This window comes from Coturnix japonica, chromosome 29, assembly GCF_054131305.1.
Source record: "Coturnix japonica strain WE chromosome 29, WE-NBRP24, whole genome shotgun sequence".
Classification (NCBI taxonomy): Eukaryota; Metazoa; Chordata; class Aves; order Galliformes; family Phasianidae; genus Coturnix; species Coturnix japonica.
In genome coordinates this window covers 4,414,595-4,991,310 of record NC_140691.1, presented here as the reverse complement: position 1 = coordinate 4,991,310, position 576,716 = coordinate 4,414,595, and the positions used below count along the sequence as shown (strand labels likewise).

General features: G+C 50.8%; 2 protein-coding genes, 3 long non-coding RNA genes and 1 pseudogene across 6 annotated transcripts; 2 read left to right on the top strand and 4 right to left on the bottom strand.

Annotated features, from left to right (window-relative positions):
* The first annotated feature begins 115,932 nt into the window (after nt 1-115,932).
* Nucleotides 115,933-560,387, top strand: LOC146755869 (rho GTPase-activating protein 32-like). Its single transcript, XM_085525085.1, has 3 exons — nt 115,933-115,937; nt 116,217-116,260; nt 559,901-560,387. The coding sequence occupies exons 1-3, from the start codon at nt 115,933-115,935 to the stop codon at nt 560,320-560,322; spliced, it is 471 nt and encodes a 156-aa protein (XP_085381211.1). The 3' UTR covers nt 560,323-560,387.
* On the bottom strand, nt 268,714-270,351 carry LOC146755874 (hydroxysteroid dehydrogenase-like protein 2 pseudogene; annotated as a pseudogene). Its single transcript, XR_014937826.1, has 3 exons — nt 270,087-270,351; nt 269,401-269,529; nt 268,714-269,024 (listed from the first exon to the last, which is right to left on the bottom strand). The product of XR_014937826.1 is annotated as a hydroxysteroid dehydrogenase-like protein 2 pseudogene (transcript).
* Nucleotides 321,947-323,581, bottom strand: LOC146755873 (uncharacterized). The gene is made up of 2 exons (XR_014937830.1): nt 323,391-323,581; nt 321,947-323,101 (listed from the first exon to the last, which is right to left on the bottom strand). It is a non-coding gene; the product is annotated as an uncharacterized LOC146755873 (long non-coding RNA).
* On the bottom strand, nt 378,266-379,866 carry LOC146755872 (uncharacterized). Its single transcript, XR_014937799.1, has 2 exons — nt 379,725-379,866; nt 378,266-379,435 (listed from the first exon to the last, which is right to left on the bottom strand). It is a non-coding gene; the product is annotated as an uncharacterized LOC146755872 (long non-coding RNA).
* On the bottom strand, nt 468,886-470,523 carry LOC146755871 (hydroxysteroid dehydrogenase-like protein 2; the record flags this gene model as incomplete). The annotated part of the gene is made up of 3 exons (XM_085525137.1): nt 468,886-469,196; nt 469,573-469,701; nt 470,259-470,523. Coding segments are annotated over 3 exons (507 nt in total), but the record flags the coding sequence as incomplete, so codon positions are not given.
* On the top strand, nt 556,293-559,083 carry LOC146755870 (uncharacterized). The gene is made up of 3 exons (XR_014937800.1): nt 556,293-556,507; nt 557,257-557,300; nt 558,946-559,083. It is a non-coding gene; the product is annotated as an uncharacterized LOC146755870 (long non-coding RNA).
* Nucleotides 560,388-576,716: the final 16,329 nt, after the last annotated feature.

Genomic DNA, 576,716 nt, shown 5'->3' with positions numbered 1-576,716 from the left:
CCAGCCTGATGGAACCCATTGACTATAATCCTTTGGGACTGACCTACTGTCCAACTGCTCACCCACCACATTGTGTTTCTGTCTAGCCATATGCAGAACATTCTGTCCAGAAGGTTGTTGTGAGAAACAGTATCAAAATTTCCACTGAAATCCTCAAGGATTACATCAACTGGCTTCCCTTGGTCAACTAAACGGATAACTGTGTCACAGAATGAGCTTAAATTAAACAGGACCTTTGCCTCACAAACTTGGGTTGGCTGCAACCAATGACAGAATTGTCCTTCAGCTGTTTTTCCATAACTCCCACCATCATTTTCTCCATAATTTTACCAGGCACTGGAGTGAGACTGACAGGTCCATAATTGCCCATGTCATCTTTCTTGTTCTTCCTTACAATGAGACAACATTTGCCAGCTTCCTGTCAGCTGGCATGACCCTAGACTTCTATAGATGCAATTGAAATGAGAGCCCAGAGCACACTAAGGTGTCATCATTGAAAGAAAGTAGATGTGCCATAGCTTTGCAATGCCTTGAGCTCCAGAGTATGCCACAGATGGAGCAGAGGGGAAGATTTGCCTCTTCTGTAGTGAACTCATTCTTTTGGTAAGCAGAATAACACTACCTGATACACGGGGACTGTGTCTCTGCTCTGCTCTGCTCAGCTCACAGGGCAGCGGTGCAGGGTGTTGCTCTCATGTCAGTGCAGGTAAACTTGCTTTAACCCTTTTTCCTCTGTAAATGCTTCCTCTGTTTGTATGCTCAGATACACTTTTACATTCCCTCAAGTACACTTTCATATATCATTAACAATTACACTTTCTTATACCATCAAAACAGTTTGTCAAACAATACAGTTCTTCAGTGCACATAAACTCCCTTAATACAGTCTGTATTCTTCAGTTATAAACACTGTGCCACAGAACCAGCACTGACTGAACAACCTCCCTCACACACTTCCTCACAAGCAGTACATAGTATTACATAAATGGGTTGACACTCGTTGGTGGTGGAATGTACACCTCTCCTCAGGACAATCTTACTAATCTACAGAGTACAAACTCCTGTCTTCTTACATACAAGCAGAAAGTACATATGACTGGACAGACCACACAGTCTTTCACTTTGTCCGTGTCCGGCCATTTCCCTCACAGGAGGAAGGAAACACGGGTCGGGACTTGGCACTCACCCTGCAGCTGTTCTGTGTCTCACTCACACCACACTCACTCTGACATTTAGATCAAAAACCATGGTTTATTCATACTACACAATGCTGACAATGTTTTCTAGCTGGAATCTTAATAACACTCATACTCTGGTCGACCAGTTGCAAACGTTAATGTTTTTCCCAGAGTCGGCTTGACACACGGTACCAAACACTTAAAGCAGATGATAATATTGAACATACAACCTATAAGCCCCATGATTACAACTTGGAGAACCCAGGCTACCATTTGACAGGCTATCCACTATATCCCATACCCGTAGGAGAGACCAACCTAGGTCCCTCCTATTGTCAACTACCTGGGAGAGAGTATTTGTTCTTGTTTCCATTCATATGACATACAGTTCCCTTTCATAGGAACTCACCCAAGGAGTCTTCCTACCCCAGCTGGCAAGCAAAGCCATGAGCTCACCTCCCTGGGAGCAGCACGTATGGCTGTAAACTGTGTAGGATGTCTCCTCAAGACATATGGGCTCCACTTACCATACACATACCTGGTCCACCTATGGGTGGTCCTTGTCTGTCCCTGCAGTGATCAGGTGAGGAAGGGAGTCCTTCAGAGAAATCTCAGGGTGCGCCAAAAGTGTCTCCCTCTCAGCTGGTCCTGCAGCGAACAGAGCTGGTCCCACCTGGGCCGCCAAATTGACTACAGGAATTGAACTCTATAACCTCTATAACTGATACAGTCTCCCATGACATACTTATACCAAAGTTGAGGAAGTATGGGATAGGTGAGTGGACAGTGAAGTGGGTCGAGAATTGGCTGACTGGCAGAGTGCAGAGGGTTGTTGTTGGCGGTGCAGTGTCTGGCTGGAGGGCTGTAATTAGCGGCGTCCCCCAGGGGTCTGTGCTGGGTCCGGTCTTGTTCAACATCTTCATCGACCACCCTCAGCAAGTTTGCTGATGACACGAAGTTGGGAGGATTGGCTGACACACCTGAAGGCTGTGCTGCCTTTCAGCGAGACCTGGACAGGCTGGAGAGCTGGGCAGTAAGAAACCAGATGAGGTTTAACAAAAGCAAGTGTAGAGTCTTGCACCTGGGTAGAAATAATTGCATGCACCAGTACAGGCTGGGGGATGAGCTGCTGGAGAGGAGCTCTGCTGAGAGGGACCTGGGCGTCCTGGTGGACGACGCATTGGCCATGAGGCAGCAGTGTGCCCTTGTAGCCAAAAAAGCCAATGGCATACTGGGGTGTATTAAAAAGAGCGTGTCCAGCAGGTCGAAGGAGGTGATCCTCCCCCTCTACTCTGCCCTGGTGAGGCCTCATCTGGAATACTGTGTCCAGTTCTGGGCTCCCCAGTACAAAAAGGACAGGGATCTCTTGGAAAGAGTCCAGCAGAGGGCCACAAAGATTGTGAAGGGCCTGGAGCATCTCCCCTATGAGGAGAGACTGAGGGAACTGGGTCTGTTTAGCCTTGAGAAAAGAAGGCTGAGAGGGGACTTGATCCAGGTTTATAAATACCTGAGGTGTGGGGGCCATAGTGGCAAGGCTGGTCTCTTTTCAGTAGTGCGTGGGGACAGGACTAGGGGTAATGGGATGAAAGTACGGCATAGGAAATTCCACACGAATGTGTACAAGAACTTCTTTGCAGTGAGGGTGACGGAGCACTGGAACAGGCTGCCCAGGGAGGTGGTGGAGTCTCCTTCTCTGGAGATATTCAAGACCCACTTGGATGCCTACCTGCGTGACATGGTGTAGGGAGCCTGCTTTGGCAGGGGGGTTGGACTTGATGATCTCTAGAGGTCCCTTCCAACCCCTACGATTGTGTGAGTCTGTGATTCTGTGAGTAATAGGCACCTGAGAGTGCAGCATTATTCAGCTGACCAAATGGATGAATACACCAAAAGAAGAGACAGATCTTTCTCTATACGTCTAGTGAAAATTCCAGAGCTTATGCCATTCCAAAGCTGTGACAAACACACATTCTGTCACTGATGGCACCTTTCTTTGTTTTGGGCTGTCATTTAAATGGCATTTCCGTGGGGTCTCCAGCACACCCTAAGCCAGCTGGCAAAAGCAGCTGAGAACCTTCAGGAAATCCATGTCCTGGTAGTGTCAGTGCTTGCTGGACAACTGTGAGCCCCACAATGGGTCTCGTTCCTGTGTGGGACCTTCTGAACAGCAGTACCATGTTGTAGATGCGAGACCAAGCCAAGCTAAATCTAGTCATGCTTCTTGAAGGAGATGCTTTCTGAAGAGTCTTTACACTAATGAGAAGACCACAAACATTCACTCAGTAACCTCGAAATCACTGGGCATTTTCAGGCCTACAGTCTTGTTTGTCTCGCAGAGACATGGTGGGATGGTTCCTACTTCTTAGCTGTAGCAAATGGCATAGAGAATCTTTTTGACGGATGGCCAAGGAAGATGAGGAACGGCTGCTGCCCTCTGTGAGAGTGCACTGAGCTCTGCCTGGGGATGGCAGAGGAGCCAACTGAGAACTGATGGAAAGGTCTCAAAGAGGAGAGTGGCATATTCTGTTCCTTGCTTCCTGATCAGGAAGAACAAGAGGAGGGGGACAGGCAGGAATCTGAGTTACAGCTCAGATGGAATTGTTTTCTTCAGACTGCCTGCTATGGTGCAGTGTTTTGGTTCTAGGAGAAAACCACTGATAACACTCTGATGTTTACTGCTGCTGCTAAGCAGTGTTCTACAAAGCCAAGGCCATGGTCAGTGGAGAGCACATGGAACTGGGAGGGAACAGAGTGAGGACAGCTGACTGAAAGTGGCCAAAGGGACGTTCTCCGTCACCTGACAGCAAGCAGAAATTGTATTGAAAGGGGTGGGAGTTCATCTCAGTCTCTTCACTGCCCAGGGTCCAGCTGAGCATCAGTCTGGTGGTGCTGAGCAAGTGCTTGTGCATCAGTTGTTACATACAATTCCATATCAACGGATATATAGTGATAACTATTACTTCCCTCCTTTTATCTCTCTTAGTAAACTGCTTTGTTACAACCCACAAGCTGTACTTTTTTTTTCCCAATTCTCTTCCCCATCCCACAGTGAATGGGGCAGTGCACCAAGCACTGTGTGCTGCTGAGCCATATGTTGGGTTCAACAACCACTGTCATTTTGGTGCCTGATGTGAGACTCCAAGGGTAGAGATAACAGCACAACTGTCCAGAGTGAGATAACTCAGGGCTTTGTGGGAGTTGGAAAAGTGCAGGCCATGATGCTGATTGTTTCCCTATTTGTGGAGCTTGCTGAGTCTTCTCATGAAGCTTCACTGCACAGCTCCTTACTTGGTGCTTGGTTGCTGGATTAGGGTATTTATTTTGCTATGCTGTTTGACCTCAGTTTGTACCATGATAAAATTGGCAGCTGACAAAGTGAAGTTCTGTGCACTTTCAGCTCTGTGGCCATTTTTGGGTTTTAGAAGTAATATTGTCAGTATGATTAGGAATTACACAATTTACAGTGTCGCCCCTGTGAGCCCGGGGGTGTTCAAGGAGTGACTGGATGTTGTGTTGAGGGACATGGTATATTGGGAACTATTGGTAATAGGTGAACGGTTGGACTGGATGATCTTTTAGGCCCTTTCCAACATTGGTGATTCTATGAATCTATGACTGAGATTAAACATTTATTCAGGAATATCACTGAGAGATCTGCCCCAAGGTGAGAAGGCGCTGCATGGCAGAGGGTGTGGGACAGTCTGGGCAGCTGCCTGGAGCGGTGGGCACCCCCAGGGCTTTGGAACTTCATCTCTGAGCAACTGCAGGATCCTGAGAAACTGGTAGAATAGTGGGGGCAGGTCTGCTGTGACTCTGGTAATCCCCAAGATACACACATGACTGCAGTGTGCCAGATCCAGAGAGCTGGATCTGCTGACAGTGCTGCAACCTCTGCAACTCCTGGCACAGACCCTGCAGCAGATCCAAGGTTTTGCTACACGTCCTGCAGTTGCTCCAAGCTCTGGGACAGATCCCACTGTCACTCCATCCCTCATAATGAGCTCTGCAGTCACTCCTGCTACGGGTCCTGTAGCTGTTCCAAGTATGGTAATAAGAAAATGGTACAAATTCCTCCCAAGGGAGGAAGTACAGCCCTGCGGTGGCTCCAACCCCTCCAATGAGCCCAGTGGCTGCTCCAACATAGTCACAGGTCCTGTGGTGGTTTCAGCTCTGGCAATGAACTCTGAAGTCACTTCAACTCCTGCAACAGCCTGACAGCCACTTCAGCTCCTACAGTGAACCCTGTGGCTGTTAAAACCCCTGCAACTAGTCCTGGACTTGCAAACAGATGCGCACAGGGATTAGTTCATATATGTTTGCAATTGCATATGTTGTGTATGTGTGAAAATACACTAAATATATTCTATATGTATAAATACATTTGTCATAATTATTATCCTTTTCTTTTTCTCTTTGTCTCAACCCATAAACCTTAAACCACAGCACTGCCCCGAGACGCTTACGGATCTCCTTGGGACTATTCAATCTGATCTGGTCACACACTGAATAGCATCAGAAGATCTCGAGGTTTTCTCAGGGAGCAGCTCCTGATGTATATTCCTTACACCAGCTTTGGAAGAGGCCTCCCTCCAGTTCTCTGGTTCTGCTCTAAAGGGGCCCTCTTGTTATGGCAGTGCCAGCAAGGAGACCAGCTCTGACACAGCCGTTCGTATTGCCGGCCACTGACTGCAGCCCTGGATTGCTGCTGTAGAGGCAACAGGACTGTCGTGAGACACAGAAGACCTTCAGGACTGCACAAATGAGAGGACTTGAGAGCACTGTGGTGGTGTAAGGTGATCAGAAATTAAAAGAGCACGTTGAGCTGCTGTCTGTGGCTGTACCTCCCCAAATCCAGACAAAGTAGGAAAAAAGAAAAGCTAAGTAAAAGTCTATTTTGAAACCTATTTAGGTATCTTTTAACATATTCGGGGAATCTGGATACATGTTTACATGAGCTCTTGGAGTGAAAAAAAGGAAATTAGGTAGGAAAAAAGTGTAATACATTTTTATTTATAAGTTCAATAATATATATATATATATATATTTGCACGTTGCTATATCTCACATAATCAAACAATCAAAGATGCATAAAACATGAAGAACCATCACTGGGAATCCTATGAGGAAGTTGTGCAATTTATGGAAGCTGGAATAGTGCTTATTGCAACACCTTCCTTATAGCGTGCTTGATCTCCCTGTTCCTCATGTTGTAGATAATAGGGTTCAGTGTTGGAGGAACCACTGAGTACAGAAGTGCCACTGTCAGATCCAGGAGCGGGGAGGAAAAGGATGGGGGCTTCAGGTGGGCAAAAAAGGCAGTGCTGAGAAAGAGGGAGACCACGGCCAGGTGAGGGAGGCATGTGGAGAAGGCTTTGTGCCGTCCCTGCTCAGAGGGCATCCTCAGCACAGCCAAGAAGATCTGCACATAGGACAACACTATGAAAACAAAGCAACCAAAGGCTAAACTGGAACCAAAAATGAGAAGCACAATTTCCCTGAGATTTGATTCTGAGCAAGAGAGCTTGAGGATCTGGGGGATTTCACAGAAAAACTGGTTGACAACATTGCCTTGGCAGAGAGGCAGTGAAAACGTACTGGCAGTGTGCAGCAGGGAATTGAGAACCCCAGTGCCCCAGGCAGCTGCTGCCATGGTGGCACAAGCTCTGCTGTCCATCAAGGTCCCGTAGTGCAGGGGCTTGCAGATGGCAACGTAGCGGTCATAGGACATGATGGTGAGAAGGGAATACTCTGCTGACATGAAGAAGGAAAAGAAAAAGAGCTGTGCAGCACATCCTGTGTAGGAGATGGCCCTGGTGTCCCAGAGGGCGTTGGCCATGGCTTTGGGGAGAGTGGTGGAGATGCAGCCCAGGTCGAGGAGGGCCAGGTTGAGGAGGAAGAAGTACATGGGGGTGTGCAGGCGGCGGTCGCAGGCTACGGCTGTGCTGATGAGGCCGTTGCCCAGGAGGGCAGCCAGGTAGATGCCCAGGAAGAGCCAGAAGTGCAGGAGCTGCAGCTGCCGTGTGTCTGCCAAAGGCAGCAGGAGGAACTCGCTGATGGAGCTGCTGTTGGGCATCTGCTGTTGTTGGGCTTGGAGTCCTGCTCAGAGTGCAGAAGATAATGACAAGTCCAGACCATTCTCAGACACACTCCTCCTGCTATACTATGAAATGTTTTTATTCTCTTACAATAGTGTACATTTAGCACCATTACTTGCATTTATTTTAATGTAGTTCAGCATTCCTTAAGCAGAAGCAGCATATGGAGCTCTAACCTTCCTCTTATAATCTTATCCCTTCTCCCTGGATATTTCCTTCTGTTTCTTGTCTTATCTTTACCCCAAGTGCTCTTAGAGCCCCCTACCCCAGCTTCAGTGGCATTCAGTTTCAGTTAGATAACGCTACCTGTTTTTATGATAAGTGAATTATTCATGCCTGCAGAAAATGAAGATAATTACAATTGGTTCCATCCTTAGGGAAGGGGTAGACTGAGAGCACATCATGTGTGACTGTTCACAAAACAAGCAATTGATTGATGAAAAATTCTCAGAACTCTTATTGCCCCTTTTAGATTTCTGACTCCAATCCTTTTTGCCTCAGAACAGGAAATGGAAACCTCCTGCCTTCGCTCTCCTCCTGCCAAGGGCCTTCGCAAACATTCAGTTGTGCAGTGGAGATGCAGTCTCCCTGCCCCAGGAAGCAGCTGTGGCAGCACAAGCCCTGCTGGGGGCTCCTTCCCCCCACACATCTCCCCGCAGCGCCCTGGGCAGCTCCCCGGGCAGGCTGAGTGCTGAGCCTGGCAGGCGGCAGAGTCCCATACCCGGCACACAGCCCCTAGGGCACAGCAGGGACCCTGCTCTGCAGGACAGCCCGGGGCACCCGCCTGCAGCCCCGGCTGCACAGCCTGCAGCCGTGCTGGGACACGCAGCCCTCAGGGCTGTGCTCTGACACTGCAGTATGGTAACCCTGAGCTGGAGCGAAAGGCTTTTTCCACAGTAAAAAGCATGCAGTACCTGCAGATGGATGTGCTATGGAATGACCAAGATTAAGTTAACCCTCTATGAAAAGCAGCTGCATGGTCTTCATTGAGACTTACCCTGTCATGGTCTGTGAGCAAACCTCCTGCAGTGAGCCCGAAGCCCTCTCACACCACACACATCCTGTAAGCTCTCTCCAGTTTCTCTCCTCTTCTTCTGTCAGCTGCAGGCTGTGCTGTGCACAAGAGCTGCTCCTGGGCACAGCTGTCTCTCTGCAGCACTGCTCAGTTTTATGAGCTCCCTGTGTCCCAGGAGCCTGGACAAGCAAGCAGCAGATGATGTCATTTTTATCCTTCCCACTCATCTCCCCTGACATGTCCCTGGGTCCTCATGGCCAACAGCTCCTGAAAGACAACAGCGTCATAACTGTGCTTTGAAATCCGCTCAATTAACCTCCACATGTCCAGTGGTCAGTGACTGATTGGAGACATATAGCGAGTACTATCAGAGTTCGTTTGATGAAGCACAAAGAGCACCTAGACAAAGACGGGGAGGTTTGGACTTTCCCTGTGCAGGGCAGTGATCCAGCTGAGGCAGTGCAGGAGTTTCATCCCTTGACAGAAATCCTGGAGCTGAAATGGGATTCAGCTCCGTACACACCCACAGGATCTGGGATTCCTCTGGTTCAGTTCAGAAGTGCACAAGGAGTTGCCTGCATGTGAGCTCCTGCTCTGAATCCTCGGTTATTCAGCAGGGACGTAGCTGCTTGCACACAGACACTGGGTGATGCCCAAGGTGCCTGGGCTGCTCCTGATGTGTGCCAGTGCTTGTAAACTGTGTGGGAAGTCCCTGTTCTCTGCTGGATCTCATACTCTCCGGCAATGACAGTCTGGTGGGAACTGTGAAGGTCAATGAGGCATCAGGCCAAGTGCAAGACGCAAATGGATCTCTTTTTATTTATTTATTTATCTATCTATCTATCTATCTATTTATTTATTTATTTGTTTGTTTGTTTGTTTGTATTTAGGTCGTAAGCTTAAAAGATGTTCATTAATGTCAGTCAAACTGAGACAAAAAATTGAAAACAGATATCAAAATCAATGAATATGTGTTAACCCTTCTCAACATGAGAAATTCTCATGAGTCTTGTTTAATTTTAAGTTGTACATATGAATCTTTGGCGTGATATGATGACTTTTTTTTTTATTTTTTAGTTCTTTTTCTGAAACTACGATGTTTTCCACAACTGTGTTTGTTGGACACAAATGCCTTCAGGTTCAGGGACACAGACAGTGGTGCCAGTGCCAATGCCCTGTTATGAAGTCCTGGCGTGGCCATTGCTCTTCCCTGCAGCCTATTTGATGTCCCTCATCCTCCAGATTTCTTCAGCTCTCCTAAATAAATGGCCGTGGTTAAGGGCATGTTTTCAGCAGGCCACTTAGACACATGCTCCTGCCACAGCCTGCCAGATTTCCCCATCCCTTGCTCTTTGTTCAGTCAGATACCTCCCAATTATCTGTCTGATTTCAGATTTTTAGGGGGATGACTCAAATTTGCTCAATCTCGCCAAGGTCTGATGGACTGTGTTGTCAACTCCTTCACTGTGATTCTATCTAGCCCTTCCTATCTTTTCTTTTTCTCTTTCTTTTTTTTTCTATGTCATTTCCTTTTCCTTTTCCTTTTTCACTTTCTTTTTTTTCCCTTTTTCTCTTTCTCTTTCTCTTTCTCTTTCTCTTTCTCTTTCTCTTTCTCTTTCTCTTTCTCTTTCTCTTTCTCTTTCTCTTTCTCTTTCTCTTTCTCTTTCTCTTTCTCTTTCTCTTTCTCTTTCTCTTTCTCTTTCTCTTCTCTTTCTCTTCTCTTTTTTTTTTTTTATTTTTCATGCTTTTAAAAAAAGCATGAATTCTGAAAGATGTTCATTAATGTCAGTAAATGTGAAAAAAAGTTGAAGATAAATAGAAATCAAGAAGAATGTGTTAGCCCGTCTCAATTTCTGAAATACTCACGAGTCCTGTTCAATTTTAAGTTGATACCTCCCAACTCCCTGGCTGATCTATCCAGGGTGATTACTGGAATTTGCTCCATTCCTCAAAAGTCTGCTTTCAACTCCTTCACCGTGATTCTATCTATCCCATCCTATCTGTTTCTAACTCATTTCTTGTGCAGATATTCCCTATGAAAGATAAACCTCAATAGAAGCACCTTGGACATGGCATGCAGTTGATCACTGTGTCTGACTGTTCATTCAATTGCATCACCTTTCCTTCTGTTTGTTGGACGTAAATAAAGAGAACACTTTCTTCTTCCATGTGCAGCTGATTCTCTGTGGAAAGCCAGTGGGAGTTGGTACAAAGGAGGTTTAATACTGAGCGGGTGACTGCAGAGGAGAAGAGTGATGTGAGGAAAAGTGATGCAAGTCCCATGAAGCCAATGTGAGTAGAAGTGGGGTGGGGAGGTTGAGGAGGAACTTTGTCCACACAGAAACGGAATAGAACTCATTGGGGACATCCTGGATTGACATCAGTTGCAAAGTGCTTCTTTTACTTCCTGTATAGAACAAACAATAAATAAATAGACAATAAATGCATTTTGGATTCTTGCTCTTTAAGCTGTCTCCATTTTGCTGAACAAGTTCTGAAAACCTGGAGAACAGGAAGGCACAAGGCACAGGAGGCTCTTTAGGTTATAATGGGCCCCAGTGAGCATTTGGTGCTGCATCCATCAACTTCCAGTGCAGAGAGAAGTTTGCACAAAGAACTCAGCAAGACAAAGTCAGAAGCAACAGTGAAGTTTCTTGGAGTATTAATGGGCCCACTGAGGGCCATTAGCAAGCAACCTTCCTTAGTCGCTAGTTAGGGCAGATAATTGGAAGCCATGACTCCAGTGAGGCAAAGGCACTGGCATGGTGGCTCTGATGCTAAGAAAATCCTTCTTTATCTTAAGAAGCAAACAGGACAAGCCCTGCTTCCCAGACCCTTGGCAGGGAGATCCTGTCTCTCATGTTGGCTCAGGGCCCTTCCTGGGGCAGTGGGATGGAGGTCTGTATGAAGTTAAATGAAAGACATGGGGACAGAAGATCCCAGGCTCTACATGCGGTGCACGGATACTGTGAAGTTCGTATCCCACTTGTGTCCTGTGTCTTATCGCAGGATGTCGGATGTGAGAAGGGCACAGTCTGAAGAAGCAATCAGTTCCAATGAAACTCTGAACTTCAGATCTCTCAGTTCCAGTGCCCTCCTGTGCACACCCTCCCATAGTGTGATGTTTTCTATGTTCCGCTTTGCCCAGAAGTGAACCCAGTGCTCCATGTGAAGCTGCAGCAGCGCAGAGCAGAGAGGGACAATCCTTTCCCTTACCCAGCTTGCAAGAAATTGCTTTATGCACTCCAGGGGACCGTTGGCTATCCTGGCTGACTGGGCACACTGCTGACTCACTTCCAAATTGATGTTGAGCAGGACCCCCAATCCTTCTCATTCAGACCACTCTCCAGTGTCCCATATCCAGTCAGTGTTTATGTCCAGTGTTGCCCATACCCAGGTGTACAATCAGGCACTTGTTCTTGTTATACTTTATGCACTTGGTGCTTAGTACCAACTGGTACCCACTTCTCTGACTTGTCAACATCTCTTTGCAAGTTTTGTCCACCCTCAGTGGAGGCAACTGCACCTCCTCATCTGGTCTCATCAGCAAACTTGCTGAGAACATCTTCTAGTCCTGCATGCAAGTCATCTGCATAAACATGGAAGAGAAGTGGCCCTACAATGGAGCCCTGGGGAACCCTGATAGTGACCGTCTACCAGGCTGATGGAACCCATTGACTATAATCCTTTGAGCCTGACCTATTGGCCAACTGCTCACCCACCACATTCTGTTTCTGTCTAGCCGTATGCAGGACATTCTGCCCAGAAGGTTGTTGTGAGAAACAGTATCAAAGGCTCTACTGTAATCCTCAAGGATAACATCATCTGGCTTCCCTGGTACAACTAAATGGACAACTGTGTCATAAAGGGACCTGAAGTTAAACAGGACCTTCCCCTTGGGAACTTGCGTTGGCTGCAACCAATGACAGAATTGTCATTCAGCTGTTTGTCCATAACTCCCACCATCACTTTCTCCATAATTTTATCAGGTGCTGGAGTGAGACTGACAGGTCCATAATTGCCCCTGTCATCTTTCTTGCTCTTCCTTACAATGAGACAACATTTGCCAGATTCCCGTCAACTGGTATGACCCTAGACTTCTATAGATGCAATTGAAATGAGAGCCCAGAGAATACTAAGGTGTCATCATTGCAAGAACATAGATATGCCATAGCTTTGCAGTGCCTTGAACTCTGGAGTATGCCACAGATGGAGCATAGAGAAAGACTGGCCTCTTCTGTTGGTAAGCAGAATAACACTGCGTGATACATGGGGACTGTGTCTCTTCTGCTATGCTCTGCTCGCAGGGGAAAGGTGGAGAGGGTTGCTCTCATGTCAGTGCTCATATGTGAGGTGTGGGTTCAAAGTGGAGAGACCAGGCTCTTTTCAGCAGTGTGTGGAGACAAGACAAGGGGAAATGGAACAGAAACTGAAGCATAGGAAGTTCTGCATGAATGTGTGCAAGAACATCTTTACAGTGAGGGTGATGGAGCCCAGGAACATACTGCCCAAGAGGTTGGGGAGTCTCCTTCTCTGGAGATATTCAAGACCCGCCTGGACGCCCACCTGTGTGCCTACCTGGTGTTCCCCAGGGGTCTGTTCTGGGGCCTCTCCTCTTCAGTATCTTTATTGATGACCTGGATGAGGGCACTGAGTGCATCCTATGTAGGTTTGCAAATTACACCAAATTGGCTGGGAGTGTGGATCTTCCTGGAGTTAGCAAGGCCCTACTGAGGGATCTGGACAGGCTGGAGAGCTGGGCTGAAGCCAATGGGATGAGGTTCACCAAGACCAAATGCCACGTCCTGAACTTTGGGACCTGGAATGGACTTCCTAGGTTGGAGGTGGTGGATTCAGTGACCCTGGAGGCATTCAAGGAATGATTGGATGTTGTGTTGAGGGCCATGGATTTGTGGGAGCTATTGGTGATAGGTGACCAGCTGGACTGGATGATCTTTTAGGACTTTTCCAACCTTGGTGATTCTATGATTCTATGATATCCCATCCTTGTATGAGTGCCCTCTTTGAGCAAACACTCTCTGGGAGGACTCAGCACATGTCTGGAATTAGTCACTGACCACTAAATCTGTTGAATTTAACACCATATTGGGTCATGAGAAACAAGTCCTGTGGCAGCATGGCACCCCAGAAAGAAGAGTCTGATAACGGGATGACTTTCAAAAATTCCCTTATAAATACTTGGGCCAAAGATCATGGCATTGTTTGGATTTATCATATCCCCTACCATGCACCAGCTTCTGATAAAGAAGATCAATACAATGGGTTGTTGAAATCTATGTTGTAAGCAATGGGTGGTGGAACACTGAAGCACTGGGTAAAGCATTTGGCAGTAGCCACTTGGTTGGTCAGTACTAGAGGATCAGTCAGTTGTGATGGTCCTAGCCAATCCAGCCCCTGTATACTGCAGAGGGAGATAAGGTCACTGTTGTTCATGTAAAGAACATGTTGGGAAAAGCTGTTTGGGTCCTTCCAGCCTCTGTAAAGGGCAAACCTGTCCGTGGAACTGTTTTTGCCCAGGGACCTGGGTGCGCTTGGTGGGTGATGCAGAGAGATGGGGATGTTCAATGTGTACCACAAGGGAATTTGATGTTGGGGGAGTGCAGTCAGTAATTCCGTGTATATATATGTCTCATAGTCTCATAGTCTCGTGCGGGTAGGAAGGGACCTTAGAGATCATCGAGTCCAACCCCCGAGATTTGAGTTTCTGTGTAGCACAGTGGCACTTCTACCACTTGCGCCACAGGGGGGATTCAAACCCGGGCCACAGTGTTGCAAGGCGGCATTCCTACCACTGCGCCACCGGGGTAGTATAAAGAACTGTGTGCATAATGCATTTTAATTACTGTTTATTTGCATTCAGATATGTTTTCTAAGCATGATATAGTGATGTAGAATTGAGGGTGGAATATCTTGGTTTTGTCATTTTTCCTATTGGTATTCCATATATAGTAGTTAGTAAGACAAGTTTTCCTCCTTAGGTCGTTGCTGCTGCTCTGTTTGTTTCCTTGAGCCCAGCTCCCATCTCCCCCATTCCTTTTTCCCTTCCCATTTTTTTGGGGCCATGGGGCCCACGGGCCTACTGCTCCCCCTGTCGTGGACACAGACTGATCTAGATAACTCTATGACAGTGCCAGCAAGGAGACCAGCCCTGACACAGCCGTTCATATTGCTGGCTACTTACTTCTGTCCTGAAGTGCTGCTGTAGAGACAACAGAGCTGTTGTGAGACACACAAGGCCTGCAGAAATAAGAGGTCTTGAGAGCACTGTGGCTGTATAAAGGGAGCAGAATTGAAAAGGGCACGTTCTGCTGCTGTCCATTGCTGTAACGCCCCAGACCCAGACAAGGTAGGAAGAGAGAACAGAGAAGGAAAAGTCGATTTTTAAAGCTTATTATTAATCTCTTAGCCTATTCATGGAATATGGTTCCACGTTTCTTTGAGCTCCTGGAGTAAGAAAATGGAAATTTGGTAGGAAAGAGGAAGTGAAATAAACTGCAACTTATTTGCAGATTACAGTATTACAAAAAATCAAAAATACAAAAATAATGGAACATAAAGAACCATCACTGAGAGTTGTGTGAGGAAGATGGGCACTTTATGGAAGCTGGAATAGTGCGTATTGCAACAGTTTGCTGAGAGCCTGCTTGATCTCCCTGTTCCTCGTGCTGTGGATAATAGGATGGAGTATTGGAGGAAACAAAGAGCAGAAGTGCCACTGTCAAATCCAGGGGTGGGGAAGAAACAGAGCGAGGTTTCAGGTAGGCAAAAAAGGCAGTGCTGAGAAAGAGGGAGACCACAGCCAGGTGAGGGAGGCACGTGGAGAAGGCTTTGTGCCGTCCCTGCTCAGAGGGCATTCTCAGCACAGCAAGGAAGATCTGCACATATGACACAACTATGAAAACAAAGCAACCAAAGGCTAAACTTACACTAAAAATGAGAAACACAACTTCCCTGAGATTTGATTCTGAGCAGGAGAGATTGAGGATCTGGGGGATTTCACAGAAAAATTGGTTGACAACATTGCCTTGGCAGAGAGGCAGTGAAAACGTGCTGGCAGTGTGCAGCAGGGAATTGAGAACCCCAGTTCAAGTCCTGAACATTCTCAGAGACACTCCTCCTAATATGCTTTGAAATGTTTTCATTCTTCTATGATAATATTCATTTGGCAACACTAATTGAATTTAACTTCATTAAGTTCACCATTCTATAAGCAGAAGAAGCCTATGGAGTTTTAACCTTCCTTTCATCTTCTTATCCCATCTCCCTGGACTTTTTCATCTTTTTTGTGTCTCATATCTTTACCCTCACTGCTCTTAAAATCTTCAGTCCCAGCCTTTGTGCCCTTCACTTTCTGTTCAGGAAAACATGCCTATTTGCAATATAAGTGCATTATTCTTGTCAACAAAATTGATAATCTCAAATAATTTCCACCCGTGGAAAGGTTCCTTTTTGTGAATGGAGAGGCTGAAAACACTTCACATGTGACAGTTCACATAACAAGCAATTGACTGAAGAAGAATTAGGAGTCTCAGAGCTGTGTTTATATTTGACAGACTCTTTGATTTCTGCTTCCAATCCTTTCCCCTTCCATCCAAACAAGAAATAGAAAATTGCTACCTTGGCTCTCCTCTTGCAAAGTACCCTCAGAAACCTTCTGTTGTGCAGTGCAGCTGTGATCCTTCTGCCCCAGGCAGCAGCTGTGGCAGCACAAGCCCTGCAAGGGGGGCTCCTTCCCCCCACCCGTCTCCCCGCAGCGCCCTGGGCAGCTCCGCGGGCTGGCTGAGTGCTGAGCCTGGCAGGTGGCAGAGTCCAATACCCGGCACACAGCCCCTGGGGCACAGCAGGGACCCTGCTCTGCAGGACAGCTGTGGGCACACACCCGCAGCCCTGTCTGCAAAGCCTGCAGCCTTGCTGAACACGCAGCCCTCAGGGCTGTGCTCTGGCGCTGCAGCACAGAAGCTCTCATCTGGAGCAGAAGGCTTTTCCCAGTGTAAAGAAACATGCAGTGCCTGCGGCCATGTCTTCTATGGGATGTCCCACATAGAGATAACTCTCTATCAATAGCAGCTGCATGGTCTGAAGTGAGACTTACCGTGTCATGCTCTGTGAGCAATGCTCCTGCAGGAAACTCAGAGCCTCCTCACACCTCACGCATCCTGGAAGCTCTCTCCTTTTTCTCTTCTCTCCTTCTCGGAGATGTAGGCTGTGCTGTGCACAAGAGCTGCTCCTGGGCACAGCTGTCTCTCTGCAGCACTGCCCACTTGTATGAGTCCCAGGAGCCCGCCCAGATCAGCACACCAGAGGATTGGAGTTTCTCTTCCTCACTGCTTCCCCAGGAGATTTTTCCGGGGCTCCATGGCTGAAAGCTCTTGATAGACAGCAGGCTCATCTCTGCTAAATGCACTTGGGGTGGGAGGAGAGGAAACAAAGAAGTCGGAGGAGAACGGTTCAAGAAGGTCCACGGTTGTTGCTGTAACCTCAGCCTTAATGGATCCTAAATCCCCTGTGGCACCAGTTTTGATGAAACTGTCCAGCATTACATCAAGGAGATCTGTGCTCTGTTCAAGACTTCCCCATATTTAAGCCTGAATAGAAGGATACATCTGCTTTTCATTTATTGTCAGTTATAGAATTAGCAAAGATAGCAGTGACTTGCTGGTGCTTTGCATTGTCATTGTGTTTGCAGAATCAGACCAGATTGGACAATCAGGGAGTCATATACTCCAGACAAAGATGGTTCAGTTCACGACTAGATTTCATAAATCATGAAATAGAATCTTCCATGAACTCTAGGGTAAGACCTCTACAATGCCTGTCCTTGGAACTTTCACTTCTGCTCAACCATGTGGCATCTCATTTCTGGAAAGAGTTGGCCACTCTGACTTCCCACCAGGAGAATGGCGTGATATGCCTGGCCTTCGCATCTGTAGGGGACCCTTTCTCACTCTGCTGGTTTGGTGTTCCCCTCCCTGGATATTTCTTGAAGCCAGGGAACTACAGTGCGAGACCTAATATCTCAGTTATGACCTTCAATGTGTCGGTAAACACCACTGACAACCTGACATGCCATAACCCTTGGCAATCCCTCATTTACACCTACTCAGTGGCTGTGTCTTGCAACATGCCAGGGGCATTTCGAGTGCTGGCGGATGAGGAGGATGAGGAAGAGGAGGAACTTCAGAGGGTGCTGCTCCACCCTCCATTGGCCACTAACCAAGGCCACCGGGATCACGGTAATGACTGAGGTTCTTAACATGCTCAAAAGGAATAGAACCTCCGACAGGGAAAAAAACACCACTACCGCCATGCAGAGAGTGAAGGATGCTGTGCAGAGGCTCTTAGAAAAGAAAGGGTACATCAGTCACGACTGGTGCTCATGTGGCTGGAAATTGGCTCTGTGACCTTATGCTTTACACCGACTATTCTCTAGTTCATCCAAGGACTCATCAGGATGCAGGTGGTGGCTACGCAATACGTGTTGCTTGCAATCCAGTAGTCATAAGTGCCATAGTTGAAGCTGTGATGTGATTGACGTGTTTTATCATGGAATTCTCTCCAGAGCTCACTCCGTGACAGCGGGAATATACACAGGGAGAGAAGGAACAAAGTACCTCCCTGCTCTAGCAGCGCGGTACTGCATGGAGGCACAGCCTGTCCACATGCGCCCCAAGAGAGGGGACGGTGAGGGAGATTGCGAATGGGAATTTCCCCCTAGGGAGGGAAAAAATTAAAAAAAAAGAAACGATCTGAGAACAAGCGGCATTTTAATGAACCCTGTGACACTAAACAGCAAAGAGAGATTTTCAACAAGGAGAAAAACAAGTCCAAATCTCACCAATGGGCTGCGGGAAGTGGGAAGTTCCAACCACGCTGTCTCCTACAGGGAACCGGGTTAAACCTTGACACCTTCCTGACCTTCCCTCCAGTGCTACTTCCTTCCCCCCATGCCCATTTAAGGCAGTCCACAGAAAAAGAAAAGAAAGAAAAACTTGTCTTCTTAACTCCCATTATCCCACATGATGTTCTGATGTGGAATAGCAACACCAACCACATTACAAAACTACAACAGTGAGCTTTCCCAGCCTCGCTCACTAACCAGCCGAAGCCTGCCTTGCTGTATGGATGTGGTCCCACTGGGCAGAAGCTCTGCTGTATGAACCCTCAGGGCTGCGGAGACAGGCCTGTCAGGACTGAGCCTCACCAGGCCGTGCTGCAGCCTGCTGGCTGGGCCAGACCAGTCGGGCCCCTTGGAATCCATTTTGAGATCCCACAGCGCACACAGGAGCCCTGCCTTTGGAAGCAGCTGCTTCAGCCCTGCTGAATGCCTGTCATTGGTTGCAGCCAACACAAGTTCCAACAGAGATGGTCCTGTTTAACTATAGATCCTTTTATGACATGGTTATCCATTTAGCTGAACAAGAGAATCCAGTTGATGTAATCCTTGAGGATTTCGGTAGATCTTTTCAGGCTGTTTCTCACAGCACCCTTCTGGACAGAATGTACTGCATATGGCTAGACAGAAACATAATGTGGTAGGTGAACAGTTGGCCAATAGGTCAGGCCCAAAGGACTATAGTCAGTGGGTTCATTAAGGCTGTTAGATATTCACTATCAGGGTTCCCCAGAGCTCCACTTTAGGGCCACTTCTCTTTCATATTTTATGTATGACTTGAATGCAGGACTAGAAGATGTTCTGAGCAAGTTTGCTGATTTGACCAGATGAGGATGTGATGTTTCCTCCACTGAGGGTGGAGAGGACTTGCAGAGAGATGTGGACAAGGCAGAGAAGTGGGTACCAGTTGGTACTAAGCACCAAGTGCATAAAGCGTAACAAGAACAAGTGCCTGATTGTGCACCTGGGTATGGGCAACCCTGGACACACTGCCTGGATATGGGACACTGGAGAGTGGTCTGACTGAAAAGGGTTGGGGGTCCTGGTCTGCATCAAATTGAATGTGAGTCAGCAGTGTACCCAGGCAGCCAGGAAAGCCAACGGTCCTCTGGAGTGCATCAAGCAAGTTATTGCCAGCTGGGTGAGGGAAAGGATTGTCACTGTATTCTCTGCACTGCTGCAGCCTCACCTGGAGCACTGGGTGCACTTCTGGGCAATGCAGAACATCAAAAACATCAAACTATGAGAGAGTGTGCACAGGAGGGCACTGGAACTGAGAGATCTGAAGTTCAGAGTTTCATTGGGATAGACTGCTTGCTCAGACTGGGCCCTTCTCACAACCCGCAACCTGCAATGAAACACAGGGCACACATGGGACACGAACTTGACAGTATCCTTGCACGCCATGCAGAGCCTGGGATCTTCTGTCCCCATGTCTTTCATTTAACATCATACAGACCTCCATCCCACTGCCCCAGGAAGGGTCCTGAGCCAACATGAGACCAGATCTTCATGACAAGGGTATGGGGATAAGGGCTTGGCCTGTCTATTTCGTAAGGCAAAGGAGGGGTTTCTTAGCATTAGAGCCACCATGCCAGTGCCTTTCATTGCCTGTAATCTTGTCTTCCAATTATCTTCTCTAACAAGTCCCTTGGGAATCTTGCCTGTAATGTCCCTCAGTGGGCCCATTAATACTCCAAGAAACTTCACTGTTACTTATGACTTTGTCTTGCTGAGCACTATGTGCAAACTTCTCTCTGCACTGGAGGTTGATGGACTAAACATCAAATGTGCCCTGGGGCCCATTATAACCTAAAGAGCGTCTTGTGTCTTGTGCCTTTCTGTAATCTTCTTCAGGTTTTCAAACTTGTTCAGCAAAATGGAGAGTTATCTAGAGAGAGCTTAAAGAGCCAGAATCCAGCAGACATTTATAGTTTATTAATTTACAGTTATAAAGAAGATGTTAAAGCCGCTCTGTACAACTCCTTGTACACATCTTAGCTGAACCAGAGGAATCCCAGCTCCTGTGGGTCCGTGGGGCGCTGAATCCCATTTCAGCCCCAAGGTTTCCATCTGGGGATGAGGTGCCTGTACAGCCTCTGCTGGATCACTGCCCTGCACAGGGGAAGTCCAACCCTCCTTCTTGTTGTCTGGGTGCAATTTTTGTTTCATCAAACACTCCCTGGTACGATTCACCTCATGTCAGGAATTGTCTGGTGGATAGTTGAGCAGATTTCAAAGCACACTGTTGTCTTTCAGGAGCTGATGGCCATGAGGACCCAGGGACATCTCAGGGGAGGTGAGTGGGAAACATAAAAACTGACATCATCTTATGCTGAGCTGGACCAGGCTCCTGGGACACAGGGAGCTCATAAAAGTGTGCAGCTCTTTAGAGAGGCAGCTGTGCCCAGGAGCAGCTCTTGTGCACAGCACAGCCTGCAGGTGACAGAGGAGAGGAGAAAAATTGGAGAGAACTTTGAGGATGGGTACTGTGTGAGAAAGCTGTGAGCACCCAGCAGGAGCAATGCTCACAGACCATGACATGGTAAGTCTCTTGCAGTAGGTAATGCAGCTGCTTTTAATAGAGGATTATATAAATGTGGGACATCCCATAGAAGACATGGCCACAGGCACTGCATGTTCCTTTACTGTGGAAAAAGACTTCGGTTCCAGCTGAGGGCTTCTGTGCTGCAGTATGAAATCACAGCCCTGAGGGCTGCGTGTCCCAGCACGGCTGCAGGCTGTGCAGCCGGGGCTGCAGGCGGGTGCCCAGGGCTGTCCTGCAGAGCAGGGTCCCTGCTGTGCCCCAGGGGCTGTGTGCCGGGTATGGGACTCTGCCGCCTGCCAGGCTCAGCACTCAGCCTGCCCGGGGAGCTGCCCAGGGCGCTGCGGGGAGACGTTTGGGGGAAGGAGCCCCCCGGCAGGGCTTGTGCTGCCACAGCTGCTGCCTGGGGCAGGGGATCACAGCTCCACTGCACAACAGTATGTTTCTGAGGGTACTTTGCAAGAGGAAAGCCAATGCAGCGGGTTTCAATTTCCTGTTCTGGGGGAATGCAGAAAGGATTGGAGGCAGAAATGTAAAAGGGGCTGTCACAGCTCCGAGAATTTTTCTTCAATCAATTGCTTGTTTTGTGAACAGTCACACATGATGTGCTCTCAGTATCCCATTTCCTGAAGGATGGAACCAATTGAAAATATCCCTACTTTCAGTAGACATGAATAATTAACCTGCAAGCAGGCAGCTTTTTAGAATTTACACTGAATGGCACAGAGGCTGTTTTGGGGCTCTAAGTGCAGTTGGGTTAAAGATATGAGACATGAAGCACATGAAAATATCCAGGGAGGAGGAATAAGAAAATAAGAGGAAGGTTAGAGCTCCATATACTGCTTCTGCTTAAGAAATGCTGAACTACATGAAATTAAATGCAAGTAATGGTGCTAAATGTACACTGTTGTAGGAGAATGAAAACATTTCATATTATAGCAGGAGGAGTGTCTCTCAGAATGGTCTGGGCTAGTCATTATCTTCTGCACTCTGAACAGGACTCCAAGCCCAACAACAGCAGATGCCCAACAGCAGCTCCATCAGCGAGTTCCTCCTGCTGCCGTTGGCAGACACGCGGCAGCTGCAGCTCCTGCACTTCTGGCTCTTCCTGGGCATCTACCTGGCTGCCCTCCTGGGCAATGGACTCATCAGCACAGCCGTAGCCTGCGACCGCCGCCTGCACACCCCCATGTACTTCTTCCTCCTCAGCCTGGCCCTCCTCGACCTGGGCAGCATCTCCACCACTCTCCCCAAAGCCATGGCCAACGCCCTCTGGGACAACAGAGCCATCTCCTACACAGGATGTGCTGCACAGCTCTTTTTCTTTTCCTTCTTCATCTCAGCAGAGTATTCCCTTCTCACCATCATGTCCTATGACCGCTACGTTGCCATCTGCAAGCTCCTGCACTACGGGACCTTGATGGACAGCAGAGCTTGTGCCACCATGGCAGCAGCTGCCTGGGGCACTGGGGTTCTCAATTCCCTGCTGCACACTGCCAGTACGTTTTCACTGCCTCTCTGCCAAGGCAATGTTGTGAACCAGTTTTTCTGTGAAATCCCCCAGATCCTCAAGCTCTCCTGCTCAGAATCAAATCTCAGGGAAGTTGTGTTTATAATTTTTAGTGCCAGTTTATTCTTTGGATGCTTTGTTTTCATAGTGGTGTCCTATGTGCAGATCTTCCTTGCTGTGCTGAGGATGCCCTCTGAGCAGGGACGGCACAAAGCCTTCTCCACGTGCCTCCCTCACCTGGCCGTGGTCTCCCTGTTTCTCACCACTGGCTTTTTTGCCTACCTGAAGCCCCCCTCCATTTCCTCCCCATCCATGGACCTGATGGTGGCACTTCTGTACTCAGTGGTGCCTCCAGCAGTAAACCCCCTCATCTACAGCATGAGGAACCATGAAGTCAAGAATGCTGTGAGGGAAGTTATGACCAGATGTGTTTTAAATGCAGTGAATTGCCTGTCTATTGGAATTCATGACATGTAATGCGGCTTTTTACTGTTGCAAACTCTGTTTTGTTTCAATCGATTTTTATAAGTGTAATGTATTAAATCTTATTCTTTTTTTTAAAAAATACTGTAATGCTCTTTACTAAAATGTCATTATTCAAATCAATTCCTCTTCAGCTTGTAACTTCTTAGTGTAGCCCAGACGCACTGTACATAATGAATCAGGCTCTCCGTGAACCTTAAAAGAATTGAGGACGTGCAGTTACGCTGTCTGTCCTCCTTCTTGTAAGACATTTCTGGAGCTGTCGGGGTCGGATGTTCTCAGAAGCCCACAATCCAGCCGGAAGCACATGGCTGTTCATCAAACTGTGCATTGAGTTCAGCCTGCAACCGTTTCCAGCTGGTCCCTTGCCCAGTGTTCCCCGTAACGCTGACAATGGAGTTTCAAAATATTCTTTTCTTATCTGACCTGACATCCTGCTTACACAAGCCCCTCTGCAATAGTTAAGCCTTAGATTGTCCCCTCGTTCGAACTCAATCCCCCTTTTCTTGGACTTTGTAAATACTTTTGCTTGATTGCTACATTCTGGGAAAGGGAAGATTTCAAATAACTTCCGCTCTCCACTTTCTGTCTTAGCTTGTTCATTTTGTATTCTTCATAGCTATTCCCACTGGTTTTACACTGCCATAATACACACCTCATTTCAACGTACATTAAAACAAGCAAGATGATTGCAGTAATACAAAGCAATAAAGAGCTGCTTCAGCCATGCAGAATCACCCAAATGTCTCCACAGAGCATTTAAAGGCAATGGAGCTCAGGTAGGCTCTCTTGGTTTCCCTTCTGAATTCTGCTAGGTTGCATCGCTTGGTAGCTCTCAGAAGCTGTCAGTGACCACAGACTGGAAAATTGCAATTGGTCTCAGTTCACACAGCTGGCTGGTTTGTCTCAGGCTAATCCTGAACTGTCTCAAGCGACTGCTTTGGGGCTCTACAAAACAGCAACTTCAGAGATCTCTTTCTATTACTAAGTGTTTGAAAGAGCAATTTGCTCTGTTCATTATCCATCATTTCTGTGCAGTCTGTTTTGTCAGACTTGTCTCTAGATTCCAAGTTGTATGTGAAGAGTTGTTTGCACTGTAATGCACAATGTACTAAAAATTGAGAGATGAAAATGTTAAGAGGTTTTCCAGCTTTGATTTCATGTCTGGAATTTTGGAACCCACTACTTGCAGTTGTTAATCTGTCCAAACTGGTCTGGTTTGGGATGCTCTCGTACTTCTTGAATCGCTGTTAAAGGCGGAGCAATTCCTACAAGTGCCATGGCCCCACTGTTGTTCTAATTCTTATTTCTTTGTTTTCCACACACTGCTTTTCAAGCCTCCTTTTTCTTTACAGTCAAAGTGAGAACTGCACTGTGAGGTGTCTGAACCTTGTTGTGCCTATACATAAATAGAACAGCAGCAAAGCCAGACAGGTGACTGTGCTGACAGCTCTCATATCCAGTAACACGTAACTGTGCTAAATCCCTTGTGACGGCTTTGATTTCATTTTTGCCAGTGAAATCCTTGTAGAAGGAACTGCAGCAGTGTGATGAGCTAAGATGAAGATGCTGGCTTTAGTAGTGCTCTAAGCTGAGTGGAAAAACAATTGAATGAGGGTTATATGCTTTCTCTGGGACGATAAGGTTTTTTTTTTCCTGAGGGAAAGAGCCAGCTTTTCATGGGCTATATGTGGGCTTTGGCAAGGGCAGACAATCCAGTCTGTCAGGAAGCCATTTGAGGTGCTTCAGGTTTGTAAGCTTGTCTTTTTGTTTTTCAGGCGGATATTTGGAGCATGGGTGTAGTGCTGTATGCTCTGCTGTGTGGGTTTTTCCTTTGGATGATGACAATATGATGGCACTCTACAGGAGGATACCAGTGGGTATCAGTGGTGCTAGAATACACTGAGAAGGGAAATAGCTGAGCTTGACAAGAGGCCTTGCTTTTCGGATGGCAGAACATGCTGAGCTGTGGGTAGAAAGGCCTGTCTGCTGAATATTGTCCCTGTTTTTCTGCTTTGTCTACCAGTATTTTGTGGATTTGGTTCTACACTTGGTTGGCCTATGTGGCACTGTAGCCTGATTCTGTACCATGATAGCATACGGAATTTAAGGAGAAGTATTTTCTTGCCAATGGGCTGGATATTTTTGTATCTGGTTCTTCAACTGGCTGCTCCCTATACTATCTGTAGTAAAAATATAGACACATCATTTGATTTCCCTGAAATGAATGTTCCTAAATGCCAGCTCTTCTCATGTCTACAGAGATCAAAGTTCTGCATTTGCTATTAGAATTTCCTCTTCCAGAATCAGGAGGTAATGTAGGACCCCACAGATTGCTTTCAGAATCCAACAGTTAGTTCTGTTTCCTTTCGGAGTGCATAACAACCTGAGCACATGAATTGAATGACGTGGTTTTTTAGTCTGGTACAAACTCTGCTGTACACTGAAACTTGGTCCATTTGTAAGCAGGACTTTGTCCATCTCTGCAGGTCAGCAGAAAACCCTTTGTGCTAATCATGATGCCAAGAAGCAGAATGCAGCAAATGGCAGATGATCCAACTGCTTCAGGTGTTCATTGCCTTAAAACTGTGAATAGTTTTGGACTGAGAGTTTGTAAGCAGAACGGAGCTCTTAAAGCTGTCAGAGATTATTTCTGCACTGTTCAATTCTATCTGCATAACATACACAGGATCTCAGAACTGCATTGCTTGAATTGGTGGAAATTGTTGAAATGAACTGGGATGAGCAAGTTTTAGAACTTAGTCAGAGTGCTGTAAAAAATGGATAATCTCATGAGTATTATAGTACAGGATTGCTATTTCTGCACTGAATTTGTTTTTATTTTACATGGCTGTGATCTGAAAGTTGCTTGAAACGCAGGCACCTAGGCACTGTTGTGTAACTGAATTTCACACATGATAGGTCCTGAAATATCCTGGAATCTAAAACTCTGACTTGTTTTAAGTCTGCTGCTTGAGTCTAATCAGGGTCATAGTGTCTGTGTGCAGTGTTTCTTTCCCTGTAATGCTCCACATCATTTCATTTTGGGAATATTGAAGGAAATGGACTATGTGCCATAACTGTTGTTAGAACAAAGTATGTCTGGTGTGATCTTATGCATAGGTTCTGTAACTGCTCTTCACAGCTCAGGTGTTTGACCTTCCTTTTGGTGAAGTGATGAAATACCGCTGGTTTCTATTTGTGCTTCTAGGCACCTTGAAGCTCTTAGGAATAGAACAATTGTCTCCAGTTCTTTTCAATGATATCAGTAACAGCTCGAGTGCTGCTGCCCACTAGGTAGACCCAAAGAAGCGAACTACAGTGAAACAACACACGAGCTGGACCTGCACGAGGATCACTTTCAAGACAGTGGCTCTGTTGCTTGAAGCCTATTTGCTTCTTCCTGCCGCCACTCTATTACCAAATATCAACAACCTTTCATGATTCAACTTGCAAACGTTTGACTCTAACACTTGTGTTTCTATGCCTTCCTAGGTGATTCGAGCCCTTGTCAACCCAAAGATCCAAACCAAGCAGTGTGTTTCCATCAATGGAGAGTTCTGATTAAGCACGAATTGCTGCAATTCGGATGACAGCCTTCCACATGGTAACAGTGATGGACACAAGGGGCTCATCCACGTTCATGCTCTCATATCTCCTGGCTCTGCTGAAGATGCTGACCTGAGCCTGCCAGACACAGCAGTCACCTGCCTGGATTGTGACCCAGCACCTTTGCAGTGCTGCCCATCCCAAGCACAGCCCGAGTGCCCCAGCAGCAGCACCACCATGCAGGAGCAGGTCAGCATCAGTGAGGTGAAGCTGAGCATCTTAGATGGGGACTTAGAGTCAGGCTGCCAGTCCCAGGCACCAGGCAGCAGCACCAGCTCTGAGCCACTCTCATCTTGACAAGAGGAGTCCCATCTTCACCCTTGACTTCTCAGGCCCTCCTGTCTTTTATTGAATAAGGTCAATCTCATGCTCAATCATCGCCTTGACTGCATTCCGAGTCTTCATTCACAGGGATTGGGATGAATGCAACAAACAGCAAGGCAGCTCAGCTTGCAACGCTATGGCTGTGGGGTTCGTGCAGGCAGAGCTCTGGGTTCCCATTTTGCCTGGCTTTGGGATGTCTGCAGCAAGATCTCTACCATTTTGTATGGGAGCAAATAATCTCTAGCATCCAGGTTGCTGCTCATGATAATTCCAGTCTTCCTGGCTGTCGCTTTCTGATACCATTCAAAGCCTTCTGATACTCTTTGATGCCTTGGCTGCTCCCTAACACCTCTGTCCTCCTGCCATGTTGACTCACGTCTCCCACTTTTAAGCTGGCTTTGCAGATCATCTCCAGCCCTGTCATCATCACGCTGCAGCAGGAGGTGCTCACCTGGCCCAATGTCTGGCAGTACTGCTTGTTCTGCAGATGAGCAGCTGCCTCCTCATCTCTTCAGCTACAGTAGTTTTTCTCAGGGCAGTTAGATGCAGTCATGCTCCTCTGGATTTGGTGTGTTAAATCCATGCTGCATGGCAGCAGTCAGTGCAATACAAAGGTGTTCTGTGTGCCACAGCATTTCTCCAGGGGCTGCCAAAGGTAGAAGCACAACACAGCACCATCCTTCTGACAGTAATGTCTGTGAGTGTTAGACATGTGAGCACTGCATCATCCCCAGCGTGTCAGTGCTTTTCCACACCAACCTGACTCTCACACTCTGCACTGAATGTAACTCTGCTCTTGTGGAGACAAATGCTTTCTGTCACATCCTCCATCCCTGCAACCATTTGCCGGTAGGCAGCTCTTGCACAAGAATCAAGCAGCAGAACCTTTTGCTCACCCTACAGCATGCAAATGCTATGAAAGCAGAAATAACCTGGCATGCTCTGGGTCTGCAAGGCTGCACAGATGGGAGAGGTAGATTGTGTTTTTGCAGTGGAGGTTTCCAGTATATTCAGTACATAGTGTCGGCCCTAACTGAATGTATAACCCTCTTGTAAAACAGCTGTATAAGTAGTTTTTCCACCAAGAAAGTTGCTGAACAGAGTTAAGTTCAGACTGGGGGCATTCTGACATGGGGAGAATTGAGACAAGCACAAGATAAATACACAGGGTGGGTAGAGCCCAGCACAGGACAGAATGAATGTACTGACTGTTGGAAACATTGCCCTACTCTCTCCGCAGAAAAGTACAAGGCAGATCTAAAAACAAGAGGTTGGTAATTGACCTTATATGGAAATGAATCCTAGCAACAGTCTCGAGGAGTCTGTGAGCCTGTGATGCTCAACCAATGAGAGCCATGAGAGCATCACCTGCATTGGGTTTAGGGCACAGAACAGAATTGATTTCACTGACTGGTGCGCAATTTCTCCCTTGCCAATAGGGGATGTGCACGCAGTATTGCAATAATGAATAAGCACTGCTGCTATCGCTGCCATCTTTGCCTAACTAGAAATCTTTGACTTTGAGAGTTTCTCACACAAGGGGAGAGGGTAAGAAAGTAAAGAGGCACAGAAAACTAAGGGAAACTGCTCTTCTTTATCTTATCTATAAAAATTGATACAATTGATGCTGTCATGCATTTATTTAGTTATTTTTAATTTTTTGCTAATGTCAGTTAGATTGTTTTAAAATATCCACACACCAAAATCTGACTACCAAGCAAATGTAATGGAAATGAAATGAAGGTGAGTTAGCGGAAAGCACAAGGCCATATTATATTAGGCTCTAGCAAATTTACAGGCAGTCACTGCACGAAGAGGTAGATCTGAGTTGCACATTATATGATTCCCACAAAGATTAATGAAATCTGAAGCTTTCAATTTTTTTTTTTTTATTATTCTTTTTTCATTTCATTTTTAAACAACTGAACCAGACCCCAACCCTCACAGGAGCTGTAAAGATAACAGCATTAACCCGCAATGTAACTCTAATCCTAACCCTTACCCTGATTCTAAAATCGTCCCTAACTCCAAATGTAACAACAAAAATGATGCTAGAAGTTTGTAGCAAAAGGAACCTTAACCCTGATCATAATCCAAAAAACAATCATTAAGGTAACAATAATCTTTACCTTAAGAGTAATATTAATTAGAGCCCAGATGATGCCTGCATCCAATCAGAAGCATGCTTTGTATTATTTAAGAGTTGTATTTTTTCCAATGAACTCTCTCTATTATCACGTTTATAAAGTAACAGAGTCTGTTCTTTTTCTCCTGACACTGTGCCTTACTCCTGACATCCCCTGAAGATGACCCAGATAGGGCACCATCAAAGTAATGCTAATAGTAATGTCAATCCTAAGGGTATCTCTAGCCTCAGTGTTAATGGGACGCTAACAACAATCCCAACAGCCTTAAACATTCTGGTGGTGTGACAGAGGTGCTGCCTTGCACATGCTGGGCAGTCCCATTGCCTGTTCAATGCAGGCGGCAGCGTAGAAACATGATGCCCGTGGTCAGAATGCCCTGTGGCAGATCCTGGCACCGGAGAACTGACCGGAGAACCATGAGAGAACTGACAACAAATCACTCAACATCAGAACCGACCCAGTGGTTATTTACAAGCCTTGGGTGACCCAGACAGGATCTCAGAGTGGTGAATGTAGGTACAGAAGTTGTTACTACTCTGTTTCCTTCTAAAAGCTGCTCAGCTGCTTTGCGTTTCAGACCATCCCTGGCTTCACTGTGTGCATCTGTCCAATTGATACCAGGTGTTTTTTCATCTCAGAAGTTGAGGGGGGAGGGAGGGAGGGAAAATGGACATCAATTCAATTACTCATTTATTTATTGACAGACATTCACGTTTGCTACGTTTGGAGAAGTTTTATTTGTTTGCTGTGGTTTGGTTTTTTCTTTTTTTCTTTTATTTTTTCCCCTTCCCTCCTCTTCCATCTTTGTGTTCTTCCCCTATAATCAAAAGAGAACGGATCCCCAGGGTCTGTCCCTCAGACGTTCTTTCCGTGGTCTCTGCTGCCACCTGCTGGCCAATACACGGAACTGCCACTGTTGGGCGTTTGGTGCCGCAGGAAGCACAATGCAGATCTGAGTTCTGACCGGTCTACGCAGCAAATCCGCCAATCTTTATTGTGATAAGCCCTCCACATGGCATTGCGCATGCACTCGAACACGCAACAGGCACAGATTTCTCCTAACTCCTTGAGGAGCAGGCAAGCAGAACAACTGAGCGCACCACTGCTTGTGATTGGGCCACCCCCATCATAGAGATGTGTGTTAGATCTTTTACCCACCCCTGGACTGGCCTTGTTGTTTAACGATAACCTCTGAAATCTGAGTTACTGGTTCTACCACCTGTAGTGTAGAATAGGTAGCCAATAAATGCTTTTCAGCTGTGATGTATCTTTATTCTGCTCCATGCCAAACCTGTGACCAAAACCTCATAGGGGTTCACAAAGAACTCTGGCTCTGCCAGAGCCCCCATCCAGACCCTTCTTGAGTTACATTCACATCTAGTTTGGCTGAAAAGGCTGGACTATAAATACTCAGTGCTTGGGCCTGTTTAACAGATATTTTTTCCTGATTATGCTGTCCATCAATCTTTTAAAACTGAACTCCTGTTCTAATCTGGTCTTTAAACATTTGTTGTCTCAAGACCCTAATGGGTCCGGACTGGATTACCTTAGGGGCTGGACACCTAATTCATGGCAGCAGATGGTTCTCTGACCTTTTCACCACTATTCAGAGCCTGCATCTGGCCATAGGCACTCTTGTCTCCCCATCAATTGGGCAGCCTGTTGTATTACAGCACCTGAGGGCCACTGGGGGGTTCAGTATGGATAACATAGACCCATCCTGATGTAAAGGTGATGGCTGTAGGATGAGATCCCTCGTTCCTGATGAAAAATTTATTGACTGGGCTCTCAAAATCATCTTCATAGATTGCCTCTTTCATGCCTAATTCTCTAATATAATTTTGTTAGTCCTCCATAGAGGAACACAGGCTCATATTTAATGGTATGTCATTCTTATTTGGCCATGTTATATGACACACATCTATCCTCATTATGTTGGACAGAGCATACAGTCTTTGCCTGAGGGCAGGGTGAGTAGTAATGGATGTCAGTTTTGAAATTTCCAGTCCATACACCACAGCGCTTTCTGCCTCCATGTCCCATAACCAGAGCAGCTATGCTGGCATGCTCTCTTGGTTTCTGTCTAAACCACTGTACTACATCCATCAGTTCAGCTGCTGTACTATGGGCAGCAGGGTTTGGGGGGTTGGACACTGGTCAGGGCACTCCCACCAGCCTATCCTGCATTTATTTTTTTTTTTTTTTCATTTTAGGGTTACAATCAGTCAGATCTCAAATAGATCTAGTCCAAATGGAACCTCAAAATCTGACCTTTTAGTGCCTTCATTTACAGAGTCCATTTTATACAGATTCCCTTGTACAGGGTCCCCATGGTCCTCCAGAGAGATGTTACTGATCTTCCATAGGAGAATGATTGAATTAGGATTTTTCCCATCAAAACTGCCACCTGTCTTTCCAGTTTTTCAACACTGTCATTCAATAGCTGATTTGCATCAGCCTGAGCCTCTTCAGTTATGTTCAGACAGTTCAAGGCCATCAGCAGTGGCCATGCCACCATGAACGCAGCTAACTCTCATTCTCAAGTTGTAAGTATGTCTTTGCTAAGACCATGGAAATACTCAGTCAGGTGGGCCAGGGACTCATGGACCCTCCCTCCGTCCCACACAGGGCCCCATTTTTCAGTGACAGAAGCAATGCTGCATTTTGAGGATCCTAGGAATCCCAGGACATGCCCTGACAAAAGGTCATTCAAAGGGGTAGTCTTTCCCCATCCAAACCATCCCATGATATTCACAGAATCACAGAATTGTAGGGGTTGGAAGGGACCTCCAGAGACCACTGAGTCCAGCCCCCTGCCAAAGCAGGTTCCCTACACCACGTCGCACAGCTCGGCATCCAGGCAGGTCTTGAATATCTCCAGAGAAGGAGATTCCACAACCACCCTGGGCAGCCTGTTCCAGTGCTCTGTCACCCTCACCATAAAGAAGTTATTGCACACATTAGTGCAGAACTTCCTATGGTCCAGTTTCTGTCTGTTTCCCCTTGTCCCGTCTCCACACTGCTGAAAAGAGTCTGGCCTCACCACTTTGCCCCCCACACCTCAAATATTTATAGACCTGGATCAGGTCCCCTCTCAGCCTTATTTTCTCAAGGCTAAACAGACCCAGTTTGCTTAGTCTCTCCTCATAGGTGAGATGCTCCAGGCCCTTCAACATCTTTGTGGCTTTCCACTGGACTCTTTCCAAGAGATCCCTGTCCTTTTTGTACTGGGGAGCCCAGAACTGGACACAATGTTCCAGATGAAGCCTCACCAGGGCAGAGTAGAGGGGGAGGATCACCTCCCTGGACCTGCTGGACACGCTCTTTTTAATGCACCCCATAATGCCATTGGCTTTTTTGGCTACAATTGCACACTGCTGGCTCATGGTCAATCTGTCGTCCACCAGGACGCTCAGGTCCCTCTCAGCAGAGCTCCTCTCCAGCAGCTCATCCCCCAGCCTATTCCAGTGCATGCAATTATTTCTACCCAGGTGCAAGACTCTACATTTGCTTTTGTTAAACCTCATCTGGTTTCTTACTGCCCAGCTCTCCAGCCTGTCCAGGTCTCGCTGAAAGGCAGCACAGCCTTCAGGTGTGTCAGCCAATCCTCCCAACTTCATGACATCAGCAAACTTGCTGAGGGTGGTCATTGATGAAGATGTTGAACAAGACCGGACCCAGCACAGACCCCTGGGGGACGCCGCTAGTTACAGCCCTCCATCCAGACACCGCACCGCCAACAACAACCCTCTGCACTCTGCCAGTCAGCCAATTCTCGACCCACTTCACTGTCCACTCACCTATCCCATACTTCCTCAACTTTGGTATAAGTATGTCATGGGAGACTGTATCAGTTATAGAGGTTATAGAGTTCAATTCCTGTAGTCAATTTGGCGGCCCAGGTGGGACCAGCTCTGTTCGCTGCAGGACCAGCTGAGAGGGAGACACTTTTGGCGCACCCTGAGATTTCTCTGAAGGACTCCCTTCCTCACCTGATCACTGCAGGGACAGACAAGGACCACCCATAGGTGGACCAGGTATGTGTATGGTAAGTGGAGCCCATATGTCTTGAGGAGACATCCTACACAGTTTACAGCCATACGTGCTGCTCCCAGGGAGGTGAGCTCATGGCTTTGGTTGCCAGCTGGGGTAGGAAGACTCCTTGGGTGAGTTCCTATGAAAGGGAACTGTATGTCATATAAATGGAAACAAGAACAAATACTCTCTCCCAGGTGGCTGGCAATAGGAGGGACCTAGGTTGGTCTCTCCTACGGGTATGGGATATAGTGGATAGCCTGTCAAATGGTAGCCTGGGTTCTCCAAGGTGTAATCATGGGGCTTATAGGTTGTATGTTCAATATTATCATCTGCTTTAAGTGTTTGGTACCGTGTGTCAAGCCGACTCTGGGAAAAACATTAACGTTTGCAACTGGTCGACCAGAGTATGAGTGTTAAGATTCCAGCTAGAAAACATTGTCAGCATTGTGTAGTATGAATAAACCATGGTTTTTGATCTAAATGTCAGAGTGAGTGTGGTGTGAGTGAGACACAGAACAGCTGCAGGGTGAGTGCCGAGTCCCGATCCATGTTTCCTTCCTCCTGTGAGGGAAATGGCCAGACACGGACAAAGTGAAAGACTGTGTTGTCTGTCCACTCATAAGTACTTTCTGCTTGTATGTAAGAAGATGGGAGTTTGTACTCTGTAGATTAGTAAGATGGTCCTGAGGAGAGGTGTACATTCCACCCGACCAATGAGTGTCAACCCATTTATGTAATACTATGTACTGCTTGCGAGGAAGTGTGTGAGGGAGGTGGTTCAATCAGTGCTGGTTCTTTGGCACAGTGTTTATAACTGAAGAATACAGACTGTATTAAGGGAGTTTATGTTAACTGAAGAACTGTATTGTTTGACAAACTGTTTTGATGGTATAAGAAAGTGTAATTGTTAATGATATATGAAAGTGTACTTGAGGGAATGTGGAAGTGTATCTGAGCATACAAACAGAGGAAGCATTTACAGAGGAAAAAGGGTTAAAGAAAGTTTACCTGCACTGACATGAGAGCAACACTCTGCACCGCTGCCCTGTGAGCTGAGCAGAGCAGAGTGGAGACACAGTCCCCATGTATCAGGTAGTGTTATTCTGCTTACCAAATGAATGAGTTCACTACAGAAGAGGCAAATCTTCCCCTCTGCTCCATTTGCGGCATACTCTGGAGTTCAAGGCATTGCAAAGCTATGGCACATCTACTTTCTTTCAATGATGACACCTTTGTGTGCTCTGGGCTCTCATTTCAATTGCATCTAAAGAAGTCTAGGGTCATGCCAGCTGACAGGAAGCTGGCAAATGTTGTCTCATTGTAAGGAAGAGCAAGAAAGATGACATGGGCAATTATGGACCTGTCAGTCCAGAGCCTGGTAAAATTATGGAGAAAATGATGGTGGGAGTTATGGAAAAACAGCTGAAGGACAATTCTGCCATTGGTCGCAGCCAACACAAGTTTGTGAGGCGAAGGTCCTGTTTAATTTAAGCTCATTCTGTGACACAGTTATCCGTTTAGTTGACCAAGGGAAGCCAGTTGATGTAATCCTTGAGGATTTCAGTGGAGATTTTGACACTGTTTCTCACAACCTTCTGGATAGAATGTTCTGCATATGGCTAGACAGAAACACAATGTGGTGGGTGAGCAGTTGGCCAGTAGGTCAGTCCCAAAGGATTATAGTCAGTTTTTTCCATCAGGCTGGTAGATGGTCACTGTTGGGGTCCCCAGGGTTCCATTTTGGGGCCACTTTCCTTTCATGTTTATGCAGATGACTTGAATGCAGGACTAGAAGACGTTCTGAGCAAGTTTGCTGATAAGACCAGATGAGGAGGTGCTGTTGCCTCCACTGAGGGTGGAGAGGACTTGCAGAGAGATGTGGACAAGTCAGAGAACTGGGTACCAGTTGGTACTAAGCACCAAGTGCATAAAGTATAACAAGAACAAGTGCCTGATTGTGCACCTGGGTAGGGGCAATGCTGGACATACACACTGACTGGATATGGGACACTGGAGAGGAGTCTGAGTGGAAAGGATTGGGGTGCTGGTCAGCATCACACTGAATGTGAGTCAGCAGTGTGCCAAGGCAGCCAGGAAAGACAACAGTCCCCTGGAGTGCATGAAGCAACTTATTGCCAGCTGGGTGAGGGAAAGGATCGTCCCTCTCTGCTCTGCATTGCTACTGCCTCACGAGCAGCACTAGGTGCACTTCTGGGCACCGCAGAACATAAAGGACTTCAAACTCTGGGAGAATGTGCAAAGGAGGGCACTGGAACTGAGAGATGTGAAATTCAGAGTTTCACAGGGATTGACTGCTTGTTCAGACTGGGCCCTTCTCACATCCCTTCTCACATCCTGCAATGAAACATAGGTCTCATATGGGACATGAACCTCACAGTGTCCTTGCACCACATGTAGAGCCTGGGATCTTCTGTCCCCATGTCTTTCATTTAACATCATACAAAATTCCAACCCATTGCCCCACGAAATGCCAGGAGCCAACATGAGATACAGGATCTCTCTACCACTGGTCTTGTAATCAGGGCTTGACCTGTCTGCTTTGTAAGGCAAAGGAGAGGTTTCTTAGCATGCCAGTGCCTTTGCCTGCCTGTAGTCATGGCTTCCAGTTATCTTCTCTAACAAGTCCCTTGGGAAGCTTGCTTGTTAATGTTCCTCAGTGGGCCCATTAATACTCCAAGAAACTTCACTGTTACTTCTGACTTTGTCTTGTTGAGCACCTTGTGCAAACTTCTCTCTGCACTGGAGGCTGATGAACTCAGCATCAAATGCACCCTGGGACCATTATAACCTAAAGAATCTCCTGTGCCTTATGCCATCTTGTTATCTTCTTCAGGTTATCAGAACTTGTTCAGCAAAAAGGAGGGATATCTGGAGAGAGCTTAAAGAATCCATTATAAATTTATTGTCTATTTATTTATAGTTGGATTTAAAGAAGACATTAAAGCAGCACTGTGCAACTGATACCAATCCAGGTTGTCCCAATGAGTTCTGTACTGTTACTGTGTTGACAAAGGTCCTTCTCAACCTCCCCACCCAATTTCTGCTCACAATGGACCTATGGGACTTGCATCACTTTTCTTCACATCACTCTTCTCCTCTGCATTCATCCGCTCAGTGTTAAAACTGCTTTGCACCAACTCCCACTGGTTTTCCTCAGAGAACCAGCTGCACATGGAAAAGGAAAGATTTCTCCTTTTTATCTGGCCAGCAAATGGAAGGAAAGGTGATGCAATTGAATGAACAGTAAAACACAGTGATCAACTGCATGCCATATTCAAGCTGCATCTATTGAAGTTTGTCTTTCATATGGAATACTTTTAAAAGAAATGATTTAGACTGAGATAGGATAGGATAGATTGAATCACAGTGAAGTAGTTGACAACAGAGGCCATCAGACTCTGGGAGATGGAGCAAATTCCAGTAATCTCCCTGGGATAGATCAGCCAGGTAGTTGAGAGGTATCAACTTAAAATTGATCAGGACTTGTGAGTATTTCACACATTGAGATGGGTTAACACATTCTCATTGATTTCTATCTTTGTCTCCAACTCTGTTTTTCACTTTTACTGACATTAATGAACATCTTTCAGAATTCGTGCCTTAATATAAAAGAGACAGTGATTGAGAAAAAGAAAAAGTATAAGAAGAACAAGAAAAAGAATAGATAGGAAGGGATAGATCAAATCACAGTGAAGGAGTTGACAACACATTCCATCAGACTTTGGGGAGATGGAACAAATTCCAGTAATCCCCCTGAAAGTCAGAAATCAGACAGATAATTGGGAGGTATCTGACTGAACAAAGAGCAAGGGATGGAGAAATCTGGAGGGCAGTGGGAGTAGTGTGTGCCCAAATGGCCTGCTGAAAACATGCCCTTAACCATGGCCATTTCTTTAGGAGAGCTGAAAACACTTGGAGGATGAGACACATCAAATAGGCAGCAGGGAAGAGTAGTGCTGGGCACCGGGCTATAGTCACAGGGCATTGGCACTGGCACCGCTGTCTGTGTCTCTGAATCTGAAGACATTTGTGTCCAGCGAACACAGTTCTGGAAAACATTGTAGTTTCAGTAAAAGAAAAAAAAAGACATCAAATCACCTCAAAGATTCATATTTACAACTTAAAATGGAACAAGACTCATGAGAATTTTTCATGTTGAGAAGGGTTAACACATTTTCATTGATTTCCATCTTTGTTTTCAATTATTTGTTTCAGTTTTATTGACATTTATGATCAACTATTAAGCTTACAGCCTCAAAATAAATAAAAAGAGATACATTTGCATCTTGCACATGGCCTGATGCCCCTTTGACCTTCCACAGTTCCCACAAGTCCTTCAATGCCGGTGAGTATGAGATCCAGCAGAGCACCTCTCCTCTTTGGTTCCTCCACTGCTTGTTCAAGAAGCTGCCATCTGTGCTCTCCATGGATCTGCTGGATGCCACATGCCCTGCTGTGCTGTCCCTGCCGCAGATAATGGAGTGACAAAGGCCACCAAATGGGACAAGGGACAGACAACATCAGATTCCCATCTGTCTGCAGAGGGCACCTTCCATTTACTCTCCCTGATCAGGAAGACAAGAAAAGACACTGATGGTCTCCTCTGTTTGCCATTTCCATTAGCTCTGACCTGTCTGCTCTGCCATTCCCAGGCAGAGCTCAGTGCACTCTCACAGAGGGCAGTCGCTCTTCCTTGTCTCCTCGCCCATCCATCCTAAAGACACTGTATCCCCCTTGTGCTACAGTGCAGTTGTGGAAGCCACTCAACTGTTTCCCCGTGGTCCAAACAGGAGCTCAGGCCTGCAGCTCTACCAAGATTTCTAGCTTCTTGTGTGTTGGTGTTTGCATTAGTGCAAAACCACAGAAGTAAACATCCTAATTGAAAAGCATCACTGGACATAGCCTGACTGGATAGCTCATCTATGGTATCAGTGTGCAGAAGGTGGCACACAGGCATTAGAGCGATTGTGGGTCTTGGAGGTGACGTAGCAGCACGGACACACCATGGGCATGGCTTTGCTGAAGGCCCTGTGCTGCTCTTGTAGCTGCATGTGAATTCACCAGACAGCCGGTGCTATCCCCTCTCTGGCCCTCGGCTGATGCCCAGGAACGAGCTGTCTGTCTCAGGGAATTCCCACACGGTTTACAAGCTCTGGCACACATCAGGAGCAGCCCAGGCACCTTGGGCATCACCCAGTGTCTGTGTGTGAGCAGCTGCCTCCCAGCTGAAGGGCCGAGGACTCAGAGCAGGAGCTCACATGCAGGCAACTCCTTGTGCACTTCTGAGCTGATCCAGAGGAATCCCAGCTCCTGTGGGTGTGTAGGGAGCTGAATCCCATTTCAGCTCCAGGATATCTGTCAAGGGATGAGGCTCCTGCACTGCCTCAGCTGGATCACTGTCCTGCACAGGGAAAGTCCAAACCTCACCTTCCTTGTCTGGGTGCCCTTAGTGTTTCATCAAACGATCTCTGGGAGCACTCCCCATATGTCTCCAATCAGTCACTGACCACTGGACATGTGGTGGTTAATTGAGCAGATTTCAAAGCATAGTCATGACGCTGTTGTCGTTCAGGAGCTGTTGGCCATGAGGACCCAGGGACATGTCAGGGGAGATGAGTGGGAAGGATAAAAATGACATAATCTGTTGCTGAGCTGGGCCGGGCTCCTGGGACACAGGGAGCTCATAAATGCGGGCAGAGCTACAGAGAGACAGCTGTGCCCAGGAGCAGCTCTTGTGCGCTGCACAGCCTGCAGGTGACAGAAAAAGAAGAGAGAAACTGAAGAGAGCTTGCTGGATGTGTGTGGTGTGAGCGGGCTGTGAGCTCTCTGCAGGAGCATTGCTCACAGACCATGACAAGGTAAGTCTCACTGCAGACCATGAGCTGCTTTTCATAGAGGGTTAACTTAATTTGGGATATCCCATAGCAGATCTGGATGCAGGCACTGCATGTTTCTTTACAGTGGAAAAAGCCTTCTGCTCCAGCAGAGGGCTTCCCTGCTTCAGTGTCAGAGCACAACCGTGAGGGCTGCGTGTCCCAGCACGGCTGCAGGCTGTGCAGCTGGGGCTGCAGGCGAGTGCCCAGGGCTGTCCTGCAGAGCAGGGTCCCTGCTGTGCCCCAGGGGCTGTGTGCCGGGTATGGGACTCTGCCGCCTGCCAGGCTCAGCACTCAGCCTGCCCGGGGAGCTGCCCAGGGCGCTGCGGGGAGACTTGTGGTGTGAGGGAAGGGAGCCCCCCTTGCAGGGCTTGTGCTGCCACAGCTCTTGCCTGGGGCAGGGGGATCACAGCTTCACTGCACAACAGGATGTTTCTAAGGTTGTTTTGCAAGAGGAGAGCCAAGGCAGGGGGTTTCCATTTCCTGTTCTGAGGAAAAGAGGATTGGAAACAGATATCTAAAAGGAGCTATCAGAGATCTGTGAATTTTTCTTCAATAAATTCCTTGTTTCCTGAACAGTCACACGAGATGTGCATTCAGTCTCCCCTTTCTCAGAAGATGGAACCAGTTGTAATTATCATCATTTTCTGTAGGCACGAATAATTCACTTATCCTACAAACAGGCAGCATTTTCTAACTGAAACTGAATGCCAAAGAAGCTGGAGTAGGGGGTGCTAAGAGCAGTTGGGGTAAAGATATGAGACATGAAACAGATGAAAATATCCAGGGAGAAGGGATAAGAAAAGAAGAGGAAGGTTAGAGCTCCAAATGCTTCTTCTGCTTAAGGAATTCTGAAATACATGAAATTAAATGCAAGTAATAGTGCTAAATGTACACTGTTGAAAGAGAATTTAAAAATTTCATATTATGGCAGGAGGAGTGTGTCTGAGAATGGTCTGGACTTGTCATTATCTTCTGCACTCTGAACAGGACTCCAAGCCCAACAACAGCAGATGCCCAACAGCAGCTCCATCAGCGAGTTCCTCCTGCTGCCGTTGGCAGACACGCGGCAGCTGCAGCTCCTGCACTTCTGGCTCTTCCTGGGCATCTACCTGGCTGCCCTCCTGGGCAACGGCCTCATCAGCACAGCCGTAGCCTGCGACCGCCGCCTGCACACCCCCATGTACTTCTTCCTCCTCAACCTGGCCCTCCTCGACCTGGGCTGCATCTCCACCACTCTCCCCAAGGCCATGGCCAACGCCCTCTGGGACACCAGGACCATCTCCTACACAGGATGTGTTGAACAGCTCTTTTTCTTTCTCTTCTTTGCCTCAGCAGAGTATTCCCTTCTCACCATCATGTCCTATGACCGCTACGTTGCCATCTGCAAGCCCCTGCACTACGGGACCTTGATGGACAGCAGAGCTTGTGCCACCATGGCAGCAGCTGCCTGGGGCACTGGGGTTCTCAATTCCCTGCTGCACACTGCCAGTACGTTTTCACTGCCTCTCTGCCAAGGCAATGTTGTGAACCAGTTTTTCTGTGAAATCCCCCAGATCCTCAAGCTTTCCTGCTTAGAATCCTACCTCAGGGAAGTTGTGTTTCTCATTTTTAGTGCCAATTTATTCTTTGGTTGCTTTGTTTTCATAGTGGTGTCCTATGTGCAGATCTTTGTGGCTGTGCTGAGGATGCCCTCTGAGCAGGGACGGCACAAAGCCTTCTCCACATGCCTCCCTCACCTGGCCGTGGTCTCCCTGTTTCTCAGCACTGCCTTTTTTGCCTACCTGAAGCCCCCCTACATTTCCTCCCCACTCCTGGATCTGACAATGGCACTTCTGTATGCAGTGGTTCCTCCAACACTGAACCCTGTTATCTACAGCATGAGGAACAGGGAGATCAAGCACGCTCTCAGGAAGATGTTGCAATACGCACTATTCCAGCTTCCATAAAATGCACAACTTCCTCACAGGATTCCCAGTGATGGTTCTTCATGTTTTATGCATCTTTGATTGTTTGATTATGTGAGATATAGCAACGTGCAAATATATATATATATATATTATTGAACTTATAAATAAAAATGTATTACACTTTTTTCCTACCTAATTTCCTTTTTTTCACTCCAAGAGCTCATGTAAACATGTATCCAGATTCCCCGAATATGTTAAAAGATACCTAAATAGGTTTCAAAATAGACTTTTACTTAGCTTTTCTTTTTTCCTACTTTGTCTGGATTTGGGGAGGTACAGCCACAGACAGCAGCTCAACGTGCTCTTTTCATTTCTGATCTCTTTACACTACCACAGTGCTCTCAAGTCCTCTCATTTGTGCAGTCCTGAAGGTCTTGTGTGTCTCACGACAGTCCTGTTGCCTCTACAGCAGCAATCCAGGGCTGCAGTCAGTAGCCAGCAATATGAACAGGTCTGTCAGAGCTGGACTCCTTGCTGGCACTGCCATAACAAGAGGGCCCCTTTAGAGCAGGACCAGAGAACTGGAGGGAGGCCTCTTCCAAAGGTGGCGTAAGGAATATACATCAGGAGCTGCTCCCTGAGAAAACCTTGAGATCTTCTGGTGCTCTTCAGTGTGTGACCAGATCAGATTGAATAGTCCCAAGGAGATCCGTAAGCATCTCGGGGCAGTGCTGTGGTTTAAGATTTATGGGTTGAGACAAAGAGAAAAAGAAAAGGATAATAATTATGACAAATGTATTTATACATATATAATATATTTAGTGTATTTTCACACATATACAACATATGCAGTTGCAAATATATATGAACTAATCCCTATGCGCATCTGTTTACAAGTCCAGGAGAAGTTGCAGGGGTTTTAACAGCCACAAGGTTCACTGTAGGAGCTGAAGTGGCTATTGGGCTGTTGCAGGAGTTGAAGTGACCTCAGAGTTCATTGCCAGAGCTGGAACCACCACAGGACCTGTGACTATGTTGGAGCAGCCAATGGGCTCATTGGAGGGGTTGGAGTGACCACAGGGCTGAACCTCCTGGCACAGTGCACCTCACCTGGGAGGAATTTGTTTCACTTTCTTATCACTGTACTTGGAACAGCTACAGGACCTGTAGCAGGAGTAACTGCAGAGCTCATTATGAGGGGTGGAGTGACAGCGGGATCTGTCCCAGAGCTTGGAGCAACCACAAGGCATGTAGCAAAACCTTGGATCTGCTGCAGGGTCTGTGCCAGGAGTTGCAGAGGCTGCAGCACTGTCAGCAGATCCAGCTCTCTGGATCTGGCACACTGCAGTCATGTGTGTATCTTGGGGATTACCAGTGCCACAGCAGACCTGCCCCCAATATTCTACCAGTTTCTCAGGATCCTGCAGTTGCTTGGAGATGAAGTTCCAAAGCCCTGGGGGTGCCCACCGCTCCAGGCAGCTGCCCAGACCGTCCCACACCCCCTGCCATGCAGAGCCTTCTCACCTTGGGGCAGATCTCTCAGTGATATTCCTGAATAATTGTTTAACCTCAGTCCTAGAATCATAGAATCACCAATGTTGGAAAAGGCCTAAAAGATCATCCAATCCAACCGTTCACCTATTACCAATAGCTCCCACTTAACCATGTCCCTCAACACATTATCCAGTCTCTTGAATACCCCTGGGCTCCCAGAGACGACAGTGTAAATTGTGTAATTCCTAATCATACCAGCAATATTACTTCCAAAACCCAAAGATGTCCAAAGAGCTGAATGTGCACAAAACTTCACTTTGCCAATTTTATCGTGGTACAAACCAAGGTCAAACAGCATAGCAAAATAAATACCCTAATCCAGCATCCGGAGTTGACAAATAATGCAGCAGGGAAAACAAGCAGCAAGCAAGGAGCTGTGCAATGCAGCTTCATGAGAAGACTCAGCAAGCTTCACAAATAGGGAAACTATCAGCACCATGGCCTGCACATCTCCAACTCCCACAAAGCCCTGTCCACTCTGGACAGATGTGCTGTTACCACAACCCTTGGAGCCTCACATCAAGCACCAAAATTATGGTGGTTGTTGAACCCAACATGTGGCTCAGCAGCACACAGTGCTTTGTGCACTGCCCAATTCCCAGTGGGATGGGGATGAGAACTGGGAAAAAAAGTACAACTTCTGGGTTGTAACAAAACAGTTTACTAAGAGAGATAAAAAGAGAGGAGTAATAGTTATCACTATATATCCTTTGATATGGAATCGTATGTAACAACTGATGCACAAGCACTTGCTCAGCACCACCAGACTGATGCTCAGCTGGACCCTGGGCAGTGAAGAGACTGAGATGAACTCCCACCCCTTTCAATACAATTTCTGCTTGCTGTCAGCTGATAGAGAACGTCCCTTTGGCCACTTTCAGTCAGCTGTCCTCACTCTGTTCCCTCCCAGCTCCATGTGCCTTTTACTGACCATGGCCTTGGCTCCGTACAACACTGCTTAGCAGCAGCTGTAAACATCAGAGTGTTATCAATGATTTTCTCCTAGAACCAAAACATTGCACCATAGCAGGCAGTCTGAAGAAAACAATTCCATCCCAGCTGTAACTCAGATACAGTGCCTGTCCCCTCTTCTTGTTCTTCCTGATCAGGAAGCAAGAAACAGAATCTGCTGCTCTTCTTTTTGAATCCTTTCCATCAGTATTCAGGTGGCTCCTCTGCCATCCCCAGGCAGAGCTCAGTGCACTCTCACAGATGGCAGCAGCCTTTCTTCATCTTCATTGCCTAATCGTAATGAAGAGTCTGTACCTACTTTGCTACAGTTCAGAGGTGGGAACCATCCCACCATGTCTCTGTGAGACAAACAAGACCCTAGGCCTGCAAAGGCACAGAGATTTGGAGTTCGCTGAGTGAATGTTTGTGGTCCTCTCATTAGTGTAAGGATTCTTCAGAAAGCATCCCCTTCCAGAAGCATGCTTTGATTTAGCCTGTCTGGGCCTTGCATCTACACTGTGGTACTGGTGTTCAGGGCCTTGCTCAGAAGCAGCAGCCTGCATGAAAGGAAATGCTCTGTGGTTTTCTCTTGATTTGTCCCGTTTATTTCCCAAGCTACCCGCACTGGTCTACAGGCACTTTAGGGCAGCAGCAGGTTTTGGTTACCCCCAGAGGGTACACAGTAAGATTTAGGACAGGGTATTGACAACAAGACTTTCTCTGAGGAATCCTCACACAATCCTATAGAACAACTCAGAGGCTTTCCATTCAATCTCCAACAGCAACAACATCCCTCAGCCCTTCTCTGTCACATCCAATTCCTCACCCTTCCCCATTTGGACCTGGTTTAAAGGCCTTTAATCAATCAGTGCAGGAGCATTTCAGATGGGATCATGGAGGAGGCAGACTGCCATTCTTGGGGCGGCCATTTTCCCAGGAGGGCATGGTGGGAGGGCTTTGTCCCATTGGTTCAACCAACACTTGCATCCACCCAGCAGAAGGCTGTGCCCTCTGTGTCCCACTTGAACTCTGCATGGAGCTTACAGTTGGCAGTGACATGGCTGAGAAGCTCTGGGCATGGATTAAGCGACAGGGAAGTATTGTGCCTTCCTAACTTCCTCCCTGCATACCTTAGCAACTTCCTTGTAATCTCCCCAAGTACCCAGCCCCTTCTTCGAGAGGGCGTAGATTCTCTTTTTCTTCCTTAGTCTCAATAGTTTTTCCCAGTTCATCTGCACTGGTCTTCTTCCCCTATGGCTCACCTTATGGCATTGAGAGACAGCCTGATCTTGTGCCTTTAAGATTTCCATCTTGAGGCGTGTCCAGGCTTCCTGGACCCCTTTACCCATAAGGAGCGACTCCCAAGGGACCTGTGCTACAAGTGCCCTGAACAGGTCAAAGTCCGCCCTCTAGAAGTTCAGGATAGTAGTTTTGCTAGTCACCCTTCTGACATCTCCAAGAATAGAGAATTCTACCATTTCATGGCCACTCTGCCCAAGACAGTCCTCAGCCTTCTCAACTCCTACCAGTCCTTCACTGTTAGTGAAGAGCAGGTCTAGCAAGGAACCACCCCTGGTAGGACTTCATACCAGCTGTGTAAGGAAGCTGTCTTGCATGCAATCTATAAACCTCTTGGACTGATTCCTCTGCTATTTATTATATTCCCAGCATATATCAGAGAAGTTGTAGTCTCCCAAGAAAATGTGTGCTGGCAATCTTGCGACTTCAGTAAGCTGCTCATAGAATGCCTCACCCATCAATTAGGCGGTCTATAAGAAACTTTTAGCAAGATGTCACACTTACAGGCCTTTCCCCCGATCCTTACAAACATGCACTTCATTCTGAAGCCCAAGCTCTTCAACATCAAAACTCTCTTTAATATAAAGGGCCACACCACCACCCTTCCTTCCTCCTCTATCCCTTCTGAAGAGCTTGTAACCATCCATCACAGCACTCCAGTCATGGCAGTGGTCCCACCATGGGTTGGTAATAGCAACTAGGTCATGGTTTGTCAGATGCACAGTTGCTTCCAGCTCCTCTTGCTTGTTGACCAAGCTGCGTGCATTGGTGTAGACGCACTTCAGCTGAGGCATCTGCCTCTCTCCCAGCTCAAACAGCATTTCCCTAGGCTTATCTCTGGTAAGCCCTGTTTTGTCCACTCCCCCATCGTAGCTAGTTTAAAGCTCTTTCGATAAGCCCCGCTACCGTCTATGCTAGGATTCACTTCCCCCTTTGAGACAGTTGGGTTCCATTCATGGATAACAGACCATGGGCCAAGTAAACTGTCCTGTGATCAAAGAACTCAAAGTTTCTGGCTCAGTACCAACCTCTGAGACAATTGTTCATTGCTTTGCTTTCCAAGCCTGCTCTGTGTCCCTCACTGCCACTGAAGGTATAGAACAAAAAATCACTTGATCTCCCACTTTGTGAACTAAATGGCCTAAATTCCTGAAATCTCTTTTTATAGTTTGTAGTCTTATCTAAGAAATTTCATCACTGCCCACCTAAACTATGAGTAGTGGAAAATAATCAGTGGACCTAACCAGCATTGGGAGTTTCCTCATTATGTCCCTGACCTGAAACCAAGAAGGCAGCAGACTTACTGACAACTGGGGTCCAGTCTGCAAATGGGGACCTCTATTCCTCTGAGAAGGGAGTCACCCACCACGGCCACCCTTCTTTCTTTCATGGCAGAGGAAGTCACAAGGCTTGGTAGTGACTGCCTTGCATTAGGTTTCCTCCTAGGCAGATCCTCCATTGCCTCCCCATTCTTATCTCCTTCAGATTTCAGAGTGTCAAACCTGTTGCTTAGATGGATCAGGGGTCGAGGGCTAGGCAGGCATGGGGGGGCTCCTGTGATGTTGAGTTGGGACTCTCTTCCAACCCTTCTCATCAGTCAGGTCTGTCTGACTGTGACAGGGCAGGGAGTCAACCACTTTTCTGGGGGTATCTGCCTGGCAGCCTTCCCTCGGGGATGCCAGCAAGTCACTCCACCAGCCCATCTCCCGATCACACTCCCTGATGGTAAACTGTGAGTAAAACCTTGAGTAAAGTGAGAGTTCACCTAGACAAAAGTATGAGTAGAAACATGGACTGACGTGAGGGTAAACCCAGAGTCAACCCAGGATCCCATCCATTGGGCATGCACAGCCTCTGAGGGCAACTTTTTCCAGTGTTGCTGTGTAAAAATATAGGTTCCTCACATCTAACCTATGTCTCCCCTTTTTAATTTAAATCCGTTTCCATTTGTCCTGTTATCAACAGACCATCCCATCCTTATTCTAGCGTTAGGCATCTCATCCTCAGATGGAAACCCTGGGGCTGAATTGGGATCAGTTTTTCAAAGAACCACAGGAGCTACAAGTTCACCTAGCTGAGTTCAGATGTGCACAGTGAGGTGTCTGTGTGTGAGTCCCTCATCTGAATCCTTGGTTTTTATTCCACAGGGACTGCACTACTCATACACAGTCTCTCAGTGATGCCCAAGGTGCCTTGGGTGATCCTAGTTTTGTGCTAGTGCTTGTAAACTGTGACGGAAAATCTATGAGATAGACACCTCCTTCTGGAGCATCAGCTGAGGGACAGAAGGGAGGTATTCTTGGCCATCCTAAATACCACCTCAGCCACGTGCTTAGGGCACCCATTGTGTCTTTTGCACCTGACCCCATGGAGTATGTAGTGATATTCAGCTTATCAAAAGGATGAGCTCAGAACAGAAGAGGCAGATCTTCCTCTCTGCTCCATCTGTGGCATAGTCTGGATTTCAAGGCATTGCAAAGCTATGGCACATCTACGTTCTTGCACTGATGACACTTTAGCATGCTCTGGGCTCGCATTTCAATGGCATCTAATAAATCTAGGGTCATACCTGTTGACAGGAAGCTGGCAAATGTTGTCTCATTGTAAGGAAGAGCAAGAAAGATGACACGGGCAACTATGGACCTGTCAGTCTCACTACAGTGCTTGGTAAAATTATGGAGAAAATGATGGTGGGAGTTATGGAAAAACAACTGAAGGACAGGTCACAGACAACACAAGATACAGAGGGGAAGGTCCTATTTAATTTCAGGTCTTTTTATGACACCTTTATCCATTGAGCTGAACAAGGGAAGGCAGTTGATGTAATCCTTGAGGATTTCAGTAGAGCTTTTGATACTATTTCTCCAGCACCCTTCTGGACAGAAATTCCTGCATACAGCTAGACAGAAACAGAACGTGGTGTGTTGTAATACAAGAAGAATTTTACAGAGCAGCAGCCATGGATTGAGATAAGGAGTTCACAGAGCAGCAGCTGCGGAGCAGGATAAACAGCATGAGAACAAAGGACATCTCTAGGAAAAGAATGAATGGCTCGTGGCTTTGAAGGGGGGTTATAGGGTTGTTATTGCAGTAGCTTTCCTCCAATTAGCGTGTGTGATTTTTGGACACCCTTGTCTGTCTCCTATAAAAGTCTGGCTTTCGGGCAATAAATTGATGCAGCTATATGTAACTATATTGGTGTTTCTCTGTTTGACCCAGCACGCTGACATTTTGCCTTTCAGGTTCACCAGCAGTGGTGGGTGAGCAGTTGGCCAGTAGTTCTGTCCCAAAGGATTATAGTCAGTGGGTTCCATTGGGCTGGTAGATGGTCACTGTCAGAGTTCCCCAGGGTTCCATTTTAGGGCCACTTTCCTTTCATGTTTATGCAGATGACTTGCATGCAGGACTAGAAGATGTTCTGAGCAAGTTTGCTGATGAGACCAGATGAGGAGGTGTTGTTGCCTCCACTTAGGGTGGAGAGGACTTGCAGAGAAATGTGGACAAGTCAGAGAAGTGGGTATCAGTTGGTACTAAGCACCAAGTGCATAACGCATAACAAGAACAAGTGCCTGATTGTGCACCTGGGTATGGGCAACCCTGGACATAAACACTGTCTGTATATTGGACACATGAGAGACGTCTGACTGAAAAGGATTGGGGGTCCTGCTCAACATAAAATTTTAAGTGAGTCAGCAGTGTGCCCAGCCAGCCAAGAAGGCCAACAGTCCCCTAAAGTGCATCAAGCAATTTATTGCCAGCTGGGTGGGAGAAAGGTTTGTCCCTCTTTGCTCTGCATTGCTACTGCCTCACCTGGAGCACTGGGTGCACTTCTGGGCAATGCAGAACATAAAGAACATCAAACTATGGGAGAGTGTGCACAGGAGGGCACTGGAACTGAGAGATCTGAAGTTCAGAGTTTCACTGGGATTGACTGCTTGTTCAGACTGGGCCCTTCTCACACCCCACATCCTGTGATGAGACACAGGGCACATGTGGGATATGAACTTTAACAGCATCCTTGCACCACATGCAAATGCTTTTCCCAGTGCTTCAGTGTTCCACCACCCATTGCTTTCAACATAGTTTTCAACACCCCATTGTATCTTTTAATTTTACCAGAAGCTGGTGCATGGTAGGGGATATGATAAATCCACTCAATGCCATGAACTTTGGCCCAAGTATTTATTAAGGGAATTTTTGAAATGTGTCCCATTATGAGACTCAGTTCTTTCTGAGGTGTCATGTCTCTATAGGACTTGTTTCTAACAACCCAATATTGTGTTTCTGGCAGTAGCATGGGGTACTGCGTATGTTTCAAGCCACCCAGTGGTTGCTTCCACCATGGTAAGCACAAAACGCTTATCATTATGAGATCCTGGCAAGGTGACATCATTCACCTGTCACTCCTCCCCATATTTATACTTTTGCCTTGGCCTTCCCCCCAGAGAGGCTTCATATTCTTGGCTTGTTTAATTATGGCACATGATTCACAGTCATGAATAACCAGTGCAATAGCATCCATAGTTAAGTCCACCCCTCAGTCTCTAGCCCAATTATATGTTATGTCCATTCCTTGATGGCCTGAGGTCTCATGGAACCATCAAGCTTGAAATAATTCACTCTTGTTCTGCCAGTCCAAGTCTATTTGAGCCACCTCAATTCTGGCAGCTCGACCTACCTGATGGTTGTTTTGTTGTTCTGCAATAGCCCGACTCTTGGGCAAGTGTGCATCCACGTGACACACCTTTACAATCATATCTTTTTTTTGAGCAGTTATGTTTTTCTACAGTTCAGCAGCCCAAATAGGTTTACACCTCCGTTGCCAGTTATTTTGTTCCCACTGCTGTAACAACCCCCATAAGGCATTTGCCACCATCCATGAGTCAGTATAAAGATAAAGCATTGGCCACCTCTCCCGTTCAGCCACATCTAAAGTCAGCTGGACAGCTTTTACCTCTGCAAACTGACTTGATTCTCCTTTACCTTCAGTGGCCTCTGCGACCTGTCGTGTGGGGCTCCAAGCAGCAGCTTTCCATCTCCGATGCTTCCCTACAATATGAAATGATCCATCAGTGAAAAGAGCATATTTCTTTTCATTTTCTGGTAGTTCGATGTATGGTGGGGCCGCTTTAGCACATGACACCTCTTCTCCTGGTGATGTTCCAAACTTTTTATCTTCAGTCCAGTTCATGATCACTTCTAAAATTCCTGGACGATTGAGGTTCCCCATCCGCGCTTATTGTCTAATCAGTGCAATCCACTTGCTCCAGGTGGCATCGGTAGCATGATGGGTGGAGAGAACCTCCCCTTTCAACATCCGGTTCATCATTGACAGTCGAGGTGCCAGAAAGAGCTGCATTTCAGTACCAGCTACTTCGGAAGCAGCCCGAGCCCCCTCATACGCGGCTAAGATCTCCTTCTCAGTTGGAGTGTAGCACTCTTCAGACCCCTTGTACGCTCAGCTCCAGAATCCCAGGGGTCGGCCTTGGGTCCCTCCTGAGGCTCTTTGCCACAAACTCCAAGTGGGACCTTTCTCTCCAGCAGCAGTATAGAGGATGTTCTTTACATCCTGTCCAGTCCGTACTGGCCCCAGGTCCATGGCACAGGCTATCTCCTGTTTAATCTGTTCAAAAGCCTGCTGCTGCTCTGGGCCCTATGCAAAATCATTCTTCTTCTGCATCACCTGATAAAGGGGGCTTACAATGAGGCTGTAGTTTGGAATGTGCATCCTCCAAAAGCCCACTGCACCCAGGAAAGATTGTGTCTCTTTCTTGCTAGTTGGTGGAGACATGGCAGTGATTTTGTCAATCACTGTTGGGATGTGATGACATCCATCCTGCCACTTTATACCTAAGAACTGAATTTCCTGGGCAGGCCCTTTTACTTTGCTTCACTTAATAGCAAAACTGGCTCATAGAAGAATTTGAATTATTTGCTCTCCAGCACAGCAGCACTCAGTGGGGGTGTGACCTCATTCAGGCCACGGTAGTCTACTGTCAGCCTCCATTCTCCACTGGCTTTACGCACTGGACATATGGAGCTGTTAAAAGGTGAGTGAGTTTTACTGATCACTCCCTGATTCTCCAACTGGCGAATCAAATCATGAATGGGGAGCAAGGAATCCCTGTTGGTGCGATACTGCCGTCTGTGCACTGTCTTTGTAGCAATCGGTACCTGCTGCTCTTTTATTTTTACTCGTAGCAGCCTCACAACAGACGGGTCCTCTGACAGGCCAGGCAAAACAGACAGCTGCTTAATGTTGTCCATATCTACAGCAGCGATTCCAAAGGCCCAGTGATACCCCTTAGTATCCTTGAAATGCCCTCTTCTGAGGTAATCAATACCAAGTATGAACGGAAACCCTGGACCACTCACATAGGATGTTTTTTCCAGTCTTTACCAGTGAGGCTTATTTCAGCCTCCAACACAGTCAATTCTTGAGAGATATCCAGAAATATGGATTGATTCTGTCCCTTCATGACTGGAGGGCATTAGGGTGCACTGTGCACCAGTATCCACCAGTGCCTTATATTTTTGTGGTTCTGATGTGCTAGGCCATCAAATCCACACAGTCCAATAAACTCTATTATCCCTTCCACTCCCTTGACTGAGGGCAGGGCCCCTCTATTGGTTACCTGTGATAACTGGAGCAGCCGTACTGGTGGTTGGACTGTTTTTTAGTTCCCTCACCCGTGCTCATAGTACAGGAGTAGGCTGGTCATGCCACTTCCTCATGTCTTCTCTGTGGTCACGTAGGTAACACCACAAGGAAACACACAGTGCAATTTACTGTTGTTCCTTGCTCAATCTGGAAAGCGCTTGTGTCTAATAGCTGAGAATTTTAATGATACACATGAAGGCTTTATGGTCGTTAATTTCTTTACGATCTCTCGCCTTCAACTGAAGCAGCAGCTAGGCCAATTACCAAGTGACACCAAGGAGATGAAGTGGCAAAATGGCGATTTATTGAAACAGACACATCCTTATATAACCTACGCCTTTTTGTCTACACCCACTGTATTACACTAAGATTCTTCCAGAATATGGGGAAGGGCCTGTCACATCACAACAAGCTACCGTCCCAGCTGTCCCAACAGCGAAGCAACCAGGTAACAAGAGATTCATTCTGGTGCCGTGTGAACTCCTTTCTTACGCCTTCGATTTCAGTCATCTTCAGGGGTCGACAAACAGTAACAGAGATTTCCTCCTCATCACTCTCTTCTTCATGACACTTTTCCTTTTTCCTTTCTACGTACTTATCCAGACCTGTCACCTGGATCTTCTGTTGCCTCCTCCTCCACTTCTTTTTTCCGTTCTAGACGTGAGGACACCCATTTCCATTTCTTGCCTTCCACAAGGGCAACTGATATTGTTACTGGTGCCTCCTGTGACTGATCAAAATTGACTTGGGGATTTCCCTTTTTGGCTAGAACCTCAGCTCGGAAATTCTCTCTTTTCGGAACAGTGTTATATAGAGCACGGTAAGCACAAGCCAAGCCCCAAATAAGTCATACCCCCTTAGATCTATCTAGGCTGCGCCATCCCTGACTCAAATACTGGCTTAGTTTCTCGGGATCCCACAGGTGTTCAAGAGTTAAATCCCATGACATTGCGGGCCCCCATGTGTTGGCGAACCTGAAGGCAAAAGTCAGCGTTCTAGGACAAACAACCACACACCAATATAGTTAAATATAGCTGTGTCCATCTATTGCCTGAAGAGCCGTACTTTTATAGCAAACAAACAAGGGTGTTCAAAAATCACACGTACTAATTGGAAGAAAGCTTCTGCAATAAGAACCCTAAAACCCCGCTTCAAAGCCACGAGCCTTTCACTCTTTTGCTAGAGGTGTCCTTGGTTCTCATGCTGTTTATCCTGCTCTGCAGCTGCTGCTCTGTAAAGTGCTTATCTTGATCCATGGCTGCTGCTCTGTAAAATTCTTCTTGTATTACAACAGAATGGCAGTTCCCTGGGGTCTCCAGCACACCCCCAGCCAGCTGGCAAATGCCACTGAGGACCTTTAGGAAAGACATGCCCTGGGTAGTGACAATGTTCACTGGACAACTGTGAGCCCCACAATGGGTCTCGTACCTGTGTGCCATCTTCTGAACACCAGTAGCACGGTGTAGATGCAAGGCCCAGCCAGGCAAAATCAAAACATGCTTCTGGAAGGGGATCCTTTCTGAAGAGTCGTTACACTAATGAGAGGACCACAAACATTCACTCAGCGAACTCCAAATCTCTGTGCCTTTGCAGGCCTAGGGTCTTGTTTGGTTCACAGAGACATGGTGGGTTGATTCTCAGCTCTGTACTGTAGCAAATGGGGTACAGATTCTGCATGACGGATGGGCAAGGAAGAAGAGAAAAGGCTGCTGCCATCCATGAGAGGGCACTGAGCTCTGCCTGGGGATGGCAGAGGAGCCAGCTGAGAACTGATGGAAAGGGCTCAGAGAGGAGAGCGGCAGATTCTGTTCCTTGCTTCCTGATCAGGAAGAACAAGAAGAGGGGACAGGCACTGTATCTGAGTTACAGCTGGGATGGAATTGTTTTCTTCAGACTGTCTGCTGTGGTGCAGTGTTTTGGTTCTAGGAGAAAACCATTGATAACACTCTGATGTTTACAGCTGCTGCTAAGCAGTGTTGTACAGAGCCAAGGCCATGGTCAGTGGAGGGCACATGGAGCTGGGAGGGAACAGAGTGAGGACAGCTGACTGAAAGTGGCCAAAGGGACGTTCTCTATCAGCTGACAGCAAGCAGAAATTGTATTGAAAGTGTTGGGAGTTCATCTCAGTCTCTTCACTGCCCAGGGTCCAGCTGAGCATCAGTCTGGTGGTGCTGAGCAAGTGCTTGTGCATCAGTTGTTACATACAATTCCATATCAACGGATATATAGTGATAACTATTACTCCTCTCTTTTTATCTCTCTTAGTAAACTGTTTTGTTACAACCCAGAAGTTGTACTCTTTTTCCCAGTTCTCATCCCCATCCCACTGGGAATTGGGCAGTGCACAAAGCACTGTGTGCTGCTGAGCCACATGTTGGGTTCAACAACCACTGTCATTTTGGTGCCTGATGTGAGGCTCCAAGGGTTGAGATAGCAGCACATCTGTCCAGAGCGGACAGGGCTTTGTGGGAGCTGGAGAAGTGCAGGCCATGGTGCTGATATGTGTGGATGTGCTCCCTATGTGTGGAGCTTGTTGAGTCTTCTCATGAAGCTTCACTGCACAGCTCCTTACTTGGTGCTTGGATGCTGCATTAGGGTATTTATTTTGCTATGCTGTTTGACCTCAGTTTGTACCACGATAAAATTGGCAGCTGACAAAGTGAAGTTTTGTGCACATTCAGCTCTGCGGTCATCTTTGGGTTTTGGAAGTAATATTGTCCATATGATTAGGAATTACACAATTTACATTGTCGCCTCTGTGAGTCCGGGGGTGTACTGGATATTGTGTTGAGGGACATGGTTTAGTGGAAGCTATAGGTAATAGGTGAACGGTTGGACTGGATGATCTTTTAGGCCTTTTCCAACCTTGGTGATTCTATGAATCTATGATTGAGGTTAAACAATTATTCAGGAATATCACTGAGAGATCTGCCCCAAGGTGAGAAGGCTCTGCATGGCAGGGGGTGTGGGACGGTCTGGGCAGCTGCCTGGAGTGGTGGGCACCCCCAGGGCTTTGGAACATCATCTCCGAGCAACTGCAGGATCCTGATAAACTGGTAGAATATTGGGGGCAGGTCTGCTGTGGCACTGGTAACCCCCAAGAGGCACAAATCACTGCAGTGTGCCAGATCCAGAGAGCTGGATCTGCTGACAGTGCTGCAACCTCTGCAACTCCTGGCACAGACCATGCAGCAGCTCCAAGGTTTTGCTACACGTCCTGCAGTTGCTCCAAGCTCTGGGCAGATCCCTCTGTCACTCCATCCCTCATAATGAGCTCTGCAGTTACTCCTGCTATGGGTCCTGTAGCTGTTCCAAGTATGGTAATAAGAAAATGGTACAAATTCCTCCCAAGGGAGGAAGTACAGCCCTGCGGTGGCTCCAACCCCTCCAATGAGCCCAGTGGCTGCTCCAACATAGTCACAGGTCCTGTGGTGGTTCCAGCTCTGGCAATGAACTCTGAGGTCACTTCAACTCCTGCAACAGCCCGACAGCCACTTCAGCTCCTACAGTGAACCCTGTGGCTGTTAAAACCCCTGCAACTAATCCTGGACTTGCAGACAGATGCGCATAAGGATTAGTTCATATATGTTTGCAACTGCATATGTTGTATATGTGTGAAAATACACTAAATATATTATATATGTATAAATACATTTGTCATAATTATTATCCTTTTCTTTTTCTCTTTGTCTCAACCCATTAACCTTAAACCACAGCACTGCCTTGAGATGCTTACGGATCTCCTTGGGACTATTCAATCTGATCTCGTCACACAGTGAAGAGCACCTGAAGATCTCAAGGTTTTCTCAGGGAGCAGCTCCTGAGGTATATTCCTTACACCAGCTTTGGAAGAGGCCTCCCTCCAGTTCTCTGGTCCTGCTCTAAACTGCCTCTTGTTATGGCAGTGCCAGCAAGGAGACCAGCTCTGACAGGCCTGTTCATATTGCCGGCTACTGACTGCAGCCCTGGATTGCTGCTGTAGAGGCAACAGGACTGTTGTGAGACACACAAGACCTTCAGGACTGCACAAATGAGAGGACTCAAGAGCACTGCAGCACTGGTAAGAGCACATGAATGAAAAGAGCACTTTGTGCTGCTGTCTGTGGCTGTACCTCCCCAAATCCAGGCAAAGTAAGAAGAAAGAAAATCTAAGTAAGTCTATTTTGAAAGCTTTTTAGGTATCTTATAACATATTCAGGGAATCTGGTTCCATGTTTACATGAGTTCTTGGAGTGAGAAAATGGAAATTAGGTAGGAAAGAATTTAAATACATTTTTATTTATAAGTTCAATAACATTTTTTTTTTGCACATTCCTATATCTCACATAATCAAACAGACAAAGATGCATAAAACATAAAGAACCACCACTGGGAATCCTATTGAGGAAGTTGTGCATTTTATTGTAGCTGGAATAGTGCTTATTGCAACACCTTCCTGAAAGCGTGCTTGATCTCCCTGTTCCTCATGCTGTAGATAATAGGGTTTAGTGTTGGAGGAACCACTGCGTACAGAAGTGCCACTGTCAGATCCAGGAGTGGGGAGGAAATGGACGGGGGCTTCAGGTAGGCAAAAGCACCAGTGCTGAGAAACAGGGAGACCACAGCCAGGTGAGGGAGGCACATGGAGAAGGCTTTGTGCCGTCCCTGCTCAGAGGGCATCCTCAGCACAGCCATGAAGATGTGCACATAGGACACAACTATGAAAACAAAGCAACCAAAGCCTAAACTGACACCAAAAAAGAGAAATAAAAATTCCATGAGGTAGGAGCCAGAGCAGGAGAGCTTGAGGATCTGTGGGATTTCACAGAAAAACTGGTTGACAACATTGCCTTGGCAGAGAGGCAGTGAAAACGTACTGGCAGTGTGCAGCAGGGAATTGAGAACCCCAGAGCCCCAGGCAGCTGCTGCCATGGTGGCACAAGCTCTGCTGTCCATCAAGGTCCCGTAGTGCAGGGGCTTGCAGATGGCAACGTAGCGGTCATAGGACATGATGGTGAGAAGGGAATACTCTGCTGAGAGGAAGGAGGAAAAGAAAAAGAGCTGTGCAGCACATCCTGTGTAGGAGATGGCCCTGGTGTCCGAGAGGGCGTTGGCCATGGCTTTGGGGAGAGTGGTGGAGATGCAGCCCAGGTCGAGGAGGGCCAGGTTGAGGAGGAAGAAGTACATGGGGGTGTGCAGGCGGCGGTCGCAGGCTACGGCTGTGCTGATGAGGCCGTTGCCCAGGAGGGCAGCCAGGTAGATGCCCAGGAAGAGCCAGAAGTGCAGGAGCTGCAGCTGCCGCGTGTCTGCCAACGGCAGCAGGAGGAACTCACTGATGGAGCTGCTGTTGGGCATCTGCTGTTGTTGGGCTTGGAGTCCTGCTCAGAGTGCAGAAGATAATGACAAGTCCAGACCATTCTCAGACACACTCCTCCTGCTATAATATGAAATGTTTTTATTCTCTTACAACAGTGTACATTTAGCACCATTACTTGCATTTAATTTCATGTATTTCAGCATTCCTTAAGCAGAAGCAGCATATGGAGCTCTAACCTTCCTTTTATTTTCTTATGCCTTCTCTCTGGATATTTTCATCTGTTTCATGTCTCATATCTTTACCCCAAGTGCTCTTAGAGCCCCCTGCCCGAGCTTCTGTGGCATTCAGTTTCAGTTAGAAAATGCTGCCTGTTTGTGGGATAAGTGAATTATTCATGCCTACAGAAAATGATGATAATTCCATCCTTCGAGAAAGGGGAGACTGAAAGCACATCATGTGTGAGTGTTCACAAAACAAGCAATTGATTGATGAAAAATTCTCCGAACTCTTATTGCCCCTTTTAGATTTCTGACTCCAATCCTTTTTGCCCCAGAACAGGAAATGGAAACCCTCTGCCTTGGCTCTCTTCTTGCAAAGTACCCTCAGAAACCTTCAGTTGTGCAGTGGAGCTGTGATCCCCTGCCCCAGGCAGCAGCTGTGGCAGCACAAGCCCTGCTGGGGGGCTCCTTCCCCCAACACGTCTCCCCGCAGCGCCCTGGGCAGCTCCCCGGGCAGGCTGAGTGCTGAGCCTGGCAGGCGGCAGAGTCCCATACCCGGCACACAGCCCCTGGGGCACAGCAGGGACCCTGCTCTGCAGGACAGCCCTGGGCACCCGCCTGCAGCCCCGGCTGCACAGCCTGCAGCCGTGCTGGGACATGCAGCCCTCAGGGCTGTGATTTCATACTGCAGTATGGAAGCCCTCAGCTGGAGCAGAAGGCTTTTTCCACAGTAAAGAAACATGCACTGCCTGCATCCAGATCTGCTATGGGATATCCCAAATTAAGTTGACCCTCTATGAAAAGCAGCTCATGGTCTGCAGTGAGACTTACCCTGTCATGGTCTGTGAGCAATGCTCCTGCAGAGAGCATGCAGCCTGCTCACACCATACATATCCTGCAAGCTCTCTCCAGTTTCTCTCCTCTCCTTCTGTCACCTGCAGGCTGTGCTGTGCACAAGAGCTGCTCCTGGGCACAGCTGTCTCTCTGCAGCTCTGCCCACTTTTATGAGCTCCCTGTGTCCCAGGAGCCTGGACAGGCAAGCAGCAGATTATGTCATTTTTATCTTTCCGACTTGTCTCCCCTGACATGTCCCTGGGTCCTCATAGCCAACAGCTCCTGAAAGACAACAGCATCATGACTGTGCTTTGAAATTCGCTCAATTAACCACCACATGTCCAGTGGTCAGTGACTGATTGGAGACATATGGGGAGTGCTCCCAGAGATCGTTTGATGAAACAATAAGGGCAACCAGACAAGGAAGGCAAGGTTTGGACTTTCCCTGTGCAGGGCAGTGATCCAGCTGAGGCAGTGCAGGAGTCTCATCCCTTGACAGAAATCCTGGAGCTGAAATGGGATTCAGCTCCGTACACACCCACAGGATCTGGGATTCCTCTGGTTCAGTTCAGAAGTGCACAAGGAGTTGCCTGCATGTGAGCTCCTGCTCTGAGTCCTCGGCCCTTCAGCTGGGAGGCAGCTGCTCACACACAGACACTGGGTGATGCCCAAGGTGCCTGGGCTGCTCCTGATGTGTGCCAGTGCTTGTAAACCATGTGGGAATTCCCTGAGATAGACACCTCCTTCCTGGGCATCAGCCGAGGGCCAGAGAGGGGATAGCACTGGCTGTCTGGTGAATTCACTCACAGCTGCAAGTGCAGCACAGGGCCTTCAGGAAAGCCATGCCCATGGTGTGACCATGTTGCTGTGTCAACTCCAAGGCCCACGATCGGTCTAATGTTTGTGTGCCACCTTCTGCACACTGATACCATAGATTAGCTATCCAGTCAGGCTATGTCCAGTGATGCTTTCCAATTAGGATGTTTACTTCTGTGGTTTTGCACTAATGCAAACACCAACACACAAGAAGCTAGAAATCTTGATAGAGCTGCAGGCCTGAGCTCCTGTTTGGACCATGGGGACATAGTTTAATGGCTTCCACAACTGCACTGTAGCACAAGGGGGATACCGAGTCTTTAGGATGGATGGGCGAGGAGATAAAGAAGGGTGAATGCCCTCTGTGAGAGTGCACTGAGCTCTGCCTGGGGATGGAAGAGCAGACAGGTCAGAGCTAATGGAAATGGCAAACAGAGGAGACCATCAGTGTCTTTTCCTGTCTTCCTGATCAGGGAGAGTAAATGGAAGGTGCCCTCTGCAGACAGATGGGAATCTGATGTTGTCTGTCCCTTGTCCCATTTGGTGGCCTTTGTCACTCCATTATCTGCGGCAGGGACAGCACAGCAGGGCATGTGGCATCCAGCAGATCCCTGGAGAGCACAGATGGCAGCTTCTTGAACAAGCAGTGGAGGAACCAAAGAGGAGAGGTGCTCTGCTGGATCTCATACTCTCCGGCATGGAAGGACTTGTGGGAACTGCGAAGGTGAAAGGGGCATCAGGCCACGTGCAAGATGCAAATGTATCTCTTTTTATTTATTTTGAGGCTGTAAGCTTAATAGTTGATCATAAATGTCAATAAAACTGAAACAAATAATTGAAAACAAAGATGGAAATCATTGAAATTGTGTTAACCCTTCTCAACATGAAAAATTCTCATGAGTCTTGTTCCATTTTAAGTTGTAAATATGAATCTTTGAGGTGATTTGATGTCTTTTTTTTTCTTTTACTGAAACTACAATGTTTTCCAGAACTGTGTTCGCTGGACACAAATGTCTTCAGATTCAGAGACACAGACAGCGGTGCCAGTGCCAATGCCCTGTGACTATAGCCCGGTGCCCAGCACTACTCTTCCCTGCTGCCTATTTGATGTGTCTCATCCTCCAAGTTTTTTCAGCTCTCCTAAGTAAATGGCCATGGTTAAGGGCATGTTTTCAGCAGGCCATTTGGGCACACACTACTCCCACTGCCCTCCAGATTTCTCCATCCCTTGCTCTTTGTTCAGTCAGATACCTCCCAATTATCTGTCTGATTTCTGACTTTCAGGGGGATTACTGGAATTTGTTCCATCTCCCCAAATTCTGAGAATCAGTGAGAATGTGTTAACCCGTCTCAATGTGTGAAATACTCAGAAGTCCTGATCAATTTTAAGTTTATACCTCTCAACTACCTGGCTGATCTATCCCAGGGAGATTACTGGAATTTGCTCTATCTACCAGAGTCTGATGGCCTCTGTTGTCAACTACTTCACTGTGATTAATCTATCCTATCCTACCTCAGAATAAATCATTTCTTTTAAAAGTATTCCATATGAAAGACAAACTTCAATAGATGCAGCTTGAACATGGCATGCAGTTGATCACTGTGTTTTACTGTTCATTCAATTGCATCACCTTTCTTTCCATTTGCTGGCCAGATAAAAAAGAGAAATCTTTCCTTTTCCATGTGTAGCTGGTTCTCTGAGGAAAGCCAGTGGGAGTTGGTGCAAAGCAGTTTTAACACTGAGCGGATGAATGCAGAGGAGAAGAGTGATGTGAAGAAAAGTGATGCAAGTCCCATAGGTCCATTGTGAGCAGAAATTGGGTGGGGAGGTTGAGAAGGACCTTTGTCAACACAGTAACAGTACAGAACTCATTGGGACAACCTGGATTGGTATCAGTTGCACAGTGCTGCTTTAATGTCTTCTTTAAACCCAACTATAAATAAAAAGACAATAAATTTATACTGGATTCTTTAAGCTCTCTCCAGATATCCCTCCTTTTTGCTGAACAAGTTCTGATAACCTGAAGAAGATAACAAGATGGCATAAGGCACAGGAGATTCTTTAGGTTATAATGGTCCCAGGGTGCATTTGATGCTGAGTTCATCAGCCTCCAGTGCAGAGAGAAGTTTGCACAAGGTGCTCAACAAGACAAAGTCAGAAGTAACAGTGAAGTTTCTTGGAGTATTAATGGGCCCGCTGAGGAACATTACCAAGTAAGCTTCCCAAGGGACTTGTTAGAGAAGATAACTGGAAGCCATGACTACAGGCAGGCAAAGGCACTGGCATGCTAAGAAACCTCTCCTTTGCCTTACAAAGCAGACAGGTCAAGCCCTGATTGCAAGACCAGTGGTAGAGAGGTCCTGTATCTCATGTTGGCTCCGGGCATTTCCAGGGGCAATGGGTTGGAATTTTGTATGATGTTAAATGAAAGACATGGGGACAGAAGATCCCAGGCTCTACATGTGGTGCAAGGACGCTGTGAGGTTCATGTCCCATATGAGACCTATGTTTCATTGCAGGATGTGAGCAGGGATGTAAGAAGGGCCCAGTCTGAACAAGCAGCCAATCCCTGTGAAACTCTGAACTTCAGATCTCTCGGTTTCAGTGCCCTCCTTTGCACATTCTCCCAGAGTTTGAAGTCCTTTATGTTCTGTGGTGCCCAGAACATAGTGAGGCAGTAGCAATGCAAAGCAGAGGGATGATCCTTTCCCTCACCCAGCTGGCAATAAGTTGCTTCATGCACTCCAGGGGACTGTTGTCTTTCCTGGCTGCCTTGGCACACTGCTGACTCACATTCAGTGTGATGCTGACCAGCACCCCAACCCTTTCCAGTCAGAATCCTCTCCAGTGTCCCATATCCAGTCAGTGTGTATGTCCAGCATTGCCCCTACCCAGGTGCACAATCAGGCACTTGTTCTTGTTATACTTTATGCACTTGGTGCTTAGTACCAACTGGTACCCAGTTCTCTGACTTGTCCACATCTCTCTGCAAGTCCTCTCCACCCTCAGTCAAGGCAACAGCACCTCCTCATCTGGTCTCATCAGCAAACTTGCTCAGAACGTCTTCTAGTCCTGCATTCAAGTCATCTGCATAAACACGAAAGGAAAGTGGCCCCAAAATGGAACCCTGGGGACCAGGGACATCTACCAGCCTGATGGAACCCACTGACTATAATCCTTTGGGACTGACCTACTGGCCAACTGCTCACCCACCACATTGTGTTTCTGTCTAGCCATATGCAGAACATTCTGTCCAGAAGGTTGTTGTGAGAAACAGTATCAAAATCTCCACTGAAATCCTCAAGGATTACATCAACTGGCTTCCCTTGGTCAACTAAACGGATAACTGTGTCACAAAATGAGCTTAAATTAAACAGGACCTTCGCCTCACAAACTTGGGTTGGCTGCGACCAATGACAGAATTGTCCTTCAGCTGTTTTTCCATAACTCCCACCATCATTTTCTCCATAATTTTACCAGGCTCTGGACTGACAGATCCATAATTGCCCATGTCATCTTTCTTGCTCTTCCTTACAATGAGACAACATTTGCCAGCTTCCTGTCAGCTGGCATGACCCTAGACTTCTATAGATGCAATTGAAATTGCATCTATAGATTGATTATAGATTGAGAATTGAGAGCCCAGAGCACACTAAGTTTTCATCATTGAAAGAAAGTAGATGTGCCATAGCTTTGCAATGCCTTGAACTCCAGAGTATGCCACAGATGGAGCAGAGGGGAAGATTTGCCTCTTCTGTAGTGAACTCATTCTTTTGGTAAGCAGAATAACACTACCTGATACATGGGGACTGTGTCTCTGCTCTGCTCTGCTCAGCTCACAGGGCAGCGGTCTGGCAGGGTGTTGCTCTCATGTCAATGCAGGTAAACTCACTTTAATCCTTTTTCCTCTGTAAATGCTTCCTCTATTTCTATGCTCAGATACACTTCCACATTCCCACAAGTACACTTTCATATATCATTAACAATTACACTTTCTTATACCATCAAAACAGTTTGTCAAACAATACAGTTCTTCAGTTCACATAAACTCCCTTAATACAGTCTGTATTCTTCAGTTATAAACACTGTGCCAAAGAACCAGCACTGATTGAACCACCTCCCTCACACACTTCCTCACAAGCAGTACATAGTATTACATAAATGGGTTGACACTCATTGGTCGGGTGGAATGTACACCTCTCCTCAGGACAATCTTACTAATCTACAGAGTACAAACTCCTGTCTTCTTACATACAAGCAGAAAGTACTTATGAGTGGACAGACAACACAGTCTTTCACTTTGTCCGTGTCTGGCCATTTCCCTCACAGGAGGAAGGAAACATGGATCGGGACTCGGCACTCACCCTGCAGCTGTTCTGTGTCTCACTCACACCACACTCACTCTGACATTTAGTTCAAAAACCATGGTTTATTCATACTACACAATGCTGACAACGTTTTCTAGCTGGAATCTTAATAACACTCATTCTCTGGTCGACCAGTTGATGTTTTTCCCAGAGTCGGCTTGACACACGGTACCAAACACTTAAAGCAGATGATAATATTGAACATACAACCTATAAGCCCCATGATTACACCTTGGAGAACCCAGGCTACCATTTGACAGGCTATCCACTATATCCCATACCTGTAGGAGAGACCAACCTAGGTCCCTCCTATTGTCAACCACCTGGGAGAGAGTACTTGTTCTTGTTTCCATTCATATGACATACAGTTCCCTTTCATAGGAACTCACCCAAGGAGTCTTCCTACCCCAGCTGGCAACCAAAGCCATGAGCTCACCTCCCTGGGAGCAGCACGTATGGCTGTAAACTGTGTAGGATGTCTCCTCAAGACATATGGGCTCCACTTACCATACACATACCTGGTCCACCTATGGGTGGTCCTTGTCTGTCCCTGCAGTGATCAGGTGAGGAAGGGAGTCCTTCAGAGAAATCTCAGGGTGCGCCAAAAGTGTCTCCCTCTCAGCTGGTCCTGCAGCGAACAGAGCTGGTCCCACCTGGGCCGCCAAATTGACTGCAGGAATTGAACTCTATAACCTCTATAACTGATACAGTCTCCCATGACATCCTTATAACAAAGTTGAGGAAGTATGGGATAGGTGATTGGACAGTGAAGTGGGTCGAGAATTGGCTGACTGGCAGAGTGCAGAGTGTTGTCGTTGCCGGTGCAGTGTCTGGCTGAGGGCCTGTAACGAGCGGCATCCCCCAGGGGTCTGTGCTCAGTCCGGTCTTGTTCAACATCTTCATCAATGACCACCCTCAGCAAGTTTGCTGATGACACGAAGTTGGGAGGAATTGCTGACACACCTGAAGGCTGTGCTGCCATTCAGCGAGACCTGGACAGGCTGGAGAGCCGGGCAGTAAGAAACCGGATGAGGTTTAACAAAAGCAAGTGTAGAGTCTTGCACCTAGGGAGAAATAATTGCATGCACCAGTACAGGCTGGGGGAAGAGCTGCTGGGGAGGAGCTCTGCTGAGAGGGACCTGGGCGTCCTGGTGGACGACAGATTAACCATGAGCCAGCAGTGTGCCCTTGTAGCCAAAAAAGCCAATGGCATCCTGGGGTGCATTAAAAAGAGCGTGTCCAGCAGGTCGAAGGAGGTGATCCTCCCCCTCTACTCTGCCCTGGTGAGGCCTCATCTGGAATACTGTGTCCAGTTCTGGGCTCCCCAGTAAAAAAAAGACAGGGATCTCTTAGAAAGAGTCCAGCAGAGGGCCACTAAGATGGTGAAGGGCCTGGAGCATCTCCCCTATGAGGAGAGACTGAGGGAACTGGGTCTGTTTAGCCTTGAGAAAAGAAGGCTGAGAGGGGACAGGATCCAGGTTCTATAAATATTTGAGGTGTGGGGGGCAAAGTGTTGAGGCCAGACTCTTTTCAGCAATGTGTGGAGACGGGACAAGGGGAAACAGACAGAAACTGGACCATAGGAAGTTCTGCACTAATGTGTGCAATAACTTCTTTATGGTGAGGGTGACAGAGCACTGGAACAGGCTGCCCAGGGTGGTTGTGGAATCTCCTTCTCTGGAGATATTCAAGACCTGCCTGGATGCCGAGCTGTGCGACGTGGTGTAGGGAACCTGCTTTGGCAGGGGGCTGGACTCAGTGGTCTCTGGAGGTCCCTTCCAACCCCTACAATTCTGTGATTCTGTGAATATCATGGAGTTGTTTGGATGGGGAAAGACTACCCCTTTGAATGACCTTTTGTCAGGGCATGTCCTGGGATTCCTAGGATCCTCAAAATGCAGCACTGCTTCTGTCACTGAAAAATGGGGCCCTGTGTGGGACGGAGGGAGGGTCCATGAGTCCCTGGCCCACCTGACTGAGTATTTCCATGGTCTTAGCAAAGACATACTTACAACTTGAGAATGACAGTTAGCTGTGTTCATGGTGGCATGGCCACTTTTAATGGCCTTGAACTGTCTGAACATAACTGAAGAGGCTCAGGCTGATGCAAATCAGCTATTGAATGATAGTGTTGAAAAACTGGAAAGACAGGTGGCAGTTTTGATGGGAAAAAACCTAATTCAATCATTCTCCTATGGAAGATCAGAAACATCTCTCTGGAAGACCATGGGGACCCTGTACAAGGGAATCTGTATAAAATGGACTCTGTAAATGAAGGCACTAAAAGGTCAGATTTTGAGGTTCCATTTGGACTAGATCTATTTGAGATCTGACTGATTGTAACCCAAAAATGAAAAAAAAAAAAAAAAAAATGCAGGATAGGCTGGTGGGAGTGCCCTGACCAGTGTCCAACCCCCCAAACCCTGCTGCCCATAATACAGCAGCTGAACTGATGGATATAGTACAGTGGTTTAGACAGAAACCAAGAGAGCATGCCAGCATAGCTGCTCTGGTTATGGGACATGGAGGCAGAAAGTGCTGTGGTGAATGGACTGGAAATTTCAAAACTGACATCCATTACTACTCACCCTGCCCTCAGGCAAAGACTGTATGCTTTGTCCAACATAATGAGGATAGCCATTTGATCAGTGAATGATTTATGGCTGTGTGTCATATAACATGGCCAAATAAGAATGACATACCATTAAATATCAGCCTGTGGTCCTCTATGGAGGACAAACAAAATTATATTAGAGAATTAGGCATGAAAGAGGCAATCTATGAAGATGATTTTGAGAGCCCAGTCAATAAATTTTTCATCAGGAACGAGGGATCTCATCCTACAGCCATCACCTTTACATCAGGATGGGTCTATGTTATCCATACTGAACCCCCCAGTGGCCCTCAGGTGCTGTAATACAACAGGCTGCCCAATTGATGGGGAGACAAGAGTGCCTACGGCCAGATGCAGGCTCTGAATGGTGGTGGAAAGGTCTGAGAAAGGCAGAGAACCATCTGCTGCCATGACTTAGGCGTCCAGCCCCTAAGGTAATCCAGTCTGGACCCATTAGGGTCCTGAGACAACAAATGTTTAAAGACCAGATTAGAGCAGGAGTTCAGTTTAAAAAGATCGATGGACAGCATAATCAGGAAAAAATATCTGTTAAACAGGCCCAAGCACTGAGTATTTATAGTCCAACCTTTTCAGCCAAACTAGATGTGAATGTAACTCAAGAAGGGTCTGGATGGGGGCTCTGGCAGAGCCAGAGTTCTTTGTGAACCCCTATGAGGTTTTGGCCACAGGTTTGGCATGGAGCAGAATAAAGATACATCACAGTTGAAAAGCATTTATTGGCTACCTATTCTACACTACAGGTGGTAGAACCAGTAGCTCAGATTTCAGAGGTTATCGTTAAACAACAAGGCCAGTCCAGGGGTGGGTAAAAGATCTAACACACATCTCTATGATGGGGGTGGCCCAATCACAAGCAGTGGTGCGCTCAGTTGTTCTGCTTGCCTGCTCCTCAAGGAGTTAAGAGAAATCTATGCCTGTTGCGTGTTCGAGTGCATGCACAATGCCATGTGGAGGGCTTATCACAATAAAGATTGGCGGATTTGCTGCGTAGACCGGTCAGAACTCAGATCTGCGTTGTGCTTCCTGTGGCACCAAACGCCCAACAGTGGCAGTTCCGTGTATTGGCCAGCAGGTGGCAGCAGAGACCACGGAAAGAACGTCTGCGGGACAGACCCTGGGGATCCGTTCTCTTTTGATTATAGGGGAAGAACACAAAGATGGAAGAGGAGGGAAGGGGGAAAAAAAAAAGAAAAAAAGAAAAAACCAAACCACAGCAAACAAATAAAAACTTCTCCAAACGTAGCAAACTTGAATGTCTGTCAATAAATAAATGAGTAATTGAATTGATGTCCGTTTCAGACAGTCCCCTGTAGAATCAGGGTAAGGGTTAGGATTAGAGTTACATTGCGGGTTAATGCTGTTATCTTTACAGCTCCTGTGAGGGTTGGGGTCTGGGTCAGGTGTTTAAAAAATGAAATGAAAAAAGAATTAAAAAAATATATTGAAAGCTTCAGATTTCCTTAATCTTTGTGGGAATCATATAATGTGCAACTCAGATCTACCTCTTCGTGCAGTGACTGCCTGTAAATTTGCTAGAGCCCAATATAATATGGCCTTGTGCTTTCCGCTAACTCACCTTCATTTCATTTTCATTAAATTTGCTTGGTAGTCAGATTTTGGTGTGTGGATATTTTAAAACAATCTAACTGACATTGGCCAAAAATTAAAAATAAATAAATAAATGCACGACAGCATCAATTGTATCAATTTTTATAGATAAGAAGAGCAGTTTTCCTTAGTTTTCTGTGCCTCTTTACTTTCTTACCCTCTCCCCTTGTGTGAGAAACTCTCAAAGTCAAAGATTTCTAGTTAGGCAAAGATGGCAGCTATAGCAGCAGTGCTTATTCATTACTGCAATACTGCGCGCACATCCCCTGTTGGCAAGGGAGAAACTGCACACCAGTCAGTGAAATCAATTCTGTTCTGTGCCCTAAACCCAATGCAGGTGATGCTCTCATGGCTCTCATTGGCTGAGCATCTCAGGCTCACAGACTCCTCGAGACTGTTGCTAGGATTTATTTCCATATATGGTCAATTACCAACCTCTTGTTTTTAGGTTTGCCTTGTACTTTTCTGCGGACAGAGAAGGGCAATGTTTCCAAAAGTCAGTACATTCATTCTGTCCTGTGCTGGGCTCTACCCACCCTGTGTATTTATCTTGTGCTTGTCTCAATTCTACCCATGTCAGAATGCCCCCAGTCTGAACTTAACTCTGTTCAGCAACTTTCTTGGTGCAAAAACTACTTATACAGCTGTTTTACAAGAGGGTCATACATTCAGTTAGGGCCTACACTATGTACTGAAAATACTGGAAACTTCCACTGCAAAACACGATCTACCTCTCCCATCTGTGCAGCCTTGCAGACCCAGAGCATGCCAGGTTATTTCTGCTTTCATAGCATTTGCATGCTGTAGGGTGAGCAAAAGGTTCTGCTGCTTGATTCTTCTGCAAGAGCTGCCTACCGGCAAATGGTTGCAGGGATGGAGGATGTGACAGAAAGCATTTGTCTCCACAAGAGCAGAGTTACATTCAGTGCAGAGAGTGTGAGAGTCAGGTTGGTGTGGAAAAGCACTGACACACGCTGGGGATGATGCAGTGCTCACATGTCTAACACTCACAGACATTACTGTCAGAAGGATGGTGCTGTGTTGTGCTTCTACCTTTGGCAGCCCCTGGAGAAATGCTGTGGCACACAGAACACCTTTGTATTGCACTGACTGTTGCCATGCAGCATGGATTTAACACACCAAATCCAGAGGAGCATGACTGCATCTAACTGCCCTGAGAAAAACTACTGTAGCTGAAGAGATGAGGAGGCAGCTGCTCATCTGCAGAACAAGCAGTACTGCCAGACATTGGGCCAGGTGAGCACCTCCTGCTGCAGCGTGATGATGACAGGGCTGGAGATGATCTGCAAAGCCAGCTTAAAAGTGGGAGACGTGAGTCAACATGGCAGGAGGACAGAGGTGTTAGGGAGCAGCCAAGGCATCAAAGAGTATCAGAAGGCTTTGAATGGTATCAGAAAGCAACAGCCAGGAAGACTGGGATTATCATGAGCAGCAACCTGGATGCTAGAGATTATTTGCTCCCATACAAAATGGTAGAGATCTTGCTGCAGACATCCCAAAGCCAGGCAAAATGGGAACCCAGAGCTCTGCCTGCACGGACCCCACAGCCATAGCATTGCAAGCTGAGCTGCCTTGCTGTTTGTTGCATTCATCCCAATCCCTGTGAATGAAGACTCGGAATGCAGCCAAGGCGATGACTGAGCATGAGAGTGACTTTATTCATTAAAAGACAGGAGGGCTTGAGAGGTCAAGGGTGAAGATGGGACTCCTCTTGTCAAGATGAGAGTGGCTCAGAGCTGGTGCTGCTGCCTGGTGCCTGGGACTGGCAGCCTGACTCCAAGTCCCCATCTAAGATGCTCAGCTTCACCTCACTGATGCTGACCTGCTCCTGCATGGTGCTGCTGCTGTTGGGGCACTCGGGCTGTGCTTGGGATGGGCAGCACTGCAAAGGCGCTGAGTCACAATCCAGGCAGGTGACTGCTGTGTCTGGCAGGCTCAGGTCAGCATCTTCAGCAGAGCCAGGAGATATGAGAGCATGAACGTGGATGAGCCCCTTGTGTCCATCATTGTTACCATGTGGAAGGCTGTCATCCGAATTGCAGCGATTCGTGCTTAATAAGAACTCTCCATTGATGGAAACACACTGCACATCACTACTTGGTTTGGATCTTTGGGGTTGACAAGGGCTCGAATCACCTAGGAAGGCATAGAAACACAAGGGTTAGTGTCAAACGTTTGCAAGTTGAATCATGAAAAGTTGTTGATACTTGGTAATAGAGTGGCGGCAGGAAGAAGCAAATAGGCTTCAAGCAACAGAGCCACTGTCTTGAAAGTGATCCTCATGCAGGTCCAGCTCGTGAGTTGTTTCACTGTAATCTGCTTCTTTGGGTCTACCTAGTGGGCAGCAATACTCGAGCTGTTACTGATATCACTGAAAAGAACTGGAGACAATTGTTCTATTCCTAAGAGCTTCAAGGTGCCTAGAAGCACAAATAGAAACCAGCAGTATTTCATCACTTCATCAAAAAGAAGGTCAAACACCTGAGCTGTGAAGAGCAGTTACAGAACCTATGCATAAGATCACACCAGACATACTTTGTTCTAACAACAGTTATGGCACATAGTCCATTTCCTTCAATATTCCCAAAATGAAATGATGTGGAGCATTACAGGGAAAGAAACACTGCACACAGACACTATGACCCTGATTATACTCAAGCAGCAGACTTAAAACAAGTCAGAGTTTTTGATTCCAGGATATTTCAGGACCTATCATGTCTGAAATTCAGTTACACAACAGTGCCTAGGTGCCTGCGTTTCAAGCAACTTTCAGATCACAGCCATGTAAAATAAAAACAAATTCAGTGCAGAAATAGCAATCCTGTACCTTAATACTCATGAGATTATCCATTTTTTACAGCACTCTGACTAAGTTCTAAAACTTGCTCATCCCAGTTCACTTCAACAAGTTCCACCAATTCAAGCAACGCAGTTCTGAGATCCTGTGTATGTTGTGCAGATAGAATTGAACAGTGCAGAAATAATCTCTGACAGCTTTAATAGCTCCATTCTGCTTACAAACTCTCAGTCCAAAACTATTCTCAGTTTTAAGGAAATGAACACCTGAAGCAGTTGGATCATCTGCCGCATTCTGCTTCTTGGCATCATGATTAGCACAAAGGGTTTTCTGCTGTCCTGCAGAGATGGACAAAATCCTGCTTACAAATGGACCGAGTTTCAGTGTACAGCAGAGTTTGTACCAGACTAAAAAGCCACGTCATTCAATTCATGTGCTCAGGTTGTTATGCACTCCGAAAGGAAACAGAACTAACTGTTGGATTCTGAAGGCAATCTGTGGGGTCCTACATTACCTCCTGATTCTGGAAGAGGAAATTCTAATAGCAAATGCAGAACTTTGATCTTTGTAGACATGAGAAGAGCTGGCATTTAGGAACATTCATTTCAGGGAAATCAAATGATGTGTCTGTATTTTTACTACAGATAGTATAGGGAGCAGCCAGTTGAAGAACCAGATACAAAAAATCCAGCCCATTGGCAAGAAAATACTTCTCCTTAAATTCTGTATGCTATCATGGTACAGAATTAGGCTACAGTGCCACATAGACCAACCAAGCGTAGAACCAAATCCACAAAATACTGGTAGACAAAGCAGCAAAAACAGGGACAATATTCAGCAGACAGGCCTTTCTACCCACAGCTCAGCATGTTCTGCCATCCGAAAAGCAAGGCCTCTTGTCAAGCTCAGCTATTTCCCTTCTCAGTGTATTCTAGCACCACTGATACCCACTGGTATCCTCCTGTAGAGTGCCATCATATTGTCATCATCCAAAGGAAAAACCCACACAGCAGAGCATACAGCAGTACACCCATGCTCCAAATATCCGCCTGAAAAACTAAAAGACAAGCTTACAAACCTGAAGCACCTCAAATGGCTTCCTGACAGACTGGATTGTCTGCCCTTGCCAAAGCCCACATATAGCCCATGAAAAGCTGGCTCTTTCCCTCAGGAAATAAAACCTTATCGTCCCAGACAAAGCATATAACCCTCATTCAATTGCCCTTCCACTCAGCTTAGAGCACTACTAAAACCAGCATCTTCACCTTAGCTCATCACACTGCTGCAGTTCCTTTTACAAGGATTTCACTGGCAAAAATGAAATCAAAGCCGTCACAAGGGATTTAGCACAGTTACGTGTTACTGGCTACGAGAGCTGTCAGCACAGTCACCTGTCAGGCTTTGCTGCTGTTCTATTTATGTAGAGGCACAACAAGGTTCAGACACCTCACAGTGCAGTTCTCACTTTGACTGTAAAGAAAAAGGAGGCTTGAAAAGCAGTGTGTGGAAAACAAAGAAACAAGAATTAGAACAACAGTGGGGCCATGGCACTTGTAGGAATTGCTCCGCCTTTAACAGCGATTCAAGAAGGATGAGGGCATTCCAAACCAGACCAGTTTGGACAGATTAACAACTGCAAGTAGTGGGTTCCAAAATTCCAGACATGAAATCAAAGGTGGAAAAACTCTTCACATTTTCATCTCTCAATTTTTAGTACATGGTGCATTACAACGGAAACAATTCTTCACATACAACTTGGAAGCTAAAGACAAGTCTGACAAAACAGACTGCACAGAAATGATGGATAATTAACAGAGCAAATTGCTCTTTCAAACACTTAGTAATAGAAAGAGATCTCTGAAGTTGCTGTGCTGTAGAGCACCAAAGCAGTCGCTTGAGGCAGTTCAGGATTAGCCTGAGACAAACCAGCCAGCTGTGAACTGAGACCAATTGCACTTCTTCTATTTTACTTTCATTCTATGTGACCTCACTAAGCAAATATTGTCTAAGACCATGAGTATCACATAAATTTGCAGATCTCAAGCTGCTCACTTATCTAGTACCCTTGGCATGATGCTTTATTTTCCTCAGCTATTCATCTAGATTGTGTCTGTTGATTGTGCAACAACAGCCTGTTGGTCTCGATTACCTGTGAGAGGCTCTAAATTTGGCCAGGAAAAATCATTTGAGGATAAGTAATTATCTGGGACTCAGTAAGGCAGTCTTCCCATGCTTTCATAACAGCAGAGATACACACACACACAAACTCATGGAACCCCACTGCTTTGCACAATCCTGTGCACACTCACATGTGTCATGCACTGATTTCCCAGCCAGTCCTCATGGGGTCTATTACTTAGGACAGGAGTGCAGGGGAGCAGCCAGAAGCTGTTTGCATTCCCCGCTGTCTGCTGGGCAGCTTTGCTGGAGATGCTTGGGTTGCTTTTCTTTTCCTTGGGAGGTGGGAAGGAGCTTTGGGTTGGAGGTACATCCCGTGCCAGAGCATCTCGATGGCACGTGTGTGGCACTGATCTGCAGCAGAGGAAGGGGAGGAGGTCCCAGCACAGCCCTGCACCATGCTCTGCCACACTGGGCAGCTTGTTCCTGGCTCAGCAGCGCCATCAGACAAGGAGCAGGGAAGGAAATCAAGGATGGGGGGTACCATCAAACGCAGTTAGTGCATGCCTGTGCAAGACAAACAGACCCAGAGCTTGCGGGTTATTCCTGCTTTTGTAGCATTTGTGTGCTGTTACTGAGCAAAAGGTTCTGCTGCTTGAATCTTCTTCTGCAAGAGCCACCTACCGGTAAATGTCTGCAGGGATGGAGGATGTGACAGAAAGCATTTGTCTCCATGACAGCGTAGTTACACTTGGTCTAGAGAGTGAGAGAGGCAGGCAGCACTGCCTGATGTTGGTCAGGGCGAGCTCCTCCTGCTGCAGCGCGATGATGGCAGGGCTAGAGATGATCTGCAGGGACAGCTCACAGGTGAGAGCCAGGAATGGACACGACGGGAGGACAGAGGTGTTAGGGAGCAGCCACGGCATCAAAGAGCATCAAAAGGCCCTGAAAAGCATCACAGCCACAGCCAGGAAGCTTGGGGTTTTCATGAGCAGCATCCAGGATGCTAGAGACTATTTGCTGCCATACACAACGGCAGCAGAGCTCTCGCTGCAGGCATCCCAAAGTCAGGCAAAATGGGAACACACCCAGAGCTCGGCCGCACAAACCCCACAGCCAGAGTGTTGTAAGCTGAGCTGCCTTGCAGTTTCTTGCACTCATCCCAATCTCTGCGAATGAAAACTCGGAATTCAGTCAAGGCGTTGATTGAGCACGAGCGTGCCTTTATTCAATAGGAGAAAGGAGGGGGTGTGAGGTCTGGAGGAAAGATGGGACTCATCCTCTCTTGTAATCATGAGAGCTGCTCAGAGACCGTGCTGTTGCCCGGAGCCTGGGACTCATGTCCTGATTCTGTGCCCCCCTGCGAGATGCTCAGCTTCTCCTCGGTGATGCTGACCTGAGCCTGCATGGTGGTGCTGCTGTCGGGGCACTCGGGCTGTGCTTGGGCTGGGCTGCACTGCAGAGACATTGAGTCCAGGCTGGTGCCTGAGGTGTCTGGTGGGCTCAGGTCAGCAGCTTCAGTAGGGATGGGATGAATGAAGGCTTCAACGATGATGACCTTCTTCTCTTGATAGCTGATGTTATACGGAAGGCTTTCATCTGAACTGCAGCATTCTGTGCTTAGTAACAACTCTTCATTGATGGAAGATGCGTCATCGTAACATGCCCTGCGTCTTGGGGATATACAAGGGCTCGGGTCACCTAGGAAGGAGCAGATGTACAGCAGTTAGTGTCGAACGTTCACAAGATGAACCATGGAGATTCTTGACATTTGGCTATGTAGTGGTGGTGGGCAGAAGCAAATAGGCTTCTAGCAACAGTGTCACTGTCTTGAAAGTGATCCACGTGCAGGTCCAGCTCTTGTGTTGACAAGAGACTCATTTGGGAAAGACAGGGATCAAGACGGGCTTGAACGCCAGAAGGAGGTACAAGCCCACTGAAAGCATGAATTCTACCTGTGTTGCTGACAAGCAGTGTTTTGTAAGCTGGACTTGCACCCTTACCTGCCAGGACCAAGACTTCAGCTTCAGAGGGCTCCCTGGCACTGCTCTGCAGTTGGCGTTTGGCCACAGGGGATGGTTTGCCCAGGCAGAAGCAGGAACACCAACTGCCAGCTGCTGACTCTGCCCTCTTACTGGGAGAACTCATTCTGCAGAGAAAACAGAGCATGCTGTCAGACGTGGTGCAGGGTGAGGGAAGAGCTGCACCGAGCCCTGGCCAAAAGTTGCCTGTTCTGGGCACTGCCTGCTTTCTGCTGAAACACAGCTTAGAAACGCCCTCTGTTTCAAACAGCAGAGGATGCTTCCATTCCTACAGCTCAGCCCTCAAGTCCTGAAGGCTAAATACCTCTCAACGATGTCAAGCAAGGACATGGATCCGGAGAATGTCGGAGGCTCAGGCTGCTTTGCTCTCCCGGGGCTGGCCTTCACCAGGGAACAAAGGCCGTTGATGAGCTTGCCCCATTTCTTTGGCTCTGCGCAACAAAACAAAGAAACTAGTTCATTTCAGGCCTGGCTCGGTTGGACGAAGCTGAGCGCAATGCATTCGACAGAGCATGTAACAACGGGAAGAACATTCCCAACAAGGACACGCAAGAATGGATTTTCCCCATCCCTGGAGGTGCCCAAGGAGATTACTGTAGTTCTCTTTCTAAGCTTGCTGAACTTGGGCATAAACAAACCCCCTGAAAGTAACGTTCTGACCCTATTTGACTAACTCGCGTTGTCAAATGTAAATTACACACCTGGCTTTGGCAATGAATTGAGGAGGGAATCGGGAACTTTTCCGCTGATGAGTTCCATGCACTCACCAGGGAAAAGCCCAACCTGTAATTAGAACAAAAAGACAGGTGAGCATTAGCCCGAGCCCAGAGCCAAAGGGAAGGTCCACTGACAGTGACACAGGGCAACTGTTTGCATCCAGCAGCCATCCTGTGCAGGCAGAGCAGCTCCAAGCTGAGATTCCCAACTCTACTGAAGTTGTGCTCTCTAGTCAAAAACGTGTGCCTACCTCAAAGCCACGCTTGCCTCTCCACCAGGGGCTCAGCCTGTTGATATGTCCTCATATCAACAATGCTCACCAGATCTCTGACCTGAAAGAGATTGAAACATCAATCCCAGATTCAGCAAATCTGGTAGGAAAACAAAGCAGAAAGGACTGCCCTCTTCTATGCACGACAACACGGAATGCCTGGAACTGCTTACCTCCAGAGAGAGCTCATCTGGCCCCTGGGTGACGTGGCTCTTAATAACATGGGCTGCCGCAAATGCTGGTACGTTTAAAGATGACATAGCACGCACCAGCTGCGGCTTCTGCATGTTATCAGCCTGCAAAACAGAGAACAGGCCGTGGTCAGGAGCTGAGGACAAACCAGGAGGATTTCAAGGTGAGGAGCACATCTGCAGAGAAAGCTGCAGCAAATGCGCTCCGTCCTTATCAGGAGCACTTCAGAAGGAGCTGCACGTCTCATAGCTCTGGAGCAGCACTTCTTCCCCACCCTTCACTACTCCAAGCAGCTCCAACAAACTTCTCAGAAGAAATCCAGGCCAGCACAGACCTGGCAGACCAGAACCAAGTGCAGCTTGTGTGACGGCAGTGCTCACTCCTTGCTTCCACCCTGCTCCAGCAGGTTAACGAGTCTGAGCCTCACTGGCCTTTGACAGCTCAAGACTTCCAGCACCTCATGCCAACATTTCTCACTAAGATACACCTAAGGCATTGAATTCTCTTCTCACTACCTCCTCTCAGTCCTCCCCTAGGAACAGAAACCATTTAGATTCTACAGCAAACTACAGCATCTACCCTGCAAGAGCACACTGAACCACCTGCAACAATGAAACATGGTTTTGGAGAGTGGGTCTGAAAACACACCTTTAGACAGCTGTCTCCCTGTAACCAAAAGGAAACCAAGTAGCAAAAGAAGAGTCCAGCCTGAAACATGCCCATGCTACTAGCCCAAGTTTCTCACAGTGAATGCAGAATCCATCCTGTTCTTGAGGTAACAAATGACCAGTGGGTCTCCTCTTGCTCCACCCCTTCTCCTTCAAAGCCAGAAAAAGAAAAACAGGTAGAAGAAAACCCAGACGTACCTTTCCACACAAAGAGCAGAAAGTGGAACAGCAGTTGTCTCCTTCCTGAGACATGGTGGGGAGCATCCCAGAGGAAGCCCAAGTTCTTTGCTTCTCTCCACAGGGACTTCAAGCATTCTTGGCAAGAGCTGCTTTTGTTCTTTCTTCAATTGCTTCCATCACCAGAATCTCCTTTGGAAAAGGAACCCGAATGAAAGAATCAGCAAATGAAAAAGAATGAGCAATAGCCACTTTACCAGCTTTCTCCTAACATGCAATTTAGACCCCCAATTCGGGCAAGGTCTTAAAATCAGCTGGTTACAAGAACTGTCCCAAAATATATCCAGCTTCTGTACAGCTGCTGTTATTTCTGACAGCGAGTGTAATCACAGAATCATAGAATGGCCCGGGTTGGAAGGGACCTCAAGGATCATGAAGATCAATCACCTCCCTGTCCCTGCTGGCCATCCCCTCTTCTGATGGAGCCCAGGGGACCATTTGCTCTCTGAGCTACAAGAGCACGCTGATGGCTCACGTTCTGTTTTTCATCCACCAGGACCCCCAGGTCCTTCTCTGCGGGGCTTCTCTTAAGGACTGCTCCTCCCAGTCTGTAGAAATGCCTGGGATTCCTCCAGCCCAAGTGCAAAACCTTGCACTTTGCTGTGTTCAACCTCATTAGATTCACGTAGGCCAACCTCTCGGTTGAGCTCCCTCTGAATGGCATCCCTTCCTTCCACTGCGTCAGCCGCACCACTCAGCAAACAGCAGAGGGTGCACTCCATTGCATCATTGGTGTCTCTGATAACCATGTAAAAAAGCACTGGTCCCAAGACAGACTCCTGGATGACACCACTTGTTATCGGCCTCCTCCTGGACATCAAACCATGAATCACCACCCTCTGTCCTCTACAAAACCTCTTTGTCTTCTACTCCTGCTGCAGCTGCAATGGCTGCACCAGCATGACTCACGTGTTTGACAGTCCTCCAGCTCTGGCCTAGCCATGCACAGCAGCAGTCCGTCTCCCTCCCAGCTCACTCACCAGTGTGCTGCTGTGCCCCAAATTCAGTGCAGCAGCACTGAGAGCAGGCAGCACCCATCACCCTCCTCTAACTCTCTCTGCCAGCTGCGATGAGGACTGACATAGCACGCCCACCCCAGCCCAGCTTTTCTGCTGAGACACCTCCCAGCAACCACCCAGCACCAATCCCAGTTGCTGCAAGCTGTCTGAGAGCCTGCTGGAGTGCACTGACAATAACTTTGTGGGTCAAGAATTAAGCACACCAAGCAGAAGGGAAGCATTACTGGACATGGTGCACAGCAGGGGTTAAGACTGGAGGTGGTCAGGGCTGTAGTGACCATGCCCTCCTAGAGTTCCTCATCTCAAGGAATGCAGGCCTGGCAAAAAGCAAAGTCAGGACCCTGAGCTTCAGGAGAGTCAGCTGCAGGCTGTTCAAAGAATTCTTGCGTGAGAGACACTGGAAAACTGTTTTTAGGGGTAAAGGAATGGAAAAGAGATGGTAACTTTCTCAGAAAACCTTACTCAGAGCTGGAGCTCTGAGCTCCATCCCGACCACACGAAACACAGTAGAGGAGGCAGGAAAGCAGCATGGCTGAACCTGCTGGTTATAGGGAGCAACAAGAAGGAAATGGAGAAACAGCAGAAACGGAGACATGCAGCCTGGTCGCTTTGGTGGCCTTCTACAGTGGAGTGACAGCATCAGTAGGGAAAGGAAAAGCAACTGACATCACTCAGCCAGACTTTTGCAAGGCCTTCGATGTTGAGCAAGTTTCCTGTTAGAACTCAGTGTGAACAAATCTACCACTGAGCAACACCCTGAGCCCCCACTCACCTCAGCAGAGGTCAGCCTGCACCCCAGCCTTCCGCCTATTCTGCTCCATTGATGGAAGCACACCGGGCATCATTGCTACTCACCCGACCAATGATGATAGGGGCAGAAAAGGGAATTCCTCTTTACCTTTCAGATGAAAAATTGATGACTGTGTGGAATCTTCCCAGTACAGCTGTGGGGCCTTCCTTTACTTGTATCCTGCTGCTCCGTGTCACAGTGGGAGAGCTGCTCTGGCCTCTCCTCTCAGCCTGTGCCTCCTGCAGTGTGAGCAGCTTTGTGGATAGAGGAGACACCCACACAGACTTGGGCCTGGATAGAGAACTGTGCCCTACAACATAGGTACATTTACATCACGCTCTTTTCCTTGTGTGTGAGCAATCCTTGCTCTTTTCAGATGGTACTATGAGCGTGTGACACCCCAAACACATATTTAGCATCTGTCCATATCATTAAGGCTCTCGTCAAGGCAGTTATTTCAGCCTTCTGAGGGGTAGTCCCCATGGCTGATGGTTGTGCTTCCATTCCCTGCTCAGTAGCAGTTACTGCATGTCCTGCCTTAAAGCCTCCTTGTCTCACAAAACTGCAGCTGCTGGTAAATCAGGCGTCTTCTGCATCTTCTAAGGGTTCGTCCTTCAGCTCCAACCGACTGGATGTAATGTGCAGCATCAGTTGTTTCAAAGCAGTGATGTCATCCTGGTTCTCCACCAGGGGAGTTCCGCTAAGGAAAGATACTGGGTTGGCAATAGTAGTTACAATTATTTCTATATCACCCTGCTCTACCAGGATGGCCTGGTATTTCGGGAATCTTTGGGGTGAACAGATGCCATTCAGAGGGACCTTGACAGGCTGGAAAGCTGGGCTCGGGTGAACCTAATGAGGTTCAACACAGCAAAGTGCAAGGTTTTGCACTTGGGCCGGAAGAACCCCAGGCACCTGTACAGGCTGGGAGGAGTGGTCCTTGAGAGCAGCTCGGCTGAAAAAGACCTAGGGGTCCTGATAGATGAGAAACTTAACATGAGCCAGCAGTGCGCTCTGGCAGCCTGGAAAGCAAATGGGATCCTGGGCTCCATCAGGAGAGGGGTGGTCAGCAGGGATAGGGAGGTGATCGTCCCTCTCTACTCTGCTCTTGTGAGGCCCCATCTGGAGTACTGTGTCCAGGTGCGGAGCCCTCAGTACAAAAAAGATATGGAGATTTTGGAAAGGGTCCAGAGGAGGGACAGGAAGATGATCAGGGGGCTGGAGCACCTCCCCTATGAGGACAGGCTGAGGGAGTTGGGTTTGTTCAGCCTGGAGAAGAGAAGGTTGCGGGGTGACCTCATTGCAGCCTTTCAATACCTGAAGGGAACTTACTCCCAGGAGGGGAGTAAACTCTTCGAAAGGGCTGATAATAGCAGGACTAGGGGAAATGGTTTTAAGTTGAAGGAGGGAAGATTTAGGTTGGATGTTAGGGGAAAGTTCTTTACTAGAAGAGTGGTTAGGTCCTGGAATAGGCTGCCCAGGGAGGTTGTGGATGCCCCGTCCTTGGAGGCGTTCAAGACCAGGTTGGACGGGGCCCTGGGCAACCTGATCTAGTAAAGGCGTATGTTTGGTGGCCCTGCTAGGCAGGGGGGTTGGAACTACATGATCCTTGAGGTCCCTTCCAACCCGGGTAATTCTGTGATTCTGTGATTCTGTGATTCTGTGGGGTGAAAGCCAATGTCCCCCTTTTGCCTCCAATACAGTAAACACTGCATGAGATATTAAAACTGGTATCCTTTGGCCCAGTGTAGATTGATGGGCTTCTTGAATATTGAGCACCAGTGCACCCTGGATATCCCTTACTCACTTCAAGCTGTTTCAAGTTTACCATCAGTCCGTAGCTGTGTATCCATGGTTGGCACCCTCCTGTCATTCCTGGCAACGTATGGAGTTCCTTGGCAGTTTGCAGCTCAGGGGTTGAGCAGATGGCTTCTTTCTTGGCAGTCCTTAAGGTTCAAAGTCCAGCTGTCATCTCCTATCCCAAATACGTCACTTGCTGCTGAGTTATTTGTGCTTTCTGTAAACCAAGAAACTCAGCAAACTCTCAGTCTATTGTACACAGTCCTTTTGTTGCTGTGGCACCCACGTGCTCCAGTAAAGTTCCACCGTAGGATGGAGCATCCCAGGTCTCAGGCTCACGAGTTGACCAGTTCTCAACAATCATTTAGCTGTTCTCACAACCCTGGGTAACACTGTCCAGGTTCACTGAGTCTCTTCTCCCTCTATTAGGGAGAACAGATACACGCAAGTACTCGTATGCTATCATGAGGAATTCAGTAGGTTACATTTAATTTAGAAGCATGATGCAATCAAAAGCTCGCTTAAATAAAAGCATACCCTTTTCTTTCACTCAAAATAATAGCCCAGAAAAAAATAAAAACAAAACAAAACTCTCATCATAATTGTTAAAGAAATTATCTACTAAATCTCGATGGAGAGTGGAGACACATGCTAGTTTTAGGAACACAGCACTTATCTCATTATCTGAATGCATCTCAAGGCATGCTCCTTGTGTAACTGTGAGAACTTCTATCATTAACAGACGTGTACCATGCCCTGATATATGGTTAAACCGCTTGCAGTGCACTGTCAGATGTACAGGATGGCAGCTGTATGTGCTGTGACCAAATAAACCCCACACTGAAACCTTTCAGAATTTTAGGACCTACAAGTATTGCATTCATATTAAAAGTAAAAAATTCCGAAGCTACACATGTTCTAGGTTTCCATTTGTTAGATACAACATACCTTTGGAAGTAGGCGCCTGAAAAGATATGCCTTCTACTTGCTTCTCTGTCTGGCTCTTCGAAAAGAAGGCCTTTGGAGCAGGAAATGCAAAGGGCAGCTCATTTCTTAACACTGACTCTGCATCAACATTCTCTGTGTTTGCACGCTTCTTAGATGCCACTTTTCTTGTCACTGGAGTTGACAGTGTGAATTCCATATCACCCAGTTGAGTATCATGCCTCGAATGGTGCCAGAGACGGAACAAAAGGTTTTCTGATCACAGCCGGAGAAGTTACTGTCAAAGAAATTCTAACAGCTGAGAAGGTCAGACACAATGCTTATAAAAATATCATACATTATTTGGCTATTGAACAAAACAGTTGAAAACTCTGATTCTCTCCTAGAATAAGTTCGTTTCTTATAGACTGTCAAACACCATTTTTTTATTTGTTCATCTCAATTCTCCATTGAGGATTAACCCTCACCAGCTTATCTAAACATAAATATGAATTATCACTTGGTTTAGTTAAAAATTTGAATAATATCACAGTGGATTTTGTTGTCCAACACAGTAAGATTGAATTTCTTTCGGTACCTTTCAACCTCTGCCTACCTCCAGCCTAACTCCAGAATCTTACTAACTGTGCCTTATCGCTTCCCATTGTGTTTTAAAATCCTCACTGACTCCTTTACTTGTTCCCTTGCTTGCTGTTTCTGTGCAAACCAAACACTGGAGTTAGGGATCACGTCAAACCAACCATGGCCTACAGGTAGAAGGCAACAAAATTTATGCTTAACATACTTCTTTGCTCTATCTTTATCTTCCTTTGGTCAAGGTCCACTAGATACTTAAATATGGAGTAAGCACTAGATACAATGAGAAGCAGATTTCTAGATTAAGAGCTGTATTTTTTCTGTAAGAAACTAGCTGTACATCTTCACACACCTGCTTTGTTTTCTGAGTATTTAGATCTAGTGGAGATTCTTCAAACACTGAAGCTACATCAGAAAATTTCATGGATCCAAACGCATCTGGCACATGGCTGCAGTCTGGCACATCTTCATATGCCAGAGCCTTTTCAGACAGAAATGTTCCACCGAGATTCTTTTGCAGAATTAGAAGGAAGATTTCATCAGAAGATTTCACCACTAAAGTCTAAATAAGATTGGTTTGCAAGTTCCAAACTATGGCTAACAGCTAATGGAAGTCCACAGGCCAGCAGCAACAACTTTTATATTATGTTCTTAATATTCTAATTGTTGATATGACGTTCATATAAAGAGCAGAAGGGAAATTACTCTTAGAGCTCAAGTCATCTTTCACAGCCTGCGTCAACAAGAGCAGCACCTCATAGCCTTTGGTTTCAAGACCTGGACCACAAGCTAGCTAATGATTTTACACAGAATTCCAGAGTTCAAGTCACTGTTTACATTAGGGCTGCAATTCTACTGAAAGCCTTCAAGTTCATCACAATTATCACTGGCACCACACATAACTCCACGTTACATATGTGATCACACGCAACCTGGCAACTTCAGACAATTCCCAAAGCACTCCACTTGCACTTGGCTACTAAAGTACAGAAAAAGGAATTAACATCAGAAATAGCTGCAGTCAAAACCATCGAAGAATCCAAGTCTCCAGGAAACAAGGAAAGCAAATCCTCTCCAGGACTGTGTTCTAAAAGGAAACAGATCAGAAAGGTGAGTTCTTCCCCCCTTTGACCACCCACTCATGTAACGTCCATGTCATTTCTAAGTATGCTGCCCAGACCAAGACTGAGGATGCTTCAGAAGAAGACCTTCCCTGCTAAGCCAAACAGAACAAGTAAGGTACCAAAATATGTAGAGCCAAACGAGGAAAGGTGCTCTAAGAAGGTAAGCATCACAAGAGACCAACAGGAATACTTACACAATCCAAACAATGCACAGTTTCTGTTCCACAAGCTGCCAAGAGGAATGTGTGCAGTACTCACAGCGCACCATGTACACTGCTTACTGCAGTCATACTGCTTCGTAGGACCAGCCCAACTTACTAAAACACTTTAATGAGCAATCCGAACTGTCTGGATCAGCACGGTTCACTTGGAAGGGACCTTCACAGATAAACCTGAAGAGGTGAGGCGACTGCACTATCTAAACCTTAAAGCATATAGGACCTTAAAGCATAAGCTTAAAGCACAGAAGCATGACCAGCAGGCTGAGGGAGGTGGTGCTGCCCCTCCACACTCCTCTCATTGAAACCCCATCTGGAGCACTGCACGCAGTTCTGGAGCCCTCAACACAAGAAGGACTTGGAGATGTTCAGGCAGGTCCAGAGGAGGGCCATGAAGGTGATCAGAGAGGGCTGAAAGCACCTCTACTATGTGCACAGGCTGAGAGAGATGGGGCTCTTCAGCCTGGAGAAGACTCCAAGGAGACCTTAGAGTGGCCTTCCAGTATCTGAAGAGGGCCTACAGGGAAGGCTGGGGAGGGACTTTTCATAAGGGCAGGTAGCAACAGAATGAGGGGAAATGGCTTTACATGGGAAGAAGGTAGATTAGGATTGGATATTAGGAAGAAATGCTTTACTGTGGGTGTGGTGAGACACTGGAGCAGGTTGCCCAGCAAGGCTCCAATATGATTGCTTTGCAAGTTCCAAACTATGGCTAACAGCTAATGGAAGTCCTCAGTCCAGCAGCACAAAATTTTATATTATCTTCTTAATATTCTAATTGTGGATTTGACGTTCATATAAAGAGCAGAAGGGAAATTACTCTTAGAGCTCAAGTCATCTTTCACAGCCTGCGTCAACAAGAGCAGCACCTCACAGCCTTTGGTTTGAAGACCCGGACCACAAGCTAGCTAATGATTTTACACAGAATTCCAGAGTTCAAGTCATTTTTTATGTTAGGGCTGCAATTCTACTGAAAGCCTTCCAGTTCATCACACTTCATTATCAATGGCACCACAGATACCTCACAAAGAAGCATTATGACATCACAAAGGGGCATTATGACGTCAGAAAGGGCATTATGACATCACAAAGGGCATTATGAATCACAAAGGAGCATTATGACATCACAAAGGAGCATTATGACGTCTCAAAGGGCATTATGACGTCACAAAGGGCGTTATGACGTCACAAAGTAGCATTATGACATCACAAAGAAGCATTATGACATCACAAAGGGGAATTATGACGTCAAAAAGGGTCATTATGACGTCTGAAAGGGGCATTATGATGTCACAAAGGGGTGTTATGACATCACAAAGGGGTATTGTGACATCACAAAAGAGCATTAAGACATCACAAAGGGGAATTAAGACGTCACAAAGGGCATTATGACGTCACAAAGAGGCATTATCACGTCACAAAGAGGCATTATGAAAACAAAGGAGCCTTATGACGTCTCAAATGGCATTATGACATCACAAAGGGCATTATGACGTCACAAAGGGGCATTAAGACATCACAATGGGTCATTATGACGTCAGAAAGGGGCATTATGACATCAGAAAGGTGCATTATGATGTCACAAAGGGTGTTATGATGTCACAAAGGGGCATTATGATGTCACAAAGGGGCGCTGGGAAAAGATCTCTGTGTGGAGATTGCTTCTACTAGAGGTAGTTCTATAAGACTGTTATATAGAGCTGTGCAGGGGCTGTAAATCTGTCTGCAGAGGGTGATGATCAGTTCCAAGTGTCTGCAGTCAATGCTCATGGACAGAGCCCATCCAACCTGGCCTTGAATGCCTGCAGGCCTTGAACGGGGCATCCACAGCCTCCTTGGGCAACCTGTTCCAGTGTGTCACCACCCTCTGAGCAAAAAACATCTACCTAAGATCCAACCTATACCTCCCCAGTCTCAGTTTTAAACCATTCCCCCTTGTCCTATCATTATCCACCCTCATAAACAGCCATTCCCCCTCCTGTTTATACGCTCCCTTCAAGTACTCAAAGGCCACAATGAGGTCTCCCCACAACCTTCCATTCTCCAGGCTAAACAAGCCCAGATCCCTCCACCTTTCCTCATAGGAGAGCTGCTACAGCCCTCTGATCATCACAGTGGCCCTCCTCTGGACCCCCCCCAACAGCTCCACATCCTTCCCAGGCCTGGACACAGTGCTGCAAATATGGCCTCACAAGAGCTGAGCAGGAGTGGACAATCACCTCCCTCTCCTGCTGGCCACCCTTTTTTCAGTGCAGCCCAGAACACACATGGATCTATCTTTTCCATACGGATATTCCCATCTGTGTACATATATATACCACACCTACACCCCCACAATCTGCTACAACTCCATAGAATTTTCAAGGTTGGAAAAGACCTGGATGATCTTATGATCTTATGATCTCAGATCTTATGATCTGGATGATCTTATGATCATCCAGTCCAACCATCACCAATACTTCCCAGTTAAATCACATCCCTCAACACAACACCCAAACTTTTTGTGAACTTCCCAGGGTTGGTGACTCTACATGAGAGAAAAGGGCACTCAGATAAGGGATTCTGCATTTGCTATTAGCAGAGGTGGGATGAGACCGAGCACTGCACCAGCTCCTGGGATAATGCAGAAGGGCTGAGACCTTCCAGCTGCTTCCACCCAGGGTCACACAGCAAAGCCGACCCTGCAGGAGTCTGCATCATTCTTTGCATGGCATTGCTAAGAGGAAGATCCCCCCCCTACCCTTGGCTCTACACTCCAGCTGCTGTCTGCCATCTGTAAAGCCACCACAGCTCTCCTACTGGAGTTCCCATCTGCACAGTGACAGCTTGGTTTCTTCTTACTGTCAAAGCAGCCACAGCCTCAGTGCTTCTCAAATCTCCCCTTTTCAGCTGATTTCCTCTTTCTAGTGGCTGGGCAATTCCTCCCTCTCACAGTCATCCCTCTGCCCCACTCTGTGCCCACAGACCCAGAGAGGGCACACAGAGCCAGCCCTGTCCCAGCTGCTGCTGCTTCACATCTGACAGTCTCAGGAGCTGAGATCCAGGCCGAGACAGCAATGCCCAGACATGGTTTGTAGGACGTTTGTGATAGGAAATAGGGAGGCTTGTGATTAAACCTGCCCCCTAAGGAGGAAGGCAATGCTGCCTGCAGCCCCAGCAGGCATTACAAAACATCCCCATTTACAGGAGGGTTTTAAATAGCACAATTCAGGAACTACAACTGCACAAATTCCCGCATGCCCTGGAATAAGTTTGGGAATGGACATGGTTCTACAACCTGTGCAATGCCATAGAAATAACAACCATCCACCTGTAAACCTCCATCCTCTCCCCTGCTGCACAAAGGGAAGCTCATCAGCAGTGCACAAATGTCCCAGCAATGTCTGAGCACTGCTCTGTGCATCCCAACCTGCTCATCCCATCCACTCCTGGCTGGGCAGCAGGATTGGGGTGGCACATTGCAATGGGCACAGAGGAACATGGAAGCCCCACACATGTGAGGAAGGGGCTGGCTGTGCTCCACACTCACGTTATCAGACGTGATTTGCCCTTCTGTGGGGAGCCTCTGCTCTTTCCCAGCTCATCCTCCAGCGTCTGGGACTCCAGGATCTCATTCAGGCTGTTGTTGGCTGCGGGGCAGCTCCATGAAGAGCCGCCCCTCCACCGACCGGCACACAACAGCCGCTCCCGCGCACTGCGGCTCAGCCAATCGGAGCCGGCGGAGCTGCCGCTGCCCGATGGGACCCCCCCCTCCACATATTGACCCCCCAGACGAGGAAGAGGAGGAGGAGAGCGACGAGGAGCTGCCGCAGGAGCTGACGTTGGGGCAGGGGGGCAACGCGGGGGGGGGGTCGGCAGTGGGGGGTGGGGGAGGGGGTGGGGCAGCATTACCCCCGGACCCCGTGGACCCCCCCCAGCCAAAGTGCTGCTCTCCGACCCCCGCGGGCTCTTTGTGCAGCCGCTGCCCTCCAGTTATAGGACCCCCCCCCCCCATATTGCGCTTTGCTCACCCCCACCTCCGGAACCCCCCCCCCCACTCACCACATCGCCCCCTCCCCCCCCGGGTGGGGTTATGGGGGGTGGGGTGGGGTCGACGATGTGCCGTTAGCCGCGCCGGGGTCGTGTGACAAACCCCCCCCCATCAAGATGAATGGGGCGCTATCGGGGGGGGGCTCAGCCGTAAGGATAAAGCGGGGGGGTTAATGACGGGGGGGGGGCAGTGCTATAGGGAACGCAACTAATCTAAGCCCCCCCCCCCCACATTAACACCCCATTGTGTGTGGGGGTGGTGGGGGTGGGGCACACAATAACCCCCCCAAAGGCCAAACTGCCCCAACACCCCCCCTCAAAGCCGCTGACTTACGCTGTGCCCCCCCTGCATGAAGGGGCCCCCCCCATCGATTGAGCCCCCCCCAATCCCATCTATAGTTGAGAGCTATGCTTTTTTTTAACCCCCCCGTTTTAAAGCCCCCCCCCCCCACAATGTTGTGCACGATGTGCTGCCCCCCATGAGCCCCTGACCCCCCCCCTTAAAAGATGGGGTGGGGGGGGTGGTCTCGGACCCCCCCTCCTTTAAAGGATGGGGTGGGGGGCCGGATTGTCACTGCCCCCCAACACCAAAATGGACACCCCCCTTTTAAAGGATGGGGTGGGGATGGGGGGGTGGGGGGTGAAGGTGATCTCGGCCCCCCCCCCATTAAAACGGACCCCCCACCCCTTTAAAGGATGGGTGGGGGTCGGTTACGGGCCCCCCCCTGGCGCTGTGTGTGTATGTGCCCCCCCCCGTTTTGCTCCCCCCGTGGCACAGTGTGCTGGGAAAGGATCTCTGTGTGGAGATTGCTTCTACTAGAGGTAGTTCTATAAGACTGTTATATAGAGCTGTGCAGGGCCTGTAAAGAGAGTTGAGGGGGACTCTAGTGGGCATATGGGGCTGTGGTGGGCAATAGGAGGACTAGGGGCTCTAGGGGGCTCTGAGGGTGTGTAGGGGTTGTGGATCAGGTTGGATCTTAGGAAGATGTTTTTCGCTCAGAGGGTGGTGACGCACTGGAACAGGTTGCCCAAGGAGGCTGTGGATGCCCCATCCCTGCAGGCATTCAAGGCCAGGCTGGATGTGGCTCTGGGCAGCCTGGTCTGGTGGATGGCGTCCCTGCACATAGCAGGGGGTTGGAACTGGATGATCTTTGGGATCCTTTTCAACCCAGGACATTCTATGACTGTACAGTTCCATAGTGGAACAAATATAATATGCTAACTATGTAAAACATGGAGTCAGACCTGTGTGATTTGTCCACAGCAGGAGGTGATTAGAAAACAATTTGTAAGCTACAAAGCTGCTTGCTGGAAAGGAAAAGAAAATAAAACTACAAGAAAAAGGGAAATCATTTCTTCCTGAAAATAGGAAGAATTATAGATCTGACATGAAATTTGAGTGAAGCTCCTGATTTTATGAAGCTATTCCCATTATTTTCTTGGTGCTGTGTTTCCCAAATGAGTGGTTTCTGGCTCTGCTGCAGCACCAGTCTGCATGTGAACATCAACTCTGTTCACCATCTGGGAAGATTAGGACTTCCCTTCTCCTACCAGCACCACTGAATTACAGTTACTCAGTGGTTAAACAAAGGAATCCTTAAAGAAGGGTTTACAGCTGTCCTGTTGTCTGAAGTGCTTGGGGCATTCTGATGCTATTAAGCTCTATGTATTAACAAGTTAAAAAAGAAAAGGTAGGCATCTGATTGTTGTGACAGTTTCTAAGCGATTTGGAAAGCTGTACCACCCAACCACTCCTTCTATTTGATGGAGGTGACAAAGCTCAGTTTAATTTCTGACTGCTGTTTAAATTCTGAAGCTCGAGCTGGTTCCTGGAGCAGAAAGAGCTCGGAAGCTGTCCCTCCTACAAGCAGGCACCTCTGAGCAAAATATGACATCTCGATTTCTGATGGTAAGGTCAGGAGATCTGATTCCAGCATCTAGCTTTTGGCTTAATACTGTGTTAGTGGGACCTTTGGCATCTAGCACTTAATGATCTTGAAGGTTTCTTCCAACCCAAGCCCTCCCATGATCCTATGATTCTGTGATTTCATTCAGGTTTATTGAGATGAGTTCTCCTGAATGTGCTGTTCTCCATATGATTATAATTGGAGTCCAGATGGGTGACTGAAACCAGACACCAAACTTTCTGATGGCCAAAATTAAATGAAATCAATCCTTGACTGTGTCAGTAGTCTGTAACTAGAGCCCATCAGGTAATTCCCAGCCTCCTGCCTGTATCAGTGGCTGCACACAGTGAAAAAGTCTGATGGGATTTTAACCTCTAAAATGTTCCAAAGCAACCAGAGGGTGAATATATTCACTATGTAAATACCTGCAGGAATAAGCTTGTCATGTATGTCCTCAGGTACCACAGTAGTTAATGGTGGGACTCAGTAGGTCATGCTGAAAGTTGAGTCTGCTGATTTTGAAGGTCTTTTGAAGGTCTTTTCCAGCCTACATGACCTTATGCTAATATTTCTGAAATTTATTTCTGTTCAGCTCCCAGAAAACCTCCCACCCAGCCACCAACTGACCCCGTGGTGAAAAATAAAACAGAAACCTCAGTGACGCTGGCATGGTCCCCTCCGAAGATGCACCGCCCCATTCCAGTCGATGGCTACATTGTGGAATGCAAGAAACTAACTGGCTTCACCTGGGTGAGGTGCCACGAGTCTCATGTCCCCGTCCCAGAGTTCACGGTGAGCAATCTGTCTGAAGAGGCTGATGATCAGTTCCGAGTGTCTGCAGTCAATGCGCATGGACAGAGCCTGTCTCTGGAATTCCCAGGGAGCGTGCACCTTGGTAAGCACAAAAACCCCAATGGAAATGGGTCAGTGTGTGCTGAGCAGCTGTGTTGGTTCCCTAAAGATGCTTCCTTTGACTTTAAGGATAGCAGTGCATTAACACACCAAAGGCTTTCCTTTATTCCTAGTTCTCCTATCTCCTATCAACCTCCAGCTACCACTAAAGTGATACGAGTTGTTTCTGTGACAGAGACATGAATATCCTTATCTTTTGATATCTCACATGTGCAAGAGGCAGAACTTTCTGTAACAGATCTTAAGCACAGAAGTGCTTCTTCTAGCACACATGCAAAGGGAGAAGTAGAAATGTACCTATGATTTAATCTTCCATCTCTAAATGAGATACCAGACTTGCATCTAAAGAGCATTAAGACATACATGTTCTTCCTCAGACCCAGTCCTGGCTGTGAAATCCCCCCTAACAACTGGTGAAGCTGTACCTGGAGGGGATGCCATGTTTACTATTGACCTTACAACAACGTGCAAGCATGCCAGCTGATGAATGTCTGCAGTTCACAGCTATTGGCCAGTGCATTCAGTCACCAGGTTTACCACTGCATGACCATAGAGCAGTACTTTCAGCTGCAGGTTCAGACAGCCTTTCTGATTGCACTGGAATAGTTTAGAAGTAGGGGAGCAATCATTCCAATAATATCTCTATCAATCAGCTTTGCATGACAAAGTAGAACAAATAAACATTCATGATAGGAGGACCTGTTTGTCATTGGGTGGAAACCTCTGCAGAAGCATGTTTAGAGCATTATTAATCAGTAGAAGGAGATGTTTGGTTGATTTTTACTTAGTAAATCCAGCAAGAAGACCAAATGAAATATCGTGAATTGCTCAGCACTGACACAATGATGAATGCAGGAACAGAAGGTGATACTTTTTCAGAGATGTTGCAGCAAACATTGACCACGTTAGCCTGATATAAATTGAAATAACGAGGCCTTTGCTCCTGACAGGTGCTGCAGTGAGATTTACCAAGAAGAGCAAAGATGTAGAAAAGATCTGCGCTCGGCTGCGTGAGGAAGCCAAACTGCAGGCTGAGCTTTCAGACACAGGTGCTACTGTGGAGTGGATGAAGGATGGGAAGGAGCTCAAGGCCAGTGAAAATTATGAACTGCAAATTGTGGGGAAGAAACACACCCTGAAAATTCACAACGACTCAATGGATGATGCTGCAAGTTATCAGTGCATCTGTGAGGGGGATAAAATGCTCTATCAGCTTTCACTGAAAGGTATGTGACAGTCTGGGCTGTCCTCTTCCTGCCCAGGGCCAGCAGACTGCATTCACCTGACTCCCCGACAGTCCAGCTGTTGTCAGACAGCATCTGGGGTGTTTTCAGTGGCTGTTTTGACTTGAACTGGCCAATCTGCTTTGTAGAGCCATTTGATTTCTGTGTTCTGTCCTGTGATTCGTCCCTAAGATATAGAGGAAATCAAGGGAAAGACAGGAAAAAGAGCATCCCAGCCTTCCTGCTCTTCTGTCTGGGTGGCCACAAGAGATGATGTCAACATCTCTTTTTGTAGCAGTGATCCCAAATGTAGAAGAGACCTGTGAAGAGTCACAGGGACTAAATTGATGGAGAGCAGAACTTCCTGCCAAGGCTTGTCAGCTAGTCTTAATTTTGCTTTTCTTCTCTCTCTTTGTCATGTTAGCATAATATTTCATACTGGCAGGTCTGCCCACAGAATTAACTGGCACAGGCTGCCCAGGGAGGTGGTGGGATCCCTGGAGGTGTTCAGGAGCTGTCGAGATGTGGCCCTGATGGATGTTATCAGGGGGCATGGTGGGGTGGGTTGGGGTTGGAATCAAAGGAGGACCCCCATGTATTTCATCGGGAAGCACTACTGGTAATAAGACCTTTGGAGCAAATCCTGGTAGGGCCACGCTCAGCTGGTCCAGTCTGGAGGCTGTTTCTCCTTACTGCAGTATCTGCAGTGTAAACCAGCAGCTGCTTTTGTGTGGTTGGGCTCACATCCAGCAGTGGTGACGGGACTACAATGATAAGAGACAGTTCCTGAAAAAATGAATGAAATTTGACTGTATGATAGGATGGAGTTAAATGTATTGACAGGATCTCAGTCATCCCAGTGTCCATCAGCTGGCTCTCGAGCTCCTAAATACAGGCATTCTGTAGAACGTTGTTGAATTTGTATTATACATGCATGTTCTTGGAACTGCAGAACAAATGCATGCATAATCCAGACTTTGATTTTAGCAGCTCTGACTGCGCTGTCTCAACAGACCCAACTCAGTTGTGTGCGCTGTTTTGAAATGATATGTTAACAAGAAGTTGGAAAACAAGCTCAATTACCCTCAGTAAAATAGGACCGTGGACTTAGGCTTGAACTTTTGGCTAAGACAGTGGTGAGATTTTGAATCTTTGAAGTCAATTATTCCACTGTGTGTTAATAAGGGCATGTTTTATCATCTAACTTTTGCACTCCAATTAATTTCCATAAAGGAATTCTTTTTTTTCTTTTTTCTTTTCAGTCCTAAGTGATATCTCTATCTTTTAGGCTTGATTTGTTTGCCAGGGGGTTACAGTGCAGTAATAGATACCCCCTCCATTGATTTCCTTCTAGTTTGCTTGTTCCAATTCTTTCCTCAGTTTTCCTATTTTAGACATTTTCTTGAAGCCTTGGGCTTCTTCCTTTGGCTCTGTCCCCTGTACAGTGTATGTCCTTCAACTTGTGGGGATAAGGTAATCTGGTACGTGGTTTATAAAAGCTGCCAATTTGCCAGCTTCTGAATTAGAATCTAGCAATTAGAACTAGGATTAAACGTGCACGTTTGATCTTATGATAAATGAATGCCTCATGGTCACCAATGTCCCTGCAGTTCTTTACCATCATATGTATTTTGTGTCTTCATATTTTGTTTCAGCACTGGCAAACTTCGTAATCAAAGAGACAAGTGGAGGAGTAATCAGGGCCGTTGCTGGAAAACAAGCTGAATTTGTTTCTGAGACCTCTGAAGCCAATGTCATGGTGAAGTGGTACAAAAATGGCAAAGAAATCAAGACCAGTAAGAAATTCACAATGGAAGATAAAGGGAAACTGCATAAGCTTGTGGCTTCAGCTGTAACGAAAGAAGACGAGGGAACATACATCTACACAATTGGAGATGACACTCTGATTTTTGATTGGAAAGTCTCAAGTAAGTTTGTGAGGCAAACATAGGATCACAATCCATGTAAAGCACTTCAGACTTAATCCATTTTATTTGTCCAACGCTGTGGGTTTCCAGTATTTAGGACAAAGATTGCATAGCTCTATTGAAGCAATTCTGACCTTCCTGTTGTCCCTATGCAAATCCACAGTATGAGCAAATAATGTAACTGTGTTGTGATGAATTCAAGACAGCCTTAGCTGCAGCTGGGGCTGGAGTCACGACTTGAGCCCTGACATCTGGGCTTCATTCATCTAGTTCATGTATTGCCTCAGCACTTACATCATCTTTAAACCTATGACTGAAATGGTCCTAAGTTATTAGCATGGGAATCCTGTCTCCTCTTTGGACAAATTAAACTCCACATTTGGAGAGTTGAGTGTCTCCTGCTGTACCCGAAGGACATTGTGATCTCTGAGGTGTCTCCCTGAGGTGCTGTAAGCACAGCCATTAGCTCATAGTGCAAGTAAAGCACTGTTAGGTCAAGCCTGGAGGAGTAATGCTTGTCACTGACATGTTCCTGTTCAGGGTGGAGCTGGAGGGTAAAATAACACAAGAAATTGTCATTGAAATTCAATATCTGTGAAATTCAGCTGGTTGCATTCACAGAACCTGGCGTTAAGATCTGTTTTCTGTTTTATATCTTGAGCCTATTTTCCATAACCCAGTCCTCATTTATGAACTGAAGCTCTACTGAAAGCCTTTCGCTGTGTATGCTCATGCTGCAGTGCAGCGCTTGTGACCTTTAACAGCACATTCACGTTCCTCTGATCACAGGATCCTTACGGTTGATTAAGACCCTCTAGTCCAACTGCTCACCCATCACCACCGTGATGCTCACCATCAGCTTAGCTAAAAACTCAGCAGAGATGATAGATCAAGCACAACACTGGATTTGGGGTGGCTAGAGATTCCTAAGATATTGAAGGATTGCTTGCAGGTGGTGTTGGCTCAGGTATTCACCCTGCATCCCACCTCCCGTTCTGTTTGGTTGAGAATCATGCATTCTGCAATTTCACTTTGTAATTCAAAGACCCTGGCTTTATCTGTTGAAAAACTGATCTAAAACAAGCCAAGAAGACTCCGTTGGAACTGGTTGATGCAGAACAAAGGCATCCCCAAAGGACAAGTTGCACTGTTTGATGAACATTATTGGATGAGAGCTAAGCTAAGATTTAAAAAGTTCTGGGGCTGTCTCTGAGCATCAAATACAGAGGAAGCCTGCATGATTCCCTGAGAATGGATACCTCCTACTTTGGTGTAGGGTTAAGGGAACAGTAGCAGTAACTCCTATCACAAAATGTCGCATGGCTCAGACAAAATGCCATCAAGAGGGCTTAATTTGGAGCACCAAATGGTCGCAAGATGGTCTTAGGGCAGGGAAGTAATCTATCTATGTGATATTGATTGATGCTATTAGTTCTTAACAGCTTGACTCTAGAAGGACTGTTGTTCTTTGGTCACCTAGTTATAAAAGAATAAATGGCTCCTGTCTATTACAATTTTTAACGCATTTTTTGTTCACTGATGCCATAAATGTTCCTGGCATAGTAATTGGCCTTGGTATATTCAGTGACTGAAAGCAACAGTTGTTGCTCTAAGAAATGCAGTACAAAGCTAGGTCTGCCTGTAGCTGACAGCCATCAGCTTGCTCCTCAGGCAGGTTCTGTCTGTGTATGGGAGATCACAATGTGAACCACTGATTGATCAGCTGAGGCAAGTGTGGGGTCAGCTGTGGGAGCACAGGTGAAAGTTATGTAGCTGTGCTCCCTGGAGGGATGGAGTTCGACTCCACCTCCTCTGAGACCTCATTTAAGGGCTGACCGTCACTGAGGCAGCATCTCTTGGAGATTGCTCACCAGGGAGGATCGCCTCAGCTCTGGTGAGTTCCCTTTTCCTTATATCTTCTGTATTTCTACCATTTTGCTTGTAATTGCTATCCTTGTTAATACCAGCATAGTTATTGCCAATACATTTGGTGAGCCAGGCAGGAGCCACTGACTTGGCATCTAGAAATATAAGGAAAAAAAAAATGTCCTTTGTGTGGAAAATCTTTAATTGGTACAAGGGGGAGAAGACCACCCCCTTAGGGACATGCCTTCCTGGACAAATTCCAGGTTTTGAGGCGTCCCCATATTACCAATTAGCAACAATTATTGAACAATGGGGCCCTTTAAGAGTACCAAATAACATGGACGCCTATTGTCTAACTGATTACTTTCTAGGACTACAAAAAGATATCTTAATTACAAAAGAAAAGCGAATGGCTGCATCTATGGCAGCCTGGCCATTATTAAATGCTTTAAATCGGGCAGAGATAAAATCAAACAACATTGCACATGAAAATGAATTGTTAAAGGCCCGTATTGAAAAATTGGAGGGTGAGATCAATCTATTGACAGGAAAAAAACCGTCATTTTCTTCCTCCAACCCTCAAATTAGATACATTTCATTTAATGACGATCAAGATCCTGAAGAAATGAATCAAAATAAGATCACAAAATCTGATCTAGAAAAACCATCTGAGACGGACTCACTAGAAGTCCGTCCAGTAATAACTCAAAAAACAAAGAAAATTCAAGATCGACCAGCAGGAGTGCCTCCTGATCAATGGCCCCCTGCCGAATCTGTTTTACATGTAACAGCCCGTCCATATACGCCTACTGAACTCATGGACCTAGTGCAACGATTTAGGCAAAGGCCAAGGGAAAGTGTTCCGGCTTGGTTATTACGGTTATGGGATTCAGGGGCAGATAGTGTACTGGTTAGTGGCCCCGAAGTATCTAAGTTGGCCACAATAACAGTACATCCTGCCCTTCGGCAGAGACTGTATGCTGGGACTCAGTTCCCTGAAGAAAACCATTCAATTGTAGAATGGATAATGGCTGCTTGCCGCATGGTGTGGACAAATAAAACTGACATGCCAGTAAACACAGGGATGTGGTCTTCTATGGAAGACCTTCAAAATTATATACGCGAATTAGGTATGAGAGAGGCTATCTACGAAGACACATTCGATAGCCCTGATATGGTTAAATTTTCTGCGGGAATGAGGGACCTAATTTTACAGCAAGCACCCTCTCATATGTATGGAACCTTGGTTTCCATACTTAATCCAGTAGTATCCGCAGAGGCAGTAGTCCAACAAGCCGCCCAATTGGTAGCAGACCTCGGAGAAACTGAGCGTTTACGAGCTAAGCGCAATATCAGGGTGATTGAGGATGCCGAGGCTTTTCCAATAGTGCGAGCCAGAAGATCGGCCCTGCGAACTTCTCGGGCAGGACCTGTTAGGGTATCCCGGAAACAAATGTTTAATGATCTGCTCCGGGCAGGCGTTCAGTTTTCAAAAATTGATGGGCAGCCCAATCAGGTTCTCCTTCAGTTGTGGAAGCAACTGAAGGATGAACAAAAATTTCAGAATAAACCCAAAAGGCCAGGGATAAGATTTATAGAGCGGCGACCAACAACAACATGGAATTTAGAAGATTTTATAGTTCCAAATAGGAAAAAGAAGCCACCTCAGGTGCCTCGGGTTACGACACCGGAGGTATCGGAGGTAAAAGACTTGAATCTGGCTCAGTTCATGGCTTGACGAGGGATGTCAGTCCTCCTAGGGCCTCTAGACGGGACCGGAGGCCCTATGTGGAACTGACGATATACTGGTCCCGAAAGAATATACAGAAGGTTATGGCCCTAGTTGATACCGGGGCAGAGACATCTATAATATATGGAGACCCAACTAAATTTAAAGGTAATAGAGTGATGATTGGAGGTTTTGGGGGACAAACCATTCCGGTCACCCAAACCTGGGTAAAACTGGGGGTCGGGCGTCTTCCACCACGAGAGTACAAGGTATCCATTGCCCCAATTCCAGAGTATATATTAGGAATTGATATCCTGTGGGGTCTGGCTCTCCATACAACAGTGGGAGAGTTCCGATTGCGGCAGAGATGCATTAGTATCCGGGCAATCCAGACAATATTGAGAGGCCATGCAAAACATGAGCCTATTTGTTTGCCGAAGCCACGCCGGATTACTAATGTGAAACAGTACAGACTCCCGGGTGGGCAGGATGAAATAACAAAGACGGTGCAGGAATTAGAAAGAGTGGGTATTATAAGGCCTGCACATAGCCCATATAACTCCCCAATATGGCCAGTGCGAAAACCGGATGGAACATGGAGGATGACAGTAGACTGTAGGGAATTAAATAAGGTCACGCCACCTGTTCATGCGACTGTACCCAATATTGCCTCCCTAATGGACATACTAAGCAGGGAAATCAAAACATATCACTGTGTCTTGGATTTGGCGAATGCATTCTTCAGTATTCCAATCAGTGAAGAATCGCAAGATCAGTTTGCATTTACATGGGAAGGGAGGCAATGGACTTTCCAGGTCCTACCCCAAGGGTACGTACATTCGCCCACTTTTTGTCATAATTTAGTGGCACGTGATCTGGCTAAGTGGGAAAAGCCAAATAATGTCAATTTATATCATTATATTGATGACCTCCTGTTAATATCCGATTCGTTAGAGGCGGTGAGACAAGCAGCAGATTTGTTGATAGCTTACCTGCAGAAAAGAGGGTGGGCTACAAACCCACAGAAGGTGCAAGGTCCGGGGCTATCTGTAAAATTCCTGGGAGTAATTTGGTCCGGGAAAACCAAAGTACTACCCAGTGCGGTAGTAGATAAAGTCCAAGCGTTTCCAGTCCCTACAACATCAAAACAATTGCAAGAATGTTTGGGTATATTGGGGTATTGGCGCTCCTTTATACCTCATTTAGCTCAGCTATTAAGGCCATTATACAAGCTTACAAAGAAGGGTCAATCATGGAATTGGGGAAAGATAGAACAGGATGCTTTCCAACAGGCAAAACTGGCAGTTAAACAAGCTCAGGCGTTGGGTACATTTGATCCGACCCTCCCAGCTGAACTAGATGTTCATGTTACTCAAGATGGTTTTGGCTGGGGCCTGTGGCAACGCCAGAGTTCTGTTCGAACCCCCATTGGATTCTGGTCTCAGGTTTGGCACGGAGCAGAAGAACGATATAGCATGATTGAGAAACAGTTATTGGCTGCCTATTCGGCATTACAAGCAGTAGAGCCGATAACGCAAACAGCGGAGGTCATAGTTAAGACTTCATTACCAATCCAGGGGTGGGTGAGAGATTTGACTCACCTTCCTAAGACGGGGGTGGCCCAAGCACAAACGGTGGCACGATGGGTCGCCTATCTAAGCCAGAGAAGCAGTCTGTCTTCATCTCCACTTAAAGAAGAACTACAGAAGATCCTAGGCCCAGTGACGTATCACAGTGATACATCAAAAGAACCGATGGTTGCTCCACCAGAGAAGAGTCCAGGAAGGAAGATATCCTATTCCTGAAGATGCCTGGTATACGGATGGGTCCAGCAGAGGCAACCCGAGCAAGTGGCGAGCAATAGCATACCATCCCTCTACTGAGACCATCTGGTTTGATGAGGGGGATGGTCAAAGCAGCCAATGGGCAGAATTGCGAGCCGTGTGGATGGTTATAACTAAAGAACCTGGTGACGGCGTCCTGAACATCTGTACAGATAGTTGGGCTGTGTACCGGGGGCTCACTCTGTGGATTACGCAATGGGCTACCCAGGAATGGACTATCCACGCCCGACCGATTTGGGGTAAAGACATGTGGGTAGACATTTGGAATACGGTCAAACACAGGACAGTATGTGTCTACCATGTCTCTGGTCATCAACCCTTGCAGTCACCAGGAAATGATGAAGCTGACACACTGGCCCGAATCCGATGGATTGAGAATTCACAATCTGAAAATATTGCCCGTTGGTTACATCAGAAGCTACGGCATGCTGGACAGAAGATAATGTGGGCAGCTGCTAAAGCATGGGGGCTGCCTGTACAACTATCTGATATCGTTCAAGCATGTCAGGATTGCGATGCTTGCTCAAAGATGAGACCGAGACCGTTGCCTGAAACAACATCCCACATTGCTAGAGGATATAGTCCTCTTCAGAGATGGCAGGTCGACTACATTGGGCCCCTCCCTCGGTCTGAGGGGGCGAGATATGCCCTGACCTGCGTTGACACTGTAAGTGGACTGCTGCAAGCCTATCCTGTACCAAAGGCAAATCAAGCATACACAATTAAGGCACTTACTAAACTGATGTCTGCATACGGGACACCTCAAGTTATCGAGAGTGACCAAGGGACTCACTTCACTGGAGCGATGATACAGCGCTGGGCAGAAGAAAACAACATTGAATGGCGATTCCACCTGCCATATAACCCAACAGGGGCAGGCCTTATTGAACGTTATAATGGTATCCTTAAGGCTGCCCTGAAAACAGACTCTCAGTCCCTGCAGGGGTGGACAAAAAGATTATATGAAACCGTGCGGGACCTGAATGAAAGACCTCGGGATGGCAGACCCAGTGCCCTGAAAATGTTACAAACTATACGGGCCTCCCCTCTTAGGATCCAAATTACAGGCACCGATAATAAGGTAAAACCGCAGGTTGGTACTGAAAATAATCTTCTGCTCCCTGCCCCTGAGAATTTAGAACCGGGAATCCATAAGATAAATTGGCCTTGGAAGGTGCAGGTAGGACCCAAATGGTGTGGCCTACTTGCACCTTGGGGGAGATTATTGGAGGTGGGAGGTTCAGTCACCCCCTCGGTGATAGGTACATGGCCTACTGACATCGTGGTCAATACTCCGGCCTTTATTGCTAAAGGAACACCTATTATGTCCCTATGGCAGATCAAGACTCCTCCTCTGGTGCCAGATATAGTTATACAGCCACAGATATCTGGCCAGAGGGTATGGTATCGGAGGCCGGGACATAATCCAGTACAAGCAGAAGTATTGACCCAAGATAAGAATACGGCCTGTATCTTGCCCTGGAGGGCGGATCTTCCCCTCCTAGTACCCTTGAAACATCTATATTACTCCCCTTAAGATTGATTCTAAGCCTCTAGGACCATTACTCTGGACTGATGAAACGCAGACGGACCTGCACTTCAAGATGATTTGTCTCCGGTAACATCTATCAAGCACTGGCCCATGGAAGATCATAAACACCCATTCAATCATCATCATTTGAATAATATCAACATCTAATGTGACGGGAGATTGTATCAGCGTCGTGATTGGGTCTCTGTAATAAGGGGAACTCACCTAATCATTGGTTCACGTTGTGAAGGGGTGGAGTGTATGGGAGATCACAATGTGAACCACTGATTGATCAGCTGAGGCAAGTGTGGGGTCAGCTGTGGGAGCACAGGTGAAAGTTATGTAGCTGTGCTCCCTGGAGGGGTGGAGTTCGACTCCACCTCCTCTGAGACCTCATTTAAGGGCTGACCCTCACTGAGGCAGCATCTCTTGGAGATCGCTCACCAGGGAGGATCGCCTCAGCTCTGGTGAGTTCCCTTTTCCTTATATCTTCTGTATTTCTACCATTTTGCTTGTAATTGCTATCCTTGTTAATACCAGCATAGTTATTGCCAATACAGTCTGGATGGAATGAAGGGCATGAAATACTGATGTGCTCATCAAACGCTGCTTGTTAGCTTAGAGACAAGGTGTTGAATTGGTTTGTTCATGTATTGCAAACAGGTTACTTAGCTGCCTTCATTTTAGCTTCAGAAGAACATGTGCAGAATACAGAATTGATTAAAAGAAATAAGAACTGTCTGCATAGAACTTACTCTTTCCTTACACAGGAGAATCAAGCACACGTTTGTATGTGAGTACCTCCAGAGGTGAAACTTGATCCCCCAGATGTAATGAGCAGAGACATTACAATCAGTTCTAACTGTATCTTAATGCTGTGCTGAATAAGCCTGAGTCAGGATGTAAACCACTTTCTCTTTTTTTCTTCAGATGAAGCCATTAATTTTGTCAGCAAGTCCAAAACGACTCCAGAAATATCAGTCAGTCCTTCTGAAGACCTGGAGCTGGTGTGTGAGGTGTCAGCTGCAAGCGGAGCTGTCGTATAGAAGAAAGATCAAATAGAGGTGAAGCAGGACCAGAGGACAACCATCATCTCCCAGGGGACGCACCGCAAGCTCATGGTCTAAAATGTGACCCTGAAAGACCAAGGGAGCTACAGCTGTGAAACAAAAGATGACAAAGCAACATTCCAAGTGAAAGTCAGAGGTGAGAAAATGCTTGGAATCCCAGAGATAAAGGAACACTTCATTTGGTGTGTCTTGCATTGGGAGGATCAACTGACAGCCTCTCTGGTGCAAAACATTTTGGCTATAGGACTTTCTTTGTCATCTAGTGTCATAGCAACACTTTTCTACATGTGCTTTTCCATCCAGGAATGAATTACTGCAACAAACAATAGGCAAGGAGGGTAACTTGTGCAGCTCTTGTAGTCAGCTGGTGTCTGCAGGGTTACAGTGCAAGAGCACACCAGGCATGCAAGGAGTGAGAAAAGGGGAGGTGTTTGATGAGATCTGGTTACAAAATTTGAATGACACAATGCGGTGGAAAATGCCACTAATGAGACTCATAGATGGCCTGGGTTGCAAAGCCCCACAGTGCTCATCCAGTTCCAACCCCCTTCTTCCTATGTGCAGGGTTGCCAAGCAGCAGCCCAGGCTGCCCAGAACCACATCCAGCCTGGCCTTGAATGCCTGCAGGGATGGAGCATCCACAGTCTCCTTGGGCAACCTGTTCTAGAGGGCCATTCCCTTCTGATTTACTGGAAATGTAGAGAGACATCAGAAGAAACAAAGAGAAGGGAGGAGGTTCAGCAGTGCATGCAGGTGTTCTAAATCTCATGTCCAAATCTGCTATCAGACTGCGAAATGTTTAGATTTATGATATGATATGAAATGATATGCCTATTCATTTCCCAAGGCAAAATAGAGGGGAAAGTATTTTCCTGTCTTAATGAGGCATCATGATGGTCCCTGTGAAGGGCAAGTATAATGAAAATGGGGAACTGGAGTAAGCTCTGCAGCAGACTACAGCAAAATGGTGTGACTGTTGTGATGTCCCTGCAGAGAAAGAAGACGTGTTTACAAACAAGGACAAGGTACAAAAGGAGGTGAAGGCTGCACTGACTCAAAATGCCACGCTGAGCTGCGAGGTGGCCCAGGAGAAGATGGAGGTGAAGTGGTACAAGGAGGGGAAACTGATCACCTCGAGCAAGAAGTTCAAGGTGGAGTCAGAGGGCAAACAGTGTCGGCTGGTGGTGATCCAGGTAGAGAAGAAAGATGCAGAGGAGTACAGCTGCGAGGCTGCTGGCCAGAAACTCACCTTCAAGATTCATGTCACAGGTGAGAGAGAACACATTTTGGCCTTTCATTCTAGAATGTTTTAGAAAATGGTCATTAGTTTGTAAGTTTTCCCTGCTATGCTTAAAATTTTTGGAGCTGAACTTTGGGGTGGTTAATTTCTGATGAGGAAATTGAACAAATTATTCTAAATACAGTTGTGAGGCAGCTCCATCTTTTAAAATCTTCAGGAATTTCCTTTTGCTGTGGGAATGAGGCCATAGACAAGAAAGTTCTGATTGCACTTATCCATTCTCACGTGCCTGTACCACTAGAACAACTCTGCAATGCAGCTGCGTCTCAGGAAGTTTCAGAACAGGGGCTTTGTGTCAAGCACTAGGGGGTGTGCTCTATGTAACATGTTTTTGTCTTGGAAGGGCTCATTTAGCATGGGAGAGAATACTACAGGAATGTTTTGTATAAGTTGATGTTTTGAAGACATAAGTAAATGGCAGCTAGGGGACGAAAGAGTCATGAGAGTCATACAAGAAGCATCACAGAATGCCTTTTGTTGGAAGGGACCTGGAGGATCATCCAGTTCCAATCTCTGTCCTGGAAAGGAACACATTCTTTGTGACTAGGTTGCTCTAACACCCATCCAGCCTAGACTTGAACGTTTTCAGGGATGGGGCATCCATAAATTGCACAACTTCTCTCCACATCATTCTCTTGGGGCATCAGACTGGGAGAACTGATTCATTTTTCTGACTCCTTCCCCAAAACCTGCTCTTCTTTCAAGAGGCCAAACTAATGTATCTCTCTCTTTTCAGAGCCAGAATTTGTATTTACAAACAAGGAGAAGGTACAGAAGGTGGTGAAGGCTGCAACAACAGAAAATGCCACGCTGAGCTGTGAGGTGGCCCAGGAGAAGATGGAGGTTGTCATCAATTTATAAGCAATGAGCCAATAATGTTCCAATTATAAACTTTTATTAATTGTAGCGGGTAAAACAAAAAGGCAATTCAGCGCTGGGCGACAGGGGGATTATTGTTCCTCCAACTGCCGCGCCGTCCCGTCCCTTGCAACTTCTTTTGTATTGTCCATCCCGAGCGTATTGTCCTTTAATTGGTCGGTTGTGATCGTGCGACTTGGTGTGTCGTTCCTTGGTTGGTCCTTCTGTGGAACTTTGTATCCATCGGGGCGCGCTTTGCCTGTAACTATGCAGAGTACACAATCTACCCATAAAATTAGAGTGTTCTGCAACCCTTGTGGCCTCCATATTCCACCATCATATCCCGGTCCTAATGAACAAGCACTCCACCACAATGCTACCACATCCCGGTCTTAATGAGCAAACATTTTATCACAGAGGTCAAGTGATAAAAGGAGGGGAAACTGATCACCTCGAGCAAGAAGTTCAAGGTAGAGTCAGAGGGCAAACAGCGTCGGCTGGTGGTGAGCCAGGTGGAGAAGAAAGATGCAGGGGAGTACAGCTGCGAGGCTGCTGGCCAGAAACTCACCTTCAAGATTCATGTCACAGGTAAGACAGGTGTTGTATGAAATACAGCAGAGAACAGTAAAGTAAAATCTAGTTTCTATTATACAGTGATCCAGGTGCAGTAGTCTGTGCTGAGGTTTTTTCCCTAGACTTGATTGCCTGGGTTTGTAGAAAGTATTTGGTTTCAGTATGACACAAAGACCTGTTTCAGTCTGTCTGTAGAGCAATAATTAGTAATATATGTACAGTGGAAGCAATATTCAAGATATTATTCAAATCTCTCCTGTGCCTGAGATCCCAAACTGTAATTCTTGTTCACCTAAACATTTGACTAAGATAAGTATGTGCAGTGAGGCTGGAGTGCATGTTGTACGTGCAGCCTTTCATGGCAGGAGAAGCAGGAACTTCTCCTAGTAGTACACTGCCTTTTTACTATGCCTTTATGTTGGAGGCTGCATCTGGATAGGTGAGTCTGCTACTCACAGTAAGAGACCTGGTAGAGCTGACTATTCCCAGAGCTCAAAGTAAGATAGATATCTGCAAATCACACACAAAGAACAAAGGACTGCGTTGGTGAGCATATTTCCTTTGTGCCTTTGACAGTCACAGTTGTGGCAATGGTAGAGGCCATGAGGAGTCTGTTCAGGAAGCCAGGAGTACTGTTCTGGGTCATGAAAAGGCAGCCAGTGGTTTGACTATCACATGTTTATGTGTTTTGATGTTTCACAGTGGGTCTTAAGTTAAAGGAGCTCAGGTTTTGGTTGCCTGCAGGACAGATGTTCTTTTGGGTTCAATATGTTTGCATAGTGACTTGCAACCATGGGACTGGTGTTCAAGGACCCTCTTGGTTCCTTCAGTTCCTAGGTTCTTTCTTGCCTTGATTTGACACTTTGTTTCAACAGAAGAGCTGATATTCTCTAGTGAAGGCTATTAGTTTGGGCACAAGTGGTAACCTAAACCTGTTCCAACCTGTACATACAAACCTGCAAGTTGGTCTCATTTCAGTCCCTCAGTCAATACTTTTTCTTTTCTTCCCTCAGAGCCAAAACCTGTGTTTATAAACCAGGAGCAGGTGCAGAAAGAGGTGAGTGCTGCCCTGGCAGCAAGTGCCTCCCTCAGCTGTGAAGTAGCACAGGATCCAACCGAAGTAAAATGGTACAAGGATGGAAGACTGCTTGCCTCCTCCAGAAAGTTCAGAATGGAATCTGTGGGCAAAACACGGCGTCTGGTTGTGGAGCAGCTGGAGAATACATCTGCGAGGCTGCTGGCCAGAAGATGACCTTCAAGTTGGAAACAACTGGTGAGCATTCGCTTTGGGAGCACTAAGCAGCTTTTTATGTGGCTTAGAGGAAGACTGGCTGTCTTCTACCCTGTGGGCATGGAACAGCCACAATTCCCCCCGGAACAACATCAATGACCCACACCACAAGTTGGATTCTCCTTTTTAATGTAGTGGTAGCGAGGTGAAAATCTGGCTGTGGAATATTTTTGACTAAGGAACTTCTACTTTAATTTCTAGATGTGCTGAATTACCCTCTAGAGTGTCTTTCTGAATATATAAGCAACCATGGGTGACTATGATCCTGATTTATATCTAGGTTCAGGCTTACTTTTTCAGTTAGGTTAGATCAATAGCTCCAGAGAAGATAGGGAAATACAGCAGTTCACCGATACCATGTGTCAGAAGAATGCAGCTCAGTGCTGGGCAGTTTGCTGCTTCATTCCCTCTTACAAGTTGCACCCAAGGCTGGAAAAGACCACTGAGATAGCTGAGTCCAACCCAGCCCACCCTCACTGGACTTACTAACCACGTCCCCAGTGCCACATACCCGTGGCTCTTGAGCACCTCCAGTGACTGCGGTATATCAGCGTGGTTGCTTCAGTTGTGGGAGTTTTCAGACACTGGCTGTTGTTCTAGCGAGACAAAAAACCAAAACTGATGGAACAGTGTCTATACAGGAAGCAACTGGCTGTCCTGATGGCTGCCAACAGTTTTACACAAGGTGTGTCATGCAAGCTTGCATGAGTCTGGTTTAAAAACTTGCTGTTCTGATGGAAGGAGAGGATGTTGGTACAGGATAACTGCGGGATTTGTGCTCTCCCGACATCCAGTTGCAATCACAGCTTATTGTTGCTATAGAAAACAGCTTCTCTGTAGACAAATTGAGTTAGTTCCAATAAGTGGCTGAAGCCCTAAGTGATCCAAGGTGAAGCATGATCCAAACTGGAATTTAACTAATTGTAGTAGGGAATCCAAGCCTTAATGAGATGAGTTATTTAAAATATGAGTCCTCCATCTAAAACAGCATTGAACTCTTACTCTGGTTTATGATAGAAGTGAGAGTTTAACAGCAGAAGTCTGAAGTTATGCTCCATATTTCTCATCACTGAAGAGAATATTTGAATATATGAATTCCTTTGGCTATGTTAGAGCTCATAATGAGGTCAGCTGATATTCTTTAAATGCTCGGAGTCTAGCAATGTGGGGAAGTGGACTGCTATTTGCTGTTGAGCTTTAGGCTAAGAAGCCTGATTTTAGAGGACTGTGGACTTCCCCTTTCCCTTCCCCTCTCCTCCCCTTCTCCCTGGACTGATCCCGCATGGTTTGAGAATGATTTCAGATCAAGGTAAATGAGGAATCGCCGTGTGAAAACCTGTTGTTTTACTGCACTATAAGAGACACTTAGTCAAAAGGCAAGTGTGTGTTCTAAGCTTGAGATTGCAGGAGATCCTAGAAACAACTCAACTGCTCAAACCTGTAGTCTGGCTGAATATTTTATTGTCAGTTTTGGTCAGGAGGAGATGCTTGAGTAAGACAAATAAAAGGTCACGGGTAAGTTGGTCCTTCTTGTGATATACTTCTAGGCTTTCATCAGGGAGAAGCTTAATTAGTCCAAATAATTATAGCAGAAACCACACCAAGAGCATGAGAGTGAAATTTATACTTTCTTGACGTGAAGGAAAATTTTATCTGGTTCTGCCATTCCCCAAATATTTGTTTCCTTATGACAAGAAGAACTTTGCAGAAGTAATTTTTTTTTTTCAGTCTTGCGTGCAACACAAAAAGGGGTAAAATCTAGGAGGCCACCTGAAATGTTTTTTCCATCTGGAAGGATCCATTTAACAGCACCCATGGACCTGGTTATGAACAAAACTAAGTTCCCAACTAAATCCACATTCTTCTTTCTCCTTCTCAGAATTGCCTGTGAAAATCAGCAAACCATTGGCAGACAGTAGCGTCATTGAGAAGGACAAGGTCACATTTGAGTGTGAGCTGTCCAGGCCCAACATGGACGTCAAGTGGTTCAAGGTATGGCATGTAATGGTATTTTCCTTTCTGACTTCTCTGGAAATGAATGAGAGCCTTTAATTTCACTTCCAAGGGATGCGAGTCTGAGCTTTTCCTTGATAGCTTTTTCACTGCTCTCTTTTCTTTATGCTCTTTTATTTGCCCAGATCAGCACTCTTTGTTATTATGTCCTGAGTTCATTTATCAAGTTGAAATTGAAGTTTGTTTTGGTTTTATTGTGAACTTTTTAGGTCATGCTGCACAAAATATTGTTGGTTGAACTACAGTACAGTCTTGAGCTTCAAGTCTAACACAGAAATTCTCAGCCGGGATTTTGTAGCCTTGTTGTGAACTGGGTTTTTGGGGTGAAATCTCAGTTTTCTTTGCACCTGACAGTGTGAGAATTTGCTCTGGCACTTTGTGTACCTCCCCGGTGCTCAGCTGTTCCTTCCCTTACTTGGGGATAACGTCATTTATTCAAGGTGATGTCCAAACAGGCTTGTTAACAGTCCTCCGCAGTGCTTTAAGCTGTCATAGGTCAGCCAGAATTTATGCATGTTCTATAGCCATTCCTTCATGTTGAAAACACTGCACTGTGCTTAAGCTTCAGCATATGTTCCAGTAAGCACAGTTCCATTAATTCTAGGGGAGTGGGTGAATTAAGCATAGATCTGAAGGCTCCCTTTGCTGAGTGCAGAGATGGAAGGACTCATGGAGATCTGACTTGATATTTTCCCTTCTAGGATGGGAAGGAGCTCTGTCAAAGTAAAAAAGTGGGCATTACTTCCCAGGGAAATAAGAGAAGTCTCATTATTCACAAGTGTGAATATGAAGATCAGGGAACATCCACATGCTGAGCAGCCTAAGACAAGACATCAGCTACCCTAAAGGTTCATTTTATGTTTAACTGAAAGAGCAAATAAATCCTCTTGTGGTATTTTGCACCACGGGAAGAAATGCTTCATGGGCAGTTTGGGCATTTCTTGGTTAGTCCTTTTGGATACCTTTCTCTTTCTTCTTTATGCTCAAGACAGATTTTCCCTCCATGTGTTGCATTGGTTAAACCCCAGTTTGTAGCTCATCATTGGGCTCTGAAGCATCAGACTTGTTACTGAACACACGGGTCTGCTTTGCCCTGGTAGATTCCACCTTCCCAAGGGACGTCTGAAAGGATGCTTTTTTCTGATTTCCTACTAGATGCTGTCCTCATGTGGCCACTTGGGTTCAGTGTTAGCATGAACATGAACATGTGTCCTGTCCCATGACTTTGGTGAACTCTCATTTTCTCTCTCATTCTGCAACCAGGTTGGGTTGCTGTTTCAGTACTGGCTGTTTTATGCAGCCATTCCATTTGTTCTGGTTTACGTTCTTTTTTATTTTCTTTTTTTCAGGCATCATTTCTATACAGTAGACAAAGCCAGCCTATTACATTTGATTTACAGTTTTTAGCTTTTGCTGGTAAGCATTTCAGCTCTCAGGCAGTTTTACCAACAGCTTTGAAGAGCTGAAATGAACCTGCCTGGACACGATGGTCTGTTTTTGTTGGTGTAATGAATTTATGAAGTTAAACTGATTGACCCCATAAGGTTTTACAGTGTATGACTCACGTCTGGTGGAGTTATCACAGCAACGAGTTTATATATTTAGCATTTCAGGAGGCAAATGGTTGGGGATACTCTTTCATTTGCTCGCGTCTCAGAGTGAATCACTAGTATGTGAACCATCCTTCATCTCCTTTGTATTGCTTTTGTGTGTGTCTGTGTGTGGTTTCCCCTGTGAATTTCATCCTTTCCAGTTATATGGAAGTTCTCTTTTGAGCAGTGAAATTAGATGTTCCATCAGCAGTCATAATGGTAAAGCTGAGTTGCCACGTTATCTGTGTCCTTTCTGTCTGGCGTCTTAATAACTGCTGCCCCACCACAATATCTGTCTAATACTTCAGCTCCATGGATGCCTCCTTGTGCAAACTGAGAGCCTGTATTTGGTGTGCATAGATCTGGGCTTACATCTGTGCTGGTAAATGCACTAGTGCATGGGCTAAGCAGTCCTGCCTCCTGTGCTGTGGGCATTGAGATGGGGCTCCTACAAGCTGCCCATTGCAAGATATTTAGAAACTAATTGCTGCGGAGGTTTCCATCCTCTTTTCAGACTAACTAAAATTTGGTTAGTGGGATCAAAACAGAAGGGGCAGGGAGGGAGAGCTGACCAAGGACTACTGATGGAACAACTATGAATCCTTGGTTCCTCAGGATTCCCTGCATCAGCAGTTGGCAACAGGAGTAAGGGGGCTCAGGAGGACACTGTAGAGTAGTGTGAAAAATGAGCGAAGAGAGTTACTAATTGATGCCTCTTGGAAAGTAGTCCAAGAGTAGTCCTCGTCATAAACTCTCCTCTTGTGTGTGGTTTTATCTTTATGAGGTGTTCATAACAAGTGATGTGTAGATCTCCCTTATCTCATAATGTCTTTGCCTGCCTGCAGTGAATATGCAGGATACTGGATCATATACCAGCTTCTTTGAATTACTGCTCATGTCAGGAGATAAAATCTGCCTATTCTTTGAACTAACACTGGCGAGGGTTAGTTATTCTGGCTACCGAGAGAATGACACAGCAGATTAAACTCTTTCATTTCCTTCTTTGTCAAATGCCTTTTCATCCAACTGTGTGTCCCATAGAAATTCAGAGCAGTGTTGGCTGAGGGAAGTGGAAATATTTATCTCCTGTGTGTATCTGCCACCCTATTTAGACATGCTGGCAGAGCGCAGAGATTGGAGGAGTTGGATTAGGCAGTAGTTTCCCTATTGCTCACAGAACCACTTTTTCTGTGGTCTCCCAGCTACCCTGTGCCCAGTGGCCTATGCAAGATGGAGCAGAAAAGGCTCATTTTATGAACAAACAGGAACCTTTCTGGTCAGATTAATACCTGTGCTCTTTTAGAGAGATTTAGGTACTAGAGATTTTAGGTACTGGAATAGGCTCCCCAGAAAGGTGGTTGAATCGCCATCCCTGGTTGTGTTTAAGAGCCTTTTGGATGTGGTACTCAGGGATATGATTTAGTGTAGGGTTTTTAGAGTTAGGGTACTGGTTAGGCTGCGATTGGACTTGATGATCTTCAATGTCTTTTCCAACCTTGGTAAATCTATGATTATATACAGGAACTCTTCTCATGAGGTTAATCCAAGTTGTATCCAGGCCCTTCAGAAGGAAAGGGATATAGCAGCACAGAAATATGGCCTGATTCTGACATAAATAAATGCAGACCTGGAGAGTTAAAAGGGATTGTGTGATGTTCAAAGGATTTTGAAGCAAAGATGTCCCCTAGGTAAGATTTGTGGCTGACATTCCCCATACATTGTTTGTGGGCACACAAGCTAAGGAGAGACTAGTGATGAGCATGCAGAGAAGCCAATGGTTCAGACAGGTTTGTAGTGACACGACATTGTAGAGTTCTGTCTATTTCTCCTTGGCATAGTTTGGAAAATAAAGATGAGGTGATTGGTGGTAACCAATATGGCTTCCTCAAAGTCAAGCCATGCCTGACAAACTTGTTGGCCTTTCATGATGGAGTAACAGCATCAGTGGATAATGGGAGAGCAACTGACATCATCTACTGGGACTTGTGCAGAGCATTTGATCCCGTCCTGCATGACATCCTGGTCACCAAACTGGAGAAAAATGGTTTTGATGGATGGACCAGTTGCAGGATAGGGAACTGTCTGGATGGTCACACTCAGAGTTGCAGTGAGTAGCTGAGTGTCCAGGTGGAGGGTGGTGTTGGGACCAGTGTTATTTAACATTTTTGTAGGCAACATGGAGAGTGGAATCAAATGAACCCTCAGCAAGTTTGCAGATGACACCAAGCTGAGCGGTGCTGTTGATGTGCTAGAGGGAAGGGATGCTACCCAGAGGGACCTGGACAGGCTGGAGAGGTGGGCCCTTGGCAGCCTCATGAACTTGAGTGAGGCCAAGTACAAGGCCCTGCACCTGGGTCAGGGCAATCCCAAGCACAGGCACAGGCTTAGAGGAGAATGATTTGAGAGAAGCCTTGACCCTGAGGAGAAGAGTTGGTGTGGAGGGAGGTGTCCCTGCCTATAGCAGGGGGACTGGAACTAAATGACCTTAAAGATTCAGTCAGTTCTATTGTTTTTCTACCCTTAATTTTGCTTGAAAGGTTTTAGAATAAATGAGATTCTGGTTTCCATGAAAACTGTTTGCAGGGAGCTCCATTGTAGCTAGTATGTCTATCTTTAAGTTCAAGGGCAATAATGCATTGACTATGTTGAAGAGAGAAATGACTAAGGAATGGATGATGGTTTAGAATAAAACATAATCCTACTTATTTTCTATGAAAATATGCGTAAGGAAAAGATGCTGCACTCAGTTCTGGAAATATCCTGACAAATATATCTCTAGTGTTTCACAGCTGGAGATATCAAGATTGTTAAAGCACTGGAAGATGTGGAAGTGAATGAATATGGGAGTGCATCTTTTGTCTGAGATTTCACACGATGAGGTTCAGAGCCAGTGGTACAAAGATGACAACAAGCTGAAGGCTGATGACAACATCAGAATGTGGCAAGATGGTAGGGTGTAAGAGGGGGATCTTTCTCCTGAGTGGGGGGTGGGTTGGAGATCAAGCATATAAGACATCTGAAATGAAGTGAAGAGGGTTCAGAAGCGAGTTCCCCTTTTGTTTTGGGACTGAGGTTTAGGTGGAACAAGTGACATGGTGGGATGCTTAGTGTGGGAAGTGTGATGCTATCCCACCATCCCACACTGCTGGGAGCAGGTAGGAAATGAGTGCAGTTATTTCCAAAGTGGGGGTGAACAGGGCAGTCAGTTCACCTCTCCAAAGAGGTTTTGTCTGACAGTGAGTGTGATCCTTCTGTATCAGGTACTTTGAAGGTGACGACAGCCACATTCGGTCAGTCCTTGTAGAAGCCATGTTTAGATTCTGCTTTGGTCTGCTCCATTTCCAGTTCAAAGTCATTGGGCACTAAATGAGACAGCTGCATCTCAGTAAAAGATCTGTTTGAATAGCTGTGATGTGCTTACTATTCAGATTTACAGAGCTGAGGTTTTGTCCTTGGCTATAGCAAAGAAGTCAAATCAGGTGAAATTAATTGTATTTCTGAACTAGACAAGTTTAAGTTTGGTAGCACCTAAATTTGGTGCGGTTTGTCATTGATTTCATCTGAAAGAAACTTGCAGGCTTTTTATCTGCTGTTGTCCCCAGCGTAAGATTATCCATTCACATCCTAAAGTACTTGTTATATTTTCAACTCACTCTTATTTGAATAAAAGCCTCAACTGGGAGCAATTTAATAAGCACAAAACAAGAGCTGGACCTTGCATTTGGTAGATACTGTACAGTATTACTTCATAGAAATGTAGTCAATGGCATTCCCTATAGACAATCGTTTGTTTTATCTTTAGAGTCGTTCAAAGAACCGATGTGAACATGAAATTAAATGGAATGGAATACACGCAAGGGACTTTCCTCTTCTTCCAATTGTCCTCATCCTTTCTTCTCTTCCACCCCTGCTTTGCAGATTACCATATAGAAATCACCAGGAAGTTGGAGGACAAGACAGCTTTGGAACATCATTCTGTCATCCTGTCCTGTGACTTCAGGCCTTCTCCAAAGGTTGTGAAATGGTTCAAGGGCCGCACACCCATCGAGCCCTCTGAGAAGTACAAGATCAAGAGGGATAAGCATTCAGTAGAGCTCAGAATTCTGAAGCTGAAGCCTGATGATGCTGGTGTGTACAAGTGCAAGGCAGGAATTGCAGAGACTGAGGCCACGCTGACAGCTGAAGGTATGAGCAGGGAGGGTGGCCTCTTCCATGTCCTATTTCACCTCAGATTTCTCTTCTTGAGGTTGACTTCTGCCATTCTCTCCTGCTAACTTTATAAATGTATTATCTTCACATAGATGATTACACAAAGATCATCTAGTCCAACCGTTCTACCACATCCCAGTATCATTTATAGTAACAGTGGTAACAGTTCACCTTGTTTCCCCACAGCCCGCAATGTAGAAGTAACGAAGCACCTGCAGGATGTAGAAATTGAAGAAGAGAGCTCTGCTGTCTTCTCCTGCGAGCTGTCCCATAATGACGAGGACATGGAATGGTTCCTGAATGGCAACCTCCTTTACACCAACAATTACAATGACATCAAGAACGTTGGCAATTGCTGCACACTGACAATGAAGCAGGTTAAGCCTGAGGATGCTGGCACAGTGACAGTGAAGTCAGACAAGGTGTCAGAAAGCGCACCTGAAGGTGATAGGTGGGTCTGATCACACCCCTCCTGGATGTAAGAGATGCTAAGGAGCCCCAGTTCATTCTATTGTGCAGCAGTCCTGCTTCTAAAGCTGACCTCTCTGGGGTGACAAGTCATCAGAGGCTTTCTTCCAGTGGAAGGTTCCATTGCAGCAGATATCAATGAAGGAGGATGGTTTTGGTGTCCTGCCAAAGCATTCCATTGCTTTTTATCATCATTTTACTTAACACAAGGAGAGTTACAGGAGCAATTTCTTTTACTGCTTCAGTAACATGCAGTGTCAATGCTGTTGTCTCCAAGGATTTATGACTGAAGGAGAGATCATTCAGTGTGTGTTTTGCCTCTGGGATGACTAATGACCAGGCTGTGAGCAACCTGATCTAGCTGTGAATGTCCCTTTTTATTGCAGGGGAGCTGGGCTAGATGGCCTTTAAGGGTCTCTTCCAATTCTAAGGAACTTGTGCCTGAAGTGCAGAAGTGGATGAATTATACCACTTCTTCATATCCTCCCCATGATTACAGAGGAAATACAACAAAACAACATGCATGGTCTTACTGTTGTCATTTGCTTGAATACGAAGACGTCTCTTTTTTATGGTTGAGATTTTTGTTGATATGGGTCAGGAGGAACTCACACTTTTTAGCTTTCTCAATAGGCAAAAAGTTCCAGTTGCTGCAAGCCACCGAGGTAACCAATAGAGGGGTCCTGATCCCCCTTGTGCCATCGGGATGCTCTGGCACGGGATGTGCCTCAAATTCAAAGCTCCTTCCCACCTCCCAAGGAAAAGCAAAGCAACTCAAGCATCTCCAGCAAAGCTGCCCAGCAGACAGCAGGGAATGCAAACAGCTTCTGGCTGCTCCCCTGCACTCCTGTCCTAAGTAAGTGACCCCTCGAGGACTGGATGGGAAATCAGTGCATGACACACGTGAGTGTGCACAGCATTGTGCAAAGCAGTGGGGATCCGTGTGTGTGTGTGTATTTGTGCATGGATGGTGTTGTACACACATTTGTGTCCATGAGTGTACAAACCAGTGGTGTTGCTCAGGTGTGTGTAGGTCTGTGGGTATGTGTGCAAGGACGAGCATGCACATATATGTACGTGCACAGGGGTGTGCAGAGTGTTGGAGCTGCACAAGGACATTGTGGTACCGGTGTGTGCGTGCACTTTGGGAGTGAAAGGAAGGGGTTACACATGTGTGAGTGTGTGCGCACAGGGCTGCACTAAGGGATGTGGTTGTGTGAGTGTGTGTGAGCACATAGATAGTGCGTGGATGCGGTGGCACAAATGTGTGCTTGCACAGGGCTGTGCTGAGGAGTTGGGCTGCACACAGGTGCACACAAAGGGATGCTTGAACCCTTTGCCCCTAAGAACAGTTTTCCAGTGTCCCTCGTCCAAGAATTCTTTGAACAGCCTGCAGCTGACTCTCCTGAAGCTCAGGGTCCTGACTTTGCTTTTTGCCAGGCCCGCATTCCTTGAGATGAGGAACTCTAGGAGGGCATGGTCACTACAGCCCTGATCACCTCCAGTCTTAACCCCTGCTGTGCAGCATGTCCAGTAATGCTTCCCTTCTGCTTGGTGTGCTTAATGCTTGGCCCACAAAGTTATTCCCAGTGCAGTCCAGCAGTCTCTCAGACAGCTTGCAGCCAGCCATGCTGATTTCCCAGCCTGACTGGAATCCCCCATCAAGTTGAGAGTCAGTGAGCGCAGTGCTTCTGGTAGCTGCAGTAAGCAGGGCCCATCAACAGGCTCCCTTGACCAGGCGGCCTGGAGCAGACCCTCACCTCCAGAAGCCCATTATTGGTTCAGTCCCGAATTTCACCCGCAAGTTCTCAACGTGATCGTGGCTGTTCTTAGTCCTTTGCAGTCAGCTTCTTCATAGAGAGGGCAAATACCTTGCCCTCCGGAATTCCATAGTAACAATCATGTCTCCTTTATGTCAGGTGAGGTGTTTTTTGTTGTTGTTGTTTTTTGTTTGCTTGTTTGTTTGTTTTCCATTTTCTAGGTAGAAAATTTAATTTCTGAGCCAGGAGAAGAAGAAGTGCAACATGTAACAATCTTCCTGGCACTGTGCAGTTTGCATGAGTAGCCAAGTGCTCCTCAGGTAACGTGTGCTGCAGAGCTGACCTTGGTGGCAGGGGTTGTGTCTTCATTTTCTTCCTGTCATGTGGGAACATAAGAAGACTCTTCAGAGCAGGAGCTGCAGAGGAAGATGAACGGCATGAGAAGGTAAGGCTAGGAACCAAGGACACCTCCAGAAAGAACAGAAAAACTAAGTCATTTAAGATGCATGATGGCCGTGTGATACTGTCCGTGACTGGAGGAGAAGCACATGGCTAGGAATGACTGATGGCTCTGGTGGGATGAGTGCCTACGTGCGCCGTAAAGGAGAGTTTGTGGGATGTTCTGTGGACATGTGAAGGCTGTGGGAAAGTTAAGAGAGAAAACGTGTGAATTCACAGAAGTGGTATTAGAACCTGGAATAAACCATTTGGATCACTCACATCTGAGTCCGTGCCAGATTGTCGCACTGTCAGAACCTGAGGCCTGGGATTTTCCTTTAGTAGTGCCAACTGCCTGTTGTAAATGAGAAAAGATATTACTAAACATAGCTTCCCTCCTTGTAGTTTTGATATTTCTGTCTTTGCATTCCTTTAGCACCCAGGGTGTTGATGCAGCTGCACAAATCCGCTGTACTGTCCTCCTGTTTTGCATGGAAGAATGGTAAAATAGCAATCTCTGGGTGAAATTTTGTTCAGGCGTTTTCCTTTCTGTGCTCCTAGGAAGCAATGGCTTGGAAATGGCAGTGCCGCCTGGGAACCCACACAGCAACCCAGTATCTCATTGTCTGGGTCTGTGAAAAACCACAATGATGACAAAAGATGTTTCAATTCTGTCTGTGCTGTCAGTGCAGCCCTGAGGAGCGGTGTGGGCATGGCATGGCAGGGAGAAGGGATTTCCCTTCCAATGGGAAAGCGCCTGTTCATGTGTTGGTATGTAACCAACCGCTCCATGGCCTGCCCCACGTGCTTCTGAATGGGCAGCTCAACTTTTGTGTCACTCAGGCACCTGTGGCAGAGGTCAGGATTTCTGCAGGTATGGGATATATCCCATCACTTAGTGCCTTACAAGGAGCTGAGAAGCTTTTCTTGCTCAAGTCCTGCTTAACCACCTACTATGAAGTTGATGTCATTTTTCTAGTGTCCTTCAATTCCGTGTCCGCATTTTCCCAAAAGCAAAAGAATTTGGAGGTAACCAGCTGCAGTGAAGTGAGCGATTTCAGTGCCCATTTCTGATGGTGGCAGTGAGTTCAGAGGTCACACTGAATTGACAGTGCCTGTCTCCATTCTGACAAAGGCTGTAGTTTCAGCTGACTTCCCGAGGCTGCCATACGTGGTGGTGACACAGCCTTGGGCTTGTGCGTTTGCATGACTCCCACCTTTCCTTTCTGTGAATTGCAGGTCAGCTAATGCTGGAAGCGGCTGGTATCTGAGTAGGAATGAAGGTGAGCGCAGGAGCAGCTGCTAAGGGGAGGAAGGAAGTCCATGCTAATGAGCTCTGAAGCATCTGCGGGTCTGGTACCAGAATAGGCAGCAGTGATGCAGGGGGCTCCCCAGCAGGAAGCTGGCTGATCCAAATGCTTGCTGAGAGTTTGGAAGCCCAAACCCTTATTGTCTCTGTAAGGGTGGCTAATAAAAAGATGTTAACCAAGATGGTGGTAAATAGTCAAAGGTTATTAGCAAAGGGAAACTCACCAATATCGATACCTTGACCAGAAAGCTGAGGCAGTCTCAACTGGGGAGCAATCTCCAAGAGATGCTGCCTCAGTGGTGGTCAGCCTTTAAAAGAGGTCTCAGAGGAGGTTGAGTCGAGGTCCACCCCTTCTGGGAGCACAGCTAGATTACTCTCACCTGTGCTCTCGCAGCTGACCCAACACTTGCCTCAGCTGATTAATCAGAGGTTCAAGCTGTGATTTCCCATACAGTCTCAAAGCTGAAGGCAGCATCCCCTTGATCTGATGGTGGTGTGCCTGAGTGAGGGAGTGATCCAAGCTGGATGCAGAAGAGTCGTCTTAATTTCTCTGCTATTTTACTTCAGATGACACCTATTGGGTGTTGGTTTCTTAAAATTTGGATCTAGGAGGTGGCCTCTCCCTTTGCTTCTGGTGAAAGCACAGAAGTGCAGCAGGAGTAGAAGATAAAGAGGTTTTCTTCGTGACAGGAACACCAATTATTTTATTCAAATGTGTAACTGTGATGAAGATGGTGAAGAACAGATCCGCCTCAAAGACATGCTTGATCACATAAGGAATGAGCATGTGATCCAAGACAGCCAGCGTGGCTTTAGCAGGGGAAGGCCATGCCGAACCAGTCTGGTGGCCTTCTATGATGGAGTGATGGCATTTGTGGACAAAAGGAAGGTAACAGATGTCATTGACCTGGACTTGAGCAAGATCTTTGACATGGCCCTCCACCACATCCTTATCTCTAAACTGGAGGGATGTGGATTTGACAGGTGGACCACCTGGTGGATAAGGGATTGGTTGAAAGGCCACAGACAGAGGGTGGTGATTCATGGTTCGATGTCCAGGTGGAGGCCGATAACAAGTGGTGTCATCCAAGAATCTGTCTTGGGACCAGTGCTTTTTTACATGGTTATCAGTGACACCAATGATGCAATCGCGTGCACCCTCTGCTGTTTGCTGAGTGTTACGGCTGACGCAGTGGAAGGAAGGGATGCCATTCAGAGGGAGCTCAACCGAGAGGTTGGCCTAGGTGAATCTAATGAGGTTCAACACAGCAAAGTGCAAGGACACTTCAGCCGGACAGCCCGGCTGAAGTGCCTTTATACTAATGCACGGAGCCTGAGTAACAAGCAGGAGGAACTGGAAACTGTGATGCACTCTGAAAATTATGACATTGTTGCTATCACAGAAACATGGTGGGATGACTCCCACAATTGGGATACTACCATGGGATGGCTATAGGCTCTTTAGGAGAGATAGGCGAGGTAGGAAGGTTGGGGGAGTCGCCCTTTATGTCAGAGATTGGATAAACTGTGAGGAGCTCCCCATGAGAAACAGTCAAGAACAGGTTGAGAGCCTGTGGGTTAGGATTAGAGATGGGACTAATAAAGGTCAGCTGGTATTAGGGGTATACTACAGGCCACCTGATCAAGGGGAGGCTGCTGATGAGGCTTTCTTGCTCCAGATGCGTGAGGTGTCTGGCTCACAGACTCTTGTCCTGGTGGGGGACTTCAACCATCCTGACATCTGTTGGGAAAACCACACGGCGAGCTGCAAGAGCTCCAGAAGGCTCTTGGAATCCATTGATGATAGCTTTCTGGTTCAGGTATTGGACAGACCGACCAGAGGTCAAGCGTTGCTGGACCTGCTGCTCACCAACGCTGAGGAGATCATCAAAGGCGTCAAGGTTGGAGGCTGCCTGGGCTCCAGCGATCATGCCCTGGTTGAGTTTGTGATCTCAAGCGATGTGGGCCTGGCAAAGAGCAGGACCAGGATGCTGAACTTTAGAAGAGCTGACTTCAAGCTTCTCAATGGAATGCTGGCCAAGATCCCCTGGCGCGCTGCCCTCAAAGATAAGGACGTTGAGGAGAGCTGGCTGCTCTTCAAGGATGCCCTCCTGGCAGCACAAGAGGTCTCCATTCCCCTAATTAAGAAAGTGGGCAGGAGAGGTAGAAAACCGGCATGGCTCACCAAGGACCTGCTAAGAGAACTGAGGGTGAAGAAAGGGGTGTACAAGCTCTGGAAACAAGGCTGTGTCACCCGGGAAGAATACAGGGATGCCGTCCGAACTTGCAGATGTGGGATCAGGGAAGCCAAGGCGCAGGCAGAACTGAACTTGGCGAGGGATGTGAAAAACAATAAGAAAACCTTCTACAGGTACATTGGCCAGAAGAGACAGGCCAAAATGGGCGTACCTACTCTGGTAAATTTAAAAGGAGAAATGGCTTCAACAGATGAAGAGAAAGCTGAGGTGCTGAATGAGTTCTTCACCTCGGTCTTCACTGGTGGCCAGGATTCTAGTCTTTTTCACGTCCCTAAGTCTTGCACCCCCATACTTCTATGTGGGGACCAAGGAGGTAAATCCCTCCCCACTGTAAGGGTAGAGCAAGTCCGAGAGTGCCTCCTTAGACTGAATGAGTATAAGTCTATGGGGCCAGATGGCGTGCATCCCAGGGTCCTGAAGGAGCTGGCTGAGGTGGTTGCTGAGCCGCTCTCCATCATATTTGAGAAGTCGTGGCTGTCAGGTGAGGTCCCGGATGATTGGAGGAAGGGTCACGTCACTCCCATTTACAAGAAGGGGAGCAGGGAGGACCCGGGGAACTACAGGCCGGTGAGTCTCACCTCTGTGCCTGGGAAGATTATGGAACAGATCCTCCTGGACAACATGCTTGATCACATAAAGAACGAGCATGTGATCCGAGACAGCCAGCATGGCTTCACCAGGGGAAGGTCATGCTTAACTAATCCTGTGGCCTTCTATGATGGAGTGACGGCGTTGGTGGATGAAGGGAAGGCGACCGATGTCATTTACCTGGACCTGAGCAAGGCCTTTGACATGGTCCCCCATCACATCCTCATCTCCAAATTGGAGGGAGGTGGATTTGATGGGTGGACAACTCGATGGATAAGCAATTGGTTGAAAGGCCGCAGACAGAGGGTGGTGGTCAATGGCTCTATGTCCAGGTGGAGGCCGGTAACGAGCGGTGTCCCTCAAGGGTCTGTCTTGGGACCGGTGCTCTTTAACATCTTTATAATGACATCGATGAGGGAATGGAGTGCACCCTCAGCAAGTTTGCTGATGACACCAAGCTGAGTGGTGCAGTTGATACGGTGGAGGGAACGGATGCCATTCAGAGGGACCTTGACAGGCTGGAAAGCAGGGCTCGGGTGAACCTAATGAGGTTCAACACGGCAAAGTGCAAGGTTTTGCACTTGGGCCGGAAGAACCCCAGGCACCTGTACAGGCTGGGAGGAGTGGTCCTTGAGAGCAGCTCGGCAAAAAAAGACCTAGGGGTCCTGATAGATGAGAAACTTAACATGAGCCAGCAGTGCGCTCTGGCAGCCCGGAAAGCAAATGGGATCCTGGGCTCCATCAGGAGAGGGGTGGTCAGCAGGGATAGGGAGGTGATTGTCCCTCTCTACTCTGCTCTTGTGAGGCCCCATCTGTTGTACCGTGTCCAGGTGTGGAGCCCTCAGTACAAAAAAGATATGGAGATTTTGGAAAGGGTCCAGAGGAGGGCCACGAAGATGATCAGGGGGCTGGAGCACCTCCCCTATGAGGACAGGCTGAGGGAGTTGGGTTTGTTCAGCCTAGAGAAGAGAAGGTTGCGGGGTGACCTCATTGCAGCCTTTAAGTACCTGAAGGGAAATTACTCCCAGTAGAAGAGTAAACTCTTCGAAAGGGCTGATAATAGCAGGACTAGGGGAAATGGTTTTAAGTTGAAGGAGGGAAGATTTAGGTTGGATGTTAGGGGAAAGTTCTTTACTAGAAGAGTGGTTAGGTCCTGGAATAGGCTGCCCAGGGAGGTTGTGGAAGCCCCGTCCTTGGAGGCGTTCAAGACCAGGTTGGACGGGGCCCTGGGCAACCTGATCTAGTAAAGGCGTATGTTTGGTGGCCCTGCTAGGCAGGGGGGTTGGAACTACATGATCCTTGAGGTCCCTTCCAACCCGGGTAATTCTTTGATTCTGTGATTTCAAATGCCTGCAAAGAAGGAAGTGTGTAGGTCCCTACTTAAGAGCGGTTGTACAGGGATGGGCTGCGGATCTGGAGTGGTAGAAGCGAATGGTCCACTCGTAATGGGAAGAAGTGTGTTGTTATCCCCTGTGCTGGGTAGCCCAGCTGCGGTCCCAGCGCTCCAGCTGTGACCTCCTCAGGGCTGAGCAGAGGGCGGGATAACCGCCCTTCACCCACGGGTGGCACCTGGCCTCACGCAGCCCAGGACAGCGTTCGGCAAGGCAGCCCGGGTGGGTTCCTTGCAGGTTCAGCCTGGTGTCCAGCAGGACTGGTGGTTCTGCTCCAGCTGGCTGACCCCAGCTGTAGCACGGCCTGTGGATGTTGGTCCCCAGGAGCAGAGATTTGCCATTGCCCTCTCTGAAGCCCGTGGGGTTCGTGTCTGGAATGCAACAGTGGCAGCAGTTGCACGGCAGTAGGAAAAAGGGGAGAGAGCGTCAAGGATGGGGAAGCGTCAACAGCTGTGCTGTTATCAATACCAACACTCAATACCAACACTTTGTTTTTCAATTGTTTTCAATGTTAATTTATTGTTTGCAGTCTTTCTGTTTTCTATTTGAGGTTGAATTGGACGGTGATGACAATGGTCCGTTGGGGCCAGTGTGTGTCCCAGGTGCTGCCTGGCCCCAGCCTCCTCAGCTGCCCCATGGGCTCTTCTATTGCTGCCGGCGGGGTGGCCTCTTCTTTGATGGTGCTGAGGCCTGTGAGTCGCCGGCCTTCCTCTTCGGGGCTCGCCGGGTCCCCTCAGGTGGGCTGGTGCCGGAGGGCCCTGCCACAGGCTCTCCTGGCTCCTCCTGAGGCGCTGCCTGCTCTGTGGTGACAGTTGCAGGGTTGCCGTGTGGGCGGCTGGGATGCCCACGAACCTCTTGTGTTGCCCTGCCCAGCATTTCGTCCCTGTTGGAGCTGGCAGGGCTGCTGGAGGGTGCTGAGCCAGGGACAGGTGGCTCCTCTGGTGTGGCAGCTCTGGGCTCTGCTGCTGTGGCCTCCTGTGCCCCAGGAGCAGGGGGGATGTTGAGGCCCAGGAAGCGGCCTGCCACCCGGCTGCACCTCCGCACCGCAAAGGCGATGAAGTGCCTCACAAAGGTCACCGTGTGGCCGTGCAGATCAGGATCCAGCATCTCTATCAGGATCCCCTCTGCCAAGCCTATGAGGAGCAGGGCCCAGATGACACTGTCAACCAGGATATTTGCCTGTGGCCCCTCGGTGCCCAGGATGCGGTGCAGGTTCTGGCGCAGCCAGGACCGCAGGGGCCGCAGCAGGGCCGGCTGCTCCCTGAAGAGGGAAGCCCAGGTGGCAGGGGAGAGGCCGCCCAGAGGATGCGTGGGCACTGCAGGCCATGGCCGGGCTGCGTGGTGGAGTGCGGGTCTCCGTGTAGCAACGGACACCTGTGCAGCTGGTCTGACCTCCACCTCCTTGTAGTTGTCGTCCGCTTGCACGGAGTGAATGATGGTCTTCACGTCCCGTTTGCACAGCGGACACTGGGGCCTGGTGCTTGTCCACCGCTGGATGCAGCGGAAGCAGAACTGGTGGCAGCAAGGCATGGCGTATGCTGCGCTGTCCCAGTTCTCCAGGCACACGGGGCAGCGGGTCTCAAACTCTGCCTCCATCCTTCCACCAGTTGCGGTGGGCCAGTGGGAGCGGGAGATGGTAACGTGCTCCCCAGCACTAACGCTGCAGCAGCAGCAGCAGGTGACACGCTGGAAGAGGACAAGAGACATTAGTCAGACTCCGGCCTGGGAAGGGTCCCTCAAGTTGTGCCCCCCCGCTGCCAGTCTCTGTGCCGCCTACCTGTGCTGCTGCACACGCTTTTTTCTCTAGGATGTCCCGTCTGCCTGCTCCCGGCAGGCTCGGGGAAAGAACAAATGGCTCTGAGAAGGCCGCTGGGAGCTGTGCTAACAGCACCCAGAGCACTTTCCAGCACCAAAGCTCGCCCTGTCCACACTCCAGTCCTCGCACACACGCTCGGTCGGAGGCCAGGCACGAACTGCTGGGCTGAGCTGCTGCGCCCGCGTCAAAGCCGGCGTGGCCTATGGGGTCACAGTCCGTTGCCTGGTGATGTCTCCAACCATGGCTTGGCCAAGCTGCTGGGCGTCACCTTCGCTTGACCTTCGCTTGGGTACATCACTGCCCGTCTCACAGCGATGCCGCAGTCCACTGCTGGCTCATCACAGTGAGCCGTCCTCACCCGCAGCACGTGCTCCAGCCCCAGCTCAAGTTTCTGGGCTTTTCCCAGTGCCGCTGCCCTCTCCCTTCCCCACATCTCATGTGCTTGGCATGGGTGTTTCCTACCAGAGCGAGGCCTCAGCCATGTGATCCCATGATCCCCCTCAGGTCTCCCTGGCCATTACACACATGCAAAACACGTATGGCGTGTAGTATTCAATAAAAGTTCATGTTTGTCTCTGATAGATGGACGTGATGATCTTAGTGGCGATTTAACACGTCATGGACTTTGAGTGTCCTCTGTTTTCACGCACGTAATGTTCTTGTGTGATCAGTACTTTCTGTCTTTTGTCGCATCCATTTCATTTGTCAAAAGAATTATTAATTCCTCTGAGCAATCTAAATGATGCATGGATATGCTATTTGAAGTTTTAGGGTGTAATCATTATATTCCTTGTAGAAGGACCATGTATTGAAAAATTTAACTTGAAATCCGTTTTTGCAATTACTGTTAATATACACTGTACCAAGTTCTGATTAGATTTAAATGGAACCAATAATATATGTGGATATTATTTATGAATACTTTAGATATCACATCAATTGACACTGTGAAGTAGAGCTCATGTATTTGTTGCCCAAGGCATGCATTTGCTGGGTAGTGTTAATATCCATCTTGTACTCCTGAAGAGCTCACTGTTTACAAATGGCACCTGTTCTACTGCTCTTCTGATGGTCTAGAAATGGAATTCAGCTAACTGTAAAGACTGCAAGTACTGCAGTGTTGCAAGGATCGAGTTGCAATGCTTTAATGTAGTAGGTGCCTTCTCTCTGACAGCCTTAAAGTATTTTCTTGTATGTATGTGTCATCTTCTTTCCTGAGAGTTTAAGCTCTAGGATACAATGTTTTGGAGGTCTTGATGCTCTTTGATACAGATTTGAGAGGGTTTTTGACATTTATTGTTTCTGAAATGGTTTGATCTTGTCTTAGAGAGTCGAATGCCACAAACAGGTAAATACTATCTCCTGTTGCTGAATCAGTGCAACATTTATGGCATCCCGCTGGTTTTTTATTTGTTTTTTAATTTCCTGATTGATCTATACATTATTGCTGCATATGAGCTCGCCGATGAGTTAACAGGTGATGAGAACTCTAATGCCGGGCAGGGCATGACTGCTCTTCATCTTGTGTAACAAAACAGGGGCTGCTACTGTGACCTGATATTTAAAGGATATGTTGAGTGAATAAAAAGATGCCTGAAGTTGAACCCAATAATTGTGAGGAAATAGAATGTATTTTTTTTGTTAATCATCTCTTCCTCTTTTTATGAAGGGTATTGGTTTGCCAGATATTTTCAGATTCATTTCAGATAAATGATTTTGTGCTTCTGTCATTTGGTGGGTTGATCGCACAGTTTGTTTTGGGGCAGTGCCTTTGCTGATGGATGGTGAGAGAAAGCACCTCTGGTACTATGTGTTCGTGCCACCTGGTGGCTTTGCTGGGCAGCCTGGGCTTCAGATACACAGTTAAAAACACAGGTGTAAAGTGTCTGTAAAATCCTCTACATTCCAGTACTGTAGTTTTTTTCTACTAACCCAGTGAGAGTTAAACTTTTAGTATATGCAGATCGACTTAAGGTGGTTGTTATCTTTGTTAGCAGTTTTTAGCTTGTGGTTCTTTTGATCTGATATCAATGACATAAGTCAGAGCATTTGTAAATACAGATTCTGAGTGGAATGCACAGATGGTTTGTCTCCAGAACAAAACAAGCCTTCAGTAAAAGGATTGTGTAGGTATTTATAGATAACTATTATCCTGTTGCTAATTACATACTGTGAATTTAAAGTGGAAAATATTCTTTCTTGTCTCACTTAGAATACAAAGAGGTGCCTAATGTTGTGCTGTTTCCCAGCTTCATTAATTGACTTTTTTTTTTTTTTTTTTTTTTTTCCCCAGGCGTCAGTATAGGGGTAGGTCCTGTTTAATATCTTTATTGATGATCTGGATGGGGGGATTGAGTGTATCCTCAGTGAGTTTGCAGAGGACTTCTCGCTGGAAGGAAGTGTTGATTTGCCTGAAAGTAGGAAGGCCTTACAGAGGGATCTGAATTGGCTGGATCAATGGGCTGAAGGCAATTGTATAAGCTTCAACAAAGTCAAGTGCCAGCTACTGCACTTTGATCACAATATCATGCCACTCCATTTTGCAGGCTTGTGGCTAGAATCTAGATTCCGGTGGTGTTCGTTGACAGCCAGATGAATGTGAGCCAGCAGTGTGCCTGGTAGCCTAGAAGGCCTGGCTTGTATCAGAAATAGTGTTGCCAGCAGGACCAGGGAGGTGATAATCTCTCAGTACTTGGCACTGGTGAAGCTGTGACTTGAGTACTGTGTTCATTTTTGGGCCCCCTCACTACAAGAAAGACCCTGGCACATGTTCATAGAATGGTAATGAGGCTGGTGTGGGGTCTGGAGCATAAGTCTTGTGAGGAGCAGCTGAGGAAGCTGGGGGTATTTAGTCCGGCGAAGAGGAGGCTTGGGGGGAGACCTCATTGCTCTCTACAACTTCCTGAAGGGGGGTTGTGGTGAGGTGAGGTTCAACCTCTTTTTGTGTGTAACTAGTGACAGGACAAGAGGGAGTGGCTTAGAGTTGTGCCAGGAGAGGTTCTACTGGATGTTCGGAGAAACAACTTCTCAAAAATAGTCATTAGGTATTGGAAAGGTTTGCCCAGGGTGATGGTGGAATCACCATCCCTGCAGACGTCCAAGAAACGTGTAGATGTGGCTCTGAGGGACATAGTGGGCATGCTGGGAGTGGGTTGATGGTTGAACTAGATGACCTTCAGTGGTCTTTTCCAACCTTAAGTCACAGAATCATAGAACCATAGAGTCATTCGTTCTTCTAAGAACCAGCTACACTCTGAAATGCTATACAGGTTGGTTGGTCCTTCTGATCCTTCTCATTTATGGCTCTGTATTATCTTATCCTCAGTGATCCTGCCGTCCTTCAAGAAAGGTGCTTTAGATATACTTCTGTTATACTTCAGCTTGATTGCTTTAAGTGTATCTCTCAATACCACAGTCCAAGGAAATGTGTGTGTACATTCTTCCGGCTAGATAAATAAATAAAAACACAAAGCATCTCTGAAGCTCGGACTCACTGTGTTTATTAAATGTTTTATTAACTTCATAATGACTCACAAAGAAACATTTTAATTTTGATTGTGTGTTTCTGTCTATGCTCTGATTTCTGTTAAAATCAGCTTTTGGATATGTAGAGGGAGAATTTTTTCGGTGAATAAGTGTGTGTTTAGGGCAGGAATGGATGATCCTTGATTTCACATGGTAGATGTTCTTTACCTGCTCTGTACTCATTTTACAAATCATTTCATGCTGTAACAGTAAACAAATGGTGAATTCTTCATCAGATACGTCTGCTACTGTAAGGTCTTTGTCTGATTTCAAAGTTAAAGTCAGGAGTCAAACTAAAAGAAGAAAAAACTAGTTTGATAAGGACGTATAGAAATTCTGCCTTTCTGTAACACAGCTTTGTTGGAAGTAACCGCGGGAGACAAGTCTCATGCTATCATGGTCAACAAGTCTCGTTTATTAGGTGTTACAGCATCTCATTTATACAATCAGTAATAAGTTCATGCATATTGCAAAAGTTAAGCTCAGGATTGGTGGGTTACACATTACTTCATCTGACCTTTGTGGTTAGTCTTATGGATACTTTTTCTTTGCAGCTCTGTCTACACCTTGCTACACATCTTGCTTTTCCCTCAGGCCGTCCTTGCCTCTAGATACATATTTCGTCTTTAGCTACATACCCTGTATTTTCACATCCTGATTTCTCCATAGCTGCTTAGCGCGTGATCGGCCCTAGGATAGACCGTCTTTGTCTTTAATCACGTTCATTCTTTTACAATTTAACTAGTGGAATCTCTTCATGTCCTTTCTCATGAAGCCATTCTGCATAAATATTCTCCACATAGATCTGACCCACATCAGACGCACAGCAGCTCCCGCCCCATAGATCTGACCCACATCAGCCCCAAAGAAGCTCCTGCCCCATAGATCAGACCCACATCAGCCAAACAGCAGCTCCTGTCCCATAGATCGGACCCACATCACCCCCACAGCAGCTCCAGCCCCATAGATCTAGCCCCATCAGACCCACAGCAGCTCCAGTCCCATAGATCTGACCCACATCTACACCACAGCAGCTCCTGCCCCATAGATCTGACCAAAATGTGCCCCAGAGCAGCTCCTGTCCAAGGGATCTGCCCCACAGCAGCTCCTGCCACATAGATCTGACCCACATCTGCCCCACAGCAGCTCCTGCCCCATAGATCTGACCAATATGTGCCCCACAGCAGCTACTACACCATTGATCTGACCCACATTAGCCCCACAGCATCTTCTGCCCCATAGATCTGACGCCCATTAGCCCCACAGCATCTTCTGCCCGATCGATCTGACCCACATCTGCCCCACAGAGCCTTCTGCCCTAAAAATCTGACCAACATCAGCCACAGAACAGCTCCTGCCCCATAGATCTGATCCCAATCAGCACCACAGCAGCTCCTGCCCCATAGATCTGACCCTCATCAGCCTCACAGCAGCTCCTGCCCCACAGATCAGACCCACATCTGCCCCACAGCAGCTCGTGCCCCAATAGATCTGACCCACTTCAGCCCCACAGCAGCTCCTGCCCCATAGATCTTACCCACATCTACCCCACAGCAGCTCCTTCCCCATATATCTTACCAACATCAGCGCCATAGCATCTCCTGCCCCATAGATCTGACACACATCACCCCCACAGCAGCTCCTGCCCCATAGATCTAGCCACCATCAGACCCACAGCAGCTCCAGTCCCATAGATCTGACCCACATCTACCCCAAAGCAGCTCCTGCCCCATAGATCTTACACACAGTACCTCCACAGCAGCTCCTGCCCCACAGATCTAACCAACATCAGCTCCACAGCAGCTCATTCCCTATAGATCTGACCCACATAAAACCACAGCAGCACCTGTTCCGTAGATCTGAAACACATCATCCCCACAACTGCTCCTGCCCCAAAGATCTGATATACATGTGCCTCACAGGAGCTCCTGCCCCATAGATCTGACCCACATCTGCCCCACAGCAGCTCCTGCGCAGTAGATCTGACCCACAGCAGCTCCTGCCCCATAGATCTGACCAACATGTGCCCCAGAGCAAATACTGCCCGATAGATCTGACCCACAACTACCCCACAGCAGCTCCTGCCCCATAGATCTGACCCACATCTGCACTACAGTAGCTCCTGCCGCATACATCTGACTCACATATGCCCCACAGCTACTCCTGCCCCATAGATCTGACCCACATCTACCCCACAGCAGCTCCTGCCCCATAGATCTCACTCACATGTGCCCCAGAGCAGATCCTGCCCCATAGATCTGACACACAACTACCCCACAGCAGCTCCTGCCCCATAGATCTGATCCAAATGAGCCCCACAGCAGCTCCTGCCCCATAGATCTGACCCACATCAGCCCCACACCAGTTCCTGGCCCATTGATCTGACCCACACCAGCCCCACAGCAGCTCCTGCCCCATAGATCTGACACACACCTGCCCCACAGCAGCTCCTGCCCCATAGATATGACACACACCTGCCCCACAGCAGCTCCTTCCCTATCGATCTGACCCACATAAGCCCCACAGCAGCACCTGTTCCGTAGATCTGACACACATCAGCCCCACAGCAGCTCCTGCCCCATCGATATAACCCACCTCAGCCCCTGCCTCATAGATCTGACCCACATGTGCCCCTTAGCAGCTCCTGCCCCATAGATCTGACCCACAGCAGCTCCTAACTCATAGATCTGACCCACATGTGCCCCTTAGCAGCTCCTGCCCCATAGATCTGACCCCACAGCAGCTCCTGCCCCATAGATCTGACCCTCATATGACCCACAGCAGCTCCTGCCCCATAGATCTGACCCACATAAACCCACAGCAGCAACTGTTCCGTAGATCTGACACACATCATCCCCAGAACTGCTCCTGCCCCAATGATTTGATATACATGTGCCCCACAGGAGCTCCTGCCCCATAGATCTGACCCACATCTGCCCCACAGCAGCTCCTGCCCCATAGATTTGGCCCACAGCAGCTCCTGCCCCATAGATCTGACCAACATGTGCCCCAGAGCAGCTCCTGCCCCATTGATCTGACCCACACCAGCCTTACAGCAGCTCCTGCCCCATAGATCTGACCCGCATCAGCCCCACAGCAGCTCCTGCCCCATACATCTGACCCACATGCGCCCCACAGCAGCTCCTGCCTTATAGATCAGACCATCATCAGCCTCACAACAGCTCCTGCCCCATAGATCTACCCCACAGCAGCTCCTGCCCCATAGATCTGACCCTCATCATCCCCACAGCAGCTCCTGCCCCATTGATCTGACTCACATCTGCCCCACTGCAGCTCCTGCCCCATAGATCAGACCCACATCTGCCCCACAGCAGCTCCTGCCCCATAGATCTGACCCACATCTGCCCCATAGCAGCTTCTGCCCCATAGATCTGACCCCAGACAGCCCCACAGCAGTTCCTGCCCCATATATCTGACCCACATCAGCACCACAGCAACGCCTGCCCCATAGATCTCAACCACATGAGCCCCACAGCAGCTCCTGTCCCACAGATCTGACCCACATAGCCCCCACAGCAGCTCCTGCCCCGTAGATCTGACCAACACCAGCCCCACAGCAGCTCCTGCCCCATAGATCTGACCAACATCAGCTCCACAGCAGCAGCTACCCCATAGATCTGACCCACATCAGCCCCACAGCAGCTCCTGCCCCAACGATCTGATACCCATGTGCCCCACAACAGCTCCTGCCCAATAGATCTGACCCAAATCTGCCCCAAAGCAGCTCCTGCCCCATAGATCTGACCCACATCAGCCACACAGCAGCTCCTGCCCCATACATCTTACTTACATGTGCCCCACAGCAGCTCCTGCCGCATACATCTGACTCACATCTACCCCACAGCAGCTCCTGCCCCATAGATCTCACTCACATGTGCCCCAGAGGAGATCCTGCCCCATAGATCTGACCCACGACTACCCCACAGCAGCTCCTGCCCCATAGATGTGACCCAAATCAGCCCCACACCAGCTCCTGCCCCATAGATCTGACACACATCACCCCCACAGCAGCTCCTACCCCATAGATCTAGCCCCCATCAGACCCACAGCAGCTCCAGTCCCATAGATCTGACCCACATCTACCCCACAGAAGCTCCTGCCCCATAGATCTGACACACAGCACCCCCACAGCAGCTCCTGCTCCATAGATCTGACCCACGTCTTCCCCACAGAAGCTCCTGCCCCATAGATCTCAACCACATGAGCCACACAACAGCTCCTGTCCCACAGATCTGACCCACATAGGCCCCACAGCAGCTCCTGCCCCATAGATCTAACCAACATCAGCTCCACAGCAGCTCCTTCCCTATAGATCTGACCCACATAAGACCACAGCAGCACCTGTTCCGTAGATCTGACACACATCATCCCCACAACTGCTCCTGCCCCAACGATCTGATATACATGTGCCCCACAGGAGCTCCTGCCCCATAGATCTGACCCACATCAGCCGCACAGCAGCTCCTGGTCTATAGATCTGACCCACATGTGCACCACAGCACCTCCTGTCCCATAGATCTGCCCCACAGCAGCTCCTGCCCCATAGATCTGACCCACATCTGCACTACAGCAGCTCCTGCCCCATAGATCTCACTCACATGTGCCCCAGAGCAGATCCTGCCCCATAGATCTGACCCACAACTACCCCACAGCAGCTCCTGCCCCATTGATCTGACCCACACCAGCCCCACAGCAGCTCCTGCCCCATAGATATGACACACACCTGCCCCACAGCAGCGCCTTCCCTATAGATCTGACCCACATAAGCCCCACAGCAGCACCTGTTCCGTAGATGTGACACACATCAGCCCCACAGCAGCTCCTGCCCCATAGATATGACCCACCTCAGCCCCTGCCACATAGATCTGACCCACATGTGCCCCTTTGCAAAGGGGCTCCTCTGCCTGGTGGTCATGGCGGGCCCCCTCCTCCTTCTCACTCCTAGGGCCCCCAGCTCCATCCTCCCGCCTGAAACAGGGAAAACTTCTACCCTAGCCCTCTTAGCTGCCGACATGGCTGCTAACTGCCACAGCTGTCAGAGGCGAGTGCGTTGCACGCGGCAGCGGTGACCAAGGTGACGTGGAGAGGGTTCTAAAATGGCGGCCGCACTGCTGGCACTGGTGTTCCACATAGGATGAGGAGGGGGCTGGTAATAGCAGGACAAGGGAAACTGATTTAAGGGACAAGGGGAAACTGATTTAAGTTGAAAGAGAGAAGATTTAGGTTGGATGTTAGGGGGAAAGTTGTTTACTAGGAGAGTGGTTAGGCCCTGGAACAGGCTGCCCAGGGAGGTTGTGGATGCCCCGTCCTTGGGGGTGTTCAGGGCCAGGTTGGACAGGGCCCTGGGCAACCTGATCTAGTAAAGGTGTATGTTTGGTGGCCCTGCCAGGCAGGGGGGTTTGTTCTTCATGATCCATGAGGTCCCTTCCAACCTGGGTCATTCTGTGATTCTGTGATACTGGTGTGTGGCTGTTTGTCCCAGCGCGCTGACCTTTTGTCTTCAGGTTCACCAACAAGACTGTAACTGATTTATGGAGGAGGCAAGTGATGAGTGCTACTGTGTGACAATCAACATCACTTTGTGGACATTTGAAAGCACCTTCCTCCAGAGCTGTTCACCTCCAGAAGAGGGTGCTCAGAAGTGTTTACTGGCAGAAGATCTGGCTCCAGCTTGGTATGGAAAAACTGGGGAATGATACCATCGTGTCCTGTGAAGAACAAGAAGCAGGTGGGCGTCCCTGCTCCCTCTTGTCTGCTGGAAAGGTCCAGATGAGATCCCAGAGCCAGAAGCTGCCATTCCAAAGAGAGCTGACTCAACCATTTTGGATTTGAGCTGTCACACCAAGGAGAGCTGACTGAACCACGTTGGACTTATTTGTAAGTTTATACTATCATTGGAAACTGTTGCCGTGGTCACAGTCATCGTCAGCGGAACAACAACTCCTGATGACCCACCACTACTGAAGATCAATGACTGAACTACTAAACATGTCAGATCCATGGTGGTGACTCTCTCTCCCTCTTGCTTCCTGTAAAGACTCCTTGATTCTTTTTCCTGTCTTTTCTATTGCCTGCCTTCCCTTCCTAATCACCCTAAATCATAATAGCGTCCGTCCTCCAACATTTGAACCATGCTCAGGCATACACGTATGGACCTCCTCTCCTTCCTATAAATTGGAGCAGGACAGAGAACCAAAAGGATTGTCAGCTCCCAAGTCATACAAGTATTGCACACAACACAGATAACTTCATCTGCTGGCCCCGCTGTCTCTGCATACCACCAAGCGAGGACCTGCAGTGCCCAGGCGAGACGATGTGCCTGGCAGTGCAAAGCCAGCCCACGTGTGTGCAGATGGCAAGGAGCGTGTGGCACTGTGCAGCGACAGCCCTTGCCTGCCCAGGACTGCGTGTGGAGGGCGTTCTCCACTGCAGCCCTGCCCAACAGTCAGTAGGGGTGTGCGGCCATGATGGCAGTAATGAACAAACTGCTGCTTCACAAAGATCTTGGCCCGATTAGAAATCTTTGAGTAGTGCTGTTACAGCAGACAGAATGTGATAAGCGCAAGTAGTCTCCTACACTTCACATCCTTGCTACTTCATTCTGGGTGTTGTCACTGAGCAGCATCTAACACAAGTTCTGCCCTGGTCAGCTGGCTGCCTTAGCTTGAGCCCTGATGGCAACGCTGTGACGTGATGTTAGTATTGCTGTTTTCTCCTCGTCAGAATACTCTGCCTTTTGAAGGAAGCAGCTTCTTGGTTATTTTGTTTTGTTGTTGAATTTTATTGAATTAATTTACAATATCTATATTCCATATAGTTATAGATGTTTTGAATATGATCATCTGTGGTGCTGAGAATTTTTGTAGAAAAGGTATACTCAGTTCGGAAGGTGTAATAAGGATGTTAAAGAAAGAACCCCCTGTTGTGTTGACCAGTGATGATGCTCCCACCACCTGACCAATGGTGGAGAGGAGCATGAAGAGAGAGGTGGTGCTGGGGGGATCTTGGGGCTGCTGGGCCTGTCATACTTTTTCCAGGCAGAGGTTTTACAGGTGTTGCCCCCATGCCGACCCTGTGGGGGGGGGCCACTCCCACATCCTGAAGGATGGAGGAGAGGAGCGGGAGGGCAGAGTTGGTGCTGTGGGGGGCTGGGAGCTGTGGGGCCTGGTATGCATTCCCCTGGCTGTAGTTTTCTGGGTGTCGGATGATGCCCTCAAACTGCCACCCTGTGGGGGCTGCTCCAACCTCCTGAAGGATGGTGAAGGAAAGTTGGTGACAGTTCCTGGGGGGGACAGGGGGCTGCTGGGCCAGTTGGCTTCCCCCAGGCAATGGTCGTCCGTCTGTTGGATGATGTCCCCAGGTCTATACTCTGCTGGGGTCGCTTCCATCCCCTGATGGATGGTGGAGGAGAGGGTGAGGGCAGAGATGGTGCTGGAGGCTGACAGGCCTCTCAGGCTTCCCTGAGGCAGTGGCTGCCTGCGGGTGACACTTTGAGGGAGCCACTGCCAACCCCTGAAGGATGGTGGTGGGGGACGGGAGGGTGGTGTTGATGCCAGGGTGCTGCTGTTTGGGTGCTAGCCGATGACTGCAAGCTTCCAAACCAGGTGGGTCCCTCCTGTCCCCTGAAAGAGGTGTTGATGCCAAAGGTGGATAGGGGCCACTGGGCATGATGTACTTCCCAGGGGCCACGGAGCCTGGGCTGTTGGGCTACGGGGGCTGCACTGGGGGCAGCTGAGCCCGACAGCCGTCAGGCCTGGCAGGGGCCGCTCTGGTGGTGCTCTGCGGCTGGTGGGCAGATTGTCACTGCGCAGGCACCGGTTGTTTGTGCCACGTCTTTTCTGTGCGGCGCACTGAGGCGAGCAAGCTGTTTGTCCAAGCGTGAGGTGTTGCTGCGGGCAATATGCTGGACTGCAGCATCTTCAGCAAGGCGCCTGCAGGGAGAGAAACGTGCTGAGGGCACAGGAGAACCCCCTGCTCTCCTTCCTCACAGTGCATGATAGAGTCACTCTCAGCTCCGGGCCTGTCTCAGGCCCAGCAGTAAGAACATGCAGCAGGAATGGCGAGGCCAGTTAAATGTCTGACAGTGTCAATCTCAGACAGTGTTAGGCAACAACTAACTGGCTTCTCTATGCTGCTTTAACTAGAAATGCCTCCTTGCTCACAGGATCCCTATAGTAAAGAGAGGGGGCAGGATGGGGTTGGGGGTGAACAAGAACTCACTCGTTTATCTGCCTCCGTTGTCGGACAAGACGATAGCACGAAAACATTGCCATCAGCATGGTAACGAAGATAGCCACACCAAATCCCAGGCAGTACTTCTTGATAAAATTATTGTCTGCGGCATTTGCGTGTTCCTCACCATCCGCACCTGGAAAAACAATGTGGATCTGTTTCACCAGCTGCTGCTTTGAGTGACGTGGACAAGAACAATCACAGGAAGGATCCCGCTCCGGGCTGCTGTTGTGCCTGGTGGCTCAGGGGAAGCACAGCAAGCTCTGGAATGCAGGGTCTGTGCACAGGAGGTACTATGGAGGGTCCTGTTTCCTCTCCTTATCTGCTGAATGTGGTTCTGGTGGCCTAGTTCCCAAAAGGACAAAGTTCCTAAGTCCCTGGGAACTGGCTGCAGTGGGAGGGGAGCAACCTCTAACCACGGCCACGGAGCTCTATGAGCGGCCCTTACCTGGAGTGACAGTTGTTGTGTGCATGGCCTCTATTACTCTCAGGGGGACAGTCAGTGTGCGAACTCTGCCGTTCCAAAATGCAAGCCAGTGCATAGGTGCTCCACCTGTCTCTTTAGAAAGGAGGTAAGGGAGTGGGACTGTAAGTAACTGCTTCTCATCAGGAAGATGGTGCAGTTTCTCCACATGTATTTCTAGAAATTCAGTTTCACAAGCCTTTCAGGGAACAGACGGAAATACACCTACCACGTGCTTTGTCCTTCATGATTTTCATTAGCAGAGGGGGCAGTGTCTGCAGATATTTTCCTGTTTCCAGGGCCTCTTTCTGTTTCTCAGGACCTAAACAGAAAGCATTAAGATAACTTTCAGACAAACAAGGTATTAAACTGAACAGTCTTTTCAGTGAAGTCAGTAACGACAACAGCCACCCCTGGGATGCCTGTGGGGTTCCAGCACAACTAAGGATTTAGCACGGCCTTCCCTGGAGGCACTTCTGCAACCAAAGAATGAGAACTTTTCACCACACACTGCAGCTTACCTAAACGCATAACGGCATCACTGAATGGGACCAGGGCATTGTGCGAGGGCAGGGCACACACACACAGGTGTGCATTCTCACTCACACCTGCAGACGCGCCTGGCTGACATTAGGACTGTGAGCTGGCATCTCTCAAAGGAAGTAAAATCTCATGACATGGTATGCTGTAATTTCTCTCTTCCTTAGGGACCTGCAGTGACTGGAAGGGGCTCAGGTGATGACATGGCACTCAGACCTGGGTCAAAAGTTGCAAAGCTGCAGAGAAGCCAGGTGGGCAGTTGGCTGGCACTCAGCAGCTTTCCAGATACTCTCTCCAGGCCATGTAAAACAATCTTCAGAGAAGGCATAGAAGAACATTTGGCCCCTCAAGGTTTTTTTAGTGGGGAGATCTCTGATGTATGGAGACAAAGTCAACGGGATGCTGGGAGCATGCAGCACCCAAGAAACAGTGACTACCCAAGCTTCTCATGGAGAAGAAATCACCAGGCAGTGAAAAGATGAACCCCTCCTGAACTTCCACAACCAAATATGAGCAAAGATCATGAGATGAAGACTGGTGACTTACGTCTGGCATCCACCCCAGGCTCAGGGACGCGACTTTGCTTTCGAAATGCACCAAAGGGGCCTGCAGGCACAAGAGTGATCAGACACAGGTGAGGAGAGCTTCCGCTGTGCACTGGGGTCTGCCTTGTTTTTTTTCCTGCAGTGACCTGTGAGGACTGGCTGCAGGTCAGGGAATGACATGGCCCAAACAGCAAAGGAATAGGAGCAAAGACTGGCAAGGGCCGCCTTCCCACTGAAATGTGACAATTCTCCAAGTAAAGAAATACTAATGACTGATCTGTGTACGACCTTCAAAGCACAAAGAGACTTGAAAGACCTTTGGAGAGCCTTACGTACCCAAATAAGCTATTATAGCACTAATTTTTCGACTTCCAAGGAAACAGACACTCACAACTTACCTCGGAGTTTCCCCTGAGGCACAAAAGCAGTCTCCTTCCAGTCATCTGAGGAAGGAGTACCAATGTCATCATCTAGAAGAAAGAACAGAAGAGGGATGTTCCCATTGCATGCTGTGATCTTCCTCTCCCTTAGTGACAGGGAAGGGGCCAGGGAAGGGGACAGGTAACAGGATGGGAGACTCAGGCCTTGATCGCCAAAGCTATAGAGGGGCCAGGGTGACCTGGAGCCTAGCACTCGGCAGCTTTACAAATGCTCCCTCCTGGCCACATGCAGCACCCCTCCGGGACCGCGTGGAAGAGCATACAAAGAAAAGGTGCCTGAAACACACTGGGCTACAGCTGGGGGTCTCTGTTGGGAACCAGGACTTTTCTATGGGGAGCATCAGGCAGCTGGAGCAGAAATGCTCATGCTTTTCCCAGCACACACCTTCCACGTTCTCCCCTGGGACACCCCCAGGATGAAGAGCATGCTCCAGCCATCCAGCGGCAGAGCCGTGGGAGCACAGGGCTTCCTCATGCCCTTGCCCAGCTCCTGTGGTGCTGCCTGTCCCCCTTTTCCAATACCCCCCCGCCCCCATCGAAGGCAGCCTTAGGGCTATAAGGCACAGAGCCACTGGAACCAGAACCTGGGCTTCTCACTCTCATTTCCGCTTATTTTTTACCCCATCTCTGCCCACCCACCTGCTCCTGCTGCTCGCCCTGGAGCAGCACAAGTCTCCTGACAACACATGGCTATCAGTAGGAGGACGGCAAGGCAGGTGGGGGCCGTGGCCCCCAGTACTCGTGCCATGCTGCTACCACCACTGCTACAGCCACAACGAGTGCTGCTATTGGGGCACAGAACACCTAGAGCACGCAGCTGGGCATTGTGATCTTGTGGCACAAGGCAGCAATGTGGCAGGGCATAGTGACCTCACATCCCCAGGCTGCTGGCTGGGCCTCCCCACGGGCTGCTCCTCCTGTGCAGCAGGGCTGCATAGAGTGGGTGCTTGTGGCACCCCTTAGTGGGTGAGTGCCAGGCTGCTGGGGAAGAATTACTGGGAGCGTGTCCCACTGGGTAGATCTGTTCCACCGCAAGGACCAGGCTCCCCCTGGGCTTGTTATGGACGCTGAGGATTCCCAGTCATCTAGAGCAGCAGGAGACCATGGCAGATATTTTCACATTTACATTGTGGAAATATATTATTGTGGAATGGTTTGGGTGGGAAGGGACATTAAAGACCCAGAGACTCTGTCAAAGGATAAAGAAAATCGCTCCAGTGTTGTTTTTACTGCTTTGTGCAAATCAAAAGATTGCATTTTGTCTTTTAATGGCCAAAAAAGCCATTTCTTCAGGGACACTGTATTTGTTGTCACAGACTCTAACAAAAATGCAAACTGAGCTTTATCTGTAGCATCAATACTTTAGTATTTCGTATCTTGTATTTGACAGTTCCCTCCCAGCCAGTTGCCCGTGCCTTTCTCTCAGCCCATGAGAGCACCACTTACTGCCTCTGGGAACTTGGAAACTGGCAGCATGATGGCCAGCACACACACAAGGTGCTCGTGACGCAGCTCCAGGCGGCTCTCCTGAGGCCCAGCTTCATTTCACGGCCACTCACGCTCTGCTGCTGGACATTCTGCAACGGAAAAGCCACCGGATGCAAATCCCATCCCTCACAGATGGTATCAGACCCCTGCTCTCATGGCAGTCACCACCGCCCGGCATTGGACAGCGCTTCCACTGCCCTTGCTCCTGCCACAAGACACCAACGTCTGCTTCTAGTTCGGCTCCACCATGGGATCCTGTTTGCAACAGAAAAACACACGGAGGCTGCCAGCCACTGCAACACGCGCTGTGAAACCCCTGGCACTGCTGAGTCCCATGAGCAGAGGAGAGAAGCGTCTGCCTGCCATGGACGGGCTGCGGCGGGATTGAATCCTGCCTTCCAATCGGGACAACCCCAGGTAGAGCCTCCCTGGGGACCCAAAGACTTACGGCAGCGCCAACACAGCAGGCAGAAACGCGACGTGCTCCTGACTGCCCGCACTGTTCAAAGCTCCCTGACTTGTGGAATCAAACTCTATAATCCAGAGATGGGTTATAAAGCAGGTATGTTTTATTCCAGCGCTGGGTGCAAGGGGGATAGCTCCTCCAAACTTGCACACCAACTTGTAAAACCGTGATACAGATATAGGTACACCTCATGCATAGTCAATGATTTCCTGTAATTCTAACATGCATCCCTTAATTCTAATACACATTCTTTATCATGCAGACCCCCTGTTGTTATCGCCCATCTTGTCAGGGAGATGCAAATATCAAAAGAGGAGTTGCAACACCTAATCCCCTTCTCACCAGGTGTCTCAGGGAGTTCTCACTCCTTAATCTTCATCCTTCCTGCTCTTCCAGACCCACTGTCTCCATTCCTTGTTATTCTAACTAAATCATTTTCTGTAAACTACCTTTAACTATCCCCCTTTTAGCCCCCCTTTATTCTGAATTCCAGCAGAGCATCTGTTTTCTGCTTCCCTGTTCATCCCTCCCTCTCCCTCTCCCTCCCTCCGCCCTATGACGGCAGCCCTTCAAAGCAACCAACAAAACCACGCCAAACCGCAGCCCGGACTCGTCCCGCTCACTGCAATCCAGACCCACTCCATCCGTACAAACCTTCATCCACGCCGTTTCTTAACCGGGCCTTGGCGCCACCCGGATCTTACAGCCAGCGAGCGGCCGGCAAACGAACGGACGTCTTCCTCTTGGTGCCGCACAGCCCAGCACGGCCAGAGCCGCACCACACGATCCGGGCCGGGGCCGGCTCAGGCTTTGCCTCCAGGCTTTTGGGGCCGGCCGGGTGACTCCGCAGCACAGCGAGACCGTGGAGCCGCCCGGGAGCCGCCTCTGGGTGCCGGCAGCGCCGCGAGCTCCTCCCCCGACAGCCCCTCCGTGCCCCCGCACCGAGGCCCGACCCCGTTCGCAGCACAGAGCCCGCTCCTCCCGGCCCCGCTCATGGCCGCCATGGCCCGGAAGTGCTCTCCGCCGCCTGCAGGAAGCACTTCCTGTCACTGTCACGTGGCTCATGCCGGGCTGGGGCCTGTTGGGGGGGGGGGCAGCTGCCAGATCTTCTGCCAGTAAACACTTCTGTGCACCCTCTTCTGGAGGTGAACAGCTCTGGAGGAAGGTGCTTTCAAATGTCCACAAAGTGATGTTGATTGTCACACAGTAGCACCCATCACTTGCCTCCTCCATAAATCAGTTACAGTCTTGTTGGTGAACCTGAAGACAAAAGGTCAGCGCACTGGGACAAGCAGCCACACACCAGTATCACAGAGTCACAGAATGACCCAGGTTGGAAGGGACCTCATGGATCATGAAGAACAAACCCCCCTGCCTGGCAGGGCCACCAAACATACACCTTTACTAGATCAGGTTGCCCAGGGCCCTGTCCAACCTGGCCCTGAACACCCCCAAGGACGGGGCATCCACAACCTCCCTGGGCAGCCCGTTCCAGGGCCTAACCACTCTGCTAGTAAACAACTTTCCCCCTAACATCCAACCTAAATCTTCCCTCTTTCAACTTCAATCAGTTTCCCCTTGTCCTGCTATTACCAGCCCCCTCCTCATCCTATGTGGAACACCAGTGCCAGCAGTGCGGCCGCCATTTTAGAACCCTCTCCACGTCACCTTGGTCACCGCTGCCGCGCGCAACGCACTCGCCTCTGACAGCTGTGGCAGTTAGCAGCCATGTCGGCAGCTAAGAGGGCTAGGGTAGAAGTTTTCCCTGTTTCAGGCGGGAGGATGGAGCTGGGGGCCCTAGGAGTGAGAAGGAGGAGGGGGCCCGCCATGACCACCAGGCAGAGGATGGGTAAGAGAGCCATATTCCATCATGCCTGGACCAGCCCCTTGACCACCACCCATGTGGAGCCTATGGAGGTGGATCCACCTCCAGATGAGCGAATGGAGGTGGATCCACCTGCAGAGGAGCCCATGGAGGTGGATCCACCTGCAGAGGAGCCCATGGAGGTGGATCCGCCCGCGGCATAGCTGGCCTGGCACCACACCACCGTGCCTGGCCCCGCGCTGGCATGGTCACAGCTCTACCGTGGCTGGTCCAGGCGCTGAGCTCCTTACCCGCTGCACGGCCCCCGCCCCCTGCATTAGCTGGGTGGCATTTTTGTAACATCTGTTCCTCCTTTGGGCCTATTCTGCAGCCACATTCTGTGGGCCCCCAGTCCCATCTTTACCCTGTTTGTTCCAGTCCCTGTTTCTATAGTTGGTTTTTGGGTTTAGTTTAGTTTTAGAGTTAGGTGTAGGTTGTTGTTAGTGTTTTTGAGTTAGGCATAGGTTATTGTTTGTGTTTTTGAGTTAGGCATTGCTTTTTGTTCATTTTTTAGTGTTAGGAGTAGGTTAGGAGTAGGTTTAGTGTTAGTAGTTGGTGTTTTCCTGTTAGGAGTTTGTTCCTCTTCATTCTTTAGTGTTAGGAGTAGATTGTTGTTCCCATAGTAGAGTTAGGCATAGATTACTGTTGGTACTGTAGGGTTAGGCGTGGGTTCCTACCAGCAGCTGGCAGCAAACAGCGCTCGCTCGGTAAGCACACGTCTGCTTTCTCCCCCGGAGCCGTGAGTGCGACTGCCATGAGAGCGGAGGTCTGATGCCATCTGCGAGGGATGGGATTTGCATCCGGTGGCTTTTCCGTTGCAGAATGTCCAGCAGCAGAGCGTGAGTGGCCGTGAAATGAAGCTGGGCCTCAGGAGAGCCGTCTGGAGCTGCGTCACGAGCTTCCTGCATGGCCAGCGCAAGGTAGGTGTGCCTTACTTTAAGCATGCACTGAAGCAGTGTTGGTTAAGCACGGCTCACTCCTCTGTCTGCAACAGATGGTCTTTCTGCGCGCTTTATTGCTGTGGCCGGCGTTGAGCAGCACAGCAGCAGCGAGGCCTCGAACATGTCCACAACCAGGTACGTGAATGTGAGTAAATTTAGCTGTGTGAATGATGTTATTGTTCATATTAGTAAGGCAGTATTCACATGTGTGTGATGGAGCTCAGGGATAAGTTTATTCTTGCCTGGTAAATTTTCCCTTCTTTGACACCCACCCGTCCTCTTGCTTCTCTTCCCCTCACCTGTAAGTGCAGCAATACTGAAGGCTGAGGGCTCTTCTCTGAGGCAGGCGCTAAAGGGCAATTGAAATGCAAGTTTGTTGTCCCTCTTTGTTCTTGGGTCGGTAGCCCAAGGTGACCAAGCTTCAGAGCACTTCTCTAAGTCAGCCTGGAAATGTTTCTAGCAGGAAGTAACTCCATCACAGTGCCTGAGAGTAATGATGCCTCTTTTTCCCCCCTCACAGCAGGCAGCCTCCATAAGAGAGCAGTAGAGCAGCAGGCTGTCTGTGCTATGGCTGCTGAACTGCATTTCTGGCCACCTGAGATCCCTGAGCCCATGCTAATGAAGAACATGCTGCGCCACAGACTCTTCTACGGAGCCGTTTTGCAGCTTCTCTGTGCTGGCCATCATGCTGCCAGTTTCCAAGTTCCCAAAGGCAGTAAGTGGTGCTCTCATGGGATAGGAGAAAGGCACGGGCAACTGGGTGGGAGGGAACCATCTGTAACTGTTGCCAGCAGCCTGGAGGTGCCAGCTCAGTCTTATCCTGTGGCTACTGCTGCTCCCTATGAGCTGCCAGGCACAGGGTCCTCCCGCGCGTGCAGGGACCGCCTTGCAGGAAAGGGCTTTAGGCTCTGGTTTGTGTGGGATTTGGGGAACGAGACAGGGGTGGAGTTTCTTGTGTGCCCGACTGTCAGGAAGGCGGTTCCCAGTTCTGGCAGCCCAACGTGCCCAGCAGGGTGACTTGAGCTCCCAAAGCGAGCCGCCAACCAGTTGTTAGCTGAGAAGGTTCCCTGAGCGTTTCCGAATTGATTCTTGTAGGACTCGGAGAGTCTGGGGACTGAGACTTGGGAGAGAGTGAAGAAAGCTGAGGCAAGGCAAGCGCTGCTCAGCTGAGGAAGAAAGCCGAGAAGGAAAGCAGAAAGCAACGATGATGGCCTGAGCAAGAAGCTACAAAGGACAGCAGAACCACCTGCAGCGCTTCCTCGGAGGTGGCACCAAAACCTGCTGACTGAACGGTCCAGTTTACCGGCACAGCCGTGCTTTCCCTGTCATGGACGGTGGAGATGATGGAAGTGAACTGGACAGGAAGGACTTGTGCTGCGTTAGAAACAAAGAGGGCTTCACCTGTGCAGGACTTGGTGTACGGCAAGAGCTGGAGACGCTGCGTTCCTTCAGGGTGTGTCTCTTGAGGTCCAGGCCTGGTGTAGGGTTAGGTTGAAATAGGGCTGGCTGGGACTGGAGAGGGAGGAGGTGACGTAGCCCTGGGGTTTGGCTTCTCCTTGGGTCTGACTGGAGGCTGAGTGACTGATTGCTAAGCGGAAATCCTGGGCACTGGGGCTTCATTTTGGGGTGTGGGCGGGGTAATAAATAGAAGCCGAGTCCTTTTGTACGCAATAAAATTGAAGCGAACTTTCTAAACCTGGTGCTGCCTCTTTCAGTAGCTGGTCAGAACGTCCCTCGCTTGGGCTGGCAATCACAGGGCGATGAAGCGGTCGGCTTCACGTCTCTCCCTTGGCATGGTGCAGGTTTTCCCCCGTTTCCTTGTTGGTCTTCCCAACCTGTGGCCTTTCAGCCAACCCGTAAGTGCTGGTGACAGGCTGTGAGCATCTCCTTGCTCTCTGAGGACTGACAGAAAGAAACCAGAGGAGGGGAAGCAGCCCGGCAGGAAGAAGGGTGTCCCGTGCTCAGCCCCTTGAGTTGGCCTCTCTTCCCTGAGGGTTCTTTCAGCTTCTGATGCACCGTGTGCTGCTGTTTGCCCTGGGAAGCCCAGCTGCACGCTGGCAGCCGTGGCCTGTGCATCATCCTCCCCTTGAGGCCCAAGGAGTTGTTTGTTTTTATGTATTCAGTATTGGTGTGGCATTTTGTTGTTTTGTTCAGCTTTGAGATCAAGGGGTAATTTAACACCGTTGGAAGTAATTGGGGTTCAGGAGTAGCACATGCAGAATTTTGATCACGCATCAAGTTGTGATTTCTACTGTGTTGAAGAACTGGCACACACATATACGCCTGCAGCCGGAGCTTGATTGACTCTCGTCAATACGGCCTTCCAAAGCCCGGCCCTGGGGAGCTGTCCAAAAATTTTCCAACATTTTGTATTACCTAAGTTTATTTTAAACAGCCAAGGAGGAGTAATCTCTTAAAGGCTTTTTTAAAGGCATTGGACTAGGTTTTGATTATCACGTCTCAGGAAGCTTCTGCATTCCACCTAGTGCTAATGGGATAAATCAAGAGCAGATTACACAAGAGATTCAGGCCTTGCTGCCAGTCTTTTATGAATCAGAACTTTGTTTCATGTTGCCAGATATTCTGGTTTCCTTTTCAGGAGATTCCTTTGCTGTATATTAAGAAGGCCAAGGGCATCCTGGCCTGCATCAGAAACAGTGTTGCCAGCAGGAGCAGAGAGGTGATTGTCCCCCTGTTGTCAGCACTGATGAGGCCGCAGCTCGAGTGCTGTGTTCAGTTTTGGGCCCCTCAGTGCAAGGAAGACATGGAGGCCCCGGAACGCGTTCAGAGGAGGGCAACAAAGCTGGTGAGGGGTCTGGAGCACAGGCCGTATGAGTTGAGGCTGAGGGAGCTGGGATTGTTCAGCCTGGAGAAGAGGAGGCTCAGGGGAGACCTCATTGCTCTCTCTAACTTCCTGAAGGGAGGCTGTAGTGAGATCCGGATGTAGTGTGTAGGTCAGATCTATGAGGCAGGAGCTGCTGTGGGGCAGATGTGGGTCAGATCTATGGGGCAGGAGCTGTTGTGGGGATGATGTGGGTCAGATCTATTGGACTGGAGCTGCTGTGGGTCTGATGGGGGCTAGATCTATGGGGCAGGAGCTGCTCTGGGGAAGACGTGGGTCAGATCTAAGGGGCAGGAGCTGCTGTGGGGGTGATGTGTGTCAGATCTATGGGGCAGGAGATGCTATGGTGCTGATGTTTGTAAGATATATGGGTCAGGAGCTGCTGTGGGGTAGATGTGGGTCTGATCTATGGGGCAAGAGCTGTGGTGGGTCCGATGTGGGTCAGATCTTTGGGGCGGGAGCTGCTGTGTGGCTGATGTGGGTCGGATCTATGGGGCAGGAGCTTCTTTGGGGCTGATGTGGGTCAGATCTATGGGGCGGGAGCTGTTCTGGGGCAGATGTGGGTGAGATCTATGTGGCAGGAGCAGCTGTCGGTCAGATCTATGGGGTTGGAGCTCCTAAGGGGCAGATGTGGGTCGGATCTATGGGGCAGGAGCTGCTGTGGGGCTGGTGTTGGTCAGATCTGTGGGGCGGGAGCTGCTGTGTGGCTGATGTGGGTCAGACCTATGGGGCAGGAGCTGCTGTGGGGCCTATGTGGGTCAGATCTGTGGGACAGGAGCTGCTGTGGGGCTCATGTGGTTGAGATCTATGGGGCAGGCGTTGCTGTGGATCTGATATGGGTCAGATATATGGGGCAGGAGCTGCTATGGGGCAGATGTGGGTCAGATCTATGGGGCAGGAGCTGCAGTGGGGCAGATGTGAGTCAGATCAATGGGGCAGGAGCTGCAGTGGGGATGATGAGGGTCAGATCTATGAGGCAGGAGCTGCTGTGGGACAGATCTATAAGGCAGGAGCTGCTGTGGGGCACATGTGGGTCAGATCTATGAGGCAGGAGTTGCTGTGGGGCAGATGTGGGTCTGATCTATGGGGAAGGAGCTGCTGAGAGTCAGATCTATGGGGCAGGAGTTGCTGTGGGGCACATATGGGTCAGATCTATGGGGAAGGAGCTGCTGTGGGTCAGATGTGGGTCAGATCTACGGGGCAGGAGCGGCTGTGCGTCAGATCTATAGGACAGGAGCTGCTGTGGGGCTGATGTGCGTCAGATCTATAGGACAGGAGCTGCTGTGGGGCTGATGTGCGTCAGATCTATAGGACAGGAGCTGCTGTGGGGCTGCTGTGGGTCAGATCTATGGGGCAGGAGCGGCTGTGGGGCAGATCTATGGGACTGGAGCTGCTGTGGGGCACAAGTGAGTCAGATCAATGGGGCAGGAGCTGCTGTGGGGCACACGTCGATCAGATCTATGGGGCAGGAGCTGCTGTGGGGCTCATGTGGGACAGATCTATGGGGCAGGAGATGCTGTGGAGCTGATGTGGTTAAGATCTATGAGACAAGAGCTGCTGTGGGGCAGATGTGGGTCAGATCTATTGGGCAGGAGCTGTTGTGGGGCACATGTCAGTAGATCTATGTGGCAGGAGCTGCTGTGGGGCAGATGTGGGTCAGATCTATGGGGTAGGTGCTGCTATGGAGCTGATGTTGGTCAGATCTATGGGGCAGGAGCTGCTGTGGGGCTGGTGTTGGTCAGATCTATGGGGCAGGAGCTGCTGTGGGGCTCATGTGGTTGAGATCTATGGGGCAGGCGTTGCTGTGGTGCTGATGTGGGTCAGATATATGGGGCAGGAGCTGCTACGGGGCAGATGTGCGTCAGATCTATGGGGCAGGAGCTGCAGTGGGGCAGATGTGAGTCAGATCAATGGGGCAGGAGCTGCTGTGGGGATGATGAGGGTCAGATCTATGGGGCAGGAGCTGCTGTGGAGTAGATCTATGGGGCAGGAGCTGTTGTGAGGCTGATGATGGACTGATCTATAAGGCAGAAGCTGCTGTGGGGCGCAAGTGGGTCAGATGTATGGGGCAGGAGCTGCTGTGTGGCTGATGCGGGTCAGATCTATGGGGCAGGAGCTGCTTTGGGGCAGATGTGGGTCAGATCTATGGGGTAGGTGCTGCTGTGGGGATTATGTGGGTAAGATCTATGGGGCAGATGCTGCTGTCAGGCAAATATGAGTCAGATCTATGGGAAAGGAGCTGCTGTGGGGTAGATGTTGGTCAGATCTATTGTGCAGGACCAGCTTTGGGGTATATGTGTGTCAGATCTATGGGGCAGGAGCTGCTGTGGGGCACATGTGGGTCAGATCTATGGGGCCAGAGTTGCTGTGGGGTAGATGTGGGTCAGATCTATGGGGCAGGAAATGCTGTGGGGCTGATTGCGGTAAGATCTATAGGGCAGGAGCTGCTGTGAGGCAGATGTGGGTCAGATCTATTGGGAAGGATCTGCTGTGGGGTAGAGGTGGGACTGATCTATTGGGCAGGAGCTGCTGTGGGGCTGATGAGGGTCAGATCTATGGGGCAGGAGAAGCTGTTGGGCACATGTGGGTCAGGTCTATGGGACAGGTTCTGCTGTGGGGCTAATTGGGGTATGATCTATTGAGGCAGGAGCTGCTGTGGGTCAGATCTACGGGGCAGGAGCTGCTGTGGGGTTGCTGTGGGTCAGATCTATGGGGCAGGAGCTGCTATGGGGCACATGTGTATCAGATCTATGGGGCAGGAGCTGTTGTGGGGCACATGTGGGTCAGATCGAAGGGGCAGGAGCTGCTGTGGTGCACATTTGGGTCAGATCTATGGGGCAGGAGTTGCTGTGGGGCAGATGTGGGTCTGATCTATGGGGCAGGAGCTGCTGTGGGTCAGATCTATGGGGCAGGAGTTGCTGTGGGGCACATGTGGGTCAGATCTATGGGGCATAACCTGCTGAGGGGTATATGTGGGTCATATCTATTGGGCTGGAGTAGCTGTGGGTCTGATGAGGGTCATATCAATGGGGAAGGAGATGCTGTGGGTTAGATCTATGGGGCAGAAGCTGCTGTCGGGCATATGTGAGTCAGATCTATGGGGCAGGAGCTGCTGTTGGTCAGATGTGGTTCAGATCTATGGGGCAGGAGCTGCTGTGGGGCTGATGTTGGTCAGATCTATGGGGCAGGAGCTGCTGTGGGGTAGATGTTGGTCAGATCTATTGTGCAGGACCAGCTCTGGGGTATATGTGTGTCAGATCTATGGGGCAGGAGCTGCTGTGGGGCACATGTGGGTCAGATCTATGGGGCCAGAGTTGCTGTGGGGTAGATGTGGGTCAGATCTATGGGGCAGGAAATGCTGTGGGGCTGATTGCGGTAAGATCTATAGGGCAGGAGCTGCTGTGAGGCAGATGTGGGTCAGATCTATTGGGAAGGATCTGCTGTGGGGTAGAGGTGGGACTGATCTATTGGGCAGGAGCTGCTGTGGGGCTGATGAGGGTCAGATCTATGGGGCAGGAGAAGCTGTTGGGCACATGTGGGTCAGGTCTATGGGACAGGTTCTGCTGTGGGGCTAATTGGGGTATGATCTATTGAGGCAGGAGCTGCTGTGGGTCAGATCTACGGGGCAGGAGCTGCTGTGGGGTTGCTGTGGGTCAGATCTATGGGGCAGGAGCTGCTATGGGGCACATGTGTATCAGATCTATGGGGCAGGAGCTGTTGTGGGGCACATGTGGGTCAGATCGAAGGGGCAGGAGCTGCTGTGGTGCACATTTGGGTCAGATCTATGGGGCAGGAGTTGCTGTGGGGCAGATGTGGGTCTGATCTATGGGGCAGGAGCTGCTGTGGGTCAGATCTATGGGGCAGGAGTTGCTGTGGGGCACATGTGGGTCAGATCTATGGGGCATAACCTGCTGAGGGGTATATGTGGGTCATATCTATTGGGCTGGAGTAGCTGTGGGTCTGATGAGGGTCATATCAATGGGGAAGGAGATGCTGTGGGTTAGATCTATGGGGCAGAAGCTGCTGTCGGGCATATGTGAGTCAGATCTATGGGGCAGGAGCTGCTGTTGGTCAGATGTGGTTCAGATCTATGGGGCAGGAGCTGCTGTGGGGCTGATGTTGGTCAGATCTATGGGGCAGGAGCTGCTGTGAGGCTGATGAGGGTCACATCTATGGGCCAGGTATTGCTATACATCTGACTCACATATGCCCGAAAGGAGCTTCTGCCCCATAGATCTAACCCACAGCAACAGCTACCCCATTGATATGACCCACATCTGCCCCACAGCAGCTCCTTCCCAATAGATATGAACCACATGTGCCCCACAGCAGCTCCTGCCCCATAGATCTGACCCACAGCTTCTCCTGCCCCATATATCTGACACACAGCAGCTCCTGCCCCATAGATCAGACCCACATCTGCCCCACAGCAGCTCCTGCCACATAGATCTTACCCACGTCTACCCCACAGCAGCTCCTGCCCTACAGATCTGACCCACATCAGCCCCACAGCAGCTCCTGCCACATAGATCTGACCCTCATCTGCAACACAACAGCTTCTGCCCCATAGATCTGACCCACATCAGCTCCTGACACATAGATCTGACCCAGATCAGCTCCAGCCTTAGAGGTCTGACCCTCATCAGTCCCACAAGAGCTCCTGCCCCATAGATCTGACCTACATCTGCCCCACAGCAGCTCCTGCCCCATAGATCTGACCCACATCTACCCCACAGCAGCTGCTGCCCCATAGATCTTACCCAGATGTGCCCCAGAGCAGAGCCTGTCCCATAGATCTGCCCCACAGCAGCTCCTGCCCCATAGATCTGACCCAAATCAGCTCCACACCAGCTCCTGCCCCATAGATCTGACCCACATCAGCCCCACACCAGCTCCTGCCCCATTGATCTGAACCATATCAGCCACACAGCAGCTCCTGCCCCATAGATCTGACCCACATGAGCCCCACAGCTACACCTACCCATAAATCTGAACCACATGTGTCCCACAGCAGCTCCTGCCCCATAGATCTGACCCACAGCAGCTCGTGCCCCATAGATCTGACCCACCTCTGCCTCACAGCAGCTCCTGCACCATAGTTCTGACCGACAGCAGCTCCTGCTCAATTGATCTAAACCCCATCAGTCCCACAGCGGCTCCCTCCCCATAGATCTGACCCACATGTGCCACAGAGAAGCTCCTGACAAATAGATCTGACCAACATCAGTCCCACAGCAGCTCCTGCCCCATAGATCTTACACCAATGAGACCAACAGCACCACCTGCCCCATAGATCTGACCCACATCAGCCCCAAAGCAGCACCTTTCCCAAAAAACTGACCCAAATCAGCCCCAGAGCAACTCCTGCCCCATAGATCTGACCCACAACATCTCCTGCCCCATAGATCAGACCCACATCTGCCCCACAGCAGCTCCTGCCCCATATATCTGACCCACATCTACCCCACAGCAGATCCTTCTCAATAGATCTGACCCACTACTGCCCCACTGCATCTCCTGCCCCATATATCTGACCCACAGCAGCTCCTACCGAAATGATCTAACCCCCATAAGCCCCAAAGCGGATCCTGCCCCATAGATCTGACCCACATCTACCCCACAGCAGCTCCTGCCCCATAGATGTGACCCACATCAGCCCCAGAGACTCTCCTGTCCCATAGATCTGTCCCACAGCAACTCCTTCCCCATAGATCTGACACACAGCAGCACCTGCCCCATAGATCTGACCCACATCAGCCACACAGCAGCTCCTGTCCCATAGATCTGCCCCACAGCAGCTCCTGTCCCATAGATCTGACTCATATTTGCCTGACAGCAGCATCTGCCCCATAGATCTTACCCACATAATCTCCACAGTAGCTCCTGCCCCATTGTTCGGACCCACATCTGCCCCACATCAGCTACTGCCCCATATATCTGACCCACGTCAGCCCCACAGCAGCTCCTGCCCCATAGATCTGACCCACATCAGCCCCACAGCAGCTCCTGCCACATAGATCTGAATCACATCTGCCCCACAGCAGCTCCTGCCCCATAGATCTTACCCACATCAGCCCCACAGCAGCTTCTGCCCCATAGATCTGAACCACAGCATCTCCTGCCCCAAATATCTGACCCACATCATCTCCACAGCATCTCTTGCCCCATAGATTTGAACCACAGCAGCTCCAGCCCCATAGATCTGACCCACATCAGCCCCACAGAAGCTCCTGCCCCATAGGTCTGATCCACATGTGCCCCACAGCAGCTCCTGCCTCATAGATCTGACCCACATCAGCCCCACAGCAGCTCCTGCCCAATAGATCAAATCCACATCTCCCCCACAGCAGTTCCTGCCCCATAGATCTGACCCATATCTACCTGACAGCAGATCCTGCCCCATAGATCTGGCCCACATCAGCCCCATAGAAGCTCCTGCCCCATAGATCTGATCCACATGTGCCCCACAGCAGATCCTGCCCCATAGATCTGTCCCACAGCATCACCTGCCCCATAGATCTGACCCACAGCATCTCCAGCCCCATAGATCTGACCCACATCTGCCCCACAGCAGCTACTGCCCCATAGATCTGACCCACATCTGCACCACAGCAGCTCCTGGCCCATCAAGATGACCCATATCTGCCCCACAGCAGCTCCTGCCCCATAGATCTTACCAACATCAGCCCCACAGCAGCTACTGACCCATAGATCTGACCCAAATCATGAGCCACACAGCAGCTCCTGCCCCATAGATCTGACCCTCATCAGCCACACAGCAGCTCCTGCCCAATAGAACTGACCCATATCAGCCCCACAGCAACTCCTGCCCCATAGATCAGACCCACATCTGCCCCATAGCAGCTCCTGCCCCATAGATCTGACCCAAATCATCCCCACAGCAGCTCCTGCCCCATATATCTTACCCACATGTGATCCAGAGCAGCTCCTGCCCCATAGATCAGACCCACATCTGCCCCACAGCAGCTACTGCCCATAGATCTGACCCACATCTGCCCCACTTCAGCTCCTGCTCTATTGATCTGACCCACATCTGCCCCACAGCAGCTCCTGCCCCATAGATCTGACGCACATGTGACCCACAGCATCTCCTGCCCCATAGAAATGTCCCACATCAGCCCCATAGAAGCTCCTGCCCCATAGATCTGACCCACATCAGCCCCACAGAAGCTCCTGCCCCATAGGTCTGATCCACATGTGCCCCACAGCAGCTCCTGCCTCATAGATCTGACCCACATCAGCCCCACAGCAGCTCCTGCCCAATAGATCAGATCCACATCTCCCCCACAGCAGTTCCTGCCCCATAGATCTGACCCATATCTACTCGACAGCAGATCCTGCCCCATAGATCTGGCCCACATCAGCCCTATAGAAGCTCCTGCCCCATAGATCTGATCCACATGTGCCCCACAGCAGCTCCTGCCTCATATATCTGAACCCCAGCAGGCAAACATCAGCTCCTGCCCCATAGATCTAGCCCACATTGTCCCACCGCATCTCCTACCATATAGTTCTGATCCACATCATCTCCACAGTAGCTCCTGCCCCATAGATCTGCCCCACAGCAGCTCCTGCCACATAGATCTGACCCACATAGGCCCTAGAGCAGCTCCTGCCCCATAGATCTAACCCACATGTGCCCCACACAGCTCCTGCCACATAGATCTGACGCACATGTGACCCACAGCATCTCCTGCCCCATACATCTGAACCACATCTTCATCAGAGCATCTCCTGCCCCATAGATCTGACCCCCTTGTGCCCCACAACAGCTCCTACCCCATATATCTGATACACATGTGCCCCATAGCAGCTCCTGCCTCATATATCTGAACCTCAGCAGGCAAACATCAGCTCCTGCCCCATAGACCTGAGCCAAATCTGCCCCACAGCAGCTCCTGCCCCATAGATCTGACCCATATCAGTCCCACAGCAGCTATTGCCACATAGATCTGACCCACAGCAACTCCTGTCCCAAAGATATGACCCACATCTACCCCACAGAAGCTCCTGCCCCATAGATCTGACCCACATATGCCCCAGAGCAGCTCCTGCCCAATAGAAGTTACCCCCATCAGCCCCACAGCATCTTCTGCCCCATAGATCTGACCACCATCTTCACCACAGAAGCCTTCTGCCCCATAGATCTGACACACATGTGCCCCACAGCAGCTCCTGCCCCATTGACCTGACACACATGTGCCCCATAGCAGCACCTGCACCATAGATCTGACCCACCTCTACCCCACAGCAGCTCCTGCCCCATGGATCTGACCCACAGCAGATCCTGTCCCAGAGATCTGCCCCACAGAATTTCCTGCCCCTAAGATCTGACCCACATCTGACCCACAGAATTTCCTGCCCCTAAGATTTGGCCCACAAGTGCCCCACAGCAGTTCCACCCCCATAGATCTGACACACATACACCCCACAGCAGCTCCTGCCCAACAGATCAGAAGCACATCAGCCCCACAGCACCTCCTGCCCCATAGATCTGACCCCCATCAGCCCCACAGCACCTCGTGCCTCATAGATCTGACCCACATCTGCCCCACAGCAGCTACTCCCCATAGATCTGACCCACATCACCCCAACAGCTACTCCTGCACGTTAAATCTGACCCACTTCTGTCCCACAGCAGCGCCTGCCCCATAGATCTGACCCACATCTACCCCACAGCAGCTCTGCCCCATAGATCTGACCCACCTCTACCCCACAGCAGATCCTTCCCAATAGATCTGACCCACATCTGCCTCACAGCAGCTCCTGCCCTATAGAACTTACCGCAATCAGCCCCACAGCAGCTCCTGCCCCATATACCTGACCCAAATCATCAGCCCCATAGCAGCTCCTACCCCATAGATCTGAGCCACATCATCCCCACAGCAGCTCCTGCCCCATAGATCTGACCCACATATACCCCACAGCAGCGCCTCCCCCTTGGATCTGACCCACATGTGCCCCACAGCAACTCCTGCCCCATAGATCTGACACAAATGTGCCCCACATCATCTCCTGCCCCATAGATCTGACCCCAATCAGCCCTACAGCAGCTCCTGCCCCATAGATCTGACCCACATCAGCTCCACAGCAGCTCCTGCCCCATAGATCTGAACCACACGTGCCCCACAGCAGCTCCTGCCCCATAGATGTGACCCTTAGCAGCCACACAGCAGTTCCTGCCCCATAGATCTTACCCACATTGTCCCACATCATCTCCTACCACATAGTTCTGAACCACATCATCTCCACAGCAGCTCCTGCCCCATAGATGTGACCCAAATCAGCCCCACAGCAGCTCCTGCCCCATAGATCTGATCCACATCCGCCCCACTACATCTCCTGACCCATAGATATGAACCATACCTGCCCCACAGCAGCTCCTGCCCCATAGATCTGACCCACATATACCGCAGAGCAGCTCCGGCCCCATAGATCTGACCCACATGTGCACCACAGCAGCTCCTGTCCCATAGATCTGATGCCAATCAGCCCCACAGCAGATCCTGCCCCATCGATCTGACCCACATCAGCTCCACAGCAGCTCCTGACCCATTGATCTGACCTACATCTGCCCCACAGCAGCTCCAGGCCCATAGATCTTACCCACATGTGCCCCACAACAGCTACTGCCCCATAGATCTGATACACATGTGCCCCATAGCAGCTTCTACCCCATAGATCTGACCCACATCAGCCCCGCAGCAGCTCCTGCCCCATATATCTGACCCACATCAGCTCCTGCCCCATAGATCTTACCCCAATTAGCCCCACAGCAGCACCTGCCTTATAGACCTGACCCACATGTTCCCCACAGCAGCTCCTGCCCAATAGATAAGAACCCCCTCTGCTCCACATAGTTCCTGCCCCATTGATCTGACCCACCTCTACCCCACAGCAGCTCCTGCCCTATAGATCTTACCACAATCATTCCCAGATCAGATCCTGCCCCATATATCTCACCCACATCTGACCCATAGCAGCTCCTGCCCCATATATCTTAGCCACATCATCCCCAAAGCTGCTTCTGTACCATAGATCTGACCCACATCTACCCCACAGCAGCTCCTGACCCATAGATCCGACCCACATGTGCCCCACAGCAACTCCTGCCCCATAGATCTGACCCACAGCAGCTTCTGCCCCATAGATCAGACCCACATCTGCCCACAGCAGCTCCTGCCTCATTGATGTGACCCACCTCTACCCCACAGCAGATCCTTCCCAATAGATCTGACCCACATCTGCCTCACAGCAGCTCCTGCCCTATAGATTTTACCGCAATCATCCCCACTGCAGCTACTGCCCCATAGATCTGACCCACATCTGCCCCATAGCAGCTCCTGCCCCATAGATCTGAGCCACATCATCCACACAGCAATTCCTGCCCCATAGATCTGACCCACATATACCCCACAGCAGCGCATGCCACATAGATCTGACCCATATCAGCCACACAGCAGCTCCTGCCCCATAGATCTGACCCACATGTCCACCAAAGAAGCTCCTGTCCATAGATCTGACGCCAAGCAGCACCACAGCAGCTCCTGCCCCATAGATCTGACCCACATCAGCTCCACAGCAGTTCCTGACCCATAGATCTGACCTACATCTGCCCCACAGCTGCTCCTGCCCCATTGATCTGACCCACCTCTACCCCACAGCAGATCCTTCCCAATAAATCTGACCCACATCTGCCTCACAGCAGCTCCTGCCCTATTGATCTTAGCACAATCATCCCCGTAGCAGCTCCTGCCCCATATATCTCACCCATATATGCCCCATAGCAGCTCCTGCACCATAGATCTGAGCCACAACATCCCCACAGCAGCACCTGCCCGATAGATCTGACCCACATCTACCCCACAGCAACTCCTGCCCCGTATATCTGACCCACATGTGCCCCACAGCAGCTCCTGCCCCATAGATCTGACACACATATGCCCCAGAGCACCTCCTGCCAAATAGATCTGACCACAATCAGCCCTACAGCAGCTGCTGCCCCATAGATCGGACCCGCATCAGCTCCACAGCAGCTCCTGCCACATAGATCTGACCCACATTGTCTCACATCATCTCCTACCACATAGTTCTGACCCACATCATCTCCACAGTTGCTCCTGCCCCATAGATCTGACCCACAGCAGCTACTGCCCCATAGATCTGACTCTCATCTGCACCAAAGCTGCTCCTGCTCCGTAGATCTGACCCATATCTGCCAAACATGAGCTTCTGCCCCATAGATCTGAAACAATCAGCCACACAGCAGCTCCTGCCCCATAGATCTGATGCACATCTGCCCCACTGCATCTTCTGCCCCATAGATCTGTGCCACAGCAGCTCCTTGCCCATAGATATGAACCATATCTGCCCCACAGCAGCTCCTGCCCCATAGATCTGACCCACATATGCCGCAGAGCAGCTCCTGCCCCATAGATCTGACGCCAATCAGCCCCACAGCAGCTCCTGCCCCATAGATCTGACCTACATCTGTCCCACTGCAGCTCCTGCCCCATAGATCTGACCCACATGTGCACCACAACAGCTCCTGCCCCATAAATCTGATACACATGTGCCCCACAGCAGCTCCTGCCCCATAGATCTGAACAACATCAGCCCCAAAGCAGCTCCTCCTCCGTAGATCTGACCCACAAGAGCTCCTGCCCCATAGATCTTACCCCAATTAGCCCCACAGATGCAACTGCCCCATAGATCTGACCCACATTGTCCCACATCATCTCCTACCACATATTTCTGACCCTCATCATCTCCACAGCTGCTCCTGCTCCATAGATCTGACCCATATCATCCCCACAGCATCTCCTGCCCCATAGATCTGACCCATATCTGCCCCACAGTAGCTCCTGCCCCATAGATCTGACAGGTCTCCCTGGCCATTACACACATGCAAAACACGTATGGCGTGTAGTATTCAATAAAAGTTCATGTTTGTCTCTGATAGATGGACGTGATGATCTTAGTGGTGATTTAACACGTCATGGACTTTGAGTGTCCTGTTTTCACGCACGTAATGTTCTTGTGTGATCAGTACTTTCTGTCTTTTGTCGCATCCATTTCATTTGTCAAAAGAATTATTAATCCCTCTGAGCAATCTAAGTGTTGCATGGATATGCTATTTGAATTTTTTGGGTGCAATCATTATATTCCTTGTAGAAGGACCATGTATTGAAAAATTTAACTTGAATTCCGTTTTTGCAATTACTGTTAATATACACTGTACCAAGTTCTGATTAGATTTAAATGGAACCAATAGTATATGTGGATATTATTTATGAATACTTTAGATATCACATCAATTGACGCTGTGAAGTAGAGCTCATGTATTTGTTGCCCAAGGCATGCATTTGCTGGGTAGTGTTAATATCCATCTTGTACTCCTGAAGAGCTCACTGTTTACAAATGGCACCTGTTCTACTGCTCTTCTGATGGTCTAGAAATGGAATTCAGCTAACTGTAAAGACTGCAAGTACTGCAGTGTTGCAAGGATCGAGTTGCAATGCTTTAATGTAGTAGGTGCCTTCTCTCTGACAGCCTTAAAGTATTTTCTTGTATGTATGTGTCATCTTCTTTCCTGAGAGTTTAAGCTCTAGGGTACAATGTTTTGGAGGTCTTGATGCTCTTTGATACAGATTTGAGAGGGTTTTTGACATTTATTGTTTCTGAAATGGTTTGATCTTGTCTTAGAGAGTCGAATGCCACAAATAGGTAAATACTATCTCCTGTTGCTGAATCATTACAACATTTATGGCATCCTGCTGCTTTTTTATTTGTTTTTTAATTTCCTGATTGATCTATACATTATTGCTGCATATGAGCTCACAGATGAGTTAACAGGTGATGAGAACTCTAATGCCGGGCAGGGCATGACTGCTCTTCATCTTGTGTAACAAAACAGGGGCTGCTACTGTGACCTGATTTTTAAAGGATATGTTGAGTGAATAAAAAGATGCCTGAAGTTGAACCCAATAATTGTGAGGAAATAGAATGTATTTTTTTTGTTAATCATCTCTTCCTCTTTTTATGAAGGGTATTGGTTTGCCAGATATTTTCAGATTCATTTCAGATAAATGATTTTGTGCTTCTGTCATTTGGTAGGTTGATCGCACAGTTTGTTTTGGGGCAGTGCCTTTGCTGAGGGATGGTGAGAGAAAGCACCTCTGGTACTATGTGTTCGTGCCACCTGGTGGCTTTGCTGGGCAGCCTGGGCTTCAGATACACAGTTCAAAACACAGGTGTAAAGTGTCTGTAAAATCCTCTACATTCCAGTACTGTAGATTTTTTCTACTAACCCAGTGAGAGTTAAACTTTTAGTATATGCAGATCGACTTAAGCTGGTTGTTATCTTTGTTAGCAGTTTTTAGCTTGTGGTTCTTTTGATCTGATATCAATGACATAAGTCAGAGCATTTGTAAATACAGATTCTGAGTGGAATGCACAGATGGTTTGTCTCCAGAACAAAACAAGCCTTCAGTAAAAGGATTTTGTAGGTATTTATAGATAACTATTATCCTGTTGCTAATTACATACTGTGAATTTAAAGTGGAAAATATTCTTTCTTGTCTCACTTAGAATACAAAGAGGTGCCTAATGTTGTGCTGTTTCCCAGCTTCATTAATTGACTTTTTTTTTTTTTTTTTTTTTTTTCCCCAGGCGTCAGTATAGGGGTAGGTCCTGTTTAATATCTTTATTGATGATCTGGATGGGGGGATTGAGTGTATCCTCAGTGAGTTTGCAGATGACTCCTCACTGGAAGGAAGTGTTGATTTGCCTGTGAGTAGGAAGGCCTTACAGAGGGATCTGAATTGGCTGGATCAATGAGCTGAAGGCAATTGTATAAGCTTCAACAAAGTCAAGTGCCAGCTACTGCACTTTGATCACAATATCATGCCACTCCATTTTGCAGGCTTGTGGCTAGAATCTAGATTCTGGTGGTGTTCGTTGACAGCCAGATGAATGTGAGCCAGCAGTGTGCCTGGTAGCCTAGAAGGCCTGGCTTGTATCAGAAATAGTGTTGCCAGCAGGACCAGGGAGGTGATAATCTCTCAGTACTTGGTACTGGTGAAGCTGTGACTTGAGCACTGTGTTCATTTTTGGGCCCCCTCACTACAAGAAAGACCCTGGCACATGTTCATAGAATTGTAATGAGGCTGGTGCGGGGTCTGGAGCATAAGTCTTGTGAGGAGCAGCTGAGGAAGCTGGGGGTATTTAGTCCGGCGAAGAGGAGGCTTGGGGGGAGACCTCATTGCTCTCTACAACTTCCTGAAGGGGGGTTGTGGTGAGGTGAGGTTCAACCTCTTTTTGTGTGTAACTAGTGACAGGACAAGAGGGAGTGGCTTAGAGTTGTGCCAGGAGAGGTTCTACTGGATGTTCGGAAAAACAACTTCTCAAAAATAGTCATTAGGTATTGGAAAGGTTTGCCCAGGGTGATGGTGGAATCACCATCCCTGCAGACGTCCAAGAAACGTGTAGATGTGGCTCTGAGGGACATAGTGGGCATGCTGGGAGTGGGTTGATGGTTGAACTAGATGACCTTCAGTGGTCTTTTCCAACCTTAAGTCACAGAATCATAGAACCATAGAGTCATTCGTTCTTCTAAGAACCAGCTACACTCTGAAATGCTATACAGGTTGGTTGGTCCTTCTGATCCTTCTCATTTATGGCTCTGTATTATCTTATCCTCAGTGATCCTGCCGTCCTTCAAGAAAGGTGCTTTAGATATACTTCTGTTATACTTCAGCTTGATTGCTTTAAGTGTATCTCTCAATACCACAGTCCAAGGAAATGTGTGTGTACATTCTTCCGGCTAGATAAATAAATAAAAACACAAAGCATCTCTGAAGCTCGGACTCACTGTGTTTATTAAATGTTTTATTAACTTCATAATGACTCACAAAGAAACATTTTAATTTTGATTGTGTGTTTCTGTCTATGCTCTGATTTCTGTTAAAATCAGCTTTTGGATATGTAGAGGGAGAATTTTTTCGGTGAATAAGTGTGTGTTTAGGGCAGGAATGGATGATCCTTGATTTCACATGGTAGATGTTCTTTACCTGCTCTGTACTCATTTTACAAATCATTTCATGCTGTAACAGTAAACAAATGGTGAATTCTTCATCAGATACGTCTGCTACTGTAAGGTCTTTGTCTGATTTCAAAGTTAAAGTCAGGAGTCAAACTAAAAGAAGAAAAAACTAGTTTGATAAGGACGTATAGAAATTCTGCCTTTCTGTAACACAGCTTTGTTGGAAGTAACCGTGGGAGACAAGTCTCATGCTATCATGGTCAACAAGTCTCGTTTATTAGGTGTTACAGCATCTCATTTATATAATCAGTAATAAGTTCATGCATATTGCAAAAGTAAAGCTCAGGATTGGTGGGTTACACATTACTTCATCTGAGCTTTGTGGTTAGTCTTATGGATACTTTTTCTTTGCAGCTCTGTCTACACCTTGCTACACATCTTGCTTTTCCCTCAGGCCGTCCTTGCCTCTAGATACATATTTCGTCTTTAGCTACATACCCTGTCTTTTCACATCCTGATTTCTCCATAGCTGCTTAGCCCGTGATCGGCCCTAGGATAGACCGTCTTTGTCTTTAATCACGTTCATTCTTTTACAGTTTAACTAGTGGAATCTCTTCATGTCCTTTCTCATGAAGCCATTCTGCATAAACATTCTCCACAGAGATCTGACCCACATCAGACGCACAGCAGCTCCCGCCCCATAGATCTGACCCACATCAGCCCCAAAGAAGCTCCTGCCCCATAGATCAGACCCACATCACCAAACAGCAGCTCCTGTCCCATTGATCGGACCCACATCACCCCCACAGCAGCTCCAGCCCCATAGATCTAGCCCCATCAGACCCACAGCAGCTCCAGTCACATAGATCTGACCCACATCTACACCACAGCAGCTCCTGCCCCATAGATCTGACCAAAATGTGCACCAGAGCAGCTCCTGTCCAAGAGATCGGCCCCACAGCAGCTCCTGCCACATAGATCTGACCAACATCTGCCCCACAGCAGCTCCTGCCCCATACATCTAACCCACATGTGCCCCACAGCAGCTCCTGCACCATACATCTGACCCAAATGAGCCCCACAAAAGCTCCTGCCTTATAGATCAGACCATCATCAGCCTCACAACAGCTCCTGCCCCAGAGATCTGACCCACATCATCCCCACAGCAGCTCCTGCCCCATAGATCTGACGCCCATCAACCCCACAGCATCTTCTGCCCCATCGATCTGACCCACAACAGCCCCACAGAGCCTTCTGCCCTAAAAATCTGACCCACATCAGCCACAGAACAGCTCCTGCCCCATAGATCTGTTCCCAATCAGCACCACAGCAGCTCCTGCCCCATAGATATGACCCTCATCAGCCCCACACCAGCTCCTGTCCCATAGATCAGACCCACATCTGCCCCACAGCAGCTCCTGCCCCAATAGATCTGACCCACTTCAGCCCCACAGCAGCTCCTGCCCCATAGATCTTACCCACATCTGCCCCACAGCATCTCCTGCCCCATAGATCTGAGCCACATGCGCCCTACAGCAGCTCCTGCCCAATAAATCTGACACACATATGCCCCACTGCAGCTCCTGCCTTACAGATCAGACCCTCATCAGCCTCACAACAGCTCCTGCCCCTTAGATCTACGCCACAGCAGCTCCTGCTACATAGATGTGACCCTCATCATCCCCACAGCCTCTTCTGCCCCATAGATCTGACCCTCAGCAGCAACACAGCAGCACCTGCCCCACAGATCTGACCCACATATAACCCACAGCAGCTCCTGCCCCATAGATCTTACCAACATCAGCTCCACAGCAGCTCCTGCCCATAGATCTGACCCACATCTGCCCCAAAGCAGCTCCTGCCCATAGATCTGACCCACATCTGCCCCACAGCAGCTCCTGCCCCATAGATCTGACCCTCATCATCCCCACTGCAGCTCCTGCCCCATAGATCTGACCCACATCTGCCCTGTAGCAGCTCCTGCCCCATATATCTGACCCATATCAGATCAACAGCAACGCCTGCCCCATAGATCTCAACCACATGAGCCCCACAGCAGCTCCTGTCCTACAGATCTGACCCACATAGGCCCCACAGCAGCTCCTGCCCCATAGATCTGACCATCAGCAGCAACACAGCAACTCCTGCCCCACAGATCTGACCAACACCAACACCACAGCAGCTCCTGCCCCATAGATCTGACCAACATCAGCTCCACAGCAGCACCTACCCCATAGATCTGACCCACATCAGCCCCACAGCAGCTCCTGCCACATAGATCTACCGACATGTTCCCCACAACAGCTCCTGCCCCAAAGATCTGATACCCATGTGCCCCACAACACCTCCTGCCCCATAGATCTGACAAACATGTGCCCCACAGCAGCTCCTGTCTCATAGATCTGACCCACATCTGCACCACAGCAGCTCCTGCCCAATAGATCTGACCCTCATCAGCCACAGAACAGCTCCTGCCCCATAGATCTGACCCACATCAGCCCCACAGCATCTCCTGCCCCATAGTACCGACCCACATCTGCCCCTTAGGAGCACCAACCCCATCGATCTGACCAACAGCTTCTCCTGCCACATAGATCTGACCCACATCTGCCCCAGAACAGCTCCCGCCCCATAGATCTGACCTACATCAGCCCCAAAGAAGCTCCTGCCCCATAGATCAGACCCACATCAGCCACACAGCCGCTCCTGACCCATAGATCTGATCCCAATCAGCCCCACAGCAGCTCCTGCCCCATAGATCTGACCCTCATCATCCCCACAGCAGCTCCTGCCCCATAGATCTGACCCACATCTGCCCCATAGCAGCTCCTGCCCAATTGATCTGACCCACATTATCCCCACAGCAGCTCCTGCCCCATAGATCTGACCCACATCAGCCCCAAAGAAGCTCCTGCCCCATAGATCAGACCCACGTCAGCCACACAGCAGCTCCCGCCCCATAGATCTGACCCTCATCATCCCCACAGCAGCTCCTGCCCCATTGATCTGACTCACATCTGCCCCACTGCAGCTCCTGCCCCATATATCTTACCAACATCAGCACCATAGCATCTCCTGCCCCATAGATCTGACACACATCACCCCCACAGCAGCTCCTGCCCATAGATCTGACCCACGTCTTCCCCACAGCAGCTCCTGCCCCATAGATCTCAACCACATGAGCCACACAGCAGCTCCTGTCCCACAGATCTGACCCACATAGGCCCCACAGCAGCTCCTGCCCCATAGATCTAACTTACATCAGCTCCACAGCAGCTCCTTCCCTATAGATCTGACCCACATAAGACCCAGAGCAGCACCTGTTCCGTAGATCTGACACACATAATCCCCACAATTGCTCCTGCCCCAATGATCTGATATACATGTGCCCCACAGGAGCTCCTGCCCCATAGATCTGACCCAAAGCAGCCCCACAGTAGCTCCAGCCCAGATCTGACCCACAGCGGCTCCTGCCCCATAGATCTGACCCACATGCACCCCACTGCAGCTCCTGCCTTAAAGATCAGTCCCTCATCAGCCTCACAACAGCTCCTGCCCCATAGATCTACCCCACAGCATCTTCTGCCCCATATATCTGACCCTCAGCAGCAACACAGCAGCACCTGCCCCACAGATATGACCCACATCTGCCCCAAAGCAGCTCCTGCCTCATAGATCTTACCAACATCAGCTCCACAGCAGTACCTACCCCATAGATCTGACCCACATCTGCCCCAAAGCATCTCCTGCCCCATAGATCTGACCCACATGTGCCCCACAGCAGCTCCTGCCCCATAGATCTGACCCACATCAGCCACACAGCAGCTCCTGCCCCATAGATCTGACCCTCATCATCCCCACAGAAGCTCCTGCCCCATTGATCTGACCCACATCTGCCCCATAGCAGATCCTGCCCCATATATCTGACCCATATCAGCACCACAGCAACGCCTGCCCCATAGATCTCAACCACATGAGCCCCACAGCAGCTCCTGTCCCACAGATCTGACCCACATAGGCCCAACAGCAGCTCCTGCCCCATAGATCTGACCCTCAGCAGCAACACAGCAGCTCCCGCCCCACAGATCTGACCAACACCAGCCCCACAGCAGCTCCTGCCCCATACATCTGACCCACAGCAGCTCCTGCACCATTGATCTGACTCACATCTGCCCCACTGCAGCTCCTGACCCATAGATCTGACCCACATCGGACCCACAACAGCTCCCGCCCCATAGATCTGACCCACATCGGACCCACAACAGCTCCTGCCCCATAGATCAGACCCACATCTACCCCACTGCAGCTCCTGCCCCATATATCTTACCAACATCAGCGCCATAGCATCTCCTGCCCCATAGATCTGACACACATCACCCCCACAGCAGCTCCTGCCCCATAAATCTAGACCCCATCAGACCCACAGAGGCTCCAGTCCCATAGATCTGACCCACATCTACCCCAAAGCAGCTCCTGCCCCATAGATCTGATACCCAGCACCTCCACAGCAGCTCCTGCCCCATAGATCTTACCCACATAGGCCCCACAGCAGCTCCTGCCCCACAGATCTAACCAACATCAACTCCACAGCAGCTCCTTCCCTATAGATCTGACCCACATAAACACAAAGCAGCACCTGTTCCGTAGATCTGACACACATCATCCCCACAACTGCTCCTGCCCCAAAGATCTGATATACATGTGCCCCACAGGAGCTCCTGCCCCATAGATCTGACCAACATGTGCCCCAGAGCAGATACTGCCCGATAGATCTGACCCACAACTACCCCACAGCAGCTCCTGCCCCATAGTTCTGACCCACATCTGCACTACAGCAGCTCCTGCCCCATAGATCCCACTCACATGTGCCCCAGAGCAGATACTGCCCGATAGATCTGACCCACAACTACCCCACAGCAGCTCCAGTCCCATAGATCTGACCCACATCTGCACTACATTAGCTCCTGCCGCATACATCTGACTCACATATGCCCCACAGCTACTCCTGCCCCATAGATCTGACCAACATCTACCCCACAGCTGCTCCTGCCCCATAGATCTCACTCACATGTGCCCCAGAGCAGATCCTGCCCCATAGATCTGACACACAACTACCCCACAGCAGCTCCTGCCCCATAGATCTGATCCAAATCAGCCCCACACCAGCTCCTGCCCCATAGATCTGACCCACATCAGCCCCACACCAGTTCCTGGCCCATTGATCTGACCCACACCAGCCCCACAGCAGCTCCTGCCCCATAGATATGACACACACCAGCCCCACAGCAGCTCCTGCCCCATAGATATGACACACACCTGCCCCACAGCAGCTCCTTCCCTATCGATCTGACCCACATAAGCCCCACAGCAGCACCTGTTCCGTAGATCTGACACACATCAGCCCCACAGCAGCTCCTGCCCCATCGATATAACCCACCTCAGCCCCTGCCTCATAGATCTGACCCACATGTGCCCCTTAGCAGCTCCTGCCCCATAGATCTGACCCACAGCAGCTCCTAACTCATAGATCTGACCCACATCTGCCCCACAGCAGCTCCTGCCCCATAGATCTGGCCCACAGCAGCTCCTGCCCCATAGATCTGGCCAACATGTGCCCCAGAGCAGCTCCTGCCCCATTGATCTGACCCACATGTTCCCCACAGCAGCTCCTGCCCCATATATCTGACCCGCATCAGCCCCACAGCAGCTCCTGCCCCATACATCTGACCGACATGCGCCCCACAGCAGCTCCTGCCTTATAGATCAGACCATCATCAGCCTCACAACTGCTCCTGCCCCATAGATCTACCCCACAGCAGCTCCTGCCCCATAGATCTGACCCTCATCATCCCCACAGCAGCTCCTGCCCCATTGATCTGACCCATATCTGCCCCACAGCAGCTCCTGCCCCATAGATCTGACCCACATCTGCCCCATAGCAGCTTCTGCCCCATAGATCTGACCCCAGACTGCCCCACACCAGTTCCTGCCCCATATATCTGACCCACATCAGCACCACAGCAACGCCTGCCCCATAGATCTCAACCACATGAGCCCCACAGCACCTCCTGTCCCACAGATCTGACCCACATAGCCCCCACAGCAGCTCCTGCCCCATAGATCTGACCAACACCAGCCCCACAGCCGCTCCTGCCCCATAGATCTGACCAACATCAGCTCCACAGCAGCACCTACCCCATAGATCTGACCCACATCAGCCCCACAGCAGCTCCTGCCTCATAGATCTACCGACATGTGCCCCACAACAGCTCCTGCCCCAAAGATCTGATACCCATGTGCCCCACAACAGCTCCTGCCCCATAGATCTGACCAACATGTGCCCCACAGCAGCTCCTGTCTCATAGATCTTAAACACATCAGCACCACAGCAGCTCCTGCCCAATAGATCTGACCCTCATCAGCCACATAACAGCTCCTGCCAGATAGATCTGACCCACATCAGCCCCACAGCATCTCCTGCCCCATAGATCCGACCCACATCAGCCACACAGCAGCTCCTGACCCATAGATCTGATCCCAATCAGCCCCAAAGAAGCTCCTGCCCCATAGATCAGACCCACATCAGCCACACAGCAGCTCCTGACCCATAGATCTGATCCCAATCTGCCCAACAGCAGCTCCTGCCCCATAGATCTGACCCACATCTGCCCCATACCAGATCCTGCCCAATCGATCTGACCCACATTATCCCCACGGCAGCTCCTGCCCCATAGATCTGACCCACATATACCCCACAGCAGCTCCTGCCCCATAGATCTTACCAACATCAGCTCCACAGCAGCACCTACCCCATAGATCTGACCCACATCTGCCCCAAAGCAGCTCCTGATCCATAGATCTGACCCACATCAGCCACACAGCAGCTCCTGCCCCATACATCTGACCCACATGTGCCCCACAGCTACTCCTGCCCCATAGATCTGACCAACATCTACCCCACAGCAGCTCCTGCCCCATAGATCTCACTCACATGTGCCCCAAAGCAGATCCTGCCCCATACATCTGACCCACAACTACCCCACAGCAGCTCCTGCCCCATAGATCTGACCCAAATCAGCCCCACACCAGCTCCTGCCCCATAGATCTGAAACACATCACCCCCACAGCAGCTCCTGCCCCATAGTTCTAGCCCCCATCAGACCCACAGCAGCTCCAGTCCCATAGATCTGACCCACATCTACCCCACAGAAGCTCCTGCCCCATAGATCTGACACACAGCACCCCCACAGCAGCTCCTGCTCCATAGATCTGACCCACGTCTTCCCCACGGAAGTCCCTGCCCCATAGATCTCAACCACATGAGCCACACAGCAGCTCCTGTCCCACAGATCTGACCCACATAGGCCCCACAGCAGCTCCTGCCCCATAGATCTAACCAACATCAGCTCCACAGCAGCTCCTTCCCTATAGATCTGACCCACATAAGACCACAGCAGCACCTGTTCCGTAGATGTGACACACATCAGCCCCACAGCAGCTCCTGCCCCATAGATATGACCCACCTCAGCCCCTGCCACATAGATCTGACCCACATGTGCCCCTTTGCAGGGGGGCTCCTCTGCCTGGTGGTCATGGCGGGCCCCCTCCTCCTTCTCACTCCTAGGGCCCCCAGCTCCATCCTCCCGCCTGAAACAGGGAAAACTTCTACCCTCGCCCTCTTAGCTGCCGACATGGCTGCTAACTGCCACAGCTGTCGGAGGCGAGTGCGTTGCGCGCGGCAGCGGTGACCAAGGTGACGTGGAGAGGGTTCCCCACAGATCTGACCAACACCAGCCCCACAGCAGCTCCTGCCCCATACATCTGACCCACAGCAGCTCCTGCCCCATTGATCTGACTCACATCTGCCCCACTGCAGCTCCTGCCCCAAAGATCTGACTCACATATGCCCCACAGCTACTCCTGCCCCATAGATCTGACCAACATCTACCCCACAGCAGCTCCTGCCCCATAGATCTGACCAACACCAGCCCCACAGCAGCTACTGCCCCATACATCTGACCCAAAGCAGCTCCTGCCCCATTGATCTGACTCACATCTGCCCCACTGCAGCTCCTGCCCCAAAGATCTGACCCACATCTGCCCCATATCAGCTCCTGCCCCATATATCTGACCCATATCAGCCACACAGCAGCTCCTGCCCCATACATCTGACCCACATGTGCCCCACAGCAGCTCCTGCCCCATACATCTGACTCACATATGCCCCACAGCAATTCCTGCCCCATAGATCTGACCAACATCTACCCCACAGCAGCTCCTGCCCCATAGATCTCACTCACATGTGCCCCAGAGCAGATCCTGCCCCATAGATCTTACCCACAATTACCCCACAGCAGCTCCTGCCCCATAGATGTGACCCAAATCAGCCCCACACCAGCTCCTGCCCCATAGATCTGACACACATCACCCCCACAGCAGCTCCTGCCCCATAGATCTAGCCCCCATCAGACCCACAGCAGCTCCAGTCCCATAGATCTGACCCACATCTACCCCACAGAAGCTCCTGCCCTATAGATCTGACACACAGCACCCCCACAGCAGCTCCTGCTCCATAGATCTGACCCACGTCTTCCCCACAGAAGCTCCTGCACCATAGATCTCAACCACATGAGCCACACAGCAGCTCCTGTCCCACAGATCTGACCCACATAGGCCCCACAGCAGCTCCTGCCCCATAGATCTAACCAACATCAGACCCACAGCAGCTCCAGTCCCATAGATCTGACCCACATAAGACCACAGCAGCACCTGTTCCGTAGATCTGACACACATCATCCCCACAACTGCTCCTGCCCCAACGATCTGATATACATGTGCCCCACAGGAGCTCCTGCCCCATAGATCTGACCCACATCAGCCCCACAGCAGCTCCTGCCCAGTACATCTGACCCACAGCAGCTCCTGCCCCATAGATCTGACCAACATGTGCCCCAGAGCAGGTCCTGCCCCATAGACCTTACCCACATCAGCCGCACAGCAGCTCCTGGTCTATAGATCTGACCCACATGTGCACCACAGCACCTCCTGTCCCATAGATCTGCCCCACAGCAGCTCCTGCCCCATAGATCTGACCCACATCTGCACTACAGCAGCTCCTGCCCCATAGATCTCACTCACATGTGCCCCAGAGCAGATCCTGCCCCATAGATCTGACCCACAACTACCCCACAGCAGCTCCTGCCCCATAGATCTGACCCACACCAGCCCCACAGCAGCTCCTGCCCCATAGATATGACACACACCTGCCCCACAGCAGCTCCTTCCCTATAGATCTGACCCACATAAGCCCCACAGGAGCACCTGTTCCGTAGATGTGACACACATCAGCCCCACAGCAGCTCCTGCCCCATAGATATGACCCACCTCAGCCCCTGCCTCGTAGATCTGACCCACATGTGCCCCTTTGCAGGGGGGCTCCTCTGCCTGGTGGTCATGGCGGGCCCCCTCCTCCTTCTCACTCCTAGGGCCCCCAGCTCCATCCTCCCGCCTGAAACAGGGAAAACTTCTACCCTAGCCCTCTTAGCTGCCGACATGGCTGCTAACTGCCACAGCTGTCAGAGGCGAGTGCGTTGTGCGCGGCAGCGGTGACCAAGGTGACGTGGAGAGGGTTCTAAAATGGCGGCTGCACTGCTGGCACTGGTGTTCCACATAGGATGAGGAGGGGGCTGGTAATAGCAAGACAAGGGGAAACTGATTGAAGTTGAAAGAGGGAAGATTTAGTTTGGATGTTAGGGGGAAAGTTGTTTACTAGCAGAGTGGTTAGGCCCTGGAACGGGCTGCCCAGGGAGGTTGTGGATGCCCCGTCCTTGGGGGTGTTCAGGGCCAGGTTGGACAGGGCCCTGGGCAACCTGATCTAGTAAAGGTGTATGTTTGGTGGCCCTGCCAGGCAGGGGGGTTTGTTCTTCATGATCCATGAGGTCCCTTCCAACCTGGGTCATTCTGTGACTCTGTGATACTGGTGTGTGGCTGCTTGTCCCAGCGCGCTGACCTTTTGTCTTCAGGTTCACCAACAAGACTGTAACTGATTTATGGAGGAGGCAAGTGATGGGTGCTACTGTGTGACAATCAACATCACTTTGTGGACATTTGAAAGCACCTTCCTCCAGAGCTGTTCACCTCCAGAAGAGGGTGCTCAGAAGTGTTTACTGGCAGAAGATCTGGCTCCAGCTTGGTATGGAAAAACTGGGGAATGATACCATCGTGTCCGGTGAAGAACAAGAAGCAGGTGGGCGTCCCTGCTCCCTCTTGTCTGCTGGCAAGGTCCAGATGAGATCCCAGAGCCAGAAGCTGCCATTCCAAGGAGAGCTTACTCAACCATTTTGGATTTGAGCTGTCACACCAAGGAGAGCTGACTGAACCACGTTGGACTTATTTGTAAGTTTATACTATCATTGGAAACTGTTGCCGTGGTCACAGTCATCGTCAGCGGAACAACAAGTCCTGATGACCCACCACTACTGAAGATCAATGACTGAACTACTAAACACGTCAGATCCATGGTGGTGACTCTCTCTCCCTCTTGCTTCCTATAAAGACTCCTTGATTCTTTTTCCTGTCTTTTCTATTGCCCGCCTTCCCTTCCTAATCACCCTAAATCGTAATAGCGTCCGTCCTCCAACATTTGAACCATGCTCAGGCATACACGTATGGACCTCCTCTCCTTCCTATAAATTGGAGCAGGACAGAGAACCACAAGGATTGTCAGCTCCCAAGTCATGCAAGTGTTGCACACAACACAGATAACTTCATCTGTTGGCCCCGCTGTCTCTGCATACCACCAAGCGAGGACCTGCAGTGCCCAGGCGAGACGATGTGCCTGGCAGTGCAAAGCCAGCCCACGTGTGTGCAGATGGCAAGGAGCGTGTGGCACTGTGCACCGACAGCCCTTGCCTGCCCAGGACTGCGTGTGGAGGGCGTTCTCCACTGCAGCCCTGCCCAACAGTCAGTAGGGGTGTGCGGCCATGATGGCAGTAATGAACAAACTGCTGCTTCACAAAGATCTTGGCCCGATTAGAAATCTTTGAGTAGTGCTGTTACAGCAGACAGAATGTGATAAGCGCAAGTAGTCTCCTACACTTCACATCCTTGCTACTTCATTCTGGGTGTTGTCACTGAGCAGCATCTAACACAAGTTCTGCCCTGGTCAGCTGGCTGCCTTAGCTTGAGCCCTGATGGCAACGCTGTGACGTGATGTTAGTATTGCTGTTTTCTCCTCGTCAGAATACTCTGCCTTTTGAAGGAAGCAGCTTCTTGGTTATTTTGTTTTGTTGTTGAATTTTATTGAATTAATTTACAATATCTATATTCCATATAGTTATAGATGTTTTGAATATGATCATCTGTGGTGCTGAGAATTTTTGTAGAAAAGGTATACTCAGTTCGGAAGGTGTAATAAGGATGTTAAAGAAAGAACCCCCTGTTGTGTTGACCAGTGATGATGCTCCCACCCCCTGACCAATGGTGGAGAGGAGCATGAAGAGAGAGGTGGTGCTGGGGGGATCTTGGGGCTGCTGGGCCTGTCATACTTTTTCCAGGCAGAGGTTTTACAGGTGTTGCCCCCATGCCGACCCTGTGGGGGGGGGCACTCCCACATCCTGAAGGATGGAGGAGAGGAGCGGGAGGGCAGAGTTGGTGCTGTGGGGGGCTGGGAGCTGTGGGGCCTGGTATGCTTTCCCCTGGCTGTAGTTTTCTGGGTGTCGGATGATGCCCTCAAACTGCCACCCTGTGGGGGCTGCTCCAACCTCCTGAAGGATGGTGAAGGAAAGTTGGTGACAGTTCCTGGGGGGGACAGGGGGCTGCTGGGCCAGTTGGCTTCCCCCAGGCAATGGTCGTCCGTCTGTTGGATGATGTCCCCAGGTCTATACTCTGCTGAGGTCGCTTCCACCCCCTGATGGATGGTGGAGGGGAGGGTGAGGGCAGAGATGGTGCTGGAGGCTGACAGGCCTCTCAAGCTTCCCTGAGGCAGTGGCTGCCTGCGGGTGACACTTTGAGGGAGCCACTGCCAACCCCTGAAGAATGGTGGTGGGGGACAGGAGGGTGGTGTTGATGCCAGGGTGCTGCTGTATGGGTGCCAGCCGATGACTGCAAGCTTCCAAACCAGCTGGGTCCCTCCTGTCCCCTGAAAGAGGTGTTGATGCCCAAGGTGGATAGGGGCCACTGGGCATGATGTACTTCCCAGGGGCCACGGAGCCTGGGCTGGTGGGCTACGGGGGCTGCACTGGGGGCAGCTGAGCCCGACAGCCGTCAGGCCTGGCAGGGGCCGCTCTGGTGGTGCTCTGCGGCTGGTGGGCAGATTGTCACTGCACAGGCACCGGTTGTTTGTGCCACGTCTTTTCTGTCCGGCGCACTGAGGCGAGCAAGCTGTTTGTCCAAGCGTGAGGTGTTGCTGCGGGCAATATGCTGGACTGCAGCATCTTCAGCAAGGCGCCTGCAGGGAGAGAAACGTGCTGAGGGCACAGGAGAACCCCCTGCTCTCCTTCCTCACAGTGCATGATAGAGTCACTCTCAGCTCCGGGCCTGTCTTAGGCCCAGCAGTAAGAACATGCAGCAGGAATGGCGAGGCCAGTTAAATGTCTGACAGTGTCAATCTCAGACAGTGTTAGGCAACAACTAACTGGCTTCTCTATGCTGCTTTAAGTAGAAATGCCTCCTTGCTCACAGGATCCCTATAGTAAAGAGAGGGGGCAGGATGGGGTTGGGGGTGAACAAGAACTCACTGGTTTATCTGCCTCCGTTGTCGGACAAGACGATAGCACGAAAACATTGCCATCAGCATGGTAACGAAGATAGCCACACCAAATCCCAGGCAGTACTTCTTGATAAAATTATTGTCTGCGGCATTTGCGTGTTCCTCACCATCCGCACCTGGAAAAACAATGTGGATCTGTTTCACCAGCTGCTGCTTTGAGTGACGTGGACAAGAACAACCACAGGAAGGATCCCGCTCCGGGCTGCTGTTGTGCCTGGTGGCTCAGGGGAAGCACAGCAAGCTCTGGAATGCAGGGTCTGTGCACAGGAGGTACTATGGAGGGTCCTGTTTCCTCTCCTTATCTGCTGAATGTGGTTCTGGTGGCCTAGTTCCCAAAAGGACAAAGTTCCTAAGTCCCTGGGAACTGGCTGCAGTGGGAGGGGAGCAACCTCTAACCACGGCCACGGAGCTCTATGAGCAGCCCTTACCTGGAGTGACAGTTGTTGAGTGCATGGCCTCTATTACTCTCAGGGGGACAGTCAGTGTGCGAACTCTGCCGTTCCAAAATGCAAGCCAGCGCATAGGTGCTCCACCTGTCTCTTTAGAAAGGAGGTAAGGGAGTGGGACTGTAAGTAACTGCTTCTCATCAGGAAGATGGTGCAGTTTCTCCACATGTATTTCTAGAAATTCAGTTTCACAAGCCTTTCAGGGAACAGACGGAAATACACCTACCACGTGCTTTGTCCTTCATGATTTTCATTAGCAGAGGGGGCAGTGTCTGCAGATATTTTCCTGTTTCCAGGGCCTCTTTCTGTTTCTCAGGACCTAAACAGAAAGCATTAAGATAACTTTCAGACAAACAAGATATTAAACTGAACGGTCTTTTCAGTGAAGTCAGTAACGACAACAGCCACCCCTGGGATGCCTGTGGGGTTCCAGCACAACTAAGGATTTAGCACGGCCTTCCCTGGAGGCACTTCTGCAACCAAAGAATGAGAACTTTTCACCACACACTGCAGCTTACCTAAACGCATAACGGCATCACTGAATGGGACAAGGGCATTGTGCGAGGGCAGGGCACACACACACAGGTGTGCATTCTCACTCACACCTGCAGACGCGCCTGGCTGACATTAGGACTGTGAGCTGGCATCTCTCAAAGGAAGTAAAATCTCATGACATGGTATGCTGTAATTTCTCTCTTCCTTAGGGACCTGCAGTGACTGGAAGGGGCTCAGGTGATGACATGGCACTCAGACCTGGGTCAAAAGTTGCAAAGCTGCAGAGAAGCCAGGTGGGCAGTTGGCTGGCACCCAGCAGCTTTCCAGATACTCTCTCCAGGCCATGTAAAACAATCTTCAGAGAAGGCATAGAAGAACATTTGGCCCCTCAAGGTTTTTTTAGTGGGGAGGTCTCTGATGTATGGAGACAAAGTCAACGGGATGCTGGGAGCATGCAGCACCCAAGAAACAGTGACTACCCAAGCTTCTCATGGAGAAGAAATCACCAGGCAGTGAAAAGATGAACCCCTCCTGAACTTCCACAACCAAATATGAGCAAAGATCATGAGATGAAGACTGGTGACTTACCTCTGGCATCCACCCCAGGCTCAGGGACGCGACTTTGCTTTCGAAATGCACCAAAGGGGCCTGCAGGCACAAGAGTGATCAGACACAGGTGAGGAGAGCTTCCGCTGTGCACTGGGGTCTGCCTTGTTTTTTTTCCTGCAGTGACCTGTGAGGACTGGCTGCAGGTCAGGGAATGACATGGCCCAAACAGCAAAGGAATAGGAGCAAAGACTGGCAAGGGCCGCCTTCCCACTGAAATGTGACAATTCTCCAAGTAAAGAAATACTAATGACTGATCTGTGTACGACCTTCAAAGCACAAAGAGACTTGAAAGACCTTTGGAGAGCCTTACGTACCCAAATAAGCTATTATAGCACTAATTTTTCGACTTCCAAGGAAACAGACACTCACAACTTACCTCGGAGTTTCCCCTGAGGCACAAAAGCAGTCTCCTTCCAGTCATCTGAGGAAGGAGTACCAATGTCATCATCTAGAAGAAAGAACAGAAGAGGGATGTTCCCATTGCATGCTGTGATCTTCCTCTCCCTTAGTGACAGGGAAGGGGCCAGGGAAGGGGACAGGTAACAGGATGGGAGACTCAGGCCTTGATCGCCAAAGCTATAGAGGGGCCAGGGTGACCTGGAGCCTAGCACTCGGCAGCTTTACAAATGCTCCCTCCTGGCCACATGCAGCACCCCTCCGGGACCGCGTGGAAGAGCATACAAAGAAAAGGTGCCTGAAACACACTGGGCTACAGCTGGGGGTCTCTGTTGGGAACCAGGATTTTTCTATGGGGAGCATCAGGCAGCTGGAGCAGAAATGCTCATGCTTTTCCCAGCACACACCTTCCACGTTCTCCCCTGGGACACCCCCAGGATGAAGAGCATGCTCCACCCAGCCAGCGGCAGAGCCGTGGGAGCACAGGGCTTCCTCATGCCCTTGCCCAGCTCCTGTGGTGCTGCCTGTCCCCCTTTTCCAATACCTCCCCGCCCCCATCGAAGGCAGCCTTAGGGCTATAAGGCACAGAGCCACTGGAACCAGAACCTGGGCTTCTCACTCTCATTTCCGCTTATTTTTTACCCCATCTCTGCCCACCCACCTGCTCCTGCTGCTCGCCCTGGAGCAGCACAAGTCTCCTGACAACACATGGCTATCAGTAGGAGGACGGCAAGGCAGGTGGGGGCCGTGGCCCCCAGTACTCGTGCCATGCTGCTACCACCACTGCTACAGCCACAACGAGTGCTGCTATTGGGGCACAGAACACCTAGAGCACGCAGCTGGGCATTGTGATCTTGTGGCACAAGGCAGCAATGTGGCAGGGCATAGTGACCTCACATCCCCAGGCTGCTGGCTGGGCCTCCCCACGGGCTGCTCCTCCTGTGCAGCAGGGCTGCATAGAGTGGGTGCTTGTGGCACCCCTTAGTGGGTGAGTGCCAGGCTGCTGGGGAAGAATTACTGGGAGCGTGTCCCACTGGGTAGATCTGTTCCACCGCAAGGACCAGGCTCCCCCTGGGCTTGTTATGGACGCTGAGGATTCCCAGTCATCTAGAGCAGCAGGAGACCATGGCAGATATTTTCACATTTACATTGTGGAAATATATTATTGTGGAATGGTTTGGGTGGGAAGGGACATTAAAGACCCAGAGACTCTGTCAAAGGATAAAGAAAATCGCTCCAGTGTTGTTTTTACTGCTTTGTGCAAATCAAAAGATTGCATTTTGTCTTTTAATGGCCAAAAAAGCCATTTCTTCAGGGACACTGTATTTGTTGTCACAGACTCTAACAAAAATGCAAACTGAGCTTTATCTGTAGCATCAATACTTTAGTATTTCGTATCTTGTATTTGACAGTTCCCTCCCAGCCAGTTGCCCGTGCCTTTCTCTCAGCCCATGAGAGCACCACTTACTGCCTCTGGGAACTTGGAAACTGGCAGCATGATGGCCAGCACACACACAAGGTGCTCGTGACGCAGCTCCAGACGGCTCTCCTGAGGCCCAGCTTCATTTCACGGCCACTCACGCTCTGCTGCTGGACATTCTGCAACGGAAAAGCCACCGGATGCAAATCCCATCCCTCACAGATGGTATCAGACCCCTGCTCTCATGGCAGTCACCACCGCCCGGCATTGGACAGCACTTCCACTGCCCTTGCTCCTGCCACAAGGCACCAACGTCTGCTTCTAGTTCGGCTCCACCATGGGATCCTGTTTGCAACAGAAAAACACACGGAGGCTGCCAGCCACTGCAACACGCGCTGTGAAACCCCTGGCACTGCTGAGTCCCATGAGCAGAGGAGAGAAGCATCTGCCTGCCATGGACGGGCTGCGGCGGGATTGAATCCTGCCTTCCAATCGGGACACCCCCAGGGAGAGCCTCCCTGGGGACCCAAAGACTTACGGCAGCGCCAACACAGCAGGCAGAAACGCGACGTGCTCCTGACTGCCCGCACTGTTCAAAGCTCCCTGACTTGTGGAATCAAACTCTATAATCCAGAGATGGGTTATAAAGCAGGTATGTTTTATTCCAGCGCTGGGTGCAAGGGGGATAGCTCCTCCAAACTTGCACACCAACTTGTAAAACCGTGATACAGATATAGGTACACCTCATGCATAGTCAATGATTTCCCGTAATTCTAACATGCATCCCTTAATTCTAATACACATTCTTTATCATGCAGACCCCCTCTTGTTATCGCCCATCTTGTCAGGGAGATGCAAATATCAAAAGAGGAGTTGCAACACCTAATCCCCTTCTCGCCAGGTGTCTCAGGGAGTTCTCACTCCTTAATCTTCATCCTTCCTGCTCTTCCAGACCCACTGTCTCCATTCCTTGTTATTCTAACTAAATCATTTTCTGTAAACTACCTTTAACTATCCCCCTTTTAGCCCCCCTTTATTCTGAATTCCAGCAGAGCATCTGTTTTCTGCTTCCCTGTTCATCCCTCCCTCTCCCTCTCCCTCCCTCCGCCCTATGACGGCAGCCCTTCAAAGCAACCAACACAACCACGCCAAACCGCAGCCCGGACTCGTCCCGCTCACTGCAATCCAGACCCACTCCATCCGTACAAACCTTCATCCACGCTGTTTCTTAACTGGGCCTCGGCGCCACCCGGATCTTACAGCCAGCGAGCGGCCGGCAAACAAACGGACGTCTTCCTCTTGGTGCCGCACAGCCCAGCACGGCCGGAGCTGCACCACACGATCCGGGCCGGGGCCGGCTCAGGCTCTGCCTCCAGGCTTTTGGGGCCGGCCGGGTGACTCCGCAGCACAGCAAGACCGTGGAGCTGCCCGGGAGCCGCCTCTGGGTGCCGGCAGCGCCGCGAGCTCCTCCCCCGACAGCCCCTCCGTGCCCCCGCACCGAGGCCCGACCCCGTTCGCAGCACAGAGCCCGCTCCTCCCGGCCCCGCTCATGGCCGCCATGGCCCGGAAGTGCTCTCCGCCGCCTGCAGGAAGCACTTCCTGTCACTGTCACGTGGCTCAGGCCGGGCTGGGGCCTGTTGGGGAGGGGGGGCAGCTGCCAGATCTTCTGCCAGTAAACACTTCTGAGCACCCTCTTCTGGAGGTGAACAGCTCTGGAGGAAGGTGCTTTCAAATGTCCACAAAGTGATGTTGATTGTCACTCAGTAGCACCCATCACTTGCCTCCTCCATAAATCAGTTACAGTCTTGTTGGTGAACCTGAAGACAAAAGGTCAGCGCGCTGGGACAAGCAGCCACACACCAGTATCACAGAGTCACAGAATGACCCAGGTTGGAAGGGACCTCATGGATCATGAAGAACAAACCCCCCTGCCTGGCAGGGCCACCAAACATACACCTTTACTAGATCAGGTTGCCCAGGGCCCTGTCCAACCTGGCCCTGAACACACCCAAGGACGGGGCATCCACAACCTCCCTGGGCAGCCCGTTCCAGGGCCTAACCACTCTGCTAGTAAACAACTTTCCCCCTAACATCCAAACTAAATCTTCCCTCTTTCAACTTCAATCAGTTTCCCCTTGTCCTGCTATTACCAGCCCCCTCCTCATCCTATGTGGAACACCAGTGCCAGCAGTGTGGCCGCCATTTTAGAACCCTCTCCACGTCACCTTGGTCATCGCTGCCGCGCGCAACGCACTCGCCTCTGACAGCTGTGGCAGTTAGCAGCCATGTCGGCAGCTAAGAGGGCTAGGGTAGAAGTTTTCTTTGTTTCAGGCGGGAGGATGGAGCTGGGGGCCCTAGGAGTGAGAAGGAGGAGGGGGCCTGCCATGACCACCAGGCAGAGGATGGGTAAGAGAGCCATATTCCATCATGCCTGGACCAGCCCCGTGACCACCACCCATGTGGAGCCTATGGAGGTGGATCCACCTCCAGATGAGCGAATGGAGGTGGATCCACCTGCAGAGGAGCCCATGGAGGTGGATCCAGCCGCGGCATAGCTGGCCTGGCACCACACCACCGTGCCAGGCCTTGCGCTGGCATGGTCACAGCTCCACCGTGGCTGGTCCAGGCGCTGAGCTCCTTACCCGCTGCACGGCCCCCGCCCCCTGCATTAGCTGGGTGGCATTTTTGTAACATCTGTTCCTCCTTTGGGCCTATTCTGCAGCCACATTCTGTGGGCCCCCAGTCCCATCTTTACCCTGTTTGTTCCAGTCCCTGTTTCTATAGTTGGTTTTTGGGTTTAGTTTAGTTTTAGAGTTAGGTGTAGGTTGTTGTTAGTGTTTTTGAGTTAGGCATAGGTTATTGTTTGTGTTTTCGAGTTAGGCATTGCTTATTGTTCATTTTTTAGTGTTAGGAGTAGGTTAGGAGTAGGTTTAGTGTTAGTAGTTGGTGTTTTCCTGTTAGGAGTTTGTTCCTCTTCATTCTTTAGTGTTAGGAGTAGATTGTTGTTCCCATAGTAGAGTTAGGCATAGATTACTGTTGGTACTGTAGGGTTAGGCGTGGGTTCCTACCAGCAGCTGGCAGCAAACAGCGCTCGCTCGGTAAGCACACGTCTGCTTTCTCCCCCGGAGCCATGAGTGCAACTGCCATGAGAGCGGAGGTCTGATGCCATCTGCGAGGGATGGGATTTGCATCCGGTGGCTTTTCCGTTGCAGAATGTCCAGCAGCAGAGCGTGAGTGGCCGTGAAATGAAGCTGGGCCTCAGGAGAGCCGTCTGGAGCTGCGTCACGAGCTTCCTGCATGGCCAGCGCAAGGTAGGTGTGCCTTACTGTAAGCGTGCGCTGAAGCAGTGTTGGTTAAGCACGGCTCACTCCTCTGTCTGCAACAGATGGGCTTTCTGCGCGCTTTATTGCTGTGGCCGGCGTTGAACAGCACAGCAGCAGCGAGGCCTCGAACATGTCCACAACCAGGTACGTGAATGTGAGTAAATTTAGCTGTGTGAATGATGTTATTGTTCATATTAGTAAGGCAGTATTCACATGTGTGTGATGGAGCTCAGGGATAGGTTTATTCTTGCCTGGTAAATTTTCCCTTCTTTGACACCCACCCGTCCTCTTGCTTCTCTTCCCCTCACCTGTAAGTGCAGCAATACTGAAGGCTGAGGGCTCTTCTCCGAGGCAGGCGCTAAAGGGCAATTGAAATGCAAGTTTGTTGTCCCTCTTTGTTCTTGGGTCGGTAGCCCAAGGTGACCAAGCTTCAGAGCACTTCTCTAAGTCAGCCTGGAAATGTTTCTAGCAGGAAGTAACTCCATCACAGTGCCTGAGAGTAATGATGCCTCTTTTTCCCCCCTCACAGCAGGCAGCCTCCATTAGAGAGCAGTAGAGCAGCAGGCTGTCTGTGCTATGGCTGCTGAACTGCATTTCTGGCCACCTGAGATCCCTGAGCCCATGCTAATGAAGAACATGCTGCGCCACAGACTCTTCTACGGAGCCGTTTTGCAGCTTCTCTGTGCTGGCCATCATGCTGCCAGTTTCCAAGTTCCCAAAGGCAGTAAGTGGTGCTCTCATGGGATAGGAGAAAGGCACGGGCAACTGGGTGGGAGGGAACCATCTGTAACTGTTGCCAGCAGCCTGGAGGTGCCAGCTCAGTCTTATCCTGTGGCTACTGCTGCTCCCTATGAGCTGCCAGGCACAGGGTCCTCCCGCCCGTGCAGGGACCGCCTTGCAGGAAAGGGCTTTAGGCTCTGGTTTGTGTGGGATTTGGGGAACGAGACAGGGGTGGAGTTTCTTGTGTGCCCGACTGTCAGGAAGGCGGTTCCCAGTTCTGGCAGCCCAACGTGCCCAGCAGGGTGACTTGAGCTCCCAAAGCGAGCCGCCAACCAGTTGTTAGCTGAGAAAGTTCCCTGAGCGTTTCCGAATTGATTCTTGTAGGACTCGGAGAGTCTGGGGACTGAGACTTGGGAGAGAGTGAAGAAAGCTGAGGCAAGGCAAGCGCTGCTCAGCTGAGGAAGAAAGCCGAGAAGGAAAGCAGAAAGCAACGATGATGGCCTGAGCAAGAAGCTACAAAGGACAGCAGAACCACCTGCAGCGCTTCCTCGGGGGTGGCACCAAAACCTGCTGACTGAACGGTCCAGTTTACCGGCACAGCCGTGCTTTCCCTGTCATGGACGGTGGAGATGATGGAAGTGAACTGGACAGGAAGGACTTGTGATGCGTTAGAAGCAAAGAGGGCTTCACCTGTGCAGGACTTGGTGTACGGCAGGAGCTGGAGACGCTGCGTTCCTTCAGGGTGTGTCTCTTGAGGTCCAGGCCTGGTGTAGGGTTAGGTTGAAATAGGGCTGGCTGGGACTGGAGAGGGAGGAGGTGACGTAGCCCTGGGGTTTGGCTTCTCCTTGGGTCTGACTGGAGGCTGAGTGACTGATTGCTAAGCGGAAATCCTGGGCACTGGGGCTTCATTTTGGGGTGTGGGCGGGGTAATAAATAGAAGCCGAGTCCTTTTGTACGCAATAAAATTGAAGCGAACTTTCTAAACCTGGTGCTGCCTCTTTCAGTAGCTGGTCAGAACGTCCCTCGCTCGGGCTGGCAATCACAGGGCGATCAAGCGGTTGACTTCACGTCTCTCCCTTGACATGGTGCAGTGCAGGTTTTCCCCCGTTTCCTTGTTGGTCTTCCCAACCTGTGGCCTTTCAGCCAACCCGTAAGTGCTGGTGACAGGCTGTGAGCATCTCCTTGCTCTCTGAGGACTGACAGAAAGAAACCAGAGGAGGGGAAGCAGCCCGGCAGGAAGAAGGGTGTCCCGTGCTTAGCCCCTTGAGTTGGCCTCTCTTCCCTGAGGGTTCTTTCAGCTTCTGATGCACCGTGTGCTGCTGTTTGCCCTGGGAAGCCCAGCTGCACGCTGGCAGCCGTGGCCTGTGCATCAGCCTCCCCTTGAGGCCCAAGGAGTTGTTTGTTTTTATGTATTCAGTATTGGTGTGGCATTTTGTTGTTTTGTTCAGCTTTGAGATCAAGGGGTAATTTAACACCGTTGGAAGTAATTGGGGTTCAGGAGTAGCACATGCAGAATTTTGATCACGCAGCAAGTTGTGATTTCTACTGTGTTGAAGAACTGGCACACACATATACGCCTGCAGCCGGAGCTTGATTGACTCTCGTCAATACGGCCTTCCAAAGCCCGGCCCTGGGGAGCTGTCCAAAAATTTTCCAACATTTTGTATTACCTAAGTTTATTTTAAACAGCCAAGGAGGAGTAATCTCTTAAAGGCTTTTTTAAAGGCATTGGACTAGGTTTTGATTATCACGTCTCAGGAAGCTTCTGCATTCCACCTAGTGCTAATGGGATAAATCAAGAGCAGATTACACAAGAGATTCAGGCCTTGCTGCCAGTCTTTTATGAATCAGAACTTTGTTTCATGTTGCCAGATATTCTGGTTTCCTTTTCAGGAGATTCCTTTGCTGTATATTAAGAAGGCCAAGGGCATCCTGGCCTGCATCAGAAACAGTGTTGCCAGCAGGAGCAGAGAGGTGATTGTCCCCCTGTTCTCAGCACTGATGAGGCCGCAGCTCGAGTGCTGTGTTCAGTTTTGGGCCCCTCAGTGCAAGGAAGACATGGAGGCCCCGGAACGCGTTCAGAGGAGGGCAACAAAGCTGGTGAGGGGTCTGGAGCACAGGCCGTATGAGTTGAGGCTGAGGGAGCTGGGATTGTTCAGCCTGGAGAAGAGGAGGCTCAGGGGAGACCTCATTGCTCTCTCTAACTTCCTGAAGGGAGGCTGTAGTGAGATCCGGATGTAGTGTGTAGGTCAGATCTATGAGGCAGGAGCTGCTGTGGGGCAGATGTGGGTCAGATCTATGGGGCAGGAGCTGTTGTGGGGATGATGTGGGTCAGATCTATGGGACTGGAGCTGCTGTGGGTCTGATGGGGGCTAGATCTATGGGGCAGGAGCTGCTGTGGGGAAGACGTGGGTCAGATCTATGGGGCAGGAGCTGCTGTGGGGGTGATGTGTGTCAGATCTATGGGGCAGGAGATGCTATGGCGCTGATGTTGGTAAGATATATGGGGCAGGAGCTGCTGTGGGGTAGATGTGGGTCTGATCTATGGGGCAAGATCTGTGGTGGGTCCGATGTGGGTCAGATCTATGGGGCGGGAGCTGCTGTGTGGCTGATGCGGGTCTGATCTATGGGACAGGAGCTTCTTTGGGGCTGATGTGGGTCAGATCTATGGGGCGGGAGCTGTTCTGGGGCAGATGTGGGTGAGATCTATAAGGCAGGAGCAGCTGTCGGTCAGATCTATGGGGTTGGAGCTCCTAAGGGGCAGATGTGGGTCGGATCTATGGGGCAGGAGCTGCTGTGGGGCTGGTGTTGGTCAGATCTGTGGGGCAGGAGCTGCTGTGTGGCTGATGTGGGTCAGACCTATGGGGCAGGAGCTGCTGTGGGGCCTATGTGGGTCAGATCTGTGGGACAGGAGCTGCTGTGGGACTCATGTGGTTGAGATCTATGGGGCAGGCGTTGCTGTGGATCTGATATGGGTCAGATATATGGGGCAGGAGCTGCTATGGGGCAGATGTGGGTCAGATCTATGGGGCAGGAGCTGCAGTGGGGCAGATGTGAGTCAGATCAGTGGGGCAGGAGCTGCTGAGGGGATGATGAGGGTCAGATCTATGAGGCAGGAGCTGCTGTGGGACAGATCTAAGGGGCAGGAGCTGCTGTGGGGCACATGTGGGTCAGATCTATAAGGCAGGAGCTGCTGTGGGACACATGTGGGTCAGATCTATGAGGCAGGAGTTGCTGTGGGGCAGATGTGGGTCTGATCTATGAGGCAGGAGCTGCTGTGGGGCACATGTGGGTCAGATCTATGAGGCAGGAGTTTCTGTGGGGCATATGTGGGTCTGATCTATGAGGCAGGAGTTGCTGTGGGGCAGATGTGGGTCAGATCTATGGGGCAGGAGTTGCTGTGGGGCACATATGGGTCAGATCTATGGGACATAAGCTGCTGTGGGGCTGCTGTGGGTCATATCTATGGGGCAGGAGCTGCTGTGAGGATGATGTGGCTCAGATCTATGTGGCAGGAGCTGCTATGGGGCAGATGTGGGTGAGACATATTGAACAGGAGCTGCTGTGGGGCTTATGTGGATCAGATCTATGGGGCAGGAGCTCCTGTGGGGCAGATGTGGGTCAGATCTATGAAGCAGCAGCTGCTGTGGGGCACATGCATGTCAGATCTATGGGGCAGGAGCTGCTGTGGAGATGATTTGGGTGAGATCTCTGGGGCAGGAGCTGCAGAGGGTCTTATGTGGGTCAGATCTATGGGGCAGGAGCTGCTGTGAGGCTGATGAGGGTCACATCTATGGGCCAGGAATTGCTGTGGGGTAGATATAGCTCATATGAATGGAGCAGGAGATGCTGTGGGGCAGATCTATGGGGCAGAAGCTGCTGTCGGGTATATTTGAGTCAGATGTATGGGGCAGGAGCTGCTATGGGGAGATATGAATCTGATCTATGGGGCAGGAGCTGCTGTGGGACAGATCTATGGGACAGGAGCTGATGTGGGGCTGATATGGGTCAGATCTATGGGGAAGGAGCTGCTGTGGGGCAGATGTGGGTCAGATCTACGGGGCAGGAGTGGCTGTGCGTCAGATCTATAGGACAGGAGCTGCTGTGGGGCTGATGTGCGTCAGATCTATAGGACAGGAGCTGCTGTGGGGCAGATGTGCGTCAGATCTATAGGACAGGAGCTGCTGTGGGGCTGCTGTGGGTCAGATCTATGGGGCAGGAGCGGCTGTGGGGCAGATCTATGGGACTGGAGCTGCTGTGGGGCACAAGTGAGTCAGATCAATGGGGCAGGAGCTGCTGTGGGGCACACGTCGATCAGATCTATGGGGCAGGAGCTGCTGTGGTGCTGATGTGGTTAAGATCTATGAGACAAGAGCTGCTGTGGGGCAGATGTGGGTCAGATCTATTGGGCAGGAGCTGTTGTGGGGCACATGAGTATCAGATCTTTGGGGCAGGAGCTGTTGTGGGGCACATGTCGGTAGATCTATGTGGCAGGAGCTGCTGTGGGGCAGATGTGGGTCAGATCTATGGGGTAGGTGCTGCTATGGAGCTGCTGTGGGTTAGATCTATGGGGCAGGATCTGCTGTGGGTCATATGTGGGTCAGATCTATGAGTTAGGAGCTGCTGTGGGTAAGATCTATGGGGCAGGAGCTGTTAAGGGGCACATGTGGGTAAGATCTCTGAGGCAGGGGCTGAGGTGGGTCATATCTATAGGGCAGGAGCTGCTGTGGGGCTGATGTGGGTCAGATCTACGGAACAGGTGCTGCTGTGGTCTTATGTGGGTCAGATCGATAGGGAAGGAGCTGCTGTGGGGCAGGTGTGTGTCATATCTATGGGGCAGGAGCTGCTGTGGGGCTGGTGTGGGTCAGATCAATGGGCAGGTGCTGGTGTGGGGCTGATGTGGGTCAGATCTATGGGGCAGGAGGTGGTGTGGGGCTGATTTGGGTCAGATCTATGGGGCAGGAGCTGGTGTGGGGTAGTTGTGGGTCTGATCTATGGGGCAGGATCTGCTCTGGGGCACATGTGAGTGAGATCTATGGGGCAGGAGCTGCTGTGGGGTAGATGTTGGTAAGATCTGTGGGGCAGGAGTAGCTGTGGGGCATATGTGAGTCAGATCTATGGGGCAGGAGCTGCTGTGGGGCACATGTGGGTCAGATCTATGGGGCCAGAGTTGCTGTGGGGTAGATGTGGGTCAGATCTATGGGGCAGGAAATGCTGTGGGGCTGATTGCGGTAAGATCTATAGGGCAGGAGCTGCTGTGAGGCAGATGTGGGTCAGATCTATTGGGAAGGATCTGCTGTGGGGTAGAGGTGGGACTGATCTACTGGGCAGGAGCAGCTGTGGGGCACATGTGGGTCAGGTCTATGGGACAGGTTCTGCTGTGGGGCTAATTGGGGTATGATCTATTGAGGCAGGAGCTGCTGTGGGTCAGATCTACGGGGCAGGAGCTGCTGTGGGGTTGCTGTGGGTCAGATCTATGGGGCAGGAGCTGCTATGGGGCACATGTGTATCAGATCTATGGGGCAGGAGCTGTTGTGGGGCACATGTGGGTCAGATCTATGGGGCAGGAGCTGCTGTGGTGCACATGTGGGTCAGATCTATGGGGCAGGAGCTGCTGTGAGGCTGATGAGGGTCACATCTATGGGCCAGGTATTGCTATACATCTGACTCACATATGCCCGAAAGGAGCTTCTGCCCCATAGATCTAACCCATAGCAACAGCTACCCCATTGATATGACCCACATCTGCCCCACAGCAGCTCCTTCCCAATAGATATGAACCACATGTGCCCCACAGCAGCTCCTGCCCCATAGATCTGACCCACAGCTTCTCCTGCCCCATATATCTGACACACAGCAGCTCCTGCCCCATAGATCAGACCCACATCTGCCCCACAGCAGCTCCTGCCCCATAGATCTGACCCACATCAGCCCGACAGCAGCTCCTGCCACATAGATCTTACCCACGTCTACCCCACAGCAGCTCCTGCCCTACAGATCTGACCCACATCAGCCCCACAGCAGCTCCTGCCACATAGATCTGACCCTCATCTGCAACACAACAGCTTCTGCCCCATAGATCTGACCCATATCAGCTCCTGACACATAGATCTGACACAGATCAGCTCCAGCCTTAGAGGTCTGACCCTCATCAGTCCCACAAGAGCTCCTGCCCCATAGATCTGACCCACATCTACCCCACAGCAGCTGCTGCCCCATAGATCTTACCCAGATGTGCCCCAGAACAGAGCCTGTCCCATAGATCTGCCCCACAGCAGCTCCTGCCCCATAGATCTGACCGAAATCAGCCCCACTCCAGCTCCTGCCCCAATGATCTGAACCATATCAGCCACACAGCAGCTCCTGCCCCATAGATCTGACCCACATGAGCCCCACAGCAGCACCTACCCATAAATCTGAACCACATGTCTCCCACAGCAGCTCCTGCCCCATAGATCTGACCCACAGCAGCTCGTGCCCCATAGATCTGACCCACCTCTGCCTCACAGCAGCTCCTGCCCCATAGTTCTGACCGACAGCAGCTCCTGCTCAATTGATCTAAACCCCATCAGTCCCACAGCTGCTCCCTCCCCATAGATCTGACCCACATGTGCCACAGAGAAGCTCCTGACAAATAGATCTGACCCACATCAGTCCCACAGCAGCTCCTGCCCCATAGATCTTACACCAATGAGACCAACAGCACCACCTGCCCCATAGATCTGACCCACATCAGCCCCAAAGCAGCACCTTTCCAAAAAAACTGACCCAAATCAGCCCCAGAGCAGCTTCTGCCCCATAGATCTGACCCACAACATCTCCTGCCCCATAGATCAGACCCACTTCTGCCCCACAGCAGCTCCTGCCCCATATATCTGACCCACATCTACCCCACAGCAGCTCCTGCCCCATATATCTGACCCACATCTACCCCACAGCAGATCCTTCTCAATAGATCTGACCCACTACTGCCCCACTGCATCTCCTGCCCCATATATCTGACCCACAGCAGCTCCTACCGAAATGATCTAACCCCCATAAGCCCCAAAGCGGATCCTGCCCCATAGATCTGACCCACATCTACCCCACAGCAGCTCCTGCCCCATAGATGTGACCCACATCAGCCCCAGAGACTCTCCTGTCCCATAGATCTGTCCCACAGCAACTCCTTCCCCATAGATCTGACACACAGCAGCACCTGCCCGATAGATCTGACCCACATCAGCCACACAGCAGCTCCTGTCCCATAGATCTGCCCCACAGCAGCTCCTGTCCCATAGATCTGACTCATATTTGCCTGACAGCAGCATCTGCCCCATAGATCTTACCCACATAATCTCCACAGTAGCTCCTGCCCCATTGTTCGGACCCACATCTGCCCCACATCAGCTACTGCCCCATATATCTGACCCACGACAGCCCCACAGCAGCTCCTGCCCCATAGATCTGACCCACATCAGCCCCACAGCAGCTCCTGCCACATAGATCTGAATCACATCTGCCCCACAGCAGCTCCTGCCCCATAGATCTTACCCACATCAGCCCCACAGCAGCTTCTGCCCCATAGATCTGAACCACAGCATCTCCTGCCCCAAATATCTGACCCACATCATCTCCACAGCATCTCCTGCCCCATAGATTTGAACCACAGCATCTCCTGCCCCAAATATCTGACCAACATCTGCCCCACAGCAGCTCCTGCCCCATAGATCTGACCTACAGCAGCCCCCAGCAGCTCCTGGCCCATAGATCTTACCCACATCATCTCCACAGCAACTCGTGCCCCATAGTTCTGACCCACATCTGACCCACAGCAGCTCCTGCCCCATAGATCTGACCCTCATCAGTCACACAGCAGCTCCTGCCCCATAGATCTGACCCACAGCATCCCCACAGCAGATCCTTCCCCATTGATCAACCCACATCTTCCCCACAGCAGCACCTCCCCCATAGACCCGACCCACATGTGCCTCACAGCAGCTCCTGCTCCATAGATGTGACCCACATCAGCCCCACAGCAGCACCTTCCCTATAGATCTGACCCACATCATATCCACAGTAGCTCCTGCCCAATAGATCAGTCCCACCTCTGCCCCACCTCAGCTCCTGCCCCAAAGATGTGACCCACATCTGACCCACAGCAGCTCCTGCCCGATACATCTGGCTCACATATGCCCGACAGCAGCTTCTGCCCCATAGACCTACACCCACAGCATCTCCTGCCCCATTGATAAGACCAACATCAGCCCCACAGCAGCTCCTGCCACATAGATCTGACACACATATGCCCCACAACAGCTCCTGCCCCATAGATCCGACTCCCCTCAGCCCCACAGCAGCTCCTTCCCCATAATTCTGACCCTCATCTGCCCCACAGCTACTCCTGCCCCATAGATCAGACCCACATCTTTCCCAAAGCAGCTCCTGCCTCATAGATCTGACCCACATCAGCCCCACAGCAGCTCGTCCCCCATAGATCTGACCCACATGTGCCCTACAGCAGCTCCAACCCCATAGATCTGAACAACATGAGACCCACTGCAGTTCCTGCCCCATAGATCTGAACAACATGAGACCCACTGCAGCTCCTGCCCGATAGATCTGACCCACAGCAGCTCCTGCCCCATAGATCTTACCCACATCAGCCCCACAGCAGCTTCTGCCCCATAGATCTGAACCACAGCATCTCCTGCCCCAAATATCTGACCCACATCATCTCCACAGCATCTCCTGCCCCATAGATTTGAACCACAGCATCTCCTGCCCCAAATATCTGACCAACATCTGCCCCACAGCAGCTCCTGCCCCATAGATCTGACCTACAGCAGCCCCCAGCAGCTCCTGGCCCATAGATCTTACCCACATCATCTCCACAGCAACTCGTGCCCCATAGTTCTGACCCACATCTGACCCACAGCAGCACCTGCCCCATAGATCTGACCCTCATCAGTCACACAGCAGCTCCTGCCCCATAGATCTGACCCACAGCATCCCCACAGCAGATCCTTCCCCATTGATCAACCCACATCTTCCCCACAGCAGCACCTCCCCCATAGACCCGACCCACATGTGCCTCACAGCAGCTCCTGCTCCATAGATGTGACCCACATCAGCCCCACAGCAGCACCTTCCCTATAGATCTGACCCACATCATATCCACAGTAGCTCCTGCCCAATAGATCAGTCCCACCTCTGCCCCACCTCAGCTCCTGCCCCAAAGATGTGACCCACATCTGACTCACAGCAGCTCCTGCCCGATACATCTGGCTCACATATGCCCGACAGCAGCTTCTGCCCCATAGACCTACACCCACAGCATCTCCTGCCCCATTGATAAGACCAACATCAGCCCCACAGCAGCTCCTGCCCCATACATCTGACCCACTTGCGCCCCACAGCAGCTCCTGCCCCATAGATCCGACCCCCCTCAGCCCCACAGCAGCTCCTTCCCCATAATTCTGACCCTCATCTGCCCCACAGCTACTCCTGCCCCATAGATCAGACCCACATCTTTCCCAAAGCAGCTCCTGCCTCATAGATCTGACCCACATCAGCCCCACAGCAGCTCGTCCCCCATAGATCTGACCCACATGTGCCCTACAGCAGCTCCAACCCCATAGATCTGAACAACATGAGACCCACTGCAGTTCCTGCCCCATAGATCTGAACAACATGAGACCCACTGCAGTTCCTGCCCCATAGATCTGAACAACATGAGACCCACTGCAGCTCCTGCCCGATAGATCTGACCCACAGCAGCTCCTGCCCCATAGATCTGACCCATATCAGACACACAGCAGCGCCTGCCCCATAGATCTGATCCACAGCAGCTCCTGCCCTAAAGATACGACCCACATCAGCCCCACAGCAGCTCCTGCCGCATAGATGAGACCCCCATCAGCCCGAAACCATCTTCTCCCACATAGATGTGATGAAAATCTGCCCCACAGCAGATCCTGCCCATTTGTTCTGACCCACATCTGCCCCACAGCAGCTCCTGCCCAATAGATCTGACCCACATCTGCCCCACAGCAGCTCCTGCCCCATAGATCTGACCCACATCTGCCCCACAGCAGCTCCTGCCACATAGAACTGACCCACATGAGTTCCACAGCAGCTCCTGCCCTATAGATCTGACCCACATGTGCCCCAGAGCAGCTCCTGACCAATAGATCTGACCCACATATGCCCCACAGAAGTTCCTGCCCCATAGATCTGTCCCTCATCAGCCCCACAGCAACTCCTGCCCAATAGATCTGACCCAAATCAGCCCCACAGAAGCTCCTGCCCCATAGATCTGACCCACATATACCGCAGAGCAGCTCCTGCTACATAGATCTGACCCACATCAGCCCCACAGCAGCTCCTGTCCCATAGATCTGACCCACATCAGCCCCACAGGAGCTCCTGCCCTATACATCGTACCCACATGTGCCCCACAGCAACTCCTGCCCCATAGATCTGACACACAGCATCACCTGCCCCATAGATCTGACCCACATCTGCCCCACAGCAGCTATTGCCCCATAGATCTGACCCACAACTGCACCACAGCAGCTCCTGGCCCATCAAGATGACCCATATCTACCCCACAGCAGCTCCTGCCCCATAGATCTGACCAACATCAGCCCCACAGCAGCTACTGCCCCATAGATCTGACCCAAATCATCAGCCACACAGCAGCTCCTGCCCCATAGATCTGACCCTCATCAGCCACACAGCAGCTCCTGCCCCATAGATCTGACCCAAATCATCCCCACAGCAGCTCCTGCCCCATATATCTGACCAACATGTGATCCAGAGCAGCTCCTGCCCCATAGATCAGACCCACATCTGCCCCACAGCAGCTACTGCCCATAGATCTGACCCACATCTGCCCCACAGCAGCTCCTGCACCATAGATCTGACGCACATGTGACCCACAGCATCTCCTGCCCCATAGAAATGTCCCACATCAGCCCCATAGAAGCTCCTGCCCCATAGATCTGACCCACATCAGCCCCACAGAAGCTCCTGCCCCATAAGTCTGATCCACATGTGCCCCACAGCAGCTCCTGCCTCATAGATCTGACCCACATCAGCCCCACAGCAGCTCCTGCCCAATAGATCAGATCCACATCTCCCCCACAGCAGTTCCTGCCCCATAGATCTGACCCATATCTACCCGACAGCAGATCCTGCCCCATAGATCTGGCCCACATCAGCCCCATAGAAGCTCCTGCCCCATAGATCTGATCCACATGTGCCCCACAGCAGATCCTGCCCCATAGATCTGACCCACAGCATCACCTGCCCCATAGATCTGACACACATATGCCCCACAACAGCTCCTGCCCCATAGATCCGACTCCCCTCAGCCCCACAGCAGCTCCTTCCCCATAATTCTGACCCTCATCTGCCCCACAGCTACTCCTGCCCCATAGATCAGACCCACATCTTTCCCAAAGCAGCTCCTGCCTCATAGATCTGACCCACATCAGCCCCACAGCAGCTCGTCCCCCATAGATCTGACCCACATGTGCCCTACAGCAGCTCCAACCCCATAGATCTGAACAACATGAGACCCACTGCAGTTCCTGCCCCATAGATCTGAACAACATGAGACCCACTGCAGCTCCTGCCCGATAGATCTGACCCACAGCAGCTCCTGCCCCATAGATCTGACCCATATCAGACACACAGCAGCGCCTGCCCCATAGATCTGATCCACAGCAGCTCCTGCCCTAAAGATACGACCCACATCAGCCACACAGCAGCTCCTGCCGCATAGATGAGACCCCCATCAGCCCGAAACCATCTTCTCCCACATAGATGTGATGAAAATCTGCCCCACAGCAGATCCTGCCCATTTGTTCTGACCCACATCTGCCCCACAGCAGCTCCTGCCCAATAGATCTGACCCACATCTGCCCCACAGCAGCTCCTGCCCCATAGATCTGACCCACATCTGCCCCACAGCAGCTCCTGCCACATAGAACTGACCCACATGAGTTCCACAGCAGCTCCTGCCCTATAGATCTGACCCACATGTGCCCCAGAGCAGCTCCTGACCAATAGATCTGACCCACATATGCCCCACAGCAGTTCCTGCCCCATAGATCTGACCCATATCTACCCGACAGCAGATCCTGCCCCATAGATCTGGCCCACATCAGCCCCATAGAAGCTCCTGCCCCATAGATCTGATCCACATGTGCCCCACAGCAGATCCTGCCCCATAGATCTGACCCACAGCATCACCTGCCCCATAGATCTGACACACATATGCCCCACAACAGCTCCTGCCCCATAGATCCGACTCCCCTCAGCCCCACAGCAGCTCCTTCCCCATAATTCTGACCCTCATCTGCCCCACAGCTACTCCTGCCCCATAGATCAGACCCACATCTTTCCCAAAGCAGCTCCTGCCTCATAGATCTGACCCACATCAGCCCCACAGCAGCTCGTCCCCCATAGATCTGACCCACATGTGCCCTACAGCAGCTCCAACCCCATAGATCTGAACAACATGAGACCCACTGCAGTTCCTGCCCCATAGATCTGAACAACATGAGACCCACTGCAGCTCCTGCCCGATAGATCTGACCCACAGCAGCTCCTGCCCCATAGATCTGACCCATATCAGACACACAGCAGCGCCTGCCTCATAGATCTGATCCACAGCAGCTCCTGCCCTAAAGATACGACCCACATCAGCCCCACAGCAGCTCCTGCCGCATAGATGAGACCCCCATCAGCCCGAAACCATCTTCTCCCACATAGATGTGATGAAAATCTGCCCCACAGCAGATCCTGCCCATTTGTTCTGACCCACATCTGCCCCACAGCAGCTCCTGCCCAATAGATCTGACCCACATCTGCCCCACAGCAGCTCCTGCCCCATAGATCTGACCCACATCTGCCCCACAGCAGCTCCTGCCACATAGAACTGACCCACATGAGTTCCACAGCAGCTCCTGCCCTATAGATCTGACCCACATGTGCCCCAGAGCAGCTCCTGACCAATAGATCTGACCCACATATGCCCCACAGAAGTTCCTGCCCCATAGATCTGTCCCTCATCAGCCCCACAGCAACTCCTGCCCAATAGATCTGACCCAAATCAGCCCCACAGAAGCTCCTGCCCCATAGATCTGACCCACATATACCGCAGAGCAGCTCCTGCTACATAGATCTGACCCACATCAGCCCCACAGCAGCTCCTGTCCCATAGATCTGACCTACATCAGCCCCACAGGAGCTCCTGCCCTATACATCGTACCCACATGTGCCCCACAGCAACTCCTGCCCCATAGATCTGACACACAGCATCACCTGCCCCATAGATCTGACCCACATCTGCCCCACAGCAGCTATTGCCCCATAGATCTGACCCACAACTGCACCACAGCAGCTCCTGGCCCATCAAGATGACCCATATCTACCCCACAGCAGCTACTGCCCCATAGATCTGACCCAAATCATCAGCCACACAGCAGCTCCTGCCCCATAGATCTGACCCTCATCAGCCACACAGCAGCTCCTGCCCCATAGATCTGACCCAAATCATCCCCACAGCAGCTCCTGCCCCATATATCTGACCAACATGTGATCCAGAGCAGCTCCTGCCCCATAGATCAGACCCACATCTGCCCCACAGCAGCTACTGCCCATAGATCTGACCCACATCTGCCCCACAGCAGCTCCTGCACCATAGATCTGACGCACATGTGACCCACAGCATCTCCTGCCCCATAGAAATGTCCCACATCAGCCCCATAGAAGCTCCTGCCCCATAGATCTGACCCACATCAGCCCCACAGAAGCTCCTGCCCCATAGGTCTGATCCACATGTGCCCCACAGCAGCTCCTGCCTCATAGATCTGACCCACATCAGCCCCACAGCAGCTCCTGCCCAATAGATCAGATCCACATCTCCCCCACAGCAGTTCCTGCCCCATAGATCTGACCCATATCTACCCGACAGCAGATCCTGCCCCATAGATCTGGCCCACATCAGCCCCATAGAAGCTCCTGCCCCATAGATCTGATCCACATGTGCCCCACAGCAGATCCTGCCCCATAGATCTGACCCACAGCATCACCTGCCCCATAGATCTGACCCACAGCATCTCCAGCCCCATAGATCTGACCCACATCTGCCCCACAGCAGCTCCTGCCCCATAGATCTTACCAACATCAGCTCCACAGCAGCTACTGCCCCATAGATCTGACCCAAATCATCAGCCACACAGCAGCTCCTGCCCCATAGATCTGTCCCTCATCAGCCACACAGCAGCTACTGCCCCATAGATCTGACCCACATCTGCAACACAGCAGCTCCTGGCCCATCAAGATTACCCATATCTGCCCCACAGCAACTCTTGCCCCATAGATCAGACCCACATCTGCCCCATAGCAGCTCCTGCCCCATAGATCTGACCCAAATCATCCCCACAGCAGCTCCTGCCCCATATATCTGACCCACATGTGATCCAGAGCAGCTCCTGCCCCATAGATCTGACCCACATCTGCCCCACTTCAGCTCCTGCCCTATTGATCTGACCCACATCTGCCCCACAGCAGCTCCTGCCCCATAGATCTGACGCACATGTGACCCACAGCATCTCCTGCCCCATAGAAATGTCCCACATCAGCCCCATAGAAGCTCCTGCCCCATAGATCTGACCCACATCAGCCCCTCAGAAGGTCCTGCTTCATAGGTCTGATCCACATGTGCCCCACAGCAGCTCCTGCCTCATAGATCTGACCCACATCAGCCCCATAGAAGCTCCTGCCTCATAGATCTGACCCACATCTCCCCCACAGCAGTTCCTGCCCCATAGATCTGACCCATATCCGCCCGACAGCAGATCCTGCCCCATAGGTCTGGCCCACATCAGCTCTATAGAAGCTCCTGCCCCATAGATCTGATCCACATGTGCCCCACAGCAGCTCCTGCCTCATATATCTGAACCCCAGCAGGCAAACATCAGCTCCTGCCCCATGGATCTAGCCCACATTGTCCCACAGCATCTCCTACCATATAGTTCTGATCCACATAATCTCCACAGTAGCTCCTGCCTCATAGATCTGCCCCACAGCAGCTCCTGCCACATAGATCTGACCCACATATGCCCCAGAGCAGCTCCTGCCCCATAGATCTAACCCACATGTGCCCCACACAGCTCCTGCCACATAGATCTGACGCACATGTGACCCACAGCATCTCCTGCCCCATACATCTGAACCACATCTTCATCAGAGCATCTCCTGCCCCATAGATCTGACCCCCTTGTGCCCCACAACAGCTCCTGCCCCATATATCTGATACACATGTGCCCCATAGCAGCTCCTGCCTCATAAATCTGAACCTCAGCAGGCAAACATCAGCTCCTGCCCCATATACCTGAGCCAAATCTGCCCCACAGCAGCTCCTGCCCCATAGATCTGACCCATATCAGTCCCACAGCAGCTATTGCCACATAGATCTGACCCACAGCAAATCCTGTCCCAAAGATATGACCCACATCTACCCCACAGAAGCTCCTGCCCCATAGATCTGACCCACATATGCCCCAGAGCAGCTCCTGCCCAATAGAAGTTACCCCCATCAGCCCCACAGCATCGTCTGCCTTATAGATCTGACCACCATCTTCACCACAGCAGCCTTCTGCCCCATAGATCTGACCCACATGTGCCCCACAGCAGCTCCTGCCCCATTGACCTGACACACATGTGCCCCATAGCAGCACCTGCACCATAGATCTGACCCACCTCTACCCCACAGCAGCTCCTGCCCTATGGATCTGACCCACAGCAGATCCTATCCCAGAGATCTGCCCAACAGAATTTCCTGCCCCTAAGATCTGACCCACATCTGACCCACAGAATTTCCTGCCCCTAAATTTGACCCACAAGTGCCCCACAGCAGTTCCACCCCCATAGATCTGACACACATACGCCCCACAGCAGCTCCTGCCCAACAGATCAGAAGCACATCAGCCCCACAGCACCTCCTGCCCCATAGATCTGACCTCCATCAGCCCCACAGCACCTCGTGCCTCATAGATCTGACCCACATCTGCCCCACAGCAGCTACTCCCCATAGATCTGACCCACGTCACCCCAACAGCTACTCCTGCCCGTTAAATCTGACCCACTTCTGCCCCACAGCAGCGCCTGCCCCATAGATCTGACCCACATCTACCCCACAGCAGCTTCTGCCCCATAGATCTGACCCACCTCTACCCCACAGCAGATCCTTCCCAATAGATCTGACCCACATCTGCCTCACAGCAGCTCCTGCCCTATAGAACTTACCGCAGTCAGCCACACAGCAGCTCCTGCCCCATATACCTGACCCAAATCTGCCCCATAGCAGCTCCTACCCCATAGATCTGAGCCAAATCATCCCTACAGCCGCTCCTGCCCCATAGATCTGACCCACATCTACCCCTCAGCAGCGCCTCCCCCTTGGATCTGACCCACATGTGCCCCACAGCAACTCCTGCCCCATAGATCTGACACAAATGTGCCCCACATCATCTCCTGCCCCATAGATCTGACCCCAATCAGCCCTACAGCAGCTCCTGCCCCATAGATCTGACACACATCAGCTCCACAGCAGCTCCTGCCCCATAGATCTGAACCACATGTGCCCCACAGCAGCTCCTGCCCCATAGATGAGACCCTTAGCAGCCACACAGCAGTTCCTGCCCTATAGATCTGACCCACATTGTCCCACATCATCTCCTACCACATAGTTCTGACCCACATCATCTCCACAGCAGCTCCTGCCCCATAGATCTGACCCACAGCAGCTCCTGCTCCATAGATCTGACCCAAATCAGCCCCACAGCAGCTCCTGCCCCATAGATCTGATCCACATCCGCCCCACTACATCTCCTGCCCCATAGATATGAACCATACCTGCCCCACAGCAGCTCCTGCCCCATAGATCTGACCCACATATACCGCAGAGCAGCTCCTGCCCCATAGATCTGACCCACATGTGCACCACAGCAGCTCCTGTCCCATAGATCTGACCCTCATCAGCTCCACAGCAGCTCCTGACCCATTGATCTGACCTACATCTGCCCCACAGCAGCTCCAGGCCCATAGATCTTACCCACATGTGCCCCACAACAGCTACTGCCCCATAGATCTGATACACATGTGCCTCATAGCAGCTTCTACCCCATAGATCTGACCCACATCAGCCCCGCAGCAGCTCCTGCCCCATATATCTGACCCACATCAGCTCCTGCCCCATAGATCTTACCCCAATTAGCCCCACAGCAGCACCTGCCTTTTAGACCTGACCCACATGTTCCCCACAGCAGCTCCTGCCCAATAGATAAGAACCCCCTCTGCCCCACATAGGTCCTGCCCCATTGATCTGACCCACCTCTACCCCACAGCAGCTCCTGCCCTATAGATCTTACCGCAATCATTCCCAGATCAGATCCTGTCTCATATATCTCACCCACATCTGCCTCATAGCAGCTCCTGCCCCATAGATCTTAGCCACATCATCCCCAAAGCTGCTTCTGTACCATAGATCTGACCCACATCTACCCCACAGCAGCTCCTGACCCATAGATCCGACCCACATGTGCCCCACAGCAACTCCTGCCCCATGGATCTGACCCACAGCAGCTTCTGCCCTATAGATCAGACCCACATCTGCCCACAGCAGCTCCTGCCTCATTGATGTGACCCACCTCTACCCCACAGCAGATCCTTCCCAATAGATCTGACCCACATCTGCCTCACAGCAGCTCCTGCCCAATAGATCTTACCGCAATCATCCCCACTGCAGCTCCTGCCCCATAGATCTGACCCACATCTGTTCCATAGCAGCTCCTGCCCCATAGATCTGAGCCACATCATCCACACAGCAATTCCTGCCCCATAGATCTGACCCACATCTACCCCACTGCAGCGCATGCCACATAGATCTGACCCATATCAGCCACACAGCAGCTCCTGCCCCATAGATCTGACCCACATGTGCACCAAAGAAGCTCCTGTCCATAGATCTGACCCCAAGCAGCACCACAGCAGCTCCTGCCGCATAGATCTGACCCACATCAGCTCCACAGCAGTTCCTGACCCATAGATCTGACCTACATCTGCCCCACAGCTGCTCCTGCCCCATATATCTGATACACATGTGCCCCATAGCAGCTCCTGCCCCATAGATCTGACCCACATCTTCCCCACAGCAGCACCTGCCCCACAGACCTGAACCACACGTGCCCCAGAGCAGCTCCTGCTCCGTAGATCTGACCCACATCAGCCCCACAGCAGCTCCTGCCCAATAGATCAGACCTACCTCTGCCCCACATCAGCTTCTGCCCCATTGATCTGACCCACCTCTACCCCACAGCAGATCCTTCCCAATAAATCTGACCCACATCTGCCTCACAGCAGCTCCTGCCCTATTGATCTTAGCGCAATCATCCCCGTAGCAGCTCCTGCCCCATATATCTCACCCATATATGCCCCACAGCAGCTCCTGCCCCATAGATCTGAGCCACAACATCCCCACAGCAGCACCTGCCCCATAGATCTGACCCACATTAACCCCACAGCAACTCCTGCCCCGTATATCTGACCCACATGTGCCCCACAGCAGCTCCTGCCCCATAGATCTGACACACATATGCCCCAGAGCACCTCCTGCCCAATAGATCTAACCACAATCAGCACTACAGCAGCTGCTGCCCCATAGATCGGACCCGCATCAGCTCCACAGCAGCTCCTGCCACATAGATCTGACCCACATTGTCTCACATCATCTCCTACCACATAGTTCTGACCCACATCATCTCCACAGTTGCTCCTGCCCCATTGATCTGACCCACAGCAGCTACTGCCCCATAGATCTGACTCTCATCTGCACCAAAGCTGCTCCTGCTCCGTAGATCTGATGCACATCTGCCCCACTGCATCTTCTGCCCCATAGATCTGTGCCACAGCAGCTCCTTGCCCATAGATATGAACTATATCTGCCCCACAGCAGCTCCTGCTCCATAGATCTGACCCACATATGCCGCAGAGCAGCTCCTGCCCCATAGATCTGACGCCAATCAGCCCCACAGCAGCTCCTGACCCATAGATCTGACCCACATGTGCCCCACAGCAGCTCCTGCCCCATAGATCTGACCAACATCAGCCCCAAAGCAGCTCCTCCTCCGTAGATCTGACCCACAAGAGCTCCTGCCCCATAGATCTTACCCCAATTAGCCCCACAGATGCAACTGCCCCATAGATCTGACCCACATTGTCCCACATCATCTCCTACCACATATTTCTGACCCTCATCATCTCCACAGCTGCTCCTGCTCCATAGATCTGACCCATATCATCCCCACAGCATCTCCTGCCCCATAGATCTGATGCACATCTGCCCCACAGTAGCTCCTGCCCCATAGATCTGACAGGTCTCCCTGGCCATTACACACATGCAAAACACGTATGGCGTGTAGTATTCAATAAAAGTTCATGTTTGTCTCTGATAGATGGACGTGATGATCTTAGTGGTGATTTAACACGTCATGGACTTTGAGTGTCCTCTGTTTTCACGCACGTAATGTTCTTGTGTGATCAGTACTTTCTGTCTTTTGTCGCATCCATTTCATTTGTCAAAAGAATTATTAATCCCTCTGAGCAATCTAAGTGTTGCATGGATATGCTATTTGAATTTTTTGGGTGCAATCATTATATTCCTTGTAGAAGGACCATGTATTGAAAAATTTAACTTGAAAGCCGTTTTTGCAATTACTGTTAATATACACTGTACCAAGTTCTGATTAGATTTAAATGGAACCAATAGTATATGTGGATATTATTTATGAATACTTTAGATATCACATCAATTGACACTGTGAAGTAGAGCTCATGTATTTGTTGCCCAAGGCATGCATTTGCTGGGTAGTGTTAATATCCATCTTGTACTCCTGAAGAGCTCACTGTTTACAAATGGCACCTGTTCTACTGCTCTTCTGATGGTCCAGAAATGGAATTCAGCTAACTGTAAAGACTGCAAGTACTGCAGTGTTGCAAGGATCGAGTTGCAATGCTTTAATGTAGTAGGTGCCTTCTCTCTGACAGCCTTAAAGTATTTTCTTGTATGTATGTGTCATCTTCTTTCCTGAGAGTTTAAGCTCTAGGGTACAATGTTTTGGAGGTCTTGATGCTCTTTGATACAGATTTGAGAGGGTTTTTGACATTTATTGTTTCTGAAATGGTTTGATCTTGTCTTAGAGAGTCGAATGCCACAAATAGTTAAATACTATCTCCTGTTGCTGAATCAGTGCAACATTTATGGCATCCTGCTGGTTTTTTATTTGTTTTTTAATTTCCTGATTGATCTATACATTATTGCTGCATATGAGCTCACAGATGAGTTAACAGGTGATGAGAACTCTAATGCCGGGCAGGGCATGACTGCTCTTCATCTTGTGTAACAAAACAGGGGCTGCTACTGTGACCTGATTTTTAAAGGATATGTTGAGTGAATAAAAAGATGCCTGAAGTTGAACCCAATAATTGAGAGGAAATAGAATGCATTTTTTTTGTTAATCATCTCTTCCTCTTTTTATGAAGGGTATTGGTTTGCCAGATATTTTCAGATTCATTTCAGATAAATGATTTTGTGCTTCTGTCATTTGGTAGGTTGATCGCACAGTTTGTTTTGGGGCAGTGCCTTTGCTGAGGGATGGTGAGAGAAAGCACCTCTGGTACTATGTGTTCGTGCCACCTGGTGGCTTTGCTGGGCAGCCTGGGCTTCAGATACACAGTTAAAAACACAGGTGTAAAGTGTCTGTAAAATCCTCTACATTCCAGTACTGTAGTTTTTTTCTACTAACCCAGTGAGAGTTAAACTTTTAGTATATGCAGATCGACTTAAGCTGGTTCTTATCTTTGTTAGCAGTTTTTAGCTTGTGGTTCTTTTGATCTGATATCAATGACATAAGTCAGAGCATTTGTAAATACAGATTCTGAGTGGAATGCACAGATGTTTTGTCTCCAGAACAAAACAAGCCTTCAGTAAAAGGATTTTGTAGGTATTTATAGATAACTATTATCCTGTTGCTAATTACATACTGTGAATTTAAAGTGGAAAATATTCTTTCTTGTCTCACTTAGAATACAAAGAGGTGCCTAATGTTGTGCTGTTTCCCAGCTTCATTAATTGACTTTTTTTTTTTTTTTTTTTTCCTCAGGCTTCAGTATAGGGGTAGCTCCTGTTTAATATCTTTATTGATGATCTGGATGGGGGGATTGAGTGTATCCTCAGTGAGTTTGCAGATGACTCCTCACTGGAAGGAAGTGTTGATTTTCCTGAGAGTAGGAAGGCCTTACAGAGGGATCTGAATTGGCTGGATCAATGAGCTGAAGGCAATTGTATAAGCTTCAACAAAGTCAAGTGCCAGCTACTGCACTTTGATCACAATATCATGCCACTCCATTTTGCAGGCTTGTGGCTAGAATCTAGATTCTGGTGGTGTTCGTTGACAGCCAGATGAATGTGAGCCAGCAGTGTGCCTGGTAGCCTAGAAGGCCTGGCTTGTATCAGAAATAGTGTTGCCAGCAGGACCAGGGAGGTGATAATCTCTCAGTACTTGGCACTGGTGAAGCTGTGACTTGAGCACTGTGTTCATTTTTGGGCCCCCTCACTACAAGAAAGACCCTGGCACATGTTCATAGAATGGTAATGAGGCTGGTGTGGGGTCTGGAGCATAAGTCTTGTGAGGAGCAGCTGAGGAAGCTGGGGGTATTTAGTCCGGCGAAGAGGAGGCTTGGAGGGAGACCTCATTGCTCTCTACAACTTCCTGAAGGGGGGTTGTGGTGAGGTGAGGTTCAACCTCTTTTTGTGTGTAACTAGTGACAGGACAAGAGGGAGTGGCTTAGAGTTGTGCCAGGAGAGGTTCTACTGGATGTTCGGAGAAACAACTTCTCAAAAATAGTCATTAGGTATTGGAAAGGTTTGCCCAGGGTGATGGTGGAATCACCATCCCTGCAGACGTCCAAGAAACGTGTAGATGTGGCTCTGAGGGACATAGTGGGCATGCTGGGAGTGGGTTGATGGTTGAACTAGATGACCTTCAGTGGTCTTTTCCAACCTTAAGTCACAGAATCATAGAACCATAGAGTCATTCGTTCTTCTAAGAACCAGCTACACTCTGAAATGCTATACAGGTTGGTTGGTCCTTCTGATCCTTCTCATTTATGGCTCTGTATTATCTTATCCTCAGTGATCCTGCCGTCCTTCAAGAAAGGTGCTTTAGATATACTTCTGTTATACTTCAGCTTGATTGCTTTAAGTGTATCTCTCAATACCACAGTCCAAGGAAATGTGTGTGTACATTCTTCCGGCTAGATAAATAAATAAAAACACAAAGCATCTCTGAAGCTCGGACTCACTGTGTTTATTAAATGTTTTATTAACTTCATAATGACTCACAAAGAAACATTTTAATTTTGATTGTGTGTTTCTGTGTATGCTCTGATTTCTGTTAAAATCAGCTTTTGGATATGTAGAGGGAGAATTTTTTCGGTGAATAACTGTGTGTTTAGGGCAGGAATGGATGATCCTTGATTTCACATGGTAGATGTTCTTTACCTGCTCTGTACTCATTTTACAAATCATTTCATGCTGTAACAGTAAACAAATGGTGAATTCTTCATCAGATACGTCTGCTACTGTAAGGTCTTTGTCTGATTTCAAAGTTAAAGTCAGGAGTCAAACTAAAAGAAGAAAAAACTAGTTTGATAAGGACGTATAGAAATTCTGCCTTTCTGTAACACAGCTTTGTTGGAAGTAACCGCGGGAGACAAGTCTCATGCTATCATGGTCAACAAGTCTCGTTTATTAGGTGTTACAGCATCTCATTTATACAATCAGTAATAAGTTCATGCATATTGCAAAAGTAAAGCTCAGGATTGGTGGGTTACACATTACTTCATCTGAGCTTTGTGGTTAGTCTTATGGATACTTTTTCTTTGCAGCTCTGTCTACACCTTGCTACACATCTTGCTTTTCCCTCAGGCCGTCCTTGCCTCTAGATACATATTTCGTCTTTAGCTACATACCCTGTCTTTTCACATCCTGATTTCTCCATAGCTGCTTAGCCCGTGATCGGCCCTAGGATAGACCGTCTTTGTCTTTAATCACGTTCATTCTTTTCCAATTTAACTAGTGGAATCTCTTCATGTCCTTTCTCATGAAGCCATTCTGCATAAACATTCTCCACATAGATCTGACCCACATCAGACGCACAGCAGCTCCCGCTCCATAGATCTGACTCACATCAGCCCCAAAGAAGCTCCTGCCCCATAGATCAGACCCACATCAGCCAAACAGCAGCTCCTGTCCCATAGATTGGACCCACATCACCCCCACAGCATCTCCAGCCCCATAGATCTAGCCCCATCAGACCCACAGCAGCTCCAGTCACATAGATCTGACCCACATCTACACCACAGCAGCTCCTGCCCCATAGATCTGACCAAAATATACCCCAGAGCAGCTCCTGTCCAAGAGATCTGCCCCACAGCAGCTCCTGCCACATAGATCTGACCAACATCTGCCCCACAGCAGCTCCTGCCCCATAGATCTGACCAACATGTGCCCCACAGCAGCTCCTACACCATAGATCTGACCCACATTAGCCCCACAGCATCTTCTGCCCCATCGATCTGACCCACATCTGCCCCACAGAGCCTTCTGCCCTAAAAATCTGACCCACATCTGCCCCACACCAGCTCCTGTCTCGTAGATCAGAACAACATCAGAACCACAGCAGCTCCTGCCCCATAGATCTGACCCACATCAGCCACACAGCAGCTCCTACCCCATACATCTGACCCACATATGCCCCACAGCAGCTCCTGCACCATACATCTGACCCAAATGCGCCCCACAAAAGCTCCTGCCTTATAGATCAGACCATCATCAGCCTCACAACAGCTCCTGACCCAGAGATCTGACCCTCATCATCCCCACAGCAGCTCCTGCCCCATAGATCTGACGCCCATCAACCCCACAGCATCTTCTGCCCCATCGATCTGACCCACATCTGCCCCACAGAGCCTTCTGCCCTAAAAATCTGACCCACATCAGCCACAGAACAGCTCCTGCCCCATAGATCTGACCCTCATCAGCCCCACAGCAGCTCCTGCCCCATAGATCAGACCCACATCTGCCCCACAGCAGCTCCTGCCCCAATAGATCTGACCCACTTCAGCCCCACAGCAGCTCTTGCCCCATAGATCTTACCCATATCTGCCCCACAGCATCTCCTGCCCCATAGATCTGACCCACATGCGCCCTAGAGCAGCTCCTGCCCAATAAATCTGACACACATATGCCCCACTGCAGCTCCTGCCTTACAGATCAGACCCTCATCAGCCTCACAACAGCTCTTGCCCCCCCCACAGCATTTTCTGCCCCATAGATCTGACCCTCAGCAGCAACACAGCAGCACCTGCCCCACAGATATGACCCACATCTGCCCCAAAGCAGCTCCTGCCCATAGATCTGACACACATCTGCCCCACAGCAGCTCCTGCCCCATAGATCTGACCCGCATCAGCCACACAGCAGCTCCTGCCCCATACATTTGACCCACTTGCGCACCACAGCAGCTTCTGCCTTATAGATCAGACCATCATCAGCCTCACAACAGCTCCTGCCCCATAGATCAACTCCACAGCAGCTCCTGCCCCATAGATCTGACCCACATCTGCCCCGTAGCAGCTCCTGCCCCATATATCTGACCCATATCAGATCCACAGCAACGCCTGCCCCATAGATCTCAACCACATGAGCCCCACAGCAGCTCCTGTCCCACAGATCTGACCCACATAGGCCCCACAGCAGCTCATGCCCCACAGATCTGACCAACACCAGCCCCACAGCAGCTCCTGCCCCATAGATCTGACCAACATCAGCTCCACAGCAGCACCTACCCCATAGATCTGACCCACATCAGCCCCACAGCAGCTCCTGCCACATAGATCTACCGACATGTGCCCCACAACAGCTCCTGCCCCAAAGATCTGATACCCATGTGCCCCACAGCAGCTCCTGTCTCATAGATCTTACCCACATCAGCACCACAGCAGCTCCTGCCCAATAGATCTGACCCTCATCAGCCACAGAACAGCTCCTGCCCCATAGATCTGACCCACATCAGCACCATAGCATCTCCTGCCCCATAGATCCGACCCACATCTGCCCCTTAGGAGCACCAACCCCATAGATCTGACCAACAGCTTCTCCTGCCACATAGATCTGACCCACATCTGCCCCAGAACAGCTCCCGCCCCATAGATCTGACCCTCATCAGCCCCAAAGAAGCTCCTGCCCCATAGATCAGACCCACATCAGCCACACAGCAGCTCCTGACCCATAGATCTGATCCCAATCAGCCCCACAGCAGCTCCTGCCCCATAGATCTGACCCTTATCAGCCCCACAGCAGCTCCTGCCCCATAGGTCAGACCCACATCTGCCCCACAGCAGGTCCTGCCCCATAGATCTGACCCACATCTGCCCCATAGCAGCTCCTGCCCAATTGATCTGACCCACATCAGCCCCAAAGAAGCTCCTGCCCCATAGATCAGACCCATGTCAGCCACACAGCAGCTCCCGCCCCATAGATTTGACCCACATCGGACCCACAACAGCTCCTGCCCCATAGATCAGACCCACATCTACCCCACTGCAGCTCCTGCCCCATATATCTTACCAACATCAGCGCCATAGCATCTCCTGCCCCATAGATCTGACACACATCACCCCCACAGCAGCTCCTGCCCCATAGATCTGACCCACGTCTTCCCCACAGCAGCTCCTGCCCCATAGATCTCAACCACATGAGCCACACAGCAGCTCCTGTCCCACAGATCTGACCCACATAGGCCCCACAGCAGCTCCTGCCCCATAGATCTAACCAACATCAGCTCCACAGCAGCTCCTTCCCTATAGATCTGACCCACATAAGACCACAGCAGCACCTGTTCCGTAGATCTGACACACATCTTCCCCACGACTGGTCCTGCCCCAAAGATCTGATATACATGTGCCCCACAGGAGCTCCTGCCCCATAGATCAGACCCACATCAGCCCCACAGCAGCTCCAGCCCAGTAGATCTGACCCACAGCGGCTCCTGCCCCATAGATCTGACCCACATGCACCCCACTGCAGCCCCTGCCTTAAAGATCAGTCCCTCATCAGCCTCACAACAGCTCCTGCCCCATAGATCTACACCACAGCATCTTCTGCCCCATAGATCTGACCCTCAGCAGCAACACAGCAGCACCTGCCCCACAGATATGACCCACATATACCCCACAGCAGCTCCTGCCCCATAGATCTTACCAACATCAGCTCCACAGCAGTACCTACCCCATAGATCTGACCCACATCTGCCCCAAAGCAGCTCCTGCCCCATAGATCTGACCCACATGTGCCCCACAGCAGCTCCTGCCCCATAGATCTGACCCACATCAGCCACACAGCAGCTCCTGCCCCATACATCTGACCCACATGTGCCTCACAGCAGCTCCTGCCCCATAGATCTGACCCACATCAGCCACACAGCAGCTCCTGCCCCATAGATCTGACCCTCATCATCCCCACAGAAGCTCCTGCCCCATTGTTCTGACTCACATCTGCCCCACAGAAGCTCCTGCCCCATAGATCTGACCCACAACAGCCCCACAGCAGCTCCTGCCCCATATATCTGACCCATATCAGCACCACAGCAACGCCTGCCCCATAGATCTCAACCACATGAGCCCCACAGCAGCTCCTGTCCCACAGATCTGACCCACATAGGCCCCACAGCAGCTCCTGCCCCATAGATCTGACCCTCAGCAGCAACACAGCAGCTCCCGCCCCACAGATCTGACCAACACCAGCCCCACAGCAGCTCCTGCCCCATACATCTGACCCACAGCAGCTCCTGCCCCATTGATCTGACTCACATCTGCCCCACTGCAGCTCCTGCCCCAAAGATCTGACTCACATATGCCCCACAGCTACTCCTGCCCCATAGATCTGACCAAAATCTACCCCACAGCAGCTCCTGCCCCATAGATCTGACCAACACCAGCCCCACAGCAGCTACTGCCCCATACATCTGACCCAAAGCAGCTCCTGCCCCATTGATCTGACTCACATCTGCCCCACTGCAGCTCCTGCCCCAAAGATCTGACCCACATCTGCCCCATATCAGCTCCTGCCACATATATCTGACCCATATCAGCCACACAGCAGCTCCTGCCCCATTCATCTGACCCACATGTGCCCCACAGCAGCTCCTGCCCCATACATCTGACTCACATATGCCCCACAGCAATTCCTGCCCCATAGATCTGACCAACATCTACCCCACAGCAGCTCCTGCCCCATAGATCTCACTCACATGTGCCCCAGAGCAGATCCTGCCCCATAGATCTTACCCACAATTACCCCACAGCAGCTCCTGCCCCATAGATGTGACCCAAATCAGCCCCACACCAGCTCCTGCCCCATAGATCTGACACACATCACCCCCACAGCAGCTCCTGCCCCATAGATCTAGCCCCCATCAGACCCACAGCAGCTCCAGTCCCATAGATCTGACCCACATCTACCCCACAGAAGCTCCTGCCCTATAGATCTGACACACAGCACCCCCACAGCAGCTCCTGCTCCATAGATCTGACCCACGTCTTCCCCACAGAAGCTCCTGCACCATAGATCTCAACCACATGAGCCACACAGCAGCTCCTGTCCCACAGATCTGACCCACATAGGCCCCACAGCAGCTCCTGCCCCATAGATCTAACCAACATCAGACCCACAGCAGCTCCAGTCCCATAGATCTGACCCACATAAGACCACAGCAGCACCTGTTCCGTAGATCTGACACACATCATCCCCACAACTGCTCCTGCCCCAACGATCTGATATACATGTGCCCCACAGGAGCTCCTGCCCCATAGATCTGACCCACATCAGCCCCACAGCAGCTCCTGCCCAGTACATCTGACCCACAGCAGCTCCTGCCCCATAGATCTGACCAACATGTGCCCCAGAGCAGGTCCTGCCCCATAGACCTTACCCACATCAGCCGCACAGCAGCTCCTGGTCTATAGATCTGACCCACATGTGCACCACAGCACCTCCTGTCCCATAGATCTGCCCCACAGCAGCTCCTGCCCCATAGATCTGACCCACATCTGCACTACAGCAGCTCCTGCCCCATAGATCTCACTCACATGTGCCCCAGAGCAGATCCTGCCCCATAGATCTGACCCACAACTACCCCACAGCAGCTCCTGCCCCATAGATCTGACCCACACCAGCCCCACAGCAGCTCCTGCCCCATAGATATGACACACACCTGCCCCACAGCAGCTCCTTCCCTATAGATCTGACCCACATAAGCCCCACAGGAGCACCTGTTCCGTAGATGTGACACACATCAGCCCCACAGCAGCTCCTGCCCCATAGATATGACCCACCTCAGCCCCTGCCTCGTAGATCTGACCCACATGTGCCCCTTTGCAGGGGGGCTCCTCTGCCTGGTGGTCATGGCGGGCCCCCTCCTCCTTCTCACTCCTAGGGCCCCCAGCTCCATCCTCCCGCCTGAAACAGGGAAAACTTCTACCCTAGCCCTCTTAGCTGCCGACATGGCTGCTAACTGCCACAGCTGTCAGAGGCGAGTGCGTTGTGCGCGGCAGCGGTGACCAAGGTGACGTGGAGAGGGTTCTAAAATGGCGGCTGCACTGCTGGCACTGGTGTTCCACATAGGATGAGGAGGGGGCTGGTAATAGCAAGACAAGGGGAAACTGATTGAAGTTGAAAGAGGGAAGATTTAGTTTGGATGTTAGGGGGAAAGTTGTTTACTAGCAGAGTGGTTAGGCCCTGGAATGGGCTGCCCAGGGAGGTTGTGGATGCCCCGTCCTTGGGGGTGTTCAGGGCCAGGTTGGACAGGGCCCTGGGCAACCTGATCTAGTAAAGGTGTATGTTTGGTGGCCCTGCCAGGCAGGGGGGTTTGTTCTTCATGATCCATGAGGTCCCTTCCAACCTGGGTCATTCTGTGACTCTGTGATACTGGTGTGTGGCTGCTTGTCCCAGCGCGCTGACCTTTTGTCTTCAGGTTCACCAACAAGACTGTAACTGATTTATGGAGGAGGCAAGTGATGGGTGCTACTGTGTGACAATCAACATCACTTTGTGGACATTTGAAAGCACCTTCCTCCAGAGCTGTTCACCTCCAGAAGAGGGTGCTCAGAAGTGTTTACTGGCAGAAGATCTGGCTCCAGCTTGGTATGGAAAAACTGGGGAATGATACCATCGTGTCCGGTGAAGAACAAGAAGCAGGTGGGCGTCCCTGCTCCCTCTTGTCTGCTGGCAAGGTCCAGATGAGATCCCAGAGCCAGAAGCTGCCATTCCAAGGAGAGCTTACTCAACCATTTTGGATTTGAGCTGTCACACCAAGGAGAGCTGACTGAACCACGTTGGACTTATTTGTAAGTTTATACTATCATTGGAAACTGTTGCCGTGGTCACAGTCATCGTCAGCGGAACAACAAGTCCTGATGACCCACCACTACTGAAGATCAATGACTGAACTACTAAACACGTCAGATCCATGGTGGTGACTCTCTCTCCCCCTTGCTTCCTATAAAGACTCCTTGATTCTTTTTCCTGTCTTTTCTATTGCCCGCCTTCCCTTCCTAATCACCCTAAATCGTAATAGCGTCCGTCCTCCAACATTTGAACCATGCTCAGGCATACACGTATGGACCTCCTCTCCTTCCTATAAATTGGAGCAGGACAGAGAACCACAAGGATTGTCAGCTCCCAAGTCATGCAAGTGTTGCACACAACACAGATAACTTCATCTGTTGGCCCCGCTGTCTCTGCATACCACCAAGCGAGGACCTGCAGTGCCCAGGCGAGACGATGTGCCTGGCAGTGCAAAGCCAGCCCACGTGTGTGCAGATGGCAAGGAGCGTGTGGCACTGTGCACCGACAGCCCTTGCCTGCCCAGGACTGCGTGTGGAGGGCGTTCTCCACTGCAGCCCTGCCCAACAGTCAGTAGGGGTGTGCGGCCATGATGGCAGTAATGAACAAACTGCTGCTTCACAAAGATCTTGGCCCGATTAGAAATCTTTGAGTAGTGCTGTTACAGCAGACAGAATGTGATAAGCGCAAGTAGTCTCCTACACTTCACATCCTTGCTACTTCATTCTGGGTGTTGTCACTGAGCAGCATCTAACACAAGTTCTGCCCTGGTCAGCTGGCTGCCTTAGCTTGAGCCCTGATGGCAACGCTGTGACGTGATGTTAGTATTGCTGTTTTCTCCTCGTCAGAATACTCTGCCTTTTGAAGGAAGCAGCTTCTTGGTTATTTTGTTTTGTTGTTGAATTTTATTGAATTAATTTACAATATCTATATTCCATATAGTTATAGATGTTTTGAATATGATCATCTGTGGTGCTGAGAATTTTTGTAGAAAAGGTATACTCAGTTCGGAAGGTGTAATAAGGATGTTAAAGAAAGAACCCCCTGTTGTGTTGACCAGTGATGATGCTCCCACCCCCTGACCAATGGTGGAGAGGAGCATGAAGAGAGAGGTGGTGCTGGGGGGATCTTGGGGCTGCTGGGCCTGTCATACTTTTTCCAGGCAGAGGTTTTACAGGTGTTGCCCCCATGCCGACCCTGTGGGGGGGGGCACTCCCACATCCTGAAGGATGGAGGAGAGGAGCGGGAGGGCAGAGTTGGTGCTGTGGGGGGCTGGGAGCTGTGGGGCCTGGTATGCTTTCCCCTGGCTGTAGTTTTCTGGGTGTCGGATGATGCCCTCAAACTGCCACCCTGTGGGGGCTGCTCCAACCTCCTGAAGGATGGTGAAGGAAAGTTGGTGACAGTTCCTGGGGGGGACAGGGGGCTGCTGGGCCAGTTGGCTTCCCCCAGGCAATGGTCGTCCGTCTGTTGGATGATGTCCCCAGGTCTATACTCTGCTGAGGTCGCTTCCACCCCCTGATGGATGGTGGAGGGGAGGGTGAGGGCAGAGATGGTGCTGGAGGCTGACAGGCCTCTCAAGCTTCCCTGAGGCAGTGGCTGCCTGCGGGTGACACTTTGAGGGAGCCACTGCCAACCCCTGAAGAATGGTGGTGGGGGACAGGAGGGTGGTGTTGATGCCAGGGTGCTGCTGTATGGGTGCCAGCCGATGACTGCAAGCTTCCAAACCAGCTGGGTCCCTCCTGTCCCCTGAAAGAGGTGTTGATGCCCAAGGTGGATAGGGGCCACTGGGCATGATGTACTTCCCAGGGGCCACGGAGCCTGGGCTGGTGGGCTACGGGGGCTGCACTGGGGGCAGCTGAGCCCGACAGCCGTCAGGCCTGGCAGGGGCCGCTCTGGTGGTGCTCTGCGGCTGGTGGGCAGATTGTCACTGCACAGGCACCGGTTGTTTGTGCCACGTCTTTTCTGTCCGGCGCACTGAGGCGAGCAAGCTGTTTGTCCAAGCGTGAGGTGTTGCTGCGGGCAATATGCTGGACTGCAGCATCTTCAGCAAGGCGCCTGCAGGGAGAGAAACGTGCTGAGGGCACAGGAGAACCCCCTGCTCTCCTTCCTCACAGTGCATGATAGAGTCACTCTCAGCTCCGGGCCTGTCTTAGGCCCAGCAGTAAGAACATGCAGCAGGAATGGCGAGGCCAGTTAAATGTCTGACAGTGTCAATCTCAGACAGTGTTAGGCAACAACTAACTGGCTTCTCTATGCTGCTTTAAGTAGAAATGCCTCCTTGCTCACAGGATCCCTATAGTAAAGAGAGGGGGCAGGATGGGGTTGGGGGTGAACAAGAACTCACTGGTTTATCTGCCTCCGTTGTCGGACAAGACGATAGCACGAAAACATTGCCATCAGCATGGTAACGAAGATAGCCACACCAAATCCCAGGCAGTACTTCTTGATAAAATTATTGTCTGCGGCATTTGCGTGTTCCTCACCATCCGCACCTGGAAAAACAATGTGGATCTGTTTCACCAGCTGCTGCTTTGAGTGACGTGGACAAGAACAACCACAGGAAGGATCCCGCTCCGGGCTGCTGTTGTGCCTGGTGGCTCAGGGGAAGCACAGCAAGCTCTGGAATGCAGGGTCTGTGCACAGGAGGTACTATGGAGGGTCCTGTTTCCTCTCCTTATCTGCTGAATGTGGTTCTGGTGGCCTAGTTCCCAAAAGGACAAAGTTCCTAAGTCCCTGGGAACTGGCTGCAGTGGGAGGGGAGCAACCTCTAACCACGGCCACGGAGCTCTATGAGCAGCCCTTACCTGGAGTGACAGTTGTTGAGTGCATGGCCTCTATTACTCTCAGGGGGACAGTCAGTGTGCGAACTCTGCCGTTCCAAAATGCAAGCCAGCGCATAGGTGCTCCACCTGTCTCTTTAGAAAGGAGGTAAGGGAGTGGGACTGTAAGTAACTGCTTCTCATCAGGAAGATGGTGCATTTTCTCCACATGTATTTCTAGAAATTCAGTTTCACAAGCCTTTCAGGGAACAGACGGAAATACACCTACCACGTGCTTTGTCCTTCATGATTTTCATTAGCAGAGGGGGCAGTGTCTGCAGATATTTTCCTGTTTCCAGGGCCTCTTTCTGTTTCTCAGGACCTAAACAGAAAGCATTAAGATAACTTTCAGACAAACAAGATATTAAACTGAACGGTCTTTTCAGTGAAGTCAGTAACGACAACAGCCACCCCTGGGATGCCTGTGGGGTTCCAGCACAACTAAGGATTTAGCACGGCCTTCCCTGGAGGCACTTCTGCAACCAAAGAATGAGAACTTTTCACCACACACTGCAGCTTACCTAAACGCATAACGGCATCACTGAATGGGACCAGGGCATTGTGCGAGGGCAGGGCACACACACACAGGTGTGCATTCTCACTCACACCTGCAGACGCGCCTGGCTGACATTAGGACTGTGAGCTGGCATCTCTCAAAGGAAGTAAAATCTCATGACATGGTATGCTGTAATTTCTCTCTTCCTTAGGGACCTGCAGTGACTGGAAGGGGCTCAGGTGATGACATGGCACTCAGACCTGGGTCAAAAGTTGCAAAGCTGCAGAGAAGCCAGGTGGGCAGTTGGCTGGCACTCAGCAGCTTTCCAGATACTCTCTCCAGGCCATGTAAAACAATCTTCAGAGAAGGCATAGAAGAACATTTGGCCCCTCAAGGTTTTTTTAGTGGGGAGGTCTCTGATGTATGGAGACAAAGTCAACGGGATGCTGGGAGCATGCAGCACCCAAGAAACAGTGACTACCCAAGCTTCTCATGGAGAAGAAATCACCAGGCAGTGAAAAGATGAACCCCTCCTGAACTTCCACAACCAAATATGAGCAAAGATCATGAGATGAAGACTGGTGACTTACCTCTGGCATCCACCCCAGGCTCAGGGACGCGACTTTGCTTTCGAAATGCACCAAAGGGGCCTGCAGGCACAAGAGTGATCAGGCACAGGTGAGGAGAGCTTCCGCTGTGCACTGGGGTCTGCCTTGTTTTTTTTCCTGCAGTGACCTGTGAGGACTGGCTGCAGGTCAGGGAATGACATGGCCCAAACAGCAAAGGAATAGGAGCAAAGACTGGCAAGGGCCGCCTTCCCACTGAAATGTGACAATTCTCCAAGTAAAGAAATACTAATGACTGATCTGTGTACGACCTTCAAAGCACAAAGAGACTTGAAAGACCTTTGGAGAGCCTTATGTACCCAAATAAGCTATTATAGCACTAATTTTTCGACTTCCAAGGAAACAGACACTCACAACTTACCTCGGAGTTTCCCCTGAGGCACAAAAGCAGTCTCCTTCCAGTCATCTGAGGAAGGAGTACCAATGTCATCATCTAGAAGAAAGAACAGAAGAGGGTTGTTCCCATTGCATGCTGTGATCTTCCTCTCCCTTAGTGACAGGGAAGGGGCCAGGGAAGGAGACAGGTAACAGGATGGGAGACTCAGGCCTTGATCGCCAAAGCTATAGAGGGGCCAGGGTGACCTGGAGCCTAGCACTCGGCAGCTTTACAAATGCTCCCTCCTGGCCACATGCAGCACCCCTCCGGGACCGCGTGGAAGAGCATACAAAGAAAAGGTGCCTGAAACACACTGGGCTACAGCTGGGGGTCTCTGTTGGGAACCAGGATTTTTCTATGGGGAGCATCAGGCAGCTGGAGCAGAAATGCTCATGCTTTTCCCAGCACACACCTTCCACGTTCTCCCCTGGGACACCCCCAGGATGAAGAGCATGCTCCAGCCATCCAGCGGCAGAGCCGTGGGAGCACAGGGCTTCCTCATGCCCTTGCCCAGCTCCTGTGGTGCTGCCTGTCCCCCTTTTCCAATACCCCCCCGCCCCCATCGAAGGCAGCCTTAGGGCTATAAGGCACAGAGCCACTGGAACCAGAACCTGGGCTTCTCACTCTCATTTCCGCTTATTTTTTACCCCATCTCTGCCCACCCACCTGCTCCTGCTGCTCGCCCTGGAGCAGCACAAGTCTCCTGACAACACATGGCTATCAGTAGGAGGACGGCAAGGCAGATGGGGGCCGTGGCCCCCAGTACTCGTGCCATGCTGCTACCACCACTGCTACAGCCACAACGAGTGCTGCTATTGGGGCACAGAACACCTAGAGCACGCAGCTGGGCATTGTGATCTTGTGGCACAAGGCAGCAATGTGGCAGGGCATAGTGACCTCACATCCCCAGGCTGCTGGCTGGGCCTCCCCACGGGCTGCTCCTCCTGTGCAGCAGGGCTGCATAGAGTGGGTGCTTGTGGCACCCCTTAGTGGGTGAGTGCCAGGCTGCTGGGGAAGAATTACTGGGAGCGTGTCCCACTGGGTAGATCTGTTCCACCGCAAGGACCAGGCTCCCCCTGGGCTTGTTATGGACGCTGAGGATTCCCAGTCATCTAGAGCAGCAGGAGACCATGGCAGATATTTTCACATTTACATTGTGGAAATATATTATTGTGGAATGGTTTGGGTGGGAAGGGACATTAAAGACCCAGAGACTCTGTCAAAGGATAAAGAAAATCGCTCCAGTGTTGTTTTTACTGCTTTGTGCAAATCAAAAGATTGCATTTTGTCTTTTAATGGCCAAAAAAGCCATTTCTTCAGGGACATTGTATTTGTTGTCACAGACTCTAACAAAAATGCAAACTGAGCTTTATCTGTAGCATCAATACTTTAGTATTTCGTATCTTGTATTTGACAGTTCCCTCCCAGCCAGTTGCCCGTGCCTTTCTCTCAGCCCATGAGAGCACCACTTACTGCCTCTGGGAACTTGGAAACTGGCAGCATGATGGCCAGCACACACACAAGGTGCTCGTGACGCAGCTCCAGGCGGCTCTCCTGAGGCCCAGCTTCATTTCACGGCCACTCACGCTCTGCTGCTGGACATTCTGCAACGGAAAAGCCACCGGATGCAAATCCCATCCCTCACAGATGGTATCAGACCCCTGCTCTCATGGCAGTCACCACCGCCCGGCATTGGACAGCGCTTCCACTGCCCTTGCTCCTGCCACAAGACACCAACGTCTGCTTCTAGTTCGGCTCCACCATGGGATCCTGTTTGCAACAGAAAAACACACGGAGGCTGCCAGCCACTGCAACACGCGCTGTGAAACCCCTGGCACTGCTGAGTCCCATGAGCAGAGGAGAGAAGCGTCTGCCTGCCATGGACGGGCTGCGGCGGGATTGAATCCTGCCTTCCAATCGGGACACCCCCAGGGAGAGCCTCCCTGGGGACCCAAAGACTTACGGCAGCGCCAACACAGCAGGCAGAAACGCGACGTGCTCCTGACTGCCCGCACTGTTCAAAGCTCCCTGAATTGTGGAATCAAACTCTATAAACCAGAGATGGGTTATAAAGCAGGTATGTTTTATTCCAGCGCTGGGTGCAAGGGGGATAGCTCCTCCAAACTTGCACACCAACTTGTAAAACCGTGATACAGGTTTCTTCCTGTCACTGTCACGTGGCTCAGGCCGGGCTGGGGCCTGTTGGGGGGGGGGCAGCTGCCAGATCTTCTGCCAGTAAACACTTCTGAGCACCCTCTTCTGGAGGTGAACAGCTCTGGAGGAAGGTGCTTTCAAATGTCCACAAAGTGATGTTGATTGTCACACAGTAGCACCCATCACTTGCCTCCTCCATAAATCAGTTACAGTCTTGTTGGTGAACCTGAAGACAAAAGGTCAGCGCGCTGGGACAAGCAGCCACACACCAGTATCACAGAGTCACAGAATGACCCAGGTTGGAAGGGACCTCATGGATCATGAAGAACAAACCCCCCTGCCTGGCAGGGCCACCAAACATACACCTTTACTAGATCAGGTTGCCCAGGGCCCTGTCCAACCTGGCCCTGAACACCCCCAAGGACGGGGCATCCACAACCTCCCTGGGCAGCCCGTTCCAGGGCCTAACCACTCTGCTAGTAAACAACTTTCCCCCTAACATCCAACCTAAATCTTCCCTCTTTCAACTTCAATCAGTTTCCCCTTGTCCTGCTATTACCAGCCCCCTCCTCATCCTATGTGGAACACCAGTGCCAGCAGTGCGGCCGCCATTTTAGAACCCTCTCCACGTCACCTTGGTCACCGCTGCCGCGCGCAACGCACTCGCCTCTGACAGCTGTGGCAGTTAGCAGCCATGTCGGCAGCTAAGAGGGCTAGGGTAGAAGTTTTCCCTGTTTCAGGCGGGAGGATGGAGCTGGGGGCCCTAGGAGTGAGAAGGAGGAGGGGGCCCGCCATGACCACCAGGCAGAGGAGGGGTAAGAGAGCCATATTCCATCATGCCTGGACCAGCCCCGTGACCACCACCCATGTGGAGCCTATGGAGGTGGATCCACCTCCAGATGAGCGAATGGAGGTGGATCCACCTGCAGAGGAGCCCATGGAGGTGGATCCACCTGCAGAGGAGCCCATGGAGGTGGATCCACCTGCAGAGGGGCCCATGGAGGTGGATCCGCCTGCGGCATAGCTGGCCTGGCACCACACCACCGTGCCAGGCCCCGCGCTGGCATGGTCACAGCTCCACCGTGGCTGGTCCAGGCGCTGAGCTCCTTACCCGCTGCACGGCCCCCGCTCCCTGCATTAGCTGGGTGGCATTTTTGTAACATCTGTTCCTCCTTTGGGCCTATTCTGCAGCCACATTCTGTGGGCCCCCAGTCCCATCTTTACCCTGTTTGTTCCAGTCCCTGTTTCTATAGTTGGTTTTTGGGTTTAGTTTAGTTTTAGAGTTAGGTGTAGGTTGTTGTTAGTGTTTTTGAGTTAGGCATAGGTTATTGTTTGTGTTTTTGAGTTAGGCATTGCTTATTGTTCATTTTTTAGTGTTAGGAGTAGGTTAGGAGTAGGTTTAGTGTTAGTAGTTGGTGTTTTCCTGTTAGGAGTTTGTTCCTCTTCATTCTTTAGTGTTAGGAGTAGATTGTTGTTCCCATAGTAGAGTTAGGCATAGATTACTGTTGGTACTGTAGGGTTAGGCGTGGGTTCCTACCAGCAGCTGGCAGCAAACAGCGCTCGCTCGGTAAGCACACGTCTGCTTTCTCCCCCGGAGCCGTGAGTGCGACTGCCATGAGAGCGGAGGTCTGATGCCATCTGCGAGGGATGGGATTTGCATCCGGTGGCTTTTCCGTTGCAGAATGTCCAGCAGCAGAGCATGAGTGGCCGTGAAATGAAGCTGGGCCTCAGGAGAGCCGTCTGGAGCTGCGTCACGAGCTTCCTGCATGGCCAGCGCAAGGTAGGTGTGCCTTACTGTAAGCGTGCGCTGAAGCAGTGTTGGTTAAGCACGGCTCACTCCTCTGTCTGCAACAGATGGGCTTTCTGCGCGCTTTATTGCTGTGGCCGGCGTTGAACAGCACAGCAGCAGCGAGGCCTCGAACATGTCCACAACCAGGTACGTGAATGTGAGTAAATTTAGCTGTGTGAATGATGTTATTGTTCATATTAGTAAGGCAGTATTCACATGTGTGTGATGGAGCTCAGGGATAGGTTTATTCTTGCCTGGTAAATTTTCCCTTCTTTGACACCCACCCGTCCTCTTGCTTCTCTTCCCCTCACCTGTAAGTGCAGCAATACTGAAGGCTGAGGGCTCTTCTCCGAGGCAGGCGCTAAAGGGCAATTGAAATGCAAGTTTGTTGTCCCTCTTTGTTCTTGGGTCGGTAGCCCAAGGTGACCAAGCTTCAGAGCACTTCTCTAAGTCAGCCTGGAAATGTTTCTAGCAGGAAGTAACTCCATCACAGTGCCTGAGAGTCATGATGCCTCTTTTTCCCCCCTCACAGCAGGCAGCCTCCATAAGAGAGCAGTAGAGCAGCAGGCTGTCTGTGCTATGGCTGCTGAACTGCATTTCTGGCCACCTGAGATCCCTGAGCCCATGCTAATGAATAACATGCTGCGCCACAGACTCTTCTACGGAGCCGTTTTGCAGCTTCTCTGTGCTGGCCATCATGCTGCCAGTTTCCAAGTTCCCAAAGGCAGTAAGTGGTGCTCTCATGGGATAGGAGAAAGGCACGGGCAACTGGGTGGGAGGGAACCATCTGTAACTGTTGCCAGCAGCCTGGAGGTGCCAGCTCAGTCTTATCCTGTGGCTACTGCTGCTCCCTATGAGCTGCCAGGCACAGGGTCCTCCCGCGCGTGCAGGGACCGCCTTGCAGGAAAGGGCTTTAGGCTCTGGTTTGTGTGGGATTTGGGGAACGAGACAGGGGTGGAGTTTCTTGTGTGCCCGACTGTCAGGAAGGCGGTTCCCAGTTCTGGCAGCCCAACGTGCCCAGCAGGGTGACTTGAGCTCCCAAAGCAAGCCGCCAACCAGTTGTTAGCTGAGAAGGTTCCCTGAGAGTTTCCGAATTGATTCTTGTAGGACTCGGAGAGTCTGGGGACTGAGACTTGGGAGAGAGTGAAGAAAGCTGAGGCAAGGCAAGCGCTGCTCAGCTGAGGAAGAAAGCTGAGAAGGAAAGCAGAAAGCAACGATGATGGCCTGAGCAAGAAGCTACAAAGGACAGCAGAACCACCTGCAGCGCTTCCTCGGAGGTGGCACCAAAACCTGCTGACTGAACAGTCCAGTTTACCGGCACAGCCGTGCTTTCCCTGTCATGGACGGTGGAGATGATGGAAGTGAACTGGACAGGAAGGACTTGTGCTGCGTTAGAAGCAAAGAGGGCTTCACCTGTGCAGGACTTGGTGTACGGCAAGAGCTGGAGACGCTGCGTTCCTTCAGGGTGTGTCTCTTGAGGTCCAGGCCTGGTGTAGGGTTAGGTTGAAATAGGGCTGGCTGGGACTGGAGAGGGAGGAGGTGACGTAGCCCTGGGGTTTGGCTTCTCCTTGGGTCTGACTGGAGGCTGAGTGACTGATTGCTAAGCGGAAATCCTGGGCACTGGGGCTTCATTTTGGGGTGTGGGCGGGGTAATAAATAGAAGCCGAGTCCTTTTGTACGCAATAAAATTGAAGCGAACTTTCTAAACCTGGTGCTGCCTCTTTCAGTAGCTGGTCAGAACGTCCCTCGCTCGGGCTGGCAATGACAGGGCGATGAAGTGGTCGGCTTCACGTCTCTCCCTTGGCATGGTGCAGGTTTTCCCCCGTTTCCTTGTTGGTCTTCCCAACCTGTGGCCTTTCAGCCAACCCGTAAGTGCTGGTGACAGGCTGTGAGCATCTCCTTGCTCTCTGAGGACTGACAGAAAGAAACCAGAGGAGGGGAAGCAGCCCGGCAGGAAGAAGGGTGTCCCGTGCTCAGCCCCTTGAGTTGGCCTCTCTTCCCTGAGGGTTCTTTCAGCTTCTGATGCACCGTGTGCTGCTGTTTGCCCTGGGAAGCCCAGCTGCACGCTGGCAGCCGTGGCCTGTGCATCATCCTCCCCTTGAGGCCCAAGGAGTTGTTTGTTTTTATGTATTCAGTATTGGTGTGGCATTTTGTTGTTTTGTTCAGCTTTGAGATCAAGGGGTAATTTAACACCGTTGGAAGTAATTGGGGTTCAGGAGTAGCACATGCAGAATTTTGATCACGCAGCAAGTTGTGATTTCTACTGTGTTGAAGAACTGGCACACACATATACGCCTGCAGCCGGAGCTTGATTGACTCTCGTCAATACGGCCTTCCAAAGCCCGGCCCTGGGGAGCTGTCCAAAAATTTTCCAACATTTTGTATTACCTAAGTTTATTTTAAACAGCCAAGGAGGAGTAATCTCTTAAAGGCTTTTTTAAAGTCATTGGACTAGGTTTTGATTATCACGTCTCAGGAAGCTTCTGCATTCCACCTAGTGCTAATGGGATAAATCAAGAGCAGATTACAGAAGAGATTCAGGCCTTGCTGCCAGTCTTTTATGAATCAGAACTTTGTTTCATGTTGCCAGATATTCTGGTTTCCTTTTCAGGAGATTCCTTTGCTGTATATTAAGAAGGCCAAGGGCATCCTGGCCTGCATCAGAAACAGTGTTGCCAGCAGGAGCAGAGAGGTGATTGTCCCCCTGTTGTCAGCACTGATGAGGCCGCAGCTCGAGTGCTGTGTTCAGTTTTGGGCCCCTCAGTGCAAGGAAGACATGGAGGCCCCGGAACGCGTTCAGAGGAGGGCAACAAAGCTGGTGAGGGGTCTGGAGCACAGGCCGTATGAGTTGAGGCTGAGGGAGCTGGGATTGTTCAGCCTGGAGAAGAGGAGGCTCAGGGGAGACCTCATTGCTCTCTCTAACTTCCTGAAGGGAGGCTGTAGTGAGATCCGGATGTAGTGTGTAGGTCAGATCTATGAGGCAGGAGCTGCTGTGGGGCAGATGTGGGTCAGATCTATGGGGCAGGAGCTGCTGTGGGGAAGACGTGGGTAAGATCTATGGGACTGGAGCTGCTGTGGGTCTGATGGGGGCTAGATCTATGGGGCAGGAGCTGCTGTGGGGAAGACGTGGGTCAGATCTATGGGGCAGGAGATGCTATGGCGCTGATGTTGGTAAGATATATGGGGCAGGAGCTGCTGTGGGGTAGATGTGGGTCTGATCTATGGGGCAAGAGCTTTGGTGGGTCCGATGTGGGTCAGATCTATGGGGAGGGAGCTGCTGTGTGGCTGATGTGGGTCTGATCTATGGGGCAGGAGCTTCTTTGGCGCTGATGTGGTTCAGATCTATGGGGCGGGAGCTGTTCTGGGGCAGATGTGGGTGAGATCTATGTGGCTGGAGCAGCTTTCGGTCAGATCTATGGGGTTGGAGCTGCTAAGGGGCAGATGTGGGTCGGATCTATGGGGCAGGAGCTGCTGTGGGGCTGGTGTTGGTCAGATCTGTGGGGCGGGAGCTGCTGTGTGGCTGATGTGGGTCAGACCTATGGGGCAGGAGCTGCTGTGGGGCCTATGTGGGTCAGATCTGTGGGACAGGAGCTGCTGTGGGACTCATGTGGTTGAGATCTATGGGGCAGGCGTTGCTGTGGATCTGATATGGGTCAGATATATGGGGCAGGAGCTGCTATGGTGCAGATGTGGGTCAGATCTATGGGGCAGGAGCTGCAGTGGGGCAGATGTGAGTCAGATCAATGGGGCAGGAGCTGCTGTGGGGATGATGAGGGTCAGATCTATGAGGCAGGAGCTGCTGTGGGACAGATCTAAGGGGCAGGAGCTGCTGTGGGGCACATGTGGGTCAGATCTATAAGGCAGGAGCTGCTGTGGGGCACATGTGGGTCAGATCTATGAGGCAGGAGTTGCTGTGGGGCAGATGTGGGTCTGATCTATGGGGCAGGAGCTGCTGAGGGTCAGATCTATGGGGCAGGAGTTGCTGTGGGGCACATATTGGTCAGATCTATGGGACATAAGCTGCTGTGGGGCTGCTGTGGGTCATATCTATGGGGCAGGAGCTGCTGTGGGGATGATGTGGCTCAGATCTATGAGGCAGGAGCTGCTATGGGGCAGATGTGGGTGAGACATATTGAACAGGAGCTGCTGTGGGGCTTATGTGGATCAGATCTATAGGGCAGGAGCTCCTGTGGGGCAGATGTGGGTCAGATCTATGAAGCAGCAGCTGCTGTGGGGCACATGCATGTCAGATCTATGGGGCAGGAGCTGCTGTGGAGATGATTTGGGTGAGATCTCTGGGGCAGGAGCTGCAGAGGGGCTTATGTGGGTCAGATCTATGGGGCAGGAGCTGCTGTGAGGCTGATGAGGGTCACATCTATGGGCCAGGAATTGCTGTGGGGTAGATATGGCTCATATCAATGGAGCAGGAGATGCTGTGGGGCAGATCTATGGGGCAGAAGCTGCTGTCGGGTATATTTGAGTCAGATGTATGGGGCAGGAGCTGCTATGGGGAGATATGAATCTGATCTATGGGGCAGGAGCTGCTGTGGGACAGATCTATGGGACAGGAGCTGATGTGGGGCTGATATGGGTCAGATCTATGGGGAAGGAGCTGCTGTGGGGCAGATGTGGGTCAGATCTACGGGGCAGGAGCGGCTGTGCGTCAGATCTATAGGACAGGAGCTGCTGTGGGGCTGATTTGCGTCAGATCTATAGGACAGGAGCTGCTGTGGGGCTGATGTGCGTCAGATCTATAGGACAGGAGCTGCTGTGGGGCTGCTGTGGGTCAGATCTATGGGGCAGGAGCGGCTGTGGGGCAGATCTATGGGACTGGAGCTGCTGTGGGGCACAAGTGAGTCAGATCAATGGGGCAGGAGCTGCTGTGGGGCACACGTCGATCAGATCTATGGGGCAGGAGCTGCTGTGGGGCTCATGTGGGACAGATCTATGGGGCAGGAGCTGCTGTGGTGCTGATGTGGTTAAGATCTATGAGACAAGAGCTGCTGTGGGGCAGATGTGGGTCAGATCTATTGGGCAGGAGCTGTTGTGGGGCACATGTCGGTAGATCTATGTGGCAGGAGCTGCTGTGGGGCAGATGTGGGTCAGATCTATGGCGTAGGTGCTGCTATGGAGCTGCTGTGGGTCAGATCTATGGGGCAGGATCTGCTGTGGGTCATATGTGGGTCAGATCTATGAATTAGGAGCTGCTGTGGGTCAGATCTATGGGGCAGGATCTGCTGTGGGTCATATGTGGGTCAGATCTATGAATTAGGAGCTGCTGTGGGTCAGATCTATGGGGCAGGAGCTGCTAAGGGGCACATGTGGGTAAGATCTCTGAGGCAGGGGCTGAGGTGGGTCATATCTATGGGGCAGGAGCTGCTGTGGGGCTGATGTGGGTCAGATCTACGGAACAGGTGCTGCTGTGGGGCTTATGTGGGTCAGATCTATAGGGAAGGAGCTGCTGTGGGGCAGGTGTGTGTCATATCTATGGGGCAGGAGCTGCTGTGGGGCTGGTGTGGGTCAGATCAATGGGGCAGGTGCTGGTGTGGGGCTGATGTGGGTCAGATCTATGGGGCAGGAGCTGGTGTGGGGCTGATTTGGGTCACATCTATGGGGCAGGAGCTGCTGTGGGGTAGTTGTGGGTCTGATCTATGGGGCAGGATCTGCTCTGGGGCACATGTGAGTGAGATCTATGGGGCAGGAGCTGCTGTGGGGTAGATGTTGGTCAGATCTATGGGGCAGGAGTAGCTGTGGGGCATATGTGAGTCAGATTTATGGGGCAGGAGCTGCTGTAGTGCAGATGTGGGTCAGATCTATGGGGCAGGAGCTGCTGTGGGGTAGTTGTGGGTCAGATCTATCGGGCAGTATCTGCTCTGGGGCACATGTGAGTGAGATCTATGGGGCAGGAGCTGCTGTAGTGCAGATGTGGGTCAGATCTATGGGGCAGGAGCTGCTGTGTGTCAGATCTATGGGGCAGGAGATGCTATGGTGCTGATGTTGGTAAGATCTATGGGGCAGGAGCTGCTGTGGGGTAGATGTTGGTCAGATCTATTGTGCAGGACCAGCTCTGGGGTATATGTGTGTCAGATCTATGGGGCAGGAGCTTCTTTGGGGCTGATGTGGGTCAGATCTATGGGGCCAGAGTTGCTGTGGGGTAGATGTGGGTCAGATCTATGGGGCAGGAAATGCTGTGGGGCTGATTGCGGTACGATCTATAGGGCAGGAGCTGCTGTGAGGCAGATGTGGGTCAGATCTATTGGGAAGGATCTGCTGTGGGGTAGAGGAGGGACTGATCTATTGGGCAGGAACTGCTGTGGGGCTGATGAGGGTCAGATCTATGGAGCAGGAGCAGCTGTTGGGCACATGTGGGTCAGGTCTATTGGACAGGTTCTGCTGTGGGGCTAATTGGGGTATGATCTATTGAGGCAGGAGCTGCTGTGGGTCAGATCTACGGGGCAGGAGCTGTTGTGGGGCACATGTGGGTCAGATCGATGGGGCAGGAGCTGCTGTGGTGCACATGTGGGTCAGATCTATGGGGCAGGAGTTGCTGTGGGGCAGATGTGGGTCTGATCTATGGGGCAGGAGCTGCTGTGGGTCAGATCTATGGGGCAGGAGTTGCTGTGGGGCACATGTGGGTCAGATCTATGGGGCATAACCTGCTGAGGGGTATATGTGGGTCATATCTATTGAGCTGGAGCAGCTGTGGTTCTGATGAGGGTCATATCAATGGGGAAGGAGATGCTGTGGGTTAGATCTATGGGGCAGAAGCTGCTGTCGGGCATATGTGAGTCAGATCTATGGGGCAGGAGCTGCTGTTGGTCAGATGTGGTTCAGATCTATGGGGCAGGAGCTGCTGTGGGGCTGATGTTGGTCAGATCTATGGGGCAGGAGCTGCTGTGAGGCTGATGAGGGTCACATCTATGGGCCAGGTATTGCTATACATCTGACTCACATAAGCCCGAAAGGAGCTTCTGCCCCATAGATCTAACCCACAGCAACAGCTACCCCATTGATATGACCCACATCTGCCCCACAGCAGCTCCTTCCCAATAGATATGAACCACATGTGCCCCACAGCAGCTCCTGCCCCATAGATCTGACCCACAGCTTCTCCTGCCCCATATATCTGACACACAGCAGCTCCTGCCCCATAGATCAGACCCACATCTGCCCCACAGCAGCTCCTGCCCCATAGATCTGACCCACATCAGCCCGACAGCAGCTCCTGCCCTATAGATCTTACCCACGTCTACCCCACAGCAGCTCCTGCCCTACAGATCTGACCCACATCAACCCCACAGCAGCTCCTGCCACATAGATCTGACCCTCATCTGCAACACAACAGCTTCTGCCCCATAGATCTGACCCACATCAGCTCCTGACACATAGATCTGACCCAGATCAGCTCCAGCCTTAGAGGTCTGACCCTCATCAGTCCCACAAGAGCTCCTACCCTATAGATCTGACCCTCATCAGTCCCACAAGAGCTCCTGCCCCATAGATCTGACCCACATCTACCCCACAGCAGCTGCTGCCCCATAGATCTTACCCAGATGTGCCCCAGAGCAGAGCCTGTCCCATAGATCTGCCCCACAGCAGCTCCTGCCCCATAGATCTTACCAACATCAGCCCCACACCAGCTCCTGCCCCATAGATCTGACCCACATCAGCCCCACACCAGCTCCTGCCCCATTGATCTGAACCATATCAGCCACACAGGAGCTCCTGCCCCATAGATCTGACCCACATGAGCCCCACAGCTACACCTACCCATAAATCTGAACCACATGTGTCCCACAGCAGCTCCTGCCCCATAGATCTGACCCACAGCAGCTCGTGCCCCATAGATCTGACCCACCTCTGCCTCACAGCAGCTCCTGCCCCATAGTTCTGACCGACAGCAGCTCCTGCTCAATTGATCTAAACCCCATCAGTCCCACAGCTGCTCCCTCCCCATAGATCTGACCAACATGTGCCACAGAGAAGCTCCTGACAAATAGATCTGACCCACATCAGTCCCACAGCAGCTCCTGCCCCATAGATCTTACACCAATGAGACCAACAGCACCACCTGCCCCATAGATCTGACCCACATCAGCCCCAAAGCAGCACCTTTCCCAAAAAACTGACCCAAATCAGCCCCAGAGCAGCTTCTGCCCCATAGATCTGACCCACAACATCTCCTGCCCCATAGATCAGACCCACATCTGCCCCACAGCAGCTCCTGCCCCATATATCTGACCCACATCTACCCCACAGCAGATCCTTCTCAATAGATCTGACCCACTACTGCCCCACTGCATCTCCTGCCCCATATATCTGACCCACAGCAGCTCCTACCAAAATGATCTAACCCCCATAAGCCCCAAAGCGGCTCCTGCCCCATAGATCTGACCCACATCTACCCCACAGCAGCTCCTGCCCCATAGATGTGACCCACATCAGCCCCAGAGACTCTCCTGTCCCATAGATCTGTCCCACAGCAACTCCTTCCCCATAGATCTGACACACAGCAGCACCTGCCCCATAGATCTGACCCACATCAGCCACACAGCAGCTCCTGTCCCATAGATCTGACTCATATTTGCCTGACAGCAGCATCTGCCCCATAGATCTTACCCACATAATCTCCACAGTAGCTCCTGCCCCATTGTTCGGACCCACATCTGCCCCACATCAGCTACTGCCCCATATATCTGACCCACGTCAGCCCCACAGCAGCTCCTGCCCCATAGATCTGACCCACATCAGCCCCACAGCAGCTCGTCCCCCATAGATCTGACCCACATGTGCCCCACAGCAGCTCCAACCACATAGATCTGAACAACATGAGACCCACTGCAGTTCCTGCCCCATAGATCTGAACAACATGAGACCCACTGCAGCTCCTGCCCAATAGATCTGCCCCATGGAAGCTCCTGCCCCATAGATCTGACCCATATCAGACACACAGCAGCACCTGCCCCATAGATCTGATCCACATCTACCCCACCGCATATCCTGCCCCATAGATCTGACCCACAGCAGCTCCTGCCCTAAAGATACGACCCACATCAGCCCCACAGCAGCTCCTGCCGCATAGATGAGACCCCCATCAGCCCGAAACCATCTTCTCCCACATAGATGTGATGAAAATCTGCCCCACAGCAGATCCTGCCCTATAGATCTGACCCACATGTGCCCCACAGCAGCTCCTGACCAATAGATCTGACCCACATATGCCCCACAGAAGTTCCTGCCCCATAGATCTGTCCCTCATCAGCCCCACAGCAACTCCTGCCCCATAGATCTGACCCAAATCAGCCCCACAGAAGCTCCTGCCCCATAGATCTGACCCACATATGCCCCAGAGCAGCTCCTGCCACATAGATCTGACCCACATCAGCCCCACAGCAGCTCCTGTCCCATAGATCTGACCCACATCAGCCCCACCGCAGCTCCTGCCCTATACATCGTACCCACATGTGCCCCACAGCAACTCCTGCCCCATAGATCTGACCCACATCAGCCCCACAGCAGCTCCTGCCCTATACATCGTACCCACATGTGCCCCACAGCACCACCTGCCCCATAGATCTGACCCACAGCATCACCTGCCCCATAGATCTGACCCACATCTGCCCCACAGCAGGTACTGCCCCATAGATCTGACACACATCTGCACCACAGCAGCTCCTGGCCCATCAAGATGACCCATATCTACCCCACAGCAGCTCCTGCCCCATAGATCTGACCAACATCAGCCCCACAGCAGCTACTGCCCCATAGATCTGACCCAAATCATCAGCCACACAGCAGCTCCTGCCCCATAGATCTGACCCTCATCAGCCACACAGCAGCTCCTGCCCCATAGAACTGACCCACATCAGCCCCACAGCAACTCCTGCCCCATAGATCAGACCCACATCTGCCCCATAGCAGCTCCTTCCCCATAGATCTGACCCAAATCATCCCCACAGCAGCTCCTGCCCCATATATCTGACCAACATGTGATCCAGAGCAGCTCCTGCCCCATAGATCAGACCCACATCTGCCCCACAGCAGCTACTGCCCATAGATCTGACCCACATCTGCCCCACAGCAGCTCCAGCCCCATAGATCTGACGCACATGTGACCCACAGCATCTCCTGCCCCATAGAAATGTCCCACATCAGCCCCATAGAAGCTCCTGCCCCATAGATCTGACCCACATCAGCCCCACAGAAGCTCCTGCCCCATAGGTCTGATCCACATGTGCCCCACAGCAGCTCCTGCCTCATAGATCTGACCCACATCAGCCCCACAGCAGCTCCTGCCAAATAGATCAGATCCACATCTCCCCCACAGCAGTTCCTGCCCCATAGATCTGACCCATATCTACCCGACAGCAGATCCTGCCCCATAGATCTGGCCCACATCAGCCCCATAGAAGCTCCTGCCCCATAGATCTGATCCACATGTGCCCCACAGCAGATCCTGCCCCATAGATCTGACCCACAGCATCACCTGCCCCATAGATCTGACCCACAGCATCTCCAGCCCCATAGATCTGACCCACATCTGCCCCACAGCAGCTACTGCCCCATAGATCTGACCCACATCTGCACCACAGCAGCTCCTGGCCCATCAAGATGACCCATATCTGCCCCACAGCAGCTCCTGCCCCATAGATCTGACCCACGTCAGCCCCACAGCAGCTACTGCCCCATAGATCTGACCCAAATCATGAGCCACACAGCAGCTCCTGCCCCATAGATCTGACACACATATGCCCCACAACAGCTCCTGCCCAATAGAACTGACCCATATTAGCCCCACAGAAACTCTTGCCCCATAGATCAGACCCACATCTGCCCCATAGCAGCTCCTGCCCCATAGATCTGACCCAAATCATCCCCACAGCAGCTCCTGCCCCATATATCTGACCCACATGTGATCCAGAGCAGCTCCTGCCTCATAGATCAGACCCACATCTGCCCCACAGCAGCTACTGCCCATAGATCTGACCCACATCTGCCCCACTTCAGATCCTGCCCTATTGATCTGACCCACATCTGCCCCACAGCAGCTCCTGCCATATAGATCTGACGCACATGTGACCCACAGCATCTCCTGCCCCATAGAAATGTCCCACATCAGCCCCATAGAAGCTCCTGCCCCATAGATCTGACCCACATCAGCCCCACAGAAGCTCCTGCCCCATAGGTCTGATCCACATGTGCCCCACAGCAGCTCCTGCCTCATAGATCTGACCCACATCAGCCCCACAGCAGCTCCTGCCAAATAGATCAGATCCACATCTCCCCCACAGCAGTTCCTGCCCCATAGATCTGACCCATATCTACCCGACAGCAGATCCTGCCCCATAGATCTGGCCCACATCAGCCCCATAGAAGCTCCTGCCCCATAGATCTGATCCACATGTGCCCCACAGCAGATCCTGCCCCATAGATCTGACCCACAGCATCACCTGCCCCATAGATCTGACCCACAGCATCTCCAGCCCCATAGATCTGACCCACATCTGCCCCACAGCAGCTACTGCCCCATAGATCTGACCCACATCTGCACCACAGCAGCTCCTGGCCCATCAAGATGACCCATATCTGCCCCACAGCAGCTCCTGCCCCATAGATCTTACAACATCAGCCCCATAGTAGCTCCTGCCCCATAGATCTGACCCACATCTACCCCACAGCAGCGCCTCCCCCTTGGATCTGACCCACATGTGCCCCACATCATCTCCTGCCCCATAGATCTGACCCCAATCAGCCCTACAGCAGCTCCTGCCCCATAGATCTGACCCACATCAGCTCCACAGCAGCTCCTGCCCCATTGATCTGACCCAAATCATCCCCACAGCAGCTCCTGCCCCATATATCTGACCCACATGTGATCCAGAGCAGCTCCTGCCTCATAGATCTTACCCACATTGTCCCACATCATCTCCTACCACATAGTTCTGACCCACATCATCTCCACAGCAGCTCCTGCCCCATAGATCTGACCCAAATCAGCCCCACAGCAGCTCCTGCCCCATAGATCTGATCCACATCTGCCCCACTACATCTCCTGCCCCATAGATATGGACCATACCTGCCCCACAGCAGCTCCTGCCCCATAGATCTGACCCACATATACCGCAGAGCAGCTCCTGCCCCATAGATCTGACCCACATGTGCCCCACAGCAGCTCCTGCCTCATAGATCTGACCCACATCAGCCCCACAGCAGCTCCTGCCCAATAGATCAGATCCACATCTCCCCCACAGCAGTTCCTGCCCCATAGATCTGACCCATATCTACCCGACAGCAGATCCTGCCCCATAGATCTGATCCACATGTGCCCCACAGCAGCTCCTGCCTCATATATCTGAACCCCAGCAGGCAAACATCAGCTCCTGCCCCATAGATCTAGCCCACATTGTCCCACAGCATCTCCTACCATATAGTTCTGATCCACATAATCTCCACAGTAGCTCCTGCCCCATAGATCTGCCCCACAGCAGCTCCTTCCACATAGATCTGACCCACATATGCCCCAGAGCAGCTCCTGCCCCATAGATCTAACCCACATGTGCCCCACACAGCTCCTGCCACATAGATCTGACGCACATGTGACCCACAGCATCTCCTGCCCCATACATCTGAACCACATCTTCATCAGAGCATCTCCTGCCCCATAGATCTGACCCCCTTGTGCCCCACAACAGCTCCTACCCCATATATCTGATACACATGTGCCCCATAGCAGCTCCTGCCTCATATATCTGAACCTCAGCAGGCAAACATCAGCTCCTGCCCCATATACCTGAGCCAAATCTGCCCCACAGCAGCTCCTGCCCCATAGATCTGACCCATATCAGTCCCACAGCAGCTATTGCCACATAGATCTGACCCACAGCAACTCCTGCCCCAAAGATCTGACCCACATCTACCCCACAGAAGCTCCTGCCCCATAGATCTGACCCACATATGCCCAAGAGAAGCTCCTGCCCAATAGAAGTTACCCCCATCAGCCCCACAGCATCTTCTGCCCCATAGATCTGACCACCATCTTCACCACAGCAGCCTTCTGCCCCATAGATCTAACCCACATGTGCCGCACAGCAGCTCCTGCCCCATTGACCTGACACACATGTGCCCCATAGCAGCAACTGCACCATAGATCTGACCCACCTCTACCCCACAGCAGCTCCTGCCCCATGGATCTGACCCACAGCAGATCCTGTCCCAGAGATCTGCCCCACAGAATTTCCTGCCCCTAAGATTTGACCCACAAGTGCCCCACAGCAGTTCCACCCCCATAGATCTGACACACATACGCCCCACAGCAGCACCTGCCCAACAGATCAGAAGCACATCAGCCCCACAGCACCTCCTGCCCCATAGATCTGACCCCCATCAGCCACACAGCAGCTCCTGTCCCATAGATCTGCCCCACAGCAGCTCCTGTCCCATAGATCTGACTCATATTTGCCTGACAGCAGCATCTGCCCCATAGATCTTACCCACATAATCTCCACAGTAGCTCCTGCCCCATTGTTCGGACCCACATCTGCCCCACATCAGCTACTGCCCCATATATCTGACCCACGTCAGCCCCACAGCAGCTCCTGCCCCATAGATCTGACCCACATCAGCCCCACAGCAGCTCCTGCCCAATACATCTGGCTCACATATGCCCGACAGCAGCTCCTGCCCCATAGACCTACACCCACAGCATCTCCTGCCCCATTGATAAGACCAACATCAGCCCCACAGCAGCTCCTGCCTCATAGATCTGACCCACATCAGCCCCACAGCAGCTCGTCCCCCATAGATCTGACCCACATGTGCCCCACAGCAGCTCCAACCACATAGATCTGAACAACATGAGACCCACTGCAGTTCCTGCCCCATAGATCTGAACAACATGAGACCCACTGCAGCTCCTGCCCAATAGATCTGCCCCATGGAAGCTCCTGCCCCATAGATCTGACCCATATCAGACACACAGCAGCACCTGCCCCATAGATCTGATCCACATCTACCCCACTGCATATCCTGCCCCATAGATCTGACCCACAGCAGTTCCTGCCCTAAAGATACGACCCACATCAGCCCCACAGCAGCTCCTGCCGCATAGATGAGACCCCCATCAGCCCGAAACCATCTTCTCCCACATAGATGTGATGAAAATCTGCCCCACAGCAGATCCTGCCCTATAGATCTGACCCACATCATCTCCACAGCAGCTCCTGCCCCATAGATCTGACCCAAATCAGCCCCACAGCAGCTCCTGCCCCATAGATCTGATCCACATCTGCCCCACTACATCTCCTGCCCCATAGATATGGACCATACCTGCCCCACAGCAGCTCCTGCCCCATAGATCTGACCCACATATACCGCAGAGCAGCTCCTGCCCCATAGATCTGACCCACATGTGCACCACAGCAGCTCCTGTCCCATAGATCTGATGCCAATCAGCCCCACAGCAGATCCTGCCCCATAGATCTGACCCACATCAGCTCCACAGCAGCTCCTGACCCATTGATCTGACCTACATCTGCCCCACAGCAGCTCCAGGCCCATAGATCTTACCCACATGTGCCCCACAACAGCTACTGCCCCATAGATCTGATACACATGTGCCCCATAGCAGCTTCTACCCCATAGATCTGACCCACATCAGCCCCGCAGCAGCTCCTGCCCCATATATCTGACCCACATCAGCTCCTGCCCCATAGATCTTACCCCAATTAGCCCCACAGCAGCACCTGCCTTATAGACCTGACCCACATGTTCCCCACAGCAGCTCCTGCCCAATAGATAAGAACCCCCTGTGCCCCACATAGGTCCTGCCCCATTGATCTGACCCACCTCTAGCACACAGCAGCTCCTGCCCTATAGATCTTACCGCAATCATTCCCAGATCAGATCCTGCCCCATATATCTCACACACATCTGCCCCATAGCAGCTCCTGCCCCATATATCTTAGCCACATCATCCCCAAAGCTGCTTCTGTACCATAGATTTGACCCACATCTACCCCACAGCAGCTCCTGACCCATAGATCCGACCCACATGTGCCCCACAGCAACTCCTGCCCCATAGATCTGACCCACATGTGCACCAAAGAAGCTCCTGTCCATAGATCTGACGCCAAGCAGCACCACAGCAGCTCCTGCCCCATAGATCTGACCCACATCAGCTCCACAGCAGTTCCTGACCCATAGATCTGACCTACATCTGCCCCACAGCAGCTCCTGCCCCATAGATCTGATACACATGTGCCCCATAGCAGCTCCTGCCCCATAGATCAGACCCACATCTTCCCCACAGCAGCACCTGCCGCACAGACCTGAACCACATGTGCCCCAGAGCAGCTCCTGCTCCGTAGATCTGACCCACATCAGCCCCACAGCAGCGCATGCCACATAGATCTGACCCATATCAGCCACACAGCAGCTCCTGCCTCATAGATCTGATACACATGTGCCCCATAGCAGTTCCTGCCCCATAGATCTGACCCACATCTTCCCCACAGCAGCACCTGCCCCACAGACCTGAACCACATGTGCCCCAGAGCAGCTCCTGCTCCGTAGATCTGACCCACATCAGCCCCATAGCAGCTCCTGCCCCATAGATCTGAGCCACAACATCCCCACGACAGCACCTGCCCCATAGATCTGACCCACATCTACCCCACAGCAACTCCTGCCAAGTATATCTGACCCACATGTGCCCCACAGCAGCTCCTGCCCCATAGATCTGACACACATATGCCCCAGAGCACCTCCTGCCCAATAGGTCTGACCACAATCAGCCCTACAGCAGCTGCTGCCCCATAGATCGGACCCGCATCAGCTCCACAGCAGTTCCTGCCACATAGATCTGACCCACATTGTCTCACATCATCTCCTACCACATAGTTCTGACCCACATCATCTCCACAGTTGCTCCTGCCCCATAGATCTGACGCACAGCAGCTACTGCCCCATAGATCTGACTCTCATCTGCACCAAAGCTGCTCCTGCTCCGTAGATCTGACCCATATCAGCCCCACATGAGCTTCTGCCCCATAGATCTGAACCACATTAGCCACACAGCAGCTTCTGCCCCATAGATCTGATGCACATCTGCCCCACTGCATCTTCTGCCCCATAGATCTGTGCCACAGCAGCTCCTTGCCCATAGATATGAACCATATCTGCCCCACAGCAGCTCCTGCCCCATAGATCTGACCCACATATGCCGCAGAGCAGCTCCTGCCCCATAGATCTGACGCCAATCATTCCCACAGCAGCTCCTGCCCCATAGATCTGACCTACATCTGTCCCACTGCAGCTCCTGCCCCATAGATCTGACCCACATGTGCACCACAACAGCTCCTGCCCCATAAATCTGATACACATGTGCCCCACAGCAGCTCCTGCCCCATAGATCTGACCAACATCAGCCCCAAAGCAGCTCCTCCTCCGTAGATCTGACCCACAAGAGCTCCTGCCCCATAGATCTTACCCCAATTAGCCCCACAGATGCAACTGCCCCATAGATCTGACCCACATTGTCCCACATCATCTCCTACCACATAGTTCTGACCCTCATCATCTCTACAGCTGCTCCTGCTCCATAGATCTGACCCATATCATCCCCACAGCATCTCCTGCCCCATAGATCTGATGCACATCTGCCCCACAGTAGCTCCTGCCCCATAGATCTGACAGATCTCCCTGGCCATTACACACATGCAAAACACGTATGGCGTGTAGTATTCAATAAAAGTTCATGTTTGTCTCTGATAGATGGACGTGATGATCTTAGTGGCGATTTAACACGTCATGGACTTTGAGTGTCCTCTGTTTTCACGCACGTCAAGTTCTTTTGTGATTAGTAATTTCTGTCTTTTGTCGCATCCATTTCATTTGTCAAAAGAGTTATTAATCCCATCGGTTCTTCCAGTGGTTATCTTTGATGTCTATGGCGCTCCTTGTGTCATTAGCCCCGTTCTCTCATGAAATTCTTTCATTCCTACGAGCCAACTTCTAATGTTTTGCATGCCATCTGACACTCCAGTTATTCAGGCATTGTTGCCTGTAGGTAACACTATGAGAAGTAGTGGTTGTTGATTGTTGAATTGTTTCATTTTTGAATGAATTCTGATGGCAAACAAGCAGCGTTCCCTTTGATGAGACTGTACACCAGGCTGTGACAGCTTGTGTTGTGATGTGAGGTGGAATTAGATGGAAGAACATTAGCAGGGGGAAGATTGAGTGAGGGACTGAGTGAGTGTTGGAGCTCAGTATGCTTCATAGGGAGCATGGGAATGATGGTGGAGTTCTTTATTCCGTAGTGAGGCTGGAGAACTTTCTGTTCACCAGATGTGCAGTAAACCAAGGGTACGTACTACCGTGTTTAAGAACCAGCTGTGTTGTCTTAGGAACGTGGTGTGGATAGGCACGGAAAGATTTTTGTCTGGTTTTGTCTTCTGTAGAGACATTTCAAATGCCTGCAAAGAAGGAAGTGTATAGGTCCCTACTTAAGAGCGGTTGTACAGGGATGGGTTGCGGATCTGGAGTGGTAGAAGCGAATGGTCCACTCGTAATGGGAAGAAGTGTGTTGTTATCCCCTGTGCTGGGTAGCCCAGCTGCGGTCCCAGCGCTCCAGCTGTGACCTCCTCAGGGCTGAGCAGAGGGCGGGATAACCGCCCTTCACCCACGGGTGGCACCTGGCCTCACGCAGCCCCGGACAGCGTTCGGCAAGGCAGCCCGGGTGGGTTCCTTGCAGGTTCAGCCTGGTGTCCAGCAGGACTGGTGGATCTGCTCCAGCAGGCTGACCCCAGCTGTAGCACGGCCTGTGGATGTTGGTCCCCAGGAGCAGAGATTTGCCATTGCCCTCTCTGAAGCCTGTGGGGTTCGTGTCTGGAATGCAACAGTGGCAGCAGTTGCACGGCAGTAGGAAAAAGGGGAGAGAGCGTCAAGGATGGGGAAGCGTCAACAGCTGTGCTGTTATCAATACCAACACTCAATACCAACACTTTGTTTTTCAGTTGTTTTCAATGTTAATTTATTGTTTGCAGTCTTTCTGTTTTATATTTGAGGTTGAATTGGACGGTGATGACAAGGGTCCGTTGGGGCCAGTGTGTGTCCCAGGTGCTGCCTGGCCCCAGCCTCCTCAGCTGCCCCATGGGCTCTTCTATTGCTGCCGGCGGGGTGGCCTCTTCTTTGATGGTGCTGAGGCCTGTGAGTCGCCGGCCTTCCTCTTCGGGGCTCGCCGGGTCCCCTCAGGTGGGCTGGTGCCGGAGGGCCCTGCCACAGGCTCTCCTGGCTCCTCCTGAGGCGCTGCCTGCTCTGTGGTGACAGTTGCAGGGTTGCCGTGTGGGCGGCTGGGATGCCCACGAACCTCTTGTGTTGCCTGCCCAGCATTTCGTCCCTGTTGGAGCTGGCAGGGCTGCTGGAGGGTGCTGAGCCAGGGACAGGTGGCTCCTCTGGTGTGGCAGCTCTGGGCTCTGCTGCTGTGGCCTCCTGTGCCCCAGGAGCAGGGGGGATGTTGAGGCCCAGGAAGCGGCCTGCCACCCGGCTGCGCCTCCGCACCGCAAAGGCGATGAAGTGCCTCACAAAGGTCACCGTGTGGCCGTGCAGGTCAGGATCCAGCATTTCTATCAGGATCCCCTCTGCCAAGCCTACGAGGAGCAGGGCCCAGATGACACTGTCAACCAGGATATTTGCCTGTGGCCCCTCGGTGCCCAGGATGCGGTGCAGGTTCTGGCGCAGCCAGGACCGCAGGGGCCGCAGCAGGGCCGGCTGCTCCCTGAAGAGGGAAGCCCAGGTGGCAGGGGAGAGGCCGCCCAGAGGATGAGGATGCGTGGGCACTGCAGGCCATGGCCAGGCTGCGTGGTGGAGTGCGGGTCTCCGTGTAGCAACGGATGCCTGTGCAGCTGGTCTGACCTCCACCTCCTTGTAGTTGTCGGCCGCTTGCACGGAGTGAATGATGGTCTTCACATCCCGTTTGCACAGCGGACACTGGGGCCTGGTGCTTGTCCACCGCTGGATGCAGCGGAAGCAGAACTGGTGGCAGCAAGGCATGGCGTATGCTGCGCTGTCCCAGTTCTCCAGGCACACGGGGCAGCGGGTCTCAAACTCTGCCTCCATCCTTCCACCAGTTGCGGTGGGCCAGTGGGAGCGGGAGATGGTAACGTGCTCCCCAGCACTAACGCTGCAGCAGCAGCAGCAGGTGACACGCTGGAAGAGGACAAGAGACATTAGTCAGACTCCGGCCTGGGAAGGGTCCCTCAAGTTGTGCCCCCCTGCTGCCAGTCTCTGTGCCGCCTACCTGTGCTGCTGCACACGCTTTTTTCTCTAGGATGTCCCATCTGCCTGCTCCCGGCAGGCTCGGGGAAAGAACAAATGGCTCTGAGAAGGCCGCTGGGAGCTGTGCTAACAGCATCCAGAGCACTTTCCAGCACCAAAGCTCGCCCTGTCCACACTCCAGTCCTCGCACACACGCTCGGTCGGAGGCCAGGCACGAACTGCTGGGCTGAGCTGCTGCGCCCGCGTCAAAGCCGGCGTGGCCTATGGGGTCACAATCCGTTGTTGCCTGGTGATGTCTCCAACCATGGCTTGGCCAAGCTGCTGGGCGTCACCTTCGCTTGACCTTCGCTTGGGTACATCACTGCCCGTCTCACAGCGATGCCGCAGTCCACTGCTGGCTCATCACAGTGAGCCGTCCTCACCCGCAGCACGTGCTCCAGCCCCAGCTCAAGTTTCTGGGCTTTTCCCAGTGCCGCTGCCCTCTCCCTTCCCCACATCTCATGTGCTTGGCATGGGTGTTTCCTACCAGAGTGGGGCCTCAGCCATGTGATCCCATGATCCCCCTCAGGTCTCCCTGGCCATTACACACATGCAAAACACGTATGGCGTGTAGTATTCAATAAATGTTCATGTTTGTCTCTGATAGATGGACGTGATGATCTTAGTGGTGATTTAACACGTCATGGACTTTGAGTGTCCTCTGTTTTCACGCACGTAATGTTCTTGTGTGATCAGTACTTTCTGTCTTTTGTCGCATCCATATCATTTGTCAAAAGAATTATTAATCCCTCTGAGCAATCTAAGTGTTGCATGGATATGCTATTTGAATTTTTTGGGTGCAATCATTATATTCCTTGTAGAAGAACCATGTTTTGAAAAATTTAACTTGAAAGCCGTTTTTGCAATTACTGTTAATATACACTGTACCAAGTTCTGATTAGATTTAAATGGAACCAATAGTATATGTGGATATTATTTATGAATACTTTAGATATCACATCAATTGACACTGTGAAGTAGAGCTCATGTATTTGTTGCCCAAGGCATGCATTTGCTGGGTAGTGTTAATATCCATCTTGTACTCCTGAAGAGCTCACTGTTTACAAATGGCACCTGTTCTACTGCTCTTCTGATGGTCTAGAAATGGAATTCAGCTAACTGTAAAGACTGCAAGTACTGCAGTGTTGCAAGGATCGAGTTGCAATGCTTTAATGTAGTAGGTGCCTTCTCTCTGACAGCCTTAAAGTATTTTCTTGTATGTATGTGTCATCTTCTTTCCTGAGAGTTTAAGCTCTAGGGTACAATGTTTTGGAGGTCTTGATGCTCTTTGATACAGATTTGAGAGGGTTTTTGACATTTATTGTTTCTGAAATGGTTTGATCTTGTCTTAGAGAGTCGAATGCCACAAATAGGTAAATACTATCTCCTGTTGCAGAATCATTACAACATTTATGGCATCCTGCTGGTTTTTTATTTGTTTTTTAATTTCCTGATTGATCTATACATTATTGCTGCATATGAGCTCACAGATGAGTTAACAGGTGATGAGAACTCTAATGCTGGGCAGGGCATGACCGCTCTTCATCTTGTGTAACAAAACAGGGGCTGCTACTGTGACCTGATTTTTAAAGGATATGTTGAGTGAATAAAAAGATGCCTGAAGTTGAACCCAATAATTGTGAGGAAATAGAATGTATTTTTTTTGTTAATCATCTCTTCCTCTTATTATGAAGGGTATTGGTTTGCCAGATATTTTCAGATTCATTTCAGATAAATGATTTTGTGCTTCTGTCATTTGGTAGGTTGATCGCACAGTTTGTTTTGGGGCAGTGCCTTTGCTGAGGGATGGTGAGAGAAAGCACCTCTGGTACTATGTGTTCGTGCCACCTGGTGGCTTTGCTGGGCTGCCTGGGCTTCAGATACACAGTTAAAAACACAGGTGTAAAGTGTCTGTAAAATCCTCTACATTCCAGTACTGTAGTTTTTTTCTACTAACCCAGTGAGAGTTAAACTTTTAGTATATGCAGATCGACTTAAGCTGGTTGTTATCTTTGTTAGCAGTTTTTAGCTTGTGGTTCTTTTGATCTGATATCAATGACATAAGTCAGAGCATTTGTAAATACAGATTCTGAGTGGAATGCACAGATGGTTTGTCTCCAGAACAAAACAAGCCTTCAGTAAAAGGATTTTGTAGGTATTTATAGATAACTATTATCCTGTTGCTAATTACATATTGTGAATTTAAAGTGGAAAATATTCTTTCTTGTCTCACTTAGAATACAAAGAGGTGCCTAATGTTGTGCTGTTTCCCAGCTTCATTAATTGACTTTTTTTTTTTTTTTTTCCCAGGCGTCAGTATAGGGGTAGGTCCTGTTTAATATCTTTATTGATGATCTGGATGGGGGGATTGAGTGTATCCTCAGTGAGTTTGCAGATGACTCCACGCTGGAAGGAAGTGTTGATTTGCCTGAGAGTAGGAAGGCCTTACAGAGGGATCTGAATTGGCTGGATCAATGAGCTGAAGGCAATTGTATAAGCTTCAACAAAGTCAAGTGCCAGCTACTGCACTTTGATCACAATATCATGCCACTCCATTTTGCAGGCTTGTGGCTAGAATCTAGATTCTGGTGGTGTTCGTTGACAGCCAGATGAATGTGAGCCAGCAGTGTGCCTGGTAGCCTAGAAGGCCTGGCTTGTATCAGAAATAGTGTTGCCAGCAGGACCAGGGAGGTGATAATCTCTCAGTACTTGGCACTGGTGAAGCTGTGACTTGAGTGCTGTGTTCATTTTTGGGCCCCCTCACTACAAGAAAGACCCTGGCACATGTTCATAGAATGGTAATGAGGCTGGTGTGGGGTCTGGAGCATAAGTCTTGTGAGGAGCAGCTGAGGAAGCTGGGGGTATTTAGTCCGGCGAAGAGGAGGCTTGGGGGGAGACCTCATTGCTCTCTACAACTTCCTGAAGGGGGGTTGTGGTGAGGTGAGGTTCAACCTCTTTTTGTGTGTAACTAGTGACAGGACAAGAGGGAGTGGCTTAGAGTTGTGCCAGGAGAGGTTCTACTGGATGTTCGGAGAAACAACTTCTCAAAAATAGTCATTAGGTATTGGAAAGGTTTGCCCAGGGTGATGGTGGAATCACCATCCCTGCAGACGTCCAAGAAACGTGTAGATGTTGCTCTGAGGGACATAGTGGGCATGCTGGGAGTGGGTTGATGGTTGAACTAGATGACCTTCAGTGGTCTTTTCCAACCTTAAGTCACAGAATCATAGAACCATAGAGTCATTCGTTCTTCTAAGAACCAGCTACACTCTGAAATGCTATACAGGTTGGTTGGTCCTTCTGATCCTTCTCATTTATGGCTCTGTATTATCTTATCCTCAGTGATCCTGCCGTCCTTCAAGAAAGGTGATTTAGATATACTTCTGTTATACTTCAGCTTGATTGCTTTAAGTGTATCTCTCAATACCACAGTCCAAGGAAATGTGTGTGTACATTCTTCCGGCTAGATAAATAAATAAAAACACAAAGCATCTCTGAAGCTCGGACTCACTGTGTTTATTAAATGTTTTATTAACTTCATAATGACTCACAAAGAAACATTTTAATTTTGATTGTGTGTTTCTGTCTATGCTCTGATTTCTGTTAAAATCAGCTTTTGGATATGTAGAGGGAGAATTTTTTCGGTGAATAAGTGTGTGTTTAGGGCAGGAATGGATGATCCTTGATTTCACATGGTAGATGTTCTTTACCTGCTCTGTACTCATTTTACAAATCATTTCATGCTGTAACAGTAAACAAATGGTGAATTCTTCATCAGATACGTCTGCTACTGTAAGGTCTTTGTCTGATTTCAAAGTTAAAGTCAGGAGTCAAACTAAAAGAAGAAAAAACTAGTTTGATAAGGACGTATAGAAATTCTGCCTTTCTGTAACACAGCTTTGTTGGAAGTAACCGCGGGAGACAAGTCTCATGCTATCATGGTCAACAAGTCTCGTTTATTAGGTGTTACAGCATCTCATTTATACAATCAGTAATAAGTTCATGCGTATTGCAAAAGTAAAGCTCAGGATTGGTGGGTTACACATTACTTCATCTGACCTTTGTGGTTAGTCTTATGGATACTTTTTCTTTGCAGCTCTGTCTACACCTTGCTACACATCTTGCTTTTCCCTCAGGCCGTCCTTGCCTCTAGATACATATTTCGTCTTTAGCTACATACCCTGTCTTTTCACATCCTGATTTCTCCATAGCTGCTTAGCCCGTGATCGGCCCTAGGATAGACCGTCTTTGTCTTTAATCACGTTCATTCTTTTACAATTTAACTAGTGGAATCTCTTCATGTCCTTTCTCATGAAGCCATTCTGCATAAACATTCTCCACATAGATCTGACTCACATCAGACGCACAGCAGCTCCCGCCCCATAGATCTGACCCACATCAGCCCCAAAGAAGCTCCTGCCCCATAGATCAGACCCACATCAGCCAAACAGCAGCTCCTGTCCCATAGATCGGACCCACATCACCCCCACAGCATCTCCAGCCCCATAGATCTAGCCCCATCAGACCCACAGCAGCTCCAGTCACATAGATCTGACCCACATCTACACCACAGCAGCTCCTGCCCCATAGATCTGACCAAAATATACCCCAGAGCAGCTCCTGTCCAAGAGATCTGCCCCACAGCAGCTCCTGCCACATAGATCTGACCAACATCTGCCCCACAGCAGCTCCTGCCCCATAGATCTGACCAACATGTGCCCCACAGCAGCTCCTACACCATAGATCTGACCCACATTAGCCCCACAGCATCTTCTGCCCCATCGATCTGACCCACATCTGCCCCACAGAGCCTTCTGCCCCATCGATCTGACCCACATCTGCCCCACAGAGCCTTCTGCCCTAAAAATCTGACCCACATCTGCCCCACACCAGCTCCTGTCTCATAGATCAGAACAACATCAGCACCACAGCAGCTCCTGCCCCATAGATCTGACCCACATCAGCCACACAGCAGCTCCTACCCCATACATCCGACCCACATGTGCCCCACAGTAGCTCCTGCCCCATACATCTCACCCAAATGCGCCCCACAAAAGCTCCTGCCTTATAGATCAGACCATCATCAGCCTCACAACAGCTCCTGCCCCAGAGATCTGACCCTCATCATCCCCACAGCAGCTCCTGCCCCATAGATCTGACGCCCATCAACCCCACAGCATCTTCTGCCCCATCGATCTGACCCACATCTGCCCCACAGAGCCTTCTGCCCTAAAAATCTGACCCACATCAGCCACAGAACAGCTCCTGCCCCATAGATCTGATCCCAATCAGCACCACAGCAGCTCCTGCCCCATAGATCTGACCCTCATCAGCCCCACAGCAGCTCCTGCCCCATAGATCAGACCCACATCTGCCCCACAGCAGCTCCTGCCCCAATAGATCTGACCCTCATTATCCCCACAGCAGCTCCTGCCCCATTGATCTGACTCACATCTGCCCCACTGCAGCTCCTGCCCCATAGATCTGACCCACATCTGCCCCGTAGCAGCTCCTGCCCCATATATCTGACCCATATCAGATCCACAGCAACGCCTGCCCCATAGATCTCAACCACATGAGCCCCACAGCAGCTCCTGTCCCACAGATCTGACCCACATAGGCCCCACAGCAGCTCCTGCCCCATAGATCTGACCCTCAGCAGCAACACAGCAGCTCCTGCCCCACAGATCTGACCAACACCAGCACCACAGCAGCTCCTGCCCCATAGATCTGACCAACATCAGCTCCACAGCAGCACCTACCCCATAGATCTGACCCACATCAGCCCCACAGCAGCTCCTGCCACATAGATCTACCGACATGTGCCCCACAACAGCTCCTGCCCCAAAGATCTGATACCCATGTGCCCCACAACAGCTCCTGCCCCATAGATCTGACCAACATGTGCCCCACAGCAGCTCCTGTCTCATAGATCGTACCCACATCAGCACCACAGCAGCTCCTGCCCAATAGATCTGACCCTCATCAGCCACAGAACAGCTCCTGCCCCATAGATCTGACCCACATCAGCCCCATAGCATCTCCTTCCCCATAGATCCGACCCACATCTGCCCCTTGGGAGCACCAACCCCATAGATCTGACCAACAGCTTCTCCTGCCACATAGATCTGACACACATCTGCCCCAGAACAGCTCCCGCCCCATAGATCTGACCCACATCAGCCCCAAAGAAGCTCCTGCCCCATAGATCAGACCCACACCAGCCACACAGCAGCTCCTGACCCATAGATCTGTTCCCAATCAGCCCCACAGCAGCTCCTGCCCCATAGATCTGACCCTCATCAGCCCCACAGCAGCTCCTGCCCCATAGATCAGACCCACATCTGCCCCACAGCAGCTCCTGCCCCATAGATCTGACCCACATCTGCCCCATAGCAGCTCCTGCCCAATTGATCTGACCCACATTATCCCCACAGCAGCTCCTGCCCCATAGATCTGACCCACATCAGCCCCAAAGAAGCTCCTGCCCCATAGATCAGACCCACGTCAGCCACACAGCCGCTCCCGCCCCATAGATCTGACCCACATCGGACCCACAACAGCTCCTGCCCCATAGATCAGACCTACATCTACCCCACTGCAGCTCCTTCCCCATATATCTTACCAACATCAGCGCCATAGCATCTCCTGCCCCATAGATCTGACACACATCACCTCCACAGCAGCTCCTGCCCCATAGATCTGACCCACGTCTTCCCCACAGCAGCTCCTGCCCCATAGATCTCAACCACATGAGCCACACAGCAGCTCCTGTCCCACAGATCTGACCCACATAGGCCCTACAGCAGCTCCTGCCCCATAGATCTGACCCACATGCACCCCACTGCAGCTCCTGCCTTAAAGATCAGTCCCTCATCAGCCTCACAACAGCTCCTGTCCCGTAGATCTACCCCACAGCATCTTCTGCCCCATTGATCTGACCCTCAGCAGCAACACAGCAGCACCTGCCCCACAGATATGACCCACATATACCCCACAGCAGCTCCTGCCCCATAGATCTTACCAACATCAGCTCCACAGCAGTACCTACCCCATTGATCTGACCCACATCTGCCCCAAAGCAGCTCCTGCCCCATAGATCTGACCCACATGTGCCCCACAGCAGCTCCTGCCCCATAGATCTGACCCACATCAGCCACACAGCATCTCCTGCCCCATACATCTGACCCACATGTGCCTCACAGCAACTCCTGCCCCATAGATCTGACCCACATCAGCCACACACCAGCTCCTGCCCCATTGATCTGACCCACATCTGCCCCATAGCAGCTCCTGCCCCATATATCTGACCCATATCAGCACCACAGCAACGCCTGCCCCATAGATCTCAACCACATGAGCCCCACAGCAGCTCCTGTCCCACAGATCTGACCCACATAGGCCCCACAGCAGATCCTGCCCCATAGATCTGACCCTCAGCAGCAACACAGCAGCTCCCGCCCCACAGATCTGACCAACACCAGCCCCACAGCAGCTCCTGCCCCATACATCTGACCCACAGCAGCTCCTGCCCCATTGATCTGACTCACATCTGCCCCACTGCAGCTCCTGCCCCAAAGATCTGACCTACATCTGCCCCAGAACAGCTCCTGCCCCATATATCTGACCCATATCAGCCACACAGCAGCTCCTGACCCATAGATCTGACCCACATCGGACCCACAACAGCTCCCGCCCCATAGATCTGACCCACATCGGACCCACAACACCTCCTGCCCCATAGATCAGACCCACATCTACCCCACTGCAGCTCCTGCCCCATATATCTTACCAACATCAGCGCCATAGCATCTCCTGCCCCATAGATCTGACACACATCACCCCCACAGCAGCTCCTGCCCCATAGATCTAGCCCCCATCAGACCCACAGCAGCTCCAGTCCCATAGATCTGACCCACATCTACCCCAAAGCAGCTCCTGCCCCATAGATCAGACCCATATCGGTCCCACAGCAGCTCCTGCCCCACAGATCTAACCAACATCAGCTCCACAGCAGCTCCTTCCCTATAGATCTGACCCACATAAACCCACAGCAGCACCTGTTCCATAGATCTGACACACATCATCTACCCCACAGCAGCTCCTGCCCCAAAGATCTGATATACATGTGCCCCACAGGAGCTCCTGCCCCATAGATCTGACCCACATCTGTCCCACAGCAGCTCCTGCCCAGTAGATCTGACCCACATAGGTCCCACAGCAGCTCCTGCCCCACAGATCTAACCAACATCAGCTCCACAGCAGCTCCTTCCCTATAGATCTGACCCACATAAACCCACAGCAGCACCTGTTCCATAGATCTGACACACATCATCTACCCCACAGCAGCTCCTGCCCCAAAGATCTGATATACATGTGCCCCACTGGAGCTCCTGCCCCATAGATCTGACCCACATCTGCCCCACAGCAGCTCCTGCCCAGTAGATCTGACCCACAGCAGCTCCTGCCCCATAGATCTGACCAACATGTGCCCCAGAGCAGATACTGCCTGATAGATCTGACCCACAACTACCCCACAGCAGCTCCTGCCCCATAGATCTGACACACATCTGCACTACAGTAGCTCCTGCCACATACATCTGACTCACATATGCCCCACAGCTACTCCTGCCCCATAGATCTGACCAACATCTACCCCACAGTAGCTCCTGCCCCATAGATCTCACTCACATGTGCCCCAGAGCAGATCCTGCCCCATAGATCTGACACACAACTACCCCACAGCAGCTCCGGCCCCATAGATCTGACCCACATCAGCCCCACACCAGTTCCTGGCCCATTCATCTGACCCTCACCAGCCCCACAGCAGCTCCTGCCCCATAGATCTGACACACACCTGCCCCACAGCAGCTCCTGCCCCATAGATATGACACACACCAGCCCCACAGCAGCTCCTGCCCCATAGATATGACACACACCTGCCCCACAGCAGCTCCTTCCCTATCGATCTGACCCACATAAGCCCCACAGCAGCACCTGTTCCGTAGATCTGACACACATCAGCCCCACAGCAGCTCCTGCCCCATAGATATGACCCACCTCAGCCCCTGCCTCATAGATCTAACCCACATGTGCCCCTTAGCAGCTCCTGCCCCATAGATCTGACCCACAGCAGCTCCTAACTCATAGATCTGACCCTCATATGACCCACAGCAGCTCCTGCCCCACTGATCTGACTCACATCTGCCCCACTGCAGCTCCTGCCCCATAGATCAGACCCATATCTGCCCCATAGCAGCTCCTGCACCATAGATCTGACCCACATCTGCCCCATAGCAGCTTCTGCCCCATAGATCTGACCCCAGACAGCCCCACAGCAGTTCCTGCCCCATATATCTGACCCACATCAGCACCACAGCAACGCCTGCCCCATAGATCTCAACCACATGAGCCCCACAGCACCTCCTGTCCCACAGATCTGACCCACATAGCCCCCACAGCAGCTCCTGCCCCATAGATCTGACCAACACCAGCCCCACAGCCGCTCCTGCCCCATAGATCTGACCAACATCAGCTCCACAGCAGCACCTACCCCATAGATCTGACCCACATCAGCCCCACAGCAGCTCCTGCCACATAGATCTACCGACATGTGCCCCACAACAGCTCCTGCCCCAAAGATCTGATACCCATGTGCCCCACAACAGCTCCTGCCCAATTGATCTGACCCACATCTGCCCCACAGCAGCTCATGTCTCATAGATCTTAAACACATCAGCACCACAGCAGCTCCTGCCCAATAGATCTGACCCTCATCAGCCACATAACAGCTCCTGCCAGATAGATCTGACCCACATCAGCCCCACAGCATCTCCTGCCCCATAGATCCAACCCACATCAGCCACACAGCAGCTCCTGACCCATAGATCTGATCCCAATCAGCCCCAAAGAAGCTCCTGCCCCATAGATCAGACCCACATCAGCCACACAGCAGCTCCTGACCCATAGATCTGATCCCAATCTTCCCCACAGCAGCTCCTGCCCCATAGATCTGACCCACATCTGCCCCATACCAGAACCTGCCCAATCGATCTGACCCACATTATCCCCACAGCAGCTCCTGCCCCATAAATCTGACCCACATATACCCCACAGCAGCTCCTGCCCCATAGATCTTACCAACATCAGCTCCACAGCAGCACCTACCCCATAGATCTGACCCACATCTGCCCCAAAGCAGCTCCTGCCCCATAGATCTGACCCACATCAGCCACACAGCAGCTCCTGCCCCATACATCTGACCCACATGTGCCCAACAGCAGCTCCTGCCCCATACATCTGGTTCACATATGCCCCACAGCTACTCCTGCCCCATAGATCTGACCAACATCTACCCCACAGCAGCTCCTGCCCCATTGATCTCACTCACATGTGCCCCAGATCAGATCCTGCCCCATAGATCTGACCCACAACTACCCCACTGCAGCTCCTGCCCCATAGATGTGACCCAAATCAGCCCCACACCAGCTCCTGCCCCATAGATCTGACACACATCACCCCCACAGCAGCTCCTGCCCCATAGATCTGACACACAGCACCCCCACAGCAGCTCCTGCCCCATAGATCTGACACACAGCACCCCCACAGCAGCTCCTGCTCCATAGATCTGACCCACGTCTTCCCCACGGAAGCTCCTGCCCCATAGATCTCAACCGCATGAGCCACACTGCACCTCCTGTCCCACAGATCTGACCCACATAGGCCCCACAGCAGCTCCTGCCCCATAGATCTAGCCAACATCAGCTCCACAGCAGCTCCTTCCCTATAGATCTGACCCACATAAGACCACAGCAGCACCTGTTCCGTAGATCTGACACACATCATCCCCACAACTGCTCCTGCCCCAACGATCTGATATACATGTGCCCCACAGGAGCTCCTGCCCCATTGATCTGACCCACATCAGCCCCACAGCAGCTCCTGCCCAGTACATCTGACCCACAGCAGCTCCTGCCCCATAGATCTGACCAACATGTGCCCCAGAGCAGGTCCTGCCCCATAGACCTTACTCACATCAGCCGCACAGCAGCTCCTGGTCTATAGATCTGACCCACATGTGCACCACAGCACCTCCTGTCCCATAGATCTGCCCCACAGCAGCTCCTGCCCCATAGATCTGACCCACATCTGCACTAGAGCAGCTCCTGCCCCATAGATCTCACTCACATGTGCCCCAGAGCAGATCCTGCCCCATAGATCTGACCCACAACTACCCCACAGCAGCTCCTGCCCCATAGATCTGACCCACACCAGTCCCACAGCAGCTCCTGCCCCATATATATGACACACACCTGCCCCACAGCAGCTCCTTCCCTATAGATCTGACCCACATAAGCCCCACAGCAGCACCTGTTCTGTAGATGTGACACACATCAGCCCCACAGCAGCTCCTGCCCCATAGATATGACCCACGTCAGCCCCTGCCTCGTAGATCTGACCCACATGTGCCCCTTTGCAGGGGGGCTCCTCTGCCTGGTGGTCATGGCGGGCCCCCTCCTCCTTCTCACTCCTAGGGCCCCCAGCTCCATCCTCCCGCCTGAAACAGGGAAAACTTCTACCCTAGCCCTCTTAGCTGCCGACATGGCTGCTAACTGCCACAGCTGTCAGAGGCGAGTGCGTTGCGCGCGGCAGCGGTGACCAAGGTGACGTGGAGAGGGATCTAAAATGGCGGCCGCACTGCTGGCACTGGTGTTCCACATAGGATGAGGAGGGGGCTGGTAATAGCAGGACAAGGGGAAACTGATTTAATTTGAAAGAGGGAAGATTTAGGTTGGATGTTAGGGGGAAAGTTGTTTACTAGGAGAGTGGTTAGGCCCTGGAACAGGCTTCCCAGGGAGGTTGTGGATGCCCCGTCCTTGGGGGTGTTCAGGGCCAGGTTGGACAGGGCCCTGGGCAACCTGATCTAGTAAAGGTGTATGTTTGGTGGCCCTGCCAGGCAGGGGGGTTTGTTCTTCATGATCCATGAGGTCCCTTCCAACCTGGGTCATTCTGTGACTCTGTGATACTGGTGTGTGGCTGCTTGTCCCAGCGCGCTGACCTTTTGTCTTCAGGTTCACCAACAAGACTGTAACTGATTTATGGAGGAGGCAAGTGATGGGTGCTACTGTGTGACAATCAACATCACTTTGTGGACATTTGAAAGCACCTTCCTCCAGAGCTGTTCACCTCCAGAAGAGGGTGCTCAGAAGTGTTTACTGGCAGAAGATCTGGCTCCAGCTTGGTATGGAAAAACTGGGGAATGATACCATCGTGTCCGGTGAAGAACAAGAAGCAGGTGGGCGTCCCTGCTCCCTCTTGTCTGCTGGCAAGGTCCAGATGAGATCCCAGAGCCAGAAGCTGCCATTCCAAGGAGAGCTTACTCAACCATTTTGGATTTGAGCTGTCACACCAAGGAGAGCTGACTGAACCACGTTGGACTTATTTGTAAGTTTATACTATCATTGGAAACTGTTGCCGTGGTCACAGTCATCGTCAGCGGAACAACAACTCCTGATGACCCACCACTACTGAAGATCAATGACTGAACTACTAAACACGTCAGATCCATGGTGGTGACTCTCTCTCCCTCTTGATTCCTATAAAGACTCCTTGATTCTTTTTCCTGTCTTTTCTATTGCCCGCCTTCCCTTCCTAATCACCCTAAATCGTAATAGCGTCCGTCCTCCAACATTTGAACCATGCTCAGGCATACACGTATGGACCTCCTCTCCTTCCTATAAATTGGAGCAGGACAGAGAACCACAAGGATTGTCAGCTCCCAAGTCATACAAGTATTGCACACAACACAGATAACTTCATCTGTTGGCCCCGCTGTCTCTGCATACCACCAAGCGAGGACCTGCAGTGCCCAGGCGAGACGATGTACCTGGCAGTGCAAAGCCAGCCCACGTGTGTGCAGATGGCAAGGAGCGTGTGGCACTGTGCACCGACAGCCCTTGCCTGCCCAGGACTGCGTGTGGAGGGCGTTCTCCACTGCAGCCCTGCCCAACAGTCAGTAGGGGTGTGCGGCCATGATGGCAGTAATGAACAAACTGCTGCTTCACAAAGATCTTGGCCCGATTAGAAATCTTTGAGTAGTGCTGTTACAGCAGACAGAATGTGATAAGCGCAAGTAGTCTCCTACACTTCACATCCTTGCTACTTCATTCTGGGTGTTGTCACTGAGCAGCATCTAACACAAGTTCTGCCCTGGTCAGCTGGCTGCCTTAGCTTGAGCCCTGATGGCAACGCTGTGACGTGATGTTAGTATTGCTGTTTTCTCCTCGTCAGAATACTCTGCCTTTTGAAGGAAGCAGCTTCTTGGTTATTTTGTTTTGTTGTTGAATTTTATTGAATTAATTTACAATATCTATATTCCATATAGTTATAGATGTTTTGAATATGATCATCTGTGGTGCTGAGAATTTTTGTAGAAAAGGTATACTCAGTTCGGAAGGTGTAATAAGGATGTTAAAGAAAGAACCCCCTGTTGTGTTGACCAGTGATGATGCTCCCACCCCCTGACCAATGGTGGAGAGGAGCATGAAGAGAGAGGTGGTGCTGGGGGGATCTTGGGGCTGCTGGGCCTGTCATACTTTTTCCAGGCAGAGGTTTTACAGGTGTTGCCCCCATGCCGACCCTGTGGGGGGGGGGCCACTCCCACATCCTGAAGGATGGAGGAGAGGAGCGGGAGGGCAGAGTTGGTGCTGTGGGGGGCTGGGAGCTGTGGGGCCTGGTATGCTTTCCCCTGGCTGAAGTTTTCTGGGTGTCGGATGATGCCCTCAAACTGCCACCCTGTGGGGGCTGCTCCAACCTCCTGAAGGATGGTGAAGGAAAGTTGGTGACAGTTCCTGGGGGGGACAGGGGGCTGCTGGGCCAGTTGGCTTCCCCCAGGCAATGGTCGTCCGTCTGTTGGATGATGTCCCCAGGTCTATACTCTGCTGGGGTCGCTTCCATCCCCTGATGGGTGGTGGAGGGGAGGGTGAGGGCAGAGATGGTGCTGGAGGCTGACAGGCCTCTCAAGCTTCCCTGAGGCAGTGGCTGCCTGCGGGTGACACTTTGAAAGAGCCACTGCCAACCCCTGAAGGATGGTGGTGGGGGACGGGAGGGTGGTGTTGATGCCAGGGTGCTGCTGTTTGGGTGCCAGCCGATGACTGCAAGCTTCCAAACCAGGTGGGTCCCTCCTGTCCCCTGAAAGAGGTGTTGATGCCCAAGGTGGATAGGGGCCACTGGGCATGATGTACTTCCCAGGGGCCACGGAGCCTGGGCTGGTGGGCTACGGGGACTGTACTGGGGGCAGCTGAGCCCAACAGACGTCAGGCCTGTCAGGGGCCACTCTGGTGGTGCTCTGCGGCTGGTGGGCAGATTGTCACTGCACAGGCACCGGTTGTTTGTGCCACGTCTTTTCTGTGCGGCGCACTGAGGCGAGCAAGCTGTTTGTCCAAGCGTGAGGTTGCTGCAAGCAATATGCTGGACTGCAGCATCTTCAGCAAGGCGCCTGCAGGGAGAGAAACGTGCTGAGGGCACAGGAGAACCCCCTGCTCTCCTTCCTCACAGTGCATGATAGAGCCACCCTCAGCTCCCGGCCTGTCTCAGGCCCAGCAGTAAGAACATGCAGCAGGAATGGCGAGGCCAGTTAAATGTCTGACAGTGTCAATCTCAGACAGTGTTAGGCAACAACTAACTGGCTTCTCTATGCTGCTTTAACTAGAAATGCCTCCTTGCTCACAGGATCCCTATAGTAAAGAGAGGGGGCAGGATGGGGTTGGGGGTGAACAAGAACTCACTGGTTTATCTGCCTCCGTTGTCGGACAAGACGATAGCTCGAAAACATTGCCATCAGCATGGTAACTAAGATAGCCACACCAAATCCCAGGCAGTACTTCTCGATAAAATTATTGTCTGCGGCATTTGCGTGTTCCTCACCATCCGCACCTGGAAAAACAATGTGGATCTGTTTCACCAGCTGCTGCTTTGAGGGACGTGGACAAGAACAACCACAGGAAGGATCCCGCTCCGGGCTGCTGTTGTGCCTGGTGGCTCAGGGGAAGCACAGCAAGCTCTGGAATGCAGGGTCTGTGCACAGGAGGTACTATGGAGGGTCCTGTTTCCTCTCCTTATCTGCTGAATGTGGTTCTGGTGGCCTAGTTCCCAAAAGGACAAAGTTCCTAAGTCCCTGGGAACTGGCTGCAGTGGGAGGGGAGCAACCTCTAACCACGGCCACGGAGCTCTATGAGCGGCCCTTACCTGGAGTGACAGTTGTTGTGTGCATGGCCTCTATTACTCTCAGGGGGACAGTCAGTGTGCGAACTCTGCCGTTCCAAAATGCAAGCCAGCGCATAGGTGCTCCACCTGTCTCTTTAGAAAGGAGGTAAGAGAGTGGGACTGTAAGTAACTGCTTCTCATCAGGAAGATGGTACAGTTTCTCCACATGTATTTCTAGAAATTCAGTTTCACAAGCCTTTCAGGGAACAGACGGAAATACACCTACCACGTGCTTTGTCCTTCATGATTTTCATTAGCAGAGGGGGCAGTGTCTGCAGATATTTTCCTGTTTCCAGGGCCTCTTTCTGTTTCTCAGGACCTAAACAGAAAGCATTAAGATAACTTTCAGACAAACAAGGTATTAAACTGAACGGTCTTTTCAGTGAAGTCAGTAACGACAACAGCCACCCCTGGGATGCCTGTGGGGTTCCAGCACAACTAAGGATTTAGCACGGCCTTCCCTGGAGGCACTTCTGCAACCAAAGAATGAGAACTTTTCACCACACACTGCAGCTTACCTAAACGCATAACGGCATCACTGAATGGGACCAGGGCATTGTGCGAGGGCAGGGCACACACACACAGGTGTGCATTCTCACTCACACCTGCAGAGTGTGTCACACCTGCAGACCTGCAGACGCGCCTGGCTGACATTAGGACTGTGAGCTGGCATCTCTCAAAGGAAGTAAAATCTCATGACGTACCCATTTGAATCGCTGGGGCTTCTGTCCTGGAGCTCAGCTGGGAAACTGGATGCCATTCAACTCCACTAGGAGCGGTCAGCAAACACAGACAGAGCAGCTCCTGTCAGACACCTGTTTACACTGGAATGACAGCACTGCTCCACAGCACTCTCCTCTCCCTGCCACACAGAAGCATCTGGCAAATAGTTGTTGGGTGCCTGCAGTGGCACCGTGACAGTCCAAAAAGGAACCGTGTGTAGAACTGCCTGGAGAAGGGAAGGGAGTGGAAGAGGAAGGGCAAGATCTAAAGGCCCTTTCCTGTGGGACTGCCCTGAGGCTCACAGGCTGGATTATGCTGAGGCTTTGGCAAAGCGTTGCTTATAGGCACAGCATCGACGAGAAACATCTCCTGGTGTTGATGCCCGGGGGCAGCTGGGCCTGCCACTCATGTGCCAGGGTGCTGCTGTTTGGGTGCCATGGTATGCTGTGATTTCTGTCTTCCTTAGGGACCTGCAGTGACTGGAAGGGGCTCAGGTGATGACATGGCACTCAGACCTGGGTCAAAAGTTGCAAATCTGCAGAGAAACCAGGTGGGCAGTTGGCTGGCACTCAGCAGCTTTCCAGATACTCTCTCCAGGCCATGTAAAACAATCTTCAGAGAAGGCATAGAAGAACATTTGGCCCCTCAAGGTTTTTTTAGTGGGGAGATCTCTGATGTATGGAGACAAAGTCAACGGGATGCTGGGAGCATGCAGCACCCAAGAAACAGTGACTACCCAAGCTTCTCATGGAGAAGAAATCACCAGGCAGTGAAAAGATGAACCCCTCCTGAACTTCCACAACCAAATATGAGCAAAGATCATGAGATGAAGACTGGTGACTTACGTCTGGCATCCACCCCAGGCTCAGGGACGCGACTTTGCTTTCGAAATGCACCAAAGGGGCCTGCAGGCACAAGAGTGATCAGACACAGGTGAGGAGAGCTTCCGCTGTGCACTGGGGTCTGCCTTGTTTTTTTTCCTGCAGTGACCTGTGAGGACTGGCTGCAGGTCAGGGAATGACATGGCCCAAACAGCAAAGGAATAGGAGCAAAGACTGGCAAGGGCCGCCTTCCCACTGAAATGTGACAATTCTCCAAGTAAAGAAATACTAATGACTGATCTGTGTACGACCTTCAAAGCACAAAGAGACTTGAAAGACCTTTGGAGAGCCTTACGTACCCAAATAAGCTATTATAGCACTAATTTTTCGACTTCCAAGGAAACAGACACTCACAACTTACCTCGGAGTTTCCCCTGAGGCACAAAAGCAGTCTCCTTCCAGTCATCTGAGGAAGGAGTACCAATGTCATCATCTAGAAGAAAGAACAGAAGAGGGTTGTTCCCATTGCATGCTGTGATCTTCCTCTCCCTTAGTGACAGGGAAGGGGCCAGGTAACAGGATGGGAGACTCAGGCCTTGATCGCCAAAGCTATAGAGGGGCCAGGGTGACCTGGAGCCTAGCACTCAGCAGCTTTACAAATGCTCCCTCCTGGCCACATGCAGCACCCCTCCGGGACCGCGTGGAAGAGCATACAAAGAAAAGGTGCCTGAAACACACTGGGCTACAGCTGGGGGTCTCTGTTGGGAACCAGGATTTTTCTATGGGGAGCATCAGGCAGCTGGAGCAGAAATGCTCATGCTTTTCCCAGCACACACCTTCCACGTTCTCCCCTGGGACACCCCCAGGATGAAGAGCATGCTCCAGCCATCCAGCGGCAGAGCCGTGGGAGCACAGGGCTTCCTCATGCCCTTGCCCAGCTCCTGTGGTGCTGCCTGTCCCCCCTTTCCAATACCCCCCCGCCCCCATCGAAGGCAGCCTTAGGGCTATAAGGCACAGAGCCACTGGAACCAGAACCTGGGCTTCTCACTCTCATTTCCGCTTATTTTTTACCCCATCTCTGCCCACCCACCTGCTCCTGCTGCTCGCCCTGGAGCAGCACAAGTCTCCTGACAACACATGGCTATCAGTAGGAGGACGGCAAGGCAGGTGGGGGCCGTGGCCCCCAGTACTCGTGCCATGCTGCTACCACCACTGCTACAGCCACAACGAGTGCTGCTATTGGGGCACAGAACACCTAGAGCACGCAGCTGGGCATTGTGATCTTGTGGCACAAGGCAGCAATGTGGCAGGGCATAGTGACCTCACATCCCCAGGCTGCTGGCTGGGCCTCCCCACGGGCTGCTCCTCCTGTGACGCAGGGCTGCATAGAGTGGGTGCTTGTGGCACCCCTTAGTGGGTGAGTGCCAGGCTGCTGGGGAAGAATTACTGGGAGCGTGTCCCACTGGGTAGATCTGTTCCACCGCAAGGACCAGGCTCCCCCTGGGCTTGTTATGGACGCTGAGGATTCCCAGTCATCTAGAGCAGCAGGAGACCATGGCAGATATTTTCACATTTACATTGTGGAAATATATTATTGTGGAATGGTTTGGGTGGGAAGGGACATTAAAGACCCAGAGACTCTGTCAAAGGATAAAGAAAATCGCTCCAGTGTTGTTTTTACTGCTTTGTGCAAATCAAAAGATTGCATTTTGTCTTTTAATGGCCAAAAAAGCCATTTCTTCAGGGACACTGTATTTGTTGTCACAGACTCTAACAAAAATGCAAACTGAGCTTTATCTGTAGCATCAATACTTTAGTATTTCGTATCTTGTATTTGACAGTTCCCTCCCAGCCAGTTGCCCGTGCCTTTCTCTCAGCCCATGAGAGCACCACTTACTGCCTCTGGGAACTTGGAAACTGGCAGCATGATGGCCAGCACACACACAAGGTGCTCGTGACGCAGCTCCAGACAGCTCTCCTGAGGCCCAGCTTCATTTCACGGCCACTCACGCTCTGCTGCTGGACATTCTGCAACGGAAAAGCCACCGGATGCAAATCCCATCCCTCACAGATGGTATCAGACCCCTGCTCTCATGGCAGTCACCACCGCCCGGCATTGGACAGCACTTCCACTGCCCTTGCTCCTGCCACAAGGCACCAACGTCTGCTTCTAGTTCGGCTCCACCATGGGATCCTGTTTGCAACAGAAAAACACACGGAGGCTGCCAGCCACTGCAACACGCGCTGTGAAACCCCTGGCACTGCTGAGTCCCATGAGCAGAGGAGAGAAGCGTCTGCCTGCCATGGACGGGCTGCGGCGGGATTGAATCCTGCCTTCCAATCGGGACACCCCCAGGGAGAGCCTCCCTGGGGACCCAAAGACTTACGGCAGCGCCAACACAGCAGGCAGAAACGCGACGTGCTCCTGACTGCCCGCACTGTTCAAAGCTCCCTGACTTGCGGAATCAAACTCTATAATCCAGAGATGGGTTATAAAGCAGGTATGTTTTATTCCAGTGCTGGGTGCAAGGGGGATAGCTCCTCCAAACTTGCACACCAACTTGTAAAACCGTGATACAGATATAGGTACACCTCATGCATAGTCAATGATTTCCCGTAATTCTAACATGCATCCCTTAATTCTAATACACATTCTTTATCATGCAGACCCCCTCTTGTTATCGCCCATCTTGTCAGGGAGATGCAAATATCAAAAGAGGAGTTGCAACACCTAATCCCCTTCTCGCCAGGTGTCTCAGGGAGTTCTCACTCCTTAATCTTCATCCTTCCTGCTCTTCCAGACCCACTGTCTCCATTCCTTGTTATTCTAACTAAATCATTTTCTGTAAACTACCTTTAACTATCCCCCTTTTAGCCCCCCTTTATTCTGAATTCCAGCAGAGCATCTGTTTTCTGCTTCCCTGTTCATCCCTCCCTCTCCCTCTCCCTCCCTCCGCCCTATGACGGCAGCCCTTCAAAGCAACCAACACAACCACGCCAAACCGCAGCCCGGACTCGTCCCGCTCACTGCAATCCAGACCCACTCCATCCGTACAAACCTTCATCCACGCCGTTTCTTAACCGGGCCTCGGCGCCACCCGGATCTTACAGCCAGCGAGCGGCCGGCAAACGAATGGCCGTCTTCCTCTTGGTGCCTCACAGCCCAGCACAGCCGGAGCCGCACCACACGATCCGGGCCGGGGCCGGCTCAGGCTCTGCCTCCAGGCTTTTGGGGCCGGCCGGGTGACTCCGCAGCACAGCGAGACCGTGGAGCCACCCGGGAGCCGCCTCTGGGTGCCGGCAGCGCCGCGAGCTCCTCCCCCGACAGCCCCTCCGTGCCCCCGCACCGAGGCCCGACCCCGTTCGCAGCACAGAGCCCGCTCCTCCCGGCCCTGCTCATGGCCACCATGGCCCGGAAGTGCTCTCCGCCGCCTGCAGGAAGCACTTCCTGTCACTGTCACGTGGCTCAGGCCGGGCTGGGGCCTGTTGGGGGGGGGGCAGCTGCCAGATCTTCTGCTAGTAAACACTTCTGAGCACCCTCTTCTGGAGGTGAACAGCTCTGGAGGAAGGTGCTTTCAAATGTCCACAAAGTGATGTTGATTGTCACACAGTAGCACCCATCACTTGCCTCCTCCATAAATCAGTTACAGTCTTGTTGGTGAACCTGAAGACAAAAGGTCAGCGCGCTGGGACAAACAGCCACACACCAGTATCACAGAATCACAGAATGACCCAGGTTGGAAGGGACCTCATGGATCATGAAGAACAAACCCCCCTGCCTGGCAGGGCCACCAAACATACACCTTTACTAGATCAGGTTGCCCAGGGCCCTGTCCAACCTGGCCCTGAACACCCCCAAGGACGGGGCATCCACAACCTCCCTGGGCAGCCCGTTCCAGGGCCTAACCACTCTCCTAGTAAACAACTTTCCCCCTAACATCCAACCTAAATCTTCCCTCTTTCAACTTAAATCAGTTTCCCCTTGTCCTGCTATTACCAGCCCCCTCCTCATCCTATGTGGAACACCAGTGCCAGCAGTGCGGCCGCCATTTTAGAACCCTCTCCACGTCACCTTGGTCACCGCTGCCGCGCGCAACGCACTCGCCTCTGACAGCTGTGGCAGTTAGCAGCCATGTCGGCAGCTAAGAGGGCTAGGGTAGAAGTTTTCCCTGTTTCAGGTGGGAGGATGGAGCGGGGGGCCCTAGGAGTGAGAAGGAGGAGGGGGCCCGCCATGACCACCAGGCAGAGGATGGGTAAGAGAGCCATATTCCATCATGCCTGGACCAGCCCCGTGACCACCACCCATGTGGAGCCTATGGAGGTGGATCCACCTCCAGATGAGCGAATGGAGGTGGATCCACCTGCAGAGGAGCCCATGGAGGCGGATCCACCTGCAGAGGAGCCCATGGAGGTGGATCCGCCCGCGGCATAGCTGGCCTGGCACCACACCACCGTGCCAGGCCCCGCGCTGGCATGGTCACAGCTCCACCGTGGCTGGTCCAGGCGCTGAGCTCCTTACCCACTGCATGGCCCCCGCCCCCTGCATTAGCTGGGTGGCATTTTTGTAACATCTGTTCCTCCTTTGGGCCTATTCTGCAGCCACATTCTGTGGGCCCCCAGTCCCATCTTTACCCTGTTTGTTCCAGTCCCTGTTTCTATAGTTGGTTTTTGGGTTTAGTTTAGTTTTAGAGTTAGGTGTAGGTTGTTGTTAGTGTTTTTGAGTTAGGCATAGGTTATTGTTTGTGTTTTCGAGTTAGGCATTGCTTATTGTTCATTTTTTAGTGTTAGGAGTAGGTTAGGAGTAGGTTTAGTGTTAGTAGTTGGTGTTTTCCTGTTAGGAGTTTGTTCCTCTTCATTCTTTAGTGTTAGGAGTAGATTGTTGTTCCCATAGTAGAGTTAGGCATAGGTTACTGTTGGTACTGTAGGGTTGGGCGTGGGTTCCTACCAGCAGCTGGCAGCAAACAGCGCTCGCTCGGTAAGCACACGTCTGCTTTCTCCCCCGGAGCCGTGAGTGCAACTGCCATGAGAGCAGAGGTCTGATACCATCTGCGAGGGATGGGATTTGCATCCGGTGGCTTTTCCGTTGCAGAATGTCCAGCAGCAGAGCGTGAGTGGCCGTGAAATGAAGCTGGGCCTCAGGAGAGCCGTCTGGAGCTGCGTCACGAGCTTCCTGCATGGCCAGTGCAAGGTAGGTGTGCCTTACTTTAAGCATGCACTGAAGCAGTGTTGGTTAAGCACGGCTCACTCCTCTGTCTGCAACAGATGGGCTTTCTGCGCGCTTTATTGCTGTGGCCGGCGTTGAACAGCACAGCAGCAGCGAGGCCTCGAACATGTCCACAACCAGGTACGTGAATGTGAGTAAATTTAGCTGTGTGAATGATGTTATTGTTCATATTAGTAAGGCAGTATTCACATGTGTGTGATGGAGCTCAGGGATAGGTTTATTCTTGCCTGGTAAATTTTCCCTTCTTTGACACCCACCCGTCCTCTTGCTTCTCTTCCCCTCACCTGTAAGTGCAGCAGTACTGAAGGCTGAGGGCTCTTCTCCGAGGCAGGCGCTAAAGGGCAATTGAAATGCAAGTTTGTTGTCCCTCTTTGTTCTTGGGTCGGTAGCCCAAGGTGACCAAGCTTCAGAGCACTTCTCTAAGTCAGCCTGGAAATGTTTCTAGCAGGAAGTAACTCCATCACAGTGCCTGAGAGTAATAATAGTAATAGTAATAGTAATAGTCTCGTGCGGGTTGGAAGGGACCTTAGAGATCATCGAGTCCAACCCCCGGGATTCCAGCCTCTGTGCTACAGGGTGGCACTTCTACCACATGCACCACAGGGGGATTCGAACACCCGGGCCCCGGTGTTGCAATGCAGCATTCCTACCACCTGCGCCACGGGGGCACACAAAAAGATGCCTCTTTTTCCCCCCTCACAGCAGGCAGCCTCCGTGAGAGCAGTAGAGCAGCAGGCTGTCTGTGCTATGGCTGATGAACTGCATTTCTGGCCACCTGAGATCCCTGAGCCCATGCTAATGAAGAACATGCTGCGCCACAGACTCTTCTACGGAGCCGTTTTGCAGCTTCTCTGTGCTGGCCATCATGCTGCAAGTTTCCAAGTTCCCAAAGGCAGTAAGTGGTGCTCTCATGGGATAGGAGAAAGGCACGGGCAACTGGGTGGGAGGGAACCATCTGTAACTGTTGCCAGCAGCCTGGAGGTGCCAGCTCAGTCTTATCCTGTGGCTACTGCTGCTCCCTATGAGCTGCCAGGCAGAGGGTCCTCCCGCCCGTGCAGGGACCGCCTTGCAGGAAAGGGCTTTAGGCTCTGGTTTGTGTGGGATTTGGGGAACGAGACAGGGGTGGAGTTTCTTGTGTGCCCGACTGTCAGGAAGGTGGTTCCCAGTTCTGGCAGCCCAACGTGCCCAGCAGGGTGACTTGAGCTCCCAAAGCGAGCCGCCAACCAGTTGTTAGCTGAGAAGGTTCCCTGAGTGTTTCCGAATTGATTCTTGTAGGACTCGGAGAGTTTGGGGGCTGAGACTTGTGAGAGAGTGAAGAAAGCTGAGGCAAGGCAAGCGCTGCTCAGCTGAGGAAGAAAGCCGAGAAGGAAAGCAGAAAGCAACGATGATGGCCTGAGCAAGAAGCTACAAAGGACAGCAGAACCACCTGCAGCGCTTTCTCGAAGGTGGCACCAAAAGCTGCTGACTCAACGGTCCATTTTACCAGCACAGCCGTGCTTTCCCTGTCATGGACGGTGGAGATGATGGAAGTGAACTGGACAGGAAGGACTTGTGCTGCGTTAGAAGCAAAGAGGGCTTCACCTGTGCAGGACTTGGTGTACGGCAAGAGCTGGAGACGCTGCGTTCCTTCAGGGTGTGTCTCTTGAGGTCCAGGCCTAGTGTAGGGTTAGGTTGAAATAGGGCTGGCTGGGACTGGAGAGGGAGGAGGTGACGTAGCCCTGGGGTTTGGCTTCTCCTTGGGTCTGACTGGAGGCTGAGTGACTGATTGCTAAGCGGAAATCCTGGGCACTGGGGCTTCATTTTGGGGTGTGGGCGGGGTAATAAATACAAGCCAAATCTTCTTGTACGCAATAAAATTGAAGCGAACTTTCTAAACCTGGTGCTGCCTCTTTCAGTAGCTGGTCAGAACGTCCCTCGCTCGGGCTGGCAATCACAGGGCGATGAAGCGGTCGGCTTCACGTCTCTCCCTTGACATGGTGCAGGTTTTCCCCCGTTTCCTTGTTGGTCTTCCCAGCCTGTGGCCTTTCAGCCAACCCGTAAGTGCTGGTGACAGGCTGTGAGCATCTCCTTGCTCTCTGAGGACTGACAGAAAAAAACCAGAGGAGGGGAAGCAGCCTGGCAGGAAGAAGGGTGTCCCGTGCTCAGCCCCTTGAGTTGGCCTCTCTTCCCTGAGGGTTCTTTCAGCTTCTGATGCACCGTGTGTTGCTGTTTGCCCTGGGAAGCCCAGCTGCACGCTGGCAGCCGTGGCCTGTGCATCATCCTCCCCTTGAGGCCCAAGGAGTTGTTTGTTTTTATGTATTCAGTATTGGTGTGGCATTTTGTTGTTTTGTTCATCTTTGAGATCAAGGGGTAATTTAACACCGTTGGAAGTAATTGGGGTTCAGGAGTAGCACATGCAGAATTTTGATCATGCAGCAAGTTGTGATTTCTACTGTGTTAAAGAACTGGCACACACATATACGCCTGCAGCCGGAGCTTGATTGACTCTCGTCAATACGGCCTTCCAAAGCCCGGCCCTGGGGAGCTGTCCAACATTTTGTATTACCTAAGTTTATTTTAAACAGCCAAGGAGGAGTAATCTCTTAAAGGCTTTTTTAAAGGCATTGGACTAGGTTTTGATTATCACGTCTCAGGAAGCTTCTGCATTCCACCTAGTGCTAATGGGATAAATCAAGAGCAGATTACACAAGAGATTCAGGCCTTGCTGCCAGTCTTTTATGAATCAGAACTTTGTTTCATGTTGCCAGATATTCTGGTTTCCTTTTCAGGAGATTCCTTTGCTGTATATTAAGAAGGCCAAGGGCATCCTGGCCTGCATCAGAAACAGTGTTGCCAGCAGGAGCAGAGAGGTGATTGTCCCCCTGTTCTCAGCACTGATGAGGCCGCAGCTCGAGTGCTGTGTTCAGTTTTGGGCCCCTCAGTGCAAGGAAGACATGGAGGCCCCGGAACGCGTTCAGAGGAGGGCAACAAAGCTGGTGAGGGGTCTGGAGCGCAGGCCGTATGAGGAGCGGCTGAGGGAGCTGGGATTGTTCAGCCTGGAGAAGAGGAGGCTCAGGGGAGACCTCATTGCTCTCTCTAACTTCCTGAAGGGAGGCTGTAGTGAGATCCGGATGTAGTGTGTAGGTCAGATCTATGAGGCAGGAGCTGCTGTGGGGCAGATGTGGGTCAGATCTATGGGGCAGGAGCTGTTGTGGGACAGATCTAAGGGGCAGGAGCTGCTGTTGGGCACATGTGGGTCAGATCTATAAGGCAGGAGCTGCTGTGGGGCACATGTGGGTCAGATCTATGAGGCAGGAGTTGCTGTGGGGCAGATGTGGGTCTGATCTATGGGGCAGGAGTTGCTGTGGGGCACATATGGGTCAGATCTATGGGACATAAGCTGCTGTGGGGCTGCTGTGGGTCATATCTATGGGGCAGGAGCTGCTGTGGGGATGATGTGGCTCAGATCTATGAGGCAGGAGCTGCTATGGGGCAGATATGGGTGAGACATATTGAACAGGAGCTGCTGTGGAGCTTAATGTGGATCAGATCTATAGGGCAGGAGCTCCTGTGGGGCAGATGTGGGTCAGATCTATGAAGCAGCAGCTGCAGAGGGGCTTATGTGGGTCACATCTATGGGCCAGGAATTGCTGTGGGGTAGATATGGCTCATATCAATGGAGCAGGAGATGCTGTGGGGCAGATCTATGGGGCAGAAGCTGCTGTTGGGTATATTTGAGTCAGATGTATGGGGCAGGAGCTGCTATGGGGAGATGTGAATCTGATCTATGGGGCAGGAGCTGCTGTGGGACAGATCTATGGGACAGGAGCTGATGTGGGGCTGATATGGGTCAGATCTATGGGGCAGGAGCTGCTGTGGGGCTGAAGTGGGTCAGATCTATGGGGCAGGAGCTACTGTGGGGTAGATGTGGGTCTGATCTATGGGGCAGGAGCTGCTGTGTGGCTGATGTGTGTCAGATCTATGGGGCAGGAGCTGCTGTGGCGCTGATGTGTGTCAGATCTATGGGTCAGGAGCTGCTGTGGGGCAGATGTGGGTCAGATCTATGGGTCAGGAGCTGCTGTGGGGCAGACGTGGTTCAGATCTATGGGGCAGGAGCTGCTGTGGAGATGATTTGGTTCAGAACTATGGGTCAGGAACTGCTATGTGACAGATGTGGGTGAGAGATTTTGAACAGGAGCTGCTGTGGGGCTTCAGTGGGTCAGATCTATAGGGCAGGAGCTCATGTGGGGCAGATGTGGTTAAGATCTATGAGACAGGAGCTGCTGTGTGGCAGATATGGGTCAGATCTATGGGGTAGGTGCTGCTGTGGAGCTGATGTTGGTCAGATCTATGGGGCAGGAGCTGCTGTGGGTCAGATCTATGGGGCAGGATCTGCTGTGGGTCATATGTGGGTCAGATCTATGAGTTAGGAGCTGCTGTGGGTCAGATCTATGGGGCAGGAGCTGCTAAGGGGCACATGTGGGTCAGATCTCTGAGGCAGGGGCTGAGGTGGGTCATATCTATGGGGCAGGAGCTGCTGTGGGGCTGATGTGGGTCAGATCTACAGAACAGTTGCTGCTGTGGGGCTTATGTGGGTCAGATCGATAGGGAAGGAGCTGCTGTGGGGCAGGTGTGTGTCATATCTATGGGGCAGGAGCTGGTGTGGGGCTGGTGTGGGTCAGATCAATGGGGCAGGTGCTGGTGTGGGGCAGATGTGGGTCAGATCTATGGGGCAGGAGCTGCTGTGGGGTAGTTGTGGGTCAGATCTATGGGGCAGGATCTGCTCTGGGGCACATGTGAGTGAGATCTACGGGGCAGGAGCTGCTGTGTGGTAGATGTTGGTCAGATCTATGGGGCAGGAGTAGCTGTTGGGCATATGTGAGTCAGATGTATGGGGCAGGAGCTGCTGTAGTGCAGATGTGGGTCAGATCTATGGGGCAGGAGCTGCTGTGGGGTAGTTGTGGGTCAGATCTATCGGGCAGTATCTGCTCTGGGGCACATGTGAGTGAGATCTATGGGGCAGGAGCTGCTGTAGTGCAGATGTGGGTCAGATCTATGGGACAGTAGGTGCGGTGGTGCACATGTGGGTCAGATCTATAGACCAGGAGCTGCTGTGCGGTTGATGTGGGTAAGGTCTATGGGGCAGAAGCTGCTCTAGGGCACATGTTGGTCAGATCTATGGGGCAGGAGCTGCTGTGGGTCAGATCTACTGGGCAGGAGCTGCTGTGGGGCAGATGTGGGTCAGATCTATGGGGCAGGAGCTCCTGTGGGGCACATGTATATCAGATCGTTGGGGCAGGAGCAGTTGTGGGGATGATGAGTGTCAGATCTACGGAACAGGTGCTGCTGTGGGTTTATGTGGGACAGATCTATAGGGAAGGAGCTGCTGTGGAGCTGATGTTGGTTAGATCTATGGGGCAGGAGCTGCTGTGGGGCCTATGTGGGTCAGATCTGTGGGACAGGAGCTGCTGTGTGGCTCATGTGGTTGAGATCTATGGGGCAGGAGCTGCTGTGGGGGTAATGTGTGTCAGATCTATGGGGCTGGAGCTTCTGTGGGGTAGATGTGGGTCAGATCTATGGGACTGGAGCTGCTGTGGGTCTGATGGGGGCTAGATCTATGGGGCAGGAGCTGCTGTGGGGGTGATGTGTGTCAGATCTATGGGGCAGGAGATGCTATGGCGCTGATGTTGGTAAGATCTATGGGGCAGAAGCTGCTGTGGGGTAGATGTGGGTCTGATCTATGGGGCAGGAGCTGTTGTGGGTCCGATGTGGGTCAGATCTATGGGGCGGGAGCTGTTCTGGGGCAGATGTGGGTCAGATCTATGTGGCAGGAGCAGCTGTCGGTCAGATCTATGGGGTTTGAGCTCCAAAGGGGCAGATGTGGGTCAGATCTATGGGGCAGGAGCTGTTGTGTGGCTGATGAGGGTCAGATCTTTTGGGCAGGAGCTGCTGTGGTGCTGATGTGGTTAAGATCTATGAGACAGGAGCTGCTGTGGGGCAGATGTGGGTCAGATCTATGGGGCAGTTGCTGCTGTGGGGCAGTCGTTGGTCAGATCTATGTGAGAGGTGCTGCTGTCGTGCTGATGTAGGTCAGATCAATTTGGCAGGAGCTGCTGTGTGTCAGATGTGGGTCAGATCTATGGGGCAGGAACAGCTGTGGTGCTGATATGGGTCAGATCTATGGGGCTGGAGCTGCTGTGGGGCAGATCTGTGGGACAGGAGCTGCTCTGGGGTAGATGTGGGTCGGATCTATGGGGCTGGAGCTGCTGTGGTGCTGATATGGGTCAGATCTATGGGGCTGGAGCTGCTGTGTGGCTGATGGGGATGAGATCACAGAATCACAGAATCGCAGAATCACAGAATGACCCAGGTTGGAAGGGACCTCATGGATCATGAAGAACAAACGCCCCTGCCTGGCAGGGCCACCAAACATACACCTTTACTAGATCAGGTTGCCCAGGGCCCTGTCCAACCTGGCCCTGAACACCCCCAAGGACGGGGCATCCACAACCTCCCTGGGCAGCCTATTCCAGGACCTAACCACTCTGCTAGTAAACAACTTTCCCCCTAACATCCAACCTAAATCTTCCCTCTTTCAACTTAAATCAGTTTCCCCTAGTCCTGCTATTATCAGCCCTTTCCAAGAGTTTACTCCCCTCCTGGCAGTAAGTTCCCTTCAGGTACTGAAAGGCTGCAATGAGGTCACCCCGCAACCTTCTCTTCTCCAGGCTGAACAAACCCAACTCCCTCAGCCTGTCCTCATAGGGGAGGTGCTCCAGCCCCCTGATCATCTTTGTGGCCCTCCTCTGGACTCTTTCCAAAATCTCCATGTCTTTTTTGTACTGAGGGCTCCACACCTGGACACGGTACAACAGATGGGGCCTCACAAGAGCAGAGTAGAGAGGGACGATCACCTCCCTATCCCTGCTGACCACCCCCCTCCTGATGGAGCCCAGGATCCCATTTGCTTTCCGGGCTGCCAGAGCGCACTGCTGGCTCATGTTGAGTTTCTCATCCATCAGGACCCCCAGGTCCTTCTCTGCTGAGCTGCTCTCAAGGACCACTCCTCCCAGCCTGTACAGGTGCCTGGGGTTCTTCTAGCCCAAGTGCAAAACCTTGCACTTTGCCGTGTTGAACCTCATTAGGTTCACTCAGGCCCACCTTTCAAGCCTGTCAAGGTCCCTCTGAATGGCATTCCTTCAACTGCACCACTCAGCTTAGTGTCATCATGCACACACACCCATGTGGACAAATTCTGTATAATCATCTCCTCACTTTGGTGATAAAATCTCCCCGAAGAAGCATCCTGCAGCTCCACCATGGCACCTTCTAACTGAAGAAGAGGACCTTTGGTGAAGAAAAGAGCATTTGGGCAGTATGAGTCTCCAAGCACATGTGCTTCGTGTCTCCAGGCTGCTGCTGAGACCCAAAGGTGCTGTAAATCCATATAACTACCTTCACTTTTGCAGTATGACTGAATTAGGCACAGAAATATGGATAAAAGAGGCATTAAAATCAGAGCAGTTGGCCTTCAAGGCACACAGCTTTCAAAATGGCTTGGAGAGCAGAGCAAACTCTTTGCAAGTAACTATTACCACACAGTTCCATTTGGCTAAGTCAAAACATGTGCATTCTATTTGAGTATGATGATCTTTACATGCAGTTTATAACTGTAAAAAGGTATGTTTCAACTTGGGGAGAGGGGAGCTGTGGTGAGAGCCATGGTTTGGAATCCTTCAGGGCCAGCATGCTTATCTGTGAGTCTGAGGGAGACGCCTCCAGGCCAAAGCAGGTGCTACAGAGAGAAAGGTTTGACACAAATGGTTTTATTTGACTGCTAGAGACAAATGAGTAGGAAGAAGCTATGATTTCTTTGCTGACTGCTGGTAAATCAGAACTGCAGACTGTAGGAGAGCTTAAAGGAGCAGTAGTAGGAGTGTGAATGAATGCTCTCTGTTCTGCACTAGGATGGATGTGTGACCAGCATGACATACCAATCTTCCACTCCCAAATCATGCTTTCCTGGAGGGCCTTCAAAACACTCTCACTGAGCCAAAAAAGACACTTTCTTGGCAGGGAAGGTCCCCAGAATGCCCATAGCCCCACCTGAGCACCTGACACTGGCACTCTGTGCCTGCCTCACTGAGCCTCTTTGTATTTTCACCTCTGCCCAGCATCATGTAGAAGGGCTGCCAAGGGCTGTGTGCCTGCATGCTCCCCTTGTGACAGCATTGTGTTGTAGGTGCCAACAAAGGGAAAGCACGGACAGTGCAAAGTAGCTGATAATTGCATTAAATGGGACTGTTTTGGCTGCACTTTGATTGTGTGCTGAACATACTTACACAGATCTTCATTAATTTAGGGGCTGAAGAGAGGCTGCAGCTCATTGCACAACATTCAGAGGTTCCCTCCCACATGCAAACGCATCTTTTGAAAAGCCAAGCCTTGATCTCGTTTGAGGTACCTTAGAAAATGTAACTGCAGTGGATCTGCTGAAGCTGAATTACTTGTGGAGAGAACATATTACATGTCTTCCCTTAGATCTAGTCACTAGTTATCTCAAATGTGCTGTTGTATTAGACAGAAAAAGCACAAAATGGTGCACTTCCTCTTGTTCCAAAGGAAGTGACAGTCGTTATTCTTTCCAGCAAATCTAATTGCATCAATTGTTTCTCACACAATACTCACAATTAAGGTTTCCAAAAGAACAGCTAAACTATAAAGCAGAGGGGAGCTGTTATTCACAGGTGTTGGATTAGATCTAATTTATGAGTGTAGCAGAAGCTACTTAGATGCGGGTGCTTAAAGCACATTCCTTCCCCCTATATTCTGAAAGAATACTTATACCACTCAAGGATATTTCAATACCCTGAGCTTTTCCTGGAAATGCTTGAATATGGCGTAGGCAAACGAGAGATAAAGGAGAATCTTATAGCACAGGCAGATGACTAATGATGGTGCAAGCCATAAAAAAACACAGGACTACTAACAAGGGAATGGAGATCAGCTGAGTAACCAAAAGAACAGGGTTTCAAATATTCATTTTTACACAAATGCAATTGTGATAGAGTAGGTGCATTATTCCGAGGGAAGGCAGAAAGTGAGATAGAGTAAAAGCTCTGCACTGTGCTGGTCACAGCACATTCAGCATTTTGCAAGCAGCTCCCAGCTGCATAGAATTGAGCAACACACCCATGAGCAGCCCACAGCACTGGAGGTGCTGCTGCCCTGCTGTCACCTACAGGTTGTGCTTAACAGTACTACTATATGTGAATACTTATGCTGCAGCTCTCTCCAGCTCCTCCAGATCTGAGCAAGACTGGATCAAAGAAGGGTAAGGTGCCCTGTTTTTTGAGGCAGCAAGGTTTTTTATTCATAGGGGAAAAGAGGTGTAGTCCAACATGAACATGTGCCTCTAAAATCTTTGTCAGTCTTCAAGGGAGGGAGCTGGAATTTCATGTGATTAATTTTTCCCCACTCTCAGTTCTCAGGAGGGTCACCGGCTGAGGAACTGGCAAAACTCTTTTCCCATTTTGTTTTCAGCCTTTACCTTTTGTCAGCTCACTCTGCATCTTCTAGATCCCAGCCACCCCCAGTTTCCAAACACACCACCTTCTCACCCATCCTCTGCTCATACATGAGGTACCGCCAGCTGATGTTTATTCGGCTCAGAGAACAGCAGCGTATCTAACGGTCTTTAGTTATTAACACAAAAATCTTACCATGTGCTCACACCAAGACAATCTGGTACCATCACCCTTTCAGGTCATGCAGCAAAGCACTTGTTTGACTGCTTTTGAAAGATTCTTTTTCTTGCACTATCCCCTCAATACTCTTCATGTTATCTAGATGAGAACAAGCCACATCTGCTTACATCTCCTTCCAGATGTAACAGCCCTGGCAATCCTAAGGCACACTTCCTGATTGCACTGCTGCAACCAGCATTACACATACAGTATTGCATAATGTAGCCAAGCGTGGGAACAACCACACAGCCACAGGCAAGCTGTCACCTCAAAAGGAAAGTTCTTTCATGTTTTTCATGGCGCTGGGACTGCAGAGTGCATAAGTGAATTCAACATTCTCTGTATTATTACCAGAATTCAACAGGGATGGAACCTTTACAGCACAAATAATTTTGTTTGAGCACAGGCTTTGAAGACTATAAACTATTTGACCATTGCACGAGTTAGAAAATAAATTCTAAGTCTTGAAATATTCTCTACATACTTAGGAGTAAAATGCCCTACATTTTGAGCAGTTCTGTTGGCAACACTGTCAGGTTGCTACCTCTGGCTTTGCACGTGCTCTTGAACCAGGAGGAGGATCTGTGCTCTTGTCCCCTTAGAGAGCATTTGTGCTTTTTCTCGTGAGTTTCCATTCTTTCCATGCTAAAGAGGGAAGGTGATGTGCCTGTAAACATGTTGTAGTTTAAACCTTCTGGTGCTGCACGCAGGTGCTGTGGGAGGGATTACCTTGTTTGTGGCAGTCTGGGCTGGGGGTGTGTTTGTGTGAAGATCTGCAAGGTGATATTTGCTCCTCCCAGACTTCTTATGGGACATGCACGCATGCAAGCAAATATGTAAAAGAAAACCCACTTCAGGTGTGTTGCATTGCTCCAAAGGAGTGTAAGAAAGGAAAACACCAGTTACATAATAGAAGTATTCTCAAGAAGGAATTGTTTAATCACAAACACCTTTCAGTCTTAATAAAACTAAATTAGATCTTCTCTAACAGATCAGCATTTTATCCACAGTTGTTATACACACAAAAAAAGAGAAAAAAGTAGATTATCGTTTTAAAATGTAGCATTGCTATTATAAAAGAAAGGCTGGATGTTCTGCTGGTACAGCTTCTCCCTCACAGTTTAGCATTAAACTGTGTCAGCATCTTCTCTAGCTTCAATGCTAGTGCCATGTTACCTTTAATCCTTAATTTTCCTGACATGAAGGCCATGGTTGGCTTTAGTTTACCTAAAAAGAAGACACAGAATCATCAGGAAAAGGAAAGGAACTGGAGATTGCGATATCATATAGTAGTTACTTTGCTACCAAGTTCTACTGTAAAAGCATCAGAAAAGAGGTTCAACAGATTGACTGGATGCTTTCTGAAGCTACGCTCTGAAAAGTTCAATAGCTACTGAACAAAGCAGTAGATATTTTTATTATAAAATCATGGACTCACAGAGTGACTTACGTTGGAAGGGAATTTAAAGGCCATGCACTTCCAGCTACAGCTCATCCAATTCCAAGACCACAAAGAGAGGTGAGCCTGTCAGCTCATCCATCAGCAAGATGTTTCCTGCCACCAGTAGCTGCCTCAGTTCTGCCAAACCCGTTTGTTACTCACCAGTGAACATCTTCACAAAGTCGCCACTCGACATGCTCATCACAACATCAGCTGCTGCAGGAGGCTTCCCAAACCCAGCACTCCCACTGCTGGTTTTCAGGTCAAGGTACCAAGTGCCTCCTTCATCACCTGAGTGGAACAGGGAGAACCTGTGGCAGCACCACAAGGACTGATGTGCCCTGCCCTTTGCTACCCCCGCCTGCTTTTCTCTCCCATCTTCGTGCTAGACATGCTGGAGGTGCTGTGCCAGAAGCTGCCCCGCGCTCTCTGTGCAGACAAGGTCAGCCCCAGCAGATGCCCCACAGTGCCACAGTGTCAGGGGACAAGGCAGTGGCTGCTGGTGGAGCTGGAGGCAGCAGGGGTTTGGAACAGAACTACCATGCTGACCCTGTGCAGCACGGCCAGCAGGGTGACACAGCAGAAATGAAACACCAGGAAAACACACCACAGTCCCCAAAAGAGCAGCACATGCTGCTGATGCAGAAAGCATCTCCCTGTGACAACAGCAGCAGGGTAAATCCCACATGTGCTGAAGTTGGCTCTGAAAGGCAGCATCTTATAGAGCACACCCAAAGATGTCCCTGTTCCTAGACCAGTTATAAAAGACAAGTATTTACATGTGAAAATACAGACTGACTCTTGCTAGAAAAGTGAGCATTTGAGAATTTTACAAGTGATGGTCTTACCTGACAATTCAAACTGAAAGACGCCCTGCGTGGATTTCACTATTTCTTTATTGAGTTCTCCCTGAATAACTCTGAATGTTTCTGCAACAGGCCCCGCTGAAGCTGATTCTTTATTAAGCTTGGCTCCACCTGATGCCTGTGAAGCACCTAAAAGAAACAGATGGATTCTCTGTAAAATGCTGGAACGCTCTATCTCACTTATCTTTCTAAGAATATATATGTTTTCAGCAGTTCTTCTGCAAAAGCTTCTCAGGTGTGAATCAATTCACTACTTTAATCAGCAACTTTCTACACTGCAGTGAATGTGCTCATTTAACATTAAGAAAGAGCATTTGCAATTTATAAGGCATGTAATGCTTAGCAGCCCCTAAAAGCCATGCAGAAGGTCAGTGTATCAGGAAATAATTATTCTACTCAGTGAATTGCTACTGTGTTGGAGATCTGGGCAGTTGGCAGTATCAGTTCCTGGCAGAAAAGTCTAAGTGCGCACTCACAAATAGTATTTTCAAGGGAACTGGGCTCTTTTCAAACTTAGCCTCTTTCTTTCCTATATTTGTTTTGGCACTCCTATAAAACATATTCAGTATTCCTATTTGCCCTCCAATAGAAACATCACTATTCTGAAAAAGTGAACCTGATGCTTTTGTAAAAAAACAACTTCTCTATTTCATCTTGTAGACATTCACATCATGTACGACTGTGAGAACTTCATGTAGGAATAGAAGCTTCTCAAGTTCTCACACTGCAAGAAAGATGTAACACTCCTGCAAAATATGCTGATTGCTTGTGATTTTTTTACAGCAATATTTACTCATAATCTTCATACCACTTAACTCTGGTGGTAAAAAGCAAAAAGGTTGTTCAAAACAAGGTGCTGATTATGAACTGTGAAAGTTGCAGACACTAAAGTCACTTCCATAAATCAAACAGCCCAAATACAAGAGATTTTGCCACATAGCTTGAATGTTGTCCAAAAGTAACGTGAAATATAGGAGGCATTCATTATCATCACAAATAATCGACATGTACATGCAGAGGTTGCCCTTCCACGGCCTTCTGATTATGTGGCTGTCATGTCAGTTTCAGCATCCAAGAAGAAGTCAGGCATCAGGGGGTGACCTAAAGGGGAGTTGAACAATAACAGTAAGCCCAAGTAAGGGTGAACAGCACAAACAGGAATCCATTCTGAAGGCAACAGCACCTCAATTTACCAGTAAATGAACTACAGGTTGAAAGAAGATGAGGTGACATGTTTAGGTTCTGGTACATTTAAAATCAGACCCAGAAGCCTCCTACAAATTCAGTCAGAAACATCTGAAGATGAAGAAACACTATATCACTATTTGGTAAATAGTAATACATGCGCTTGTGGTGCAGGTCTATTTTCTTTTTGCTAATGGGTTTAAAATATATATATATATATATATTTATATAGGCATTGATTATTAGAGCCTCAGTGGACTATTATGTGCTTTCCCAGAATCCACATTCTCAAACGTGAGGCAAAGCATCTTTTGACTGAGTCAAAGGAATATATCCATATTCCCCATATGGCCTTCCTTCCTTCCTTCGCAAACTTCTCATTTTAAAGATCTCTTTTGCCTGGTGCAATTGCATAGATATCAAAATCCTTAACGCCTTCTTCTCTCAGTAGAACTTCATCAATAATGAAGTTTCCAGTGAAAGTTTTCGGCTTTGTTAAAATGCAATATGCAGCATCTGCAATTATGTCAGTTTTTCTGCACTGCTTCTCTATTCCGGATCCTCCCAGCATATCCATAGCAGCTGTATGTATGGCTGGAAAATTCAGAGGACAGGAAATTACAAGTTTAACACTAATGACATCACATACTCATCTCTTTGGCAAATGCATAAACTTTATTCTCCTCTCACATGAAAGTAAATCATGAGAAGACTAAACTGTGAAATACCATCAACCAGCGAAGAATGGTCAACCGGCAAACAATCCTCAAAGTGTAAAGATTCCCTTACTTGAAAAGTATTAAAGGAACCAAAAGAGGAATAAAGGGAAGAACTCCTTGTAATATTCATATTATTCAATGCTTCTATCAATACTTTCCACACAAAGACTTCCTCTGGCTTTATTCAGGACATGAAAAACTAACAGGACAACTATCTTTCTCAAAGTGAATGTGCATCAGCAATTAACATTTTCTGCAGCCATTACCATACTGAAAATCTCAATTTTAGCCCCACAATAACTTGTGAGATAACAAAGTGACTCTAAGTTAAAGATGAGAAACCCAATAGCACAAACTCAAACTTTTCCTGGCTTATGCTCCTCTACTTTCACATTACAGCCAATTATTATTGTTCTAAATATAGCAAAACTATGGGCAAAGACTGATATGAAAAACCATCTACTGTCCTGCAATCTGCACATCCTTCCATCTATTTCATACAAAGTGCTGCTGGTTTTCCATTAATTCATACATACAGCATCTTCCACTTTGACCCTGCAGTACCTCTACTACTCATTCACACTCTTACATCCTTTTGGCAGGCTACCTCTTTCACTTTTAGTTAAATCGAGAGCTCATAACATCTCACTATCAGCATATTTTCTTGTTTCAAGGAGCTGGATGAACCAATAGAACCATACTAGCACAGTGTTAATCTCCAGCATTGAAGCTGATCACATATATATGATGTTCTTTAAATTAAAAACTTTGTAATTGTAATGTAGATTCTACAGAAGTCACCTCTCTCACTCTCTAAAGTAGTTAACTTTTGTTTTGGCAGATAAACCTTTCAAAACAACATTTTTCTTCCTAGACTGAACATTACAAACTTTTATACTTCAGAACATGAACAGTTTTCATCAAGGAAACACTGATACATGCAAATTTTGAAAGCTCACTTGCTGCTTCTAATGCTTTCAAGACACTGGTCTCTTTGTTCAGCAGCTACCAAACCTTCAACAGCAGCCCTGGTCCTCACTGACCCATGGACAATAAACTGGAGCTAGTATAAGATGGGCACACCAAGTTATTTTTCTGCTATGCGGCCCTTCAGTGTGCTGTGACTTGCAAGAAGTGTTGGATGGTTGTGTGAAAAAGCAATTGATTTCCCACTCAGCCAAAACTTTTTTTTTTTTACATGTACAGAGGTACATATCTTGTCAGCTTCATCTATTTCCTGGCAATCTAACTAGCTGGGGATTCTAAATATTGACATAAATGTCCAATACTACTCAGGGATGGTGTGCAAACCAAAGTTTGAGTCATGTTGAAAGGAGCAGTGACAAGACAGGAGAAAAAGCAGAATGTGCTCAGGCTGAAGGTAAGTTTAAGTGAAAACAGGAAGGCAACGGTGAGAACTAGGAAAGAAAGCCAATACCCACACAATATCTTTGATCACAAAAAAATACACAGAAGTGCTCGGTGTTCTGAATCAGTCCTAAATAAGACCACCTGTATAGGACAAAACACAACAATTCAAAATAATCACCTGTTTTAGGCCATAAAGCATTGACAGCAACTTCTCCTTTAAATTCTTCTGCAATTCCCAAGACACACATGGACATGCCATATTTACAAATTGTGTAGGCTACAAAAAGCACACAAAAATCCCATATTTAGTAGGATACATATTTAGTCTACACATAGAATTTTACTTTTGAAGGGTGTAAGTCACGGAAAAATCAACTTTCTGGGGTCAAAGCATCATCTTCCTAGAGTACAGAAACTCTCCCAGCTCCTACCACCCCCTTCAGATACAAACTGACCCTTTTACATGAGTATTGAATTGGGGAGGGAAAAAAAAAAAGGAAAAAAGCACGTTGTAAATCCTTTTTGTATACTCTGAGAAGGGGATGTTGCAGAGAAGGAACATGGACTTGCAAGAGGAGTTTAACCATGTTCCCATGTTCCAAGTGTTGAAGTTTAAAAGATAATCCACAGGTTTAAGATGAGCAACATATGTTCTAGCCCAAAGACGCAATTGGGGCCTCCTTCACTCCTCAAAGATAATTTCTATTTAAAAAGACAGCAATGAGCTTTATCGCTATCAAATCAAATGTGGAAGCATAGAGAAAAAAAGATTTTGCCTTCCTATCTCTATTGGGAATAGAAAACATGGTGTAGTATTAAGAAATCCTATGAAAAACTCTTAACTCTTACCTGCAGAACCTTCTTGGAAATATAAGCCTTTCACCACCACTGAAGACTTTTTGTACAATAATCCAAGGCTGCCCACAACAGAACTGCTGCATTCTCCAAAAGCAGAAAAGGAGTGACTTCTAAAAACAACAAAACCAATCAATTCTAACGTTTTGATACTCAGTGCAGCTCTCTGTAATTTAATTCTTTTGGCCCTCTGAACACAGAGGACCAGTAGCTCAACACGCTGTAAAGGCAAAGTCCAGGATCACAATCCCAATGCAGGGTGCCAAAGACAAGAGCCAAAAATCAGATTTTCAAAAATGACCATGATTTTCCTTAAGGCTTTCACAGTAAAACTCAGTTTGCAAGTAACTGCATTTAACCCAATAAATCCCCACAAGTCTGTCCAACCAACCCAGCAGGCTGACACAGCTGTGCAAACGACTTGTGACTGAGCCCCTGTGTACAAAGGTGTCACACAGAGTGGAAGCACCAGTGAGATAAAAAGGAACTGGGAATATTGCATGAGCATTTCAGCACAGTGTGAGGAGAACCAAAGTTCACCTGCAGCTGAGACTTGCAAGGGAAGCCAGTGGCAACTTGTTTATCTGCTATAATGTGGGTAGGAAGAGCATGAACAAGGGAAAGGCGTTGCTGAGTGGCATGGGTGATTCAGTGAGAGCAGACACTGGTAGTGCCTTGCTTAGGAACATGGTTTACCAGGACATGAGAAACTAGCCATAGATGAGAGGTAATCTTAGAACTTGGAAGGTTGGAAAAGACAATATAGTCCAACCTTCAACCCATCCCCACTATGGCCACTAAACCATGTCCTTCAGTGCCACATCTAAACACTTCCTGAACATCACCAGGGATGGTGACTTCACCACTTCCCTGGGCAGCATGTTCCAATGCATCATCAATCTCAGTAGGTAAAATCAAGCCTGGTGAACCTGATTGACTTCTGTGATAGAATGAAAGGATTTGAGGCCAAAGTGATAACAGCTGACACCATTCACATTAGCAAGGCTTTCATTACCATCTCTCAAAAGACTTTTGTATCCAAGTAAATACATAATAGTCTGGATGGTTGAACAGCCTAAGGGGTAAGAGAAATGTTAACTGGACAGGTTCAGGGAGTTAGAATCATGCAGGTGGGCTCCTTTTGCAGCAGGCACGGCCGCAACCAGGGCAGCCCACAGGCTGCACCGTGGGCGCTTTCTGCACTCGTACAGGATCTCATGACTACTGCTTGCAACACACGGGAACGAATAAGGTCAACGTATGTCCCCGTTCATTAGCAGCGCAGAAATAACGCCGCAGCAGTCACTCAATTCAGATTCCACCACACACCCACAGCCGCACTTTGCCCTCCGGACGTGCACACAGCTCGGCCCGTGAGCAAACAGCACCGAGCGGGACTCCGGGTCCGACCCAGCCACTCCGGGGCCACCGTGCCCGGCCGCGGCCTCCACCCCGCGTCCCATCGCCCTCAAGGGGCTGCGGAGCACGCGTCTGTCCCTCCGCCCGGCCCCGGCCCCGGCCCCGGCCCCAGCTCTGCCCCGGCAGCTCCTGTGGCTCGGAGCTCGCGGCCCCGCCGAAGGAAGGAGGAAAGCCCAGGTCGCCTTACCCAGTGTTGGGCAGCATGGCGGCATGGCCATGGGGTGGCTGTCGGCTCGGCACGGGACGCGCTCCCCGCTCACACCACCCTCCGCGCAGCCGCGGCCCGGGGAGCCGGGCGGAGCCAGGGCCGAGCGGGGCGGGATGAGGGGCGGGTGATGGAATTATCGGGATGAGTTCCCTGCGGGAGTACACCTTGTTCAACCAAGCCAAAGCCTTGCACGTTTTCACTGACAAAATTAAAATCGCATCTGAGATCTCGCCCTCAAGGAAAGGACTGAATGACCAAACTGAAGTGACAACTGAAACGATTTATTATTGAAACAACCTGTCCTTATAACTATCGGTCTATCCACTACCACCTCGGGCCACTATGCGGACGCCGACATGACCCCACTGCAGGGCGCTCACTCATCATCTTCATCACTGTCATCTTCATCGGTGCGCAGCCAGCAGCCTTCATCTACCCAGACAGAGCTGGTGAAAGGTGGGCGCTGCGGGTCCTCCCAAGGCTCCCACTCCTCTGGCATCACCGTGACTTCATGCTGTATGTTCACCGTGAGCGATAAGGAGTGGAAAAGCAGGCCGGCCTCAGGAGCACGCTGCTCTTGCTCTCTTGGGCGCCAGGGAAGTTCCTGCAGTGCTGGGTTGCGTGGCAAGCTGTCTCCCATGTAAGATGAAGCGGTGAACGACAAGGAAGTAGAAATGTCTCCAGGGCTCCAGCCGCTGTTTGGAGGCAGCAGGGATGGGTCCAGAGGCTGGTTCATTCCCCAAGCTGCTGCAGCACGCATTGGCCGGCTGTGACAGGCTCGAGCTCGGCGTCGGCTGTGGTTTCTCCTTCGGCGCTTGGGAGGCCGGGGTCCCCTGGCTGCAGCCGCCTGGGTGCCGGCTGCCGGACCCGCTGCCTGCAGGCAGCCCCTGCGGGAGCAGGAGCAGCAGCAGCAGCAGGAGCAGCAGCAGGGGCCCGTCTCGGCTCTCCTTCTCCTGGCAGATCTCGGCCTGCGCTGCTTGAGGAGCCGAGAGCTCTCTCCTCCGAAGTCTGGGTTCCAGTTGACGAGAGGCTGCAAAAGGCAAAGGAGAAGAGTCAGTTGTTATCACCTTGCGCTTGAAAGACAGCAAGGTACAGGAGATTTTCAATTGCTAAAGACGGACATGGGAGTGAGCAGCATCACGAGCCGATCCTTGACCACCTCTTGCAGGGTGGGAGCGTCTTTGCTCAGTCCAATTGAAGTTTGTCCTTGCAGACATTTCTGCGACAAAGCGGTTTTCGCTGTGCCACTCGGCAAGTGAAATCCTTCTGAACACCCTGGGGGTTCTGATGGGGTGTCATTGTGATGGCACGTGTTTGTGATGGGGGCTTCGGCCACTCCCAACATGGAGTCACAATGATCACCCCAAGGTGATGCCCAGCCCTTTTCACCAGAGCTGTGCTCTGTCCTTTCATCCCCATCTTGTCTCAATGCAGTGCTGCTTATAAATCAGATTATAAATCAGATATAATTCCATGGGCTTTTCTGAACTCTCATGATCTGCAAACAAGAAGAGAGCAAGAGTTTCTACTGCTTTGTCCAGTATTTAATGAAATGTTCATCTCTGATCTGTGGTTTCATCTCAGTTTAAAGCTGGTTCTTTTTTTGCCTGTTTAAATGTACAAAGTATTTGTTGAGCGAGGGTCAAATCGCAGCTTTTACAATGTTGAGTTCTGGCCATGTTTTGGATCTGTGATATCCACATTTACTGCCATTCAAATCATTCCTCAGTTCCCTTCAGCAAAACTTTGGAACAGAGCAATTAAACATGAGGCAAAGTGACAAAAAGCAAAACATAAAACACATACATAAAAATGTTATTCAACAAGTAAAGTAACTGTTATGGGTTAGCCCTCAGCTGTACCTTCAGAAATGGCCTGGAAAAGCACATTCTTTTTCAGTCAGTCAGCCTCCTTGATGATGATTCTCTTTCTTCTTATTTAGAGACTTAAAGCCATCCCTGTCTTTCCTCACATGGCTTCCTAACATTGCATCTGTGTTAGGAAAGCTGGGATTTAAATGTGATGCAGTATTTGAAATGAGGCAATTACTATTATACTATTATTAGTAACAGAATATTGGCCTCTCATACCACGCATCTACAAAATGCCCGTCCTCATTTTGACTTGACATGGTGTAAGCATGAATAAGATGTGGATCTCTAAGAGAAGACGTAACTAAATCCTGCTGCAATGCCCAGCAAGGAGAACATTTTTTCTGTAATGACTGTGTATAATGACTCAAAGAGAAGACATATAACAGTATTTCTTTATGTTTTGTGAATTATACTTCTTTTGGTTTTCACCTTTTCTGCAGATAGCAAACTGCCCTCTGTTATTGTGAGATGTATGCCACCTAACTGAACGTGATTTTGCTGGAGATGCATCCAGAGCAGAACAAAGCTGTCTCTGGCTGCCCCCTGTGTTTTCCCCTCTCCATTAAAGCAGTAGTTCATCCTGTGGGATGAAAGCTTACTGTGCTGCCCTGGGGGATAGTGATTGTGAATGGCAACTGTGTCAGGGCTGTGTCTGGCTGCTTGTGTGGTTGTACACATGTTTAGAGGGGAGAGAGGACAGGACTGTCATATCCATATATAAGCCATTATGGATTCGAGCCCAATGGAACAAGAAATTCAGTAGCAATAGACAAGGAAAAACAGAAAGATGGAATCTTTGTTTTCTGATGATGTGTTTTTGCTATACTGCTTATCCAGGGATGAGCATGTGTCCTAGAGGCAGCATCATGGGAACATAGACAGGTATCCCACCACCTTCCACTCAGGTCCTCAGTGCTGTGCTGTGGGATATTGTGGGAGCTGATGGTGCTGACTATGAGGGGTACTTGATCCTTGCATTACAAACTTTCATGTGGTGCCATTCTTGGACTTTATGCTCTAAACAGACAAGGCTGAACAATGTGCCAGTCTGCTCTGAACTGGAAGGACAAACCCCACAGTGGGTGCTAAAATTCTTCTGGACATTTGCATTCCACAGGATTTTTACATGAGTGTAGAAATGCTCTGCTTATAAATCCGTTCCTCAGGTCACAGCAAATGTAAAAAAGAAGTGACTAAACAAACTTGTTGCCCTGTTATCAGAAACTGAAGAAAAACTTCAGATTCTTTTACTGGCCGTTCCAGTTAATAAGAAAACCAGCTCTAAGGCCTGTGTAAAATACAGGCGCTATCTGCATGGTGCTGAAGGTAATGAACGACGCTGATCGCTAACTGTACCAAGAAGAAAAGGTAAGCTCAGCCTTCAAGTCCCCACGGGCTCTGTTTCGATAACCTCTTTCATTTCATCAGCTCCACTGGCACGTTTTTTTCCCAGCCTGAGTAGGGAAAAATCCAGCTATGTGTGTGTGCCAGCAGAGGGAGCGCTCAGCACATGAGATTGAATCACGGAATATCCCGATTTGGAAGGGGCTCTCAAGGATCATAGAACCACAGAATAGTTGGGTTGGAAGGGACCTCAGGGCCCACCCAACCCCTGCCTGCCATGGGAGCGCTGCTACCCAGCAGGTCAGGTTAGAACAGGGCCATCCAACCTGGCTGACCCCTTTACTTTAACCCTTTGAGGCTGATCTGTCAGCCCATGGTTCACCCATATTTTGCCTGGATTTTATTTATTGTGGTGGTGGCCCAAATGTGGTTTGACTCCCCACCCCCAGTTTCTTTTAAGGCTAGGGCCCCTACTTGTTCTTAGGCTTGTGGCTGGATTCTCTGACACACGCTGAGAGAGCTTGACATGCATTTACTACATATTTCCTACATTTAATGTCAATGATTGACGGGATTAACAGACTACAAGCTGTGAAAGCTGAAAGGAATGAGGGTTTATTTAAAGCAATCAGTAGATAAAGCTTATCTTTGTTATAGGTAACATTCCTTTTTCATCAGTAACTCAGTGGTGCAAATGTAAGCTGAAAAGTAGAGAAACAAAATCTGTCCCTCTCAAAGAACTAGCATAGATTTCTCACAACTTATAAGCCAATATGATAAACTGAAAAGGCTAGATTTTTTATTTCTCTACTCATTGGTGTTTCTGCACATCTCATTATTTAAAGGGACTCTTCCTTGCTCAAGTATGATGGTCTTCTGAGTTCCCAACCTGAAGTCATGGCTGTGTGGTACCCTCCTGCACCAGCTCTGCTTTGGGGTCTGGCAGTTCCTTCTGTAACTGCCTCCTGCCATTCCCACCTGGAGATTATGCTAAAGAATGGAGAGGGAACTTTGCAAATGAGTGAGGACAGTAGCACAGCACCTCCTGAGAAAGGCTTACTTCCACAGACTTTTATTGGTGGGCTGCACACATCAGCTTGATGTTACCTTAAGGAAATGAGAAAGTGAAGAGAAGGGACAACTGCACAGTAGACAGCCAAGAAACAAAGCCATGTAGTCCCCAGAGGATTTTCTTCTCCAGTGTCAGCAAGTAGTAAGGATGAGGAAGGTGACAATAACTCTTCTTGTCAGACTTTTCCCTCTGTTAGCAAGGGAAAATGAGGAAGAAAAGTGTATGCATTTCCTCCATAGCAGAATAAAGCTTAAGCAAGGCAACCTCTGTGCAGGAAAACAAAAAAAATCTTCTCTTGTATTTCCTTAATGTGAACAGTACCTTCTAGCTTTCCCCCTTACTTTCTCCCACTGATAGGAACCACATGGCATGAGCACTAGGTTGTGGAACACACCTTTTTCATCAATGGATGAAGTTTTATCAGGGTGGAGGATAACTGCCACATCATTATTTCCAGTTGTAATCTTTGTCCTAAGGGTGTGTTAGCATGTGTGGGATATGGTACTGGGAGACTACAGAGCACAAAGTTCTAGATCTTTTTTCCCTATAAATATGAACTGTACTCCATAAAAACGCTTTGTCCAGAAGGTTGTTGTCAGCTATTTCTTCATAAGCTGAGAGCTTGTTTTTTTATTATTATTAATTTTTGTTTTTATTTATTTATTTATTTATTGGGAGGGGGGAGGGGGAAAGAAAGCATTAATGTGATATGGGGGAATGCAGAGATTCAGACTTTGGAGTAAAAGGAGAATACTGAAGGCCACATCTATTCACCAAAAACCACATCTCTCAGAACTCCAAGTTTACCAGGCCCAAAATGGAGGGAATAAAAGATTAATGCTGTTGCCTCATTCAAAACTGGGAAGAGACAAGCCCAGATGGCTCGTTTTCTTATTTTCTTTGCCTGAGGAATAAGTGTTACACTGCTGTTGACTGTTAAACACATCCTAACTAAGCAATGTCCTATGTTTGTGTTTATCATTTTGATTGCTGTCATTTTCCTTTCTTTGTAGAAAGGGAGAGACCCAAACAGAGTGAGGTTTTCTCCATAGGAAATGAACCCTGCTCCAAGAATTCTGCAGCCTGAACAGATGTGACGCACAAGACAAGTTTGTCAGCCTATTACAAATGGGCAGTTGCCTGAAGGACTGCAAATGGCCCTGGGATTTCTGTGACAGAACTGAAAATCAGCCCCTCAGCAGCCCAGCTTTGTCACCACAGACTTTCAGCCCTTCCCTCCGCCTTTCTGTGGGTGCAGCAACTGGCTAAGCCTGAGCTCTCTAAAGCATCTTATACAACAGTACATCTGCGCTCACAGGTCAGCAGTAGGAGGGCAGAAGTGGAAGGACTGTGGGTCTGCCATAGCATCTGTGCATCACTCATTGATAGCTAATCCAATTCTGAACAGAGGATCTCACACTTAGCAACGCAAGAGGGCTAAGAGAATGATCCAGTTCCACATTCTTAGTGTTGTGAAGCACACTAGGGAATAACTTGGGGAGACAGCCTGGAGACCCAAGTGTCAGGGTTTCTTAAACATAGAAAACAGCCTATTGTACTTATCTGACACATAAAAATTACACATTGCACATTCTTACTAACATCAGCCAAATATCCATTCTATAATTAGCATATATTCACACTGCCAGATCCCCTGCTTTCTTTCAAGTGGTTTTCTTGTTGAGCTGTTATTACACAGTTTTTAATCATATTCATTGTACAGGCTCTCGTTTAATTTACCCTGCATTACCTGTGTATGTCTGCCTTGTGACAGCTGACACATACCTGCTGTGACCACAGATATTTCATGTCCCACCAAAACCCAGGGGTCTCTCCCATCATTATTTACCTTCCCAGCACAAAGAGGGAGCTGCCATCAAACTAAGAAGGGAATGATGAACCATACTCCTGCCCTTGTTACCCATTCCTGTAGGGTAATAAAGAAGATGGTTACCCTAAGGAAACTCTGCCATACTCTTCATGTGCAGCTCATCAGGAACTTTTCTGACTCCTATTTCATATTTTCCAGATTAGTATTTTTTGCCTGTAAGACATCCATGTTATTCATCTAAAGCAGAAGTCATTTTCAGTCCTGAAAGGGGTTCGTTCTTCACACTTTAGAACATTTTTCTATGAGCTTTGTCTTCCAGACAAATACTGAAGAAATCAGAAATATTTTCTGTATAGCAGCAGTTTATATTCTGACTTATGGTGCACTGTCAATCTCCTTTGTCCTTCCACAAGAGAAAGCAACTGGAACAGGTTACTTTGTGTGGTAAAAGCGTAAGGAGAGCTGAAAATGAGACTTCTTGGACTTTAAGGAGCCACAAGAAGAGCCTAGAAAGTGAATGACATTCATGTCTCTGAACATTTAGGTGGACACCAGGGGAGCAAAATCCTTCCTACTGTAAGAGACGAGCAAGTCCAAGACCTCCTCATAAGACTGGATATGTCCAAGTCCATGGGGCAGGATGACGTGCTTCCCAGAGTCATGAAGGAGCTGGTTGATACGCTCACCCAGCCATTCTCCACCATATTTGAAAAGTCATGGCTGTCAGAAGAAGGCAGGAGAAGTCCCTGGGGTCTGGAAAAGGGAAACATCACTCCCAGTTTTTAGAAAGGCAGGAAGGAAATCACATGGGAAACTACAGGCCAGTGAGCCTTACCTCTGTGCCTGGGAAGATCATGGAGCTGTTCCTCATGGAAGAAATGTGGAGAACGATTTGGAGGTTCTGGTGGACAAAAAGATGGACATGAACCAGCAGTGTGTGCTTGCAGTCTGGAAGACCAACTGTATCCACAGAGAAGTGGCAGCATGGAGAAGTAGGCTCTTGCTCCCCTCCACCCTGCCTTCATGAGTCCCCATCTGCAGTACTGTGTCCAGATCTGGAGCCCACAGCACAAGAAAGGTGCAGAGCTTCTGGATTAGCTCCAGAGGAAGGTCAGAATGATAATTAGAGGTCTAGAGCACATCTCCTGTGAATAAAGAGAGGAGAATTAGGCTACATGTTAGGTTATATACTAGGGGGAAACTTTTTCAGACAGAGGGTGGTGAGGCAATGGCACAGGCTGCCGAGAGAGGCTGTAGATGTGAGTTACCAACAGTGGAGTCTGGGAAGGACAAGAATCTTCCATTAATCGGTGACTGCTGGAAGGCGACAAAAATAGTGCTCTGCATTACAGTAGTTGAATTCCTGTTCCTCAAATTGTCCCACACTGCCTTCTATTTAGGAAACAAGCTCAGGGCACTCCTTGCCTCATTGCTCCTTTTAATTCAGACCTGCTGCTTCCTACAGGACCAGAAAGACGTCTGCTTAAACACTTGCGTAAGCCTGCCCTGCCCCAGTCAGGCAGAGTAGTATTTGCAACGCCAAACCATAGCAACCTTAATGCAGATGGCTGCACCCTCAAGCTTCTCTGCCTGAATCTGGCTTCTTGTGGTCTTGTGTCCTCCATTGCTGTTCCAGCAGGGAAGACGCCCCAGACCCTTGTGGATCCCTTATACTTTCTGTGCCTTGGTTTCTGGCCTGTGTAGGAGGGATGTAGGACAGAGTGTTGAGCAGGAGACAACCAGATGCTGCGGCGATCGACTGGCAGAGAAGGACCAAAGTACTTCAAAGGTGGGTAGATGTGGATCAGATCTATGGGGCAGGAGCTGCTGTGGTGCTGAGGGGGGGCAGATCTATGGGGCAGGAGCTGCTGTGGGGCAGATGTGGGTCAGATCTATGGTGCTGGAGCTGCTGTGGGGCTGATGGGGGATAGATCAATTGGGCAGGATCTGCTGTGGGGCAGATGTCGGTCTGATCTATGGGGCAGGATCTGTTGTGGGTCAGATGTGTGGGGCAGGAGATGCAGTGGGGCACATGTGGATCAGATCTTTGGGGCAGGAGCTGCTCTGGTGCACATGTGAGTCAGATCTATGGGGCAGGAGCTTCTGTGGGGCAGATGTGGGTCTGATCTATGGGGCATGAGCAGCTGTGGGGCAGATGTGGGTCAGATCTATGGGGCACGAGCTGCTGTGGGGCACATGTGGATCAGATCTATGGGGCAGGAGTTGCTGTGGAGCTGCTGTGGGTAAGATATATGGGGTAGGAGCTGCTGTAGGGCAGATGTGGGTCAGATCTATTGTGCAGGACCAGCATATGTGTGGTATATGTGTGTCAGATCTATGGCGCAGGAGCAGCTGTGGGGCACATGTGGGTCAGGTCTATGGGACAGGTTCTGCTGTGGGGCTAATTGGGGTATGATCTATTGAGGCAGGAGCTGCTGTGGGTCAGATCTACGGGGCAGGAGCTGCTGTGGGGTTGCTGTGGGTCAGATCTATGGGGCAGGAGCTGCTATGGGGCACATGTGTATCAGATCTATGGGGCAGGAGCTGTTGTGGGGCACATGTGGGTCAGATCGATGGGGCAGGAGCTGCTGTGGTGCACATGTGGGTCAGATCTATGGGGCAGGAGCTGCTGTGGGGCAGATATGGTTCATATCTATGGGGCGGGAGCTGCTGTGGCTCAGATCTATGTGGCAGGAGCTGCTGTGGGGCTGATGTGGATCAGATCTGTGGGGCAGGAGCTGCTGTGGGGCAGATCTATGGAACAGGAGATGCTCTGGGGCACATGTGGGTCAGATTAATGGGGAGACGCTGCTGTGGGGATGATGTTGCTCAGATCTATGGGGCAGGAGCTGCTCTGGGTCAGATGTGGGTCAGATATATGGGGCAGGAGCTGCTGTGGGGCTCATGTATGGGACAGGAGCTGCTCTGGGGCACATGTGGGTCAGATCTGTAGGGCAGGAGCTGCTCTGGGGCACATGTGGGTCAGATCTATAGGGCAGGAGCTGCAGTTGGGCAGATGTGGTTCAGATCTATGGGGCAGGAGCTGCTGTAGGGCTGACTGGGGTCAGATCTATTGGGCTGAAGGTGCTCTGGGGATGATGTGGTTCAGATCTATGGGGCAGGATCTGCTATGGGGCAGATGTTGGTCATATATATGGGGCAGGAGATGCTGTGTGTCTGATGAGGGTCATATCAATGGGGCAGGAGATGCTGTGGGTTAGATCTTTGGGTCAGGATCAGCTGTAAGGCTGTGGGGGGTCAGATCTATGGGGCAGTAGCTTCTCTGGGGCTGATGTGGGTCAGATCTAAGAGGCAAATCAGCTGTGGGGCAGGCATGAGTCAGATCTGTAGGGCAGGCGTGAGTCGGATCTATGGGGCAGGAGCTGCTCTGGGGCACATGTGGGTCAGATCTGTAGGGCAGGAGCTGCTGTGAAGCAGATGTGGGTCTGATCTATAGGGCAGGAGCTGCAGTTGGGCAGATGTGGTTCAGATCTATGGGGCAGGAGCTGCTTTAGGGCTGATTGGGGTCAGATCTATTGGGCTGAAGGTGCTCTGGGGATGATGTGGTTCAGATCTATGGGGCAGGATCTGCTATGGGGCAGATGTTGGTCATATATATGGGGCAGGAGATGCTGTGTGTCTGATGAGGGTCATATCAATGGGGCAGGAGATGCTGTGGGTTAGATCTTTGGGTCAGGATCAGCTGTAAGGCTGTGGGGGGTCAGATCTATGGGGCAGTAGCTTCTCTGGGGCTGATGTGGGTCAGATCTAAGAGGCAAATCAGCTGTGGGGCAGGCGTGAGTCAGATCTGTAGGGCAGGCGTGAGTCGGATCTATGGGGCAGGAGCTTCTTTGGGGCTCATGTGGGTCAGATCTATGGGGCAGGAGTTGCTGTGGGGCAGATGTGGGTCTGATCTATGGGGCAGGAGCTGCTGTGGGTCAGATCTATGGGGCAGGAGTTGCTGTGGGGCACATGTGGGTCAGATCTATGGGGCATAACCTGCTGAGGGGTATATGTGGGTCATATCTATTGGGCTGGAGCAGCTGTGGGTCTGATGAGGGTCATATCAATGGGGAAGGAGATGCTGTGGCTTAGATCTATTGGGCAGAAGCTGCTGTCGGGCATATGTGAGTCAGATCTATGGGGCAGGAGCTGCTGTTGGTCAGATGTGGTTCAGATCTATGGGGCAGGAGCTGCTGTGGGGCTGATGAGGGTCACATCTATGGGCCAGGTATTGCTATACATCTGACTCACATATGCCCGAAAGGAGCTTCTGCCCCATAGATCTAACCCACAGCAACAGCTACCCCATTGATATGACCCACATCTGCCCCACAGCAGCTCCTTCCCAATAGATATGAACCACATGTGCCCCACAGCAGCTCCTGCCCCATAGATCTGACCCACAGCTTCTCCTGCCCCATATATCTGACACACAGCAGCTCCTGCCCCATAGATCAGACCCACATCTGCCCCACAGCAGCTCCTGCCCCATAGATCTGACCCACATCAGCCCGACAGCAGCTCCTGCCCTATAGATCTTACCCACGTCTACCCCACAGCAGCTCCTGCCCTACAGATCTGACCCACATCAGCCCCAAAGCAGCTCCTGCCACATAGATCTGACCCTCATCTGCAACACAACAGCTTCTGCCCCATAGATCTGACCCACATCAGCTCCTGACACATAGATCTGATGCAGATCAGCTCCAGCCTTAGAGGTCTGACCCTCATCAGTCCAACAAGAGCTCCTGCCCCATAGATCTGACCTACATCTGCCCCACAGCAGCTCCTGCCCCATAGATCTGACCCACATCTACCCCACATCATCTCCTGCCCCATAGATCTTACCCAGATGTGCCCCAGAGCAGAGCCTGTCCCATAGATCTGCCCCACAGCAGCTCCTGCCCCATAGATCTGACCCACATGAGCCCCACAGCAGCACCTACCCATAAATCTGAACCACATGTGTCCCACAGCAGCTCCTGCCCCATAGATCTGACCCACAGCAGCTCGTGCCCCATAGATCTGACCCACCTCTGCCTCACAGCAGCTCCTGCCCCATAGTTCTGACCGACAGCAGCTCCTGCTCAATTGATCTAAACCCCATCAGTCCCACAGCTGCTCCCTCCCCATAGATCTGACCCACATGTGCCACAGAGAAGCTCCTGACAAATAGATCTGACAAACATCAGTCCCACAGCAGCTCCTGCCCCATAGATCTTACACCAATGAGACCAATAGCACCACCTGCCCCATAGATCTGACCCACATCAGCCCCAAAGCAGCACCTTTCCCAAAAAACTGACCCAAATCAGCCCCAGAGCAGCTTTTGCCCCATAGATCTGACCCACAACATCTCCTGCCCCATAGATCAGACCCACATCTGCCCCACAGCAGCTCCTGCCCCATATATCTGACCCACATCTACCCCACAGCAGATCCTTCTCAATAGATCTGACCCACTACTGCCCCACTGCATCTCCTGCCCCATATATCTGACACACAGCAGCTCCTACCAAAATGATCTAACCCTCATAAGCCCCAAAGCGGCTCCTGCCACATAGATCTGACCCACATCTACCCCACAGCAGCTCCTGCCCCATAGATGTGACCCACATCAGCCCCAGAGACTCTCCTGTCCCATAGATCTGTCCCACAGCAGCTCCTTCCCCATAGATCTGACACACAGCAGCACCTGCCCCATAGATCTGTCCCACATCAGCCACACAGCAGCTCCTGTCCCATAGATCTGCCCCACAGCAGCTCCTGTCCCATAGATCTGACTCATATTTGCCTGACAGCAGCATCTGCCCCATAGATCTTACCCACATAATCTCCACAGTAGCTCCTGCCCCATTGTTCGGACCCACATCTGCCCCACATCAGCTACTGCCCCATATATCTGACCCACGTCAGCCCCACAGCAGCTCCTGCCCCATAGATCTGACCCACATCAGCCCCACAGCAGCTCCTGCCACATAGATCTGAATCACATCTGCCCCACAGCAGCTCCTACCCCATAGATCTTACCCACATCAGCCCCACAGCAGCTCCTGCCCCATAGATCTGAACCACAGCATCTCCTGCCCCAAATATCTGACCCACATCATCTCCACAGCATCTCCTGCCCCATAGATTTGAACCACAGCATCTCCTGCCCCAAATATCTGACCCACATCTTCCCCACAGCAACTCCTGCCCCAGAGATCTGACTCACATGTGCCCCACAGAAGCTCCTGCCCATAGATCTGACCCACATTGTCTCACATAATCTCCTACCACATAGTTATGACCCACATCATATCCACAGTAGCTCCTGCCCCATAGATCTGACCCACAGCAGCTACTGCCTCATAGATCAGACCCACAGCTGCCCCACATCAGCTCCTGCCCCATAGACCTGAACCACATCAGCCACACAGCAGCTCCTGCTCCATAGATCGGATCCACATGAGCCGCACTGCATCTCTTGCCCCATAGATCTGAGCCACAGCAGCTCCTGCCCCATAGATCTGACGCCAATCAGCCCCACAGCAGCTCCTGCTCCATAGATCTTACCCACATCAACTTCACAGCACCTCCTGACCCATAGATCTGACCCACATGTGCCCCACAACAGCTTCTGCCCCATAGATCTGATACATATGTGCCCCATAGCAGCACATGGCCCATAGATCCGACCCACATCAGCCCCACAGCAGCACCTGCCCCATAGACCCGACCCACATGTGCCTCACAGCAGTTCCTGCTCCATAGATCTGACCCACATTAGCCCCACAGCAGCTCCTGCCCAATAGATCAGTCCCACCTCTGCCCCACCTCAGCTCCTGCCCCAAAGATGTGACCCACATCTGACCCACAGCAGCTCCTGCCCGATACATCTGGCTCACATATGCCCGACAGCAGCTTCTGCCCCATAGACCTACACCCACAGCAGCTCCTGCCCCATTGATAAGACCAACATCAGCCCCACAGCAGCTCCTGCCCCATAGATGTGACACACATATGCCACACAACAGCTCCTGCCCCATAGATCCGACCCCCCTCAGCCCCACAGCAGCTCCTTCCCCATAATTCTGACCCTCATCTGCCCCACAGCTACTCCTGCCCCATAGATCAGACCCACATCTTTCCCAAAGCAGCCCCTGCCTCATAGATCTGACCCACATCAGCCCCACAGCAGCTCGTCCCCCATAGATCTGACCCACATGTGCCCCACAGCAGCTCCTGCCCCATAGATCTGAACAACATGAGACCCACTGCAGCTCCTGCCCAATAGATCTGCCCCATGGCAGCTCCTGCCCCATATATCTGACCCATATCAGACACACAGCAGCGCCTGCCCCATAGATCTGATCCACATCTACCCCACTGCATATCCTGCCCCATAGATCTGACCCACAGCAGCTCCTGCCCTAAAGATACGACCCACATCAGCCCCACAGCAGTTCCTGCCCCATAGATCTGACCAATATCTACCCGACAGCAGATCCTGCCCCATAGATCTGGCCCACATCAGCCCCACAGCAGCTCCTGCCCCATAGATCTGACCCACAGCATCTCCAGCCCCATAGATCTGACCCACATCTGCCCCGCATCAGCTACTGCCCCATAGATCTGACCCACATCTGCACCACAGCAGCTCCTGGCCCATCAAGATGACCCATATCTGCCCCACAACAGATCCTTCTCAATAGATCTGACCCACTACTGCCCCACTGCATCTCCTGCCCCATATATCTGACACACAGCAGCTCCTACCAAAATGATCTAACCCTCATAAGCCCCAAAGCGGCTCCTGCCACATAGATCTGACCCACATCTACCCCACAGCAGCTCCTGCCCCATAGATGTGACCCACATCAGCCCCAGAGACTCTCCTGTCCCATAGATCTGTCCCACAGCAGCTCCTTCCCCATAGATCTGACACACAGCAGCACCTGCCCCATAGATCTGTCCCACATCAGCCACACAGCAGCTCCTGTCCCATAGATCTGCCCCACAGCAGCTCCTGTCCCATAGATCTGACTCATATTTGCCTGACAGCAGCATCTGCCCCATAGATCTTACCCACATAATCTCCACAGTAGCTCCTGCCCCATTGTTCGGACCCACATCTGCCCCACATCAGCTACTGCCCCATATATCTGACCCACGTCAGCCCCACAGCAGCTCCTGCCCCATAGATCTGACCCACATCAGCCCCACAGCAGCTCCTGCCACATAGATCTGAATCACATCTGCCCCACAGCAGCTCCTACCCCATAGATCTTACCCACATCAGCCCCACAGCAGCTCCTGCCCCATAGATCTGAACCACAGCATCTCCTGCCCCAAATATCTGACCCACATCATCTACACAGCATCTCCTGCCCCATAGATTTGAACCACAGCATCTCCTGCCCCAAATATCTGACCCACATCTTCCCCACAGCAACTCCTGCCCCAGAGATCTGACTCACATGTGCCCCACAGAAGCTCCTGCCCATAGATCTGACCCACATTGTCTCACATAATCTCCTACCACATAGTTATGACCCACATCATATCCACAGTAGCTCCTGCCCCATAGATCTGACCCACAGCAGCTACTGCCTCATAGATCAGACCCACAGCTGCCCCACATCAGCTCCTGCCCCATAGACCTGAACCACATCAGCCACACAGCAGCTCCTGCTCCATAGATCGGATCCACATGAGCCGCACTGCATCTCTTGCCCCATAGATCTGAGCCACAGCAGCTCCTGCCCCATAGATCTGACGCCAATCAGCCCCACAGCAGCTCCTGCTCCATAGATCTTACCCACATCAACTTCACAGCACCTCCTGACCCATAGATCTGACCCACATGTGCCCCACAACAGCTTCTGCCCCATAGATCTGATACATATGTGCCCCATAGCAGCACATGGCCCATAGATCCGACCCACATCAGCCCCACAGCAGCACCTGCCCCATAGACCCGACCCACATGTGCCTCACAGCAGTTCCTGCTCCATAGATCTGACCCACATTAGCCCCACAGCAGCTCCTGCCCAATAGATCAGTCCCACCTCTGCCCCACCTCAGCTCCTGCCCCAAAGATGTGACCCACATCTGACCCACAGCAGCTCCTGCCCGATACATCTGGCTCACATATGCCCGACAGCAGCTTCTGCCCCATAGACCTACACCCACAGCAGCTCCTGCCCCATTGATAAGACCAACATCAGCCCCACAGCAGCTCCTGCCCCATAGATGTGACACACATATGCCACACAACAGCTCCTGCCCCATAGATCCGACCCCCCTCAGCCCCACAGCAGCTCCTTCCCCATAATTCTGACCCTCATCTGCCCCACAGCTACTCCTGCCCCATAGATCAGACCCACATCTTTCCCAAAGCAGCCCCTGCCTCATAGATCTGACCCACATCAGCCCCACAGCAGCTCGTCCCCCATAGATCTGACCCACATGTGCCCCACAGCAGCTCCTGCCCCATAGATCTGAACAACATGAGACCCACTGCAGCTCCTGCCCAATAGATCTGCCCCATGGCAGCTCCTGCCCCATATATCTGACCCATATCAGACACACAGCAGCGCCTGCCCCATAGATCTGATCCACATCTACCCCACTGCATATCCTGCCCCATAGATCTGACCCACAGCAGCTCCTGCCCTAAAGATACGACCCACATCAGCCCCACAGCAGTTCCTGCCCCATAGATCTGACCAATATCTACCCGACAGCAGATCCTGCCCCATAGATCTGGCCCACATCAGCCCCACAGCAGCTCCTGCCCCATAGATCTGACCCACAGCATCTCCAGCCCCATAGATCTGACCCACATCTGCCCCGCATCAGCTACTGCCCCATAGATCTGACCCACATCTGCACCACAGCAGCTCCTGGCCCATCAAGATGACCCATATCTGCCCCACAACAGCTCCTGCCCCATAGATCTGACCAACATCAGCCCCACAGCAGCTACTGCCCCATAGATCTGACCCAAATCATCAGCCACACAGCAGCTCCTGCCCCATAGATCTGACCCACATTGTCTCACATAATCTCCTACCACATAGTTATGACCCACATCATATCCACAGTAGCTCCTGCCCCATAGATCTGACCCACAGCAGCTACTGCCTCATAGATCAGACCCACATCTGCCCCACATCAGCTCCTGCCCCATAGACCTGAACCACATCAGCCACACAGCAGCTCCTGCTCCATAGATCGGATCCACATGAGCCGCACTGCATCTCTTGCCCCATAGATCTGAGCCACAGCAGCTCCTGCCCCATAGATCTGACGCCAATCAGCCCCACAGCAGCTCCTGCTCCATAGATCTTACCCACATCAACTTCACAGCACCTCCTGACCCATAGATCTGACCCACATGTGCCCCACAACAGCTTCTGCCCCATAGATCTGATACATATGTGCCCCATAGCAGCACATGGCCCATAGATCCGACCCACATCAGCCCCACAGCAGCACCTGCCCCATAGACCCGACCCACATGTGCCTCACAGCAGTTCCTGCTCCATAGATCTGACCCACATTAGCCCCACAGCAGCTCCTGCCCAATAGATCAGTCCCACCTCTGCCCCACCTCAGCTCCTGCCCCAAAGATGTGACCCACATCTGACCCACAGCAGCTCCTGCCCGATACATCTGGCTCACATATGCCCGACAGCAGCTTCTGCCCCATAGACCTACACCCACAGCAGCTCCTGCCCCATTGATAAGACCAACATCAGCCCCACAGCAGCTCCTGCCCCATAGATGTGACACACATATGCCACACAACAGCTCCTGCCCCATAGATCCGACCCCCCTCAGCCCCACAGCAGCTCCTTCCCCATAATTCTGACCCTCATCTGCCCCACAGCTACTCCTGCCCCATAGATCAGACCCACATCTTTCCCAAAGCAGCCCCTGCCTCATAGATCTGACCCACATCAGCCCCACAGCAGCTCGTCCCCCATAGATCTGAACAACATGAGACCCACTGCAGCTCCTGCCCAATAGATCTGCCCCATGGCAGCTCCTGCCCCATATATCTGACCCATATCAGACACACAGCAGCGCCTGCCCCATAGATCTGATCCACATCTACCCCACTGCATATCCTGCCCCATAGATCTGACCCACAGCAGCTCCTGCCCTAAAGATATGACCCACATCAGCCCCACAGCAGTTCCTGCCCCATAGATCTGACCAATATCTACCCGACAGCAGATCCTGCCCCATAGATCTGGCCCACATCAGCCCCACAGCAGCTCCTGCCCCATAGATCTGACCCACATCTGCCCCACAGCAGCTCCTGCCCCATAGAACTGACCCACATCAGTTCCACAGCAGCTCCTGCCCTATATATCTGACCAGCATGTGCCCCAGAGCAGCTCCTGACCAATAGATCTGACCCACATATGCCCCACAGAAGTTCCTGCCCCATAGATCTGTCCCTCATCAGCCCCACAGCAACTCCTGCCCCATAGATCTGACCCACATATGCCCCACAGAAGTTCCTGCCCCATAGATCTGACACACATCAGCCCCACAGCAGCACCTGACCCATAGATCTGACCCACAACATCTCCACAGTAGCTCCTGCCCCATAGATGTGACCCACATGAGCCCCACAGCAGCTCCTGCCCAATTGATCTAACCCCCATCAGACCCACAGCAGCTCCTGCCCCATAGATCAGACTCACATCAGCCCCACTGCAGATTCTACCCAGTAGATCTGACCCACATCTGCGCACAGCATCTCCTGCCCCATAGATCTGACCCACATATGCCCCAGAGCAGCTCCTGCCCAATAGAAGTTACCCCCATCAGCCCCACAGCATCTTCTGCCCCATAGATCTGACCACCATCTTCACCACAGCAGCCTTCTGCCCCATAGATCTGACCCACATCAGCCCCACAGCAGCTCCTGCCGTATAGATCTGACCCACAGCATCACCTGCCCCATAGATCTGACCCACAGCATCTCCAGCCCCATAGATCTGACCCACATCTGCCCCGCAGCAGCTACTGCCCCATAGATCTGACCCACATCTGCACCACAGCAGATCCTGGCCCATCAAGATGACCCATATCTGCCCCACAACAGCTCCTGCCCCATAGATCTGACCAACATCAGCCCCACAGCAGTTACTGCCCCATAGATCTGACCCAAATCATCAGCCACACAGCAGCTCCTGCCCCATAGATCTGACCCTCATCAGCCACACAGCAGCTCCTGCCCCATACAACTGACCCACATCAGCCCCACAGCAACTCCTGCCCCATAGATCAGACCCACATCTGCCCCACAGCAGCTCCTGCCCCATAGACCCGACCCACATGTGCCTCACAGCAGTTCCTGCTCCATAGATCTGACCCACATTAGCCCCACAGCAGCTCCTGCCCAATAGATCAGTCCCACCTCTGCCCCACCTCAGCTCCTGCCCCAAAGATGTGACCCACATCTGACCCACAGCAGCTCCTGCCCGATACATCTGGCTCACATATGCCCGACAGCAGCTTCTGCCCCATAGACCTACACCCACAGCAGCTCCTGCCCCATTGATAAGACCAACATCAGCCCCACAGCAGCTCCTGCCCCATAGATGTGACACACATATGCCACACAACAGCTCCTGCCCCATAGATCCGACCCCCCTCAGCCCCACAGCAGCTCCTTCCCCATAATTCTGACCCTCATCTGCCCCACAGCTACTCCTGCCCCATAGATCAGACCCACATCTTTCCCAAAGCAGCCCCTGCCTCATAGATCTGACCCACATCAGCCCCACAGCAGCTCGTCCCCCATAGATCTGAACAACATGAGACCCACTGCAGCTCCTGCCCAATAGATCTGCCCCATGGCAGCTCCTGCCCCATATATCTGACCCATATCAGACACACAGCAGCGCCTGCCCCATAGATCTGATCCACATCTACCCCACTGCATATCCTGCCCCATAGATCTGACCCACAGCAGCTCCTGCCCTAAAGATATGACCCACATCAGCCCCACAGCAGTTCCTGCCCCATAGATCTGACCAATATCTACCCGACAGCAGATCCTGCCCCATAGATCTGGCCCACATCAGCCCCACAGCAGCTCCTGCCCCATAGATCTGACCCACATCTGCCCCACAGCAGCTCCTGCCCCATAGAACTGACCCACATCAGTTCCACAGCAGCTCCTGCCCTATATATCTGACCAGCATGTGCCCCAGAGCAGCTCCTGACCAATAGATCTGACCCACATATGCCCCACAGAAGTTCCTGCCCCATAGATCTGTCCCTCATCAGCCCCACAGCAACTCCTGCCCCATAGATCTGACCCACATATGCCCCACAGAAGTTCCTGCCCCATAGATCTGACACACATCAGCCCCACAGCAGCACCTGACCCATAGATCTGACCCACAACATCTCCACAGTAGCTCCTGCCCCATAGATGTGACCCACATGAGCCCCACAGCAGCTCCTGCCCAATTGATCTAACCCCCATCAGACCCACAGCAGCTCCTGCCCCATAGATCAGACTCACATCAGCCCCACTGCAGATTCTACCCAGTAGATCTGACCCACATCTGCGCACAGCATCTCCTGCCCCATAGATCTGACCCACATATGCCCCAGAGCAGCTCCTGCCCAATAGAAGTTACCCCCATCAGCCCCACAGCATCTTCTGCCCCATAGATCTGACCACCATCTTCACCACAGCAGCCTTCTGCCCCATAGATCTGACCCACATCAGCCCCACAGCAGCTCCTGCCGTATAGATCTGACCCACAGCATCACCTGCCCCATAGATCTGACCCACAGCATCTCCAGCCCCATAGATCTGACCCACATCTGCCCCGCAGCAGCTACTGCCCCATAGATCTGACCCACATCTGCACCACAGCAGATCCTGGCCCATCAAGATGACCCATATCTGCCCCACAACAGCTCCTGCCCCATAGATCTGACCAACATCAGCCCCACAGCAGTTACTGCCCCATAGATCTGACCCAAATCATCAGCCACACAGCAGCTCCTGCCCCATAGATCTGACCCTCATCAGCCACACAGCAGCTCCTGCCCCATACAACTGACCCACATCAGCCCCACAGCAACTCCTGCCCCATAGATCAGACCCACATCTGCCCCACAGCAGCTCCTGCCCCATAGATCTGACCCACATCTGCCCCATAGCAGCTCCTGCCCCATAGATCTGACCCAAATCATCCCCACAGCAGCTCCTGCCCAATAGATCAGTCCCACCTCTGCCCCACCTCAGCTCCTGCCCCAAAGATGTGACCCACATCTGACCCACAGCAGCTCCTGCCCGATACATCTGGCTCACATATGCCCGACAGCAGCTTCTGCCCCATAGACCTACACCCACAGCAGCTCCTGCCCCATTGATAAGACCAAAATCAGCCCCACAGCAGCTCCTGCCCCATAGATGTGACACACATATGCCACACAACAGCTCCTGCCCCATAGATCCGACCCCCCTCAGCCCCACAGCAGCTCCTTCCCCATAATTCTGACCCTCATCTGCCCCACAGCTACTCCTGCCCCATAGATCAGACCCACATCTTTCCCAAAGCAGCCCCTGCCTCATAGATCTGACCCACATCAGCCCCACAGCAGCTCGTCCCCCATAGATCTGACCCACATGTGCCCCACAGCAGCTCCTGCCCCATAGATCTGAACAACATGAGACCCACTGCAGCTCCTGCCCAATAGATCTGCCCCATGGCAGCTCCTGCCCCATATATCTGACCCATATCAGACACACAGCAGCGCCTGCCCCATAGATCTGATCCACATCTACCCCACTGCATATCCTGCCCCATAGATCTGACCCACAGCAGCTCCTGCCCTAAAGATACGACCCACATCAGCCCCACAGCAGTTCCTGCCCCATAGATCTGACCAATATCTACCCGACAGCAGATCCTGCCCCATAGATCTGGCCCACATCAGCCCCACAGCAGCTCCTGCCCTATAGATCTGACCCACAGCATCACCTGCCCCATAGATCTGACCCACAGCATCTCCAGCCCCATAGATCTGACCCACATCTGCCCCGCATCAGCTACTGCCCCATAGATCTGACCCACATCTGCACCACAGCAGCTCCTGGCCCATCAAGATTACCCATATCTGCCCCACAACAGCTCCTGCCCCATAGATCTGACCAACATCAGCCCCACAGCAGCTACTGCCCCATAGATCTGACCCAAATCATCAGCCACACAGCAGCTCCTGCCCCATAGATCTGACCCTCATCAGCCACACAGCAGCTCCTGCCCCATACAACTGACCCACATCAGCCCCACAGCAGCTCCTGCCTCATAGATCTGACCCAAATCATCCCCACAGCAGCTCCTGCCCCATAGATCTGACCCTCATGTGATCCAGAGCAGCTCCTGCCCCATAGATCAGACTCACATCAGCCCCAAAGCAGCACCTTTCCCAAAAAACTGACCCAAATCAGCCCCAGAGCAGCTTCTGCCCCATAGATCTGACCCACAACATCTCCTGCCCCATATATCTGACCCACATCTACCCCACAGCAGATCCTTCTCAATAGATCTCACCCACTACTGCCCCACTGCATCTCCTGCCCCATATATCTGACCCACAGCAGCTCCTTCCCCATAGATCTGACACACAGCAGCACCTGCCCCATAGATCTGACCCACATCAGCCACACAGCAGCTCCTGTCCCATAGATCTGCCCCACAGCAGCTCCTGTCCCATAGATCTGACTCATATTTGCCTGACAGCAGCATCTGCCCCATAGATCTTACCCACATAATCTCCACAGTAGCTCCTGCCCCATTGTTCGGACCCACATCTGCCCCACATCAGCTACTGCCCCATATATCTGACCCACGTCAGCCCCACAGCAGCTCCTGCCCCATAGATCTGACCCACATCAGCCCCACAGCAGATCCTTCCCCATTGATCAGACCCACATCTTCCCCACAGCAACTCCTGCCCCAGAGATCTGACTCACATGTGCCCCACAGCAGCTCCTGCCCATAGATCTGACCCACATTGTCTCACATAATCTCCTACCACATAGTTATGACCCACATCATATCCACAGTAGCTCCTGCCCCATAGATCTGACCCACAGCAGCTACTGCCTCATAGACCTGAACCACATCAGCCACACAGCAGCTCCTGCTCCATAGATCGGATCCACATGAGCCGCACTGCATCTCTTGCCCCATAGATCTGAGCCACAGCAGCTCCTGCCCCATAGATCTGACGCCAATCAGCCCCACAGCAGCTCCTGCTCCATAGATCTTACCCACATCAACTTCACAGCAACTCCTGACCCATAGATCTGACCCACATGTGCCCCACAACAGCTTCTGCCCCATAGATCTGATACATATGTGCCCCATAGCAGCACATGGCCCATAGATCCGACCCACATCAGCTCCACAGCAGCACCTGCCCCATAGACCCGACCCACATGTGCCTCACAGCAGTTCCTGCTCCATAGATCTGACCCACATTAGCCCCACAGCAGCTCCTGCCCATTAGATCAGTCCCACCTCTGCCCCACCTCAGCTCCTGCCCCAAAGATGTGACCCACATCTGACCCACAGCAGCTCCTGCCCGATACATCTGGCTCACATATGCCCGACAGCAGCTTCTGCCCCATAGACCTACACCCACAGCAGCTCCTGCCCCATTGATAAGACCAACATCAGCCCCACAGCAGCTCCTGCCCCATAGATGTGACACACATATGCCACACAACAGCTCCTGCCCCATAGATCCGACCCGCCTCAGCCCCACAGCAGCTCCTTCCCCATAATTCTGACCCTCATCTGCCCCACAGCTACTCCTGCCCCATAGATCAGACCCACATCTTTCCCAAAGCAGCCCCTGCCTCATAGATCTGACCCACATCAGCCCCACAGCAGCTCGTCCCCCATAGATCTGACCCACATGTGCCCCACAGCAGCTCCTGCCCCATAGATCTGAACAACATGAGACCCACTGCAGCTCCTGCCCAATAGATCTGCCCCATGGCAGCTCCTGCCCCATATATCTGACCCATATCAGACACACAGCAGCGCCTGCCCCATAGATCTGATCCACATCTACCCCACTGCATATCCTGCCCCATAGATCTGACCCACAGCAGCTCCTGCCCTAAAGATACGACCCACATCAGCCCCACAGCAGTTCCTGCCCCATAGATCTGATCCACATGTGCCCCACAGCAGCTCCTGCCCCATAGATCTGACCCACATCTGCCCCACAGCAGCTCCTGCCCCATTGATCTGACCCACATCTGCCCCACAGCTGATCCTGTCCCAGAGATCTGCCCCACAGAATTTCCTGCCCCTAAGATCTGACCTACATCTGACCCACAGAATTTCCTGCCCCTAAGATTTGACCCACAAGTGCCCCACAGCAGTTCCACCACCATAGATCTGACACACATATGCCCCACAGCAGCTCCAGCCGAACATATCAGAAGCACATCAGCCCCACAGCACCTCCTGCCCCATAGATCTGACCCCCATCAGCCCCACAGCACCTCGTGCCTCATAGATCTGACCCACATCTGCCCGACAGCAGCTACTCCCCATAGATCTTACCCACATCTCCCCAACAGCTACTCCTGCCCGTTAAATCTGACCCACTTCTGCCCCACAGCAGCGCCTGCCCCATAGATCTGACCCACCTCTACCCCACAGCAGATCCTTCCCAATAGATCTGACCCACATCTGCCTCACAGCAGCTCCTGCCCTATAGATCTTACCGCAATCAGCCCCACAGCAGCTCCTGCCCCATATACCTGACCCAAATCTGCCCCATAGCAGCAACTACCCCATAGATCTGAGCCACATCATCCCCACAGCAGCTCCTGCCCCATAGATCTGACCCACATATACCCCACAGCAGCGCCTCCCCCTTGGATCTGACCCACATGTGCCCCACAGCATCTCCTGCCCCATAGATCTGACACAAATGTTCCCCACATCACCTCCTGCCCCATAGATCAGACCCCAATCAGCCCTACAGCAGCTCCTGCCCCATAGATCTGACCCACATCAGCTCCACAGCAGCTCCTGCCCCATAGATCTGAACCACATGTGCCCCACAGCAGCTCCTGCCCCATAGATGTGACCCTTAGCAGCCACACAGCAGTTCCTGCCCCATAAATCTGACCCACATTGTCCCACATCATCTCCTACCACATAGTTCTGACCCACATCATCTCCACAGCAGCTCCTGCCCCATAGATCTGACCCACAGCAGCTCCTGCCCCATAGATCTGACCCAAATCAGCCCCACAGCAGCTCCTGCCCCATAGATCTTTTCCACATCCGCCCCACTACATCTCCTGCCCCATAGATATGAACCATACCTGCCCCACAGCAGCTCCTGCCCCATAGATCTGACCCACATATACCGCAGAGCAGCTCCTGCCCCATAGATCTGACCCACATGTGCACCACAGCAGCTCCTGTCCCATAGATCTGATGCCAATCAGCCCCACAGCAGCTCCAGGCCCATAGATCTTACCCACATGTGCCCCACAACAGCTACTGCCCCATAGATCTGATACACATGTGCCCCATAGCAGCTTCTACGCCATAGATCTGATACACATGTGCCCCATAGCAGCTTCTACGCCATAGATCTGACCCACATCAGCCCCGCAGCAGCTCCTGCCCCATATATCTGACCCACATCAGCTCCTGCCCCATAGATCTTACCCCAATTAGCCCCACAGCAGCACCTGCCTTATAGACCTGACCCATATGTTCCCCACAGCAGCTCCTGCCCAATAGATAAGAACTCCCTCTGCCCCACATAGGTCCTGCCCCATTGATCTGACCCACCTCTACCCCACAGCAGCTCCTGCCCTATAGATCTTACCGCAATCATTCCCAGATCAGATCCTGCCCCATATATCTCACCCACATCTGCCCCATAGCAGCTCCTGCCCCATATATCTTAGCCACATCATCCCCAAAGCTGCTTCTGTACCATAGATCTGACCCACATCTACCCCACAGCAGCTCCTGACCCATAGATCCGACACACATGTGCCCCACAGCAACTCCTGCCCCATAGATCTGACCCACATCAGCCACACAGCAGCTCCTGTCCCATAGATCTGCCCCACAGCAGCTCCTGTCCCATAGATCTGACTCATATTTGCCTGACAGCAGCATCTGCCCCATAGATCTTACCCACATAATCTCCACAGTAGCTCCTGCCCCATTGTTCGGACCCACATCTGCCCCACATCAGCTACTGCCCCATATATCTGACCCACGTCAGCCCCACAGCAGCTCCTGCCCCATAGATCTGACCCACATCAGCCCCACAGCAGCTCCTGCCACATAGATCTGAATCACATCTGCCCCACAGCAGCTCCTACCCCATAGATCTTACCCACATCAGCCCCACAGCAGCTCCTGCCCCATAGATCTGAACCACAGCATCTCCTGCCCCAAATATCTGACCCACATCATCTCCACAGCATCTCCTGCCCCATAGATTTGAACCACAGCATCTCCTGCCCCAAATATCTGACCCACATCTTCCCCACAGCAACTCCTGCCCCAGAGATCTGACTCACATGTGCCCCACAGAAGCTCCTGCCCATAGATCTGACCCACATTGTCTCACATAATCTCCTACCACATAGTTATGACCCACATCATATCCACAGTAGCTCCTGCCCCATAGATCTGACCCACAGCAGCTACTGCCTCATAGATCAGACCCACATCTGCCCCACATCAGCTCCTGCCCCATAGACCTGAACCACATCAGCCACACAGCAGCTCCTGCTCCATAGATCGGATCCACATGAGCCGCACTGCATCTCTTGCCCCATAGATCTGAGCCACAGCAGCTCCTGCCCCATAGATCTGACGCCAATCAGCCCCACAGCAGCTCCTGCTCCATAGATCTTACCCACATCAACTTCACAGCACCTCCTGACCCATAGATCTGACCCACATGTGCCCCACAACAGCTTCTGCCCCATAGATCTGATACATATGTGCCCCATAGCAGCACATGGCCCATAGATCCGACCCACATCAGCCCCACAGCAGCACCTGCCCCATAGACCCGACCCACATGTGCCTCACAGCAGTTCCTGCTCCATAGATCTGACCCACATTAGCCCCACAGCAGCTCCTGCCCAATAGATCAGTCCCACCTCTGCCCCACCTCAGCTCCTGCCCCAAAGATGTGACCCACATCTGACCCACAGCAGCTCCTGCCCGATACATCTGGCTCACATATGCCCGACAGCAGCTTCTGCCCCATAGACCTACACCCACAGCAGCTCCTGCCCCATTGATAAGACCAAAATCAGCCCCACAGCAGCTCCTGCCCCATAGATGTGACACACATATGCCACACAACAGCTCCTGCCCCATAGATCCGACCCCCCTCAGCCCCACAGCAGCTCCTTCCCCATAATTCTGACCCTCATCTGCCCCACAGCTACTCCTGCCCCATAGATCAGACCCACATCTTTCCCAAAGCAGCCCCTGCCTCATAGATCTGACCCACATCAGCCCCACAGCAGCTCGTCCCCCATAGATCTGACCCACATGTGCCCCACAGCAGCTCCTGCCCCATAGATCTGAACAACATGAGACCCACTGCAGCTCCTGCCCAATAGATCTGCCCCATGGCAGCTCCTGCCCCATATATCTGACCCATATCAGACACACAGCAGCGCCTGCCCCATAGATCTGACCCACATGTGCACCAAAGCAGCTCCTGTCCATAGATCTGACGCCAAGCAGCACCACAGCAGCTCCTGCCCCATAGATCTGACCCACATCAGCTCCACAGCAGTTCCTGACCCATTGATCTGACCTACATCTGCCCCACAGCAGCTCCTGCCCCATAGACCTGAACCACATGTGCCCCAGAGCAGCTCCTGCTCCGTAGATCTGACCCACATCAGCCCCACAGCAGCTCCTGCCCAATAGATCAGACCCACCTCTGCCCCACAGCAGCTTCTGCCCCATTGATCTGACCCACCTCTACCCCACAGCTGATCCTTCCCAATAAATCTGACCCACATCTGCCCCACAGCAGCTCCTGCCCTATTGATCTTAGCTCAATCATCCCCGTAGCAGCTCCTGCCCCATATATCTCACCAATATATGCCCCACAGCAGCTCCTGCCCCATAGATCTGAGCCACAACATCCCCACAGCAGCACCTGCCCCATAGATCTGACCCACATCTACCCCACAGCAACTCCTGCCCCGTATATCTGACCCACATGTGCCCCACAGCAGCTCCTGCCCCATAGATCTGACCACAATCAGCCCTACAGCAGCTGCTGCCCCATAGATCGGACCCGCATCAGCTCCACAGCAGCTCCTGCCACATAGATCTGACCCACATTGTCTCACATCATCTCCTACCACATAGTTCTGACCCACATCATCTCCACAGTTGCTCCTGCCCCATAGATCTGACCCACAGCAGCTACTGCCCCATAGATCTGACTCTCATCTGCACCAAAGCTGCTCCGTAGATCTGACCCATATCAGCCCCACATGAGCTCCTGCCCCATAGATCTGAACCACATCAGCCACACAGCAGCTCCTGCCCCATAGATCTGATGCACATCTGCCCCACTGCATCTTCTGCCCCATGGATCTGTGCCACAGCAGCTCCTTGCCCATAGATATGAACCATATCTGCCCCACAGCAGCTCCTGCCCCGTAGATCTGACCCACATATGCAGCAGAGCAGCTCCTGCCCCATAGATCTGACGCCAATCAGCCCCACAGCAGCTCCTGCCCCATAGATCTGACCTACATCTGCCCCACTGCAGCTCCTGCCCCATAGATCTTACCCACATGTGCACCACAACAGCTCCTGCCCCATAAATCTGATACACATGTGCCCCACAGCAGCTCCTGCCCCATAGATCTGACCAACATCAGCCCCAAAGCAGCTCCTCCTCCGTAGATCTGACCCACAAGAGCTCCTGCCCCATAGATCTTACCCCAATTAGCCCCACAGATGCAACTGCCCCATAGATCTGACCCACATTGTCCCACATCATCTCCTACCACATAGTTCTCACCCTCATCATCTCCACAGCTGCTCCTGCTCCATAGATCTGACCCATATCATCCCCACAGCATCTCCTGCCCCATAGATCTGATGCACATCTGCCCCACAGTAGCTCCTGCCCCATAGATCTGACAGGTCTCCCTGGCCATTACACACATGCAAAACACGTATGGCGTGTAGTATTCAATAAAAGTTCATGTTTGTCTCTGATAGATGGACGTGATGATCTTAGTGGCGATTTAACACGTCATGGACTTTGAGTGTCCTCTGTTTTCACGCACGTCAAGTTCTTTTGTGATTAGTAATTTCTGTCTTTTGTCGCATCCATTTCATTTGTCAAAAGAGTTATTAATCCCATCGGTTCTTCCAGTGGTTATCTTTGATGTCTATGGCGCTCCTTGTGTCATTAGCCCCGTTCTCTCATGAAATTCTTTCATTCCTACGAGCCAACTTCTAATGTCTTGCATGCCATCTGACACTCCAGTTCTTCAGGCATTGTTGCCTGTAGGTAATATGAGAAGTAGTGGTTGATGGTTGTTGAATTGTTTCATTTTTGAATGAATTCTGATGGCAAACAAGCAGCGTTCCCTTTGATGAGACTGTACACCAGGCTGTGACAGCTTGTGTTGTGATGTGAGGTGGAATTAGATGGAAGAACATTAGCAGGGGGAAGATTGAGTGAGGGACTGAGTGAGTGAGTGTTGGAGCTCAGTATGCTTCATAGGGAGCATGGGAATGACGGTGGAGTTCTTTATTCCGTAGTGAGGCTGGAGAACTTTCTGTTCACCAGATGTGCAGTAAACCAAGGGTACGTACTACCGTGTTTAAGAACCAGCTGTGTTGTCTTAGGAACGTAGTGTGGATAGGCACGGAAAGATTTTTGTCTGGTTTTGTCTTCTGTAGAGACATTTCAAATGCCTGCAAAGAAGGAAGTGTATAGGTCCCTACTTAAGAGCGGTTGTACAGGGATGGGCTGCGGATCTGGAGTGGTAGAAGCGAATGGTCCACTCGTAATGGGAAGAAGTGTGTTGTTATCCCCTGTGCTGGGTAGCCCAGCTGCGGTCCCAGCGCTCCAGCTGTGACCTCCTCAGGGCTGAGCAGAGGGCGGGATAACCGCCCTTCACCCACGGGTGGCACCTGGCCTCACGCAGCCCAGGACAGCGTTCGGCAAGGCAGCCCAGGTGGGTTCCTTGCAGGTTCAACCTGGTGTCCAGCAGGACTGGTGGTTCTGCTCCAGCTGGCTGACCCCAGCTGTAGCACGGCCTGTGGATGTTGGTCCCCAGGAGCAGAGATTTGCCATTGCCCTCTCTGAAGCCCGTGGGGTTCGTGTCTGGAATGCAACAGTGGCAGCAGTTGCACGGCAGTAGGAAAAAGGGGAGAGAGCGTCAAGGATGGGGAAGCGTCAACAGCTGTGCTGTTTTCAATACCAACACTCAATACCAACACTTTGTTTTTGAGTTTTTTTCAATGCTAATTTATTGTTTGCAGTCTTTCTGTTTTCTATTTGAGGTTGAATTGGACGGTGATGACAAGGGTCCGTTGGGGCCAGTGTGTGTCCCGGGTGCTGCCTAGCCCCAGCCTCCTCAGCTGCCCCATGGGCTCTTCTATTGCTGCCGGCGGGGTGGCCTCTTCTTTGATGGTGCTGAGGCCTGTGAGTCGCCGGCCTTCCTCTTCGGGGCTCGCCGGGTCCCCTCAGGTGGGCTGGTGCCGGAGGGCCCTGCCACAGGCTCTCCTGGCTCCTCCTGAGGCGCTGCCTGCTCTGTGGTGACAATTGCAGGGTTGCCGTGTGGGCGGCTGGGATGCCCACGAACCTCTTGTGTTGCCTGCCCAGCATTTCGTCCCTGTTGGAGCTGGCAGGGCTGCTGGAGGGTGCTGAGCCAGGGACAGGTGGCTCCTCTGGTGTGGCAGCTCTGGGCTCTGCTGCTGTGGCCTCCTGTGCCCCAGGAGCAAAGGGGATGTTGAGGCCCAGGAAGCGGCCTGCCACCCGGCTGCCCCTCCGCACCGCAAAGGCGATGAAGTGCCTCACAAAGGTCACCGTGTGGCCGTGCAGGTCAGGATCCAGCATTTCTATCAGGATCCCCTCTGCCAAGCCTACGAGGAGCAGGGCCCAGATGACACTGTCAACCAGGATATTTGCCTGTGGCCCCTCGGTGCCCAGGATGCGGTGCAGGTTCTGGCGCAGCCAGGACCGCAGGGGCCACAGCAGGGCCGGCTGCTCCCTGAAGAGGGAAGCCCAGGTGGCAGGGGAGAGGCCGCCCAGAGGATGAGGATGCGTGGGCACTGCAGGCCATGGCCGGGCTGCGTGGTGGAGTGCGGGTCTCCGTGTAGCAACGGATGCCTGTGCAGCTGGTCTGACCTCCACCTCCTTGTAGTTGTCGTCCACTTGCACGGAGTGATTGATGGTCTTCACATCCCGTTTGCACAGCGGACACTGGGGCCTGGTGCTTGTCCACCGCTGGATGCAGCGGAAGCAGAACTGGTGGCAGCAAGGCATGGCGTATGCTGCGCTGTCCCAGTTCTCCAGGCACACGGGGCAGCGGGTCTCAAACTCTGCCTCCATCCTTCCACCAGTTGCGGTGGGCCAGTGGGAGCGGGAGATGGTAACGTGCTCCCCAGCACTAACGCTGCAGCAGCAGCAGCAGGTGACACGCTGGAAGAGGACAAGAGACATTAGTCAGACTCCGGCCTGGGAAGGGTCCCTCAAGTTGTGCCCCCCCGCTGCCAGTCTCTGTGCCGCCTACCTGTGCTGCTGCACACGCTTTTTTCTCTAGGATGTCTTGTCTGCCTGCTCCCGGCAGGCTCGGGGAAAGAACAAATGGCTCTGAGAAGGCCGCTGGGAGCTGTGCTAACAGCACCCAGAGCACTTTCCAGCACCAAAGCTCGCCCTGTCCACACTCCAGTCCTCGCACACACGCTCGGTCGGAGGCCAGGCACGAACTGCTGGGCTGAGCTGCTGCGCCCGCGTCAAAGCCGGCGTGGCCTATGGGGTCACAATCCGTTGTTGCCTGGTGATGTCTCCAACCATGGCTTGGCCAAGCTGCTGGGCGTCACCTTCGCTTGACCTTCGCTTGGGTACATCACTGCCCGTCTCACAGCGATGCCGCAGTCCACTGCTGGCTCATCACAGTGAGCCGTCCTCACCCACAGCACGTGCTCCAGCCCCAGCTCAAGTTTCTGGGCTTTTCCCAGTGCCGCTGCCCTCTCCCTTCCCCACATCTCATGTGCTTGGCATGGGTGTTTCCTACCAGAGTGGGGCCTCAGACATGTGATCCCATGATCCCCCTCAGGTCTCCCTGGCCATTACACACATGCAAAACACGTATGGCGTGTAGTATTCAATAAAAGTTCATGTTTGTCTCTGATAGATGGACGTGATGATCTTAGTGGTGATTTAACACGTCATGGACTTTGAGTGTCCTCTGTTTTCACGCACGTCAAGTTCTTTTGTGATTAGTAATTTCTGTCTTTTGTCACATCCATTTCATTTGTCAAAAGAGTTATTAATCCCATCGGTTCTTCCAGTGGTTATCTTTGATGTCTATGGCGCTCCTTGTGTCATTAGCCCCGTTCTCTCATGAAATTCTTTCATTCCTACGAGCCAACTTCTAATGTTTTGCATGCCATCTGACACTCCAGTTCTTCAGGCATTGTTGCCTGTAGGTAATATGAGAAGTAGTGGTTGATGGTTGTTGAATTGTTTCATTTTTGAATGAATTCTGATGGCAAACAAGCAGCGTTCCCTTTGATGAGACTGTACACCAGGCTGTGACAGCTTGTGTTGTGATGTGAGGTGGAATTAGATGGAAGAACATTAGCAGGGGGAAGATTGAGTGAGGGACTGAGTGAGTGTTGGAGCTCAGTATGCTTCATAGGGAGCATGGGAATGACGGTGGAGTTCTTTATTCCGTAGTGAGGCTGGAGAACTTTCTGTTCACCAGATGTGCAGTAAACCAAGGGTACGTACTACCGTGTTTAAGAACCAGCTGTGTTGTCTTAGGAACGTAGTGTGGATAGGCACGGAAAGATTTTTGTCTGGTTTTGTCTTCTGTAGAGACATTTCAAATGCCTGCAAAGAAGGAAGTGTATAGGTCCCTACTTAAGAGCGGTTGTACAGGGATGGGCTGCGGATCTGGAGCGGTAGAAGCGAATGGTCCACTCGTAATGGGAAGAAGTGTGTTGTTATCCCCTGTGCTGGGTAGCCCAGCTGCGGTCCCAGCGCTCCAGCTGTGACCTCCTCAGGGCTGAGCAGAGGGCGGGATAACCGCCCTTCACCCACGGGTGGCACCTGGCCTCACGCAGCCCAGGACAGCGTTCGGCAAGGCAGCCCAGGTGGGTTCCTTGCAGGTTCAGCCTGGTGTCCAGCAGGACTGGTGGTTCTGCTCCAGCTGGCTGACCCCAGCTGTAGCACGGCCTGTGGATGTTGGTCCCCAGGAGCAGAGATTTGCCATTGCCCTCTCTGAAGCCCGTGGGGTTCGTGTCTGGAATGCAACAGTGGCAGCAGTTGCACGGCAGTAGGAAAAAGGGGAGAGAGCGTCAAGGATGGGGAAGCGTCAACAGCTGTGCTGTTATCAATACCAACACTCAATACCAACACTTTGTTTTTCAGTTTTTTTCAATGTTAATTTATTGTTTGCAGTCTTTCTGTTTTTTATTTGAGGTTGAATTGGACGGTGATGACAAGGGTCCGTTGGGGCCAGTGTGTGTCCCGGGTGCTGCCTGGCCCCAGCCTCCTCAGCTGCCCCATGGGCTCTTCTATTGCTGCCGGCGGGATGGCCTCTTCTTTGATGGTGCTGAGGCCTGTGAGTCGCCAGCCTTCCTCTTCGGGGCTCGCTGGGTCCCCTCAGGTGGGCTTGTGCCGGAGGGCCCTGCCACAGGCTCTCCTGGCTCCTCCTGAGGCGCTGCCTGCTCTGTGGTGACAGTTGCAGGGTTGCCGTGTGGGCGGCTGGGATGCCCACGAACCTCTTGTGTTGCCCTGCCCAGCATTTCGTCCCTGTTGGAGCTGGCAGGGCTGCTGGAGGGTGCTGAGCCAGGGACAGGTGGCTCCTCTGGTGTGGCAGCTCTGGGCTCTGCTGCTGTGGCCTCCTGTGCCCCAGGAGCAGGGGGGATGTTGAGGCCCAGGAAGCGGCCTGCCACCCGGCTGCACCTCCGCACCGCAAAGGCGATGAAGTGCCTCACAAAGGTCACCGTGTGGCCGTGCAGGTCAGGATCCAGCATTTCTATCAGGATCCCCTCTGCCAAGCTTACGAGGAGCAGGGCCCAGATGACACTGTCAACCAGGATATTTGCCTGTGGCCCCTCGGTGCCCAGGATGCGGTGCAGGTTCTGGCGCAGCCAGGACCGCAGGGGCCGCAGCAGGGCCGGCTGCTCCCTGAAGAGGGAAGCCCAGGTGGCAGGGGAGAGGCCGCCCAGAGGATGCGTGGGCACTGCAGGCCATGGCCGGGCTGCGTGGTGGAGTGCGGGTCTCCGTGTAGCAACGGATGCCTGTGCAGCTGGTCTGACCTCCACCTCCTTGTAGTTGTCGTCCGCTTGCACGGAGTGAATGATGGTCTTCACATCCCATTTGCACAGCGGACACTGGGGCCTGGTGCTTGTCCACCGCTGGATGCAGCGGAAGCAGAACTGGTGGCAGTAAGGCATGGCGTATGCTGCGCTGTCCCAGTTCTCCAGGCACACGGGGCAGCGGGTCTCAAACTCTGCCTCCATCCTTCCACCAGTTGCGGTGGGTCAGTGGGAGCGGGAGATGGTAACGTGCTCCCCAGCACTAACGCTGCAGCAGCAGCAGCAGCAGGTGACACGCTGGAAGAGGACAAGAGACATTAGTCAGACTCCGGCCTGGGAAGGGTCCCTCAAGTTGTGCCCCCCCGCTGCCAGTCTCTGTGCCGCCTACCTGTGCTGCTGCACACGCTTTTTTCTCTAGGATGTCCCGTCTGCCTGCTCCCGGCAGGCTCAGGGAAAGAACAAATGGCTCTGAGAAGGCCGCTGGGAGCTGTGCTAACAGCACCCAGAGCACTTTCCAGCACCAAAGCTCGCCCTGTCCACACTCCAGTCCTCACACACACGCTCTGTCGGAGGCCAGGCACGAACTGCTGGGCTGAGCTGCTGCGCCCGCGTCAAAGCCGGCGCGGCCTATCGGGTCACAATCCGTTGCCTGGTGATGTCTCCAACCATGGCTTGGCCAAACTGCTGGGCGTCACCTTCGCTTGACCTTCGCTTGGGTACATCACTGCCCGTCTCACAGCGATGCCGCAGTCCACTGCTGGCTCATCACAGTGAGCCGTCCTCACCCGCAGCACGTGCTCCAGCCCCAGCTCAAGTTTCTGGGCTTTTCCCAGTGCCGCTGCCCTCTCCCTTCCCCACATCTCATGTGCTTGGCATGGGTGTTTCCTACCAGAGTGGGGCCTCAGCCATGTGATCCCATGATCCCCCTCAGGTCTCCCTGGCCATTACACACATGCAAAACACGGATGGCGTGTAGTATTCAATAAAAGTTCATGTTTGTCTCTGATAGATGGACGTGATGATCTTAGTGGTGATTTAACACGTCATGGACTTTGAGTGTCCTGTTTTCACGCACGTAATGTTCTTGTGTGATCAGTACTTTCTGTCTTTTTTCGCATCCATTTCATTTGTCAAAAGAATTATTAATCCCTCTGAGCAATCTAAGTGTTGCATGGATATGCTATTTGAATTTTTTGGGTGCAATCATTATATTCCTTGTAGAAGGACCATGTATTGAAAAATTTAACTTGAAAGCCGTTTTTGCAATTACTGTTAATATACACTGTACCAAGTTCTGATTAGATTTAAATGGAACCAATAGTATATGTGGATATTATTTATGAATACTTTAGATATCACATCAATTGACGCTGTGAAGTAGAGCTCATGTATTTGTTGCCCAAGGCATGCATTTGCCGGGTAGTGTTAATATCCATCTTGTACTCCTGAAGAGCTCACTGTTTACAAATGGCACCTGTTCTACTGCTCTTCTGATGGTCTGATGGTCTATTCAGCTAACTGTAAAGACTGCAAGTACTGCAGTGTTGCAAGGATCGAGTTGCAATGCTTTAATGTAGTAGGTGCCTTCTCTCTGACAGCCTTAAAGTATTTTCTTGTATGTATGTGTCATCTTCTTTCCTGAGAGTTTAAGCTCTAGGGTACAACGTTTTGGAGGTCTTGATGCTCTTTGATACAGATTTGAGAGGGTTTTTGACATTTATTGTTTCTGAAATGGTTTGATCTTGTCTTAGAGAGTCGAATGCCACAAATAGTTAAATACTATCTCCTGTTGCTGAATCAGTGCAACATTTATGGCATCCTGCTGGTTTTTTATTTGTTTTTTAATTTCCTGATTGATCTATACATTATTGCTGCATATGAGCTCGCAGATGAGTTAACAGGTGATGAGAACTCTAATGCCGGGCAGGGCATGACTGCTCTTCATCTTGTGTAACAAAACAGGGGCTGCTACTGTGACCTGATTTTTAAAGGATATGTTGAGTGAATAAAAAGATGCCTGAAGTTGAACCCAATAATTGTGAGGAAATAGAATGTATTTTTTTTGTTAATCATCTCTTCCTCTTTTTATGAAGGGTATTGGTTTGCCAGATATTTTCAGATTCATTTCAGATAAATGATTTTGTGCTTCTGTCATTTGGTAGGTTGATCGCACAGTTTGTTTTGGGGCAGTGCCTTTGCTGAGGGATGGTGAGAGAAAGCACCTCTGGTACTATGTGTTCGTGCCACCTGGTGGCTTTGCTGGGCTGCCTGGGCTTCAGATACACAGTTCAAAACACAGGTGTAAAGTGTCTGTAAAATCCTCTACATTCCAGTACTGTAGTTTTTTTCTACTAACCCAGTGAGAGTTAAACTTTTAGTATATGCAGATCGACTTAAGCTGGTTCTTATCTTTGTTAGCAGTTTTTAGCTTGTGGTTCTTTTGATCTGATATCAATGACATAAGTCAGAGCATTTGTAAATACAGATTCTGAGTGGAATGCACAGATGGTTTGTCTCCAGAACAAAACAAGCCTTCAGTAAAAGGATTGTGTAGGTATTTATAGATAACTATTATCCTGTTGCTAATTACATACTGTGAATTTAAAGTGGAAAATATTCTTTCTTGTCTCACTTAGAATACAAAGAGGTGCCTAATGTTGTGCTGTTTCCCAGCTTCATTAATTGACTTTTTTTTTTTTTTTTTTCCCCCAGGCGTCAGTATAGGGGTAGGTCCTGTTTAATATCTTTATTGATGATCTGGATGGGGGGGTTGAGTGTATCCTCAGTGAGTTTGCAGATGACTCCTCACTGGAAGGAAGTGTTGATTTGCCTGAGAGTAGGAAGGCCTTACAGAGGGATCTGAATTGGCTGGATCAATGAGCTGAAGGCAATTGTATAAGCTTCAACAAAGTCAAGTGCCAGCTACTGCACTTTGATCACAATATCATGCCACTCCATTTTGCAGGCTTGTGGCTAGAATCTAGATTCTGGTGGTGTTCGTTGACAGCCAGATGAATGTGAGCCAGCAGTGTGCCTGGTAGCCTAGAAGGCCTGGCTTGTATCAGAAATAGTGTTGCCAGCAGGACCAGGGAGGTGATAATCTCTCAGTACTTGGCACTGGTGAAGCTGTGACTTGAGCACTGTGTTCATTTTTGGGCCCCCTCACTACAAGAAAGACCCTGGCACATGTTCATAGAATGGTAATGAGGCTGGTGTGGGGTCTGGAGCATAAGTCTTGTGAGGAGCAGCTGAGGAAGCTGGGGGTATTTAGTCCGGCGAAGAGGAGGCTTGGGGGGAGACCTCATTGCTCTCTACAACTTCCTGAAGGGGGGTTGTGGTGAGGTGAGGTTCAACCTCTTTTTGTGTGTAACTAGTGACAGGACAAGAGGGAGTGGCTTAGAGTTGTGCCAGGAGAGGTTCTACTGGATGTTCGGAGAAACAACTTCTCAAAAATAGTCATTAGGTATTGGAAAGGTTTGCCCAGGGTGATGGTGGAATCACCATCCCTGCAGACGTCCAAGAAACGTGTAGATGTGGCTCTGAGGGACATAGTGGGCATGCTGGGAGTGGGTTGATGGTTGAACTAGATGACCTTCAGTGGTCTTTTCCAACCTTAAGTCACAGAATCATAGAACCATAGAGTCATTCGTTCTTCTAAGAACCAGCTACACTCTGAAATGCTATACAGGTTGGTTGGTCCTTCTGATCCTTCTCATTTATGGCTCTGTATTATCTTATCCTCAGTGATCCTGCCGTCCTTCAAGAAAGGTGCTTTAGATATACTGCTGTTATACTTCAGCTTGATTGCTTTAAGTGTATCTCTCAATACCACAGTCCAAGGAAATGTGTGTGTACATTCTTCCGGCTAGATAAATAAATAAAAACACAAAGCATCTCTGAAGCTCGGACTCACTGTGTTTATTAAATGTTTTATTAACTTCATAATGACTCACAAAGAAACATTTTAATTTTGATTGTGTGTTTCTGTCTATGCTCTGATTTCTGTTAAAATCAGCTTTTGGATATGTAGAGGGAGAATTTTTTCGGTGAATAAGTGTGTGTTTAGGGCAGGAATGGATGATCCTTGATTTCACATGGTAGATGTTCTTTACCTGCTCTGTACTCATTTTACAAATCATTTCATGCTGTAACAGTAAACAAATGGTGAATTCTTCATCAGATACGTCTGCTACTGTAAGGTCTTTGTCTGATTTCAAAGTTAAAGTCAGGAGTCAAACTAAAAGAAGAAAAAACTAGTTTGATAAGGACGTATAGAAATTCTGCCTTTCTGTAACACAGCTTTGTTGGAAGTAACCGCGGGAGACAAGTCTCATGCTATCATGGTCAACAAGTCTCGTTTATTAGGTGTTACAGCATCTCATTTATACAATCAGTAATAAGTTCATGCATATTGCAAAAGTAAAGCTCAGGATTGGTGGGTTACACATTACTTCATCTGAGCTTTGTGGTTAGTCTTATGGATACTTTTTCTTTGCAGCTCTGTCTACACCTTGCTACACATCTTGCTTTTCCCTCAGGCCGTCCTTGCCTCTAGATACATATTTCGTCTTTAGCTACATACCCTGTCTTTTCACATCCTGATTTCTCCATAGCTGCTTAGCCCGTGGTCGGCCCTAGGATAGACCGTCTTTGTCTTTAATCACGTTCATTCTTTTACAATTTAACTAGTGGAATCTCTTCATGTCCTTTCTCATGAAGCCATTCTGCATAAACATTCTCCACATAGATCTGACCCACATCAGATGCACAGCAGCTCCCGCCCCATAGATCTGACCCACATCAGCCCCAAAGAAGCTCCTGCCCCATAGATCAGACCCACATCAGCCAAACAGCAGCTCCTGTCCCATAGATCGGACCCACATCACCCCCACAGCAGCTCCAGCCCCATAGATCTAGCCCCATCAGACCCACAGCAGCTCCAGTCCCATAGATCTGACCCACATCTACACCACAGCAGCTCCTGCCCCATAGATCTGACCAAAATGTGCCCCAGAGCAGATCCTGTCCAAGAGATCTGCCCCACAGCAGCTCCTGCCACATAGATCTGACCAACATCTGCCCCACAGCAGCTCCTGCCCCATAGATCTGACCAACATGTGCCCCACAGCAGCTCCTACACCATAGATCTGACGCCCATTAGCCCCACAGCATCTTCTGCCCCATCGATCTGACCCACATCTGCCCCACAGAGCCTTCTGCCCTAAAAATCTGACCCACATCTGCCCCACACCAGCTCCTGTCTCATATATCAGAACAACATCAGCACCACAGCAGCTCCTGCTCCATAGATCTGACCCACATCAGCCACACAGCAGCTCCTACCCCATTGATCTGACGCACATGTGACCCACAGCATCTCCTGCCCCATAGAAATGTCCCACATCAGCCCCATAGAAGCTCCTGCCCCATAGATCTGACCCACATCAGCCACACAGCAGCTCCTGTCCCATAGATCTGACTCATATTTGCCTGACAGCAGCATCTGCCCCATAGATCTTACCCACATAATCTCCACAGTAGCTCCTGCCCCATTGTTCGGACCCACATCTGCCCCACATCAGCTACTGCCCCATATATCTGACCCACGTCAGCCCCACAGCAGCTCCTGCCCCATACATCTGACCCAAATGCGCCCCACAAAAGCTCCTGCCTTATAGATCAGACCATCATCAGCCTCACAACAGCTCCTGCCCCAGAGATCTGACCCTCATCATCCCCACAGCAGCTCCTGCCCCATAGATCTGACGCCCATCAACCCCACAGCATCTTCTGCCCCATCGATGTGCCCCACATCTGCCCCACAGAGCCTTCTGCCCTAAAAATCTGACCCACATCAGCCACATAACAGCTCCTGCCCCATAGATCTGATCCCAATCAGCACCACAGCAGCTCCTGCCCCATAGATCTGACCCTCATCAGCCCCACAGCAGCTCCTCCCCCAAAGATCAGACCCACATCTGCCCCACAGCAGCTCCTGCCCCAATAGATCTGACCCACTTCAGCCCCACAGCAGCTCCTGCCCCATAGATCTTACCCACATCAGCCCCACATCATCTCCTGCCCCATATATCTGACCCACATGCGCCCTACAGCAGCTCCTGCCCAATAAATCTGACACACATATGCCCCACTGCAGCTCCTGCCTTACAGATCAGACCCTCATCAGCCTCACAACAGCACCTGCCCCATAGATCTACCCCACAGCATCTCCTGCTACATAGATGTGACCCTCATCATCCCCACAGCATTTTCTGCCCCATAGATCTGACCCTCAGCAGCAACACAGCAGCACCTGCCCCACAGATATGACCCACATATACCCCACAGCAGCTCCTGCCCCATAGATCTTACCAACATCAGCTCCACAGCAGCACCTACCCCATAGATCTGACCCACATCTGCCCCAAAGCAGCTCCTGCCCATAGATCTGACCCACATCAGCCACACAGCAGCTCCTGCCCCATACATCTGACCCACTTGCGCCTCACAGCAGCTTCTGCCTTATAGATCAGACCATCATCAGCCTCACAACAGCTCCTGCCCCATAGATCTACTCCACAGCAGCTCCTGCCCCATAGATCTGACCCTCATCATCCCCACAGCAGCTCCTGCCCCATTGATCTGACCCACATCTGCCCCGTAGCAGCTCCTGCCCCATATATCTGACCCATATCAGATTCACAGCAACGCCTGCCCCATAGATCTCAACCACATGAGCCCCACAGCAGCTCCTGTCCCACAGATCTGACCCACATAGGCCCCACAGCAGCTCCTGCGCCATAGATCTGACCCTCAGCATCAACACAGCAGCTCCTGCCCCACAGATCTGACCAACACCAGCACCAAAGCAGCTCCTGCCCCATAGATCTGACCAACATCAGCTCCACAGCAGCACCTACCCCATAGATCTGACCCACATCAGCCCCACAGCAGCTCCTGCCACATAGATCTACCGACATGTGCCCCACAACAGCTCCTGCCCCCAAGATCTGATACCCATGTGCCCCACAAGAGCTCATGCCCCATAGATCTGACCAACATGTGCCCCACAGCAGCTCCTGTCTCATAGATCTTACCCACATCAGCACCACAGCAGCTCCTGCCCAATATATCTGACCCTCATCAGCCACAGAACAGCTCCTGCCCCATAGATCTGACCCACATCAGCCCCACAGCATCTCCTGCCCCATAGATCCGACGCACATCTGCCCCTTAGGAGCACCAACCCCATAGATCTGACCAACAGCTTCTCCTGCCACATAGATCTGACCCACATCTGCCCCAGAACAGCTCCCGCCCCATAGATCTGACCCACATCAGCCCCAAAGAAGCTCCTGCTCCATAGATCAGACCCACATCAGCAACACAGCAGCTCCTGACGAATAGATCTGATCCCAATCTGCCCCACAGCAGCTCCTGCCCCATAGATCTGACCCTCATCAGCCCCACAGCAGCTCCTGCCCCATAGATCAGACCCATATCTGCCCCACAGCAGCTCCTGCCCCATAGATCTGACCCACATCTGCCCCATAGCAGCTCCTGCCCAATTGATCTGACCCACATTATCCCCACAGCAGCTCCTGCCCCATAGATCTGACCCACATCAGCCCCAAAGAAGCTCCTGCCCCATAGATCAGACCCACGTCAGCCACACAGCAGCTCCCGCCCCATAGATCTGACCCACATCGGACCCACAACAGCTCCTGCCCCATAGATCAGACCCACATCTACCCCACTGCAGCTCCTGCCTCGTATATCTTACCAACATCAGCGCCATAGCATCTCCTGCCCCATAGATCTGACACACATCACCCCCACAGCAGCTCCTGCCCCATAGATCTCAACCACATGATCCACACAGCAGCTCCTGTCCCACAGATCTGACCCACATAGGCCCCACAGCAGCTCATGCCCCATAGATGTAACCAACATCAGCTCCACAGCAGCTCCTTCCCTATACATCTGACCCACATAAGACCCAGAGCAGCACCTGTTCCGTAGATCTGACACACATCATCCCCACAACTGCTCCTGCCCCAAAGATCTGATATACATGTGCCCCACAGGAGCTCCTGCCCCATAGATCTGACCCACATCAGCCCCACAGCAGCTCCAGCCCAGTAGATCTGACCCAGAGCGGCTCCTGCCCCATAGATCTGACCCGCATGCACCCCACTGCAGCTCCTGCCTTAAAGATCAGTCCCTCATCAGCCTCACAACAACTCCTGCTCCATAGATCTACCCCACAGCATCTTCTGACCCATAGATCTGACCCTCAGCAACAACACAGCAGCACCTGCCCCACAGATATGACCCACATATACCCCACAGCAGCTCCTGCCCCATAGATCTTACCAACATCAGCTCCACAGCAGTACCTACCCCATAGATCTGACCCATATCTGCCCCAAATCAGCTCCTGCCCCATAGATCTGACCCACATGTGCCCCACAGCAGCTCCTGCCCCATAGATCTGACCCACATCAGCCACACAGCAGCTCCTGCCTTATATATCTGACCCACATGTGCCTCACAGCAGCTCCTGCCCCATTGATCTGACTCACATCTGCCCCACTGCAGCTCCTGCCCCATAGATCTGACCAACACCAGCACCATTGCAGCTCCTGCCCCATATATCTGACCCATATCAGCACCACAGCAACGCCTGCCCCATAGATCTCAACCACATGAGCCCCACAGCAGCTCCTGTCCCACAGATCTGACCCACATAGGCCCCACAGCAGCTCCTGCCCCATAGATCTGACCCACATCAGCCCCACAGCAGCTCCCGCCCCATAGATCTGCCCCACAGCAGCTCCTGCCCCATACATCTGACCCACAGCAGCTCCTGCCCCAAAGATCTGACTCACATCTGCCCCACTGCAGCTCGTGCCCCAAAGATCTGACTCACATATGCCCCACAGCTACTCCTGCCCCATAGATCTGACCAACATCTACCCCACAGCAGCTCCTGCCCAGTAGATCTGACCCACATCTGCACTACAGCAGCTCCTGCCCCATAGATCTCACTCACATGTGCCCCAGAGCAGATACTGCCCGATAGATCTGACCCACAACTACCCCACAGCAGCTCCTGCCCCATACATCTGACCCACAGCAGCTCCTGCCCCATTGATCTGCCTCACATCTGCCCCACTGCAGCTCCTACCCCAAAGATCTGACCCACATCTGCCCCATATCAGCTCCTGCCCCATATATCTGACCCATATCAGCCACACAGCAGCTCCTGCCCCATACATCTGACTCACATATGCCCCACAGCTACTCCTGCCCCATAGATCTGACCAACATCTACCCCACAGCAGCTCCTGCCCCATAGATCTCACTCACATGTGCCCCAGAGCAGATCCTGCCCCATAGATCTGACCCACAACTACCCCACAGCAGCTCCTGCCCCATAGATGTGACCCAAATCAGCCCCACACCAGCTCCTGCCCCATAGATCTGACACACATCACCCCCACAGCAGCTCCTGCCCCATAAATCTAGCCCCCATCAGACCCACAGCAGCTCCAGTCCCATAGATCTGACCCACATCTACCCCACAGAAGCTCCTGCCCCATAGATCTGACACACAGCACCCCCACAGCAGCTCCTTCTCCATAGATCTGACCCACGTCTTCCCCACAGAAGCTCCTGCCCCATAGGTCTCAACCACATGAGCCACACAGCAGCTCCTGTCCCACAGATCTGACCCACATAGGCCCCACAGCAGCTCCTGCCCCATAGATCTAACCAACATCAGCTCCACAGCAGCTCCTTCCCTATAGATCTGACCCACATAAGACCACAGCAGCACCTGTTCCGTAGATCTGACACACATCATCCCCACAACTGCTCCTGCCCCAACGATCTGATATACATGTGCCCCACAGGAGCTCCTGCCCCATAGATCTGACCCACATCAGCCCCACAGCAGCTCGTGCCCAGTACATCTGACCCACAGCAGCTCCTGCCCCATAGATCTGACCAACATGTGCCCCAGAGCAGGTCCTGCCCCATAGACCTTACCCACATCAGCCACACAGCAGCTCCTGGTCTATAGATCTGACCCACATGTGCACCACAGCACCTCCTGTCCCATTGATCTGCCCCACAGCAGCTCCTGCCCCATAGATCTGACCCACATCTGCACTACAGCAGCTCCTGCCCCATAGATCTCACTCACATGTGCCCCAGAGCAGATCCTGCCCCATAGATCTGACCCACAACTACCCCACAGCAGCTCCTGCCCCATAGATCTGACCCACACCAGCCCCACAGCAGCTCCTGCCCCATATATATGACACACACCTGCCCCACAGCAGCTCCTTCCCTATAGATCTGACCCACATATGCCCCACAGCAGCACCTGTTCCGTAGATGTGACACACATCAGCCCCACAGCAGCTCCTGCCCCATAGATATGATCCACCTCAGCCCCTGCCTCCTAGATCTGACCCACATGTGCCCCTTTGCAGGGGGGCTCCTCTGCCTGGTGGTCATGGCGGGCCCCCTCCTCCTTCTCACTCCTAGGGCCCCCAGCTCCATCCTCCTGCCTGAAACTGGGAAAATTTCTACCCTAGCCCTCTTAGCTGCCGACATGGCTGCTAACTGCCACAGCTGTCAGAGGCAAGTGCGTTGCGCGCGGCAGCGGTGACCAAGGTGACGTGGAGAGGGTTCTAAAATGGCGGCCGCACTGCTGGCACTGGTGTTCCACATAGGATGAGGAGGGGGCTGGTAATAGCAGGACAAGGGGAAACTGATTTAAGTTGAAAGAGGGAAGATTTAGGTTGGATGTTAGGGGGAAAGTTGTTTACTAGCATAGTGGTTAGGCCCTGGAACGAGCTGTCCAGGGAGGTTGTGGATGCCCCGTCCTTGGGGGTGTTCTTGGCCAGGTTGGACAGGGCCCTGGGCAACCTGATCTAGTAAAGGTGTATGTTTGGTGGCCCTGCCAGGCAGGGGGGTTTGTTCTTCATGATCCATGAGGTCCCTTCCAACCTGGGTCATTCTGTGACTCTGTGATACTGGTGTGTGGCTGCTTGTCCCAGGGCGCTGACCTTTTGTCTTCAGGTTCACCAACAAGACTGTAACTGATTTATGGAGGAGGCAAGTGATGGGTGCTACTGTGTGACAATCAACATCACTTTGTGGACATTTGAAAGCACCTTCCTCCAGAGCTGTTCACCTCCAGAAGAGGGTGCTCAGAAGTGTTTACTGGCAGAAGATCTGGCTCCAGCTTGGTATGGAAAAACTGGGGAATGATACCATCGTGTCCGGTGAAGAACAAGAAGCAGGTGGGCGTCCCTGCTCCCTCTTGTCTGCTGGCAAGGTCCAGATGAGATCCCAGAGCCAGAAGCTGCCATTCCAAGGAGAGCTTACTCAACCATTTTGGATTTGAGCTGTCACACCAAGGAGAGCTGACTGAACCACGTTGGACTTATTTGTAAGTTTATACTATCATTGGAAACTGTTGCCGTGGTCACAGTCATCGTCAGCGGAACAACAAGTCCTGATGACCCACCACTACTGAAGATCAATGACTGAACTACTAAACACGTCAGATCCATGGTGGTGACTCTCTCTCCCTCTTGCTTCCTATAAAGACTCCTTGATTCTTTTTCCTGTCTTTTCTATTGCCCGCCTTCCCTTCCTAATCACCCTAAATCGTAATAGCATCCGTCCTCCAACATTTGAACCATGCTCAGGCATACACGTATGGACCTCCTCTCCTTCCTATAAATTGGAGCAGGACAGAGAACCACAAGGATTGTCAGCTCCCAAGTCATGCAAGTATTGCACACAACACAGATAACTTCATCTGTTGGCCCCGCTGTCTCTGCATACCACCAAGCGAGGACCTGCAGTGCCCAGGCGAGACGATGTGCCTGGCATTGCAAAGCCAGCCCACGTGTGTGCAGATGGCAAGGAGCGTGTGGCACTGTGCACCGACAGCCCTTGCCTGCCCAGGACTGCGTGTGGAGGGCGTTCTCCACTGCAGCCCTGCCCAACAGTCAGTAGGGGTGTGCGGCCATGATGGCAGTAATGAACAAACTGCTGCTTCACAAAGATCTTGGCCCGATTAGAAATCTTTGAGTAGTGCTGTTACAGCAGACAGAATGTGATAAGCGCAAGTAGTCTCCTACACTTCACATCCTTGCTACTTCATTCTGGGTGTTGTCACTGAGCAGCATCTAACACAAGTTCTGCCCTGGTCAGCTGGCTGCCTTAGCTTGAGCCCTGATGGCAACGCCGTGACGTGATGTTAGTATTGCTGTTTTCTCCTCGTCAGAATACTCTGCCTTTTGAAGGAAGCAGCTTCTTGGTTATTTTGTTTTGTTGTTGAATTTTATTGAATTAATTTACAATATCTATATTCCATATAGTTATAGATGTTTTGAATATGATCATCTGTGGTGCTGAGAATTTTTGTAGAAAAGGTATACTCAGTTCGGAAGGTGTAATAAGGATGTTAAAGAAAGAACCCCCTGTTGTGTTGACCAGTGATGATGCTCCCACCCCCTGACCAATGGTGGAGAGGAGCATGAAGAGAGAGGTGGTGCTGGGGGGATCTTGGGGCTGCTGGGCCTGTCATACTTTTTCCAGGCAGAGGTTTTACAGGTGTTGCCCCCATGCCGACCCTGTGGGGGGGGGCACTCCCACATCCTGAAGGATGGAGGAGAGGAGCGGGAGGGCAGAGTTGGTGCTGTGGGGGGCTGGGAGCTGTGGGGCCTGGTATGCTTTCCCCTGGCTGTAGTTTTCTGGGTGTCGGATGATGCCCTCAAACTGCCACCCTGTGGGGGCTGCTCCAACCTCCTGAAGGATGGTGAAGGAAAGTTGGTGACAGTTCCTGGGGGGGACAGGGGGCTGCTGGGCCAGTTGGCTTCCCCCAGGCAATGGTCGTCCGTCTGTTGGATGATGTCCCCAGGTCTATACTCTGCTGGGGTCGCTTCCATCCCCTGATGGATGGTGGAGGGGAGGGTGAGGGCAGAGATGGTGCTGGAGGCTGACAGGCCTCTCAAGCTTCCCTGAGGCAGTGGCTGCCTGCGGGTGACACTTTGAGGGAGCCACTGCCAACCCCTGAAGAATGGTGGTGGGGGACAGGAGGGTGGTGTTGATGCCAGGGTGCTGCTGTTTGGGTGCCAGCCGATGACTGCAAGCTTCCAAACCAGGTGGGTCCCTCCTGTCCCCTGAAAGAGGTGTTGATGCCCAAGGTGGATAGGGGCCACTGGGCATGATGTACTTCCCAGGGGCCACGGAGCCTGGGCTGGTGGGCTACGGGGGCTGCACTGGGGGCAGCTGAGCCCGACAGCCGTCAGGCCTGGCAGGGGCCGCTCTGGTGGTGCTCTGCGGCTGGTGGGCAGATTGTCACTGCACAGGCACCGGTTGTTTGTGCCACGTCTTTTCTGTGCGGCGCACTGAGGCGAGCAAGCTGTTTGTCCAAGCGTGAGGTGTTGCTGCGGGCAATATGCTGGACTGCAGCATCTTCAGCAAGGCGCCTGCAGGGAGAGAAACGTGCTGAGGGCACAGGAGAACCCCCTGCTCTCCTTCCTCACAGTGCATGATAGAGTCACTCTCAGCTCCGGGCCTGTCTCAGGCCCAGCAGGAAGAACATGCAGCAGGAATGGTGAGGCCAGTTAAATGTCTGACAGTGTCAATCTCAGACAGTGTTAGGCAACAACTAACTGGCTTCTCTATGCTGCTTTAAGTAGAAATGCCTCCTTGCTCACAGGATCCCTATAGTAAAGAGAGGGGGCAGGATGGGGTTGGGGGTGAACAAGAACTCACTGGTTTATCTGCCTCCGTTGTCGGACAAGACGATAGCACGAAAACATTGCCATCAGCATGGTAACGAAGATAGCCACACCAAATCCCAGGCAGTACTTCTTGATAAAATTATTGTCTGCGGCATTTGCGTGTTCCTCACCATCCGCACCTGGAAAAACAATGTGGATCTGTTTCACCAGCTGCTGCTTTGAGTGACGTGGACAAGAACAACCACAGGAAGGATCCCGCTCCGGGCTGCTGTTGTGCCTGGTGGCTCAGGGGAAGCACAGCAAGCTCTGGAATGCAGGGTCTGTGCACAGGAGGTACTATGGAGGGTCCTGTTTCCTCTCCTTATCTGCTGAATGTGGTTCTGGTGGCCTAGTTCCCAAAAGGACAAAGTTCCTAAGTCCCTGGGAACTGGCTGCAGTGGGAGGGGAGCAACCTCTAACCACGGCCACGGAGCTCTATGAGCGGCCCTTACCTGGAGTGACAGTTGTTGTGTGCATGGCCTCTATTACTCTCAGGGGGACAGTCAGTGTGCGAACTCTGCCGTTCCAAAATGCAAGCCAGCGCATAGGTGCTCCACCTGTCTCTTTAGAAAGGAGGTAAGGGAGTGGGACTGTAAGTAACTGCTTCTCATCAGGAAGATGGTGCAGTTTCTCCACATGTATTTCTAGAAATTCAGTTTCACAAGCCTTTCAGGGAACAGACGGAAATACACCTACCACGTGCTTTGTCCTTCATGATTTTCATTAGCAGAGGGGGCAGTGTCTGCAGATATTTTCCTGTTTCCAGGGCCTCTTTCTGTTTCTCAGGACCTAAACAGAAAGCATTAAGATAACTTTCAGACAAACAAGATATTAAACTGAACGGTCTTTTCAGTGAAGTCAGTAACGACAACAGCCACCCCTGGGATGCCTGTGGGGTTCCAGCACAACTAAGGATTTAGCACGGCCTTCCCTGGAGGCACTTCTGCAACCAAAGAATGAGAACTTTTCACCACACACTGCAGCTTACCTAAACGCATAACGGCATCACTGAATGGGACAAGGGCATTGTGCGAGGGCAGGGCACACACACACAGGTGTGCATTCTCACTCACACCTGCAGACGCGCCTGGCTGACATTAGGACTGTGAGCTGGCATCTCTCAAAGGAAGTAAAATCTCATGACATGGTATGCTGTAATTTCTCTCTTCCTTAGGGACCTGCAGTGACTGGAAGGGGCTCAGGTGATGACATGGCACTCAGACCTGGGTCAAAAGTTGCAAAGCTGCAGAGAAGCCAGGTGGGCAGTTGGCTGGCACTCAGCAGCTTTCCAGATACTCTCTCCAGGCCATGTAAAACAATCTTCAGAGAAGGCATAGAAGAACATTTGGCCCCTCAAGGTTTTTTTAGTGGGGAGATCTCTGATGTATTGAGACAAAGTCAACGGGATGCTGGGAGCATGCAGCACCCAAGAAACAGTGACTACCCAAGCTTCTCATGGAGAAGAAATCACCAGGCAGTGAAAAGATGAACCCCTCCTGAACTTCCACAACCAAATATGAGCAAAGATCATGAGATGAAGACTGGTGACTTACGTCTGGCATCCACCCCAGGCTCAGGGACGCGACTTTGCTTTCGAAATGCACCAAAGGGGCCTGCAGGCACAAGAGTGATCAGACACAGGTGAGGAGAGCTTCCGCTGTGCACTGGGGTCTGCCTTGTTTTTTTTCCTGCAGTGACCTGTGAGGACTGGCTGCAGGTCAGGGAATGACATGGCCCAAACAGCAAAGGAATAGGAGCAAAGACTGGCAAGGGCCGCCTTCCCACTGAAATGTGACAATTCTCCAAGTAAAGAAATACTAATGACTGATCTGTGTACGACCTTCAAAGCACAAAGAGACTTGAAAGACCTTTGGAGAGCCTTACGTACCCAAATAAGCTATTACAGCACTAATTTTTCGACTTCCAAGGAAACAGACACTCACAACTTACCTCGGAGTTTCCCCTGAGGCACAAAAGCAGTCTCCTTCCAGTCATCTGAGGAAGGAGTACCAATGTCATCATCTAGAAGAAAGAACAGAAGAGGGATGTTCCCATTGCATGCTGTGATCTTCCTCTCCCTTAGTGACAGGGAAGGGGCCAGGTAACGGGATGGGAGACTCAGGCCTCGATCGCCAAAGCTATAGAGGGGCCATGGTGACCTGGAGCCTAGCACTCGGCAGCTTTACAAATGCTCCCTCCTGGCCACATGCAGCACCCCTCCGGGACCGCGTGGAAGAGCATACAAAGAAAAGGTGCCTGAAACACACTGGGCTACAGCTGGGGGTCTCTGTTGGGAACCAGGATTTTTCTATGGGGAGCATCAGGCAGCTGGAGCAGAAATGCTCATGCTTTTCCCAGCACACACCTTCCACGTTCTCCCCTGGGACACCCCCAGGATGAAGAGCATGCTCCACCCAGCCAGCGGCAGAGCCGTGGGAGCACAGGGCTTCCTCATGCCCTTGCCCAGCTCCTGTGGTGCTGCCTGTCCCCCTTTTCCAATACCCCCCCGCCCCCATCGAAGGCAGCCTTAGGGCTATAAGGCACAGAGCCACTGGAACCAGAACCTGGGCTTCTCACTCTCATTTCCGCTTATTTTTTACCCCATCTCTGCCCACCCACCTGCTCCTGCTGCTCGCCCTGGAGCAGCACAAGTCTCCTGACAACACATGGCTATCAGTAGGAGGACGGCAAGGCAGGTGGGGGCCGTGGCCCCCAGTACTCCTTCCATGCTGCTACCACCACTGCTACAGCCACAACGAGTGCTGCTATTTGGGCACAGAACACCTAGAGCACGCAGCTGGGCATTGTGATCTTGTGGCACAAGGCAGCAATGTGGCAGGGCATAGTGACCTCACATCCCCAGGCTGCTGGCTGGGCCTCCCCACGGGCTGCTCCTCCTGTGCAGCAGGGCTGCATAGAGTGGGTGCTTGTGGCACCCCTTAGTGGGTGAGTGCCAGGCTGCTGGGGAAGAATTACTGGGAGCGTGTCCCACTGGGTAGATCTGTTCCACCGCAAGGACCAGGCTCCCCCTGGGCTTGTTATGGACGCTGAGGATTCCCAGTCATCTAGAGCAGCAGGAGACCATGGCAGATATTTTCACATTTACATTGTGGAAATATATTATTGTGGAATGGTTTGGGTGGGAAGGGACATTAAAGACCCAGAGACTCTGTCAAAGGATAAAGAAAATCGCTCCAGTGTTGTTTTTACTGCTTTGTGCAAATCAAAAGATTGCATTTTGTCTTTTAATGGCCAAAAAAGCCATTTCTTCAGGGACACTGTATTTGTTGTCACAGACTCTAACAAAAATGCAAACTGAGCTTTATGTGTAGCATCAATACTTTAGTATTTCGTATCTTGTATTTGACAGTTCCCTCCCAGCCAGTTGCCCGTGCCTTTCTCTCAGCCCATGAGAGCACCACTTACTGCCTCTGGGAACTTGGAAACTGGCAGCATGATGGCCAGCACACACACAAGGTGCTCGTGACGCAGCTCCAGACGGCTCTCCTGAGGCCCAGCTTCATTTCACGGCCACTCACGCTCTGCTGCTGGACATTCTGCAACGGAAAAGCCACCGGATGCAAATCCCATCCCTCACAGATGGTATCAGACCCCTGCTCTCATGGCAGTCACCACCGCCCGGCATTGGACAGCGCTTCCACTTCCCTTGCTCCTGCCACAAGACACCAACGTCTGCTTCTAGTTCGGCTCCACCATGGGATCCTGTTTGCAACAGAAAAACACACGGAGGCTGCCAGCCACTGCAACACGCGCTGTGAAACCCCTGGCACTGCTGAGTCCCATGAGCAGAGGAGAGAAGCGTCTGCCTGCCATGGACGGGCTGCGGCGGGATTGAATCCTGCCTTCCAATCGGGACACCCCCAGGGAGAGCCTCCCTGGGGACCCAAAGACTTACGGCAGCGCCAACACAGCAGGCAGAAACGCGACGTGCTCCTGACTGCCCGCACTGTTCAAAGCTCCCTGACTTGCGGAATCAAACTCTATAATCCAGAGATGGGTTATAAAGCAGGTATGTTTTATTCCAGCGCTGGGTGCAAGGGGGATAGCTCCTCCAAACTTGCACACCAACTTGTAAAACCGTGATACAGATATAGGTACACCTCATGCATAGTCAATGATTTCCCGTAATTCTAACATGCATCCCTTAATTCTAATACACATTCTTTATCATGCAGACCCCCTCTTGTTATCGCCCATCTTGTCAGGGAGATGCAAATATCAAAAGAGGAGTTGCAACACCTAATCCCCTTCTCACCAGGTGTCTCAGGGAATTCTCACTCCTTAATCTTCATCCTTCCTGCTCTTCCAGACCCACTGTCTCCATTCCTTGTTATTCTAACTAAATCATTTTCTGTAAACTACCTTTAACTATCCCCCTTTTAGCCCCCCTTTATTCTGAATTCCAGCAGAGCATCTGTTTTCTGCTTCCCTGTTCATCCCTCCCTCTCCCTCTCCCTCCCTCCGCCCTATGACGGCAGCCCTTCAAAGCAACCAACACAACCACGCCAAACCGCAGCCCGGACTCGTCCCGCTCACTGCAATCCAGACCCACTCCATCCATACAAACCTTCATCCACGCCGTTTCTTAACCGGGCCTCGGCGCCACCCGGATCTTACAGCCAGCGAGCGGCCGGCAAACGAACAGACGTCTTCCTCTTGGTGCCGCACAGCCCAGCACTGCCGGAGCCGCACCACACGATCCGGGCCGGGGCCGGCTCAGGCTCTGCCTCCAGGCTTTTGGGGCCGGCCGGGTGACTCCGCAGCACAGCGAGACCGTGGAGCCGCCCGGGAGCCGCCTCTGGGTGCCGGCAGCGCCGCGAGCTCCTCCCCCAACAGCCCCTCCGTGCCCCCGCACCGAGGCCCGACCCCGTTCGCAGCACAGAGCCCGCTCCTCCCGGCCCCGCTCATGGCCGCCATGGCCCGGAAGTGCTCTCCGCCGCCTGCAGGAAGCACTTCCTGTCACTGTCACGTGGCTCAGGCCGGGCTGGGGCCTGTTGGGGGGAGGGCAGCTGCCAGATCTTCTCCCAGTAAACACTTCTGAGCACCCTCTTCTGGAGGTGAACAGCTCTGGAGGAAGGTGCTTTCAAATGTCCACAAAGTGATGTTGATTGTCACTCAGTAGCACCCATCACTTGCCTCCTCCATAAATCAGTTACAGTCTTGTTGGTGAACCTGAAGACAAAAGGTCAGCGCGCTGGGACAAACAGCCACACACCAGTATCACAGAGTCACAGAATGACCCAGGTTGGAAGGGACCTCATGGATCATGAAGAACAAACCCCCCTGCCTGGCAGGGCCACCAAACATACACCTTTACTAGATCAGGTTGCCCAGGGCCCTGTCCAACCTGGCCCTGAACACCCCCAAGGACGGGGCATCCACAACCTCCCTGGGCAGCCCGTTCCAGGGCCTAACCACTCTGCTAGTAAACAACTTTCCCCCTAACATCCAACCTAAATCTTCCCTCTTTCAACTTCAATCAGTTTCCCCTTGTCCTGCTATTACCAGCCCCCTCCTCATCCTATGTGGAACACCAGTGCCAGCAGTGCGGCCGCCATTTTAGAACCCTCTCCACGTCACCTTGGTCACCGCTGCCGCGCGCAACGCACTCGCCTCTGACAGCTCTGGCAGTTAGCAGCCATGTCGGCAGCTAAGAGGGCTAGGGTAGAAGTTTTCCCTGTTTCAGGCGGGAGGATGGAGCTGGGGGCCCTAGGAGTGAGAAGGAGGAGGGGGCCCGCCATGACCACCAGGCAGAGGATGGGTAAGAGAGCCATATTCCATCATGCCTGGACCAGCCCCGTGACCACCACCCATGTGGAGCCTATGGAGGTGGGTCCACCTCCAGATGAGCGAATGGAGGTGGATCCACCTGCAGAGGAGCCCATGGAGGTGGATCCACCTGCAGAGGAGCCCATGGAGGTGGATCCGCCCGCGGCATAGCTGGCCTGGCACCACACCACCGTGCCAGGCCCCGCGCTGGCATGGTCACAGCTCCACCGTGGCTGGTCCAGGCGCTGAGCTCCTTACCCGCTGCACGGCCCCCGCCCCCTGCATTAGCTGGGTGGCATTTTTGTAACATCTGTTCCTCCTTTGGGCCTATTCTGCAGCCACATTCTGTGGGCCCCCAGTCCCATCTTTACCCTGTTTGTTCCAGTCCCTGTTTCTATAGTTGGTTTTTGGGTTTAGTTTAGTTTTAGAGTTAGGTGTAGGTTGTTGTTAGTGTTTTTGAGTTAGGCATAGGTTATTGTTTGTGTTTTTGAGTTAGGCATTGCTTATTGTTCATTTTTTAGTGTTAGGAGTAGGTTAGGAGTAGGTTTAGTGTTAGTAGTTGGTGTTTTCCTGTTAGGAGTTTGTTCCTCTTCATTCTTTAGTGTTAGGAGTAGATTGTTGTTCCCATAGTAGAGTTAGGCATAGGTTACTGTTGGTACTGTAGGGTTAGGCGTGGGTTCCTACCAGCAGCTGGCAGCAAACAGCGCTCGCTCGGTAAGCACACGTCTGCTTTCTCCCCCGGAGCCGTGAGTGCGACTGCCATGAGAGCGGAGGTCTGATGCCATCTGCGAGGGATGGGATTTGCATCCGGTGGCTTTTCCGTTGCAGAATGTCCAGCAGCAGAGCGTGAGTGGCCGTGAAATGAAGCTGGGCCTCAGGAGAGCCGTCTGGAGCTGCGTCACGAGCTTCCTGCATGGCCAGCGCAAGGTAGGTGTGCCTTACTGTAAGCGTGCGCTGAAGCAGTGTTGGTTAAGCACGGCTCACTCCTCTGTCTGCAACAGATGGGCTTTCTGCGCGCTTTATTGCTGTGGCCGGCGTTGAACAGCACAGCAGCAGCGAGGCCTCGAACATGTCCACAACCAGGTACGTGAATGTGAGTAAATTTAGCTGTGTGAATGATGTTATTGTTCATATTAGTAAGGCAGTATTCACATGTGTGTGATGGAGCTCAGGGATAGGTTTATTCTTGCCTGGTAAATTTTCCCTTCTTTGACACCCACCCGTCCTCTTGCTTCTCTTCCCCTCACCTGTAAGTGCAGCAATACTGAAGGCTGAGGGCTCTTCTCCGAGGCAGGCGCTAAAGGGCAATTGAAATGCAAGTTTGTTGTCCCTCTTTGTTCTTGGGTCGGTAGCCCAAGGTGACCAAGCTTCAGAGCACTTCTCTAAGTCAGCCTGGAAATGTTTCTAGCAGGAAGTAACTCCATCACAGTGCCTGAGAGTAATGATGCCTCTTTTTCCCCCCTCACAGCAGGCAGCCTCCATAAGAGAGCAGTAGAGCAGCAGGCTGTCTGTGCTATGGCTGATGAACTGCATTTCTGGCCACCTGAGATCCCTGAGCCCATGCTAATGAAGAACATGCTGCGCCACAGACTCTTCTACGGAGCCGTTTTGCAGCTTCTCTGTGCTGGCCATCATGCTGCCAGTTTCCAAGTTCCCAAAGGCAGTAAGTGGTGCTCTCATGGGATAGGAGAAAGGCACGGGCAACTGGGTGGGAGGGAACCATCTGTAACTGTTGCCAGCAGCCTGGAGGTGCCAGCTCAGTCTTATCCTGTGGCTACTGCTGCTCCCTATGAGCTGCCAGGCACAGGGTCCTCCCGCGCGTGCAGGGACCGCCTTGCAGGAAAGGGCTTTAGGCTCTGGTTTGTGTGGGATTTGGGGAACGAGACAGGGGTGGAGTTTCTTGTGTGCCCGACTGTCAGGAAGGCGGTTCCCAGTTCTGGCAGCCCAACGTGCCCAGCAGGGTGACTTGAGCTCCCAAAGCGAGCCGCCAACCAGTTGTTAGCTGAGAAGGTTCCCTGAGCGTTTCCGAATTGATTCTTGTAGGACTCGGAGAGTCTGGGGACTGAGACTTGGGAGAGAGTGAAGAAAGCTGAGGCAAGGCAAGCGCTGCTCAGCTGAGGAAGAAAGCCGAGAAGGAAAGCAGAAAGCAACGATGATGGCCTGAGCAAGAAGCTACAAAGGACAGCAGAACCACCTGCAGCGCTTCCTCGGAGGTGGCACCAAAAGCTGCTGACTGAACAGTCCAGTTTACCGGCACAGCCGTGCTTTCCCTGTCATGGACGGTGGAGATGATGGAAGTGAACTGGACAGGAAGGACTTGTGCTGCGTTAGAAGCAAAGAGGGCTTCACCTGTGCAGGACTTGGTGTACGGCAAGAGCTGGAGACGCTGCGTTCCTTCAGGGTGTGTCTCTTGAGGTCCAGGCCTGGTGTAGGGTTAGGTTGAAATAGGGCTGGCTGGGACTGGAGAGGGAGGAGGTGACGTAGCCCTGGGGTTTGGCTTCTCCTTGGGTCTGACTGGAGGCTGAGTGACTGATTGCTAAGCGGAAATCCTGGGCACTGGGGCTTCATTTTGGGGTGTGGGCGGGGTAATAAATAGAAGCCGAGTCCTTTTGTACGCAATAAAATTGAAGCGAACTTTCTAAACCTGGTGCTGCCTCTTTCAGTAGCTGGTCAGAATGTCCCTCGCTCGGGCTGGCAATCACAGGGCGATCAAGCGGTCGGCTTCACGTCTCTCCCTTGACATGGTGCAGGTTTTCCCCCGTTTCCTTGTTGGTCTTCCCAGCCTGTGGCCTTTCAGCCAACCCGTAAGTGCTGGTGACAGGCTGTGAGCATCTCCTTGCTCTCTGAGGACTGACAGAAAGAAACCAGAGGAGGGGAAGCAGCCCGGCAGGAAGAAGGGTGACCCGTGCTCAGCCCCTTGAGTTGGCCTCTCTTCCCTGAGGGTTCTTTCAGCTTCTGATGCACCGTGTGCTGCTGTTTGCCTGGGAAGCCCAGCTGCACGCTGGCAGCCGTGGCCTGTGCATCAGCCTCCCCTTGAGGCCCAAGGAGTTGTTTGTTTTTATGTATTCAGTATTGGTGTGGCATTTTGTTGTTTTGTTCAGCTTTGAGATCAAGGGGTAATTTAACACCGTTGGAAGTAATTGGGGTTCAGGAGTAGCACATGCAGAATTTTGATCACGCAGCAAGTTGTGATTTCTACTGTGTTGAAGAACTGGCACACACATATACGCCTGCAGCCGGAGCTTGATTGACTCTCGTCAATACGGCCTTCCAAAGCCCGGCCCTGGGGAGCTGTCCAAAAATTTTCCAACATTTTGTATTACCTAAGTTTATTTTAAACAGCCAAGGAGGAGTAATCTCTTAAAGGCTTTTTTAAAGGCATTGGACTAGGTTTTGATTATCACGTCTCAGGAAGCTTCTGCATTCCACCTAGTGCTAATGGGATAAATCAAGAGCAGATTACACAAGAGATTCAGGCCTTGCTGCCAGTCTTTTATGAATCCGAACTTTGTTTCATGTTGCCAGATATTCTGGTTTCCTTTTCAGGAGATTCCTTTGCTGTATATTAAGAAGGCCAACTGCATCCTGGCCTGCATCAGAAACAGTGTTGCCAGCAGGAGCAGAGAGGTGATTGTCCCCCTGTTCTCAGCACTGATGAGGCCGCAGCTCGAGTGCTGTGTTCAGTTTTGGGCCCCTCAGTGCAAGGAAGACATGGAGGCCCCGGAACGCGTTCAGAGGAGGGCAACAAAGCTGGTGAGGGGTCTGGAGCACAGGCCGTATGAGTTGAGGCTGAGGGAGCTGGGATTGTTCAGCCTGGAGAAGAGGAGGCTCAGTGGAGACCTCATTGCTCTCTCTACCTTCCTGAAGGGAGGCTGTAGTGAGATCCGGATGTAGTGTGTAGGTCAGATCTATGAGGCAGGAGCTGCTGTGGGGCAGATGTGGGTCAGATCTATGGGGCAGGAGCTGTTGTGGGGATGATGTGGGTCAGATCTATGGGACTGGAGCTGCTGTGGGTCTGATGGGGGCTAGATCTATGGGGCAGGAGCTGCTGTGTGGGTGATGTGTGTCAGATCTATGGGGCAGGAGATGCTATGGCGCTGATGTTGGTAAGATATATGGGGCAGGAGCTGCTGTGGGGTAGATGTGGGTCTGATCTATGGGGCAAGAGCTGTGGTGGGTCCCATGTGGGTCAGATCTATCAGCGGGAGCTGCTGTGTGGCTGATGTGGGTCTGATCTATGGGGCAGGAGCTTCTTTGGGGCTGATGTGGGTCAGATCTATGGGGCGGGAGCTGTTCTGGGGCAGATGTGGGTGAGATCTATGTGGCAGGAGCAGCTGTCGGTCAGATCTATGGGGTTGGAGCTCCTAAGGGGCAGATGTGGGTCGGATCTATGGGGCAGGAGCTGCTGTGGGGCTGGTGTTGGTCAGATCTGTGGGGCGGGAGCTGCTGTGTGGCTGATGTGGGTCAGACCTATGGGGCAGGAGCTGCTGTGGGGCCTATGTGGGTCAGATCTGTGGGACAGGAGCTGCTGTGGGGCTCATGTGGTTGAGATCTATGGGGCAGGCGTTGCTGTGGATCTGATATGGGTCAGATATATGGGGCAGGAGCTGCTATGGGGCAGATGTGGGTCAGATCTATGGGGCAGGAGCTGTAGTGGGTCAGATGTGAGTCAGATCAATGGGGCAGGAGCTGCTGTGGGGATGATGAGGGTCAGATCTATGAGGGAGGAGCTGCTGTGGGACAGATCTAAGGGGCAGGAGCTGCTGTGGGGCACATGTGGGTCAGATCTATAAGGCAGGAGTTGCTGTGGGGCAGATGTGGCTCAGATCTATGAGGCAGGAGCTGCTATGGGGCAGATGTGGGTGAGACATATTGAACAGGAGCTGCTGTGGGGCTTATGTGGATCAGATCTATAGGGCAGGAGCTCCTGTGGGGCAGATGTGGGTCAGATCTATGAAGCAGCAGCTGCTGTGGGGCACATGCATGTCAGATCTATGGGGCAGGAGCTGCTGTGGAGATGATTTGGGTGAGATCTCTGGGGCAGGAGCTGCAGAGGGGCTTATGTGGGTCAGATCTATGGGGCAGGAGCTGCTGTGAGGCTGATGAGGGTCACATCTATGGGCCAGGAATTGCTGTGGGGTAGATATGGCTCATATCAATGGGGCAGGAGATGCTGTGGGGCAGATCTATGGGGCAGAAGCTGCTGTCGAGTATATTTGAGTCAGATGTATGGGGCAGGAGCTGCTATGGGGAGATATGAATCTGATCTATGGGGCAGGAGCTGCTGTGGGACAGATCTATGGGACAGGAGCTGATGTGGGGCTGATATGGGTCAGATCTATGGGGAAGGAGCTGCTGTGGGGCAGATGTGGGTCAGATCTACGGGGCAGGAGCGGCTGTGCGTCAGATCTATAGGACAGGAGCTGCTGTGGGGCTGATGTGCGTCAGATCTATAGGACAGGAGCTGCTGTGGGGCTGATGTGCGTCAGATCTATAGGACAGGAGCTGCTGTGGGGCACACGTCGATCAGCTCTATGGGGCAGGAGCTGCTGTGGGGCTCATGTGGGACAGATCTATGGGGCAGGAGCTGCTGTGGTGCTGATGTGGTTAAGATCTATGAGACAAGAGCTGCTGTGGGGCAGATGTGGGTCAGATCTATTGGGCAGGAGCTGTTGTGGGGCACATGGGTATCAGATCTTTGGGGCAGGAGCTGTTGTGGGGCACATGTCGGTAGATCTATGTGGCAGGAGCTGCTGTGGGGCAGATGTGGGTCAGATCTATGGGGTAGGTGCTGCTATGGAGCTGCTGTGGGTCAGATCTATGGGGCAGGATCTGCTGTGGGTCATATGTGGGTCAGATCTATGAGTTAGGAGCTGCTGTGGATCAGATCTATGGGGCAGGAGCTGCTAAGGGGCACATGTGGGTAAAATCTCTGAGGCAGGGGCTGAGGTGGGTCATATCTATGGGGCAGGAGCTGCTGTGGGGCTGATGTGGGTCAGATCTACGGAACAGGTGCTGCTGTGGAGCTTATGTGGGTCAGATCTATAGGGAAGGAGCTGCTGTGGGGCAGGTGTGTGTCATATCTATGGGGCAGGAGCTGCTGTGGGGCTGGTGTGGGTCAGATCAATGGGGCAGGTGCTGGTGTGGGGCTGATGTGGGTCAGATCTATGGGGCAGGAGCTGGTGTGGGGCTGATTTGGGTCAGATCTATGGGGCAGGAGCTGCTGTGGGGCTGATGCAGGTCAGATCTATGGGGCAGGAGCAGCTGTGGGGCACATGTGGGTCAGGTCTATGGGACAGGTTCTGCTGTGGGGCTAATTGGGGTATGATCTATTGAGGCAGGAGCTGCTGTGGGTCAGATCTACGGGGCAGGAGCTGCTGTGGGGTTGCTGTGGGTCAGATCTATGGGGCAGGAGCTGCTATGGGGCACATGTGTATCAGATCTATGGGGCAGGAGCTGTTGTGGGGCACATGTGGGTCAGATCGATGGGGCAGGAGCTGCTGTGGTGCACATGTGGGTCAGATCTATGGGGCAGGAGTTGCTGTGGGGCAGATGTGGGTCTGATCTATGGGGCAGGAGCTGCTGTGGGTCAGATCTATGGGGCAGGAGTTGCTGTGGGGCACATGTGGGTCAGATCTATGGGGCATAACCTGCTGAGGGGTATATGTGGGTCATATCTATTGGGCTGGAGCAGCTGTGGGTCTGATGAGGGTCATATCAATGGGGAAGGAGATGCTGTGGGTTAGATCTATGGGGCAGAAGCTGCTGTCGGGCATATGTGAGTCAGATCTATGGGGCAGGAGCTGCTGTTGGTCAGATGTGGTTCAGATCTATGGGGCAGGAGCTGCTGTGGGGCTGATGTTGGTCAGATCTATGGGGCAGGAGCTGCTGTGAGGCTGATGAGGGTCACATCTATGGGCCAGGTATTGCTATACATCTGACTCACATATGCCCGAAAGGAGCTTCTGCCCCATAGATCTAACCCACAGCAACAGCTACCCCATTGATATGACCCACATCTGCCCCACAGCAGCTCCTTCCCAATAGATATGAACCACATGTGCCCCACAGCAGCTCCTGCCCCATAGATCTGACCCACAGCTTCTCCTGCCCCATATATCTGACACACAGCAGCTCCTGCCCCATAGATCAGACCCACATCTGCCCCACAGCAGCTCCTGCCCCATAGATCTGACCCACATCAGCCCGACAGCAGCTCCTGCCACATAGATCTTACCCACGTCTACCCCACAGCAGCTCCTGCCCTACAGATCTGACCCACATCAGCCCCACAGCAGCTCCTGCCACATAGATCTGACCCTCATCTGCAACACAACAGCTTCTGCCCCATAGATCTGACCCACATCAGCTCCTGACACATAGATCTGACCCAGATCAGCTCCAGCCTTAGAGGTCTGACCCTCATCAGTCCCACAAGAGCTCCTGCCCCATAGATCTGACCTACATCTGCCCCACAGCAGCTCCTGCCCCATAGATCAGACCCACATCTGCCCCACAGCAGCTCCTGCCCCATAGATCTGACCCACATCAGCCCGACAGCAGCTCCTGCCACATAGATCTTACCCACGTCTACCCCACAGCAGCTCCTGCCCTACAGATCTGACCCACATCAGCCCCACAGCAGCTCCTGCCACATAGATCTGACCCTCATCTGCAACACAACAGCTTCTGCCCCATAGATCTGACCCACATCAGCTCCTGACACATAGATCTGACCCAGATCAGCTCCAGCCTTAGAGGTCTGACCCTCATCAGTCCCACAAGAGCTCCTGCCCCATAGATCTGACCTACATCTGCCCCACAGCAGCTCCTGCCCCATAGATCTGACCCACATCTACCCCACAGCAGCTGCTGCCCCATAGATCTTACCCAGATGTGCCCCAGAGCAGAGCCTGTCCCATAGATCTGCCCCACAGCAGCTCCTGCCCCATAGATCTGACCCACATCATCCCCACAGCAGATCCTTCCCCATTGATCAGACCCACATCTTCCCCACAGCAGCACCTCCCCCATAGACCCGACCCACATGTGCCTCACAGCAGCTCCTGCTCCATAGATGTGACCCACATCAGCCCCACAGCAGCACCTTCCCTATAGATCTGACCCACATCATATCCACAGTAGCTCCTGCCCAATAGATCAGTCCCACATCTGCCCCACCTCAGCTCCTGCCCCAAAGATGTGACCCACATCTGACCCACAGCAGCTCATGCCCGATACATCTGGCTCACATATGCCCGACAGCAGCTTCTGCCCCATAGACCTACACCCACAGCATCTCCTGCCCCATTGATAAGACCAACATCAGCCCCACAGCAGCTCCTGCCCCATACATCTGACCCACTTGCGCCCCACAGCAGCTCCTGCCCCATAGATCCGACCCCCCTCAGCCCCACAGCAGCTCCTTCCCCATAATTCTGACCCTCATCTGCCCCACAGCTACTCCTGCCCCATAGATCAGACCCACATCTTTCCCAAAGCAGCTCCTGCCTCATAGATCTGACCCACATCAGCCCCACAGCAGCTCGTCCCCCATAGATCTGACCCACATGTGCCCCACAGCAGCTCCAACCCCATAGATCTGAACAACATGAGACCCACTGCAGTTCCTGCCCCGTAGATCTGAACAACATGAGACCCACTGCAGCTCCTGCCCAATAGAGCTGCCCCATGGCAGCTCCTGCCCCATAGATCTGACCCATATCAGACTGTTATGGTTTTGCAATTTGGTTGGTGTTGGTATTCCACATCAGAACACCATGCTAATAATGGGAGTAAAGGGGACAAGTTTTTTTTTCTATGAACTGCCTTAATGAGCATGTGGGGAGGGGCACCGGAAGGGAAGTGAGGAAGGGGACGGCGTTGCTGGACCGGCTCCCTGCGAGGAGACAACGTGGTCAGAGCTTCCTGCCTTCCACAGCTCCATCGGTGAGATTTGGGACTTGGTATTCTCTTTGTTGAAACTCTCTTGTTGTTGTTTAGTGTTATTAGGTTATTAAACTGCCATTCGTTCTCAGATCACCTTTTTCCTCCCTCATTTTTTGTTAGACCTAATCGCAATCTCCCTTCCCTTCCCCGTCTCCCTAAACGCACGTGGCCGGGCCGGGCCACGCCGCACTTTGCCGTACCGTGCCGTGAGAGAAAAGGGGGGGGGGGCTTTTGTTCGTGCTGCCCCGGGTTTGTGCCCCACTGTCCCGGAGTGAGCTCTAGAGAGAACTCCGTGACATTTTTTGGTGGAGAATGCGGGCAGAGCTCAGGGCAATGTTTTGGGCAGTAATTAGGTGGTTTTTTTCAGCAGCCCTGTATGTAGGACTGATAGTCCGTAGGTTCCTGTGGTCCTGGCTTAAGGACTTCCTGATGTTGGGGGTAGGGGTAGATTTATTAAGCCGATGGCTGGCAGGGATAGAGATATCTGCCTGGCTCCCTTCCAGACTAACGAACATCACAGGCACCGTGCTTGAACTGGCTCACGAATGCTCTGAATTCCTTAAGTATGACTGGGGTGTCAATTGGAATACTGTGTTGTTAGTCTCTCTAATTGTAGTAGTTTACTATAAATTGCAGAGAGACTTGCAAAGAATAGTGCAGAGAGACTCAGGAAAAGGGCCAGAAGCATCGGGACCCCCAGTATCAGGTAATCTCACCCCTGAACACCAGAGGGACCTTGGGAAATTAATAGAACCCCTGAGTGAGTGTGGGAGATCAGGGGGATCTCAGATCGAATGGCTTATGAAAAAGATAGAGAGTCTCGAGAATGAGATCCAAACCCTAAGGGGAAGGCAACAAGTTAATCCCAGCCGACCACAGGAAGCACCAGCATCAGTGTCAGTCGCCCCAGTGGAAGGCCAGAGATGGGAACGTGTGTCCTCACGTCTGGAACGGATGGAGGAAGTAGAGGAAGATCCGGGCGAGGGACCCTCCCCAAAACCACCAAGGAAGGCAACTCAGAAGACTAACAGACATGGAGAAGATAGTGACGATGAAGGCCAGAGATGGGAACGTGTGCCCTCACGCCTGGAACGGATGGAGGAAGTAGAGGAAGATCCTGGTGAGGGACCCTCCCCAAAACCACCGAGAAAGGCAACTCAGAAGACTAACAGACGCGGAGAAGATAGTGATGATGAGGGAAAAGTCACTGCTTCCTCTACTCGTAAACCTCTGAAAATTACTGAAATCCAAAGTGCGAGAAAGGAGTTTGCCCGACTCCCAGGTGAACGCCTTGTCACTTGGCTGCTCCGGTGTTGGGACAATGGGGCCTCCTGCATGTCTCTAAGCTGCGATGAGGCTCGTCAATTAGGAAACATCGCTCGAGACTCATCTATTGATAGAGGGATCAGCAGATGTCTCGATGGAGTCGCCAATCTCTGGGAGAGGATTCTATCAGCTGTAAAGGCAACCTGTCTTCTCAAAAGTGATTTGGAGCCTGTACTGGAAAAATGGAGTACAGCTGAGGAAGGTATCCAGTACCTGAGAGAAATGGCTGTGGCAGAAATGCTGTTCGATCCCACGTTTGTCCCTGGGGACCCAGAGGATTACCATGACCCAGAAAAGGTGAGCGGTACTCCGGAAATATGCAAGAAACTCATACGGTCAGCACCAGTGAAGTATTCCAGTATACTATTAACGAACTCTAACAGGTATGATGAGCTGGATAGGAGACCTGAAATTTTTGAGCTCATCCTTTCACTGCAAAATATCGAATACTCACTACTGCCACACCGTACCACCATCGCAGCCATCTGTAAAATGGTGGATAGAATGGACCAAATGGAGAGAAGACAGGACAACATGCAGAAGAGCTGGTCTGCGGCAAGGAACCACAGTGAACCTGTGGCAGTCCCAGCTGTCAGACGCAAACGCACACCTGTCCGAGTGAAGGACCGCAGTGAGCCTATGTCACGTGGTGCCATGTGGAACTACCTGCGTGACCATGGAGAGGATATGAAGAAGTGGCATGACGAACCCAATTTTGTACTGCGAGCACGGGTAAGAAAATTACAAAAGAGGTCAGCCACTACTGAGGTTGCCTCTACCGCCTCAGACAACCAATAGAGGGGCCCTGCCCTCAGCCAGGGGGGGGAAAGGGATAATAGAGTGTATTGGACTGTGTGGATTCGGTGGCCTGGCACATCCGAACCACAAAAATATAAAGCACTGGTGGATACTGGTGCCCAGTGCACTCTGATACCCTCAGGTTTCGAAGGGACAGAACGGATACATATACATGGGGTGACTGGGGGTTCACAGGAACTGTCTGTATTGGAGGCCGAGATAAGCCTCACTGGTAGAGACTGGCAGAAACATCGTATAGTGACTGGCCAGGGGGCTCCTTGCATACCTGGAGGGGTGTTCAGTACACTTGGAATCGTTTGCCCCAGGGGTGGAAACACAGCCCGACCATCTGCCATGGGCTGATCCAAGCCACGTTGGAACAGGGCGGTGCTCCAGAGCACCTGCAGTATATAGATGATATCGTTGTGTGGGGTGATACAGCGACGGAGGTTTTTAAAAAAGGAGAACGGATAATCCAGATCCTCCTGTCTGCTGGTTTCGCTATTAAGCGAGACAAAGTGAAGGGCCCTGCCCAAGAAATCCAGTTTCTAGGGGTGAAATGGCAAGATGGGCGTCGCCATAGAGTGGATCTATCACATCCCCTATCACGCACCAGCCGCTGGTAAGATCGAGCGCCACAACGGTTTGCTGAAAACCACGCTGAAAGCGATGGGTGGTGGAACATTTAAGAACTGGGAGAAACATCTAGCAGAAGCCACCTGGCTGGTAAACACCCGAGGATCAGCCAACCGAGACCGCCCTACACAGTCCAGCTCCCTGCGTACCGTGGAGGGAGACAAGGTTCCTGTGGTGCATGTAAAGAATATGCTGGGAAAAGCGGTTTGGGTCCTTCCAGCCTCTGGAAAGGGGAGGCCCCTCCGTGGAACTGTCTTTGCACAGGGACCTGGGTGCACCTGGTGGGTGATGCAGAAGGATGGGGATGTTCAGTGTGTGCCACAGGGAAATTTGATGCTGGGGGAGTGCAGCCTGTGATTCCATGTGTGTATATATATATATATATCTGTATGTACATATGTAATGCATGTTAACTACTGTTTATATGTTGATAAAAGTTAGGCATGATGTGATGATGTGTAATAAGGCATTGGACTAGGTTTTGATTATCACGTCTCAGGAAGCTTCTGCATTCCACCTAGTGCTAATGGGATAAATCAAGAGCAGATTACACAAGAGATTCAGGCCTTGCTGCCAGTCTTTTATGAATCCGAACTTTGTTTCATGTTGCCAGATATTCTGGTTTCCTTTTCAGGAGATTCCTTTGCTGTATATTAAGAAGGCCAACTGCATCCTGGCCTGCATCAGAAACAGTGTTGCCAGCAGGAGCAGAGAGGTGATTGTCCCCCTGTTCTCAGCACTGATGAGGCCGCAGCTCGAGTGCTGTGTTCAGTTTTGGGCCCCTCAGTGCAAGGAAGACATGGAGGCCCCGGAACGCGTTCAGAGGAGGGCAACAAAGCTGGTGAGGGGTCTGGAGCACAGGCCGTATGAGTTGAGGCTGAGGGAGCTGGGATTGTTCAGCCTGGAGAAGAGGAGGCTCAGGGGAGACCTCATTGCTCTCTCTACCTTCCTGAAGGGAGGCTGTAGTGAGATCCGGATGTAGTGTGTAGGTCAGATCTATGAGGCAGGAGCTGCTGTGGGGCAGATGTGGGTCAGATCTATGGGGCAGGAGCTGTTGTGGGGATGATGTGGGTCAGATCTATGGGACTGGAGCTGCTGTGGGTCTGATGGGGGCTAGATCTATGGGGCAGGAGCTGCTGTGTGGGTGATGTGTGTCAGATCTATGGGGCAGGAGATGCTATGGCGCTGATGTTGGTAAGATATATGGGGCAGGAGCTGCTGTGGGGTAGATGTGGGTCTGATCTATGGGGCAAGAGCTGTGGTGGGTCCCATGTGGGTCAGATCTATCAGCGGGAGCTGCTGTGTGGCTGATGTGGGTCTGATCTATGGGGCAGGAGCTTCTTTGGGGCTGATGTGGGTCAGATCTATGGGGCGGGAGCTGTTCTGGGGCAGATGTGGGTGAGATCTATGTGGCAGGAGCAGCTGTCGGTCAGATCTATGGGGTTGGAGCTCCTAAGGGGCAGATGTGGGTCGGATCTATGGGGCAGGAGCTGCTGTGGGGCTGGTGTTGGTCAGATCTGTGGGGCGGGAGCTGCTGTGTGGCTGATGTGGGTCAGACCTATGGGGCAGGAGCTGCTGTGGGGCCTATGTGGGTCAGATCTGTGGGACAGGAGCTGCTGTGGGGCTCATGTGGTTGAGATCTATGGGGCAGGCGTTGCTGTGGATCTGATATGGGTCAGATATATGGGGCAGGAGCTGCTATGGGGCAGATGTGGGTCAGATCTATGGGGCAGGAGCTGTAGTGGGTCAGATGTGAGTCAGATCAATGGGGCAGGAGCTGCTGTGGGGATGATGAGGGTCAGATCTATGAGGGAGGAGCTGCTGTGGGACAGATCTAAGGGGCAGGAGCTGCTGTGGGGCACATGTGGGTCAGATCTATAAGGCAGGAGCTGCTGTGGGGCACATGTGGGTCAGATCTATGAGGCAGGAGTTGCTGTGGGGCAGATGTGGCTCAGATCTATGAGGCAGGAGCTGCTATGGGGCAGATGTGGGTGAGACATATTGAACAGGAGCTGCTGTGGGGCTTATGTGGATCAGATCTATAGGGCAGGAGCTCCTGTGGGGCAGATGTGGGTCAGATCTATGAAGCAGCAGCTGCTGTGGGGCACATGCATGTCAGATCTATGGGGCAGGAGCTGCTGTGGAGATGATTTGGGTGAGATCTCTGGGGCAGGAGCTGCAGAGGGGCTTATGTGGGTCAGATCTATGGGGCAGGAGCTGCTGTGAGGCTGATGAGGGTCACATCTATGGGCCAGGAATTGCTGTGGGGTAGATATGGCTCATATCAATGGGGCAGGAGATGCTGTGGGGCAGATCTATGGGGCAGAAGCTGCTGTCGGGTATATTTGAGTCAGATGTATGGGGCAGGAGCTGCTATGGGGAGATATGAATCTGATCTATGGGGCAGGAGCTGCTGTGGGACAGATCTATGGGACAGGAGCTGATGTGGGGCTGATATGGGTCAGATCTATGGGGAAGGAGCTGCTGTGGGGCAGATGTGGGTCAGATCTACGGGGCAGGAGCGGCTGTGCGTCAGATCTATAGGACAGGAGCTGCTGTGGGGCTGATGTGCGTCAGATCTATAGGACAGGAGCTGCTGTGGGGCTGATGTGCGTCAGATCTATAGGACAGGAGCTGCTGTGGGGCACACGTCGATCAGCTCTATGGGGCAGGAGCTGCTGTGGGGCTCATGTGGGACAGATCTATGGGGCAGGAGCTGCTGTGGTGCTGATGTGGTTAAGATCTATGAGACAAGAGCTGCTGTGGGGCAGATGTGGGTCAGATCTATTGGGCAGGAGCTGTTGTGGGGCACATGGGTATCAGATCTTTGGGGCAGGAGCTGTTGTGGGGCACAAGTCGGTAGATGTATGTGGCAGGAGCTGCTGTGGGGCAGATGTGGGTCAGATCTATGGGGTAGGTGCTGCTATGGAGCTGCTGTGGGTCAGATCTATGGGGCAGGATCTGCTGTGGGTCATATGTGGGTCAGATCTATGAGTTAGGAGCTGCTGTGGATCAGATCTATGGGGCAGGAGCTGCTAAGGGGCACATGTGGGTAAAATCTCTGAGGCAGGGGCTGAGGTGGGTCATATCTATGGGGCAGGAGCTGCTGTGGGGCTGATGTGGGTCAGATCTACGGAACAGGTGCTGCTGTGGAGCTTATGTGGGTCAGATCTATAGGGAAGGAGCTGCTGTGGGGCAGGTGTGTGTCATATCTATGGGGCAGGAGCTGCTGTGGGGCTGGTGTGGGTCAGATCAATGGGGCAGGTGCTGGTGTGGGGCTGATGTGGGTCAGATCTATGGGGCAGGAGCTGGTGTGGGGCTGATTTGGGTCAGATCTATGGGGCAGGAGCTGCTGTGGGGCTGATGCGGGTCAGATCTATGGGGCAGGAGCAGCTGTGGGGCACATGTGGGTCAGGTCTATGGGACAGGTTCTGCTGTGGGGCTAATTGGGGTATGATCTATTGAGGCAGGAGCTGCTGTGGGTCAGATCTACGGGGCAGGAGCTGCTGTGGGGTTGCTGTGGGTCAGATCTATGGGGCAGGAGCTGCTATGGGGCACATGTGTATCAGATCTATGGGGCAGGAGCTGTTGTGGGGCACATGTGGGTCAGATCGATGGGGCAGGAGCTGCTGTGGTGCACATGTGGGTCAGATCTATGGGGCAGGAGTTGCTGTGGGGCAGATGTGGGTCTGATCTATGGGGCAGGAGCTGCTGTGGGTCAGATCTATGGGGCAGGAGTTGCTGTGGGGCACATGTGGGTCAGATCTATGGGGCATAACCTGCTGAGGGGTATATGTGGGTCATATCTATTGGGCTGGAGCAGCTGTGGGTCTGATGAGGGTCATATCAATGGGGAAGGAGATGCTGTGGGTTAGATCTATGGGGCAGAAGCTGCTGTCGGGCATATGTGAGTCAGATCTATGGGGCAGGAGCTGCTGTTGGTCAGATGTGGTTCAGATCTATGGGGCAGGAGCTGCTGTGGGGCTGATGTTGGTCAGATCTATGGGGCAGGAGCTGCTGTGAGGCTGATGAGGGTCACATCTATGGGCCAGGTATTGCTATACATCTGACTCACATATGCCCGAAAGGAGCTTCTGCCCCATAGATCTAACCCACAGCAACAGCTACCCCATTGATATGACCCACATCTGCCCCACAGCAGCTCCTTCCCAATAGATATGAACCACATGTGCCCCACAGCAGCTCCTGCCCCATAGATCTGACCCACAGCTTCTCCTGCCCCATATATCTGACACACAGCAGCTCCTGCCCCATAGATCAGACCCACATCTGCCCCACAGCAGCTCCTGCCCCATAGATCTGACCCACATCAGCCCGACAGCAGCTCCTGCCACATAGATCTTACCCACGTCTACCCCACAGCAGCTCCTGCCCTACAGATCTGACCCACATCAGCCCCACAGCAGCTCCTGCCACATAGATCTGACCCTCATCTGCAACACAACAGCTTCTGCCCCATAGATCTGACCCACATCAGCTCCTGACACATAGATCTGACCCAGATCAGCTCCAGCTTTAGAGGTCTGACCCTCATCAGTCCCACAAGAGCTCCTGCCCCATAGATCTGACCTACATCTGCCCCACAGCAGCTCCTGCCCCATAGATCTGACCCACATCTACCCCACAGCAGCTGCTGCCCCATAGATCTTACCCAGATGTGCCCCAGAGCAGAGCCTGTCCCATAGATCTGACCCACAGCAGCTCCTGCCCCATAGATCTGACCCACATCATCCCCACAGCAGATCCTTCCCCATTGATCAGACCCACATCTTCCCCACAGCAGCACCTCCCCCATAGACCCGACCCACATGTGCCTCACAGCAGCTCCTGCTCCATAGATGTGACCCACATCAGCCCCACAGCAGCACCTTCCCTATAGATCTGACCCACATCATATCCACAGTAGCTCCTGCCCAATAGATCAGTCCCACATCTGCCCCACCTCAGCTCCTGCCCCAAAGATGTGACCCACATCTGACCCACAGCAGCTCATGCCCGATACATCTGGCTCACATATGCCCGACAGCAGCTTCTGCCCCATAGACCTACACCCACAGCATCTCCTGCCCCATTGATAAGACCAACATCAGCCCCACAGCAGCTCCTGCCCCATACATCTGACCCACTTGCGCCCCACAGCAGCTCCTGCCCCATAGATCCGACCCCCCTCAGCCCCACAGCAGCTCCTTCCCCATAATTCTGACCCTCATCTGCCCCACAGCTACTCCTGCCCCATAGATCAGACCCACATCTTTCCCAAAGCAGCTCCTGCCTCATAGATCTGACCCACATCAGCCCCACAGCAGCTCGTCCCCCATAGATCTGACCCACATGTGCCCCACAGCAGCTCCAACCCCATAGATCTGAACAACATGAGACCCACTGCAGTTCCTGCCCCGTAGATCTGAACAACATGAGACCCACTGCAGCTCCTGCCCAATAGAGCTGCCCCATGGCAGCTCCTGCCCCATAGATCTGACCCATATCAGACTGTTATGGTTTTGCAATTTGGTTGGTGTTGGTATTCCACATCAGAACACCATGCTAATAATGGGAGTAAAGGGGACAAGTTTTTTTTTCTATGAACTGCCTTAATGAGCATGTGGGGAGGGGCACCGGAAGGGAAGTGAGGAAGGGGACGGCGTTGCTGGACCGGCTCCCTGCGAGGAGACAACGTGGTCAGAGCTTCCTGCCTTCCACAGCTCCATCGGTGAGATTTGGGACTTGGTATTCTCTTTGTTGAAACTCTCTTGTTGTTTAGTGTTATTAGGTTATTAAACTGCCATTCGTTCTCAGATCACCTTTTTCCTCCCTCATTTTTTGTTAGACCTAATCGCAATCTCCCTTCCCTTCCCCGTCTCCCTAAACGCACGTGGCCGGGCCGGGCCACGCCGCACTTTGCCGTACCGTGCCGTGAGAGAAAAGGGGGGGGGGGCTTTTGTTCGTGCTGCCCCGGGTTTGTGCCCCACTGTCCCGGAGTGAGCTCTAGAGAGAACTCCGTGACACAGACACACAGCAGCGCCTGCCCCATAGATCTGATCCACATCTACCCCACTGCATATCCTGCCCCATAGATCTGACCCACAGCAGCTCCTGCCGTAAAGATAAGACACACATCAGCCCCACAGCAGCTCCTGCCGCATAGATGAGACCCCCATCAGTCCGAAACCATCTTCTCCCACATAGATGTGATGAAAATCTGCCCCACAGCAGATCCTGCCCCATTGTTCTGACCCACATCTGCCCCACAGCAGCTCCTGCCCCATAGATCTGACCCACATCTGCCCCACAGCAGCTCCTGCCCCATAGATCTGACCCACATCTGCCCCACAGCAGCTCCTGCCCTATAGAACTGACCCACATCAGCCCCACAGTAACTCCTGCCCCATAGATCAGACCCACATCTGCCCCATAGGAGCTCCTGCCCCATTGATCTGACCCAAATCATCCCCACAGCAGCTCCTGCCCCATATATCTGACCAACATGTGATCCAGAGCAGCTCCTGCCCCATAGATCAGACCCACATCTGCCCCACAGCAGCTACTGCCCATAGATCTGACCCACATCTGCCCCACTTCAGCTCCTGCCCTATTGATCTGACCCACATCTGCCCCACAGCAGCTCCAGCCCCATAGATCTGACGCACATGTGACCCACAGCAGCTCCTGCCCCATAGAAATGTCCCACATCAGCCCCATAGAAGCTCCTGCCCCATAGATCTGACCCACATCAGCCCCACAGAAGCTCCTGCCCCATAGGTCTGATCCACATGTGCCCCACAGCAGCTCCTGCCCAATAGATCAGATCCACATCTCCCCCACAGCAGTTCCTGCCCCATAGATCTGACCCATATCTACCCGACAGCAGATCCTGCCCCATAGATCTGGCCCACATCAGCCCCATAGAAGCTCCTGCCCCATAGATCTGATCCACATGTGCCCCACAGCAGATCCTGCCCCATAGATCTGACCCACAGCATCACCTGCCCCATAGATCTGACCCACAGCATCTCCAGCCCCATATATCTGACCCACATCTGCCCCACAGTAGCTACTGCCCCATAGATCTGACCCACATCTGCACCACAGCAGCTCCTGGCCCATCAAGATGACCCATATCTGCCCCACAGCAGCTCCTGCCCCATAGATCTTACCAACATCAGCCCCACAGCAGCTACTGCCCCATAGATCTGACCCAAATCATCAGCCACACAGCAGATCCTGCCCCATAGATCTGACCCTCATCAGCCACACAGCAGCTCCTGCCCGATGGAACTGACCCATATCAGCCCCACAGGAACTCTTGCCCCATAGATCAGACCCACATCTGCCCCATAGCAGCTCCTGCCCCATAGATCTGACCCAAATCATCCCCACAGCAGCTCCTGCCCCATATATCTGACCCACATGTGATCCAGAGCAGCTCCTGCCCCATAGATCAGACTCACATCTGCCCCACAGCAGCTACTGCCCATAGATCTGACCCACATCTGCCCCACTTCAGCTCCTGCCCTATTGATCTGACCCACATCTGCCCCACAGCAGCTCCTGCCCTATAGAACAGACCCACATCAGCCCCACAGTAACTCCTGCCCCATAGATCTGACCCACATCTGCCCCATCGGAGCTCCTGCCCCATTGATCTGACCCAAATCATCCCCACAGCAGCTCCTGCCCCATATATCTGACCAACATGTGATCCAGAGCAGCTCCTGCCCCATAGATCAGACACACATCTGCCCAACAGCAGCTACTGCCCATAGATCTGACCCACATCTGCCCCACAGCAGCTCCTGCCCCATAGAAATGTCCCACATCAGCCCCATAGAAGCTCCTGCCCCATAGATCTGACCCACATCAGCCCCACAGAAGCTCCTGCCCCATAGGTCTGATCCACATGTGCCCCACAGCAGCTCCTGCCCCATAGATCTGACCTACATCAGCCCCACAGCAGCTCCTGCCCAATAGATCAGATCCACATCTCCCCCACAGCAGTTCCTGCCCCATAGATCTGACCCATATCTACCCGACAGCAGATCCTGCCCCATAGATCTGGCCCACATCAGCCCCATAGAAGCTCCTGCCCCATAGATCTGATCCACATGTGCCCCACAGCAGATCCTGCCCCATAGATCTGACCCACAGCATCACCTGCCTCATAGATCTGACCCACAGCATCTCCAGCCCCATAGATCTGACCCACATCTGCCCCACAGCAGCTCCTGCACCATAGATGTGACCCTTAGCAGCCACACAGCAGTTCCTGCCCAATATATCTGACCCACATCAGCTCCTGCCCCATAGATCTTACCCCAATTAGCCCCACAGCAGCACCTGCCTTATAGATCTGACCCACATATGCCCCAGAGCAGCTCCTGCCCCATAGATCTAACCCACATGTGCCCCACACAGCTCCTGCCACATAGATCTGACGCACATGTGACCCACAGCACCTCCTGCCCAATACATCTGAACCACATCTTCATCAGAGCATCTCCTGCCCCATATATCTGAACCCCTTGTGCCCCACAACAGCTCCTACCCCATATATCTGATACACATGTGCCCCATAGCAGCTCCTGCCTCATATATCTGAACCTCAGCAGGCAAACATCAGCTCCTGCCCCATATACCTGAGCCAAATCTGCCCCACAGCAGCTCCTGCCCCATAGATCTGACCCATATCAGTCCCACAGCAGCTATTGCCACATAGATCTGACCCACAGCAACTCCTGTCCCAAAGATATGACCCACATCTACCCCACAGAAGCTCCTGCCCCATAGATCTGACCCACATATGCCCCAGAGCAGCTCCTGCCCAATAGAAGTTACCCCCATCAGCCCCACAGCATCTCCTGCCCCTAAGATCTGACCCACATCTGACCCACAGAATTTCCTGCCCCTAAGATTTGACCCACAAGTGCCCCACAGCAGTTCCACCCCCATAGATCTGACACACATACGCCCCACAGCAGCTCCTGCCCAACAGATCAGAAGCACATCAGCCCCACAGCACCTCCTGCCCCATAGATCTGACCACCATCAGCCCCACAGCACCTCGTGCCTCATAGATCTGACCCACATCTGCCCCACAGCAGCTACTCCCCATAGATCTGACCCACATCACCCCAACAGCTACTCCTGCCCGTTAAATCTGACCCACTTCTGCCCCACAGCAGCGCCTGCCCCATAGATCTGACCCACATCTACCCCACAGCATCTCCTGCCCCATAGATCTGACCTACATCTGTCCCACTGCAGCTCCTGCCCCATAGATCTGACCCACATGTGCACCACAACAGCTCCTGCCCCATAAATCTGATACACATGTGCCCCACAGCAGCTCCTGCCCCATAGATCTGACCAACATCAGCCCCAAAGCAGCTCCTCCTCCGTAGATCTGACCCACAAGAGCTCCTGCCCCATAGATCTTACCCCAATTAGCCCCACAGATGCAACTGCCCCATAGATCTGACCCACATTGTCCCACATCATCTCCTACCACATAGTTCTCACCCTCATCATCTCCACAGCTGCTCCTGCTCCATAGATCTGACCCATATCATCCCCACAGCATCTCCTGCCCCATCGATCTGATGCACATCTGCCCCACAGTAGCTCCTGCCCCATAGATCTGACAGGTCTCCCTGGCCATTACACACATGCAGAACACGTATGGCGTGTAGTATTCAATAAAAGTTCATGTTTGTCTCTGATAGATGGACGTGATGATCTTAGTGGCGATTTAACACGTCATGGACTTTGAGTGTCCTCTGTTTTCACGCACGTCAAGTTCTTTTGTGATTAGTAATTTCTGTCTTTTGTCGCATCCATTTCATTTGTCAAAAGAGTTATTAATCCCATCGGTTCTTCCAGTGGTTATCTTTGATGTCTATGGCGCTCCTTGTGTCATTAGCCCCGTTCTCTCATGAAATTCTTTCATTCCTACGAGCCAACTTCTAATGTTTTGCATGCCATCTGACACTCCAGTTCTTCAGGCATTGTTGCCTGTAGGTAATATGAGAAGTAGTGGTTGATGGTTGTTGAATTGTTTCATTTTTGAATGAATTCTGATGGCAAACAAGCAGCGTTCCCTTTGATGAGACTGTACACCAGGCTGTGACAGCTTGTGTTGTGATGTGAGGTGGAATTAGATGGAAGAACATTAGCAGGGGGAAGATTGAGTGAGGGACTGAGTGAGTGTTGGAGCTCAGTATGCTTCATAGGGAGCATGGGAATGACGGTGGAGTTCTTTATTCCGTAGTGAGGCTGGAGAACTTTCTGTTCACCAGATGTGCAGTAAACCAAGGGTACGTACTACCGTGTTTAAGAACCAGCTGTGTTGTCTTAGGAACGTAGTGTGGATAGGCACGGAAAGATTTTTGTCTGGTTTTGTCTTCTGTAGAGACATTTCAAATGCCTGCAAAGAAGGAAGTGTATAGGTCCCTACTTAAGAGCGGTTGTACAGGGATGGGCTGCGGATCTGGAGCGGTAGAAGCGAATGGTCCACTCGTAATGGGAAGAAGTGTGTTGTTATCCCCTGTGCTGGGTAGCCCAGCTGCGGTCCCAGCGCTCCAGCTGTGACCTCCTCAGGGCTGAGCAGAGGGCGGGATAACCGCCCTTCACCCACGGGTGGCACCTGGCCTCACGCAGCCCAGGACAGCGTTCGGCAAGGCAGCCCGGGTGGGTTCCTTGCAGGTTCAGCCTGGTGTCCAGCAGGACTGGTGGTTCTGCTCCAGCTGGCTGACCCCAGCTGTAGCACGGCCTGTGGATGTTGGTCCCCAGGAGCAGAGATTTGCCATTGCCCTCTCTGAAGCCCGTGGGGTTCGTGTCTGGAATGCAATAGTGGCAGCAGTTGCACGGCAGTAGGAAAAAGGGGAGAGAGCGTCAAGGATGGGGAAGCGTCAACAGCTGTGCTGTTATCAATACCAACACTCAATACCAACACTTTGTTTTTCAGTTTTTTTCAATGTTAATTTATTGTTTGCAGTCTTTCTGTTTTCTATTTGAGGTTGAATTGGACGGTGATGACAAGGGTCCGTTGGGGCCAGTGTGTGTCCCGGGTGCTGCCTGGCCCCAGCCTCCTCAGCTGCCCCATGGGCTCTTCTATTGCTGCCGGCGGGGTGGCCTCTTCTTTGATGGAGCTGAGGCCTGTGAGTCGCCGGCCTTCCTCTTCGGGGCTCGCCGGGTCCCCTCAGGTGGGCTGGTGCCGGAGGGCCCTGCCACAGGCTCTCCTGGCTCCTCCTGAGGCGCTGCCTGCTCTGTGGTGACAGTTGCAGAGTTGCCGTGTGGGCGGCTGGGATGCCCACGAACCTCCTGTGTTGCCCTGCCCAGCATTTCGTCCCTGTTGGAGCTGGCAGGGCTGCTGGAGGGTGCTGAGCCAGGGACAGGTGGCTCCTCTGGTGTGGCAGCTCTGGGCTCTGCTGCTGTGGCCTCCTGTGCCCCAGGAGCAGGGGGGATGTTGAGGCCCAGGAAGCGGCCTGCCACCCGGCTGCACCTCCGCACCGCAAAGGCGATGAAGTGCCTCACAAAGGTCACCGTGTGGCCGTGCAGGTCAGGATCCAGCATTTCTATCAGGATCCCCTCTGCCAAGCCTACGAGGAGCAGGGCCCAGATGACACTGTCAACCAGGATATTTGCCTGTGGCCCCTCGGTACCCAGGATGCGGTGCAGGTTCTGGCGCAGCCAGGACCGCAGGGGCCGCAGCAGGGCCGGGTGCTCCCTGAAGAGGGAAGCCCAGGTGGCAGGGGAGAGGCCGCCCAGAGGATGCGTGGGCACTGCAGGCCATGGCCGGGCTGCGTGGTGGAGTGCGGGTCTCCGTGTAGCAACGGATGCCAGTGCAGCTTGTCTGACCTCCACCTCCTTGTAGTTGTCGTCCGCTTGCACGGAGTGAATGATGGTCTTCACGTCCCGTTTGCACAGCGGACACTGGGGCCTGGTGCTTGTCCACCGCTGGATGCAGCAGAAGCAGAACTGGTGGCAGCAAGGCATGGCGTATGCTGCGCTGTCCCAGTTCTCCAGGCACACGGGGCAGCGGGTCTCAAACTCTGCCTCCATCCTTCCACCAGTTGCGGTGGGCCAGTGGGAGCGGGAGATGGTAACGTGCTCCCCAGCACTAACGCTGCAGCAGCAGCAGCATGTGACACGCTGGAAGAGGACAAGAGACATTAGTCAGACTCCGGCCTGGGAAGGGTCCCTCAAGTTGTGCCCCCCCGCTGCCAGTCTCTGTGCCGCCTACCTGTGCTGCTGCACACGCTTTTTTCTCTAGGATGTCCCATCTGCCTGCTCCCGGCAGGCTCGGGGAAAGAACAAATGGCTCTGAGAAGGCCGCTGGGAGCTGTGCTAACAGCATCCAGAGCACTTTCCAGCACCAAAGCTCGCCCTGTCCACACTCCAGTCCTCGCACACACGCTCGGTCGGAGGCCAGGCACGAACTGCTGGGCTGAGCTGCTGCGCCCGCGTCAAAGCCGGCGTGGCCTATGGGGTCACAATCCGTTGTTGCCTGGTGATGTCTCCAACCATGGCTTGGCCAAGCTGCTGGGCGTCACCTTCGCTTGACCTTCGCTTGGGTACATCACTGCCCGTCTCACAGCGATGCCGCAGTCCACTGCTGGCTCATCACAGTGAGCCGTCCTCACCCACAGCACGTGCTCCAGCCCCAGCTCAAGTTTCTGGGCTTTTCCCAGTGCCGCTGCCCTCTCCCTTCCCCACATCTCATGTGCTTGGCATGGGTGTTTCCTACCAGTGTGGGGCCTCAGCCATGTGATCCCATGATCCCCCTCAGGTCTCCCTGGCCATTACACACATGCAAAACACGTATGGCGTGTAGTATTCAATAAAAGTTCATGTTTGTCTCTGATAGATGGACGTGATGATTTAGTGGTGATTTAACCCGTCATGGACTTTGAGTGTCCTCTGTTTTCACGCACGTCGAGTTCTTTTGTGATTAGTAATTTCTGTCTTTTGTCGCATCCATTTCATTTGTCAAAAGAATTATTAATCCCTCTGAGCAATCTAAGTGTTGCATGGATATGCTATTTGAATTTTTTGGGTGCAATCATTATATTCCTTGTAGAAGGACCATGTATTGAAAAATTTAACTTGAAAGCCGTTTTTGCAATTACTGTTAATATACACTGTACCAAGTTCTGATTAGATTTAAATGGAACCAATAGTATATGTGGATATTATTTATTTATACTTTAGATATCACATCAACTGACGCTGTGAAGTAGAGCTCATGTATTTGTTGCCCAAGGCATGCATTTGCTGGGTAGTGTTAATATCCATCTTGTACTCCTGAAGAGCTCACTGTTTACAAATGGCACCTGTTCTACTGCTCTTCTGATGGTCTAGAAATGGAATTCAGCTAACTGTAAAGACTGCAAGTACTGCAGTGTTGCAAGGATCGAGTTGCAATGCTTTAATGTAGTAGGTGCCTTCTCTCTGACAGCCTTAAAGTATTTTCTTGTATGTATGTGTCATCTTCTTTCCTGAGAGTTTAAGCTCTAGGGTACAACGTTTTGGAGGTCTTGATGCTCTTTGATACAGATTTGAGAGGGTTTTTGACATTTATTGTTTCTGAAATGGTTTGATCTTGTCTTTGAGAGTCGAATGCCACAAATAGGTAAATACTATCTCCTGTTGCTGAATCAGTGCAACATTTATGGCATCCTGCTGGTTTTTTATTTGTTTTTTAATTTCCTGATTGATCTATACATTATTGCTGCATATGAGCTCGCAGATGAGTTAACAGGTGATGAGAACTCTAATGCCGGGCAGGGCATGACTGCTCTTCATCTTGTGTAACAAAACAGGGGCTGCTACTGTGACCTGATTTTTAAAGGATATGTTGAGTGAATAAAAAGATGCCTGAAGTTGAACCCAATAATTGTGAGGAAATAGAATGTATTTTTTTGTTAATCATCTCTTCCTCTTTTTATGAAGGGTATTGGTTTGCCAGATATTTTCAGATTCATTTCAGATAAATGATTTTGTGCTTCTGTCATTTGGTAGGTTGATCGCACAGTTTGTTTTGGGGCAGTGCCTTTGCTGAGGGATGGTGAGAGAAAGCACCTCTGGTACTATGTGTTCGTGCCACCTGGTGGCTTTGCTGGGCAGCCTGGGCTTCAGATACACAGTTCAAAACACAGGTGTAAAGTGTCTGTAAAATCCTCTACATTCCAGTACTGTAGTTTTTTTCTACTAACCCAGTGAGAGTTAAACTTTTAGTATATGCAGATCGACTTAAGCTGGTTCTTATCTTTGTTAGCAGTTTTTAGCTTGTGGTTCTTTTGATCTGATATCAATGACATAAGTCAGAGCATTTGTAAATACAGATTCTGAGTGGAATGCACAGATGGTTTGTCTCCAGAACAAAACAAGCCTTCAGTAAAAGGATTTTGTAGGTATTTATAGATAACTATTATCCTGTTGCTAATTACATACTGTGAATTTAAAGTGGAAAATATTCTTTCTTGTCTCACTTAGAATACAAAGAGGTGCCTAATGTTGTGCTGTTTCCCAGCTTCATTAATTGACTTTTTTTTTTTTTTTTTTCCCCCAGGCGTCAGTATAGGGGTAGGTCCTGTTTAATATCTTTATTGATGATCTGGATGGGGGGATTGAGTGTATCCTCAGTGAGTTTGCAGATGACTCCTCGCTGGAAGGAAGTGTTGATTTGCCTGAGAGTAGGAAGGCCTTACAGAGGGATCTGAATTGGCTGGATCAATGGGCTGAAGGCAATTGTATAAGCTTCAACAAAGTCAAGTGCCAGCTACTGCACTTTGATCACAATATCATGCCACTCCATTTTGCAGGCTTGTGGCTAGAATCTAGATTCTGGTGGTGTTCGTTGACAGCCAGATGAATGTGAGCCAGCAGTGTGCCTGGTAGCCTAGAAGGCCTGGCTTGTATCAGAAATAGTGTTGCCAGCAGGACCAGGGAGGTGATAATCTCTCAGTACTTGGCACTGGTGAAGCTGTGACTTGAGCACTGTGTTCATTTTTGGGCCCCCTCACTACAAGAAAGACCCTGGCACATGTTCATAGAATGGTAATGAGGCTGGTGTGGGGTCTGGAGCATAAGTCTTGTGAGGAGCAGCTGAGGAAGCTGGGGGTATTTAGTCCGGCGAAGAGGAGGCTTGGGGGGAGACCTCATTGCTCTCTACAACTTCCTGAAGGGGGGTTGTGGTGAGGTGAGGTTCAACCTCTTTTTGTGTGTAACTAGTGACAGGACAAGAGGGAGTGGCTTAGAGTTGTGCCAGGAGAGGTTCTACTGGATGTTCGGAGAAACAACTTCTCAAAAATAGTCATTAGGTATTGGAAAGGTTTGCCCAGGGTGATGGTGGAATCACCATCCCTGCAGACGTCCAAGAAACGTGTAGATGTGGCTCTGAGGGACATAGTGGGCATGCTGGGAGTGGGTTGATGGTTGAACTAGATGACCTTCAGTGGTCTTTTCCAACCTTAAGTCAAAGAATCATAGAACCATAGAGTCATTCGTTCTTCTAAGAACCAGCTACACTCTGAAATGCTATACAGGTTGGTTGGTCCTTCTGATCCTTCTCATTTATGGCTCTGTATTATCTTATCCTCAGTGATCCTGCCGTCCTTCAAGAAAGGTGCTTTAGATATACTTCTGTTATACTTCAGCTTGATTGCTTTAAGTGTATCTCTCAATACCACAGTCCAAGGAAATGTGTGTGTACATTCTTCCGGCTAGATAAATAAATAAAAACACAAAGCATCTCTGAAGCTCGGACTCACTGTGTTTATTAAATGTTTTATTAACTTCATAATGACTCACAAAGAAACATTTTAATTTTGATTGTGTGTTTCTGTCTATGCTCTGATTTCTGTTAAAATCAGCTTTTGGATATGTAGAGGGAGAATTTTTTCGGTGAATAAGTGTGTGTTTAGGGCAGGAATGGATGATCCTTGATTTCACATGGTAGATGTTCTTTACCTGCTCTGTACTCATTTTACAAATCATTTCATGCTGTAACAGTAAACAAATGGTGAATTCTTCATCAGATACGTCTGCTACTGTAAGGTCTTTGTCTGATTTCAAAGTTAAAGTCAGGAGTCAAACTAAAAGAAGAAAAAACTAGTTTGATAAGGACGTATAGAAATTCTGCCTTTCTGTAACACAGCTTTGTTGGAAGTAACCGCGGGAGACAAGTCTCATGCTATCATGGTCAACAAGTCTCGTTTATTAGGTGTTACAGCATCTCATTTATACAATCAGTAATAAGTTCATGCATATTGCAAAAGTAAAGCTCAGGATTGGTGGGTTACACATTACTTCATCTGAGCTTTGTGGTTAGTCTTATGGATACTTTTCCTTTGCAGCTCTGTCTACACCTTGCTACACATCTTGCTTTTCCCTCAGGCCGTCCTTGCCTCTAGATACATATTTCGTCTTTAGCTACATACCCTGTCTTTTCACATCCTGATTTCTCCATAGATGCTTAGCCCGTGATCGGCCCTAGGATAGACCGTCTTTGTCTTTAATCACGTTCATTCTTTTACAATTTAACTAGTGGAATCTCTTCATGTCCTTTCTCATGAAGCCATTCTGCATAAACATTCTCCACATAGATCTGACCCACATCAGACGCACAGCAGCTCCCGCCCCATAGATCTGACCCACATCGGACCCACCACAGCTCTTGACCCATAGATCAGACCCACATCTACCCCACAGCAGCTCCTGCCCCATATATCTTACCAACATCAGCGCCATAGCATCTCCTGCCCCATAGATCAGACCCACATCAGCCAAACAGCAGCTCCTGTCCCATAGATCGGACCCACATCACCCCCACAGCAGCTCCAGCCCCATAGATCTAGCCCCATCAGACCCACAGCAGCTCCAGTCCCATAGATCTTACCCACATCTGCACCACAGCAGCTCCTGCCCCATAGATCTGACCAAAATGTGCCCCAGAGCAGCTCCTGTCCAAGAGATCTGCCCCACAGCAGCTCCTGCCCCATAGATCTGACCCACATCTGCCCCACAGCAGCTCCTGCCCAATAGATCTGACCAACATGTGCCCCACAGCAGCTCCTACACCATAGATCTGACCCACATTAGCCCCACAGCATCTTCTGCCCCATAGATCTGAGGCCCATTAGCCCCACAGCATCTTCTGCCCCATCAATCTTACCCACATCTGCCCCACAGAGCCTTCTGCCCTAAAAATCTGACCCTCATCTGCCCCACACAAGCTCCTGTCTCATAGATCAGAACAACATCAGCACCACAGCAGCTCTTGCCCCATAGATCTGACCCACATCAGCCACACAGCAGCTCCTACCCCATACATCTGACCCACATGTGCCCCACAGCAGCTCCTGCCCCATACATCTGACCCAAATGCGCCCCACAAAAGCTCCTGCCTTATAGATCAGACCATCATCAGCCTCACAAAAGCTCCTGCCCCAGAGATCTGACCCTCATCATCCCCACAGCAGCTCCTGCCCCATAGATCTGACGCCCATCAACCACACAGCATCTTCTGCCCCATCGATCTGACCCACATCTTCCCCACAGAGCCTTCTGCCCTAAAAATCTGACCCACATCAGCCACAGAACAGCTCCTGCCCCATAGATCTGATCCCAATCAGCACCACAGCAGCTCCTGCCCCATAGATGAGACCCACATCTGCCCCACAGCAGCTCCTGCCCCAATAGATCTGACCCACTTCAGCCCCACAGCAGCTCCTGCCTCATAGATCTTACCCACATCTGCCCCACAGCATCTCCTGCCCCATAGATCTGACCCACATGCGCCCTACAGCAGCTCCTGCCCAATAAATCTGACACACATATGCCCCACTGCAGCTCCTGCCTTACAGATCAGACCCTCATCAGCCTCACAACAGCTCCTGCCCCATAGATCTACCCCACAGCATCTCCTGCTACATAGATGTGACCCTCATCCTCCCCACAGCATCTTCTGCCCCATAGATCAGACCCTCAGCAGCAACACAGCAGCACCTGCCCCACAGATATGAACCACATATACCCCACAGCAGCTCCTGCCCCATAGATCTTACCAACATCAGCTCCACAGCAGCACCTACCCCATAGATCTGACCCACATCTGCCCCAAAGCAGCTCCTGCCCATAGATCTGACCCACATCTGCCCCACAGCAGCTCCTGACCCATAGATCTGACCCGCATCAGCCACACAGCAGCTCCTGCCCCATACATCTGACCCACTTGCGCCCCACAGCAGCTTCTGCCTTATAGATCAGACCATCATCAGCCTCACAACAGCTCCTGCCCCATAGATCTACTCCACAGCAGCTCCTGCCCCATAGAACTGACGCTCATCATCCCCACAACAGCTCCTGCCCCATTGATCTGACTCACATCTGCCCCACTGCAGCTCCTGCCCCATAGATCTGACCCACATCTGCCCCGTAGCAGCTCCTGCCCCATATATCTGACCCATATCAGATCCACAGCAACGCCTGCCCCATAGATCTCAACCACATGAGCCCCACAGCAGCTCCTGTCCCACAGATCTGACCCACATAGGCCCCATAGCAGCTCCTGCCCCATAGATCTGACCCTCAGCAGCAACACAGCAGCTCCTGCCCCACAGATCTGACCAACACCAGCACCACAGCAGCTCCTGCCCCATAGATCTGACCAACATCAGCTCCACAGCAGCACCTACCCCATAGATCTGACCCACATCAGCCCCACAGCAGCTCCTGCCACATAGATCTACCGACCTGTGCCCCACAACAGCTCCAGCCCCAAAGATCTGATACCCATGTGCCCCACAACAGCTCCTGCCCAATTGATCTGACCCACATTATCCCCACAGCAGCTCCTGCCCCATAGATCTGACCCACATCAGCCCCAAAGAAGCTCCTGCCCCATAGATCAGACCCACGTCAGCCACACAGCAGCTCCCGCCCCATAGATCTGACCCACATCGGACCCACAACAGCTCCTGCCCCATAGATCAGACCCACATCTACCCCACTGCAGCTCCAGCCCCATATATCTTACCAACATCAGCGCCATTGCATCTCCTGCCCCATAGATCTGACACACATCACCCCCACAGCAGCTCCTGCCCCATAGATCTGACCCACGTCTTCCCCACAGCAGCTCCTGCCCCATAGATCTCAACCACATGAGCCACACAGCAGCTCCTGTCCCACAGATCTGACCCACATAGGCCCCACAGCAGCTCCTGCCCCATAGATCTAACCAACATCAGCTCCACAGCAGCTCCTTCCCTATAGATCTGACCCACATAAGACCCAGAGCAGCACCTGTTCCGTAGATCTGACACACATCATCCCGACAACTGCTCCTGCCTTAAAGATCTGATATACATGTGCCCCACAGGAGCTCCTGCCCCATAGATCTGACCCACATCAGCCCCACAGCAGCTCCAGCCCAGTAGATCTGACACACAGCGGCTCCTGCCCCATAGATCTGACCCACGTGCACACCACAGCAGCTCCTGCCTTAAAGATCAGTCCCTCAACAGCCTCACAACAGCTCCTGCCCCATAGATCTACCCCACAGCATCTTCTGCCCCATAGATCTGACCCTCAGCAGCAACACAGCAGCACCTGCCCCACAGATATGACCCACATATACCCCACAGCAGCTCCTGCCACATAGATATTACCAACATCAGCTCCAGAGCAGTACCTACCCCATAGATCTGACCCACATCTGCCCCAAAGCAGCTCCTGCCCCATAGATCTGACCCACATGTGCCCCACAGCAGCTCCTGCCCCATACATAAGACCCACATGTGCCTCACAGCAGCTCCTGCCCCATAGATCTGACCCACATCAGCCACACAGCAGCTCCTGCCCCATAGATCTGACCCTCATCATCCCCACAGAAGCTCCTGCCCCATTGATCTGACCCTCAGTAGCAACACAGCAGCTCCCACCCCACAGATCTGACCAACACCAGCCTCACAGCAGCTCCTGCCCCATGCATCTGACCCACAGCAGCTCCTGCCCCATTGATCTGACTCACATCTGCCCCACTACAGCTCCTGCCCCAAAGATCTGACACACATCTGCCCCATATCAGCTCCTGCCCCATATATCTGACCCATATCAGCCACACAGCAGCTCCTGACCCATAGATCTGACCCACATCGGACCCACAACAGCTCCCGCCCCATAGATCTGACCCACATCGGACCCACAACAGCTCCTGCCCCATAGATCAGACCCACATCTACCCCACTGCAGCTCCTGCCCCATATATCTTACCAACATCAGCGCCATAGCATCTCCTGCCCCATAGATCTGACACACATCACCCCCACAGCAGCTCCTGCCCCATAGGTCTAGCCCCCATCAGACCCACAGAAGCTCCAGTCCTATAGATCTGACCCACATCTACCCCAAAGCAGCACCTGCCCCATAGATCTGACACACAGCACATCCACAGCAGCTCCTGCCCCATAGATCTGACCCACATAGGCCCCACAGCATCTCCTGCCCCACAGATCTAACCTACATCAGCTCCACAGCACCTCCTTCCCTATAGATCTGACCCACATAAACCCACAGCAGCACCTGTTCCGTAGATCTGACACACATCATCCCCACAACTGCTCCTGCCCCAATGATCTGATATACATGTGCCCCACAGGAGCTCCTGCCCCATAGATCTGACCCACATCTGCCCCACAGCAGCTCCTGCCCAGTAGATCTGACCCACAGCAGCTCCTGCCCCATAGATCTGACCAACATGTGCCCCAGAGCAGATACTGCCCGATAGATCTGACCCACAACTACCCCACAGCAGCTCCTGCCCCATATATCCGACCCACATCTGCACTACAGCAGCTCCTGCCCCATAGATCCCACTCACATGTGCCCCAGAGCAGATACTGCCCGATAGATCTGACCCACAACTACCCCACAGCAGCTCCAGTCCCATAGATCTGACCCACATCTGCACTACAGTAGCTCCTGCCGCATTCATCTGACTCATATATGCCCCACAGCTACTCCTGCCCCATAGATCTGACCAACATCTATCCCACAGCAGCTCCTGCCCCATAGATCTCACTCACATGTGCCCCAGAGCAGATCCTGCCCCATAGATCTGACACACAACTACCCCACAGCAGCTCCTGCCCCATAGATCTGATCCAAATCAGCCCCACACCTGCTCCTGCCCCATAGATCTGACCCACATCAGCCCCACACCAGTTCCTGGCCCATTGATCTGACCCACACCAGCCCAGGGGGAATAATATATATGCCCCATAGATCTGACCCACATCAGCCCCACACCAGCTCCTGCCCCATTGATCTGAACCATATCAGCCACACAGCAGCTCCTGCCCCATAGATCTGACCCACATGAGCCCCACAGCTACACCTACCCATAAATCTGAACCACATGTGTCCCACAGCAGCTCCTGCCCCATAGATCTGACCCACAGCAGCTCGTGCCCCATAGATCTGACCCACCTCTGCCTCACAGCAGCTCCTGCCCCATACTTCTGACGGACAGATGCTCCTGCTCAATTGATCTAAACCCCATCAGTCCCACAGCTGCTCCCTCCCCATAGATCTGACCCACATGTGCCACAGAGAAGCTCCTGACAAATAGATCTGACCCACATCAGTCCCACAGCAGCTCCTGCCCCATAGATCTTACACCAATGAGACCAACAGCACCACCTGCCCCATAGATCTGACCCACATCAGCCCCAAAGCAGCACCTTTTCCAAAAAACTGACCCAAATCAGCCCCAGAGCAGCTTCTGCCCCATAGATCTGACCCACAACATCTCCTGCCCCATAGATCAGACCCACATCTACCCCACAGCAGATCCTTCCCAATAGATCTGACCCACTACTGCCCCACTGCATCTCCTACCCCATATTTCTGACCCACAGCAGCTCCTACCGAAATGATCTAACCCCCATAAGCCCCAAAGCGGCTCCTGCCCCATAGATCTGACCCACATCTACCCCACAGCAGCTCCTGCCCCATAGATGTGACCCACATCAGCCCCAGAGACTCTCCTGTCCCATAGATCTCTCCCACAGCAGCTCCTTCCCCATAGATCTGACACACAGCAGCACCTGCCCCATAGATCTGTCCCACATCAGCCACACAGCAGCTCCTGTCCCAAAGATCTGCCCCACAGCAGCTCCTGCCCCATAGATCTGACTCATATTTGCCTGACAGCAGCATCTGCCCCATAGATCTTACCCACATAATCTCCACAGTAGCTCCTGCCCCATTGTTCGGACCCACATCTGCCCCACATCAGCTACTGCCCCATATATCTGACCCACGACAGCCCCACAGCAGCTCCTGCCCCATAGATCTGACCCACATCAGCCCCACAGCAGCTCCTGACAAATAGATCTTACCCACATCAGCCCCACAGCAGCTTCTGCCCCATAGATCTGAACCACAGCATCTCCTGCCCCAAATATCTGACCCACATCATCTCCACAGCATCTCCTGCCCCATAGATTTGAACCACAGCATGTCCTGCCCCAAATATCTGACCCAAATCTGCCCCACAGCAGCTCCTGCCCCATAGATCTGACCTACATCAGCCCCCAGCAGCTCCTGGCCCATAGATCTTACCCACATCATCTCCACAGCATCTCGTGCCCCATAGTTCTGACCCACATCTGACCCATAGCAGCTCCTGCCCCATAGATCTGACCCTCATCAGTCACACAGCAGCTCCTGCCCCATAGATCTGACCCACATCATCCCCACAGCAGATCCTTCCCCATTGATCAGACCCACATCTTCCCCACAGCAGCACCTCCCTCATAGACCCGACCCACATGTGCCTCACAGCAGCTCCTGCTCCATAGATGTGACCCACATCAGCCCCACAGCAGCACCTTCCCTATAGATCTGACCCACATCATATCCACAGTAGCTCCTGCCCAATAGATCAGTCCCACCTCTGCCCCACCTCAGCTCCTGCCCCAAAGATGTGACCCACATCGGACACACAGCAGCTCCTGCCCGATACATCTGGCTCACATATGCCCGACAGCAGCTTCTGCCCCATAGACCTACACCCACAGCATCTCCTGCCCCATTGATAAGACCAACATCAGCCCCACAGCAGCTCCTGCCCCATAGATCTGACACACATATGCCCCACAACAGCTCCTGCCCCATAGATCCGACCCCCCTCAGCCCCACAGCAGCTCCTTCCCCATAATTCTGACCCTCATCTGCCCCACAGCTACTCCTGCCCCATAGATCAGACCCACATCTTTCCCAAAGCAGCTCCTGCCTCCTAGATCTGACCCACACGTGCCCCACAGCAGCTCCAACCCCATAGATCTGAACAACATGAGACCCACTGCAGTTCCTGTCCCATAGATCTGAACAACATGAGACCCACTGCAGCTCCTGCCCAATAGATCTGCCCCATGGCAGCTCCTGCCCCATAGATCTGACCCATATCAGACACACAGCAGCGCCTGCCCCATAAATCTGATCCACATCTACCCCACTGCATATCCTGCTTGCATAGATCTGACCCACAGCAGCTCCTGCCCTAAAGATACGACACACATCAGCCCCACAGCAGCTCCTGCCGCATAGATGAGACCCCCATCAGCCCGAAAACATATTCTCCCACATAGATGTGATGAAAATCTGCCCCACAGCAGATCCTGCCCCATTGTTCTGACCCACATCTGCCCCACAGCAGCTCCTGCCCCATAGATCTGACCCACATCTGCCCCACAGCAGCTCCTGCCCCATAGATCTGACCCACATCTGCCCCACAGCAGCTCCTGCCCCATAGAACTGACCCACATCAGCCCCACAGCAACTCCTGCCCCATAGATCAGACCCACATCTGCCCCATAGGAAATCCTGCCCCATTGATCTGACCCAAATCATTCCCACAGAAGCTCCTGCCCCATATATCTGACCCACATGTGATCCAGAGCAGCTTCTGCCCCATAGATCAGACCCACATCTGCCCCACAGCAGCTACTGCCCATAGATCTGACCCACATCTGCTCCACAGCAGCTCCAGCCCCATAGATCTGACGCACATGTGACCCACAGCAGCTCCTGCCCCATAGAAATGTCCCACATCAGCCCCATAGACGCTCCTGCCCCATAGATCTGACCCACATCAGCCCCACAGAAGCTCCTGCCCCATAGGTCTGATCCACATGTGCCCCACAGCAGCTCCTGCCCAATAGATCTGACCTACATCAGCCCCACAGCAGCTCCTGCCCAATAGATCAGATCCACATCTCCCCCACAGCAGTTCCTGCCCCATAGATCTGACCCACATCTACCCGACAGCTTATCCTGCCCCATAGATCTGGCCCACATCAGCCCCATAGAAGCTCCTGCCCCACAGATCTGATCCACATGTGCCCCACAGCAGATCCTGCCCCATAGATCTGACCCACAGCATCACCTGCCCCATAGATCTGACCCACAGCATCTCCAGCCCCATAGATCTGACCCACATCTGCCCCACAGCAGCTACTGCCCCATAGATCTGACCCACATCTGCACCACAGCAGCTCCTGGCCCATCAAGATGACCCATATCTGCCCCACAACAGCTCCTGCCCCATAGATCTTACCAACATCAGCCCCACAGCAGCTACTGACCCATAGATCTGACCCAAATCATCAGCCACACAGCAGCTCCTGCCCCATTGATCTGACCCTCATCAGCCACACAGCAGCTCCTGCCCAATAGAACTGACCCATATCAGCCCCACAGCAACTCTTGCCCCATAGATCAGACCCACATCTGCCCCATAGCAGCTCCTGCCCCATAGATCTGACCCAAATCATCCCCACAGCAGCTCCTGCCCCATATATCTGACCCACATGTGATCCAGAGCAGCTCCTGCCCCATAGATCAGACCCACATCTGCCCCACAGCAGCTACTGCCCATAGATCTGACCCACATCTGCCCCACTTCAGCTCCTGCCCTATTGATCTGACCCACATCTGCCCCACAGCAGCTCCTGCCCCATAGATCTGACTCACATGTGACCCACAGCATCTCCTGCCCCATAGAAATGTCCCACATCAGCCCCATAGAAGCTCCTGCCCCATAGATCTGACCCACATCAGCCCCACAGAAGCTCCTGCCCCATAGGTCTGATCCACATGTGCCCCACAGCAGCTCCTGCCTCATGGATCTGACCCACATCAGCCCCACAGCAGCTCCTGCTCAATAGATCAGATGCACATCTCCCCCACAGCAGTTCCTGCCCCATAGATCTGACCCATATCTACCCGACAGCAGATCCTGCCCCATAGATCTGGCCCATATCAGCCCTATAGAAGCTCCTGCCCCATAGATCTGATCCACATGTGCCCCACAGCAGCTCCTGCCTCATATATCTGAACCCCAGCAGGCAAACATCAGCTCCTGCCCCATAGATCTAGCCCACATTGTCCCACCGCATCTCCTACCATATAGTTCTGATCCACATCATCTCCACAGTTGCTCCTGCCCCATAGATCTGCCCCACAGCAGCTCCTGCCACATAGATCTGACCCACATATGCCCCAGAGCAGCTCCTGCCCCATAGATCTAACCCACATGTGCCCCACACAGCTCCTGCCACATAGATCTGACGCACATGTGACCCACAGCATCTCCTGCCCCATACATCTGAACCACATCTTCATCAGAGCATCTCCTGCCCCATAGATCTGACCCCCTTGTGCCCCACAACAGCTCCTACCCCATATATCTGATACACATGTGCCCCATAGCAGCTCCTGCCTCATATATCTGAACCTCAGCAGGCAAACATCAGCTCCTGCCCCATATACCTGAGCCAAATCTGCCCCACAGCAGCTCCTGCCCCATAGATCTGACCCATATCAGTCCCACAGCAGCTATTGCCACATAGATCTGACCCACAGCAACTCCTGTCCCAAAGATATGACCCACATCTACCCCACAGAAGCTCCTGCCCCATAGATCTGACCCACATATGCCCCAGAGCAGCTCCTGCACAATAGAAGTTACCCCCATCAGCCCCACAGCATCTTCTGCCCCATAGATCTGACCACCATCTTCACCACAGCAGCCTTCTGCCCCATAGATCTGACCCACGTGTGCCCCACAGCAGCTCCTGCCCATTGACCTGACACACATGTGCCCCATAGCAGCACCTGCACCATAGATCTGACCCACCTCTACCCCACAGCAGCTCCTGCCCCATGGATATGACCTACAGCAGATCCTGTCCCAGAGATCTGCCCCACAGAATTTCCTGCCCCTAAGATTTGACCCACAAGTGCCCCACAGCAGTTCTACCCCCATAGATCTGACACACATACGCCCCACAGCAGCTCCTGCCCAACAGATCAGAAGCACATCAGCCCCACAGCACCTCGTGCCTCATAGATCTGACCCACATCTGCCCCACAGCAGCTACTCCCCATAGATCTGACCCACATCACCCCAACAGCTACTCCTGCCCGTTAAATCTGACCCACTTCTGCCCCACAGCAGCGCCTGCCCCATAGATCTGACCCACATCTACCCCACAGCAGCTTCTGCCCCATATATCTGACCCACCTCTACCCCACAGCAGATATTTCCCAATAGATCTGACCCACATCTGCCTCACAGCAGCTCTTGCCCTATAGAACTTACCGCAATCAGCCCCACAGCAGCTCCTGCCCCATATACCTGACCAAAATCTGCCCCATAGCAGCTCCTACCCCATAGATCTGAGCCACATCATCCCCACAGCAGCTCCTGCCCCATAGATCTGACCCACATATACCCCACAGCAGCGCCTCCCCCTTGGATGTGACCCACATGTGCCCCACAGCAACTCCAGCCCCATAGATCTGACAAAAATGTGCCCCACATCATCTCCTGCCCCATAGATCTGACCCCAATCAGCACTACATCAGCTCCTGCCCCATAGATCTGACCCAAATCAGCCCCACAGCAGCTCCTGCCCCATAGATCTGATCCACATCCGCCCCACTACATCTCCTGCCCCATAGATATGAACCATACCTGCCCCACAGCAGCTCCTGCCCCATAGATCTGACCCACATATACCGCAGAGCAGCTCCTGCCCCATAGATCTGACACACATGTGCACCACAGCAGCTCCTGTCCCATAGATCTGATGCCAATAAGCCCCACAGCAGATCCTGCCCCATAGATCTGACCTACATCAGCTCCACAGCAGCTCCTGACCCATTGATCTGACCTACATCTGCCCCACAGCAGCTACTGCCCCATAGATCTGATACACATGTGCCCCATAGCAGTTTCTACCCCATAGATCTGACCCACATCTGCCCCACTTCAGCTCCTGCCCTATTGATCTTACCCACATGTGCCCCACAACAGCTACTGCCCCATAGATCTGATAAACATGTGCCCCATAGCAACTTCTACCCCATAGATCTGACCCACATCAGCCCCGCAGCAGCTCCTGCCCCATAAATCTGACCCACATCAGCTCCTGCCCCATAGATCTCACCCCAATTAGCCCCACAGCAGCACCTGCCTTATAGACCTGTCCCACATGTTCCCCACAGCAGCTCCTGCCCAATAGATAAGAACCCCCTCTGCCCCACATAGGTCCTGCCCCATTGATCTGACCCACCTCTACCCCACAGCAGCTCCTGCCCTATAGATCTTACCGCAATCATTCCCAGATCGGATCCTGCCCCATATATCTCACCCACATCTGCCCCATAGCAGCTCCTGCCCCATATATCTTAGCCACATCATCCCCAAAGCTGCTTCTGTACCATAGATCTGACCCACATCTACCCCACAGCAGCTCCTTCCCAATAGATCTGACCCACATCTGCCTCACAGCAGCTCCTGCCCTATAGATCTTACCGCAATCATCCCCACTGCAGCTCCTGCCCCATAGATCTGACCCACATCTGCCCCATAGCAGATCCTGCCCCATAGATCTGAGCCACATCATCCACACAGCAATTCCTGCCCCATAGATCTGACCCACATATACCCCACAGCAGCGCATGCCACATAGATCTGACCCATATCAGCCACACAGCAGCTCCTGCCCCATAGATCTGACCCACATGTGCACCAAAGAAGCTCCTGTCCATAGATCTGACGCCAAGCAGCACCACAGCAGCTCCTGCCCCATAGATCTGACCCACATCAGCTCCACAGCAGTTCCTGACCCATAGATCTGACCTACATCTGCCCCACAGCAGCTCCTGCCCCATAGATCTGATACACATATGCCCCATAGCAGCTCCTGCCCCATAGATCTGACCCACATCTTCCCCACAGCAGCACCTGCCCCACAGACCTGAACCACATGTGCCCCAGAGCAGCTCCTGCTCCGTAGATCTGACCCACTTCAGCCCCACAGCAGCTCCTGCCCAATAGATCAGACCCACCTCTGCCCCACAGCAGCTTCTGCCCCATTGATCTGACCCACCTCTACCCCACAGCAGATCCTTCCCAATAAATCTGACCCACATCTGCCTCACAGCAGGTCCTGCCCTATTGATCTTAGCGCAATCATCCCCGTAGCAGCTCCTGCCCCATATATCTCACCCATATATGCCCCATAGCAGCTCCTGCCCCATAGATCAGAGCCACAACATCCCCACAGCAGCACCTGCCCCATAGATCTGACCCACATCTACCCCACAGCAACTCCTGCCCCGTATATCTGACCCTCATGTGCCCCACTGCAGCTCCTGCCCCATAGATCTGACACACATATGCCCCAGAGCACCTCCTGCCCAATAGATCTGACCACAATCAGCCCTACAGCAGCTGCTGCCCCATAGATCGGACCCGCATCAGCTCCACAGCAGCTCCTGCCACATAGATCTGACCCACATTGTCTCACATCATCTCCTACCACATAGTTCTGACCCACATCATCTCCACAGTTGCTCCTGCCCCATATATCTGACCCACAGCAGCTACTGCCCCATAGATCTGACTCTCATCTGCACCAAAGCTGCTCCTGCTCCGTAGATCTGACCCATATCAGCCCCACATGAGCTTCTGCCCCATAGATCTGAACCACATCAGCCACACAGCAGCTCCTGCCCCATAGATCTGATGCACATCTGCCCCACTGCATCTTCTGCCCCATAGATCTGTGCCACAGCAGCTCCTTGCCCATAGATATGAACCATATCTGCCCCACAGCAGCTCCTGCCCCATAGATCTGACCCACATATGCCGCAGAGCAGCTCCTGCCCCATAGATCTGACGCCAATCAGCCCCACAGCAGCTCCTGCCCCATAGATCTGACCTACATCTGTCCCACTGCAGCTCCTGCCCCATAGATCTGACCCACATGTGCACCACAACAGCTCCTGCCCCATAAATCTGATACACATGTGCCCCACAGCAGCTCCTGCCCCATAGATCTGACCAACATCAGCCCCAAAGCAGCTCCTCCTCCGTAGATCTGACCCACAAGAGCTCCTGCCCCATAGATCTTACCCCAATCAGCCCCACAGATGCAACTGCCCCATAGATCTGACCCACATTGTCCCACATCATCTCCTACCAAATAGTTCTGAACCTCATCATCTCCACAGCTGCTACTGCTCCATAGATCTGACCCATATCATCCCCACAGCATCTCCTGCCCCATAGATCTGATGCACATCTACCCCACAGTAGCTCCTGCCCCATAGATCTGACAGGTCTCCCTGGCCATTACACACATGCAAAACACGTATGGCGTGTAGTATTCAATAAAAGTTCATGTTTGTCTCTGATAGATGGACGTGATGATCTTAGTGGCGATTTAACACGTCATGGACTTTGAGTGTCCTCTGTTTTCACGCACGTCGAGTTCTTTTGTGATTAGTAATTTCTGTCTTTTGTCGCATCCATTTCATTTGTCAAAAGAATTATTAATCCCTCTGAGCAATCTAAGTGTTGCATGGATATGCTATTTGAATTTTTTGGGTGCAATCATTATATTCCTTGTAGAAGGACCATGTATTGAAAAATTTAACTTGAAAGCCGTTTTTGCAATTACTGTTAATATACACTGTACCAAGTTCTGATTAGATTTAAATGGAACCAATAGTATATGTGGATATTATTTATGAATACTTTAGATATCACATCAATTGACGCTGTGAAGTAGAGCTCATGTATTTGTTGCCCAAGGCATGCATTTGCTGGGTAGTGTTAATATCCATCTTGTACTCCTGAAGAGCTCACTGTTTACAAATGGCACCTGTTCTACTGCTCTTCTGATGGTCTAGAAATGGAATTCAGCTAACTGTAAAGACTGCAAGTACTGCAGTGTTGCAAGGATCGAGTTGCAATGCTTTAATGTAGTAGGTGCCTTCTCTCTGACAGCCTTAAAGTATTTTCTTGTATGTATGTGTCATCTTCTTTCCTGAGAGTTTAAGCTCTAGGGTACAATGTTTTGGAGGTCTTGATGCTCTTTGATACAGATTTGAGAGGGTTTTTGACATTTATTGTTTCTGAAATGGTTTGATCTTGTCTTAGAGAGTCGAATGCCACAAATAGGTAAATACTATCTCCTGTTGCTGAATCAGTGCAACATTTATGGCATCCTGCTGGTTTTTTATTTGTTTTTTAATTTCCTGATTGATCTATACATTATTGCTGCATATGAGCTCGCAGATGAGTTAACAGGTGATGAGAACTCTAATGCCGGGCAGGGCATGACTGCTCTTCATCTTGTGTAACAAAACAGGGGCTGCTACTGTGACCTGATTTTTAAAGGATATGTTGAATGAATAAAAAGATGCCTGAAGTTGAACCCAATAATTGTGAGGAAATAGAATGTATTTTTTTGTTAATCATCTCTTCCTCTTTTTATGAAGGGTATTGGTTTGCCAGATATTTTCAGATTCATTTCAGATAAATGATTTTGTGCTTCTGTCATTTGGTAGGTTGATCGCACAGTTTGTTTTGGGGCAGTGCCTTTGCTGAGGGATGGTGAGAGAAAGCACCTCTGGTACTATGTGTTCGTGCCACCTGGTGGCTTTGCTGGGCAGCCTGGGCTTCAGATACACAGTTCAAAACACAGGTGTAAAGTGTCTGTAAAATCCTCTACATTCCAGTACTGTAGTTTTTTTCTACTAACCCAGTGAGAGTTAAACTTTTAGTATATGCAGATCGACTTAAGCTGGTTCTTATCTTTGTTAGCAGTTTTTAGCTTGTGGTTCTTTTGATCTGATATCAATGACATAAGTCAGAGCATTTGTAAATACAGATTCTGAGTGGAATGCACAGATGGTTTGTCTCCAGAACAAAACAAGCCTTCAGTAAAAGGATTGTGTAGGTATTTATAGATAACTATTATCCTGTTGCTAATTACATACTGTGAATTTAAAGTGGAAAATATTCTTTCTTGTCTCACTTAGAATACAAAGAGGTGCCTAATGTTGTGCTGTTTCCCAGCTTCATTAATTGACTTTTTTTTTTTTTTTTTCCCCAGGCGTCAGTATAGGGGTAGGTCCTGTTTAATATCTTTATTGATGATCTGGATGGGGGGATTGAGTGTATCCTCAGTGAGTTTGCAGATGACTCCTCGCTGGAAGGAAGTGTTGATTTGCCTGAGAGTAGGAAGGCCTTACAGAGGGATCTGAATTGGCTGGATCAATGGGCTGAAGGCAATTGTATAAGCTTCAACAAAGTCAAGTGCCAGCTACTGCACTTTGATCACAATATCATGCCACTCCATTTTGCAGGCTTGTGGCTAGAATCTAGATTCTGGTGGTGTTCGTTGACAGCCAGATGAATGTGAGCCAGCAGTGTGCCTGGTAGCCTAGAAGGCCTGGCTTGTATCAGAAATAGTGTTGCCAGCAGGACCAGGGAGGTGATAATCTCTCAGTACTTGGCACTGGTGAAGCTGTGACTTGAGCACTGTGTTCATTTTTGGCCCCCTCACTACAAGAAAGACCCTGGCACATGTTCATAGAATGGTAATGAGGCTGGTGTGGGGTCTGGAGCATAAGTCTTGTGAGGAGCAGCTGAGGAAGCTGGGGGTATTTAGTCCGGCGAAGAGGAGGCTTGGGGGGAGACCTCATTGCTCTCTACAACTTCCTGAAGGGGGGTTGTGGTGAGGTGAGGTTCAACCTCTTTTTGTGTGTAACTAGTGACAGGACAAGAGGGAGTGGCTTAGAGTTGTGCCAGGAGAGGTTCTACTGGATGTTCGGAGAAGCAACTTCTCAAAAATAGTCATTAGGTATTGGAAAGGTTTGCCCAGGGTGATGGTGGAATCACCATCCCTGCAGACGTCCAAGAAACGTGTAGATGTGGCTCTGAGGGACATAGTGGGCATGCTGGGAGTGGGTTGATGGTTGAACTAGATGACCTTCAGCGGTCTTTTCCAACCTTAAGTCACAGAATCATAGAACCATAGAGTCATTCGTTCTTCTAAGAACCAGCTACACTCTGAAATGCTATACAGGTTGGTTGGTCCTTCTGATCCTTCTCATTTATGGCTCTGTATTATCTTATCCTCAGTGATCCTGCCGTCCTTCAAGAAAGGTGCTTTAGATATACTTCTGTTATACTTCAGCTTGATTGCTTTAAGTGTATCTCTCAATACCACAGTCCAAGGAAATGTGTGTGTACATTCTTCCGGCTAGATAAATAAATAAAAACACAAAGCATCTCTGAAGCTCGGACTCACTGTGTTTATTAAATGTTTTATTAACTTCATAATGACTCACAAAGAAACATTTTAATTTTGATTGTGTGTTTCTGTCTATGCTCTGATTTCTGTTAAAATCAGCTTTTGGATATGTAGAGGGAGAATTTTTTCGGTGAATAAGTGTGTGTTTAGGGCAGGAATGGATGATCCTTGATTTCACATGGTAGATGTTCTTTACCTGCTCTGTACTCATTTTACAAATCATTTCATGCTGTAACAGTAAACAAATGGTGAATTCTTCATCAGATACGTCTGCTACTGTAAGGTCTTTGTCTGATTTCAAAGTTAAAGTCAGGAGTCAAAGTAAAAGAAGAAAAAACTAGTTTGATAAGGACGTATAGAAATTCTGCCTTTCTGTAACACAGCTTTGTTGGAAGTAACCGCGGGAGACAAGTCTCATGCTATCATGGTCAACAAGTCTCGTTTATTAGGTGTTACAGCATCTCATTTATACAATCAGTAATAAGTTCATGCATATTGCAAAAGTAAAGCTCAGGATTGGTGGGTTACACATTACTTCATCTGACCTTTGTGGTTAGTCTTATGGATACTTTTTCTTTGCAGCTCTGTCTACACCTTGCTACACATCTTGCTTTTCCCTCAGGCCGTCCTTGCCTCTAGATACATATTTCGTCTTTAGCTACATACCCTGTCTTTTCACATCCTGATTACTCCATAGCTGCTTAGCCCGTGATCGGCCCTAGGATAGACCGTCTTTGTCTTTAATCACGTTCATTCTTTTACAATTTAACTAGTGGAATCTCTTCATGTCCTTTCTCATGAAGCCATTCTGCATAAACATTCTCCACATAGATCTGACCCACATCAGACGCACAGCAGCTCCCGCTCCATAGATCTGACTCACATCAGCCCCAAAGAAGCTCCTGCCCCATAGATCAGACCCACATCAGCCAAACAGCAGCTCCTGTCCCATAGATTGGACCCACATCACCCCCACAGCATCTCCAGCCCCATAGATCTAGCCCCATCAGACCCACAGCAGCTCCAGTCACATAGATCTGACCCACATCTGCCCCACAGCAGCTCCTGCCCCATAGATCTGACCAACATCAGCCACACAGCAGCTCCTGCCCCATACATCTAACCCACATGTGCCTCACAGCAGCTTTTGCCCCATAGATCTGACCCTCATCATCCCCACAGAAGCTCCTGCACCATTGATCTGACTCACATCTGCCCCACTGCAGCTCCTGCCCCATAGATCTGACCCACATCTGCCCCATAGCAGCTTTTGCCCCATATATCTGACCCATATCAGCACCACAGCAACGCCTGCCCCATAGAACTCAACCACATGAGCCCCACAGCAGCTCCTGTCCCACAGATCTGACCCACATAGGCCCCACAGCAGCTCCTGCCCCATAGATCTGACCCTCAGCAGCAAAACAGCAGCTCCCGCCCCACAGATCTGACCAACACCAGCCCCACAGCAGCTACTGCCCCATACATCTGATCCAGAGCAGCTCCTGCCCCATTGATCTGACTCACATCTGCCCCACTGCAGCTCCTGCCCAAAAGATCTGACCCACATCTGCCCCATATCAGCTCCTGCCCCATATATCTGACCCATATCAGCCACACAGCAGCTCCTGCCCCATACATCTGACCCACATGTGCCCCACAGCAGCTCCTGCCCCATACATCTGACTCACATAAGCCCCACAGCTACTCCTGCCCCATAGATCTGACCAACATCTACCCCACAGCAGCTCCTGCCCCATAGATCTCACTCACATGTGCCCCAGAGCAGATCCTGCCCCATAGATCTGACCCACAACAACCCCACAGCAGCTCCTGCCCCATAGATGTGACCCAAATCAGCCCCACAGCAGCTCCAGTCCCATAGATCTGACCCACATCTACCCCACAGAAGCTCCTGCCCCATAGATCTGACACACAGCACCCCCACAGCAGCTCCTGCCCCATAGATCTGACCTACGTCTTCCCCACAGAAGCTCCTGCCCCATAGATCTCAACCACATGAGCCACACAGCAGCTCCTGTCCCACAGATCTGACCCACATAGGCCCCACAGCAGCTCCTGCCCCATAGATCTAACCAACATCAGCTCCACAGCAGCTCCTTCCCTATAGATCTGACCCACATAAGACCACAGCAGCACCTATTCCGTAGATCTGACAAACATCATCCCCACAACTGCTCCTGCCCCAAAGATCTGATATACATGTGCCCCACAGGAGCTCCTGCCCCATAGATCTGACCCACATCAGCCCCACAGCAGCTCGTGCCCAGTACATCTGACCCACAGCAGCTCCTGCCCCATAGATCTGACCAACATGTGCCCCAGAGCAGGTCCTGCCCCATAGACCTTACCCACATCAGCCGCACAGCAGATCCTGGTCTATAGATCTGACCCACATGTGCACCACAGCACCTCCTGTCCCATAGATCTGCCCCACAGCAGCTCCTGCCCCATAGATCTGACCCACATCTGCACTACAGCAGCTCCTGCCCCATAGATCTCACTCACATGTGCCCCAGAGCAGATTCTGCCCCATAGATCTGACCCACAACTACCCCACAGCAGCTCCTGCCCCATAGATCTGACCCACACCAGCCCCACAGCAGATCCTGCCCCATAGATATGACACACACCTGCCCCACAGCAGCTCCTTCCCTATAGATCTGACCCACATATGCCCCACAGCAGCACCTGTTCCGTAGATGTGACACACATCAGCCCCACAGCAGCTCCTGCCCCATATATATGACCCACCTCAGCCCTTGCCTCATAGATCTGACCCACATGTGCCCCTTTGCAGGGGGGCTCCTCTGCCTGGTGGTCATGGCGGGCCCCCTCCTCCTTCTCACTCCTAGGGCCCCCAGCTCCATCCTCCCGCCTGAAACAGGGAAAACTTCTACCCTAGCCCTCTTAGCTGCCGACATGGCTGCTAACTGCCACAGCTGTCAGAGGCGAGTGCGTTGCGCGCGGCAGCGGTGACCAAGGTGACGTGGAGAGGGTTTTAAAATGGCGGCCGCACTGCTGGCACTGGTGTTCCACATAGGATGAGGAGGGGGCTGGTAATAGCAGGACAAGGGGAAACTGATTTAAGTTGAAAGAGGGAAGATTTAGGTTGGATGTTAGGGGGAAAGTTGTTTACTAGGAGAGTGGTTAGGCCCTGGAACGGGCTGCCCAGGGAGGTTGTGAATGCCCCGTCCTTGGAGGTGTTCAGGGCCAGGTTGGACAGGGCCCTGGGCAACCTGATCTAGTAAAGGTGTATGTTTGGTGGCCCTGCCAGGCAGGGGGGTTTGTTCTTCATGATCCATGAGGTCCCTTCCAACCTGGGTCATTCTGTGACTCTGTGATACTGGTGTGTGGCTGCTTGTCCCAGGGCGCTGACCTTTTGTCTTCAGGTTCACCAACAAGACTGTAACTGATTTATGGAGGAGGCAAGTGATGGGTGCTACTGTGTGACAATCAACATCACTTTGTGCACATTTGAAAGCACCTTCCTCCAGAGCTGTTCACCTCCAGAAGAGGGTGCTCAGAAGTGTTTACTGGCAGAAGATCTGGCTCCAGCTTGGTATGGAAAAACTGGGGAATGATACCATCGTGTCCGGTGAAGAACAAGAAGCAGGTGGGCGTCCCTGCTCCCTCTTGTCTGCTGGCAAGGTCCAGATGAGATCCCAGAGCCAGAAGCTGCCATTCCAAGGAGAGCTTACTCAACCATTTTGGATTTGAGCTGTCACACCAAGGAGAGCTGACTGAACCACGTTGGACTTATTTGTAAGTTTATACTATCATTGGAAACTGTTGCCGTGGTCACAGTCATCGTCAGCGGAACAACAAGTCCTGATGACCCACCACTACTGAAGATCAATGACTGAACTACTAAACACGTCAGATCCATGGTGGTGACTCTCTCTCCCTCTTGCTTCCTATAAAGACTCCTTGATTCTTTTTCCTGTCTTTTCTATTGCCCGCCTTCCCTTCCTAATCACCCTAAATCGTAATAGCGTCCGTCCTCCAACATTTGAACCATGCTCAGGCATACACGTATGGACCTCCTCTCCTTCCTATAAATTGGAGCAGGACAGAGAACCACAAGGATTGTCAGCTCCCAAGTCATGCAAGTACTGCACACAACACAGATAACTTCATCTGTTGGCCCCGCTGTCTCTGCATACCACCAAGCGAGGACCTGCAGTGCCCAGGCGAGACGATGTGCCTGGCAGTGCAAAGCCAGCCCACGTGTGTGCAGATGGCAAGGAGCGTGTGGCACTGTGCACCGACAGCCCTTGCCTGCCCAGGACTGCGTGTGGAGGGCGTTCTCCACTGCAGCCCTGCCCAACAGTCAGTAGGGGTGTGCGGCCATGATGGCAGTAATGAACAAACTGCTGCTTCACAAAGATCTTGGCCCGATTAGAAATCTTTGAGTAGTGCTGTTACAGCAGACAGAATGTGATAAGCGCAAGTAGTCTCCTACACTTCACATCCTTGCTACTTCATTCTGGGTGTTGTCACTGAGCAGCATCTAACACAAGTTCTGCCCTGGTCAGCTGGCTGCCTTAGCTTGAGCCCTGATGGCAACGCTGTGACGTGATGTTAGTATTGCTGTTTTCTCCTCGTCAGAATACTCTGCCTTTTGAAGGAAGCAGCTTCTTGGTTATTTTGTTTTGTTGTTGAATTTTATTGAATTAATTTACAATATCTATATTCCATATAGTTATAGATGTTTTGAATATGATCATCTGTGGTGCTGAGAATTTTTGTAGAAAAGGTATACTCAGTTCGGAAGGTGTAATAAGGATGTTAAAGAAAGAACCCCCTGTTGTGTTGACCAGTGATGATGCTCCCACCCCCTGACCAATGGTGGAGAGGAGCATGAAGAGAGAGGTGGTGCTGGGGGGATCTTGGGGCTGCTGGGCCTGTCATACTTTTTCCAGGCAGAGGTTTTACAGGTGTTGCCCCCATGCCGACCCTGTGGGGGGGGGCACTCCCACATCCTGAAGGATGGAGGAGAGGAGCGGGAGGGCAGAGTTGGTGCTGTGGGGGGCTGGGAGCTGTGGGGCCTGGTATGCTTTCCCCTGGCTGTAGTTTTCTGGGTGTCGGATGATGCCCTCAAACTGCCACCCTGTGGGGGCTGCTCCAACCTCCTGAAGGATGGTGAAGGAAAGTTGGTGACAGTTCCTGGGGGGGACAGGGGGCTGCTGGGCCAGTTGGCTTCCCCCAGGCAATGGTCGTCCGTCTGTTGGATGATGTCCCCAGGTCTATACTCTGCTGGGGTCGCTTCCATCCCCTGATGGATGGTGGAGGGGAGGGTGAGGGCAGAGATGGTGCTGGAGGCTGACAGGCCTCTCAAGCTTCCCTGAGGCAGTGGCTGCCTGCGGGTGACACTTTGAGGGAGCCACTGCCAACCCCTGAAGAATGGTGGTGGGGGACAGGAGGGTGGTGTTGATGCCAGGGTGCTGCTGTTTGGGTGCCAGCCGATGACTGCAAGCTTCCAAACCAGGTGGGTCCCTCCTGTCCCCTGAAAGAGGTGTTGATGCCCAAGGTGGATAGGGGCCACTGGGCATGATGTACTTCCCAGGGGCCACGGAGCCTGGGCTGGTGGGCTACGGGGGCTGCACTGGGGGCAGCTGAGCCCGACAGCCGTCAGGCCTGGCAGGGGCCGCTCTGGTGGTGCTCTGCGGCTGGTGGGCAGATTGTCACTGCACAGGCACCGGTTGTTTGTGCCACGTCTTTTCTGTGCGGCGCACTGAGGCGAGCAAGCTGTTTGTCCAAGCGTGAGGTGTTGCTGCGGGCAATATGCTGGACTGCAGCATCTTCAGCAAGGCGCCTGCAGGGAGAGAAACGTGCTGAGGGCACAGGAGAACCCCCTGCTCTCCTTCCTCACAGTGCATGATAGAGTCACTCTCAGCTCCGGGCCTGTCTCAGGCCCAGCAGGAAGAACATGCAGCAGGAATGGCGAGGCCAGTTAAATGTCTGACAGTGTCAATCTCAGACAGTGTTAGGCAACAACTAACTGGCTTCTCTATGCTGCTTTAACTAGAAATGCCTCCTTGCTCACAGGATCCCTATAGTAAAGAGAGGGGGCAGGATGGGGTTGGGGGTGAACAAGAACTCACTGGTTTATCTGCCTCCGTTGTCGGACAAGACGATAGCACGAAAACATTGCCATCAGCATGGTAACGAAGATAGCCACACCAAATCCCAGGCAGTACTTCTTGATAAAATTATTGTCTGCGGCATTTGCGTGTTCCTCACCATCCGCACCTGGAAAAACAATGTGGATCTGTTTCACCATCTGCTGCTTTGAGTGACGTGGACAAGAACAACCACAGGAAGGATCCCGCTCCGGGCTGCTGTTGTGCCTGGTGGCTCAGGGGAAGCACAGCAAGCTCTGGAATGCAGGGTCTGTGCACAGGAGGTACTATGGAGGGTCCTGTTTCCTCTCCTTATCTGCTGAATGTGGTTCTGGTGGCCTAGTTCCCAAAAGGACAAAGTTCCTAAGTCCCTGGGAACTGGCTGCAGTGGGAGGGGAGCAACCTCTAACCACGGCCACGGAGCTCTATGAGCGGCCCTTACCTGGAGTGACAGTTGTTGTGTGCATGGCCTCTATTACTCTCAGGGGGACAGTCAGTGTGCGAACTCTGCCGTTCCAAAATGCAAGCCAGCGCATAGGTGCTCCACCTGTCTCTTTAGAAAGGAGGTAAGGGAGTGGGACTGTAAGTAACTGCTTCTCATCAGGAAGATGGTGCAGTTTCTCCACATGTATTTCTAGAAATTCAGTTTCACAAGCCTTTCAGGGAACAGACGGAAATACACCTACCACGTGCTTTGTCCTTCATGATTTTCATTAGCAGAGGGGGCAGTGTCTGCAGATATTTTCCTGTTTCCAGGGCCTCTTTCTGTTTCTCAGGACCTAAACAGAAAGCATTAAGATAACTTTCAGACAAACAAGATATTAAACTGAACGGTCTTTTCAGTGAAGTCAGTAACGACAACAGCCACCCCTGGGATGCCTGTGGGGTTCCAGCACAACTAAGGATTTAGCACGGCCTTCCCTGGAGGCACTTCTGCAACCAAAGAATGAGAACTTTTCACCACACACTGCAGCTTACCTAAACGCATAACGGCATCACTGAATGGGACAAGGGCATTGTGCGAGGGCAGGGCACACACACACAGGTGTGCATTCTCACTCACACCTGCAGACGCGCCTGGCTGACATTAGGACTGTGAGCTGGCATCTCTCAAAGGAAGTAAAATCTCATGACATGGTATGCTGTAATTTCTCTCTTCCTTAGGGACCTGCAGTGACTGGAAGGGGCTCAGGTGATGACATGGCACTCAGACCTGGGTCAAAAGTTGCAAAGCTGCAGAGAAGCCAGGTGGGCAGTTGGCTGGCACTCAGCAGCTTTCCAGATACTCTCTCCAGGCCATGTAAAACAATCTTCAGAGAAGGCATAGAAGAACATTTGGCCCCTCAAGGTTTTTTTAGTGGGGAGATCTCTGATGTATGGAGACAAAGTCAACGGGATGCTGGGAGCATGCAGCACCCAAGAAACAGTGACTACCCAAGCTTCTCATGGAGAAGAAATCACCAGGCAGTGAAAAGATGAACCCCTCCTGAACTTCCACAACCAAATATGAGCAAAGATCATGAGATGAAGACTGGTGACTTACGTCTGGCATCCACCCCAGGCTCAGGGACGCGACTTTGCTTTCGAAATGCACCAAAGGGGCCTGCAGGCACAAGAGTGATCAGACACAGGTGAGGAGAGCTTCCGCTGTGCACTGGGGTCTGCCTTGTTTTTTTTCCTGCAGTGACCTGTGAGGACTGGCTGCAGGTCAGGGAATGACATGGCCCAAACAGCAAAGGAATAGGAGCAAAGACTGGCAAGGGCCGCCTTCCCACTGAAATGTGACAATTCTCCAAGTAAAGAAATACTAATGACTGATCTGTGTACGACCTTCAAAGCACAAAGAGACTTGAAAGACCTTTGGAGAGCCTTACGTACCCAAATAAGCTATTATAGCACTAATTTTTCGACTTCCAAGGAAACAGACACTCACAACTTACCTCGGAGTTTCCCCTGAGGCACAAAAGCAGTCTCCTTCCAGTCATCTGAGGAAGGAGTACCAATGTCATCATCTAGAAGAAAGAACAGAAGAGGGATGTTCCCATTGCATGCTGTGATCTTCCTCTCCCTTAGTGACAGGGAAGGGGCAGGGGAAGGGGCCAGGTAACAGGATGGGAGACTCAGGCCTTGATCGCCAAAGCTATAGAGGGGCCAGGGTGACCTGGAGCCTAGCACTCGGCAGCTTTACAAATGCTCCCTCCTGGCCACATGCAGCACCCCTCCGGGACCGCGTGGAAGAGCATACAAAGAAAAGGTGCCTGAAACACACTGGGCTACAGCTGGGGGTCTCTGTTGGGAACCAGGATTTTTCTATGGGGAGCATCAGGCAGCTGGAGCAGAAATGCTCATGCTTTTCCCAGCACACACCTTCCACGTTCTCCCCTGGGACACCCCCAGGATGAAGAGCATGCTCCACCCAGCCAGCGGCAGAGCCGTGGGAGCACAGGGCTTCCTCATGCCCTTGCCCAGCTCCTGTGGTGCTGCCTGTCCCCCTTTTCCAATACCTCCCCGCCCCCATCGAAGGCAGCCTTAGGGCTATAAGGCACAGAGCCACTGGAACCTGAACCTGGGCTTCTCACTCTCATTTCCGCTTATTTTTTACCCCATCTCTGCCCACCCACCTGCTCCTGCTGCTCGCCCTGGAGCAGCACAAGTCTCCTGACAACACATGACTATCAGTAGGAGGACGGCAAGGCAGGTGGGGGCCGTGGCCCCCAGTACTCGTGCCATGCTGCTACCACCACTGCTACAGCCACAACGAGTGCTGCTATTGGGGCACAGAACACCTAGAGCACGCAGCTGGGCATTGTGATCTTGTGGCACAAGGCAGCAATGTGGCAGGGCATAGTGACCTCACATCCCCAGGCTGCTGGCTGGGCCTCCCCACGGGCTGCTCCTCCTGTGACGCAGGGCTGCATAGAGTGGGTGCTTGTGGCACCCCTTAGTGGGTGAGTGCCAGGCTGCTGGGGAAGAATTACTGGGAGCGTGTCCCACTGGGTAGATCTGTTCCACCACAAGGACCAGGCTCCCCCTGGGCTTGTTATGGACGCTGAGGATTCCCAGTCATCTAGAGCAGCAGGAGACCATGGCAGATATTTTCACATTTACATTGTGGAAATATATTATTGTGGAATGGTTTGGGTGGGAAGGGACATTAAAGACCCAGAGACTCTGTCAAAGGATAAAGAAAATCGCTCCAGTGTTGTTTTTACTGCTTTGTGCAAATCAAAAGATTGCATTTTGTCTTTTAATGGCCAAAAAGCCATTTCTTCAGGGACACTGTATTTGTTGTCACAGACTCTAACAAAAATGCAAACTGAGCTTTATCTGTAGCATCAATACTTTAGTATTTCGTATCTTGTATTTGACAGTTCCCTCCCAGCCAGTTGCCCGTGCCTTTCTCTCAGCCCATGAGAGCACCACTTACTGCCTCTGGGAACTTGGAAACTGGCAGCATGATGGCCAGCACACACACAAGGTGCTCGTGACGCAGCTCCAGACGGCTCTCCTGAGGCCCAGCTTCATTTCACGGCCACTCACGCTCTGCTGCTGGACATTCTGCAACGGAAAAGCCACCGGATGCAAATCCATCCCTCACAGATGGTATCAGACCCCTGCTCTCATGGCAGTCACCACCGCCCGGCATTGGACAGCGCTTCCACTGCCCTTGCTCCTGCCACAAGACACCAACGTCTGCTTCTAGTTCGGCTCCACCATGGGATCCTGTTTGCAACAGAAAAACACACGGAGGCTGCCAGCCACTGCAACACGCGCTGTGAAACCCCTGGCACTGCTGAGTCCCATGAGCAGAGGAGAGAAGCGTCTGCCTGCCATGGACGGGCTGCGGCGGGATTGAATCCTGCCTTCCAATCGGGACACCCCCAGGGAGAGCCTCCCTGGGGACCCAAAGACTTACGGCAGCGCCAACACAGCAGGCAGAAACGCGACGTGCTCCTGACTGCCCGCACTGTTCAAAGCTCCCTGACTTGCGGAATCAAACTCTATAATCCAGAGATGGGTTATAAAGCAGGTATGTTTTATTCCAGCGCTGGGTGCAAGGGGGATAGCTCCTCCAAACTTGCACACCAACTTGTAAAACCGTGATACAGATATAGGTACACCTCATGCATAGTCAATGATTTCCCGTAATTCTAACATGCATCCCTTAATTCTAATACACATTCTTTATCATGCAGACCCCCTCTTGTTATCGCCCATCTTGTCAGGGAGATGCAAATATCAAAAGAGGAGTTGCAACACCTAATCCCCTTCTCACCAGGTGTCTCAGGGAATTCTCACTCCTTAATCTTCCTGCTCTTCCAGACCCACTGTCTCCATTCCTTGTTATTCTAACTAAATCATTTTCTGTAAACTACCTTTAACTATCCCCCTTTTAGCCCCCCTTTATTCTGAATTCCAGCAGAGCATCTGTTTTCTGCTTCCCTGTTCATCCCTCCCTCTCCCTCTCCCTCCCTCCGCCCTATGACGGCAGCCCTTCAAAGCAACCAACACAACCACGCCAAACCGCAGCCCGGACTCGTCCCGCTCACTGCAATCCAGACCCACTCCATCCGTACAAACCTTCATCCACGCCGTTTCTTAACCGGGCCTCGGCGCCACCCGGATCTTACAGCCAGCGAGCGGCCGGCAAACGAACGGACGTCTTCCTCTTGGTGCCGCACAGCCCAGCACGGCCGGAGCCGCACCACACGATCCGGGCCGGGGCCGGCTCAGGCTCTGCCTCCAGGCTTTTGGGGCCGGCCGGGTGACTCCGCAGCACAGCGAGACCGTGGAGCCGCCCGGGAGCCGCCTCTGGGTGCCGGCAGCGCCGCGAGCTCCTCCCCCGACAGCCCCTCCGTGCCCCCGCACCGAGGCCCGACCCCGTTCGCAGCACAGAGCCCACTCCTCCCGGCCCTGCTCATGGCCGCCATGGCCCGGAAGTGCTCTCCGCCGCCTGCAGGAAGCACTTCCTGTCACTGTCACGTGGCTCAGGCCGGGCTGGGGCCTGTTGGGGGGGGGGGCAGCTGCCAGATCTTCTGCCAGAAAAAACTTCTGAGCACCCTCTTCTGGAGGTGAACAGCTCTGGAGGAAGGTGCTTTCAAATGTCCACAAAGTGATGTTGATTGTCACTCAGTAGCATTCATCACTTGCCTCCTCCATAAATCAGTTACAGTCTTGTTGGTGAACCTGAAGACAAAAGGTCAGCGCGCTGGGACAAACAGCCACACACCAGTATCACAGAATCACAGAATGACCCAGGTTGGAAGGGACCTCATGGATCATGAAGAACAAACCCCCCTGCCTGGCAGGGCCACCAAACATACACCTTTACTAGATCAGGTTGCCCAGGGCCCTGTCCAACCTGGCCCTGAACACCCCCAAGGACGGGGCATCCACAACCTCCCTGGGCAGCCCGTTCCAGGGCCTAACCACTCTGCTAGTAAACAACTTTCCCCCTAACATCCAACCTAAATCTTCCCTCTTTCAACTTCAATCAGTTTCCCCTTGTCCTGCTATTACCAGCCCCCTCCTCATCCTATGTGGAACACCAGTGCCAGCAGTGCGGCCGCCACTTTAGAACCCTCTCCACGTCACCTTGGTCACCGCTGCCGCGCGCAACGCACTCGCCTCTGACAGCTGTGGCAGTTAGCAGCCATGTCGGCAGCTAAGAGGGCTAGGGTAGAAGTTTTCCCTGTTTCAGGCGGGAGGATGGAGCTGGGGGCCCTAGGAGTGAGAAGGAGGAGGGGGCCCGCCATGACCACCAGGCAGAGGATGGGTAAGAGAGCCATATTCCATCATGCCTGGACCAGCCCCGTGACCACCACCCATGTGGAGCCTATGGAGGTGGATCCACCTCCAGATGAGCGAATGGAGGTGGATCCACCTGCAGAGGAGCCCATGGAGGTGGATCCACCTGCAGAGGAGCGCATGGAGGTGGATCCGCCCGCGGCATAGCTGGCCTGGCACCACACCACCGTGCCAGGCCCCGCGCTGGCATGGTCACAGCTCCACCGTGGCTGGTCCAGGCGCTGAGCTCCTTACCCGCTGCACGGCCCCCGCCCCCTGCAATAGCTGGGTGGCATTTTTGTAACATCTGTTCCTCCTTTGGGCCTATTCTGCAGCCACATTCTGTGGGCCCCCAGTCCCATCTTTACCCTGTTTGTTCCAGTCCCTGTTTCTATAGTTGGTTTTTGGGTTTAGTTTAGTTTTAGAGTTAGGTGTAGGTTGTTGTTAGTGTTTTTGAGTTAGGCATAGGTTATTGTTTGTGTTTTTGAGTTAGGCATTGCTTTTTGTTCATTTTTTAGTGTTAGGAGTAGGTTAGGAGTAGGTTTAGTGTTAGTAGTTGGTGTTTTCCTGTTAGGAGTTTGTTCCTCTTCATTCTTTAGTGTTAGGAGTAGATTGTTGTTCCCATAGTAGAGTTAGGCATAGATTACTGTTGGTACTGTAGGGTTAGGCGTGGGTTCCTACCAGCAGCTGGCAGCAAACAGCGCTCGCTCGGTAAGCACACGTCTGCTTTCTCCCCCAGAGCCGTGAGTGCGACTGCCATGAGAGCGGAGGTCTGATGCCATCTGCGAGGGATGGGATTTGCATCCGGTGGCTTTTCCGTTGCAGAATGTCCAGCAGCAGAGCGTGAGTGGCCGTGAAATGAAGCTGGGCCTCAGGAGAGCCGTCTGGAGCTGCGTCACGAGCTTCCTGCATGGCCAGCGCAAGGTAGGTGTGCCTTACTGTAAGCGTGCGCTGAAGCAGTGTTGGTTAAGCACGGCTCACTCCTCTGTCTGCAACAGATGGGCTTTCTGCGCGCTTTATTGCTGTGGCCGGCGTTGAACAGCACAGCAGCAGCGAGGCCTCGAACATGTCCACAACCAGGTACGTGAATGTGAGTAAATTTAGCTGTGTGAATGATGTTATTGTTCATATTAGTAAGGCAGTATTCACATGTGTGTGATGGAGCTCAGGGATAGGTTTATTCTTGCCTGGTAAATTTTCCCTTCTTTGACACCCACCCGTCCTCTTGCTTCTCTTCCCCTCACCTGTAAGTGCAGCAATACTGAAGGCTGAGGGCTCTTCTCCGAGGCAGGCGCTAAAGGGCAATTGAAATGCAAGTTTGTTGTCCCTCTTTGTTCTTGGGTCGGTAGCCCAAGGTGACCAAGCTTCAGAGCACTTCTCTAAGTCAGCCTGGAAATGTTTCTAGCAGGAAGTAACTCCATCACAGTGCCTGAGAGTAATGATGCCTCTTTTTCCCCCCTCACAGCAGGCAGCCTCCATAAGAGAGCAGTAGAGCAGCAGGCTGTCTGTGCTATGGCTGCTGAACTGCATTTCTGGCCACCTGAGATCCCTGAGCCCATGCTAATGAAGAACATGCTGCGCCACAGACTCTTCTACGGAGCCGTTTTGCAGCTTCTCTGTGCTGGCCATCATGCTGCCAGTTTCCAAGTTCCCAAAGGCAGTAAGTGGTGCTCTCATGGGATAGGAGAAAGGCACGGGCAACTGGGTGGGAGGGAACCATCTGTAACTGTTGCCAGCAGCCTGGAGGTGCCAGCTCAGTCTTATCCTGTGGCTACTGCTGCTCCCTATGAGCTGCCAGGCACAGGGTCCTCCCGCCCGTGCAGGGACCTCCTTGCAGGAAAGGGCTTTAGGCTCTGGTTTGTGTGGGATTTGGGGAACGAGACAGGGGTGGAGTTTCTTGTGTGCCCGACTGTCAGGAAGGCGGTTCCCAGTTCTGGCAGCCCAACGTGCCCAGCAGGGTGACTTGAGCTCCCAAAGCGAGCCGCCAACCAGTTGTTAGCTGAGAAGGTTCCCTGAGCGTTTCCGAATTGATTCTTGTAGGACTCGGAGAGTCTGGGGACTGAGACTTGGGAGAGAGTGAAGAAAGCTGAGGCAAGGCAAGCGCTGCTCAGCTGAGGAAGAAAGCCGAGAAGGAAAGCAGAAAGCAACGATGATGGCCTGAGCAAGAAGCTACAAAGGACAGCAGAACCACCTGCAGCGCTTCCTCGGAGGTGGCACCAAAACCTGCTGACTGAACAGTCCAGTTTACCGGCACAGCCGTGCTTTCCCTGTCATGGACGGTGGAGATGATGGAAGTGAACTGGACAGGAAGGACTTGTGCTGCGTTAGAAGCAAAGAGGGCTTCACCTGTGCAGGACTTGGTGTACGGCAAGAGCTGGAGACGCTGCGTTCCTTTAGGGTGTGTCTCTTGAGGTCCAGGCCTGGTGTAGGGTTAGGTTGAAATAGGGCTGGCTGGGACTGGAGAGGGAGGAGGTGACGTAGCCCTGGGGTTTGGCGTCTCCTTGGGTCTGACTGGAGGCTGAGTGACTGATTGCTAAGCGGAAATCCTGGGCACTGGGGCTTCATTTTGGGGTGTGGGCGGGGTAATAAATAGAAGCCGAGTCCTTTTGTACGCAATAAAATTGAAGCGAACTTTCTAAACCTGGTGCTGCCTCTTTCAGTAGCTGGTCAGAACGTCCCTCGCTCGGGCTGGCAATCACAGGGCGATGAAGCGGTCGGCTTCACGTCTCTCCCTTGACATGGTGCAGGTTTTCCCCCGTTTCCTTGTTGGTCTTCCCAACCTGTGGCCTTTCAGCCAACCCGTAAGTGCTGGTGACAGGCTGTGAGCATCTCCTTGCTCTCTGAGGACTGACAGAAAGAAACCAGAGGAGGGGAAGCAGCCCGGCAGGAAGAAGGGTGACCCGTGCTCAGCCCCTTGAGTTGGCCTCTCTTCCCTGAGGGTTCTTTCAGCTTCTGATGCACCGTGTGCTGCTGTTTGCCCTGGGAAGCCCAGCTGCACGCTGGCAGCCGTGGCCTGTGCATCAGCCTCCCCTTGAGGCCCAAGGAGTTTTTTGTTTTTATGTATTCAGTATTGGTGTGGCATTTTGTTGTTTTGTTCAGCTTTGAGATCAAGGGGTAATTTAACACCGTTGGAAGTAATTGGGGTTCAGGAGTAGCACATGCAGAATTTTGATCACGCAGCAAGTTGTGATTTCTACTGTGTTGAAGAACTGGCACACACATATACGCCTGCAGCCGGAGCTTGATTGACTCTCATCAATACGGCCTTCCAAAGCCCGGCCCTGGGGAGCTGTCCAAAAATTTTCCAACATTTTGTATTACCTAAGTTTATTTTAAACAGCCAAGGAGGAGTAATCTCTTAAAGGCTTTTTTAAAGGCATTGGACTAGGTTTTGATTATCACGTCTCAGGAAGCTTCTGCATTCCACCTAGTGCTAATGGGATAAATCAAGAGCAGATTACACAAGAGATTCAGGCCTTGCTGCCAGTCTTTTATGAATCAGAACTTTGTTTCATGTTGCCAGATAATCTGGTTTCCTTTTCAGGAGATTCCTTTGCTGTATATTAAGAAGGCCAAGGGCATCCTGGCCTGCATCAGAAACAGTGTTGCCAGCAGGAGCAGAGAGGTGATTGTCCCCCTGTTCTCAGCACTGATGAGGCCGCAGCTCGAGTGCTGTGTTCAGTTTTGGGCCCCTCAGTGCAAGGAAGACATGGAGGCCCCGGAACGCGTTCAGAGGAGGGCAACAAAGCTGGTGAGGGGTCTGGAGCACAGGCCGTATGAGTTGAGGCTGAGGGAGCTGGGATTGTTCAGCCTGGAGAAGAGGAGGCTCAGGGGAGACCTCATTGCTCTCTCTAACTTCCTGAAGGGAGGCTGTAGTGAGATCCGGATGTAGTGTGTAGGTCAGATCTATGAGGCAGGAGCTGCTGTGGGGCAGATGTGGGTCAGATCTATGGGGCAGGAGCTGTTGTGGGGATGATGTGGGTCAGATGTATGGGACTGGAGCTGCTGTGGGTCTGATGGGGGCTAGATCTATGGGGCAGGAGCTGCTGTGGGGAAGACGTGGGTCAGATCTATGGGGCAGGAGCTGCTGTGGGGGTGATGTGTGTCAGATCTATGGGGCAGGAGATGCTATGGCGCTGATGTTGGTAAGATATATGGGGCAGGAGCTGCTGTGGGGTAGATGTGGGTCTGATCTATGGGGCAAGAGCTGAGGTGGGTCCGATGTGGGTCAGATCTATGGGGCGGGAGCTGCTGTGTGGCTGATGCGGGTCTGATCTATGGGGCAGGAGCTTCTTTGGGGCTGATGTGGGTCAGATCTATGGGGCGGGAGCTGTTCTGGGGCAGATGTGGGTGAGATCTATGTGGCAGGAGCAGCTGTCAGTCAGATCTATGGGGTTGGAGCTCCTAAGGGGCAGATGTGGGTCGGATCTATGGGGCAGGAGCTGCTGTGGGGCTGGTGTTGGTCAGATCTGTGGGGCGGGAGCTGCTGTGTGGCTGATGTGGGTCAGACCTATGGGGCAGGAGCTGCTGTGGGGCCTATGTGGGTCAGATCTGTGGGACAGGAGCTGCTGTGGGGCTCATGTGGTTGAGATCTATGGGGCAGGCGTTGCTGTGGATCTGATATGGGTCAGATATATGGGGCAGGAGCTGCTATGGGGCAGATGTGGGTCAGATCTATGGGGCAGGAGCTGCAGTGGGGCAGATGTGAGTCAGATCAATGGGGCAGGAGCTGCTGTGGGGATGATGAGGGTCAGATCTATGAGGCAGGAGCAGCTGTGGGACAGATCTAAGGGGCAGGAGCTGCTGTGGGGCACATGTGGGTCAGATCTATAAGGCAGGAGCTGCTGTGGGGCACATGTGGGTCAGATCTATGAGGCAGGAGTTGCTGTGGGGCAGATGTGGGTCTGATCTATGGGGCAGGAGCTGCTGAGGGTCAGATCTATGGGGCAGGAGTTGCTGTGGGGCACATATGGGTCAGATCTATGGGACATAAGCTGCTGTGGGGCTGCTGTGGGTCATATCTATGGGGCAGGAGCTGCTGTGGGGATGATGTGGCTCAGATCTATGAGGCAGGAGCTGCTATGGGGCAGATGTGGGTGAGACATATTGAACAGGAGCTGCTGTGGGGCTTATGTGGATCAGATCTATAGGGCAGGAGCTCCTGTGGGGCAGATGTGGGTCAGATCTATGAAGCAGCAGCTGCTGTGGGGCACATGCATGTCAGATCTATGGGGCAGGAGCTGCTGTGGAGATGATTTGGGTGAGATCTCTGGGGCAGGAGCTGCAGAGGGGCTTATGTGGGTCAGATCTATGGGGCAGGAGCTGCTGAGAGGCTGATGAGGGTCACATCTATGGGCCAGGAATTGCTGTGGGGTAGATATGGCTCATATCAATGGAGCAGGAGATGCTGTGGGGCAGATCTATGGGGCAGAAGCTGCTGTCGGGTATATTTGTGTCAGATGTATGGGGCAGGAGCTGCTATGGGGAGATATGAATCTGATCTATGGGGCAGGAGCTGCTGTGGGACAGATCTATGGGACAGGAGCTGATGTGGGGCTGATATGGGTCAGATCTATGGGGAAGGAGCTGCTGTGGGGCAGATGTGGGTCAGATCTACGGGGCAGGAGCGGCTGTGCGTCAGATCTATAGGACAGGACGTGCTGTGGGGCTGATGTGCGTCAGATCTATAGGACAGGAGCTGCTGTGGGGCTGATGTGCGTCAGATCTATAGGACAGGAACTGCTGTGGGGCTGCTGTGGGTCAGATCAATGGGGCAAGAGCGGCTGTGCGTCAGATCTATAGGACAGGAGCTGCTGTGGGGCTGATGTGCGTCAGATCTATAGGACAGGAGCTGCTGTGGGGCACAAGTGAGTCAGATCAATGGGGCAGGAGCTGCTGTGGGGCTCATGTGGGACAGATCTATGGGGCAGGAGCTGCTGTGGTGCTGATGTGGTTAAGATCTATGAGACAAGAGCTGCTGTGGGGCAGATGTGGGTCAGATCTATTGGGCAGGAGCTGTTGTGGGTCACATGGGTATCAGATCTTTGGGGCAGGAGCTGTTGTGGGGCACATGTCGGTAGATCTATGTGGCAGTAGCTGCTGTGGGGCAGATGTGGGTCAGATCTATGGGGTAGGTGCTGCTATGGAGCTGCTGTGGGTCAGATCCATGGGGCAGGATCTGCTGTGGGTCATATGTGGGTCACATCTATGAGTTAGGAGCTGCTGTGGGTCAGATCTATGGGGCAGGAGCTGCTAAGGGGCACATGTGGGTAAGATCTCTGAGGCAGGGGCTGAGGTGGGTCATATCTATGGGGCAGGAGCTGCTGTGGGGCTGATGTGGGTCAGATCTACGGAACAGGTGCTGCTGTGGGGCTTATGTGGGTCAGATCTATAGGGAAGGAGCTGCTGTGGGGCAGGTGTGTGTCATATCTATTGGCAGGAGCTGCTGTGGGGCTGGTGTGGGTCAGATCAATGGGGCAGGTGCTGGTGTGGGGCTGATGTGGGTCAGATCTATGGGGCAGGAGCTGGTGTGGGGCTGATTTGGGTCAGATCTATGGGGCAGGAGCTGCTGTGGGGTAGTTGTGGGTCTGATCTATGGGGCAGGATCTGCTCTGGGGCACATGTGAGTGAGATCTATGGGGCAGGAGCTGCTGTGGGGTAGATGTTGGTCAGATCTATGGGGCAGGAGTAGCTGTGGGGCATATGTGAGTCAGATATATGGGGCAGGAGCTGCTGTAGTGCAGATGTGGGTCAGATCTATGGGTCAGGAGCTGCTGTGGGGTAGTTGTGGGTCAGATCTATCGGGCAGTATCTGCTCTGGGGCACATGTGAGTGAGGTCTATGGGGCAGGAGCTGCTGTAGTGCAGATGTGGGTCAGATCTATGGGGCAGGAGCTGCTGTGTGTCAGATCTATGGGGCAGGAGATGCTATGGCGCTGATGTTGGTAAGATCTATGCGGCAGGAGCTGCTGTGGGGTAGATGTTGGTCAGATCTATTGTGCAGGACCAGCTCTGGGGAATATGTGTGTCAGATTTATGGGGCAGGAGCTGCTGTGGGGCTGATGAGGGTCAGATCTACGGAGCAGGAGCAGCTGTGGGGCACATGTGGGTCAGGTCTAAGGGACAGGTTCTGCTGTGGGGCTAATTGGGGTATGATCTATTGAGGCAGGAGCTGCTGTGGGTCAGATCTACGGGTCAGGAGCTGCTGTGGGGCTGCTGTGGGTCAGATCAATGGGGCAGGAGCGGCTGTGGGGCAGATGTATGGGACTGGAGCTGCTGTGGGGCACAAGTGAGTCAGATCAATGGGGCAGGAGCTGCTGTGGGGCACACGTCGATCAGATCTATGGGGCAGGAGCTGCTGTGGGGCTCATGTGGGACAGATCTATGGGGCAGGAGTTGCTGTGGTGCTGATGTGGTTAAGATCTATGAGACAAGAGCTGCTGTGGGGCAGATGTGGGTCAGATCTATTGGGCAGGAGCTGTTGTGGGGCACATGGGTATCAGATCTTTGGGGCAGGAGCTGTTGTGGGGCACATGTCGGTAGATCTATGTGGCAGGAGCTGCTGTGGGGCAGATGTGGGTCAGATCTATGGGGTAGGTGCTGCTATGGAGCTGCTGTGGGTCAGATCCATGGGGCAGGATCTGCTGTGGGTCATATGTGGGTCACATCTATGAGTTAGGAGCTGCTGTGGGTCCGATCTATGGGGCAGGAGCTGCTAAGGGGCACATGTGGGTAAGATCTCTGAGGCAGGGGCTGAGGTGGGTCATATCTATGGGGCAGGATCTGCTGTGGGGCTGATGTGGGTCAGATCTACGGAACAGGTGCTGCTGTGGGGCTTATGTGGGTCAGCTCTATAGGGAAGGAGCTGCTGTGGGGCAGGTGTGTGTCATATCTATGGGGCAGGAGCTGCTGTGGGGCTGGTGTGGGTCAGATCAATGGGGCAGGTGCTGGTGTGGGGCTGATGGGGGTCAGATCTATGGGGCAGGAGCTGGTGTGGGGATGATTTGGGTCAGATCTATGGGGCAGGAGCTGCTGTGGGGCTGATGCGGGTCAGATCTATGGGGCAGGAGCAGCTGTGGGGCACATGTGGGTCAGGTCTATGGGACAGGTTCTGCTGTGGGGCTAATTGGGGTATGATCTATTGAGGCAGGAGCTGCTGTGGGTCAGATCTACGGGGCAGGAGCTGCTGTGGGGTTGCTGTGGGTCAGATCTATGGGGCAGGAGCTGCTATGGGGCACATGTGTATCAGATCGATGGGGCAGGAGCTGCTGTGGTGCACATGTGGGTCAGATCTATGGGGCAGGAGTTGCTGTGGGGCACATGTGGGTCAGATCTATGGGGCATAACCTGCTGAGGGGTATATGTGGGTCATATCTATTGGGCTGGAGCAGCTGTGGGTCTGATGAGGGTCATATCAATGGGGAAGGAGATGCTGTGGGTTAGATCTATGGGGCAGAAGCTGCTGTCGGGCATATGTGAGTCAGGTCTATGGGGCAGGAGCTGCTGTTGGTCAGATGTGGTTCAGATCTATGGGGCAGGAGCTGCTGTGGGGCTGATGTTGGTCAGATCTATGGGGCAGGAGCTGCTGTGAGGCTGATGAGGGTCACATCTATGGGCCAGGTATTGCTATACATCTGACTCACATATGCCCGAAAGGAGCTTCTGCCCCATAGATCTAACCCACAGCAACAGCTACCCCATTGATATGACCCACATCTGCCCCACAGCAGCTCCTTCCCAATAGATATGAACCACATGTGCCCCACAGCAGCTCCTGCCCCATAGATCTGACCCACAGCTTCTCCTGCCCCATATATCTGACACACAGCAGCTCCTGCCCCATAGATCAGACCCACATCTGCCCCACAGCAGCTCCTGCCCCATAGATCTGACCCACATCAGCCCGACAGCAGCTCCTGCCACATAGATCTTACCCACGTCTACCCCACAGCAGCTCCTGCCCTACAGATCTGACCCACATCAGCCCCACAGCAGCTCCTGCCACATAGATCTGACCCTCATCTGCAACACAACAGCTTCTGCCCCATAGATCTGACCCACATCAGCTCCTGACACATAGATCTGACCCAGATCAGCTCCAGCCTTAGAGGTCTGACCCTCATCAGTCCCACAAGAGCTCCTGCCCCATAGATCTGACCTACATCTGCCCCACAGCAGCTCCTGCCCCATAGATCTGACCCACATCTACCCCACAGCAGCTGCTGACCCATAGATCTTACCCAGATGTGCCCCAGAGCAGAGCCTGTCCCATAGATCTGCCCCACAGCAGCTCCTGCCCCATAGATCTGACCCACATCATCCCCACAGCAGATCCTTCCCCATTGATCAGACCCACATCTTCCCCACAGCAGCACCTCCCCCATAGACCCGACCCACATGTGCCTCACAGCAGCTCCTGCTCCATAGATGTGACCCACATCAGCCCCACAGCAGCACCTTCCCTATAGATCTGACCAACATCATATCCACAGTAGCTCCTGCCCAATAGATCAGTCCCACCTCTGCCCAACCTCAGCTCCTGCCCCAAAGATGTGACCCACATCTGACCCACAGCAGCTCCTGCCCGATACATCTGGCTCACATATGCCCGACAGCAGCTTCTGCCCCATAGACCTACACCCACAGCATCTCCTGCCCCATTGATAAGACCAACATCAGCCCCACAGCAGCTCCTGCCCCATACATCTGACCCACTTGCGCCCCACAGCAGCTCCTGCCCCATAGATCCGACCCCCCTCAGCCCCACAGCAGCTCCTTCCCCATAATTCTGACCCTCATCTGCCCCACAGCTACTCCTGCCCCATAGATCAGACCCACATCTTTCCCAAAGCAGATCCTGCCTCATAGATCTGACCCACATCAGCCCCACAGCAGCTCGTCCCCCATAGATCTGACCAACATGTGCCCCACAGCAGCTCCAACCCCATAGATCTGAACAACATGAGACCCACTGCAGTTCCTGCCCCGTAGATCTGAACAACATGAGACCCACTGCAGCTCCTGCCCAATAGATCTGCCCCATGGCAGCTCCTGCCCCATAGATCTGACCCATATCAGACACACAGCAGCACCTGCCCCATAGATCTGATCCACATCTACCCCACTGCATATCCTGCCCCATAGATCTGACCCACAGCAGCTCCTGCCCTAAAGATACGACACACATCAGCCCCACAGCAGCTCCTGCCGCATAGATGAGACCCCCATCAGTCCGAAACCATCTTCTCCCACATAGATGTGATGAAAATCTGCCCCACAGCAGATCCTGCCCCATTGTTCTGACCCACATCTGCCCCACAGCAGCTCCTGCCCCATAGATCTGACCCACATCTGCCCCACAGCAGCTCCTGCCCCATAGATCTGACCCACATCTGCCCCACAGCAGCTCCTGCCCTATAGAACTGACCCACATCAGCCCCACAGTAACTCCTGCCCCATTGATCAGACCCACATCTGCCCCATCGGAGCTCCTGCCCCATTGATCTGACCCAAATCATCCCCACAGCAGCTCCTGCCCCATATATCTGACCAACATGTGATCCAGAGCAGCTCCTGCCCCATAGATCAGACCCACATCTGCCCCACAGCAGCTACTGCCCATAGATCTGACCCACATCTGCCCCACAGCAGCTCCAGCCCCATAGATCTGACGCACATGTGACCCACAGCAGCTCCTGCCCCATAGAAATGTCCCACATCAGCCCCATAGAAGCTCCTGCCCCATAGATCTGACCCACATCAGCCCCACAGAAGCTCCTGCCCCATAGGTCTGATCCACATGTGCCCCACAGCAGCTCCTGCCCAATAGATCAGATCCACATCTCCCCCACAGCAGTTCCTGCCCCATAGATCTGACCCATATCTACCCGACAGCAGATCCTGCCCCATAGATCTGTCCCACATCAGCCCCATAGAAGCTCCTGCCCCATAGATCTGATCCACATGTGCCCCACAGCAGATCCTGCCCCATAGATCTGACCCACAGCATCACCTGCCCCATAGATCTGACCCACAGCATCTCCAGCCCCATATATCTGACCCACATCTGCCCCACAGCAGCTACTGCCCCATAGATCTGACCCACATCTGCACCACAGCAGCTCCTGGCCCATCAAGATGACCCATATCTGCCCCACAGCAGCTCCTGCCCCATAGATCTTACCAACATCAGCCCCACAGCAGCTACTGCCCCATAGATCTGACCCAAATCATCAGCCACACAGCAGATCCTGCCCCATAGATCTGACCCTCATCAGCCACACAGCAGCTCCTGCCCAATAGAACTGACCCATATCAGCCCCACAGCAACTCTTGCCCCATAGATCAGACCCACATCTGCCCCATAGCAGCTCCTGCCCCATAGATCTGACCCAAATCATCCCCACAGCAGCTCCTGCCCCATATATCTGACCCACATGTGATCCAGAGCAGCTCCTGCCCCATAGATCAGACCCACATCTGCCCCACAGCAGCTACTGCCCATAGATCTGACCCACATCTGCCCCACTTCAGCTCCTGCCCTATTGATCTGACCCACATCTGCCCCACAGCAGCTCCTGACCTATAGAACTGACCCACATCAGCCCCACAGTAACTCCTGCCCCATAGATCAGACCCACATCTGCCCCATCGGAGCTCCTGCCCATTGATCTGACCCAAATCATCCCCACAGCAGCTCCTGCCCCATATATCTGACCAACATGTGATCCAGAGCAGCCCCTGCCCCATAGATCAGACCCACATCTGCCCAACAGCAGCTCCAGCCCATAGATCTGACCCACATCTGCCCCACAGCAGCTCCTGCCCCATAGAAATGTCCCACATCAGCCCCATAGAAGCTCCTGCCCCATAGATCTGACCCACATCAGCCCCACAGAAGCTCCTGCCCCATAGGTCTGATCCACATGTGCCCCACAGCAGCTCCTGCCCCATAGATCTGACCTACATCAGCCCCACAGCAGCTCCTGCCCAATAGATCAGATCCACATCTCCCCCACAGCAGTTCCTGCCCCATAGATCTGACCCAAATCATCAGCCACACAGCAGATCCTGCCCCATAGATCTGACCCTCATCAGCCACACAGCAGCTCCTGCCCAATAGAACTGACCCATATCAGCCCCACAGCAACTCTTGCCCCATAGATCAGACCCACATCTGCCCCATAGCAGCTCCTGCCCCATAGATCTGACCCAAATCATCCCCACAGCAGCTCCTGCCCCATATATCTGACCCACATGTGATCCAGAGCAGCTCCTGCCCCATAGATCAGACCCACATCTGCCCCACAGCAGCTACTGCCCATAGATCTGACCCACATCTGCCCCACTTCAGCTCCTGCCCTATTCATCTGACCCACATCTGCCCCACAGCAGCTCCTGACCTATAGAACTGACCCACATCAGCCCCACAGTAACTCCTGCCCCATAGATCAGACCCACATCTGCCCCATCGGAGCTCCTGCCCATTGATCTGACCCAAATCATCCCCACAGCAGCTCCTGCCCCATATATCTGACCAACATGTGATCCAGAGCAGCTCCTGCCCCATAGATCAGACCCACATCTGCCCAACAGCAGCTCCAGCCCATAGATCTGACCCACATCTGCCCCACAGCAGCTCCTGCCCCATAGAAATGTCCCACATCAGCCCCATAGAAGCTCCTGCCCCATAGATCTGACCCACATCAGCCCCACAGAAGCTCCTGCCCCATAGGTCTGATCCACATGTGCCCCACAGCAGCTCCTGCCCCATAGATCTGACCTACATCAGCCCCACAGCAGCTCCTGCCCAATAGATCAGATCCACATCTCCCCCACAGCAGTTCCTGCCCCATAGATCTGACCCATATCTACCCGACAGCAGATCCTGCCCCATAGATCTGGCCAACATCAGCCCCATAGAAGCTCCTGCCCCATAGATCTGACCCACATCTTCCCCACAGCAGCTCCTGCACCATAGATGTGACCCTTAGCAGCCACACAGCAGTTCCTGCCCAATATATCTGACCCACATCAGCTCCTGCCCCATAGATCTTACCCCAATTAGCCCCACAGCAGCACCTGCCTTATAGATCTGACCCACATATGCCCCAGAGCAGCTCCTGCCCCATAGATCTAACCCACATGTGCCCCACACAGCTCCTGCCACATAGATCTGACGCACATGTGACCCACAGCACCTCCTGCCCAATACATCTGAACCACATCTTCATCAGAGCATCTCCTGCCCCATATATCTGACCCCCTTGTGCCCCACAACAGCTCCTACCCCATATATCTGATACACATGTGCCCCATAGCAGCTCCTGCCTCATATATCTGAACCTCAGCAGGCAAACATCAGCTCCTGCCCCATATACCTGAGCCAAATCTGCCCCACAGCAGCTCCTGCCCCATAGATCTGACCCATATCAGTCCCACAGCAGCTATTGCCACATAGATCTGACCCACAGCAACTCCTGTCCCAAAGATATGACCCACATCTACCCCACAGAAGCTCCTGCCCCATAGATCTGACCCACATATGCCCCAGAGCAGCTCCTGCCCAATAGAAGTTACCCCCATCAGCCCCACAGCATCTTCTGCCCCATAGATCTGACCACCATCTTCACCACAGCAGCCTTCTGCCCCATAGATCTGACCCACATGTGCCCCACAGCAGCTCCTGCCCCATTGACCTGACCCACCTCTACCCCACAGCAGATCCTTCCCAATAGATCTGACCCACATCTGCCTCACAGCAGCTCCTGCCCTATAGAACTTACCGCAATCAGCCCCACAGCAGCTCCTGGCCCATCAAGATGACCCATATCTGCCCCACAGCAGCTCCTGCCCCATAGATCTTACCAACATCAGCCCCACAGCAGCTACTGACCCATAGATCTGCCCAAATCATCAGCCACACAGCAGCTCCTGCCCCATAGATCTGACCCTCATCAGCCACACAGCAGCTCCTGCCCAATAGAACTGACCCATATCAGCCCCACAGCAACTCTTGCCCCATAGATCAGACCCACATCTGCCCCATAGCAGCTCCTGCCCCATAGATCTGACCCAAATCATCCCCACAGCAGCTCCTGCCCTATGTATCTGACCCACATGTGATCCAGAGCAGCTCCTGCCCCATAGACCAGACCCACATCTGCCCCACAGCAGCTACTGCCCATAGATCTGACCCACATCTGCCCCACTTCAGCTCCTGCTTTATTGATCTGACCTACATCTGCCCCACAGCAGCTCCTGCCCCATAGATCTGACGCACATGTGACCCACAGCATCTCCTGCCCCATAGAAATGTCCCACATCAGCCCCATAGAAGCTCCTGCCCCATAGATCTGACCCACATCAGCCCCACAGAAGCTCCTGCCCCATAGGTCTGATCCACATGTGCCCCACAGCAGCTCCTGCCTCATAGATCTGACCCACATCAGCCCCACAGCAGCTCCTGCCCAATAGATCAGATCCACATCTCCCCCACAGCAGTTCCTGCCCCATAGATCTGACTCATATCTACCCGACAGCAGATCCTGCCCCATAGATCTGGCCCACATCAGCCCTATAGAAGCTCCTGCCCCATAGATCTGATCCACATGTGCCCCACAGCAGCTCCTGCCTCATATATCTGAACCCCAGCAGGCAAACATCAGCTCCTGCCCCATAGATCTAGCCCACATTGTCCCACCGCATCTCCTACCATATAGTTCTGATCCACATCATCTCCACAGTAGCTCCTGCCCCATAGATCTGCCCCACAGCAGCTCCTGTCACATAGATCTGACCCACATATGCCCCAGAGCAGCTCCTGCCCCATAGATCTAACCCACATGTGCCCCACACAGCTCCTGCCACATAGATCTGACGCACATGTGACCCACAGCACCTCCTGCCCAATACATCTGAACCACATCTTCATCAGAGCATCTCCTGCCCCATATATCTGACCCCCTTGTGCCCCACAACAGCTCCTACCCCATATATCTGATACACATGTGCCCCATAGCAGCTCCTGCCTCATATATCTGAACCTCAGCAGGCAAACATCAGCTCCTGCCCCATATACCTGAGCCAAATCTGCCCCACAGCAGCTCCTGCCCCATAGATCTGACCCATATCAGTCCCACAGCAGCTATTGCCACATAGATCTGACCCACAGCAAATCCTGTCCCAAAGATATGACCCACATCTACCCCACAGAAGCTCCTGCCCCATAGATCTGACCCACATATGCCCCAGAGCAGCTCCTGCCCAATAGAAGTTACCCCCATCAGCCCCACAGCATCTTCTGCCCCATAGATCTGACCACCATCTTCACCACAGCAGCCTTCTGCCCCATAGATCTGACCCACATGTGCCCCACAGCAGCTCCTGCCCCATTGACCTGACACACATGTGCCCCATAGCAGCACCTGCACCATAGATCTGACCCACCTCTACCCCTCAGCAGCTCCTGTCCCATGGATCTGACCCACAGCAGATCCTGTCCCAGAGATCTGCCCCACAGAATTTCCTGCCCCTAAGATCTGACCCACATCTGACCCACAGAATTTCCTGCCCCTAAGATTTGACCCACAAGTGCCCCACAGCAGTTCCACCCCCATAGATCTGACACACATACGCCCCACAGCAGCTCCTGCCCAACAGATCAGAAGCACATCAGCCCCACAGCACCTCCTGCCCCATAGATCTGACCCCCATCAGCCCTACAGCACCTCGTGCCTCATAGATCTGACCCACATCTGCCCCACAGCAGCTACTCCCCATAGATCTGACCCACATCACCCCAACAGCTACTCCTGCCCGTTAAATCTGACCCACTTCTGCCCCACAGCAGCGCCTGCCCCATAGATCTGACCCACATCTACCCCACAGCAGCTTCTACCCTTAGATCTGACCCACCTCTACCCCACAGCAGATCCTTCCCAATAGATCTGACCCACATCTGCCTCACAGCAGCTCCTGCCCTATAGAACTTACCGCAATCAGCCCCACAGCAGCTCCTGCCCCATATACCTGACCCAAATCTGCCCCATAGCAGCTCCTACCCCATAGATCTGAGCCACATCATCCCCACAGCAGCTCCTGCCCCATAGATCTGACCCACATATACCCCACAGCAGCGCCTCCCCCTTGGATCTGACCCACATGTGCCCCACAGCAACTCCTGCCCCATAGATCTGACACAAATGTGCCCCACATCATCTCCTGCCCCATAGATCTGACCCCAATCAGCCCTACAGCAGCTCCTGCCCCATAGATCTGACCCACATCAGCTCCACAGAAGCTCCTGCCCCATAGATCTGAACCACATGTGCCCCACAGCAGCTCCTGCACCATAGATGTGACCCTTAGCAGCCACACAGCAGTTCCTGCCCAATAGATCTGACCCACATTGTCCCACATCATCTCCTACCACATAGTTCTGACCCACATCATCTCCACAGCAGCTCCTGCCCCATAGATCTGACCCAAATCAGCCCCACAGCAGCTCCTGCCACATAGATCTGATCCACATCCGCCCCACTACATCTCCTGCCCCATAGATATGAACCATACCTGCCCCACAGCAGCTCCTGCCCCATAGATCTGACCCACATATACCGCAGAGCAGCTCCTGCCCCATTGTTCTGACCCACATGTGCACCACAGCAGCTCCTGTCCCATAGATCTGATGCCAATCAGTCCCACAGCAGATCCTGCCCCATAGATCTGACCCACAGCAGCTCCACAGCAGCTCCTGACCCATTGATCTTACCTACATCTGCCCCACAGCAGCTCCAGGCCCATAGATCTTACCCACATGTGCCCCACAACAGCTACTGCCCCATAGATCTGATACACATGTGCCCCATAGCAGCTTCTACCCCATAGATCTGACCCACATCAGCCCCGCAGCAGCTCCTGCCCCATATATCTGACCCACATCAGCTCCTGCCCCATAGATCTTACCACAATCATTCCCAGATCAGATCCTGCCCCATATATCTCACCCACATCTGCCCCATAGCAGCTCCTGCCCCATATATCTTAGCCACATCATCCCCAAAGCTGCTTCTGTACCATAGATCTGACCCACATCTACCCCACAGCAGCTTCTGCCCCATAGATCTGACCCACATCTGCCTCACAGCAGCTCCTGCCCGATAGATCTTACCGCAATCATCCCCACTGCAGCTCCTGCCCCATAGATCTGACCCACATCTGCCCCATAGCAGCTCCTGCCCCATAGATCTGAGCCACATCATCCACACAGCAATTCCTGCCCCATAGATCTGACCCACATATACCCCACAGCAGCGCATGCCACATAGATCTGACCCATATCAGCCACACAGCAGCTCCTGCCCCATCGATCTGACCCACATGTGCACCAAAGAAGCTCCTGTCCATAGATCTGACGCCAAGCAGCACCACAGCAGTTCCTGCCCCATAGATCTGACCCACATCAGCTCCACAGCAGTTCCTGACCCACAGATCTGACCTACATCTGCCCCACAGCAGCTCCTGCCCCATAGATCTGACCCACATCTTCCCCACAGCAGCACCTGCCCCACAGACCTGAACCACATGTGCCCCAGAGCAGCTCCTGCTCCGTAGATCTGACGCACATCAGCCCCACAGCAGCTCCTGCCCAATAGATCAGACCCACCTCTGCCCCACAGCAGCTTCTGCCCCATTGATCTGACCCACCTCTACCCCACAGCAGATCCTTCCCAATAAATCTGACCCACATCTGCCTCACAGCAGCTCCTGCCCTATTGATCTTAGCGCAATCATCCCCGTAGCAGCTCCTGCCCCATATATCTCACCCATATATGCCCCATAGCAGCTCCTGCCCCATAGATCTGAGCCACAACATCCCCACAGCAGCACCTGCCCCATAGATCTGACCCACATCTACCCCACAGCAACTCCTGCCCCGTATATCTGACATACATGTGCCCCACAGCAGCTCCTGCCCCATAGATCTGACACACATATGCCCCAGAGCACCTCCTGCCCAATAGATCTGACCACAATCAGCCCTACAGCAGCTGCTGCCCCATAGATCGGACCCGCATCAGCTCCACAGCAGCTCCTGCCACATAGATCTGACCCACATTGTCTCACATCATCTCCTACCACATAGTTCTGACCCACATCATCTCCACAGTTGCTCCTGCCCCATAGATCTGACCCACAGCAGCTACTGCCCCATAGATCTGACTCTCATCTGCACCAAAGCTGCTCCTGCTCCGTAGATCTGACCCATATCAGCCCCACATGAGCTTCTGCCCCATAGATCTGAACCACATCAGCAACACAGCAGCTCCTGCCCCATAGATCTGATGCACATCTGCCCCACTGCATCTTCTGCCCCATAGATCTGTGCCACAGCAGCTCCTTGCCCATAGATATGAACCATATCTGCCCCACAGCAGCTCCTGCCCCATAGATCTGACCCACATATGCCGCAGAGCAGCTCCTGCCCCATAGATCTGACGCCAATCAGCCCCACAGCAGCTCCTGCCCCATAGATCTGACCTACATCTGTCCCACTGCAGCTCCTGCCCCATAGATCTGACCCACATGTGCACCACAACAGCTCCTGCCCCATATATCTGATACACATGTGCCCCACAGCAGCTCCTGCCCCATAGATCTGACCAACATCAGCCCCAAAGCAGCTCCTCCTCCGTAGATCTGACCCACAAGAGCTCCTGCCCCATACATCTTACCCCAATTAGCCCCACAGATGCAACTGCCCCATAGATCTGACCCACATTGTCCCACATCATCTCCTACCACATAGTTCTCACCCTCATCATCTCCACAGCTGCTCCTGCTCCATAGATCTGACCCATATCATCCCCACAGCATCTCCTGCCCCATAGATCTGATGCACATCTGCCCCACAGTAGCTCCTGCCCCATAGATCTGACAGGTCTCCCTGGCCATTACACACATGCAAAACACGTATGGCGTGTAGTATTCAATAAAAGTTCATGTTTGTCTCTGATAGATGGACGTGATGATCTTAGTGGCGATTTAACACGTCATGGACTTTGAGTGTCCTCTGTTTTCACGCACGTCAAGTTCTTTTGTGATTAGTAATTTCTGTCTTTTGTCACATCCATTTCATTTGTCAAAAGAGTTATTAATCCCATCGGTTCTTCCAGTGGTTATCTTTGATGTCTATGGCGCTCCTTGTGTCATTAGCCCCGTTCTCTCATGAAATTCTTTCATTCCTACGAGCCAACTTCTAATGTTTTGCATGCCATCTGACACTCCAGTTCTTCAGGCATTGTTGCCTGTAGGTAATATGAGAAGTAGTGGTTGATGGTTGTTGAATTGTTTCATTTTTGAATGAATTCTGATGGCAAACAAGCAGCGTTCCCTTTGATGAGACTGTACACCAGGCTGTGACAGCTTGTGTTGTGATGTGAGGTGGAATTAGATGGAAGAACATTAGCAGGGGGAAGATTGAGTGAGGGACTGAGTGAGTGTTGGAGCTCAGTATGCTTCATAGGGAGCATGGGAATGACGGTGGAGTTCTTTATTCCGTAGTGAGGCTGGAGAACTTTCTGTTCACCAGATGTGCAGTAAACCAAGGGTACGTACTACCGTGTTTAAGAACCAGCTGTGTTGTCTTAGGAACGTGGTGTGGATAGGCACGGAAAGATTTTTGTCTGGTTTTGTCTTCTGTAGAGACATTTCAAATGCCTGCAAAGAAGGAAGTGTATAGGTCCCTACTTAAGAGCGGTTGTACAGGGATGGGCTGCGGATCTGGAGCGGTAGAAGCGAATGGTCCACTCGTAATGGGAAGAAGTGTGTTGTTATCCCCTGTGCTGGGTAGCCCAGCTGCGGTCCCAGCGCTCCAGCTGTGACCTCCTCAGGGCTGAGCAGAGGGCGGGATAACCGCCCTTCACCCACGGGTGGCACCTGGCCTCACGCAGCCCAGGACAGCGTTCGGCAAGGCAGCCCGGGTGGGTTCCTTGCAGGTTCAGCCTGGTGTCCAGCAGGACTGGTGGTTCTGCTCCAGCTGGCTGACCCCAGCTGTAGCACGGCCTGTGGATGTTGTTCCCCAGGAGCAGAGATTTGCCATTGCCCTCTCTGAAGCCCGTGGGGTTCGTGTCTGGAATGCAACAGTGGCAGCAGTTGCACGGCAGTAGGAAAAAGGGGAGACAGCGTCAAGGATGGGGAAGCGTCAACAGCTGTGCTGTTATCAATACCAACACTCAATACCAACACTTTGTTTTTCAGTTTTTTTCAATGTTAATTTATTGTTTGCAGTCTTTCTGTTTTCTATTTGAGGTTGAATTGGACGGTGATGACAAGGGTCCATTGGGGCCAGTGTGTGTCCCGGGTGCTGCCTGGCCCCAGCCTCCTCAGCTGCCCCATGGGCTCTTCTATTGCTGCTGGCGGGGTGGCCTCTTCTTTGATGGTGCTGAGGCCTGTGAGTCGCCGGCCTTCCTCTTCGGGGCTCGCTGGGTCCCCTCAGGTGGGCTGGTGCCGGAGGGCCCTGCCACAGGCTCTCCTGGCTCCTCCTGAGGCGCTGCCTGCTCTGTGGTGACAGTTGCAGGGTTGCCGTGTGGGCGGCTGGGATGCCCACGAACCTCTTGTGTTGCCCTGCCCAGCATTTCGTCCCTGTTGGAGCTGGCAGGGCTGCTGGAGGGTGCTGAGCCAGGGACAGGTGGCTCCTCTGGTGTGGCAGCTCTGGGCTCTGCTGCTGTGGCCTCCTGTGCCCCAGGAGCAGGGGGGATGTTGAGGCCCAGGAAGCGGCCTGCCACCCGGCTGCACCTCCGCACCGCAAAGGCGATGAAGTGCCTCACAAAGGTCACCGTGTGGCCGTGCAGGTCAGGATCCAGCATTTCTATCAGGATCCCCTCTGCGAAGCCTACGAGGAGCAGGGCCCAGATGACACTGTCAACCAGGATATTTGCCTGTGGCCCCTCGGTGCCCAGGATGCGGTGCAGGTTCTGGCGCAGCCAGGACCGAAGGGGCCGCAGCAGGGCCGGCTGCTCCCTGAAGAGGGAAGCCCAGGTGGCAGGGGAGAGGCCGCCCAGAGGATGCGTGGGCACTGCAGGCCATGGCCGGGCTGCGTGGTGGAGTGCGGGTCTCCGTGTAGCAACGGATGCCTGTGCAGCTGGTCTGACCTCCACCTCCTTGTAGTTGTCGTCCGCTTGCACGGAGTGAATGATGGTCTTCACATCCCGTTTGCACAGCGGACACTGGGGCCTGGTGCTTGTCCACCGCTGGATGCAGCGGAAGCAGAACTGGTGGCAGCAAGGCATGGCGTATGCTGCGCTGTCCCAGTTCTCCAGGCACACGGGGCAGCGGGTCTCAAACTCTGCCTCCATCCTTCCACCAGTTGCGGTGGGCCAGTGGGAGCGGGAGATGGTAACGTGCTCCCCAGCACTAACGCTGCAGCAGCAGCAGCAGGTGACACGCTGGAAGAGGACAAGAGACATTAGTCAGACTCCGGCCTGGGAAGGGTCCCTCAAGTTGTGCCCCCCCGCTGCCAGTCTCTGTGCCGCCTACCTGTGCTGTTGCACACGCTTTTTTCTCTAGGATGTCCCGTCTGCCTGCTCCCGGCAGGCTCGGGGAAAGAACAAATGGCTCTGAGAAGGCCGCTGGGAGCTGTGCTAACAGCACCCAGAGCACTTTCCAGCACCAAAGCTCGCCCTGTCCACACTCCAGTCCTCGCACACACGCTCGGTCGGAGGTCAGGCACGAACTGCTGGGCTGAGCTGCTGCGCCCGCGTCAAAGCCGGCGTGGCCTATGGGGTCACAATCCGTTGTTGCCTGGTGATGTCTCCAACCATGGCTTGGCCAAGCTGCTGGGCGTCACCTTCGCTTGACCTTCGCTTGGGTACATCACTGCCCGTCTCACAGCGATGCCACAGTCCACTGCTGGTTCATCACAGTGAGCCGTCCTCACCCGCAGCACGTCCTCCAGCACCAGCTCAAGTTTCTGGGCTTTTCCCAGTGCCGCTGCCCTCTCCCTTCCCCACATCTCATGTGCTTGGCATGGGTGTTTCCTACCAGAGTGGGGCCTCAGCCATGTGATCCCATGATCCCCCTCAGGTCTCCCTGGCCATTACACACATGCAAAACACGTATGGCGTGTAGTATTCAATAAAAGTTCATGTTTGTCTCTGATAGATGGACGTGATGATCTTAGTGGTGATTTAACACGCCATGGACTTTGAGTGTCCTGTTTTCACGCACGTAATGTTCTTGTGTGATCAGTACTTTCTGTCTTTTGTCGCATCCATTTCATTTGTCAAAAGAATTATTAATCCCTCTGAGCAATCTAAGTGTTGCATGGATATGCTATTTGAATTTTTTGGGTGCAATCATTATATTCCTTGTAGAAGGACCATGTATTGGAAAATTTAACTTGAAAGCCGTTTTTGCAATTACTGTTAATATACCCTGTACCAAGTTCTGATTAGATTTAAATGGAACCAATAGTATATGTGGATATTATTTATGAATACTTTAGATATCACATCAATTGACGCTGTGAAGTAGAGCTCATGTATTTGTTGCCCAAGGCATGCATTTGCTGGGTAGTGTTAATATCCATCTTGTACTCCTGAAGAGCTCACTGTTTACAAATGGCACCTGTTCTACTGCTCTTCTGATGGTCTAGAAATGGAATTCAGCTAACTGTAAAGACTGCAAGTACTGCAGTGTTGCAAGGATCGAGTTGCAATGCTTTAATGTAGTAGGTGCCTTCTCTCTGACAGCCTTAAAGTATTTTCTTGTATGTATGTGTCATCTTCTTTCCTGAGAGTTTAAGCTCTAGGGTACAATGTTTTGGAGGTCTTGATGCTCTTTGATACAGATTTGAGAGGGTTTTTGACATTTATTGTTTCTGAAATGGTTTGATCTTGTCTTTGAGAGTCGAATGCCACAAATAGGTAAATACTATCTCCTGTTGCTGAATCAGTGCAACATTTATGGCATCCTGCTGGTTTTTTATTTGTTTTTTAATTTCCTGATTGATCTATACATTATTGCTGCATATGAGCTCACAGATGAGTTAACAGGTGATGAAAACTCTAATGCCGGGCAGGGCATGACTGCTCTTCATCTTGTGTAACAAAACAGGGGCTGCTACTGTGACCTGATTTTTAATGGATATGTTGAGTGAATAAAAAGATGCCAGAAGTTGAACCCAATAATTGTGAGGAAATAGAATGTATTTTTTTTGTTAATCATCTCTTCCTCTTTTTATGAAGGGTATTGGTTTGCCAGATATTTTCAGATTCATTTCAGATAAATGATTTTGTGCTTCTGTCATTTGGTAGGTTGATCACACAGTTTGTTTTGGGGCAGTGCCTTTGCTGAGGGATGGTGAGAGAAAGCACCTCTGGTACTATGTGTTCGTGCCACCTGGTGGCTTTGCTGGGCAGCCTGGGCTTCAGATACACAGTTCAAAACACAGGTGTAAAGTGTCTGTAAAATCCTCTACATTCCAGTACTGTAGTTTTTTTCTACTAACCCAGTGAGAGTTAAACTTTTAGTATATGCAGATCGACTTAAGCTGGTTCTTATCTTTGTTAGCAGTTTTTAGCTTGTGGTTCTTTTGATCTGATATCAATGACATAAGTCAGAGCATTTGTAAATACAGATTCTGAGTGGAATGCACAGATGGTTTGTCTCCAGAACAAAACAAGCCTTCAGTAAAAGGATTTTGTAGGTATTTATAGATAACTATTATCCTGTTGCTAATTACATACTGTGAATTTAAAGTGGAAAATATTCTTTCTTGTCTCACTTAGAATACAAAGAGGTGCCTAATGTTGTGCTGTTTCCAAGCTTCATTAATTGACTATTTTTTTTTTTTTCCCCCAGGCGTCAGTATAGGGGTAGGTCCTGTTTAATATCTTTATTGATGATCTGGATGGGGGGATTGAGTGTATCCTCAGTGAGTTTGCAGATGACTCCTCGCTGGAAGGAAGTGTTGATTTGCCTGAGAGTAGGAAGGCCTTACAGAGGGATCTGAATTGGCTGGATCAATGAGCTGAAGGCAATTGTATAAGCTTCAACAAAGTCAAGTGCCAGCTACTGCACTTTGATCACAATATCATGCCACTCCATTTTGCAGGCTTGTGGCTAGAATCTAGATTCTGGTGGTGTTCGTTGACAGCCAGATGAATGTGAGCCAGCAGTGTGCCTGGTAGCCTAGAAGGCCTGGCTTGTATCAGAAATAGTGTTGCCAGCAGGACCAGGGAGGTGATAATCTCTCAGTACTTGGCACTGGTGAAGCTGTGACTTGAGCACTGTGTTCATTTTTGGGCCCCCTCACTACAAGAAAGACCCTGGCACATGTTCATAGAATGGTAATGAGGCTGGTGTGGGGTCTGGAGCATAAGTCTTGTGAGGAGCAGCTGAGGAAGCTGGGGGTATTTAGTCCAGCGAAGAGGAGGCTTGGGGGGAGACCTCATTGTCTACAACTTCCTGAAGGGGGGTTGTGGTGAGGTGAGGTTCAACCTCTTTTTGTGTGTAACTAGTGACAGGACAAGAGGGAGTGGCTTAGAGTTGTGCCAGGAGAGGTTCTACTGGATGTTCGGAGAAACAACTTCTCAAAAATAGTCATTAGGTATTGGAAAGGTTTGCCCAGGGTGATGGTGGAATCACCATCCCTGCAGACGTCCAAGAAACGTGTAGATGTGGCTCTGAGGGACATAGTGGGCATGCTGGGAGTGGGTTGATGGTTGAACTAGATGACCTTCAGTGGTCTTTTCCAACCTTAAGTCACAGAATCATAGAACCATAGAGTCATTCGTTCTTCTAAGAACCAGCTACACTCTGAAATGCTATACAGGTTGGTTGGTCCTTCTGATCCTTCTCATTTATGGCTCTGTATTATCTTATCCTCAGTGATCCTGCCGTCCTTCAAGAAAGGTGCTTTAGATATACTGCTGTTATACTTCAGCTTGATTGCTTTAAGTGTATCTCTCAATACCACAGTCCAAGGAAATGTGTGTGTACATTCTTCCGGCTAGATAAATAAATAAAACACAAAGCATCTCTGAAGCTCGGACTCACTGTGTTTATTAAATGTTTTATTAACTTCATAATGACTCACAAAGAAACATTTTAATTTTGATTGTGTGTTTCTGTCTATGCTCTGATTTCTGCTAAAATCAGCTTTTGGATATGTAGAGGGAGAATTTTTTCGGTGAATAAGTGTGTGTTTAGGGCAGGAATGGATGATCCTTGATTTCACATGGTAGATGTTCTTTACCTGCTCTGTACTCATTTTACAAATCATTTCATGCTGTAACAGTAAACAAATGGTGAATTCTTCATCAGATACGTCTGCTACTGTAAGGTCTTTGTCTGATTTCAAAGTTAAAGTCAGGAGTCAAAGTAAAAGAAGAAAAAACTAGTTTGATAAGGACGTATAGAAATTCTGCCTTTCTGTAACACAGCTTTGTTGGAAGTAACCGCGGGAGACAAGTCTCATGCTATCATGGTCAACAAGTCTCGTTTATTAGGTGTTACAGCATCTCATTTATACAATCAGTAATAAGTTCATGCATATTGCAAAAGTAAAGCTCAGGATTGGTGGGTTACACATTACTTCATCTGACCTTTGTGGTTAGTCTTATGGATACTTTTTCTTTGCAGCTCTGTCTACACCTTGCTACACATCTTGCTTTTCCCTCAGGCCGTCCTTGCCTCTAGATACATATTTCGTCTTTAGCTACATACCCTGTCTTTTCACATCCTGATTTCTCCATAGCTGCTTAGCCCGTGATCGGCCCTAGGATAGACCGTCTTTGTCTTTAATCACGTTCATTCTTTTACAATTTAACTAGTGGAATGTCTTCATGTCCTTTCTCATGAAGCCATTCTGCATAAACATTCTCCACATAGATCTGACCTACATCAGACGCACAGCAGCTCCCGCCCCATAGATCTGACCCACATCAGCCCCAAAGAAGCTCCTGCCCCATAGATCAGACCCACATCAGCCAAACAGCAGCTCCTGTCCCATAGATCGGACCCACATCACCCCCACAGCAGCTCCAGCCCCATAGATCGAGCCCCATCAGACCCACAGGAGCTCCAGTCCCATAGATCTGACCCACATCTACACCACAGCAGCTCCTGCCCCATAGATCTGACCAAAATGTGCCCCAGAGCAGATCCTGTCCAAGAGATCTGCCCCACAGCAGCTCCTGCCACATAGATCTGACCCACATCTGCCCCACAGCAGCTCCTGCCCCATAGATCTGACCAACATGTGCCCCACAGCAGCTCCTACACCATAGATCTGACCCACATTAGCCCCACAGCATCTTCTGCCCCATAGATCTGACGCCCATTAGCCCCACAGCATCTTCTGCCCCATCGATCTGACCCACATCTGCCCCACAGAGCCTTCTGCCCTAAAAATCTGACCCACATCTGCCCCACACCAGCTCCTGTCTCATAGATCAGAACAACATCAGCACCACAGCAGCTCCTGCCCCATAGATCTGACCCACAGCAGCCACACAGCAGCTCCTACCCCATACATCTGACACACATGTGCCCCACAGCAGCTCCTGCCCCATACATCTGACCCAAATGCGCCCCACAAAAGCTCCTGCCTTATAGATCAGACCATCATCAGCCTCACAGCATCTCCTGCCCCATAGATCTGACCTTCATCAACCCCACAGCATCTTCTGCCCCATCGATCTGACCCACATCTGCCCCACAGAGCATTCTGCCCTAAAAATCTGACCCACATCAGCCACAGAACAGCTCCTGCCCCATAGATCTGATCCCAATCAGCACCACAGACGCTCCTGCCCCATAGATCTGACCCTCATCAGCCCCACAGCAGCTCCTGCCCCATAGATCAGACCCACATCTGCCCCACAGCAGCTCCTGCCCCAATAGATCTGACCCACTTCAGCCCCACAGCAGCTCCTGCCCCATAGATCTTACCCACATCTGCCCCAAGGCATCTCCTGCCCCATAGATCTGACCCACATGCGCCCTACAGCAGCTCCTGCCCAATAAATCTGACACAAATATGTCCCACTGCAGCTCCTGCCCCATAGATCTTACCAACATCAGCTCCACAGCAGCACCTACCCCATAGATCTGACCCACATCTGCCCCAAAGCAGCTCCTGCCCATAGATCTGACCCACATCTGCCCCACAGCAGCTCCTGCCCCATAGATCTGACCCGCATCAGCCACACAGCAGCTCCTGCCCCATACATCTGACCCACTTGCGCCCCACAGCAGCTTCTGCCTTATAGATCAGACCATCATCAGCCTCACAACAGCTCCTGCCTCATAGATCTACTCCACAGCAGCTCCTGCCCCATAGATCTGACCCTCATCATCCCCACAGCAGCTCCTGCCCCATTGATCTGACTCACATCTGCCCCACTGCAGCTCCTGCCCCATAGATCTGACCCACATCTGCCCCGTAGCAGCTCCTGCCCCATATATCTGACCCATATCAGATCCACAGCAACGCCTGCCCCATAGATCTCAACCACATGAGCCCCACAGCAGCTCCTGTCCCACAGATCTGACCCACATAGGCCCCATAGCAGCTCCAGACCCTCAGCAGCAACACAGCAGCTCCTGCCCCACAGATCTGACCAACACCAGCACCACAGCAGCTCCTGCCCCATAGATCTGACCAACATCAGCTCCACAGCAGCACCTACCCCATAGATCTGACCCACATCAGCCCCACAGCAGCTCCTGCCCCAAAGATCTGATACCCATGTGCCCCACAACAGCTCCTGCCCCATAGATCTGACCAACATGTGCCCCACAACAGCTCCTGTCTCATAGATCTTACCCACATCAGCACCACAGCAGCTCCTGCCCAATAGATCTGACCCTCATCAGCCACAGAACTGCTCCTGCCCCATAGATCTGACCCACATCAGCCCCACAGCATCTCCTGCCCCATAGATCCGACCCACATCTGCCCCCTAGGAGCACCAACCCCATAGATCTGACCAACAGCTTCTCCTGCCACATAGATCTGACCCACATCTGCCCCAGAACAGCTCCCGCCCCATAGATCTGACCCACATCAGCCCCAAAGAAGCTCCTGCCCCCTAGATCAGACCCACATCAGCCACACAGCAGCTCCTGACCCATAGATCTGATCCCATTCAGCCCCACAGCAGCTCCTGCCCCATAGATCTGACCCTCATCAGCCCCACAGCAGCTCCTGCCCCATAGATCTGACCCACGTCAGCCCCACAGCAGCTCCTGCCCCATAGATCTGACCAACATCTGCCCCATAGCAGCTCCTGCCCAATTGATCTGACCCACATTATCCCCACAGCAGCTCCTGCCCCATAGATCTGACCCACATCAGCCCCAAAGAAGCTCCTGCCCCATAGATCAGACCCACGTCAGCCACACAGCAGCTCCCGCCCCATAGATCTGACCCACATCGGACCCACAACAGCTCCTGCCCCATAGATCAGACCCACATCTACCCCACTGCAGCTCCTGCCACATATATCTTACCAACATCAGCGCCATAGCATCTCCTGCCCCATAGATCTGACACACATCACCCCCACAGCAGCTCCTGCCCCATAGATCTGACCCACGTCTTCCCCACAGCAGCTCCTGCCCCATAGATCTCAACCACATGAGCCACACAGCAGCTCCTGTCCCACAGATCTGACCCACATAGGCCCCACAGCAGCTCCTGCCCCATAGATCTAACCAACATCAGCTCCACAGCAGCTCCTTCCCTATCCATCTGGCCCACATAAGCCCCACAGCAGCACCTGTTCCGTAGATCTGACACACATCAGCCCCACAGCAGCTCCTGCCCCATAGATATGACCCACCTCAGCCCCTGCCTCATAGATCTGACCCACAGCAGCTCCTAACTCATAGATCTGACCCTCATATGACCCACAGCAGCTCCTGCCCCATTGATCTGACCCACATAAACCCACAGCAGCAACTGTTCCGTAGTTCTGACACACATCATCCCCACAACTGCTCCTGCCCCAAAGATTTGATATACATGTGCCCCACAGGAGCTCCTGCCCCATAGACCTGACCCACATCTGCCCCACAGCAGCTCCTGCCCCATAGATCTGGCCCACAGCAGCTCCTGCCCCATAGATCTGACCAACATGTGCCCCAGAGCAGCTCCTTCCCCATTGATCTGACCCACACCAGCCCCACAGCAGCTCCTGCCCCATAGATCTGACCCGCATCAGCCCCACAGCAGCTCCTGCCCCATACATCTGACCCACATGCGACCCACAGCAGCTCCTGCCTTATGGATCAGACCATCATCAGCCTCACAACAGCTCCTGCCCCATAGATCTACCCCACAGCAGCTCCTGCCCCATAGATCTGACCCTCATCATCCCCACAGCAGCTACTGCCCCATTGATCTGACTCACATCTGCCCCACTTCAGCTCCTGCCCCATAGATCAGAACCATATCTGCTCCACAGCAGCTCCTGCCCCATAGATCTGACCCACATCTGCCCCATAGCAGCTTCTGCCCCATAGATCGGACCCCAGACAGCCCAACAGCAGTTCCTGCCCCATATATCTGACCCACATCAGCACCACAGCAACACCTGCTCCATAGATCTAAAGCACATGAGCCCCACAGCAGCTCTTGTCCCACAGATCTGACCCACATAGCCCCCACAGCAGCTCCTGCCCCATAGATCCGACCCACATCAGCCACACAGCAGCTCCAGACCCATAGATCTGATCCCAATCAGCCCCACAGCAGCTCCTGCCACATAGATCTCACCCTCATCAGCCCCACAGCAGCTCCTGCCCCATAGATCAGACCCACATCTGCCCCAGAGCAGCACCTACCCCATAGATCTGACCCACATCTGCCCCATACCAGATCCTGCCCAATCGATCTGACCCACATTATCCCCACAGCAGCTCCTGCCCCATACATCTGACCCACATATACCCCACAGCAGCTCCTGCCCCATAGATCTTACCAACATCAGCTCCACAGCAGCACCTACCCCATAGATCTGACCCACATCTGCCCAAAGCAGCTCCTGCCCCATAGATCTGACCCACATCAGCCACACAGCAACACCTGCCCCATAGATCTCAACCACATGAGCCCCACAGCAGCTCCTGTCCCACAGATCTGACCCACATAGCCCCCACAGCAGCTCCTGCCCCATAGATCTGACCAACACCAGCCCCACAGCCGCTCCTGCCCCATAGATCTGACCAACATCAGCTCCACAGCAGCACCTACCCCATAGATCTGACCAACATCAGCCCCACAGCAGCTCCTGCCACATAGATCTACCAACATGTGCCCCACAACAGCTCCTGCCCCAAAGATCTGATACCCATGTGCCCCACAACAGCTCCTGCCCAATAGATCTGACCCACATCTGCCCCACAGCAGCTCATGTCTCATAGATCTTAAACACATCAGCACCACAGCAGCTCCTGCCCAATAGATCTGACCCTCATCAGCCACATAACAGCTCCTGCCAGATAGATCTGACCCACATCAGCCCCACAGCATCTCCTGCCCCATAGATCCGACCCACATCAGCCACACAGCAGCTCCTGACCCATAGATCTGATCCCAATCAGCCCCACAGCAGCTCCTGCCTTATAGATCTCACCCTCATCAGCCCCACAGCAGCTCCTGCCCCATAGATCATACCAACATCAGCTCCACAGCAGCACCTACCTCATAGATCTGACCCACATCAGCCCCAAATCAGCTCCTGCTCCATAGATCTGACCCACATCAGCCACACAGCAGCTCCTGCCCCATACATCTGACCCACATGTGCCCCACAGCAGCTCCTGCCACATACATCTGTTTCACATATGCCCCACAGCTACTCCTGCCCCATAGATCTGACCAACATCTACCCCACAGCAGCTCCTGCCCCATAGATCTCACTCACATGTGCCCCAGAGCAGATCCTGCCCCATAGATCTGACCCACAACTACCCCACAGAAGCTCCTGCCCCATAGATGTGACCCAAATCAGCCCCACACCAGCTCCTGCCACATAGATCTGACACACATCACCCCCACTGCAGCTCCTGCCCCATAGATCTAGCCCCCATCAGACCCACAGCAGCTCCAGTCCCATAGATCTGACCCACATCTACCCCACAGAAGCTCCTGCCCCATAGATCTGACACACAGCACCCCCACAGCAGCTCCTGCTCCATAGATCTGACCCACGTCTTCCCCACAGAAGCTCCTGCCACATAGATCTCAACCACATGAGCCACACAACAGCTCCTGTCCCACAGATCTGACCCACATAGGCCCCACAGCAGCTCCTGCCCCATAGATCTAACCAACATCAGCTCCACAGCAGCTCCTTCCCTATAGATCTCACCCACATAAGACCACAGCAGCACCTGTTCCGTAGATCTGACACACATCATCCCCACAACTGCTCCTGCCCCAACGATCTGATATACATGTGCCCCACAGGAGCTCCTGCCCCATAGATCTGACCCACATCAGCCCCACAGCAGCTCCTGCCCAGTACATCTGACCCACAGCAGCTCCTGCCCCATAGATCTGACCAACATGTGCCCCAGAGCAGGTCCTGCCACATAGACCTTACCCACATCAGCCGCACAGCAGCTCCTGGTCTTTAGATCTGACCCACATGTGCACCACAGCACCTCCTGTCCCATAGATCTGCCCCACAGCAGCTCCTGCCCCATAGATCTGACCCACATCTGCACTACAGCAGCTCCTGCCCCATAGATCTCACTCACATGTGCCCCAGAGCAGATCCTGCCCCATAGATCTGACCCACAACTACCCCACAGCAGCTCCTGCCCCATAGATCTGACCCACACCAGCCCCACAGCAGCTCCTGCCCCATAGATTTGACACACACCTGCCCCACAGCAGCTCCTTCCCTATAGATCTGACCCACATAAGCCCCACAGCAGCACCTGTTCCGTAGATGTGACACACATCAGCCCCACAGCAGCTCCTGCCCCATAGATATGACCCACCTCAGCCCCTGCCTCATAGATCTGACCCACATGTGCCCCTTTGCAGGGGGGCTCCTCTGCCTGGTGGTCATGGCGGGCCCCCTCCTCCTTCTCACTCCTAGGGCCCCCAGCTCCATCCTCCCGCCTGAAACAGGGAAAACTTCTACCCTAGCCCTCTTAGCTGCCGACATGGCTGCTAACTGCCACAGCTGTCAGAGGCGAGTGCGTTGCGCGCGGCAGCGGTGACCAAGGTGACGTGGAGAGGGTTCTAAAATGGCGGCCGCACTGCTGGCACTGGTGTTCCACATAGGATGAGGAGGGGGCTGGTAATAGCAGGACAAGGGGAAACTGATTGAAGTTGAAAGAGGGAAGATTTAGGTTGGATGTTAGGGGGAAAGTTGTTTACTAGCAGAGTGGTTAGGCCCTGGAACGGGCTGCCCAGGGAGGTTGTGGATGCCCCGTCCTTGGGGGTGTTCAGGGCCAGGTTGGACAGGGCCCTGGGCAACCTGATCTAGTAAAGGTGTATGTTTGGTGGCCCTGCCAGGCAGGGGGGTTTGTTCTTCATGATCCATGAGGTCCCTTCCAACCTGGGTCATTCTGTGACTCTGTGATACTGGTGTGTGGCTGCTTGTCCCAGGGCGCTGACCTTTTGTCTTCAGGTTCACCAACAAGACTGTAACTGATTTATGGAGGAGGCAAGTGATGGGTGCTACTGTGTGACAATCAACATCACTTTGTGGACATTTGAAAGCACCTTCCTCCAGAGCTGTTCACCTCCAGAAGAGGGTTCTCAGAAGTGTTTACTGGCAGAAGATCTGGCTCCAGCTTGGTATGGAAAAACTGGGGAATGATACCATCGTGTCCGGTGAAGAACAAGAAGCAGGTGGGCGTCCCTGCTCCCTCTTGTCTGCTGGCAAGGTCCAGATGAGATCCCAGAGCCAGAAGCTGCCATTCCAAGGAGAGCTTACTCAACCATTTTGGATTTGAGCTGTCACACCAAGGAGAGCTGACTGAACCACGTTGGACTTATTTGTAAGTTTATACTATCATTGGAAACTGTTGCCGTGGTCACAGTCATCGTCAGCGGAACAACAAGTCCTGATGACCCACCACTACTGAAGATCAATGACTGAACTACTAAACACGTCAGATCCATGGTGGTGACTCTCTCTCCCTCTTGCTTCCTATAAAGACTCCTTGATTCTTTTTCCTGTCTTTTCTATTGCCCTCCTTCCCTTCCTAATCACCCTAAATCGTAATAGCGTCCGTCCTCCAACATTTGAACCATGCTCAGGCATACACGTATGGACCTCCTCTCCTTCCTATAAATTGGAGCAGGACAGAGAACCACAAGGATTGTCAGCTCCCAAGTCATGCAAGTATTGCACACAACACAGATAACTTCATCTGTTGGCCCCGCTGTCTCTGCATACCACCAAGCGAGGACCTGCAGTGCCCAGGCGAGACGATGTGCCTGGCAGTGCAAAGCCAGCCCACGTGTGTGCAGATGGCAAGGAGCGTGTGGCACTGTGCACCGACAGCCCTTGCCTGCCCAGGACTGCGTGTGGAGGGCGTTCTCCACTGCAGCCCTGCCCAACAGTCAGTAGGGGTGTGCGGCCATGATGGCAGTAATGAACAAACTGCTGCTTCACAAAGATCTTGGCCCGATTAGAAATCTTTGAGTAGTGCTGTTACAGCAGACAGAATGTGATAAGCGCAAGTAGTCTCCTACACTTCACATCCTTGCTACTTCATTCTGGGTGTTGTCACTGAGCAGCATCTAACACAAGTTCTGCCCTGGTCAGCTGGCTGCCTTAGCTTGAGCCCTGATGGCAACGCTGTGACGTGATGTTAGTATTGCTGTTTTCTCCTCGTCAGAATACTCTGCCTTTTGAAGGAAGCAGCTTCTTGGTTATTTTGTTTTGTTGTTGAATTTTATTGAATTAATTTACAATATCTATATTCCATATAGTTATAGATGTTTTGAATATGATCATCTGTGGTGCTGAGAATTTTTGTAGAAAAGGTATACTCAGTTCGGAAGGTGTAATAAGGATGTTAAAGAAAGAACCCCCTGTTGTGTTGACCAGTGATGATGCTCCCACCCCCTGACCAATGGTGGAGAGGAGCATGAAGAGAGAGGTGGTGCTGGGGGGATCTTGGGGCTGCTGGGCCTGTCATACTTTTTCCAGGCAGAGGTTTTACAGGTGTTGCCCCCATGCCGACCCTGTGGGGGGGGGCACTCCCACATCCTGAAGGATGGAGGAGAGGAGCGGGAGGGCAGAGTTGGTGCTGTGGGGGGCTGGGAGCTGTGGGGCCTGGTATGCTTTCCCCTGGCTGTAGTTTTCTGGGTGTCGGATGATGCCCTCAAACTGCCACCCTGTGGGGGCTGCTCCAACCTCCTGAAGGATGGTGAAGGAAAGTTGGTGACAGTTCCTGGGGGGGACAGGGGGCTGCTGGGCCAGTTGGCTTCCCCCAGGCAATGGTCGTCCGTCTGTTGGATGATGTCCCCAGGTCTATACTCTGCTGGGGTCGTTTCCATCCCCTGATGGATGGTGGAGGGGAGGGTGAGGGCAGAGATGGTGCTGGAGGCTGACAGGCCTCTCAAGCTTCCCTGAGGCAGTGGCTGCCTGCGGGTGACACTTTGAGGGAGCCACTGCCAACCCCTGAAGAATGGTGGTGGGGGACAGGAGGGTGGTGTTGATGCCAGGGTGCTGCTGTTTGGGTGCCAGCCGATGACTGCAAGCTTCCAAACCAGCTGGGTCCCTCCTGTCCCCTGAAAGAGGTTTTGATGCCCAAGGTGGATAGGGGCCACTGGGCATGATGTACTTCCCAGGGGCCACGGAGCCTGGGCTGGTGGGCTACGGGGGCTGCACTGGGGGCAGCTGAGCCCGACAGCTGTCAGGCCTGGCAGGGGCCGCTCTGGTGGTGCTCTGCAGCTGGTGGGCAGATTGTCACTGCACAGGCACCGGTTGTTTGTGCCACGTCTTTTCTGTCCGGCGCACTGAGGCGAGCAAGCTGTTTGTCCAAGCGTGAGGTTGCTGCAGGCAATATGCTGGACTGCAGCATCTTCAGCAAGGCGCCTGCAGGGAGAGAAACATGCTGAGGGCACAGGAGAACCCCCTGCTCTCCTTCCTCACAGTGCATGATAGAGTCACTCTCAGCTCCGGGCCTGTCTCAGGCCCAGCAGTAAGAACATGCAGCAGGAATGGTGAGGCCAGTTAAATGTCTGACAGTGTCAATCTCAGACAGTGTTAGGCAACAACTAACTGGCTTCTCTATGCTGCTTTAACTAGAAATGCCTCCTTGCTCACAGGATCCCTATAGTAAAGAGAGGGGGCAGGATGGGGTTGGGGGTGAACAAGAACTCACTGGTTTATCTGCCTCCGTTGTCGGACAAGACGATAGCACGAAAACATTGCCATCAGCATGGTAACGAAGATAGCCACACCAAATCCCAGGCAGTACTTCTTGATAAAATTATTGTCTGCGGCATTTGCGTGTTCCTCACCATCCGCACCTGGAAAAACAATGTGGATCTGTTTCACCAGCTGCTGCTTTGAGTGACGTGGACAAGAACAACCACAGGAAGGATCCCGCTCCGGGCTGCTGTTGTGCCTGGTGGCTCAGGGGAAGCACAGCAAGCTCTGGAATGCAGGGTCTGTGCACAGGAGGTACTATGGAGGGTCCTGTTTCCTCTCCTTATCTGCTGAATGTGGTTCTGGTGGCCTAGTTCCCAAAAGGACAAAGTTCCTAAGTCCCTGGGAACTGGCTGCAGTGGGAGGGGAGCAACCTCTAACCACGGCCACGGAGCTCTATGAGCGGCCCTTACCTGGAGTGACAGTTGTTGTGTGCATGGCCTCTATTACTCTCAGGGGGACAGTCAGTGTGCGAACTCTGCCGTTCCAAAATGCAAGCCAGCGCATAGGTGCTCCACCTGTCTCTTTAGAAAGGAGGTAAGGGAGTGGGACTGTAGGTAACTGCTTCTCATCAGGAAGATGGTGCAGTTTCTCCACATGTATTTCTAGAAATTCAGTTTCACAAGCCTTTCAGGGAACAGACGGAAATACACCTACCACGTGCTTTGTCCTTCATGATTTTCATTAGCAGAGGGGGCAGTGTCTGCAGATATTTTCCTGTTTCCAGGGCCTCTTTCTGTTTCTCAGGACCTAAACAGAAAGCATTAAGATAACTTTCAGACAAACAAGATATTAAACTGAACGGTCTTTTCAGTGAAGTCAGTAACGACAACAGCCACCCCTGGGATGCCTGTGGGGTTCCAGCACAACTAAGGATTTAGCACGGCCTTCCCTGGAGGCACTTCTGCAACCAAAGAATGAGAACTTTTCACCACACACTGCAGCTTACCTAAACGCATAACGGCATCACTGAATGGGACAAGGGCATTGTGCGAGGGCAGGGCACACACACACAGGTGTGCATTCTCACTCACACCTGCAGACGCGCCTGGCTGACATTAGGACTGTGAGCTGGCATCTCTCAAAGGAAGTAAAATCTCATGACATGGTATGCTGTAATTTCTCTCTTCCTTAGGGACCTGCAGTGACTGGAAGGGGCTCAGGTGATGACATGGCACTCAGACCTGGGTCAAAAGTTGCAAAGCTGCAGAGAAGCCAGGTGGGCAGTTGGCTGGCACTCAGCAGCTTTCCAGATACTCTCTCCAGGCCATGTAAAACAATCTTCAGAGAAGGCATAGAAGAACATTTGGCCCCTCAAGGTTTTTTTAGTGGGGAGATCTCTGATGTATGGAGACAAAGTCAACGGGATGCTGGGAGCATGCAGCACCCAAGAAACAGTGACTACCCAAGCTTCTCATGGAGAAGAAATCACCAGGCAGTGAAAAGATGAACCCCTCCTGAACTTCCACAACCAAATATGAGCAAAGATCATGAGATGAAGACTGGTGACTTACGTCTGGCATCCACCCCAGGCTCAGGGACGCGACTTTGCTTTCGAAATGCACCAAAGGGGCCTGCAGGCACAAGAGTGATCAGACACAGGTGAGGAGAGCTTCCGCTGTGCACTGGGGTCTGCCTTGTTTTTTTTCCTGCAGTGACCTGTGAGGACTGGCTGCAGGTCAGGGAATGACATGGCCCAAACAGCAAAGGAATAGGAGCAAAGACTGGCAAGGGCCGCCTTCCCACTGAAATGTGACAATTCTCCAAGTAAAGAAATACTAATGACTGATCTGTGTACGACCTTCAAAGCACAAAGAGACTTGAAAGACCTTTGGAGAGCCTTACGTACCCAAATAAGCTATTATAGCACTAATTTTTCGACTTCCAAGGAAACAGACACTCACAACTTACCTCGGAGTTTCCCCTGAGGCACAAAAGCAGTCTCCTTCCAGTCATCTGAGGAAGGAGTACCAATGTCATCATCTAGAAGAAAGAACAGAAGAGGGATGTTCCCATTGCATGCTGTGATCTTCCTCTCCCTTAGTGACAGGGAAGGGGCAGGGGAAGGGGCCAGGTAACAGGATGGGAGACTCAGGCCTTGATCGCCAAAGCTATAGAGGGGCCAGGGTGACCTGGAGCCTAGCACTCGGCAGCTTTACAAATGCTCCCTCCTGGCCACATGCAGCACCCCTCCGGGACCGCGTGGAAGAGCATACAAAGAAAAGGTGCCTGAAACACACTGGGCTACAGCTGGGGGTCTCTGTTGGGAACCAGGATTTTTCTATGGGGAGCATCAGGCAGCTGGAGCAGAAATGCTCATGCTTTTCCCAGCACACACCTTCCACGTTCTCCCCTGGGACACCCCCAGGATGAAGAGCATGCTCCACCCAGCCAGCGGCAGAGCCGTGGGAGCACAGGGCTTCCTCATGCCCTTGCCCAGCTCCTGTGGTGCTGCCTGTCCCCCTTTTCCAATACCTCCCCGCCCCCATCGAAGGCAGCCTTAGGGCTATAAGGCACAGAGCCACTGGAACCTGAACCTGGGCTTCTCACTCTCATTTCCGCTTATTTTTTACCCCATCTCTGCCCACCCACCTGCTCCTGCTGCTCGCCCTGGAGCAGCACAAGTCTCCTGACAACACATGACTATCAGTAGGAGGACGGCAAGGCAGGTGGGGGCCGTGGCCCCCAGTACTCGTGCCATGCTGCTACCACCACTGCTACAGCCACAACGAGTGCTGCTATTGGGGCACAGAACACCTAGAGCACGCAGCTGGGCATTGTGATCTTGTGGCACAAGGCAGCAATGTGGCAGGGCATAGTGACCTCACATCCCCAGGCTGCTGGCTGGGCCTCCCCACGGGCTGCTCCTCCTGTGACGCAGGGCTGCATAGAGTGGGTGCTTGTGGCACCCCTTAGTGGGTGAGTGCCAGGCTGCTGGGGAAGAATTACTGGGAGCGTGTCCCACTGGGTAGATCTGTTCCACCACAAGGACCAGGCTCCCCCTGGGCTTGTTATGGACGCTGAGGATTCCCAGTCATCTAGAGCAGCAGGAGACCATGGCAGATATTTTCACATTTACATTGTGGAAATATATTATTGTGGAATGGTTTGGGTGGGAAGGGACATTAAAGACCCAGAGACTCTGTCAAAGGATAAAGAAAATCGCTCCAGTGTTGTTTTTACTGCTTTGTGCAAATCAAAAGATTGCATTTTGTCTTTTAATGGCCAAAAAAGCCATTTCTTCAGGGACACTGTATTTGTTGTCACAGACTCTAACAAAAATGCAAACTGAGCTTTATGTGTAGCATCAATACTTTAGTATTTCGTATCTTGTATTTGACAGTTCCCTCCCAGCCAGTTGCCCGTGCCTTTCTCTCAGCCCATGAGAGCACCACTTACTGCCTCTGGGAACTTGGAAACTGGCAGCATGATGGCCAGCACACACACAAGGTGCTCGTGACGCAGCTCCAGACGGCTCTCCTGAGGCCCAGCTTCATTTCACGGCCACTCACGCTCTGCTGCTGGACATTCTGCAACGGAAAAGCCACCGGATGCAAATCCCATCCCTCACAGATGGTATCAGACCCCTGCTCTCATGGCAGTCACCACCGCCCGGCATTGGACAGCGCTTCCACTGCCCTTGCTCCTGCCACAAGACACCAACATCTGCTTCTAGTTCGGCTCCACCATGGGATCCTGTTTGCAACAGAAAAACACACGGAGGCTGCCAGCCACTGCAACACGCGCTGTGAAACCCCTGGCACTGCTGAGTCCCATGAGCAGAGGAGAGAAGCGTCTGCCTGCCATGGACGGGCTGCGGCGGGATTGAATCCTGCCTTCCAATCGGGACACCCCCAGGGAGAGCCTCCCTGGGGACCCAAAGACTTACGGCAGCGCCAACACAGCAGGCAGAAACGCGATGTGCTCCTGACTGCCTGCACTGTTCAAAGCTCCCTGACTTGCGGAATCAAACTCTATAATCCAGAGATGGGTTATAAAGCAGGTATGTTTTATTCCAGCGCTGGGTGCAAGGGGGATAGCTCCTCCAAACTTGCACACCAACTTGTAAAACCGTGATACAGATATAGGTACACCTCATGCATAGTCAATGATTTCCCGTAATCCTAACATGCATCCCTTAATTCTAATACACATTCTTTATCAAGCAGACCCCCTCTTGTTATCGCCCATCTTGTCAGGGAGATGCAAATATCAAAAGAGGAGTTGCAACACCTAATCCCCTTCTCACCAGGTGTCTCAGGGAGTTCTCACTCCTTAATCTTCATCCTTCCTGCTCTTCCAGACCCACTGTCTCCATTCCTTGTTATTCTAACTAAATCATTTTCTGTAAACTACCTTTAACTATCCCCCTTTTAGCCCCCCTTTATTCTGAATTCCAGCAGAGCATCTGTTTTCTGCTTCCCTGTTCATCCCTCCCTCTCCCTCTCCCTCCCTCCGCCCTATGATGGCAGCCCTTCAAAGCAACCAACACAACCACGCCAAACCGCAGCCCGGACTCGTCCCGCTCACTGCAATCCAGACCCACTCCATCCATACAAACCTTCATCCACGCCGTTTCTTAACCGGGCCTCGGCGCCACCTGGATCTTACAGCCAGCGAGCGGCCGGCAAACGAACGGACGTCTTCCTCTTGGTGCCGCACAGCCCAGCACGGCCGGAGCCGCACCACACGATCCGGGCCGGGGCCGGCTCAGGCTCTGCCTCCAGGCTTTTGGGGCCGGCCGGGTGACTCCGCAGCACAGCGAGACCGTGGAGCCGCCCGGGAGCCGCCTCTGGGTGCCGGCAGCACCGCGAGCTCCTCCCCCGACAGGCCCTCCGTGCCCCCGCACCGAGGCCCGACCCCGTTCGCAGCACAGAGCCCGCTCCTCCCGGCCCCGCTCATGGCCGCCATGGCCCGGAAGTGCTCTCCGCCGCCTGCAGGAAGCACTTCCTGTCACTGTCACGTGGCTAAGGCGGGCTGGGGCCTGTTGGGGGGGGGGGCAGCTGCCAGATCTTCTGCCAGAAAAAACTTCTGAGCACCCTCTTCTGGAGGTGAACAGCTCTGGAGGAAGGTGCTTTCAAATGTCCACAAAGTGATGTTGATTGTCACTCAGTAGCACCCATCACTTGCCTCCTCCATAAATCAGTTACAGTCTTGTTGGTGAACCTGAAGACAAAAGGTCAGCGCGCTGGGACAAACAGCCACACACCAGTATCACAGAGTCACAGAATGACCCAGGTTGGAAGGGACCTCATGGATCATGAAGAACAAACCCCCCTGCCTGGCAGGGCCACCAAACATACACCTTTACTAGATCAGGTCGCCCAGGGCCCTGTCCAACCTGGCCCTGAACACCCCCAAGGACGGGGCATCCACAACCTCCCTGGGCAGCCCGTTCCAGGGCCTAACCACTCTCCTAGTAAACAACTTTCCCCCTAACATCCAACCTAAATCTTCCCTCTTTCAACTTCAATCAGTTTCCCCCTGTCCTGCTATTACCAGCCCCCTCCTCATCCTATGTGGAACACCAGTGCCAGCAGTGCGGCCGCCATTTTAGAACCCTCTCCACATCACCTTGGTCACCGCTGCTGCGCGCAACGCACTCGCCTCTGACAGCTGTGGCAGTTAGCAGCCATGTCGGCAGCTAAGAGGGCTAGGGTAGAAGTTTTCCCTGTTTCAGGCGGGAGGATGGAGCTGGGGGCCCTAGGAGTGAGAAGGAGGAGGGGGCCCGCCATGACCACCAGGCAGAGGATGGGTAAGAGAGCCATATTCCATCATGCCTGGACCAGCCCCGTGACCACCACCCATGTGGAGCCTATGGAGGTGGATCCACCTCCAGATGAGCGAATGGAGGTGGATCCACCTGCAGAGGAGCCCATGGAGGTGGATCCACCTGCAGAGGAGCCCATGGAGGTGGATCCGCCCGCGGCATAGCTGGCCTGGCACCACACCACCGTGCCAGGCCCCGCGCTGGCATGGTAACAGCTCCACCGTGGCTGGTCCAGGCGCTGAGCTCCTTACCCGCTGCACGGCCCCCGCCCCCTGCATTAGCTGGGTGGCATTTTTGTAACATCTGTTCCTCCTTTGGGCCTATTCTGCAGCCACATTCTGTGGGCCCCCAGTCCCATCTTTACCCTGTTTGTTCCAGTCCCTGTTTCTATAGTTGGTTTTTGGGTTTAGTTTAGTTTTAGAGTTAGGTGTAGGTTGTTGTTAGTGTTTTTGAGTTAGGCATAGGTTATTGTTTGTGTTTTTGAGTTAGGCATTGCTTTTTGTTCATTTTTTAGTGTTAGGAGTAGGTTAGGAGTAGGTTTAGTGTTAGTAGTTGGTGTTTTCCTGTTAGGAGTTTGTTCCTCTTCATTCTTTAGTGTTAGGAGTAGATTGTTGTTCCCATAGTAGAGTTAGGCATAGGTTACTGTTGGTACTGTAGGGTTAGGCGTGGGTTCCTACCAGCAGCTGGCAGCAAACAGCGCTCGCTCGGTAAGCACACGTCTGCTTTCTCCCCCAGAGCCGTGAGTGCGACTGCCATGAGAGCGGAGGTCTGATGCCATCTGCGAGGGATGGGATTTGCATCCGGTGGCTTTTCCGTTGCAGAATGTCCAGCAGCAGAGCGTGAGTGGCCGTGAAATGAAGCTGGGCCTCAGGAGAGCCGTCTGGAGCTGCGTCACGAGCTTCCTGCATGGCCAGCGCAAGGTAGGTGTGCCTTACTGTAAGCGTGCGCTGAAGCAGTGTTGGTTAAGCACGGCTCACTCCTCTGTCTGCAACAGATGGGCTTTCTGCACGCTTTATTGCTGTGGCCGGCGTTGAACAGCACAGCAGCAGCGAGGCCTCGAACATGTCCACAACCAGGTACGTGAATGTGAGTAAATTTAGCTGTGTGAATTATGTTATTGTTCATATTAGTAAGGCAGTATTCACATGTGTGTGATGGAGCTCAGGGATAGGTTTATTCTTGCCTGGTAAATTTTCCCTTCTTTGACACCCACCCGTCCTCTTGCTTCTCTTCCCCTCACCTGTAAGTGCAGCAATACTGAAGGCTGAGGGCTCTTCTCCGAGGCAGGCGCTAAAGGGCAATTGAAATGCAAGTTTGTTGTCCCTCTTTGTTCTTGGGTCGGTAGCCCAAGGTGACCAAGCTTCAGAGCACTTCTCTAAGTCAGCCTGGAAATGTTTCTAGCAGGAAGTAACTCCATCACAGTGCCTGAGAGTAATGATGCCTCTTTTTCCCCCCTCACAGCAGGCAGCCTCCATAAGAGAGCAGTAGAGCAGCAGGCTGTCTGTGCTATGGCTGCTGAACTGCATTTCTGGCCACCTGAGATCCCTGAGCCCATGCTAATGAAGAACATGCTGCGCCACAGACTCTTCTACGGAGCCGTTTTGCAGCTTCTCTGTGCTGGCCATCATGCTGCCAGTTTCCAAGTTCCCAAAGGCAGTAAGTGGTGCTCTCATGGGATAGGAGAAAGGCACGGGCAACTGGGTGGGAGGGAACCATCTGTAACTGTTGCCAGCAGCCTGGAGGTGCCAGCTCAGTCTTATCCTGTGGCTACTGCTGCTCCCTATGAGCTGCCAGGCACAGGGTCCTCCCGCCCGTGCAGGGACCGCCTTGCAGGAAAGGGCTTTAGGCTCTGGTTTGTGTGGGATTTGGGGAACGAGACAGGGGTGGAGTTTCTTGTGTGCCCGACTGTCAGGAAGGCGGTTCCCAGTTCTGGCAGCCCAACGTGCCCAGCAGGGTGACTTGAGCTCCCAAAGCGAGCCGCCAACCAGTTGTTAGCTGAGAAGGTTCCCTGAGCGTTTCCGAATTGATTCTTGTAGGACTCGGAGAGTCTGGGGACTGAGACTTGGGAGAGAGTGAAGAAAGCTGAGGCAAGGCAAGCGCTGCTCAGCTGAGGAAGAAAGCCGAGAAGGAAAGCAGTAAGCAACGATGATGGCCTGAGCAAGAAGCTACAAAGGACAGCAGAACCACCTGCAGCGCTTCCTCGGAGGTGGCACCAAAACCTGCTGACTGAACAGTCCAGTTTACCGGCACAGCCGTGCTTTCCCTGTCATGGACGGTGGAGATGATGGAAGTGAACTGGACAGGAAGGACTTGTGCTGCGTTAGAAGCAAAGAGGGCTTCACCTGTGCAGGACTTGGTGTACGGCAAGAGCTGGAGACGCTGCGTTCCTTTAGGGTGTGTCTCTTGAGGTCCAGGCCTGGTGTAGGGTTAGGTTGAAATAGGGCTGGCTGGGACTGGAGAGGGAGGAGGTGACGTAGCCCTGGGGTTTGGCGTCTCCTTGGGTCTGACTGGAGGCTGAGTGACTGATTGCTAAGCGGAAATCCTGGGCACTGGGGCTTCATTTTGGGGTGTGGGCGGGGTAATAAATAGAAGCCGAGTCCTTTTGTACGCAATAAAATTGAAGCGAACTTTCTAAACCTGGTGCTGCCTCTTTCAGTAGCTGGTCAGAACGTCCCTCGCTCGGGCTGGCAATGACAGGGCGATGAAGCGGTCGGCTTCACGTCTCTCCCTTGACATGGTGCAGGTTTTCCCCCGTTTCCTTGTTGGTCTTCCCAACCTGTGGCCTTTCAGCCAACCCGTAAGTGCTGGTGACAGGCTGTGAGCATCTCCTTGCTCTCTGAGGACTGACAGAAAGAAACCAGAGGAGGGGAAGCAGCCCGGCAGGAAGAAGGGTGTCCCGTGCTCAGCCCCTTGAGTTGGCCTCTCTTCCCTGAGGGTTCTTTCAGCTTCTGATGCACCGTGTGCTGCTGTTTGCCCTGGGAAGCCCAGCTGCACGCTGGCAGCCGTGGCCTGTGCATCAGCCTCCCCTTGAGGCCCAAGGAGTTGTTTGTTTTTATGTATTCAGTATTGGTGTGGCATTTTGTTGTTTTGTTCAGCTTTGAGATCAAGGGGTAATTTAACACTGTTGGAAGTAATTGGGGTTCAGGAGTAGCACATGCAGAATTTTGATCACGCAGCAAGTTGTGATTTCTACTGTGTTGAAGAACTGGCACACACATATACGCCTGCAGCCGGAGCTTGATTGACTCTCGTCAATACGGCCTTCCAAAGCCCGGCCCTGGGGAGCTGTCCAAAAATTTTCCAACATTTTGTATTACCTAAGTTTATTTTAAACAGCCAAGGAGGAGTAATCTCTTAAAGGCTTTTTTAAAGGCATTGGACTAGGTTTTGATTATCACGTCTCAGGAAGCTTCAGATCTATGGTCAGATCTATGGGGCAGGAGCTGTTGTGGGGATGATGTGGGTCAGATCTATGGGACTGGAGCTGCTGTGGGTCTGATGGGGGCTAGATCTATGGGGCAGGAGCTGCTGTGGGGAAGACGTGGGTCAGATCTATGGGGCAGGAGCTGTTGTGGGGATGATGTGGGTCAGATCTATGGGACTGGAGCTGCTGTGGGTCTGATGGGGGCTAGATCTATGGGGCAGGAGCTGCTGTGGGGAAGACGTGGGTCAGATCTATGGGGCAGGAGCTGCTGTGGGGGTGATGTGTGTCAGATCTATGGGGCAGGAGATGCTATGGCGCTGATGTTGGTAAGATATATGGGGCAGGAGCTGCTGTGGGGTAGATGTGGGTCTGATCTATGGGGCAAGAGCTGTGGTGGGTCCGATGTGGGTCAGATCTATGGGGCGGGAGCTGCTGTGTGGCTGATGCGGGTCTGATCTATGGGGCAGGAGCTTCTTTGGGGCTGATGTGGGTCAGATCTATGGGGCGGGAGCTGTTCTGGGGCAGATGTGGGTGAGATTTATGTGGCAGGAGCAGCTGTCGGTCAGATCTATGGGGTTGGAGCTCCTAAGGGGCAGATGTGGGTCGGATCTATGGGGCAGGAGCTGCTGTGGGGCTGGTGTTGGTCAGATCTGTGGGGCGGGAGCTGCTGTGTGGCTGATGTGGGTCAGACCTATGGGGCAGGAGCTGCTGTGAGGCCTATGTGGGTCAGATCTGTGGGACAGGAGCTGCTGTGGGGCTCATGTGGTTGAGATCTATGGGGCAGGCGTTGCTGTGGATCTGATATGGGTCAGATATATGGGGCAGGAGCTGCTATGGTGCAGATGTGGGTCAGATCTATGGGGCAGGAGCTGCAGTGGGGCAGATGTGAGTCAGATCAATGGGGCAGGAGCTGCTGTGGGGATGATGAGGGTCAGATCTATGAGGCAGGAGCTGCTGTGGGACAGATCTAAGGGGCAGGAGCTGCTGTGGGGCACATGTGGGTCAGATCTATAAGGCAGGAGCTGCTGTGGGGCACATGTGGGTCAGATCTATGAGGCAGGAGTTGCTGTGGGGCAGATGTGGGTCTGATCTATGGGGCAGGAGCTGCTGAGGGTCAGATCTATGGGGCAGGAGTTGCTGTGGGGCACATATGGGTCAGATCTATGGGACATAAGCTGCTGTGGGGCTGCTGTGGGTCATATCTATGGGGCAGGAGCTGCTGTGGGGATGATGTGGCTCAGATCTATGAGGCAGGAGCTGCTATGGGGCAGATGTGGGTGAGACATATTGAACAGGAGCTGCTGTGGGGCTTATGTGGATCAGATCTATAGGGCAGGAGCTCCTGTGGGGCAGATGTGGGTCAGATCTATGAAGCAGCAGCTGCTGTGGGGCACATGCATGTCAGATCTATGGGGCAGGAGCTGCTGTGGAGATGATTTGGGTGAGATCTCTGGGGCAGGAGCTGCAGAGGGGCTTATGTGGGTCAGATCTATGGGGCAGGAGCTGCTGTGAGGCTGATGAGGGTCACATCTATGGGCCAGGAATTGCTGTGGGGTAGATATGGCTCATATCAATGGAGCAGGAGATGCTGTGGGGCAGATCTATGGGGCAGAAGCTCCTGTTGGGTATATTTGAGTCAGATGTATGGGGCAGGAGCTGCTATGGGGAGATATGAATCTGATCTATGGGGCAGGAGCTGCTGTGGGACAGATCTATGGGACAGGAGCTGATGTGGGGCTGATATGGGTCAGATCTATGGGGAAGGAGCTGCTGTGGGGCAGATGTGGGTCAGATCTACGGGGCAGGAGCGGCTGTGCGTCAGATCTATAGGACAGGAGCTGCTGTGGGGCTGATGTGCGTCAGATCTATAGGACAGGAGCTGCTGTGGGGCACAAGTGAGTCAGATCAATGGGGCAGGAGCTGCTGTGGGGCACACGTCGATCAGATCTATGGGGCAGGACCTGCTGCGGTGCTGATGTGGTTAAGATCTATGAGACAAGAGCTGCTGTGTGGCAGATGTGGGTCAGATCTATTGGGCAGGAGCTGTTGTGGGGCACATGGGTATCAGATCTTTGGGGCAGGAGATGTTGTGGGGCACATGTCGGTAGATCTATGTGGCAGGAGCTGCTGTGGGGCAGATGTGGGTCAGATCTATGGGGTAGGTGCTGCTATGGAGCTGCTGTGGGTCAGATCCATGGGGCAGGATCTGCTGTGGGTCATATGTGGGTCAGATCTATGAGTTAGGAGCTGCTGTGGGTCAGATCTATGGGGCAGGAGCTGCTAAGGGGCACATGTGGGTAAGATCTCTGAGGCAGGGGCTGAGGTGGGTCATATCTATGGGGCAGGAGCTGCTGTGGGGCTGATGTGGGTCAGATCTACGGAACAGGTGCTGCTGTGGGGCTTATGTGGGTCAGATCTATAGGGAAGGAGCTGCTGTGGGGCAGGTGTGTGTCATATCTATGGGGCAGGAGCTGCTGTGCAGCTGGTGTGGGTCAGATCAATGGGGCAGGTGCTGGTGTGGGGCTGATGTGGGTCAGATCTATGGGGCAGGAGCTGGTGTGGGGCAGATTTGGGTCAGATCTATGGGGCAGGAGCTGCTGTGGGGTAGTTGTGGGTCTGATCTATGGGGCAGGATCTGCTCTGGGGCACATGTGAGTGAGATCTATGGGGCAGGAGCTGCTGTGGGGTAGATGTTGGTCAGATCTATGGGGCAGGAGTAGCTGTGGGGCATATGTGAGTCAGATGTATGGGGCAGGAGCTGCTGTAGTGCAGATGTGGGTCAGATCTATGGGTCAGGAGCTGCTGTGGGGTAGTTGTGGGTCAGATCTATCGGGCAGTATCTGCTCTGGGGCACATGTGAGTGAGATCTATGGGGCAGGAGCTGCTGTAGTGCAGATGTGGGTCAGATCTATGGGGCAGGAGCTGCTGTGTGTCAGATCTACGGGGCAGGAGATGCTATGGCGCTGATGTTGGTAAGATCTATGCGGCAGGAGCTGCTGTGGGGTAGATGTTGGTCAGATCTATTGTGCAGGACCAGCTCTGGGGTATATGTGTGTCAGATCTATGGGGCAGGAGCTGCTGTGGGGCACATGTGGGTCAGATATATGGGGCCAGAGTTGCTGTGGGGTAGACGTGGGTCAGATCTATGGGGCAGGAAATGCTGTGGGGCTGATTGTGGTCAGATCTATAGGGCAGGAGCTGCTGTGAGGCAGATGTGGGTCAGATCTATTGGGAAGGATCTGCTGTGGGGTAGAGCTGGGACTGATCTATTGGGCAGGAGCTGCTGTGGGGCTGATGAGGGTCAGATCTATGGAGCAGGAGCAGCTGTGGGGCACATGTGGGTCAGGTCTATGGGACAGGTTCTGCTGTGGGGCTAATTGGGGTATGATCTATTGAGGCAGGAGCTGCTGTGGGTCAGATCTACGGGGCAGGAGCTGCTATGGGGTTGCTGTGGGTCAGATCTATGGGGCAGGAGCTGTTGTGGGGCACATGTGGGTCAGATCGATGGGGCAGGAGCTGCTGTGGTGCACATGTGGGTCAGATCTATGGGGCAGGAGTTGCTGTGGGGCAGATGTGGGTCTGATCTATGGGGCAGGAGCTGCTGTGGGTCAGATCTATGGGGCAGGAGTTGCTGTGGGGCACATGTGGGTCAGATCTATGGGGCATAACCTGCTGAGGGGTATATGTGGGTCATATCTATTTGGCTGGAGCAGCTGTGGGTCTGATGAGGGTCATATCAATGGGGAAGGAGATGCTGTGTGTTAGATCTATGGGGCAGAAGCTGCTGTCGGGCATATGTGAGTCAGATCTATGGGGCAGGAGCTGCTGTTGGTCAGATGTGGTTCAGATCTATGGGGCAGGAGCTGCAGTTGGGCAGATGTGGTTCAGATCTATGGGGCAGGAGCTGCTGTGGGGCTGATGTTGGTCAGATCTATGGGGCAGGAGCTGCTGTGAGGCTGATGAGGGTCACATCTATGGGCCAGGTATTGCTATACATCAGACTCACATATGCCCGAAAGGAGCTTCTGCCCCATAGATCTAACCCACAGCAACAGCTACCCCATTGATATGACCCACATCTGCCCCACAGCAGCTCCTTCCCAATAGATATGAACCACATGTGCCCCACAGCAGCTCCTGACCCATAGATCTGACCCACAGCTTCTCCTGCCCCATATATCTGACACACAGCAGCTCCTGCCCCATAGATCAGACCCACATCTGCCCCACAGCAGCTCCTGCTCCATAGATCTGACCCACATTAGCCCGACAGCAGCTCCTGCCACATAGATCTTACCCACGTCTACCCCACAGGAGCTCCTGCCCTACAGATCTGACCCACATCAGCCCACAGCAGCTCCTGCCACATAGATCTGACCCTCATCTGCAACACAACAGCTTCTGCCCCATAGATCTGACCCACATCAGATCCTGACACATAGATCTGACCCAGATCAGCTCCAGCCTTAGAGGTCTGACCCTCATCAGTCCCACAAGAGCTCCTGCCCCATAGATCTGACCTACATCTGCCCCACAGCAGCTCCTGCCCCATAGATCTGACCCACATCTACCCCACAGCAGCTGCTGCCCCATAGATCTTACCCAGATGTGCCCCAGAGCAGAGCCTGTCCCATAGATCTGCCCCACAGCAGCTCCTGCCCCATAGATCTGACCCAAATCAGCCCCACACCAGCTACTGCCCCATAGATCTGACCCACATCAGCCCCACACCAGCTCCTGCCCCATTGATCTGAACCATATCAGCCACACAGCAGCTCCTGCCCCATAGATCTGACCCACATGAGCCCCACAGCTACACCTACCCATAAATCTGAACCACATGTGTCCCACAGCAGCTCCTGCCTCATAGATCTGACCCACAGCAGCTCGTGCCCCATAGATCTGACCCACCTCTGCCTCACAGCAGCTCCTGCCCCATAGTTCTGACCGACAGCAGCTCCTGCTCAACTGATCTTAACCCCATCAGTCCCACAGCTGCTCCCTCCCTATAGATCTGACCCACATGTGCCACAGAGAAGCTCCTGACAAATAGATCTGACCCACATCAGTCCCACAGCAGCTCCTGCCCCATCGATCTGACCCATATGTGCCCCACAACAGCTCCTGCCCCATAGATCTGATACACATGTGCCCCATAGCAGCTCCTGCCCCATAGATCTGACCCACAGCAACCCCACAGCTGCTCCTGCTCCATAGATCTGACCCTCATCAGCCCCACAGCAGCTCCTGCCCAATAGATCAGTCCCACCTCTACCCCACAGCAGATCCTTCCCAATAGATCTGACCCACATCTGCCTCACAGCAGCTCCTGCCCTATAGATCTTACCGCAATCAGCCCCACAGCAACTCCTTCCCCATAGATCTGACCCACATCTACCCCACAGCAACTCTGGCCCCATAGATCTGACCCACATGTGCCCCACAGCAGCTCCTGCCCCATAGATCTTACACCAATGAGACCAACAGCACCACCTGCCCCATAGATCTGACCCACATCAGCCCCAAAGCTGCACCTTTCCCAAAAAACTGACCCAAATCAGCCCCAGAGCAGCTTCTGCCCCATAGATCTGACCCACAACATCTCCTGCCCCATAGATCAGACCCACATCTGCCCCACAGCAGCTCCTGCCCCATATATCTGACCCACATCTACCCCACAGCAGCTCCTGCCCCATATATCTGACCCACATCTACCCCACAGCAGATCCTTCTCAATAGATCTGACCCACTACTGCCCCACTGCATCTCCTGCCCCATATATCTGACCCACAGCAGCTCCTACCAAAATGATCTAACCCCCATAAGCCCCAAAGCGGCTCCTGCCCCATAGATCTGACCCACATCTACCCCACAGCAGCTCCTGCCCCATAGATGTGACCCACATCAGCCCCAGAGACTCTCCTGTCCCATAGATCTGTCCCACAGCAACTCCTTCCCCATAGATCTGACCCACATCAGCCACACAGCAGCTCCTGTCCCATAGATCTGCCCCACAGCAGCTCCTGTCCCATAGATCTGACTCATATTTGCCTGACAGCAGCATCTGCCCCAAAGATCTTACCCACATAATCTCCACAGTAGCTCCTGCCCTATTGTTCAGACCCACATCTGCCCCACATCAGCTACTGTCCGATATATCTGACCCACGTCAGCCCCACAGCAGCTCCTGCCCCATAGATCTGACCCACATCAGCCCCACAGCAGCTCCTGCCACATAGATCTGAATCACATCTGCCCCACAGCAGCTCCTGCCCCATAGATCTTACCCACATCAGCCCCACAGCAGCTTCTGCCCCATAGATCTGAACCACAGCATCTCCTGCCCCAAATATCTGACCCACATCATCTCCACAGCATCTCCTGCCCCATAGATTTGATCCACAGCATCTCCTGCCCCAAATATCTGACCCACATCTGCCCCACAGCAGCTCCTGCCCCATAGATCTGACCTACATCAGCCCCCAGCAGCTCCTGGCCCATAGATCTTACCCACATCATCTCCACAGCATCTCGTGCCCCATAGTTCTGACCCACATCTGACCCACAGCAGCTCCTGCCCCATAGATCTGACCCTCATCAGTCACACAGCAGCTCCTGCCCCATAGATCTGACCCACATCATCCCCACAGCAGATCCTTCCCCATTGATCAGACCCACATCTTCCCCACAGCAGCACCTCCCCCATAGACCCGACCCACATGTGCCTCACAGCAGCTCCTGCTCCATAGATGTGACCCACATCAGCCCCACAGCAGCACCTTCCCTATAGATCTGACCCACATCATATCCACAGTAGCTCCTGCCCAATAGATCAGTCCCACCTCTGCCCCACCTCAGCTCCTGCCCCAAAGATGTGACCCACATCTGACCCACAGCAGCTCCTGCCCGATACACCTGGCTCACATATGCCCGACAGCAGCTTCTGCCCCATAGACCTACACCCACAGCATCTCCTGCCCCATTGATAAGACCAACATCAGCCCCACAGCAGCTCCTGCCCCATAGATCTGACACACATATGCCCCACAACAGCTCCTGCCCCATAGATCCGACCCCCCTCAGCCCCACAGCATCTCCTTCCCCATAATTCTGACCCTCATCTGCCCCACAGCTAATCCTGCCCCATAGATCAGACCCACATCTTTCCCAAAGCAGCTCCTGCCTCATAGATCTGACCCACATGTGCCCCACAGCAGCTCCAACCCCATAGATCTGAACAACATGTGACCCACTGCAGTTCCTGCCCCATAGATCTGAACAACATGAGACCCACTGCAGCTCCTGCCCAATAGATCTGCCCCATGGTAGCTCCTGCCCCATAGATCTGACCCATATCAGACACACAGCAGCGCCTGCCCCATAGATCTGATCCACATCTACCCCACTGCATATCCTGCCCCATAGATCTGACCCACAGCAGCTCCTGCCCTAAAGATACGACCCACATAAGCCCCACAGCAGCTCCTGCCGCATAGATGAGACCCCCATCAGCCCGAAACCATCTTCTCCCACATAGATGTGATGAAAATCTGCCCCACAGCAGATCCTGCCCCATTGTTCTGACCCACATCTGCCCCACAGCAGCTCCTGCCCCATAGATCTGACCCACATCTGCCCCACAGCAGCTCCTGCCCCATAGATCTGACCCACATCTGCCCCAGAGCAGCTCCTGCCCCATAGAACTGACCCACATCAGTTCCACAGCAGCTCCTGCCCTATAGATCTGACCCACATGTGCCCCAGAGCAGCTCCTGACCAATAGATCTGACCCACATATGCCCCACAGAAGTTCCTGCCCCATAGATCTGTCCCTCATCAGCCCCACAGCAACTCCTGCCCCATAGATTTGACCCAAATCAGCCCCACAGCAGCTCCTGCCCCATAGATCTGACCCACATATGCCCCAGAGCAGCTCCTGCCACATAGATCTGACCCACAGCATCACCTGCCCCATAGATCTGACCCACATCTGCCCCACAGCAGCTACTGCCCCATAGATCTGACCCACATCTGCACCACACCAGCTCCTGGCTCATCAAGATGACCCATATCTACCCCACAGCAGCTCCTGCCCCATAGATCTGACCAACATCAGCCCCACAGCAGCTACTGCCCCATAGATCTGACCCAAATCATCAGCCACACAGCAGCTCCTGCCCCATAGATCTGACCCTCATCAGCCACACAGCAGCTCCTGCCCCATAGAACTGACCCACATCAGCCCCACAGTAACTCCTGCCCCATAGATCAGACCCACATCTGCCCCATAGCTGCTCCTGCCCCATAGATCTGACCCAAATCATCCCCACAGCAGCTCCTGCCCCATATATCTTACCAACATGTGATCCAGAGCAGCTCCTGCCCCATAGATCAGAACCACATCTGCCCCACAGCAGCTACTGCCCATAGATCTGACCCACATCTGCCCCACAGCAACCCCTGCACCATAGATCTGACGCTCATGTGACCCACAGCATCTCCTGCCCCATAGAAATGTCCCACATCAGCCCCATAGAAGCTCCTGCCCCATAGATCTGACCCACATCAGCCCCACAGAAGCTCCTGCCCCATAGGTCTGATCCACATGTGCCCCACAGCAGCTCCTGGCTCATAGATCTGACCCACATCAGCCCCACAGCAGCTCCTGCACAATAGATCAGATCCACATCTCCCCCACAGCAGTTCCTGCCCCATAGATCTGACCCATATCTACCCGACAGCAGATCCTGCCCCATAGATCTGGCCCACATCAGCCCCATAGAAACTCCTGCCCCATAGATCTGATCCACATGTGCCCCACAGCAGATCCTGCCCCATAGATCAGACCCACATCTGCCCCACAGCAGCTACTGCCCATAGATCTGACCCACATCTGCCCAACTTCAGCTCCTGCCCTACTGATCTTACCCACATGTGCCCCACAACAGCTACTGCCCCATAGATCTGATACACATGTGCCCCATAGCAGCTTCTACCCCATAGATCTGACCCACATCAGCCCCGCAGCAGCTCCTGCCCCATATATCTGACCCACATCAGCTCCTGCCCCATAGATCTTACCCCAATTAGCCCCACAGCAGCACCTGCCTTATAGACCTGACCCACATGTTCCCCACAGCAGCTCCTGCCCAATAGATAAGAACCCCCTCTGCCCCACATAGGTCCTGCCCCATTGATCTGACCCACCTCTACCCCACAGCAGCTCCTGCCCTATAGATCTTACCGCAATCATTCCCAGATCAGATCCTGCCCCATATATCTCACCCACATCTGCCCCATAGCAGCTCCTGCCCCATATATCTTAGCCACATCATCCCCAAAGCTGCTTCTGTACCATAGATCTGACCCACATCTACCCCACAGCAGCTCCTGACCCATTGATCCGACCCACATGTGCCCCACAGCAACTCCTGCCCCATAGATCTGACCCACAGCAGATTCTGCCCCATAGATCAGACCCACATCTGCACACAGCAGCTCCTGCCTCATTGATGTGACCCACCTCTACCCCACAGCAGATCCTTCCCAATAGATCTGACCCACATCTGCCTCACAGCAGCTCCTGCCCTATAGATCTTACCGCAATCATCCCCACTGCAGCTCCTGCCCCATAGATCTGACCCACATCTGCCCCATAGCAGCTCCTGCCCCATAGATCTGAGCCACATCATCCACACAGCAATTCCTGCCCCATAGATTTGACCCACATATACCCCACAGCAGCGCATGCCACATAGATCTGACCCATATCAGCCACACAGCAGCTCCTGCCCCATAGATCTGACCCACATTTGCACCAAAGAAGCTCCTGTCCATAGATCTGACGCCAAGCAGCACCACAGCAGCTCCTGCCCCATAGATCTGACCCACATCAGCTCCACAGCAGTTCCTGACCAATAGATCTGACCTACATCTGCCCCACAGCAGCTTCTGCCCCATAGATCTGATACACATGTGCCCCATAGCAGCTCCTGCCCCATAGATCTGACCCACATCTTCCCCACAGCAGCACCTGCCCCACAGACCTGAACCACATGTGCCCCAGAGCAGCTCCTGCTCCGTAGATCTGACCCACATCAGCCCCACAGCAGCTCCTGCCCAATAGATCAGACCCACCTCTGCCCCACAGCAGCTTCTGCCCCATTGATCTGACCCACCTCTACCCCACAGCAGATCCTTCCCAATAGATCTGACCCACATCTGCCTCACAGCAGCTCCTGCCCTATAGATCTTACCGCAATCATCCCCACTGCAGCTCCTGCCCCATAGATCTGACCCACATCTGCCCCATAGCAGCTCCTGCCCCATAGATCTGAGCCACATCATCCACACAGCAATTCCTGCCCCATAGATTTGACCCACATATACCCCACAGCAGCGCATGCCACATAGATCTGACCCATATCAGCCACACAGCAGCTCCTGCCCCATAGATCTGACCCACATTTGCACCAAAGAAGCTCCTGTCCATAGATCTGACGCCAAGCAGCACCACAGCAGCTCCTGCCCCATAGATCTGACCCACATCAGCTCCACAGCAGTTCCTGACCAATAGATCTGACCTACATCTGCCCCACAGCAGCTTCTGCCCCATAGATCTGATACACATGTGCCCCATAGCAGCTCCTGCCCCATAGATCTGACCCACATCTTCCCCACAGCAGCACCTGCCCCACAGACCTGAACCACATGTGCCCCAGAGCAGCTCCTGCTCCGTAGATCTGACCCACATCAGCCCCACAGCAGCTCCTGCCCAATAGATCAGACCCACCTCTGCCCCACAGCAGCTTCTGCCCCATTGATCTGACCCACCTCTACCCCACAGCAGATCCTTCCCAATAAATCTGACCCACATCTGCCTCACAGCAGCTCCTGCCCTATTGATCTTAGCGCAATCATCCCCGTAGCAGCTCCTGCCCTATATATCTCACCCATATATGCCCCATAGCTGCTCCTGCCCCATAGATCTGAGCCACAACATCCCCACAGCAGCACCTGCCCCATAGATCTGACCCACATCTACCCCACAGCAACTCCTGCCCCGTATATCTGACCCACATGTGCCCCACAGCAGCTCCTGCCCCATAGATCTGACACACATATGCCCCAGAGCACCTCCTGCCCAATAGATCTGACCACAATCAGCCCTACAGCAGCTGCTGCCCCATAGATCGGACCCGCATCAGCTCCACAGCAGCTCCTGCCACATAGATCTGACCCACATTGTCTCACATCATCTCCTACCACATAGTTCTGACCCACATCATCTCCACAGTTGCTCCTGCCCCATAGATCTGACCCACAGCAGCTACTGCCCCATAGATCTGACTCTCATCTGCACCAAAGCTGCTCCTGCTCTGTAGATCTGACCCATATCAGCCCCACATGAGCTTCTGCCCCATAGATCTGAACCACATCAGCCACACAGCAGCTCCTGCCCCATAGATCTGATGCACATCTGCCCCACTGCATCTTCTGCCCCATAGATCTGTGCCACAGCAGCTCCTTGCCCATAGATATGAACCATATCTGCCCCACAGCAGCTCCTGCCCCATAGATCTGACCCACATATGCCGCAGAGCAGCTCCTGCCCCATAGATCTGACGTCAATCAGCCCCACAGCAGCTCCTGACCCATAGATCTGACCTACATCTGTCCCACTGCAGCTCCTGCCCCATAGATCTGACCCACATGTGCACCACAACAGCTCCTGCCCCATAAATCTGATACACATGTGCCCCACAGCAGCTCCTGCCCCATAGATCTGACCAACATCAGCCCCAAAGCAGCTCCTCCTCCGTAGATCTGACCCACAAGAGCTCCTGCCCCATAGATCTTACCCCAATTAGCCCCACTGATGCAACTGCCCAATAGATCTGACCCACATTGTCCCACATCATCTCCTACCACATAGTTCTCACCCTCATCATATCCACAGCTGCTCCTGCTCCATAGATCTGACCCATATCATCCGCACAGCATCTCCTGCCCCATAGATCTGATGCACATCTGCCCCACAGTAGCTCCTGCCCCATAGATCTGACAGGTCTCCCTGGCCATTACACACATGCAAAACACGTATGGCGTGTAGTATTCAATAAAAGTTCATGTTTGTCTCTGATAGATGGACGTGATGATCTTAGTGGCGATTTAACACGTCATGGACTTTGAGTGTCCTCTGTTTTCACGCACGTCAAGTTCTTTTGTGATTAGTAATTTCTGTCTTTTGTCGCATCCATTTCATTTGTCAAAAGAGTTATTAATCCCATCGGTTCTTCCAGTGGTTATCTTTGATGTCTATGGCGCTCCTTGTGTCATTAGCCCCGTTCTCTCATGAAATTCTTTCATTCCTATGAGCCAACTTCTAATGTTTTGCATGCCATCTGACACTCCAGTTCATCAGGCATTGTTGCCTGTAGGTAATATGAGAAGTAGTGGTTGATGGTTGTTGAATTGTTTCATTTTTGAATGAATTCTGATGGCAAACAAGCAGCGTTCCCTTTGATGAGACTGTACACCAGGCTGTGACAGCTTGTGTTGTGATGTGAGGTGGAATTAGATGGAAGAACATTAGCAGGGGGAAGATTGAGTGAGGGACTGAGTGAGTGTTGGAGCTCAGTATGCTTCATAGGGAGCATGGGAATGACGGTGGAGTTCTTTATTCCGTAGTGAGGCTGGAGAACTTTCTGTTCACCAGATGTGCAGTAAACCAAGGGTACATACTACCGTGTTTAAGAACCAGCTGTGTTGTCTTAGGAACGTGGTGTGGATAGGCACGGAAAGATTTTTGTCTGGTTTTGTCTTCTGTAGAGACATTTCAAATGCCTGCAAAGAAGGAAGTGTATAGGTCCCTACTTAAGAGCGGTTGTACAGGGATGGGCTGCGGATCTGGAGTGGTAGAAGCGAATGGTCCACTCGTAATGGGAAGAAGTGTGTTGTTATCCCCTGTGCTGGGTAGCCCAGCTGCGGTCCCAGCGCTCCAGCTGTGACCTCCTCAGGGCTGAGCAGAGGGCGGGATAACCGCCCTTCACCCACGGGTGGCACCTGGCCTCACGCAGCCCAGGACAGCGTTCGGCAAGGCAGCCCGGGTGGGTTCCTTGCAGGTTCAGCCTGGTGTCCAGCAGGACTGGTGGTTCTGCTCCAGCTGGCTGACCCCAGCTGTAGCACGGCCTGTGGATGTTGGTCCCCAGGAGCAGAGATTTGCCATTGCCCTCTCTGAAGCCCGTGGGGTTCGTGTCTGGAATGCAACAGTGGCAGCAGTTGCACGGCAGTAGGAAAAAGGGGAGAGAGCGTCAAGGATGGGGAAGCGTCAACAGCTGTGCTGTTATCAATACCAACACTCAATACCAACACTTTGTTTTTCCGTTTTTTTCAATGTTAATTTATTGTTTGCAGTCTTTCTGTTTTCTATTTGAGGTTGAATTGGACGGTGATGACAAGGGTCCGTTGGGGCCAGTGTGTGTCCCGGGTGCTGCCTGGCCCCAGCCTCCTCAGCTGCCCCATGGGCTCTTCTATTGCTGCCGGCGGGGTGGCCTCTTCTTTGATGGTGCTGAGGCCTGTGAGTCGCCGGCCTTCCTCTTCGGGGCTCGCCGGGTCCCCTCAGGTGGGCTGGTGCCGGAGGGCCCTGCCACAGGCTCTCCTGGCTCCTCCTGAGGCGCTGCCTGCTCTGTGGTGACAGTTGCAGGGTTGCCGTGTGGGCGGCTGGGATGCCCACGAACCTCTTGTGTTGCCCTGCCCAGCATTTCGTCCCTGTTGGAGCTGGCAGGGCTGCTGGAGGGTGCTGAGCCAGGGACAGGTGGCTCCTCTGGTGTGGCAGCTCTGGGCTCTGCTGCTGTGGCCTCCTGTGCCCCAGGAGCAGGGGGGATGTTGAGGCCCAGGAAGCGGCCTGCCACCCGGCTGCACCTCCGCACCGCAAAGGCGATGAAGTGCCTCACAAAGGTCACCGTGTGGCCGTGCAGGTCAGGATCCAGCATTTCTATCAGGATCCCCTCTGCCAAGCCTACGAGGAGCAGGGCCCAGATGACACTGTCAACCAGGATATTTGCCTGTGGCCCCTCGGTGCCCAGGATGCGGTGCAGGTTCTGGCGCAGCCAGGACCGCAGGGGCCGCAGCAGGGCCGGCTGCTCCCTGAAGAGGGAAGCCCAGGTGGCAGGGGAGAGGCCGCCCAGAGGATGCGTGGGCACTGCAGGCCATGGTCGGGCTGCGTGGTGGAGTGCGGGTCTCCGTGTAGCAACGGATGCCTGTGCAGCTGGTCTGACCTCCACCTCCTTGTAGTTGTCGTCCGCTTGCACGGAGTGAATGATGGTCTTCACATCCCGTTTGCACAGCGGACACTGGGGCCTGGTGCTTGTCCACCGCTGGATGCCGCGGAAGCAGAACTGGTGGCAGCAAGGCATGGCGTATGCTGCGCTGTCCCAGTTCTCCAGGCACACGGGGCAGCGGGTCTCAAACTCTGCCTCCATCCTTCCACCAGTTGCGGTGGGCCAGTGGGAGCGGGAGATGGTAACGTGCTCCCCAGCACTAACGCTGCAGCAGCAGCAGCAGGTGACACGCTGGAAGAGGACAAGAGACATTAGTCAGACTCCGGCCTGGGAAGGGTCCCTCAAGTTGTGCCCCCCCGCTGCCAGTCTCTGTGCCGCCTACCTGTGCTGCTGCACACGCTTTTTTCTCTAGGATGTCCCGTCTGCCTGCTCCCGGCAGGCTCGGGGAAAGAACAAATGGCTCTGAGAAGGCCGCTGGGAGCTGTGCTAACAGCACCCAGAGCACTTTCCAGCACCAAAGCTCGCCCTGTCCACACTCCAGTCCTCGCACACACGCTCGGTCGGAGGCCAGGCACGAACTGCTGGGCTGAGCTGCTGCGCCCGCGTCAAAGCCGGCGCGGCCTATCGGGTCACAATCCGTTGCCTGGTGATGTCTCCAACCATGGCTTGGCCAAACTGCTGGGCGTCACCTTCGCTTGACCTTTGCTTGGGTACATCACTGCCCGTCTCACAGCGATGCCGCAGTCCACTGCTGGCTCATCACAGTGAGCCGTCCTCACCCGCAGCACGTGCTCCAGCCCCAGCTCAAGTTTCTGGGCTTTTCCCAGTGCCGCTGCCTTCTCCCTTCCCCACATCTCATGTGCTTGGCATGGGTGTTTCCTACCAGAGTGGGGCCTCAGCCATGTGATCCCATGATCCCCCTCAGGTCTCCCTGGCCATTACACACATGCAAAACACGTATGGCGTGTAGTATTCAATAAAAGTTCATGTTTGTCTCTGATAGATGGACGTGATGATCTTAGTGGCGATTTAACACGTCATGGACTTTGAGTGTCCTGTTTTCACGCACGTAATGTTCTTGTTTGATCAGTACTTTCTGTCTTTTGTCGCATCCATTTCATTTGTCAAAAGAATTATTAATCCCTCTGAGCAATCTAAGTGTTGCATGGATATGCTATTTGAATTTTTTGGGTGCAATCATTTTATTCCTTGTAGAAGGACCATGTATTGGAAAATTTAACTTGAAAGCCGTTTTTGCAATTACTGTTAATATACACTGTACCAAGTTCTGATTAGATTTAAATGGAACCAATAGTATATGTGGATATTATTTATGAATACTTTAGATATCACATCAATTGACGCTGTGAAGTAGAGCTCATGTATTTGTTGCCCAAGGCATGCATTTGCTGGGTAGTGTTAATATCTATCTTGTACTCCTGAAGAGCTCGCTGTTTACAAATGGCACCTGTTCTACTGCTCTTCTGATGGTCTAGAAATGGAATTCAGCTAACTGTAAAGACTGCAAGTACTGCAGTGTTGCAAGGATCGAGTTGCAATGCTTTAATGTAGTAGGTGCCTTCTCTCTGACAGCCGTAAAGTATTTTCTTGTATGTATGTGTCATCTTCTTTCCTGAGAGTTTAAGCTCTAGGGTACAATGTTTTGGAGGTCTTGATGCTCTTTGATACAGATTTGAGAGGGTTTTTGACATTTATTGTTTCTGAAATGGTTTGATCTTGTCTTAGAGAGTCGAATGCCACAAATAGTTAAATACTATCTCCTGTTGCTGAATCATTACAACATTTACGGCATCCTGCTGGTTTTTTATTTGTTTTTTAATTTCCTGATTGATCTATACATTATTGCTGCATATGAGCTCACAGATGAGTTAACAGGTGATGAGAACTCTAATGCCGGGCAGGGCATGACTGCTCTTCATCTTGTGTAACAAAACAGGGGCTGCTACTGTGACCTGATATTTAAAGGATATGTTGAGTGAATAAAAAGATGCCAGAAGTTGAACCCAATAATTGTGAGGAAATAGAATGTATTTTTTTTGTTAATCATCTCTTCCTCTTTTTATGAAGGGTATTGGTTTGCCAGATATTTTCAGATTCATTTCAGATAAATGATTTTGTGCTTCTGTCATTTGGTAGGTTGATCGCACAGTTTGTTTTGGGGCAGTGCCTTTGCTGAGGGATGGTGAGAGAAAGCACCTCTGGTACTATGTGTTCGTGCCACCTGGTGGCTTTGCTGGGCAGCCTGGGCTTCAGATACACAGTTCAAAACACAGGTGTAAAGTGTCTGTAAAATCCTCTACATTCCAGTACTGTAGTTTTTTTCTACTAACCCAGTGAGAGTTAAACTTTTAGTATATGCAGATCGACTTAAGCTGGTTCTTATCTTTGTTAGCAGTTTTTAGCTTGTGGTTCTTTTGATCTGATATCAATGACATAAGTCAGAGCATTTGTAAATACAGATTCTGAGTGGAATGCACAGATGGTTTGTCTCCAGAACAAAACAAGCCTTCAGTAAAAGGATTGTGTAGGTATTTATAGATAACTATTATCCTGTTGCTAATTACATACTGTGAATTTAAAGTGGAAAATATTCTTTCTTGTCTCACTTAGAATACAAAGAGGTGCCTAATGTTGTGCTGTTTCCCAGCTTCATTAATTGACTTCTTTTTTTTTTTTTTTTTTTTCCCCAGGCGTCAGTATAGGGGTAGGTCCTGTTTAATATCTTTATTGATGATCTGGATGGGGGGATTGAGTGTATCCTCAGTGAGTTTGCAGATGACTCCTCACTGGAAGGAAGTGTTGATTTGCCTGAGAGTAGGAAGGCCTTACAGAGGGATCTGAATTGGCTGGATCAATGAGCTGAAGGCAATTGTATAAGCTTCAACAAAGTCAAGTGCCAGCTACTGCACTTTGATCACAATATCATGCCACTCCATTTTGCAGGCTTGTGGCTAGAATCTAGATTCTGGTGGTGTTCGTTGACAGCCAGATGAATGTGAGCCAGCAGTGTGCCTGGTAGCCTAGAAGGCCTGGCTTGTATCAGAAATAGTGTTGCCAGCAGGACCAGGGAGGTGATAATCTCTCAGTACTTGGCACTGGTGAAGCTGTGACTTGAGCACTGTGTTCATTTTTGGGCCCCCTCACTACAAGAAAGACCCTGGCACATGTTCATAGAATGGTAATGAGGCTGGTGTGGGGTCTGGAGCATAAGTCTTGTGAGGAGCAGCTGAGGAAGCTGGGGGTATTTAGTCCGGCGAAGAGGAGGCTTGGGGGGAGACCTCATTGCTCTCTACAACTTCCTGAAGGGGGGTTGTGGTGAGGTGAGGTTCAACCTCTTTTTGTGTGTAACTAGTGACAGGACAAGAGGGAGTGGCTTAGAGTTGTGCCAGGAGAGGTTCTACTGGATGTTCGGAGAAACAACTTCTCAAAAATAGTCATTAGGTATTGGAAAGGTTTGCCCAGGGTGATGGTGGAATCACCATCCCTGCAGACGTCCAAGAAACGTGTAGATGTGGCTCTGAGGGACATAGTGGGCATGCTGGGAGTGGGTTGATGGTTGAACTAGATGACCTTCAGTGGTCTTTTCCAACCTTAAGTCACAGAATCATAGAACCATAGAGTCATTCGTTCTTCTAAGAACCAGCTACACTCTGAAATGCTATACAGGTTGGTTGGTCCTTCTGATCCTTCTCATTTATGGCTCTGTATTATCTTATCCTCAGTGATCCTGCCGTCCTTCAAGAAAGGTGCTTTAGATATACTTCTGTTATACTTCAGCTTGATTGCTTTAAGTGTATCTCTCAATACCACAGTCCAAGGAAATGTGTGTGTACATTCTTCCGGCTAGATAAATAAATAAAAACACAAAGCATCTCTGAAGCTCGGACTCACTGTGTTTATTAAATGTTTTATTAACTTCATAATGACTCACAAAGAAACATTTTAATTTTGATTGTGTGTTTCTGTCTATGCTCTGATTTCTGTTAAAATCAGCTTTTGGATATGTAGAGGGAGAATTTTTTCGGTGAATAAGTGTGTGTTTAGGGCAGGAATGGATGATCCTTGATTTCACATGGTAGATGTTCTTTACCTGCTCTGTACTCATTTTACAAATCATTTCATGCTGTAACAGTAAACAAATGGTGAATTCTTCATCAGATACGTCTGCTACTGTAAGGTCTTTGTCTGATTTCAAAGTTAAAGTCAGGAGTCAAAGTAAAAGAAGAAAAAACTAGTTTGATAAGGACGTATAGAAATTCTGCCTTTCTGTAACACAGCTTTGTTGGAAGTAACCGCGGGAGACAAGTCTCATGCTATCATGGTCAACAAGTCTCGTTTATTAGGTGTTACAGCATCTCATTTATACAATCAGTAATAAGTTCATGCATATTGCAAAAGTTAAGCTCAGATTGGTGAATTAGACATAACTTCATCCGACCTTTGTGGTTAGTCTTATGGATACTTTTTCTTTGCAGCTCTGTCTGCACCTTGCTACACATCTTGCTTTTCCCTCAGGCGGTCCTTGCCTCTAGATACATATTTTGTCTTTAGCTACATACCCTGTCTTTTCACATCCTGATTTCTCCATAGCTGCTTAGCCCGTGATCGGCCCTAGGATAGACCGTCTTTGTCTTTAATCACGTTCATTCTTTTACAATTTAACTAGTGGAATCTCTTCATGTCCTTTCTCATGAAGCCATTCTGCATAAACATTCTCCACATAGATCTGACCCACATCAGACGCACAGCAGCTCCCGCCCCTATAGATCTGACCCACATCAGCCCCAAAGACGCTCCTGCCCCTTAGATCAGACCCACATCAGCCAAACAGCAGCTCCTGTCCCATAGATCGGACCCACATCACCCCCACAGCAGCTCCAGCCCCATAGATCTGACCCACATCTACACCACAGCAGCTCCTGCCCCATAGATCTGACCAAAATGTGCCCCAGAGCAGATCCTGTCCAAGAGATCTGCCCCACAGCAGCTCCTGCCACATAGATCTGACCCACATCTGCCCCACAGCAGCTCCTGCCCCATAGATCTGACCAACATGTGCCCCACAGCAGCTCCTACACCATAGATCTGACCCAAATTAGCCCCACAGCATCTTCTGCCCCATAGATCTGATGCCCATTAGCCCCACAGCATCTTCTGCCCCATCGATCTGACCCACATCTGCCCCACAGAGCCTTCTGCCCTAAAAATCTGACCCACATCTGCCCCACACCAGCTCCTGTCTCATAGATCAGAACAACATCAGCACCACAGCAACTCCTGCCCCATAGATCTGACCCACATCAGGCACACAGCAGCTCCTACCCCATACATCTGACCCACATGTGCCCCACAGCAGCTCCTGCCCCATACATCTGACCCAAATGCGCCCCACAAAAGCTCCTGCCTTATAGATCAGACCCTCATCAGCCTCACAACAGCTCCTGCCCCAAAGATATACCCCACAGCATCTCCTGCTACATAGATGTGACCCTCATCATCCCCACAGCATCTTCTGCCCCATAGATCTGACCCTCAGCAGCAACACAGCTGCACCTGCCCCACAGATATGACCCACATATACCCCACAGCAGCTCTTGCCCCTTAGATCTTACCAACATCAGCTCCGCAGCAGCACCTACCCCATAGATCTGACCCACATCTGCCCAAAGCAGCTCCTGCCCATAGATCTGACACACATCTGCCCCACAGCAGCTCCTGCCCCATAGATCTGACCCGCATCAGCCACACAGCAGCTCCTGCCCCATACATCTGACCCACTTGCGCCCCACAGCAGCTTCTGCCTTATAGATCAGACCATCATCAGCCTCACAACAGCTCCTGCCCCATAGATCTACTCCACAGCAGCTCCTGCCCCATATATCTGACCCATATCAGATCCACAGCAACGCCTGCCCCATAGATCTCAACCACATGAGCCCCACAGCATCTCCTGTCCCACAGATCTGACCCACATAGGCCCCACAGCAGCTCCTGCCCCATAGATCTGACCCTCAGCAGCAACACAGCAGCTCCTGCCCCACAGATCTGACCAACACCAGCACCAAAGCAGCTCCTGCCCCATAGATCTGACCAACATCAGCTCCACAGCAGCACCTACCCCATAGATCTGACCCACATCAGCCCCACAGCAGCTCCTGCCACATAGATCTACTGACATGTGCCCCACAACAGCTCCTGCCCCAAAGATCTGACCCACATGCGCCTTACAGCAGATCCTGCCCAATAAATCTGACACACATATGCCCCATAGCAGCTCCTGCCTTACAGATCAGACCCTCATCAGCCTCACAACAGCTCCTGCCCCATAGTTCTACCCCACAGCATCTCCTGCTACATAGATCTGACCCTCATCATCCCCACAGCATCTTCTGCCCCATAGATCTGACCCTCAGCAGCAACACAGCAGCACCTGCCCCACAGATATGACCCACATATACCCCACAGCAGCTCCTGCCTAATAGATCTTACCAACATCAGCTCCACAGCAGCACCTACCCCATAGATCTGACCCACATCAGCCCCACAGCAGCTCCTGCCACATAGATCTACCGACATGTGCCCCACAACAGCTCCTGCCCCAAATATCTGATACCCATGTGCCCCACAACAGCTCCTGCCCTATAGATCTGACCAACATGTGCCCCACAGCAGCTCCTGTCTCATAGATCTTACCCACATCAGCACCACAGCAGCTCCTGCCCAATAGATCTGACCCTCATCAGCCAAAGAACAGCTCCTGCCCCATAGATCTGACCCACATCAGCCCCACAGCATCTCCTGCCCCATAGATCCGACCCACATCTGCCCCTTAGGAGCACCAACCCCATAGATCTGACCTACAGCTTATCCTGCCACATAGATCTGACCCACATCTGCCCCAGAACAGCTCCCGCCTCATAGATCTGACCCACATCAGCCCCAAAGAAGCTCCTGCCCTATAGATCAGACCCATATCAGCCACACAGCAGCTCCTGACCCATAGATCGGATCCCAATCAGCCCCACAGCAGCTCCTGCCTCATAGATATGACCCTCATCAGCCCCACAGCAGCTCCTGCCCCATAGATCAGACCCACATCTTCCCCACAGCAGCTCCTGCCCAATAGATCTGACCCACATCTGCCCCATAGCAGCTCCTGCCCAATTGATCTGACCCACATTATCCCCACAGCAGCTCCTGCCACATAGATCTGACCCACATCAGCCCCAAAGAAGCTCCTGCCCCATAGATCAGACCCACGTCAGCCACACAGCAGCTCCCGCCCCATAGATCTGACCCACATCGGACCCACAACAGCTCCTGCCCCATAGATCAGACCCACATTATCCCCTCAGCAGCTCCTGCCCCATATATATCACCAACATCAGCGCCATAGCATCTCCTGCCCCATAGATCTGACAGACATCACCCCCACAGCAGCTCCTGCCCCATAGATCTGACCCACGTCTTCCCCACAGCTGCTCCTGCCCCATAGATCTCAACCACATGAGCCACACAGCAGCTCCTGCCACAAAGATCTGACCCACATAGGCCCCACAGCAGCTCCTGGCCCATAGATCTAACCAACATCAGCGCCATAGCATCTCGTGCCCCATAGATCTGACACACATCACCCCCACAGCAGCTCCTGCCCCATAGATCTAGCCCCCATCAGACCCACAGCAGCTCCAGTCCCATAGATCTGACCCACATCTACCCCAAAGCAGCTCCTGCCCCATAGATCTGACACACAGCACCTCCACAGCAGCTCCTGCCCCATAGATCTGACCCACATAGGCCCCACAGCAGCTCCTTCCCCACAGATCTAACCAACATCAGCTCCACAGCAGCTCCTTCCCTATAGATCTGACCCACATAAACCCACAGCAGCACCTGTTCCGTAGATCTGACACACATCATCCCCACAACTGCTCCTGCCCCAAAGATATGACCCACATCTGCCCCACAGCAGCTCCTGCCCAGTAGATCTGACCCACAGCAGCTCCTGCCCCATAGATCTGACCAACATGTGCCCCAGAGCAGATACTGCCCGATAGATCTGACGCACAACTACCACACAGCAGCTCCTGCCCCATAGATCTGACCCACATCTGCACTACAGCAGCTCTTGCCCCATAGATCCCACTCACATGTGCCCCAGAGCAGATACTGCCCGATAGATCTGACCAACATCTACCCCACAGCAGCTCCTGCCCCATAGATCTCACTCACATGTGCCCCAGAGCAGATCCTGCCCCATAGATCTGACACACAACTACCCCAGAGCAGCTCCTGCCCCATAGATCTGATCCAAATCAGCCCCACACCAGCTCCTGCCCCATAGATCTGACCCACATCAGCCCCACAGCAGTTCCTGGCCCATTGATCTGACCCACACCAGCCCCACAGCAGCTCCTGCCCCATAGATCTGACACACACCTGCCCCACAGCAGCTCCTGCCCCATAGATATGACACACACCTGCCCCACAGCAACTCCTTCCCTATCGATCTGACCCACATAAGCCCCACAGCAGCACCTGTTCCATAGATCTGACACACATTAGCCTCACAGCAGCTCCTGCCCCATAGATCTGACACACATCAGCCTCACAGCAGCTCCTGCCCCATAGATATGACCCAACTCAGCCCCTGCCTCATAGATCTGACCCACATGTGCCCCTTAGCAGCTCCTGCCCCATAGATCTGACCCACAGCAGCTCCTAACTTATAGATCTGACCCTCATATGACCCACAGCAGCTCCTGCCCCATTGATCTGACCCACAGCAGCTCCTGCCCCATAGATCTGACCCACATAAACCCACAGCAGCAACTGTTCCGTAGATCTGACACACATCATCCCCACAACTGCTCCTGCCCCAAAGATTTGATATAGATGTGCCCCACAGGAGCTCCTGCCCCATAGATCTGACCCACATCTGCCCCACAGCAGCTCCTGCCCCATAGATCTGGCCCACAGCAGCTCCTGCCCCATAGATCTGACCAAAATGTGCTTCAGAGCAGCTCCTGCCCCATTGATCTGACCTACACCAGCCCCACAGCAGCTCCTGCCCCATAGATCTGACCCGCATCAGCCCCACAGCAGCTCCTTCCCCATACATCTGACCCACATGCGCCCCACAGCAGCTCCTGCCTTATACATCAGACCATCATCAGCCTCACAACAGCTCCTGCCCCATAGATCTACCCCACAGCAGCTCCTGCCCCATAGATCAGACCCATATCTGCCCCACAGCAGCTCCTGCCCCATTGATCTGACTCACATCTGCCCCACTGCAGCTCCTGCCCCATAGATCAGACCCATATCTGCCCCACAGCAGCTCCTGCCCCATAGATCTGACCCACATCTGCCCCATAGCAGCTTCTGCCCCATAGATCTGACCCCAGACAGCCCCACAGCAGTTCCTGCCCCATATATCTGACCCACATCAGCACCACAGCAACGCCTGCCCCATAGATCTCAACCACATGAGCCCCACAGCGGCTCCTGTCCCACAGATCTGACCCACATAGCCCCCACAGCAGCTCCTGCCCCATAGATCTGACCAACACCAGCCCCACAGCAGCTCCTGCCCCATAGATCTGACCAACATCAGCTCCACAGCCGCACCTACCCCATAGATCTGACCCACATCAGCCCCACAGCAGCTCCAGCCACATAGATCTACCGACATGTGCCCCACAACAGCTCCTGCCCCAAAGATCTGATACCCATCTGCCCCACAACAGCTCCTGCCCAATAGATCTGACCCACATCTGCCCCACAGCAGCTCATGTCTCATAGATCTTAAACACATCAGCACCACAGCAGCTCCTGCCCAATAGATCTGACCCTCATCAGCCACATAACAGCTCCTGCCAGATAGATCTGACCCACATGAGCCCCACAGCATCTCCTGCCCCATAGATCCGACCCACATCAGCCACACAGCAGCTCCTGACCCATAGATCTGATCCCAATCAGCCCCACAGCAGCTCCTGCCTTATAGATCTCACCCTCATCAGCCCCACAGCAGCTCCTGCCCCATAGATCAGACCCACATCTGCCCCATAGCAGCTCCTGCCCCATAGATCTGACCCACATCTGCCCCATACCAGATCCTGCCCAATCGTTCTGACCCACATTATCCCCACAGCAGCTCCTGCCCCATAGATCTGACCCACATATACCCCACAGCAGCTCCTGCCCCATAGATCTTACCAACATCAGCTCCACAGCAGCACCTACCCCATAGATCTGACCCACATCTGCCCCAAAGCAGCTCCTGCCCCATAGATCTGACCCACATCAGCCACACAGCATCTCCTGCCCCATACATCTGACCCAAATGTGCCCCTCAGCAGCTCCTGCCCCATAGATCTGACCAACATCTACCCCACAGCAGCTCCTGCCCCATAGATCTCACTCACATGTGCCCCAGAGCAGATCCTGCCCCATAGATCTGACCCACAACTACCCCACAGCAGCTCCTGCCCCTTAGATGTGACCCAAATCAGCCCCACACCAGCTCCTGCCCTGTAGATCTGACACACATCACCCCCACAGCAGCTCCTGCCCCATAGATCTAGCCCCCATCGGACCCACAGCAGCTCCAGTCCTATAGATCTAACCCACATCTACCCCACAGAAGCTCCTGCCTATATAGATCTGACACACAGCACCCCCACAGCAGCTCCTGCTCCATAGATCTGACCCACGTCTTCCCCACAGAAACTCCTGCCCCATAGATCTCAACCACATGAGCCACACAGCAGCTCCTGTCTCACAGATCTGACCCACATAGGCCCCACAGCAGCTCCTGCCCCATAGATCTAACCAACATCAGCTCCACAGCAGCTCCTTCCCTATAGATCTGACCCACATAAGACCACAGGAGCACCTGTTCCGTAGATCTGACACACATCATCCCCACAACTGCTCCTGCCCCAACGATCTGATATATATGTGCCCCACAGGAGCTCCTGCCCCATAGATCTGACCCACATCAGCCCCACAGCAGCTCCTGCCCAGTACATCTGACCCACAGCAGCTCCTGCCCCATAGATCTGACCAACATGTGCCCAAGAGCAGGTCCTGCCCCATAGACCTTACCCACATCAGCCGCACAGCAGCTCCTGGTCCGTAGATCTGACCCACATGTGCACCACAGCACCTCCTGTCCCATAGATCTGCCCCACAGCAGCTCCTGCCCCATAGATCTGACCCACATCTGCACTACAGCAGCTGCTGCCCCATAGATCTCACTCACATGTGCCCCAGAGCAGATCCTGCCCCATAGATCTGACCCACAACTACCCCACAGCAGCTCCTGCCCCATAGATCTGACCCACACCAGCCCCACAGCAGATCCTGCCCCATAGATATGACACACACCTGCCCCACAGCAGCTCCTTCCCTATAGATCTGACCCACATAAGCCCCACAGCTGCACCTGTTCCGTAGATGTGACACACATCAGCCCCACAGCAGCTCCTGCCCCATAGATATGACCCACCTCAGCCCCTGCCTCATAGATCTGACCCACATGTGCCCCTTTGCAGGGGGGCTCCTCTGCCTGGTGGTCATGGCGGGCCCCCTCCTCCTTCTCACTCCTAGGGCCCCCAGCTCCATCCTCCCGCCTGAAACAGGGAAAACTTCTACCCTAGCCCTCTTATCTGCCGACATGGCTGCTAACTGCCACAGCTGTCAGAGGCGAGTGTGTTGCGCGCAGCAGCGGTGACCAAGGTGACGTGGAGAGGGTTCTAAAATGGCGGCCGCACTGCTGGCACTGGTGTTCCACATAGGATGAGGAGGGGGCTGGTAATAGCAGGACAAGGGGAAACTGATTGAAGTTGAAAGAGGGAAGATTTAGGTTGGATGTTAGGGGGAAAGTTGTTTACTAGGAGAGTGGTTAGGCCCTGGAACGGGCTGCCCAGGGAGGTTGTGGATGCCCCGTCCTTGGGGGTGTTCAGGGCCAGGTTGGACAGGGCCCTGGGCAACCTGATCTAGTAAAGGTGTATGTTTGGTGGCCCTGCCAGGCAGGGGGGTTTGTTCTTCATGATCCATGAGGTCCCTTCCAACCTGGGTCATTCTGTGACTCTGTGATACTGGTGTGTGGCTGCTTGTCCCAGGGCGCTGACCTTTTGTCTTCAGGTTCACCAACAAGACTGTAACTGATTTATGGAGGAGGCAAGTGATGGGTGCTACTGTGTGACAATCAACATCACTTTGTGGACATTTGAAAGCACCTTCCTCCAGAGCTGTTCACCTCCAGAAGAGGGTTCTCAGAAGTGTTTACTGGCAGAAGATCTGGCTCCAGCTTGGTATGGAAAAACTGGGGAATGATACCATCGTGTCCGGTGAAGAACAAGAAGCAGGTGGGCGTCCCTGCTCCCTCTTGTCTGCTGGCAAGGTCCTGATGAGATCCCAGAGCCAGAAGCTGCCATTCCAAGGAGAGCTTACTCAACCATTTTGGATTTGAGCTGTCACACCAAGGAGAGCTGACTGAACCACGTTGGACTTATTTGTAAGTTTATACTATCATTGGAAACTGTTGCCGTGGTCACAGTCATCGTCAGCGGAACAACAAGTCCTGATGACCCACCACTACTGAAGATCAATGACTGAACTACTAAACACGTCAGATCCATGGTGGTGACTCTCTCTCCCTCTTGCTTCCTATAAAGACTCCTTGATTCTTTTTCCTGTCTTTTCTATTGCCCGCCTTCCCTTCCTAATCACCCTAAATCGTAATAGCGTCCGTCCTCCAACATTTGAACCATGCTCAGGCATACACGTATGGACCTCCTCTCCTTCCTATAAATTGGAGCAGGACAGAGAACCACAAGGATTGTCAGCTCCCAAGTCATGCAAGTATTGCACACAACACAGATAACTTCATCTGTTGGCCCCGCTGTCTCTGCATACCACCAAGCGAGGACCTGCAGTGCCCAGGCGAGACGATGTGCCTGGCATTGCAAAGCCAGCCCACGTGTGTGCAGATGGCAAGGAGCGTGTGGCACTGTGCACCGACAGCCCTTGCCTGCCCAGGACTGCGTGTGGAGGGCGTTCTCCACTGCAGCCCTGCCCAACAGTCAGTAGGGGTGTGCGGCCATGATGGCAGTAATGAACAAACTGCTGCTTCACAAAGATCTTGGCCCGATTAGAAATCTTTGAGTAGTGCTGTTACAGCAGACAGAATGTGATAAGCGCAAGTAGTCTCCTACACTTCACATCCTTGCTACTTCATTCTGGGTGTTGTCACTGAGCAGCATCTAACACAAGTTCTGCCCTGGTCAGCTGGCTGCCTTAGCTTGAGCCCTGATGGCAACGCTGTGACGTGATGTTAGTATTGCTGTTTTCTCCTCGTCAGAATACTCTGCCTTTTGAAGGAAGCAGCTTCTTGGTTATTTTGTTTTGTTGTTGAATTTTATTGAATTAATTTACAATATCTATATTCCATATAGTTATAGATGTTTTGAATATGATCATCTGTGGTGCTGAGAATTTTTGTAGAAAAGGTATACTCAGTTCGGAAGGTGTAATAAGGATGTTAAAGAAAGAACCCCCTGTTGTGTTGACCAGTGATGATGCTCCCACCCCCTGACCAATGGTGGAGAGGAGCATGAAGAGAGAGGTGGTGCTGGGGGGATCTTGGGGCTGCTGGGCCTGTCATACTTTTTCCAGGCAGAGGTTTTACAGGTGTTGCCCCCATGCCGACCCTGTGGGGGGGGGCACTCCCACATCCTGAAGGATGGAGGAGAGGAGCGGGAGGGCAGAGTTGGTGCTGTGGGGGGCTGGGAGCTGTGGGGCCTGGTATGCTTTCCCCTGGCTGTAGTTTTCTGGGTGTCGGATGATGCCCTCAAACTGCCACCCTGTGGGGGCTGCTCCAACCTCCTGAAGGATGGTGAAGGAAAGTTGGTGACAGTTCCTGGGGGGGACAGGGGGCTGCTGGGCCAGTTGGCTTCCCCCAGGCAATGGTCGTCCGTCTGTTGGATGATGTCCCCAGGTCTATACTCTGCTGGGGTCGCTTCCATCCCCTGATGGATGGTGGAGGGGAGGGTGAGGGCAGAGATGGTGCTGGAGGCTGACAGGCCTCTCAAGCTTCCCTGAGGCAGTGGCTGCCTGCGGGTGACACTTTGAGGGAGCCACTGCCAACCCCTGAAGAATGGTGGTGGGGGACAGTAGGGTGGTGTTGTTGCCAGGGTGCTGCTGTTTGGGTGCCAGCCGATGACTGCAAGCTTCCAAACCAGCTGGGTCCCTCCTGTCCCCTGAAAGAGGTGTTGATGCCCAAGGTGGATAGGGGCCACTGGGCATGATGTACTTCCCAGGGGCCACGGAGCCTGGGCTGGTGGGCTACGGGGGCTGCACTGGGGGCAGCTGAGCCCGACAGCTGTCCGGCCTGGCAGGGGCCGCTCTGGTGGTGCTCTGCAGCTGGTGGGCAGATTGTCACTGCACAGGCACCGGTTGTTTGTGCCACGTCTTTTCTGTGCGGCGCACTGAGGCGAGCAAGCTGTTTGTCCAAGCGTGAGGTGTTGCTGCGGGCAATATGCTGGACTGCAGCATCTTCAGCAAGGCGCCTGCAGGGAGAGAAACGTGCTGAGGGCACAGGAGAACCCCCTGCTCTCCTTCCTCACAGTGCATGATAGAGTCACTCTCAGCTCCGGGCCTGTCTCAGGCCCAGCAGGAAGAACATGCAGCAGGAATGGCGAGGCCAGTTAAATGTCTGACAGTGTCAATCTCAGACAGTGTTAGGCAACAACTAACTGGCTTCTCTATGCTGCTTTAACTAGAAATGCCTCCTTGCTCACAGGATCCCTATAGTAAAGAGAGGGGGCAGGATGGGGTTGGGGGTGAACAAGAACTCACTGGTTTATCTGCCTCCGTTGTCGGACAAGACGATAGCACGAAAACATTGCCATCAGCATGGTAACGAAGATAGCCACACCAAATCCCAGGCAGTACTTCTTGATAAAATTATTGTCTGCGGCATTTGCGTGTTCCTCACCATCCGCACCTGGAAAAACAATGTGGATCTGTTTCACCAGCTTCTGCTTTGAGTGACGTGGACAAGAACAACCACAGGAAGGATCCCGCTCCGGGCTGCTGTTGTGCCTGGTGGCTCAGGGGAAGCACAGCAAGCTCTGGAATGCAGGGTCTGTGCACAGGAGGTACTATGGAGGGTCCTGTTTCCTCTCCTTATCTGCTGAATGTGGTTCTGGTGGCCTAGTTCCCAAAAGGACAAAGTTCCTAAGTCCCTGGGAACTGGCTGCAGTGGGAGGGGAGCAACCTCTAACCACGGCCACGGAGCTCTATGAGCGGCCCTTACCTGGAGTGACAGTTGTTGTGTGCATGGCCTCTATTACTCTCAGGGGGACAGTCAGTGTGCGAACTCTGCCGTTCCAAAATGCAAGCCAGCGCATAGGTGCTCCACCTGTCTCTTTAGAAAGGAGGTAAGGGAGTGGGACTGTAGGTAACTGCTTCTCATCAGGAAGATGGTGCAGTTTCTCCACATGTATTTCTAGAAATTCAGTTTCACAAGCCTTTCAGGGAACAGACGGAAATACACCTACCACGTGCTTTGTCCTTCATGATTTTCATTAGCAGAGGGGGCAGTGTCTGCAGATATTTTCCTGTTTCCAGGGCCTCTTTCTGTTTCTCAGGACCTAAACAGAAAGCATTAAGATAACTTTCAGACAAACAAGATATTAAACTGAACGGTCTTTTCAGTGAAGTCAGTAACGACAACAGCCACCCCTGGGATGCCTGTGGGGTTCCAGCACAACTAAGGATTTAGCACGGCCTTCCCTGGAGGCACTTCTGCAACCAAAGAATGAGAACTTTTCACCACACACTGCAGCTTACCTAAACGCATAACGGCATCACTGAATGGGACAAGGGCATTGTGCGAGGGCAGGGCACACACACACAGGTGTGCATTCTCACTCACACCTGCAGACGCGCCTGGCTGACATTAGGACTGTGAGCTGGCATCTCTCAAAGGAAGTAAAATCTCATGACATGGTATGCTGTAATTTCTCTCTTCCTTAGGGACCTGCAGTGACTGGAAGGGGCTCAGGTGATGACATGGCACTCAGACCTGGGTCAAAAGTTGCAAAGCTGCAGAGAAGCCAGGTGGGCAGTTGGCTGGCACTCAGCAGCTTTCCAGATACTCTCTCCAGGCCATGTAAAACAATCTTCAGAGAAGGCATAGAAGAACATTTGGCCCCTCAAGGTTTTTTTAGTGGGGAGATCTCTGATGTATGGAGACAAAGTCAACGGGATGCTGGGAGCATGCAGCACCCAAGAAACAGTGACTACCCAAGCTTCTCATGGAGAAGAAATCACCAGGCAGTGAAAAGATGAACCCCTCCTGAACTTCCACAACCAAATATGAGCAAAGATCATGAGATGAAGACTGGTGACTTACGTCTGGCATCCACCCCAGGCTCAGGGACGCGACTTTGCTTTCGAAATGCACCAAAGGGGCCTGCAGGCACAAGAGTGATCAGACACAGGTGAGGAGAGCTTCCGCTGTGCACTGGGGTCTGCCTTGTTCTTTTTCCTGCAGTGACCTGTGAGGACTGGCTGCAGGTCAGGGAATGACATGGCCCAAACAGCAAAGGAATAGGAGCAAAGACTGGCAAGGGCCGCCTTCCCACTGAAATGTGACAATTCTCCAAGTAAAGAAATACTAATGACTGATCTGTGTACGACCTTCAAAGCACAAAGAGACTTGAAAGACCTTTGGAGAGCCTTACGTACCCAAATAAGCTATTATAGCACTAATTTTTCGACTTCCAAGGAAACAGACACTCACAACTTACCTCGGAGTTTCCCCTGAGGCACAAAAGCAGTCTCCTTCCAGTCATCTGAGGAAGGAGTACCAATGTCATCATCTAGAAGAAAGAACAGAAGAGGGATGTTCCCATTGCATGCTGTGATCTTCCTCTCCCTTAGTGACAGGGAAGGGGCCAGGGAAGGGGCCAGGTAACAGGATGGGAGACTCAGGCCTTGATCGCCAAAGCTATAGAGGGGCCAAGGTGACCTGGAGCCTAGCACTCGGCAGCTTTACAAATGCTCCCTCCTGGCCACATGCAGCACCCCTCCGGGACCGCATGGAAGAGCATACAAAGAAAAGGTGCCTGAAACACACTGGGCTACAGCTGGGGGTCTCTGTTGGGAACCAGGATTTTTCTATGGGGAGCATCAGGCAGCTGGAGCAGAAATGCTCATGCTTTTCCCAGCACACACCTTCCACGTTCTCCCCTGGGACACCCCCAGGATGAAGAGCATGCTCCACCCAGCCAGCGGCAGAGCCGTGGGAGCACAGGGCTTCCTCATGCCCTTGCCCAGCTCCTGTGGTGCTGCCTGTCCCCCTTTTCCAATACCCCCCCGCCCCCATCGAAGGCAGCCTTAGGGCTATAAGGCACAGAGCCACTGGAACCAGAACCTGGGCTTCTCACTCTCATTTCCACTTATTTTTTACCCCATCTCTGCCCACCCACCTGCTCCTGCTGCTCGCCCTGGAGCAGCACAAGTCTCCTGACAACACATGGCTATCAGTAGGAAGACGGCAAGGCAGGTGGGGGCCGTGGCCCCCAGTACTCGTGCCATGCTGCTACCACCACTGCTACAGCCACAACGAGTGCTGCTATTGGGGCACAGAACACCTAGAGCACGCAGCTGGGCATTGTGATCTTGTGGCACAAGGCAGCAATGTGGCAGGGCATAGTGACCTCACATCCCCAGGCTGCTGGCTGGGCCTCCCCACGGGCTGCTCCTCCTGTGACGCAGGGCTGCATAGAGTGGGTGCTTGTGGCACCCCTTAGTGGGTGAGTGCCAGGCTGCTGGGGAAGAATTACTGGGAGCGTGTCCCACTGGGTAGATCTGTTCCACCGCAAGGACCAGGCTCCCCCTGGGCTTGTTATGGACGCTGAGGATTCCCAGTCATCTAGAGCAGCAGGAGACCATGGCAGATATTTTCACATTTACATTGTGGAAATATATTATTGTGGAATGGTTTGGGTGGGAAGGGACATTAAAGACCCAGAGACTCTGTCAAAGGATAAAGAAAATAGCTCCAGTGTTGTTTTTATTGCTTTGTGCAAATCAAAAGATTGCATTTTGTCTTTTAATGGCCAAAAAAGCCATTTCTTCAGGGACACTGTATTTGTTGTCACAGACTCTAACAAAAATGCAAACTGAGCTTTATGTGTAGCATCAATACTTTAGTATTTCGTATCTTGTATTTGACAGTTCCCTCCCAGCCAGTTGCCCGTGCCTTTCTCTCAGCCCATGAGAGCACCACTTACTGCCTCTGGGAACTTGGAAACTGGCAGCATGATGGCCAGCACACACACAAGGTGCTCGTGACGCAGCTCCAGACGGCTCTCCTGAGGCCCAGCTTCATTTCACGGCCACTCACGCTCTGCTGCTGGACATTCTGCAACGGAAAAGCCACCGGATGCAAATCCCATCCCTCACAGATGGTATCAGACCCCTGCTCTCATGGCAGTCACCACCGCCCGGCATTGGACAGCGCTTCCACTGCCCTTGCTCCTGCCACAAGACACCAACGTCTGCTTCTAGTTCGGCTCCACCATGGGATCCTGTTTGCAACAGAAAAACACACGGAGGCTGCCAGCCACTGCAACACGCGCTGTGAAACCCCTGGCACTGCTGAGTCCCATGAGCAGAGGAGAGAAGCGTCTGCCTGCCATGGACGGGCTGCGGCGGGATTGAATCCTGCCTTCCAATCGGGACACCCCCAGGGAGAGCCTCCCTGGGGACCCAAAGACTTACGGCAGCGCCAACACAGCAGGCAGAAACGCGACGTGCTCCTGACTGCCCACACTGTTCAAAGCTCCCTGACTTGCGGAATCAAACTCTATAATCCAGAGATGGGTTATAAAGCAGGTATGTTTTATTCCAGCGCTGGGTGCAAGGGGGATAGCTCCTCCAAACTTGCACACCAACTTGTAAAACCGTGATACAGATATAGGTACACCTCATGCATAGTCAATGATTTCCCGTAATTCTAACATGCATCCCTTAATTCTAATACACATTCTTTATCATGCAGACCCCCTCTTGTTATCGCCCATCTTGTCAGGGAGATGCAAATATCAAAAGAGGAGTTGCAACACCTAATCCCCTTCTCACCAGGTGTCTCAGGGAGTTCTCACTCCTTAATCTTCATCCTTCCTGCTCTTCCAGACCCACTGTCTCCATTCCTTGTTATTCTAACTAAATCATTTTCTGTAAACTACCTTTAACTATCCCCCTTTTAGCCCCCCTTTATTCTGAATTCCAGCAGAGCATCTGTTTTCTGCTTCCCTGTTCATCCCTCCCTCTCCCTCTCCCTCCCTCCGCCCTATGACGGCAGCCCTTCAAAGCAACCAACACAACCACGCCAAACCGCAGCCCGGACTCGTCCCGCTCACTGCAATCCAGACCCACTCCATCCGTACAAACCTTCATCCACGCCGTTTCTTAACCGGGCCTCAGCGCCACCCGGATCTTACAGCCAGCGAGCGGCCAGCAAACGAACGGCCGTCTTCCTCTTGGTGCCGCACAGCCCAGCACGGCCGGAGCCACACCACACGATCCGGGCCGGGGCCGGCTCAGGCTCTGCCTCCAGGCTTTTGGGGCCGGCCAGGTGACTCCGCAGCACAGCGAGACCGTGGAGCCGCCCGGGAGCCGCCTCTTGGTGCCGGCAGCGCCGTGAGCTCCTCCCCCGACAGCCCCTCCGTGCCCCCGCACCGAGGCCCGACCCCGTTCGCAGCACAGAGCCCGCTCCTCCCGGCCCCGCTCATGGCCGCCATGGCCCGGAAGTGCTCTCCGCCGCCTGCAGGAAGCACTTCCTGTCACTGTCACGTGGCTCAGGCCGGGCTGGGGCCTGTTGGGGGGGGGGGCAGCTGCCAGATCTTCTGCCAGAAAAAACTTCTGAGCACCCTCTTCTGGAGGTGAACAGCTCTGGAGGAAGGTGCTTTCAAATGTCCACAAAGTGATGTTGATTGTCACTCAGTAGCACCCATCACTTGCCTCCTTCATAAATCAGTTACAGTCTTGTTGGTGAACCTGAAGACAAAAGGTCAGCGCGCTGGGACAAACAGCCACACACCAGTATCACAGAGTCACAGAATGACCCAGGTTGGAAGGGACCTCATGGATCATGAAGAACAAACCCCCCTGCCTGGCAGGGCCACCAAACATACACCTTTACTAGATCAGGTTGCCCAGGGCCCTGTCCAACCTGGCCCTGAACACCCCCAAGGACGGGGCATCCACAACCTCCCTGGGCAGCCCGTTCCAGGGCCTAACCACTCTGCTAGTAAACAACTTTCCCCCTAACATCCAACCTAAATCTTCCCTCTTTCAACTTAAATCAGTTTCCCCTTGTCCTGCTATTATCAGCCTTTTCGAAGAGTTTACTCCCCTCCTGGCAGTAAGTTCCCTTCAGGTACTGAAAGGCTGCAATGAGGTCACCCCGCAACCTTCTCTTCTCCAGGCTGAACAAACCCAACTCCCTCAGCCTGTCCTCATAGGGGAGGTGCTCCAGCCCCCTGATCATCTTCGTGACCCTCCTCTGGGCCCCTTCCAACAGCTCCATGTCTTTTTTCTACTGAGGGCTCCACACCTGGACACGGTACAACAGATGGGGCCTCACAAGAGCAGAGTAGAGAGGGACGATTACCTCCCTATCCCTGCTGACCACCCCTCTCCTGATGGTGCCCAGGATCCCATTTGCTTTCCGGGCTGCCAGAGCGCACTGCTGGCTCATGTTAAGTTTCTCATCCATCAGGACCCCCAGGTCCTTCTCTGCCGAGCTGCTCTCAAGGACAACTCCTCCCAGCCTGTACAGGTGCCTGGGGTTCTTCCAACCTAAGTGCAAAACCTTGCACTTTGCCGTGTTGAACCTCATTAGGTTCACTCAGGCCCACCTTTCAAGCCTGTCAAGGTCCCTCTGAATGGCATTCCTTCAACTGCACCACTCAGCTTAGTGTCATCATGCACACACACCCATGTGGACAAATTCTGTATAATCATCTCCTCACTCTGGTGATAAAATCTCCCCGAAGAAGGATCCTGCAGCTCCACCATGGAACCTTCTAACTGAGGAAGAGGACCTTTGGTGAAGAAAAGAGCACTTGGGCAGTATGAGTCTCCAAGCACATGTGCTTCGTGTCTCCAGGCTGCTGCTGAGACCCAAAGGTGCTGTAAATCCATATAACTACCTTCACTTTTGCAGTGTGACTGAATTAGGCACAGAAATATGGATAAAAGAGGCATTAAAATCAGAGCAGTATGCCTTCAAGGCACACAGCTTTCAAAATGGCTTGGAGAGCAGAGCAAACTCTTTGCAAGTAACTATTACCACACAGTTCCATTTGGCTAAGTCAAAACATGTGCATTCTATTCGAGTATGATGATCTTTACATGCAGTTTATAACTGTAGAAAGGTATGTTTCAACTTGGGGAGAGGGGAGCTGTGGTGAGAGCCATGGTTTGGAATTGTTCAGGGCCAGCATGCTTATCTGTGAGTCTGAGGGAGATGCCTCCAGGCCAAAGCAGGTGCTACAGAGAGAAAGGTTTGACACAAATGGTTTTATTTGACTGCTAGAGACAAATGAGTAGGAAGAAGCTATGATTTCTTTGCTGACTGCTGGTAAATCAGAACTGCAGACTGTAGGAGAGCTTAAAGGAGCAGTTGTAGGAGTGTGAATGAATGCTCTCTGTTCTGCACTAGGATGGATGTGTGACCAGCATGACATACCAATCTTCCACTCCCAAATCATGCTTTCCTGGAGGGCCTTCAAAACACTCTCACTGAGCCAAAAAAGACACTTTCTGGGCAGGGAAGGTCCCCAGAATGCCCATAGCCCCACCTGAGCACCTGACACTGGCACTCTGTGCCTGCCTCACTGAGCCTCTTTGTATTTTCACCTCTGCCCAGCATCATGTAGAAGGGCTGCCAAGGGCTGTGTGCCTGCGTGCTCCCCTTGTGACAGCATTGTGTTGTAGGTGCCAACAAAGGGAAAGCACGGACAGTGCAAAGTAGCTGATAATTGCATTAAATGGGACTGTTTTGGCAGCACTTTGATTGTGTGCTGAACATACTTACACGGATCTTCATTAATTTAGGGGCTGAAGAGAGGCTGCAGCTCATTGCACAACATTCAGAGGTTCCCTCCCACATGCAAACGCATCTTTTGAAAAGCCAAGCCTTGATCTCGTTTGAGGTACCTTAGAAAATGTAACTGCAGTGGATCTGAAGCTGAATTACTTGTGGAGAGAACATATTACATGTCTTCCCTTAGATCTAGTCACTACTTATCTCACATGTGCTGTTGTATTAGACAGAAAAAGCACAAAATGGTGTACTTCCTCTTGTTCCAAAGGAAGTGACAGTTGTTATTCTTTCCAGCAAATGTAATTGCATCAATTGTTTCTCACACAATACTCACAATTAAGGTTTCCAAAAGAACAGCTAAACTATAAAGCAGAGGGGAGCTGTTATTCACAGGTGTTGGATTAGATCTAATTTATGAGTGTAGCAGAAGCTACTTAGATGCGGGTGCTTAAAGCACATTCCTTCCTCCTATATTCTGAAAGAATACTTAGACCACTCAAGGATATTTCAATACCCTGAGCTTTTCCTGGAAATGCTTGAATATGGCGTAGGCAAACGAGAGATAAGGGAGAATCTTATAGCACAGGCAGATGACTAATGATGGTGCAAGCCATAAAAAAACACAGGACTACTAACAAGGGAATGGAGATCAGCTGAGTAACCAAAAGAACAGGGTTTCAAATATTCATTTTTACACAAATGCAATTGTGATAGAGTAGGTGCATTATTCCGAGGGAAGGCAGAAAGTGAGATAGAGTAAAAGCTCTGCACTGTGCTGGTCACAGCACATTCAGCATTTTGCAAGCAGCTCCCAGCTGCATAGAATTGAGCAACACACCCATGAGCAGCCCACAGCACTGCAGGTGCTGCTGCCCTGCTGTCACCTACAGGTTGTGCTTAACAGTACTACTATATGTGAATACTTATGCTGCAGCTCTCTCCAGCTCCTCCAGATCTGAGCAAGACTGGATCAAAGAAGGGTAAGGTGCCCTGTTTTTTGAGGCAGCAAGGTTTTTTATTCATAGGGGAAAAGAGGTGTAGTCCAACATGAACATGTGCCTCTAAAATCTTTGTCAGTCTTCAAGGGAGGGAGCTGAAATTTCATCTGATTAATTTTTCCCCACTCTCAGTTCTCAGGAGGGTCACCGGCTGAGGAACTGGCAAAACTCTTTTCCCATTTTGTTTTCAACCTTTACCTTTTGTCAGCTCACTCTGCATCTTCTAGATCCCAGCCACCCCCAGTTTCCAAACACACCACCTTCTCACCCATCCTCTGCTCATACATGAGGTACCGCCAGCTGATGTTTATTCAGCTCAGAGAACAGCAGCGTATCTAACGGTCTTTAGTTATTAACACAAAAATCTTACCATGTGCTCACACCAAGACAATCTGGTACCATCACCCTTTCAGATCATGCAGCAAAGCACTTGTTTGACTGCTTTTGAAAGATTCTTTTTCTTGCACTATCCCCTCAATACTCTTCATCTTATCTAGATGAGAACAAGCCACATCTGCTTACATCTCCTTCCAGATGTAACAGCCCTGGCAATCCTAAGGCATACTTCCTGATTGCACTGCTGCAACCAGCATTACACATACAGTATTGCATAATGTAGCCAAGTGTGGGAACAACCACACAGCCACAGGCAAGCTGTCACCTCAAAAGGAAAGTTCGTTCATGTTTTTCATGGCGCTGGGACTGCAGAGTGCATAAGTGAATTCAACATTCTCTGTATTATTACCAGAATTCAACAGGGATGGAACCTTTACAGCAAAAATAATTTTGTTTGAGCACAGGCTTTGAAGACTATAAACTATTTGATCATTGCACGAGTTAGAAAATAAATTCTAAGTCTTGAAATATTCTCTGCATACTTAGGAGTAAAATGCCCTACATTTTGAGCAGTTCTGTTGGCAACACTGTGAGGTTGCTACCTCTGGCTTTGCACGTGCTCTTGAACCAGGAGGAGGATCTGTGCTCTTGTCCACTTAGAGAGCATTTGTGCTTTTTCGCATGAGTTTCCATTCTTTCCATGCTAAAGAGGGAAGGTGATGTGCCTGTAAACATGTTGTAGTTTAAACCTTCTGGTGCTGCACGCAGGTGCTGTGGGAGGGATTACCTTGTTTGTGGCAGTCTGGGCTGGGGGTGTGTTTGTGTGAAGATCTGCAAGGTGATATTTGCTCCTCCCAGACTTCTTATGGGACATGCACGCATGCAAGCAAATATGTAAAAGAAAACCCACTTCAGGTGTGTTGCATTGCTCCAAAGGAGTGTAAGAAAGGAAAACACCAGTTACATAATAGAAGTATTCTCAAGAAGGAATTGTTTAATCACAAACACCTTTCAGTCTTAATAAAACTAAATTAGATCTTCTCTAACAGATCAGCATTTTATCCACAGTTGTTATACACACAAAAAAAGAGAAAAAAGTAGATTATCGTTTTAAAATGTAGCATTGCTATTATAAAAGAAAGGCTGGATGTTCTGCTGGTACAGCTTCTCCCTCACAGTTTAGCATTAAACTGTGTCAGCATCTTCTCTAGCTTCAATGCTAGTGCCATGTTACCTTTAATCCTTAATTTTCCTGACATGAAGGCCATGGTTGGCTTTAGTTTACCTAAAAAGAAGACACAGAATCATCAGGAAAAGGAAAGGAACTGGAGATTGCGATATCATATAGTAGTTACTTTGCTACCAAGTTCTACTGTAAAAGCATCAGAAAAGAGGTTCAACAGATTGACTGGATGCTTTCTGAAGCTACGCTCTGAAAAGTTCAGTAGCTACTGAACAAAGCAGTAGATATTTTTATTATAAAATCATGGACTCACAGAGTGACTTACGTTGGAAGGGAATTTAAAGGCCATGCACTTCCAGCTACAGCTCATCCAATTCCAAGACCACAAAGAGAGGTGAGCCTGTCAGCTCATCCATCAGCAAGATGTTTCCTGCCACCAGTAGCTGCCTCAGTTCTGCCAAACCCGTTTGTTACTCACCAGTGAACATCTTCACAAAGTCGCCACTCGACATGCTCATCACAACATCAGCTGCTGCAGGAGGCTTCCCAAACCCAGCACTCCCACTGCTGGTTTTCAGGTCAAGGTACCAAGTGCCTCCTTCATCACCTGAGTGGAACAGGGAGAACCTGTGGCAGCACCACAAGGACTGATGTGCCCTGCCCTTTGCTACCCCCGCCTGCTTTTCTCTCCCATCTTCGTGCTAGACGTGCTGGAGGTGCAGTGCCAGAAGCTGCCCCGCGCTCTCTGTGCAGACAAGGTCAGCCCCAGCAGATGCCCCACAGTGCCACAGTGTCAGGGGACAAGGCAGTGGCTGCTGGTGGAGCTGGAGGCAGCAGGGGTTTGGAACAGAACTACCATGCTGACCCTGTGCAGCACGGCCAGCAGGGTGACACAGCAGAAATGAAACACCAGGAAAACACACCACAGTCCCCAAAAGAGCAGCACATGCTGCTGATGCAGAAAGCATCTCCCTGTGACAACAGCAGCAGGGTAAATCCCACATGTGCTGAAGTTGGCTCTGAAAGGCAGCATCTTATAGAGCACACCCAAAGATGTCCCTGTTCCTAGACCAGTTATAAAAGACAAGTATTTACATGTGAAAATACAGACTGACTCTTGCTAGAAAAGTGAGCATTTGAGAATTTTACAAGTGATGGTCTTACCTGACAATTCAAACTGAAAGACGCCCTGCGTGGATTTCACTGTTTCTTTATTGAGTTCTCCCTGAATAACTCTGAATGTTTCTGCAACAGGCCCCGCTGAAGCTGATTCTTTATTAAGCTTGGCTCCACCTGATGCCTGTGAAGCACCTAAAAGAAACAGATGGATTCTCTGTAAAATGCTGGAACGCTCTATCTCACTTATCTTTCTAAGAATATATATGTTTTCAGCAGTTCTTCTGCAAAAGCTTCTAAGGTGTGAATCAATTCACTACTTTAATCAGCAACTTTCTACACTGCAGTGAATGTGCTCATTTAACATTAAGAAAGAGCATTTGCAATTTATAAGGCATGTAATGCTTAGCAGCCCCTAAAAGCCATGCAGAAGGTCAGTGTATCAGGAAATAATTATTCTACTCAGTGAATTGCTACTGTGTTGGAGATCTGGGCAGTTGGCAGTATCAGTTCCTGGCAGAAAAGTCTAAGTGCGCACTCACAAATAGTATTTTCAAGGGAACTGGGCTCTTTTCAAACTTAGCCTCTTTCTTTCCTATATTTGTTTTGGCACTCCTATAAAACATATTCAGTATTCCTATTTGCCCTCCAATAGAAACATCACTATTCTGAAAAAGTGAACCTGATTCTTTTGTAAAAAAACAACTTCTCTATTTCATCTTGTAGACATTCACATCATGTACGACTGTGAGAACTTCATGTAGGAATAGAAGCTTCTCAAGTTCTCACACTGCAAGAAAGATGTAACACTCCTGCAAAATATGCTGATTGCTTGTGATTTTTTTACAGCAATATTTACTCATAATCTTCATACCACTTAACTCTGGTGGTAAAAAGCAAAAAGGTTGTTCAAAACAAGGTGCTGATTATGAACTGTGAAAGTTGCAGACACTAAAGTCACTTCCATAAATCAAACAGCCCAAATAGAAGAGATTTTGCCACATAGCTTGAATGTAGTCCAAAAGTAACTTGAAATAGAGGAGGCATTCATTATCATCACAAATAATCGACATGTACATGCAGAGGTTGCCCTTCCACGGCCTTCTGATTATGTGGCTGTCATGTCAGTTTCAGCATCCAAGAAGAAGTCAGGCATCAGGAGGTGACCTAAGGGGGAGTTGAACAATAACAGTAAGCCCAAGTAAGGGTGAACAGCACAAACAGGAATCCATTCTGAAGGCAACAGCACCTCAATTTACCAGTAGATGAACTACAGGTTGAAAGAAGACGAGGTGACATGTTTAGGTTCTGGTACATTTAAAATCAGACCCAGAAGCCTCTTACAAATTCAGTCAGAAACATCTGAAGATGAAGAAACACTATATCACTATTTGGTAAATAGTAATACATGCGCTTGTGGTGCAGGTCTATTTTCCTTTTGCTAATGGGTTTAAAATATATATATATATATATATATATATTTATATAGGCATTGATTATTAGAGCCTCAGTGGACTATTATGTGCTTTCCCAGAATCCACATTCTCAAACGTGAGGCAAAGCATCTTTTGACTGAGTCAAAGGAATATATCCATATTCCCCATATGGCCTTCCTTCCTTCGCAAACTTCTCATTTTAAAGATCTCTTTTACCTGGTGCAATTGCATAGACATCAAAATCCTTAACGCCTTCTTCTCTCAGTAGAACTTCATCAATAATGAAGTTTCCAGTGAAAGTTTTCGGCTTGGTTAAAATGCAATATGCAGCATCTGCAATTATGTCAGTTTTTCTGCACTGCTTCTCTATTCCGGATCCTCCCAGCATATCCATAGCAGCTGTATGTATGGCTGGAAAATTCAGAGGACAGGAAATTACAAGTTTAACACTAATGACATCACATACTCATCTCTTTGGCAAATGCATAAACTTTATTCTCCTCTCACATGAAAGTAATCATGAGAAGACTAAACTGTGAAATACCATCAACCAGCGAAGAATGGTCAACCAGCAAACAATCTTCAAAGTGTAAAGATTCCCTTACTTGAAAAGTATTAAAGGAACCAAAAGAGGAATAAAGGGAAGAACTCCTTGTAATATTCATATTATTCAATGCTTCTATCAATACTTTCCACACAAAGACTTCCTCTGGCTTTATTCAGGACATGAAAAACTAACAGGACAACTATCTTTCTCAAAGTGAACGTGCATCAGCAATTAACATTTTCTGCAGCCATTACCATACTGAAAATCTCAATTTTAGCCCCACAATAACTTGTGAGATAACAAAGTGACTCTAAGTTAAAGATGAGAAACCCAATAGCACAAACTCAAACTTTTCCTGGCTTATGCTCCTCTACTTTCACATTACAGCCAATTATTATTGTTCTAAATATAGCAAAACTATGGGCAAAGACTGATATGAAAAACCATCTACTGTCCTGCAATCTGCACATCCTTCCATCTATTTCATACAAAGTGCTGCTGGTTTTCCATTAATTCATACATACAGCATCTTCCACTTTGACCCTGCAGTACCTCTACTACTCATTCACACTCTTACATCCTTTTGGCAGGCTACCTCTTTCACTTTTAGTTAAATCGAGAGCTCGTAACATCTCACTATCAGCATATTTTCTTGTTTCAAGGAGCTGGATGAACCAATAGAACCATACTAGCACAGTGTCAATCTCCAGCACTGAAGCTGATCACATATATATGATGTTCTTTAAATTAAAAACTTTGTAATTGTAATGTAGATACTACAGAAGTCACCACTCTCACTCTCTAAAGTAGTTAACTTTTGTTTTGGCAGATAAACCTTTCAAAACAACATTTTTCTTCCTAGACTGAACATTACAAACTTTTATACTTCAGAACATGAACAGTTTTCATCAAGGAAACACCGATACATACAAATTTTGAAAGCTCACTTGCTGCTTCTAATGCTTTCAAGACACTGGTCTCTTTGTTCAGCAGCTACCAAACCTTCAACAGCAGCCCTGGTCCTCACTGACCCATGGACAATAAACTGGAGCTAGTATAAGATGGGCACACCAAGTTATTTTTCTGCTATGCGGCCCTTCAGTGTGCTGTGACTTGCAAGAAGTGTTGGATGGTTGTGTGAAGAAGCAATTGATTTCCCACTCAGCCAAAACTTTTTTTTTTTTTACATCTACAGAGGTACATATCTTGTCAGCTTCATCTATTTCCTGGCAATCTAACTAGCTGGGGATTCTAAATATTGACATAAATGTCCAATACTACTCAGGGATGGTGTGCAAACCAAAGTTTGAGTCATGTTGAAATGACAAAGACAAGACAGGAGAAAAAGCAGAATGTGCTCAGGCTGAAGGCAAGTTTAAGTGAAAACAGGAAGGCAACAGTGAGAACTAGGAAAGAAAGCCAATACCCACACAACATCTTTGATCACAAAAAAATACACAGAAGTGCTCGGTGTTCTGAATCAGTCCTAAATAAGACCACCTGTATAGGACAAAACACAACAATTCAAAATAATCACCTGTTTTAGGCCATAAAGCATTGACAGCAACTTCTCCTTTAAATTCTTCTGCCATTCCCAAGACACACATGGACATGCCATATTTACAAGTTGTGTAGGCTACAAAAAGCACACAAAAATCCCATATTTAGTAGGATACATATTTAGTCTACACATAGAATTTTACTTTTGAAGGATGTAAGTCACGGAAAAATCAACTTTCTGGGGTCAAAGCATCATCTTCCTAGAGTACAGAAACTCTACCAGCTCCTACCACCCCCTTCAGATACAAACTGACCCTTTTACATGAGTATTGAATTGGGGAGGGAAAAAAAAAAGGAAAAAAGCACGTTGTAAATCCTTTTTGTATACTCTGAGAAGGGGATGTTGCAGAGAAGGAACATGGACCTGCAAGAGGAGTTTAACCACGTTCCAAGTGTTGAAGTTTAAAAGATAATCCACAGGTTTAAGATGAGCAACATATGTTCTAGCCCAAAGACGCAATTGGGGCCTCCTTCACTCCTCAAAGATAATTTCTATTTAAAAAGACAGCAATGAGCTTTATCGCTATCAAATCAAATGTGGAAGCATAGAGAAAAAAAGATTTTGCCTTCCTATCTCTATTGGGAATAGAAAACATGGTGTAGTATTAAGAAATCCTATGAAAAACTCTTAACTCTTACCTGCAGAACCTTCTTGGAAATATAAGCCTTTCACCACCACTGAAGACTTTTTGTACAATAATCCAAGGCTGCCCACAACAGAACTGCTGCATTCTCCAAAAGCAGAAAAGGAGTGACTTCTAAAAACAACAAAACCAACCAATTCTAACGTTTTGATACTCAGTGCAGCTCTCTGTAATTTAATTCTTTTGGCCCTCTGAACACAGAGGACCAGTAGCTCAACACGCTGTAAAGGCAAAGTCCAGGATCACAATCCCAATGCAGGGTGCCAAAGACAAGAGCCAAAAATCAGATTTTCAAAAATGACCATGATTTTCCTTAAGGCTTTCACAGTAAAACTCAGTTTGCAAGTAACTGCATTTAACCCAATAAATCCCCACAAGTTTGTCCAACCAACCAGCAGGCTGACACAGCTGTGCAAACGACTTGTGACTGAGCCCCTGTGTACAAAGGTGTCACACAGAGTGGAAGCACCAGTGAGATAAAAAGGAACTGGGAATATTGCATGAGCATTTCAGCACAGTGTGAGGAGAACCAAAGTTCACCTGCAGCTGAGACTTGCAAGGGAAGCCAGTGGCAACTTGTTTATCTGCTATAATGTGGGTAGGAAGAGCATGAACAAGGGAAAGGCGTTGCTGAGTGGCATGGGTGATTCAGTGAGAGCAGACACTGGTAGTGCCTTGCTTAGGAACATGGTTTACCAGGACATGAGAAACTAGCCATAGATGAGAGGTAATCTTAGAACTTGGAAGGTTGGAAAAGACAATATAGTCCAACCTTCAACCCATCCCCACTATGGCCACTAAACCATGTCCTTCAGTGCCACATCTAAACCCTTCCTGAACATCACCAGGGATGGTGACTTCACCACTTCCCTGGGCAGCATGTTCCAATGCATCATCAATCTCAGTAGGTAAAATCAAGCCTGGTGAACCTGATTGACTTCTGTGATAGAATGAAAGGATTTGAGGCCAAAGTGATAACAGCTGACACCATTCACATTAGCAAGGCTTTCATTACCATCTCTCAAAAGACTTTTGTATCCAAGTAAATACATAATAGTCTGGATGGTTGAACAGCCTAAGGGGTAAGAGAAATGTTAACTGGACAGGTTCAGGGAGTTAGAATCATGCAGGTGGGCTCCTTTTGCAGCAGGCACGGCCGCAACCAGGGCAGCCCACAGGCTGCGCCGTGGGCGCTTTCTGCACTCGTACAGGATCTCATGACTACTGCTTGCAACACACGGGAACGAATAAGGTCAACGTATGTCCCCGTTCATTAGCAGCGCAGAAATAACGCCGCAGCAGTCACTCAATTCAGATTCCACAGCACACCCACAGCCGCACTTTGCCCTCCGGACGTGCACACAGCTCGGCCCGTGAGCAAACAGCACCGAGCGGGACTCCGGGTCCGACCCAGCCGCTCCGGGGCCACCGTGCCCGGCCGCGGCCTCCACCCCGCATCCCATCGCCCTCAAGGGGCTGCGGAGCACGCGTCTGTCCCTCCGCCCGGCCCCGGCCCCGGCCCCGGCCCCAGCTCTGCCCCGGCAGCTCCTGTGGCTCAGAGCTCGCGGCCCCGCCGAAGGAAGGAGGAAAGCCCAGGTCGCCTTACCCAGTGTTGGGCAGCATGGCGGCACGGCCATGGGGTGGCTGTCGGCTCGGCACGGGACGCGCTCCCCGCTCATACCGCCCTCTGCGCAGCCGCGGCCCGGGGAGCCGGGCGGAGCCAGGGCCGAGCGGGGCGGGATGAGGGGCGGGTGATGGAAGTATCGGGATGAGTTCCCTGCGGGAGTACACCTCGTTCAACCAAGCCAAAGCCTTGTACATTTTCACTGACAAAATTAAAATCGCATCTGAGATCTCGCCCTCAAGGAAAGGACTGAATGACCAAACTGAAGTGACAACTGAAACGATTTATTATTGAAACAACCTGTCCTTATAACTATCGGTCTATCCACTACCACCTCGGGCCACTATGCGGGCGCCGACATGACCCCACTGCAGGGCGCTCACACGTCATCTTCATCACTGTCATCTTCATCGGTGCGCAGCCAGCAGCCTTCCTCTACCCAGACAGAGCTGGTGAAAGATGGGCGCTGCGGGTCCTCCCAAGGCTCCCACTCCTCTGGCATCACTGTGACTTCATGCTGTATGTTCACCGTGAGCGATAAGGAGTGGAAAAGCAGGCCGGCCTCAGGAGCATGCTGCTCTTGCTCTCTTGGGCGCCAGGGAAGTTCCTGCAGCGCTGGGTTGCATGGCAAGCTGTCTCCCATGTAAGATGAAGCGGTGAACGACAAGGAAGTAGAAATGTCTCCAGGGCTCCAGCCGCTGTTTGGTGGCAGCAGGGACGGGTCCAGAGGCTGGTTCATTCCCCAAGCTGCTGCAGCACGCATTGGCCGGCTGTGAGAGGCTCGAGCTCGGCGTCGGCTGCGGTTTCTCCTTCGGCGCTTGGGAGGCCGGGGTCCCCTGGCTGCAGCCGCCTGGGTGCCGGCTGCTGGACCCGCTGCCTGCAGGCAGCCCCTGCGGGAGCAGGAGCAGCAGCAGCAGCAGGAGCAGCAGCAGGGGCCCGTCTCGGCTCTCCTTCCTTGGGCAGATCTCGGCCTGCGCTGCTCGAGGTGCCGAGAGCTCTGTCCTCCAAAGTCTGGGTTCCAGTTGACGAGAGGCTGCAAAAGGCAAAGGAGAAGAGTCAGTTGTTATCACCTTGCGCTTGAAAGACAGCAAGGTACAGGAGATTTTCAATTGCTAAAGACGGACATGGGAGTGAGCAGCATCACGAGCCGATCCTTGACCACCTCTTGCAGGGTGGGAGCGTCTTTGCTCAGTCCAATTGAAGTTTGTCCTTGCAGACATTTCTGCGACAAAGCGGTTTTCGCTGTGCCACTCGGCAAGTGAAATCCTTCTGAATACCCTGGGGGTTCTGATGGGGTGTCATTGTGATGGCACGTGTTTGTGATGGGGGCTTCGGCCACTCCCAACATGGAGTCACAATGATCACCCCAAGGTGATGCCCAGCCCTTTTCACCAGAGCTGTGCTCTGTCCTTTCATCCCCATCTTGTCTCAATGCAGTGCTGCTTATAAATCAGATTATAAATCAGATATAATTCCATGGGCTTTTCTGAACTCTCATGATCTGCAAACAAGAAGAGAGCAAGAGTTTCTACTGCTTTGTCCAGTATTTAATGAAATGTTCATCTCTGATCTGTGGTTTCATCTCAGTTTAAAGCTGGTTCTTTTTTTGCCTGTTTAAATGTACAAAGTATTTGTTGAGCGAGGGTCAAATCGCAGCTTTTACAATGTTGAGTTCTGGCCATGTTTTGGATCTGTGATATCCACATTTACTGCCATTCAAATCATTCCTCAGTTCCCTTCAGCAAAACTTTGGAACAGAGCAATTAAACATGAGGCAAAGAGACAAAAAGCAAAACATAAAACACATACATAAAAATGTTATTCAACAAGTAAAGCAACTGTTATGGGTTAGCCCTCAGCTGTACCTTCAGAAATGGCCTGGAAAAGCACATTCTTTTTCAGTCAGTCAGCCTCCTTGATGATGATTCTCTTTCTTCTTATTTAGAGACTTAAAGCCATCCCTGTCTTTCCTCACATGGCTTCCTAACATTGCATCTGTGTTAGGAAAGCTGGGATTTAAATGTGATGCAGTATTTGAAATGAGGCTGGAAAAGGTGCTGCCTTCAAACCTTGGGAGGAAAGCATTACTAAAAGAATATTGGCCTCTCATACCACGCATCTACAAAATGCCCGTCCTCATTTTGACTTGACATGGTGTAAGCATGAATAAGATGTGGATCTCTAAGAGAAGACGTAACTAAATCCTGCTGCAATGCCCAGCAAGGAGAACATTTTTTCTGTAATGACTGTGTATAATGACTTAAAGAGAAGACATATAACAGTATTTCTTTATGTTTTGTGAATAATACTTCTTTTGGTTTTCACCTTTTCTGCAGATAGCAAACTGCCCTCTGTTACTGTGAGATGTATGCCACCTAACTGAACGTGATTTTGCTGGAGATGCATCCAGAGCAGAACGAAGCTGTCTCTGGCTGCCCCCTGTGTTTTCCCCTCTCCATTAAAGCAGTAGTTCATCCTGTGGGATGAAAGCTTACTGTGCTGCCCTGGGGGATAGTGATTGTGAATGGCAACTGTGTCAGGGCTGTGTCTGGCTGCTTGTGTGGTTGTACACATGTTTAGAGGGGAGAGAGGACAGGACTGTCATATCCATATATAAGCCATTATGGATTCGAGCCCAATGGAACAAGAAATTCAGTAGCAATAGACAAGGAAAAACAGAAAGATGGAATCTTTGTTTTCTGATGATGTGTTTTTGCTATACTGCTTATCCAGGGATGAGCATGTGTCCTAGAGGCAGCATCATGGGAACATAGACAGGTATCCCACCACCTTCCACTCAGGTCCTCAGTGCTGTGCTGTGGGATATTGTGGGAGCTGATGGTGCTGACTATGAGGGGTACTTGATCCTTGCATTACAAACTTTCATGTGGTGCCATTCTTGGACTTTATGCTCTAAACAGACAAGGCTGAACAATGTGCCAGTCTGCTCTGCACTGGAAGGACAAACCCCACAGTGGGTGCTAAAATTCTTCTGGACATTTGCATTCCACAGGATTTTTACATGAGTGTAGAAATGCTCTGCTTATAAATCCGTTCCTCAGGTCACAGCTTTTGTAAAAAAGAAGTGACTAAACAAACTTGTTGCCCTGTTATCAGAAACTGAAGAAAAACTTCAGATTCTTTTACTGGCCGTTCCAGTTAATAAGAAAACCAGCTCTAAGGCCTGTGTAAAATACAGGCGCTATCTGCATGGTGCTGAAGGTAATGAACGACGCTGATCGCTAACTGTACCAAGAAGAAAAGGTAAGCTCAGCCTTCAAGTCCCCACGGGCTCTGTTTCGATGACCTCTTTCATTTCATCAGCTCCACTGGCACGTTTTTTTCCCAGCCTGAGTAGGGAAAAATCCAGCTATGTGTGTGTGCCAGCAGAGGGAGCGCTCAGCACACAAGATTGAATCACGGAATATCCCGATTTGGAAGGGGCTCTCAAGGATCATAGAACCACAGAATAGTTGGGTTGGAAGGGACCTCAGGGCCCACCCAACCCCTGCCATGGGAGCGCTGCTACCCAGCAGGTCAGGTTAGAACAGGGCCATCCAACCTGGCTGACCCCTTTACTTTAACCCTTTGAGGCTGATCTGTCAGCCCATGGTTCACCCATATTTTGCCTGGATTTTATTTATTGTGGTGGTGGCCCAAATGTGGTTTGACTCCCCACCCCCAGTTTCTTTTAAGGCTAGGGCCCCTACTTGTTCTTAGGCTTGTGGCTGGGTTCTCTGACACACACTGAGAGAGCTTGACATGCATTTACTACATATTTCCTACATTTAAAGTCAATGATTGACGGGATTAACAGACTACAAGCTGTGAAAGCTGAAAGGAATGAGGGTTTATTTAAAGCAATCAGTAGATAAAGCTTATCTTTGTTATAGGTAACATTCCTTTTTCATCAGTAACTCAGTGGTGCAAATGTAAGCTGAAAAGTAGAGAAACAAAATCTGTCCCTCTCAAAGAACTAGCATAGATTTCTCACAACTTATAAGCCAATATGATAAACTGAAAAGGCTAGATTTTTTATTTCTCTACTCATTGGTGTTTCTGCACATCTCATTATTTAAAGGGACTCTTCCTTGCTCAAGTATGATGGTCTTCTGAGTTCCCAACCTGAAGTCATGGCTGTGTGGTACCCTCCTGCACCAGCTCTGCTTTGGGGTCTGGCAGTTCCTTCTGTAACTGCCTCCTGCCATTCCCACCTGGAGATTATGCTAAAGAATGGAGAGGGAACTTTGCAAATGAGTGAGGACAGTAGCACAGCACCTCCTGAGAAAGGCTTACTTCCACAGACTTTTATTGGTGGGCTGCACACATCAGCTTGATGTTACCTTAAGGAAATGAGAAAGTGAAGAGAAGGGACAACTGCACAGTAGACAGCCAAGAAACAAAGCCATGTAGTCCCCAGAGGATTTTCTTCTCCAGTGTCAGCAAGTAGTAAGGATGAGGAAGGTGACAATAACTCTTCTTGTCAGACTTTTCCCTCTGTTAGCAAGGGAAAATGAGGAAGAAAAGTGTATGCATTTCCTCCATAGCAGAATAAAGCTTAAGCAAGGCAACCTCTGTGCAGGAAAACAAAAAAAATCTTCTCTTGTATTTCCTTAATGTGAACAGTACCTTCTAGCTTTCCCCCTTACTTTCTCCCACTGATAGGAACCACATGGCATGAGCACTAGGTTGTGGAACACACCTTTTTCATCAATGGATGAAGTTTTATCAGGGTGGAGGATAACTGCCACATCATTATTTCCAGTTGTAATCTTTGTCCTAAGGGTGTGTTAGCATGTGTGGGATATGGTACTGGGAGACTACAGAGCACAAAGTTCTAGATCTTTTTTCCCTATAAATATGAACTGTACTCCATAAAAACGCTTTGTCCAGAAGGTTGTTGTCAGCTATTTCTTCATAAGCTGAGAGCTTGCTTTTTTATTATTATTAATTTTTGTTTTTATTTATTTATTTATTTATTGGGAGGGGGGAGGGGGAAAGAAAGCATTAATGTGATATGGGGGAATGCAGAGATTCAGACTTTGGAGTAAAAGGAGAATACTGAAGGCCACATCTATTCACCAAAAACCACATCTCTCAGAACTCCAAGTTTACCAGGCCCAAAATGGAGGGAATAAAAGATTAATGCTGTTGCCTCATTCAAAACTGGGAAGAGACAAGCCCAGATGGCTCGTTTTCTTATTTTCTTTGCCTGAGGAATAAGTGTTACACTGCTGTTGACTGTTAAACACATCCTAACTAAGCAATGTCCTATGTTTGTGTTTATCATTTTGATTGCTGTCATTTTCCTTTCTTTGTAGAAAGGGAGAGACCCAAACAGAGTGAGGTTTTCTCCATAGGAAATGAACCCTGCTCCAAGAATTCTGCAGCCTGAACAGATGTGACGCACAAGACAAGTTTGTCAGCCTATTACAAATGGGCAGTTGCCTGAAGGACTGCAAATGGCCCTGGGATTTCTGTGACAGAACTGAAAATCAGCCCCTCAGCAGCCCAGCTTTGTCACCACAGACTTTCAGCCCTTCCCTCTGCCTTTCTGTGGGTGCAGCAACTGGCTAAGCCTGAGCTCTCTAAAGCATCTTATAGAACAGTACATCTGCGCTCACAGGTCAGCAGTAGGAGGGCAGAAGTGGAAGGACTGTGGGTCTGCCATAGCATCTGTGCATCACTCATTGATAGCTAATCCAATTCTGAACAGAGGATCTCACACTTAGCAACGCAAGAGGGCTAAGAGAATGATCCAGTTCCACATTCTTAGTGTTGTGAAGCACACTAGGGAATAACTTGGGGAGACAGCCTGGAGACCCAAGTGTCAGGGTCTCTTAAACATAGAAAACAGCCTATTGTACTTATCTGACACATAAAAATTACACATTGCACATTCTTACTGACGTCAGCCAAATATCCATTCTATAATTAGCATATATTCACACTGCCAGATCCCCTGCTTTCTTTCAAGTGGTTTTCTTGTTGAGCTGTTATTACACAGTTTTTAATCATATTCATTGTACAGGCTCTCGTTTAATTTACCCTGCATTACCTGTGTATGTCTGCCTTGTGACAGCTGACACATACCTGCTGTGACCACAGATATTTCATGTCCCACCAAAACCCAGGGGTCTCTCCCATCATTATTTACCTTCCCAGCACAAAGAGGGAGCTGCCATCAAACTAAGAAGGGAATGATGAACCATACTCCTGCCCTTGTTACCCATTCCTGTAGGGTAATAAAGAAGATGGTTACCCTAAGGAAACTCTGCCATACTCTTCATGTGCAGCTCATCAGGAACTTTTCTGACTCCTATTTCATATTTTCCAGATTAGTAATTTTTGCCTGTAAGACATTCATGTTATTCATCTAAAGCAGAAGTCATTTTCAGTCCTGAAAGGGGCTCGTTCTTCACACTTTAGAACATTTTTCTATGAGCTTTGTCTTCCAGACAAATACTGAAGAAATCAGAAATATTTTCTGTATAGCAGCAGTTTATATTCTGACTTATGGTGCACTGTCAATCTTATTTGTCCTTCCACAAGTGAAAGCAACTGGAACAGGTTACTTTGTGTGGTAAAAGCGTAAGGAGAGCTGAAAATGAGACTTCTTGGACTTTAAGGAGCCACAAGAAGAGCCTAGAAAGTGAATGACACTCATGTCTCTGAACATTTAGGTGGACACCAGGGGAGCAAAATCCTTCCTACTGTAAGAGACGAGCAAGTCCAAGACCTCCTCATAAGACTGGATATGTCCAAGTCCATGGGGCAGGATGACGTGCTTCCCAGAGTCATGAGGGAGCTGGTTGATACGCTCACCCAGCCATTCTCCACCGTATTTGAAAAGTCATGGCTGTCAGAAGAAGGCAGGAGAAGTCCCTGGGGTCTGGAAAAGGGAAACATCACTCCCAGTTTTTAGAAAGGCAGGAAGGAAATCACATGGGAAACTACAGGCCAGTGAGCCTTACCTCTGTGCCTGGGAAGATCATGGAGCTGTTCCTCATGGAAGAAATGTGGAGAACGATTTGGAGGTTCTGGTGGACAAAAAGATGGACATGAACCAGCAGTGTGTGCTTGCAGTCTGGAAGACCAACTGTATCCACAGAGAAGTGGCAGCATGGAGAAGTAGGCTCTTGCTCCCCTCCACTCTGCCTTCATGAGTCCCCATCTGCAGTACTGTGTCCAGATCTGGAGCCCACAGCACAAGAAAGGTGCAGAGCTTCTGGATTAGCTCCAGAGGAAGGTCAGAATGATAATTAGAGGTCTAGAGCATATCTCCTGTGAATAAAGAGAGGAGAATTAGGCTACATGTTAGGTTAGATACTAGGGGGAAACTTTTTCAGACAGAGGGTGGTGAGGCAATGGCACAGGCTGCCCAGAGAGGCTGTAGATGTGAGTTACCAACAGTGGAGTCTGGGAAGGACAAGAATCATCCATTAATCGGTGACTGCTGGAAGGCGACAAAAATAGTGCTCTGCATTACAGTAGTTGAATTCCTGTTCCTCAAATTGTCCCACACTGCCTTCTATTTAGGAAACAAGCTCAGGGCACTCCTTGCCTCATTGCTCCTTTTAATTCAGACCTGCTGCTTCCTACAGGACCAGAAAGACGTCTGCTTAAACACTTGCGTAAGCCTGCCCTGCCCCAGTCAGGCAGAGTAGTATTTGCAACGCCAAACCATAGCAACCTTAATGCAGATGGCTGCACCCTCAAGCTTCTCTGCCTGAATCTGGCTTCTTGTGGTCTTGTGTCCTCCATTGCTGTTCCAGCAGGGAAGACGCCCCAGACCCTTGTGGATCCCTTATACTTTCTGTGCCTTGGTTTCTGGCCTGTGTAGGAGGGATGTAGGACAGAGTGTTGAGCAGGAGACAACCAGATGCTGCGGCGATCGACTGGCAGAGAAGGACCAAAGTACTTCAAAAGTGGGTAGACGTGGATCAGATCTATGGGGCAGGAGCTGCTGTGGGGCTGAGGGGGGTCAGATCTCTGGGGCAGGAGCTGCTGTGGGGCAGAGGTGTGTCTGATCTATGGGATAGGAGCTGCTCTGGGGCACATGTGGGTCAGATCTATGTGGCAGGAGCTGCTGTGGGGCTGAGGGGGGTCAGATCTATGGGGCAGGAGCTGCTGTGGGGCAGATGTGGGTCAGATCTATGGTGCTGGAGCTGCTGTGGGGCTGATGGGGGATAGATCAATTGGGCAGGATCTGCTGTGGGGCAGATGTCGGTCTGATCTATGGGGCAGGATCTGTTGTGGGTCAGATGTATGGGGCAGGAGCTGCTGTGGGGCACATGTGGATCAGATCTTTGGGGCAGGAGCTGCTCTGGTGCACATGTGAGTCAGATCTATGGGGCAGGAGCTTCTGTGGGGCAGATGTGGGTCTGATCTATGGGGCATGAGCTGCTGTGGGGCACATGTGGATCAGATCTATGGGCAGGAGTTGCTGTGGAGCTGCTGTGGGTAAGATATATGGGGTAGGAGCTGCTGTAGGGCTGATTGGGGTCAGATCTATTGTGCAGGACCAGCTCTGGGGTATATGTGTTTCAGATCTATGGGGCAGGAGCTGCTGTGGGGCACATGTGGGTCAGATCTATGGGGCCAGAGTTGCTGTGGGGTAGATGTGGGTCAGATCTATGGGGCAGGAAATGCTGTGGGGCTGATTGCGGTAAGATCTATAGGGCAGGAGCTGCTGTGAGGCAGATGTGGGTCAGATCTATTGGGAAGGATCTGCTGTGGGGTAGAGGTGGGACTGATCTATTGGGCAGGAGCTGCTGTGGGGCTGATGAGGGTCAGATCTATGGAGCAGGAGCAGCTGTGGGGCACATGTGGGTCAGGTCTATGGGACAGGTTCTGCTGTGGGGCTAATTGGGGTATGATCTATTGAGGCAGGAGCTGCTGTGGGTCAGATCTACGGGGCAGGAGCTGCTGTGGGGTTGCTGTGGGTCAGATCTATGGGGCAGGAGCTGCTATGGGGCACATGTGTATCAGATCTATTGGGCAGGAGCTGTTGTGGGGCACATGTGGGTCAGATCGATGGGGCAGGAGCTGCTGTGGTGCACGTGTGGGTCAGATCTATGGGGCAGGAGCTGCTGTGGGGCAGATATGGTTCATATCTATGGGGCGGGAGCTGCTGTGGATCAGATCTATGTGGCAGGAGCTGCTGTGGGGCTGATGTGGATCAGATCTGTGGGGCAGGAGCTGCTGTGGGGCAGATCTATGGGACAGGAGATGCTGTTGGTCAGATGTGGTTCAGATCTATGGGGTAGGAGCTGCTGTAGGGCTGATTGGGGTCAGATCTATTGTGCAGGACCAGCTCTGGGGTATATGTGTTTCAGATCTATGGGGCAGGAGCTGCTGTGGGGCAGATATGGTTCATATCTATGGGGCGGGAGCTGCTGAGCCTCAGATCTATGTGGCAGGAGCTGCTGTGGGGCTGATGTGGATCAGATCTGTGGGGCAGGAGCTGCTGTGGGGCAGATGTGGGTCAGATCTATTGGGAAGGATCTGCTGTGGAGTAGAGGTGGGACTGATCTATTGGGCAGGAGCTGCTGGGGGACTGATGAGGGTCAGATCTATGGAGCAGGAGCAGCTGTGGGGCACATGTGGGTCAGGTCTATGGGACAGGTTCTGCTGTGGGGCTAATTGGGGTATGATCTATTGAGGCAGGAGCAGCTGTGGGTCAGATCTACGGGGCAGGAGCTGCTGTTGGGTTGCTGTGGGTCAGATCTATGGGGCAGGAGATGCTATGGGGCACATGTGGGTCAGATCGATGGGGCAGGAGCTGCTGTGGGGCACATGTGGGTCAGATCGATGGGGCAGGAGCTGCTGTGGTGCACATGTGTATCAGATCTATGGGGCAGGAGCTGCTGTGGGGCACATGTGGGTCAGATCGATGGGGCAGGAGCTGCTATGGGGCACATGTGGGTCAGATCTATGGGGCAGGAGCTGCTATGGGGCACATGTGGGTCAGATCTATGGGGCAGGAGCTGTTGTGGGGCACATGTGGGTCAGATCGATGGGGCAGGTGCTGCTGTGGTGCACGTGTGGGTCAGATCTATGGGGCAGGAGCTGCTGTGGGGCAGATATGGTTCATATCTATGGGGTGGGAGCTGCTGTGGCTCAGATCTATGTGGCAGGAGCTGCTGTGGGGCTGATGTGGATCAGATCTGTGGGGCAGGAGCTGCTGTGGGGCAGATCTATGGGACAGGAGATGCTCTGGGGCACATGTGAGTGAGATCTATGGGGCAGGAGCTGCTGTGGGGCAGATGTGGGTCAGATCTATGGTGCTGGAGCTGCTGTGGGGCTGATGGGGGATAGATCAATTGGGCAGGATCTGCTGTGGGGCAGATGTCGGTCTGATCTATGGGGCAGGATCTGTTGTGGGTCAGATGTATGGGGCAGGAGATGCAGTGGGGCACATGTGGATCAGATCTTTGGGGCAGGAGCTGCTCTGGTGCACATGTGAGTCAGATCTATGGGGCAGGAGCTTCTGTGGGGCAGATGTGGGTCTGATCTATGGGGCATGAGCTGCTGTGGGGCACATGTGGATCAGATCTATGGGCAGGAGTTGCTGTGGAGCTGCTGTGGGTAAGATCTATGGGGTAGGAGCTGCTGTAGGGCTGATTGGGGTCAGATCTATTGTGCAGGACCAGCTCTGGGGTATATGTGTTTCAGATCTATGGGGCAGGAGCTGCTGTGGGGCACATGTGGGTCAGATCTATGGGGCCAGAGTTGCTGTGGGGTAGATGTGGGTCAGATCTATGGGGCAGGAAATGCTGTGGGGCTGATTGCGGTAAGATCTATAGGGCAGGAGCTGCTGTGAGGCAGATGTGGGTCAGATCTATTGGGAAGGATCTGCTGTGGGGTAGAGGTGGGACTGATCTATTGGGCAGGAGCTGCTGTGGGGCTGATGAGGGTCAGATCTATGGAGCAGGAGCAGCTGTGGGGCACATGTGGGTCAGGTCTATGGGACAGGTTCTGCTGTGGGGCTAATTGGGGTATGATCTATTGAGGCAGGAGCTGCTGTGGGTCAGATCTACGGGGCAGGAGCTGCTATGGGGCACATGTGTATCAGATCTATGGGGCAGGAGCTGTTGTGGGGCACATGTGGGTCAGATCGATGGGGCAGGAGCTGCTGTGGTGCACGTGTGGGTCAGATCTATGGGGCAGGAGCTGCTGTGGGGCAGATATGGTTCATATCTATGGGGCGGGAGCTGCTGTGGATCAGATCTATGTGGCAGGAGCTGCTGTGGGGCTGATGTGGATCAGATCTGTGGGGCAGGAGCTGCTGTGGGGCAGATCTATGGGACAGGAGATGCTCTGGGGCACATGTGGGTCAGATTAATGGGGAGACGCTGCTGTGGGGATGATGTTGCTCAGATCTATGTGGCAGGAGCTGCTGTGGTGCACATGTGGGTCAGATCTGTAGGGCAGGATCTGCTGTGGGGAAGATATGGTTCATATCTATGGGGCGGGAGCTGCTGAGCCTCAGATCTATGTGGCAGGAGCTGCTGTGGGGCTGATGTGGATCAGATCTGTGGGGCAGGAGCTGCTGTGGGGCAGATGTGGGTCAGATCTGTTGGGAAGGATCTGCTGTGGGGTAGAGGTGGGACTGATCTATTGGGCAGGAGCTGCTGGGGGACTGATGAGGGTCAGATCTATGGAGCAGGAGCAGCTGTGGGGCACATGTGGGTCAGGTCTATGGGACAGGTTCTGCTGTGGGGCTAATTGGGGTATGATCTATTGAGGCAGGAGCAGCTGTGGGTCAGATCTACGGGGCAGGAGCTGCTGTTGGGTTGCTGTGGGTCAGATCTATGGGGCAGGAGATGCTACGGGGCACATGTGGGTCAGATCGATGGGGCAGGAGCTGCTGTGGGGCACATGTGGGTCAGATCGATGGGGCAGGAGCTGCTGTGGTGCACATGTGTATCAGATCTATGGGGCAGGAGCTGCTGTGGGGCACATGTGGGTCAGATCGATGGGGCAGGAGCTGCTATGGGGCACATGTGGGTCAGATCTATGGGGCAGGAGCTGCTATGGGGCACATGTGGGTCAGATCTATGGGGCAGGAGCTGTTGTGGGGCACATGTGGGTCAGATCGATGGGGCAGGTGCTGCTGTGGTGCACGTGTGGGTCAGATCTATGGGGCAGGAGCTGCTGTGGGGCAGATATGGTTCATATCTATGGGGTGGGAGCTGCTGTGGCTCAGATCTATGTGGCAGGAGCTGCTGTGGGGCTGATGTGGATCAGATCTGTGGGGCAGGAGCTGCTGTGGGGCAGATCTATGGGACAGGAGATGCTCTGGGGCACATGTGGGTCAGATTAATGGGGAGACGCTGCTGTGGGGATGATGTTGCTCAGATCTATGGGGCAGGAGCTGCTCTGGGTCAGATGTGGGTCAGATATATGGGGCAGGAGCTGCTGTGGGGCTCATGTATGGGACAGGAGCTGCTCTGGGGCACATGTGGGTCAGATCTGTAGGGCAGGAGCTGCTGTGAAGCAGATGTGGGTCTGATCTATAGGGCAGGAGCTGCAGTTGGGCAGATGTGGTTCAGATCTATGGGGCAGGAGCTGCTGTAGGGCTGATTGGGGTCAGATCTATTGGGCAGAAGGTGCTCTGGGGATGATGTGGTTCAGATCTACGTAGCAGGATCTGCTATGAGGCAGATGTTGGTCATATATATGGGGCAGGAGATGCTGTGTGTCTGATGAGGGTCATATCAATGGGGCAGGAGATGCTGTGGGTTAGATCTTTGGGTCAGGATCAGCTGTAAGGCTGTGGGGGGTCAGATCTATGGGGCAGTAGCTTCTCTGGGGCTGATGTGGGTCAGATCTAAGAGGCAAATCAGCTGTGGGGCAGGCGTGAGTCAGATCTATGGGGCAGGAGCTTCTTTGTGGCTCTTGTGGGTCAGATCTATGGGGCAGGAGTTGCTGTGGGGCAGATGTGGGTCTGATCTATTGGGCAGGAGCTGCTGTGGGGCACATGTGGGTCAGATCTATGGGGCATAACCTGCTGAGGGGTATATGTGGGTCATATCTATTGGGCTGGAGCAGCTGTGGGTCTGATGAGGGTCATATCAATGGGGAAGGAGATGCTGTGGGTTAGATCTATGGGGCAGAAGCTGCTGTCGGGCATATGTGAGTCAGATCTATGGGGCAGGAGCTGCTGTTGGTCAGATTTGGTTCAGATCTATGGGGCAGGAGCTGCTGTGGGGCTGATGTTGGTCAGATCTATGGGGCAGGAGCTGCTGTGAGGCTGATGAGGGTCACATCTATGGGCCAGGTATTGCTATACATCTGACTCACATATGCCCGAAAGCAGCTTCTGCCCCATAGATCTAACCCACAGCAACAGCTACCCCATTGATATGACCCACATCTGCCCCACAGCAGCTCCTTCCCAATAGATATGAACCACATGTGCCCCACAGCAGCTCCTGACCCATAGATCTGACCCACAGCTTCTCCTGCCCCATATATCTGACACACAGCAGCTCCTGCCCCATAGATCAGACCCACATCTGCCCCGCAGCAGCTCCTGCCCCATAGATCTGACCCACATCAGCCCGACAGCAGCTCCTGCCCCATAGATCTTACCCACGTCTACCCCACAGCAGCTCCTGCCCTACAGATCTGACCCACATCAGCCCCACAGCAGCTCCTGCCACATAGATCTGACCCTCATCTGCAACACAACAGCTTCTGCCCCATAGATCTGACCCACATCAGCTCCTGACACATAGATCTGACCCAGATCTGCTCCAGCCTTAGAGGTCTGACCCTCATCAGTCCCACAAGAGCTCCTGCCCCATAGATCTGACCTACATCTGCCCCACTGCAGCTCCTGCCCCATAGATCTGACCCACATCTACCCCACAGCAGCTCCTGCCCCATAGATCTTACCCAGATGTGCCCCAGAGCAGAGCCTGTCCCATAGATCTGCCCCACAGCAGCTCCTGCCCCATAGATCTGACCCAAATCAGCCCCACACCAGCTCCTGCCCCATAGATCTGACCCACATCAGCCCCACACCAGCTCCTGCCCCATTGATCTGAACCATATCAGCCACACAGCAGCTCCTGCCCCATAGATCTGACCCACATGAGCCCCACAGCAGCACCTACCCATAAATCTGAACCTCATGTGTCCCACAGCAGCTCCTGCCCCATAGATCTGACCCACAGCAGCTCGTGCCCCATAGATCTGACCCACCTCTGCCTCACAGCAGCTCCTGCCCCATAGTTCTGACCGACAGCAGCTCCTGCTCAATTGATCTAAACCCCATCAGTCCCACAGCTGCTCCCTCCCCATAGATCTGACCCACATGTGCCACAGAGAAGCTCCTGACAAATAGATCTGACCCACATCAGTCCCACAGCAGCTCCTGCCCCATAGATCTTACACCAATGAGACCAACAGCATCACCTGCCCCATAGATTTGACCCACATCAGCCCCAAAGCAGCACCTTTCCCATAAAACTGACCCAAATCAGCCCCAGAGCAGCTTCTGCCCCATAGATCTGACCCACAATATCTCCTGCCCCATAGATCAGACCCACATCTGCCCCACAGCAGCTCCTGCCCCATATATCTGACCCACATCTACCCCACAGCAGATCCTTCCCAATAGATCTGACCCACTACTGCCCCACTGCATCTCCTGCCCCATATATCTGACCCACAGCAGCTCCTACGGAAATGATCTAACCCTCATAAGACCCAAAGCGGCTCCTGCCCCATAGATCTGACCCACATCTACCCCACAGCAGCTCCTGCCCCATAGATGTGACCCACATCAGCCCAAGAGACTCTCCTGTCCCATAGATCTGTCCCACAGCAGCTCCTTCCCCATAGATCTGACACAAAGCAGCACCTGCCCTATAGATCTGACCCACATCAGCCACACAGCAGCTCCTGTCCCATAGATCTGCCCCACAGCAGCTCCTGTCCCATAGATCTGACTCATATTTGCCAGACAGCAGCATCTGCCCCATAGATCTTACCCACATAATCTCCACAGTAGCTCCTGCCCCATTGTTCGGACCCACATCTGCCCCACATCAGCTACTGCCCCATATATCTGACCCACGTCAGCCCCACAGCAGCTCCTGCCCCATAGATCTGACCCACATCAGCCCCACAGCAGCTCCTGCCACATAGATCTGAATCACATCTGCCCCACAGCAGCTCCTGCCCCATAAATCTTACCCACATCAGCCCCACAGCATCTCCTGCCCCATAGATTTGAACCACAGCATCTCCTGCCCCAAATATCTGACCCACTCTGCCCCACAGCAGCTCCTGCCCCTTAGATCTGACCCACATCATCTCCACAGCATCTCGTGCCCAATAGTTCTGACCCACATCTGACCCACAGCAGCTCCTGCCCCATAGATCTGACCCTCATCAGTCACACAGCAGCTCCTGTCCCATAGATCTGACCCACATCATGCCCACAGCAGATCCTTCCCCATTGATCAGACCCACATCTTCCCCACAGCAACTCCTGCCCCAGAGATCTGACCCACTTCTGCCCCACAGCAGCGCCTGCCCCATAGATCTGACCCACCTCTACCCCACAGCAGATCCTTCCCAATAGATCTGACCCACATCTGCCTCACAGCAGCTCCTGCCCTATAGATCATACCGCAATCAGCCCCACAGCAGCTCCTACCCCATATACCTGACCCAAATCTGCCCCATAGCAGCTCCTACCCCATAGATCTGAGCCACATCATCCCCACAGCAGCTCCTGCCCCATAGATCTGACTCACATCTACCCCACAGCAGCGCCTCCCCCTTGGATCTGACCCACATGTGCCCCACAGCAACTCCTGCCCCATAGATCTGACACAAATGTGCCCCACATCATCTCCTGCCCCATAGATCTGACCCCAATCAGCCCTACAGCAGCTCCTGCCCCATAGATCTGAACCACACCAGCTCCACAGCAGCTCCTGCCCATAGATCTGAACCACATCTGCCCCACAGCAGCTCCTGCCCAATAGATGTGACCCTTAGCAGCCACACAGCAGTTCCTGCCCCATAGATCTGACCCACATTGTCCCACATCATCTCCTACCACATAGTTCTGACCCACATCATCTCCACTGCAGCTCCTGCCCCACAGATCTGACCCACAGCAGCTCCTGCCCCATAGATCTGACCCAAATCAGCCACACAGCAGCTCCTGCCCCATAGATCTGATCCACATCCGCCCCACTACATCTCCTGCCCCATAGATATGAACCATACCTGCCCCACAGCAGCTCCTGCCCCATAGATCTGACCCACATATACCACAGAGCAGCTCCTGCCCCATAGATCTGACCCACATGTGCACCACAGCAGCTCCTGCCCCATAGATCTGATGCCAATCAGTCCCACAGCAGATCCTGCCCCATAGATCTGACCCACATCAGCTCCACAGCAGCTCCTGACCCATTGATCTGACCTACATCTGCCCCACAGCAGCTCCAGGCCCATAGATCTTACCCACATGTGCCCCACAACAGCTACTGCCCCATAGATCTGATACACATGTGCCCCATAGCAGCTTCTACCCCATAGATCTGACCCACATCAGCCCCACAGCAGCTCCTGCCCCATATATCTGACCCACATCAGCTCCTGCCCCATAGATCTTACCCATATCAGCCACACAGCAGCACCTGCCTTATAGACCTGACCCACATGTTCCCCACAGCAGCTCCTGCCCAATAGATAAGAACCCCCTCTGCCCCACATAGGTCCTGCCCCATTGATCTGACCCACCTCTACCCCACAGCAGCTCCTGCCCTATAGATCTTACCGCAATCATTCCCAGATCAGATCCTGCCCCATATATCTCACCCACATCTGCCCTATAGCAGCACCTGCCCCATATATCATAGCCACATCATCCCCAAAGCTGCTTCTGTACCATAGATCTGACCCACATTTGCCCCACAGCAACTCCTGCCCCATAGATCTGACCCACAGCAGCTTCTGCCCCATAGATCAGACCCACATCTGCCCACAGCAGCTCCTGCCTCATTGATGTGACCCACCTCTACCCCACAGCAGATCCTTCCCAATAGATCTGACCCACATCTGCCTCACAGCAGCTCCTGCCCTATAGATCTTTCCGCAATCATCCCCACTGCAGCTCCTGCCCCATAGATCTGACCCACATCTGCCCCATAGCAGCTCCTGCCCCATAGATCTGACCCACATCATCCACACAGCAATTCCTGCTCCATAGATCTGACCCACATCTACCCCACAGCAGCGCGTGCCACGTAGATCTGACCCATATCAGCCACACAGCAGCTCCTGCCCCATAGATCTGACCCACATCTGCCCCACAGCAGCTCCTGTCCATAGGTCTGACGCCAAGCAGCACCACAGCAGCTCCTGCCCCATAGATCTGACCCAAATCAGCTCCACAGCAGTTCCTGACCCATAGATCTGACCTACATCTGCCCCACAGCAGCTCCTGCCCCATAGACCTGAACCACATGTGCCCCAGAGCAGCTCCTGCTCCGTAGATCTGACCCACATCAGCCCCACAGCAGCTCCTGCCCAATAGATCAGACCCACCTCTGCCCCACAGCAGCTTCTGCCCCATTGATCTGACCCACCTCTACGCCACAGCAGATCCTTCCCAATAAATCTGACCCACATCTGCCTCACAGCAGCTCCTGCCCTATTGATCTTAGCGCAATCATCCCCACTGCAGCTCCTGCCCCATATATCTCACCCATATATGCCCCACAGCAGCTCCTACCCCATAGATCTGAGCCACAACATCCCCACAGCAGCACCTGCCCCATAGATCTGACCCACATCTACCCCACAGCAACTCCTGCCCCGTATATCTGACCCACATGTGCCCCACGGCAGCTCCTGCCCCATAGATCTGACACACATATGCCCCAGAGCACCTCCTGCCCAATAGATCTGACCACAGTCAGCCCTACAGCAGCTGCTGCCCCATTGATCGGACCTGCATCAGCTCCACAGCAGCTCCTGCCACATAGATCTGACCCACATTGTCTCACGTCATCTCCTACCACATAGTTCTGACCCACATCATCTCCACAGTTGCTCCTGCCCCATAGATCTGACCCACAGCAGCTACTGCCCCATAGATCTGACTCTCATCTGCACCAAAGCTGCTCCTGCTCCGTAAATCTGACCCATATCAGCCCCACATGAGCTCCTGCCCCATAGATCTGAACCACATCAGCCACACAGCAGCTCCTGCCCCATAGATCTGATGCACATCTGCCCCACTGCATCTTCTGCCCCATAGATCTGTGCCACAGCAGCTACTTGCCCATAGATATGAACCATATCTGCCCCACAGCAGCTCCTGCCCCATAGATCTAACCCACATATGCAGCAGAGCAGCTCCTGCCCCATAGATCTGACGCCAATCAGCCCCACAGCAGCTCCTGACCCATAGATCTGACCTACTTCTGCCCCACTGCAGCTCCTGCCCCATAGATCTGACCCACATGTGCACCACAACAGCTCCTGCCCCATAAATCTGATACACATGTGCCCCACAGCAGCTGCTGCCCCATAGATCTGACCAACGTCAGCCCCAAAGCAGCTCCTCCTCCGTAGATCTGACCCACAAGAGCTCCTGCCCCATAGATCTTACCCCAATTAGCCCCACAGATGCAACTGCCCCATAGATCTGACCCACATTGTCCCACATCATCTCCTACGACATAGTTCTGACCCTCATCATCTCCACAGCTGCTCCTGCTCCATAGATCTGACCCATATCATCCCCACAGCATCTCCTGCCCCATAGATCTGATGCACATCTGCCCCACAGTAGCTCCTGCCCCATAGATCTGACAGGTCTCCCTGGCCATTACACACATGCAAAACACGTATGGCGTGTAGTATTCAATAAAAGTTCATGTTTGTCTCTGATAGATGGACGTGATGATCTTAGTGGCGATTTAACACGTCATGGACTTTGAGTGTCCTCTGTTTTCACGCACGTCAAGTTCTTTTGTGATTAGTAATTTCTGTCTTTTGTCGCATCCATTTCATTTGTCAAAAGAGTTATTAATCCCATCGGTTCTTCCAGTGGTTATCTTTGATGTCTATGGCGCTCCTTGTGTCATTAGCCCCGTTCTCTCATGAAATTCTTTCATTCCTACGAGCCAACTTCTAATGTTTTGCATGCCATCTGACACTCCAGTTCTTCAGGCATTGTTGCCTGTAGGTAATATGAGAAGTAGTGGTAGATGGTTGTTGAATTGTTTCATTTTTGAATGAATTCTGACGGCAAACAAGCAGCGTTCCCTTTGATGAGACTGTACACCAGGCTGTGACAGCTTGTGTTGTGATGTGAGATGGAATTAGATGGAAGAACATTAGCAGGGGGAAGATTGAGTGAGGGACTGAGTGAGTGTTGGAGCTCAGTATGCTTCATAGGGAGCATGGGAATGATGGTGGAGTTCTTTATTCCGTAGTGAGGCTGGAGAACTTTCTGTTCACCAGATGTGCAGTAAACCAAGGGTACGTACTACCGTGTTTAAGAACCAGCTGTGTTGTCTTAGGAACGTGGTGTGGATAGGCACGGAAAGATTTTTGTCTGGTTTTGTCTTCTGTAGAGACATTTCAAATGCCTGCAAAGAAGGAAGTGTATAGGTCCCTACTTAAGAGCGGTTGTACAGGGATGGGCTGCGGATCTGGAGTGGTAGAAGCGAACGGTCCACTCGTAATGGGAAGAAGTGTGTTGTTATCCCCTGTGCTGGGTAGCCCAGCTGCGGTCCCAGCGCTCCAGCTGTGACCTCCTCAGGGCTGAGCAGAGGGCGGGATAACCGCCCTTCACCCACGGGTGGCACCTGGCCTCACGCAGCCCAGGACAGCGTTCGGCAAGGCAGCCCGGGTGGGTTCCTTGCAGGTTCAGCCTGGTGTCCAGCAGGACTGGTGGTTCTGCTCCAGCTGGCTGACCCCAGCTGTAGCACGGCCTGTGGATGTTGGTCCCCAGGAGCAGAGATTTGCCATTGCCCTCTCTGAAGCCCGTGGGGTTCGTGTCTGGAATGCAACAGTGGCAGCAGTTGCACGGCAGTAGGAAAAAGGGGAGAGAGCGTCAAGGATGGGGAAGCATCAACAGCTGTGCCGTTATCAATACCAACACTCAATACCAACACTTTGTTTTTCAGTTTTTTTCAATGTTAATTTATTGTTTGCAGTCTTTCTGTTTTCTATTTGAGGTTGAATTGGACGGTGATGACAAGGGTCCGTTGGGGCCAGTGTGTGTCCCAGGTGCTGCCTGGCCCCAGCCTCCTCAGCTGCCCCATGGGCTCTTCTATTGCTGCCGGCGGGGTGGCCTCTTCTTTGATGGTGCTGAGGCCTGTGAGTCGCCGGCCTTCCTCTTTGGGGCTCGCCGGGTCCCCTCAGGTGGGCTGGTGCCGGAGGGCCCTGCCACAGGCTCTCCTGGCTCCTCCTGAGGCGCTGCCTGCTCTGTGGTGACAGTTGCAGGGTTACCGTGTGGGCGGCTGGGATGCCCACGAACCTCTTGTGTTGCCCTGCCCAGCATTTCGTCCCTGTTGGAGCTGGCAGGGCTGCTGGAGGGTGCTGAGCCAGGGACAGGTGGCTCCTCTGGTGTGGCAGCTCTGGGCTCTGCTGCTGTGGCCTCCTGTGCCCCAGGAGCAGGGGGGATGTTGAGGCCCAGGAAGCGGCCTGCCACCCGGCTGCACCTCCGCACCGCAAAGGCGATGAAGTGCCTCACAAAGGTCACCGTGTGGCCGTGCAGGTCAGGATCCAGCATCTCTATCAGGATCCCCTCTGCCAAGCCTACGAGGAACAGGGCCCAGATGACACTGTCAACCAGGATATTTGCCTGTGGCCCCTCGGTGCCCAGGATGCGGTGCAGGTTCTGGCGCAGCCAGGACCGCAGGGGCCGCAGCAGGGCCGGGTGCTCCCTGAAGAGGGAAGCCCAGGTGGCAGGGGAGAGGCCGCCCAGAGGATGCGTGGGCACTGCAGGCCATGGCCGGGCTGCGTGGTGGAGTGTGGGTCTCCGTGTAGCAACGGATGCCTGTGCAGCTGGTCTGACCTCCACCTCCTTGTAGTTCTCGTCCGCTTGCACGGAGTGAATGATGGTCTTCACGTCCCGTTTGCACAGCGGACACTGGGGCCTGGTGCTTGTCCACCGCTGGATGCAGCGGAAGCAGAACTGGTGGCAGCAAGGCATGGCGTATGCTGCGCTGTCCCAGTTCTCCAGGCACACGGGGCAGCGGGTCTCAAACTCTGCCTCCATCCTTCCACCAGTTGCGGTGGGCCAGTGGGAGCGGGAGATGGTAACGTGCTCCCCAGCACTAACGCTGCAGCAGCAGCAGCAGGTGACACGCTGGAAGAGGACAAGAGACATTAGTCAGACTCCGGCCTGGGAAGGGTCCCTCAAGTTGTGCCCCCCCGCTGCCAGTCTCTGTGCCGCCTACCTGTGCTGCTGCACACGCTTTTTTCTCTAGGATGTCCCGTCTGCCTGCTCCCGGCAGGCTCGGGGAAAGAACAAATGGCTCTGAGAAGGCCGCTGGGAGCTGTGCTAACAGCACCCAGAGCACTTTCCAGCACCAAAGCTCGCCCTGTCCACACTCCAGTCCTCGCACACACGCTCGGTCGGAGGCCAGGCACGAACTGCTGGGCTGAACTGCTGCGCCCGCATCAAAGCCGGCGTGGCCTATGGGGTCACAATCCGTTGTTGCCTGGTGATGTCTCCAACCATGGCTTGGCCAAGCTGCTGGGCGTCACCTTCGCTTGACCTTCGCTTGCGTACATCACTGCCCGTCTCACAGCGATGCTGCAGTCCACTGCTGGCTCATCACAGTGAGCCGTCCTCACCCGCAGCACGTGCTCCAGCCCCAGCTCAAGTTTATGGGCTTTTCCCAGTGCCGCTGCCCTCTCCCTTCCCCACATCTCCTGTGCTTGGCATGGGTGTTTCCTACCAGAGTGGGGCCTCAGCCATGTGATCCCATGATCCCCCTCAGGTCTCCCTGGCCATTACACACATGCAAAACACGTATGGCATGTAGTATTCAATAAAAGTTCATGTTTGTCTCTGATAGATGGACGTGATGATCTTAGTGGTCATTTAACACGTCATGGACTTTGAGTGTCCTCTGTTTTCACGCACGTAATGTTCTTGTGTAATCAGTACTTTCTGTCTTTTGTCGCATCCATTTCATTTGTCAAAAGAATTATTAATCCCTCTGAGCAATCTAAATGATGCATGGATATGCTATTTGAATTTTTTGGGCGCAATCATTATATTCCTTGTAGAAGGACCATGTATTGAAAAATTTAACTTGAAAGCCGTTTTTGCAATTACTGTTAATATACACTGTACCAAGTTCTGATTAGATTTAAATGGAACCAATAGTATATGTGGATATTATTTATGAATACTTTAGATATCACATCAATTGACGCTGTGAAGTAGAGCTCATGTATTTGTTGCCCAAGGCATGCATTTGCTGGGTAGTGTTAATATCCATCTTGTACTCCTGAAGAGCTCACTGTTTACAAATGGCACCTGTTCTACTGCTCTTCTGATGGTCTAGAAATGGAATTCAGCTAACTGTAAAGATTGCAAGTACTGCAGTGTTGCAAGGATCGAGTTGCAATGCTTTAATGTAGTAGGTGCCTTCTCTCTGACAACCTTAAGGTATTTTCTTGTATGTATGTGTCATCTTCTTTCCTGAGAGTTTAAGCTCTAGGGTACAATGTTTTGGAGGTCTTGATGCTCTTTGATACAGATTTGAGAGGGTTTTTGACATTTATTGTTTCTGAAATGGTTTGATCTTGTCTTAGAGAGTTGAATGCCACAAATAGGTAAGTACTATCTCCTGTTGCTGAATCAGTGCAACATTTATGGCATCCTGCTGGTTTTTTATTTGTTTTTTAATTTCCTGATTGATCTATACATTATTGCTGCATATGAGCTCGCAGATGAGTTAACAGGTGATGAGAACTCTAATGCCGGGCAGGGCATGACTGCTCTTCATCTTGTGTAACAAAACAGGGGCTGCTACTGTGACCTGATATTTAAAGGATATGTTGAGTGAATAAAAAGATGCCTGAAGTTGAACCCAATAATTGTGAGGAAATAGAATGTATTTTTTTGGTTAATCATCTCTTCCTCTTTTTATGAAGGGTATTGGTTTGCCAGATATTTTCAGATTCATTTCAGATAAATGATTTTGTGCTTCTGTCATTTGGTGGGTTGATCGCACAGTTTGTTTTGGGGCAGCGCCTTTGCTGAGGGATGGTGAGAGAAAGCACCTCTGGTACTATTTGTTCGTGCCACCTGGTGGCTTTGCTGGGCAGCCTGGGCTTCAGATACACAGTTAAAAACACAGGTGTAAAGTGTCTGTAAAATCCTCTACATTGCAGTACTGCAGTTTTTTTCTACTAACCCAGTGAGAGTTAAACTTATAGTATATGCAGATCGACTTAAGCTGGTTCTTTGTTAGCAGTTTTTAGCTTGTGGTTCTTTTGATCTGATATCAATGACATAAGTCAGAGCATTTGTAAATACAGATTCTGAGTGGAATGCACAGATGGTTTGTCTCCAGAACAAAACAAGCCTTCAGTAAAAGGATTTTGTAGGTATTTATAGATAACTATTATCCTGTTGCTAATTACATACGGTGAATTTAAAGTGGAAAATATTCTTTCTTGTCTCACTTAGAATACAAAGAGGTGCCTAATGTTGTGCTGTTTCCCAGCTTCATTAATTGACTTTTTTTTTTTTTCCCAGGCATCAGTATAGGGGTAGGTCCTGTTTAATATCTTTATTGATGATCTGGATGGGGGGATTGAGTGTATCCTCAGTGAGTTTGCAGATGACTCCTCGCTGGAAGGAAGTGTTGATTTGCCTGAGAGTAGGAAGGCCTTACAGAGGGATCTGAATTGGCTGGATCAATGGGCTGAAGGCAATTGTATAAGCTTCAACAAAGTCAAGTGCCAGCTACTGCACTTTGATCACAATATCATGCCACTCCATTTTGCAGGCTTGTGGCTAGAATCTAGATTCTGGTGGTGTTCGTTGACAGCCAGATGAATGTGAGCCAGCAGTGTGCCTGGTAGCCTAAAAGGCCTGGCTTGTATCAGAAATAGTGTTGCCAGCAGGACCAGGGAGGTGATAATCTCTCAGTACTTGGCACTGGTGAAGCTGTGACTTGAGTACTGTGTTCATTTTTGGGCCCCCTCACTACAAGAAAGACCCTGGCACATGTTCATAGAATGGTAATGAGGCTGGTGTGGGGTCTGGAGCATAAGTCTTGTGAGGAGCAGCTGAGGAAGCTGGGGGTATTTAGTCCGGCGAAGAGGAGGCTTGGGGGGAGACCTCATTGCTCTCTACAACTTCCTGAAGGGGGGTTGTGGTGAGGTGAGGTTCAACCTCTTTTTGTGTGTAACTAGTGACAGGACAAGAGGGAGTGGCTTAGAGTTGTGCCAGGAGAGGTTCTACTGGATGTTCGGAGAAACAACTTCTCAAAAATAGTCATTAGGTATTGGAAAGGTTTGCCCAGGGTGATGGTGGAATCACCATCCCTGCAGACGTCCAAGAAACGTGTAGATGTGGCTCTGAGGGACATAGTGGGCATGCTGGGAGTGGGTTGATGGTTGAACTAGATGACCTTCAGTGGTCTTTTCCAACCTTAAGTCACAGAATCATAGAACCATAGAGTCATTTGTTCTTCTAAGAACCAGCTACACTCTGAAATGCTATACAGGTTGGTTGGTCCTTCTGATCCTTCTCATTTATGGCTCTGTATTATCTTATCCTCAGTGATCCTGCCGTCCTTCAAGAAAGGTGCTTTAGATATACTGCTGTTATACTTCAGCTTGATTGCTTTAAGTGTATCTCTCAATACCACAGTCCAAGGAAATGTGTGTGTACATTCTTCCGGCTAGATAAATAAATAAAAACACAAAGCATCTCTGAAGCTCGGACTCACTGTGTTTATTAAATGTTTTATTAACTTCATAATGACTCACAAAGAAACATTTTAATTTTGATTGTGTGTTTCTGTCTATGCTCTGATTTCTGTTAAAATCAGCTTTTGGATATGTAGAGGGAGAATTTTTTCGGTGAATAAGTGTGTGTTTAGGGCAGGAATGGATGATCCTTGATTTCACATGGTAGATGTTCTTTACCTGCTCTGTACTCATTTTACAAATCATTTCATGCTGTAACAGTAAACAAATGGTGAATTCTTCATCAGATACGTCTGCTACTGTAAGGTCTTTGTCTGATTTCAAAGTTAAAGTCAGGAGTCAAACTAAAAGAAGAAAAAACTAGTTTGATAAGGACGTATAGAAATTCTGCCCTTCTGTAACACAGCTTTGTTGGAAGTAACCGCGGGAGACAAGTCTCATGCTATCATGGTCAAGTCTCGTTTATTAGGTGTTACAGCATCTCATTTATACAATCAGTAATAAGTTCATGCATATTGCAAAAGTAAAGCTCAGGATTGGTGGGTTACACATTACTTCATCTGACCTTTGTGGTTAGTCTTATAGATACTTTTTCTTTGCAGCTCTGTCTACACCTTGCTACACATCTTGCTTTTCCCTCAGGCCGTCCTTGCCTCTAGATACATATTTCGTCTTTAGCTACATACCCTGTCTTTTCACATCCTGATTTCTTCTCAGCTGCTTAGCCCGTGATCGGCCCTAGAATAGACCGTCTTTGTCTTCAGTCACGTTCATTCTTTCACAATTTAACTAGTGGAATCTCTTCATGTCCTTTCTGATGAAGCCATTCTGCATAAACATTCTCCACACAGCTCTCCTAAATAAATGGCCGTGGTTAAGGGCATGTTTTCAGCATGCCATTTAGACACACGCTCCTGTCACAGCCTGCCAGATTTCCCCATCCCTTGTCTTTGTTCAGTCAGATACCTCCCAATTATCGGTCTGATTTCTGACTTTTAGGGGGATGACTCACGTTTGCTCCATCTCACCAAAGTCTGATGGACTGTGTTGTCAACTTCTTCACCGTGATTCTTCCCTTCCTATCTTTTCATTTTCTCTTTCTTTTTCTTTTGCTATGTCGTTTTCTTCTCCTTTTCCTTTTAATTTTCCTTTTCCTTTCATCCTTTATCTTTTTTTTTTTTTTCCTTTTTCTCTTTCTCTTTCTCTCTTTTTAATTTTTCATGCTCAGTGTGTGAAATACTCACAAGTCCTGTTCAATTTTACGTTGATACCTCCCAACTCCCTGGTTGATCTATCCCAGGGAGATTACTGGAATTTTCTCCATTCCTCAAAAATCTGTTGTCAAGTCCTTCACCATGATTTTATCTATCCCATCCTATCAGTGTCTAACTCATTTCTTGTGCAAATATTCCCTAAGAAAGATAAACCTCAATAGAAGCAGCTTGGACATTGCATGCAATTGATCACTGTGTTTTTCTGTTCATTCAATTGCATCACATTTACTTCTGTTTGTTGGCCATAAATAAAGAGAAATCTTTCTTTTTCTGTGTGCAGCTGGTTCTCTGTGGAAAGCCAGTGGGAGTTGGTACAAAGGAGGTTTAACACTGAGTGGGTGACAACAGAGAAGAGTGATGTGAGGAAAAGTGATGCAAGTCCCATGGGGCCAATGAGAGTAGAAGAGGGGTGGGGAGGTTGAGGAGGAACTTTGTCCACACAGCAACAGAATAGAACTCATTGGGGACATCCTGCATTGACATCAGTTGCAAAGTGCTTCTTTAACTTCTTGTATAAAACAAACTATAAATAAACATACATTAAATGCATTTTGGATTCTTGCTCTTTAAGCTCTCTCCATTTTGCTGAACACGTTCTGAAAACCTGAAGAAGACAACAGGAAGGCACAAGGCACAAGAGGCTCTTTAGGTTAGAATGGGCCCCAGGGTGCATTTGGTGCTGAGTCCATCAACCTCCAGTGCAGAGAGAAGTTTGCATAAAGTACTTGGCAAGACAAAGTCAGAAGTAACAGTGAAGTTTCTTGGAGTATTAATGGGCCCACTGAGGGCCATTACCAAGCAAGCTTCCCAAGGGACTAGTTAGAGCAGATAATTGGAAGCCATGACTCCAGTCAGGCAAAGGCACTGGTATGGTGGCTCTGATGCTAAGAAAATCCTCCTTTGTCTTAAAAAGCAAACAGGACAAGACCTGATTCCCAGACCCTTGGCATGGAGATCCTGTCTCTCATGTTGGCTCAGGGCACTTCCTGTGGCAGTGAGTTGGAAATCTATATGATGTTAGGTGAAAGACATGGGAAGGGAAGATCCCAGGCTCTGCATGTGTTGCAGAAATGCTGTCAAGTTCATAACCCACATGTGCCCTGTGTCTCATCACAGGATGTGGGATGTGAGAAGGGCCCCGTCTGAACAAGCAGTCAATCCCAATGTAACTCTGAATCTCTGATCTCTCAGTTCCAGTGCCCTCCTGTGCACACTCCCCCATACTTTGATGCACTTGATCTTCTGCGGTGCCCAGAAGTGCACCCAGTGCTCCAGGTGAGGCTGCAGCAGTGCAGAGCAGACAGGGACGACCCTTTCCCTCACCCAGATGGCAGTAACTTACTTGATGCACTTTATGGGACCATTGGCCTTCCAGTCAGCTGTCATGACTCTTAACTTACTTAGATGCAATTGAAATGAGAGCCCAGAGCATACTAAGGTGTCATTATTGAAAGAACGTAGGTGTTCCATAGCTTTGAAATGCCTTGGACTCCAGAGTATGCCAGAGATGGAGCAGAACAGAAGATTTGCCTCTTCTGTAGTGAGCTCATCCATTTAGTAAGCAGAATAACACTACATGCTACATGGGGACAGTTGCTCTACTCTGCTCTGCTCTGCTTTGCTCTGCTTGCAGGGGAATGGAGCGGGGGGTTGCTCTCATGTCAGTGCAGATAAACTCACTTTCTCTTTAACCCTTTTTCCTCTGTGAACTATTCCACTATTTGTACCCTCAGATACACTTCCACATTCCCTCAACAACACTTCCATATGCCATTAACAATTATGCTTTCTTATACCATAAGAACAGTTTGTCAAACAATACAGTTCTTCAGTTCCCATAAACACCGTTAATACCATATATCTTTCCATTAACAGTTAGTATTCTTCAGTGATAAACACCTTGCCACAGAACCAGCACTGACTGGCCCTCCTCCCTCTCACGCTTCCTCACAGGCAGAACATAGTATTACATAAATGGGTTGACACTCATTAAATAGGATAATAAAAAAGGCTTTTGAAATTACGTTAAGAATAATATGAAGACTAGTGAGACTGTGGGTCCCTACTAAGTGAGGGAGATGTTCTGGTAATGGGGGTTGTTGAGAAGGTGGAGATACTGAAGGCCTACTTTGCTTCTATCTTCAGTGTAAAAGCTCTCCTTCAGGAATCCCAGACCCTGGAGCTTAGTGAGAGGGTATGGGGAATGGAGGACTTGCCTTTAGTCAAGGTAGAGTTGGCCCATGAGCGCCTAGGCCACAACAATATTCAGAAATCCATGTGTGCTGAGGGAGATGGCAGAGATGACTGCAGAACCACTCTCTATCATCTTTGAGAGGTCTTGGAGAATGGGGGAGGTGCCTGAAGACTGGAGGATAGCCAGTGTCAATCCTGCCTTCAAAAATGTGTATGAAGGAAGATCTGGGTAACTACAGGCCAGAGAGCCTCACCTCTGTCCCTGGAAAGGCGATGGAACAGCTTGTGCTGAATGCCATCTTCAGACAGTTGGAAGAAAAGGAGGTTATCAGGAGTTGTCAGCATGGGTTTACCAAGTGGAGGTCATGTGTGACCAACCTGGTAACCTTCTATAACACTGTTGCTGGCTGGGTGGATGGGGAGAGAGCGGTAGATGTTGTCTACCTTGATTTCAGCAAGGCTTTTGATACTGTCTCCCACAATATCCTTATAACAAAGATAAGGAAATGTGGGAAAGATGAGTGAACAGTGAGGTGGGTTGAGGACTGTCTGACTGACAGAGCACAGAGGGTGGTCGTTGTCAAAGCAGAGTCCATTTGGAGACCTGTAAGTAGCGGTGTTCCCCAGGTGTTGGTGCTGAGCCTGGTCTTGTTCAGCTTCTTCATAAGTGACCTTGACAAGGGGATAGTGGCCACCCTCAGCAAGTTTGCTGATGATTGGCTGACACGCCTGAAGGCTGTGCTGCCATTCAGCGAGACCTGGACAGGCTGGATAGATGTGCAGCAAGAAACCAGACGAGGTTCAATGAAAGCAAGTGTAGAGTGTTGCACTTAGGAAGGAATAATTGCACACACCAGGACAGTTTGGGGAATGAGCTGCTGGAGAGGAGCTCTGTAGAGAGGGACCTGGGTGTCGTGATGTCTGTGTGTGGAAATATGAGTAGGGGAACTGAACAGAAACTGGAGCATAGGAAGTTCTGCACGAATTTGTGCAAGAACTTCTTTATGGTGAGGGTGATGGAGCACTGGAACAGGCTACCCAAGGGGGTTGTGTTGTATCCTTCACTGGAGATATTCAAGACCCGCCTGGACGCCCACCTGTGTGCCTACCTGGTGTTCCCCAGGGGTCTGTGCTGGGGCCTGTCCTCTTCAATATTTTTATTGATGACCTGGATGAGGGCACTGAGTGCATCCTATGTAGGTTTGCTGATTTCACCAAATTGGCTGCGAGTGTGGACCTGTCTGTCATTAGCAAGGACCTACTGAAGGATCTGGACAGGCTGGAGGTCTGGGCTGAAGCCAATGGGATGAGTTTCACCAAGACCAAATGCCACGTCCTAAACTTTGGGACCTGGCATGGACTGCCAAGGGTGTGGGTGGATTCACCAACCCTGGAGGTGTTCCAGGAATCATTGGACGTTGTGTTGAGGGCCATGGATTTGTGGGATCTATTGGTGATAGGTGAACAGCTGGACTGGATGATCTTTTAGGTCATTTCCAACCTTGGTGTTTCTATGATTCTATGGTATCCTGTCCCTGTCTGTGTGCTCCTTTTTGCTTTAGCAAATACTCTCTGAGAGGCCTCACCACATGTCAGGAATTAGTCACTGACCACCTGAAATCTGTTGTTAAATTCAACAGATTTCAGAGCACAGTCATGATGCTGTTGACTTTCAGGAACTGTTGGCCCTGATGATGCAGAGAAATCTCAGGGGAGACAAGTGGGAAGGATAAAAATGACATCCTCTACTGCTCAGCTGGGTTGGGCTCCTAAAACACGGGGAGCTCATAAAAGTGGGCAGAGATGTAGAGAGACAGCTGTGCCCAGGAGCAGCTCTTGTGCACAGCACAGCCTGCAGGTGACAGAAAGAGAGGAGAGAAATTGGAGTGAGCTTACAAGATATGTACTGTGTGAGCGGGCTGTGAGCTCTATGAAGGAGCATTGCTCACAGACCATGACAAGGTAAGTCTCATGCAGTAGGCAATGCAGCTGCTTTTAATAGAGGGTTAACAAAATATGCGACATTCCATAGCAGATTGGCTGCAGGTAATGCATGTTCCTTTACTGTGGAAAAAGCCTTCTGCTCCAGCTGAGCGTTTCCATACTGCAGTGTCAGAGCACAGCCCTGAGGGCTGCATGTCCCAGCATGGCAGCACGCCTGTGCAACCAGGGCTGCAGGTGGGTGCCCAGGGCTGTCCTGCAGAGCAGGGTCCCTGCTGTGCCCCAGGGGCTGTGTGCCGGGTATGGGACTCTGCCGCCTGCCAGGCTCAGCACTCAGCCTGCCCGGGGAGCTGCCCAGGGCGCTGCGGGGAGACGTGTGGGGGGAAGGAGCCCCCCGGCAGGGCTTGTGCTGCCACAGCTGCTGCCTGGGCAGGGGGATCACAGATCTATTGCACAACTCTGTTTCCTAGGGCCCTTGGAAGAGGAAATCCAAGGCAGGGGATTTCCATTTCCTGTTCTGAGGTAAAACAAATTGGAGGCAGAAAGTGGCAGTCACACTTCTGAGAATTTTTCTTCCGTCAGTTGCTTGTTTTGTGAACAGTCATACGTGTTGTGCTTCCAGTCTCCCATTTTTTGAAGGATGGAAACAATATTAATTATCATCATTTTCTGTAGGTATGAATAATTCACTTTAGCTGCAAACAGGTAGCTTTTTCTAACTGAATTTGAAAGGCACAGAGGCTGCTTTTGGGGTGCTAAGAGCAGTTGGAGTAAAGACATGAGGCAGAAAACCGATGAAAACATCCAGGGAGACAGGATGAGGTAAGAAAGTAAGAGGAATGCTTAGAGCTCCATATGCTGCTTCTGGAATTTTGGAAGGAATGCTGAACGAAATGAAATTAAATGCAAGTAATTGTGCTAAATGTACACTGTTGTAGGAGAATGAAAACATTTCATAGTATAGCAGGAGTGTCTCTGAGAATGGTCTGGACTTGTCATTATCTTCTGCACTCTGAACAGGACTCCAAGCCCAACAACAGCAGATGCCCAACAGCAGCTCCATCAGTGAGTTCCTCCTGCTGCCGTTGGCAGACACGCGGCAGCTGCAGCTCCTGCACTTCTGGCTCTTCCTGGGCATCTACCTGGCTGCCCTCCTGGGCAACGCCCTCATCAGCACAACTGTAGCCTGCGACCGGCGCCTGCACACCCCCATGTACTTCTTCCTCCTCAACCTGGCCCTCCTCGACCTGGGCTGCATCTCCACCACTCTCCCCAAAGCCATGGCCAACGCCCTCTGGGACACCAGGGCCATCTCCTACACAGGATGTGCTGCACAGCTCTTTTTCTTTTTCTATTTCATCTCAGCAGAGTATTCCCTTCTCACCATCATGTGCTATGACCGCTATGTTGCCATCTGCAAGCCCCTGCACTACGGGACCTTGATGGACAGCAGAGCTTGTGCCACCTGTCACGGGTTACTTAGATTTACCTATGCCCGTGACAGGGGAAGCCACCCCACGCCCCCCCCCCCTCGGGGCCCGGAAAGGAGGGGGAAAAGGGGAGTGGGATAAAACAGCGACAATCTAAGGAGGAAAAACTTATTTTACTAAATATGATATCGAAATACAAGATAACACAATATAATATAATTAAGGCTAACAAATCGAACGAAACAGAGAGAGAGAGAGAGTCTCCGAAAACCGAGAGGCCTACTGTGAACTCTAGGCGACACGGCTGGAACGCTTCCCACTCTCCGAGAAGTTCGAGAGAAGAAGGAGGGCACTCCAGCCTGGGAACGAGATTATATAGAGTCCTGGTCCCGTGACCTATTGTTACTCCCGTTGTTCTCTGGGATATGTAGTCTTCTTCTGTGGACTGCACATTCAACAGAAGTATCCATACTTGACATGATGTTATGATGTGGAATACTGATAGCAAAATTACAAAATTACAAAACCATGACACCACCATGGCAGCACCTGCCTGGGGCACTGGGGTTCTCTATTCCTTGCTGCACACTGCCAGTACGTTTTCACTGCCTCTCTGCCAAGGAAACATTGTGAACCAGTTTTTCTGTGAAATCCCCCAGATCCTCAAACTCTCCTGCTCAGCCTCCTATCTCAGGGAAGTTGTGTTTCTCTTTTTTGGTGTCAGTTAGGCCTTTGGCTGCTTTGTTTTCATAGTGGTGTCCTATGTGTAGATCTTCATGGCTGTGCTGAGGATGCCCTCTGAGCAGGGACAGCACAAAGCCTTCTCCACGTGCCTCCCTCACCTGGCCGTGGTCTCCCTGTTTCTCAGCACTGGTGCTTTTGCCTACCTGAAGCCCCCGTCCATTTCCTCCCCACTCCTGGATCTGACAGTGGCACTTCTGTACTCAGTGGTTCCTCCAACACTAAACCCTATTATCTACAGCATGAGGAACAGGGAGATCAAGCACGCTCTCAGGAAGGTGTTGCAATACGCACTATTCCAGCTACAATAAAATGCACAACTTCCTCAATAGGATTCCCAGTGATGGTTGTTTATGTTTTATGCATCTTTGATTGTTTGATTATGTGAGATATAGGAATGTGCAAAAAAAAAAAAATGTTATTGAACTTATAAATAAAAATGTATTTAAATTCTTTCCTACCTACTTTCCATTTTCTCACTCCAAGAACTCATGTAAACATGGAACCAGATTCCCTGAATATGTTATAAGATACCTAAAAAGCTTTCAAAATAGACTTACTTAGCTTTTCTTTCTTCCTACTTTGCCTGGATTTGGGGAGGTACAGCCACAGACAGCAGCACAAAGTGCTCTTTTCATTCATGTGCTCTTTCCAGTGCTGCAGTGCTCTTGAGTCCTCTCATTTGTGCAGTCCTGAAGGTCTTGTGTGTCTCACGACTATCCTGTTGCCTCTACAGCAGCAATTCAGGGCTGCAGTCAGTAGCCAGCAATATGAACAGGTCTGTCAGATCTCCTTGCTGGCACTGCCATAACAAGAGGGCTGCTTCAGAGCAGGTCCAGAGAACTGGAGGCCTCTTCCAAATCTGGTTTAAGGAATGTACCTCAGGAGCTGCCCCCTGAGAAAACTTCAAGATATTCTGGTGCATTTCACTGATTGCCAGGGATAGTTTCAGAAGTCCCAAGTAGATCTGTAAGGGACTCAAGGCAGTGCTGAGGTTTAGAATCTGTGGTCTAAGGTCAAGATAAAAAGAAAAAGATTATAAATATGATATATGCATATATACATATCTTATATATATAGTATATTTTCACATATATACAATATAGGCAGTTGCTAACGTATGTGCATGCACTAATACATATCCATATCATACATAGATGATAATAGTTCATATGCATATCTGTTTGCAAGTCTAGGACCTGTTTCAAGGGTTTTAACAGCCTCAAGGTTCACTGTAGGGACTGGAGAGGCTGTTTTCCTATTGGAGGAGTTGGAGCAACTGCAGAGTTCATTGCCAGAGCTGGAATCACCGCAGGACCTGGGACTGAAGTTTTAGCAGCCACTGTGCTCATTGGAGGGGTTGGAGTGACCACAGGGCTGTACCTCCTGGCACAGTGCACCTCACCTGGGAGGAATTTGTTTCATTTTCTTATAGCAATACTTGGAACAGCTACAGGACCCGTAGCAGGAGTGACTGCAGAGCTCATTATGAGGGGTGGAGTGACAGTGGGATCTTTCCAGAGCACGGAGCAGCCACAGGATGTGTAGTAAAACCTTGGAGCTGCTGCAGGGTCTGTGCCAGGAGCTGCAGAGGCTGCAGCACTGTCAGCATTTCCAGCTCTCTGGATCTGGCACACTGCAGTCATGGGTGTTTCTTGGGGGTCAACAGTGCCACAGCAGACCTACCCCCAATATTCTACCAATTTCTCAGGATCCTGCAGTTCCTCAGAGATGAAGTTCCAAAGCCCTGGGGGTGCCCACCGCTCCAGGCAGCTGCCCAGACCATCCCACACCCCCTGCCATGCAGAGCCTTCTCACCTTGAAACAGATCTCTCACTGATATTCCTGAATAATGTTTAACCTCAGTCCTAGAATTCTAGAATCACAAAGGTTGGAAAAGGCCTAAAAGATCATCCAGTCCAACTGTTCATCTATTACCAATAGCTCCCACTAAACCATGTCCCTCAATACAATAACCAGTCACTCCTTGAATACACCTGGGCTCCCAGAGAAGACGGTGTAAAATGTGTAATTTCTAATCATACTAACAATATTACTTCCAAAACCCAAAGATGACCACAGAGATGAATGTGCACAAAACTTCACTTTGTCAGCTGCCAATTTTATCATGATACAAAGCAAGGTCAAAGAGCATAGCAAAATAAATACCCTAATCCAGAATCCAGAGTTGACAAATAATGCAGCAGGGAAAACAAGCAGCAAGCAAGGAGCTGTGCAATGCAGCTTCATAAGAAGACTCAGCAAGCTCCACACATAGGGAAACTATCAGCATCATGGCCAGCAGTTCTCCAACTCCCTCAAAGCCCTGTGTTAACTCGCTCTGGATAGATGTGCTGTTATCTCAACCCTTGGAGACTCACATCGGACACAACAAGTGGTTGTTGAACCCAACATGTGGCTCAGCAGCACACAGTGCTTTGTGCACTGCCCCATTCCTAATGGGATGTTGAAGAGAGCTGGGAAAAAAAAGTACAACTTGTGGGTTGTAACAAAGCAATTTACTAAGAGAGATAAAAGGAGAGGAGTAATAGTTATCACTATATATCTGTGGATATGGAATTGTATGTAACAACTGATGCACAAGCACTTGCTCAGCACCACCAGACTGATGCTCAGCTGGGCCCTGGGCAGTGAAGAGACTGAGATGGACTCCCACCCCTTTCAATACAATTTCTGCTTGATGTCAGCTGATAGAGAACGTCCCTTTGGCCACTATCAGTCAGCTGTCCTCACTCTGTTCCTTCCCAGCTCCATGTGCCCTCCACTGACCATGGCCTTGGCTCTGTACAACACTGCTTAGCAGCAACTGAAAACGTCAGAGTGTTATCAATGGTTTTCTCCTCGAACCAAAACACTGCAGGCAGTCTGAAGAAAACAATTCCATCCCAGCTGTAACTCAGATTCCTGCCTGTCCCCCTCCTCTTGTTCTTCCTAATCAGGAAGCAAGGAACAGAATCTGTCACTCTCCTCTTAGAAATCTTTTCTTCAGTTCTCAGCTGGCTCCTCTGCCATTCCTAGGCAGAGCTCAGTGCCCTCTCAAGAAGGGCAGCAGCCTTTCCTCATCTTCCTTGCCCATCCATCATGAAGTGTCAGTGAATATTGAAAAGGGACCCCATAGTAGATGAAAAGGGAACACTTTGCTACAGAATTGGAAAGGGGGCCTCACTAAGGCAATGGGTAGTTACAGACAGTTTATGTTAAGGGGGAACAGAGAGAGGGGGAATTGCAGAAGCTAAGTTTGAGAAAACAAGGGGATGAAGGCCATGAAGATCAGGGTGGAACAGCCCGAGAACAGTGTGGTGATTAGATGTCCACAGTGCAAGCTGGAACCAGTTTGGGGGGTGCCCCTCCTGAAGGGTCGAAAGTTTACAGCGAGGAAGATGATGAGCCTTAATCCCACAACAACCCCCACAACTCACTCTGCATGCACAAGGAGGGAGGGACTGCATGCTAATGGGGTCTCAGGAATGTAATGAATATGTATCCAAATTCCTGCAAACTATTGATGATGTATTAGTTCAGCCTATATCTTTTGCACGCTTTCTCCTGACGGTGTGCAAGTGAGGTGGAGCTATCCCCATTGCACCAGGGTGTGTGCGCATCACTCATTAAACATACCTGCTTTGTAACTACTTCATGGTTATGGAGTTTGATTCTGCAAGTCAATTTGGCACCCCAGATGGGACCTCTTCAACTTGGCTGCAGAACCGGCTGAGAAGGGGAACGCCTTTGGAGTGCCCCGAGATTTCTCGGAAGGACTCCCCTCCCTCATCTGATCACTGCAGGAGCAGACAAGAGCCATCTATCGGTGGACCAGGTATGTGAAACTGGGAAACGGGGAACCCATAAGTCGTGAGGAGATGTCCTACGCAGTGCAGAGAGGAGTCAGCGTGCTCACCCTCAAGGGACGTGAGCTCACGGGTTAGGTTGCCGGCTGGGTTAGGAGGCCTATTTCTTTTCATTTTCTGGTAATTCGTTGTATGGTGGGGCCTCTTTAGCACGTGATACCTCTTCTGCTGGTGATGTTCTAAACATTTATCTTCAGGCCAGTCCATGATTACCTCTAGGATTCCTGGACAATTAAGTTTTCCCATTTGTGCTCGCTGTCTAATCAGCGTAATCCACTTGCCCCAGGTGACATCGGTAGCATGATGGGTGGAGGGAACATGTCCTTTGAACATCCAATTCAGCACTGGCAGTCGAGGTGCCAAAAGGAGCTGTGTTTCAGTCCCAACTACTTCGGAAGCAGCCCGAACCCCCTCATACACGGCTAAGATCTCCTTCTCAGTTGGAGTGTAGCACTCTTCAGACCCCTTATATGATCGACTCCAGAATCCCAGGGGTCGGCCTCAGGTCTCTCCTGAGGCACTTTGCCACAAACTCCAAATGGGGCCTGTCTCTCCAGCAGCAGTATAGAGGATGTTCTTTACATCCTGTCCTGTCCATACTTGCTACACGACCATGGCACGGGGTATCACTTCTTTAATCTGTTCAAAAGCCTGCTGCTGCTCAGGGCCCCATGCAAAATCATTCTTCTTCCGTGTCACCTGATAAAGGGGGCTTACAATGAGACTAGTTTGGAATGTGCATCCTCCAAAAGCCCACTGCACCCAGGAAAGATTGTGTCTCTTTCTTGCTAGTTGGTGGAGACATGGCAGTGATTTTGTCGATCACTGTTGGGATGTGATGACATCCATTTTGCCACTTTATACCTAAGAACTGAATTTCCTGAGCAGGCCCTTTTACTTTGCTTCACTTAATAGCAAAACTGGCTCATAGAAGAATTTGAATTATTTGCTCTCCAGCACAGCAGCACTCAGTGGGGGTGTGACCTCATTCAGGCCACGGTAGTCTACTGTCAGCCTCCATTCTCCACTGGCTTTACGCACTGGCCATATGGGACTGTTAAAAGGTGAGTGAGTTTTACTGATCACTCCCTGATTCTCCAACTGGCGAATCAAATCATGAATGGGGAGCAAGGAATCCCTGTTGGTGCGATACTGCCGTCTGTGCACTGTCTTTGTAGCAATCGGTACCTGCTGCTCTTTTATTTTTACTCGTAGCAGCCTCACAACAGACGGGTCCTCTGACAGGCCAGGTAAAATTGACAGCTGCTTAATGTTGTCCATATCTACAGCAGCGATTCCAAAGGCCCAGTGATACCCCTTAGTATCCTTGAAATGCCCTCTTCTGAGGTAATCAATACCAAGTATGAACGGAAACCCTGGGCCACTCACATAGGATGTTTTTTCCAGTCTTTACCAGTGAGGCTTATTTCAGCCTCCACCACAGTCAATTCTTGAGAGATATCCAGAAATATGGATTGATTCCGTCCCTTCATGACTGGAGGGCATTAGGGTGCACTGTGCACCGGTATCCACCAGTGCCTTATATTTTTGTGGTTCTGATGTGCCAGGCCATCAAATCCACACAGTCCAATAAACTCTATTATCCCTTCCACTCCCTTGAATGAGGGCAGGGCCCCTCTATTGGTTACCTGTGATAACTGGAGCAGCCGTACTGGTGGTTGGACTGTTTTGTAGTTCCCTCACCCGTGCTCATAGTACAGGAGTAGGCTGGTCATGCCACTTCCTCATGTCTTCTCTGTGGTCACGTAGGTAACGCCACAAGGAAACACGCAGTGCAATTTACTGTTGTTCCTTGCTCGAGCTGGAAAGCACTTGTGTCTAATAGCTGAGATTTTTAATGATACACATGAAGGCTTTATGATTGTTAATTTCTTTACGATCTCTCGCCTTCAACTGAAGCAGCAGCTAGGCCAATTACCAAGTGACACCAAGGAGATGAAGTGGCAAAATGGCGATTTATTGAAACAGACACATCCTTATATAACCTACGCCTTTTTGTCTACACCCACTGTATTACACTAAGATTCTTCCAGAATATGGGGAAGGGCCTGTCACATCACAACAAGCTACCATCCCAGCTGTCCCAACAGCGAAGCAACCAGGTAACAAGAGATTCATTCTGGTGCTGTGTGAACTCCTTTCTTACGCCTTCGATTTCAGTCATCTTCAGGGGTCGACAAACAGTAATAGAGATTTCCTCCTCATCACTCTCTTCTTCATGCCACTTTTCCTTTTGCCTTTCTCGGTACTGATCCAGACCTGTCAGCTGGATCTTCTGTTGCCTCCTCCTCCACTTCTTTTTTCCGTTCTAGACGTGAGGACATCCATTTCCATTTCTTGCCTTCCACAGAGGCATCTGATATTGTTACTGGTGCCTCCTGTGACTGATCAAAATTGACTTGGGGATTTCCCTTTTTGGCTTGAACCTCAGCTCGGAAACTCTCTCTTTTCGGAACAAGCCCCAAATAAGTCATACCCCCTTAGATCTATCTAGGCTGCACCATCCCTGACTCAAATACTGGCTTAGTTTCTCGGGATCCCACAGGTGTTCAAGAGTTAAATCCCATGACATTGCGGGCCCCCACGTCTTGGCGAACCTGAAGGCAAAAGGTCAGTGTTCTAGGACAAACAACCACATACCAATATAGTTAATTATAGCTGTGTCCATCTATTGCCTGAAAAGCCGTACTTTTATAGCAAACAAACAAGGGTGTTCAAAAATCACACGCACTAATTGGAAGAAAGCTTCTGCAATAAGAACCCTAAAACCCCGCTTCAAATCCACGAGCCTTTCATTCTTTTCCTAAAGGTGTCCTTGGTTCTCATGCTGTTTATCCTGCTCCGCAGCTGCTGCTCTGTAAAGTGCTTATCTTGATCCATGGCAGCTGCTCTGTAAAATTCTTCTTGTATTACAACAGAATGGCAGTTCCCTGGGGTCTCCAGCACACCCCCAGCCAGCTGGCAAATGCCACTGAGGACCTTTAGGAAAGACATGCCCTGGGTAGTGACAATGTTCACTGGACAACTGTGAGCCCCACAATTGGTCTGGTACCTGTGTGCCACCTTCTGAACACCAGTAGCACGGTGTAGATGCAAGGCCCAGCCAGGCAAAATCAAAACATGCTTCTGGAAGGGGATGCTTTCTGAAGAGTCTTTACACTAATGAGAGGGCCACAAACATTCACTCAGCTAACTCCAAATCTCTGTGCCTTTGCAGGCCTAGGGTCTTGTTTGGTTCACAGAGACATGATGGGTTGATTCTCAGCTCTGTACTGTAGCAAATGGGGTACAGATTCTGCATGACGGATGGGCAAGGAAGAAGAAGAAAGGCTGCTGCCATCCATGAGAGGGCACTGAGCTCTGCCTGGGGATGGCAGAGGAGCCAGCTGAGAACTGATGGAAAGGGCTCAGAAAGGAGAGCAGCAGATTCTGTTCCTTGCTTCCTGATCAGGAAGAACAAGAAGAGGGGACAGGCAGGAATCTGAGTTACAGCTGGGATGGAATTGTTTTCTTCAGACTGTCTGCTGTGGTGCAGTGTTTTGGTTCGAGGAGAAAACCATTGATAACACTCTGATGTTTACAGCTGCTGCTAAGCAGTGTTCTACAGAGCCAAGGCTATGGTCAGTGGAGGGCACATGGAGCTGGGAGGGAACAGAGTGAGGACAGCTGACTGATAGTGGCCAAAGGGACGTTCTCTATCAGCTGACAGCAAGCAGAAATTGTATTGAAAGGGGTGGGAGTTCATCTCAGTCTTTTCACTGCCCAGGGCCCAGCTGAGCATCAGTCTGGTGGTGCTGAGCAAGTGCTTGTGCATCAGTTGTTACATACAATTCCATATCAACGGATATATAGTGATAACTATTACTCCTCTCCTTTTATCTCTCTTAGTAAATTGCTTTGTTACAACCCAGAAGTTGTACTTTTTTTCCCAGTTCTCATCCCCATCCCACAGGGAATGGGGCAGTGCACAAAGCACTGTGTGCTGCTGAGCCACATGTTGGGTTCAACAACCATCATCATTTTGGTGCCTGATGTGAGGCACCAAGGGTTGAGATAACGGCACATCTGTCCAGAGCGAGATAACACAGGGCTTTGTGGGAGCTGGAGAAGTGCAGGCCATGGTGCTGATATGTGTGGATGTGCTCCCTATGTGTGGAGCTTGTTGAGTCTTCTCATGAAGCTTCACTGCACAGCTCCTTACTTGGTGCTTGGATGCTGCATTAGGGTATTTATTTTACTATGCTGTTTGACTTCAGTTTGTACCATGATAAAATTGGCAGCTGACAAAGTGAAGTTTTGTGCACATTCAGCTCTGCGGTCATCTTTGGGTTTTGGAAGTAACATTGCCCATATGATTAGGAATTACACAATTTACATTGTCGCCTCTGTGAGTCCGGGGTTGTACTGGATATTGTGTTGAGGGACATGGTTTAGTGGGAGCTATAGGTAATAGGTGAACGGTTGGACTGGATGATCTTTTAGGCCTTTTCTAACCTTGGTGGTTCTAGGATTCTAGGATTGAGGTTAAACAATTATTCAGGAATATCACTGAGAGATCTGCCCCAAGGTGAGAAGGCTCTGCATGGCAGAGGGTGTGGGACAGTCTGGGCAGCTGCCTGGAGCGGTGGGCACCCCCAGGGCTTTGGAACATCATCTCCGAGCAACTGCAGGATCCTGAGAAACTGGTAGAATATTGGGGGTAGGTCTGCTGTGGCACTGGTAACCCCCAAGAGGCACAAATGACTGCAGTGTGCCAGATCCAGAGAGCTGGATCTGCTGACAGTGCTGCAACCTCTGCAACTCCTGGCACAGTCCCTGCAGCAGCTCGAAGGTTTTGCTACACGTCCTGCAGTTGCTCCAAGCTCTGGGACAGATCCCGCTGTCACTCCATTCCTCATAATGAGCTCTGCAGTCACTCCTGCTACGGGTCCTGTAGCTGTTCCAAGTATGGTAATAAGAAAATGCTACAAATTCCTCCCAGGGGAGGAAGTACAGCCCTGCGGTGGCTGCAACCCCTCCAATGAGCCCAGTGGCTGCTCCAACTTAGTCACAGGTCCTGTGGTGGTTCCAGCTCTGGCAAAGAACTCTGAGGTCACTTCAACTCCTGCAACAGCCCGACAGCCACTTCAGCTCCTACAGTGAACCCTGTGGCTGTTAAAACCCCTGCAACTTGTCCTGGACTTGCAAACAGATGTGCATAGGGATTAGTTCATATATGTTTGCAACTGCATATGTTGTATATGTATGAAAATATACTAAATATATTATATATGTATAAATACATTTGTCATAATTATTATCCTTTTCTCTTTCTCTTTGTCTCAACCCATAAACCTTAAACCACAGCACTGCCCTGAGACGCTTACGGATCTCCTTGGGACTATTCATTCTGATCTGGTCACACAGTTAAGAGCACCTGAAGATCTCAAGGTTTTCTCAGGGAGCAGCTCCTGAGGTATATTCCTTACACCAGCTTTGGAAGAGGCCTCCCTCCAGTTCTCTGGTTCTGCTCTAAAGGAGCCTTCTTGTTATGGCAGTGCCAGCAAGGAGACCAGCTCTGAGAGACCTGTTCATATTGCCGGCTACTGACTGCAGCACTGGATTGCTGCTGTAGAGGCAACAGGACAGTCATGAGACACACAAGACCTTCAGGACTGCACAAATGAGAGAACTTGAGAGCACTGTGGTGGTGTAAAGAGATCAGAAATGAAAAGAGCACGTTGAGCTGCTGTCCGTGGCTGTACCTCCCCAAATCCAGACAAAGTAGGAAAAAGGAAAAGCTAAGTAAAAGTCTATTTTGAAAACTTTTTAGGTATACTTTAACGTATTTGGGGAATCTGGATACATGTTTACATGAGCTCCTAAAGTGACAAAATGGAAATTAGGTAGGAAATAAGTGTAATACATTTTTATTTATAAGTTCAATAACATTTTTTTGCACGTTGCTATATCTCACATAATCAAACAATCAAAGATGGATAAAACATGAAGAACCATCACTGGGAATCCTATGAGGAAGTTGTCCATCTTATTGTAGCTGGAATAGCGCTTATTGCAACACCTTCCTGAGAGCGTGCTTGATCTCCCTGTTCCTCATGCTGTAGATAATAGGGTTTAGTGTTGGAGGAACCACTGAGTACAGAAGTGCCACTGTCAGATCCAGGAGTGGGGAGGAAATGGACGGGGGCTTCAGGTAGGCAAAAGCACCAGTGCTGAGAAACAGGGAGACCACGGCCAGGTGAGGGAGGCACGTGGAGAAGGCTTTGTGCCTTCCCTGCTCAGAGGGCATCCTCAGCATGACAACGAAGATCTGCACATAGGACACAACAATGAAAACAAAGCACCCAAAGACTAAACTGGCACCAAAAAAGAGAAACACAAGTTCCCTGAGGTAGAATGGTGAGCAGGAGAGCTTGAGGATCTGGGGGATTTCACAGAAAAACTGGTTCACAACATTGCCTTGGCAGAGAGGCAGTGAAAACGTACTGGCAGTGTGCAGCAGGGATTAGAGAACACCAGCACCCCAGGCAGCTGCTGCCATGGTGGCACAAGCTCTGCTGTCCATCAAGGTCCCGTAGTGCAGGGGCTTGCAGATGGCAACATAGCGGTCATAGCACATGATGGTGAGAAGGGAATACTCTGCTGACATGAAGAAGATAAAGAAAAAGAGCTGTGCAGCACATCCTGCGTAGGAGATGGCCCTGGTGTCCCAGAGGGCGTTGGCCATAGCTTTGGGGAGAGTGATGGAGATGCAGCCCAGGTCGAGGAGGGCCAGGTTGAGGAGGAAGAAGTACATAGGGGTGTGCAGGCGGCGGTCGCAGGCTACGGCTGTGCTGATGAGGCTGTTGCCCAGGAGGGCAGCCAGGTAGATGCCCAGGAAGAGCCAGAAGTGCAGGAGCTGCAGCTGCCGCGTGTCTGCCAACGGCAGCAGGAGGAACTCGCTTATGGAGCTGCTGTTGGGCATCTGCTGTTGGGCTTGGAGTCCTGTTCAGAGAGCAGAAGATAATGACAAGTCCAGACCATTCTCAGACACACTCCTCCTGCTATACTATGAAATGTTTTAATTCTCCTACAACAGTGTACATTTAGCACCATTACTTGCATTTAATTTCATGTATTTCTGCATTCCTTAAGCAGAAGCAGCATATGGAGCTCTAACCTTCCTCTTATTTTCTTATCACTTCTCCCTGGATATTTTCATCTGTTTCATGTCTCATATCTTTACCCCAAGTGCTCTTAGAGCCCTTTACCCCAGCTTCTGTGGCATTCAGTTTCAGTTAGAAAATGCTGCCTGTTTGTAGGATAAGTGAATTATTCATGCCTACAGAAAATGATGATAATTCCATCCTTCAAGAAAGGGAAGACTGAAAGCACATCATGTGTGAGTGTTCACAAAACAAGCAATTGATCGACGAAAAATTCTCAGAACTCTTATTGCCCCTTTTAGATTTCTGACTCCAAACCTCTTTGCCTCAGAACAGGAAATGGAAACCCCCTGCCTTGGCTCTCCTCTTGCAAAGTGCCCTCAGAAACATTCAGTTGTGCAGTGGAGCTGTGATCCCCTGCCCCAGGCAGCAGCTGTGGCAGCACAAGCCCTGCCGGGGGGCTCATCCCCCCACCCGTCTCCCCGCAGCGCCCTGGGCAGCTCCCCGGGCAGGCTGAGTGCTGAGCCTGGCAGGCGGCAGAGTCCCATACCCGGCACACAGCCCCTGGGGCACAGCAGGGACCCTGCTCTGCAGGACAGCCCTGGGCACCCGCCTGCAGCCCTGGTTGCACAGGCGTGCTGCCATGCTGGGACATGCAGCCCTCAGGGCTGTGCTCTGACACTGCAGTATGGAAACCCTCAGCTGGAGCAGAAGACTTTTTCCACAGTAAAGGAACATGCAGTGCCTGCATCCAGATCTGCTATGGGATATCCCAAATTAATTTGACCCTCTATGAAAAGCAGCTCATGGTCTGCAGTGAGACTTACGTTGTCATGGTCTGTGAGCAATGCTCCTGCACAGAGCTCACAGCCCGCTCACACCACACACATCCTGCAAGCTCTCTCCAATTTCTCTCCTCTCCTTCTGTCACCTGCAGGCTGTGCTGTGCACAAGAGCTGCTCCTCGGCACAGCTGTCTCTCTGCAGCCCTGCACACTTTTATGAGCTCCCTGTGTCCCAGGAGCCTGGACAAGCAAGCAGCAGGTGATGTCATTTTTATCCTTCCCACTCATCTCCCCTGACACATCCCTGGGTCTTCATGGCCAACAGCTCCTGAAAGACAACAGCATCATAACTGTGCTTTCAATTAACCACCACATGTCCAGTGGTCAGTGACTGATTGGAGACATATGGGGAGTGTTCCCAGAGTTCGTTTGACAATGCACAAAGGGCACCCAGACAAGGAAGGCGAGGTTTGGACTTTCCCTGTGCAGGGCAGTGATCCAGCTGAGGCAGTGCAGGAGTCTCATCCGTTGACAGAAATCCTGGAGCTGAAATGGGATTCAGCTCCCTACACACCCACAGGAGCTGGGATTCCTCTGATTCAGTTCAGAAGTGCACAAGGAGTTGCCTGCATGTGAGCTCCTGCTCTGAGTCCTCAGTCCTTCAGCGGGGAGGCAGCTGCTCACACACAGACACTGGGTGATGCCCAAGGTGCCTGGGCTGCTCCTGATGTGTGCCAGTGCTTGTAAACCGTGTGGGAAATCCCTGAGACAGACAGCTCCTTCCTGAGCATCAGCTGAGGGTCAGAGAGTGGATAGCACCGGCTGTCTGGTGTATTCACTCACAGCTACAAGAGCAGCACAGGGCCTTCAGGAAAGCCATGCCCATGGTGTGTCCGTGCTGCTACGCCACCTCCAAGACCCATGATTGGTCTAATGTCTGTGTGCCACCTTCTGCACACTGATACCATAGATGAGCTATCCAGTCAGGCAATGTCCAGTGATGCTTTTCAATTAGGATGTTTACTTCTGTGGTTTTGCACTAATGCAAACACCAACACACAAGAAGCTAGAAATCTTGGTAGAGCTGCAGGCCTGAGCTCCTGTTTGGACCATGGTGACACAGTTTAATGGCTTCCACAACTGCACTGTAGCACAAGGGGGATACCGAGTCTTTAGGATGGATGGGCGAGGAGATAAAGAAGGGTGAATCAGCCTCCAGTGCAGAGAGAAGTTTGCACAAAGTGCTCAACAAGACAAAGTCAGAAGTAACAGTGAAGTTTCTTGGAGTATTAATGGGCCCTCTGAGGAACATTAACAAGCAAACTTCCCAAGGGACTTGTTAGAGAAGATAACTGGAAGCCATGACTACAGGCAGGCAAAGGCACTGGCATGCTAAGAAACCTCTCCTTTGCCTTACAAAGCAGACAGGTCAAGCCCTGATTGCAAGACCAGTGGTAGAGAGATCCTGTATCTCATGTTGGCTCCTGGCATTTCCTGGGGCAATGGGTTGGAGTTTTGTATGATGTTAAATGAAAGACATGGGGACAGAAGATCCCAGGCTCTACATGTGGTGCAAGGACGCTATGAGGTTCATGTCCCATATGAGACCTATGTTTCATTGCAGGATGTGAGAAGGGATGTGAGAAGGGCCCAGTCTGAACAAGCAGTCAATCCCGGTGAAACTCTGAACTTCACATCTCTCAGTTCCAGTGCCCTCCTTTGCACATTCTCCCAGAGTTTGAAGTCCTTTATGTTCTGCGGTGCCCAGAAGTGCACCTAGTGCTGCTAGTGAGTCAGTAGCAATGCAGAGCGGAGAGGGATGATCCTTTCCCTCACCCAGCTGGCACTAAGTTGCTTCATGCACTCCAGGGGACTGTTGGCTTTCCTGGCTGCCTTGGCACACTGCTGACTCACATTCAGTGTGATGCTGACCAGCACCCCAACCCTTTCCAGTCAGAATCCTCTCCAGTGTCCCATATCCAGTCAGTGTGTATGTCCAGCATTGCCCCTACCCAGGTGCACAATCAGGCACTTGTTCTTGTTATACTTTATGCACTTGGTGCTTAGTACCAACTGGTACCCACTTCTCTGACTTGTCCACATCTCTCTGCAAGTCCTCTCCACCCTCAGTCGAGGCAACAGCACCTCCTCATCTGGTCTCATCAGCAAACTTGCTCAGAACGTCTTCTAGTCCTGCATTCAAGTCATCTGCATAAACATGAAAGGAAAGTGGCCCCAAAATGGAACCCTGGGGACCCCGACAGTGACCATCTACCAGCCTGATGGAAAAAACTGACTATAATCCTTTGGGACTGACCTACTGGCCAACTGCTCACCCACCACATTGTGTTTCTGTCTAGCCATATGCAGAACATTCTGTCCAGAAGGTTGTTGTGAGAAACAGTGTCAAAATCTCTACTGAAATCCTCAAGGATTACATCAACTGGCTTCCCTTGGTCAACTAAACAGACAACTGTGTCACAAAATGAGTTTAAATTAAACAGGACCTTCGCCTCACAAACTTGTGATGGCTGCGACCAATGACAGAATTGTCCTTCAGCTGTTTTTCCATAACTCCCACCATCATTTTCTCCATAATTTTACCAGGCTCTGGACTGACAGGTCCATAATTGCCCATGTCATCTTTCTTGCTCTTCCTTACAATGAGACAACATTTGCCAGCTTCCTGTCAGCTGGCATGACCCTAGACTTCTTTAGATGCAATTGAAATGAGAGCCCAGAGCACACTAAGGTGTCATCATTGAAAGAAAGTAGATGTGCCATAGCGTTGCAATGCCTTTAACTCCAGAGTATGCCACAAATGGAGCAGAGGGGAAGATTTGCCTCTTCTGTAGTGAACTCATTTATTTGGTAAGCAGAATAACACTACCTGATACACGGGGACTGTGTCTCTACTCTTCTCTGCTCAGCTCACAGGGCAGCGGTGCAGGGTGTTGCTCTCATGTCAGTGCAGGTAAACTCACTTTAACCCTTTTTCCTCTGTAAATGCTTCCTCTGTTTCTATGCTCAGATACACTTCCACATTCCCTCAAATACACTTTCATATATCATTAACAATTACACTTTCTTATACCATCAAAACAGTTTGTCAAACAGTACGGTTCTTCAGTTCACATAAACTCCCTTAATACAGTCTGTATTCTTCAGTTATAAACACTGTGCCACAGAACCAGCACTGATTGAACCACCTCCCTCACACACTTCCTCACAAGCAGTACATAGTATTACATAAATGGGTTGACACTCATTGGTGGTGGAATGTACACCTCTCCTCAGGACAATCTTACTAATCTACAGAGTACAAACTCCGGTCTTACATACAAGCAGAAAGTACTTATGAGTGGACACACAACACAGTCTTTCACTTTGTCCGTGTCTGGCCATTTCCCTCACAGGAGGAAGGAAACACGGGTCGGGACTCGGCACTCACCCTGCAGCTGTTCTGTGTCTCACTCACACCACACTCACTCTGACATGTAGATCAAAAACCATGGTTTATTCATACTACACAATGCTGACAACGTTTTCTAGCTGGAATCTTAATAACACTCATACTCTGGTCGACCAGTTGTAAACGTTAATGTTTTTCCCAGAGTCGGCTTGACACACGGTACCAAACACTTACAGCAGATGATAATATTGAACATACAACCTATAAGCCCCATGATTCCACCTTGGAGAACCCAGGCTACCATTTGACAGGCTATCCACTATATCCCATACCCGTAGGAGAGACCAACCTAGGTCCCTCCTATTGTCAACTACCTTGGAGAGAGTATTTGTTCTTGTTTCCATTCATATGACATACAGTTCCCTTTCATAGGAACTCACCCAAGGAGTCTTCCTACCCCAGCTGGCAACCAAAGCCATGAGCTCACCTCCCTGGGAGCAGCACGTATGGCTGTAAACTGTGTAGGATGTCTCCTCAAGACATATGGGCTCCACTTACCATACACATACCTGGTCCACCTATGGGTGGTCCTTGTCTGTCCCTGCAGTGATCAGGTGAGGAAGGGAGTCCTTCAGAGAAATCTCAGGGTGTGCCAAAAGTGTCTCCCTCTCAGCTGGTCCTGCAGCGAACAGAGCTGGTCCCACCTGGGCCGCCAAATTGACTACAGGAATTGAACTCTATAACCTCTATAACTGATACAGTCTCCCATGACATCCTTATAACAAAGCTGAGGAAGTATGGGATAGGTGATTGGACAGTGAAGTGGGTCGAGAATTGGCTGACTGGCAGAGTGCAGAGGGTTGTCGTTGGTGGTGCAGTGTCTGGCTGAAGGCCTGTAACGAGCGGCGTCCCCCAGGGGTCTGTGCTGAGTCCGGTCTTGTTCAACATCTTCATCAATGACCACCCTCAGCAAGTTTGCTGATGACACGAAGTTGGGAGGATTGGCTGACACACCTGAAGGCTGTGCTGCCATTCAGCGAGACCGTGACAGGCTGGAGAGCTGGGCAGTAAGAAACCATATGAGGTTTAACAAAAGCAAGTGTAGAGTCTTGCACCTGGGTAGAAATAATTGCATGCACCAGTACAGGCTGGGGGAAGAGCTGCTGGAGAGGAGCTCTGCTGAGAGGGACCTGGGCGTCCTGGTGGACGACAGATTAACCATGAGCCAGCAGTGTGCCCTTGTAGCCAAAAAAGCCAATGGCATCCTGGGGTGTATTAAAAAGAGCGTGTCCAGCAGGTCGAAGGAGGTGATCCTCCCCCTCTACTCTGCCCTGGTGAGGCCTCATCTGGAATATTGTGTCCAGTTCTGGGCTCCCCAGTAAAAAAAAGACAGGGATCTCTTAGAAAGAGTTCAGCAGAGGGCCACTAAGATGGTGAAGGGCCTGGAGCATCTCCCCAATGAGGAGAGACTGAGGGAACTGGGTCTGTTTAGCCTTGAGAAAAGAAGGCTGAGAGGGGACAGGATCCAGGTCTATAAATATTTGAGGTGTGGGGGGCAAAGTGGTGAGGCCAGACTCTTTTCAGCAGTGTGTGGAGACGGGACAAGGGGAAACAGACAGAAACTGCACCATAGGAAATTCTGCACTAATGTGTGCAATAACTTCTTTACGGTGAGAGTGACAGAGCACTGGAACAGGCTGCCCAGGGTGGTTGTGGAATCTCCTTCTCTGGAGATATTCAAGACCTGCCTGGATGCCGAGCTGTGCAACGTGGTGTAGGGAACCTGCTTTGGCAGGGGGGCTGGACTCAGTGGTCTCTGGAGGTCCCTTCCAACCCCTACAATTCTGTGATTCTGTGAATATCATGGGGTGGTTTGGATGGGGAAAGACTACCCCTTTGAATGACCTTTTGTCAGGGCATGTCCTGGGATTCCTAGGATCCTCAAAATGCAGCACTGCTTCTGTCACTGAAAAATGGGGCCCTGTGTGGGACGGAGGGAGGGTCCATGAGTCCCTGGCCCACCTGACTGAGTATTTCCATGGTCTTAGCAAAGACATACTTACAACTTGAGAATGACAGTTAGCTGCGTTCATGGTGGCATGGCCACTGTTGATGGCCTTGAACTGTCTGAACATAACTGAAGAGGCTCAGGCTGATGCAAATCAGCTATTGAATGACAGTGTTGAAAAACTGGAAAGACAGGTGGCAGTTTTGATGGGGAAAAAACCTAATTCAATCATTCTCCTATGGAAGATCAGGAACATCTCTCTGGAAGACCATGGGGACCCTGTACAAGGAAATCTGTATAAAATGGACTCTGTAAATGAAGGCACTAAAAGGTCAGATTTTGAGGTTCCATTTGGACTAGATCTATTTGAGATCTGACTGATTGTAACCCAAAAATGAAAAAAAAAATGCAGGATATGCTGGTGGGAGTGCCCTGACCAGTGTCCAACCCCCCAAACCCTGCTGCCCATAATACAGCAGCTGAACTGATGGATATAGTACAGTGGTTTAGACAGAAACCAAGAGAGCATGCCAGCATAGCTGCTCTGGTTATGGGACATGGAGGCAGAAAGCGCTGTGGTGAATGGACTGGAAATTTCAAAACTGACATCCATTACTACTCACCCTGCCCTCAGGCAAAGACTGTATGCTCTGTCCAACATAATGAGGATAGCCATTTGATCAGTGAATGATTTATGGCTGTGTGTCATATAACATGGCCAAATAAGAATGACATACCATTAAATATGAGCCTGTGGTCCTCTATGGAGGACTAACAAAATTATATTAGAGAATTAGGCATGAAAGAGGGAATCTATGATTTTGAGAGCCCAGTCAATAAATTTTTCATCAGGAACGAGGGATCTCATCCTACAGCCATCACCTTTACATCAGGATGGGTCTATGTTATCCATACTGAACCCCCCAGTGGCCCTCAGATGCTGTAATACAACAGGCTGCCCAATTGATGGGGAGACAAGAGTGCCTGCGGCCAGATGCAGGCTCTGAATGGTGGTGGAAAGGTCAGAGAACCATCTGCTGTCATGACTTAGGCATCCAGCCCCTAAGGTAATCCAGTCTGGACCCATTAGGGTCTTGAGACAACAAATGTTTAAAGATCAGATTAGAGCAGGAGTTCAGTTTAAAAAGATCAATGGACAGCATAATCAGGAAATATCTGTTAAACAGGCCCAAGCACTGAGTATTTATAGTCCAACCTTTTCAGCCAAACTAGATGTGAATGTAACTCAAGAAGGGTCTGGATGGGGGCTCTGGCAGAGCCAGAGTTCTTTGTGAACCCCTATGAGGTTTTGGTTACAGGTTTGGCATGGAGCAGAATAAAGATACATCACAGTTGAAAAGCATTTATTGGCTACCTATTCTACACTACAGGTGGTAGAACCAGTAACTCAGATTTCAGAGGTTATCATTAAACAACAAGGCCAGTCCAGGTGTGGGTAAAAGATCTAACACACATCTCTATGATGGGGGTGGCCCAATCACAAGCAGTGGTGCGCTCAGTTGTTCTGCTTGCCTGCTCCTCAAGGAGTTAGGAGAAATCTATGCCTGCTGCGTGTTTGAGTGCATGCGCAATGCCATGTGGAGGGCTTATCGCAATAAAGATTGGCGGATTTGCTGCGTAGACCGGTCAGAACTCAGATCTGCGTTGTGCTTCCTGCGGCACCAAACGCCCAACAGTGGCAGTTCCGTGTATTGGCCAGCAGGTGGCAGCAGAGACCACGGAAAGAACGGATCCCTGGGGATCCGTTCTCTTTTGATTATAGGGGAAGAACACAAAGATGGAAGAGGAAGGAAGGGGGAAAAAAAAAAAAAGAAAAAAAGAAAAAACCAAACCACAGCAAACAAATAAAAACTTCTCCAAACGTAGCAAACTTGAATGTCTGTCAATAAATAAATGAGTAATTGAATTGATGTCCGTTCCCCCCCCCCCCCCAAACTTCTGAGATGAAAAAACACCTGGTATCAATTGGACAGATGCACACAGTGAAGCCAGGGATGGTCTGAAACGCAAAGCAGCTGAGCAGCTTTTAGAAGAAAACAGAGTAGTAACAACTTCTGTACCTACATTCACCACTCTGAGATCCTGTCTGGGTCACCCAAGGCTTGTAAATAACCACTGGGTCGGTTCTGATGTCGAGTGATTTGTTGTCAGTTCTCTCATGGTCCTCCGGTCAGTTCTCCGGTGCCAGGACCTGCCACAGGGCATTCTGACCACGGGCATCATGTTTCTACGCTGCCGCCTGCATTTATCAGGCAATGGGACTGCCCAGCATGTGCAAGGCAGCACCTCTTTCACACCACCAGAATGTTTAAGGCTGTTGGGATTGCTGTTAGCGTCCCATTAGCACTGAGGCTAGAGATACCCTTAGGGTTGACATTACTATTAGCATTACTTTGATGGTGCCCTATCTGGGTCATTTCCAGGGGATGTCAGGAGTAAGGCACAATGTCAGGAGAAAAAGTACAGACTCTGTTACTTTATAAATGTGATAATAGAGAGAGTTCATTGGAAAAAATATAACTCTTAAATAATACAAAGCGTGCTTCTGATTGGATGCAGGCATCATCTGGGCTCTGATTAATATTACTTTTAAGGTAAAGATTATTGTTACCTTAATGATTGTTTTTTGAATTATGATCAGGGTTAAGGTTCCTTTTGCTACAAACTTCTAGCATCATTTTTGTTGTTACATTTGGAGTTAGGGACGATTTTAGAATCAGGGTAAGGGTTAGGATTAGAGTTACATTGCAGGTTAATGCTGTTATCTTTACAGCTCCTGTGAGGGTTGGGATCTGGGTCAGGGGGTTAAAAAATGAAATGAAAAAAGAATAAAAAAAATATATTGAAAGCTTCAGATTTCCTTAATCTTTGTGGAAATCATATAATGTGCAACTCAGATCTACCTCTTCGTGCAGTGACTGCCTGTAAATTTGCTAGAGCCTAATATAATATGGCCTTGTGCTTCCCGCTAACTCACCTTCATTTCATTTTCATTAAATTTGCTTGGTAGTCAGATTTTGGTGTGTGGATATTTTAAAACAATCTAACTGACATTGGCAAAAAATTAAAAATAACTAAATAAATGCATGACAGCATCAATTGTATCAATTTTTATAGATAAGATAAAGAAGAGCAGTTTCCCTTAGTTTTCTGTGCCTCTTTACTTTCTTACCCTCTCCCCTTGTGTGAGAAACTCTCAAAGTCAAAGATTTCTAGTTAGGCAAAGATGGCAGCGATAGCAGCAGTGCTTATTCATTATTACAATACTGCACGCACATCCCCTGTTGGCAAGGGAGAAACTGCACACCAGTCAGTGAAATCAATTCTGTTCTATGCCCTAAACCCAATGCAGGTAATGCTCTCATGGCTCTCATTGGTTGAACATCTCAGGCTCACAGACTCCTCGAGACTGTTGCTAGGATTCATTTCCATATAAGGTCAATTACCAACCTCTTGTTTTTAGGTTTGCCTTGTACTTTTCTGCGGACAGAGAAGGGCAATGTTTCCAAAAGTCAGTACATTCATTCTGTCCTGTGCTGGGCTCTACCCACCCTGCGTATTTATCTCGTGCTTGTCTCAATTCTCCCCATGTCAGAATCCCCCTAGTCTGAACTTAACTCTGTTCAGCAACTTTCTTGGTGGAAAAACTACTTATACAGCTGTTTTACAAGAGGGTTATACATTCAATCAGGGCCGACACTATGTACTGAAAATACTGGAAACTTCCACTGCAAAACCACAATCTACCTCTCCCATCTGTGCAGCCTTGCAGACCCAGAGCACGCCAGGTTATTTCTGCTTCCATAGCATTTGCATGCTGTAGGGTGAGCAAAAGGTTCTGCTGCTTGATTCTTCTGCAAGAGCTGCCGACCGGCAAATGGTTGCAGGGATGGAGGATGTGACAGAAAGCATTTTTCTCCACAAGAGCAGAGTTACATTCAGTGCAGAGTGTGAGAGTCAGGTTGGTGTGGAAAAGCACTGACACGCTGGGGATGATGCAGTGCTCACATGTCTAACACTCACAGACATTACTGTCAGAAGGATGGTGCTGTGTTGTGCTTCTACCTTTGGCAGCCCCTGGAGAAATGCTGTGGCACACAGAACACCTTTGTATTGCACTGACTGCTGCCATGCAGCATGGATTTAACACACCAAATCCAGAGGAGCATGACTGCATCTAACTGCCCTGAGAAAAACTACTGTAGCTGAAGAGATGAGGAGGCAGCTGCTCATCTGCAGAACAAGCAGTACTGCCAGACATTGGGCCAGGTGAGCACCTCCTGCTGCAGCGTGATGATGACAGGGCTGGAGATGATTTGCAAAGCCAGCTTAAAAGTGGGAGACGTGAGTCAACATGGCAGGAGGACAGAGGTGTTAGGGAGCAGCCAAGGCATCAGAGAGTATCAAAAGGCTTTGAAAGGTATCACAAAGCAACAGCCAGGAAGACTGGGATATATCATGAGCAGCAACCTGGATGCTAGAGATTATTTGCTCCCATACAAAATGGTAGAGATCTTGCTGCAGACATCCCAAAGCCAGGCAAAATGGGAACCCAGAGCTCTGCCTGCACGAACCCCACAGCCAGAGTGTTGCAAGCTGAGCTGCCTTGCTGTTTGTTGCATTCATCCCAATCCCAGTGAATGAAGACTCAGAATGCAGTTGAGGCGATGACTGAGCATGTAAGTGACTTAATTCAATAAAAGACAGGAGGGCTTGAGAGGTCAAGGGTGAAGATGGGACTCCTCTTGTCAAGATGAGAGTGGCTCAGAGCTGGTGCTGCTGCCTGGTGCCTGGGACTGGCAGCCTGACTCTAAGTCCCCATCTAAGATGCTCAGCTTCACCTCACTGATGCTGCCCTGCTCCTGCATGGTGGTGCTGCTGTTAGGGCACTCGGGCTGTGCTTGGCATGGACAGCACTGCAAAGGCGCTGGGTCACAATCCAGGCAGGTGACTGCTGTGTCTGGCAGGCTCAGGTCAGCATCTTCAGCAGAGCCAGGAGATATGAGAGCATGAACGTGGATGAGCCCCTTGTGTCCATCACTGTTACCATGTGGAAGGCTGTCATCCGAATTGCAGCGATTTGTGCTTAATAAGAACTCTCCATTGATGGAAACACACTGCACATCACTACTTGGTTTGGATCTTTGGGGTTGACAAGGGCTCGAATCACCTAGGAAGGCATAGAAACACAAGGGTTAGTGTCAAACATTTGCAAGTTGAATCATGAAAGAGGTTGTTGATACTTGGTAATAGAGTGGCGGCAGGAAGAAGCAAATAGGCTTGAAGCAATAGAGCCACTGTCTTGAAAGTGATCCTCATGCACGTCCAGCTTGTGTGTTTTTTCACTGTAATCTGCTTCTTTGGGTCTACCTAGTGGGCAGCAGCACTCGAGCTGTTACTGATATCACTGAAAAGAACTGGAGACAATTGTTCTCTTCCTAAGAGCTTCAAGGTGTCTAAAAGCACAAATAGAAACCAGCGGTATTTCATCACTTCACCAAAAGGAAGGTCAAACACCTGAGCTGTGAAGAGCAGTTACAGAACCTATGCATAAGATCACACCAGGCATAGTTTGTTCTAACAACAGTTATGGCACATAGTCCATTTCCTTCAATATTCCCAAAATGAATTGATGTGGAGCATTACAGGGAAAGAAACACTGCACACAGACACTATGACCCTGATTATACTCAAGCAGCAGACTTAAAACAAGTCAGAGTTTTAGATTCCAGGATATTTCAGGACCTATCATGTGTGAAATTCAGTTACACAACAGTGCCTAGGTGCCTGCGTTTCAAGCAACTTTCAGATCACAGCCATGTAAAATAAAAACAAATTCAGTGCAGAAATAGCAAGCCTGTACCTTAATACCCATGAGATTATCCATTTTTTACAGCACTCTAATTTCTAAAACTTGCTCATCCCAGTTCACTTCAACAAGTTCCACCAGTTCAAGCAACGCAGTTCTGACATCCTGTGTATGTTAGGCAGATAGAATTGAACAGTGCAGAAATAATCTCTGACAGCTTTAAGAGCTCCGTTCTGCTTACAAACTCTCAATCCAAAACTATTCTCAGTTTTAAGGAAATGAACACCTGAAGCAGTTGGATCATCTGCCATTTGCTGCATTCTGCTTCTTGGCATCATGATTAGCACAAAGGGTTTTCTGCTGTCCTGCAGAAATGGACAAAGTCCTGCTTACAAATGGACCAAGTTTCAGTGTACAGCAGAGTTTGTACCAGACTAAAAAGCCACGTCATTCAATTCATGTGCTCAGGTTGTTATGCACTCCGAAAGGAAACAGAACTAACTGTTGAATTCTGAAGGCAATCTGTGGGGTCCTACATTACCTCCTGATTCTGGAAGAGGAAATTCTAATAGCAAATGCAGAACTTTGATCTTTGTAGACACGAGAAGAGCTGGCATTTAGGAACATTCATTTCAGGGAAATCAAATGATGTGTCTATATTTTTACCACAGATAGTATAGGGAGCAGCCAGTTGAAGAACCAGATACAAAAAAATCCAGCCCATTGGCAGGAAAATACTTCTCCTTAAATTCTGTATGCTATTATGGTATAGAATCAGGCTACAGCGCCACATAGGCCAACCAAGCGTAGAACCAAATCCACAAAATACTGGTAGACAAAGCAGCAAAAACAGGGACAATATTCAGCAGACAGGCCTTTCTACCCACAGCTCAGCATGTTCTGCCATCCGAAAAGCAAGGCCTCTTGTCAAGCTCAGCTATTTCCCTTCTCAGTGTATTCTAGCACCACTGATACCCACTGGTATCCTCCTGTAGAGTGCCATCATATTGTCATCATCCAAAGGAAAAACCCACACAGCAGAGCATACAGCAGTACACCCATGCTCCAAATATCCGCCTGAAAAACAAAAAGACAAGCTTACAAACCTGAAGCACCTCAAATGGCTTCCTGACAGACTGGATTGTCTGCCCTTGCCAAAGCCCACATATAGCCCATGAAAAGCTGGCTCTTTCCCTCAGGAAATAAAACCTTATAGTCCCAGAGAAAGCATATAACCCTCATTCAATTGCCCTTCCACTCAGCTTAGAGCACTACTAAAACCAGCATCTTCACCTTAGCTCATCACACTGCTGCAGTTCCTTTTACAAGGATTTCACTGGCAAAAATGAAATCAAAGCCGTCACAAGGGATTTAGCACAGTTACGTGTTACTGGCTACGAGAGCTGTCAGCACAGTCACCTGTCAGGCTTTGCTGCTGTTCTATTTATGCATAGGCACAACAAGGTTCAGACAACTCACAGTGCAGTTCTCACTTTGACTGTAAAGAAAAAGGAGGCTTGAAAAGCAGGGTGTGGAAAACAAAGAAACAAGAATTAGAACAACAGTGGGGCCATGGCACTTGTAGGAATTGCTCCGCCTTTAACAGCGATTCAAGAAGGATGAGGGCATTCCAAACCAGACCAGTTTGGACAGATTAACAACTGCAAGTAGTGGGTTCCAAAATTCCAGACATGAAATCAAAGCTGGAAAAACTCTTCACATTTTCATCTCTCAATTTTTAGTACATTGTGCATTACAGTGCAAACAACTCTTCACATACAACTTGGAAGCTAAAGACAAGTCTGACAAAACAGACTGCACAGAAATGATGGATAATTAACAGAGCAAATTGCTCTTTCAAAAACTTAGTAATAGAAAGAGATCTCTGAAGTTGCTGTTCTGTAGAGCCCCAAAGCAGTCGCTTGAGGCAGTTCAGGATTAGCCTGAGACAAACCAGCCAGCTGTGTGAACTGAGACCAATTGCACTTTTCTAGTCTGTGGCCACTGACAGCTTCTGAGAGCTACCAAGCGATGCAACCTAGCAGAATTCAGAAGGGAAACCAAGAGAGCCTACCTGAGCTCCACTGCCTTTAAATGCTCTGTGGAGAGGGAAGGGAAAGGGGGGAAAACAAACAACGCTCTACATCCCTATGAGCCAATAGACGCTTTGCCCTGGATTAGCTCTGGTGCTGCATAAGCTGGGCTTCCACAGCATGTGTTCAGGCGGTAATCAAGGCCTGCCTGGAAAAACACAAAAAATAGAGAGAAACGTTTGCTTTAACAGAGTTCATGTCTTCTGGTCATAACACTTCAGAAGCCTCAGAGGCTTCTTCTCCTGTGTATATTTTCATTCATCTTCTATTTTGCTTTCATTCAATGTGACCCCTCTAGGCAAATATTGTCTAAGACCATGAGTATCACATAAATGTGCAGATCTCAAGCTGCTCACTTATCTAGTACCCTTGGCATGATGCTTTATTTTCCTCAGCTGATCATCGAGATTGTGCCTGTTGATTGTGCAACAACAGCCTGTTGGTCTCGATTACCTGTGAGTGGCTCTAAATTTGGCCAGGAAAAATCATTTGAGGATAAGTAATTATCTGGGACTCAGTAAGTCTTCCCATGCTTTCATAACAGCAGAGATAAACACACACACAAACTCGTGGAACCCCACTGCTTTGCACAATCCTGTGCACACTCACGTGTGTCATGCACTGATTTCCCAGCCAGTCCTCGTAGGGTCTCTTACTTAGGACGGGAGTGCAAGGGAGCAGTCAGAAGCTGTTTGCATTCCCTGCTGTCTGCTGGGCAGCTTTGCTGGAGATGCTTGGGTTGCTTTGTTTTTCCTTGGGAGGTGGGAAGGAGCTTTGGGTTGGAGGCACATCCCGTGCCAGAGCATCCCGGGCACTGATCTGCAGCAGATGAAGGGGAGGAGGTCCCAGCACAGTTCTGCACCATGCTCTGCCACACTGGGCAGCTTGTTCCTGGCTCAGCAGCGCCATCAGACAAGAAGCAGGGAAGGAAATCAAGGATAGGGGGTAACATCAAACGCAGTTAGTGCATGCCTGTGCAAGACAAACAGACCCAGAGCTTGTGGGTTATTTCTGCTTTTGTAGCATTTGTGTGCTGTAGCTGAGCAAAAGGTTCTGCTGCTTGAATCTTCTTCTGCAAGTGCCGCATAGCGGTAAATGTCTGCGGGGATGGAGGATGTGACAGAAAGCATTTGTCTCCACGACAGCGTAGTTACACTTGGTCTAGAGAGTGTGAGAGGCAGGCAGCACTGCCTGATGTTGGTCAGGGCGAGCTCCTCCTGCTGCAGAGCGATGATGGCAGGGCTGGAGATGATCTGCAGGGATAGCTCACAGGTGGGAGCCAGGAATGGACATGGCAGGAGGACAGAGGTGTTAGGGAGCAGCCATGGCGTCCAAGAGCATCAAAAGGCCCTGAAAAGCATCACTGAGCCACAGCCGGGAAGCTTGGGGTTTTCATGAGCAGCATCCAGGATGCTAGAGACTATTTGCTGCCATACACAACGGCAGCAGAGCTCTCACTGCAGGCATCCCAAAGTCAGGCAAAATGGGAACACACCCAGAGCTCGGCCGCACAAACCCCACAGCCAGAGTGTTGTAAGCTGAGCTGCCTTGATGTTTCTTGCACTCATCCCAATCTCTGCGAATGAAAACTCGGAATTCAGTCAAGGCGTTGATTGAGCACGAGCGTGCCTTTATTCAATAGGACAAAGGAGGGGGTGTGAGGTCTGGAGGAAAGATGGGACTCATCCTCTCTTGTAATCATGAGAGCTGCTCAGAGCCTGTGCTGTTGCCCGGAGCCTGGGACTCGTGTCCTGATTCTGTGCCCCCCTGCGAGATGCTCGGCTTCTCCTCGGTGATGCTGACCTGAGCCTGCATGGTGGTGCTGCTGTCGGGGCACTCAGGCTGTGCTTGGGCTGGACTGCACTGCAGAGACATTGAGTCCAGGCTGGTGCCTGAGGTGTCTGGCAGGCTCAGGTCAGCAGCTTCAGTAGGGATTGGATGAATGAAGGCTTCAATGATGATGACCTTCTTCTCTTGATAGCTGATGTTATACGGAAGGCTTTCATCTGAACTGCAGCATCCTGTGCTTAGTAACAACTCTTCATTGATGGAAGATGCGTCATCGTAACATGCCCTGCGTCTTGGGGATATACAAGGGCTCGGGTCACCTAGGAAGGAGCAGATGTACAGCAGTTAGTGTCGAATGTTCGCAAGATGAACCATGGAGATTCTTGCCATTTGGCTATGTAGTGGTGGTGGGCAGAAGCAAATAGGCTTCTAGCAACAGTGTCACTGTCTTGAAAGTGATCCACGTGCAGGTCCAGCTCTTGTGTTGACAAGAGACTCATTTGGGAAAGATAGGTGTCAACTGAAGATGTCAGGCACGGACTTGAACGCCAGAAGGAGGTACAAGCCCACTGAAAGCATGAATTCTACCTGTGTTGCTGACAAGCAGTGTTTTGTAAGCTGGACTTGCACCCTTACCTGCCAGGACCAAGACTTCAGCTTCAGAGGGCTCCCTGGCACTGCTCTGCAGTTGGCGTTTAGCCACAGGGGATGGTTTGCCCAGGCAGAAGCAGGAACACCAACTGCCAGCTGCTGACTCTGCCTTCTTACTGGGAGAACTCATTCTGCAGAGAAAACAGAGCATGCTGTCAGTCGTGGTGCAGGGTGAGGGAAGAGCTGCACCGAGCCCTGGCCAAAAGTTGCCTGTTCCGGGCACTGCCTGCTTTCTGCTGAAACACAGCTTAGAAATGCCCTCTGTTTCAAACAGCAGAGGATGCTTCCATTCCTACAGCTCAGCCCTCAAGTCCTGAAGGCTAAATACCTCTCAACGATGTCAAGCAAGGACATGGATCCGGAGAATGTCGGAGGCTCAGGCTGCTTCGCTCTCCCGGGGCTGGCCTTCACCAGGGAACGAAGGCGGTTGATGAGCTTGCCCCATTTCTTTGGCTCTGCGCAACAAAACAAAGAAACCAGTTCATTTCAGGCCTGGCTCGGTTGGACGAAGCTGAGCGCAACGCATTCGACAGAGCATGTAACAACGGGAAGAACATTCCCAACAAGGACACACAAGAATGGATTTTCCCCATCCCTGGAGGTGCCCAAGGAGATTACTGTAGTTCTCTTTCTAAGCTTGCTGAACTTGGGCATAAACAAACCCCCTGAAAGTAACGTTCTGACCCTATTTGACTAACTCGCGTTGTCAAATGTAAATTACGCACCTGGCTTTGGCAATGAATTGAGGAGGGAATCGGGAACTTTTCCGCTGATGAGTTCCATGCACTCACCAGGGAAAAGCCCAACCTGTAACTAGAACAAAAAGACAGGTGAGCATTAGCCCGAGCCCAGAGCCAAAGGGAAGGTCCACTGACAGTGACACAGGGCAACTGTTTGCATCCAGCAGCCATCCTGTGCAGGCAGAGCAGCTCCAAGCTGAGATTCCCAACTCTACTGAAGTTGTGCTCTCTAGTCAAAAACGTGTGCCTACCTCAAAGCCACGCTTGCCTCTCCACGAGGGGCTCAGCCTGTTGATATGTCCTCATATCAACAATGCTCACCAGATCTCCGACCTGAAAGAGATTGAAACATGAATCCCAGATTCAGCAAATCTGGTAGGAAAACAAAGCAGAAAGGACTGCCCTCTTATATGCACAACAACAAGGAACGCCTGGAACTGCTTACCTCCAGAGAGAGCTCATCTGGCCCCTGGGCGACGTGGCTCTTAATAACATGGGCTGCCGCAAACGCTGGTACGTTTAAAGATGACATAGCACGCACCAGCTGTGGCTTCTGCATGTTATCAGCCTGCAAAACAGAGCACAGGCCGTGGTCAGGAGCTGAGGACAAACCAGGAGGATTTCAAGGTGAGGAGCACATCTGCAGAGAAAGCTGCAGCAAATGCGCTCCGTCCTTCTCAGGAGCACTTCAGAAGAAGCTGCACGTCTCATAGCTCTGGAGCAGCACTTCTTCCCCACCCTTCACTACTCCAAGCAGCTCCAACAAACTTCTCAGAAGAAATCCAGGCCAGCACAGACCTGGCAGACCAGAACCAAGTGCAGCTTGTGTGACGGCAGTGCCCACTCCTTGCTTCCACCCTGCTCCAGCAGGTTAAGGAGTCTGAGCCTCACTGGTCTTTGACAACTCAAGACTTTCATCATCTCATGCCAACATTTCTCACTAAGATACACCTAAGGCATTGAATTCTCTTCTCACTACCTCCTCCCAGTCCTCCCCTAGGAACAGAAACCATTTAGATTCTGCAGCAAACTACAGCATCTACCCTGCAAGAGCACACTGAACCACCTGCCACAATGAAACATGGTTTTGGAGAGTGGGTCTGAAAACACACCTTTAGACAGCTGTCTCCCTGTAGCCAAAAGGAAACCAAGTAGCAAAAGTAGAGTCGAGCCTGAAACATGCCCATGCTACTAGCCCAGGTTTCTCACAGTCAGTGCAGAATCCATCCTGTTCTTGAGGTAACAAATGACCAGTGGGTCTCCTCTTGCTCCACCCCTTCTCCTTCAAAGCCAGAAAAACAGGTAGAAGAAACCCAGACGTACCTTTCCACACAAAGAGCAGAAAGTGGAACAGCAGTTGTCTCCTTCCTGAGACATGGTGGGGAGCATCCCAGAGGAAGCCCAAATTCTTTGCTTCTCTCCACAGGGACTTCAAGCACTCTTGGCAAGAGCTGCTTTGGTTCTTTCTTCAATTGCTTCCATCACCAGAATCTCCTTTGGAAAACGAACCCGAATGAAAGAATCAGCAAATGAAAAAGAATAAGAAATAGCCACTTTATCAGCTTTCTTCTGACACTCAATTTAGACTCTTGACTCAGGCAAGGTCTTAAAATCAACTGGTTACAAGAACTGTCCCAAAATATATCCAGCTTCTGTACAGCTGCTGTTCTTTCTGACAGCGAGTGTAATCACAGAATCATAGAATGGCCCGGGTTGGAAGGGACCTCAAGGATCATGAAGATCAATCACCTCCCTGTCCCTGCTGGCCATCCCCTCTTCTGATGGAGCCCAGGGGACCATTTGCTCTCTGAGCTGCAAGAGCACGCTGATGGCTCACGTTCTGTTTTTCATCCACCAGGACCCCCAGGTCCTTCTCTGCGGGGCTTCTCTTAAGGACTGCTCCTCCCAGTCTGTAGAAATGCCTGGGATTCCTCCAGCCCAAGTGCAAAACCTTGCACTTTGCTGTGTTGAACCTCATTAGATTCACGTAGGCCAACCTCTCGGTTGAGCTCCCTCTGAATGGCATCCCTTCCTTCCACTGCGTCAGCCGCACCACTCAGCAAACAGCAGAGGGTGCACTCCATTGCATCATTGGTGTCTCTGATAACCATGTAAAAAAGCACTGGTCCCAAGACAGACTCCTGGATGACACCACTTGTTATCGGCCTCCACCTGGACATCAAACCATGAGTCACCACCCTCTGTCCTCTACAAAACCTCTTTGTCTTCTACTCCTGCTGCAGCTGCAATGGCTGCACCAGCATGACTCACGTGTTTGACAATCCTCCAGCTCTGGCCTAGCCATGCACAGCAGCAGTCCGTCTCCCTCCCAGCTCACTCACCAGTGTGCTGCTGTGCCCCAAATTCAGTGCAGCAGCACTGAGAGCAGGCAGCACCCATCACCCTCCTCTAACGCTCTCTGCCAGCTGCGATGAGGACTGACACAGCACGCCCACCCCAGCCCAGCTTTTCTGCTGAGACACCTCCCAGCAACCACCCAGCACCAATCCCAGTTGCTGCAAGCTGTCTGAGAGCCTGCTGGAGTGCACTGACAATAACTTTGTGGGCCAAGCATTAAGCACACCAAGCAGAAGGGAAGCATTACTGGACATGCTGCACAGCAGGGGTTAAGACTGGAGGTGGTCAGGGCTGTAGTGACCATGCCCTCCTAGAGTTCCTCATCTCAAGGAATGTGGGCCTGGCAAAAAGCAAAGTCAGGACCCTGAGCTTCAGGAGAGTCAGCTGCAGGCTGTTCAAAGAATTCTTGCATGAGAGACACTGGAAAACTGTTTTTAGGGGTAAAGGAATGGAAAAGAGATGGTAACTTTCTCAGAAAACCTTTCTCAGAGCTGGAGCTCTGAGCTCCATCCCGACCACACGAAACACAGCAGAGGAGGCAGGAAAGCAGCATGGCTGAACCTGCTGGTAACAGGGAGCAACAAGAAGGAAATGGAGAAACAGCGGAAACGGAGACATGCAGCCTGGTTGCTTTGGTGGCCTTCTACAGTGGAGTGACAGCATCAGTAGGGAAAGGAAAAGCAACTGACATCACTCAGCCAGACTTTTGCAAGGCCTTTGATGTTGAGCAAGTTTCCTGTTAGAGCTCAGTGTGAACAAATCTACCACTGAGCAACACCCTGAGCCCCCACTCACCTCAGCAGAGGTCAGCCTGCACCCCAGCCTTCCGCCTATTCTGCTCCATTGATGGAAGCACACCGGGCATCATTGCTACTCACCCAACCAATGATGATAGGGGCAGAAAAGGGAATTCCTCTTTACCTTTCAGATGAAAAATTGATGACTGTGTGGAATCTTCCCAGTACAGCTGTGGGGCCTTCCTTTACTTGTATCCTGCTGCTCCGTGTCACAGTGGGAGAGCTGCTCTGGCCTCTCCTCTCAGCCTGTGCCTCCTGCAGTGTGAGCAGCTTTGTGGATAGAGGAGACACCCACACAGACTTGGGCCTGGATAGAGAACTGTGCCCTACAACATAGGTACATTTACATCACGCTCTTTTCCTTGTGTGTGAGCAATCCTTGCTCTTTTCAGATGGTACTATGAGCGTGTGACACCCCAAACACATATTTAGCATCTGTCCATATCATTAAGGCTCTCGTCAAGGCAGTTATTTCAGCCTTCTGAAGGGGTAGTCCCCACGGCTGATGGTTGTGCTTCCATTCCCTGCTCAGTAGCAGTTACTGCATGTCCTGCCTTACAGCCTCCTTGTCTCACAAAACTGCAGCTGCTGGTAAACCAGGCGTCTTCTGCATCTTCTAAGGGTTTGTCCTTCAGCTCTGACCGACTGGATATAATGTGCAGCATCAGTTGTTTCAAAGCAGTGATGTCATCCTGGTTCTCCACCAGGGGAGTTCCGCTAAGGAAAGATACTGGGTTGGCAATAGTAGTTACAATTATTTCTATATCACCCTGCTCTACCAGGATGGCCTGGTATTTCGGGAATCTTTGGGGTGAAAGCCAATGTCCACCTTTTGCCTCCAATACAGTAAACACTGCATGAGATATTAAAACTGGTATCCTTTGGCCCAGTGTAGATTGATGGGCTTCTTGAATATTGAGCACCAGTGCATCCTGGATATCCCTTACTCACTTCAAGCTGTTTCAAGTTTACCATCAGTCCGTAGCTGTGTATCCATGGTCGGCACCCTCCTGTCATTCCTGGCAACGTATGGAGTTGCTTGGCAGTTTGCAGCTCAGGGGTTGAGCAGATGGCTTCTTTCTTGGCAGTCCTTAAGGTTCAAAGTCCAGCTGTCATCTCCTATCCCAAATACGTCACTTGCTGCTGAGTTAGTTGTGCTTTCTGTCAACCAAGAAACTCAGCAAACTCTCAGTCTATTGTACACAGTCCTTTTGTTGCTGTGGCACCCACGTGTTCCAGTAAAGTTCCACCCTAGGATGGAGGATGCCAGGTCTCAGGCTCACGAGTTGACCAGTTCTCAACAATCATTTAGCTGTTCTCACAACCCTGGGTAACACTGTCCAGGTTCACTGAGTCTCTTCTCCCTCTATTAGGGAGAACAGATACACGCAAGTACTCATATGCCATCATGAGGAATGCAGTAGGTTACATTTAATTTAGAAGCATGATGCAATCAAAAGCTCGCTTAAATAAAAGCATACCCTTTTCTTTCACTCAAAATAATAGCCCAGAAAAAAATAAAAACAAAACAAAACTCTCATCATAATTGTTAAAGAAATTATCTACTAAATCTCGATGGAGAGTGGAGAGACATGCTAGTTTTAGGAACACAGCGCTTATCTCATTATCTGAATGCATCTCAAGGCATGCTCCTTGTGAAACTGTGAGAACTTCTATCATTAACAGACGTGTACCGTGCCCTGATATATGGTTAAACCGCTTGCAGTGCACTGTCAGATGTCAGGATGGCAGCTGTATGTGCTGTGACCAAATAAACCCCACACTGAAACCTTTCAGAATTTTAGGACCTACAAGTATTGCATTCATATTAAAAGTAAAAAATTCCAAAGCTACACATGTTCTAGGTTTCCATTTGTTAGATACAACATACCTTTGGAAGTAGGCGCCTGAAAGGATATGCCTTCTACTTGCTTCTCTGTCTGGCTCTTCGAAAAGAAGGCCTTTGGAGCAGGAAATGCAAAGGGCAGCTCATTTCTTAACGCTGACTCTGCATCAACATTCTCTGTGTTTGCACGCTTCTTAGATGCCACTTTTCTTGTCACTGGAGTTGACAGTGTGAATTCCATATCACCCAGTTGAGTATCATGCCTCGAATGGTGCCAGAGACGGAACAAAAGGTTTTCTGATCACAGCCGGAGAAGTTACTGTCTAAGAAATTCTAACAGCTGAGAAGGTCAGACACAATGCTTATAAAAATATCATACATTATTTGGCTATTGAACAAAACAGTTGAAAACTCTGATTCTCTCCTAGAATAAGTTCGTTTCTTATAGACTGTCAAACGCCATTTTTTGATTTGTTCATCTCAATTCTCCATTGAGGATTAACCCTCACCAGCTTATCTAAACATAAATATGAATTATCACTTGGTTTAGTTAAAAATTTGAATAATATCACAGTGGATTTTGTTGTCCAACACAGTAAGATTGAATTTCTTTCGGTACCTTTCAACCTCTGCCTACCTCCAGCCTAACTCCAGAATCTTATTAACTGTGCCTTATCGCTTCCCATTGTGTTTTAAAATCCTCACTGACTCCTTTACTTGTTCCCTTGCTTGCTGTTTCTGTGCAAACCAAACACTGGAGTTAGGGATCACGTCAAACCAACCATGGCCTACAGGTAGAAGGCAACAAAATTTATACTTAACATACTTCTTTGCTCTATCTTTATCTTCCTTTTGTCAAGGTCCACTAGATACTTAAATATGGAGTAAGCACTAGATACAATGAGAAGCAGATTTCTAGATTAAGAGCTGTATTTTTTCTGTAAGAAACTAGCTGTACATCTTCACACACCTGCTTTGTTCTCTGAGTATTTAGATCTAGTGGAGATTCTTCAAACACTGAAGCTACATCAGAAAATTCCATGGATCCAAACGCATCTGGCACATGGCTGCAGTCTGGCACATCTTCATATGCCAGAGCCTTTTCAGATAGAAATGTTCCATCGAGATTCTTTTGCAGAATTAGAAGGAGGATTTCATCAGAAGATTTCATCACTAAAGTCTAAATAAGATTGCTTTGCAAGTTCCAAACTATGGCTAACAGCTAATGGAAGTCCACAGGCCAGCAGCAACAACTTTTATATTATGTTCTTAATATTCTAATTGTTGATATGACGTTCATATCAAGAGCAGAAGGGAAATTACTCTTAGAGCTCAAGTCATCTTTGACACAGCCTGTGTCAACAAGAGCAGCACCTCATAGCCTTTGGTTTCAAGACCCGGACCACAAGCTAGCTAATGATTTTACACAGAATTCCAGAGTTCAAGTCACTGTTTACATTAGGGCTGAAATTGTACTGAAAGCCTTCAAGTTCATCACACTTAATTATCACTGGCACCACACATAACTCCACGTTACATATGTGATCACACGCAACCTGGCAACTTCAGACAATTCCCAAAGCACTCCACTTGCACTTGGCTACTAAAGTACAGAAAAAGGAATTAACATCAGAAATAGCTGCAGTCAAAACCATCTAAGAATCCAAGTCTCCAGGAAACAAGGAAAGCAAATCCTCTCCAGGACTGTGTTCTAAAAGGAAACAGATCAGAAAGGTGAGTTCTTCCCCCCTTTGACCACCCACTCATGTAACGTCCATGTCATTTCTAAGTATGCTGCCCAGACCAAGACTGAGGATGCTTCAGAAGAAGACCTTCCCTGCTAAGCCAAACAGAACAAGTAAGGTACCAAAATATGTAGAGCCAAACGAGGAAAGGTGCTCTAAGAAGGTAAGCATCACAAGAGACCAACAGGAATACTTACACAATCCAAACAATGCACAGTTTCTGTTCCACAAGCTGCCAAGAGGAATGTGTGCAGTACTCACAGCGCACCATGTACACTGCTTACTGCAGTCATACTGCTTCGTAGGACCAGCCCAACTTACTAAAACATTTTAATGAGCAGTCCGAACTGTCTGGATCAGCACGGTTCACTTGGAAGGGACCTTCACAGATAAACCTGAAGAGGTGAGGCGACTGCACTATCTAAACCTTAAAGCATATAGGACCTTAAAGCATAAGCTTAAAGCACAGAAGCATGACCAGCAGGTCGAGGGAGGTGGTGCTGCCCCTCCACACTCCTCTCATTGAAACCCCATCTGGAGCACTGCACGCAGTTCTGGAGCCCTCAACACAAGAAGGACTTGGAGATGTTCAGGCAGGTCCAGAGGAGGGCCATGAAGGTGATCAGAGAGGGCTGAAAGCACCTCTACTATGTGCACAGGCTGAGAGAGATGGGGCTCTGCAGCCTGGAGAAGACTCCAAGGAGACCTTAGAGTGGCCTTCCAGTATATGAAGAGGGCCTACAGGGAAGGCTGGGGAGGGACTTTTCATAAGGGCAGGTAGCAACAGAATGAGGGGAAATGGCTTTACATGGGAAGAAGGTAGATTAGGATTGGATATTAGGAAGAAATGCTTTACTGTGGGTGTGGTGAGACACTGAAGCAGGTTGCCCAGCAAGGCTCCAATATGATTGCTTTGCAAGTTCCAAACTATGGCTAACAGCTAATGGAAGTCCTCAGTCCAGCAGCACAAACTTTTATATTATCTTCTTAATATTCTAATTGTGGATTTGACGTTCATATAAAGAGCAGAAGGGAAATTACTCTTAGAGCTCAAGTCATCTTTCACAGCCTGCGTCAACAAGAGCAGCACCTCACAGCCTTTGGTTTGAAGACCCGGACCACAAGCTAGTTAATGATTTTACACAGAATTCCAGAGTTCAAGTCATTGTTTATGTTAGGGCTGCAATTCTACTGAAAGCCTTCCAGTTCAACACACATCATTATCAATGGCACCAAAGATACCTCACAAAGAAGCATTATGACATCACAAAGGGGCATTATGACGTCAGAAAGGGCATTATGACATCACAAAGGAGCATTATGACATCACAAAGGAGCATTATGACGTCTCAAAGGGCATTATGACGTCACAAAGGGCGTTATGACGTCACAAAGTAGCATTATGACATCACAAAGAAGCATTATGACACCACAAAGAAGCATTATGACATCACAAAGGGGAATTATGACGTCAAAATGGTCATTATGACGTCTGAAAGGGGCATTCTGATGTCACAAAGGGGTGTTATGACATCACAAAGGGGTATTGTGACATCACAAAAGAGCATTAAGACATCACAAAGGGGAATTAAGACGTCACAAAGGGCATTATGATGTCACAAAGAGGCATTATCACGTCACAAAGAGGCATTATGAAAACAAAGGAGCCTTATGACGTCTCAAATGGCATTATGACATCACAAAGGGCATTATGCCGTCACAAAGGGGCATTAAGACATCACAATGGGTCATTATGACGTCAGAAAGGGGCAGTATGACATCAGAAAGGTGCATTATGATGTCACAAAGGGTGTTATGATGTCACAAAGGGGCGCTGGGAAAAGATCTCTGTGTGGAGATTGCTTCTACTAGAGGTAGTTCTATAAGACTGTTATATAGAGCTGTGCAGGGGCTGTAAATCTGTCTGCAGAGGGTGATGATCAGTTCCAAGTGTCTGCAGTCAATGCTCATGGACAGAGCCCATCCAACCTGGCCTTGGATGCCTGCAGGCCTTGAATGGGGCATCCACAGCCTCCTTGGGCAACCTGTTCCAGTGCATCACCACCCTCTGAGCAAAAAACATCTACCTAAGATCCAACCTATACCTCCCCAGTCTCAGTTTTAAACCATTCCCCCTTGTCCTATCATTATCCACCCTCATAAACAGCCATTCCCCCTCCTGTTTATACGCTCCCTTCAAGTACTCAAAGGCCACAATGAGGTCTCCCCACAGCCTTCCATTCTCCAGGTTAAACAAGCCCAGATCCCTCCACCTTTCCTCATAGGAGAGCTCTTCCAGCCCTCTGATCATCACAGTGGCCCTCCTCTGGACCCCCCCCAACAGCTCCACATCCTTCCCAGGCCTGGACACAGTGCTGCAAATATGGCCTCACAAGAGCTGAGCAGGAGGGGACAATCACCTCCCTCTCCTGCTGGCCACCCCTTTTTCAGTGCAGCCCAGAACACACATGGATCTATCTTTTCCATACGGATATTCCCATCTGTGTACATATATATACCACACCTACACCCCCACAATCTGCTACAACTCCATAGAATTTTCAAGGTTGGAAAAGACCTGGATGATCTTATGATCTTATGATCTCAGATCTTATGATCTGGATGATCTTATGATCATCCAGTCCAACCATCACCAATACTTCCCAGTTAAATCACATCCCTCAACACAACACCCAAACTTTTTGTGAACTTCCCAGGGTTGGTGACTCTACATGAGAGAAAAGGGCACTCAGATAAGGGATTCTGCATTTGCTATTAGCAGAGGTGGGATGAGACCGAGCACTGCCCCAGCTCTTGGGATAACGCAGAAGGGCTGAGACCTTCCAGCTGCTTCCACCCAGGGTCACATAGCAAAGCCGACCCTGCAGGAGTCTGCATCATTCTTTGCATGGCATTGCTAAGAGGAAGATCCCCCCCCTACCCTTGGCTCTACACTCCAGCTGCTGTCTGCCATCTGTAAAGCCACCACAGCTCTCCTACTGGAGTTCCCATCTGCACAGTGACAGCTTGGTTTCTTCTTACTGTCAAAGCAGCCACAGCCTCAGTGCTTCTAAAATCTCCCCTTTTCAGCTGATTTCCTCTTTCTAGTGGCTGGGAAATTCCTCCTTCTCACAGTCATCCCTCTGCCCCACTCTGTGCCCACAGACCCACAGAGGGCACACAGAGCCAGCCCTGTCCCAGCTGCTGCTGCTTCACATCTGACAGTCTCAGGAGCTGAGATCCAGGCCAAGACAGCAATGCCCAGACATGGTTTGTAGGACGTTTGTGATAGGAAATAGGGAGGTTTGTGATTAAACCTGCCCCCTAAGGAGGAAGGCAATGCTGCCTGCAGCCCCAGCAGGCATTACAAAACATCCCCATTTACAGGAGGGTTTTAAATAGCACAATTCAGGAACTACAACTGCACAAATTCCCACATGCCCTGCAATAAGTTTGGGAATGGACAAGGTTCTACCACCTGTACAATGCCATAGAAATAACAACCATCCACCTGTAAACCTCCATCCTCTCCCCTGCTGCACAAAGGGAAGCTCAACAGCAGTGCACAAATGTCCCAGCAATGTCTGAGCACTGCTCTGTGCATCCCAACCTGCTCATCCCATCCACTCCTGGCTGGGCAGCAGGATTGGGGTGGCACATTGCAATGGGCACAGAGGAACATGGAAGCCCCACACATGTGAGGAAGGGGCTGGCTGTGCTCCACACTCACGTTATCAGACGTGATTTGCCCTTCTGTGGGGAGCCTCTGCTCTTTCCCAGCTCATCCTCCAGCGTCTGGGACTCCAGGATCTCATTCAGGCTGTTGTTGGCTGCGGGGCAGCTCCATGAAGAGCCGCCCCTCCACCGACCGGCACACAACAGCCGCTCCCGCGCACTGCGGCTCAGCCAATCGGAGCCGGCGGAGCTGCCGCTGCCCGATGGGACCCCCCCCCTCCACATATTGACCCCCCAGACGAGGAAGAGGAGGAGGAGAGCGACGAGGAGCTGCCGCAGGAGCTGACGTTGGGGCGGGGGGGCAACGCGGGGGGGGTCGGCAGTGGGGGGTGGGGGAGGGGGTGGGGCAGCATTACCCCCGGACCCCGTGGCCCCCCCCCCCCCAGCCAAAGTGCTGCTCTCCAACCCCCGCGGGCTCTTTGTGCAGCCGCTGCCCTCCAGTTATAGGACCCCCCCCTCCCCCCCATATTGCGCTTTGCTCACCCCCACCTCCGGAACCCCCCCCCCACTCACCACATCGCCCCCTCCCCCCCCGGGTGGGGTTATGGGGGGTGGGGGTGGGGTCGACGATGTGCCGTAAGCCGCGCCGGGGTCGTGTGACAAACCCCCCCCCCCCATCAAGATGAATGGGGAGCTGTCGGGGGGGGGCTCAGCCGTAAGGATAAAGCGGGGGGGTTAATGACGGGGAGGGCAGCGCTATAGGGAACGCAACTAATCTAAGCCCCCCCCCCCCCACATTAACACCCCATTGTGTGTGGGGGTGGTGGGGGTGGGGCACACAATAACCCCCCTAAAGGCCAAACAGCCCCAACCCCCCCCCTCAAAGCCGCTGCCTTACGCTGTGCCCCCCCTGCATGAAGGGGCCCCCCCCATCGATTGAGCCCCCCCCAATCCCATCTATAGTTGAGAGCTATGCTTTTTGTAACCCCCCACTTTTAAAGCCCCCCCCCCCCAAAGATGTGCACGATGTGCTGCCCCCCATGAGCCCCTGACCCCCCCCCTTAAAAGATGGGGTGGGGGGGGGTGGTCTCGGACCCCCCCTCTGTTAAACAATGGGGTGGGGGGGAGATTGTCACTGCCACCCCCCCCCCACCAAAATGGCCACCTCCCTTTTAAAGGATGGGGTGGGGATGGGGGGGGGGGTGAAGGTGGTCTCGGCCCCCCCCCATTAAAACGGACCCCACACCCCTTTAAAGGATGGGTGGGGGTCAGTTACGGGCCCCCCCCGGCGCTGTGTGTGTATGTGGCCCCCTCCCCGTTTTGCCCCCCCCCCGTGTCGGAGTGTGCTGGGAAAGGATCTCTGTGTGGAGATTGCTTCTACTAGAGGTAGTTCTATAAGACTGTTATATAGAGCTGTGCAGGGGCTGTAAATCTGTCTGCAGAGGCTGATGATCAGTTCCGAGTGTCTGCAGTCAATGCGCATGGACAGAGCCCGTCTCTGGAATTCCCAGGGAGCGTGCACCTTGGTAAGCACAAAAACCCCATGAGCAGCTGTGTTAGTTCCCTAAAGATGTTTCCTTTGACTTTAAGGATAGTAGTGCATTAACACACCAAAGGCTTTCCTTTATTCTTAGTTCTCCTATCTCCTATCAACCTCCAGATACCACTGAAGTGATACAAGTTCTGTTTCTGTGACAGAGACATGAATATCCTTATCTTTTGATATCTCACATGTGCAAGAGGCAGAACTTTCTGTAACAGATCTTAAGCACAGAAGTGCTTCTTCTAGCACTCATGCAAAGGGAGAAGTAGAAATGTCCCTATGATTTAATCTTCCATCTCTAAATGAGATACCAGACTTGCATCTAAAGAGCATTAAGACATACATGTTCTTCCTCAGACCCAGTCCTGGCTGTGAAATCCCCCCTAACAACTGGTGAAGCTGTACCTGGAGGGGATGCCATGTTTACTATTGACCTTACAACAACGTGTTGCGGCACTTGGTACCTCAGTGGTAAAGTTTTACAGGAAAGCGAGACCTGGATCATCAAGAGAACCCAAACTACTCACAGCCTAATCATAAAGAACGTCACCAAGAATGATGATGGAGCAGAAGTGAAATTTGTTGCCAAAAATGTTGGTTTCAGCAGCAAGATGAGAGTGAGAGGTATTTGCCTTGATCCTTCTCCTTTCCTCTTACAGTCAAGGCATAGTTGCTGTGATCTGATGATTAGAACTGGGGCTGCAGGCATTCACTGACTGTACCAAATACCTGAAACGGCATCCCATGGACTGACGTGAGTCCTGGTAATGACCTAAACATGATAGCACTGAGTGTAGGGTAAGCCAATCTACCCAGCTGCTTGGTATCTGAACCAGATTGCTTCATGCCAGCTGATGAATGTCTGCAGTTCACAGCTATTGGCCAGTGCATTCAGTCACCAGGTTTACCACTGCATCACCATAGAGCAGTACTTTCAGCTCCAGGTTCAGATAGACTTTCTGATTGCACTGGAATAGTTTAGAAGTAGGGGAGCAATAATTCCAATAATATCTCTATCAATCAGCTTTGCATGAGAAATAGAACAAATAAAGATTCATTATGGGAGGAGCTGTTTGTCATTGGGTGGAAACCTCTGCAGAAGCATGTTTAGAGCATTATTAATCAGTAGAAGGAGATGTTTGGTTGATTTTTACTTAGTAAATCCGGCAAGAAGACCAAATGAAATATCTTGAATTGCTCAGCACTGACCCAATTATGAGTGCAGGAACAGAAGGTGATACTTTTTCAGAGATCTTGCGGTAAATATTGACCACGTTAGCCTGATATAAATTGAAATAACGAGGCCTTTGCTCCTGACAGGTGCTGCAGTGAGATTTACCAAGAAGAGCAAAGATGTAGAAAAGATCTCCGCTCGGCTGCGTGAGGAAGCCAAACTGCAGGCCGAGCTTTCAGACACAGGTGCTACTGTGGAGTGGATGAAGGATGGGAAGGAGCTCAAGGCCAGTGAAAATTATGAACTGCAAATTGTGGGGAAGAAACACACCCTGAAAATTCACAACGACTCAATGGATGATGCTGCAAGTTATCAGTGCATCTGTGAGGGGGATAAAATGCTCTATCAGCTTTCAGTGAAAGGTATGTGACAGTCTGGGCTGTCCTCTTCCTGCCCAGGGCCAGCAGACTGCATTCACCTGACTCCCCGACAGTCCAGCTGTTGTCAGACAGCATCTGGGGTGTTTTCAGTGGGTGTTTTGACTTGAACTGGCCAATCTGCTTTGTAGAGCCATTTGATTTCTGTGTTCTGTGCTGTGATTCGTCCCTAAGATATAGAAGAAATCAAGGGAAAGATAGGAAAAAGAGCATCCCAGCCTTCCTTCCACCCATCTCTCAGGGTGGCCACGAGAGATGATGTAAACAGCTCTTTTTGTAGCAGTGATCCCAAATGTAGAAGAGACCTGTGAAGAGTCACAGAGATGTTTACTTAGCTGTCGTTCCATGGTGGGATTTTTCTTACACGGATGTAGAGAGAAACTTAACTTTCCCACGCAGGTCTCTGTTTTGCTGCAGGGTGTAGGTCTGATCTCTGAGATCCACACGCTGGGCCTTGATTGCAATAAATGAGAGCCCTTTGTTTGCTCCAGTGGAAGACTTTCCATTTCCACAGTACCCTCTGCAGATGACACAAATGCAAATGCACCTTCTTCCCAGCAACAATTGCCTTTTTTTTTTTTTTTTTTTTTTTTTACACTGAGTATGCATGAGGCTCTTCATCATATTCTGCTGGCTTGTCACCCTTGTGGATCCATGGAAAAACAAAAAACAACAAAGCCCTAGAGTAGTGTATGCACTTTGGCATTGGAGAGCTTACTTAATTGCTTCTTCTCAAAGAAAAAACTCCAGAGAGGCATGGAGAGAGCTCCAAACAGAATTGAATAATGGGACTAAATTGATGGAGAGCAGAACTTCCTTGCAAGGCTTGTCAGCTAGTCTTAATTTTGCTTTTCTTCTCTCAGTCATGTTAGCATAATATTTCATACTGGCAGGTCTGCCCCCAGAATTAATTGAATTCGCTGATGCATGTTTCCATGTGCTTTGCACTGTAATGTGACTATCAAATGAGTAATCAGTGCTGTTATTTTAATATATGTGCTGGCAAACTTTAAGACAAACAACTGCTGTTGGTACCTTGGTTACTGCAGAATCAGCTTTCGTGTATCTCATAGATAGGGAAGAGACCCTTAAGGGTCAGCTAGTTGGACTCCCCCTGCAATGAACAGGGGCACCGCAGCTCCATCAGGTGCTCTGAGCCCTGTCCAGCCTGACTTTGAACATTCTCAGGCTCACCAATCTTATACCCATGCCACACACTCGCAGTATTTCACCATTCAGCATCGCCACTTGTATCTTCTCTTCCTGTAAACCAGAGCTAGCTGGTAAATCATCTGCTGTGCGGGTCAGCTGTGTCTCTCCCATGGGCATCACGTGGCTGCTGGGAGGCTCTGAAGAGCTGCAGCCAGAGGTGTGTCACCCGCTGGGCCTCGTGCCCAAAGGAGCCCACAGGAAAGTGTTGTTGCAGTTTGTCATGCACTGCACTGCCATGAGACTTGACGTGCCAGACATCCTCTGACACGTGACCTCCTGCATCCAGGCAGGACATCTGAGACGTCTCCTTCAGCCTGACGTGGCTGCAGTTTCACACTGGTTTTACTAAGGAAGGAGAAGGCACGTGGATGAAACTCTTTTCCTTCTCTTCCTGGCATTAGCTCATAGTACAAGTCAAGCACTGTCAGGTCAAGCCTGGAGGAGTAATGCTTGTCACTGACATGTTCCTGTTCAGGGTGGAGCTGGAGGGTAAAATAACACAAGAAATTGTCATTGAAATTCAATATCTGTGAAATTCAGCTGGCTGCATTCACAGAACCTGGCGTTAAGATCTGTTTTCTGGTTTATTTCTTGAGCCTGTTTTCCATAACCCAGTCCTCATTTATGAACCGAAGCTCTACTGAAAACCTTTCGCTGTGTATGCTCATGCTGCAGTGCAGCTCTTGTGACCTTTAACAGCACATTCACGTTCCTCTGATCACAGGATCCTTACGGTTGATTAAGACCCTCTAGTCTGACTGCTCACCCATCACCATCATGATGCTCACCATCAGCTAGCTAAAAACTCAGCAGAGATGATAGATCAAGCCCAACACTGGATTTGGGATGGCTAGAGATTCCTAAGATATTGAAGGATTGCTTGCAGGTGGTGTTGGCTCAGGTATTCACCCTGCATCCCACCTCCCGTTCTTTTTGGTTGAGAATCATGCATTCTGCAATTTCACTTTGTAATTCAAAGCCCCTTTCTTTATCTGTTAAAAAACTGATCTAAAACAAGCCGAGAAGACTCCGTTGGAACTGGTTGATGCAGAACAAAGGCATCCCCAAAGGACAAGTTGCACTGTTTGATGAACATTATTGGATGAGAGCTAAGCTAAGATTTAAAAAGTTCTGGGGCTGTCTCTGAGCATCAAATCCAGAGGAAGCCTGCATGATTCCCTGAGAATGGATACCTCCTACTTTGGTGTAAGGTGAAGGGAACACTAGCAGTAACTCCTATCACAAAATGTCACATGGCTCAGACAAAAAAGCCATCAAGAGGGCTTAATTAGGAGCACCAAATGGTCACAAGATGGTCTTAGGGCAGGGAAGTAATCTATCTACGTGACATTGATTGATGCTATTAGTTCTAAACAGCTTGACTCTAGAGGGACTGTTTTTCTTTGGTCACCTAGTTTTACAAGAATAGATGACTCCTGTCTATTACAATTTTTAACTCATTATTTGTTCACTGATGCCATAAATGTGCCTGGCATAGCAATTGGCCTTGGTATATTCAGTGACTGAAAGCAACAGTTGTTGCTCTAAGAAATGCAATGCTAAGCTTGGTCTGCCTGTAGCTGACAGCCATCAGCTTGCTCCTCAGGCAGGTTCTGTCTGGATGGAATGAAGGGCATGAAATACTGATGTGCTCATCAAACGCTGCTTGTTAGCTTAGAGACAAGGTGTTGAATAGGTTTGTTCATGTATTGCAAACACGTTACTTAGCTGCCTTCATTTTAGCTTCAGAAGAACACGTGCAGAATACAGAATTGATTAAAAGAAATAAGAACTGTCTGCATAGGACTTACTCTTTCCTTACACAGGAGAATCAAGCACACGTTTGTATGTGAGTACCTCCAGAGGTGAAACTCAATCACCCAAATGTAATGAGCAGAGACATTACAATCTGTTCTAACTGTATGTTAATGCTGTGCTGAATAAGCCTGAGTCAGGATGTAAACCACTTTCTCTTTTTTTCTTCAGATGAAGCCATTAATGTTGTCAGCAAGCCCAAAACCACTTCAGAAATATCAGTCAGTCCTTCTGAAGACCTGGAGCTGGTGTGTGAGGTGTCAGCTGCAAGCGGAGCTGTCGTATGGAAGAAAGATGAAACAGAGGTGAAGCAGGACCAGAGGACAACCATCATCTCCAAGGGGACGCACCGCAAGCTCATGGTCAAAAATGTGACCCTGAAAGACCAAGGGAGCTACAGCTGTGAAACAAAAGATGACAAAGCAACATTCCAAGTGAAAGTCAGAGGTGAGAAAATGCTTGGAATCCCAGAGATAAAGGAACGCTTCATTTTGTGTGTCTTGCATTTGGAGGATCAACTGACAGCCTCTCTGGTGCAAAACATTTTGGCTATAGGACTTTCTTTGTCATCTAGTATCATAGCAACACTTTTCTACATGTGATTTACATCCAGGAATGAATTACTGCAACAAAGGGGAGTACAGCTGCGAGGCTGCTGGCTAGAAACTCACCTTCAAGATTCATGTAACTGGTAGGAAACACATTTTGGTTGATATTCTTTGATTATTCCCTAGTCTGGCTGTGGAAATGTCTGTGTGAACGTGTCCTCTTTATTCTGCCATGAAACTGTTTTGAGAAGGATGAAAAGAAATGCTTACAAACGTGCAGCTAAAATGATTATTTGTTTTTAACAATATTTCATCCAGCTCTTCCCCTACAATTACTTTTATCATCAGCTGTCCATGGATGTCCAACTGTGATTTGTACAATGTGCAACACTGCTCTACCAGTTGATATTTCAACAGTACTATTTACACAGACGTCCTTTTCTGCTCCAAATCCACACCAGCCATGGGAGAGGGAGTAGGTGAGCATCTTCCTCCATTAGCTTGATCTAAATCTGACAGCTTCATCCAATCCAGGGCTTCTCCAAGACCTTTGAAAAGTCTGTTACTGTTGAGGAGACAGCAGGCTTCTGGGCTTAGGTTAGAATATGGTGCCCTGTTGATGGGTCCTGAGAGTGTCCAAGCCTTACATAGAGAAAACCATCACTGCTCTTAAGATGTTTTGCAAGCAGGTGAAACTTGATTGAAGTGTGGCAGTGATGCTTTCTGAGATCTCTGGCCCCTAGTTTTTTTAGGCTTTTTGTTTGCCTCTTAAGATACAGTGAGCTGCTTTTAATTGTGGCTGTGTCCTTTGCCACGAGCATACCTCTGAGCACACAGTTATTTTGAGCTCCTCTTCTTCCAGTGGCTCGGATGAGCAATTCTGAGAGATATGCAGAATGGGGATGGCTGTGCTGCTGCTTCCTTTTCTGTCTTAGCTGTGGTTTTCCCTTGCAGGGCACAGTTCTCTGCCTGGGCCCAAGTCTGTGTGGGTCTCTCCATCCACAAAGCTGCTCACCGTGCAGGCGGCACAGGCTGAGAGGAGAGGCCAGAGCAGCTCTCCTGTTGCAACACGGAGCAGCAAGATACAAGTGGAGGAAGGGCCTGCAGCTGTACTGAGGAACTTCAACGCAATCATTGATTTTCCATCTGAAAGATAAAGAAAGAGGAATTCCCTTTCCAGCCCCTACCATCATTGTTCGGATGATTTTTATTGGTTTATTTTTTGTCCATTATATCTTTGAGGATTCAACTAACACACAGTTGCCCTATGGCCTCAGTGGAGCCACACAAGGTGCCTTTCCTTCCTGGTTGGGCAGGCAGTCACAAGATGCAGAAAGCCATGCTGGCGTCTATCCTGTTCTGTGCTGGCTGTACATGGAAATCTTGGGGTTTTCCAGATTTCAGGGCCATGTGCCTGAAACCAATTGTGCTTCTCCTGTAAGCAGAGCTGTTGGTCAGACTTGCTGGCACTAGAAATTAAAGGTGGCAGTGAGCTGAGGCCGAGGAGGTGTTAATGTAAGAGTCAGGGATGCTTTTGAGCTTCCCTTATAACTGTACGGTTCCTCAGAAAGCAGTTACGCCTGCCAGCTCCTTTCCTGTCCGGCTGTGGAGCCTTTGCTCACATGCTCCGAATCTTGCTTGAAATCATTGAGAGGAATGTAGCCAGCAGGACTTGAGGGCTGAGCTGTAGGAATGGAAGCATCCTCTGCTGTTTGAAACAGAGGGTGTTTCTAGGCTGTGTTTCAGCAGAAAGCAGGCAGTGGCGGGAACAGGCAACTATTGGCAAGGGCTCGGTGCAGCTCTTCCCTCACCCTGCACCACGACTGACAGCATGCTCTGTTTTCTCTCCAGACTGAGTTCTCCCAGTAAGAGGGCAGAGTCACCAGCTGGCAGTTGGCGTTCCTGCTTCTGCCTGGGCAAACCATCCCCTGTGGCCAAACACCAACTGCAGAGCAGTGCCAGGGAGCCCTCTGAAGCAGAAGTCGTGGTCCTGGCAGGTAAGGGTGCAAATCCAGCTTTCAAAACACTGCTTGTCAGCAACACAGGTAGAATTCATGCTTTCAGTGGGCTTGTACCTCCTTCTGGCATTCAAGCCCGTGCCTGACATCTTTGGTTGACTCCTGTCTTTCCCAGATGAGTCTCACAAGCTGCTTGAAACCTGCTTGACAGGCAGCACCAAGCCTTTGCCTCCTTGGACAGTGAAAGTTTGACGCTAAATGCTGTGTATCTACTCTTTCCAGGTGAATCGATCCCTTGCCAATACAGGAACCCACCAGCAAGTTGCAATGATGCACGTTGTGCTTCCATCAATGGAGTGCAGTTAGGATGCATGAGTCACTGCAGTTCCAAGGACAGCCTTCCACGCGACAGCAATGATGGAGAGAAGGATGTTTGACCTATTCAGTTTTGGGCCCCTCCCTGCAAGAAAACCTTGCGGTTCTGGAACGTCTTCAGCTACGAAGGTAGTGAGGGGTCTGGAGCACAAACCTTACGAGGAGCTGCTGAGGGAACTAGGATTGTTCAGCTTGGAAAAGAGCAGGCTCAGGGGAGACCTTATAACTCTCTATAACGTCCTGAAGGGAGGTTGTAGTGAGCTGGGGTTTGGCCTCTTCTCTCGTGTGATCAGTTATAGATCTAGAGGGAATGGTTTTAAGCTGTGCCAGGAAAGATTCAGGCTGGACATTAGGAAATATTACTTCCCCTAAAGGGTATTCAGGCATTGGATAGCACTGCCCAGGGAGGTGGTGGAGTCACCGACCATGGGAGTGCTCAAGAAACGTTTGGATGTTGTGTTGAGAGGTATGATTTATCCGGGAAGTATTGGTAATGGTTGGACCAGATGATTTTGTAGGTCTTCTCCAACCTTGATAATTCTGTGATTCTGAGCTGAGAAACTTTTCTTGCTCAAGTCCAGCTTCCAAGCTTAACCACCTACAATGAAGTTGATGTCGTTTTTCTGGTAGCCCTCAAGACAGTGTCCGCATTTACCCAAAATCAGGAGGTAACCAGCTGCAGTGAAGTGAGCGATTTCAGTGCCTATTTCTGATGGTGGCAATGAGTTCAGAGGTCACACTTAATTGACGGTGCCTGTTTCCATTCTGACAAAGGATGTAGTTGCAGCTGACTTCCCGAGGCTGCCATACGTGGTGGTGACGCAGCCTTGGGCTTCTGCGTTTGCATGACTCCCACCTTTCCTTTCTGTGTCTTGCAGGTCAGCTGGTGCTGGAAGCGGCCGGTATCTGAGTAGGAATGAAGGTGAGTGCAGGAGCAGCTGCTGAGGGGAGGAAGGAAGTCCATGCTAATGAGCTCTGAAGCATCTGCAGGTCCAGTACGAAAGGAGGCAGCAGTGATGCAGGGGGCTCCCCAGCAGGAAGCTGTCTGATCCAAATGCTTGCTGAGAGTTTGGAAGCCCAAGCCCTTATGGTCTCTGTAAGGGTGGCTAGTAAAAAGATGTTAACCAAGATGGTGGTAAATAGTCAAAGATTATTAGCAAAGGAAAACTCACCAATGTTGGTGCCTTGACCAGAAAGCTGAGGCAGTCTCAACTGGGGAGCAGTCTCCAAGAGATTCTGCCTTAGTGGTGGTCAGCCTTTAAATGAGGTGAGGTCTCAGAAGAGGTGCAGTCGAGGTCCACCCCTTCTGGGAGCACAGCTAGATTACTCTCACCTGTGCTCCCGCAGCTGGCCCAACACTTGCCTCAGCTGATTAATCAGAGGTTCAAACTGTGATTTCCCATACAGTCTCTAAGCTGAAGGCAGCATCTCCTTGATCTGATGGTGGTGTGCCTGAGTGAGGGAGTGATCCAAGCTGGATGCAAAAGAGTCATCTTAATTTCTCTGCTATTTTACTTCAGATGACACCTATTGGGTGTTGGTTTCTTAAAATTTGGATCTAGGAGGTGGCCTCTCCCTTTGCTTCTGGTGAAAGCACAGATGTGCAGCAGGAGTAGAAGACAAAGAGGTTTTCTTGGTGACAGCAACACCAATTATTTGATTCAAATGTAGAACTGTGATGAAGATGGTGAAGAACAGATCCGCCTCAAAGACATGCTTGATCACATAAGGAATGAGCATGTGATCCAAGACAGTCAGCGTGGCTTTAGCAGGGGAAGGCCATGCCTAACTAATCAGGTGGTCTTCTATGATGGAGTGACGGCATTTGTGGACAAAAGGAAGGAAACTGATGTCATTGACCTGGACTTGAGCAAGATCTTTTACATGGCCCTCCACCACATCCTTATCTCTAAACTGGAGGGATGTGGATTTGACAGGTGGACCACCTGGTGGATAAGGGATTGGTTGAAAGGCCACAGACAGAGGGTGGTGATTCATGGTTCTATGTCCAGGTGGAGGCCAATAACAAGTGGTGTCATCCAGGAGTCTGTCTTGGGACCAGTGCTTTTTTACATGGTTATCAGTGACACCAATGATGCAATGGAGTGCACCCTCTGCTGTTTGCTGAGTGGTGCGGCTGACGCAGTGGAAGGAAGGGATGCCATTCAGAGGGAGCTCAACCGAGAGGTTGGCCTACGTGAATCTAATGAGGTTCAACACAGCAAAGTGCAAGGTTTTGCACTTGGGCTGGAGGAATCCCAGGCATCTGTACAGCCTGGGAGGAGCAGTCCTTAAGAGAAGCCCCGCAGAGAAGGACCTGGGGGTCCTGGTGGATGAAAAACAGAACGTGAGCCATCAGCGTGCTCTTGCAGCTCAGAGAGCAAATGGTCCCCTGGGCTCCATCAGAAGAGGGGATGGCCAGCAGGGACAGGGAGGTGATTGATCTTCATGATCCTTGAGGTCCCTTCCAACCCGGGCCATTCTATGATTCTGTGATTACACTCGCTGTCAGAAATAACGGCAGCTGTACAGAAGCTTGTTTTTTCTTTCTTTTTCTGGCTTTGAAGGAGAAGGGGTGGAGCAAGGGGAGACCCACTGGTCATTTGTCACCTCATGAACAGGATGGATTCTGCATTGACTGTGAAAAACCTGGGCTAGTAGCATGGGCATGTTTCAGGCTGGACTCTTCTTTTGCTGCTTGGTTTCCTTTTGGCTACTGGGAGACAGCTGTCTAAAGGTGTGTTTTCAAACCCACTCTCCAAAACCGTGTTTCATTGTTGCAGGTGGTTCAGTGAGCTCTTGCAGTGCAGATGCTGTGGTTTGCTGTAGAATCTGAATGGTTTCTGTTCCTAGGGGAGGACTGGGAGGAGGTAGTGAGAAGAGAATTCAATGCCTGAGGGGAGGGGAGATCGGGGATTGGTGGGAGAGGGAGCCAATAGGAGGGAGAGAGGAGTTGGGCGCAGGGTGATGGTAACACCCCTTTGTGATGTCATAATGCCCCTTTGTGACGTCATAATGCTTCTTTGTGATGTCATAATGCCCTTTGTGATGTCATAATGCTCCTTTCTGACATCACGATGCCCCTTTCTGACGTCACGATGCTCCTTTGTGATGTCATAATGCCTCTTTGTGACGTCATAATGATCATTTGTGACGTCATGATGCCCCTTTGTGATGTCATAATGCCCTTTGTGACGTCATAATGCTTATTTGTGATGTCGTAATGCCCCTTTTTGACATTATAGTGCCCCTTTGTGACATCATAATGCTTATTTGTGACGTCATAATGCCCATTTGTGACATCATATCACCCCTTTGTGATGTCATACTGCCCCATATGAAGTCCAGGCAGAGTCAAAACTTATGGACCTGCACGAGGATCACTTTCAAGACAGTGGCTCTGTTGCTTCAAGCTTATTTGCTTCGTCCTGCTGCCACTCTATTACCAAGTATCAACAACCTCTTGCATGATTCAACTTGCAAACGTTTGACACTAACCCTTGTGTTTCTGTGCCTTCCTAGATAATTCGAGCCCTTGTCAACCCCAAAGATCCAAACCAAGTAGTGATGTGCAGTGTGTTTCCATCAATGGAGAGTTCTTATTAAGCACAAATCGCTGCAATTCGGATGACAGCCTTCCACATGGTAACAGTGATGGACACAAGGGGCTCATCCACGTTCATGCTCTCATATCTCCTGGCTCTGCTGAAGATGCTGACCTGAGCCTGCCAGACACCACAGTCACCTGCCTGGATTGTGACCCAGTGCCTTTGCAGTGCTGTCCATCCCAAGCACAGCCCGAGTGCCCTAACAGCAGCACCACCATGCAGGAGCAGGGCAGCATCAGTGAGGTGAAGCTGAGCATCTTAGATGGGGACTTAGAGTCAGGCTGCCAGTCCCAGGCACCAGGCAGCAGCACCAGCTCTGAGCCACTCTCATCTTGACAAGAGGAGTCCCATCTTCACCCTTGACCTCTCAAGCCCTCCTGTCTTTTATTGAATAAAGTCACTCTCATGCTCAATCATCGCCTTGGCTGCATTCCGAGTCTTCATTCACAGGGATTGGGATGAATGCAACAAACAGCAAGGCAGCTCAGCTTGCAATGCTATGGCTGTGGGGTTCGTGCAGGCAGAGCTCTGGGTTCCCATTTTGCATGGCTTTGGGATGTCAGCAGCAAGATCTCTACCATTTTGGATGGCAGCAAATAATCTCTAGCATCCAGGTTGCTGCTCATGATAATCCCAGTCTTCCTGGCTGTTGCTTTGTGATACCTTTTAAAGCCTTTTGATACTCTTTGATGCCTTGGCTGCTCCTTAACACCTCTGTCCTCCTGCCATGTTGACTCATGTCTCCCACTTTGAAGCTGGCTTTGCAGATCATCTCCAGCCCTGTCATCATCACGCTGCAGCAGGAGGTGCTCACCTGGCCCAGTGTCTGGCAGTGCTGCTTGTTCTGCAGATGAGCAGCTGCCTCCTCATCTCTTCAGCTACAGTAGTTTTTCTCAGGGCAGTTAGATGCAGTCATGCTCCTCTGGATTTGGTGTGTTAAATCCATGCTGCATGGCAGCAGTCAGTGCAATACAAAGGTGTTCTGTGTGCCACAGCATTTCTCCAGGGGCTTCCAAAGGTAGAAGCACAACACAGCACCATCCTTCTGACAGTAATGTCTGTGAGTGTTAGACATGTGAGCACTGCATCATCCCCAGCGTGTCAGTGCTTTTCCACACCAACCTGACTCTCACACTCTGCACTGAATGTAACTCTGCTCTTGTGGAGACAAATGCTTTCTGTCACATCCTCCATCCCAGCAACCATTTGCCGGTAGGCAGCTCTTGCAGAAGAATCAAGCAGCAGAACCTTGTGCTCACCCTACAGCATGCAAATGCTATGAAAGCAGAAATAACCTGGCGTGCTCTGGGTCTGCAAGGCTGCACAGATGGGAGAGGTAGATTGTGTTTTTGCAGTGGAAGTTTCCAGTATTTTCAGTACATAGTGTAGGCCCTAACTGAATGTATAACCCTCTTGTAAAACAGCTGTATAAGTAGTTTTTCCACCAAGAAAGTTGCTGAACAGAGTTAAGTTCAGACTGGGGGCATTCTGACATGGGTAGAATTGAGACAAGCACAAGATAAATACGCAGGGTGGGTAGAGCCCAGCACAGGATAGAATGAATGTACTGACTGTTGGAAACATTGCCCTTCTCTGTCCGCAGAAAAGTACAAGGCAGACCTAAAAACAAGAGGTTGGTAACTGACCTATATATTAGGTCAATTCAATTTCAATATATGGAAAGGAATCCTAGCAACAATCTGGAGGACTATGGCACAAGGCCATATTATATCAGGCTCTAGCAAATTTACAGGCAGTCACTGCACGAAGAGGTAGATCTGAGTTGCACATTATATGATTCCCACAAAGATTATGGAAATCTGAAGCTTTCAATATATTTTTTTTTTATTCTTTTTTCATTTCATTTTTTAAACACCTGACCCAGACCCCAACCCTCACAGGAGCTGTTAAGAAAACAGCATTAACCAGCAATGTAACTCTAATCCTAACCCTTACCCTGATTCTAAAATCGTCTCTAACTCCAAATGTAACAACAAAAATGATGCTAGAAGTTTGTAGCAAAAGGAACCTTAACCCTGATCATAATCCAAAAAAAAAAAAAATCATTATGGTAACAATAATCTTTACCTTAAGAGTAATATTAATCAGAGCCCAGATGATGCCTGCATCCAATCAGAAGCATGCTTTGTATTATTTAAGAGTTGTATTTTTTCCAATGAACTCTCTCTATTATCATGTTTATAAAGTAACAGAGTCTGTTCTTTTTCTCCTGACACTGTGCCTTACTCCTGACATCCCCTGAAGATGACCCAGATAGGGCACCATCAAAGTAATGCTAATAGTAATGTCAATCCTAAGGGTATCTCTAGCCTCAGTGTTAATGGGACGCTAACAACAATCCCAACAGCCTTAAACATTCTGGTGGTGTGAAAGAGGTGCTGCCTTGCACATGCTGGGCAGTCCCATTGCCTGTTACATGCAGGCGGCAGCGTAGAAACATGACGCCCGTGGTCAGAATGCCCTGTGGCAGATCCTGGCACCGGAGAACTGACCGGAGAACCATGAGAGAACTGACAACAAATCACTCGACATCAGAACCGACCCAGTGGTTATTTACAAGCCTTGGGTGACCCAGACAGGATCTCAGAGTGGTGAATGTAGGTACACAAGTTGTTACTACTCTGTTTTCTTCTAAAACTGCTCAGCTGCTTTGCGTTTCAGACCATCCCTGGCTTCACTGTGTGCATCTGTCCAATTGATACCAGGTGTTTTTTCATCTCGGAAGTTGGGGGGGGCGGGGGAGAGGGGAAACAGACATCAATTAAATTACTCATTTATTTATTGACAGAGATTCACGTTTGCTACGTTTGGAGAAGATTTATTTGTTTCCTGTGGTTTGATTTTTTCTTTTTTTCTTTTCCCACTCCTCCTCCCCCCCCCCCCCCCTTTTTTTTTTTAAATTAACCTTTGTGTTCTTCCCCTATAATCAAAAGAGAACGGATCCCCAGGGTCTGTCCCGCAGACGTTCTTTCTGTGGTCTCTGCTGCCACCTGCTGGCCAATACACGGAACTGCCACTGGTGGGCGTTTGGTGCCGCAGGAAGCACAACGCAGATCTGAGTTCTGACCGGTCTACGCAGCAAATCCGCCAATCTTTATTGCGATAAGCCCTCCACATGGCATCGCGCATGCACTCGAACACGCAGCAGGCATAGATTTCTCCTAACTCCTTGAGGAGCAGGCAAGCAGAACAACTGAGCGCACCACTGCTTGTGATTGGGCCACCCCCATCATAGAGATGTGTGTTAGATCTTTTACCCACCCCTGGACTGGCCTTGTTGTTTAACGATAACCTCTGAAATCTGAGTTACTGGATCTACCACCTGTAGTGTAGAATAGGTAGCCAATAAATGCTTTTCAACTGTGATGTATCTTTATTCTGCTCCATGCCAAACCTGTGACCAAAACCTCATAGGGGTTCACAAAGAACTCTGGCTCTGCCAGAGCCCCCATCCAGACCCTTCTTGAGTTACATTCACATCTAGTTTGGCTGAAAAGGTTGGACTATAAATATTCAGTGCTTGGGCCTGTTTAACAGATATTTTTTCCTGATTATGCTGTCCATCGATCTGTTTAAACTGAACTCCTGCTCTAATCTGGTCTTTAAACATTTGTTGTCTCAAGACCCTAATGGGACCAGACTGGATTACCTTAGGGGCTGGACGCCTAAGTCATGACAGCAGATGGTTCTCTGACCTTTCCACCACCATTCAGAGCCTGCATCTGGCCATAGGCACTCTTGTCTCCCCATCAATTGGGCAGCCTGTTGTATTACAGCACCTGAGGGCCACTGGGGGGTTCAGTATGGATAACATAGACCCATCCTGATGTAAAGGTGATGGCTGTAGGATGAGATCCCTCGTTCCTGATGAAAAATTTATTGACTGGGCTCTCAAAATCATCTTCATAGATTGCCTCTTTCATGCCTAATTCTCTAATATAATTTTGTTAGTCCTCCATAGAGGACCACAGGCTGATATTTAATGGTATGTCATTCTTATTTGGCAATGTTATATGACACACAGCCATAAATCATTCACTGATCAAATGGCTATCCTCATTATGTTGGACAGAGCATACAGTCTTTGCCTGAGGGCAGGGTTAGTAGTAATGGATGTCAGTTTTGAAATTTCCAGTCCATTCACCACAGCGCTTTCTGCCTCCATGTCCCATAACCAGAGCAGCTATGCTGGCATGCTCTCTTGGTTTCTGTCTAAACCACTGTACTATATCCAACAGTTCAGCTGCTGTATTATGGGCAGCAGGGTTTGGGGGGTTGGACACTGGTCAGGGCACTCCCACCAGCCTATCCTGCATTTTTTTTTTTTTTTTTTTCATTTTTTGGTTACAATCAGTCAGATCTCAAGTAGATCTAGTCCAAAGGGAACCTCAAAATCTGACCTTTTAGTGCCTTCATTTACAGAGTCCATTTTATACAGATTTCCTTGTACAGGGTCCCCATGGTCTTCCAGAGAGATGTCCCTGATCTTCCATAGGAGAATGATTGAATTAGGTTTTTTCCCCATCAAAACTGCCACCTGTCTTTCCAGTTTTTCAACACTGTCATTCAATAGCTGATTTGCATCAGTCTGAGCCTTTTCAGTTATGTTCAGACAGTTCAAGGCCATCAGCAGTGGCCATGCCACCATGAACGCAGCTAACTGTCATTCTCAAGTTGTAAGTATGTCTTTGCTAAGACCATGGAAATACTCAGTCAGGTGGGCCAGGGACTCATGGACCCTCCCTCCGTCCCACACAGGGCCCCATTTTTCAGTGACAGAAGCAATGCTGCATTTTGAGGATCCTAGGAATCCCAGGACATGCCCTGACAAAAGGTCATTCAAAGGGGTAGTCTTTCTCCATCCAAACCACCCCATGATATTCACAGAATCACAGAATTGTAGGGGTTGGAAGGGACCTCCAGAGACCACTGAGTCCAGCCCCCCTGCCAAAGCAGGTTCCCTACACCACGTTGCACAGCTCGGCATCCAGGCAGGTCTTGAATATCTCCAGAGAAGGAGATTCCACAACCACCCTGGGCAGCCTGTTCCAGTGCTCTGTCACCCTCACCATAAAGAAGTTATTGCACACATTAGTGCAGAACTTCTTATGCTGTACTTTCATCCCATTACCCCTAATACTGTCCCCACACATTACTGGAAAGAGACCAGCCTCACCACTATGACCCCCACACCTCAGGTATTTATAGACCTGGATCCTGTCCCCTCTCAGCCTTCTTTTCTCAAGGCTAAACAGACCCAGTTCCCTAAGTCTCTCCTCATAGGTGAGATGCTCCAGGCCCTTCACCATCTTTGTGACCCTCCGCTGGACTATTTCCAAGAGATCCCTGTCTTTTTTGTACTGGGGAGCCCAGAACTGGACACAGTATTCCAGATGAGGCCTCACCAGGGCAGAGTAGAGGGGGAGGATCACCTCCTTCGACCTGCTGGACACGCTCTTTTTAATGCACCCCATGATGCCATTGGCTTTTTTGGCTACAAGGGCACACTGCTGGCTCATGGCCAATCTGTCGTCCACCAGGACGCCCAGGTCCCTCTCAGCAGAGCTCCTCTCCAGCAGCTCTTCCCCCAGCCTGTACTGGTGCATGCAATTATTTCTACCCAGGTGCAAGACTCTACACTTGCTTTTGTTAAACCTCATCTGGTTTCTTACTGCCCAGCTCTCCAGCCTGTCCAGCTCTCGCTGAATGGCAGCACAGCCTTCAGGCGTGTCAGCCAATCCTCCCAACTTCGTGTCTTCAGCAAACTTGCTGAGGGTGGTCATTGATGAAGATGTTGAACAAGACCGGACCCAGCACAGACCCCTGGGGGACGCCGCTAGTTACAGGCCTTCAGCCAGACACTGCACCGCCAACAACAACCCTCTGCGCTCTGCCAGTCAGCCAGTTCTCAACCCACTTCACTGTCCACTCACCTATCGCATACTTCCTCAACTTTGGTATCAGTATGTCATGGGAGACTGTATCAGTTATAGAGGTTATAGAGTTCAATTCCTGTAGTCAATTTGGCGGCCCAGGTGGGACCAGCTCTCTTCGCTGCAGGACCAGCTGAGAGGGAGACACTTTTGGCGCACCCTGAGATTTCTCTGAATGACTCCCTTCCTCACCTGATCACTGCAGGGACAGACAAGGACCACCCATAGTTGGACCAGGTATGTGTATGGTAGGTCTCTCCTACGAGTATGGGATATAGTGGATAGCCTGTCAAATGGTAGCCTGGGTTCTCCAAGGTGTAATCATGGGTCTTATAGGTTGTATGTTCAATATTATCATCTGCTTTAAGTGTTTGGTACCGTGTGTCATGCCGACTCTGGGAAAAAAATTAACGTTTGCAACTGGTCGACCAGAGTATGAGTGTTATTAAGATTCCAGCTAGAAAACGTTGTCAGCATTGTGTAGTATGAATAAACCATGGTTTTTGATCTAAATGTCAGAGTGAGTGTGGTGTGAGTGAGACACAGAACAGCTGCAGGGTGAGTGCCGAGTCCCGATCCATGTTTCCTTCCTCCTGTGAGGGAAATGGCCAGACACGGACAAAGTGAAAGACTGTGTTGTCTGTCCACTCATAAGTACTTTCTGCTTGTATGTAAGAAGACGGGAGTTTGTACTCTGTAGATTAATAAGATGGTCTTGAGGAGAGGTGTACATTCCACCACCAATGAGTGTCAACCCATTTATGTAATACTATGTACTGCTTGCGAGGAAGTGTGTGAGGGAGGTGGTTCAGTCAGTGCTGGTTCTGTGGCACAGTGTTTATAACTGAAGAATACAGACTGTATTAAGGGAGTATATGTGCACTGAAGAACTGTACTGTTTGACAAACTGTTTTGATGGTATAAGAAAGTGTAATTGTTAATTATTTATGAAAGTGTACTTGAGGGAATGTGGAAGTGTATCTGAGCATACAAACAGAGGAAGCATTTACAGTGGAAAAAGGGTTAAAGTGAGTTTACCTGCACTGACATGAGAGCAACACCCTGCCGGACTGCTGCCCTGTGAGCTGAGCAGAGCAGAGTGGAGACACAGTCCCCATGTATCAGGTAGTGTTATTCTGCTTACCAAATGAATGAGTTCACTACAGAAGAGGCAAATCTTCACCTCTGCTCCATCTGTGGCATACTCTGGAATTCAAGGCATTGCAAAGCTATGGCACATCTACTTTCTTTCAATGATGACACCTTAGTGTGCTCTGGGCTCTCATTTCAATTGCATCTAAAGAAGTCTAGGGTCATGCCAGCTGACAGGAAGCTGGCAAATGTTGTCTCATTGTAAGGAAGAGCAAGAAAGATGACATGGGCAATTATGGACCTGTCAGTCCAGAGCCTGGTAAAATTATGGAGAAAATGATGGTGGGAGTTATGGAAAAACAGCTGAAGGACAATTCTGTCATTGGTCGCAGCCAACAAAAGTTTGTGAGGCGAAGGTCCTGTTTAATTTAAGCTCATTTTGTGACACAGTTATCCGTTTAGTTGACCAAGGGAAGCCAGTTGATGTAATCCTTGAGGATTTCAGTGGAGATTTTGACACTGTTTCTCACAACAACCTTCTGGACAGAATGTTCTGCATATGGCTAGACAGAAACACAACCTGGTGGGTGAGCAGCTGGCCAGTAGGTCAGTCCCAAAGGATTATAGTCAGTGGGTTCCATCAGGCTGGTAGATGGTCACTGTCGGGGTCCCCAGGGTTCCATTTTGGGGCCACTTTCCTTTCATGTTTATGCAGATGACTTGAATGCAGGACTAGAAGACGTTCTGAGCAAGTTTGCTGATAAGACCAGATGAGGAGGTGCTGTTGCCTTGACTGAGGGTGGAGAGGACTTGCAGAGAGATGTGGACAAGTCAGAGAACTGGGTACCAGTTGGTACTAAGCACCAAGTGCATAAAGTATAACAAGAACAAGTGCCTGATTGTGCACCTGGGTAGGGGCAACGCTGGACATACACACTGACTGGATATGGGACACTGGAGAGGAGTGTGACTGGAAAGGGTTGGGGTGCTGGTCAGCATCACACTGAATGTGAGTCAGCAGTGTGCCAAGGCAGCCAGGAAAGCCAACAGTCCCCTGGAGTGCATGAAGCAACTTATTGCCAGCTGGGTGAGGGAAAGGATAATCCCTCTGCTCTGCATTGCTACTGCCTCACTATGTTCTGGGCACCACAGAGCATAAAGGACTTCAAACTCTGGGAGAATGTGCAAAGGAGGGCACTGGAACTGAGAGATATAAAGTTCAGTTTCACAGGGATTGACTGCTTGTTCAGACTGGGCCCTTCTCATATCCCACATCCTGTGATGAAACATAGGTCTCATATGGGACATGAACCTCACAGCGTCCTTGCACCACATGTAGAGCCTGGGATCTTCTGTCCCCATGTCTTTCATTTAACATCATACAAAACTCCAACCCATTGCCCCAGGAAATGCCAGGAGCCAACATGAGAGACAGGATCTCTCTACCACTGGTCTTGTAATCAGGGCTTGACCTGTCTGCTTCGCAAGGCAAAGGAGAGGTTTCTTAGCATGCCAGTGCCTTTGCCTGCCTGTAGTCATGGCTTCCAGTTATCTTCTCTAACAAGTCCCTTGGGAAGCTTGCTTGTTAATGGCCCTCTCTGGGCCCATTAATACTCCAAGAAACTTCACTGTTACTTCTGACTTTGTGTTGTTGAGCACTTTGTGCAAACTTCTCTCTGCACTGGAGGCTGATGAACTCAGCATCAAATGCGCCCTGGGACAATTATAACCTAAAGAATCTCCTGTGTTTTATGCCATCTTGTTATCTTCAGGTTATCAGAACTTGTTCAGCAAAAAGGAGGGATATCTGGAGAGAGATTAAAGAGAAATAATCCATTAAAAATGTATTGTCTCTTTATTTATAGCTGGGTTTAAAGCAGCACTGTGCAACTGATACCAATCCAGGATGTCCCAATGAGCTCTGTACTGTTACTGCGTTGACAAAGATCCTTCTCAACCTCCCCACCCAATTTCTGCTCACAATGGACCTATGGGACTTGCATCACTTTTCTTCACATCACTCTTCTCCTCTGCATTCATCCGCTCAGTGTTAAAACTGCTTTGCACCAACTCCCACTGGCTTTTCTCAGAGAACCAGCTACACATGGAAAAGGAAAGATTTCTCTTTTTTATCTGGCCAGCAAATGGAAGGAAAGCTGATGCAATTGAATGAACAGTAAAACACAGTGATCAACGGCATGCCATGTTCAAGCTGCATCTATTGATGTTTGTCTTTCATATGGAATACTTTTAAAAGAAATGATTTATACTGAGGTAGGATAGGATAGATTGAATCACAGTGAAGTAGTTGACAACAGAGGCCATCAGACTCTGGTAGATAGAGCAAATTCCAGTAATCTTCCTGGGATAGATCAGCCAGGTAGTTGAGAGGTATCAACTTAAAATTGATCAGGACTTGTGAGTATTTCACACATTGAGATGGGTTAACACATTCTCATTGATTTCTATCTTTGTCTCCAACTCTGTTTTTCACTTTTACTGACATTAATGAACATCTTTCAGACTTCGTGCCTTAATAAAAAAGAGACATTGATTGAGAAAAAGAAAAAGTATAAGAAGAAAAAGAAAAAGAATAGATAGGAAGGGATAGATCAAATCACAGTGAAGGAGTTGACAACACATTCCATCAGACTTTGGGGAGATGGAACAAATTCCAGTAATCCCCCTGAAAGTCAGAAATCAGACAGATAATTGGGAGGTATCTGACTGAACAAAGAGCAAGGGATGGAGAAATCTGGAGGGCAGTGGGAGTAGTGTGTGCCCAAATGGCCTGCTGAAAACATGCCCTTAACCATGGCCATTTCTTTAGGAGAGCTGAAAAAACTTGGAGGATGAGGCACATCAAATAGGCAGCAGGGAAGAGTAGTGCTGGGCACCGGGCTATAGTCACAGGGCATTGGCACTGGCACCACTGTCTGTGTCTCTGAATCTGAAGGCATTTGTGTCTAGCGAACACAGTTCTGGAAAACATTGTAGTTTCAGTAAAAGAAAAAAAAAGACATCAAATCACCTCAAAGATTCTACATACAACTTAAAATGGAACAAGACTCATGGGAATTTTTCATGTTGAGAAGGGTTAACACATTTTCATTGATTTCCATCTTTGTCTTCAATTATTTGTTTCAGTTTTATTGACATTTATGATCAACTATTAAGCTTACATCCTCAAAATAAATAAAAAGAGATACATTTGCATCTTGCACATGGCCTGATGCCCCTTTGACCTTCACAGTTCCCACAAGTCCTTCAATGCCGGTGAGTATGAGATCCAGCAGAGCACCTCTCCTCTTTGGTTCCTCTATGGCTTGGTCAAGAAGCTGCCATCTGTGCTCTCCATGGATCTGCTGGATGCCACATGCCCTGCTGTGCTGTCCCTGCAGCAGATAATGGAGTGACAAAGGCCACCAAATAGGACAAGGGACAGACAACATCAGACTCCCATCTGTCTGCAGAGGGCACCTTCCATTGACTGTCCCTGATCAGGAAGACAGGAAAAGACACTGATGGTCTCCTCTATTGGCCATTTCCATTAGTTCTGACCTGTCTGCTCTTCCATCCCCAGGCAGAGCTCAGTGCACTCTCACAGAGGGCATTCACCCTTCTTTGTCTCCTCGCCCATCCATCCTAAAGACTCAGTATCCCCCTTGTGCTACAGTGCAGTTGTGGAAGCCATTAAACTGTGTCCCCGTGGTCCAAACAGGAGCTCAGGCCAGCAGCTCTACCAAGATTTCTAGCTTCTTGTGTGTTGGTGTTTGCATTAGTGCAAAACCACAGAAGTAAACATCCTAATTGAAAAGCATCACTATACATAGCCGGACTGGATAGCTCATCTATGGTATCAGTGTGCAGAAGGTGGCACACAAACATTAGACCGATTGTGGGTCTTGGAGGTGACGTAGCAGCATGGACACACCATAGGCATGGCTTTGCTGAAGGCCCTGTGCTGCACTTGCAGCTGCGTGTGAATTCACCGGACAGCCGGTGCTATCCCCTCTCTGGCCCTCAGCTGATGCCCAGGAAGGAGGTGTCTGTCTCAGGGACTTACCACACGGTTTACCAGCACTGGCACACATCAGGAACAGCCCAGGCACCTTGGGCATCACCCAGTGTCTGTGTGTAAGCAGCTATGTTCCTGCTGAAGGGCCAAGGACTCAGAGCAGGAGCTCACATGCAGGCAACTCCTTGTGCACTTCTGAACTGAACCAGAGGAATCCCTGCTCCTGTGGGTGTGTAGGGAGCTGAATCCCATTTCAGCTCCAGGATTTCTGTCAAGGGATGAGATTCCTGCACTGCCTCAGCTGGATCACTGCCCTGCACAGGGAAAGTCCAAACCTCGCCTTCCTCGTCTGGTTGCCCTTTGTGCTTCATCAAACAAACTATATTAGTACTCGCTATATGTCTCCAATCAGTCACTGACCACTGGACATGTGGTGGTTAATTGAGCAGATTTCAAAGCACAGTCATGACGCTGTTGTCTTTCAGGAGCTGTTGGCTATGAGGACCCAGGGACATGTCAGGGGAGATGAGTGGGAAGGATAAAAATGACATCATCTGTTGCTGAGCTGGGCCAGGCTCCTGGGACACAGGGAGCTCATAAATGAGGGCAGAGCTGCAGAGAGACAGCTGTGCCCAGGAGAAGCTCTCGTGCACAGCACAGCCTGCAGGTGACAGAAAAAGAAGAGAGAAAGTGAAGAGAGCTTGCAGGATGTGTGTGGTGTGAGCGGGCTGTGAGCTCTCTGCAGGAGCATTGCTCACAGACCATGACAAAGTAAGTCTCACTGCAGACCATGAGCTGCTTTTCATAGAGGGTTAACTTAATTTGGGATATCCCATAGCAGATCTGGATGCAGGCACTGCATGTTTCTTTACTGTGGAAAAAGCCTTCTGCTCCAGCTGAGGGCTTCCATACTGCAGAGTCAGAGCACAGCCCTGAGGGCTGCGTGTCCCAGCACGGCTGCAGGCTGTGCAGCCGGGGCTGCAGGCGGGTGCCCAGGGCTGTCCTGCAGAGCAGGGTCCCTGCTGTGCCCCAGGGGCTGTGTGCCGGGTATGGGACTCTGCCGCCTGCCAGGCTCAGCACTCAGCCTGCCCGGGGAGGTGCCCAGGGCGCTGCGGGGAGACGTGTGGGGGGAAGGAGCCCCCCGGCAGGGCTTGTGCTGCCACAGCTGCTGCCTGGGGCAGGGGATCACAGCTCCACTGCACAACTGAATGTTTCTGAGGGTTCTCTGCAAGAGCAGAGTGAAGGCAGAGATTTTCCATGCCCTGCTCCTAGGAAAGGAAAAAGGATTGGAGGCAGGAATCTAATAAGGGCTGTAAAATTTAAAACACAGTTCTGAGACTCCCCGGTATTTCTTCAATCCATCACTTGTTTTGTGAACAGTCACACAAGTTGTGCTTTCAGCCTTTCTTTCCGAAAGGATACAGTCACTTTCAGTTCTTGTGTTTTTCTGCAGACATTAATAGTTCGCTTATATTGCAAAAAGGCTGATTTCTCTATGAGAAGTTGTAGTGCACAGAGATAGGGGCTGGAGTCTTGAAAAGCAGTTGTGCTAAACAGGAAAATATCCAGGAGGCTTTGATATGATTAGGAAATGAGAAGCAAGTAAGAGCTTCCTCATCTTCTGCTCCTTAAGGGATGGTGTAGCTCATGAAAATAACTTCAAATTCTGGAGTTAAATGAACATTTTGCAAAGGGAAAGAAAATCTTTTACAATACAGCAGAAAGCAGAAAGGAGAACATCTATAGTATAGCAGAAGGAGTGTCTCTGAGAATGGTCTGGACTTGTCATTATCTTCTGCACTCTGAGCAGGACTCCAAGCCCAACAACAGCAGATGCCCAACAGCAGCTCCATCAGCGAGTTCCTCCTGCTGCCATTGGCAGACACGCGGCAGCTGCAGCTCCTGCACTTCTGGCTCTTCCTGGGCATCTACCTGGCTGCCCTCCTGGGCAATGGCCTCATCAGCACAGCCGTAGCCTGCGACCACCGCCTGCACACCCCCATGTACTTCTTCCTCCTCAACCTGGCCCTCCTCGACGTGGGCTGCATCTCCACCACAATCCCCAAAGCCATGGCCAACGCCCTCTGGGACACCAGGGCCATCTCCTACACAGGATGTGCTGCACAGCTCTTTTTCTTCCTCCTGTTCATGTCAGCAGAGTATTACCTTCTCACCATCATGTCCTATGACCGCTATGTTGCCATCTGCAAGCCTCTGCACTACGGGACCTTGATGGACAGCAGAGCTTGTGCTACCATGGCAGCAGCTGCCTGGGGCACTGGGGTTCTCTATTCCCTGCTGCACACTGCCAGTACATTTTCACTGCCTCTCTGCCAAGGCAATGTTGTCAACCAGTTTTTCTGTGAAATCCCCCAGATCCTCAAGCTCTCCTGCTCAGAATCAAATCTCAGGGAAGATGAGTTTTTCATTTTTAGTGTCAGTTTAGCCTTTGGGTGCTTTGTTTTCATAGTGGTGTCTTATGTGCAGATCTTCCTTGCTGTGCTGAGGATGCCCTCTGAGCAGGGACGGCACAAAGCCTTCTCCACGTGTCTCCCTCACCTGGCCGTGGTCTCCCTATTTGTCAGCACTGTCATTTATGCCTACATGAAGCCACCCTCCTTTTCCTCCCCACTCCTGGATCTGACAGTGGCAGTTCTGTATTCAGTGGTTCCTCCAACACTGAACCCTATTATCTACAGCATGAGGAACAGGGAGATCAAGCAGGCTCTCAGGAACATGTTGCAATACGCACTATTTCAGATTACATAAATTGCACATCTTCATCACACAATTCACTGTGATGTTTATATTTTATTCTTGTTTGTATTTTTTATTTTGTTTAATACTCTAATCTGCAAATACGTTGCAATTTATTTCACTACTTCTTTCCTACCTACTTTCCACTTTCTTACTCCCAGAGCTTGTGTAAACATTGAACCAGAATGCCTGAATAGGTTAAGAAATAAATAAAAAGCTTTAAAAATAGACTTTTCCTTAGCTCTTCTCTCTTCCTACCTTGTCTGGGTCTGGGGTAGGTACAGACATGGACAGCAGCACAATGTGCTCTTTTCATTCTGGCATCATTTACACAGCCACAGTGCTCTCAGGTCCTCGCATCCGTGCAGGCCTGAAGGTCTTGTGTGTCTGACAACAGTCCTGTTGCCTCTACAGCAGCACTCCAAGACAGCAGTCAGTAGCCAGCAATATGAATGGCTGTGTCAGGGCTGGTTTCCTTGCTAGCACTGTCATGGATTTATCTAGGTCAGTCTATGTCCATGACAGAGGGGGCAGTAGACCCGTGGTCGGCCTGGCCCCAAACAAATGGGAAGGGAAAAGGGAAAGGGGTAGGGAAGTGGGAGCTCAGCTCTAGGAAACAAACATAGCAGTGGCAAAGACCTAAGGAGGAAAACTTGTTTTACTAGCTGTGATATGTGGAATACCAATAGAAAGAATGACAAAACCATGACATTCCACCCTTAATTGTACATCACTATATCATGCTTAGAAAACATATCTGTGTACAAATAAACAATAAATAAAATGCATTACACACACAAGTCTGTATACATATATAGTCATGGAATTACTGTCTTCACTCCCCCAACATCACATTCCCTTGTGGTACACATTGAACATCCCCACCTTTCTGCATCACCCACCAAGTGCACCCTGTGCAAAAATGGTTCCAAGGGGAGGTTTGCACTTTCCAGAGGCTGGAAGGACCCAAACAGATTTTCCCAACATGTTCTTTACATGCACTGCAGGGACTTTATCTCCCTCTACAGTATGTAGGGAGCTGGACTGTGTAGCACCATCTCTACTGACAGATCCACTTGTGTTAACTAGCCATGTTCTTAATTCTTAAATGTTCAGCCTCCCATTGCTTTCAGCACAGTTTTTAACAACCCTTTGAAGCATTCAGTCTTACCAGAGTCTGGTGTATGATAGGGGATATGATAAATCCACTCAATGCCATGGTCTCTGGCCGAGGTATCCAGAAGTGAATTTTTGAAATGAGTCCCATTATCAGACTCATTTCTTTCTGGGGTGCCATGCCACCACAGGATTTGCCTATCCAGACCCAGTACGGTGATGCAGGTGGTAGCATGGGGTACTGTGTATTTTTCAAGCCTGTGGTTGCATAACACCACAGAGAGATCGTGGCAAAGTGATATAATCATCCTGCCATGCCTCTCCATATTTATACTTTTGCCATCGCCCTTCCCCCCAAAAAGGTTTCATCCTCTTGGCTTGTTTAATTATGGCACATGTTTCACAGTCATGAATAACCTGAGTAGTAGCATCCAGAGTTAAGTCCACCCCTTGGTCTCTGGCCCACTAATATGTTGCATCCCTTCCTTGATGACCCGAAGTGTCATGGGCCCACCGAGCTAGGAATAATTCACCCTTGTTCTGCCAGTCCAAGTCTATTTGAGCCACCTCAGTTTTGGCAGCTCGATCAACCTGATGGTTATTTTTATGTTCTTCAGTAGCCTTACTTTTAGGCACATGAGCATCTACATGGCTCACCTCCTCATATCTATAATTCTGCCATCTCCCTTCCCCCCAGAGGTGTTTCATCCTCTTGGCTCATTTAATTACAGCACATGTTTCACAGTCATAACCTGAGCAATAGCGTCCACAGTTAAATCCACCCCTCGGTCTCTAGCCCACGTATATGTCTCATCTCTTCCTTGATGGCCCGAGGTCTCATGGGAACAGAGGGCTAGAAATAGCTCTGCATTGTTCTGCTAGTTCAAGTCTATTTGAGCCACCTCAGTTCTGGCAGCTCGATCTACCTGATTGTTATTCTGCAGTTCTTCAGTAGCCCGACACTTGGTTACATGGCCATCTACATGATGCACATTTATAACCATATTTTTTGTTCAGGCAGCAATGTCCTTCCACAGTACAGCAGCCCAAATAGCTTTACCCCTCCACCGCCAGTTGTTTTGTTCCCACTCTTGTAACCATCCTCAACCTGTAGCTCCCAACACAAATCATTGCACAAGGTACCCCTCGTACAACTTATGTTCCCCACATACGACTTATGGGTCCCTTTGTAGGAACTCCCAAGGAGTTTTCCTACCCCAGCTGGCAAACAACCAGATCTATGAGCTCACCAGTCCAGGGAAAGCGACAACCACTTTGCTTATACTTCACATAGGACGTTGTCAGGTCCCCTCTTCCTCATTCCCTGTGAGACCCTGCACTAGACAAGATCTTGGATATGGGTTATCATGTCAGAACTTTCCAAGCTTCCTTCAGGACTGCTTCCATTTTGTACACAGAAGTGGTCTCTGCCTCCAGGATTGTCTGTTGTAGAGGAATCTTGCACAAAGTTCTGGTAAAAGTTACCCATCACCTACAGGAGCCATTCTTGGAGCATAGGCTCTTAGGCAGAAAGCTGCCGCTAATGAGATGACTGAAATGAGGAGGTTGGGAGAAGCCTGGAGAACAGAGATGGGAGACTGAGGGGAGGGAAGATGCGCCTATGTGCCGTGCTCATTACCATCTGCACCAGCAATGTTGACCCACTGTTACCACTGCTGAAACACACCTCCCATTGCCTCACTCTGCTCACATCCACTGTTTGGTCTCCAGAAATGTTCAGCAAACATTGCTGAATGTCAACATGTGCCATTTTTTCCACTTGGAGGAATTCA

Bases quoted from the DNA above. Each gene is read 5' to 3' on its own strand.
- LOC146755869 (XM_085525085.1), top strand. The intron at 116,261-559,900 runs GTGAGCGCAGGA...GTGCCTTCCTAG, and splicing joins GTATCTGAGTAGGAATGAAG to ATAATTCGAGCCCTTGTCAA.